Below are 506,998 nucleotides of genomic sequence, written 5' to 3'. Positions count from 1 at the left end.
TGGGAATCTCTGATTATAGAGAGTGAAACCTCAGCAGTGAGCACACAGTGACCCCCGAGGTGGCGACACACCTCAGGAAGCCCCTAGAGGTGGAGTCTTCTGTGAAGACAAGAACCAACCTGACTGGTAAGAGTGGGGTGAGTGCGGTTGGGGAGAGGAGAGGGAAGGGGGTAAACAAAATCATTCTTTCGAGAGATAGAAGGTGCCACTGACAGTGATTTTCTCTGGCACCCATTCGCCGCCAATTTCAGGAACGTTTTCTTCTCGCCAGCCAAAATTGACAGCTCGTCTCGGCGACGGCGAGCCATTCTGTTGAGCTGCGTGATTTATGTGATTTAATTGTGCGGCCCTACAATATGATGACTAACATGATTTATGCGATGCTCGGCGCTACAGTATAATGACTAGCATGATTCATGTGATGTGGCGTGCTACAGTATAATGTGTTCATGCCTCTCACGTGACGCGGGGACCTACAGTGCGATTCTAAACGCTTTGGAGTCTGAGAACAGATGGCCGGGCAGTTGTCATAAATGCAGCATAAACCCAAACATCACACTCAGCGCAAATGAGTCTCTTGCAGAATCACTCTGGCCGACTTCCTGTTGAAATTGCCACCAGGTGAGAGTGAACATTAAAACAACACAAAGTAAAAATTTTATGATTTCAAGTTCTAGCTGCATCTTCTTTCTGAGCATAGTATAGGACACAAATATATAAATAAAGTCACAACAATTGCTGTCATATAAACTCCCATATGAAAATTGGTTACGAGTGTAATAAATCTGGTCTGAGAACATGCCTGTTGAGAGTTGCACAAAATGTGGAGTGCATATGCGCCAAACAGAGCACTCTACAAATATTGTGTATACATTCATCTATATTAAAAGTTGTAGTAATATACCAAGATAAGCATAGATATTTTTATGTTTAACAAGCATTATACCTCTTTATCCTCTTCAAACAACTGGACAACTGGCTGATGTTAAACTGCTGGATAGATACTCTGCTTTGATGATCATCCCAAACTGCATTCAACATTCTTATGTATAAATGCTGTGCTGTCATCATGCATTTGGAAATTGTATGTGTTTCTACTGGCAAGATTATAAAGGGTCTTTTTCAAACAAATGGATGATTGAACCCTTCAGAACCACTCTAAAAACTAGGTAGGTCTTTAGGGTCCCCCTAAACTAGGACTGGCACCACAATTTTTATGGGAAAATAAATCCCACAAAGTCACAAAGAGTCCACAAGCACCACAATGTCCCCAACCTATTCCTACAAATCCATAACATAGTTCATTTTCTCAGCATGAGAAAACTACTTCATGACTAAGAACACAATAATACAAATTGGCAGAATTCCTTTGAACAGAGTGGTTTCTGTTTTAGGGAAAAGAACCCTTTAAAAGCAATTTGCCAACTAGAAAAGAAACTTCAAACAATGCACAGTACAGCCCCTTGACATAAAGCAGCATATATTTACTCCAATGACGTGCTTTGGAATGAAGTCTCTTGTATGCACAGTGTATTTGCAGACCTCAGATGAAGAGTGGTGTGTGGCCATGCAGAGGGGGGTCTATGGACCCCAGGGACTAACGCTGTTTACCACTCTCTTCTGTCAGTGTCAATACCCCTGCTTTCTCTCCCCCCACCGTGAATCCAAACTAGCAACTCTATCTCAGGGTGTTGGACCGTCTCTGTCTCCCCCCCCCCCCCCCCCCCCCCCCACCCCCCAACACCCCCAGAACTCCTGGGAACTCAGCCAGTCCAGGCAGATAAAAGAAGATGGACAGAGAGTCTCGCTCTCTTCTCTCAGGTGTTCAAACAGACAGCACAAAGGTCTCAACACATAAATGCACCTCGGTGGAAATAGACTTCCCAGCCAGTTCTGGCCAGAATAGTCTCTCTTTCATGACAGCAGGGTTGATAAGGTTGCGCAGCCACTGTAAGGCGGAAACAATGATGTGTTTAGCTTAAAAAGATTTTCTGCTTTTTTCATCAGCTGTGGACTTGCCTCCTTGCGTGTTTAGTGGTGTGCAGCCCGTTTCTTTGGGAGAGTTTAATTTCACACGGCGCGATAACGGGAGAAGAAGTGAAATGAGCTGTTTTGTGCGAGGCTCACAAAGACAGAGCCTGGCCGCCTCCCAGATTTCTCCTTTCGCTCCCTGCTCCCTTGATCTCGGCTGATATTTGATCAGTGCTGGTGTACCTGTCGATCACTGATCCCAGATAAACAGAGAGAGAGGGAACAGCTTGAAGTTAAACCCCATGGGGCCCCCGCAATGCAAGAGCAACCGCGGAATGAGTGCCACCATCCAATCCCAGGTTGTCGAGCTGATGATGTCATCTCCTTGGAGACTTCCAACGCTGGATCACAACCCAGAACAACAGCCTGTTTCGTTCCCCCTTGTTCATAATTAATTGCAATTAAGAAATATTTAATCAAAGTGGTCGCCTGACAGTCAGAAAGAATTATGGAATGGCTTGCAGTGAAGTTCAAAGTATTAACATATGGTCTGTGGGTTTGTATTCTTTCATTGAGACTACACAAAGATACAAAGATGTCTGGCAAAATTATACATATATCAGTCTATGGTATAAAATAATGAATACTCATTTACAAGTATATAGTATAGTAGCACATAGATAATGATGGTCTATGAAGTGAAGGGGTGGGGACTAGGGCATAATGAAAGAAGGAAACCAAAAAAGTAATGATTAATGTATTTCTTTCCTTTTTTCATTTCTTTGTCCTTATATGTATGTTTTGTTTTGTAAATATATACATAGAAATATTAACAATAATAAAAAGGATAAGGGGAAAGAAAAATAATAGGGAGGGGGGCAGGTAGGATGGGGGGGTGGGGGGCAGTAACTAGAGAAGAGGTTGGAATCCTGCCATTGGTTTTGGGTGGAGGATAGGTGGAGGACATTCACTTGCTAGTGGTGAGACAAAAGACTATTGATAAATATTGTATGTATTTTTTTCTGTTTTCTTTTTCTTTATTTTATTCTGTTATTATCCTTTTTTGTGTCTTCACCTTCATCTACTTGCTGTAATTCAGTAATATTATTGATCCTGTTGCCTTTCTTCTTGAGCTTAATAAAGAGGTCCTTCAATGAGGGGGGTGGTGGTGGGCAAAAAAAAAAAAAAAAAAGTATAGTAGCATATAGATGACTCATAATGCCTAATTATGCTTTTATAGATTAAGCATATTTAAGAATAATTCAGCAAATTTCATAAAGAAAAGTATATATTTTTGGTGATGTCAGTGATTTGTAAAGCAATTACCTCTAGAGCTCTAGAGGCTTGTAAAATAATTCAGGAGTGGATCCGTCTTTGTTGTCCAGCAAAACGGGGTTGGAATTCAAAGAGTTAAAAAAAACGTGGCCAATCCCAGGCAAAGAATACATTTGCACAGCAGCCATATTCCGTAACCTGTGGCTGACTCAGCATTGTGGTTGACCTCCGGTGACCTCCTTTGCCTTTCCCTGGGTTGCCAGATTCTTGACCCGCTGATCTGACCAGCCTGTCTACTGACCTGTGGGCGGATTTCACGGGGGCTGTTTGGTTGGGTCACCACTGCTTGTATTATCCTTATCTTTTCTGGTGTTTCTTTCATCTCTGGGGAGCGTGTAAAATGCTTTCAGTGCATTCTGCATGGGTCTGGTCCCTTCATGCTTGGTATGTTGAGACTGTCCTGTGTTCTGTGACTCTCTCTCTCAACCAACACACACACACACACACACACACACACACACACACACACACACACGCACGCGTGCACACATGTACACGCACATGCACACACACACCTTAACCCATATTCCTTTATGCATTTGGGCTTCTCCCTTAATTTATTCTCTATACAGAAATAATGTAAATTTTAGAGCCTGAAATAATTTCCACAGCCACATTAGGACACTTGGATTGGCAGCTGGTAAGGATATGTGATATGTGGTGATGTGATAATAAAGAGCAAAATGATCACTGACTCATTTAGTTAATGAGTAATGGATTATTTAACCTCTGCCATGTAAAGTTCAAGCAGGTCAAAAACTCATGACAGCCTTTAAAAATGGACTATAAAATAATTTAGAGAAGTGCTCTGTGATGATTGAAAGTATGTCTGTGTCCACTCTATGTTTCTCTAACAGGGTGGCAGTGTAGCATAGCGATAAGGAGCAGGGCTTATAACTGCAAAGTTGCTGGTTTGATTCCCCACCGGGACACTGCTGCTGTACCCTTGGGCTGAGTACTTCCCCTAGACTCGCCTCAGTAAATATCCAAATAAATGGATAAGAGTATTTGCTAAATGACAATAATGTAATGTAAATGCTGTGAATATTTAACCTTTCACTTCTCCCTTCACTAGCTACCAGTGATGGCTTACGGCTTTGAAATGCTGGTGTTAGCCTTCTGCGCAGCGAGGCGATTTTTGTGCACAACAAAATCAATATTGTTAATTCAACACTATGAGTGTTCTATATTGTCACACTTTCACAGTTAAAGTGTTGAATTAACACTTGATGTTGCTGTGTGTGTTCTATTTTTGTGGATAGCTCATAGGCATAGGCACATTCAATTTTTTTGCTATTTGTGTCAATACGCACAATGTACAATTCCCTGCAAAACTATTTCCTGTATGAAAAGTCTGTTGAATTGCTCCAAGGCGTCCTAACACAGTTATGGTTTAACAACAGTCAAGCTGAAAAAGCTTCCCATTTTTTCCACAGCAGCAAGGTCAAGCTGGAGGTGGTTTTGACGCTGATTTCAAAACAAGTAACTGTTACTAAGATGCCTGTAGTGGGAAAACCTAACAATCCAGCACCCTCTTTTATAATCCATCTGAGATTTAAATTGAGATTAAGCCAGATGCACCCACAACAACAGCTCAGAGTTCCTTTGAAGTTCTTGCAGAGGTCTGGACTACGAGCAGTTGTCTTTGGTTCTCCATATTTTGAAACACTTAGATGTTAAATGTAATTTTCTGGTCTTATTTTCATTCACGAGTTTCAATCCAATTGTAACCAGCAGCAAGGATTTTAGATAACTGCTGCAAGGGTATGGAATTGAATGCAATGACACCACATTTAACATGGGGCCTTAAAAAGTTTAGTTCTGTGTTAAACAACATTTATGCTCTAATTCAGCCATGACCACACAATGTGTTCTATCCTTTTAGCATCAAATATCTGCAGTTTGTATTATTTTAGCAGCTTTCAGAACACATGATGTAGAACAGGAAATGAGAAAATGTAAATCCGACTTAAAAATCCTTTCTCAGTAAAAGGCAAAGCAGTTCGCCGTCATACTGAAGTGAAAACATTAAGACAAGCCCCTCCACACTGCAACTGCGATTTATATACTATACATTACATGCAAGATATACGTGCGTCATTGATCTTAAGTGGTTCGGAGATTTGTGAGAGTGTCTTAACGTTCATGAGCAACGTGTGCGTTTTGAGCCTTAAAAAGTTCAGCCCTAAAGTGGAAATGTTATAGAGGAAGGATTACTCACACCGAAACCAAAATGTGTGATCACTCCGTGCCGAAGCCACGCTTCCTCCTCATTTCACTTCTCACACTTCAAAACTGTGAGAATCGTTCATCTGGCTCGGAGAGTGTTTGTGAATTTTGGTGCTAAATGCTTTTAAATTAAATAAACCACCGCGCAGGCTTAAGAAATCGAATAGAAAAAAATACCATTTCACAAGTTTACAATATCGTCTTCAACAGTTTACACTGCAGTTATAAGTTCAGACATATTTACATTTGGAGAAATAAGCCTGCCTGAGACATGTTTCCGTTCGCAGTCAAATCCAGCTCATTCATCATGTCGCAACTGAGCGGTTCCAAAACTTCAGTTCCAGTTGCGGGTTCCTTTTGGCAAGAAATGCTACAGAACTTCATGTTAGCTGTTATAAAGCACGCTCAATGTTTAAGACTGCTTTATATAAGTCATGTCACGGTCAGCAGGCTGAATGTAGACTTGAGAGTACGCCTAGTACACTATAGTACATCAAGTCAGCCATGTCACTTTCACAAACACCGGGCCGACCGCAGGCATTGTGGATCAGCATGTGCAGCATGTGCCTGTTCTGAGTCACACAAAGCTCCTTTGGAACAGAAGCCTGCAGCGGCAAGTCACCATCCATATGACAGCTAATGTATTCCCACTCAAATACGAGCATTGCTGGGTGCTTGTGGAGGAGACACAGGATATTGAAAATGTGCTTTGAAAATATGGACCCAGTCACCATTGTGGTGTCTGTTGATGGACAATCAAACCAAGCAGCTGTCTTGGAATTTTGCGCACAAACATGAACCTTAAAAAACCTTATGAACTGAAAATTTGAAAATATGGCTAACAATATATGTACTGGTAGGGTCACATCCACACCCTGAGGCTCTCTGCAACCTATACCCCCATGCATGTTCACACCTCTGACCTGAAACTGTGCTTCTGGAAGGTGTGTTCCGCCACTGTGAACTAAATAAAGTAAATTCTGCTTGCAGAAGCCTGTAAGAATCACTACAGAGGGTCTGGCTCAAATGATATTGCTTCCATGCAAGAATCTTCTATAATGATAATAGTAATGTTAATGTGCAACTATAAAATACAAGTTTTTTTTTTTTTTTTACTTTTTTTTGCCATTTATGAGTGGTTTGCCTTCAGTGCATTGCGGCACAACACAATATTAAACCCTGACTTGACTTCAACTTGTGGTTTGAACATCCAGTAGAGTTCATGTATAGCAAAAGAAAGTTGTCTGTGGGTGGTAGTTTTAGTGACACTCAGGACACATTTGAAACTTTCCCAAAAAGTTTCACTTCACTCTCAGAACCAGTTCAGGTCACCTGATCTGGAATGATTCTAAAGGTGAAAAATACAGAAGCTGGGGCTTCCCTTTGCTTTCTGGTCTCTTGCTGGAGGAAGTAGCCATAGAAGTCACAGTATCCCACACTCACTGAATGACTGACTCACTGTCTGACTCACTACATGAGCAACTTCCACAGTAACACAGATTTACCACTAGAGGGAGAAAAGGCCATTAAAGTAGTTGCAGCCATTGAACTGTGCTTGTTCAGTCTTTTTTGGTGTTTATTTAAAAAAAAAAGCCAAAATACTACCTGCACTGAGATGTATGGCTATCTCCCACTAATTGTGTGAATACTAGAGGAAACAGTGTTAAACAATGTTAAACAATATCCACAAGACTTGAAAGGGAGCATCTTTGGTCCAAGAAACAAGGACAATGAGCATTTAGCCAGCTTCAGGCTGAAAATTACATTAAAAAGTACTTGATAAATTGTACACATGAAAAAGGTGACCACTCGTGATTTATCTTGTGGCATTCTGTTCAACTGCTTGTAGGGATGTGGCTGTGTGTCATTTATGAAACCTTCAAAAGCAGAAGCGGTAGGCCTAAGCTTCTCAAATGAAAATAATGAAAAAACCAAACATGACAAAAAGTCATGTGGAATTGAGGTCAGAATCCGCATAACCAAGGAAACACAACGAGGAACACCCATAATTTCATAAACGGGGAGGCATTTCAAGAAATCCCACACACAGTACGCAGAGCTCTATTTAACCAGTGAAAAAAAGCGTAACTCTTCTCAAAACCAGTTAAGTGTTTTTTTTCCACCCACACACGTGTCAGCTGTAAATGTACCCCAAAATTACACCAAAGATAATGTGCTGCTAACTGGGTCCTTTCATCCTGTCTATAAACACGGCCTAATTGATGGAATCTGCACCTCCCATGCTGATTGCCCACAGAGGGGAACAGCAATATTGACCTACTGTTGCCTTTCACCACGATCTGTATTTTACTCCATCGTGTAAGATTCGCGCTGTATGTCAAGTGTGATTGCTGTTATTTTGTCCGCGATACAAGCTGCCCGCGCCGAATGCGCCCACACAGCAAATTGTTCCTCAGAGCTTCTTGGCTGATCGACTGTCTAATTAGGGCGTTGGGTTTGCAGCGAACGGCCCGCACCGGCCGCTGGGACATTAGGGGAGTTCTTTTCCGATCGTGAAAACAAATAACAACATGCCCCCCCACAGGGCCGCAAGAGTCCATTTCGGAGCGTCTCTCTCCCGAGCTCGCGTTTGGAAGCGTTTTTTTTTTTTGGCAGCCGTATTGCCTGTCAGCGGAGATAAAGGCAGAATGTCTGAGCAACGGGGTCATGCGTGGGATTTCGGGCAGGAGCAGACTGTTTGCAGTCCTCTCCGGGTTAATTAGTCCAGTCGTATCTTGTGCAGTGAGTGTTTTCAGTACATTAGGCCTGAGGTACTACTTAGATACAGCCCCCGGCGATAAGGTGCGGTGCGACTCCGTGCAGCGCCCTTGAAGATAATGGGAAGAGCCGCAATGCATGCTGGTACCCCCAGGGCAAACTTTTTTTTGGTTTGAAGTGGCAAAATCTCAGAGGAGTAAGGACGTAAAGGTCTTCATTTTTACTGTTCTCTTCATTTTTACTTCATTTTTACTGTTGTCTTTATCGACTGTTCTCTTTTACCTGATGCATCCAAAAAGATGAATTTCCAATACATGAGGTAGACTGAGAAAGAGCTCACTGTACAGTACAATTGCCCACAGGGATATTTGATTTCAAAAAAAAAAGTTGTCAACCTAACTGTAATTACTCCTCAATGTACACACCCAAATGCAATTAAATGCTGCCGGGTCAAGGAGTCAGAGAACAGATTAAGGACGTAGGCTAGAGGGATTATGCAAAGCAAGCTGCCGTATGCGATTCAGTGGACTGTGACAGTTTCAGACATTCTGGAGACATCAAAGTGGAATATCTGCATTACTGCATTACTCTGCTTCCAGACTGTTCCGTGATGCCTGCCATTGCAAAATTGCTGCTGCTGCTGTACTCTGTGTCAATACACAGTAGCTTCAGGTGAGGGGGAGAGGATAATCTCTCTCACTATTGTCAAATGTGTTTGAAGTTGCAGGGAGGGGGGGGGGGGGGGGGGGGGGATGGGTGGGGGGGGGGGGGGGGGGGGGGGGGGAGAGAGAAAGGCTCCGGCGGGAATTGGGATTAGCTCCCTGAGGGAGGTGGGGGAGAGGAGAGGTGGAGGGGGATGCTGAGAAGAGCCGGCGAACACAGGAACTCCCCAAGGAGCGGGGCGCATCTGGGATCCCACCAGCACCTGGTTACGCATTCTACAAAGACAGCACGCTGGCCCTCAAGAATCAAACCTTCCTTTTAACCAGCAACAGGAACATACCCCAGCCGCTCCCCTCCTCTCAGAATGAGGCCAGCGCAGACCCAGGCCTGCTGGGTGAGTAGAGGTTGCATGTGGAGGTGCATGCAGATGCTGGAGATTTTTAATGCAGTGCTGCTTCAATCAGCCTCTTGTTCCCCAGCTGTCTGCATCCCCAATGCAGTGTGAAGAGTCTCCCTACCAGGGACTGCTGTCGTGACCCATACATTAACCCTCCTCCTATAAATGTATAGCAGATAGGAGAGGAGAGGGGTTTTTGACAATTTGCTATGGCAAAAAGCCTTTAAAATAGTTTTATGTCATATGGGAATCATTATAAGGTAATAACGTTTTAATCAAGAGATGTTATGTTTATTGATTAATGTTAATAACTAATATGGAGTTTTAAAACAAGAAATCACCAACTAAGAATGAAATGACTGGTTATCTCACTTCATTGAGTAAAATAACTATTGAAACATAGGGAATCAACATTGAGCCAGGCATAGGCAAACACTGAGAATTGTCAGGTAAAATTATGACTATAATCCCATGAGTTTTTCTACCACATATAATAATCCCCATCCCAATAAGAGTCATTGCTACTTTCCTTTGCTATATCCTAGCTGCTATTATACTGTATGACTATATGCTGTATCACCTCCAGCTACTTCTCCAAAAGGTAAATGAAAGCCAGCCACACTGTGGTATTATCTGATTGGATGTCAAAATGCACATTTACTTCAAAAAGGATTTCACAGACCGGCGGAAATGTGCGGCGGTCGATAGCCAGAATGCATCTGCATCAGTCTGTGAAGTTCGGCATTAAACATCATAGCGATCTTTGTTTGGTGAGTGTATGCCTCTGTGGCAGTTTGGACCAACAGTCACAGTTCTGTTTAGATGCCAATAGGCGTGTCTTTTGGTTAATCACAGGGGTTCTGCAGGACAAATATAACCCTCTGCCCTCTTTTTTGCCTTCAGGAAAGCCTCTACACAATGCAGCTCCAGAGAGAGCTATCTATATTTTAAGAAGTAAAAATCCCTTCTTTCAACAATAATTTTGGACAAATTATGTTACCTTCTGAACGTCATATAGTAGCGTTTTAATGTGTTTCTTCCCAATTTCAAAAGCTTGCTGCTGGCAGCCTCTAATATGTCATATGTGTGTAAATACAACGCAGACATGTAATGTGTCTGAAAATATTGCAAACCAGGAAGAATGAGACACAAGTCTAAAAAATGCAATATCTGGTCTGTCTTTCAAAGGAGCCATTACTGTGAGTGATCAGTGTTATTGTTTTGATACAAGATTCAGAGTCTTAAGCCAGACTGCCAGAAACACTGACTGCATTTCCCTCTGAAGGCCACATAAAACACTCTTGATGACACATGCCACAAAGCCCATCCATTTACTGCTTTCTAGAATCTGGATTAAAATGAACTTCAAATTAGCAGAGAACATTCCAGAACGCTGCTGGATCACAATCAAAGTGTAAATTCATTTGATGTTTTTCCCTCCAAAAAGGCCTACAGTTGCAGTTACAGCTGGGGAGAAAAAAAAATGGCTGTCAATAAACACCCAGGGTTAGCCGCGCTTCTCGACAGATCGCCTTGCGAGCGGACATTCTCTGTTGAGTTAGCCTAAGCAGGCTGAGCCCGCCCGAGCTGCAGATAACCTGCCTGGACTGAGGACTTTGGATTCTGATGGATTGAGTGGCTGATTTGCTGTGTTTACACAGGTCAATATCTGACAGCTACATGAGCCACATCACTTATCTCTCCTCGGGGCTCTGAAGGAAAATCAGGGTTTCTGTGGGGGGGCCACAGGGGCGGAGGGAGGGGGCCACCCGATGCTATCTCATCTCAAACAAGCCCTGACATGTACCACCCTTCACTTACCAGTCTCTGTTTAATGGTTAACAGAACCCCCTGTGTGAGCCTCCAGGTCACAGTCAGACCATTCCCAGTACTATAAATGCTGATGACCACAATCAGCAAAGACCCACAGTTTTCAAGGCGGTATGGCTTTTTTATGATTGTTCCCTCCAAACTTCTAAAATTGCCTCAAATTTACAAATGGCTCACGCTGAGTCTTTCTCTATAAACTGCAAAGTTATTTCTTGACTGCAGCCATGTGTGAAATGCTGGGGGAGAAATAAGCAATACGCTATGTGTATTTTTTTTTTTTTTGCCTGCAAGTTGCTATTCCGCAGGAAGTAGGTACATCGGGATGTTTTCATGGATGAGCTCACTGTTATAGGCACATCTCATTTCCCCGGAGTCCTTTGTACTGAGAGTACGGTGCGAAACCGAGACATCGGCATCCTCACAGCTGGATTGATGAGTACTCTTCCAAGTGGTCTGAAGCAGGAACGAAGAAGAAAGCGGCTCATTTGCGACCCGACTCTAACAGCGCACTGCTGTCTGATATTCCTCTGGTGGGGAAAAAAAAAGGATTCATCACCGTACACGGGAGGAGACACAGCGGTGGGCTTACAGTAGCCCATGCACCATGCCAACGACACAATTACGCACTCACGCGAGCGCCGGGTAATGATCATGTCAACGTGTACCTCTTTGTTCTGCTCAGCGTTTCTCTGAGCTCAAAACAGGGGGACAATGACATTCCCCATCCATCAGACAGACAGCCAAACACAGAGGCACCCACCAGCAAATTTCTCCCGCTGGTGTGCATCTTGGCTCATGTAATAATGTGGAAAAAGAATGGTCGGGCCTTCGAAAGTAAAAAGGACAGGTGTGTATGTGCAGAAAATACCTGTCAGCATTGAAAATCTGACAAAATGACACCTGCACATTGTCATATGCAATACAAAATAATTTTCTACAGTTCTTATCAAAATTGATTTTCAGACTTTGCATAAACAGGCTAGTGATCAATATGTTGACAACAGTTGCTAGATATGCAAGAGCACGAAAGTGTACAAACATTTTGGTCAGTTCAGACCGTGGTGAGCAATTACAAATATGGAAAAGTAAAAATCACTAGAATTTGCTGAGAGCCTCCGTACTGAGTCTCGGTGTGAAGGAGCAGACCTTCACCCCACCCCAACAGACTAAATGTTAATTGTTTAATTGTTAAATTGGTTATTTGGATGTCCAACTGTGTAAATTGAGGATCCTCATGTTGTCCATTCTCCATCTTGTAAAATAAGCGCTTTAATCAATCAACCTCAGCTGAAACAGGTTTCATGTTTTTCTTAGTTGATTATTCAATAATTGTTTAATTGTTTTGTTATTTGTCTTGTCTGTCTGCGAACCAGTTAACTGGTCACACCTGCCCTAATTAGGCTTGTTATATACGGGAGTGTGGCCACATGGAGTGAGGTTCAGACTTTTGGAAGCCATTTTGTGTGCTGGTGGCTATAAGAGTGGTTCTTCTGTGTGTGTGTGTGTGTGTGTGTGTGTGTGCGTGCGTGCGTGCGTGCGTGCGTGCGTGCGTGTGTGTGTGTGTGTTTTAAATAAATTACTGTTTTTTCCAAGTTTTACTCCTTCTGTTAATTTATGTGTAGAGCATCGGCCAGCTCTGCCACACTCGGCCTCGCTAAGGCCATATTTTCTCTGTCACGTCCTGCGCTGCTGTGCTAACACTCCTCCTCCGGTACCTCTCTCCAGTCACCGCCGCCAGCTCTCAGACACCCAGGCCCCGTAGACATCTTCACACATGTCGTACATTATTTCTATAATGAAGCCTCGGGTTCATGATATTTTCCCACTGAACAGAGCCAGCTGTGTGAACCTGCTCTCCACTCTGTCAGACAGCGGTAATGTCACTGTGCTCTCCGCTGCCTCCTCTCACCCACAGAATTTAAGCCTGCACTCTGCCTCTAATTGGAATAAGGATGTGGGTGGGTGTGTGTATGTAACGATGCTAGTGAGAACAAAACTCATCATAAACATTATTAGAGTTGTTGCTATTATCATAAATAGTACAGTCATTATTGTTATGAATACGCTAATTTTTGAGGAGCCGGGGCTGTGTCATGGTTGATGAACTATTTGGCCAACCCACGCAGATCATTAGCATTTAGCGTTCAACATATTAACATTTTAGCACCCTCTCCATTCTCTGTAAAGTCCACTTAAACTCTAGATTTTGTTAATATGTAGTTAATTTAACATTTTATTGTTCTTCATACCAGGTAAATCTATAATCTCATTGCATACTATGAGTGGATGTACCAGTTATGAAATACTGTTATTGGTTGACAGTAATTTCAGCCTCAACACAGGGCAAATCTGCAGTGAACAGGGCATGAAAAATAATTCGATCTGAAAGGGTGCCACCAAGGCTACATTCTGAGGATCCAATTAGATATGCATGTTAAATGCTACAAGTGAGAATCTGTCGGCAATCTTTCAGCGAGAAGCCCAGGGAGGCCTTTAAATTGGTCATCATTTGGCCAAAAGTAAACGTTACCATGGAAACGCTAATAATATTTGATCTCATCTATAGATTCCTCAGAAGCTCCAAGATCCAAATTCGGCAAATCCCCATTGTAGCTGTGTTAAACTTACTTTAAGTTTTGCGCTGTTAAGTTTACCTCATTTCCCAGGAGAAAGAAAGGCCCTGTCGAGGAAAATATTCATGGAAGAGAATTATTCAACATTGTTCAGAAATTCAAAAGGCACCCAGCTGGAGGAATAGCCTGGGTATTGCATCAGCTTCGGTGTGTCAATCAAAGTGTGAGCTCTGCGTGGAGCCACTGCAAAGCAAATGAGCACTGACGGTGGATTCATCAAATGCAAAATATGATTTGAGTGAGAATGTAAGGGTGCACGCAGTGATGTTTTCTGAAAGTATTTATGAGATGGATGGAAAACTATCAACAGGTTTCCACTCCTGGATAGAGGGAGAGCAGTTAAGTTCTGGGCCATAAGGTCCTCAACAGGACAGGACTCAGTGCTGACAAGGAAAAGGAGACAAGGCGTTCTCTCCATTTAGCTCAAAAGCATTGACATCTGCAATTCGAACGGGAAAAAACAGAGGAAGCTGACATTTTCGGAATGCTGCATATTGATTGCACATTTCCTCTCGAAAGCTATCTGTTGCCGGGAGAAAGAGAGAAGGAGTCAATGGCAGCTGATTGTGGAGTATCAACATCACAGGAGCATTATTCTGCAGCGCCCCGCGTGTGCTGATTCAGGCCGACATTTTACACTTTAAAAAGGAAAAAGAAAAGGTAAGCATTGCAACACTTTCCTCCAGAGATAACAGAGAGGATCCTGGGAGGAACCGGAGACAGGGGCCCATTCAGAAACACGACGAGCACTACACAGCGGGCGCAACAACCCGGTCTCTGGGGGAATTCTCAACGCCGTTACAACCAGCGGCAGCCAACCACCTGATAACAGCGCCACTGCATTTGCATTGGTGTTATAAATTGCAGTCATTGAATCCCGACACGGTGATAATTTATCATGGAGAGCAGCCATGCCCTGCCTGAGAACACTTTCAATCCCGTGGAACCCTTTGCCTCATCCGTTATTCGAAGCGCAGGTCTGGGGTGCTGTGGGAACCCAGCTTCAAGCCCGCACTGCTGCACCGCGCCACGGACCAGAACCGTTTCGAAAAAAAAACATTCATTTATCCCCCCCCCCCCCCCCCGCTCTTCACCGAGGTAACGGTTTTACGAGGGTCTGGGACAATTTGTTTCCCTGGTGTCGTCGGCTTGCGCTCACTCGCAATAGATGTCAGGGAGCCTAATGAGAACTCCACAGAGGGCACGTTAAAGCTGGCGATGTGATGACAACTCAACTGTTTATGAGATACAGTCGATGTCAGCAGTACCCCTTTGATGGGCCCCCTCTCTCCTCCCTCAGAGATGGAGGGAGAAGGCATGAACAGGTAGACAGTCTACAGGCTAAGTCACTCACCACTACAAATACACAGAGGAGTGAAACGAGAGATATGTTTAGCGCTTAATGCTATAGGGGGGGGGCTTTGGGACAAGAGGGCTCTTCACAGTGTTCACTGTATACCCCATCTGGGATGGTCTGGAGATTAAAAACGTATGGATTGTGGATGGATCCGACAGCAACAGGGAAAAAGCCCATCTCTTCTCTCTCGGCGAGCGGAGTCATTTAAGCGTCTAATGTTGTGTGAAGTTACGATCTAACGGCTTCATTTCCAGATGTTGCTCGGCTCGGCATATGGCTCTGATTAATGGAGGTGAAAAACAAATGTGTGACTAATGTGTGAATCGTTTTCTGTAATGACGCGGGCTTTGCGATGGAAACGGAGGGACCAGCGATAAATCAAAGTGAGCCCTGAGCGGAAGTGGCGGAATATTTCAGACTTCCTCTCGAATGCAGAGAAAGGGGGCATGGCTGCTACCTTTGAGACGCCACCGGACACACACGCTACATTTAGCATCACTGGCCCAGCAAGAGGCTTTGAATGTGATGCAGCCAGGCTTAGGTAAGTGAGAGATATTGTAAACAGTCTGAGGGCCCCTTCTCTTCATAAGTTTAGGCTCTGCTCACACACACATACACACACATACACACACACACACACACACGCACGCACGCACGCACGCACACACGCACACACGCACACACGCACACACACACACACACACACACACACACACCGATAACTCAACACAGTCTTTTGTGTTAGGATCCTTGAAGGCCGAACGCATACTGTTACAGTTCCTCTCCCTGAGTGATTGCATTTTTGGCCTTTTCCCTTTTGATTGCAGAGAAACGACTCCGCACGCCGAACAAACAGCCGCGGACACCATCAACAAAAGCCACATATCTTCATTAAAGCATGTCCGCCTTATCAATTAGGGCCTGTCACGGGCTGAAAAGGGAAGCGAAGCGGAGAGCCAGAGCAAGCTCGTCGCTCTCGCTCCATTGTGGGAAATCAAACAACTGTGACCTCAATCACTGAAGAGCGCCGTTCAATGCGGAGGGGTGAACGAAGGGCTCGAACCCTCCGGTCTGCACCGGTGTCACCGTCTGAACTCATGTTACAACCAAACTGTCACAGATGGAGAGGCGCAAGGATGGGATGGGGGGGGGGGGGGGGGGGGTCAGTGCGGACCCCACATGGTGCGCTCCCACACACAGAGTTCAAACCCCATCACGATATTTCGAAAAGAGAGGCTTCCGCTCTTCGCCACTGTTTTCATTTACTCAAGTCTTATAATAACAGACACTGGAAGGCCATATTAACAACAATAAATCATGTCGGAGCATTATTGCAACAGGAGCAAACTCCTGGCATTTTCGATGCCTGCGAGTTCCTTTTTAAATTAGGAAGTGTTTTCCCATTTTCGGAGAGATCGTTTAAAGGGGGATAAAAACTGTTCTCTGGAGCCGGAGGCTGGCTGGGCAACAGCAGCTCTGCTTATCTCTCGTCCTTCGTAGGTGTGCACTTGATTGTGTGTGTAGTATATAGCGTTAATATCAACAGGACACTTCGAGCTTTCGGGCAACCATTGTATTGCTATGGAAATTGACTTCGGAACGATATTTCCCCCCCTTGTACCGAATGGCGCCCTGAAATGGCTGTTCGGGTTATTTTGACGTTCGGTAATCACACGTCTCACCCAGCGGTAACCATTTTCAGTCAAAGTGCAGGAATGGGTAATCACACTCTCGGCTACAGACGTGAAACAATACGTTTATGATGGCACAATCAATCTGTCAGACGCAACCTACAACTTACTGCAAATTGTCTCGGGCCAGCCTGAGACTGAGAGTTTTAACAAAGAAATGAATGTCACAGGGTCATTTAGACCAGTGCAAAACAATCCTTATACACAACATACGTGTCTCCAATAGGCTGCTGTGTTTTTTTTTTTCTACGGCTCTTATTCTTGGGTTCAGATGCTATCACAGAGAACAAATGCATCTTCAATTTTCCGTTTGGGCTTTCATCTCTGTTGCACGTTACCGCGAGTGAAAACGGAGAACGAGCAAATATTTATCCGTGCTCTTTTATCGTCCGAGGATAATAAGAGAAGAGAAACGCGGAGTATGAAAAGCTCAGATAATGAGACGCTTAGATTCGCCCATCTCCCTGAAAGCTCGCTGTGTTTGTACACTTAGGATTTCTCTCTTAGGCCGGGGAAAAAACACTTCCTCAATAAAGAGAGAGGGTCGTACATGGAGGAGGTATGCCCCTCATTAGCTTTCTCGGGGAACCACCAGCAACATCCACAGGTGTTTGAGAACAGATTAAGTCAGTCATGGTGAAGGCTAAGACAGTGCTTTGTAACAATTTACGTGTTTTCAGGGGTTAATTTGTACTAGTACACACTGGAGTCACGTAAAGCATGAGGCAATTATTTGGTTGGCTATCTGGATAGCAGAGAGAGGGCAGAGAAGTTTAAAAACTCACATCATAAGATCAACAACTACCGATGAGCATAAATATCAGTGCTTGATTGTTAACAGCCCTGAGACAGAGCAAAAGGTTACCTTGCCAAATGTCACTGCATTCAACCCCAATGTGGTTTTTGTGGTTAGGGTTTTCAGGTTTTCAATGAATGTAGCCTTTGACAGCAACCTTTCCATTAAAAACCCTGCTCCTTATCACTATGCCAGCTGAAAAGACTGCTTGTGATTCGTACTATAGCCCTGAACAACAAGCTCACTCTTACTTGCAACCCTGAACCCAACTGTCTAATATGCTGTCGTGTCCTTATCTTAATAGCACTCGGCCCCTCTGGTTGCCATTCATTGATTTTAGATCAAAAGTAAATTATGCTACCCTCATTTATCTCTCCTATAAAATTTCAAAAATGGCTTTGCTGAAGACATCTTTGTTGCATTACATCAATATCCAACCATTATGAATCCATATTCAGAATACTTGCTGATGATCATGACTTTAAAAGTTCATTTAAACTTACTGTCACCTGTAATGGAGTACATTTATATAGCACCTTTAAGCATGTCAAGGTTATTAAAATTCTTTACAATGAAGGTGGGGGGTGGGGTGGGGTCATACCTCAACCACAACTAATAATGTAACATCCACTTTGCACCCGAACACTCACCACACATTAGCTGAGGTGCAGAGTATTCAGGCAATTACATTAGGGGACTATTGGATGGCTGAACTGAACGAGCCTGATTGGGAATTTAGCCAGGGCCCCGGGGAACCCCCTGCTCTTTGTGAGAAGTGCCATTGGATCTTTAATGCCCGCTGAGAGTCAGGATCTTCCAAATGTTGAATCCAAAAGACAGTCTCCTACAGTACAGTGTCCCTATCATTGGGGCATTGGTCTCCTGTAGGGTCCTGAGGGCAGAGAGTTGCAAGGTGATATGGCTGCTGGCCTACTACTTAACCTTATGGGAAAGACCCAAATACTCTGCCAATAGCACTAGAAGGAAACAAACACAATTATTGAAAGCACTGCTCATCTTTGCAATGGCATTTAAATTGAATTATTACAGAAAACATAATTTCCCAACCACATGCCTCAAAGCATTTCTTATCAGTGCAATCTGATATCTACTGTATTTAAAATGCAATTTTCAAGTAGAATTCTTGAAATGCTGAATAGCATCATCAGAATTTCATTAAAAATACAACTGTTATTTAAAAATAGAATTGCCTGACTCAAAGCCTTTATTACCATTACAGGCGGATTTCAACATACATATTCAAGGTACATATGATTTAAAATATAACTATTTGAAATATAATCTTCAGACTAAATTCCCTCAGGCATTGCTCATCATGCCAAATCATGCCAATCCAATTTCAAATGTAAATGATATGTACAATTGTGGCATATCGAGAACATGATTTTGAGAGCTTTCCTGTCACTTTGGATAAGGAGTTACATGCAGCATTTTGTCAATGTTGCTAGGCTTTTCCTTTGAAGCTCGTGCCAGCATAAGCTGGCCTTCAGGGAATTTCCCAGAGAGGGACATCTCTCTTCACCTGGAGCCTTTCCCTCACATTCTCTTTCCGTCACCGTTAAAACAACCTCACTGTTTACATTTCCAAAAGAACATTAGTCTCCTTGTCAGCCTGACTGCATAAAAAGGTGAAAGCTAAAACTATGCCGCAAATTCAATTGACAGCGGGCGCTCGCCTCCAGACGGAGCCTGCCCCTTAACGCGATTCCCTTTTAATTGAATCCCTCTCCTGTGTTATTTCGATAAAATAATTAGTTGTTGTGGCTGGTGCTGTCTCGTCAATACCGTTCTCGGATTAAATTTGCGACTGTTGACTTAAAAAAAAGGCTGAAAAGCTACTGCGTCAGAGCGTTTGTGGAGCTCTGCTTCAGCAAGTCATGCTGTGAAGATGGACTTCCCCTCTTTGCTCAGGGAGATACTCAATTATAGCAATGCTGCCTTCCCTTACTAGTCCTTAGAGTTTCCTCTGCAAATTGTGCCAAACATATATAGTAAACCAAGGACTGTTTGTGTCCACCTAAGCAGGTGAAAAAGAGGACGTTTCTGTTACTGACATACCACTCACAGCAAGGGAATTGCCAGGGGAAAACCACGTCTGGCCTCTGTGTTTGAGTTAATGAGATGAAAGATGCCACCAATCAGTGCAAAGAGCCATCTATCGATAGAAGCAGGCAAGCTATTGATGCGGTTTACGTAAGACATCTGAGGCACTAATCCTCACTGAAATGCCATCGGTCAAATCAACATCCCGTCCCACCGATCTTCATACCAGAGAACAACTGATGGGCCTTGGGAAATAAGGAGACAGCCCACATGCATCTTCCATAACAACAGCACATTTATCCTTTGCAGCTTTAGTGAGGCGACTGGCCGCTTGCATGTTTGTCCCACATTCGCTTATCATTTTGAACCCCACGGCCCTTTGTGTGGTGCTCTCAGCTTTTGAGCTTTCCCGGAGCCACCTGGGGAGGTTATTGGAAAGGTGCCGCAGGCTGGCAGCAGCCCACAGCCTGTTGCTGATGGATGGGTGTATGCTGAGGATGATGGACTGAAAGAATGGATGTTGCTCAGACCTTCTGCATGATGTCATAGAGGTGGCAGGGGGAGAAGCCTCTTCCATGGAAGCTCCTCCTCATGTGGGCGGAGCTCTGCAGAGGCTCATTCTCACTCATTTTCATGCCTACCTCAGGGAACTCTAGACCAGGGCATAGACAATGTCATTATAGGACTTCAGAGAGGAAAGGAGAGAGTGGAGACTGGGTCTGACAAAGGACAAGGACAGGGAAATGATAAGTGAGGCAGAAATGGTGCACCTTAAAGGGTAACATTAAATACAACTCCAACCTCAGTCACAGCTGACTCATCATTGACTCACGGCCGGCTCACACACTGCCTCATCTAACAGGCACCAGGCTCTTATCTGGCTCATGCCTCACTCACTCCTGCTCCAGTGAAAATAGGGGGGGACACTTGTACCTTAAAACCACAGCCTAACACTAACCCTTCTAATTAAGATGGTCTAAGCAGAAGCCTCGAGAAATCATCAGGCCCTGATCATCTGATTGGAGTATCCGGAGGTGGACCTTTAAATGGATGAATCACCATCCATTTTCAGGAAACAGGGTTTCAAATTTGTTTCAATATTCAGGAGAAATGGTTAATGCTGGTGTAAGAGTTGCCAGCCAACAGTTTAATGAACAGCTGGGACAAAACCAGAGCCTCAGCCAATACTGTATGAGCTTATTCCAGCTTGCTAAAAAACCCACAACCCTTCCAGTTCTAATGCCTTTGTGTCAGAATGCCTTTTCTCCCTTTGCTCTAATTTAATTTCAAAGAAGAGTCTGAAGGCGCTGAAAACAAAGGCTGCAGATCAATATTTGAGGTTGGCTGCTAGGGTTTCTCCCAGTGTCGCTGGCCCTCTGTGGATCTCTACTGTTCTGGGATCAGCGCCAGGCAGCTGGAGTCTCTCTGAGTGATGAACAGAGGGGGGTGACGTTTTCAAAGCGCTTTCCGTGATACATTATAAATGAGCTCGGAAATGCAGACACACACACACACAAGCATGCACGCGCTCACACACGCACACAATTATCTGAAAGGCTAATTCATGGGACTCTTCTGTGTCTCCTCTCTCTCGCTTATCACCTTTAGGTTCAGCTTTCCCATAGATGTTGCTCTGAAAGTTTAAGTATTGACTAATTGTCTGTCATTGACCAGATAAGAGCAATCTGAAGGATTTGGTAATTTAATGCGTATGGATTGCTGCCAAAGCATGAGTGAGTTTTGAAGGCTGTTGATAAATGCTACATAATAATAGGAAGAAACTGGTTACTATCCCCTTATATGATGTATGGAGACTACATATTTATTACGTATTTACATGGCAGAGAAGACGCTGTTTCTCAGATCTTTTGAAATTTGAAAGACATCTATAACACAAAACAAGGCCTAAAGGCAACAACTGAAATGTGGTGTTACAGATATAAAATGATAAACTCTGGTTGGGTCTATGAAAATCATACAGAAGCAGCAGTTCACAGATTTTCATCAGAGTATATTCAGAGCTTTTCTCAAGATAAATCCCTCAATAGGTAAATCAACTTGAACAAACGTATGATTTAGTCTGGGATTAGAGTCGAGTCTGTAATAAAATACCTCCAAAATGTTGATCTTAACCTAACAGAAAAGTATGTTTTTGTGCCACGGTGTCTGTTCCCTCTTTTCAGATCAAACACGGCAAGTACGGCCCCCCAGTTTCTGATTGCAGAAGGTCACAAAAACTGTAATCATGATGTGAAAATGAATGATGAGCAGACTCTGAGGGCAAATCTGAGTGCTCTGTGGAGACAGGCGGTTTTTGCTTTCATTTTGCGGTGCTGCTTGCTGGACCCTTGAGTGTAATCTACATAGATTGCATTGCTAAGCAGCGCTCACACGCTCTGTCCCCCCCTCTGTCCCTGTGTCAGCGCAGCCACCTGTCCCGCCGGCACAGTCAAGTATTCCTCTGCCTCCCGCGATTACGCCTGTGTTTTTTTTTTCCCGTCCCGGTTTCCACGACAACCCTCTGGTATTACGTGAGATTTTTTTTTCCCCTTCCAGCGGGAGGTGTACACGCGACGGTGCGGTTTGCCGTTGGTCAGAGGACGAGTTGCCGGCGCGCCCGACGCTGTTACGTACGCTGTGTCCACCCCTCGCGTCCAGGAAGTGCGTGCAGGTTCGAAGGCACGAAATGATGGTTTCCATGGTAACGGTGATCAACTTGTGCTCGAGTAAATGGGATTACTTGTGACACACCTTCTCCTCCCATTATTAGTTGTGTGAGTGACATCCACAGTTACAGGCAATTAAATCACTAGATCTCTTCAGACTTCAAAATTCTATGTGTTTTATAGGTGAGAAGTTACTGCAAGTACATAAACTTCAGGGTGATTTTTTTCAAGGATGGCTGGTGTCATCTCTCCCCTCCAAATCAGATTTTGAGGGTCCAACTGCATCTGAAAGAACCCAGACGAACAGCTTTGCCACTACCTCCAAGGCAATAAATCTGAATTTGAAAGTGTGGAAGTAAATAAAATGGAATTATAATGGAAACTCACTATTATTTTCCACCGAGCCATGACAATGCATTTCTGGTTCGTGTCAAAATAAAGTTCACACAGACAGTGGTGGATGATGGGCAGGAGGGGAAAGCTTTTGCCTTAATCTGGATTTACTCGACTTTTCTTCAAAAGGGGAAGCTCAGTTACTTGCCTAATTGATCCCCGCTCCTGGCCTGGTTCACAAAGAGTCAAACTACTCTTTATAGAAAAAGCAGTTCAGAGTCAGCTTCCACTCTGAGACAACTGGTGCCTTATATGAGGAGTTCAAACGGGGGCCCTGTTGTCTCAGTCTCAATAGAACAAGAAGGCAGGAATGACGATGTGACAAACGAGCATGATCTCACGAGCATCCTCGACGCATGCATACGCTACCGAGAACACACCATCTGTGCGCACACACGGTCACACACGCACACTCCCACGAGCGCAGGAACAGCCAGAGCTTGCAGGGTCACATTTCTCAGAGCGTGGTTTCTGCACCGTCATGAGGGCGTGCTGGACCTACTGCATGGACAGAACTGATATACAACTCCTGCTTGATAAAAGAACACTCCTGTTTGACATGAGCACGCCACAATATGATACAAACACAGCGTTAACCAATATAATTACAAGCCTTTCTCATACCATATGCATCACCCTGTCAGATTTAAGCACACACAGGTCTGATATTGCATGATTGCTCCTGTCCGATGCATACAAACACATTACTGTTTGATACTAGCGCGCTCATGCCTGAGACGAGAGCGCCATCAGCCCAGAACTCCACCCAGTGCTCCCCCTCCACCGCCCTGCTCCTTCCCTGAGTAGGCAGTGCCTGTCTTGGCATCGTCTCTCTGATCACAGCTGACGGCGTTTTCTCCTGCCAGTTGGCACACAGAGAGTGGCACGCCTGCCAAGGTGGGCACTGTGTCTTGAATCGCGAAGTGTCAGTTACCAGCGCCCCGCCATGCTGCAGGTGGTTGTCTGTCTTGTGCCTGTAGTGCACCGCAGATTGACACCGACCGGCCTCCCTTTCAACAGCTGTAACACTGTGAAGGTCTGTATGAAGTCATTAAACTTCTGCCCTGAATTACCACAAGCACAACTAATAGTTGTATTAATTGTATTAATTCTGCTTGTGGTAATTCACAAGTAGAGTATTGACTGAACACTTGAAATCACAAATTATGGCAGGATGGCTAACATCAAGGCTGGGTAGGAAGAGGTGAAATTTAAACCATTTTCTCAGTGCTGTGTGGCGCTTTGCACTTCCTCTGAAGTTAAAGGAGCTGCTGTGGTACGTATCACCTGCTCAAATGTGTGATTTGAGGGTGCAGGACTTCATGTGTGTGGGAGCATGGTACATTTTACGCCCACATAGCAAACTCAAACAACAGGATGCACAGTTACATTTCAAAGTTCAAACACAATGCCTGTACGCCCCCCCCCCCCAACAATGTTTTCTTCCTAATTAAACTTAAACTTACCTCCTAACATTTACAAAAATCCACACTTGATTAGAGATCAGAATATTGGGCAAAGAAAGAAGAAAAAAGAAAGAAAGCAATTGCTAGATAATTGAAAGCTATCCCTCAAAGTTAGGCTTTGTTCTTTTAAATAAAAGGCTGGCTTTTGCATCAGCCCCTCTGGTGAGGTGTCACTAAACTGCAGGACAGAGAGAGTGCTGCTCTACCGAACTGGTGCATTCCTGTTCCTCTTTCTGTGAAAAGATGTTGCCAAATAGGCTTTTGTGAAGCCGCACTTATTGAGAGTCATGGACTGTGGGCACGCCGCTGGAGGACAAAGAAGCAAATCAGAGAGAATGCACAAGCTCCTTCTGAATGAAAACAGGAGGTGATGTGAGGGCAGGGATAATAAGAGGCCTGTGTAGGCCTCGCGGGTAGCCCGTGTATGTGGCAGGGAGTGAACATGACCCACACAAGCCCCTCAAAAGTAATACAGCAAATACAGTGACCCGGGTGAGACACAAACACCACCACGCAATCCATATAAATGCGGCAACTACAGTGAACCGGGAAGGACAAGAACATGACCACGAGTGCTCTTTAATGTAATACAGAGAACCAGGTGAGACATAAACATGGCCACACAATTCCCCTGAGGCAATGCAGCTAATACAGCACACCAGGTGAGATACTCCTAGACACCTAGACCCCATGAGGAGACAACTGAGAGAGTGAGAGAGAGAGAGAAACGAGAGTAGAGAGAAAGGAATGAATTGCTATTACCAGAGGGCTATTCATGTTTTTTTTATTAAGTCCTTTTTCCCTAAAAATTAATACAAGAAACCTATTTTGATCCCAGATGAAGCAAAACTGGAAAGGGATGAATGCAAGATGTTACAAAATAAATCTTCACTGACAATGACTTTGTACCTGCATGTGTAACATACTTGTTTTGCATAGTACTACAACTGCAGCAATTAATCAGTGATCCGACGTTTTTGGGTATGGTGCTAGAGAATACGAATAACATAAAGAGTGATCTGATTTCAAATTACAAAAGCGCATGCCAGTATATAATGGCTACCTCTGAGTAGTTTAAACCACCTGAGCCCAAAGGCCATCTTAGCCTGGATTCAGCGAGTCGCATTACTTGCATTTGACTTGAAGTCAGTGATTTTCGATTCATACGTCTGAAAGTCTCACCTCCTAAAGCTGCGAAGCTGTGAGCTGCATCCCGAGACCTGAGTGGCACTGTGGTATGTCGCTCGCCGGCATGACAGCTCCATCAGAGTGATAATGACGCAGGTCACTTAAATGCCTCAGAAAGGCTCGTCAAGTGTCACAGACAAACCACAGGGAGTCCTTTAGTGCATCTCACTTTGGAGGTGTGGCTTCTTTATTTGCACTTTTCGTAGCGGTCGAATCACAGTAAACATGTACACTGTGACAGCAGACCACATCTCCCAGGCTTCATTCAAGAGTTACCTCAGAAATCACGAGGTCCTGCTCAATAAATATCACAACAGGTAGGCACGTAGGCAATTGTGGGTTAAGTTCCTTTCCCAAAGGTACAGCAGCAGTGCCCCAGTGGCAACCTTTGGGTTACGAGCCCTGCGCATTATGACGACGCTACACTGCAGCCACTGAATTCAGCGGTAATACCCGAATATGGCAACGCACACCTACATGGAATACCTTGTAAATACCAAACACGTTAAAGCGATGGAATTGTATCTGAGGTGAATGGTGCAGACTGGGGACAAAGGTCGCTTGCTGTATGTTTTACCAGTTTTAATTTGTTGCACTGACTGTGCTTTACCTAATCGGACTTTCTGTGATGGATGCTAAAACAGGAAGAAGAAAAAAAAAACAGCAACCAGGGAATGCGTGTAAATAGCAAGTAAATGTCAGAGTCATTATGACATGCATAAATGTATGAAATCTCCTCACTGCTTTCACGTCACCGTTGCCCTAATGACCTGCGTTCAATTAGAGAACTCTCCCAGGGTCCTTCTTTGACCCCTCAGCTGTGTGCGTGAGTGTGTGTGTCTCTCTGGGTGAGATTATATATACGTCTTTGTGGGAGTGTATTTGGATAGCATGTTTGAGAGTATACAGGACTGCATGGGAATGTGTTGTTTGTATATGTGCGTTTGTACATATATATGGTGTGTGAGAGAGTGACAGTATATATGTGTGTCTGAAAGTGTGTTTGTACAAGTGTATATATATTGGTTTTTGTGTTTTTCTGTCACAAACAATATAGTCTCCCTCACTTCTTGTGTTTGTACTTGTGTGTGAAATATGTATACTTAGAGAATATACTGTACATGTCCGCTTGAGAATGTGTTTGTGTGTGTGTGCACAGTACCAGTCAAAAGTTTGTATGAGTTATGTAAAGGCTTACATCAATTACATGTTTTTACAATGCTGTCCATTTATACAGCTGAATATTTACTGAGGCAATTGTGGGTTAAGTACCTTGCCCAAGGGTACAGCAGCAGTGCCCCTGTGGGGAATTGAGCCAGCAACCTTTTGGTTACGAGTCCTGCTCCTTAACCATTATGCTACACTGCCACCAATGTGAGTGTATTTAGCAGTTCCTCTCTCCCTCTGCTCCCTGTCCCTGCTGGACCCCCCCGTCCCTGCTGGACCCCCCCCCCCCCTCTCCGCCTGCTGATTGGCAGAGGAAGCTCACACTGCCGGGCAGCTGGGAACAAACCCAGCCGTGACCTTTCCCCCCCAGGCGCTGGGCCAAGGAGGGCTGCTGTGTCTCCGCGCTCCAGGGCCGGGGAGAGGCCTGGTAATTAGCTAAAAAGTGTCCTAATGGTCGCGGGCCGCCATCTGTTCTCCGGGCGGGGGAGTTTGGCGTTCGCCGGGCCTAAATATTCACACGCCGTAATTATCTGACATCGCTGCGTGGGACCCGCACCGCGTGGTGCTCGGTGGGGCGGATTAGCATTGTGCAAAGCCGAGAACCCCAAGAAAAAAGGAATCTGACCAATTAACGGGCCCCTCCCCTCTAACCTCCCCCCCCCCCCCCCCCACACACACACAGTCCCCACAATATCAGCCAGCATTCAGATGCACACAGACAGCAAAGGGGGCTAATGTGGCTAATTTAGCCTCTCCAGAAGACTCTCCACTCTTCCCAGCCATCTCAATGCAGGTGTTCGCACTATTAAAGATGCCTATTAAGGACACTGGTGCTCGCAATTAGTTTTTTTGTGGCGCTGCATCTTATCACAGTGCTGTGGATGGTGAAGGAGTCTGTTAGAGCGATGGCAGAAATGAAGAGTGGTATACTTTGGCAGCCTGGTGTGTATAAGTGCAAAGGTAATTACACAGACACACACACACACACACACATACACAGACACACACAGATAGATGTATCAAGGTGGTAATGAGCATTCTGAGAAATGTCCACTCATGTTAATGAAAAAGAAAAAATCCACGAGGGACCACTCTTATCTGTGGCCTGGGTATTTCATCAGAGGCACCACCATTACAGGAGTCTTCTGGGGGCAGTAAACAGAAGCGAGAGGTTGTTACTGCAGGGTTATTTCAGCAGGTATGCGAGACAGAGAGAGAGAGCGCATTCTGTAAATTAAGCTCATATAGGTTATTGATTAGGCGTGTGGAACCTGTTTGGCCATTAGTGAGCTTTAGCACAAGTGAGATACGAGTGGACCCTTCATGTTTTTAACCATCCTCAGAGGCATTGTTTCAAAATGATTCCACATTGAAAGCAGAGATATTGACACACTCATTCCTCAAGTTTAAAACCAGTGGCAGGTTCAATTAATAATAATGACACATCATAGGACAGAACTGTGGTCCGCAGTGAAAGGAACCACAAGGTTCTCGTTCACCGCTGAGCGTGTTCCTCCTCCATTTTTACTTCTGAACTGTGTTAGGAAGACTAAGAGGGAGCTGCACAGAACAGAGGGAAAGAGATAAAGTGAGTAAAGACAGAGGAGACGGAAAATCCAAGTTGTAATGAGAAAGAGGGGAGAGAAAGGTGAGAGAGAGAGAGAGAGAGAAAGAGGCAAACAAGGGAGAGATAAAGCGTTAACTTGTAGTGGGAAGAGAAAGCAATAGAGAAAGGCGAGAGTGTAGGGCCGGGCTGAGCGAGAGAGAGATAGAGCAGTGAGTTGTAGCAGGAGAGAGAGACAGAAGGGAGAAAGTGAGAAGGATAAACGAGTAGGAACAAACACAGGCGGGGGAATAGAGGGAGAGAGAGGAGGAGAGAGCGCAGGAGAGATAATGCTCTGCGCTGAGGGGATGGGTTTGACGGTAGCAGCCCCGAGGGGAGAGCTGGGGTGTGTTTGCGATGATGGCGGCTGATAACCCAGAGTGAAGAGGCAGGGAATGTGACAGACAGAGATGACCTGGACCAGGACCAGGCCAGTACTAACTGTGTCTAACGGTCAGTCAGGAAAAGACAGATAATCTTATGTGGACACAGCGCTAATGCCCAGGGGAGGAGACAGCCTGGTTGCAGCGGTGCAGCCGGCCCTGACATTAAACAGATAGAATCTCACAGAAGACATGTGACTGGGATTAGTCCTGGCCTTCAAAGTAAAGGAGAGGGTGTATCAAGGGGCCGGCTATGTGTAATTTCTGGTTGGTGGCTTAGCCTAAAACTAGTGAGTGATGTCTCGGCTAGACAGCGTCTTTCGCAGGGTCTGCAATGACATGGAGCATGTCAAAAACCATGGTGTACAGTGACCAGGATCCTGTGAGAGCAAGGCAAGGAAGCTGTCAGTGAGGACACCATTCAGTCAATGCATTCAAGACAAGAGTTTGAGAGGATGAACTAGGTGACATGGTAATACGTGTTTCCTACAGACCTTTGAAAACGAACATTTGTAATGGGTATTATTCAGACCAAGAACAAAATGTGAATTTGCCACATAAAGTGCGCACACACACACATACACGCACACACACACACACACACACACACACACACACACACACACACACACACACACACACAATATACTATTTATTGTTTATGATTTCATTAATGCTTATTGCTCTCATTTAATACTTGAGCCCTATGAAAATACAAATCTTAACTGGAACAAGGGCTGACCCAGTGCATAATGTAGTTGGAAATCCAGTCATCATTAATGTGCCACTCACAGGTATTAACATGCTCACCAGATGGTTTACAGAGGCCCTGTCTGACAGACCAGGTCTATGCATTGTCTCAAATAGCTTCGGTGAAGCCTGCTGGAACAATCACTGCCCATGCCTAAACATTCCTCCCTGTCCTTAATTGCGTTTGCGGTCCAAGGCAAACAGCAATAAAGCCAAGGTAACCATGGCCACTGGAAGGCCCTTGCTCCCAAAGCCTTTAAGCCGTCTGCCTTTTTCAAGGAGCGCCCGGGCCCAGACTTCTCATTTCCTCTCCAGGTTTGTGAAACAGGAGAATGCCAAACCTGCGCAGATGCTAAATGAGACGGCGTCACAGGTATGCATGTATACACCTTAAGATTTAACGAGAGAAAGGAGCCCCATTACTGCTGCCCAAATGGGTATACCCCTCGGTGTCATGCTGTGTGCAGTGTGTCATAAGAACAGAGAAATGACATCAGCATTATAATGTCCCAACTTGGTTTTACTCATGCTTGGTCACCAGGAGAGCTATCACCAGCAACGCCAAGTCAATGTGTTTCAACAATGGTGTGTGGCTTTCTTTTTTTATGGTCCCTGTGATGAGTTCAGAGGTTGACCTGTGTCTTGTCAACGCTGAGTGTGTGCGTTCTCTTTTAATGTTAAACCCAAAAAACCTTGAAACTAAAGGAAAGGCTAACAAAAGCTGGGAAGTTCAAACAACAGCGCTCTTTACTTAACTGAAGTTACTGACAAGCCTCATCTGGTTTGGTACTGTATGTGGGCGGTAGGTGTGGGTTGACTTCAGAAAACATGTATTCAGTCAGATCAGAGATAAGCTGAGGGAAGCTGCACAGGTCAGAGCTGTAGATGGGCCCCTAGCTTGGACAACATAAGTGCCTTGTTTTGCAAAGTTTTGGCCTAGTTCAAGTAATGAGCATTTATTTATTTAATATGTATATGAACCCGTATTATTGCTTGACTTACGGATATTGTGATTTGGTGACATTGTGATATATGGCACATGTATGTACTTAACAATTTCCCATCATTTTCGAGGCTCTCTAGTTTCAGATCAGCTCAAGTCAACTTGTGAAGATGCTTGAATGGTGTTGTTCATGCACTTACTTCTTGTACTGCAAGTTTCTCTGGATAAGACCGTCTGCTAAATGCATGTAATGTAATGTATTGTTATATAATGTAATATATATGTATATACAGTGTTGCTATATATAGAAAGAGAGATATAATATCTATATCTCTAAAACAGTTTGAGGCAGAGAATGGTATGATGAGTGGTGCGAGTGTCCGAGTGTGAAGGTTGACCTGCTGTGTCAGAGTTTATGATCTGCCCTGGGGAGGCGTATGACAAAAGCAGGTTTCTTCTCAGTGCGGACGTGCCGAAAAGCCAGTGCTGTCTGTAATTACATTCTGTGAGCAGAGCCCGGGCTTATAGCACTCACAGCGAAGCAGGGGTGGACAATCCTCCTTTATGGGAAACGGATTTGCTGGTGCGGTGTGACTCTGAGTTTATGGGGCTGTGCTACGCTTTCTTGTTTCCCGGACCGTCATAAAGATGTCACAGGAAGGCCCGCGCCTTTCTTTGGTCTCATTGTTTGCCTTTGCAGTGCACCAAACCAAACCGGAGGCCTATGACCTTTGTTTGATGGTTGTAGATGCTGGGCTTCACTGATGTGCAAATTCCACAGGCCCATGCTTCCTTTATTTGAATCTGCTCCCATCAAAAGAGCGACATTCATATCTGCATCACAACAATTCTTGTGTGTATGAACGCTGGACAAAAGTCTGTTCGTAATTGTCTTGTTTGTATCAGTGCAGATTTTCAGTGATGTTAGAAGGTCATCAGAAATCATGATAGTGTCTCTTGACCCTCTTGCACAGTCGTCCCTTTCAGAGACATGGATGATTTTTTTGTCTCCTCATTGAGAAGCCATTTCCAGCAGCCATCCTCCTCCACCTTTAGTGGATGCAGCCATAGGAGCTACTGAAATTCTTTTATTCTCCGAATTAACATTAATCCTTTATTCAAGTCCCAGATGCCTAGACAAACTTAATTAACACCACTCAGTTATTAAACAGACTTGTGTTCGGCTTTTTAATTAGACGATTTTTATAAGAGAGGTGATGGGTGTTGCTCAGCCGACTGAAACACTAACGAAAATTGGGTTCATTTTTTGCTCTCTGCTTTTTAGTAATACACCAATGCGCAGCAATGGAGGATAATTAATCATCAGGTCATTAGCTATGCATCAACAGCCTGAAAAGCCGTCCATTTCTCTGATTGGAATGAAGGCATTACAGATGACCGACCGACGGAATGTTCAATTATCGGCCTGGGCAGGAGTCCCTCTTGCCTCTCCCTTTGTCCCGCACCCCCGCTGTGTCTAGAGGTTCTACATCGTCCACACACACAGCCACTCACCGCAGGGCTGAGGCTGCCTGGCAGGCATGACCAGGGTCTGACCTCTACGAACGTGAGGAAGACCGTGTCAGTTCCGGTCTGGTTTTTACTCACAACCGCCATGGCAGTTTATTATTGTTGCGGTAATGAGAGGGCTGGTAACCAAAAGGCTGCTGATTCGATCCCCTGCTGGGGCACTGCCATTGTACCCTTGGGCAAGGTACTTAATCCACAATTGCCTCAGCAAATATCTGGCTGTATAAATGGGCAACGTGAAATTGTAACATATGTAAGTTGCTATGGGTAAGTGTGGGGACTGACGTGCACCAAGGACTTTCTCACAGGCCTTTATCTGACTCTTATCGTACTTTCCTGTCAGCTTAGCTTCCAAATTGACCTGCAGGTCAGCTAAGAATTCCCACCACCCGGGCGACAAGACAAAATGTCCCATCAGCCCCTACAACCCAAACCCGAAAGCGAGGGACACAAAAGTGGATAAGCCATCGAGAGATGATATGGTACATTTCAGTCCCACTGTCTCACTCTAGTTCTCATTCATTCAACCACCTCTTCTCTGAAGAGCTGTTGCCGGGCGGATTACACAGGGTGCCGTAGGAAAAGCGGGAGACTGGTTTTTCGGTGACAAGCAAACACCGAAAGCGCATTAGTCAGATTGCCAGATTGATCCGAGGTTGTAACGCTGTCTGTGGAGCATCCCCTACCGAGCTCCCCTCTGAAGCAAAAAGAACCTCAACCTACTGCCCGTGCTGTTCAAATGGACAACCCGGCTGTTTCGCCCCTCTACTAAAGCAAACACTAGAGCTCTCTCCAGGCTCAAGTGAATCACCTAATCTCTGCGGAGCCAAAACACCACTCTCTCAAAGCTCAGACTAGCAAGCCCACCAGCACCATTGAAAAACAGTAAAGTCGCTGTTCACTTTTGCTGACAAGAAAGCAATCAATTCCAAATCGGCCAGGAAAAGGGAGTTTGTTTCAGTGCAATAGATTACACTTTTAATGCAAATTAGCTGCCCATGTTCTTTGTTTATCTTGTAAACTGAAATTTCTTGTAATATTACCCTGACATCACTCCAGAGCCAATTAGAATAAAAAATATTCTGATGCACTTCAATATTAAATATTAACACTCCACAGGAACAGCTGCAGTGGCTGAATTTTTTTGAGACAGCGAGATAAAACAGCTGGTCAGATACACTTCTCATTTCTGTAAATTTGAGCTTTGTGTACATTATGATCACATGCAATATTTGTCATGAAGTACAATGGTGTGTAGATGATGCCTAAAACCGAATTATGGGTAAAAGACATTCTTGGAAAATGCTTCCCAGAGAGCCATGACAGTGCTCTTCTTTAACACGGTTTGTCAGACCTGGCAACACTGACTATGATGTGTGGACCCTTGAAGCTTCCCCAAAAAGTCCCTTTTGGAGCCCAGAATTTTATATCAAGAATAAAAGCTGTTTTTAGAGTGGTTATTCGGAACCTATAGCAATTTATAGCCCCGCCCCCTCCACAGGCCCCTTGGGGAAAATGTGTGTGATGCGTAGGGGTTCACACATGCTCAGAACTCCCCCCTGCGAGAGAAGGGAGTGATAAATCGTATACCCAGTGGAAAATACCGCCTCATCTCTTATTAACAAAAAAACCTCAACACAAATAGATTTTTTTAATCATTAGTGAAAGAACTATATGGCTGAAGCGGGGTGATAAATCTGTGACGACAGAATTAGCCATCCACTCTTCTTGTTTTTTTTTTTTTTGACTTGGCAGGATATAGCCACACCGTACAGTACAGCCATTACAGCATGAGTGTTAATGTGGTGCAAATGCAAGCCCAAATGGACTTCCTCAATGGCATTAATAGCCTTGTATAATTTTATGGGGCAATAAAGTTTAATAGCAAGTGTGATTAACCGCACAAAATGCCCAGCTATCTATTTACATATTAAAGCGAGTCACTTATACTGGGAGTGATGCAGGACAGCGGTGCTCATGAGGTCCAATCAACAATAAAACATACAGCCTGAGAGCTGAATGGCTGATAAAGTCAATACTGGTGATGTAATCATTACAGAATATTGACATTCAATAATGCTTAACGGCCGCCCAACATAAGTTATATCATACATACCATAAAGAGAAAAAAATGTAGCGGGAATAAAAATAAAAGGTGACAATACGTAAAATTTAGTGGCCTCCACCCCACTGTTCCTACAGATGTAATTGCTAAAATAATAATAAAAGATAGCACCACTCATAAGCCATAAAGGGGTACTAAAATGGAGAAGTACTTAGATCACAGACAGGAAGGTATTGCTCCTCATAATGTACTGTGCTGCTCTGGCAGAAGGGTGTGACAGCATACATGTAATGTATATCTTGCAATTCAGAAGAAATGGTTGAGGGGCAGTGTATCATATTTATTATCTCATATCATAAAATTATATTTACTTTGGTCATGAGAGGCATTACACAATTGTAAACGTGTGTGTCAGATTGGGGGGGGGGGGGGGGGGGTTGCAGGTCAGGTGGCATGAAAGGAATTTAGTTAAGAGGGTTATTAGCAGCATGCTGATGCATAATGCGAAGTGCACTCAGTTGTGGTACAAACCCTCAGAATCACTGTAATAACCACAATAACCAGTGTGGTGAACGTATTAGTTTGGCTAAAAGTCATTGTTACAATTCAGTCACCGAAAGAAGAGAACATCAGAGTTTCACCAGAATTGTGTTTACTTTTTAACAAAAATCTGAAAATGTCACCACTGATGAAACACAGACAAGTCAGGTCTGTGTTTCTTGTTCCAAATCCATCTGTCCCCCCTCCCTCCACCCCGTCCTGGCCTTCCTCCACCCAAACCTTTCTGGACAAGCCAACAAGCATGGGAGATGCTCCAGGCACAAACCTGGAGACCCCCACCAGCCCCTGTAAAGGATGCAACCCTGAAATCTGCGAGTTTTAAAACGTTCCAAAGTCCCTCTGGATTAATGCAAAGCCCTCCGGCCCTGGTCACAGCTATGCTGTGTGAAAACAGCGCCCTTTTGCAAATCATTTACACATTTCTATGCAGCTGCTGCCTCGCGTTTGGGAAGAATTTGCTTCCTCCTCTCCCGCACAATGGCAGGACACTCCATCTCTGCGACTGTTTTATGTTAGGGCCAATCCTGTGTCATACAATGGTGTCAAAACGCTGCGCCTTTTGCACAGAGCCCCTTCCTGACCATGTGTCACAGATGTGCTCTGCCACTGTGAAGTTCGTTCCGTGAGTTATTGTGATACACCTGCTTCTACATTGCTGTACTCGAAGGTCGATATTTCATCGTGCTTGCTCAAGTTACGCTTTCCTGAAAGGGGTCTGTTGGGTTTGAAGGATGTTCTGCTGTATTGTCGCTTTGAGAATATTGTGTATTCTTAGCTAATAATGCATGAGCCAAGGGGCAGGACTTTCCACTTGATGGGCTCATGATAAATAGTGGTTAACGATTACTTCATAAGGTGCTAGGCAGTAACATCTTTCCAAGTATGATATCAGAAGGGAACACTATCTATCATATCTAGGGTATACAAATGGAGGCCTACAGTAACACAGATAGAGCCCAGTGCATAGGTGCTAAAACCCTTTTTTTTTATTCCTCCTGGTTAGTTGGAGACAAGGTAAATTAAGCACCAAAACAAGCAATTGGTCACCAAGGAAGACAGACAAATGTGGTGATATACATTTAACTTCTTTTTGAAATAGGAATATGTATCCAAATCCCCAGCGACTTATTTTATTGTATGTATAGAGATCTGATGTATCGAGGAGCTTAGAAATGTCCTCTTCCACCAAGGATGTCAGAGACTAATGCTGCATTTTGGCTGTTGGTGCCTGAGATCTCAGGGACACTATTTCCATTCCTGTGCGTATTGAGCTGCGTCCATCTTTCTCATGGCCCCGGTTCTGTAGCTTTAGCAGATGCTGAGACATTGCACTGGCCAGGCCCTTCGCTAAAGCCTCCCAGATTTGCAAGGCACTAATCAGGGGGCAGAGATCAGACGAGCTACTAATGTCACTGATGCCGCAGTCTGTTTATTTGTTTTAATAAGCATGAACATAGATCTGTGTTATTAACAACATCACCCCCCCCAAACCGAAACAAATTATCCATTAAGCATACGTTAATTAGAAATTGATGGAATGAGAAATGTTCCGATATAATTACTTCCCGCGGGGATTGTGTGGCAAACCTGCAGTGATTCCGAAGCACATTCACTCCGAAACCCCAGAGGACGATCCGCCGTGATAAGATGATCCTAACAGCAAACACAGCACACCCGCCTGAGCCAAACAACCCTTTAAAGGCTTCTCCACTCGCTGTGTCTTGGATACAAGCTGACCTCCTGGTTCACAGGACCTTCAGCTCAAACTCACAGCACTCTCACATCAACAAACGCATCCTTTTCTCCAATGCATTCCTGTGACTCTTCTCTTTGCCAGCACATTTGGTGGGCAACTTAAGATTATTAACTGAAAGCAAGGTTTCAGGGGGAACCCTACACCACATACAGGTCTAAATTTCATCCTTGACTGACTGCACAACAGGGGACACCTGATCTACTGGTCCTCCTGTGTTTTGTTGCCTTTGTTGAAGCACAAACACAGTCCACCATAACAACATGCAATAGCCTTAAAAGCAACACTGGAATAGTTTGATCAGGTGGGGAGATGCTTGATAAGTGACCTACTGACCTTCCCATCAATGTAATGTGAAGGCAGCTGTGTTTTTTTCAGCATCAGGACAAATATACTGCATTTGTCATCAATAGAATTTGTGTGGGAATATTCAAGGAAGAGCACCAAGGAACAGCTATGGATACACTTCACTGAATGTGAAGGACCTGGGTCTTTCTGCACAATGGGGGAGATGAGGTCTCATCTGCAAGTTGTGCTATGCAGCATCAAAGGTCAAGATTCTGGTTGGCTAACAGATGATCTATCCATATATATCTATACATGCAGATCATTGCCCTTTCACTTTACATGAGGTCTGAAAAAAAAATGTCACATGTGAACACAGACAAAAGCCATTGACAACAGCAGATTTTTTGGTCCCCAAATCTACACCTAATTTGAACAGGTACTGTAATCACTATCAGCAAACCCAAAGGTTGCTGGTTCATTTCCCAAGTAGGGCACTGCTATTGTACCCTTGAGCACGGCACTTAACCCAAGTCGTTTCAGTAACTACCCGGCTCTATAAATAGATGATATGTAAAAGGTAAGCTGTGTAGGTCACTCTGGATAAGAGCCGCAGCTAGGCTAATAATGAAAATTGTCAGACAGCAAATGAAGAAGTGCTGGAGGAAGATGGAGAGGAAGAAGGAGAGGAGCCGGGCAGGCCGTTGAGTTCAGCAGAGGTGAGCGGCCCGAGTCAATATCAGATCTGAAGCCTGAAAAATGGGAGCAGCTTTACTGGTTGAATCGGTGCCTGAAAATAATGTGATAATACATCTTCAACTGTAATCAATGTACTCCATTTGCCTCAGCTGACGGTTCCTCAATTAGCGGCATGAGCCTGTTTGTTTTGCATCCCCCAATGCTATCAAAAGCTTGCAGTCGATGCCGTGGTAACTGAACAATGTTGAATCATCTATTTATATCACAACCACCTGCTTTGGGGGGTGACAGATTATAATTGTGTTTAGAGATTGGTATGCGTTGACCTCGTACTCGCACGCATGTAATTGTGTTTTCTTCATTAACATTTTGACCAATTGTTCCATTTTAACACCTGATGCAAATAGAAAGATAGACCCCGGAGACAGCTGTCTGAGGTTAGAATGCTCTACACTGAGGGAATAAATAAGGGATTAACACACATCTGTACAGAAATACAAAAGTGTGCGCACGCATGTGCACATACACACACACACACACACACACGCGCACACGCACACGCACAATGCATACGTATACATGGAGGGCTCCTGTATCCACGTTTAAGGCTGATTCTCCATGTTTGTAATTTATGGTCACATGGTCTGAAGATACCCTCAGAATCATTCAGATTTAGCACTGTTCATTGAACAAGAAGCCATCGCCTGAAAATGGCAATTTTCTCTGCTGTCGTTGTGGCAAAGGCAAGTCCTTCGTGATGTGACAGTGTTGGGTGGTGGACTTGTTAAGGCTGTGTTTGGCTGTCCTGTTCTTTCTGACGCCCCCCGCTGATGGTCTCTCGTGAGTATTTGCGCATTTCCTTGGCTCGTGTCGCAGCGCTGGAGAAACGTCTGTTCCCTGAGAGAACTCGCTCCACATTACTCACAGTGTCCAGGTCTCCGGGGAGAGACCGCCTGTGACAGCAGCCTGATAATAAGGGCAGATTGAGGAGGCTCACCTGCAGCACTGCGAGGACCTGTACTCTCCTCTCCACACAGACACACACACACACACACGAGCAAGCTGCAACAGCACACGCACAGCAGGATGTTGGAACAGAGGGAGTGAAGTGCCAAAGTTGCCTTTTTTATTTTTTTTATATATGGACAGTCAGCCCGGAGTGTTCCAAGCTGAAAATTCTGTCTCTGCCATTGTTGAAGCTCCAAGTGTTCTGATTTAGTGGCTCGTTGTGCACATACTTGACGGGAAATGGTCTAAAACAGGACATCCATAGTCAACATGGCAACCTGGACAGCGCCAGGACCTCCTGTTTTTCATTTTCATTTTTAATTCTGACGTTTTTATGATGGTTACCAGTTCTGCCTTCAGTAATTGTGCCTTAGAGACAAATGTGAGAATTTGGGTTACACTTGTGTACATATTTTAAATATATATCACAACGTTCAGATGGCCACATGATCCAATGTAAGCACAATGCACATTATAAAATGTTGTGAAAGAGTTTCCTCGAGGGCAATAACAGAAGTAAAATGATTATGTGTAGAGTTTATCAGCACGTGGCAAAGTCACGCGTACTTGAAGCACTAAGTAGCTTAAGCAGTAATTTATCTTATTTGAATTAAGAGCAGATACCATCTGCAATGACGATGACATTCCTTGTGCAATTTCCACAACCACAGCCAAGTTCGTGAAAGGACTGAAAAAACACAGTAAGCTCACTCACGCTTTATTTTGCACGGTGTGGTTTTTTTCTGCAACTTTAACTGGTTGTATGAATCTGTGCAATGGAGAGAGAGAGAAGCAGGAATGATAAGACTCCTGGCCCAAGGCAAACGCGAATGGAGGTTTTGACAGAACACAGAAGAACAGAAGGCCTAGAAACAGGAAGGCTTTAACAGATAAGGGGAACCTGGAAACACAGGAGCTGAAGGACTTTATAACTATGTTTGCATTGGGTCTTTAAAGTGGCCTGTTGTCTGGTCACCCTTTATATAAATCAGTCTGTGTTTACCTACCTATCATGATAATGATCATGGGCTCATTTTAGTATTTTGTACTTTTATCATTGTCATTGTATTGTTTTACCTACATATTCTGCAGTTTATTCACATAAATACTGTACTGGATCAAGGGAGACAGCTAAATCCTGACTTCTGAATTTGAGTGATTTACTCAGGTGAGATGGGAAGAGTGATACAGAGCGAAATCAGAGTGGATTTTGCCCATCTCCTCTCTTCTTCTGTGCTTCTTTCCTCCCTTGCTGTGATGGGGACAGCAGCACTTTGGGTTGTGTTCGGGGTGCTCTGTCTAATGCCAGCATAAACTAGGCTTCTCCATTCACTTGTCAGGATCATTCCCGCACCATGTTTGGACTTTTCCTCTGATTTCTGTCAGATTCATGTTTTTCCATGAAATGAGACCACGATGAGTACCAGCAGACCACACGCAAAGTTACTGACCCCAGTCCCATACCATTTCCGTTGCAGATCTACTAAGTGTATCCGGCACTGAGTCGACGTAAGAGAACTACAAAACAACCACAGGATTCTTAAAACTGGATGGGGAGGAGCACCTGGCAAGAGGACATCCTTCACCTGTCCTGTCCACAATTAGGTAGCCACCCAACCTCACTCTACCTCTACAGCTCATTTGAGAAAGTCATTCAGTCCAGCCCCGCCCACATCATAGACCGACTAATCACTCCCTCTGCTCACCGTTCAACAGCGGCTGCCGTTACCATTAGGAAATATGGAGACAGACGCTAATCTCGCAGGAGAAAGGCACTCGGGATTAATCAGAGGGCCATCCCCAGCTTTCCCCTGGCCCACCGGAGCATTTCTGATTGGTGCTGAGGAGGATTGATCACCGCGGCGACCTGCATCCGCGCTGCTGTAACTGCCGCTATAAAAGCACAGGCACCCCCGGGGGAAAACGCCATCCAATCGTATCACCGCTGACATGCTGTATCATTAAGCTGACAGACACCTGATCCAAGAGCAATAACCTTTTCGAGGTTTGTTCACGTCTGGACGTTTATGATCCGGCTAATTTATGTCAACCATTACGACTCCATCCAAACTAAATCAATCCATATTTTATGTTCCTTTTCGAGGACAGGGAGTGCATCATCGGCTGGCTGGCAGCCGCCACCGGATCTCACCATGGTAAGAAGGAGTTACTGCCCTACATGGCAGTGGAAATCAAAGTAAAAGATGCTTCCAGGGCAGAGCCTGGCTGTCTTGTGTTCGCTCTCGGTCTGAGCTGAGCGTAAGTCCTCTTTGTGTGTTTGCTCCAGAGCAGCAAATCTCCATCAGATGCTTTCCGTCTGAGCTGCCCATGACTTCTCAGCATTCCGGAAGATTCTGACAGGTGCTGGGAGAAGCGAGATCGAATCTGAAAGGTCAGCCCCGCCGAGCATCTGACCCCTCTGGAGCGTGGCACAGCTACACATGCGGGTGTGACCGACCTCACAGTGCCTGTGCATAGCTGCCAGGCTTCCTTCTGCAACCTAATTCTTTGTGGCACTTTGCAGACTGCACAATAGCAGCTCACTTTAAGAGGCAATTACACTCCCAGCTTCACTCTCAAACACTCAGCTACAACATGCACCAGATAAGGGCTCTAATAGCAGGCATTTAACCATACCGAGTATAGAAACCGTATAGAACACACAGAGAAATGTTCTCTAAACATAGATCCATATGACTCAGTGTTAGTCCAATGAGCATATGTCATCGTGGTTGCACCCAAGGTAATTATTCCTTGTGGAATGGCCCTGTAGATTCACACTATCAAAATACCCAGATGAGGTGATCAAAATTCATGATTCATGAAGTCCAACATGCAAAAAACGTCAACTGGATAAACTGTCTGGGAAACACATCATTTTGCACCACTGTCATGCATGTGATCAATGGGATGTGTTCTAGGAAGCCAGTTTCCTGTAACCGTGGGCGACGGAGGGCTTGACCTCTAATGTGTGGTGAGCTGGCATCCCTGGAGGATTAAAAGGCCTGATTTCAAAGGCCTGAAGGGTTAATGTTGTAAACACCCACAAGACAACAGCAGGATTAGCATCTCATTCCTCACACCTCTTGTCATATTTTGTAAACTCAAAATCACAAAAAAACTGCCTCCAGTATGATATCACCTGGCACCGGGCTCTTGTCTTAAGATTTCCGTTAATCCACTGCTTGTGTACAGTGAGTTACAGTACTAAGGGGGGAAAAAGCTTGTTTAATCTTAGGTGACATTGTAAGAGCAGCTAAGAACTCTGGTTATAAAATCCATGATATCCCAGAGGGAAAGTAATGTACAATAATAATGCCCAAAAGTTTGAGATATTTTTCAAGTATTATAAGTATATTAAAATGTACTCAATGTACATTATATAATATCTCAATACTTGTTTGTTCCTAAGAACACTTCATTTTAGGTTTACAGTATTTGCTGTATATTTTTTTATCATACAGATGAAGTCTTTCTAGCCATGTCAGAGAAAAAAATATATTTTAAAATATCTTTCAAAACCTCATCTCTCCGATCAAAATGTCTGTTTTAATTTGGTCTCCTGACCACGATTCCTCCTTGCTCTGAAAGCCTCAGTGCAACTCAACCTCCTCTTCCTCCACAACCTGAGACCCACACTATTCTTGCCTGGAAACAGCTGACTGACTCCTGCAGCCTCTTTGACATCACCGCTTGGCTGTGAGTCTTTGATCAGGGTAAGCTGACGTTACCCAGTCGCAGGGACAGAGCCCGGGCCTGGAAGCCTTCCACCTGGTGATATCAGGGTGCCCTTGGCTGTCTGGTCTCCACGTGAAGTGAGCGAGTCCCCATCTGCTTTCCCTCAGAACATCTCAAAGTGTGAGCGCAGCGCCCACGTTGTCCGGGCGACTCCGCGCTGTCAGCTCTGATTGGGCGATGGGGGGTGAGCGCGGCGTGCATCTGCGAATGACTTCCAGGTATAAGCCACCTTAGCCTTAGATGACACCGGGACCACATGCCAGGATTTTCTGCCTTTTGCTGATTAGTTTCTGTCGTACGGAAGTTCCAAATCCTATTTTTTACGCGTTTAACATTCTATGCTATTGGCACAGTGTCACCTCTGTAATTCTATAAGCAGAGTGTCTGGTTTAAATGATGGAAACTGGAACTTTTCCACCTCACGGGCAGGATCCTTAGCTCCCTCTCTGCTGGCTCTGTCTCAGCCAGCGCCGGCTCATGTCTCTGAGTAATGAGGAGTGTGAGATGCGCTTCCGGGGTCTTGGCGAAGGCCCTCAACAACCCCCGTACATCATCTGGGACTTCCCGTCTCAGGACCTGTTCCCTGTCCCTGTTCCTGTCTCATCACCTAGGCGACATGTTTTTTTTTTTTTTGGATGTTCCAGGGCACACCCACAGCCATAGTCAGTCAGTGAGGGAGATGCAGCACCTATACCCAATCCCATTACCAGCATTATCTCAGAGCTCCACTCCCATTTTTTCAGTTCTTTTTTTTTTTTTGCATTCGCCGTGGTAACCTGCAGCAGGTCTCATGGCCTGGGCTGCCCTCTCCAAATGGAATCCGGGTTGGCATTAGACATTAGAGTGCGTTAGAGTGCACATTTCAGCATTATATAATGATTATAATTATCGCTTTTATCGTTTTATAAAGGTTATTTTAACCATTTTTATCTACACATTTTGCAATTCACTTATGCTGAACAGGTGAAGTTGTACCGGATCAAGTGAGGTAAAGCCACAGTACTTTGTTTCAGTGTAAAACTTACTCTGTACTGCACTCTGCTTCCCGTTCCCTGTTTGTGAATACTTTCTAAGGCTACTTCTCTCTGCTGTAGTACATCTAATATAACCACCACTGAGAATAATCGATCATTGCACATCATCACTTGTTTTAATGGGGTGGCTAAGGGGACCTCTTATTTTTCATAACGTATGTTGTAATTACTTCTTAATGAAGATGATTAAGATTGAGGCTTAACCTTTCCCTTATCTTGAATTCACTTCATACCAGAGATCTAAAATATACTGGAGCACACTCCAGCTATATCATCACTGTCTCAGGTGATCATAAGAGACAGGAAATATTAATTATAATTTCTCATTAGTGGACCCTGTTGTTTTGGTAAATGAGATTAACGATAAGGAGGACCTCTCTCTCTGCAGGGTGTACTGTCACGCTTGAGCAGAAGGTCAGACCCCAGGAAAGGAAAAAATGACTGAGAGTGAGAAATGAGTGTGTCACCTCACAAATATTTACATGGTACAAGGGATCAGATAATGCTATATGCAAAATAAAGTCCACATGACACTGTCACAAGCATGCTGTAACATCTGTTGTAACCACTTGTGAAAGGTTATTACACTTGTCAGCATGAGTTATCAGCAGAGACAAAAAAAGATGGCTACCTCCACATCATGACCAGGTTTATAGCCATAGTACTGTTGAGGCCTGCTGTTCATGTAGCTTCCACTTTGGTGCACTTTTGGCAATTTGGTGATCTGGATTACAGGGTGACGTTGAGTCTCCTCCCGCTGGTAGTGGCTGGAGTGAGGTGCTACCTGGACATTCTGATAACTCGTACACACGGTGATAAAGGACAAGAATATAGCAGGAACGAATCAGAGGGGGCAAAAAACTCCATGACTGACAGAAAACAAGTGTGCAATCATAACTTGCACCAGAATGTCATCGTAATGCCCTCTGTGTTCTCCTCTGTCATTCCCAGGTGCTTGAGGTCCCGTGGGAAAAAATGTCAGCCGTTTCCTGTGGGATCTTGGCTGAGCTCCCTTTCCTGTCATAATGCCCAAACCCTCAGCAGAGGGAACCACACCCGGGGAGAGAGGATGTGCGGGAAGCAGCCACCATTGCGGGGGATCAGTGCTATTTTACCTGCTGGGGTTGTTTCAAAGGTGTGCATTGCAGGGGTTCTCATGCTTCTTGGTTGTAAGGTGTAGAGATCATGAAGGCCCAATGTGGCTGTAAAAGTATATAATACATATTTACAGAGGGCAAAAATGTTTTGAAATATTGTGCTGAGCATATACTTCAGGTATTCAAGGACATTCAAATATGTACAGCACACCAAAACAAATTTTGAGACAGCGCATGAAATGTGAGTATATGCATATGGCTACAGAAATTTTGACTTCATAGTAATATAGTGCTTTACTTGTTTATGTCGATGAAGTTTTCATGCCTTGCTGTCCTTAAAAAAGACCTTTGCCATAAATGTGTAGCATTTGTAGTAGTAGTAAGGAGCAGGGCTGCCCGTTTGATTCCCTGCTGGGGCACTGCTGTTGTACCCTTGGGCAAGACTTAAACCAGAATTGCCTCAGTAAATATCCAGCTATATAAATGGGTAAAAATTGTAACCTATGTAAGTCACACTGGATAAGAGCTTCTGCTAAATGCCAATAATGTAAATAGAGGCCGGTAAATCTGGGGAAAGGAGCTGCTCATAAAGCCATGGTTTGCTCTCCTACTAGGTCATCATCCCACTGTGGAATGGAAGAAGCTCTAAGCACATCTGGCTCCACTTACTTGAGAAGGGACAAAAGGTTTCCAGATATAGACTTCCTCATTACGCTGCCTTTTTCATATGTTTTCCTCTCCTCAGGAATGAGAAACAAGCGACAGACTGACCGTGACACCACCCAGGGCCATGTTTTTGTGCTATGAATGCAACACAAGGAGGTGCGATTCAGAGTTTGCCACGTATCTCAGCTCCTGAGTGGAGTTCATTAGCACAGGCCTCCTGACCTGTTGTTGTGGGGTAATGGAAAAAACCCAGCCCAAAACAAGCAGTAGACTGTTACTGATAAATGGGTGTGAAATCACAATATACATAGACTATAGACAAATAGTACCATAAGCAGAAAGCTTAAAATTACAATGATGATGTCATGTAAAATGTAATATTACATAAAAATGATGTGAGTACACAGCCCATATAAAACAAATATCCCATACCCAGTGCGTGTAATCAAAAAGAACAAATGACTATGCACAATGAGGTATTATTATGAGTTATTGCACTGTATACCTCATGATACTTCAATTATAAATAGAATTATTAATAGAATTCAGTTATAGAAATTGAATTGAGGCCATCATTCTACCTTATTGTGCCAATTTCAGCTCAATTCATCTCTTGCTGACTCAACCAGTGTGACCTCCTGATTGATGTCAATGCAGTTAATAAAGTTCCACACAACAGCACAGACTGAATGTATTTTGTTTTATTTTTTAAATCAGAGACCATAGTTACATAATTTTACTTTTTTTTTTCAAAATTCTGGTCTACCTACTGTGAGATACAGGGATAATTAACTTGTTTTAGTTTGACATTCCTAGAGAAAATCACTCAAGAGACAGAGAGGCCAGGTGTTGCATCTCAGAGAACTGTATGTGTGATCTGTATGAACTCTGATCGGTGCTGAAATTTATTCTGTTGCCCCAGTTGCCATTTGAAACACCTGCCTGGAATCTCTGTATGATCATATCTCTGCTTCAGGTCTACGTTGACGTTTCAAGTTACTATGCCCTGACTTTCAATTTTCCTGCTTTCTGTTTCATCACATATTCACATTGATTGTATCTCCCTGCCGTTCCAAGTAGGTTTGATATTGAACCACAAAAGTTTTGTTTTCTTTTCTATTGAACTGCTTTAAATTCAATTCAAGGAGCATTTAAAGTGTATCTTTTCATATTTTAACGATTTTTCCCGTTCACACAAATATTCTACTGCCTTTCTAGAAAACATGTCAAAAAATCAATGCATTCTTTTTTGTATACTGTCATTTTGAATAACAATCCTTTATTTGACTACATGAAGATAGCAGGACCATGCCATCGCCATGTGTTTAATCAAGTAGATGTTTATCAAGGGGAATACGTAGAGCAAATAAAGGCTGTTTAAACCCATGCACAAACATACAGAATCAGGTGCATACCTCTCCTGACGACTATTTCTTTAAGCAGCATATTCACAGGACAAAATGGTAATGGTGGGTGTTTCAGGGAGAGTGAACATTGTCAAAATAAATCAGCACCCTATTATGATTTTCTATTAATACCGCGTATGATGCATCATAATGGTTTTCTCTCCATGAAAAACACTCTTTTTCATCTATCACAGATGCAGCTGATGAACGGTGCGTTAATGTGCTTTCGTGCACAGAAAGCCCAAATGATGAAACGCAGATCGCTTCATTACATGGTCTCCCTCCGCAGCTCCAGATGTACCCGACAAATTGCTACACGAGCCGTGCTATCATCTCAGACAGCATTTCTGTGATTTTCTGCCACTCTGAAAACGCCGACTTCCCAGGAATTCAAGGCGGACGGACGTTCCAGACCACAGGGCTGGGTCCTCCTCTCTATTTACCTTGACATAATGTTCCCTGGCCTCAGCTGACAAAACAAAAAGGCCCGTGCCAAAACAAACAGCTTCCACCTGCGTTTCAGCTCGCCATGCGGTAATTGATTGTTTCAGATCTGATCCGTTTTAAAATGTCACTGGCTAATGAGGAAAGTGATCACAGAAAATGGTGGCTGTGCTTTGAGTGCATGTTCGCCTCATGGTTTTTCACGAGAATGTACATGTATGTAATACAGGCCAAAGGCTTCCAGACATCTGTCCAGTCAACAGTAAAGGAGCTCCTTTTTCAAAACGGGATTGTGTTCTGCTCATCTTTGCCTTCAAGTGTACAACAAATATCGATCTCTCCTCCTCCCCGAGACAAAACTGTGTGAAGTTTCACTGAACTTCACCTTTGGGTGTCGAACAGAGCTCCCCGGGTTTTCACGCCCATGTGAAAATGGATTTGGGTCTCACCCAACTTGCCCTTCCAGTGAACTACAGTGAACAACATCAGTCAGGTAGGCCCTGGGACAAAAGGGTCTTCATGCCCCAAGAACACCCTGACAGCTGTAATTATGTGCCTTTTTCCACTGGCTGAATTTTACCTCAATGAACTGTCACAGACCGTGGATCTCGTCTGCAGTCCTAAAGAGTTCAGTGCCTGAACAAAATGCTCTTCGTCTCAAGCATTTGTTTTTCTGAGGGGGAAAGGCTGTGCCTCTTTTACATTATTAATTTCTTATCCCCATACTTGGCTGTAACACTACCTCATTGTCTATTTACATACAGCAGTACTACAACATACTATTACATCATTATAGTTATCACATATTACTATTTTAGGCTATTTTTATAGTTGAAATGGTAAATTTGTGAGTATATTTATATTTTGTAGATAATATCATATATGACATGTTATATAATGCATTTGTGTCCAATTTGGGCAGTATTTATTAATGCTATCTTACATTAAAAAGGATGCTTCAAAATATGTTATCAAATCTAATCAAGTCATGCCTCCAACACTACTTATCTCATGTAGAAATAATCCATCCCTTTGATGGTAACAGCAGGAGTGCAGGGAGACATCCTCATTCATTTACATTCTCATCTCGAGAGAAGCGTCAGAAGCAATTTCTCTCGTGCCGAAGCCGTGCAAATACTGTACCAAGGGGCTTTGCATCCACGATGTGTGTCAGAGCAGTCAGCTCTGATTTTTCTGTCTCAAATCTCCAAAGGACATTTTTTTTGATAAGCAGATGCCATGCTAGTACCAAAGTGAGGGGCGAAAGAACAGATTGACCGTGGCAAGGTCAACGTGCGTGCTGGTGCTTCCAGTTACAGACCAGTGAAGTAGGTGCAAATAACAGGAAAACGGGGCCTTTTCCCATTAGAATGCTGTGTCTCCAATTGTGCTCAAGTTTGAACCAATTCACCAGGATCACCAGGAAGGTGATCTCCTCCATGTCATTGGTTGCAGCCTTGGGACTCCCAATCCCCTCAATTACTGGCCTATCAGAATTCACTCTTCCCCGATTTACGTCGCTGCGACAGTGGTAGTGGTAGTCGCGGTGGCAGACACCCAAGCGGTGAAACTCTGGTTTACAAATTTTTAAAAACAGAAAGCTGATTAATAGAGATGGAAAAACATTGATTCAGATAGATCCAGTTAAACAGAACAGTTTATACTTTTGACAAAATTTTAGCAAATTGACAGACAAAATAAAACGGCAAGCAAAATTGTGAGGTTAAGCCATACCAGTTAGGCCTGTGTGGCCTAACTGCCTGCATCACACAGCCCTGGTTATGGCAACAAAATGCAACGACTGAATTGAGTTGGCAGCTTTTGTTTCTGTAACACGTTTCATGCCCCTTTAGGATTAAGGATGAGGCGGCACCTCACCGCTGTACTGTAACAGTCATGCCCTGTGCCTCATTTCAACATTTCAACATTTCACAGAGGTGAGAGGCACTGTGCAATGCACCTTGTTTGCTGTCAGGCCCCACTTCCTCCTTGTCTGTTGCACGGTCACCTTCAGTGCATGCTAGGTGGCAGCTGCTGTTATTGCATGCCTTGATTCCACCCAGTCGCCGCATACAGGCAGTGCGAGAGTGAGAGCTTATTATGTTTTTCCCCACAGTCTCCCACCTGGGAAGGCAGACCTCAAATTTTTATTTTTTACATGGTATAGAATGCTTATATATATATAGAGTATGTATTACAAATGACGGCAGAGCATACGCTGTATTAAATATTATATGAATACATGTTGAGTTGTTTTGATATTTTTAACACTATACATTTTTTAGCATAGTACACTTATTACAGTATATAGCTATGTTACACGCATAAAGGACAAAAATGATATTTGACATTGTACAAAGCATAAGGAAGAAGCTGCAAAAACTGTTCTCCGAAAAAAGGTGGAAGCCGCATGACCTCAGCATTTCTGGTACAGGAAAACTACCTGCTGCATAATGGGAGTGGATTTCACGATATGCCATGTTCAGAAAGCATGCAGTGTTTGGCCAATGCGCAGAGACATGGGGAAATTACAGGGACATTGACCTTCCCTACGGTGACCAGTGGAGGCCCTGTCAATCAGTGATTGGCTCCACCCTTGTTTCACAGCCGGAGCCAGCCGAGGCCTGTCAACCCCACGGATGAGGCGCTTATTAGTGGAGAAAACTTGCTGTTAGTAAATTCAAACAGAAATATAAATAGTCTCAAAGGCACTCTTCAGGGTTCATTACACATTTATTAAAAAGCCTTTAGTGGGATACCCAAAATAGAAGGCATTGAAAATGATAATGCACGCAAAGCTAAAGAGTGCCTTGTACTTCTGTGTGACAAGTGAGCTGTATTAAAGATCTATTTGAATTTACAAAATGTCCTGTTTTTTCTCTGATGGGAAATCACACTGTTTGTCAATGATTTAAGTGGCCAGCTGACCTTGTCAAAGAAAGTATATTTCCACAGAATTTCTGGAAGCACTGAACTGCATTTTTGGACTTCCTCCTATTTACCAAGCAAACCCTAACAGACTTAAACTGGCTGTTGCCATCATGTATACGCATCTTGGACTTCAGTCTTGACCTGGCATTACGCAAGACAAGTCTGAGAACAGAATACTCATGGAATACACAGTCATGTCCTCTGTAGCATAGAATAGGGCAGCAGTGTAGCACAGTGGTAAGAAGCAGGGCTTGCAAACCAAAGGTTGCCAGTTCGATTCCCCACTGGGGCATTGCTGCTATACCTTTGGGCAAGGTACTTAACCCGGAATTGACTCCGTAAATATCCAGCTGTATGAATACATACCATGCAAAAACTGTAGCCTATGTAAGTCGCTCTGGGCAAGAGCGTCTGCTAAATGGCAATAACGCAATGTAACCACAAGCAGTATTATACAGCCACCACAATATTCTGTTACAGGAAGGGCAAGATTTTAACTCTAGGTGTACAGGGTGATACTGAATGTGTGGACATATGCAGTATGTGGCAATATGCAGTATTCGTATTCCCCCAGGTGGAGAAAACCAGATACAGCCCTCATAGCAAGGAGTGTGGGACAGGCCTCAAACAGAAACATGATTAACCATGAGCAGCAATCAAAGGAGAAACACATAACAGCCTGCTTCTCGCTCTGACTCTGGGAGAATTAATGAGAAGAGGCAAGCTGGCATAAAGGCAGTGATTAAAATCAGAGTTCTAATTACCAGCATCTGAGGCCGTGCTGGAGGTGTGAGAGAGCTCCTGGAAAGGTGTCCTGAAGTGGTTTGTCACTCTGGGGAGTGGATTTATTCACATGTCAACCTGGCTGGCGCTGTGCAGAGAGCAGTCGCTGGCACCGTCTTTTCCATCCATTTATGGTCCTGTACAGTGAAATGAGCCACAGTATCCATCAAGAACTGAAATAGAAGTTACTCATACCATTGAAAAGAGAGGATTGCTAGCATTGTGATGATACCAGACACACTTTGCATATTTCTAACTGTCATAAAGATATGGTCATTAAAGGGATGGAGCTCCTGATACATCAGGAGATACATGGCTGAGCCAGTGAGTGTCCTACCCTCTACCTTAGCAACAACGGGTAACATATTTACTTTCAAATATTTAGCTATCAAAGAGGTAAATGGAGAATACCCTGATGGATACCAATTGAGGTTTTCAGCTTTAAGCAACTGTCCTCAGGCCAGAACTAGGTTTACCATTTTGACACACTATGAACAGACAATGCCAGTGACAAATTGGCATATGAAGGTCTGTCAAATTTGACCCAACTAAACTTTCCATGAGGTCAACGCAGTCATGGTATTTTTTTTTATCTATACTGAGAATTTATGGAAAACATCTGACTCATTTTACTCACCTGAGGTACACATATGCTGTTATGAGTACACCCTACCCATTTTAACTATTGTAGAGTGGAGAAGGAGAACCAGCCAACAGACCAATCAGCTGAGTGCTACCAGCGTAATTGCATGAATTAACAACCAGAACAAACACAATAATGACCTACCCTGATATTCAGATAAGAACAGCATCACACTACGTCACACTCACCTAATCCACCATGGGGAACATTAAACATTAAACACATACCCAGGGCACAATAGGGAGAATAATAAGGGAACAACAACCAATCGCCATGCAGATAAGATACACTACAGCAGTACAACATGGAACACTTACCCACCACTACACTATGTACTGGAAGAAATGAATGGGTTAAATTCAAAAATGTATGACTGAATTCCAAAGAGCAAATAAGAGAAAACTTTAAAATTAACTAAATGAAAAGAACATGACTCAAATACATTACATGGTTTCATTCAACTTGATTATTTTTCTTTTTGAACATTTATTTTTAATTTGAAAACCAAAATTCATAAGGGGAGCAAACATTGGAATTTCAAACGCAATATCTGATTTAATTTCGTCAACATCTGAAAAACCGCAGGAATTCTCTGGAACCGACTACATGCTTTTTTGTGGGTAAAATGAAAGGAATTGATTTCCTCAGATGGGCTCTTCAGCGCAATAAAGCGCTGATAAACAGGAGTTTTCTTAAGGCCATGGATTTCTGCAGACTGCTTAAGCCCTGCTCAGTGGGCAGGAAGGAAACTAAACAAGATCAGGCAGGGAGGAAAAAAAATCTTTATTAGGGTGCCACGAACGGGAGGTGACAGAGGCACAAAATAAACCCGGAGGGCCAGATCAGAGACAGGTGGAATTTGCTGCGTTAGAGGAAATCACCTCGATTTGCTCAGTCTGCGAGAGGCAGTTAGTGATCTCCATGCCTCTTCAGTGGCTGTATCTGTCAGCAGGAGTATCTGCAGTGTGATGACCTGCTCCCTGTGGGATGTTGGGGCGTTGTTGGGACAAGCGAAAACCGTGGGCTTCATTTCTGTGTGCCCGTGTGGCTTGGGTGACACAGGAAGTGCTGAGCAGAGCTGGGGACCCTTGACTGCCCTTCACTTCCTGGGCTGGTGGAGTGATAACATTGTCCCTGGCAACAACAGCACTTCCTGCTCTTACTGAGCCCCTCAGAAAGCGGGACTAAAGTGTTTACTTAGGAATTAAGCTAAAAATAACAAGTCAGTTTCTCACCGTTGCTTCGAGATTCCGTCTTCCTTTTTGAAGACATTTTTGTAAACTGAATTTCGTGAATCGAACAAAGGTCCTAAACACAGTTCAAGGTCAAACGTTTGAAAAAGAACATCAAGGTCTTGGATGCCACTGGAACGCTTCAGCATCATAAACAATGGTTTCCTTCAAGCTGCTGGAACATAACAGGCCAGCTGCACAAACATAAACAAGGTCAAAAAAAAAAAAAAAATCAAGCAGAAAAGCCAATTCTTTCTAAATACTAATATAAATATAAATATTTTAGTTGATCTGCCTGGGCTTCAGTGGACGCATCTATTATCCATAAACAAAGCCCATTAAAATGTGAAATACATATTTTAAACAGGATACTTTTCTGCTTTTCCGGCTCTGGGCTAATGATGGGAGTTGGTCTTTGTTACCTTGGTTAAATCCACAATTAAGCCAGCCATTTCACAATTAAGATGACTTTTCCGGGGCAATCCCATTTCCTTGGCACATCACACAGACTGGTGATTGTGAAAGATGTTGTACTTAAAAGGTTTACCAAAGCCAACACTCTCGAAGGCACGACGGGCTAATTCAATTCAGGGGTAATTTCAGTTGTAATTGAGCACACCGGTCTGGATTTTGATCTTGGGAGTAAGTCAGGTTTGTTCACATTGATTATTCTAACATGGGAAATTTAGGAGGGGTACGGTGTCGCAGGTATAAGGAACCTCCTAATTACGCTGGAAGGAGGCCTTTCATGTTGAATCCTCCGCACATAAGGGCTAGTACATGAGCTAAAAGTTTGAACTCCTGTTACTGTCTTTCCTTGTTTCATTTCCTGTTGGATTTTGTCCAGTTATTATTATTATTAATTTTCTGTTATTACTTATTTGCTTGGCAGACAGCTGTATCCAGGGAGGCTTAGATAGCTCGTACTTTACCGAAAATAATAATGGTTTAAAATAATATTCTGTGAGCACACTGCCACCTGTTCAGCCACACACGTCCAACCATATTTCTCACTTTACACTTGATATATACAAATCCACGATAAATTTAGCACCATTATAGACTAAGAGAGCACATTTTCTCTAAGCATTAACTGATAAATGAAGTGAAAAGGTGGCAAAAAAAATCCATTACCGAATTACAATCGTGATAAAATAAATTAAGGCCAAAGATATATAAATCAAAACCAGCTTGTGCTTGTTTTCACCTGCACCTACTTACTTCAAATGACAGCTGCTTCCTGACTTTCCATGCAGGACTCCTAATAAAAACTCTCCTCATACCGGCCGAGCACTTTTTAATGGTGAAAGATCCGTCATTTTAACCACCCTACTCTACTGGGAGAGAACATACACAAATTGAAAATAAATGAAATTGGACCACAAAAGGCATTAAATAGGCACACGGCCACTCCCACTGTTATCCCACTTGTGCATACTAGTGCGATTTGCCTGAGAGTTCGCTTCTCAGCCCATTGCTCCACGTATTAACTTGTTGCCAGGTGTCAAATGGAAGAATACAAGCTTCAGGGAAGCCCCTCCCTGTGAAGAGGTATCCCACAAAATGGTTCAAAACAACACAACACGTAAGTGGACCTTCCCCAAAACCCCTCTGGTGACTGGAGGAGAGGACAATCCAATGTGTTTTGGCAAGAGTGCAATACTCGCTTGTTTTTTTACGTCATGGTTGCTTATTGTGAATATTTGACCCCAGAATGTGGTGAAGCCATAGAAGAACGCAATAATCACAATTAACACTAGACGCGATGCCTAGGTCCAGGATGCTTGTGTCATGATGCGTAACGTACCTGCTATAGAATAGGTTGGCCAACAGTCTAGTGTCTGTAGCGCGTAATTAGCTTTGGTAACTGACTCTGCATTTTGGGATGGGTTCTGCGTCTCAGAGCCGGGTTTAATCAGAAATCCCGGCCCCTGAGTCGGCACCTATGAGACCGGGCCTCATCAGCGACAATCCATTTCCTGTGCTCGTCGCTAATTCTCACCAAGCCAGCCGCCATGGTAACGGCGGCCCGCGGGGAAACGCGGGGCGAAGGGCTAATGGGCCAGAACGGAAGTCAATAAAAGTTTTTCTTGAAAAAACTGGATTTTTTCTTTTGGTTGTTGTTGTTGCTGCTACTGAACATGGACTCCCGCCTCTAAATGCACCGTTAGGCTTGTGAGGGACCACGATGGGGGGAGTGGTGTTCGCTGGAGACAGTGGAGCTCATTTATCATGAAGTGTGTTGCCTGGAGCCTCCTGCTCTCACAGAAACTGCCGAAGATCCCTAAGCTCCTGCCCTACCTGACATTCCGGCATGGCTCTCCTTCTTCATTCACAGCTAAGACTACAGCTGTTGTCTGCAACCGTCTCACTGAGAAAGGAATGTCCATGCATCACAAAAGCGCATACTGCATGGTGATCTGTACAGTTTGAGATGATGATGATCAGTGAGAGGATTGTTTTGAAAGGTCCGGCATCACTGCACCTGCAAAAAGGTCCACTTTGAATTTAGCGCTGGTGCATAAATCACAACATACAGTCACACGAGGTAACAATGCACATAGTGTAATTGAAAAAATAAACACACAAATGAATGATGTCTCAGTTTTATTAATACCTGAGAAACACGCGATAGTGATCAAGGTATTTAAGTCCTGTGACCTTCATCGTTTCCATGAACTTGTCATAGCACACAACAATATCAGCTTTTGCGTGGTGAAAAGTAAGGAGTCTGCGCTTGCGAATTCAACTAACACAGATAAGTCAGCATCATGGACGATATTTGTATTGGAAACATTTACACTGGTGTTATAACTATTGCAGATTTTCACAGGGAAATGGAGGAAAATACACTCAAAACAGTTGTGGAAAATGTGGATTTAAAGACAGTGAAAGGTAGGAAAATCTCTGTGGAAACAGGTGCAGGACAGCATAGAAAAGTAACCAGGTATGCCAAGAACAGTGAGAGCTCATCTGAAATATGAGCATCAACATGTCTTTTTGTGGTTTTGAGTGGGGAAGACATACTGCACTATCCTGAATCTGCTTAGCAACATGCTATATATTCGAAATGTTCTGTCCACTGAAAACCTTAGCTTTTTCACACAAATGAGAAACAAAAATAAAAACAGTACTATGGACATTATATAAAAGACAAAATAATTTAAAAGTAACAATTCAAATGCATAAGATTACTCATCAAATCTTTGCCATAAACACAGTGCTGTAAGAAATGTGATGAATATTACCAGAATTCTTTACAGTTTTTCTATTCAACAGCTCTGACGGAGACGGTTAATGTCAGCTGTGGATTAGTTTTTGATTGAGCTGTTGTGTTGAGCGTCGCAATTCAAACAGCTCAATCAAAACTAATTAACTGAGAGCTCAGCATCGAGAAAGCCAGCATTCATAGCTGGGTCCCCAGCTCCAGGTTTGGTAAGCACTACTATAGAAAGACACAAGCAGCCGCAGTGAAGGCAAAAGATGGCACTTCTGCAGTTGGGTGTCCTTTCTCGTGTGCGTGCCGCGCAATTTCTTTGGTTGACCGAAATCACAAACATGAGCTCAGTTCCCAGCGGTGAAATTTCCCTTTCCCCGGCAGTCTCAGTTTCATTCCAAATCCCGATGCTATTATGTCACTGTCAGGTTTTTTGAATTTGGCTCCAAATGAACTGAGCTGAACCTTCTATTAGGGTCAAACAAACTAGGTGTGAAAGTGCCCTGAGATATAGTCATTAGTCTATTTTAAGAGCTTACAGGGACAGGGTACAACTATAAGACACAAGAGGAGCCGAAATTATGGTTTAGATCATTCTATTTATTGAATCACAGTCAAAAAATATTGTACCAAACAAATTACCCTGAAAAAAGACAAATTAGCAGTGGGGCTCTGAGGTGGAACCTTTCAAAATGCCACAGCAAATTTTTGTAAACCGGCCCTCTTGTAGGTTATTGTTTGTGAGGGGAAAGGCGGAGAACAATTTGCACTGTGGGACAACAAAGCTAAAACACAGTTCTGTATGATGCAAAACTGACAGCATTTTTCCTCCATTATGCATACTCATGGAGATTCATTGTTTTTACTGACATTTTGCCCAAACACAATTTCAGTTTGGTTGCGACAGGGGTGTAAACCTGTATATGTTGACATCCCTCAGCAAGTCTTTCCTGTTGGGTGGGTGTTTGGTGACTTGATATGCATTTGGTATGCTCAACCGAACACTTTCTCCAAAGTCTGTTTTCATTTGCCTATCAACTCTACCAGAAAATTTTGTAATGTAAGATGAACTACAAGTGGTGTTTTTTCTGACAGTAAACCAAGGCACACTTTCAAAGCAGTTTTAGGGAATGGTGTAAATGTACAGCCAAATCTTTTTTCCAGATTGACAGTACAAAAAAATCTGATGGTCTTCCATGATTCTGAGAATGTTTCTTGTCTAAGCGTTCTTTGAGTTGCTGCTATCTTTGTTGCTTTCTTTATACACTTTGTTTATTCAATTATTATAGGGATTGTTCATGATTTAATGTAGACACACAAAGTTGACAGAACATGGTACAGTCACTGATTAGTGACTCAGTTCTGGTCTTCAGTGTTTGAAATTCCCACCAAATGACACTCACCTGATACACCACAACATATTTGCAGTGACACCCGCTGTCATATTTTAATAAAACAGAGAGAAAGAAATAACCAAGAAAACAGGAATGATTACAAATACTATGAATAAAAGTGGGTTTATTTAGACTGTTGAAGTGTGGCAAACAGAAAATTGCAGCAAGAAAGAGAGAAATAAGATGTGATTGAATAGTCCATGCATTTAGAAAGCCAGACGGCGTAAGTGAACAAAGGGCACACATTATGTTCAAGAGCAAGGATAATGTGCAAGAAGAATCCAAATGTCAGTTACGTGTGCACTCATAATCAAACAAGACAGCGAAACAGCAAAATATTAATCAGGATTCAAAACAGGGCTCACTTGGTCTCTCAGACCACACTAGACTGCAAACAAATGCATCCCTGCTTGGAAGGTGGATGAAACAATTTTGGAAAGTTAGATTATTTATATTCATACTTCAGTCATTTTAAGCGCTTATTAGTAACATATTATTGTTCAGCAAACCGTTTTAGGGAAAATACAAGAAAAGATTTACATTAAAGACAAAGATGACTATAAGGATGTATATTAGATTTATATTAGATTGATATTGCCATTAAAAGGTTTTACAGTGCCGAATGCGCCGCTGTCAAAAGCCTTAGTTTTACTCATCGCCTATTGAGATATTGTTTGATGAGCAATTACACTTTTCATCTTTGACCACCATGATATCCAAGCCTGAATAAAGAGGCTGTTAACAGGCCCAGAAAGCCTCCATAATCAGCCCACCTCGTTCTGCACGTCACATAAACTTTCATTACGGGGGCCATGCAGTCTGGGGCTCCACCAGCACTGGGGGGCTGATTAAATTCAGACTGTGCTGAACGGTCGAGGAAAAAAACGAAAACGTCATAAAGCCCTCGTCAAAATCGGGCCGTTATTTAATTTAGGTGACTCTTTTGTAACACGATACAACGTAATGTTATGTTCTGTGGTAGGGGAGGGGGGGAAAGGGCGTGTGTGGTGATGAGCCAGTGAATTTGTCGTCATAAATTACGATTATTTTTTCGCCAGAGCGTTTGGGAGCGCCCACTTAGCGTCCATCACCCAGCTCCGAGCGGCGCGCAGAGTACCCCCTGACATTTCTTCTCCACGTCCCTCCAAATTTCATTAGGAAAGGGAGGGGAAATGTTGATGTGCTCGGGAAACCAAGGCAGCTGTACTGGCGAAACACATCAGGCCGCTTCTTAAAATATCCTTCCAATCAGAACTGCACTTCACATCAGAAGTTTCCCAGCAGTCTTCGGTTTTTGTGGTAAATTTTTTTCCATGGCAACCGCCCCGCTTCTCCTGTGCTCCCTGCCTTGAATTCATTCTAATTCTTTAAAAAAATCACTTTCACCATTCTATACAAAACAATTTCTACTGTTACCGATCATGCTTTGAAATACTCTTCTCTACCATTAACTTTATGAAAGATGAAAATCCTTAAACAAGTAATGAGTTTATTTCCATTCTAATTAAAGTTTGGTTTACAGTGGGAAAGAGACAAATGAAGAGAATATACAGTATAATCTCACCGTTGAAAGTGTATTTTTATACTTGTTGATACATGGATCAGTCACCTGTCAATTGATCCTTGAATTAAATTAAATGAACAAAAAAGATTAAATAAATAACCCAAAAGAAGAGATTTATGAGATTGTTTCTCTTGGCTTTGTAGATTTAACATTTCTTGCAATGTATTTATTATTCATTCATATACTCATCTATGCATTTTTGCATTTATTGATTTAGTTATTACTTTTTATTTATTCCTCTTTTAATTTTAAATTATTCCTCTTTTAACTTGTGTATACAATGACCCCATCATGGAAGAACAAAATGCATTCTGTAAGTTAAGAACAAAAAAATAAATAACAGTGTGACTAAAATGAATTAAAATGGTGGGTGGTATATTGCACTGGAAAATGCAAAAGGCAAAGGAAAAAAAATCAAATTGAAGAAGCACTGGAATCATATGGTCCACACTCAGAGTAAAAATGGAAACAGATGTGTTTTTTTTTTTATGGAGCGGCCTCGACCGCAAAGAGAGGAACGCAACCTTATGTTTTGCTTCAGTGTGACCAGTTAAAGATGTGAGGCCACATTCAACATCTCTTTACATGTCACGGCAACCCCAAAGTTTGGCCACAGAATGCATGAAAGAAAAAAGCGCTCAACATTTGCAAATGACAAAACAATTCCCAGGGCCATTTGATGGATATATAGTTTTATTTTAGGTGTTTAAAAGATACTCCTGTAGTGAGACTGATTGTAATGTGCCTCAAAATACTGTACAATATATCAGGCTCATGACGGAAAATAATGCCATTCAAAATACTGTGGTATGTATCAAAATAAGCATAACCATATTTAAAAAAAGCAGCTTGGCATTTGCCTGACATGAACATGTTGTCTGTGGACAAATCCTTCCTTTGAGTGAATCTTTGAGTGTCAGCTTAGGGATTCTGTACATTTACTAAAACAAATTAGTGTGCTAGTAAAACTGCACACTCAACAAATTTCCAGCCATTTTTGCTACGTACCAAACAAAAAATTTAGGTGACATGCTTGCAAGTTCAGTGGATTTTCAATCTTATTTTCTGGCTAGCTATGATGGTAGCTACCGAACTAGCTGGCAACCATTATTAAGGCAGATAACTGGATATACCTACAACATGGCTGCAAGAAGCAGCATAGTGCTGTTGATGTTAAGACCTACATTTTAACATTGTTAGCTGTCTTCCAGTAATACAGAAAGCAATGCCATTTGTGGCACTGTACCAGGGCAGCAGAAGCAGTGCCCACATGCATTCAGGTCTCTCCCAATGCCTCGTTCGGCTGTGCCTTGTAGAACAGGCCTGACGAAGGCAACAAGCCCCACCTGGGTTGATTAGCAATCAGCCTCACCTGCGCAGGTAAAATGGCTGCTGTCCCAGGTTCTGAAAGCTTCCCAGGCTGCGGGAGACAGAAGAAAGGTTTGACAGCAGCCCACAAGTGCAGGAGCGGCCCTCTCTGATTTCATACCACCTAACCAATAGCATTTATTCAAAATTTTAAGAAAGATGTTGTGTATATATATATATATATATATGGGCTATACCCTGCCCACTTGGCATTCCTACCATCCTGATTAATCTTTGGTTAGCACACTAGGCTTGGCCTGGGGCATTTAAAAAAAATTCATAAGAACAAGAAAAAAGCACGACTGATGTGGTTTGTTTAAGCAAACTAAAATTTTAAGTACAAATGCCTGCTTGGAAGCATAATAAACAAGGTTGGACTGAAATGGATTCTGATGCCATATTAAGAAAGATGTTTGAATTCTGTTTTCTGCAGTGAAAAGATTTTTTGCCAGTTTTTTTTCTGCCATATATAGAGGTTACTCTGCCCCAAAGTGGCAGCCCTAGATATGGGACTGTGACATACTCTCACCAATGCTATGAGAGGTAAGCTTGTATTGAGCTTGGCAAGGTTAACAAAGAGCAGATTTTTCTAGTGGTGCTGACAGTAGAGAAAGTAGCATTGAAAGGTGGAGGGATTCAGCTTTCAAATGTGGTATACTGTGGCTTTACTGTAGCTTTAGCCCATTCAAATCTAAGCCCCATTTTCAACAAATGCTGTTTGTCTGCGGGGTAATCATTAAAATGCAACAGGGTGAGTAACAGGCATACATGCAAGTGGATCCTGATCCCCATGTTCCTCATGTCTGACAAAGTGAAGAAAAAAAAAAAGAATAAATAAATATATAAATAAATACAGCATCATAACTTAAATTCCCTTTCCTCACATGAACAATGTACGATCCCAAACTATGGCTTTCTGCAGGCAGAAAACACAGCACAACTGGGTTTTCTTCTCAGTCTCTTATTAATCAAAAAGAAACTGTGTCTGCGTGGATGGACCTGCATTTATGAAGCTTGCATTCTCAAGAGCCAAGCACGGCTTCTTTATGAGGATACATATGGGTGCATGTGGTCATGCATGCATGCATAAACACACACACACACATGTGCTTGCGTGAACACATGGTGAGACACAGATTTGTGCACACATTTGCATGCACACACATGCACACATACACACGCTCACAAACACACACACACACACCCCTTGAGGGAGGGCAATGCTCTATGTACAGCAGGTGTTGTAATGAGCTGTAATTCTCCACACATGCCTGTGGCAATCATTGATTGCTCAGATTAATTAGATGACAGCTGTCCAGGCATCCAAGTACTTTTTGCAGGAAAATTCAACCAAATTCTGCTCCTGGAGGAACCCTCAAAATGTCACATGAACAATGTCAAAAGGCAGTACCACCAAAGCATCCAGATCCAGAGATATGATTCATCCAGACTGTCAATCACACATCGCACACAGAATGATCACCAAAAGCCACCAAGCTGCTTCATAGCACAGTATGGTAATACAAATGCAAGGTGATATATACGCCACAAACAATGTCATATTACTGTGCTGTTAGCTGACAGTGATGAATTGGTCGACCTCGGCAATAATAGGAATCAAAATTCATACCACTCCCTTCAAGACCATCATCTGCCATCAGTTTTTATGTCTTCTAAAGAACCCTGTTGATATCAATATTTTCTATTCATTAAGTGTGACAACGAAACAATATAAATAATATGAGCTTCTAACTGAGATGACAGTTTTAATCTTTTAAAGTTCAATTATGCCAAGAGCCATTCAACAACCATTCAGCCATTCAAGAGCCATTATACCATTTTTTAACAGTTGAAATTATCGGATGGCATGTTAAACAAAAATATCTTCAGGCAGAGTAAAATCTCCAGCTGAGATGTAAATGTTTTACAGATTTTAGTGATGGTAGAGCCAGGCTTCATGGGCTCAATGATAGATGGAATTACCATGTGCTGTCAATCACTGATTTGAATGAAATGAATCAGAAGCCTTCGCTCCCCAAAGCAACACGCTGGGTTGGTTCAAATCACCAACCCGGGGGTTCATTTGGGGTTCACGGAGCCCGACTCATCACTTACAGTCACAATTTAAATTGGTACCATGCCATACGCAGGGCTCACGCTGTGAAAATATTACTCTGATAATATTTAACAGGCAGTCGCAAAGATGAAAAAACAGTATGTATGCTGCTGAAGAGTGTTTAATCCCAACCCTTTTTCACACAGAGGCATGTGATCCACTTCAAGCAGGGGAACAGTTGATTGATTTAAACTTATAGCTCTGAGGAAATTGTGTTCAGATAGGCAGAGGGGGCAATTCAATTAAAGCGCTGAATGGTTTGGCATCATTTTTCAAAGACGAGAATTAAAGCAACTTTACCGTTTCATTTTTTTCAGCTTCAGATAAATCAGAGGGCTGTGTGAGTTAAAACAGAAAGCACTGCAACACTGCATTTGTTAAGTTTATCATTGAAAGTTGAAGCCAATCTGCTTTGCATTTTGATTGAATCACTTAAAGAGAACAGCCCACCCTCCCACCCAAGTTAAATCAATGTCTGCTTATGGGATGGCGTAATTACTCAAATAACCTCCTGAATCCTCTGTGAGCTTGATGTACTGTGTTCTGGTTAATCACAGAGCATGCACAGCTGTTTGTCAGAAGTACAAAGGTTTGCTTTTATGCCGTATTACCACTGGATGTAAATTCATTAATTCAAAAGCTATTTGGTTACATTTGCAATTAATAATTACTCAGGGTCTCCAAGTAATATGTCTTCAATAAGCAATTGCTGTGTCTTGATTACTCTAAATTTATTTTGCGTAAGAGATAGCCAAACATTATTTTCAAAGTGCATAAATGCTGGCCATAAAACTGTATTATATTTTGCAGTCTTTCATCAATTTGTATTGGGGAAATTCCATGGAAACTGATGCAATGTTCTGGCAATTTCCACCATTCATTTCCCTATTGCACACAAATCTCATCCAAACCAACTGAAATCTGAAATATTTTTCTTTTTAGTTAAAGATGACACTTCCACATAAGGTACTCCCCCAGCACAGATTAGTGTGAAGCGTGTATTCAGTATTTGGTTAGTGGTGGCCAGAAACCTGAGAGTAAAACAATTAACAACATTCAAAAGCTGAAATAAAGCAATACATATAAATACATGGAAAATATGTTATGTTCTAGAAGTCTGAAAAGGTTTCAAGAACAGTGCAAACTTAAAGACATCATGTTCACCAGTGTAAGTTTATATATACTGTATATTGCTGCTGAAGCATCTGAACTCCATTTCATGACTGGACCCTGGGTCTTGAATTTCAACACTGTTGTTCATTTCATTTGTCTGATCTGACTTTTATTTTACCCATAAGACTTTCAAGAATAAGATTTTTGGCTGCATTTAACAAGGCTTTTGTACAGTATGTCCTAAGAAAATATGTCATGAGAGAGTGAACTAAGGTTGAGCAAGACTGATGAATCACTTCTTATTTCATGCGGCTGAAATCACTGGATCAATAGGGTGTTGCGTGAGCTTCTGTAATTATTGTGATCTCCCGAAAAACATATTGCATATGCTCAATTACAAGTTTTGCTTAAGTGACCTGCGAGTGAACCAGCAAAGGGAAATTTGCTTATTTGCTTTATTGGTTTGCTTATTACCATCCCCTGGAAATGTCTCATGGGTCACAATAATCTCTAGACTGTACTAACCTTTTCAGTTGCATTTATCCCTACCAAAATATGTAATCTGTTCATTTCTTCTTGTTAAGGAAATAAGCCCTTTAGGGCTTGAAAAAATTAAACTGGCCCGCAAGTCTGGGCCCGTTGACAGGGGTATAAAGGTTTAAGGACAACATTGCTGTATCTTGGTCTTTCTTTGGATTTTCCACTTGACTGAACATCTCAAACCATTTCCCTCTCCGACAGCTCAGTGGTTAAAATTCCCCAGCTGGAATCGCAGGCCTCATCTGCTCCCTGGCAGCGCTTCATACAAACCAAGACACAAAAAGAGCTGATTTGGCAAACAGCCTAAAGGTTAAACGATTTGATTCTTTAATTTCATTTTGGCAAACACCGCAACCACACTATGCAGCAGCGTGAGATTTTTCTGGAAGATGTCAGAATTTTAAAATGACGTGTGCCTTTGTAAGAAATTGGTTTAAAAGCTGGTTTTTACCACTGACCTCAGATCACAGTTAATAAATTATGGATATCAAAGACAGTGGTGAATTAATTTAGTGTCCTCTAAAGTCCAGGAATAGCGTTTAAACTGTCTGCTTTACAAAGTCACAGCAATGTTTTCCATGTCCCAAGGGCCACAGTCCATTCTTTGAAATTCCTCATTCCTAACTTGGGTCTGTACATTTCTTAACCTTACCCCTGCTCAAGAAAGAGCACCAGCGGTCCCCTTGCATCCTCGTACCACATGACCAAAGGCGAGAGGAGTCACAGGCACAACAGGTGCTGAGGGACGGCCATGCGCCAGTGATTCCACAGGCCGCGCCAGGGCAGAAACTGGCAGAGTGTGACCGCCCTCCGAGGGCCCGGCTCTCCCTCGCCGGACTCTCGCTACAGCGGGGTTGGCACAGGCACCTCTGCCTTCGGACCCCAGCTGCCTGCGCCAACCTCCCATCCACCCCGTCGCCACCCTGCCAACAGTTGCTCGGAGACCACCCAGTCCCGCTGAACCAAGCTGCCCTGTCAGTCAAGCTTTTGCATTTCATTAGCAAGCCACAACACACCGTGGAGCAACAGCGAAAGAATATCAGGGGTGTGGGTTAGCTTTACCTAACCCCAGCGCTTCAGATGCACAAAGCCATGTTTCACTATGCATGTATGCATATGTATGCGGCACAAAAGCTCTTCCTCAGTGCATGCACACTGCAGGATGAAAGAGCAGGTTGTGCTTGCGCTTCTCCTTACAGCCCTCATTTCCATTATTCATGGTTTCTCTTTGAATATCTCTGGTCGCCGTTTTAATCCTTTCAGTATTTGTAGCCCACAGCCACAAAACATGTGTCGCTGTAAAATCAGCTTCCATTTAGTGATAAAAGGTAACTCTATTATTAAGCTAAATAACAGAACAGGCCATTCTGTTTGCTGTAAAAGACCATGAATAGCTCATACATAAAATATTTATCTCTTTTTAGTGTCACTTATCAAAATAAACACAGTGCCACAATGGATTGTACAAACCAGTAATGAAAGTCCACTAAACAGGATACAACAAAAGCTGAGAGCTGTCTGGAAGGCAGACGAAAATTTATTTGAAAAATTGGCGGTGGAGAACTTTGAATCAAGGACGGATTTTTCTTCCATTTCCCTGATCTAATCCTGACGCATTCCACCCATAATCTTACAAGCAAAGAATTTATTTTCAGTTTATTATCATTCATGTCCCAGGGGATGTATATGTATGTTTTTCTGAGGAAACGTGCATAACTCGTGCCATATCAATGCCAAGAACAATCATGCCACAACTCAAGTTCCTGTGATGGGGTTTGAGAGGGAATCACCATTACATTAATGGAGGGGATTCTCTCTTGACTGGTGGATTTCAGAATGAACAAATCTCTGAGAGCAACTGGGCAGGGCAGAACTGTCATACCTCTGCCATGTATTTACTCTATTTCCAGGCTGTGATCACTTCTCTTTTTTCAAGACTCACTTCTCACATCTCAGACTCAAGACTGTGGATTCTGGTATTCCACGCACGTCCGTTTGGAACGATTACCATGTGTTTGAGCATTCAGTGGGATTCAGTTTGAAAGGCCGAGAGGTCCCGTGTCTCTGAAAGACCAAAAGGCCCTGCGCCTCACTCTTACCTCCACTGGCCTATTCACCATGTCACAAGGTGACACACACAGGACAGTAATACGATTAACCCACTTCTCACAACGAGGAGCCCTTACAACATCCATCACTCGTTCTTCAATTAAACCTCCTAAAAAAGAAATTAAACGGTCATTTTCATCAGCTGCAGAATAATGGCGCAATTCATCCTTGTTACAGAAGGAAGGACAATGGAAGTCTGACGGTAATTGATGTAAGGGGAGGGGAATATGAGAAGCACAAAGAAACGGCAACTCTGGTTAATTTAAAAAAATCGAATTTGATTATGCCAATAAATTTTCATGGGCTGCTTTTTTCTATCATTTAATGTACATTGACAAATTATCCTTCATGCATGGCCCATGCAACTTCATTGATGGCTGAAGGCAGATTTGATCAGTCAATCAAATTTCACTTCATAGAGTGCTCTCAGCAAAATATTATCAGTTAACAGTTAACAGAGAGCATTACAGAGAAATGATGCTAGTTGTAACAGATGGAACATCAACTGAACAAAAAAAGAATTATACAATGGCAGAAGAGAATGAGTCATGCAGACTAGCATTGACATGGTATTAGGAAGAAAGCAATACATTTAACATATGTTTTTCTGTGAAACAAAGAGATGATTCTGACCTGATGCAATACCATAGAATCATATAAATGTTCGGTATGACTGCTGCATTCTCTCTACTGAGAAAAGGGTGTGAAATAGAAATAGCTATAATTGTTGTTCTAAATAAAGGCCAATGTCCCTAAGCCTACTGCTGGGGGCAGTCAGTACTTTGTGCAGAACACATGAAAACACACATATACACAAATGCATGCATTCACTCACACATACATATGGGTACAATGAGAAGATAATATTTTTTGCATTGAAGTGGCCAAGGTCCCTTTTTAAAGAATGAGTAACTACAACACCATTTGCAAAGAGAAGAGGTGTAGCACTAGCTTTTGGGCAGTGAGGGTTGGATAGCCTGAAGTGGGTAAAGAAATCATGAGTTATTAAAACAGTTATTAAAACAAATATAGTTTTTTTTTCCTCACAAAGTTGGGGGTCAGCATATTACATTTTTGATTTGTTACCATGTAAAAGAATCATATCGTTGGCATTTTGCAAACTTCTTTTCATCTCTTATTTTCTTAACATGAGCTCACATCTAAAGTCTATGAGTGAATTAAACAGACTCATTCCCAGTTGGGCATTCTAAAGGTTAACATTCTTGAAAGTACAAAAGATACAGTCGACCCATTTTTTGTTCTGTGCAACCCTGAAGGCTTTTTCTGCCCCAGCTCTGAAACAAAGATGGTTCAATTTGGTCAAGCCCTCTAGAGTTTACCTGTCCCAAAACACCACCTGACAATTAATTACACATAGCAGCACCAGCAAATCTGCTACAGTTGTACTTCCAGGGAAAACTTTTCATGCTGAAAATGTGCCCCCTCTTCACACCTCTTTTCTACCTGGAGTTTCTTTCTTACATTTTTGGAAATCCATTAATAAGAGTGATACATCATATCTTACATGCAGTACCAGTCAAAAGATTGGGGCACACTTTTCTTTCTTTATTTTTATGATTTTCCACGTTTTAGAATAATATTAAATCCATGAAACTATGTAAGGACACAAATGGAATTATGCAGCGACCAAAAAAAATGTTAAAAACAAATCAAAACTTTATTTATTTATTTATTTATTTTATATTCTTCAAAATTGCCAAAAATCGTTCAAATTAAATTATTTTTGGAAAGAAATTCATGAATAGGCATCGACTTCACTATCTGTATTTGTCTAAGAAACAAATTTCAATAATTTAAGATAAAAATGTCTTTGAATGCATGTTTCCCGTTGTGTTACTCAGGTGTGTCCAAACTTTTGACTGGCGCTGTACATCACTGTTGATCACATTGTTACTCTGTATCATATCGTCCACCAAACTGGGGGAATTATTTAATTTAATTTAATTAATCTAATAGTAATATATTTTCAAATGTGTTTTAAAAATGCAATATGATATGCATATTACCCAAACAGACAGAAGTGTGCTCTGTGAAATATAGGTGTATGATAAAAGGTATTCTTACGTTAAGTTAGTACAGTAAAATCACTGTACATGTGTACAATGTGCATTACAACAGACATGCACAGTGGTATATTCATGTGAGATATTCATAGGTGTAGTTTAAGGCATAAGTATTTTGGAAGCAGTTGGAAATCAAGTGCTAAGAGTGATATAAGCAAAGAGTGGAGTTGAGGCGTCATACTGCATATGAAAGGGCTGTTTTTAAGGATGGCCTGAAACAGTTTTAACCTCATATGGCTGCAGTAGTAGGAATTGAACTTTAGTGTTTACCTCAGTTCTTCAACTGCAGGCGCGCATTATAATGAACTTCAAAGCTGCACAGGCACAGAGTGTGTGAACGCAACTCCCACGTCCTCTTATAATAGCAATTTGGTGGGTGGTTCGAAATAATTAGTGCCCTATGTCTGAGTTACTATTTGTACAGTGCAGAAACCCCCTTCTGCTGCTCTTTTGGCTCCAATTAGTTCAAGTGCGGTGCGTCTCACATTAGCCTACAGATACATTCGCAAAAAGGATTTGAAGTTGCAGTTTCATAAGCCAATGTTTTGGCTCCAGATCATACCATATGCTACCTACTTAAGAATTAGCGTTTTGTTTGCTGGCAAACACAACATGTCTCGTCTGATCAAGGAAAAAAAATCGCTACCAGATATTCTGATGTTCTTACACCAGCACTGTAAATGACCACATGCATTTGTCTTGTGCTGGACTGGGTCTCCGAACATTTTGCAAACATCATTGTCTGCTGCTATGGTTTTTGTGTCAGTTGCCCATTGCCCTCAAAATCAGACAGACAGCAGTTTCCAAAGACTTTTAAAAAAGTACACTTGTTCAGAATCGATATGTGAATGTAAAAGGAAGACATCATGTTACACAAAAGACCAGAACATGCTGAAATCCACCACAGGCGGATATGAGTCACGTCCTCACCCCTCTCTCTCCCTGTCTCTCTATCGCTGTTATTTCCCAGCAGTAAGCCCCTTAATGAAGAGTCAGCCTGATTCCCTGTTATTCTCTGTAAAGTAGCCAGGTGTCTGGGCGCATAAGCATATTCATCGCTCAGGCAGCGCACGCCACATCCACAGACGTCGACGTGCGATTTCCCAGCGCTGCGAACATGGGATCCAGGTGCAGCAGAGGCTCGATCATTTATTGGCACCGGCGCGTCTCACCATCTCCCTGCGAGAAGCCGCAGACCCCGGGTGCGAAGTTATCTGACTGATTGAGTCTGTCATCGCGCATACTATCTGCTGTATGGGCCGTGACATTTCTGGGCCGTGATCCATGCCTGTGCTGGAGCTGAACGGGAATGCTCTTAAAAATCGGGCTGTTTCCATCTCCAGTGGAGTGCTGTTTGAGTGGCCCTGTGTCGGGGTAGGAGATCACGGTGGACAGAACGACCATTATGCAATTAGCGAATGACTGAAAGAAATTATACACGTGTCATCGCAGCCAAAAAATTATATTTTGCAACAAATTTTGAATTCTTAATTAATGTAGTGAATATACTGTGTGTGCACCAAATTTAATAGATCTCTCGCTATGTTTGACAGCAAAACAACGAGAAAGCTTTTCAATTAGTGTATTATTAAAAAGCCAGCTGAGCTTTTTATACTGAGCACCTCTCCTGATACTGCTATCCCAAGCACTCCAGCACAATCACATCAAGCCCTGACAAGCACTGACACATAATTGACACTTGGAACAAGGACGGAACCTGTTCCCAGTATTGGCACCCCTATCCTGTTTCGATATCCAGTTTCCCTACTGTGAAAGTGACATGGATCACCTCTTTTTCAGAGCTTGCTGTACGGCGTAGGGCTTCTCAAAGTGACACAGAACTACGGAGAACCAAGATTACACTGCATGATAGTGATAGCCTTCTCTGCTCCTACAGAACAACAAGAGTGACTCCCTGAGAAGAGTAAACTCAGGGAAAATGCTTGTTTGGACATGCCCACCATTCAGAATTCAGTATTGCAGGGAACATCTGTGTTGTACCTCCGAATAAAAGACTTTCCGTGAGTTTAATTTCTGAGTACATACACACAGTCTTTTTCCAAATGATGTCAATCCACTCTTAGGTGTTTTATAAATAAAAGTAGAAAAATAATTTCCAGATTTCAAGATTTCCAGACATGGAGTCCAGATGCCCTTTAACATTTAATACTTTCAAAGGTCCTTTGATATGAAAGTATGGATTCCTCATTCGTACTTCGAAGTGCGAAGTCACGGAATTAGTTTTATCAACAAGCAGACCGAGAGAAATGCCAACAGATTTAATCAGGAGGGACAGAGCCATTCTAAAACAATGACTCATTCCATAACCTTTACGTTTGTTTGGGTTTCATTGCTTTTCACTTTACACTCCCACAATGCCTCAGATACCTGTTTTAATTAAAAGCGGCCTTTGTCTGCAGTACTTGTGTGAGTTTGTGTGTTTTGCATCTCATTAGCATCCCGATATGGGCGTATCTTCTTTAAGCGCAATTTCTGTGATTCAACAGTCTTGACTCAGCATTTTGTTCATTTTGCTTAGTCTGTCTTCTTGTAATTAGTCTTCTTTTTTGATTTCAATCCTCAGAAAACTCCCTGGAGCAACATCACATGATAGTGCATGTTTGTTACCTTACATTATTGTCATTTAGCAGATGCTCTTATCCACAGCAATTTACATAGGTTACAGTTTTACATGTTACCCATTTACACAGCTGGACATGTGGATTAAGGCAAATGTGGATTAAGTGTTTTGCCCAAGGGTACAGCAGCAGCTCTCCAGTAGGGAATTGAACCAGCAACCTTTAGGTTATGAGCGCTGCTCCTTACCACTACACCACACTGCTGCCTTAGCACTGACAACCACATATAACCCAACTAGATATTTTAATAGTTGTTAATGTCCCCAGTCAATGTCTGTACAAGTTAATATTGTGCCCACAAGTGTTCTTTTCTGTGAGTATGCATTATTGATTGACAGACTGTGGTCTCGGTGCAATAGATTATTTTAGGATATGTGTCATTAAGCAACACTTTCTTTTCCCTTGAGAGTTTCCTCACTGTAATCAACAGCATGCTAATGAAGTGTCTATATATGTCATTTACACAGGAGACAGGATAAATTAAGCCAACTGTATCTCTCATACATTATGTTTGTATTAAGGGGATAGGGAGACTAATTTAGAGGTATGTTAAGAAACTGTGTAGGTAGGCTTTCTTTTAAGGGAGGAAGTTATTGAAATAGTCTAATTTCATCTCCTTTCATTTAATTCAGAGGAGAAATATCCATGAGATCCACTCTCAGTTAACATTTACATATATATGCTGAACATAGACCTTCTGAAATTGGTTGCCATGTAAACACAAATATAATTACAGCTCACTCAATCCACATAGCACAGGTCAGCCGGCAATAAAGAATAATTAGAAAGATAAGTAACTGAAGTGTGGGCTTTAATATCGGGTATTAAAAGATGTAGCTACCCTTTCCAATATGTGCACTCTCTTTTTAAATTAGGCAAATTGGAACTCCATCCTCCTACACTCTCAGTGAGTACCTCCTTCCTCCTTAGGTTCAGTTTCAGTGAATTTATATTTAATGCTGTTGTTTAGCAGGTACGCTAATCCTGACAATGTACAGAACAATACATTGGTACAGGCATGAGTGAAAATATAGTTTCAGTTTCAGTGTATTTATATTTAATGCTGTTGTTTAGCAGGTACGCTAATCCTGACAATACACAGATTAATACATTGGAACAGGCATGAGTACAACAATAGACTAATAAACCTCAATACCAAAACGAGTCATAAATTGCTTGACAATAAATTAAACTACTGGTCATTGCATATCCAGGAAAAATAGGGTGAATATCTTTTACTGTAGGTTCTGTGAGCATATGAATGGTTTAACTCCCCTTTGCCTTGAACTGTAGCTAAAATAAAGACATGTTTTGGTGACTTATGACCGTTTTCCACTATTTTTTGTGTGTCTGTAGAACAGAACTGCTGATGTTGTGAGCTTTTAGAAGACTCACAGGGATAAATATTTTTTTACATTTTCATATATGGGCTTGCTTCAGTCCTCTGTCTAGAAGATTCCGGAAGGTAATGAGGTAACACGCTATAGGTGTCCTGTTTTAGACCACCTTCAAAAACAGGCAGAACTTTCACTGTGAAACACAGAGAGCTGAATGTCTGGTCACAATAGATAGAGTATCTATCGAATCGCCCTCAGCCAGTAAGGCAGCTATCTGTTCTTTCCTTTTGTCATCTAGAAAAGGCATCTCACAAAACATTATCGCGCATCACAGACTGCAATCATTTAATGCCATGAACTGAGGACTGAAGAACGAAGACGAAGGAGGCATTTTCTAACAAAATGATTGTTTTTCCCTGGCGGATATTGTTCATTGACTTGCTTATCATGTTTATAGACTTGCTCAGGAATCAAAACTATCTAAACTAATCTAGACAATCAGTTCCTTGCGTACTAATTGCGTCTTTAATTTAACACACGTCATTTGCTCTTGATGTATGCAAATAAGTTTAAATGCTCACCATTGTTTTCTTATTGCTTAACCCATTATTTTTCATCTTGGCTAAGAGCCCATGTTTAATGACAGCAATAACTATAATGACTAGAATAATAGGAGTAACAACAGTGATAATAAAAGCTCAAACACTAGCAACACAAATGCACATTCACAGGATGTGATGAATCATGGATTCTATTACAAAATGATATGCATTCAGTTAAATATTTCAAGACACTGCGGCAACTTGTTTTTAAAATGTAGATTTTCTACTATACACTTTCTGAGTGCTATCAGAGGGCTGTGCCATATTATATGTGATTTTCTGAGCTTTGACTGCACATAGTTCAGAGGGCTGTTATGGGCTGTGTGCTTGCCGAAGCAGGGCTCAGGCATTAAGCACATTTTGAAGCTGTACTGTGCCACAGGAGGGCATGTGTCCCTCTGGTTCCTCCGGGCTCCAAATTCTACTCTCGCTGAATCCAGAGGGAACAGCAACAGATCACTTCCTGGTTCTGGCAGTATTTACCCCTGCCTCATGGCTGCGTAGATTGCTGTAATCAAATTTGCAGTTTTAAAACTCGTTTTAGGGAAGCAGGTTTTGGCGAGGGGGGAGAAGGCAGAGACAATACGGTGCTTTCAGGCTGGCTAGGAGCTGCGGTGTGCTGGAATCGAGCCGCGTCAATTACCGCAAAACATCGGTTCACTCAAAGGGTGATGACGAAATAAAGCAAGCTTAATCAGCTCAGGCTGAATGGCTAAACCCAAACAGATTCTCAAAGTGACAAATGTTTGAGAAATAGAAATGTCAAAACAAGCACTCAGCGTCGCACATGAGAAATGGTGTTGATTTCATAAGACCTGGTGAGGGAATGGGCGACCGAGGGAGCGAGGGAGGGGAGACGTGGAAAGAATGACAGAGTGAGGGAATGTAGGAATGGAGGGTTGGAGTGGTGAAAGAGTGAGGGAATGAATGAATGTAGGAATACAGGGATGAAGACAGAGCTATTAGCAGCTGCTGCTTCAGTTGGGCCATGCATCCCTCAGAGGCCTGCTGAAAGACAGGCACTTCACTACACCAGCCCAGCACACTTGCAGTTAACAGAGCATACCAAACCCACTGCCTTAAACATGGTCCTTCAAGTGGTCTAGTCATAAGTGTCACTCTGCAGACAATGGCTAGCGATGGTGGCTGACATGCATTGGCATACCACCTTTATGATGGTCATCCAGTCATGGGTGTTTCACAATGTACTGCCCCCTCCCTCACCGTCAAGATAGGTTTCAAGATAGTTTTAACTTTCATTCTGCTTTACCATTTTTAAATAACCATGCACATTGTATTGCTCTGATGATTTAATGGCTTAACTTGAATGTCTCTGTAAGATCTCTGCAAATATACAATCTGTGTCATGTGTCATAGAAGGTTTCCAGTTTTGCATTGACCCACTATTTAAACTAACGTTGTTTTTCAGGACTACATCTGAAACATTTTCCAGTTCATGAAGCCTTCAATTAAGAACAACATTGCACAGAAAACATTGATTCATAATCTTTTTCTTCTTCTTCAGCAAACGGAATAACTGAAAAGCCTCAGATTAACATAGGCAGAATACTTCTGACAAAATAAGATGAAAATCAGTATCTCTGAAGTTTCTCTATTTGAAGATGCATCACAGAACATATTTTATTCAGAGTATTTTTCCAGTTTTATGGTAATGATGCATTATAGGTATCTTAGTTCACTCCATATTTTCCTTCACCTCTTTCCCTCTGCTTATCTCCACTGCCCATGATCCCTGAGGGTTTGTTTTCCATTCAACACCTCTAGAATATGATGAGCTAAAACTTTATTGCACTCACTCCATGAAAAAATCCTTGATTGATTGGTCATGAGTGGTTCCAGTGAGAACTACCTGTTTAATAGATGCATTACTAAAAAAAAAAAAAAAAATGCACTGATGTACTCAGGTAACACACCTCCATTTATAGTGTCATCGTGTGACAGGTCTGGACCTGCACATTCAGGAATTTCTTTGCCCCTTTAAACACTCACTGTGTGACCTCTTAAATGCTGGTTACATTTATGAGAAGGAAAAACTCTTACATAATTCCATAGCCCAAAACGATCACACATGTAAAATGATCACAGCACTTTAAATGAGTCACATTTTATTCAGTGCAACTGATCCATTCTCCCAGCATAACCTGGAGCAATGACATCATCACTTCCACGACTGTCGTGACTCAAGGGAAGTGACTGTCAATCATTTTTTGTGCACCAGGAATTTACTGTCTGGCCCATACAATTCTCCAAAATGTAGTCTGGTACGCTTTGGTGCACAGATTGTAGGTTTGTGAAAAAGGCAATTTATCAAGATTGTTCAAATAGGTAGTGCGGTATGAAACATTCATGATGGTCTAATATGGCAGTATTCGCTCTACTTCAATGTTTTCTTGACATATCGAGGAGATGGCAAAAGAGTTTAAAAAAAAATAAAAACTCCTTTGCAGGCAAAACGATGCAAACTTCTTATAAACCTGAAAAATTTTCTTTGAGGAAAGTTTCACTCACAAATCATACACTATTTAGACATAAACCTTGCGCAAAAAGTTTAAGAAAAATAAAGTTAGTCTAAAAGTGCTGACATAACTTGCAATGTACTTTCACCCTTTTAATTTGAGTTTGTCCATACTCTATTCTCTTGTAATATTGAACTGATGTCAGATTAAGAAAGCAATCAGATGCAGTAAACCGGTCACACCTGTTAGCTAGCCATTGTACAGTCATGTTGAAACCATGCCATTTTGAACAAATGCTGTTACATAGTGAAGGTCTCTTACATCAGAATTTCAATTCAATCTTTTTTTTCCCCTTAACTACCTGGAACAAACATATGGGACACCATAATTATAATGAGATCAACATCTCCAAACAAGACTTCCTTAGACAAGGAATGCAAAGGCCTGCACAATGGAAGGCACAGTCTTTCATATTGCATATTACAGAAGTGAAAGATGTTCTAACCGCCTCAGTGCACCTCCATTCTAAATATATGGAGCAGAACAGGAAGAGCAGACAGATCCGTATGTGGCAAAATTCCAGGGAGGAGCTAAACCTTGCAGTCAGATGAGTTGTGTAGAATCCCCCAGACCACACAATAGAGGCATATGTAGTGAATCAGCTAAATGACTTGTGGCAATGTGACACAGAGGGCCCAGAAGGGTCCTGCTTCAGCACAAGAGGTGGCCACATGTTCCAGGGCCTGCGAGCATCAGAGGGGTGATTTCAATTGCATTGAAAATGATACTTGCGCATATTGTGAATAAAAGCTATGAATTAAAAAAATAATGCATTTGTATCCACATTTTCCCAAACCAAAGACATTCATAATGAGAAGTACGAAAATCTAGCTTGATCAGCTGTGGTATGCTGCTTTGGAAATAATGCGGTCAAACAGTGCAGTCGGGGAGTTCGCGGTCATGCTGACCACCACAAGTCTGAACCTTTGGTTGCTTTGAGAAAACATTTGGTAGCACCGGGTATGTGGCATTCGAGAGAGCCGCAGGCCAGGGAAGGCTGACAGGAAGGAACAAAGACAGACAGAAGAGTGCACCAAACCAGCGGATGTCGTGGTGAAGACTTCAGCAGACTGGGGGGGGTGGGATTCACGCATGAGGGGATTCGGGGGGCCCCCGGACCTTGTTAGTCCCAGTCTCATCGCTCCCTCGCAGGACTGAAAACCATTTGCGAAATGCGTGCCATGTGTTCGCTCATTTCACCAAGGGAGGGCAGCTGGAAAGGAAACAGAGAGCTGCAGTGAAGGAGATTCATATCAAAGTTGTTTAGAGGTGCCGCCGTTTTTGTTTTTGGCATTAAGCGTGGCCAAGTCCAACTAATAAGTGCCCCGTTTTGAACCATGGAGCCCCCTTATTTCCCTACACGGAATACCACAGCCTTAAATGTTGGGGGGGGGGGGCTGGAGAACAGGGTGGTTCAGCTGGTTGTAATTTTTCTGACAACTTTTTTGAAACAGCACATAAGCACAATGCTCTTAGTTATGTAAGCCAAGGATTTGTATGGAGTAATGCATATAGACGTGTCTCTCCAAAATTCCTTTTCAGTTATCATTTTTCAGTGTCAAAAGATACCCATGAACTGCTCAAGGCCAAACTTGTTGAAGCTGACCAAACTAAAAGCAGGATAGGCCTATCCTGTGAAAATATGGAGGCCAGAGAATGAAACTGCTTTCGGAATAGATCTAGTCTTCTTCTGTCAGCATGGAGTGTTAGAATAAAACTTTTTTAGTAAATATATATTCCAAGTGCTATCATACTGTATGTTGTATATGTGTAAATATGTATGTTTCATAACTGTAAAAATTGCTATCTGATTATTGAGAAGTTTTTTCAGTCTGACATCACTTACATTCTGCTTAATTTAACATTGACTTATATTTCTTAATATCATATTAGCTAAACTTCAAGAGTGATTTTTTAAATGATGCATTAATGCTTTATGAAGTGTTACAAAGAGCTTATTAGACAGAGGCAAAGGCTTCATGAGAGCTGCTCTCAGTGGTAAAAGGGAAATATCTCCACCAAATCTTCAATGAGAACAAGAGTCTCCCTCTTCAAACTTGAGGAAGGAAATGAAGCAACACTCTTCGAACAAGTTTGGTTAAGAACACCGGGCTCTCTTCAACAAATGTTGCAAAGTCCTGGGTTTTAGATCGTATCTCACTGATGACACAGGCTTCAACAGGTCTGCGGTCCCGCGCTCCGCATAAACACGTCTGTCTTTACCTCTCTAATCCCATCCTAATTCCCTTCCTTGCCATCCTTCCTTCTCTCCGCAGTCACAGTCAATAAATAACTGCCGCGGAGCCGGGAAACAATGCCGTATCTATCTTGGTGCGCCGTGAGTGTAGAAGTCCATCTGTTCATTCCAATTGGAGACCTGAAGAATGGAATGCTGGGAATTAATGAACAGTGTGACAGAGGAAGTGAACATCCAGCTTATCTCCCCAGAGGTCATTCATCCTGTATCCCTTGGTCATGTATCTGTGCTTGCTTGGGAAAAATGATTAACCCACTGCCCCTCACTGCTTTCTCTCGGCTAAAGCTATTTTGTGTGTGTTTGTGTGTGTGTGGATGAAAGTTTTGATTTAGAAATAGCCTCTTTCTTCTCATTCAATAGCAGCCTGACAATGGAATTGGAAATAGAGTTCTGACAGCCACTCAGTTACATTAAATAATGGCAAGAGAGCATTTGTTAACATTTAATTTTTTTCGAAAATTGGATTTTTAATGGACATTCCTTTTCACACTTAATAGGCTGGGAGTATATGGGGAGTCAGTGGCTACACAGTGTTGACCAGGCTCTTAATTAAAAACTGGACACACTCTTTGACGTAGCCAGTAATATGTCACTTCTACACAGTCTGGTGGACCATGATATAAGGAAAAACAAGATAAATTCAAACTGAATGGCAAAATATTTGATCATTCAGAAACCACCTTCAAAGATGTGGATTGCTTTGTTACATGAAAAAGCAAAGCTTTGAGAATTACAGCTTGTCTACAATACTCCCACATTAATTAGTAACTATTATCAGAAAATCTATGTATGTGGCCTCAGTGATCATTTAACCAGTAGCAGCTGTGTGACCAGTGTTTCACAAGTCAATATTAGAACTGTTATGTGGACCCGTGCAATTAGTGCTAAAACTCACATTTCCATGTGTCAATTCATCCGGAACAAATTAATTTGGAACATCCCCTTAAATTCCTTGTAATAATGTTGATGCTGGCAAACAGAGAATTTTGTGCGAACGATGGGATCATTTCCATTGTGCCATGCCCAGATTCACCATGAAAGAGCCACATCAGCATAAGTTATGATCCCAGTTCTATTTGGTTCACTGGGAAATGATTCATTTTCAGATAACGAGTGAGTATAAGTTATCAGACAAATCTCAGGCAAGTGACTTAATGGTGATGGTTTTGGTGAGGCACGGCCTTTCAGATCATCAGCAGGGGGGAAAAAGGTCAATGTTTCCATTGTGGTTAGCTCATTCTTTTGCGGCCTTAAATCCAGTCAACAACACCACACTCAAACTGGACTATTCTGTGTACATAGCACTCTTTCAAGGAAAGGAAGTCTTTCTGTGAGTTATGTCTTCTTCTCCCTAGCGCCTAGGCAAACAAACCCTGGCAACATGCTTGGAGAAGGAAAAAAAAATAGACAGACATAATTGACACGTTTTCAATTAAAGCATCTCTCTTTGTCTGTGATGCTTCCCCATTGAGTCATCTCTGGACATGTGTAAAAGGCAGCACTCAATTCCAGACCATTGCCCCTGGTAAATAGCCGTTTGCATGATTGCCTCATTCCCTTACCCAGTGTTCCGTGATGGTGCCATTGAACGCAATCAAACCTTTCTCTCTCTCTCTCTTTTTTTTTTTTCACGCTGCTCTACATCTCCAATTAACATCTGCAGCCCTGTACACGCTGTGTTTTCTCCAGTCTGACAGCACCTCTGGTAAAGCTCCTTTCGCTGTAAATATTATTAAAAGCTCAGCGATTTAATTGTGCTTATGTTTAGCGTAGTGAGCCCACCACTCCAGAACGGAGCTGACGAAACAGAGTGGATGCTGCTGGCGCATATACAGCACAAGGCTGATGAGCCTGAAGATATAGCTATGCATGAATATTCAGAGGTAGTATAGGCTTCATTACTTGACGTGTACAATATTGATGGTACATTGAGGTGCTGGAAACTATTAGCATAAAAGTGTTTCAACACATACGATTATTGCTGGAGAGCCATTAACCCAAAGTGTATAAAATACATTTTAAAAGACTACTAAATGCAAGTAGACAACCTAACTAAATGATGTTGTCCCTTATTTGCAAATGAGACAATGTCTTCTCTTTCAGGGGTGTGTATGAAATTAATATCTATGATTTATCCATAAAATGATCATGAAAGTTCCCAGGGAAAGTGCTGAACAGAACCTTCTGTGTCAAACATGCACAAGTGAATAGCCTGTGTAAGACTGATTCATAAACGTGCAGCTAAACACTTTTTATATTTTGCCCAGCTAGTGCCCAGCTAAACACTTTTTATATTTTCCTAAAGCCACCCTTGGTGCCTTTTAGATTCATTTGAACATTGAACTTCCTACCTCAGACTAATAGATTAACCTCAATCGACTAATAGATCAGTGAATATCACCAGAGCGTTTGCTTTTCAGCCTGGAAACAGTATTTAAAACATGTTCCACAGTCATAGCAGAATCAACCGGTGGGAACATTTCTTGCACAGTCTTTTTTGGAACAGAGACTTCTTCATATTCAGAGGAACAATAAATTCTGATTCCGAATGGCTGCATCCTACGCTACACACGTTTCCTCTTTTCAAACATGCTGCTGATCGTATTCTATTCACTTACATTTAAAATGCATCTTCATTTCCCTGCATTTGTAAATTGTATGGAATTATCTGGGTTGTGCTTTATTGTGAAAAGGAGAAAAATGAGGGTAGAATGTGAATACTCTTTCAGCAAAAAAAACTGAATGAGATCTCTATTTGAAGAACAAGCACGATAACATCCGATGTTCCTGGAAAATGTCCTGGATTATGGGAAGAAATTAAAAAAAGCTTGTGGTGTGTCTCAGAAATGGAAATCTGCTTTCTTTCAGCACACTGAAATGTCTCCAACAGGAAAAAGACTTACAATAAATTACATCATTCTTGAAATTTCCCAATACAATGAATTAAACATAAAGTTCTTGCCTTGCAGAAAGTTATTGCTGAAAAATGTTTCAATTTATGTCCACTGTAATCTATAAATACCCTCATTTATCATGTATTTAATTGGGTAAATCAATAGCATGCTTGTATGCTAAACACCTGGGACTTTATCATAGTATTACAGTTTTCATGATACTGAAAAGTCAGGGCATCTACTCAATGGTGACCTGCTGGCTGGTTTTACTTCCAGCTACCATAGCTGACCAGGTTCAATGGTATTATGTGCTGTAGTATCCCTCAGCTGGTGGGGACTGCAGTCTTGATTGCTTCAGCATCTTCCAGCCGAGATCTTCTGACCTGGGGTCTCCCTCCTGCCAGCTCTGAAATACAGCCATTCGCTACACCAGCAGCATGCTTTGGCAGGATGTTTCCACGAAACACAATGACCACAAAAGCCACTGTCAATTTCAGCAGAAACTCACTTATAGAAGGGTTCAATAAGATACTGTACAGCTATCAGTGGCATTGCAGTATGTGGCTTGCTGCAACAGTGATTTTGGAATGTAGGACAGTACTGGCATTTCTAACCTTCAGTTTTCAATGAGAATATTTGTAAGATTCACAAACAGCTGTAAAGACCTTCCCTGGCTGATGGACTTAGGCCATTGAGATTCGGCTGTCTATCGTCTTATCAATGTAAAGGGCTCAAGCCATATAAGTTGGTCAAAATGCACAGTACATTTTGCTAAGTTTCACCCTAGTCCCTTGAAAAAAGTATATGTGGCATTGTCGTATGATTAATGTACATTTTACTAGGTATCTTTCCAAACATATTAACTGGACATTCCAGGAAAGATTAAATATGTAGAGTGTTATTAGCATTTGCAGCAACAATCCATGAGCAGGATGTTTCTCCAATATTAAGAATGCAAGCCAAACATGGCATTCATTCAGTTATTTCTAACAAGACAAAAGTGAAAGCACGCAGTAAGCTTTCAGCCAATAAACGAGGGTCACGAGGTGCGCTATACCTCTGTCATACCACTCATCAGTGATTTTTATATTTGTGCGTTTTAATCTCACGGTGGCCATCTGCACTGTAACAGCTGCACCTAAGACAAAGGCATCTAAGAAAAGCTGTGAACAGTTTAGACCTGACTCTTGTTGCGCTAACTAACACGGACATGGAAAAATATGCCATCTCAGATGTTGTGCAGCACCGATTGTGATACTAATCAAGCGCGGGATCAAAGCACCATGATTAAAGTGCAACGATTATGATCACCATTACCTGTTTGTTTGAGGACCATAACAAACACAGCATATGTTCTGACGGCTCATTTGACATTGATTCAAAACTGTATTGTCTTAACTTGCAACATATGTAGATTTCCAATTAAAGGTGCAACGATTGTTTTTTCAGTCAATGCTCTCTCTCACCTGGAACAGCTGGAGATTTTCATCTCTTAATGACTTATTGTAAAATATATACATAACAATTGTGAAAAACTGACCTTAAAAACTGTCGACATATTGATATAAATTGTAAAAGAACAGAGAAGAGTTGACAGTTTACATACATCATCGAAAGTACACGGATAAGCATAAATGAAAGACAGAAATTAGCACTAAGTAATTTCCATAACTGCTTTGACTGCAATGCTGTACCATTACTACATATACCACTATTATGCAAATGTAACATATAGGCTAATAGGCAATGTGAATCTTTCATGACTTTCCACTTGGGATACCAGCAATTAACCATGTACCAGCTAATCCTGCAGGGCTGTCTGAATGGTTCCTTCTTAATCAGTGCATCAGTAACATGCTGGAAGGGTTACACAGTTCCACTTTTAATTGGTGTTTATGTCCCTGCTATCCTCTCCCCTTCATTACATGCCTTTTTTTCTCCAGACATACAGTATATCCCTTCAGGCTTTGCTGTGTAAAATCACATTAAACGTCTGCATTTCCAGATGAGGCGAAAGCCGCGGAGTCTCCAGCCGCGCGGCCGCTGAAGGCCACACAATAGGGTCTGCGTGAGCGTGCAGGGAGTGAGGGGATCGTAATGCTGCCTCATCTTTAATTTTAATAAATCCAGCTGTTGGAGATCAGCACAAATTGAACGCACTGGCAGAGAGGACGTGCACCAAAGGGGCCCGCTGATAGGAGTGGCCTAATCCGTCCCACAGAATAAAGGGGGGGGGGCGGCTTTTCACCTCGTCAACACCCTAATTAATTAATTAATGCCCCACACTGTGTCACATTATAATGCAATAATTACATTGCCAAAAGGGAAATGCTATAAATATATTGCCTTTCATGCCGAGATGCTGCAGTTCTACGTGTTTCATTAGTGAAGCAAGTTCATGCTTGCTTACATTTTGGCCGGGACTCGGTCAGTGACTGTGGTTACAAGGGTATTGACAGCCGCCTGCCTCTGATTTCAGTGGGTCCCTGGCAAACGTTGCCATTCTCAATGAACTGACAATTTGCAGTAATTTTCCAGTCCAAAGAACTGCTCATCAGAAAGAGACAAATGCAAGATGCTTTATCGGAATGTCATGATGTACATAATTCTGGTTTTATGATTTGATTTGCCTACAATGGGAAATTACATGTGTAGAGAAGAGGAGGATATTAACAGCATGCCTTGTTCCAATATTACACATTTCATTAAACCAGTTTCATAACCCCATTGAAACTGAATGAAAAATTCAGTATTACTGAACCAAAACTGAATGTCACATTGCAAAAGGATCCTGCTCCAGTATATGTACCTGATAGTATGTGAGTACATGGAGTTCAGCTAAGATAACACGCTCCAAATGACCACCATCTGGTCCAAGCAACAACCCCCTACAAATCACATTTGCACTTCGCCGCAGTCCCAGGGTTCGAGGAGCGCTCCGGTGCTTGCAAGGCCGCCTGGAACATCTCACAAGTCCAGCGTTTGTTTGATTTTATATCGCCCCGTCAATCCATCACCCTCGGTGTGCACACATGTTGGCCGCTCTGAAACAATTTTCCGGTGCCAGACGCGGGAGGCGTGAGTGTGAACTCCCCCTCTCCCTCAGCGGCGTGATCGGGGCGTCGCCGTGCGAGCCAGAGAAAGCAGATACACGCAGAGCAACCACATGCACCGTGACGCCGGCCAAGGCCGGGGCCTTCTCAGTTTGGGTGGGCATATGTGCAAGACAACAGGCTTAATTAAAGTTTTCTCTCTTTTTTTTTTTTCCTCCACTGTCTAAATTATGCCAGAGAAAACAACGGCTGGACGCATAGTTTCAGTGCCCATTCTGTTTAATGATGCCTCCTGGTGTAGTGTAGAAAACGGAGGAGAAATATAACCAGATCAAACCGGCCAGGTAGTCAGCCCTAATCTCTCAAGCCAAAGACCGTGGTTCTCCAACACCACTAAAGGATCATAGGATCTTACTCTCGGGTACAGGACAAACAGAACATATTGGGTGGAGTGTACCCAACACATATATTTTGGGCTCTTGCACTTTACTTGCACCTTGGTTAATATTATCAACTTAAGCCAGCTGAGAGGAGGAAAACCTTCAGCTCGTGTCCCTGAAAAATCCTCCATGCCACACGCACTACTGTTTACAATAAGAACAATGAGGATCCTTTCTGATGTCAGCTTGCCAAAAGTTTCTCTGAGGAACAAAATATATAGTCAACATCTGGCTTGCCCCATCCCCCTATCAGATGTAGTTACAACTTCTTTACATTACTGTCATTTTGCAGATGCTCTTATCCAGAGTAACTTAAATAGTTTATGATTTTACTTTATCCATTTGTACAGACATACAGATATTTGCTGAGGCAATTGTGTGTTAAGTACCTTGCCCAAGGGTACAGCAGCAATGCCCCAGAGAGGTACTAAACCAGGAAGCTTTCGGTCACAAGTCCTGCTTCCTCTCACTGTCACATTGCTGCCCACCTTTACAACCCTTATAAGGCTTTTTGTCTGCCTAGTGCACCCCATATCAAATGTGTTACCATCATTTGTGCTGTCTTAACCTGGATGTTGAGTGTACGCCAGGCTTGCATCTACGTAATGCACTCCACCTCGTTATTTCAGCGCATTCTGACATCACAAGCAGGCAAAAACACGAAAAACGATGGCCTTTGTGTAGAGATTGTGACCTTCAGGAGAACAGGCAGCTTTGTCTCGTATTTTCGTCAAAGAGCCTGCGGAAAGAGAGAGGGAGTGATGCCGCTCGTCCTCGGCATATTAAAGTAACAGTCAAGAGCTTTTCAAACAGATGGTCCTATTATGTGCTTGTTTATGATATTATGCAAACTAGACTGTGAGGCTCACACGCTTTTTTCTCCATCTGCCAGCAAAAAAAAAAAAAAAACGCGTTCGATATCGCGGGCGTCAAAATAGCGATCCCTTTGTCACATCCTGAGAGAGAGAGTGAATTGCTTGGCACCCGTTTGCTGCCATCTGCGTAGTGTAAGCAGATCTCTGAACCAATTTAATACGTAAAGATTGTGGTCTCTCTCTCTCTCTCTCTCTCTCTCTCTCTCTCTCTCTCTCTCTCTCTCTCTCTCTCTCTCTCTCTCTCTAAGCGTCGCGCAGCGAAATGCGTTTCCGCTTAGCATACACGCCTCTGGGGCGACTGCTACTCGTTACCGTGGATGCAGACGGGAGACAAAAGGGGAGCCCGAGGCCTTTTCCAACTCCGACAGTTCTTGGTGGTATCCTAAACGCATTGTCCTGAACCCAGTGAGCTGCACTGTATTTTGCAGATCATCTCGTGGTTAGCAAACAGCTGACGAAGTTTAAAATAAGTCTGCTGCAGGTGGTTGTGGGAAACTTGACATACTTCAGGGATGACATCACAGCGCCACATACCTTTTCTTTTCACTTTACATGGGAACTTTCATCTCATGAGAGACACGAGTCTGCTACTCCTAACCACAATTAGCAGATATCTGTCTGTGTTGAAGAGGCAGGATTATAAGGTAGAAGATGAATGGGTGCTGTTTCTTTCAGCCAGTCAGAGCTGTTTCAGAGACGACCTTGATAATATCTGGATGATTTAAGCGTCCAGATGTTTACTCCCGCAAGGTTAAAGTTCTTGGCAAAACAGTGGTGATTTCAGTACTTACAGACAGATATCTCGAGGAAGGGCCCTTATGTTTTTACATATCCTATTCTATCATTGCAAAGCTGGGACCTCATTTACAAAACTTTTGCAGAAATATAATTACATATATGAATGGGGGAAAAAAACAGAATTAGTTTATGCAACACATCAAGGGCAAAAGATAAATAGTGTGTACAACCCCCATTTACACGTTGATATACAGGCTTATCTATGGTGAATCAGGCTTACACTATTTGCATTTTTACACAAACCTTGGAACAAGACACCAATTAGCCTTGGCATTTAGTCTGTTAATTTACCTATGGCTAATGAATGCTTTATATGGTGATACTTATTCAGATAAGTATTACTACTGTAAAATACAGCGCTTGAATGGTAAAAAAAAAAATGTGTTCTTGGCTGTCATAGAATAAGTCAGATTCAAACTACTGGCAAAAATTCATGTTTCTATTTTGGATTCTTTGGGCAGCTGGACATTCAAAAAAAAATTTGATTTGAAGCTGTGCTGTGGAAACCCACCATGGCAGACAACAGGGGATGACCAATGCTGTCGGATGTAATAGAGCAAACTGTGACACACTGCTGCTTGAGACAAACCTGCCTTTAATGATTCGTTAGAAAGAGTTTAATGCATTTCTCCTGTCCATTTACTGTACCCAGCATTTAGTACTGGCTCTGTGGTGTAACATGACATCTGGTCCTAGCAGCATTCTGTGGACCGCCGGACGTGAAAAAGAAGTACCACCATCTTCTTCCATTTTGGGGTTTTGGTCCCATTTCTGGACAAAACAGAGGAGCTGACCAGTTGTAGGATCCACATAAATCTGAGCCATTTTTTAAAATATGTATTAATATAAGATTTAGAAGATATAGGTTATATAGCGATACATTAGAAAGAAATATGCATGTAAAAACAGGATCTCAGCTATTCAGACGTGTCTTGGGCGCATCAAGAGTTTACAATGTACAAAGCAAGAAGTTGTTTTCCAGGGCAGGAGTAAATGGGTGAGTTTCTCTGTTTGCCAAAAAAAAGCAGAATTTCTTTGTTTTCTGTACTTATTTGCTCACCTCTCTGTCGCTCTGTTGGGAGTTTTAGAAGTCATTATTCATCATGCTGCCAATGGCGTAACTGACCAAAAGACTTTTCACTTCAGCTCACAACCGAGGCCTCCGCTGGGCTTTGAAGGCTGTTTACCGCTGCGCGACGCCTCAGACGCCTGTCCCACGTCCGCAAGACAAATGAAAAGGTGGGGTTCCGAATTAGAACCGGGGCAGTTAAAGAGGTTAGCGTGTCGGCGAGGATAACGGCTGGGAGAGCCGTTTCGGCCCCCGCCGTCGCCATCTGGAACGTGTTTTCTCGGGGAAACTGGTGAGTGTCCACCAGTCCCCAGGACCAAACACATACGTGTGGGAAATGTGTGAGCAACAGCTGGCGGAGCCCTCTTGCTCTTTGCTCGGCCGCGTCTGCAGAATAACGAGCAGAGATGCGTGTGCATGAGCCGTGCTCCAAATGCGATCTGAATGTGTCTCCGAGTCTCTGCGGGCCCGCTTGGGTAAACGCTGTGCATAAATGATGCCAGTTGTGACTGGGATCTCAGAAAAAAACAACCCATGCATAAAAGGGAGGAGTAAGGGCAAGTCAAAGCAGCTCCTCTGTGATACAAAGGCAACGTGAGGAAATGCACATGCAAGCGTGTTTTATCTACCACATCTAAATTTTTCTTTATCTATCTATCTTTATCTAATGTTTCTTGAGGTGAGCAAGCAGTTTTTCCCAAGTATCTCGTTTCAACCTTGTCACATGGGGAGATAGACGATAGAAGACTAACCCCAAATACACCAGGCAGTGGCAGGGCTCTTCTGAGTAGCAATGGTTTTACATTCTATTAACAGGCAACGGTGTGTTAAAGGATCTGAACACAAAACAGATCCAGGAGCAATACTTACTCTATGGTTTGGTTCTTCTCAAATCCTCCTCAGTTGACCCTCAAATAATCCCTCTTCCTCTGGATGATGCAGGACATGTTTGAAAGTATGACTATAACTGGGTATGGCATGCAGAGAAGGATGCCTCCTACTTCAATATGTCCCAGGGGTGCTGTCTTTCAAAAAAAACACACACGTTGGTCCCAGACTTATCCTGGAGAGAGGTCAATTCCTATTTACACTGAGGAGTAGAGGCCTACCGGACTTAACCAAACAGGAAATGAAGCAGTGAGAAGATTACTTAACAAGTACTGTAACTAAAAGTAAATAGGAATACATATTAAAGAAATGACAAATAAGTTTACCCAAGAAGGCACCAGGGACCAGCTTCCAACCCACTGTGAATATGAATCAGCCTCCCAGAAAACTTAAAGTAATGGGGCTTTTCGTTCAAAAATGTTCAAAAATATTGTGTGTGCCTTGATCATCACACTGTACTAATAAATTAATTCATGAATGTTAGTAGATCTCTGAACACATTAAACGAATTAAGGGCATATCCACTAATTTCTCCAGCTTTCACTAAAGGGCTCTAATTATACAAATAAGTTGTGTGGTTGTTTGGTAAACATATACCGGGGTGTACATTTTTCATGTCGAGATGTTTTTCCTGTCAAAGACAACAGGAAGGTATGGTAGAGGGCATGTCTCTGTATGTTTCTTCACTTGAACCGCCTTCTGTTCTCCAGATGTCGCTGGTGAATCTGTTCCAAAAGAGAGGCAGATTAGACACAAGACCCTCTCGTTATGTTCCCTTTTTTGCCAAAAGAAGCCAATGACACGCGAGAAAAGAACAGCATGTTGATTGTCTGTAAGTTCTCTGGAAGACTGCACCAGGATCACTTGCAAAGTGAACTGTGTTAAAGTGCCCTATAACACTAGCCTGGGTAAACATTCTGTTCACTGCTCTACTTTTTTTTTTTAGTAAAATGCAACATGTGTTTTGGGTATTTAAAACCAAAATAAATGTGGAAATACTGTTTCTTTTTTGCACAATGGAATGTGCTAGAATTAAAGACCCATGCTTCCTCAGAAAAAAAAAGAGGGAGAGAATTCCTAATAAACTCAGTTATTGAAAAGCCGAGCTCATAGCACGTCTCCGCCGTCTTGGGGGCCAACAGACTTGCTCAGGCTAGGCACACAATGGGGAGCCTTTTCTCAGAGGTGTTTTTTGGTTGAAATTTCCTCATAACGAGAGAACACAAAAACAACTCCCCCGGGGATGCGGAGCTGGAGAGCAGAAGCTTTAAAAACACAGACGAGGCCCGCAATTAATCTCGAGGGCAGGTTCGGATCGAGCTTTTGTTACCGCCATAGGGGTGTCTGAGCCTCCGCTGAAAACCCAGGCGTTGAGGGGGTATTCACTGATTTACACGAGTAGCTCCAGGAATTGAATTCCCCCCCCCAGCTTTCATCCGTCCTACAAGGCTGCTTCTCGAGGAAGCAGGTGTTGTGCATGTGGAGGAGGAGGTTCGTTTTTGTCTCGGGCAGGGGAAAGAATGTGAGCCCAAATTTCAAACCAACAGACATGTCGCTTTGGCTGTAAAAAGAAAAAAAAAAAAAAGACATAACGGCTCTGGGCTTCAATGTACTCTCTTGGCCAATCTGTCCAAGGCTGAGGTTAACTCATAAAAAGCAGAAACAACAATTTGGCTGTTGATGTCTCGCATCGAATGTGTGGAATTTATCAAATGGTATGCTAATGAGAGATACTGCAGGCCATTTATGAGCTGATTTGTAGTCACAATGGTATAACACAGGAACTGGGCGAAGTTGCACACATCTTGGGAAACAGGACAAAACAGGCACCTGGTTGGTGCTCAACACCAAAAATCATCGACTGAGTCAGTCAAGTTAAAAGCCAAAGGGTACTGAAATCAGGAACAAATGAACTCAGCTGGGTATACTCTCTAAAGCACATCAAATCCTTCCTTATGATCAGGTGAGTGGAGTGGAACTATGCAACCATTTCCCTTCTATGCACTTGATGACACCATGTGAAGGAGCATGTAGATGGGGAAAAAGAACTGGTTTTTTGCCTCACTTCAGTACCACTGTCACGTAATTTCACATTGAGTGCCGTTCATACCACTTTGCAACAATCACCCCTGTCACTGAAAAGTACTTATAAACTGAACTTGTTTTAGCTTTTTTTTTCAGCCCATTATAGCAGACTCAGCAACACGTGGCCTGACACGGATCTGGGCACAAACTGAAATTCAGCCTCGGCTTACCAAAACTGGCCAAATACTAAATAAAATCCAGATATTTGGCCAGACCTTAAACTGAATCCTGGAATCTGTGGATCCATAAAGTTTGTCATGCATATTATTCACAAAATGAATAATAATGAAAAAAAATTACCACTGAGCTCTCCATGACAGGAACCTGAGAGAGGAAGAGCTCGCATGTGGCAGGCCTCATACTGGGCAATAATAAGGAGAGGATGCAGAGAGGTTGGCGGACAGTCGCTAACAAATCATCACAGGGTTTCATTACTGTGACGGAAGCACCCAACGGGGCATCTGAAGGCTGACGTCATTGCTACACAGACACACACACACACACACACACACACACACACACAGTACATATAACATTCAGTTCCTATGGTAACAAAGATGTTGGCCAAAACTTGAAAACCCTATATGTCTGCAATTCAGTTGAGCATATGATAATGATATAAATCTGCAGGTCTGCAGTATATTGTGAATCAAAATACATTTTTACAAAATTGTGTAATAAACAATTCAGCTGAATGTAAGCCTTTATGTAAAGAATAAATGCCATTACAACTTTCGATATTTGATACAACCATCTTCTATTCAAAGGGAAAGCAAAGTAAATTAACTTCAGCATGTGTAAAGACATGGACATACATAGAGTACGCCAAGACTGTGCGTGCTTGTATATGTGGAATTTGATAATAATGAAGTTAATACATTAATAAATTAAATCCATGTCAAATAAAGCAATGTGCCTATAACTGTATGGTCTACAAACCTATGTTTTCTGGAAATGTAAATGTTTAATTCAAACACTAATTCGCGGAATGACAGCGTGACCGTCATGGAAGGGGGATGACACATTTTGCAGATTCCTGCTCAAAAAATGTGGAGGGCATTCATATGCAATCATTCCCACTTCTGGGGCTATTTTTATTGTGCCCCCGTAGAGCTAATTCGCTGCCTCTGCAGGTCTCTAACTTTAGGGACTCTAATTAATTCACTGCAAATACTCAGTAAAAATGGAATTTAAGTTTTTTGTCTGCCCATAATTGGTCATTAAACTATTGCAAGCTTTGCTTGATCACCTGCTTAATTCTTGGTGCATGTTGTGAAGTCAGTGACCTCACAGTGTGCATCTTAATTATGACTGCAAAAGTGACTGGTGCTGGTAAAGAGTGTTACAATGGAAGCCAAAAAGAGGTGGTAAAGCCATTAGATCGTGTTTGCAGAAAACTTCTAAAAACATCCGTGCCGGTGTTATAAGACAATGAACAGTCTTTGCTGTTTGAAATCGTATTCATGTCTTGCTTCGATTGTTTTTATTATTAGCGCTCTGCGTTTATGATTGAAGGGAAATTTCATAGTTTGCTTCTCAGGAAAATTTCCTCATGAAACAAACACACTGTTAAATATCACAAAAGTTTACGAGGGGCCACAAATTAAAGCTAACGAGCTGGGTCTAGTCCAATTGCTTGGACTAGATCCAAGCAGCTCTTCTACAGTGCCAGTCGGCCCCACTACAGCACGCTCACGGTGATGAGGGGAGTTTGTCTCAGGTCTTCTCAGGTAAATGGAAAGAAAGCAGGGAACAGAAAATGGCTTTCATTGCATTTGGTAGCACGGGGGCGGGGGGGGGGGGGGGGGGGATACAAGGGACAGGTGATGTATATGACGCCAGTGGCCGTTTTCTAATACAGTATCTTTATGAGACACGACGCCTCTGGGCTTGTGAAATTACTTCTGCACTGCCCCCCCCCATTGTTTTCCTATGCAGGCCACTGTCGTCACACAATAGGGGAGCCTGGCTACTGGGAGAGACCTGTATGTTTTGATGGAGAGGCACTTTTTCACTTAATGCCCTGAAGGTATTGGGAAATTTTCACAACGCAGCACCGACCAATTAAATAACCCAAAACAAGAATGATTAAAAATAAAAATGCCACAAAGCGTATTTGTCCCCTCGGATTGAGTGCGGAAGGGCACAGAGCCATTTTCATAATTGATAAATGTGCCTTTGCACAGCAATTTCAATAATAGTGCCACTAATGGAACAATAATGGATACTGCCTACAGGTATTGTTTCATAGTTACGTTCACATTCGCAACCAAAAAATTCACTGACTTTTTATTTAGCAACAAAACACAAAACAATTGTAAATGCAAATGTGCTCTGTTTAGATCAACAGCCTTGCCATTTAGATAAAAGAACAACATTTGCAATGTGAAGAAACACTATATTTAGCTTCCATTAATTAATTGTTGACTCATGCTTAAATATTGACTTATTTAAACATTATTGGAGCTTCGGAACAAAGATTTGGGAGAAGAGATTCCAGACAACTCCTCATCAAATACCTTAAACCTGGAAACACCTGTTTTCTGAGCTATTTAAATCCCACATACTTGTTCTCTATCCAATCCCAGTTTTCAGCACTCCTCCTCCTCCTGTATGCGCTCTTCGTTCTTTGTCTCTCCTGTGCCATGATGTTGATGATTTCCACGGGTAGGTCAACAATCTGGTCAAAATGGCTGGGTCCGATCCTCTATAATTCTCCTCTTTCTCACAAATATTCACTCTAAAACACACCTGTAATACATTGTCTTTCCTAAAGCAGGCACTATATACTCCTAATAAATTAAGTAAAAAAATTGCTTTACAATATTAATAGCTGTTTGCTGAGCATGCATAAGTCATTTATGAGAGGTTAGCAGGGCCCTCTTCAGAACAGGCACTATAAAACAATTAATTCATGTGAATTACACTGATAAATGTTAATGAAGTTTTATTAATGATTAATCAGTGTTTAACTAAAGGGACATTAATAAAATTGTTAAAGTGCATCCACCTGGTGTACCTTGCGCTCAGTATTGAGGCCCTGTGGTCTCCCTGCCACTCTTTCATGTTTGAAGATTCCACCCTATCATAGCATAGACTAATACAGGCAAGCCTTTTCAAAGGCTTCACAAGCCTTTCGTACAGTTTCTTTATGCGGCAGTATATTTTATCAACCATTTCGGGTGGATCTTCTCCTCTTCATCCCTCAGTACTACAGTAGACTTCTCTCAAATTTTCAGTTCCCTATTAATGACGGTCCTCTTGACCACAAATGCATCCAACCAGACATGCAGACTTTGTCTTTTGTAGCACAACAATACGACTGGCTAAAGTCAGTGAGTCTGATTGGTAGTACACAGTAGCTCCACCCATTCAGGATCCTGCCAATGAGGCCTTACTGCCTTATCACTGGTTTAAACTATGGGACCGTTCCTTCTAAAGATGAGAGATCCAGGCTTAATGCACACAGACAGTGAGGGAGGCTGAGCCTGCCCTTTCCCTTCTGTGGTGCACATAAACCCGATCAATCACAGGGCGGACTTCCAGAGGGCATAAGGAGTAGGCATGAAGGCTCAGGTTTACACCTTATCGCCCCTTTCCTCATTGAGCAAGGCCAGACTGCTTCTCTTTTAATTTTTTCCAGCCCCCCCCCCCCCCCCCCCCCCCCCCAACCCCCCACCCCACACACAATCTCCAAACGCCTGGCCGGCCCCAGGCTTCCAAGGACCGGCGAGATATGACCAAGGGAACGTGAGCTGCCCGCTAACCTGTGGCCACGGGGCTCAGAGCGATAATTGTTTCACGTCACCCGAGAAAAATGATTTGAATGCCATTGTAAAAAGGTAGCGTTTCTCTGCCTTATCGCAACTGACAGGTGCATCAGAGGAGAAAAGCAAAGAGCAAGGAAGAAAGGGCCGGCTGATGAGCACACGCCCCCCGTGGGCAGACTCGCTCTGGAAGAGCTTCCATCAGGAGAAATGGAGATTAAACCGGCAGCCCCCCAGGAGCACATGTTTCCAAGGCTCAGGTGCACTGTCTGCGCAGCACTGCTGTACTCCTGGAAGAGCAGGCGTTTCATTTGATCTTGACCCTCTTCCTCTCCAAGCCGAAGGCCCCTTTCAGGCATTGTGACATCACAGCGCTTTACGATTTATCCAGATGCAGCTGAAACACACTCAAAGCAATAAGAGGACGTGAAATCGGGTCACGCGTTACCCAGGGTCCCTGTGGGTCTTCCCTGCCAGTCTTTCATGTCTGAAGATTCCACCATATCCCCAGCGTAGATTAATACAGCCAAGCCTTTTCAAAGGGTTTGCAAGGAACCTTTACACTTACGGGAGAGGTGAAAGGTCACAGGGTGAGAGAATCGCTTTGTGTTTCAAAGAGCCCGTTGCCCTTTATCTGCCAGAAGTTACAGGCCACTTTCATATTTGACCACAGGCAGAGGTCAGAGGTCATGATCAAAGTCGACTTTGGACACAGTGTGCATGGATTTGAATGAATGCTCAATGGTGAACTTGATGATCTCCTCCCTCTGAGCAGTTGCGTTTGACCTTATAGAGTCTTTTCCGCCCTCAAAGAAAAAAAAAAAAGACTCGTAAACCCTTTCTCATATTCTGATTTAAGGGACAGGCAAATCATTGAAGATTTTGTGAGCCATTTCTGGATGTTAAAGTTGGGGAATTTCAAAGAACAACAGCCCAAGGCAAAAGTACACTCCTGAATGCAGAAACCCGCGCTCAGAGAGCATGAAAGAAAGGTTCAGATCATTTCGTTTTCTTTCTGACAAGTTCCCTAGCTGATTTAAGCTGTCATGGTGAAGCTCATCTTGAGTGACAATGTTGAAGTTGTTCATCTGAGGGAGCACACAAATCCACACTGAAGCATTATAAAGATGATGGATGAACAGGTGCCATTCGGTAATACAAAAGGTGTTTCTCTGTCGCCTCCCCCCATTTTCAAAACAACAATCGGAGAATAACCAGATCTTCCCTCAAATGATGGCAGATGCAGATGCAGTGTTTAGAGGTTCCACCTTAGCCTTCTAACACAAAGAGTGGAATGAAGCCGAGCTATTTGCATCTGCTAAGGCAGACTGTTGGCATATGGGTGGAAGATGATCAATTACTACTCCTTTTGAAACCAGCTGAGAATGAGGTCATTCCATAGACCTCTTGCTCTTTTCACACACACACACACACTCACACACTCAGACGTGCCATGAGGTGTTTACAGTCACTTGCCTCTAATTCAGCTGCGGGCTCATCATAAAATCTCAAGAAACATGGACTTTTCCTCTAAGGCCTTTTTGCTATCTGCCACACCTGTGCTGTGCTGAATTTCCAACCACCTGGTTTTGAACTTACAAACTTATAAATAATTCTGCTGCTACCCACTAGCTGGAATGCTTTTCTGTGAAAAAAAGCAACAAGGGTATCATGACATACTTTAGGTTTATGTCGAATGGACGGTCAATGAATTGCAGTTAATAGCTGCCATTAATCTGCAGAGCAAGTGAACTCTTCTTCCTGCTTCCTCCTGAGTCATTACTATGCTCTCTAACTGCTCAACATGAAATTACAGGGCCCTTCTCTCTCTTCCCTCCATTCTCTCCTCAGCTCCTAGGAGGGCACAGACCTAATGCTACAAAGCCTGGATATTGAGCGTAGATGCAAACATACATGACAAGGGTTAGGTATTTAATCTCCCTGTTATCATTTAATCTTCTGAGAGTAATGCCAGGTAATGCTGCCTACCGCAAAAATGAATAGTAATAATTCTAAAATCATCAACTGGCTCTTTCCTTGGGCTCCGCCCAGCATGTTTACTGTTTATTTGTGTTGACGGCAGCATGACAGACAGGGCCCGGATTCTCTCACTCAGTTTTTATAAAACACACTCTTGATTCTGCCAGATACACAGAATGTGTTGATAGGGTAAAGCAGCAACTATGAGTCAAGATGCAGTTTGTTGCAGACTGAGAAATTCAGCACTGAGAATTTAGCACAGGAGCCTGAAGACATGGAGTTTGTATGGTACCTGTAGGAATAAAAATAAGTGTCTTTTAGACAACAGAAATACCTACTGTATCCATATGATTTTGTTTAAGCAATTTAGTTGCATCATTTGTATGCCTCTGTAGAGGAAATAATACAACATGTTTTAATAGAAGCCTTTCTGGAAGATCTTTTTCCAGCTTGGCATAATAGCTCCAGTGTAACCTAACTAAATGCTAACAGGTGTCAGATATCCCGGTGACACCAGGCCAGCAGGTGAAACATGAAAAAGACATAGTTTGAAAAACAGGATTATGAGGGGAACTCCAGTGGTTTACAGGGCCGGCTCTACAAGGGGGTCTGATTGGGCCAGGCCCAGCTAAACTTTTACCTGGCACACCAAGCGTTTCAGCTGATGGCAACGATTTTTCTGACTGACTGTGCCTCTTAACAGCAATATGGCCCTTACAGCATGCCAGCTGGCACCTGCTATTTAAAGGACTTGGATCTGGCCCTGGTGGTTTACCATGTTACACCTTTTTTTTTGCAGCTTGGAGAGAGCGAGCATTTCACTTGTGACGTGATGTAGTGAACTACAGGCTTACTGAGGGAGAAATATAATTAGGAGAAATATTTCCATTAAATACCAATCTAATCCAAATTAAATATCTTCATTGTTTCAATATATACCTGTACCAAATTCTGTACATATGTATTTCTTATCAACTTACGAACATTATCGTAACATAAACTCTTTAGCCAAAAATCAGATCACGAATGGCATAATTCGCAACATGTAATATGCATAATATCCACGCCCTGAATAAAAACGTAAATAAGATATAAGGAATGCATTTGATTAAGAGGGCTATGGACAGTGATTATTTGGTTAGATATGAAAGGAAACAAATGACTCACAAAAGCCTCCCTCAGTACAATGTACTTTGAAGTATTTTATAGTAACTTTCTTTGAAGTGCATTCCCAGGACATCAATTCAGCATGAGAACGGGTGAAACTGAAAATACAATAAAATCATCATTTCACCGATGCAGTGCATTGAGCACTGGAAAAGTTGGATGTCTTACAGCACACATATAAAAGCGAAGCCAGGCTTGCTGAGGCAATTAAATGGTTGTACTGTGCACCCATTCATTATCCAGTTATGCTCACAAAACAGCCTTCTGCAATGTCATCCGCACTAAATTGACTTGTGATTTTTATTGTCTCTTGATGGCTCCCCTAAAAGCTGGTAGTGGATAAATTAATTTGGCTTGTCTGCGGTCATTTCTAATTAGATAAACCATATCCTAATTATTTGTGCTGAAAAGAAGGCAGAGCTCAAGATCTGGAAGATGTGATGAGGCCGTCATTGATCGAAAAGGCGACTTCCTTATTATTGGTAAGATGGACCTTCCGCTTAATGCATGATAACTGATGGTCTGCACTGAGCTACACTCAAATAGGATCAAAGCGTCACTTCTCTCTGTTTCTTTACCTGAGGGACCCATAACTCTACAAAGAGACTCATGCTCTGAGTTTAGGACAATGTTGGTTGTTCTGGGATTAAAAACATTTAAATTAAACTTTAATTATATTTAAATGGTTCGCAAATTTCTCAGTTGAAAAACAACACCTTGCATATACTCAGCAAATGTAACGGAAACAATGCCGTGTGGCTAGCTGGTCATCTCCTTGTCTGTCCCTGTGTGTCAAATCCAGCCACAGGGGGTTCCAGCCACAACAACTGTGGTGTTTTCCACTGTCTAGGAGGCCTGCTTGGTGAGGTCACAATGTTGGCTAAATGCCGCACGCGTGTTCCACCCTCAGCGCGTGGGAACTCCTGAGAACTCCTAAGCGGTATTCAGACTGCAGTCTACTCTCTGCACTTCAGGCTGTGAGTTTTATAGGCCAAAGTCATGGAGGAGCGCGCGTGGTTGCTCTCCCGCTGTGTAACCGCAGGGGAGACAGACCACTCACACATCCACACTTCCTGTCGCTGGCGGTGGGACCCCGCCTCGCTCCCGCATCAGCTCAGACTCGAATAACTCATCACAAGCTCCACGGGGTAATAACCGCGGCCTCTTTTAAATATGGAGGACCCGCGTTCCCTGAGACCCCCCCTTCCCAGACGAGCCGGGCAGCTGAGATGGAGGGACGCGCAGCAATTAGTCACAGGCTGGGTCCCAGTCACCGCCGCACTAATTGATTACTGCTTTATTGCTGGTTTTACATTCCCAGTCTTTGATATCCCCCAGCAGCATCACAAAGCGCTTCCTGTATAGACTGCAGCTGCGAAGAGCAGGGAGTGGAACAGCTGTCGTCAGCTGAGCGGCTACTGTTATTCTCCCTGTGCCTTTCGGTTTTGGAGCGAGGTCAGGATCTGCAGAGGTAGTTAGAGGGAAAAAAACAATAGTCCTCCTTCTGCTCTTTGGTTTTGCTATCTTGTTTCGGTAGCTGCGGTTTTCAGCGTCCTCAAAGGATGGACAGGCCTGCAGCAACAGAATGCACGCCTGGTTCTGGTTTCATCGCCTGGCGGTACGGCAGGTTGGTTGTTAGCGCCCGCCGCATGACGAATTACTCTCAGCGTGTAGCTTCTTTAGCATTTGCAGGTGACCGTAGCAGGTTTAAATTTGGAAAAAAAAATGATTGAATCGTTTTGCTCCTTTTACTTTTTTGCCATCTCTCCTCTGCGCCAGTGGGAGATTTTTTTTTATCTGATTGGGAATTTCTGCACCAGAGAAATATTTGAAGATGAAAAACATGTAAGGTCTGCCTTCAATTCGTGTGAGAATTGGTATTTTTGATGCATCACTTGTAGGGCGGGTTCATTCTCAGAAATAAATACATTTCAGAGAACAGGCAAATTAAGACGTTCACAGAAAACAGGAATATTCAAGATGGTCCCATCATTTTTGAGAAAGACAAAATTCATCAAATAGATATGCCAGGAAACTAGAACATACACCAGCAAAGTAGGCATATGCCTGCAAACCAACACATATGCCAGTTAAACAGGTACCTCTGCCAATTAAAACAATACCTATGCCAAATGAATGAGTAAAAATGGCAACAAATGCATTCACACATCAGACCAATACATATGATGAGCAATTAAAATACATATGCCAAGCAAATCAACGCATATGCCAGTAAACCAACAAATACTCCAACAAATAAATACATACAGAGGTCAAACTACTACATGACAGGAACCATTATATAACTGAAAATAAATCCCTCTGTTAATATAATGCTCAATCCTTGTCAAATTAACATATACCTAAAGCCAAACAAATACATACTGTTTATACATTAAATGGGTCATTTCCAGCTAAACAACACCCCATACTGGAGACCTGCATGTTCATTAATGGACTGCAATGCAGACAGAAACCTGATAAGTAATTAGATCAGGTCTGTATTGGAGACTCTCAGTAATATGTTAAATTTTGCTGTATCCAAATACAAAGAATTCTCTTTAAGAACCAAGCCCTGTACATCTATTAGTTTACATATAATTATAACCTGAATAAACACAAGAAGCTGCAGATCATTTTCCCAAATTTTATTTAAATGAAAATTTTATTAAAACAGTTTGCATAATATACACATTCACCTTCAATTAAATGATGTATCTAATAGAAAAGTTCAATTTCAAATGTGGTTGCACTTCTTGAATTTTGACTGCACAAGAGTCCCCTTCTGTGTGATCTCCCCTTTCACCAGCTGTGGGAATCTCATTTGAAAAGTTGCTGCAGGACAAGAATCGGCCCAGTCCTGCTTTTTTAAACACAGAGGAGCAATATGTAATAGAATCTGACATCATGAAATGGTGAGCCGAACTGAGAATAGGCCCACCGGTCGCGGGTGCCTCGCTCTTGGGCGATAGAGGCCAGAGGCATAGTGCCTGTACCAGGTTTCAGTGTGCTGAGGCAGGTCCTCTCCCTCAGACAGCAGCCTGGCTACTTCCGGGGGGAGCGGAGTCTGAGGCCCATGCGCACCAGAGGCCCGCAGCTGAACGCCGCATCGGCCTGTCAAACGCCTGGCTCCCGTCCACACTGTGCCAGAGCCACGGGCATGATGGGAATTCATCCCGGCACCACTTGGGCTGTCACAGACGCTCTTCCCAACGAGAGCCTTTCAGCGCCATAATCATTACAAACGTTTCTTTTTTTTTTTTTAAACAGTCTCGTCACTCCTGTGATTACAGCAATCAAGCCCAGGTACTCATTGCGGCCTATGCTGCAGTTAACAGCAAGCCCACCTGTTTTAAACCAGCGTTTTGGGAGTTCGGCATTCAGTATTTTGGGTGAAATTTTAAAAATCTCAGAAAAAGGCTGGTTTTGTGTGGTAGTGTCCTTTAGAGACCATGGGTATCATAAACGTTATGAATGCATAATGCGTATAAATATATGTGCGTACTTGGAGTCTATTTTGCAGTGCTGAGGGAGAAATACATTTTGGAATGAATTAAAATTTAAACTGAATATACTGAGCCTATTTAAGATGACAGTTACTTTATGTGCAGTGTGTGTGTGTGTGTGTGTGTATGTGAGACTGATTGTTCATTATTTTTCCCTGTGGCATTACCTAATTTGAAACAAAGATGGAGCATTCCCATGCTGAACGGCGCTGGCGAATGACAGAACAGGAACAGTTGTCTGTTATCGATGGCTACGAACCTGACCCTTTTTACAGAGACGGCTCATATTTCTGTTTCTTATTTCTGGTTTCAGCAGTTGAGAGAGGCAGACCGCTCAGCAGAACTCCTGTCCTAAAACAGCATGCTGCACTGCCAAGAGGCGGCTGATGTCATCAGCCTGCTCCATGGGTGGAACCTCAACAGGATTTTTTTTTTTTCCTTCTCATTCCCACCATTTTTTCTTGAGCATCCATTTGTTCAAACGTGTGAGCAAATCGCAGGCAAAAATGTGAGTTCAAGTTGATGATAGTGCGGTCAGGTACTTCAAGGAATATGTCTGAAAGCATGACTGTAATGTACAAAAAAATGTGGTTGTGCATACGTGTGTAGCATACGTTCAGATAGAGATTGGAAGGAGGCAACTGCGGGCTTGAAAGTAAATACATACATATATTTTTGGCGTTTGTTTCATCCGAGGTCTTAATTAGAGAGCATGATCAATTATCACACTAAATTAATGCAGGTGGCCATTTGCTAGTTGTTCCATACATTTCACCTAACGCACTTGTTCACCTGCATTAATGTAACACAAAAACATTTGTTTCACCCAAGACTTATTTTTAGTTTGACATTAACTTATATGGAACAAGCCACCTATGAGCTGTGGAATCTCAGACAAAAAGCAGGGCTTCTTTTGTTAGAATTACTGGCGCAGTCCAAATTGAGGTCTCGTGATGAGGTGAAGCTCTCGAGTAAAGGACACACTTACTGCCCATTAGAGTGAATACACAGGACAAGGGAAAGAGGACCTAATGGAGGCTGAGCCAATTTAACATGAAATTACACGAAGATGAGCTTTAATAGAAAAATCACTCAAACAAGAAAGATTAGGAGGGAAATACTGAACATTTAATAAAATTCACCTTCAGTGATTTATTGAACTTGAACTTTAAATTATATTCATTATACTTCAAAATTACACCTGGACTTTTTTTTTGCCACGCTATACCTTTCAGTATGAATCTGTAATTCCCTAAGTGAATATGTGAACAAAGTCAACAATGTACTATTCCACACTTTCAAGCCATAGGCAAATCCATTAAAGTCACAACTCACCTTGGAATGTTAAAGTCACAACTTGCAAAAGGTATATATTGGCATGGAGACAGATGAGACAATAATAATTTATCGTATACTTTGGTCAGACTTTATTTTAAAATCCTGTTAGAACAGTTTATAAATATGTTAGTACCTATTAATTAAACACAACTTTTTTAAAACCCTTAATAAACAGTAAATGGGTAGAGAGGTAAGACTTCCATTTTGGGCGTTCACCACTTTTGTAAGGAAGTGAGTAAATTGTATTTAAACGCAAATATCAGGGTTAGAAATCACATATCTGATCATATGAGAAATGGCTTTTTGAGATGGCAAAGCATTGATTTGAAATGTAGTGCACTATCTATTCATATTGTCATATGTATTGAAAGCATTTGGAAGCAGTTATGACATATAATAAGCAATTGTGTATCAAGTGCTTTCAAACAGTACAAACATGCCTACATAAAATGTGATGTATTCTTTAACCAATGCAGAGACAGAAACAAAGCTAAAACCTCATTCCTGTAACCCCTATTTTATAGTCCTCTTCTCTACAAATAGGTGCTATTCACCAGTTCTTTTAACCAGATTCATTCAGAAACATGCAAAACGGTTTTTGAACCATTCTTTATGAATTTATGCATTAGGTTCAGAAAAGATTAACTTCAGAGAGACACAAAACCAAATGACATGCAATTTCTTTTGGCAATCACCCCGAGATTAGCAGCATTTCATGTCTACAGATGTTATCAGCAAACAATTTCGTTTTTATGACAGTAAATTTGAGTAAAGGCTACATTTTAGAGCTAAATGATAGACAGTGAGTCATATTTCCATCCCAGTAACCCATCATTAATATCAAAAAAGGAACAAAAATAAGCATCAGATGTAGTTTTAGAGCAGTTAAGTGGTTTTCAATGACTCATATGTTTACTAGATCCTGGCTGCTGATATGGGATGACAGTGGTATATATTTATTTCTTTAAATGAACACAGACAGCACAGATTATGTGCTCCTACAACATTTTTGAGAAGACCCTTCCACTACAAAATATAGTCCTTGTAAATCCTGCCACCTACTATTTATCCTGAGGTACTCAATCTGGGTAGCTCATGTCTTATCATGTTTGGTTGTCATTAACATAACACCCAAAGAATAAACGAGTTGATCAATTAAGATGTGAAGATAGTCCAACCGCTACATCAAAGTGACTGGATGTTGCTAGGTCATTTCTTAGATAGCCACACAGGGTTTTTCTAATGCCGCTCTGCTAAAAGCTGACAAATATGTTTGCTATTTTGTCCTGTTCCTTCATTTTAATAAGATAAATCTCTTGGCATCTGAAAACCTCAGCACTCAGACAAAACAGAGAGGATTATGGGAGCATTTGTACTGTTTGCTTCAGATGAGAACCGTATGACTAACCTTTAGTGGCAATAGATGAAACGTCCACACGACACGTCCTGAATACCTGTCAAAAAATGAAACGAGTGAGTCATTTCAGGGTTCAGTGTTTCCAAACAGAAGAGGAGATTTGCATTTGAAATTACTGTTATGGCTAATCTTGAGGTGGCAAAAAAGCCAAAAGAGGCACACCATAACTGAAGAAGCTTACAGCTGCATTACAGCGTGAGTCTGAGTATGGCTTAACTGTAATTGTGCTCAAGGGAATTTGCAGATTTCATATTATGTAAAACTGTTGTAATCAATTACAGCAAATGACACTTAAAAGCATAAAGTAATAAAGCTCCCTTAGTTGCCTGTCCAATATTTCCAGAACCTTGGAACATTAACAAGTGCGTTTTGTAAGATGTCTAAATTAAAACCCCCTAAAAAGGTTTTTAGTTAGAGCACTGATTAATTGAGTGTTCCTTCATTTCCAAAAGGGAAGATAAAGTAAAGCGATGAGGCAAGTTATTGTACAGAGTATTTCAGATGAAAACCCTCTTTTTACTTTTTAAGTGTCTATAAGAGCTGACAAAGCTGAGTGCCACAGCTATTTCACTTGACCTATGTCATGATATTGGTTTTGGACACACACACACTGCTTTTGAAAATGTTACTGTACCACAAATGGCTTCATTTCACGCAAAATGGACTCACCTCTCAGGAGGCCAGTGGAACAGGTTGCTGATGATTCAATTGTTTGTGATTGTACGGGAAACTCAGATACAACGGCACAGCGTAAACTGCTCTGCCTCCGTCGCAAGCTGTTCATGCATTTGAGAAAAGTGTAGTAGCTTTGTTTCATGCAGTTGAATGTGTAAATGGAAAAAGATGACTGTCATCGACAGCACCTGTACTGAAGCCCAGTTCAGAGCGGTATCACACAGTGCCTGGGGAAGAAACGGCTCTGTCTGTTTCATGCTCCATTGATAATGGTGTTCCACAATCCATGGTCTTGAGATCACACTGCAACATCCTTTTTTACCCTACTGTTATATATTCTTTACTGTTTATATTCATTTTTATGTGTTCAATGACCTCGAATGACCGCAAATGCCTTCAAATGAGCAACCATCTACAAAAAGCTATATTCAAGAATGAGTCATAATTATTAGCATCAGAAAAGCAGTTTGAAATGCATGGAAATGTCCTTTTATGTGTAATTAAAGTGACAAACACACCAGAAATGGGGTCGTTTTGACTGGTGTTATCATACTTAAATGGTAATTGTCCAGAAAAACCTCAGGGTTTTGTGCGTTGTTTAACACCGAGCATCCACATTTCTGTAAGCTTGAGCATCACAGTATACAGAACTCTTATACATACATCACAATGCGTTTGAGTTAAATTACATTATTGCCATTTAGCAGACGCTTTTTTCCAGAGTGACTTACATAGGTTACAATTTTTACATGTCATCCATTTTTACAGTTACTGAAGCAATTCTGGGTTAACTACCTTGCCAAAGGGTACAGCAGCAGTGCTCCAGTGGAGAATAAAACCGGCAACCTTTTGGTTACAAGTCCAGTTCCTTACTGCTATGCTACACTGCCACCCCTCAGTGCTATAATTACACTTGTGATGTCATTCCTGATTCTCAAAGACTTGCCAGGGTGTTTCACAGTGGGATTTGCTTCTCTCGTACTGCAGTTGTCTCCGTGCATACCGATCAGCCATCTGCACTGTACCCAGTGACACCCTCCGGTTGAGATGGATGAGCTGTGCCCCGGGGCCACATGATCCTCGTTTTCCATTTGGGACTCCTGTCCGGGAAACCCAACGCATTGCATTTTCTATCACATACAAACACGTCAGTCCCTGGACTAGTTTCCCATCATGCAACTGGTTTGGTCAAGTAGGTCTTATACTTCCTTACTGTTTGTTTCTCAATGTTTTCACATTTGCTGAAGCTTTCCTATTTGTTGTACTACAGGTTCTGAGAAATATGTTGAGCATTTTGTAAACACTGCAAAATACAGATATTTCTCTCTCTCTCTCTCACACACACACACACACACACACACACACTCAATACTGTGCACAGAAAGGGGCATGAGGGAGATCACATGCCTATGGGCATTACAAAGGGTTGTTTTCATTTTCATCATTCTAGCAACCATTACACAGACTTTCAACATCTTTTAATGCGGAAGTCCACACTACCATATACTGGCAGCTATTGAAGTGCAAATATCCGTATAAAAAGTTCAATATGCACAGGGACATTAGTCATACAGGATTCACACATATATCCATTGCAGAAAACAATATGCTGCTGGTGAAGTGTTAAACCGTTTTTAAATGCCATAGCCACACATTTCACAAAGCTGAATATTAATGTTTTGTTTATCTGTTCAGAAGACAGGGAAAGAGTTGGTGATAAATATTCATCAAGAGGCACGGACCATGTGATCTATCTTCATTCCGTCATGCAGGGTTCCGGAACCTCCTGTCCATGCTCTGGCACGGGTTCAGCACTGGGTGATTGTTGGAGAGAGTTAAAAAGTGAGCGGGGGGGGGGGGTATGAATAAGGAATACGGCTCAAAGTCAGTTACCTTTCACTTAATAGTGATGCAGGCTCTGAGCCAGAATCTACCATCTGCAGGTACCTATCTGCCCTCGATCCCAAGGAAAAAGACTGTAATTATTTTGTGCAATGCATCTATATGGGGGTACCATCTCTGGCTGGGCTGTCAAATAGCATGGCAGCTTTGATACCACCTAATATCCAGAGCACTGGATGAACACTGAACCAATCTTATCTAGTAAATTCGGGCAGTTTACCTTCTGGGGAAAAGGATTCTTTATTTCACATAACTCTGTCCTCTGGGAAATTGAACTTTTCCCATTGCACCTCTTGTGACAGAGGGGACAAAGAAAAAAACATTTATTTTTAAAAAAGAGAAAAAAAAAAAAACCTCAAGCCCAAATCAGGAAGCTGAACACGCCCCACACTCCACAAATAAAAACAACAAACACTGCCCCACCCTTCAGCCACGGACCTGTATTTAACTTAGGTTAATTGAACAGGTCAAACTCGTTAGTCAATGGTTGGCTTCCTTCTCATACATTCCTCTCACACACACATTGGCAATTGTTCAACCTGTAATGAAGCTGAGGAAATAGAGGTCCATTGTTGGTAAACTTGTTTGGAACCTGAGGATCCCTAATAATTATGTATGCAAACAAACATTCCCACACTGAATTAGACAGATATGCAGACAAAAAATGTTCCTAACTATTTTAACAAATATTTTTGTCTAAAGATGAATAAAACTTATCCTTCACATGGCTGCTTAAAGATAACAGCTTTGCTGAACTGCATGTCTAGTCACTTTGGGCATGTTGTGTTCAGAGGTAGATTTAAATGAGAAAGACAAGAGAGTCATATTCAATCTATAACTACCCTGTCTCCACATGAACAACTTACATGTAGAGCGGTTCAAGAGGTACTTCAGCTCCGAATGATTTCGTTTTGGTTTCCTGCTTTCACAGACTGCCATAGTGTCTGAGATTAGAGATAAAGTTGATTCACAGAGTTAAGTGTGTTAGCCAAGAGTTGCCGAGATACAACACTCTGCCCGTAGAGAAGGATCTTAGCTCTGAAAACCTGTTTCTAATCCCTCTCTGCATGTTCACAGGGCATGTCAGATGAAAAATGGAAGGCACACACTGCTAATCATTAACAGTCGTAGCTTACAGCAGAGATGAGAGGAGCAATTTCAGGACTGGGGAGAGAAGTAGTTGAGTGCCTTTTGTGGAGTTTACAGACACAATATAGTGCTCAAAATGGAAATGACAGCGCAAGGAAAAAATGCCTGACTAGGATAGGATAGGAGCATGTGCAACTGATTTAGATCCTCCAGCATATTCACTCCTCCATACATTTATTTCTTTACCTCTGCTCTTCCATAAACCTCCGTTCTACCATTTTAAGAAATCTGTGTCCAGGAGGACGGTAGTAAAGAGAGAACGCTTTTGTTGCAAAAAATGCGTGCGATTAGTACTTTTGGTAACAATAAACGTTTGCTTCTTCTGCTTCTTAATTGAACAATCACTGCAGTAGGAGCTCTCTCAAGCAGTCAGAAACAAAAGATATGTAGTGAGTTACCTCATTCTAGCTTTTGCACTCTGTTTCAATGGCATTTCAACCAGATGGATCTTTTTCAAGGCAAACTATTCCTCTTGATCCTATTGTATAAATATTTGACTTAAGATATATAATGTACGACTGCGTTTCATTTCTCAAAGATGCATTGCTACCATTCTGTGAGTCCCTCCATGGAGCCACTGTCCAAATCTGTACTGTACAGCTGGATAGTGAAAAGAGAGTTATAAACCCAAAGGTGAGCAATAACACATCAACATTTCTCAGCATCCAGCCAATGCATATGAGCTCCTAACACCTCTGCGCCGTGCGGTTGGTGAGGCGCGGTCCTCGCGGGGCAAATTCAAAGCCTGTCCCCAGGACCGCGGCCGCAACAGATGGCTCTTCTCATGGCCCGCCTCGGCGGTCACTCGCCTCGCCAGGTGCCGGGCCCGTCCCCTGTTCTCGCCAGATCCTCCTCCGTAATTAACTAATAACCTTCATTTCTGCGCGGACTCTCACCCACCCCCCCCCCAGCACTTCTTCAGAGCATCTCTGAGGCTGCCCTCTCTCTCACATTCCCAGCTCCAACCTGAAACTCAGCTGGCTGCATTCATACAGCAGCTGGTATCTCTGAGGTGGGGATGAGAAGCTTTTTAGGTAGGTTAAAAAAAAAAAAGGAGAGGAAAAAGATTTCCTTCCTGACTTTGAGGATCGTCTATTCAAAGAGGTTTTTAGATGTCTTTTTTCCCTCTCAGCAGACCCTGACAGAACAAAAGAAGAAACATTTCTGAAAGTTCAATGGATTTGGAAGACATGCTATGAGGCAAAGATTTTGTGTTAATAACATACTATTTGTCAGTGCAATTGCAATTTAAATGCACATATGAAATATCACAGGTGGCTTTCAATAGGACTGACAAACTGGACATTTGGAAAGGTTTCTCTGTAAAATCTGGACAGACTTTTAGATTAGTTTTTTCTCTGCATGCAGCTAGCCAAGCAATCAAACTGTAATGTTTCCAGGACAAATATCACATATACTGGTGGTATGGGAAAAGTGAGGTTTTTCCATCCTTGATGAAATATAAACACTTAATTATATGCGAGAATTACAAATCAGAACATGGCATGGTCTACGCCTTGTATCTGACACAAGAGATTACAACAAAATAAAGAATTCACTTTGCTCCAGAAATGTGTACTTTATAAGTACGTTTCAAACAGCATAACTTCATTTTGAATAAACTAGCCTGTGCGATGCTTCTCAAAATGCATATGAAAATGAAAATATGACAGCGTGTGATCTCTACAAAATTTTAAAAAGTGAGACAAGGGAGTACATATACAGTATAAAATCAAAATAGTTACCTTTTTAAGATGGTAAATAACAGGTATAGCCATGCCTTATAATTAGTCTGACAACTAAGCCCATGAACTCACTAAACAGCTGTATTTCAGTATGAAATGCATTATTTTGCATCAAAGATTAACTACAAATATGCTATACCTTTCACATGCACAGATCCACAGCACGGGCTCTGTTCATGGTATTTTCCTGAAAATGTTTTTTTTATAAAATGAAATGACGCTTTGAGTCATGACTGAACTTGACACCACGTTGACCCTTATTTGAAAAAAATTGCTACATATTTGACAATCATGAGGGGTGGTTCACAAAAAAAAAAAAACATATACGCTTAATAAGCAGGTCGTGGGATTGCAAAATTTGGAACTCCTGCCATATAGAGCACCGGTTTTCAAACTGCAGTGCAAAAGATAAGCTGTGAGGATATGTTTGTTCAAAACATTATGCATTAATTGCTTTCTGAATACACTATATATTACTTTTTTTTTTTACAAGTATTACAAGAACTACTCATGTTCTCATGAAATAGATATAAATTGGAGCACACTATTTAAATACTTTGTGTGCAATATTAATGCAGTATAAGTTAAAACTATTCACTACATTCAGGATAGTAAGCAATATACAGCACTAACATTAGTTTTAGAATGACAGTATTTTACAGTAATAATCCCCCAAGTTGGGGTTCATAGAATATTTACTATATCTGCATAGGGGCTTTGAAATAAAAAAAAATTGGAGCCTCTGCCATTTTGTATGATTGTAAGAGAGAAAGAGACACTGCAAATACTAATATTCCCCAGAATCTGTCCTTTCCAGGCAGGGAACAAGCGGCATTCAAAATCAAACTCGGACCAAGTCCAGTACAATATTTTTGAACAATTACGTTTTTGGACTGAAAAAAGCTTAAAAAAATGCAGCAGTTATTCAGAGAAATGCTTCACGACATATGGGACAGATCTACTACATACCACCATATCACGTATCCCATTTCTAAACCAGCATTGCTGACAGACTACTTATGGCTGACGGGCCCCAAAATGTCCCCTTGTTTTTGGTTTAGATATGACAGCTCCCATTACTATCAGCCAGGACTATGGGAGGGAATCTATTACCGACACTGATCCTTGTACTTACATATAAGACCCCTAGCAGCAATGACCTGATGATCCACTGGGTAACTTCACACTTTTAAAGCTGGAAGTAGGCTCTCATATGAACACATAAAAATACCTTTTTCAACGGCTATGTCTCCCAGCTCTGTACCTAGACCTGTCTGCTAATTGGTCAGGCACAGTCGTGTTGAATGTAAAGTAGCATGATGGGAGGACGTATTTGTGTTCTATGGTTTTCAGATGAGCCGCAGGCCGGCCCCTGGGCCACCCCCTCTGTGGTAGAGTGGTCCAGCTGGTCCCTGTCATCAGCCAGGATGTACCGTCATGCTGCATCAACAGCACGCCAAAGGCCCGCTTAGATGGAGAGCTCTGATCAGCAGGGATTCAGAAAGGCTGAATTCCACAGCCTGCGCTGGGGTTAAGTCTCACACCTTTTTAATAGGTATTCAGTGTTGACGGGTGGGAATGAGGGATCAGCTGAAATTAGATCAAAGTGACGGATGCCAGGCTTCTGAGACACGGGAAATGTGTTGGATCTCTGGTCAAAAGAGGGTTGCTCTGTCCCAGGCAGGAAGCCCATCCTTCTCCCAGGCTCCTCACACACCTCTGAGGGACTCAGCCTTCACGCGAGCAGCACGGCCCGCCAGATGTTGCATTTTTAGGAAGACCCCGGGCAGCCCCTGCATGTGCTTTCTCTTCCCCCCGCCAGATTTACGGCCGCGGTTTCCCCCAATGACCGCCGCGGCTTCCTCCTCCGAATTCCTGCAGGATGCATCAGCGCGGACCACAGGGGACGGCGGGAGTCGGATCAAAACAGGTGGCACCCCTCAGCGGAGATCACGTGACCTCGCCCAAACACCCCGGCAACCAACACTTATCTCTGATCCGTCCTCCGAGAGGCATCTGCTTTTCAGATCAACGTAAATGAACTAGCCTGAAGGGACAGATTCTGTGTAAAATCACACGAGTCAAAAGATACACAGAGTCGAAGATACACTTCTCTCCTTTTCAGCAGAGAACAGTGTGGTGCACTTCTGATAGCATGTGCAGCACATGATAAACTCGCCCAAGCTGTTTTAGTATGAATAATGACAGAGCAGAATTGGGTCATGGACAGTTTTATTATTCCCTCCGCTTTTATTGCAGGAATCAGAGCTGAAAACTCCAGCACTTTGGGGGATAAACAGCTAAAAATAGAGAGAATTAAATAAAAACCCACACCGAGCGGAGCCTGTGATATATGCAATAACGCTACGTCAGTAACAACTCCTGTAATTTTTCTTTTTAATTTGTTTACCCATCTTTATTTTAACTGGTATTTTTATTTACTGGCTTGTATAGTGCAATACATTTTCTTTTTCACATTTTTCTGTGCCTGGTTAAGGCTTAAGGAGAGGATGACGGGGGATATATCTGCTGCAGATGGCCCCTTCAGCTGGGAGAGGTCAGGGCTGTTAATAGAGGCCAGGCCTCGGACTTCATAAGACCGAGCACTGGGAAGGTCGCGACCTTAATAACCCCGAGCTCCGATTGATGTGACATTGATGTGACCGGGGAATCCTCTGGGGAGTAGCATCCTCAATAACAGCCCCTGAGTCCAAGGAGCTGCCGGCTCACTCAGACTCCTGTTATTTACAAAGGACGGTGACTCTGCATACTGGGGCCAATTAACCCTTTGCACTGACAAAGGATGAAACAGCAAAAGGAGGGGTGGGGGGGGGGGGGGGGTTAAAGGTCCTGATAAAATGAAAAGCAGGGTAACATATATGGGGCTGTCAGTATTAACCATGATGGAAACTTGCAGATTCAGTCCTTAGTTGACGAAAAGTCAATGAAGAGGTCTGGGTCACAGATGGGTCATTCAGTACCAGGAACTTCACAGTCTGGTAGTTTTTCCAAGTCAATTTTCCATTAGAAACAAATTTAAACTCACAGCACCAGGTGGCTTGACTTTCTATCCACATAATGACTTCTATTAAACAATTAATAAATGAGTACAGAACATATAAAATGAGTATGTCAAAGTATCACAGTATCAAAAGCTGAGGTCCTTCATCGATGGTCTAGACTCTGATGCAGACTACCTGGATCCTCAGACTCACAGACAATACTCAGTGTCTCAGATAGCAAAAGGACAGCTTCAAACGACAAGGCAAAGACAGACACTGACACACTGCTTGTTCAGGGGAAATCGAACATGATGGAGGTGTAGGAGCTCTCTCTCCAGGCTTTGAGGTGAGATACTGGGGTAAGGCACCACACCATTAAGAAACCCTGGAGATTTACACTGTCCTAAATTTCTTTGCCTTGCCTGGGCCTCTCCCTGACCTCCCCGCTGAAAGGCCTCTTTCAAATCTGAAGCCTCCCAGCTGAGAGGAAACCGTGTTCTGTTACCGCTGTGTAATTTCCACAAGGATGGATTCTTTTAGATTCCTGCCCAATAATATCCCAACCTTGGCAGGGCTCTTTAAAAAGCATCCACCTGCACACAAACTTGATAAACCTGTCATTTTTACTACCGAGTCGCTGCCTGCCCATTAGATGTGTTGCCAATTTTAAATAATAATTCTCAAGCAGCACTAAAAGGATCCGCCAAAGTCACACAGATAAAAAAGGAAAGAGGAAGGGAGGAGAGAATATATTTCTCTCTTTTCCCCTCTGCTCATCTGGCAGCTCTAAGTATCCACATCACATCATTTTCAGCTCGGTACAAACCCTTGCGTTTACACTCGCTGTTAGGATTTTCGCTGAGTGCCAAAAAGACATCTGACACATTCATTATGCAGGGCCTTCCAGTGGGGCCAAGCGAATACCTAATTAGCAGCGTACCCAAATCCTCCAAGAATGCAACGATGACAGAGGACAGAACTCATGGGCAGTGTGAAGTACGTGCTCGCTACGGCGGTATTCAGAGGTCTCGCCCTGCGATTTCCAGGGGGTCACTTGTGCCACACTTGTGCAAGCATACCACCCTGAAAACACAAGGCCTGAAACTCTTTGGTCCTCCTAAATGACACTCCAGGAGCAAATCCCTGCAAAATAACCACGTGTGCTAGACTAACCAGTTGAGATCCTGAAGCGGAGTCTTCTCTATTCTCTTTCTACTCTGGGTCTCTAGCTGTTTCTGTTCATGTGTTAAAAAAAAAAAACAACCTCATACATTTTTCAGTGCAGTGGGTGAAAAATTGAACGTGGTCCAGAAATAGTTGTAAACAGGATGAGACAGCCTTCCTTTTTATTCTAAATTTGATATGTACAGGAAAAGCAGCCGTATACAGTTTTCAATACATCATGAAAAAGACTTATAAACCAATTGCACTGTGCTTACATTAGCCGTATGCTTTAAACACCGTGGTACAGCATCATAAAGGCCATGACAAACGAGAATAAAAATACACACTGATAACTTGTGCAGATTCCGTTTTCCTCTCACCATAAAAAAACAAAAAAACAAAACCAGCTTGATGTGAAACAAGATGGGCTGACACACGGGGGGGGGGGGGGGGGGGGGCATAAATAAACATTTCAAAAAAGGTTGCATGTTAAAAAACGAAACGTGCGCTACATGAGATAGATTCCCCTTGGCGTAAAAAACCCGCCAGCTCCTCCTCGTCCGGCACTGTGTCCGAGGCACTTGACTGTGTCCGGGGCCGCCGCCCAAAACACACGAAGCCCCGCGGAAATGGCGGGTTCCGCGCTGGCAGACGCGGCGGAACGTTCTCACATCCCTCAGACTCGCGTATTGTGACATCACAGCTGAGGCGGCGCAAAGTCCCCACTGCGCCACCTTCTTTGTGTTCCTGTAGCAGGTGTGAGGGAGCGTCCCTCACTGCAGTTCCCCTTAGCAAGGACAGCGGAGAGGATGAGTAACGGTTCGGGCCTGGAGCGCGAGAGAAGCGCCAGGCATGGAGCTCGAAGCCCGATGGCGCTTTTGCTGAGACCCTTCTGGAAAACCCAGAGTGAAACTTCACCCCTTTTGAATGAAATGTCAGTCAGGTCCCTCTTCCCTTTTTTGTGTGCTCACTCCTGCTCCCATTCGGTCATAATTTCACCCCCCCCCCCCCCCCCCCCGCCCCCCCAAAGAAAAAAAAATTCAGTCTGGGAGCATCACATTTCAGGACAAAAGCTCAACAAATGCAGATAAAACATGACTATCTTTCTCACACATTTCACTTGTTACAAAACAGTGGCAGTTGAAAGGAAATGTAACCATTTGACAAGACAGAGATTGTATCTGGGCTCAGGTGGTACAACACTGCTGTGGTAGTGTTAGGCTGTAGTGCAGGCGGCCTCTGGTTAACCAGCGCAATGAAAAATTCAGGGAGGAGTGCCGGTGTTTGACCGGGAGGCTGTAACCCGAGACGGTTATGTACAAAGCAGAGGCCAGACACGGAGCGCACGCGTCTCCCGGCTCCGAAAACTCCCCTCTGCGGAGACGACACGCTGATGAATTTTTCATGAGAAGCATTAATTAATAACCCAGCCTGACCCCATTTATACAAATTCACTCCCTCTGGGGGATTCTGAGTGGAAGTACAACCAAAGGGTTACCTCGATTAGAGGAAGGGGAAAAAAAAAACACAACACCAACAACAACAGGAGAGCTGAGAGAGGCAAATGGGGCACGTTGCTGTGAGTGTCCAGGGCTGTGTGCTGCAGGGCTGTGCTGTTACACCAGGGCTTACAAACACACTAATGTGGGCAGAGACTGGGTGGTTACTGCACACATTCACACTCACACTCAATTCTCACACACACACACACACACACATGATCAAACTCACATGCTCACACACAAACACACACACACACACACACACACACACACACACACCCTCACTCCTGGCCCCTGCAGAGCTGTGTTGGAAGGGTCCTGGCCTACAGCAGCAGTGTGTATATAATCACACTAAACAGCCCAAAGCAGCGGACACACCTGCAGTGCACATCACCTGCGCTGCAGTACCGCAAGTTACCCAGAGTGCACTGCCACCCGCTGGCCCTGGCTGTCCTGTGATTGTCAGAGCATGAGGGCGAGAAGGTGCGAACACCTGATGCTGTTCCGCACACAGTGTGCGGGTTCTGCTGAAGCCTGCAGTGACAGCCAACACGGAAGGCACTGAGAAAGAGAGAAGGGACCATCGCGGCAGACAAACCTCACAGAGCCCTGTCTTTCCAAAAAACTGTCGAGCAAGGGGGATGGGGGGGGGATAGAAAACTCATAAAGCAACAACATTTGGATTGAATCGCGTCTTTTGTTCGAGGGAGCCAACCGCCTCGGGGAGTTCCCGCTTTGCTTTCCCGTTGTTGCCGAGGGCGCCGAGCTTCGTCGTCCTCAGGAGTAAAACGGCCGGCCTTTCTCTGAGGTCTGCAGTCTGTTCAGCCTGGCCAGCTGGGAGGGGGAGGGCGGCACATCCTGCCTGTACGGGCCTTTGGGTGGTGGCAGGGCGGAGCCATGGGTGGGGCCTGGGGCGGGGCCAGGGTCGGCGTGAGCAGGGTAAGAGTCGTAGCTGTTGGGGGCCTCCTGGGGCGGCGGCAGCTTCATTTTGGCCTCCTGCTCCTTGCGCCTCTGCTCCTGCCGCAGAAGCTCCTGGGTCTCCAGCAGCACCCGGGCATTGAACCCGCTAGCCCCCAGGTAGCCGTTCCGGGACCCCTGGTAGCTGGAGTAGCGCGGGTTCTCCTTGGCCGTCTGGAAGCCCTCCCCTGGGGGGTACACCCTGTCCCACGAGTCCTGGGAGACGGTGCTGGGGTTTTTACGAGGTTGCCTGTGGAAGACAGAGAGACGGGGACAGACAGAGGCGGGGACGATGAGGATTTGTGAAGAAACACGGCAAACTGGAGCCACAAGAGGCCATTAAGAGTGGCAAAACAAAGCTGACCAACTCAAACAGAGCTGTTAGTCACACGCGAAAAAACACACACAAACACTGAACCTACACACAAACTGCCACTTTCATCCACCCAGCTCTTTGAGAAGACGCAGAAGCGCGCGTTTACTCGACAGTCTTTGTGATCGCCTTTAATTAGCTGGCCTTCTGGCAGACTTGACTGCCTGCACCGGGAGCTGAAATTGTCTCTAAAAGGCTGTTCTGTTGTAGAGCGGGGCTCCATTATGTGGCATATGGCTCAGGCAGTGTGTGCTTCAGATATGTGATATCTTTGTTAAAAGAGGAATTTCACCCACACCTCGCTGGACACTCGTACTTGAGGGGGAGTTTCAAGGTTGCCTCACACGAGATGCGCTAATTCCACAGAGAGCTTGCCGTGAATTTCTGCGATGAGCACTTTTGTTCAAGGCTGCCATGCTAGGTATTCGAGGTGCTGATGAAAAATGCATGAAACAATAATTCGAAGTAAAGTCTTCCTGTGTGCCATGAGCCGTTTTTTTTTTTTTTTTTTTTTTTTGGGTTTACCAAACAGCTGCTACAACACGATTAGAATAATGCCTTAAAATAATGCCTGGAAGCAGACTTACTCTGGTCGGCCAACAACAAAAGAAGAAATACAAAACTGAGCTGATGATAGGAATACTGTGTCATGTAACAGTTTGGCCCTGTTCACTACTAACCTAATTGAGACATGGAGAACCATGCTTAATTCATTGAGTATAATGTGGCTCAGACATCACTTCAGACAATGGAGTCTTGAGTCTCAATTCTTTTTGTATCAACCGACACAGAGTAAATTTTCCTTTCACTATGCACTCCTTATTTATAAATATGAATCAAAAAGCCTCCAGACTGAAAATTAAGCTTGTGAATACTGAATAAATCTATGATGTATGAAGAAAACCGCATGGACAGTCTCAGACAGAGCATGTCTTTGTAGTAAACCCCAAAGTGAGGGCACGTGTTTATAAAGTCTTGCTTAAAGCTCTGGCATTTCATTGCCCTAAACCTCATGCTTGACGCAGACAGAGATTTCCATGCGCACTCAGAAATAGTCAGTGTTTGACCAAAAACAACTTGTTTACAACCATGATTGTAGGAGCATCATTAATGGCCCACCAAAAAAGATCCCTATTGACGCTTGGATCTTTTTAAAGCTATTTGTGTTGCACAAGTGGTATGATTCATCCATGCAGAAATATTACAGTAGGAAAACAACTCAGCACAACACCATCTCCATGTAATCCTTAACAAATGCTAAAGCAGATAATTGTCCTTCTCCTTCTACAACCCTCATCCTACAGCTCTGTAAGACACATGCCACAGACTTCAAGGAACGCTAATTAAAGACAACATTTTCCGACAGACGTCAGTTAAATTTAGAATGACCAAAAAAATAACAAGGCCATAGGAAGTTAGAAAACGAGAGGCCATTTGTAACTGTCATGTGGTGCTGTTTTTCTGACACGCTTGCTTCCGATCAGGGGCCGTCAGTCAGGAAGCACTTTAAAGCATATTCACAGGTGTGAACACACCCGTCCGAATCATTACAAACCGGCCATTGTGTCACTACAAAAAAAACACACTCAATTCCTCTGCTCAGATGTCTGTGTTTAATCAAGTATCTGTGTTTGCCGAGAGTACGGGAGAAAAAGACAAAGGAGCATTGCTTACAAAGGAAGAGAACAATGATTTCCTCTGCACTACCTCTGCACTGCCACTAGGGGACTGAAGACAAATGTTCCACGTGTTTGGTGCTTTTTGGACCTCTCAAGAGGAAATCACTTTCAGTGAACGTTGCGAATACGTGACTGTAAGGTGCTCCATGGGGACGTCTCTGTCTTTAAACCAGCGCAGACCGAGCCCTGCCTCTGCTGTGCCAGCAATGCAGCATGTAAAAGGCTCTCCTGAACAGAGGCGTTTCACCCAGCGAAATCCGCACTCCAGATGTGACGCCTGCGAGAAGGCGCAGAAAGCGAACGAGCGAACGCCTTTGGAATATCGTTTTTAAACAGCAGGATCAAATGGAGCGGCAGCACACGTCCCCCCTCGAGCGGCCTTGACTGATCAATGGGAAACCCGATAGTGTTTGTTCCTCTGAAAGGACTGTGGGTTTGGAACACGCTCGCAGTTGTGCGGGCTCCCCGTGCCAATTTAATCCCATTCTGGAGCCATTGATCTGGTCGCAACGGCTCGGCTTCTAATGAAACGAGAGTGATGGTGGTTTGCTCTGGTAATGCCTCAGAGGTCAAAGTTCATCTTGTTTAAATGTCAGCATACTGTTGGATCCCTGGCTGCTGCTGTAGCCTTCAGAAAACCATATGGCCTGACTTTTTTAAGTAAATCTGGATAAATCGCTAATATTTTAAAAAATTAAGTATGTGTATGTAAATTGCTGATATGGGTGCCTGTTCACAAATAAAACACATAAATTCTATGAACCCATGCAAAGAAACAAGCAGAAGCTTTTCAAGCAGACCGAGGTAGGTTTTCCTTCTGTGGCAGAATACAGTCATGGACAGAAAGTACCATCATTAAACCATGGAACCTCAAATGCGTTCATTCAGCCAGCTTACAATATGGCAGTGCTTATGTGTTTAAATGTGAGCAATTCCTCATAGAGAGGGAGTGAAAGGGAGAGAGGATCAAAGAGGGAGGGAGGGAGAGCGAGAGAGAGAGAGAGAGAAAGAGAGAGAGAAACGCAGAGAAAGGGAGGGAGAGAGAATCAGAGTGAAAAGGAAAGAGAGGGAAGGAGAGAGAATCAGAGAGACAGGGAGACAGAAAGGAAGAGAGAAAGGGAGAGAGGTAGGGAGGGAAGGAAATAACAGAATGGGAAGGAGAGATGGAGGGAGAGACAGAGACTGGGATGGAGAGAGAGGAAGAGATGGACGGAGAGGAAGGGAGAGGGACTCACAGAGGGAGAGGAAGGTAGAGGGGAAAGTAAAAGACAGAGAGAAAGGTGTGAGGGAGAGAGAGCAGGAAAGACACACACAAACACAGACACAGACACACACACACAAATACAAACACACACACACACACACACACACAACCACACTGACCGTGGCAGAGAGCTGTACTGCCTCTGGGCCTGCTGGAAGGAGTCCCTCTCCTCCTGCCTCTGCCTCTGCATCTGTACCTCCACGGACACCGAGTGCCGCCCCGTCTGCGTCCCGTACGAGCCGCCGCCACCGCCGCCGCCCGCCTGGGTAGGGGGAGGAAGAGGCGTAAAGTGCCAACACGGCGGTTACTCACTGCGCAGAGAAATAACACGGGCTACTTACCGACAGCCAGCCTCGGCCCTCTCTCACACACCCTCACATCAAACCCAAGCTCATGGAGTGGATGGAGACCCATGGTGGTGAATTAGTGGAAAGTGAAATATCTGTTAGGTGTTAATAAAGGAAAAGGCAGCGCCCGCCGGACACTGTGAACACAGGTATCCATGTGTCTGTTTGGGTTAGAGTCAGTACCCATTTATGACCTACAGTGCTGTGCACACTTACAGTATTGCGTGGATACACCCACATTAAAACAAAACACAGTCACAGTCTCAACATATGCATTAGTGACATCTAAGAGACCATTTTGCATCACATGCAATACAAAAGTAATGTAACCCTTTCATAAAAGGATAACCAATCAGAGTGTTTCGGTACAAGATGACCAATCAAAGTGCCCCACCCAACCTTGCTCTACCAGTGATGGGTGGAGTTTAAACAGACTGAGATAACATTACCGAGAGGACCTCAGAGACATTCATGTTACACTCGGTGAAGTCGTCTGTGATTGACTGGTGTTCCCTCTGCAGCCCCGTTGCCATGGACACATTATAATCACATTACAGGCAGACATTATAATCCACAAAAAAACTGAGCTGTCCTTCTATATCCAGCCTCTCTCTGGTTATGCATGCATCATTCACAGACATGAATTATTAAAGTTTCAGCTGTGCCACCTTAAGAAACATCATGCCAGAGCTGCATCGACTGCCTGGTTGTTTTTATTCACTTTTAAAAACTTTTTTTTTTTTTTTTTTTTTGGAGCCTCCTCTTTCCGAACAACACTTTAGTCTTACCTTGTGTCACCAGCGTGTGCGCCGGCCGCTGACAGCGGGGAGGTCATGGTGCCTTTAATATGCGGCACGCCATGTAATCATTTCCTGTGTTCACCATCTCAGGCTGACGTTATGGTTTAATTACGAACACACGAAAACGTGTCACATTCATAAACTGTGGAATCCCCACCGGCAGTCTTTAAGCTCGAGGCCTGATGGCACCTCATGACTAAGGAGTCTATCTCTGACGCTGAAACAAAACACTCCCGCACCGAACGTTGCAGCTCAATTCAGACACCCATTATTCACTCCTACATGGATAACAATGGATGTCATATAGGATATTAGATAATAAGATGGATCCAGTGAGTTGAATTCATGTCCGTCGTAAGCAGCCTCAATAGCAGAACAATGGGTAATTTGGATATCAGCACATATTGTTCTCATTCCTCAAACAAACATGTTATTTCCCATGTCAGAATGACTGGGTTATAATCTCTCCAATTTCACTAAAACAACACATACTCCCTCCAACATTTGCAGAGAAAGTGATAGCATAATACCCAGCGATAAAAATGAAACGCAGCGTTTAATTGAAACAGAAAGAAATACCCTGGATAGAATAGAATAATTCTACAAGTTCAGTACAGTATATCACCGCGGAGACGCTGATGTCATGTCACAGAAACAGGAGCCGCTCCCCCCGGGGGAAGCACAATCAGTGTACGGGATGAGATTAGCCGACAGGAATCTGATTACTCACGGTTCTGCTGGAATACAATGCTCTATATAACATGACATTCGGCTTGAAATCCAATCAAACAATGTACTGTAAACAGTCGCTATTTAACAGGGTTTTGGGGTAGGGGGGGTGGCGTGTGGAGGGCCCGGAGGTGGTGGTGGAAGAGAAAACTTTGAGAACTTCGAGAAGAAAGGGCCGGCCGCAGAAAGAGAGCCACCTGAGCAAACAGGCCAGCCTCAAGAGAGCAATTACGAAAATGATTTCCAGATTAAATAATAATAATAACAACAATAAAGAAACCAGATCTACCTCTTGAGATTTCAAAAACAAAATACAACTAAGGCCCGGTCGAAAATCACAGACACGGGCAAGTCTGACACCCAATATCAAAGCAGGGGTCAGGGCTGCAATAATGAGGAGGCCAGTGTTTGGACAGTAGGTATTCCCTTTGCTCTCAATACAATGCATTTCAGTCTCTGGCGCCGATAGCAGCATTTAGAATTCTTTCCAGCTTGTGTGAGCACGGGGCATATGGAATCCATTTTCCTGTTAGTGTACTTCGACGATCAGTAAAAAAATGCGGGCCCGGGGTTGGACGAAAGCTCTGTTGGTAATAACTCCTCGCAGGTTTTCGCGCAGGCCCGATCCCGCTAATTCATCAATGGCGAGCCTGGCCAGTTTATGGCCGCCCTCCATCTGCCTGTCATCTCCGAGTGTGGTCCCTCTCGTCACATCACCATCTCCGAAGAAGAGGAACATATTCCAGCCTGGCACTCATAAACCACAGAGCACAGGGGCCTTGAAAGGAACCCCGAGCCCCAGGGACACCCGCCTCTGAGTTGCCTGTACATTATAGAGTGTGTCTTCCTGGTGAATTGGGCAGAATATTGGAAAGAGATGAATATGGTGGACACATGGTAAACACTGTACGTCCTTCTGATGGTAGAAGAGCAACTTGTAAAGAGAAATGTGTACCAAGGTGACAAGCAGGCATGCTGGAGTCTGGGTTGTCGGAAATCTTCTGCATCTTCCTGTGCTGTGGTGTACTCTGGGCTGTGTAGAGTTGCTTTTGGCCGAGCCGTGGGCTGCTGACCTTTCTGACCGCAGTTTCATCCCAAACCAGCGCCCTCTACAGGCAGATCACTGAACTCTATTCCCCTGAGTGCCATTGAGTTCAGAGCAAATAAACCACAGCTTGTCGGATGCTTTCCTACCCATGACGCGGTTGCTGCAAAAACTTGTCTGAAGTTTATCCATGGGTTTAACGGCCTTGTGGTTAGTGTCCACACTGACCCAGGAAGGACCTCTGTTCAGCCATCCAATCCCCAACTGAGTCGCAACAAAGATTTCAAAATAGAACCCATGGCCTTTCTGCTCTGCACTGACATTTAAAGGATTGATTGGACGGAATGTCTCTGTGATAGACTGGTGTCGTTCAGTTCATACTAGTTAATCAGTCACCTTACGCAGCAGAACTTCTGATAAGCTTCCAGCTCAGACGTGGCTCCTTCCCTAAAAAAAACGCCTACAGTGTGATAACGAGGTCAACAACAGTCAATAAATCCAACACCTGTTGCTCTAGCAACGTTCTAACATTGCACACCGATAATGGTAAAAACTCTCTGCGTGGTAATGAGAAAGGTTTGTTCGGTAAAATGAATGCAAAATAGGGTTTCTATTTATCTTTATTTCATCAATCAATATACAATGGCCATGTCTCTGGCTTGTTTATGCTTTCTGTAAATCCTTTTTGAATAACTGCACACCAAGAGTGTAAAAATCCGATAAATCTGTACATCATTTGGCAGGGTGTCTTTCAGACATGGGGGTCTAAAATATTACTGGATTTTTGCATTATTCATATGTGACCCAGAAACCAGGTATGCAGCCTTGGGACACCTCTAGTATTGGATACCTATTTTACGTGTAGTTGGATTCTGTATTCTGTGTATTCTGTTGTATTTTGGATTCTGTGCTCTGGGGACTGTTGTATGGTAGAAAACTTGGCTTGTACAAGTTAACTTGTGGTACGGCTGGAATAGTGTTATGCTCACACTCACTGGTCTGGGAGTGTTCTCCTGGTCTGACACTGTTGCTCATTTAAATTGAATGGATACACTTATGTTCTATTGTGCTGGAAGCCGCTCTGGATAAGAGCATCTGCTATTTGCACATAATGTAATGTAATTTAATGTAATGTAAAATATATCATTCATGAATCCAAGTCATGACATTTGGTTGAGCTTAGAGGCTCTCTGAATGTTCCCTTGAGACCTCTGCCACTCGAACAGTGTTTATTTGAAATTCATGTAGACACACTACTCGGGGGCGGGGGGTAGGGGGGCTTCGTGTACTCCACAGCTGGTGGAGCGAGGGTGTGTTACCAATGACTCACAGGGTTCAATCAGTTGCGGTATTTTGCTTCGTACAGCAAAGCCACTTGTTGGGGTCATCCGAGTCAGTGATTCACGGTACACATTAACTTAACATACTGATTCATGAAGCTTCACCCTCCCCTCATGCCAAGGTTCATCTGCTTGATGACAATACCTCTCAGTGTTATACCTGTACATCAAGTGATGGTACCTGTAAATTTAACTTTGAAGCTGCAGTACTGTACATAATGTAGCAGGCATTTACACCCAGCGCTTTGGAAATCAGGGACCTTAAAAACCCAGGTCAGTTTCTCATCCGTTTGACAGGTCCCACAACACGTGCCAAACCCCAGAGAGACCAGCCTTATTTTCGGGCCAACCTAACCAGGGGAACACATAAGGCACATTGAAGTGGGTGTAGTACATCCAAAAGAACAGCAAACACGTCAGTTTCCTTAAACGGGAAAGTGGAAGAGAGAGCTCTGGGGTGGCAGGTTTACATTTCCCAGGGAAGCCTCTGGAAGACCCAGGCCCCTGCACCGAGGCGGTCAAACAAAGGGGACATTCTACACGGACCACCACATACTTCAGCAGCTGTTTGACACAGCTATTCAAAAACTATTTAAGGCTGTAATAACTGTTTATGTGCCAAGTCAATACTTCAACACTTTTTAAGCTAGGCTACAGCTTACATAAAACATTTGTTTTGACTGAAACTGAGACCTTTTTGTGTTTGATTTCAGAATGTTGTTTTTTTATTTTTTTTTTCTTAAGCCCATACTCTGCCCTATTTCAAGGGAAATGACTATATCTACATCACCATCTCCAGACTTTTCTGTGTTTGGGTTCCCAGCGCTACATTAAAAAAATGTCAGCTATGTCTTATATCAATGGTGAACTTTGCCAACATACGGTGACTGTTACTGTTGCTGTGTACAGCCAAACACAGAAATAAAATACCACAGACTCGAGGAGCTCAGGAACTTTCTGCAGCTTGTGTAGCACCTTTGTCACTTTAAACCAATGTAACTCTGACCACGGGAATGCACAACTCAGGGTACAGAAGAGGTCAAACAATATTCAGCTACTCTGAAACGGTTCCAGACTTTCGGCTTTATAAACAATCCATTGTCAGTAAAGGTATTTACCAGAGACCTGGTTGGCGAAGTACTGTATTAGTAACTGTGTGTTTGTCTCCCAAAGGAAAATTGTGTAACTGTATTAAATCACGACGCGAACTTTGGTGCATCCATAAGGCTACTGCTGAATATAAGCTACCGTGAACGAATCAAATTTGTCTGCTCGAGAGGGTATCTGCACAGAGTCAGATTTTTGGCTAAGTGCAAGCAGGCATGCTTAAATTTAGACAGCACTATGTCAACAGAAGCCTTAGACAGAAACGCTGATAAGATTTTCTTGTAAAAAGGTCAACGTACATAATCAGATTTTACTGCACAAACAGTTTTCTGTTTGTTTGTAAAGCTGTCCACCTTCCAGTCTGGGAAATATTCATGTCTTGTAGTGAGTGAATTCTGTAGTGAGCTGTGAGGCTAATCAATTGATTGCTTTAAAAATAAACTAAAAAACCCATTTTACAACACTTTTAAATTTGTTGAAATGGTGGTGGTCAGGGAGATCTACAGTTATACACTGATTTCATAAAGAAGTCAACATGCTGAGTCACGACCGAGAAAATTGATCCGTTTCTTAAGCCACTGAGACTGACATCTTTAAACTCACTGAAATTTTTTACTCCATCAAAAAACCCATTAGAAAAGCTGTTATGTTGGTCTGAAGCTATAAACTTTTAAAGACACACAGTGGTTTGACCATCCACCCATTGAATGTCAGTTCCCAACATGCATAACTATGTGCACATGATTTTCTCAACGAAATAGACATATACAGAAATACACATCTGACTTGTATGGCAAAGAGTGGTGCTATGATAAAACACACTGACTTGAATAGAAATAGGACAATGTTTAAGGTGAAAACAACCAAATAACAGCACAGTTTTTATTAGTTCTTCTCTACTATAAGTCAAGTTTAAATTCATCTACTCATGCACGCTGATGTCCCGAACAGGATCACTTAAAAAAAAAAAATCATTATACACAATCCCAGAGTTCCACTTTAAAAATTTCCCCCTAAAGAAAAACACAGAATAATATGTAAGTATGTAAACCTAAAAAGCTTGCCAAAGACAAATGAAATATATTTACTAAATACTATGTTCTGATAGCACATTTTGAAAATAGGCACAAACAGGTTCACACATTTATAATGTTATGAAAAAAAAAACTGAGTAACAAATGAATGGGTACAAAAATGACTGCATTTTTCATAATACACTTGGTTTTCAAATTACAGTGAATTTACATTTACAAACAGACACCCAGACAGACAAATGAAAGACAGTGATTTAAAAGCATTTTGCAAAATGTGCTCCAAATATTGGATCCATTGTAATTTCCACCTTAACAGGATTGTTTGAAAAAAGCGATAGCCACACAGTTGGACTCGTGGAATGCAGGCATTGAAAACAGGGCAATTGGTAATGTCTCGTGCAAGAAACCAAATCAATTCAGTAAATTGTTGGAAAGTAATTAGAAAGTCCCCTCAACGGCCCCTTGAATCACAGTCATTATAAGGTTATGGTTTATAAAGGCAAGTTCCTTTTTTTTGTTCACTTACAAAGATTATCAAATGATTATGCTCATTTCTTTGTTCTCATTCCCCCGACAGAAACCAGAGGAGATATGAAATCCCGTTCCCAAGCACATTTTCACAAAGGCACACTGGTGGGATGAGATGGTTTGTAAGCAAGCCCCGAGACACAGTCCCCCACAGATGGCCGGTGATTGGGTTTGAACAGCACCACGATTTGGGAGAGTGCGTCGGGGTGGGGGGGGGCGTGTCCGGCAACAGTCCTTGGGTACAGTCCGTGAAGGACGAGGCCCGTCCCGACAGACGGATGGACAGACAGACAGACGGTGGTGGTAGTGGTGAGGGCGGCGATGGCAGGCGCAGTGATATGATGGGGGGCACGGGACGGGGTGGGAGGGGGTTAGCAGTTAGCGATGGTTCCGGGGCGACCCACGGTCGCGCTGCATGCAGGTGGAGGGTTAGCGGCCGAGCCGGCGGCTGGTAGTGGAGTTAGTGTGGAGTTCTGCGGGCAGCCTGCCGGCTGCCTCTATACACTCACCCAGGGCTGCTCAAAGCTGTAGGTGCGCCGCCGGTCGTCCGGATCGTCGTCCTGCCGGGCCTGCTGGAACTCGTGGCGCAGCCTCTGTATCCGGTCGTGGTTGCTAAGAGACAGCCGGGTGCTGAGAAGAAGAAGAAGAAAAAAAATCAGAGGATAAACATAAAGGCTGCTAAAAATCATTCAAATAAATTTATCAACTAGTACCCTTTAAAGTTGTGCAAATACATCTTCTTTGCTCTTCAAATTAATTCGACCTTCTCTCTAAAACCAAATTTCAAAGCCGATTTGTAAATGCACGTCCAAACAAACACTTTCCCTACATTTTGTCGCAGTTTAATATTCTGTGCATTTTACCGAGATGTGCTGTTGCATGACTCAGACAGACCCAGTATCACTTTTCAACCTGCTATGTCCAAGTTTCAACAACAGACAAGGACCCTTTCGTTTCCGCAGTGTGATACCTGATGATAAATTACCAGCAAAGAGGTCACCGCTTCCAACCACCGAGAACCTGCTTAGAATAAATGACTTTAGCGGGTTCCCGCTTCCCACAATGCATTGCATGAAATGCTTACTGGAACACAGGAGTAACTGCTGATTGTCTGAGGACGTGAGAGCGCATTTGTTCTGTTGCAAGTCATACATAATCCAGCAAGCCAGGGACACTAGGGCCACTGCAGTCTCAACTCATACTGTGTTACTGCTGCAGACTCATTCAGACTTGTTTTTATAAGAGGCCTGTGAAGAGAAGAAAAAAGAGGGAAGGTTCCCCCCCCATCCTACAGAGAGCCTTTTTTGGAAACATCTCATGATGGCCAGCTCAACATTATTTTCAGATCAATCAATGCTTTTAGGGATTTAGCTATCTGGATCATGGACCTATACCATTAACTCCATGATACACGCAACAGAGGCAAGATTTACATCGTTGGGGTAGAGGCTGAGCTGCTGTGCAGGCTGTGCTGAGGACAGAACCCGCCTGGTGACCCTGGAACTTGACACCCAGCACAGTAATGTCTAGATGGTGCCTTTATTAGTGCCCCTGAGTTTAATAAACATTTTACACAGACGTGGAGGGATGAATACCTGGCTAATTCATCTTCTAAAGGAGCACTTCAGAAAAGCTCAGCCAGAATAGCAGTGATTACGGTGCACCGCCTACCTGCCCTGTGTTCTGTGCAGACAAGAGCCCGGGTTTAAGAAGCCCCCGCCGAGAGGGTGACTAAACACAAACGCCTGCGCTCGACCGGCACGCGTCTACCCTCCGGTCATCAGGACCGCACCTGCAGGACGGCTGGAGCTGTGATTACTGAACACAGCTCTACGCGTCTACCCTCCGGTCATCAGGACTGCACCTGCAGGACGGCTGGAGCTGTGATTACTGAACACAGCTCTGGTGTTTCTGGGACGTCCCCGTTTCTGTCCACTCTGATAGCTGTGTGTCTGCTTGAAGAAAGAGCAGGATACACCTGGGCCACGTGTCAAAGGTATAGGTTGTCATGTGAAGTTACTAAAAGAACCCACATTTTGTCTAGTGTGCCACATTTTCATACCATAGCAATATATTTAAGGGAGTTACATGAGAACTGTCAAACTAAATGTGACAGTACGCATGGGACACAAATGGACAACCTTAAAATTGACAAATACTGTAAAGTAATTTGCATTTAATCTAAACTATGGGGTAAATACTTGTATGACTGATAACTACACAAAGCTTCCATGACACTTTGCATGATTTTTTTTTGTTGAAGAACTCTTCAGTCAAATGTGAGAGATTATGTTCATTCAAGCGTTACGCTCATTCACGTGTGCTTTACAGGCCGAATCTTCCAACAAAACGTCCCTGTTGGTAACTCTGCCATGATGATGCTCAAATCCTCAGCTGTGACAGTTCAGTGATGTGTCTGCCCGTGCTCACAGCCCTGATATGAACATGAGACACAAGACTGAGCCTGTGGATTCCACTCTGTGTTCTTCTTATGAGGGAACAGACAGCTTCCCAGCAAAGCTGCACAGTCAGTGTGAAAACAAGTGAGGGAAATTATTTTTGCGATCAGCTCCTGTAACGTGCGATTACACATCTGGCTGCAGCCGAGGTGTCATGTCTCCAGTTGATTACTGGTGCTCTGGATCTAGAGCGAATAGTGCACAGATGAACTTAAAGACTTAGCAGGAAACTGAGGGGAATGCTGGAAAAGCTTTGAAGTTAAAAAAAAAAAACACACCAGCTACTGTCAAACATCACTCACTGCCTTCAGACATTATTCTCCAAGTTTCCTTAAACTGTGCAATACATGTGTTACTATATGTGTGAAATGCTAGAACTAAGGATAATCTGATTTTGTTTCAACATGAAAAAATAACACAGATGGCCACTGCAATATGTTACCCTGTGAGCTCATATTTTGCCTTGCAGGCCTCTAAAAGAACATCAATGTTCTTTTTTAAGTCTGAGACGCAGGGTGTTCAGCATGTCCCTGATTTGGATGTCTCTCCTTGCATGAGATAACCTCAGTGAACTCGGGATCTAAACAGGGACAGTCTCACTTCTGTTCTTCTAAGGTATCTTTGAAAGATATGCCACAGAGCTTTGAGAATCCTGAACTCATCACGGATGTGGCTCTGGAGCACTTAACCTCACCCAGCAAGCTTAATCCCACTGACAAACATCAATTATCACAAGCGTCCGCCGGCCGTTTTAAGCAAACGCAGCCAGAGATGCTAAGCGTGACCTTGCTAGCTGGTCGGAGCACCGCGGCAGATCAAAGCAGAAGGCGCAATATAAGACACCAGCCCGCTGACTCCGAGAATCGATGTGTCACAGCTCTGCTAACGAAGCCAGCCTGAACCATAAACCAGCCAATCTATTCTCTCACCCCCTTTCCTTGGTCTGCAGTGTTAATCAAGGGGAAGAATGAAAGTGGCCTCGTGCCAAATCACCGAATTAAACTGCAGGCGCTGACGGCATAACAGCACCAGGACAGCAGAGATGGGCGGAGAAGGGAGCAGCACATAAGAGGCAAGAGCACAGCGTCTAAAGACAGGGCGTGGGTATCCCTGAATCCATTTCAAAGAGGCGACTGAAATGGTGTTGGAATGATGCTGCAAAAAAAAAAAAAAATCTTTGGTGAGGCAAGGTTTCAAAAGCATATCTTGCCACAGTGCTTCAAAGGTTCTTTGACAGCGTGTTATTTAAAAGACATTCAAAAATCCCCCTGCAGTCATTCAGAGATGGCTTCCTGGACACTTCTCTGGAAATTTCAGTTTCATGAAATTTCGATCTCATAAAACTGAACTCGGAATGAAAGAAGGCCAGGAGTCTTGGATTCTGAATTCATACCATGAATAAAGCATATATTTGGCTTATGGAATATCTACGATAAAAAGATATGGTACACAAATACAATAGCTGCTCTGCATCTGTATCTAGGCATATTACTTTCCATGTATGATGAGTCTATAATTGTCTCCCAGCAGGAATTATGCATACTGATACCACAGCTGTGTCACAGAGTACCAATCAAGGCACTGTAAATGTATTATCTCTCAAAACAGTCAGAGAGAAAAGTAGCTAACAGAATATAAGTGCTTAAGAGTAAACACTTTCTGTCTTCCACGCTTGGGCTTTTAAAATTATCACACTCTTTTCTGTGCCGCTGTTCAGAAGGGGGAGTAAGGACAGCACACTGGTGGCTGTGCTGTTAAAGCCATCTGTCTCAAAAGGTCCTCTAGAAGTGGTTACCAAAAAAAAAAATGCCCTGGCATGAACTCAATTAAAAGGAGCCGGTGAAAAAAACACCACAACATTAGCAGAGAGAGGAGTTTCATTCACCCCGGCACAATGGGGCTCACAGTACCTGTCACTGTGTGCTAGCCGGCGGGTCAGTGTTTACAAGGCCTCTGGCCCTCTCTGGGGCTCAATAATACTGCCTGGCTGCTCACCCTGCCACCAAAAAAAAGCCATTTCTTTGAAGACACTGGATTATTGGAGAGATTATTCCTTTCAAATTCTGCCACTTGCACAGTCAGGGCAGGCGGCAGGGTATAATCCTGTGCAACTGAGTCAATCCAACTCTTGTCAACAGCAGCTAGTGGTACCCTCCTAATGTTATTGCGATGTGCAAACATAAAATAGGTATGTGACTTAGGGAAAAAACAAAATCAATGTGACACAGAACTGGGATTATTCAACAGGTAAGAAAAACACATCCCAATTTATGGAGAGAGAATGCTGACTTGGATCTTGACCCTATCTTCGCCTGGAGAGTAACTGGAAATACCTGATCGTCCTGTTACAGATGCCCACATCTGTGTGGCCTTCAGAGACAGAGGTTAAGACTCTTGGTGACATAATTATTTCCTCCCAAATGGGGAGCAGATGCTGGCTGTATATCAGACCCTCAGTCCAGGATGGGTCAGACACTGGGTCCCGAGGGACTAACGTGACGACATTCCAAGCAACCCCATAAAGCACCATTTGAAATAGGTGGCAGGTGAGAGGGGCAGTTTCGAGTGGCCCTGGGTTCACCTCTGTCATCGAGGGTCACGAGGCAGGCAACCCCCATCAGAGTCCCTGGTGTCCCATCCGGAGGTGACACGGATCAGCACACATGCTGCTCCAACGTCCCTTTGATATGGGAACGACTCCACTGCCTCTGTGTCCAAGGAGCAGGTAAATTAATCCAGGTGTGGACTGAATGGCCAACTGAACCCGATGGACACCGACTACAGCTTCAATTACTTTTTATCTGTGGCTATCATGCTTGACGCTGAAACTGTGTGTCTGTTGTGTACCGAGTCGCCCTCAATAACTGCATACAACAGATGTGAGGGGGAACCTGGGCCTTCAGCTGAGATTTTGCTCCGGCTTCACGGACCTGCTGTTCACTGAGTCATTTTTGATGTCAGATGGGCCTATCTGAGGAGGCTAGATTTCAAATAGACAGATTTCAGATAGACAGACAACATAGTGGCCTGTCATTACAAGAGGAGATAAATGGTGTCTGATGCTGAACGATGGACCGATCAGTTAATACCGGGGAAGGGCCAACCAACTGTCCACCTCAGAGAGAAGAGTCAGTCACCCTCCCCTACCTCCAGGGAACCACTGAGTGGCAGGGGCAGCTGATACACAAGGTGATAAGCCCCGTGATTTGCGTAGGGAGACTTCAGTCAAAGCTGTGTCTGATTTACTGCCATAGTAGCGGTGCTCAAGCAGATGCATACATTACTTTGCCTTATGAGGTAAGCCCTTCACCGTGACATGTGCCATGTCTTTAAGGCTGATGGTCCCTGGGCACAGTGCTGACAGCAAGCGGCAGGTTTCTGTCTCACGCTAGGGCAGGCACGTCCCTGTCGAAACCTGACTGAGGAACCAGCTGCTGCCTGCTGCAAAGAGGCCTCGATGCTGTGATCGTGGAGCAAGCAGAAGCAGTCTGTCAGCTTTAAGAGTGCTTTCTGCTTCTAAGGGCCTTGGTTGCTGATTAATGCAGTATTAGTGTACTTCTAAGGGACCTGGTTGCTGGGTAGTAGGTGGTTAGTGTGCTTCTAATGGCCCTAGTTGCTGGTTAGTGGATGTTTAGTGTGCTTCTGAGGGCCCTGGTTGTTGGTTAGTGTGATGTGAATGTACTTTTAGGGGCCCTGGGTGCTGGTTAGTGCGGTATAAGGGCTCTCACAGATGGAACCTGCTATTGTTAGAATAATCCTTCCACCTGGGGACTCATATGGGAACAAGACCCTTATCTATTAATGAGGGAATGTATCACCGCTCCCTTACACGTGTGTACACACACACATGCACACACATGCACACACATGCACGCACGCACGCACGCACGCGCGCGCGCGCGCGCACGCACGCACGCACGCACGCACACACACACACACACACACACACGTGAACGCACACAATTCAGACCCCTTCCTATCTGTTTCCACACAACCCTGCCACACACAAAACAAGGCAGAATCTGAACCGTCACAGCAATGAGGGGAAAAAAACCCCAACTCACTTCTCTCTCTCGTTTCACCGTGAGGGTGTGTCAACCAAATTACCGAACATGCGAGAATAAATTAGGAGGTTCTCTGAAAATGTCTGAGCCCAGCTGTTTCTTTTCACTGACAGTGCGCTCCTCGCCTCTCTTCCCCTCTTCTTGCCTCTAATTTGGCACGTTCTCCAGGCCCTGGCAGCCAAAGACAGCAGATCAAGCCTGCAGAGATGTGAGCCTCGGGAGCTAATTGATTCTAAGCTTGTGCAGCGCCTCTTCGCATGCGGACTACCAGCCAATCACTCAGCCCGAGGAGAAGCGTCTGTACACGGGCATGCCATTTTAAAAAGACGAAGCAAGCCAAGTTATTTCAGTGCGTGCTGCGGTTTCTCTATGCACCGCACAGTGTAGGGCTGGTGAAGTGGAACTCACATTGCTTAATCTGAGTGTGTGGAGCAGAGGTTCCTTAAGGATAGGGATAAGCCAATCAGGAGAGGGGCCCCAAGAGGCTGTAGTAATGACAGTGAAGATGGAACAGATGAACTCTACAATGGGTGGAGCTACAGTGTGCTGTCGATCAATGACTCCCGAGAACCAATCAAGACTTATCATGACTTAGATCTCCATGGCAGTCCAACATGATTGGTGAAGAACACGAACTGCAAAGTATGAGAACAAGAACAAAGTTTCAGCAGTTCGATGACATGTATTGGGGAGACAGTGCAGTAAAGGAGACAGTGACAGCTACAGTAGTATAACGAGGATTGCACATGTTTATCTCTCAGCATCAGACTGGGAGAATTGCTCCTAAGACATATTCTATATTGATATAAAATCTATACGATAATATCTATATGATAAAAAGGACAGTAATTTTTCAGTGATAATCTGTCAAATTCACACAGCATAGAGTGGGTTCTCTGTAGTCCTCTCCTCAGTAAACGGTGCACTGGGGGAGATGAGGAGACTCAGAAAGAGCGTAAATCTTTTGGCTCACATTCTTTTAGAGCCAAGGTGAAGAATACTTGAAATGAAATGCACTGCAAATGATGTACTTCACCTTCAAGTGAAGGGCGCACACTCTGCTATGAAATATGCGGTGCTGCCTCTTAATTTGAAAGATTTATGCACGGCGGCCATGGTGACTGAACCTACAGCAGCTAACCTAATCTACAACCAAAGTTTCTAAAAAAAAAAAAAAATCACCATGAGTTTAAATCTGAGGGAAGCAGACCGCAATTAAAGTGATGACTGGTTGTAAACTTCCTGAGAAGCCAGCATGTGCAGTTTGCAAATTGCTTCACGGCACCACTATGACTGACAGCAGCTCTCTCCTGCAGAGCAAAAACGAACTTGATAAGTAAAGTTCACGATCGTGTCTTGTTTGTTGGGGGAGCTTCAGATGAGTGCAGATAAAACCAAGGCGAGAGGGAAGTGGTCAAGCCTCTCGAGCCGAAGTTAATAAACATTGTGAAATAATCCGGGATGGAATAAAAACAAAAAGACCTTGAGACTGACTGTTTTTCACAAACCGTCGGGGAGGGTAGCGGGAACGTCTGGTAGCCTGCACGTCCTGCACGCTCCCCGGCGCAGAATCCGCTCAAAGGGCACCGGCGCTGGAGCCCGGCCAGCGGAGGCTGCCAGCGGAGGCTCCACGCGCAGCTGCTCGGCTACACCGCTAACACACACGCCCCAGCTAGCGCTAGCAGATGTGCAGGCTCAAGCCTTAAAATCCGAATTTCACTGACTTTGGGGGCCTGCTGATGACAAGTTTAAAATACATCCGCTGCAGGGCTGAGGGCAGATTTATGCTGGTGCGACACGGATAAGAAATAATATGAGGGGGAACATGAGAGAGCGTTAAGATGCTTCTGGTTTCAATGTGAGGGCTTGGAAACCTGGAAGACATTCCTTAACCTTTTAGTGTCGCTCTAGACGGGTCTCGCTCACATTTCTGCCTCAGTCCGCCGAGGAAACGATTCTACTATTTATAGCCAGGTCTGTCAGTGCAGAAGTACAACATTAAGCAAGAACAAGCTTTATTTCACTGGCAGCCCATGTGGACATAAAAGCTGATCTGCAATGAATTTCACCAAACCTTTATGCACTCAGGCACATAAATATCGGGAGATAGTCTTTCACAACTGAGGACTGGCTGCCAATTTAAGGGCACAGTGTAACGGTGACTAACGAAGACACCATATCCAGAGAATACAGAGGACAGAAGACTCACGACAGACTGTAGTCGCTCCCAGACAAGAAAGCACACCCAATGCTTTTGATGCATATACATAAATGCTTTAACATGAGAGGAAAACTACCATTTCAAGTGAAGTTTTATTTGAAAAACGAGTTTGTTTACTTCCTTCCTCCCTGCTGACAGGTTCTATGACATAGCAATATCTCTGAATAATCATATCTTTTCCTCATAATGCTTGCAGATGACACATTAACTGTGCTATTAAGAAAAGACAATAAAGGAGTACTCCTTCCCAGAGATGGGCGCCGGCAGTGGCCACGTTGCTTGTAACAGTATACACGCCTTGTTCCAGGGCCTACTTAAGGTTTTAGAGGGACATTTGTCAGCCGCATCTCTGGTCATCTGTGGCTGGTTAAATTGGAATACAACAAGCACATAAACTGAGCAGGGACTTGGGCTATTTGTCACAGAGTTAATGGATTCCCCCCCCCCCCCCCCCCTCTTTTACAAGGGGACAGGGGCCTGAGCATTCCTTCTACATCTGTACCACGGAGGGATCCCGTTTCACTGCGTGTCCGCACAAGGCACGCATTCATTCCCGGGACGTTCCGGGCCTGCGAAACAGCAGGCCGCGCGGCCGGGACGGTGAATTATTCACACGTCTCTGCATGCCACTTCCTCCATCAGATATCAAAGAGAGAGCCACGGGACAGGGGGATGAGCCAGCAATAACGGGGCGAGCCTAAAACAACAAGCCCATCGACGACGGTGCACGTGGAAGTGGAATTAAAAGCCAGGGTCATTTTCTTTCAGACCCGCTGCCTTCCTACAGGACTGCCGGAGGTCAGGACCCCCTAGCGGTGGACTGGTTCTGAGCTCTTATGACATTAGCGTGACCAATCCTCTGAGGTGACGCGGAAAGGTCAAAGGGCGTGACCCCAGGAGCTGCATGCACATGGGGACACGCAAAAAAACAAACAACACAGGCCTCCTTTTAAGTATGTGATCAACGATGTGCGATAGTCAATTCACTGGTCACCAGGACTGAAATTGTCCGAAACAATCAAAGCCACAATGATCTAGGCTTCAGACAGACAACAAACGCTTTAATTGCGACTGTGAAATAATGGCAATACTTCAGAAGATAATTTTACTTATGTCAAATCAATGTTCTGAAAGCTAGGTGTGGAACAGCTGAGTGTAATGTGATGGCTAAAAGGAATGGGGATTACCTTGACTGCCGAGTTAACAAGACCGTGACAGAGAAAGACACGGGGTGCCACTTTGTGTCTGTGATGCCCCGCCTGTGCAAACAATAAACCCACCAGCGTCAAGCGGGGATGCTACGGCCGCTTTCTCCGCCTGTGGCATACATATGTTAATACGTCTGACCCCCGTATTCATGGAATCATTATCAGATTTCACTGACATAATGTTCCGCTGTCAAAGGCGTGATCTACTGCAACATTAGCGTGGGCCGTAATGAAGTCAGATCAGAGGACTGAACAGGGGGGGCGGGCTACGGTGGGGTGTGCTGCGTGGTAGCTCTGTGGGGTTTTAACGGGGAGCGCACATCAGTCATCGGGGATCGCTCATCAATCAATGCAAACTGACTCAACGCACGCTCGCTGGCCCTCAATAAATCTGCAGACATGTCAGGCAGTTATCATCTGCAGGATCAGAATGAGTCCATAATATACACCCGCTATAGTGAGCACAACTGATTTATTAAAATGGTCACACTGGGAAAAAAAATGCAGTGTATAAGCCATTCAGACTGGAATTAATGAATTTCAACAGCGGCTGTGCTGAACTAGAGAAGCACAGTGAAAAAAGCAACTGTATTATCAGTCTGTATCAGCAATTTGCATTATCTTTATTTGGGTTATTTTAAAACATTCTGATTCTGTCAACATCTCAAGACAGTTAAAAAGTTGGGCTGCTGGCAAGAAAAGGTCAATACAATAAGGTGTGCACACTGGAAAAGCTGTTTAGATTGCGATTCTTGATTGATCAACTGAAATTAGGTGTGGAGAGAGCATACTGAAAACATGTCTGCAAAGATGCTTCTTTCTGAGTGCTAGACACAGTTTCAATTGTAACCCATTTGACAGAGAGAACTAAAAGCACCTTTTGGAATAAACTAAAACTTTTTTTTAAACTGCAACAAGAGTGTAGTCTTTGGACATCTTCAGACTATGCAGCCTTGGAGTTTCCACAATGGACATTCTTCTGGTTATTTTTCCCTGAAACGACCAGAGTCCATACTTTTTGACCACGCGTGACCCATATCTGTCTAAACTGACAAAAGACAGGAGCCCTGATCACTGCAGCTTTTCGTCAGGATGGTAAGGAAAAGCATGGATGGTCAAGAAAGCTCCCCACTTTATTAATCATTGACCACAAACAGTTGTACTTATAATGCAACATGATCCATATATAACAACTCACTCTCTGAGACACATTGGCTCTGAGCAGACTGATCAAATTCTGCAGGTTTTTTTGCGATTGATTTCGGCTTGCTCCGCTTTCTGACTTTGTGTTGAGTTGCTTGACATACTTGTGTGTGATTGCTGTAACTTCAGAAGAGAGGCAAGATGGAAAATCAGATAAAAATTCATATTCGTACGAATGTAGAGTGCAAAATCCAAACAAAGACAGCACGCCAGGACATGAAAAAGCTGCCAAACTGCCATAATTTCATTTTTTTTCATAACTTGAAATCTGGTCCGTGTTCAAAAACAGCCTGTTATCAGATCCCAAATCACATCATTATCTGTTGTAATCCTTTAACCCCACCACTATTAACACTGGCTATATGGGAAAACGCCAATTCTGAGAGGAAAGAAAAAAAAAACAACAGAAGCTTAATGCTTCCACTTGACTTTAACTGAAAATCCTAAGATTATGTATTGTAAACACCCCTTATATAACTGCACTATCCTTTAACTCTGTAAACTTAGTTTCAACTCTCAGATATTCCTTGTGATAGGAGACTCCCTGAAGGAGAACTGCCTGTTAGATACAAATCCTGCTTGTACCTCTGCCGTGTGGTGCCATTTGGACAGGTTCCATTCTGCAGACACGGCACACTCTCTCTCACTGACACCATATGGTAGAACACCGAATTAACTCCTCTGGTCCGTGAAATTCCATCTGCACAATCTTTTATGAAAGAAGGCTGATAAATAAATAGAGACTAAAGTGCAAATTATAATGGCACACTGCATGTATATTTGAGGCCCTGAATTAGACATTCATGCGCCGTCCGTTTCAGACTCAGTCTGGCAAACTATGAGCAATCATAATGAGGATCGTTTAAGGCTGTCGTGAGGCTGGAGACAGTGGACTGGATGTGAACCTCTACTGTCTGATCTTTTTGGTCGGGTATGAGAACCTTAAGGTTTAAGATAACATAATATATTGTCATATGAGTGACAGTGATATTCACCGGATTCCACATGGACCAAATGCTCTGAAGCTCCGTAACAAACATGACTTCAAACAGGTGATGGGTCAGGGAGGCTTCATGAACCCAACACACACAACCAGTATCAATTACTTTTTGACCAAAAGCAACCACAGTGTTTTGGCTAAGTCTTTGATTGATTCAAACAAGCCAGCTATTGACAGCACAAGGTTTATCTACCATGATGCCGTTTAAGAAGCTTCGTTGTCCCATCATTGCCTCAATCCTTTCAACAGACGTATTGAACAAAGGTGTGTGGGAAGACTTGGAGATAAAAAGCATACAACAGGACAGAATGGGAACACTGAGCAATATCCATGTTGCGGACAGAAAACATGCGGTGTATCCGAATAATGGGCATAGCTGGGAAATTGACACTGATACAAAGGACAAGTCGGGGAACATTACAGTAGGGGACTCTAAGAGACTAAATTATCATTTGCATCTATGAATTCATTGGATACAGAGGTTCAAGGGACAAGCTGTGGGTAGGATAAGACAGTACTGACAGTGGAGAAAGCAGGCCTGTGTCAAAGCTCATACTATTCCACATAAAACAACAGGAGCCTTCACTGGCAACAGACTGAAAGAGTGTAAGATGCTAAAGGCTGTATCAGGTGACAAATATGCAATACGACACCGGGAGTATACAGGTTTAATGTTATATGATGAAAAAGCAGGACAGATGAGTCAGCTTCTAATGGGCATGTCTCCAGCACACTAAGCCTCATAACTTCAGGCATTCTGTAACCCATCGGAGACACCTCTCTCTGAGTGATTTCACACCTGGTGGAGACATGACTGTGTCTTCACCACACAGGAATGAAAACAACGAGGCAGGACTGTTTTGTGGAGAAATATATATGATTTCTTAAGCTGGTCCTTCACTTGGAATATAAACCATCTTAAAGAATTATGGGTTCACTCCAGAAGTGCCAGAATTGACCAGCATGGATCACGGAAATAGACAGAATACACATGTGAACTGTCAACAGTCAACATGTTTCCTGAACATGATAAATGTACATACTTGCTTTCCATACCACCCCTGAACCTAGTTATGTTACAGCTATGTGCTAGTAAATAACCCATAGCACAACAGTATACTTCCTGAATGTATCCCTTGTGTGAGATTACAGTAGAAAAGCAAGTGATTCTGGGATTTCTAAAGACAGCTGTTTCTATGAAGTGGTATAAATGGTCTGCTTTCCAAAATCTTTCAAACATTTTAGGATAACATAAATCTATCCAACCTTGCTGCCTCTGAGTAGCAGTGCTATTTGAATCATCCTTACAAAAATGGAAAAATTCTTGTAATTTGAATGATTTTTCAACCCTAGAAAAACTAATTGGAGCTGCCAGAAGTTTATGACTGTGAACAGGAAGGATATTTTTCCTCAGAAATGTAAAGAGTCTGACACTTTCAAGGTATTCATTTCTCTTTTATAGTTTAAAGTCTGTTGGCATTGTAGCCAGTGCAGAAATCATCAATTGGTTACATTTAAGCCTGTTATCATTGTAAAACAGGCTCCTCCACAATTCTGAGCAAAAAGTAAGGGGGAAAAATAGAGGCAAACCTGGAAATGTTTCTTCTGTAGAAACAGCAATCTACTGGGGGGTCAATATGGCACACTGGCTGGTATGCAGTAGCTATTTGAGTCATTCAGTTGCATGTATCCGGAAATGAACAGACAGACAGGAAGATGCATCAATAGGCCGGAACAAAACTAATTCTCCAATCAATTTTTGAAAGTGTCTGAAAGTGTATTCTAAACGCCAAACATTCATTTTCCTTTTACTCTGGTGAAATAGCTATGATTGCAGTTTACGGGTGCACCGCATGAAATTGCATATCATTTAAAGAGTAACAAGGCCAGCTTCAGTCACAGTTTGTTGAACCAAACTCAACTTATTTACAAAATTAGACTTTATGCGATGTTCAAAAAAGATGAAACGAGGCAGAGTTAAGAGGATCACATCTGTAGGGTAAGTGTTAAGATTTACGAGCGAGACAGAAAAACCCGATTGAATATGGAGAGCGGTTTAAAGTCTTCAATGAGGCTTCCTTGTAAACACCGGGGAGAATACGCCAACTGGCTTGTGCGCGGAGTGTCGACTTTTTATGGCTCCGGGAACATTTGGAGCAGACAAGCCAAACAAATTTATTTTGATTTCAAAGTCAACCTCATCGGTAACCACAACAGATTTGAGCTGGCATCTCTGTATTGGAGGTCGCAGGAGAGCTGTAGGTTCATAATCATGCACCATCTGCGTCCAAACACCGGGAGGGGGGGCAATGTGTTAACACACGCCAACCAAGAAAATGTAAAAACACTTCTAAATAAAGAGTAAAGGAAACAACCAACTAAACCAGCTAAAGGCAGGTCTGATGGACAGATTCCTGACACACAGGCCTTCTCTTCTCCAGGGGCCTGGTACTGTCGGTACTACCATCCACAAGAGAGGCAGTCTGAACCATGGATTAGCAGCATTTATGAGGGCTAGCGGTAAGGACTACAAGTATAAACTCTTTAAGCTATGATGCCCTGGAATTTCATATCTGGCAAGCACAGACTTTCCTTTCCTCAGTGCCCTGGATGTCCGTATTTGCCCTACGCTATAATGAGCTGACAGACTTTACATAGAGATAGTGACAACCAGTGCCTGATTTGTTTTCCTTAAAACAAAGCCAAACCAAACTGTTAGGTTCTGCATCTGCTTCAGTACAATGCAAATATGTTACTCTAGAGGATGATTGTTAGCTTCTAGTTATATGCTTTTAATTTTGCTCCGTTTTTCAACATGATGCCCATTCAGTGCGATTCAGCTGTCCTGTACTCACTGTATTGTTGCTGCTTATGTATTTAATGTACAGTATCATACAGTATTAGCCATATACTTTGCCCTGCCAAACAGCATAAGCCAAAGGAAAAAAAAACACACACAAATAAATCTTTAACAATAACAATGACAACAAAATCACATCCTCCACATGTAACGTGTTCCAAGGGCATTGTTTCTTCGGGAGAGAATGTCTTAGGATAACCTTGTGCCCTCTTTCTCACCGTCCTGCCCAGATCCATGTTCAGCCTTAAAAAGGCTGGTGGGGGTTACTACCTCTTTGACAGGGTTAATGCGCTTCAATTATGACTCCTCCCTTTGAATACAAATGCATTAAACATGGTTTCCTTCCCCTCCAACACACTGAAAGCTATTTTGTTTCAGAGACACCCGCTTTGTTCTTTTGCCCTTGGTAACTTTCCCGCCACACCATCCCGATGCCGACCTCTGCAACAGCCTTTAAACTTTGATGGGGCCGGGTCGCTAGCCAGTGTTTTTTTATGATTTGGAGAATGGGAGGCACCACTAACAGGTTGTGGGGGAAACAAGGTGACTTTATTGATAAATTATACATTTGATAGTGAGTGCCAACTTTGCTTTCGATTAAACCGACTCGCTGTCATAAAGTCAAAGAAACAGACCCTCCTGTTAATGCGTAAAAGAAAAGTAAGGTATGCCTTGACACCTACTGTATAAGGCAGTAACAGCTGATGTTTAAAAAATGACTGTCCTACAATCAGTTTCAAAGTCATCTAAAAAGGGACACATTGCAGCTTTTCAAACATATTGCAGAAAAGTGCTCTTCACTGGGGACTACATTAACCTTTATGCCTGTTAAATTTCAAAGCCCTCCTTCTGTTGAACCTGACAATTAATATATTAAGAGTTTAAAGCAATATGAAACTGAGCTTGAGAGCCAAAAAATCCCTGACTAAATTAAACTGGAATGTGCAAGTCTGATTTATTAGGCTTTGGCCGGGTTACTATGGGCTGCTTGGTGCCACGGCAACTGTCTGAAGAATAAGGTCACTCGAGGAGGAAAAGTAACAAAAGCATATTTAACCTCTGATTGTCTGCTCTGCGCCCCCATTTGAATATTTCTGCAGATGTGCTTGAAAAATGCTACTTCAGCCACCTACTCCTGGAAATGTTTGATACAATCTTTGCTGTACATCATTAAGACAAATAGAATAGCAAGATATGATTACTAATAGCCTTGAAAGATGAAAAGATTCAACCTCAACCAAAAAAAGGCACACTGTAGGAATTATTGGATTGTTATACTGTTTTCTCATTATAACAACATTTGAGAATTTGCTAATGTACCTTCCATTTCTTCTACAAAAAAAAAAAAATCACCTTGAAGAAAAATGGGACCCACATACAATAAGATGTCTTTCTTATCATAAATGTACGACAAACACTGGAATAAAATAATCGTAAAGTGAGAAAATGAAAAGCATATTTTCTGCAGTTTAGATGAGATGCTTCTGACACTGCAGAAGTGGACTGCTGTGCTTATTAGCGGCACATCTCCTGCTCAAGGCATAGCTGCGAAGGCAGAGGAGGCTCGCCGGGCCCTGATGCGCAGGGTTACTTAAGGCGACTGCATCAAGTGAGCCTCTTACCTGCCAACTGCAGCACCTGCTAAAACTGCCTCACAAGTGCGACCAAAACAGCTGACTGCTTACCAGCTTGTATCTGTTTCAATGAAATACAAGGACGGGGTGCACACAACGCTAAGGAGTAGATTAGCTAATCACTGCATAATAAAAACATGACGGCAGCAGTGTGCTCTGCACTCCGTTTTACTTTAAAGATAAGATGCAAAGATTCAACGGCGGCAGTCCTACAACGCAAAGGTAAATTGGAATGCTGTAGAGTAACTCGTTTTCTTTACATTTCATTAACGACGACAGTCACTGCAATCCGGTACTACACAGACAACTGTGCTCTTCACTCCTCGGCACATCCAAAAATAAGCTGAGAGAACTTAAGACTGTTTATGTAATGTTTTCCACGGCATAAGCCAGGATGATTCTCTGCAAGGTGGCAGCACAGATGTTCTAGCTCTATTGCTATGGTAGCTGGAGCATCTGCTTGGTAAACTCTGCCAGATGGACATACAGTATGACACACACACACAAGCGCGGTGCATCACAGGCGTGGCTGAAAGCACAGAGATTTCATCAGATCTGCGGTCCCACAATGGTGGCATTCAGACCCGACACGCCTTTTATGTGAAGTTCCTGGTGGGATTTCCTTTCGAGAACCCGAAGTTGAGAGTGGGAGAAACAGCAAAGACGGCTGGGGTGGGGGTGGGGATGGGGGTAGATGACATGGTTTGGGGGATGGGGAGAGGGTGCTGGGGTGCTTGGGGCAGCTGCAAACAGTGGTCCATATTGTACTTATCAGGGCCCAATAAATCAGAGCTCGTGAAAAGCGCGGCGTTAAAATGGGTGTCACGCCGTTCGCGCTGCAGCCTGGGCTGTTTGATGTGACGGACACTCCCACCCACCCCACCGCCTCTCTGAAACCTGAGCGGCCGGGAGGAGGTGACCTCAGCGGTCACCGTCGCAAGCTCCTCTCAGGCCGCTCCTCCACAGGGCCCAACCCTTGGAACGGAGTCCACCTCTTATTACTCCCATAACTCCTCCTCATTAAGCTGTCATCGTCCCACACCTACAGCGGCACAGCTCCTTTTACAGGAAAACCCCCACAGACCGACACCACAATGGCCTAAACCAAACCTCAACAGCTTTCAGACAAAGAGGACCATACGATAGTCAGGACCAACAGAGTAGAAAAGAAAGAAAAAAAAAAAACAGTGAGATATGGGAAACAATTGTGTCCATCCCAGGTTAAGATTAATCTTTATTGTTTTTCCTCCTCATACTTATTTTCCAAAATCTCTCAGAACAGAAGTGGAGCTGTAACAAGACTTAAAGTCCAAAAGTTTGCTTGCATTTTTTTTTTTTGTTTATGACACTCACAAATGTGTCACTCACAATGTGTCCACCCCAGCACTGTGTAACACATTAGCTCATGCGGCAGCTTTGTGTGGCTACCAAAGGATTGCTCTCCTGGTAGGGTAGAAGTCGGTAAGCGATGCCACAGGAATCTCACCGAGCTGGGAAATTGCGAAGAAGGAAAAATGGTTGCATGGCGACAGTGGGGTGGTGTCAAAAATACAATACAAGGGAAGGCGGCGGAGTCTTTTTTTTTAATCCCGGCGGAGAAATCGGGTGTGGAAAGTATTTTAGGTGCAGTGAAGGTATCAGTTTTACTGTCATTCACAACTTCAGGGAACTTGCGAGAAAACAGGAAGTGGAGGGGAAGTGATCACAAACCCATGCTGAAATAGAATCTCTTCAGTTTACCAGGGGACAAAGTTCAAGCCAAAAGAATAATCTAACATGGCTACAGAGAGGAAAGACAAAGCACAGCTCTATAAACTACAGATCACCCAATACTCTACTCACACACCTTTTGTCATACCTCTCTCTACTGTAGGGCACTGTCGGCCGTCCTTTCCATCCAGCATGCATAGCCACAAGGGCTTGGGGAGGAAACCAACAAAAAGGTTATTCAAATAAATATATATGTATTTCAATCACTTCATTCTTTGGAATAATTTTAAGACATATTTATACTAGATATCAACTAACAAAAGATCAGGTGAACTGGAGTTTTAAATGTACACATTAGGGCATTTGAAAGAACTGGTACTCTGATGCACTGATTGGATTGGCGGGCGCTCGAGAAAAGAATATCAGGTGAGGTGTTGGAATTTCCTCATGAGAAAAGAGCTCCTGAGAGACAGTTTGGCAGCACATGGTCGATGAAAGACTTCCTTCCGCTCATTTTGTTGCTTTCCTTTATTACTCCTGTGTTGTTTGTCTGGAGGTTTAAAAATACAGGAAGCTGTCTCAGGAACCCAGAGCACAGCAACCAAAGCAGGAAACAACAAGGAAAAAAAAAACACACCCGAGAGCAAAGGCGGATATCGGGGGGCCTGCGAGGGCTGCCATAACCACTTTAATCAAGCGAACGATATCAATAACGGCTGACAATATCTCCTCACTTTATTAAAACCGCTGTTTCCTGTTTTCTGAAAGCTGCATTCAGAATCCTGTCAAGGAAGCTGGAGAAAACTTTCTAGGGTAAAGTATCTTGCCACTGGAGATAGCATCCTGAAGAATTTCAACCGCTCATTGTTCTAAATATATGTTTCTCCCATTCTTTTTTTTCCCCACTTGCAATACAACAGTTTTTGGGAGGTGTTTTCACAGAGTCTATTATCAACACCAAGACACAATAACAACAAACTTGTCAGGGAAAAATGGTCGATTTTTGACAATGAATAATCACATTCTTCCCTTTCCCATTTTACTGTTTCAACATTCAAACACAGCAACAATACTTTTGATAGTCTGGTCCGCTTTCCATTGTTCATTTTTAAACACGCTGTTTACCAGCCCTCCGTATTTTACCACTGTGCTGCAATGCCGAGCAAATCAACCAATAGCTTTGAAGAGATCACCAGATGACATCATGACCTTTTGTATTACATCCCTGCCAGGATGTGGATTACCTCCCTGTTCCGACGGCTGTGTTTCTGCGGAAGACAAAAGGAGAAGTGAGATTTGATTTTGCTGCACAGTGGGGACACCGCTATCAAAGGGAATCCAGGTCCCCTTCATGTGAGACCTTTAGCTTCAGCGTTGCCTCGGGTGAAGCTGTTTTTTTTGTTTTTGCTGAGAGCACTTTATCAGGATACTTTGTTAGACATGACCAGCCGGGCTTAGATGGGCCCATCCTTGCTGCTCATAAAGAGCCACGCTGTGTGTGCAGCAGGCAGAGTGGGGCTGCGCTTTCAGAGGCCTAATCTGATTGAAAAGAGTAAAACTGCAGCAATGGTTTGGCCTTTGCCAGCAGGCATCTCTGCATCCTCCCCACGGGTTCCTGCTCTTTGTTCTGAGAATACGCCTCTGAGGAGGAGGCTGGACGTTCGAGGGGGGCAATATCCGCCGCCTCGTTTTTCGTCGCACCTTCCTGGATGTCCGTGCAAACACACCCAGGAGAGGAAGGCCCCCGGTCACCCCTGCCTGACCTTGCTCCCTGGGCGAGGGCCCAACGGCCTCTGTGACACCCAGCTCGGCTGTATCGGGTGACTCTCACAGGTCTGGCGTGACCGCTGTGCGCCTCTCGCAGAAACCGTAGCCTTGCCCTCAGCACCAGCGCAACACCCCGCAAGCTCAAAGGTGGGCATAAATAGAAATTAATGGCTGATCACAAATGAATGGCACTTAAAAGAAATGAGCGCTTTCACGGCGGAGTCTTACTGAGGAAGTATTTTATTACAGGCCTCACTGAGGGAGGTCTTCATCTACACTAGCTCGGTGTCACGGGTGTCAGCTGGTGTGTTTAAACCGCCACTTCACAAATATAACCTAACACCGCTTAGAATCCTGACACTGCCGATATGTATACATTATATGGAAGGACTCACTCAGTTCATAATACATGCTTCATCGTTCTGCTCTCGGTTTAAATTCAGCCCCACTTCATAAACAGGCACGTCAAAACTGGCACTCACACATACTAATGGATTCCGACGCTTTTTTTCCCTACCCCTCAAAATGTCAGCACAGCACACGGACTATGAATGCGATGGAGTATCAATGACATTTCGCTGAAAAACCCCCCAGCGAGGCGAAAGGGCAGAGTTATTACACCGACGTGATCTCGATGCCAAAGCAGGTTATGTCCTCGGACAGATGACTGACAACTTTAAGCCAGACCAGACAGTAGCCTATTTCTTTATTTCGGCTCGAGTAGAGTTACTACAGGCATCAAATGGTCAGCATTGTCAGTAGTTCGGCCACTGGAGAAAGAAACACTAGTGTGGAAACTGGGAAAGCATACAGTACCATATTCTTTGAGACAGGAGAATTGCATGAGGTAAAATCACAAAGATTAGGTGTTCTCAACATCATATCTGCAATACTAATGTTCACTTAACACAACTGACTTAAAAAATGTACACAAATCCAAATATGTGGACTACACAATAATAATCCATCCTATTGTAGCAACAAAAGATGTAAAGACCTACCAGACCGGAGTGATGAAAAAACAGTGATTACTGAAAACATTTGTTCTAATTAAGGGTCCTTAGTTGCCTAGCTAAATTGATTTTAGCCAATCAACGATCATCTTGCTGCCGAGTGACAAACTGCTTGGTGGCCCACAATGCACTGGGCATAAATCAAGTGTTGAAATGATATTCGCTGAGACTCAAGTGTATATTGATTAGTAATTATTTGTACTAACAGACCTGAGGGAGTCTGTGCCATCTATTCCCCCATGAAAATGGGAAGATCAATAGGTCTGGAATAATCCTCGCTGAAAATGTGGTTGTTCTCTGCTTCTCCAGTGCATCATTAGGAAAAGCAGATGAAATTGCTTCCAAAATGGCCACCTGTCTTCCAAAGTTCAAGGAAAACAGCATCCCCTCCACTGGGAAGAAATCATCTAGACTGTAAAATAACAGTAATAGGATCAAAGGGAATGACCATTTTGCAGGTGCTCTTTTTGTCTGGTATTCATTTTACTTGGCTCGGTGATAAACTGATCTGGCAGTATTTGTACTGAAAGAGTCTGGCCTTTGTAGAAAAAAAATTAGCATTAGCCTGACTTCTCAGTTGACCCTGTGAAAGGTGCTAGTGATGTCTGAGGAATAACACATGTACTCTGCCAGCATGGCTAGACGAGACAGAAAAGTGGCCAACAGAATTAGAAGTAAAAAATGACTAGCCAGCAGCCTTTCAGAGAAGGTGTGTGGCGGGGGTGTTCTCTCTCACCCTCTCCCTCTCTCCTCCCCCCTACCCCCTCTCGCTTCCTCTAGATGGGTCTCAGCAGGATTTCACATTTCCTCCTGTTAAAACTCCACCAATCCATCAGGGCAACACACAATCCATCCATCCTCAACCCCCGCTAGCTGGACTCATCCACAACCCCAGCTCTCAGCCTTCCACATCAATTTAAATGCAGCCACATTTAAACAGTGTAACACCAAGCTTTCCTCTAACAATAAGGTACTGGCATTGCCAAAGCTGTCTTTCTTTGAGGATTGACATTTCTCCTAACCACAGGCAAACCAAAGTATTTTTAACTACTGCCACCCAATGGAAGACATGGTACTGCACCCCTGGTTTGCAGTTAGTTACATTACATTACATTGTCATTTACATGACATTACATTATTGGCATTTAGCACAGAGCAACTTACAATGTTATCCATTTATACAGCTGGATATTTTACTGAGGAAATTCAGGGTTAAGTACCTTGCCCAAGGGTATAGCAGCAGTGCCCCAGTGGGGAATCAAACCAGCAACCTTTCGGTCACGAGGCCTGCTCCTTAACCACTATGCTACACTGCCGCCCCAAAATCCAAATGGTGCACTGGCCTAAGCTGCATGTTATGTGGTGATGTCCCCATTATACCTTTACAAGAGGGATAAATCAGTATGCAATGGCCTACATAAAATGAACTAACTCATTATCCTTACAGGTCAGCCTAAATGGAGGTTTCACACATCAGCTCCTTTTAAGTCTGTCATGTTGTTCTGCCTCTTCCATTTTCTTTATCCTCATATAGAGGGGGTGAACCCAGACAATGTTCCAGTGATGCCTCACAGCAACAGTGCATTATAATGGCTTTACCCTTCCACCTGTTTGAGTGTTTGCCACTTGAATACATTCACTTCTGTGACACCGCAAATAAAACATGAAAAGATTACAAAAAAAAAAAAAAAAAGAAGTAGAACACGGACCAGCCTTTCAAGGGGGCAGTGACCGTGTTCCCCCCCCCCCCCACCAATTACCAATTCAAAATACTTTCAAGTGAGGGTGACGAGACAACAAAGGAATCAAAGCGCCTTTTTAGCTTTAGCCCAGATAAAACGACATAAACGCACGCAGCAGCTTTCAAAACCCAAATCCTACACGCAGAGGCTGCACGCCACTTCCTGCAGAACATAAAAAAATACATTTCATTTTCCCATTTAGAATTTAATAGTTCAGCAGCTTACAGTAAACAATTTGAAAAGCCCTTATAATGTACTTTACACATTAATACAAAACATTTACTCTCATTAAGAATGATTGTAAATTAGGGTTTATGTATATGTGTATGAACACAAACAATGCAGAATCTATATGTTCTCAACTCTCTCTCATACAATGAAATCTCATGTCCTGCAAGATAAGAAAGACTCCATCTCAGTCAGCCAAAACACAGGGATAACATGCTGTGCTCCACAGGACGGGTCTAAATTCTGAGATTTTTAACCCTAGAGGCCCCATGTGGAAAGCACAGCAAAAGGCTCTTCACATTCCTCAACTAGGTGGTACTCAGTAAAGTGCATTCCCCAAACCCATCACAGTTGCCATGGCAGCTTTATTTATTCAAATTATTTCTTCCTCCACTTCTCAAGGTTGTATCCAATTCGTCCACTACATATTTTTAGCCTGTAAACAGGGTGATAGAACAGCAAATGCAGCTCAACTGGGGTGACCACGTACCCTCCGCTCCACCTAGTGGTGGTGGAGGTAACAACTAAGGGTCACAAGACAAGGTCAGAGTACACCACCTTTAAAACCTCATGGAATCAGACTTTTTCAAATTTCTCAAGGTCATTTCTGCTGCAGACATATATTTGGGCTCCATCATTCTCGACAGAGGAAAACTCCTCACACTAACTCTCCTGGACTGCCTGCCACTCAAGGTCCCAAGGCTGCACAGATTATCCAGCACCTCAATAACTGGAGGAGACAAAAACCATACTGATCCCAGACCAGACATGCCAGCAGTGAGCCCCCCCCCCCCCAAATTGGCCAATCACGTTGCCTAACCTTGAATTTGCAACCTGCAGCCATTTACCTGGAATCAGTACAATTTCACTAAATTCAGTTTCTGTATTTTGAACTGAAAAACCTTACTGTTGCATACTTTTTTTCAGAGTACTTAGGTAACACAATTGTTATACATGTCTAAGAGCAGCAGCATACAATAGCAAACTCTGTTCTCATAACAGCAACTTGACAAGGTATGTGCTTTTGATGTGCAGCAGTGCTTAAATACCAAGTCCTAAGAGTAAGACTACTCCTCTGCAGCGCCAGGGGTGTTTTCATTACTGGTCGGGACTTGGACAGTCTTGAGGCTGCGGTGCCATTTACGAGTTTAATTTCTCCTTTCAATGACACCCACGGGGACTAAAACCTTGTCCGCGTGGTACGAAATCAATTAAATTAACTGAGCAATCTCTTTAAGTATCATTTAATTAAGTTTAAGAAAACTTACTTTTTAAACTCTGCAGGGAAAGTGACGACTTGAAAGTTAGTGAAAGTTGTCTCAAAAGCCATTAAGGTTATTCAGTACAAAAGAGACACCCAAAGTGCAGAGGGTCAAGCCTATATTATTTGATGCTGATCATTTTTATTATATGAACTAGTCTCCCTTTCATAAAACTAACACAGCTGAAAAATAATACACAAAACAAAATTAGCTGCTTACTTTCGACAAAAAAACCTGCATGTAACGTTTTTCCCCAGCTTTGGGAGGCAGCATGCATGCACCATGGTCAATAAAACAACTAGACTTGAGGGTCTGATGACCACACATCTCAACAGGCGCATGGACTGACCTTCAACTTCAGCTTTTGGGTCTTTTGTACCAAAAGGAGGACATGTTAAAAATGCTGCCACAGTCCCATTTAGATTATAAGATGGCACTATGAAAAGTACTGGCACATAACACAGTATGCTCTTAACTGCAGGATCTCCCTCAATGGTGCAATGGGTCCAATACCCCCTGGACTGCCCCTAAACAAACTAAGTTATTCCTGGACTCATGGCAGAAACAAGTCACAACTGCATGGCCCCATATGGGACGGGTATCTGCACATGTGTTCAAGTTAGGGAGGAACTGCCAGTGAGCAGTCCCTGTATCCACAGAACACAGGGGCTGTTAACATGGATTCTTAACACACGGTCACAAATCCAAAAAGGGGTAATACATGTTGAGTCATGATGAAATACACCATTCGAGCTCATGACAAACGACTATCCTTTCTGTGGTGAGTACGCAGGGTGTGGGGGGGATCAAAATGTTCCCTCTGTGGTTTGAAGCAGGACCCAAGCTGACCTTGGGGATCTGCCTCTCATTTCCTGTAATGAGACGCCACACTGTTTGATGGCCTCCACGTGGTTCAGCGTTTCCACCTGACGTGACTGGAGCATCCATTTCTGCCCTGACGTGAACACAACCGTTAGCGTCTCAATCATACCAACTGAGCTCACTAAACAGGGTGTGGGAGCTTGTACCCAACCCCCTGCCACCCACCCACCCGCCCACCCCAAATCAAAGCAGTGACAAAATGCACCAGACAGCAGAAACACACCGGAAACCATTCGGGGACTCCTTGAAATAAGTCACCTACTCATGTAATGACAGTCTCTTTGAGTCCCTGTTATCTGTGATCCTTAGACTCACCAGCACATGTACCACATTCAACATAACGAGATCAGACAGCGGAGGACTTCAAAGTCTAAGTACAGCACAGCTCGGCTGAGTCCTTCCCTGAAAACGAAGGCCGACTTTTACACGAGTGCCCTCCTCTCTCTCGTCTGATCTAAAAGACGACGTCGGGGCGTTTTCAAGCGGCTTCCAAAAGACGCGGTAAAAACTATGTTCCTTTTTCATGTTCTCAGCATCGAGACCCACGCACAAGCTGAGCGCTGAAACAAACAAACAGGAGAAAAAGATAATTACATAAGAAATAGAAACTGCAGGTAGCAAAAAAAATAATAAAAAAAAATCATGAAAAACATACGGAACATTATTCCTGGTTCAGGCCTTGCCAGCAACACTCTACAGGCATAGCCTTAATACGCCCACTTGGTACGAGTGGTGGAAAAAACAAACTGGTTCCCTGGGGGGAAAAAAAAAAATCCACCTCAGATATATCAGACAGCAACACGGAGGTCGGGTGTAAACTCAAGTTAATGACAGGAACAGTGGCCCCGCTGAAGCTTCCACAGAGCAGTGCTGCTGGGGCGGGATGACAGACAGGCGCCTGATCTAGCCAGCGACACGGCGGCCGTATCAGCGACAGTTGTTTGTGTCTGTGTGGATTAGGCACTCCTCGCTGACTCCTGTGTGCCAGCAAGCAGCCGGAGATAAATCTAACATCTGGCTAACTAGCTTATCAGACCCACCCCCCCCCCCCCCCCACACCGCCTCCCTGTCTCACCTCACCCTCCACCACGGGCCTTTGTGCTGCGTGTCGCTGATGTCTGCAGTTAGGATGCAAACCCCCTCCAGCGTGGCAAATCCACACAGAGGATTGAGGCACTTTGAAAAGGGAGGCTGTGTTCTATTACCCTCGGTGTGGGAGCTACTGTACCTCTCTCCCCGTACACAGAAAGGACGCACTCACAAGTGAAGAAAGATGTCTGGGTTCAGACAGGTTGAAATAATGAAGACATCATGCCCGTTGAGCTATGTCAAATTCAAAGAGTCTAAAATGGTTAAGCGTGTAACAGAGAATTGAATGGCAAGAACGATGCTGTACATCTGAAATAATCTGAGGCATTACTGATTCAAATAAACATTAGTGGACATGCTAATTGAGGGTATTGACTGCCAGTAATTAGGATTTCAGTTGTAGTGCCAAAAACAATAATCACCCTCCAAGTGATGAGCTGCAGTGTCTCATAATTAAGGCGTACTGAAATGACAAAGAGTGAAAGGACTTTGTCTTTTTCAAGAAATTTAGTCTCGTTTCCTCAGATGTGAATTTTTTTTCTTCAAAACCATTTTTTTCCAGCATATTCAACAATTACCAGCAGCTGTGTATATGTAAACAGCCTTATCATATTGCACTTGCAAAATGCACAGCTGTGCTTTAAGGAGCCCAATCTAATGCTGTTCTCATTCGTTCTCGATGGAACCCCGGGTCTTGTGTGAGGGACAGACAAAAAGGAGGAGGTAGAGAGAGATGTAGACACTCACAGAGTAAAGGAGTGAGAAAGGGGGAGAAAGAGTGTTAATGTGTTTACTATAGCAAAACAACAGTCCCACAGCTGTAGGCAGTCTCCTGACCAGGTCCGATTGTTCAGCACTGTGTTGTGAACCACAGGGGTCCCAAAATTGGCTGAGGCCCCTGACCTTGGCATCCTCTCAGCCCCTTATCTCCAGGCTACTTCTTGAGTGTGTGACATCAGCGTCGGTGACATCACAGGATTTCGCAAGCCGACGGCTGAATTTATCTCAAGGGCCACGGGCTAGGGCGCCAGCCTTCGGGGTAAGAGAACAAGAGCCAGCCATTAAGAGTTCCTGTGAGGATGTTCGGGGCTTTAGAGGTGTCAAAACAGCCAGCGGGGAACGCCATGAAGGCGGAGCCAGCGGAAGGGAAGGGAGGTGGGACTCCCTCACCAAAGAGTGCATGTGACGGGTACTTCCACCCCCCCAACCCCCTCCGAGTGCTAAGGCCCTAGGACCCGTCACCATCCATCACACCCTCTCAGCCCACCCCCACACAGCCCGAATGCAGCGCCTTGCTGACCGTTCTGCTCCCCTGGCTCTGTGGAGGAGGTGCCCGCAAACCCACCTGAAACACAGAACACTTCTGAAATTGGGAGGCGTGTTCTGGAATCGGAGGTGGGGGTGGGGGGGGGGGGAGGGTCGCCACACAAACATTCCATCCCTTATCTCCATGTCTTGATTCGACTTGGGTGTTGAGAGAGCCTCCTACAGCCTGGGACAGATTTAAACCTCCACTAGGTGAATGGTTGCTGCTACAAGGGGCCAAAAGCCTGTCACATCAATCCTTGCACTGTGCTCCTTTTACCCACATATCTCCCTCATTCCATTGCAAGAACTGGCAGAAAAACACTCAATAATAAACTCTTTTGCAATAACAAAAGCTCTTTCTCAATACAGTTTTAAATATGAAGAAGAAAACAGCAACAATATGAGCGTCGTGATTCTGTAAAGATGGTATCGAACGGAGAGATTTATGTGGCGTTTTTTATTTCTCTGGGAGCTAGGAGTCACACATCTAATAACACTGGAGGTAAAAATTTGTCCGCTTTTATATGAAGAAACCTCCAGAACGAAACAACAGCAGCTTTAACTCAGGGTGCAGGAGTCAGAAAAATGGCTTCTCTGCTGTGATTTGACAAAGCTGTCACTATGGACGTCAGGCTGATTTTATCAGAGGAAGCCTTTCCCTCTCAGTCACCCTGGGAAACTGCCAGAGCTCAGAACTTTTCTATAGATTCAAGGTGAATTCTGGAGGCGGGAAATAAACACAGAAAATGCCACACAAAAGCAAAGGCTACTGTATTGGGCCCCAGAGTACTGATAGAACTGGATTAGGGTTCTGTAGTTAACAACAGCATGCACGCCAGAGGATACCACAATGCTACTATACACTTTTCTTTTAGGTCGTTGTCATAATAATTATTTTCAACAATTGATATCTTAATCATTTTTAATGACAGCAGGAGTCAGGACCTCTATTTAACATTCCATCCAAATTCCACAGACAGATATTGACACCTTGCCACAGATTGCTCATCAGTCTATCATCTTCCATAACCCCTCCTGAACGATCTACACTCTCCTACAGAGGAAGTCATAAAACAAAAGCATATGGTACACCCACAAACACTCTGACTGCACTGTACAGTACATATAACAGCAGAATTCTCAAACAACCCACAAAGCATCTGTGTTATTATTGCTATCACTGAACAAGCGTGGGGTGACACCAGAGGACTTCAGAAATGATTGGGGGGAGGGGGGGGGGTGAATCAACATGAATAATATGGAGACTGCATTCTGATTGAAGGGACATGTGGATCTTAATGTGAAATGTGGTGTACTGTGGGCTGCTCAGCAGACAGTGGACGCTGTTTAACACCTGCAGCATAATTACACCACATTCCTCAACCACCTCTCCCGCTGCCTCATCAATTTATGACATCATAATGAGCGGGAGACGAATCAGCTCGACGGCTTCGGCCCTGTTGCCGTGGTGTGGAAGCAACGCTTGAGGGGTTCTGGCCACGGGGGTCTCTGCTAATGACAGAGAGCAATTCCCAGGTGCAGTCTGTGCGTACCATGTGGCTTTGGCAGACCTGCTCACAGCAAAGCATGGTGTAGCAGGTGAGGGAGCAAACAAAGGTTAAAAGCACAAAAGGTGGTGTCTGTCAACTGGGAAAACTTTGATAAAGGGGAGAGGGATGGAGGGACAAAGGGATTTGGGGTCATGTCCATGGCTGAATTCTAAAGTTAACAAACTCCCACCTCATCACGTTCAAGAGACCCAGCCCAGGCCACCGTTGCCACCGGCGCTGTGATGTGTGATGTCATTTCCTGTCATGATGTCACGGCAGTAGCTCGCCAGCCCTAAGAGAGCCCTATCTTTATTTTAAGGTATCATGGCAGACTCTTAGTTGAGTTTTCCTCTGTCAAAATTCTCAAGGAGTGTTTTGCTCTCACACACCACGCTGCAATTTTACAAGGCTCTGATGATACAGGCTGCTCGTTCACAGCATGAGTGGAGAGCAGGATCAATCCACCACCAGTATGGGGCGATTACAGATACAGACGATTAAATTTATGCATCCCTCTTTGGCAGCCTCAAACAACACTCTCAATGCATAGCAGTTTGAGCCATTCAAGGTTTTACTTGAGGCAGGTTAATGTGTATAAGGTGCCTACACATACTAACCAGTGTGTAGTTAAACCTGGAATGGCTAAAACGGCTATGCTTTGGGAGTGTTATTTCCATCTCTGTAAAGAACAGCTCAGCTGATCTCTACTGATTCCCATGAAGAGGCAGGCTGATTTTCATTCACTGAGTTTATGTAGAAGGCCAATGATCTCGTTAATAGTATGCACATTGGCACTGCTTCGAACCATGGTCTGATGTTCAGGCATGCCACAGAATTTGAACTCAGAAGAGTAATCGCCGCTGTGTGAAAGCCTCAGTAAACAGTCCACTGGTTTCTAGCAGAATTCCTCAGATTCCTGAGACACATTTCACCCCTCGTACACCCCAAACCCACACACCCCCAGCACCGGAATGCACCCCCCCCTCCCAGGGATGAAAGCAACAATCCCTCACATCTACCTGAAGTGTGTCAAATGTCAAGCCCATCAGCTCTCTAGAACCTTAACCCCTACAGATGAGAACAATGTTATTTACTGTCAGGTGGGCAGAGTTCAAAAGCCTTAAATAACAACACTGTTGGACACCTGAAATTCCCTTTATGCCCCCTTAAATTCCCTTAATTTCTAGGTGACCTACTTTCTGGGTAACCCAAGAAAAGGAGAACAGATTCAATCCAGATCCAGTATCTTTGGAAGGACTTCCTCAGCAGTAAAATGAAAGCTGGTGCCACTGTCGTGAAGCTAGCATTTACATTCTCACAGGGATAGGTCTTTGGGCTTTTGCAGCCAATTTAAAATGCTTCCCAAAATAATCTGGGCAAACCATGACGCAGGAGGCATCTCTTTGTTCTTCACCCGATCAGGAAGAGAAATAAATTTGGCTGCTTCCCCTCTGTACCCCTACGGAGTACTTGTGTGCGGAATACATAAATGTTCGATTGGGAAATATCCCATTCAGTCCCTACATTTTTCATGCACAGCCATTCGAGAAGCCTGGGGGAGAAAAAGGGACTCGCTTGTCCGATAGGCATCCCGAGCAGGAAGTAACCCACAGCCACAGGGGCTGTGGGGGGGCGTTCGTATGTCTGAATGTGCATGTGAGAAACTGGAGGAGGTTAAAGGTCACGGAGTAATTGGGGTAATGAACGGGAAAGTACCATTTCCTTGGTTTACCCTTTGCCCTATAATGAGAACTCCTGACACCCAAAGGCGGCGAGGCGACACATTCAGAGGTGTAACGGACCGGCCTGGGAATTCAGTTCCCTGATTGACAGCACTTCCAGGGTTTTGTCTCCTCACTCTCAAACACGAGGCTAGAGCAAATCAAAACAGCACACAGATGTCAGCTCTTCGCTTGTGACCAGACAGCTAGACATTTCCGGCCTTTGGGGTGAGAGCGGGAATCTTTTTTCCAAGGCCTTCCCTGATACCCACAAACCGAGTGTGCGCTGGCGACCGCTAACCCGCAGGACGGTTGAAATTCCAACTGCTGTGGTGTCATAGGACACCTTATTAGCACTAGAGCCTGTCAGTGTGGGGACCTCCAAGCAGGAGAGACACACGCTGTGATGTCACTGATCTCATCCCTACTCATATGTTTTGAACATCTAATGCCAGGCTGTCATGGCTGTTTGCTTGATGTTTCAATGACATTGCAGATGTCTCCACAGTGGACCAAACCACGGAGAAACTGTATTTCTTATCAACGCGTTTAGACCATAAGAATTTCACTACAATTTCTTTTTAAAAACTTCTAGAAACAGGTAAGTTTACTACAGTTAAATTATTTGACTTTCCAAACTCAGATGCTAAGGATTTTGACAGGTTAAACTTACTGGTTGTAGTTATACACTGAGTGACTGGCATAGAATAAATATCTGTTTCAACATACAGAGGAACTGAAAATGGGAAGTTTTTATTTTCAAAGACTATTACATACAAGCACCCTTTCAATGAAGGCCAGAAGTACTACATAGTTTCAGGAGATAATAAAATCAATTTTGAGTGAACCACTGATTCTTTAATTTATTTGAGAATAATATGTGAGCGTCTGGATGACAATTACATCCAGATTACATTCAGTGAATTGATTTTAGATTTTTGATATCAACAACGCTCCATTATTTTATAAAAGCACCATACACTGTGTAGTAGGGAATTCTCATGGTACTCAATATTTCACAAGAACAACTTACGTTTATGGAATTGAAAAACATGCCAAGAGGCCCCACTTGAAATCTATATACCTGGTAATTCAGTCATTTTTCCCTATCAAAAACATCTGTTGGAAAAAACGTCAATCTCTTTCATTTTGCAGTTTTTCAAAATGAAAGGCAGGGAAAATTCGGTAAGCGCAGCCATAAAGGCAAATTCCTCCAAAACGGCGATACCTCAAGGTGATTTTCAGACCAGATTGCTTAGGAAGACATGAATAGAAGCTGTTTACATTCAACACCAAGGATTAACTCCCCTAAAAAAAGCAAACATAAGGTGCTAGACACAGTTTGGCACTCGGGCCGATAAAGTTTGGAAACTGAAAGTAAAGTAGGCTTTATTTATTCACACATCTGAACCCGAATATAGGGTTTCAGACTCCGCTCTGCGGGGGCTCTGGTTCTTATCTCGCTCGGCGCAAAACCCGATTAAAAAGGAAGTGAGTAAACACTGTCAGATATCCTGGCTATCTGCCTCAGAGGGATCATGCAGTTTTGGAGACACTTGATCCTTAGGAAAGAGCTATGAGTAAACACTACCTCGTCTCTCCACCCCCCCCCCCCCCCCCCCTCTGAAAAGCTGATTACGGGACCCCCCTGTCTTGTCTTTCTCTCTGTCTCTCTCTCTCTCTCTCTCCTCACCCCTCTTTCAGAGCTGCAGCCACATTTGCATGAATATTAAGTGCAGGATTTGAGGCTGGGGCTGAAATTGGAAATCACGACTTTTGAACTAATCAGCTCTGGTTTGCGCGCATGCAGCATGGGGGGGAGGGGGGTCGTTTTCAACACGTCCCCTGCTTCGAGAGACAAAGCTCACCAACCAAAGCTGTCCTGTGACTGCCTGTTTCTGATAGCCACAACTGCTGCATTGTCCTCCCAAAATGGAATCTGGAACTGCACACAGTTTTGGTGCAGGTCTGCACTGCACTGAAGGGGAAAAAAGTGTGGAAGGTGACAGCCAGGCCAGTATGGAAGCCACAGTTTGACTACAGTGGAATGCAACTATTTCTTTTCCCCTTCCAAACCCAGAGAAAATGGGCCAATTGGTGCGGAAACCTCACAGCCCCTCATACCAGCATTTTATTGGGCGGGCTCGTTACACCTCTTTCAGCAGAGTTCAGCCACGCCACGGCAATCTGCAGAAATCATAAGCCTCTGCCTAATAAAACACGCCTGATTACCCGGCAATGCAGCTGCAGACCGCAGTCTGATGGCGGATCTGTCATTTTTTCGTCTGACATCATTCCATGACCCGGGGAACACAGGGCTTTCTGTCTGCCTGGAGGCAAATTTCTTACGCATACAGCAGAGCTCCGAACCCGACATTTTCAATAAAATGAAAGCCCTAGACGCACAGCCGGCCACGGAACGCACCAGACATGGTTGGCATGTCTGAGAGGAATCTGTAGCTCAAACCCTTCCTCTTCTCCGTAGCCCTATTGCTTCTGGGCCAATAATGAAGGCCTCTATCTCATGCTCCTCATCGATGTCACCAAACTCTGTAGACATGAGAGTTTCAAAGAGACTGCCCACCTGTGAGAGCAATCAGCACAGCACAGGCCTTACTGGCGTCTGTCTGCATTGCGGTCAAAACAGACACCGGGAGAAGCCGATTTTGTGTGAAAAAATGACTCTGTGCAGCAGCACAGCCTTTCGGTAGCTTTCTCTCACACCGTTTTAATCTGAGTTTCGTGTGTCACACTGTGCCACCTGCTTCAATCAGAATGCCACAGATATTGTGTCTGGACAGATCACAGAGGTTGAAATAGCTCCACACATCAGTCAAATGGATTTGTTTCTCAACTCTTGTCACTGGCAGGGATAAATATGTAGGTTACTTGTTACATTAAATAATGACAAAATCCTTGAGCTTGTCTGTAGCATGCGCTACTCAATTTGAAGACCTTGACAGACTTGAACGACGTGTTCTGAACAGAAAAAAAATGTAAAAATGTTTGCATTCTATGTGAAACAAACCCAGCAACCACAACAAAAAACCTATGAAATCATTCCTGTTTTTAATAAGTATGTAGCTGAAAGTAGTCATCAATCCAAGAAAATGAAGCACAGAGCAGCTATTCTAAAGACCTTTAATGAGTGCCTTAATGAGGGGGCGTGACTGATATTGTGTTTTATCTTAACAGAGAGTGTATTTCTGCCATACTGTACATTCTTCTAATGTGCACTTATCCCCAGCGTATCTCCATTCATCCACAAAATGGCGGAAAATTATGTTAATAGGAGTACTGGTAGGAGGCCCAAAATGGAGAGGCTTGGTTTCTCTTTTTTCCCTTTCTTAATGCTTTTTCCCCATTTTTCTCCTAATTTGGAATTGCCAATTATAGACTGAGCTTGTCTCCACGGAAACCTCTGTGCACAAGTGCATGGTGTAGTGAGTGCATTTTTTTCTTTTTTCCTTGTAGGTGTGTGTGTGTGTGTGTGTGTGTGTGTGTGTGTGTGTGTGTGTGTGTGTGTGCGTGTGTGTGTGTGTGTGTGTGTGTGGGGGGGGGGGGGGGGGGGGGGGGGGTGATACTGTAGGTTTGCATGACATTCACTCCCATTAGCACAGAAATTCAATAAGACTGACTTCATTAGGACGCCATTGGTTATTACATTTTGCCTTTTTTAAAAGTGAAAAACATCACAGGCCCCAGAGAGAGACAGGGCCATTTCTGAAGCCCCCAGAACGAAAAGCCCCTGGTGGAGCGATTAGGTGAACTCAGGATGTCTGGCTCCAACTGTGTATGACATCATTCCTACATTAAAGACGGTCAATACAGAGGGCTGCTATTACACCGTTGCTGACCGCTAACGCGATTTTTACATGCAATCTGATGTCATTCGAAAAGTTGCTGGCTCGTCCGTTTTGTTATTGCCCTTGGTCTAATCCCAGCCGGGTCTCAGGTTGGGGTGATAATCGCTTTTGGTGTTTCCGCTGGTGAATCAGCGTCGTTCCTGGGCCCCAGAGGAGCCCGACGGGAGACTCATGTTCTACCTCCAGACAAAGTTTGTTTCAACTGCATTTGTCGTCTTGAGATTCCTCTCAGGACAGAATACCGAGAGGAATTACATGTTGCTGAGTTAATAAAAGGCACATGATATTACGCAATGTTGTTTTAGCAAGCTTTACTGGAATTTGCTAAGAAAACTTTGGACAAAGGGGCTTCACCATTTTATAATAGCAGGTGGTTGAGTATTTGGTTTGAATACCACCAGTAAGTAGGAGAGTACGGTGGCTAAATTGCTAACTGCATTGTCTCTATTCTTCTCATTTAGATTGTGTGGGATTGCTATCTGGCTTGCAGAAGCTACAAAAGCTTCTTTAATTAGAAAAAGCATCCTGGAAGATCTGATTTATTGCTTGGCTCTTGTTCAGAGGAGAGAGATTAGAACGACAACATTTAAAACAGAAAAAAAAAACTAATGCACTTCTTTTAGAATACCATTCAGCCTCTTGGGAACAGTGGCAGGAATGCTTGATTCAATTACTTTCTTATGCTTCATGCCTAATTTCAGAAAATAAAGACTCTTCATCTGGTTTCAGAGAGTGTTGTGTAAATAAACTCCATGTCAGGCATTCTCTTGCAGAATGTGAGTAAACATAGCACGATCCAATATGTTTCAGTCATAATTTCTCAGTATGGCATGCAAATCTTGTTGATATAAATAAGCCCAGATGCTCTCTCACATCACACAGACAACAACTTCCACTTTCATAGACAGCAGGCAGCAGTCAGCTTTGAGTCCAAATACAGCAGCGCTTCCGAGCTTCCCCACAACCTCACCAGGCAGGCCTAAAGCAGGAAACCTGCTCCATCACTTCCTCAAATTTGAGTTTGCAACCACTTCAGAATACACTCAGATCAAATTACAACATCTCTAACCCGATCTAATGCACTCTGTATTCTGTGGAACACCCTTAAATTAAGTAATTACCTTCAGGCCAAATATAAAGGAATAATGACATGTGTTGACCCCATAACCATGGGGGAGAGAAGGATTGCTACACCGTGTGGTCAGGCTACGGGGGGGGAGTTGGTTTGGAAACAAGGCTCCGGGCACAAACGACCCCTCTCGTGTCAGCCAGCTTGCTAACATACTGCTGTTAACACCTCCAAAAAGGCTCTTCCCTTGTTTTATATCCCAGGCAGTCAGGCAGCCAGACCCAAACGGGAAAGTTGTGTTCCTCAGCGGGAATGGGGCATGAATCTGTATGGGAGGAGACCAAAATACAAACACAAGGAAACAATATGGAGAAACTCACAAAGCGGCTTCACTGGCTGACACACACACACACACAAAAAAAACTCTCTACACAGGCTGGAAACTATTCACTGTGCTTGCACCAATACTTGCTCATGGAAAAGTTCAGGTTTCTGTGACTGGGGAATAGCACAGTGTCGCCGCAGACAGGAAGTCGTGTTTAAATGAGAGATCAGCTGGAAGGATTGATACGGTGATTACAGGGAGTAATCTATCCGGCAGCGGAGGAGTTGCCTGCTGTGCTATGTCTGTGCAATTTATGGTCACCTGCTTTGTAATCAAATTTATTCGCAAGACTGTTTCGGGAACTCTGCTAGTGCCGAGTTCATTTCTGAAATGAAGCTAAGGATGTCTGCTTTGGGTCATACCAGTAGGTTATGGAATTAGGCTTTGCATCACATGGCCACTCAACACTATGAATAACCACAGTCAGCAGAGGAGAGTGACATTACGGACTGGAGACAGTCTAGTAGCAACACAAGGTTTCTACAACCCGCCTTCAATGCGTCACACTCCAGTGTAGCGCTTATTGATTCCTCTAAAATATGTCTTCTGCTTAAGCTGGCTACACTTTTACCCCTGTGCGATTTTTTTTTTTTTTTTTACATTTCACAGCATTTTCAAGTCCCTGGTTTCCAACCTTGCTGGACCAGTAGCTGTCACTTCATTAAGAGCTAATGCTTCACTCCTCAAGAGCTGCTGGCTGGGCTTCTCCAAGCCCTCTGAAATGGGTGGGGCGGCTCTCTTTTCACTCCGGCTCAATGTGTGGAATTAATTACTCTTTGGAGAGGCCCTTTGCGGGTCTCCCCTGGGCCAAATTCAAATCCAAGTCCACTTCATCTACAAGCATGGACTGAGGACCACATTCTTTTAGTGTCATGATGAAATTCATAAGGCCTCTGATTAAAATAAATCTCTCCTTCACTCCCTGACTTTCTCCGAATATAAAACACCGCGGCTGAAATTCTTCTTTTGGGCTGTTTACTCTGCCAAACTGACATAAATGGTAGAAGCCCAGCAGATAAATTGCCTTGGCATACAGTAGTGCAGAACATCGCATCGATCCCACGGGGGTTTCGGTAATACAGAAATTTAAACAAACGTGGAGGATAACTCACTTGCTTTGCCTTCCGGACACAAATTCTATCCGTGCGAGATAAAACAGATGAGACAGATTTATACTTGGTGCATTAGGGTCTTTGCACTGTCACTAAAGTACGGTACAGTGGGTGATGAGATGGTTTGTGGTTTGCTCTGTGTGTGTCCACAAAATGAGATTGGGCAAGAAAACCACTTTTCCCCCTTCAGTGCCTGACAGTGAATGTTCTGCTGCACAAGAATGCCAAGAGGAATAAGACATGGGTTAACTGCAACCCTCTGTGACATTATATTTGTAGTCAGAAGCCTCTGAGTACAAACGTTAAATAGAAGCATGAACATTACCAGATGTCAGAAGCAAAAAGGGGATCTTGCAAAATTGCTGTCGAAATCGCAGCAAAAGGCTGTGGAAACAAGCATCTGTTTTGACCTTTATTTTGCTTGGCAGATACAGAGATCAGATCTGACCTACAGCCATGTTCAAGACAAATCAAGACAAGACTCCCTGACTCAGCAGAAACATAGATGTCTTCACAGTGAAGACTCTGGACTCTGGACATTTCAGAACGCAGATCCAGTAAATAAAATGAACTTAACTTTGCTGCTGTTAGAGCTGCATTTATAATTTTGGAAATGAGCCTGATTAAGAACATGTATGTCTAACCACAGAGCAGATACACAGGGCTTTGATTCCATGGAAAGGATTTTATTCCAACGAAAGGATTACACAAACTCTTTCATTGTTTAGACACATTCAGAAGTTCTTGCCTATTCATTTATCTGTAACTGAACCATTATCCCTTTATAGTGAGATAAAACTAGACCACACATTTAAATGAGCGCTGGCAACATGTTGAAACAAACAGCACATATCTGGGAAAGACATATCTTGAAGGTAACCATATCTTGAATCTCGTAGTGTGGTTGAATTGATGTTTGTCACTGAGTTTTGAAACCGGCTGCAGGATAGGTGAGAGCATGTCAACAGCAGTGGTTTGTACAAAGAAAAAAAAAAATACTAAATTAAAAAAAAACTAAATTATAAGTTTGCATCCTGTTCATTTGACGGTTCTGCCTTGACCCATCATCCCCCCAGTCTCTGGAACATTCTAGCGGCTTCCTTATTGGGTGTGTGTGAGATTCAACTCAACTCTCCCCATCTCTCCTGTGCCCCACTGGAACCTGGACTCTGCTGACCAAGCAACTGCCCATGTGTGAACCACCATTAAGGCGCACTCATTTCCCAATTGATAACGAGAGAACAACATGAAGCCTAATTGTCCCTTCTTAAAGAGCTTGTGTTGTGCGAGCCTCCCCCCGCTCTAAATGGCCATTATAGCTCATTTTGAACGGCTAATTTGCAATGTGGCGCTCCTCTGAAGCGCTCGTTAAGGTGATAAGGTACTAAGGCGAACGGAATACCAATCCCATGCACGCGGTTAAACACTAATGCGACTTTGGTCGGCGGGAACGTTAATGCGTTTCAATTCGCAGGCTTGACCAGAAAGCCGATACGGCAGCATATGTTTGAGTCACCGCCTCATTAGTCAACACTAAGCATTTAGGACAAAAATCAATGCGTCCAGAAAGCTGCGCTCATGACCTGAAATGCACCAAAACTTCTGCGAATTCCTTTCCCCCTTGTTGTCGCGGCCGGAATAATTGTCCGAACAGTCGCACGCATTGTCTCGCAAGGTCGCGGGAGTGAGCAGACGAGACAGAAATGAACTCGGCTAATCTGCGACGGCACAACTGAGCCTCGGTGGGTAATAGTACCAATATCTTGCCGGCTTTATTAAGCTCCTAGTGGACTCATTTTAGCTTCACAGTTAAATTAAATTTTTGATTGGGAGAGCTGTGCGGGGGGGTGGGGGGGTTTAAAAGCCTAGGTAATTAGAGAATGAAATCAACAGCATATTAATAAAGCTGCAAGCTTGAGCGATCTGTGATTTTGCAGCTGTAGGGGTATTCAGAGCTCCCTGGTGGACTCCCCTCCCATATACTTCACTGTACATGACACCTCTGTGGTCTTCAGATCTGGGTGGCTCCAAAACACGGCTAAAGACGCATGGTTTCTGATGAGGCAAATACGAGTATGAGTACGAGAGAAGTACATGACGATGTAAAGATATTGATATGTCCTACATGACGAAGTAGAGATATTGCTATGCACTGCATTACTCCTGTGGATTAACAGACATTGGTCGCAGCTCTGCCAAAGCCAGTTACACCACGGTTTGTCAGCTAGATCTCTGCCACCTCTGCAATCAGGCAAGTGCTGCAAATGGCATGTTCACATATGCGTGAACACACATGCAGATCAGAAGCCGCACATCTAAAAGGAATGTAATACTACAGAAAGTAAATCTGAAAAATCCACCGTTTCTCAATGCAGATTTCATCAAAGCACCTCAGGACAGGAACAGGAAAAAAAAAAAAAAAAAACGAGCCGTGAATTCCCCTCTCCCACAGGACCATGAAGCGCCTCGAATCGCCTGATCGGATTCGGAGACGAGAGGCGTCCAGCGGCAGCTCCCGAGCTAACGCAGTCATTTTTCCCGCCAGGTTTGCACGCATAACGCTCGAGGGCCGAGTGCTTTTCAGACGCTCCAAGCAACACATTCACTTCCATTCGCCTCATGCTTTGGATTGAGTGTGACCACTGTGAAATTAACTGAACAGAAATAGTAAGGAAAATCCTGCAGACAAGAGCACACACACACACACACACACACACACACACAGCAACCTTTAATGATGACAAGAAAATTTAACACAAGAGAGGGCACTGCATTTTTGTGTAAATAAATGAAAATATATTACATTTCCATACTACCAAAACTGTCCCCAGCAACCTCATATGGTTTATGAATAACCACTCATACAGTATATGCACACAGCTGAATGCAGTACAGTTACTGCTCTCTCATGTTACTAGTCCTGCTTCTTTTACGTTGGCAGGCCAAGCTAACAACGTTAACTTGATCTCAAATGATGTCCTTAAGATCAGTGATGAATTGCACTATTATTCCGTTTCAGTGAGCCACAAAACTTTCCTCTTATCGAGAGCCAATTATGTATCATTGACGAGCAGAAAAAAGGTGGTGTGTCATGAAGCACTGTAGAAGTCACATGATGCTCACCAGATGGCTGCAGCAACAATATCCTCTTTAGAATGGGAGATATTCCTAATTACTGTGCTTCTGAAATAGGCACAAATATTCAGAGTGCAGCAAAAAAAAAAAAAAAAAAACAACTGCAGAAAAGCTTTTCAGGCCACAATGCCAAACCTCCAGAAACAGCGAGCAGTAAATCTCGCTGTTGTTAAATGCTGTAAGTGCCCCACTGGAGATCTCCCAGCGAGAAGTTTTACCACCCTCGAAAACAACCGCAAACCAAAGGGACACTGACCAAACAATCAGCGCAAACAGTGAAAAGGCCTCATTCTGAAGACACCGTGTTTCATTTTCTCCCCGCAAAAAGGACTGTCACCTGGCGGTGGTCTCTGTCTAAAGAGAAAGGCCCCAGAAAAAGGTTGATTTTCACTCTCCTCCAGCAGTGAAGAGATTATTTGCTGCTGCAGCTCAGAAGGAGGAGGTAAGCAGGTGGAAAATACACTGCAAGCCAATTATTCAGATCGAGTGGACTGTTTTAAAAGGGGAAGCTCTGACCCCACAGCACCGGGGCAGCTGGGTAATGGACACAATTCAGTCTAAGTGTTAGCCTGACTGATTGCTGCAATCAAATCTCTATTACTCTTCTAACAATACTGTACCTGCATCACACAAAATGGAGGATTTTTTTTTTCTTGTCTGGCTTCCTATATTTCTGATTAACTGCATTCATTCAGGCGCATTGATAAAATCCTTTGAAAACTTCCATACAGTGAATACATCGGGATGCGGAAAAGACAGGCACTATTTTGTATCAGTCAAACCTTGATGTGACTAGGAGCAAAAGGGGGCCTCTTTCTCATGAAGGAGTCCAATCCACTTCCTGTTCTGTGTCCTTCCTCACAGGATGCTGGCCTCAAATTTATCTCTTTAGATGTTTTTCTTTCCGCTTGTTACTGGCAAATGCTGAAACCTCAAAGGTTTTCCTGTTGTTGTTGTCTTTGAGGAGATTCATGGCTCTTTATAACAGCATTTTTCAGCAACAAAAGAAGAACCAACCTTCTAAGCCACTGAAATGGCCTTTTCTTGTCCTTGGATCAAATAATTTTCACTCCCTGTGAGGGGTTTTGGATAAACTGGGGTTGTTTTTTGTATTATTAGAGTCTGTCTGTGGCTTTCAGGTAGATAAAACCATGCAGTTAATTAATTACTCTCACTTTGTCTTCAACTGCTTCGCATTTCTTCCTGTTTATCTGCCTTTTGACAGCAGTGCTTGATTCCAATTAGCCTTCTGACAGTCAGAAACCACAGTAAATTAGATACACATGTTTTAAATTGTAGAATATCACCTCAGATGCAAACCATCCATGCATATACACACACACACACGTATACACACACACACGTACACGCACACACGCACACACGCACACACACACAAAAACAATATATTCCTATTACATTACATACCCATTTATGAAATTTAGGTTAATGCAATCATGGATGACATTATAAAATGGGTATGTAGCCATTACTTAGTCTTGGTAGCAGCAGAAAATCTAGCCAATAATGTATAAGACAGCGTTCAAAATCCACACCCTTCTGATTGCCAGCACTCCTTACAATGAAGAACAGACATGAATAAACAATCTGGTCTTATGCTGCCTTTGAAGAAAAACTGGGGTCGCTACTTCACAGGCCTTCTGTACAAAACATCAGTTATTAAAGAGAGTTAACTATGGGCATGAAGTACCATAAAGCTGACTTTAATTCAAAACAACCAATATATCTGAAATATCTGAAAAATTAAGACAATTATATATTTGCAATATGGAAATATTTACAAAATATTTCTATGTAGGTATTAAGGTCCAAAAAAAGCCTCAAATTAGACTAGGCATTCAACCACAATCAATAATATCTGAAATTATGCACTGTATTGAAAATGCTTATTCATAATGGTTAAAATTGAGGGCATATTATGACAACATGAAGTCAAAACAGTAATGTAATTTTAAGAGGATTACTTCCAAATGGAGAATGTGGTCTTGGCAACATTCAACACATTTCCAAACAAAATTACTGAGAACTATCCAAAACTGTCTGAGTGGTATGCCTACATTTGTTTGTAATTACGTATGTGAAATGATATTGATACTACTTCCTTTAATCGCTGGAAAAAGATACATGCTTCAATGCATGTGATATTATTTCTAAAAATGTACAGTAGTTACATATATAATGTACAGTTAGCCAAACATAAAAAGCTGTAAATATGGGGTTAACTTCATTAGTATTTAGACTGTGATTCATGTTTTTCAAGTAAAAGCCATGAAAATAATGTAAAAGTGTTTACACATATTGTAGCATATCCATGTCATGTACATTCATGCACATGCCCACATACATCTGTGTGTGTGTGTGCGTGTGTGTGTGCGTGTGTGTGTGCGTGCGTGCGTGAGCGAAAAACCATTAGAGAAAACTGATTGTTTCCCTTGATAAACATGATAAGCTTGGTTCCTTGGATACTTGGCTGACTATCTACAAATCCATAAACTTGTGAATAAATAATTCAAACATCAATTTTGTAACCACTGAAGTACAAGTGTACTACTGTGCATAGCCACAACATTCTGTATTGATATGGGTGATTTTTTTGTTGTCTTAGTTTGCAGTAAAGGTTTTATGGTTTGGACTTGCACTGAATAGTGTATGTCTTCTCTCTTCCTGTTAAAATAGAAGGCTCAGAACCAACCAACGCTCTCTGTACCCGGGTATGAATACTTGCTCACAGCAGAGCTGCTCATATTTACAGCTTCAGGGACAATCGCTCGTAAATCTGTACAGCATCTCAGAGGAGCATTTTCCCTCCATGCCATAACACAGCGTTTATCTCTGTCCTTGGCAGCCCGCGGCGGGAGGCGGGCGACGTCCCCGCACACAGAGTCTTCCCACGGGGGCAGCCAAGCGCTGCGGTCCAAACGAGGGCTGTGGAAACAGCATCGACCCCTTTCCAGGCCCCCGGAATTATTAGCTCATGGACTTCACATTTATTTGACATAGGGTGGTGGTGTGGGGGGGGGCGTACGCTGACAGATAGCTGAGGCCAGCAATGACCCTCAGCCTCAGTCGCGGTGGGTTCTCGTGGATACGCGGGCGGCTGGATGGAGGAGACACGGGGAACCAGTGGAATGTCGCTTCCTCTTCCCACTCCACGTGTGAGGTCACAGGTGTGGCGTGACAGGTGCCGCTCAAAATGCCAAAATTCCGTTACCAGCAGTGTGTTATTAAACACTGAGAAAGCCAGCTCCATCAGTTTCCTTCCCAAAAGACAGAGAAGTTACATGCTCACACCCAAAGTACACTACATGTGCTTCATATGGATAGAAAAAAAAGAGAAATACCCACAAACTGTTATGTGAATCTAAAAAATATGATTGCCACGTGTCTCTGGTCTCTCTCTCCCATAACCAGTAACCCAACCTAGGACTGGCACACTCCAATCAGGAACAGCTTGGGACCTGCTGGAGCATGCCATTCAGAGCACTTCTCCCCGCAGAACGCGGCGTTGTGTTTGCCTTCCACTCCGCCACATATTTCCCGTGAGCGCTCCGGCTGATCCCCGACACTTGAGAGGATTCAGAGCTCATTTCGGCTCTTCGGCGCTTAGACACCCGACGGAGGAGCGCGAGAGTGACACCCGCAAACACAAGATGTCTCCCGCCGATAGCAGGGGAGCAGGGGCTTATTAATCCCGTTACTGGAATTCGCCATTTCATGATTCACTGCGGCCTTCATTACACTCCACCAATGGAGAAAAAAAAAAAACCCTGAGCATCAACAGGCCAGAGTTTCATATAATCTCTCATGCAAGGCGGCATCACTTTGCTGTCAAGCAAGCACGGAAAGCCATTTTGTTTGGCTTCATCTTAAAAGTGGTGAAGTCATTCAAGTAAAGCCTCCGGTTTGTGTCAACATGAAATCTTCATGATACTAAAATTATTTTTTCCCCCTCTCTCCTCATGGACCGCATAACAGAATTCACACCATTTCAGAGGGCCTTCTGACAAGGAATGGCGAAGCAGGCAGGGATTTGACAAGTTTGAGTATTATCAGAGAAGCAGGCGGTTATTAAATTTCCACACCCTTAGTTATTGATGCTTTCTGGCGCTACAAGACCAGCCAGTAAGAAGCACACATGAACACAGCTTAATAACGATTTTTGTCCAGGCTACCGGCCATGGATCACACAGAAATATCACTCCCCAGGGGCTGTGAGAGGACTGTGAAACACACCGCGGCCACAGACCATAGCAGAGACGACAGGAGAACGCTGCCCCCTACCTGTCGGCGGAGGGAGGGCGCCCGTTGCGGGATTTGCTGACTTGGGCGTAGAGCGTATCCAGGGACTGCGTGTCCTCCCGGGGGCTTTGAGGCCGGTGGTGGCCGCCGTCCAGCGTCGAGGGGTCGAAGGGGCCGATGCCTGCGTACGTGTGCTCTTCCTCAGTGCCCTGGGTCCGGCTCACATCCAGGATCTCGGCATAGTCACGTTCCCGGGCCTGCCTCTCTCGTAGCTCCCTGGTTTTCGCCTGGATTCTGGAGTTGGGGGGGGTGGTAGGTAGGGGAGGGGTGGACACACGAGGTGGCTCATTAGCGGCAGCTCGTTAACCCAATTTGCTCAAATAAATAAAAGGCTCGGTCGGCTTTCATTCGTTTCCTCTCTAAATGAGGCGTGGCAGATATTAAACGCAGGACTTAAAAAGAAAGATTACGGAGGAACCGGCTGTGTCGCCATACGGCATATTCCAGGAACCCCCGCTGCTTTATGGAGCCTCCCAACCTTGCAAAGGGAATCTAATATTTACTTTAGTCTGAAAAATGATTTAGCGCAACTCGCTTAATGACAGAAACTTCAGGCGGCATTCCTTTGAAGCATTGCAGTTACTGTATTTTGCTTCCATTCGACTCCCCTTTTGAAAGTGGATTGCACTCTGGCTGGTGAGCTTATTTAGCTGCTTTCGTTTAACATGAAAAAGCAAGGCAACATGTGGCGTTATTCAGATCTTTGCTGGTCAGTGGTAGATCTTTGGGAGTGGAACAGGGCAGAAGCCCCAGGGGATCCTCGAACCTGAGGAAACATGCCTTTCTGATCTTTTCCCCGAGCCCCTCGTGTTACTTTGAAATTCTTCACTCTGACCCGTTTCATGCAGCATCGTCAGTCAGGCGCTCCTGCTTCCTGCAGTGGGCACTGAGCATACTGACTGCACCTAGCAACCACAGGGAGACACCGGAGGGGCTGGAGGGATGTGACATCACTGGAAACGGTTGTGTGCATGGAGGTGTGGTCCCCCGCTGGGCTACCCTGCCTTTTACTGGTTCCAGATGGCGCATGCTGCAAGCAGACACCACTGACCATCCTCCCAGTGACCCTACAGGTCAGATTGTATCTGTGTGTATGGGGGAAAAATGCCTTTAAGTCCCCCTACATGGGGTCTCGACACTGACCCCCTTCAGCATGTGATATTCATGGCCATTGAAATGATTATATTAATATATCATTTCATCATGATATACATAATATTTCTTCATCATACCTCTTCCATCCAGCGAAACACTCATTAACCTGCCTTGCACTGAGGAATATTTTTGGATGTAACGTTTCAGGGGAATTTCAGAATCTTTCATAGGGCAAATAAATCTGTCCTCATGCCCTCTGCTTTCAGTTTAAACCTTGAATTTATTTGGGTGTGTGTCTGTGTGCTATGATCAAGTGATTTTTTTTTTTTTTCAAGAATAAAATGAAAAAATGCTGAAAAATCTATATGCCATTCATCCAAACTGATGTCATATCTCTGCCAGTAAGATCGGAAGATGCTGTAACAGCTTTGTGAAAACAGAATTACATTAATGAATATGACAGTAAAATTGGATCATGGCTTCTGTTGTACAGTAACTGTAATAAATCTGGTCCTTTGTGCCAGACATGGATTGAGCCTTTTAGGTAGCCTCGAGTGGACAGTGACGACATCACAAATTCACATCAGATAGCACTGGGGGGCTAGACCTCCACTGAGGGCGATGACCAGAATCAGTGCAGCATGATGTCCATCTGACACCGCTCAACAGAAAGCAGTCTGAATGAAAATATCAAACTCTAAGGGAGATCATGATGGAGGGCTGACAGGTCAGACCATGGCAGGGTTCTCACTTTGGTCCAAGTATTTATGAGACGGGACTACTTAGAGTCCACTCCTTTTTCTTGAGGGACTATTTGCATGGGTCCTGCAGGTAGCGCGGTCAGTGGAAATGGGTGTGCTTGTGCTACAGTTCCCGACAGCAGGCAGTGGCCTAGTTGTGTCAGTGGAGGAGCTGCCTCTTTTAAGAAAGGGAGAGTCACCCAGGACAAATCACCACAGTGCCGCTAACGACCAGGCCGTCTCATTACGGAGCTACAGGCATTTCAGATGAAGACTCACAAAAAAAAAAAAAAAAAAAAAAAACTGCCAGGAAAAGCCTTTCTGCACCTCTGAAAACAGCACAGACTGGAAACAATTTAAATTTGTGCTTCAAAAGACACACAGCAAGCTAAGAACATCCTTTCATTTAGTGCGAAGTTGCATTATAAAGAGCTACACAGCCAAAAAAAAAAAACACTGCATTGTGGATAATGAAATTAATTTTCCCAGTGCACTCTGATCAAACAACAAAACTAAACAGAACAAGACAGCTCACTCTGTGAGCAGGCCCAAAGATGGTTACAGCGGAAACATCCACGTGCCATCCCTATGCAACATGTGTCTCTGCCTTTCTGACTAAAAGGAGGAGGGTAATTAAGTGAGTCAGGCACTGATTGTACTGCCTTAATTGAGAATCGGCAGGGATGGGCCAAGTCACCAAGTTCCCCTTTTGAGCTGCCACGCGATTCAGTGAGATTCAGTGAGAGTCAGTGTGATTCAATGTGATTCATAACATAATATAGTTTGATTTGATGAGAAAGGTCGAAACAGGGTCAGCAGACACCAAACATCAAGCTCCGGAATGTCACACGTGCACCAAGTCACAAAGGCCTGCATTAAGAGAACAGGACAAGAATGGCCAAACTGACCCTGGCTTTTAAAGGATGCATTTTGTGTCTGGTTTAAATAACGTGAGAGACATGGATTTCCTCCAGGCCCGGGGGCACTGCAGACACGTTCACCCTATGGTCACACGCAAAGACTGCTGGGGGGGACAAAAAAGGCATGCAAATCAAATCATGAGCATCAAGAGTAAACAAAACCTCTGTCGCTGACCTCCGTGGGTACGAGATGAAGCCGAACCGTGCAAGACACTGATCAGATGCAAGATCTGTTTATATTCAGGTGACCTCCTTCATAATTCCCACAAATCGGGTTAGCTCGGTCCGGTCTGTTTACAATACTTCATGCTCAGCTCAGGGCAGTTTTTGGGATTGCTTTGTTATCAAACATCTGTTGTCGGCTCCAGATTTAACTTGTCCAAACACCGCCTGGTTTATAATGCCGTCACTATAAACTATAAATGAATAAACTATAAATGACCCTGACAGTTTATCAGTCAGGGTCATCACTGAAAGAGGTCTTTGTGAGCTGGGCTTGAATGCAAAACTATGGCAGATCCCAGAGCTGAAACCAATGACAACAAAGAAACCTAAATTAATCTCACAAATACACCATTCTGTGGGTCTTGCTTTCTTTGTGATGGCAGAGAGAACAAGTTGAAGTGAAGGACTGGCCTTGAATTCTCCCTCTCAGCTCCGAACCCATCTCACTCTTTTTCTCTTTATAACAGCGCTGCTTGATATTGGAGACAAGAAATTAATGCCCTCTTTTTTCATATGCCTTTAAATGTTGAATTAGGTTCAGAAGCTGGGAGTCTGAGATGCACTCAGAATTTCAGAAATCTGTATAACTATCAACTTTTATCGAGAAATATGGAGAATACCATTTCTCTGTGCTTGAATGTTGTCTCTACACAGACTGCCAATGTTTTAATATATTTCCATGAATTACATTTTTGGATAGATTCATAAACAGAAAAAGTACATCATTGGCTGTCATTATTTTTTCAACAAAATTGGCAAAGCAAAGTTGGGTCATGACAGCTACACAAAACATCTAGCTAATATTGCAAATTAATGGTTTTAAAAATCACATTCGGCACTAGAGTTCCAGCTCTGAAAGCTTACGTCTTTTGTGGCCTCTAACGCAAATGTGGTTTAATGTCATCAGTGAAATAATTGTCAAACTTAATGGCCTAATAATTAGATTGAGCTCTTTGAAGACAATAAATATAATTACAGATATATCAACCCACAATCACTCCTTTTTATCTCTGCCCTGATTGTCTAAGCTAATTATATGAGTCAGATAATCTAATGTTTTAAAAGGCTTCGCGATAATTACGTTATTTTGATATACGGCAGACAGGATTTACGACGGTTATCTTTCGTCGAACAATTACCAGGTTATAGAGGAAGGACGAAAACCGAATTAAAGCCAGATGTACTGTTATCACGAAAGAAACACTGCAGGTATACTTCAAGCAAAGTCATTCCATACTAAGCCTATTTCACTACACCATTTGCTGAGAGGGACGCAATCTCTACTTAGGTTCCCCTGTTTGTGGAGTCAGCAGTAACCAAAACAAACTGGAGGAAAAGGGCACTAAACGTGTCTATTTTAAAGCAGGAAAAGGTCACAATCGAGGAGTGTGAAACACTGATAAGGCCAAGATATTGTTATCTCATGCTCAGCTCTGGCACCGCCATTCTTTTCCTGGAAATAAGGTGCAGAGGGAGAAGCTCGTCATACTTATTTACAGCTATAGCAGACACAGCAAGCAGGTTAACTGTGTCTTTGTGCATTTTTTTTTGGCCCCCACGGCTGCTTAGCTACAAAGGAAAACAGAGTCCTCAAATGTAAAGAGCGGGATGCCGATGTGACAGGCTTCCTAAATTCCGGACCCACCGACTGGGTCCGCGCAGTCACCCGAGGATCCCAGAGAGCTCGTCCTTCCCTCGCCTTGCCTCGATGTGCCGTCGACATTTGTGTCAGTCAAAGGTAACCAGAAATACCGCGCCCCATCCACAATGTAAACAACAGTCTTTGGCGGTCAGTGAGAGTGTATTTCTGGATGCGAAAGCCAACTTCTCCAGCCACAACACTGGACATAATGAGTGTTAAGAAATCTGCTCTTGGGCAAAAAAAAAAAAAAAAATCAACAGCTGTTCACTTTGGGGGGGGGGGGGGGGGGGGGGGGTGGATTCCGGCATAACAAACGCTGCTGATGACTGATTTTCAATAACTTGATGACGGCACAATTGCCAATTTGATGCCTTACTGCAAATTGTTCCGTAACTGCCCTGACAGGAGCTGTGACGGGATCCATCAAAATTCACCACTGACTACAATGCTAGGAAGCTGGCTCTTCGGGGGGACGTAAACACACTCCACCAGATGTTTAGATACATTTCATACATTTCATTTCGTTTATGGTGGCACTGTATTCTAAAGCTCCGTGTTTATGTTAACTTATGTAAAAGGTATCTAAAAATAATTATTGCTTGTTTTTCACATGGTGACTGGCTATAAAAATCAAGCTGTGCAGGCCTTAACACGTGTTCCATGAACACACCCACATGAACAAATGTCCTAACATAGCACTGGTTATTAGTGTACTATTACAATTGCATGGCTGAAGGGATTGCAAGGCTGAATCCGGGATGGGGCAGTGGAATTGAAAGGGGTTCCATACTTGAATTGCTTTTATGTAAAAAGATATACAATATGTAAGATATGCAATGTGCTCTAGATGACGGAACCTGCTAGTCAAACAATAACACCTACCTCTTTAGATGATAACATTGTGTTAGAATCATTCCCTTACATAGATTTCTGACTCTGTATTTACATTTGAAACCTGGTTAGCTTCCCGAACCACCAACTGTACCACACAGTTCAAGGGGGCTCTGTGGTTCCCAGTGACTGATCCAGGATCTGCCTTTGGTGTTGGTCACTGAGAAGAGCTCATTAAAGTGTGCATACAGGTACAGCGCAGACTAACCCACCCGCACTAGAGCCGTAATTGAAAAGAAAGAGGACACTGCTCCACAGCAGTCCTGTGAACTCTGGAGGCTTTTGAATGCTGGGATGCACGCTCACGGTTACTTAATATTATCTAGGATGATTTCCCTGAGGAACCCCCATATTAAAAGGTACAGATAATCAACCTGGGGGAGAAGTAGGGATTCCGAAGGCAGTCTTTATTCAGAATGCAGAAGAGGCGGGCTAATATCGCACAGCAGAGAGGCGGACAACCACACAAATGAAATTGCTGTGTAAAGGAATATCCATAATAGTAACAGGCAGGCCTCTGTCTTGACAGAAGCCATCCTTCTTTTGTCTTGATAGGCACTACAGAAGCTGGGTGAAGACATACGGGAGACCGCAAATGCAAGTCTTATGTCTTAGGGGTCCACTGTGCGTAGCTATGTGTTGGGAGGAGACTGTATGAGACTGGATGTCAAGGACATTCATAGGTTTACCAAGACCTTACTCTAGGAAGGGGAATCTCATGTTTGCCAATGCAGATTTCACTCTGTGTCTACATGTGATGGCAGTGCATGGTCTCACAAGTCCATTGCAGCTGTCATACATTACCAGTAACTCACTGCTTTGACCCAATCGCACTGTTTTGTTGACTAGCCACACCTCTTGTGCAATGGCCAGGGGAATTACTTCTGCATATTACTTGGCTTTCACTGCTTTGATATTTATGTATGTAATGAACCATATGTGCATCGTTATGTCATTTTGACAATAATGTGCACTTAATATGAGCCTAATAGCAGGATCTTAAAAGCTAATTATGAGCAGTGTAATCAAGCCTTCTTTGCATACCATAACCAGACATATTATTTCCATATGTGCAACAAATACATGTTGGTCTGTCATCAAAGACCTATAGACAACAAAGAAAGCTTCCAGAAAATGTAGTCAAAAAAGAACAAAACTAATAAATAGAACTTTCCAGGTTAAGTGAAATTGCAGTTAAATATGTTTATAGATGGACATTTTCTTACCTATGATATTGATATACACTTTGTATACATCCATAATATTGTGGCAACCTTATCTCCAAATCACCAGATAAAGAGTTTTATCTACATTCAGCAATCACTACATTAACATTTCTTTATCAACTGACCAAAAATGACATGAAGTTTATGTGTTTATTGTACCAGAGTTCTCAGAAATGTAGAGTACGTGCATATGTAAGCTGCATATCCCTTGGGGCACCTCCCAGCCCAACCCTTAGTGACTTCTGCCTACAAAGGCAGTGTCTGGAGGGAGAATCTGCTGAGTTTCACATCTGAAAAATCAGGAAAAAAAAACTGAACCGTGCACAGTATTTATGACCATCAGCTAACACTGTAAATTATCCACTGAATGTTCAGTGTGATAAAAAGCTATCACATTGACAAACCGACCTCAGGCTTCCCAGAATATCACCCAGTCCCATTTTCTTAATTACACAGTCCGCCCCACTACTAGAGGAGGGCGATTCTCCGCGTGACATCCCGTTCCCTGGCCTTCCCGATGCTTTTTCGAGTCTCGCTCTTACCTCTCCTGTTCCATTCTCATGCGGAGCGCCTCCTCTTCAGACACTTGCGTGTCCTCCGTCTTCGACTTGCTCGATCCCTTGCGCTCCACTTTGTCCCCGAGTCTCTCATCCTTGCGATGCTTGCCAAACCTGTAAAAGCCACCAGGGGAGACAATGTTAATTTATTTCTTTTGCTTGGCGGGAGCTCTTAGCCAGAGTGACCCGCACAGCATACATAGCATCCATTTATACAGCTGGATGTTTGTTGAAGCAACTCGGGTTAAGTACCTTGCTCAAGGGTACAACAACAGCGGCCCACCTGGGAACTGAACCAGCAACCTGGTGCCCTGATGCTCGTTACGGGTCAGGTTTAACACACTGTAACAAAATGGCTCCTATGTCCCTTCTACTTCGACCTGCTTTATGAATTGTATTTTCTTCACAAATTTATGTTGGTATTCTGGCAGGAGATTAATTTAAAAATTAACAGTAAAATACTGTTGAACATTTAAACAGTGTTATGGGTATGAGCAAGGAACACTATGATTCATACAGGTACTTAATATCTAACTTAGACAAAGAAAGTAACATTGATCTATATGTATCTTTAATTTGTCAGAAAATATTCCATTCTCTTGAGTTCTGTGCTAACATTTAACAGCAGTTGGAACTAAACAGTCAATCCCGCACAGGCAATTAACACTTAATCTTACAATGACACTGATTTGAAAAGCCACACCAATGGTAAAAAGAATTACATTCCATTTGGGCGAATAATAAGTAATGATGGTAATGTGGTCTACCTTCCAGCGCACACGTACTGTGCAGTGCCCCCATTTCAATTTAAATAGAAACACTCACAGGTTGGATCGTCTGAGCACAAACTTTTACAGCAATTTCAGAGAAATTGACATCTGACTGCTGAATTAAATATGCTCATAGTACAAAAAATATGACCATTTTTTATGTTGCTGTGTTTTACACTAAAAATATCCCATTAACAAAATTACTTTCTGTGGCCAACTGATGCGGTGGTGAATATAATCATATGCAATATGAGCTCAGTCTCAATATGGTTGCACAAGCAGCGAGGAGAACCAAGTAGTTTGTATCAAAGAGAGATACATTACCTGATTAATTAATCAACAAATGGCTCAAGCAAAGCATAAAAATCTAAAAAAAGCACAGCCATATTCACACAAATACTAAATGCACTGCTATCTATCACGGAAGCAGGTGACAGCTTCCTGTCTCACTTCAAAGATTCTCATTAATTACTTGTCTCCCTTTTAAAGCAACAGCAAACTTAGTAAAACTCCCTCAAGATCAAGTGCTCAGGAAAGTAGAGGGGGAAGTTTCACAGGGGGTAGAGGAAAAAATCCTCTTATTATTTTTATCATTATTATGCTTTGCAGACACCCTCATCCAAGGTGACTCTCCCTGTTTGCATGTTTACCTCCTGAAGCCCATTTATATGGATGGAGCAAATGAGCCAATTTAACTCGCTCAAAGGTAAACCAGCAGAGATGTTCCTGGAATACAAACCCACCACCCTCAGGCCCGGCGTCGAACAGCCTCAACCGCTTCACTGCCTGTTTAGTGTTCCATACCACGGCATTAGGAACGTGACAATCAGGCAGAAATGTCACACAAAAGGGCGTTCTTTGTCGAGTGGAATGCTCTGTTCTGTTCTGTTCTAGTCCAGAGAACTGTGTGCTGGAGTGTGAGAGACTGGTTAATGAAGACGAGACGGTAAAAGAGGAGTGGCATACAGAGAGGAACAGTGAGATTCCTGCGCGGACTATAGGGAGGTTACTGCTGATGCCGAATGATGGCTGTTTGCTTCTCATCACATGGCAGAGCAGCCTTAGTCACATTGGGTTTTTGCGGGAAATCGATGCACATGAGTTTTTACAAGCCTTCTACTGAAGTCAATGCTGCTTGTTCATTGAATTGCTTTAAAAATCACTACGTCTGTGCTTGTGGACATAGTCAAAAGATAATAAACTGAGTTACATGAACAATGATTGCAGTCAAAGTACTCAAGCTCATGAAGGAAGTCATTATGTATGTGTAATCATGTACGCTACATGTAATCTGCATCATATTCAGTGACCTCCTGGTCACCTGCAAAAATCCCTAAAACCTTTTTGGCTCTTTTTGGACAAAATCTAAGAATTAAAAAGCCCTAAGGATCAGGAGTTCATGTTCCTTCTCAGAAGATACAGATTTCTTGTCTACAAGACACTTGTGACTTGTGACAATAAATTAGTGTTTAGTTTCGAGCAATAGATCATCTCTGCCATGGCAACAGATTTTCAAATACACGTAGAGGGCAAAGTGGAGTTACCACATGTTATACCAGTAGTATAAGGCTGACGGTAATAGTCAGGATGTTTGTTTGGATGCTGTAGCTATAAGCAGCCCTTCAGAATTTCACCTTCAGTACACTATTATGATGAGAATGTATGATTATTTGGAACATGACTGAGCTGAAGATGAGCAAGGTCAGACTCTTTGAGTAATCTCACTTACTAGGTGTGTATTAGGAATGACTATCTCAGGCAGCTTTACTCTACAGTCAGAGACTCATAGCTCCAAAGTGAGGCAAACCTCTGTGTGACCCCTTTCTCAGGGTTGTGTTCTAGGGAAATAAAAGTGGATTACTGTTTACATCACCCTACCCAGACCACAACGGGCTTCTAAAGAAAACAATACATTTGGTCTGCTGTTCTCATGATCACATAAGCAATGTGGGAATTCTATCGATCAGTTTCGGGAGACATTGAGAGCAATAATAATTTAAAAATCAACATTTCTGCTCCACAACCCGGCAAGGTAAAACAAATCTCTCCAGCAAAATCCTCCTAGAGGCTGCACTGTAACAGAATCTGTGAGTTGCAGGCAAGAAAAAAATGAATAGAACATCATCTTCCCCCCAAATAATGTATACCACCAGTAATAGCACACATACAGCTGGCCTTTTTACTGAGTATTTTCCATAATTTAAACTCTTTTAAAAACACCAGACATAAATTTTAAGGAGGGCATCACAACCCGTTCTGATTTTCTTATGATTTTATGTATTAAACAGTGCTGTGATTTTCCTCAGGCGCCGCTCAGACAGAGGACTGTTTTTTCTGCACCACCTTGTCAGATGAGGAAAGATGGACGTGCCCTCTCTGTACGGACGGCGATAACCCACACTACTCCTCGAGCAAAACAACACGGACAGCCAAACCAGAATGTTGCTCAAACCTCTTACAGTGATGGTCAGAGCCATGGCAACGAGTGTCCACACTTCTGAACCATTAATTAGCGCTAACAGGAGCACCCTCGCTCCACACCTGCGCCGCGATGCTGCTGCCGCTGCCATCGCCTTCCCGGACCGGCGGAACCTGCACGCTTTCGGCATGCGCCCGGCCCAGGCCCCGGTGCCGACGCTCTCTCCGCCGCTGCCGCTCTCTCCGCCGCTGCCGCCTGCTCATTATCCCCCTCCCCACGGATCTCATTATCTGCGACTTCCACCATCAGTCAGCATTTTCCCCGTCGGAGCGAGATTAAAAAGTATCCCCTGCGTGCCTGACAGCTCCGTGGCAGCTCCCGACCGAGGTGCCGTTACCCCGCTGCGGCGTGGGCGGCGGAGCCCCCACTTTTTCTGAATTGAGGCCAGCCTCCCCACGCGCTCCGCCCCAACCACAGCGTGCTCTGTCCTTGGGCCCCGAGCGGTAAAATTAAGCCAGTGCTGCTTTTTTTCTCTCCACACTCACAAAAGGAAAGTGAGACCTGTTTAATTTTGTTATTCAGAGTTTAGGGCAAAGAGCATCATGGTTGGATTGATCCCAAGCCATTGTATGGTTCAGCACCAATCAAAAGGAGAGGGCCGTTCTTCTGGACCATTCAGTGAAGGGCATGTCCACGTTACTGTTACTGTTCTAAACACAAAAGACATGCATATGCGGCAAAGACATATCATGACTACATGGTTGACACAGTAAGAACTCTGAGATACCTTTCAGTGTGGAAGTCATTCATATAAGGATAAGAATCAAGCTGCCCATTCAAGCTGGCAACTGTGGTTGATACTTTGCAACTAACGATGCTGTTCTTGGTCTCTCGTGGGTCACAAATAAGTCCAGAAATTCTACAGCACACATTTTGAGAGCAGAGAGTTCTCAACATCCAATTTAAATATCATGATCAATATGACAGAACACGTTATTTTTCCCTCATTGTTATTTATTTAATATTATTTCATGGTATTGGGTGTAAGAAATTTTCTCCAACTGGATTCACTGTGGTTATGCTTTAACATTACTGGGGCTTCATCTGACAGATGCATTTCTGATCATGTATTCGTCATGTATTATGACCCCGGTGGGTGTTATGCCAAACAGTGCCATGCTGAGCACAGTCCGCTGTGGTGGCTGCCTCTCTCTGCGGTCAAACAGCAACAAAAACAACAGCGGCTTCCCATCTGACCGACTCAGACCTTCGTAAAAACAATTCTACCTTGCTCAGTTGTCTTAATGTGTCTAGACCAATCAGAATAGAGTTTTAAGTAAATCCATAAGGTTTTCGTTTCAAATGCAAAAAGCTTGTTTGCCTTAAAATATCTTGAGCTACTGCCAGCCACTGTACCTCCAGCTTTGCTTTGTGACATGTAGCTGTTTTATGCATGACTCAAAAAAAGCACGACTTCAATGAGCCTTTAAAATATCAGGAAATATTTTCATTGAGACAGTGAAAATAATCTTTAATTCAAAGTGCAGGTCCTATTTAAAGATGAGAGTTAATGTGCTATTGAAATCTGAGTGTTTAAAATCTATGGCACAAAAAACATCAGCGTTTCAATTAGACAGAGGAGGAAAGAGGAGCTGCAAAGAGTGGAAGGGGCAAGTTTTTTATTTGAACAATAGGGGGAGGGCAATGATAAAGAGAGAATAACAAACACCTCTCCTCAACCAAAGTGTCCCACCTGAGACTTTCCAATGTATTACAGCGTGTTATCCGCAACCGTCACATTCTGATTCCATATCAGAATCACAGATGGGATGATGCTGCAGGTTGGTCCACGAGGATTTCTGATTCAGTGAAATCCTTCATTCCTTGAAATTAAACCCCTGATAGCCTAGTAATCAGTAACTGATGCATCATAAAACAAATGACAACGACAATTAGCCATCTGATGTGTCTGACATCACAAGAGCAACAAACAACTGACAATACCACAACAGGTCAGAATCAGCAGCTTCCACTTTCATTCATACAAACCAACCATAACTATTTCTTAGGGTACATAAATATCAAAGGATTTTCCCACGTTGCCTTTTCTTTAACCTTTACTTGCATAAAATATTAATATCTGTTGGGGACAGTGTACACATACTGAACTTTAAACAGGTTAACTATCCTGTCGATATATGTTATGCAAATGACGGTAAAGAAGTTTCTCCCCAGTGAAATCAGACTGCAGCTCATCGCAGAGTAAAAAAACGCAGCTCCTCCGCAAACTCCACACAAACGCTTCACAGAGCAAAGGCTGTTTTCCCCTGGCGATGCCTACGCCGCCGCGCCTCAGACCTGCTCCTTTTTCCCCTCCTCTTCACTCAGCTCTTTTAGATAAATAAAGTGGGCTCACGCCTCTCTCAGAGGACGCGGGGAATGCGCTCTTTGTGATTTCCATTAGCGTCCCGCGCCTCCCCGGCGAGCTAATGTGAAATGAGAGCAGCCTTTCAATTAAAACCGATCAAAGCTGCCGTTCAAAAGAATTTCAATCCCGACGAAGATCGCGAGTAGGTTGAAAGCGGAGCACCAGAAAGAAAGATACGGAAAGTTTTTACAGCACTTGAAAACGCTGATTGAATATTCCTTTCCTAAGTATTTAATGTAACATCAATGATGAAGTGTGTGTGTGGAATGCAGGGGCACCCTGTGTATTTTTTCCACGAGAAGTGGAAAGGTGATGGGGGGTGGCTGTCATTTCATGACATTTCCAGAAAAGCGCCTTCTCACGTTCAGCCGACCGTACAGCCACAGCCTGACAAACGTCAGTGTCCAATTTCACCGAGACGAGCCTTCAGGCTTGGGCAGCTACGTCCACCACCCCCCCCCCCCGGCACCCCATGGCAGGGGCCGGTGCACAGGGCAGTTAGCCGTCGCCCAGTCATTTCAAACACAATTACACAAGTGGATTTGAGCGCGATCGCCGTGGCGTCACATCAGATTGGCTCTGAGGGGTTAGCGCAGGGGTGTCGGGCGGCACCAGCTGTGTGGTCCCGCTCGTTAGTGAGAGGTGCGGCTCGTTAGTCAGGAGAGCCAATAAGAGCACGGGCGTGAGCTGAAGGGAGCAGACAGTTGGACGGTGCGACCACCTCGGAGATGTGAGCAATTATTATGTATTACAGGCAATTATCTATTAATGTGGAGATCCAAACCTGTTTTCATAATGAACGTGTTGAGACAGACAAATCAGCTGTACACTTATATTAAATTAATCCTTTCTGCATATATTCTGTCTATAATTTTAAAAAATGTTTCAATGCACTGAGATCCCTTAGGCCTATGTACTGTATGTAAGCTTATACAGAAGTATTTGAAGGGTTTAGTAAGGGCTCCTCTTGTGTACGGCTGGATGCTATCAAAACAACCTCTGTTACAGCTTTGTATACTCACTGTCTCTTTAGTATGGGCTGTATATAGACTGTGCCGGCTTGCACAAACAACGTCTTTCAGAACATACAGTCCTTTATGAGGAGGCCTAAACACACAATTATTCCATCACGGCTTGCGCCTGTCAACGCAATTTTACAGAGTGCGCGGGTCGGCCGTTATTATCCATCCCTGAATAAAGCGCGACGGCTTCCGCGAACTGTGCGCGCGACGGCGGAATGTGTCGTCTGCACGAGATAATGATGAAGCGGCAACAATGAATCACCAGCAGCGACGGGCGTCTGCGGAGAAGCGGCACTGAACGCGGCTCATACATCCTGGCTGCAGCCTGCACCATCAGCAGGCTTCATTACTGCCCAGGCCATTGTCTGCCCCTCCCTGCAGGTACAGGCCCCGTCTCCCGGGTGCACAGAAGTGTCAGCGGGCTAGACGCGGCCGCCATTGGGGTGAGAGAGGGGTGGCGACACGCTGAGGGATCATCCCATCCTCTAGGTGGCAGAGTCTGTTCGATCTCCTCGGATCACGGGTCACTCCCCTGGTGACGTGCAGATGCGTGCACACAGGCAAACACGCACACAAAGAGACTCGTGCAGACAGGCAGTCAGCCAGTCTGAACAACCCAAACACGCATGCAAACGCACACATAAACATGACCACATGCAAGCATCCCAAGACATGTACACATGCATAAACACACATATAAGGCACGGGGACAGGCAGGCATTCAGGCAGCCAGACTCAAAGACCGATCAAGTGTGGCGGCGGGTCTTCCAGTGGTTAAACAGTTGTAATTGAACTCGTGAGAGCGTGCGCGCACGTCTTGGCCCTTAGATCCCGAACAGGTGGTCTTTTCTCGGTGCGGATCTGATGAGTGCAGCAAAGGCTATTTCACAGTGAGCTGATCCGGCAGCTGGACTGTGAAATGAGCTCGGTTTCTCTCTCCCTCCTCTGGGCTGGATTCAAACACGCTCCCAATCAGACCTCACCGGCGCCACAGCCAGAGAGAGCGTTCGTCGGAGACACTTTAGCCGTGCATGCAAATGAGACTGCAGCTAGGGGCCGCTGCACCTGCCTGCGCTCACCGCGCCCCCACAGGAGAGGAAAAAAGCAACGAGGAGAGAATCCCCAACCTAGAAGCGAGCGGCATTTTTATACAGAAAGCACACGCAGGGTTAAAACAGTAACCAGGAAGCCATGCTCCAGGTTCTTCCATATTCTTCCAGCTAAGGCAGATAAATAATTCATGGTCTCCAGAAACCTGGAGGTTGTGTTGCTGAGAGAGGGGGGTCTCTTTAATGACTACTGTGAGTCAGGCCTTCTTTGAAAGATGTCTCCTACAGGACAGAGTCCCCATCACTGTAACAGGGCATTCATTTCTGCTTGATCCTGTCCTTTTTTAACACCAGAGCTCTACCATCCAAGTAATAACCCAGCCCATTCCCTTTTCCACTACTGAGGTACCTGAGGGTGGCACTGAAGCAATGTTCGATGAAACGTTATACAACACAGACAGGTAACTTAAACAAGCAACAGATACATCAGCACTGATCCAGTCACTGCCCTCCATGTGTGCCAGAGGCACTAAGAAAGAAATGCCAACCAACCAGCTCATGTATGAGTTCAGCTCCTCCGTAATACCCCAATATATCAAATCTGTTCACAAATGTTTAAATACACACCTGGTATCCTCACTTAAGTTGAAACAAAACCCAACTTCATGTGACAGTTTTCATTATTCATGAAATGTGATCTTAAACCCTTTATTATTTCCACTTTCTCACCTACTCATCCTTATTGGTTACTACAGCTTCAGCAGAATGACAAAAAACATTTTTATATAATTTACTTGCTTAGCAGATTCACTTTTCCGGTATAACATGTAGCTACTATTCACAGCTCAGTTTGCATACCATTAATTTCAATACAGCTGAATATTCCTCTGAGGCGGTGCAGGTCATGCACTTTGCTCAAGGGTCAAACTGTGGTGTTGTGCCCGGGTGTTGACCCTACCACCATCTGGTTTCAGGTCTGGTTCCTCGACCCTGGCTCCACACTGCTGCCCCAATTTATAGTAACAGGCTGGGCAGCTTGGCTTAATTCGGGCACGATTTCAAATGAGCGCCAAATCAAAATAATTAATTGCATTTTCTGTTAAATTAGCCCGGCGGAAGATGCATTAGCAGAGCCATTAGCAGGCAGTTCCTCTGCCTCCCGTAGCCTGGGGTGCAATAGGATATGCTGCAAAAACCAACAGCAGCTCCACAGAGAATACTCAGCTGCTGCGCTGTGAGGCCTGGGATTCACCGCCGCAGCACGCCGTGACACGCACATACATAATATGAGCCGATAGCAAGCCAAAGCCACCACTCTGTGGCTGTTAGCTGCGTGATCTCCAACTGACCAATCAAACACCCCCTTCATCTGGCCACATACTGGACAGTGCCCGTGGCCAGCGGCGGTTATTCAAACTTTAATGTGGCTCTCCACAATCAAAGAAGCAAAGCGGAGAGTATTCCTTAAAGGCGTTAAGCACAAAGGCATGTGCACATATCATTTGATTTATGTGTTAATGTATTTCAGCGGGACGCTGTCTGAGGGATATGAATAAAACATCCGGTATCTCGTGGGCTCTGAGAGACTGTAGTCTCCGGCTTTTCGCCGCGCAACAACATCGCCGGGGTTCAAGGTGAGGGCTTCCCCATTAGTATTAATGCGAGCTGGAAAGTGTTGATTATTCTGCAGCAGAAGTCATATTCTGGATGAACGGATGTGGTGTGCTTCACTTGCAGTGATGTGGAGCGTTAGCGCGGCGTCTTCCGAAAATGCTCTTTTACCTGAACATGTCTCCCAGGCCCCGCAGCACTCCTTTCTTGGCTTTGTTCTTGTCCTTCTCTTTGTCTTTGTCTTTGTCCCTGTCCTGCTTCTTCTTCTCCTTCCCGCCTTTCTCCTTCTTCTTCTCCTCCTTCACACGGCCGCCGTTGAGCTGTCTGTCCGCAGCGCCGAGCCCGGCGGGTAGAGGGGTGAGGTCAGCGACAGTGGACACTGAATCTCGGCCGGAGCGCGAGCTCTCCTCCGTGTCCTCCTCCACTGGGGAGATCATGAGAGAGAGAAGGTGAGATCAGAGGCTTTACTTGCCCAAAACTGTTAAAATCATGATTTGCTGTCTACAGAAGACATCCAATTGGCCTTACAATCTGTTTTAGCTTTGGCTTTGTTTTTTAACCCGTTTAGAATTGAGCATTCTCAGTGACTCAGACTCTGAACAGCTCGCATAAAGTCGTTCAAAACCAGAGCTGTAACACGGACAGCCTTGTTTTAATTATATATCATGTACCCAGGGTGTTTGCTTTGAAGACCAGACCCTGGTCTCATGGCAGCCTAATCGGAATTCCAAAAGAATGAACCACATGGATTCAGAGGCCCTACGGACCTCAACCTATACATGATTTGAATTGGTTTATCGTTTCTTCCAGAAATATAGGCTTGTGAGATCAATGCAGTATTTCAGCTGTGTTCACTCTTGTAATACACTGCAAATGATTTCTCCTATTATGTTACGCTACCTTGAGCAGCCTTCCAGAAACACTAGGAAAAAATACATCACCAACGCCCCCTCCCCCCAACCCTAGGGAAAAACTTTATAGCTGCCTCAATCAAACTAATAAAAGCGGATTGCTAGAAGTAAACGTAAATTAATTCATCAAGATCACTCATATAAATGAGCTCTGAATTAAAAATCAGGGCTGTTAATTGCAGCCTCGTAATTCATAAAAGAGCGCTGTTCTGACACATCATCGGTGGTGCAGGGAGAGGTAGGTCTGGACTGAATGTGGTTAAAACTTAATAATGGACTACGGGAGTCTTAGATGACAACGGGAAAGGCGCTTATCAGAACGTCTGCACTAAATTTTGAGTGCTGCGGAGGAAGTTTGTCTTCTCGTGGAGAAGGCAGAGCATTTGTTTCGGGTGCAGCCACAGAGCTCGCTTTCAGGAAGTTATCAGCGACCCCCTTTTCTGTGGCCATCTTAGAGGAAATTACCAGAAAGAAATCTCACTGCACGGCTATGTATGATACCGTAGCTTAAACCTATTCAATTACACAGGGTTTTTTTCTCCTTTTGCTTGGGACAGTAACACTAGTATGGCTGAAGGGGGGTGGCCTTTATTATTTGCTCTGGCACGGGGCATCCTGTGACATTAAATGAGAAGGCAGCTCTTTGGCACTGAGAGCTCAGCGATCATTGGATAGTATTCCAATACTGGCAGTGTAGTATGTTGGTAAAAAGCAGGGGTTGTAACCTCAAGTTTGCCGGTTTGACTCCCCGCAGGGGCACTGCTGCTGTATACTTGGGCAAGGGTACTTAACAGAGAATTGCCTCAGTAAATATTCAGCTGTCTAACTGAATAACATGCAAAAAATTGTAATCTACGTAAGTGTCTCTGGGTAAGAGCGTCTGAACGACAATAATGTAATGTACAGTAATTCAGTTTCTATGGGCCTTTATAGTTTCTCTCAGAGAACACAGGAAATGGTCTCTGCAACCCTCCTAAGGAGTTATTGCTGTGTGGCAATGTGTACTTTGGCTCATGCAAACCGCAAACACTTTATTTGCGGCAACTGCTGAAGCAACACAGAGGTCATGACCCATCTCTTGAGACTGCATCTTGGCTTTCCTACCCAGATATAACATTTCAGTAGTTTGTTAACTTGTACATTACTGTAGAGCATTATTGCATTTTTGTGGAATTTTTATTCAATTCACTGTATTCGGTGTGTAACTGGTTTTTATACCAAAGTGTAATGGGTGGGGTCTGTTGTTTTCTGTCTTGTGGCCAATGTGAAAGAAAGATTGTGATTGGTTGGAGCTGGCAAAAGCGAAGCTATAACATGCTGTGGGAGCTCCCCCAATGCTCCGCCCCCTTACGCCACAGTGCTTACGCGTCTCCATGCCCTCCTCGTCCTCCTCCGCCGCCGGCTTGTCGTAGGACTTGTCGATGGCGGCCCGGAAGCTCTCGTTGCAGACCCGCCCCCTTATGATCCGCGGGCGTGGCCGGTGGAGGGGAACGTCGCCGTTCAGCGTCACCTCGGCGACGGCGGTCTGCAGGCTCTCCAGAGAGCTGGACTTCTTGAGGCCCAGGGCAGGGCCGACGTCTCGGGTCGGAGACCCTTTGAGGAGAGAGAAACACGGTCACGTTACACCTCCCTTAGAGTGAAGTGCTACACTCTAGTTGTCACTGAAATTAACTAGCTTCTCAACAGAATGAATTTACACACTGTGAACTCTTCACACAATGTGTCATGCTTCATATACCAACTTCATTGTATTTGGGATGCATTAATACCTGACTCCTGCCCTGAGTGTATCATGGAATGAATCATGGAATTACAAGAAGTAATAACAACGTAAAAACATAGTTTAAAAAAATGACTACATATATACGTATATTAAGTAATGATAAATAATCACATTTAATATTATTTAAAAACTAAATTTACTTAATATTTAATACTTGCTGGTTTCACTGCGACTACAGTCACACTTTGGGGTCATTAAACTCTGTTAAGTGAAGCAGTGGCATCCCTGTACTTTCCTTTGGAGAAGGCCAGTGATTCATAGAGACAGTGAGGTAGTGAGGTAGTGAGGGAGAGGAACAGGGCAGGAAGATGTGGGAGGAAGAGATGGAAAAGGAAGGAGGGGGAGAGGGAGAGACGGAGGAGAGAGAGAGAGAAGGAGAGAGAGAGAGAAATATTGGCACAATGTTTGTGGAGGGAAAACCCCGGCTCTGCTCCGTCTTCCTCTGAGTACTGTAAAACCAATGACGGATTGCATCAATAGTTGGAAAATTATTTTCCTTGGGTGGCCGCGGGTGAGAGGGGGAACGGGTCGCGGAGCACGAGAGGGAAGATAAACAAATACACGCAGAGCGAAACCCATTCATTTTCGGCCGCCTCATCGGAGTCACTCATTCAAACCCTCCACATGGCGCGCTCAAAGCCACTCGCCTATTTTAGAGGATGACTTAAGCTGCACGTCAGCGGTCTTAAAAAGCGCTTAAGCCCCTGCTTCAGAGGGATGGCATGAAAAGAGAGCATAAATCCTCTTGGAAGCTTGTGTAAGAGAGATTTCGGATAAAACATAATTAGAGAGTTAGGCGACCATGCGCCTTGTGCCTGCTGATCTTTGCGGCGCAGTTTTCCTAAAAACTGCTGGTTGGCCAGCTGAGACCCAATGAGCCGATTCTTCCCCTGCCAAACAGTGGAGGACGCAAGACATTCCGAGCACAGCTCCAGGGCCTCCGGAACAGTCAATGTACATATTTCACACCATTAGTTACTAGAATCTACTTAAAAAAGAAACTGCCTTTGGGTAAATGAACTGGACTGGCTTAATAAGGTACACATCGCAGCTCACAGAACCGAGGGCGGCGATGAGAGCCGCATGCAGAATGACAGTGAGGTGAATATTTCACCGATGTTGCTGAAACCCGCACCCGAATTCACAGAAAAGCCCAAGCCGAATGGATCTTTACAAATGCACATTTAACAAGCTTCCCTGTCAAATAATAATAAAAGCCTGTCAGATTCATTTATCTTGATTCAAAGGGGGGGTAACGGAGAACAGGATTCAGAAAAAAAAAACGCTCAGGGGAAATAAGCACAGTGCTGCAGTCGTGCGTTTTGTTGTTGACTTGCTGTCTTCAAAGGATGTTAGATATACTTCAGCCATCAGATACCACTGACACTAAAACTACCAAGGCCTGCTACTGAGGATATTGAAAGCCCTCCTCTAGGCAGGCAGGATGTCTGCAGATAGCAGCAAACAGAGCATCCATCTCTTTAATGGCTTCCACGGACTCCTCCCAGACGGCCGAAATTAGTTCCCCGATCTCGGCAAGTCCTTTGTTTTGAGTATGCAAGCGAAGCGAGACGTTATTGATATTTCACTTTGTTTTGGAGACGTGTGTTTGCCTCTCGGTAAGTGCCCTCTCCATGCACACTGCCTCGAGCCAGTCAGATTCTCTGCTCCTTCCCATTTGGCCGAGCGGAGATCCAGCTCTTTCTGCTGTGGTCCAGCCTCTCTGCACTTGCAAATATAACGGGTTCACAGAATGATTACCAGTCGTGGACATTCTCATCATGTACCCCCTGTTAATAAGGTGAAACGATATAAAAAAAAATAAATTTACCTCAGATTTACACAAGTTTGTGTACACCGGGGACATTTTTTGGATGACCTTTTTTTTTTTGTATGACCATAAATGGGCCAATCATGCATGTGACTGACACTGCTTGTCACATAAAAAACATGACATGAAATGGGTACTAGATACTTATTAACAGGCTGTTTTGGGATGGCTGCGTGCAAATTCCCTTTCATTCCCTTTCCCGATGCTGAGGTTCGCTCAACATTGCTGACTGAAATGAGATCAGGGCTTGGCTTGTGCAGCCCACTGCGTCTGCCACGTTGTGTATGAATGATTTTATAAACTGACTGCATAGAGACTTGGAGGTATGGAAGCACTGTGCTCCCGCCCAGAGCTGTGGGTCCACTGACTCTGTGTAGCTGCAAGTAAGCTGTGCCTGAGGGGGAGTTTTTCAGGCAAAGAGCATGCTGGTCAAGCCTAGACACAATACCAAGCACAACAGTATCAACCAGGAAAGTAATTCTCATGTAACATATTCTTTTTTCAGTATAATCTCTTTAGAGATTCAGCTACATTTTCCAAGTCCTAAGCGCCCCTTCTGTGAACTCCTGAATCCGTTAATTATTGTTAAAGCGGCATCACTATGATATCAACTAATTATCATCATTTATTTGTTGTGGTCTCTCCAAAACTGTAAATACTGCAATGAAAGCAAAAAAAATAGTGTTATAGTATAAAAAAAATGTTTTGCCTCCATCACAAGCCAACAAGCAGGTGCACGGATCCAGCAATCTCGCTTCATCTGTTTACAAACTGACTTTGCAGAAATAGGAGAGCGTGGGCAGCACCAGAAAAAGCTGGATTCAGAAAAGATGATCCAGGGTCAGCAGCACTCGAACGGCACCCGAGCAGGCGAGACTTTTGATCTGTTGCAATGCAAATTGCCGTAGCGGCTCTCATTAGAACAGCACACCCCCAGCAAATGAGCAGAATCACACCTGGGACGGGCACAAAAACCTGCATTGTCTTCTTGGGTTGCCGCCCACCCTACACACTGTACTGTCATTACACATGTGGCTGCACTCTGTGTCAATAAGGTCCATGCCAAGGACCTCCCGGGGCTTTTGAAGAGGACTTGGCAATGTGCCCCCCCCAACCCCCCCACAGAGCTGGTCTGTCATCAATGACACCCCACTTTTGTTTTCGGGTGGCTTAATGGACCGTGCTCCGTTGCAGCCAAGCTCGGAGCGGATCTTCGGGTTGAATACGCTAAACTAAACGCGGATTAGACTGTGAAAATAAACTGCCATCCAAAAGAAAACAGCTCGGAATCTATTAACCCTCTCTTGCTGAATAGCACTTCAGAGACAGATCCGTTCTGAAATGATTAGGGCCAAACCCTTAGTTTAACCAATGTCAAAAAACTTCACTGTGTTACTCTAATACAGGGCCAGTAAAATGCATTTATTGTTTTACAGGAAGCAGCCACTTCTGACGATGCCATTACCAGCTGCACTCTTAATCCCATCCTGATCTTTTCACCTAACAAACCTGCACTGTATGGGGTTTCCTACTGCATACCACCCAATCCAAAGTCTGTAACAATTCATTTGTGACAAAAGCACTTGCTCTAAAGTGTTTCCATACCAGAATCGTGCAGCTAATGCTATTGAACAGAGTCCCTGGGTTTGTATGCAAGGCTACTGCATTGATCCCTATCCTGTGAAAATCCCCTGTTTTTGTACAAGCCATTTAAATATGACCAATGCCAAACTCTGGGGGTTTGGAGACTTCAAAGGGAGTACTGAATCATATTTTCAGTTGCTTGTTAAAGCCTTCCACTATTTGTGGCAGATTTGCTGAGAGGAACTACTGTGCCGTATGACACTCTATTATGCTGCATTTTTCTGAAAGGAACATTAAAACACACAAAACAGTGGAACAAAGCAGCATGACTCAAGATTGGGCACTATTAGCAACTACTTTTTTATAGTTACCCAGCCCTGTCCCTTTTAAAATTAGGGGAACTGCAGTACTGAATCCAAAAATGTGAACAGGTGTTTTAAATATTCCTAAGGGTAGTAAAATGTAACCTCAAAGGTTAATATGTACTTATATAGTTAGTGCTAACTGGTGTCATTTTGATGTTAATATGAGATTTCTGAACTGACATCAACATTTTATCATCACTTACTAAAAAAACATTTTTAGTAACACTATTATCATTTTACAACTCTTGTTTTACAACACAGCTCACCACCATTTTCAGTAGTAAATTCCATCCTTTTCCAGTGGAGTTTCGGTGCTTCACCGTTTCCCCAAATATACTGCAGCTGAGGACTAATCAGCTGCTTTTAATGTTTCAAAAACAAACTGTGCAGCTGGAATCACGGAACTATAAAAATGGCACAGTGAAATGACCATTGCCACAGCTTCATTCACAAAAATCTCCTGCCGCAATTTCGCAAGTTTACTCGTACCCATAATTCCACATGTGCGCCGTGAAATTTCCACACATCCGAATGATGCGCGCAACGATAGCATGCCTCCGGCTAATGCAATCAGTAATGCTTGCAAGTGCGATTTGGCTTGCTTAGAAAATACCCTAAAGACGGCGTTTACAGCTCCTCACAAAGCGAAGGAGCTGTTGCCGCTCTGAAAGCGGCCAGGGGACGTAAACCACCGGCAAACGACACATCTCCTCTTAATTCACAGTGCCCGCTCAGCAGGCTGAGATATTTGGTCACGGTATACAGTTTGAACCGTGCAGGATCCCAATATCATCTCCTGGTGCAAAGAAGCAGGCCCTGTCTTGACAAGTTACAGCTCTGTTGTCTCAGCGGACAGGACCGTTTCAATGTTTTTTGCTTAATTTTTATGTTTTGAGGTTCTATTAATGTTTGACCCAGGTGTCACCAGTAAGTTATACTGTGTCAGTTACTGTCAACAACCTGACACTCACCTGCCTAGGGATAAATCAGTATAAGATACAACCATACTAACATCCAAATGTTAAAATCTCCCATGTCTTTATATAGTGTGGGGAGAGTGTAAAGCAATGTGGGAACTTAAATGAAAAAAAAAATTGCTAGACAATGGCCATAAAAGTGTGCCAATCTGTAAAAATCAGCTTCTGTTTCGTAAAATGCAATAATGCTGTGATTAATGGAAGAATCCGTGTGGGAGACTGGTTCATTGTTTTATCTTTTCATCCCTTTCTTGCACCCATAGTAATGTTGTCTGTGTGTTTAAATTTGATCTTTTCCCATAATCTAAATTTGTATCATTCTTCAATACTAACTGCACAGTAAACTCCCTGACCGCTTTTCAGAGAACAGGCTTCAGTGTCCTTTAGTATCACATTAATACATTAGGTCAATCTTAATTATTCATTTCCTCTCTGTCTCCAGATGGGAGCAGGACGTGGGGCCTTTTCAGATGTTCCACTTCACTTCTAGGGGATTTCTGATACCCCGTTCTGTTTTCTTTGGCCCTGGAATCTGGGGCCTTCGGTTCTGAGTGGAGGTGCCTCGAGGGAGAGGCGATTTAAGCCTTCGCGGGTCCGGCCGTGAGAGAACTCTCTCAGGATCCGCCCGTGATCCGGCCACTTCCTGTTCTCTCTGACCCCGCCCACCTCACCTCCTCTCATCTGGTTCTCATCAGCTGTCGGCTCATGAATGCAGCTTTTTTTTTTTTTAAACGCAGTTTAAATGCCACTTCAACTGTAAATGAAACAGCTCCGACGAGGGAGCAGGGAGGCAGGGAGGAGACGGATGCCGGGAACGGGAGCGGAACGCTCGCGTTTCATCCGCAAAAGTTATCTTGTCAAAATGGCCGCCGGTGGCTTCCCTGCAGTAAGACAGCAAAGGTCAGGGGGGTCAAGTCTACAGAACCATCTTTTTTTTACAGGCTGAAACAGCACCTGCAGGTTGACAGCACTTTTGTCTTTCCTCCTTTCTGCTTTCACTAACACGCTCTGCAATAGCGCCTGTTTCAAAGAGCTCTCAAATGGCTTCCCAGAACCAGCGGTGGCAGGGAGGATGGATACACTGACACTGATGAATCAACTGCAGTCAGGCAAATATGGAAACAGGCACTCTATGTTTTTTTTTTTTTTCCCCTGATAGAATCCTATTGCCCGCGGCATAACTGATGTTTTCTTCCATCAGATGCGCAAAAAAACATGGAGTATCGACGCGGTGTCCAAAGACCCCTGCCAACCCCTCTATTAATCACCGCGCGGCTCTGCCGAAAACAACCGCTTTGATCTCGCAGCAATTACCCTCCGACTGCTTTCTACATATTCATCCTGTAAGTGCGGGCTCCTCAGATCGGGGATGGCAAAACACGCAGACAAAGAGCAGGGAGCTGAGCACAAGGCAGCAGAGGCGTGGCAGTGATGTGGCGAGGGTCGGAATTCACAGCGAGCCGGAAAAAGGGTCTTAAGTGCAAACTGCATTACCGACAACCTCAGACAAAAGAATGATAAAAAATGAGAACACTAATGACTTCCTGTGCATTAGCCAATGACATATCGCCCTGCTCGGGGGTGCGGGTGGGGGGGGGGGGGTTTGAGGCACAGGTTCCTGAAAGCACACAGCTGCCATTGGCTGCCATTTTTCCTTACCTGCCGTCTTCTCGGAGCGAGGAGTGAGGTTAATCTCGTCAGCTACTGTTAAGAGGCATAAACAATTATGATTGGTTAGTGGCCACATTCCACATGCCCTGACCCAGAGAGGCTGGACTCGTAATGTTATTAGACAGTTTCATGGCAATCAGACAACATGCAAAACAGCCTGGGGGAAAAAAAGAGAAACAAACAGGCAGGCAACTGAAGTCATTTGGCATAACAATCAGAAATGGAGGGGTATTAAATGCCATGCTGAGTTATCATTCAGGCCAGAGGCAGATTTGTTATTACGTGAAAATATTACTCCAAAGCTGACGTGCTGGATACTGGCGAAGTTTTCTTTTCTGCTCGTTCAATCTTGTCTGCATCTAAATGGAATCCGACCTTAAACCGTGCGAACAGTTTAGCATAATTTTAGAGAGATGGGATTCAAATTCGCAAATTGTCGCTACTGATCAGATTCCATTCAGAGTGCCAGGCGAGACTGAGAAAAATACCTCACATATAAGAAGCAAAGTGGCTCCGCTGGAAATATTTGTGATGTAGTAAGTGGTACGTACATGAAGAAAAATTGCATCCAGTGAAAGGTACTTGAAACAAACCAAAAAGAAACCCTCAAAATCAGTTTGTGATTTCATGTAACCTGGACTCTGATGAAAAGGTATTGTCAGATATACTTGTATCTCATTCTGAAGCCATCAGTTTGGTTGGGCGTATTTGATTCAGGTCAAAATAGCTGCAGCTACAGGCAATACAGGCAAATGGTTGACAGCAGACCATAAACTATGACATGGCATACAAATAGGGGCACTTTCACTGAAGTTATATCACTTTCCACTACAAACCACATATACCTTATTCTCATTTCTACAAGACTTCCCAGACATTTCACTCCACTCCTCCTCCTTTTTTTCTTTTTTCAGTCATTCAAAGGATGTTTTATTGGAATAAGGGTATTCTCAAAGCAATATAAGATTAATAAGAAAAACAACTGCAGCAACAGGAAACAACAATAACAATATAACATTATTACGAACAAAGTAGTATTTTTGTTTGCCATTTTCCCTTTCCTGCTGTACAAACACTGTGGACAGTCTTTGAAGGTTGGTTGCTCTGTCTCTCTCTCTCTCCATGCTAAACTGGCTACATTCCTTTCTGTGACCCTTGTAGCAGAACAAGTACACTCTTCTGAATCTCCATCTATGAATGCTATTACTAAAATTCATATTCAGATCATGTGAAATCACAGAATTATTGTGCGCTTCCGCACTCACGTGCATTGAGGAGAGCCACTTACAGTAGTAATCAGAAAAGCTGATGGGCTTTAATTATGGCTAGACCATGGGGACATGTCAACCGCAATGATTAATCACTCACCCCAGCAGTGCTCTCACATGTGAGCTGTTATTATTTTCAGAAAGCAACCCCTGTGGTGCCTTTTGCCATTAGCAGTTGACTGGAGAATGTAGTGTGTGGAGTAGCTGGTGGAGTACATGGGGTATGGAGTCTCTGATGAAGTACATGGTAGTAAGGAGCATCTGGTGGAGTATGTGGAGTGTTGAGTATCTGGTGAAGTGTGTGGAGCAAGGAGAATCTAGTGGGGTATATGTGGTATACAGACTATCCTGCATCTGGTGGAGTATCTGGAGTACAGAGTATCTGGTAGAGTATGTGGAATATGGGGTGTCTGGTTGAGTTTGTAGAGTACGGGGTACATGAGTTATAGAGTATCTGGTGGAGTATGTGGAGTATAGAGTTTCTGATGAATTATCTGAAGTATGGAGTATCTGGTAGAGTATGTAGAGTGTGGAGTGTCTGGCTGAGTATGTGCTGTATGTGTATGTGTATTGTTCGTTGTGTTCGCATCGTTGGCTGTGACTAAAACCAGGCCACACTAGAAACAGGTCAACAGGTGAACAGCTGCCATCTATGCCAGTACCTAGATCCATGCTCTTGGACTTGCGCGTCTTGATGAAGTCCAGCTGACCGGCGTCTCCAAACTGCTTGGTCCGTTTCTCCGACATGCTCTGCCGGCCGAAGCCCTCCCTCTGGAAGGCGCTGTCTGGATTGGCATCTGGACTGAGGGAGCTGGAGGGAGACAGAGGTTAGCCATCACAAATTAAACAGTGTGTGTGTGTGTGTGTGTGTGTGTGTGTGTGTGTGTGTGTGTGTGTGTGTATGTACGTATGCATATGTGTGTGTGTGTGTGTGTGTGTGGATACAGTAAAATTACATTCAATGAGATGTTTTCATGCTGTTTGTTTGTCACAGCTGTTCAGTTAATTGGTTGGTTTGAAGCATTTGCAGACATTAATATGGTCTTTAAGCATCTTAAATTTTACCTCAAGCGGCCCGTATCTTGTCAAAAATTTTTGGGGATCTGCAAGAGGTTAAGTGATTGTAATTCAGGATAACAGACTGGCACAGACAGAGGTCACTTAATGTAAAGTCTAGGAGTTAATAATCTGAGCTGCATCTCAGGAGGTGATTTGCGTGCTGATGCACTGAGCTGAATCTCAGGCGATGACCGGAACAGACTGCATCTGAGGTGATGTGAAGCCCTCGTCTGGCTGAGTGACACAAATCAGACAACTGCAGACCACTGACAGAAAGCAGAAATGGGTTCAACGGCGAACACAAACCCTTAGGCAGGAGTTTCAGAGACACCGATTAGGCTGATCTGGGCCTAAAAGGTGCACGCGGACTGATAAAGCTAATCCTGCCGATCCAGACGCGAGAGAAACCTGAAACCCTCGCGCTGATCCTGTTGTCTCTATCTGCTTCATGCCGATTTGGTGAAGGGATGAGAGCAGGCACACCGACGCACGTGCCGAGGTCCAAACCTTTCCTTTCAGCTAAACCCTCAATACCAAGAAGCGTTGTCAAGGTAACACCAGGGATAAATTCCGGCTAAATTCATCCCCCCTGCATCAGTAATAACCACTAATGGCCACCCTTATCCGCTAATGGTCTTCCTGCTTCGCAACAAAGGGTCTGGCCATCATTGAGCAATTGTTTATGAAGCTTTCCACTGCTCAAGGTACACAATCGAATTAGGGAAGCAATGGAACTTTCTGAAGTGTATTGCTACAATTAATCATCTCAATTGGACCAGTCATAATCATTGTGACACACTCATGCCTTTTAGGGGAGGGGCAGCTCCCTTTTTGGGCATGCTTGATGTCATGACAGTGTCTGGACAAAGGATGACCAAGCAGAAATGGCCAATAAGAGGACCTAACGAGACAAACCAGGAAAACTGTCAGCCGAGAGAAACGGAACCATCATTCAATCATCCCCCTCCACTACATGTGGGGACAAAGCAAAAGGGCAAGGGGCTAAGTTCTCGTTCCGAAAGCAACATTGTACATTACATTACAAACATTACATTTCTGTCATTTAGCAGACACTATTATCCAAAGCAACTTACATAGGTTCCAGTTTTTACAGTTCATAAACCCACATGCTACGCGCACAACACCGCACCCAAAGAGGCAGGCAGCAGGTACCTCAGTTTCACTTCCAAAGGTCACATTCATTTTGACTTACATTTATTAATGTTTCAAATTAACATTCGTCTGACAAAACATGCCAACATCTCCTCTGCAACTTTCAACACTTCTACATTACACTCACCACTGCAATCACCTGCACCAGCGCTGCTATGTCCTTGGCTATATGGCTACTGTTTACTAATATTTCTATGAGAAATTATGATAACGTTGAGTTACAGCTCCAGAAGATACCTCTGTTCAGAAAATCTTCCCAGGTCTCTACTTCCACCAGTCAATCTTAGAAAGAAGCCATCCCACCCATTGAAAACACTTATATTAAGCTTGTCAAGTACAAAACAAAAAAAAGTACTTAAAAAGACATAACCACTCCTTCAAAACATTTTGGATCTGTTGAAAGAATGCAACCATACTGATGGTATATAAAATTCCTGAGTGCCATTTGTAATAATCACAATAAGAATTACAACTGTTCACAAAAATGCCTGTGAATAAATAACTCAGATGCAGGACTTCATGTTGGAAAGAAGGAATAAGAGCCATAAGAATGTAAGGACTCCAACCACAGTTATAAATAAGGTTCCTGTACCATCCTGATTTTCACTTTTAACCAAATACCCACCACCATCTGGCCTACAAATTCTCATTATATTCTATACATAAAATCTGTCTCCGTGATTGACAGCAGATGCCCCTCTTCAAAGAGTCCTCATCAAATATTATCTGCAACAGCGAAACGATCAAAGAGCTCTCCTCTCAGCAATTTTAGGCGAAGTTAAATATTTCAAAACACTTCCAAATCATTTATAATTACGAGCAGATCATACAAAAAAAAGCCACTAGGCCATTAAACTTTACCCTGCGTTTTTGTATAAATGTTTTCTAACACTATCATTTTCATGTGCAACACACGGCCCGTTTAGAAGAAGAAAAAAAAATCCAGCCAAAACAATTATTCTCGGAGTGCCGGTTAACCAGCAATCAACGCATGCTCTTTTCCTGCGTCTAACAGCAGCTCCTTCGTGATGAAGCGCAGCTATGGATCAGAGCGCGGCATCTTTTCAAGAGGGCAACTTCAATCAAATCAAGGGCGCCTTCCTCCCTGGGCCCTGAGGAGGAAACAATTAACGTCCCACTCGTGCTTCTGTGTAGTCCGACGCAAACATCTAGTGCTCCGGCCCACCTGATGACAAGAGGCTTTGCTCATCAAGGGGTATGCTGAATCCAAGCTGGCTTCCTTTCTGTCTGAGAGTGCAAAAGAGCCAAACAGCTTACAGCTGAAGACAAAGCTGTCTGCTGCCCGCTGCCTGCTGCCAGCTACGTGCTGCAATGCCACAACTTGAACTTAATATTATTATTAGTATGATATTTTAATATGGTAGCACTGGTAGTGGTAGTAGTAATAATGATAGTAGTATTATGCATTAACTACCCCGCAGATGACGTCTATATTACATTACATGTGACTTGGATCACTTACAGGGTTTTTTTTTTTTTTTTTTACGTTATCCATTTATATAGCTGGATATTTGCTGAGGCAATTGAGGGTTAAGTACCTTGTCCAAGGGTACAGCAGCAGTGCCCTAGCGGGGAATCGAACCAGCAAAATTTTGGTTATGAGTCCTGCTCCTGAACCACTATGCTACACTGCCACTGTACATCTATGTAGAAATACATTCATATAAACAATAGGGCACATATACATCTGTAGCATTTATAGTTCACAAGGAGCACAAACATATTCATCCTCAGCCCCTGCCTGTATTTTGGCTAATTCTTTCCCTTTCCTGGAGCCTTTTTATAACAGTATAGACCACAACCATGTAGAATGCTATCACAGGTATGCAATTAACCCAGGCAGGTGACCCCCCCACCACCACCACCACCACTGTAAAACCACAGTAACGTTTCCCATGTCCAAACCAATCTAGGTCAATTTAGGAAGAGGAGGGACAGAGAGAAAGAGCAAGATGGAAGGGAAAAGAAAGAGAGAAAGACTGGGGAAAGAGAGAGATGGGGGGAGGGAGAGAGAGGGCAGAGGGAGGGAGGGAGTGAGAGGAAGGGAGTAAGGAAGTTAATAGCTTGGGTTTTTGTGAAGGGAAATGTCAAACACATCACCAGAAAAGCCCACCCTGAACATACAGCTTCCTTCTCAAAGGCTCCTGGGAGTCTAATGCTTCTAGCCAACCTTAGTCTAGACATCACCTACTCACTGAGGGGATCCCCCTCAGTCACAAAACAGTATTTAAGCAAATACCAGTGTGTGTGTGTGTGTGTCCAGTCTCAGCTTCCTCTACAAGCAAAGATATGGGTACAGCTCAAAAGTATTACATTATGTCTTCTAGTCAGGCACTGTTCGGCTTGTTCGGTTATCAAAATTTAAAAGTGAACAGGTCCCCGCTGGAAACAGGGACGGAAATGTGAATCCAGATGACAGGCAATTATTTCACATTTTAATATTGTAGTATTTCTTGTCAAAATGGCTTGAAAGAGACAGTGACATGTATTTCATAGAACGGCTGTTTAAACCAGAGGGTTTCCAAAGTCAGAGCTGGGACTCAGAACTGGGCTGTGGTAGGACGATGGTGTGCATTATGTATGAATGTCTCCATGAGTGTGAAAATGCCCTGTAGTTATGATAAATTATTGATACCCTGATAGAATTACACATAACACATTCAATTTTTATTTTTTTTTAAAAAAGCGTGCCTAATGTTGGTCATAACAGCATGATGCCAAGTGCCTTACGAATTTGACTAAAAAGCTCTGAACATCTTGATCATAGGAATTAATGCCAGAAGCAAAAAAGGTTCAAAGCTTATTGAACACTGAAGTTGTCCTGTTGCTACATTACTTCTATGTTGTCCTCAGAGAGAATGAATCAAATACATGGCACTCCTCAGTGGTTAACACATGAGACTGACTTTTGAATGGACCAGAAATGTCCCTCTGTCAGGCTGCGCTTGTCATTTCATGTAAAACACACCTATTTATGATTATTATTTACTTGCTTAGCAATGACCTACACATTTCACAAATCATGAATTTATATAGCTGGAGTTCATGTTGAGTACCTGTCTCAAGGGCACAGGTATCGAAGTGACAACCCTGAGTCACAAGCCCTGCTCCTTGTCACTACGCCACACTGCTGCTACACCCATGCACAGAACAAGATGTATTTTCATACTTGGCAAGCATTAATAACCTAGAGGAAATATGCCTTCAATCCACCCGAATAAGTCCCTTCCTCTTCTGCAGGGGAGCCTGTTCTGTGGAGTACGTACAAAAGTAGGTCGATCTATTAGTGGGTGATGTGAGCTGAGCTCTACCGTCAGAGCAGTCATTTGTCTTAGAGAAAGGCATGATAACCTGGTGGGTATCCATGGATATGGGGACATGCAGAAGGAGGGGGGGAACAATAGGTTGCTAGGTTTCAGCAGCTGGGTTCCGTGTGCTGTCGTGAGAACATTAAGCATGGCGGTTCACTTTTAAGCCGTGGATCAACGAGGAAACACAGCAACATCTAAATGTCTTATAAACTTAACATTTTTGAGGAACAAAAGGAACAAAGGAACAAACAACTTTAAAAATATACAAACATAACAATGTCACATACTAGCTCAGTTTTAAAAAAAGGGTTGTATATTCAACTGTGGGAAAGGCACTCAAAAATGCATTTCCCAGGATGCAAGACAACCCTGAATTATCCCCCTGAAAAATCCCAGAATTTTCTCAATATTTCAGTAAAGAAAGGAATGCTTGACACACGTTCAGGTGTCCTGAAAGTGTAGAGGGTGCTCTGATTCATAACAACCAAGGCATTGCTGATATATACAAAACTGACTTTGCTGGAATCTTCAAGAGAAAAGGTTACAGACATGCAAATACTATAAAAAACAACTAGCATTTATTATTATTACACTGAAACAAGTGACACTGAAGAACTCAAAAAATATTATGAAAATGAAATCATAAGGCCCTGATGAATTACATGCAAAGGTCCATCGAGAGAATACTTATTAAATAAATCTTTCACATAAAAAAAATTATCTATGTAATCTGTAAACACTGGAGAAATTCCCGAAGACTGGAAACAAGGTAATACAATATAAGAATAATACACAAGGAAGGGGATCTCGCTAATCCAGCCTTGCAAGTTGAACATGCATCTTGTGCAGAAAAATTGGAATCCATTATTAAGGATACACTAGAGTTATTCTTGGATAAATGGCATTATACGGGATATACATGGGCTCTGAAGGGAGGTCATGCTTATCAAATCTTCTGGACTTTCTTGACAAAGTTACAAAAACTTTTGACTTGCGCTTATGACATCATGTATTTATACTTTGTGAAGCCGCTGATAAAGTATCACACAAGCGACTCATTAGGAAACTAAAATCTGTCAGAATCAAAGGAGCCATCTCCAGGTGGATTCAAACTTGATTTTCAGAATAGAGTTCAAAGAGTGATAAGAGGAATAACAACTAAGCGTGGTACTGTAGGAGGTAGAGTCCCACAGGGATCAGTGTTGGAAGCTCTGCTTGTCTCAAACATTCGGAAGACTTTTGATTGCACAATAGTTACATTTACTGACAATACAAAACAAAAAAAAGAAAGAAAAACATCTTACGTTTAAGAAGAAAGCAGTTTAGAAGTTACTACAACTGGAGATTTGAATAGGGTCCATAAATGGTGAAGTAAATGTAACATTACTAATACTAATCTTTGGATATCAGCAAGAGAAATATATGGCATGCATACTTTATTTTAAGGGGACAAGGAGTGTGTATAATATGAATAAGACTGTAGACGCTGTCAGGAACAGGAGATTGTGCTGCTGGGGATTACAGCCAAAAGTGTAGAATGTCATAGATAGAGCCTATTTAAAAGAATGAGTTTGGTTTCGGTCAGTACACTATAAAAAAAGACACTGAAGCACTAGAAAAGGTACAGAAAAGAGCAAGAGGACTAGTCCCGGGTCTTAAACAGGTGTCTTGAGAAGAAGGACTCAAAGGGTTTATCACTTTAGCCTCAATAAAGAGACTTGAAGGGAATTTCTTGGAGGATTTCCCACCTTTAGCAGAGATTAATCAAGTGTTCGATGGAATCAATTTCTAGACAATTTTTCTTGAAAAGATTAAAGCACAATGGTTTATTTTCAATTAGCTAAATTTAGCTGTTTAGCCATTTTTATGCAGTTAATTACATTTCATGGCTGTCTTAATGTTTTAAAATCTATTATGGCTTTATACTTGAGAATAGTTGTGTATACTTGAGTGTATTTCTTCTGTTTTAACACGAGTACAAATAAAATGGTACTATCTTTAGTGTAGTTATGCTTTCAAAGAATAGCAGCTAGACTGGCCCTTAATTTAAAAATTGTAATATCACAGCACTCCAATCCTGCTGACCTAAATCCCTGCACCTCACCATGTTCATGATTGAAACCGGTGCTTATGTGTGTGACTCTCTCTATGTGTCAGTGAGTTTGTCTCAGTGTGTATGAGGTTGTGTATGTGAGTATGTATATGTGTATATACATGCATGTATGTTTGTAAGTTTGTGTGGTTGTGTGTATGTGATGGTACTCCTTGGCGATAAGCCTCTAACATACCTGAACGGGAGACATAAAATCTCATTTGTAATTTTAAACATTTATCAGCTTATTTATAATAACTGAGTGTGATGGAAAAATATTGCAAACCACCTGAAATGCATAGCCAATTGTCTCATGCATCACACAAATCCTCCAAAATATTTGAAATGTTGGCACTTCAAATTATCATCTCTCAAGATCACTGGAATCCAAGTACTGTCTACAGGAATGAAAAGAGGAGAACCCTTCACTTATTAACATCTTCAAAACACACCACTCTCACCAAACATGGATATTCAAAATTGCTGTGTGAATGATAGCACTCTAATGAAAGGAAATGCTCTCAGAGCTGTTTAAAACTGTGAACCAGGTCCTTTAGGGCAGGAACAAGGATTGCATATATTAGAATGAGATCATAAGACTAAAAACTGTGACACACTAAGACACAGAATATCGAATGTACTTTGATTCACATCATAACAATATTAAGATGATTATTTCACAAAAAACAAAGGGGATTAACTTTTCTTACGCAATCCTGTAAAAAAAAACCCTAACATACATAACTAGAGGACACCACACTTTCAAAGCATCAGACCTCTGTACAGGTACTGGCCATTAATAATGAACTAAAAATATAATATCAGATTCAGATCAACAATAAATGAAGGGATACTTGGCAGGTCTAGTAACCTTTTCTTGCCAGAGAGCATATTTATGTTCCTTACAGAGGTCGGCACCACATGTAATTATCATGTGAATTTCACAAGCCTCACTTCAAACTGGTATACGCTAGTTGTATCTATATACAAATAAACTGCAATATAAATTATAGACATGTCTGTAAAACATAAGTTGGAGAAATGGCATTTAAAATGTTATATCATGTTGGCTAGGTTATTGAATCTCTCTATAAACTTTTGAAAAATACAATCACAGACACAACAGCAGTAAACCTGCATCCTTTCCATGCGTGAACTAAAATAATGAATTAAATAAATAATATCCATAAAAAGGCAGCAATATTTATGAGAGCCACAGTATAAAATAAATCCAAGGTTATTAAGCTCACCACAATGACATTATCTAGATTCATAAAGAGCGAATAAAAACTAATAAAAATATGAATGAATGCCCTTATCCCAACTCCAAGCCCTGCACACTCTATTCTTATTCATATTTAGTGGGCCTTGGCGGGACATTGGTGAGCTTCAAACCTTGGTTCCCTCTCAATGTGACGCCACTCCCTGGTCTCGATACCCCATATTACCCATTCCAGGCACGTCTACAGGGAAAACAAGTGATGAAAAAGTGCAAGAAAACATGAAATAGCGAAGGAGAAGGCCGGTATTAAAAACTCCACGGAAACTTTATCATGATTCTTCCAGCTGCCGCCGAGTACAAAATGAATGTCAAGCGGGCGTATTGTTGCTCATCGTTCGACATCAGGCGGCTCGCTCGAACTGAGGAGGAATCCTCGTTTCATGTTGATTCTCACACTGTCTCCAGCTGTCAGTAATAGACTCTTCCTCTTTGTCAGCAGTATTTTAAGAGCCATGCAGAAAAGAGGCCAATTAAAATGAAGACAGGAAGGTATTTACACATGCCAAACTGTCAGGATTTATATCTGATGGTGGAAATGAGCCAAGATAAAAAAAAAAAATGTCATTTGGATTAAAGTCTAATCTGATATGTATCAAAGCTTTAAATGGATTTATTTAGTCCAGGAGAAAAGCTTCATTATTTTACAACCACAGCACCACAAAATTCAAGAGGTTTTCTATCTATGTCAAAATTTAACCCAGAAAACTGTTCACAGATATACTACTCACCAGCCAACTTTTAAAGTTTTTTAAACTTTTTCTCACACTGTCCCTCCTATGTCTGTATCCACTGTAGTCCCCATGCAAAATCTACCACAAGTCATTGAAGAGTTACAGTACATTAAAAAAGGAGTGCTTTGTAACTGATTGCTGTAAGAGTAATTCAGATCACAGCACCTAATGGCATTTAATTCATTCAGTTCATTTTTTATCACGACTTACCGGTACTTCATATCTCTCTGTATGATTTAGTGGATTACAGTTATTAATTTGCAGTGTATAAACCAGTGAATACAATTTCTGAGTAACAGGTGACTAAACTATAAATGAGTTTATTAGTGCTTATTATTATTAGTAGTACTTTTATTAGTACTACTTTTTATTAATATTTCTTATCCATGGTTTATCCTGGGTGGCTGATTATTTCTTTCATATACATGTTTCACAGTTAATTCAGTGGATGCACATGTATATTTATCCTAAAGAATAAAGCAATCAAATGTAGACAGATATGCAGTACTGAGCAGAGCAATGAAAGGTGAACAGGATGAAGTAAATATTTATGCTGTCCTCACCACTCATTCTGACTCTCTATCTCCTTGGCCCACGAGGCAGGAGCCTCTGCAGTGAAGCCGATGTCATCGTGGGAGCTGGAAGATGACTGGTCGGAGAGGTGGGCGGGGAGAACAGGCGGCCTATCATCTTCGATGATGACAGTGTCATCCTGGGGCATGTTGACTGTGGGAGACAGCTGGTAGTTACCTGCATGGAACGACAGAAAAAGAAAAAAAAAAACACAAGTCAAAGAATATTACAATGCACAGAGCACAAACATGCCAACTGTGGTGAGTCTAGAGGACTATTATTTAGACAAATAATTAAATGACTTTAAATTACTTCAGCAATCTTAAGTGATTCTTCATTTTACCGAAAGATTTGATTCCAGAACTGAAAGCATCAAAGCTGAGTACAGACTTATACTTCCATCACAGCTACAAGCAACAGAAGCCCAGGAGGTGCTAATCCAATGATGAACTCTTTTAAGAGAGTTTAAAATAGATGAGCAAACGAGCAGAACACTCAGCATGTTTTCATTACCACAAAGGATTTGGGTAATTTACCAAAAAAAAAAAAAAGTGACAACTTTCCTTGAACGATGACTAAATTTCAGCATTCCCATTATTGCAGTATCACTGTGTAATTTTAGAACGCTTAATTGGACTGTAATTATTGCCAGAGGAGAAAAATATTTACCCTGCCAAAATTCCAGCAAGAGGGAAAAAAAAAAAAAACAAGATTTACCACATCTTATTTTTAAAAATAACTTCCTCAGTTGCAAAGCCCTGTTTCTTGTTGTCTGTGTGAATGTTACTGTCTGCAGCACAACGTTTAATAACCACTAATTGTGGATTTGCTTAAGGAGGGAGTAAACTTTATTTCTCTTCCTCATATATTTGGACTGTGTGGCCAGATACAGATATCCAATGTGACTACCGGCAGCCTGCCAGCAAAGCTGTTTGGCTTCCGCATGCTTTTATTCTTTTTCCCTGTTTCTGCCTGTGCTCTGCACAGCATGCGGCAATATTAGCCACTGAAGAATTAACCCATATGTGTTAACTGTATTTAATAGTTTAATGGCTGGTTGAGGCTTTGAAATGTGCGCGTCTGTTGAACTGCTGAAGCGTTGTTTGTGTTGCCCATGTTTGTCCCCATGCCTTCTGCCAGAGTATGGCGAGCTCTCTGCCTGCCCGTAGACTCCTTGTCCTGGGCGTGGGAGGGAGCCAGGCGGGACAGCATTCCCCTTTGGCCCACCCAGAAAGCCAGGGAGCGGATCCAGCACGGTGCGGGGAACCGCGTCACCTCACTGCTTTGGCGAGAGGAGTCACGGCCGCCTCTTTGCCGAGGCGGGAGGTTCTTCCACTTAAGGTGAGCTAATGACATTCGCCCTGGAATTACTGCCACTGTGATTAATGCTCCTCGCGTGGTGAATTAGTGTTTCACCGAAAAAGAAAAACCATGCTGAAGCAAAGCTCTAGGAGGGAGGCATGCTTTCGGTAAACAACAAAAACTTTGGACATAATTAGGAGGAGACTGTCATTTAGAATAAAAAAAAAAAAACAATTCAAACAATGTCATGTCACTTTCCACATGATTTCACAGAACTAAAAGAGTATGTATTATCACAGACACTATGAGCTTTGAGCGTCTTCATTTAGATCATATACATCTTTTAGGCTGGGCAGTGAAGATTTAGTTGTATTTGACTTAAATAAATACTTTAACAGATACATTCTAAGTATTCATATTTGAATCAACTCTTTGACCAGAGACATCGAGGAACTGAACCATTTTTAGGCTGTGTGTGTTAAAAAAAAAAAAAAAAAAAAAACAACACAGCTCCAGAAAAAGTACTTTTTCATCTTTCTAGAAACACTACCAACCAGAGACAAATTTAAATTGTGCAATTCAAAAAAAGGGTCCAGATTCTTGTCCAGCTTTAACAGAAATGTTTCTGTGTTAAAATGTTACTTAATGTTCAAAGCCCTTATCATGCTTTAACACATTCGCATGCTTGAAAAAAATTTTACCCCTGGCTGAACAACACTGCATATTTAAATGTATGAAAGTCGACAGGAGCCCATAAAATATGGAGACACGTCACGTTAATGACTGCTGTATCCTCGGGGCAGGTTCCCACCTCTTCGTTAGAACAATTCCAGCCGAGCCCTCTCCCCACATGAAAGTGCTGAATATTCAAGAACGTCGATACTCAGTTTCATTTCGCTACGCTATGCAAAGTGGCGAGTGGACAGGTGGCCCGAGAGGTGACGTGGCGCGTTCGAACGGGTGAGAATAATTAAGCGGAAACTGCAGACGAGGCTTTTTGCACCTCTGTTTTTTTACCCACTCCATAATAACCGTGAGTGGATTTTGAATTCGCTTCACCTGTTGCGGGATGTGGAAGCATCCGGTGAATAATTAAACAGTGCCTTTTAATAGTGAAAATTAAAGTTGCTGCCTGTTGCGCAAACAGCGCTTTGCGGTGATACCATGCAAAGATTTCCACTGAATGGAGCAAAAATGGGTCATTGTATGAGGAATGGGACTGACTTTGGCACGACCACCACAGATTTCTCATATTTTAAATCGACTGTTAATTGAAGTAGCAGTGAATTGAAACTGGCCTTGGAGGTTTGCAGCGAATAGAGGTTTATTCTAGAATACTTACCAACTTATCCTCTTCGTGCCCACTATCATATAAGGAAGAGACAAGACTCCTCCTTATTCTAGAATACCTTACCAAAACAGTCTTTAACCTTATCCCAAAAAATCATACATAATATGAATAAGTAGGTCTGCCTGTGCTGAAATCTCTATATGACAAATATACTTCTCAATGAAACCTGAGAGACCCATGCCAAAGACAGTTCAATTTCCTGTGGAATGACCCTAATTTCAGATCATAATGAGATGGGAAGCTCCAGCCTGCACTGCGCTACACTACACAGGTAGTGCTGTTATTACTGCTGTGAGCTCCAACCCACTCAGACCCAAAATATCTGTCCCTGGGAAAGGCTTTAAAAGGCTACCAGTGCATCTGACATTTACTCAACCTCCTGTCACAAACTGTCTCACAGTCACTGGGCTGATAAAGGAAGGTTAAGCAAAGAAAGTTGTGCAAAGGAAAAAAAAAAAAAAAAAAAAAAAACAACAGACAGTCACTTCTCTCAAAGCCTGATTTTCTTTATTTATCAACACCTCTGTACTGTCACAAACAAAGCACAGGGGGCTAAACGCCCAAGGTTCGATTTGACTGCTTCAAGTCAATTTACACTGAATTCCCCCATTTCTTCTCTGCTACATTACACCTGTGAATGCCCGCTGACTTGGGTATGATTTTAATAGGATTCCAATGATCTGACATCAGTTTGACACCATTCAACGAGACCGCTCAGTTATTCCAACTATTCGCCACACTGAGCCGACCTCTCAAAAAAAAAAAAATTAGCCTTTCGAAACTAAAATACCCTAAAATGAACCGCTGTAAAGTCATGCAACAACAATTACAATCTATCTAAGCAAAGCAAGCTTTTGTTCACAGTATCACGCAGAGCAGATGGAAATATCTTGATTCTATTATAGACAGTCACACTTTTCCCCTAAGGGTATTATAGTCAGTATGATATCGCTTGGGGACATAGTCTCATTTTCTCCACGTGTCGTTTGCGCTGCTCAGTGCCATAAGCTTGGTGAAATATTTCAAATGATATGTGTGTATTACTGTTGTCACGGTCTCCTTTGAATCCCTTTAACAGCCTGAAGACATGTGTCCTTCGAAGAGTTTCGACTTGTGACTGACACGGTTTCTCTTGTCAATCTTTAATTAGAGGTGTTCTCTGCATAACTCAGTACAATTCAGTATGCAGAGAGAAAAAAAACAGTGACTGAAATAAGTCCAACTGCTAAAGACAGAAACACTGTGTTTTGGAGTTGCTTACATCATCAGTGACCTTCAGACAAACAGGATTGCTTTTATATTTTCATTTGATCATTAGCCATTTTATACATAATGCTCCCTTTTAGATACAGAACATATAAACAGATCTCCCTACAGGGTAATGATGTACTTTTGATCAGCAAACAACACATTTATAGCAATAACCACTTTAACGGCTGCAATTTAACAGCTTTTGATGTGAGGATCCATTTTAACTGACAAATAACTAACCTTTTAGCAGAATTAGTGAGATGAAAAGACAGTTTATGACCTTGAAGAGCTACTGGAAGGCATGATTATAGGCTACAACAAGGACAGGGTAAAGCGTTAAACCAATTCCATTCAAGTCTCACAGCTGCACCATTGGATGCAGGCATAGGCAAAGTGCTCTCGGAGTCAAAGTACATGGCATCTCAGCCGTGCTCGAGCCTGCCAGTTTGCTTGCGCTTTCTGCTTTCAAGAGCTACTTGACACGCCTGAAAGGCTGGAGGTAGAGCCATTTTCAGAGAGGGCCATTTGTCCGGGAAGTCAGGTGGGACGGGAGCCACACGCCTTCATCCATCTGATGAGTTACCAAGTTCTTCACAGCCATAGCGAGTGAGTCCAGGGGATACAAAGGTCACCCCATTAAAGATAAAACCAGTCCTGCTATTCTATCTATTGATTTATTCGCTGATTCACTATTCATTTTCTGAAAATGGAAAAAAATGTACTCCAATCTTGGATCTCACAATTATCAATATAAAACTGATATCAGAGTGGGGTTTGTTAATTTTTAGCTCCCTGTAAACAAACCAAATGGATTTGAAAATTAAGGCAAGGGAAAGAAATGGGTTTGACATATCAAGTCAAACCAAGCTTATGGCCCAAGCTTATGGCCCTCACATGAATATTTGATAAATGCTTGATATGACCAGCTTTCCTGGGGTTTATGTTTTACACCAGAGAACCATTTTAGATGCTGGTTACAAACCAACTCATGTGCCCTTGACCATGACAAAAGGGGGGATGTTTTCCTCTGGAAGTTAACCATTAACCGCATTTTTAAAAAAGTCACATATTTTCTGAAAACTATAATACACTTGAAAGTCTTAGAGAAGAGGAGGAAACCCATTTACCCATTTTCAACACTTGAAACTGCACTCAGAGAAATTTGGCAGGCTGTGCAGAACACCATGCACCAAGTTGTTGTTTGCCTTTCTGAAAAACTAAGGGCCCAGTTCCCACCAATAAAATACCAGCATGTTGCTCACTTAAGTAAACTCTGTCTCTTCCTGATGCTTCAGCTTTCTTCCTGTGCGACTTTTACAGAACACTGACCCAATGTTACAAAAAAGCACTTCGCACTTCACACAGCAAAAGTCAAGTTTGGGAGTCAGTCAGTTTGCTGTGAGTCAGTCAGTTTGCTGTACCAGGAGCAGGTGACTCACCGAATCACTGAACGGAAGACAGACAGGACGGGAACGTCTCGTACCTCCACCTTAATTAAAGGCGCGGCCGAACGCTGGCTGTCGGCAACCTGCTGCGGCACAGCGGAAAGCCACGCCGCCGACGGCTGCAAATGTCACGCTCTTTCACATCAGACCCGGGAGAGAGGAGCACTCTAAAAGACAGGCCGCACGGCTTCTGTGTGTGTGACACAATGTGACACCCTGCAGATTTCACAGGCCCTTTCCATTAGGGGAGGCTGAACTCGCAGCCGGGGTGAACAGGAGAATAACCGCCAACACCAAGGAATCGTGCAAAATCGTTCAGCGGGGAGAGAGATGAAAAGGGTCTCTCCTTTATCCCCCTAAAGCTTTTTTTTTCCAAGGCATCCATACATAAATTTCCCCCATCAGCATTTGAGGACAAAGCGCATTTCCATAATGTGCAGACATGCTAATCTGACACGTGTATATCCTGTTGGCTATTCAACTGGAACTGAGTTGCTGCTGTTAAGGCGGCTCCAGAACATTGATGGAGCTGGAGTGATTTACCGGACAGCTTTGGGATTGCTCCGGTCTATCTGTCAGGTTCCACCTTTAACTCTTACCACTGCTCTAATTCACAGCCTTCAAACACTGCAAGGACTGAAAGTATTTGTGGAGGACTTTACCAAATCAATGTTACACTACTACACAAACAGATTAATGGCCACTAACTCAAATTCGCATCAATTGGTACATCTCCCGGTGCCACGCAAGTGATTTATGTCTAGTTGTTCTCAGTAATCCAGTTCTAAGAAAGCAGTCGGCTTCTTCTCACACAGAGCAGTAAATGAGAGCCGTGACCGAGAATATGCCGTCTGCGCTGTACCCCGCTGTATGAAAGCTCCTGTTGACAATTTAAACTGACAGCAGGGAGCTGCCGGACAGCACACCATTGTAATTATGGCAAGGACAATTTTCTGCAATTTTATGAGTGCATTTGACCATCACTACAAGGAAAAAATATGAGGTACACTGCAGTTTAAGCGATCGATTTCCCCAGTACCAGCAGTAATTTACAAACCAAACTACCTTCTCTATTCAAGAGAAGCTGTCAATCCATTCCATTTAGTGGCATATTGTGGAATCTACTGTGGCACGCAAAGGGTTAACAAGATATTGATCACAATGAGCACTTCCTGTTAGTAAAGTACATCATTGCATATACATATTACCTCAACAGAAGCTCTGTAAAGAAATTATTAGTGAACATCGAGTCTCACAGAACTGTCCAGATTGTGCTCCGATTCTATACATTCGAGGCAGAGGAATAATTCCACTTCAGAACCCAGATATTTAATACTCTTTCAGTACATAACAATAGCTTTTCAATTATAATACTCCAGTTGCTCAATTTTCCAATCAAGCCGCTGTTAATCGTCTGCTGGAAGAGAAAACGCTCTGTCGCATTGTGCAGTAATTTTCAATCCATCCCTGTGTGAACACCCTGGTCCATGTGGCTTCAGTCGAAGGATTTGCAGGAAATTAAATTCAAACACGCACCGGCTGTACTACAGGTTTTACCGTCTTCTTTGATGGTTTTCTGTCTTGTCATATACACAACAGCTGAACTACAAAAAGGGACATTATACTCGAAATGATTCTGAACTACGACAAAGATCAAGATCCATGCATGACCCCAACGATGTTGAAGAGACCTTCTTCTGCATGCAAGTACATTCAATGATTGTGTCCTTCTGACTTCTTGATATTTTTGAATATGGTTTTCACTTCAATAAATCAAATTCTCCCTGTTTAATCATGTATAATATTAAATAGACATTTACAACTTAAACAATCACCCATTTACAATGACTTGTGCTACATCATCTCTGTTTTCAGTGTGACCTGAGGCACTGTGTATGATAATGTTGACATAAATGTGCCTGTAAGCTGTAAAGTACTGCATTTTTGATTGACCTTCAAGGCCAAAGAGACAGGCTTTTTGGAGATGAAAAATTACAATGAGGCTTTTCTGCAGAGAACCTGCTCTCAGAGAGAAGGTTTTTCAAAACTGTTTTGATTATAACAAAAATTGACCCATGACATCTGTTATAATATTTTACTGAAGTTTCCACTAATGCATTACTTATGTGCTGTATCAGCTCTTTTTTTTTTTAGAAATATTTTAAATGAACCCTTAAATGATAATGTGCATTTTTTTTTGTTTGGCCATTCCATTGTTTTTTTTTCTTCATATATCTTGCAGCGGTCTTCACTGCAGTGACGTAAAACACATATCCGATTGTACTGAAAACAGTCCAATCATTTTCTGCAGCTGTTATTTCCACCATCTAAGTACTGTTCTGCACCATGCTCAAGTCTACAAATAGCACTACTTCACCTGGGACTCAACCCTATGACCCAGAGGTCAAGAGCACAGTGTCATATCAACTGAAACAGGAATGTCTCTCTTAGTATGCTGGGTGACCTGTGTCAGGAATCATTGTGGCAACCAGCTAAGGAAGAGTGAAGTCAAGTGCACACAGGCTATTGATCTGTTGGCTTGATTACCCCTCCACCAATCCAGCCTTTGGAAATCTTTAATGAGAGTTACAGCGCAGTGGAGGTTAAAGTCAGAGAGAGGACGCAGGGGTTTGGATCAGCGCCAGTCTGGCTGAGGGAGAGGAGGGGCTCGATACCCCCAGAAATCGCCTCCACATCCTCCTGCTTGTCTCACGAGTCGCCAAGGCTATCTGGGCGGCGTATGAGATATCGATGTCCGTTCAGACTGCCAGATTTGGAGCTGAGGGAGAGAGTTGAATTGAGCTGGAATCGACTAGAATGAAACGATGCAGAGCTGCCAGTGAGAAGACGCTGGGAATGGTGCTACTCTGGGCTTGACAGGCAAAGGAGGAAAGCACTAAGAAGGGTAACAGACATGCAGACATGAACCGAGTGTTGAAGTGTTGAACAAGTCATGGCCTTTTATTGAGGGAAAATGTGCAGAAACTAAAAGAAAAAAATGAAAAAAATAGACATCTGATATAGCTTGTTGCACATAAAGCAATGTGCTTCAGCTAACTTCAGTACAATTCAGTTCAATGCAGAGCAATTTTAGGGAGCCCGCTTAGCCTCCAACTGCTAGCATACCCATCTAACTAGTTAGTCAGGTGACCTTGTATAGAGTTTACTCCCCACCTCTTTGGTTCAAATCATCCAATCAAACATCCAGAATTATTTACATTACACACACTGTTTCCCATTTTTCACTTACAGTATGTGTATAGCTATATATATAAAAAACATATTACACTTTACCCATTTACAGTATTGCACAGCAAATGAATTTACAAACGAGAGGTTAAAGAGGTTATTTCCAAGCATTCCAGGAAAGTCATGTCAGCCGTGTGCATATGGCCTCATATGCACAGTATGTACATGATCTTTCGGTAGGACACCCTCCCTCCAGTCCCGCGGGGGGGTGGCGCGTGACCCTTTTCAAACCCAGGCCTTCGTCGCTCCGCCCGGGGAGGCGCGGCGTCCAGCGGCCGCCGCCCGGCGTCGGGAGGGGTCACGTGACTCACCCATCATCCTGCCCATCAGGGCGGCGCGCGGCGTCAGGTTGTCGTCTAGCCCCTCGATGCCGCCGTACAGCGAGTGGGAGATCCGCCGTTCCCGTTCGTCCAGAGAGGTGTTGAGGGCCAGATCCGAACTCCGGGACGGGCTCCCGGGGGCCTCCAGCTGGGACACAGAGAGGGGGGGTCAGAAAGGTGTCTCAGCTGGATCAGGCGCACATGGCAAACCCCCACAACCCCAAAAAGCTCTGACTACACAATACACTCCACTTTGCTAAACACACGTAACCACAATGTCCTCCAACTTTCTCGCAAGAACATTTTTTGCATTTCGGTTGATTTGTCCTTAAAACGAGAGCGCAGACAGTTACTTTTATCTGTCACAGAGGGAAGGCGAAGCAAGCGACGTGCTAACCGCTGTGAGCTCGGGGATAGATTAATGACCGCAGATTTCTGATAGTGAGGGAGACAGTTGCTTCTAACACTCTCTAGCACAGCCATTGGACCGGTGACGTTTCCTCTCGGTCGATATATTGAATTGCAATTTCTTGGACAAATGAACCCCTGGCTGTCTCTGTCAGTTTTAAACAAACACTGCTAACTAGCTGAGAGAAATACAGTTGGTAAAATGCATACACGCCTTCAGTGTCTCTGGTTGCCTATTTTAGCAAAGCTGTTGAAGATTGGTAATAGTTTAGCACAAGCATAAAATACGTAAAATATTTGCTGACTTTTGCTTGAATGAAGTACAAGAAACACTTCAGACAACAAGATCCAGACCATTGAGAACATTTAGATAAGGTTCTCCTATACCAACTGTAGATTTTGACACCAAATGCTGCTACTGCTACTACTACTACTATTACTACTACTAATAATAATAATACATTTTAATAACAATTAAACAGTACTGACAGTTGTACTCACAGCACTAAACTGCTTACTGTATACACATGAGACCAACTTTTGTTTTGTTGAAAAACCCACTCTCAAAGACAGTGGGACTGCTGTCTGGGTTTGTGACTCTACGGTCAAAATAAAAGGCTCACCAGTTTATTACACACCAGCTCTTTAATGAAACTGGGAGCAGAGGGGCATCTTCCTGACCTTTAATTAAGTAGCCAGCACAACAGCAATCAGTCAGGGCTACATTCATGACTCGAATAAACCTTGCACAAAGAATGACAGTAACCAAATAACACATGCGCGGTAAAATGAGTATTTGTTTTATTAGTTTTCCTGCAGCTCTAACACCCGAGTGCAAGGGGAATAAGACAGTGTCAGAGAAGATGACTCAGTACCATTTTTTATAACGGACAAGACGGATGAGAGCTGCGGCTAGACTGATAAAAGGTACACAGAGATAAGGATCTTAACCATGTGTTCCCGTATGCCCCCTCCAGCTTGAAAGAGAAGCAAGTGAGAGAAAGTGCTTTGGATTTTTAAGCTTCTCAGCATACTCTTATAAATGTATCTTCACTTAAGCACAATATTCTGTAATCGACACCAGTTCCCAGCAACGGTAATCTTCCACACAAGGATTTTATGATTTTATGATTCATCCAAAGCCAGGCTCCCCCAACACCCCCCTCCCCCCCGGACGAGACACTGACTGACAGTGCGGTCTCAAATGACATCAAAGGAGAGCGTATCTCCCTCTGTCACGCGGCGAAACCCCCGGGGCGAAACCGGCTATTCGCACTTCCCTCCAAAAGCCGTTTTCCAGCGCCCTAATCCAGCCACCTACCCATAATGCCTTAATTGCTTTCCTCAGGCCACCATGTCCTGAAGCCGTTTTGGACCTCTCTTGTGGCTAACACCCTCTCATTAGAGCTCTCCTCCTGCCCAAAGCCTTAGGTGGCTGAGATCAGTGTGGACGCGCTGCAACCCCCAACCCAGCTCCGCTTTCACACTTGGCATCGACACGACCACAGATACAAAATATCCTCCTTATGAAAAGCGGTGAAGGGTGAATCCTCCATCTTTGCAGTACGAACACAAGGTGAAGCGGATAATGATGCCATTGCATCATACCTTGATGCTTTTAATACCTTCCCCCTTGAGCTCATTTACTCAAGAGAGAAGCTGGTGGAAACGCCAAGAATGAGCTGTAAGTACTGGAACATATCTGACAAACATATCCTGCATAACTAAACATCCTTGTCAGGACAGAGTCAGACACCATTGCTGTTTGTTTCCTTATGCTGTTCTCCACTTGCTTCATCAGCCTGTGTTGAAACTGGCGTGAAATGCGTGCGCTGTAATACGAGGTTAAGATTGCTATTGCCAAGAGACCAAAATTCTTATAGTACTCTTCTTTCCTTTTAACATCCTTCTGTGAACTGCAGGTGTGTAAAAGAGAAGAGATTTTTATTTTACTGCTCCAGACAGAGTCTTCAGTTCTGGCTCAGGGCTGAGTAACTTTGTTGCCCACTGCTATGGACAGATGCAACTGCCCTGTGACTCTTCTTTAGAAGGGAGAAGAGGAGGCGGGACTACAGCTGGGCTGTGGTGTCAATCAGCATCAGACTACCACGAACAAAGGGTATCGCATCACACTACAGCCATTTACACTGTTTGCCATAGCCCTCTGATTCTGGTCTTCTCAAGAAACTACACTAGCTACCTACAGACACTTGAAAAGCATCACTTTCAAAGAGGAGAATTTTTTTTTTGTTACAGTATATGGTGCGAACATGAGAGGAGTTCTGTCACAATATGAAAGGCCCGTTCTCGAGCCGGGAGATAAAAACTGCGAATGGAGACGATTTTTTCCTGCAGTGCGAGTCCTCTGTGGCCAGGATTTAGTGGGAGAATCACCTTCCTCCCTCTCGTCCCCCGCGGACTCCTAACAGCAGCTTCCTGCGTTTATTCACTTTCACTGTTAAAACTTTACCCTCACAATGGAGCTCTATCTGCAAGCCTCTAACGTAACTACAGCTGTGACCGTCTCTGGTTCTAACGTTCAGGCAATGTTTTGTAACAGTCATTTGAGGAATAAAATATATTTAAATTGGGCCCTGTTTTGACTTTCTGTTGCACATACCAAATATGGATGGAGTCATGCCAATGGCAACAACAAGAAGCCCCAGTTTAATATTCAGAAGATTGAACAGCTGAAGGCATTGGTCGATCCATCCCATTTTCCCATGAGGCCATGCTAGTGTGTGGCAAAGGCCTCTAAATAACCAAACAACATGGATGCACACCACCCAGACAAAGGAAATCAGGCTTCGGAGAGGAAGCCTAAGTAATTAGTCCCCAGCAGGATCATCCCTCTAATTAGTCATTAACATGCTCAATGTCACTGGCTAATTGCTTTTTACCTCGTTTCGTTTGGCGACCCTCCTGGCAACGATGAGCTGGATCATTCCTCGCTTGTTGCCCTCGGTGGACATGGACTTGCGCAGCGTTTCCATGGCGTCCTGGTTGGTCTTTCCCAACAGCGATTCCCCGTTGACCGCTATCAGCTGGTCGTTCACCCTGAGTCTCCCGTCCTGCAAACACGACCATGACAGACGGTGACAGATCTGCCAATCGAGCGGTGCCACTGGGTACATTCAAAGGTACAGACCAAGCTGCCAAACAATGCCCTCTGATAGGGCCGAGCCATGTTTCAGTGACAACATGGCAGTTCTCATAAGGGCTTGATATGGGACAAGAAAAATTTCCATTATTTCTGAGAAATGTTAGAAATAACTGCACCCACAAGCTGGGAAAAATGGCATGATTTGCATATGCTTTTTTTTGTGGACCATTGCCATGTTCAGTGTTGAAATGTCATTTAACAAAAACATATCTCATTGCCAAAAACTGGCAGGGTGGAAATGATTTTGGTGTTTGACGAGCCAGGGGTCACGGCCCTGAAAGTCGCAGTCGGAGCCACTGAGACGGGGTAAGCGGCGCCTTGCCTTGCAGGCTGCGCCTCCATTGATGATGGACTTGACGAAGATGCCCAAGTCGGCATGGTTCTCCTTTGACCTGTTCCCTTTGACGCTGACCCCGAGGCCCGCCGACCCGGAGTCGTTCAGTGGGATCTCGAACGTCAGAAACTCCCGTGTCCCGTCCGGCGTCAGCACCAGGTCCTCCTCTTCCATTTTCTACAGGAAAGAGGGAGAGAGTGAAACAGAGACAGACAGAGATAGAGGGAGGGAGAGAGAGAGAGAGAGAGAGAGAAAGTGAGAGAGAGAGAAAGAGAGAGAGAGAGGAGAGAGAGAGAGAGAGAGAGAGAGAGAGAAAGAGAGAGAGAGAGAAAGAGCAGGAGGAGGGGAGGAAGACAGGAAGAGAGGAAGTGTCATATCACATTATTCCCGGCTGTCATTTTTAATGCTCACCGCCAGCCAGACTGGCGAGGATGTGTTTTCATAGTTATAATCACACCCTTCCAAAAAATGCATTTGTTTAAAATAAATAAATAAATAAATAAGGCCAGCCATCAATTTGAGATTCAGAAGTGTTGTGCTTGGGCGTTTCAATAATGCATCGCTGAGGGATGACTCCTGATGCAGAGAAGGCAGACATCTCTACGAGTCCCCTCTGCAAGATTATTTCTGCGGAATGTGAAGGCTGAGATAGCTTTTCATTCAGGCGGCACACACCTCATTAAACCGCGGATGCAAACATGTTCAATCAAACCCGTCTTAAGAACGTACTCAACTTATTGTATTTCAATGCTTATGAGAACTGAGGCTCAGCGGTAACTCAAAAGCTTTTCTGACTAACTCCGACATTAATTTTTTCCCCCCTGATTTTAGAAAAAAAAAGAAACACTTGCTAAGACAGGGGTACGACTAGAAAAGATTTGTCTCAGTACAAGACAGGTGTTGTGTGGTATAACAGACATGGTGATCCTACACAAAAAAATATATTAAGGGCAAAGTAGGCCTTTTAATCTCTGAAAACTGCAGATCAAAAATTAGTATCTGCTGTGAAAATAAAACAAAATATTAATATTTATTAATGTCTACGGGGAAGCCAGCTCAGAGTCAGTAATTTATTGCTGTTATATGAAGCTTTGACTGTTGTGTAACAAGGAACAGACAGGATTGCGTGACACAGGAGCCGCTGCCTGCATCAGTTATTGTGAAAGCTTGCTGTGGCACCAAAAGTATGTTCCTTTGTGCACAATACAGGAGCAGTCAACCCAACAACTGACACGCCTGTGTTAGCCCTCAGATATGAACACAATATTCAGCTTCAAGGAATGCCAGGTGCTCAGCCCCAACAGCTGTTCAATGGGAAGGCATTTTGAAAGTTGAGGGTCTATTGAAAGCCATTCAGGTAGAGGCTTTTTAATCAGATATTAGAGCATGCCCAGATGCTCGAACTCCACAGACCCCTAACAGGTTTAACGCTCCATCAAACACAAATCGCACAGCATCTCTACAATCAAAGAATACATCAGTGTGGTTGGTGCCAAGTTTGGTTCAGGACTGCATCTGCAAAGGACCAGGCTCTGACAACAAATGTCATCTGTGTTTAAAGTGATCAATCACAACAACTTGATATTCACTTGTGTCATATTGCAGTATTCACAGCAAGGGAGGAGTCTTATATTAAATTGATCTCTTGATTTCAAGTCTTTTTGATTTTTAAAAAATCATAGTCAAAGACAGGAAAAAAAAACCTTGAAGCCCCAAATAAATGATGCTGGATGTGAAAAAATTTTACACAGAATATTTTTTTGTCAGAACTGGTCTAGAATTTTATCAGTATTTGTCTCACTTGTACAGCCAATACAGCTGCAGGGCAATAAGGCAGGACATCTGAGACGCTAACCAACAAGGAAAAAGACAAAAATACCAAGCATGTGTTCCTGCTTGAATTTTACAGCAATTCCAGGTTAATATTTTCTGCCACACACAACTGAATGGCTTTTCTTTTTTAGCTTCATTTCCAAAAGGGCATTTCTGACACCCCAAACTGACTGACTCTCCCTTCAGTGATCAGTATTGCTTTCCATTGAGGTTTGCAATTCTGTTGTTTGTAACTGTAGCATTTAGCTTGCTCAACAGTAAAGCATTAGGCATGTGAAAATGACCAATGCACCCCTTTTCACAAAGGACAAGAGAATCAATGCAATTAAATTAAAAGTAATTCATTACAGTTTCAGTTATATAAAAAAAAAACAAATCTGGAAACATTGTAATAAAAATGTAAACAACTGAATACTGATACCCCACCACCCACAATATATGACTACAGCTGTCAAAAAATGTGACCTGAAATCAAGTATGCCTCAGACTACTAGTGAGTGTTAATGTGTTACACTGAGATGGGTATTTTGTAATTTACTGCTTCAGATAACTGAAAATATATGATAGGTACTAAAGGGAGTCATTTATACAGCTGTTATTGCTGTATTTCACAAATGGAAATAGTCAGCAGTAGCTTGAACACATCCATTTTGGAAAAATACCATCCCCCAAAACCTGCTTTCCAAGAATCCTGGACAACAAATAGTGTTTGGCAATGACAGATCATGTTACCATGTTATGGTCCATTACCATTCTGTTACAGGGTGACAGACTGTAATCAACTGACATATGTAGTGTAGAGAGCACAACCTGAAGCTCGTGTCAGACTGGGGCGCATTTGAAGCCTGTCACACATACCATTCACAGACAAACCTCATTTCAAATTGAATGCCTGGTTCATGTCATGATTCTCATTACTGTCTTAAACAACACAAGTTATGAAAAAAACATTAATAAATACAAAACACTTGTACATGGATAACCACAGAATGAAACAGAAAAACCGGGAGGGAGAACGTTTTATCAGCACTTGCATGAAGTCGTCCTGCAGTTCTGCCGTTTCTGCTCTCTGAAAGGACTCCCTGTCCTTTATAAATGATTTCCAAAATTAAAGTCAATTACGCGCGTGAGCGATTAATTAACAATCAAGCTCGTTGTCAAACATTAATTGGCTCCCGTTGTTTGTGCAGCGAGGTCTAATTAAATTGTATGGGAGGGAAGGGAATTCATTTGGATAGGACATAGCAGAGATGGTGAAGGAATTCAGGCAATAGAGCACAAATGGGTATTGTATTTTCTAACAGGAAAGAAAGAAAAGCTCACCCCTCTCACCCTGTGTGATTTTGTACACAGCATCACCTGGAGTGCCTGAGAACATCTCCGCCTCGTTGCTGGTGACATGAAAGTGGTTAGAAATGAATCTGAAGACCTGAGAGGAACCACTCAGGGATGTAACTGCCGGCAAGACCTGCATGCAACAAGCGCTGTACACAATGTTCTTTGCTATTTTCCTTCTGATCCCTGGATGTCAAACATCCGAGTACACTGCATTCAGGTGTACCGAGAGGGATGACGCAAACAGTGACGGACATTCAAGACAGCCTCGACACCATGTTTATTGACACTGGTCGTTAACAAGCAACTGTTGACAGCTTTAGAAGGGAACCTTTGCAGGTGGACTTGGCAAAGCACTGAGGCTAACGTAGCTTGGCCTATTCCTTGTATTAATTAATGCAATTATAGCACGGACGTGGGAAGGCAACCACACGCGGCCGCGGCTGGAATTCACTTACCATTCAGCAGCCACAGATATAAATTCAACCCTAGTTTCCTCAACCTGTGGTTGGGGGGCGGGCGGAGTATCTGTTATCCCGGCAGGATCGCCATCCAGCGCGGCACTTAACCACCTGATCATTCAACTAATCATTGTCTTGATTGAACCAATTTATGCTCGCTCCCCCAGTTCTGAGAGAGTAATTGGCTTAAGGAGAGATGGAAACATGCAGGATGGCAGCCCTCCAGGACCAGAGTTGAATAGCACTGATTTTTACCGGTCGCAAGGGACAGGAATACATTTCCCAGTCTGAGAGGGCTGACTCTCAACAAGGTCCCCCAGAATATCCCCTTGAGACATCCTTAGCAAACAGATTTTCGAGTTGACATCGACAACAAGAGCACACCAAAACCGGTCTTCAGATACAATAAACAGAATGCTGGGGGTCACCATATTCCTGTCTAAAGAGCTTGTGTTCCCTCCGGCCCAAACCCTGCCTGATAAGTATCCTCAATATCCTACCTACTATTGCCATGCCCAGTAAAAGTACAATTACAGTAACTGTCAAAGTCATCTAAATTAAAACAGGTGGCAGCTTGAAGCGCTTTCTAAAGTCATTAACAAAATTGCTTTGTCTTCTGCCACACTTCAGAATCAGTTTAATTATGCGAACACCTTGTTCTGAGGGAAAATTGGCATTCTGATTGCCTTATGCATTTCTAAACCACTACAAAGCTGGCTCAACAATGCAGACACATCTGTGTGCATAAATAGCAATGTGAACAAAAATAAATGAATAAAAATAAAACCATTACCCAGTGCACTCTACTCTTAACTGTGGAGTGGAGCAGATGAATTGGGGATAGCAATTTCCCCAGTAGAAAAGCGTTTTTTACCTACTCTATTGCATAAGATGTGAGCTGGTGTTCTGTAAACTTCAAAATTTTCTCAAACTACTGTCAGCCAGGGACAAGAAAGAGGAACAATATATAGATAAGACCACAGGCTTTGCTATACAGTCTGGGAAAGGTGTCTGGCTATAACAGGTATTTGGCATTTCAGAGGAGCTGCAGACTAGACTAGCCTAGCTCTTCAACAGCTTCACTGCAATGGTTGTCCTGTACTGGTGCAGTTCTGTAATGGCCAGCCAAATTCTCATTTGCATTCTCACTTACTATATCCATAGGCAGAGCTCCATTCCACCTTTCTAACCAACTGTATGCCCATAACTCTGGATACTTCCCATCCCGAACTGATCCACAATCAGCTTAACCAAGTCCAAGCTACAGTGTGAAGACAAATGATACCGACATTGGGGTCAATGCTTGGCCGCAGAAACCAACAGCTAACACCATGTGGGTTCCAGGTGGGAAAGAGACCACATCTTCCCTCATGAAGACTTCATGCATCATAGACGGTCTACAGATTTACCAGTGGATCAAGTCATGAGTCTGTGTCTGCTGCACAGTGGTGATTTGATTATTAACCTTACAATTCTCTCTTGCGTTCATGACACATAATTCTGCCAATTAATTCTAATATAAACAATATACACCTTTCTAACTGGTTTGTCCTTTGTACTTAACTATATACTGCAAAGTGCTTGTTATAAACATTTGCCTCAGAGAATATGTTAATTCATTTGCTGTTGCTGATGAGGGCATAGCACAAACAGTATACAAAACCACACCTCAGGACCTGAGCAGCTTAGTACTGTAAGACCCTCTCTGTATGTGTTTCAGGAATCTGCCACCCTGAACCAGCAGGTGAATCACACCAACTTCAAGGTGAAGGTGATGTCAGCAGTGTGGTGTATTTGCAAGGAACAGGGCTCACAACTTAAAGGTTGCAGGACTGAATCCCAGCTGGCACAACTGCTGTAGGCCCTTGGGGAATGCACTTAACTCAAAACTCCTCAGTAAACATCCCAATGTATAAATGAATGGACGATTTGAAAACTATTCACATCACTCCGGACAACAGCATCTGTTAAGGAAATTGACACATTTAAAACTTTGGTTCACTGTGTTACCTATTTTCACTTTATCTAAAACTAAAAATGTAAAAACTAACAAAAACGCTACCAAAATGGTAACAGTAATCACAGGACGCAGCCAATGGACAATGCTGCTCTCTGTATTTGTGTATCAGTCCTAATTAAAATGCTCTACAGTATAATTAAATGTATAATTACACTAAAATATCATGTAGGTGTAATAAAACAATATACTTAAAATAGACAACAATTAAGAAATTACTGTACCCATTACCTATAACCCATTTTATATTTCATGAGAATACTATCATTGTAATCATGCAATATCTAACAACATTTTTTCAGGGCACAAATTGTATATTCTCTACACTTCTCTAAACTCACTGAACTAAACTCAAACTCAACACAACCCAGCATGCAGGTTTATGCAGTGCCACTCTGGACCAAAAGCTGCTCTGTATTCAGTGTTTTTCAGGCATTTACTCTGAAGTATTAATTATTTAGCCACTGACCAGGAGAAGCAAACTGAAAGGAAAATGAACAGTATGTAGCTAGCACAATGTTCTTTGCACTAGGCTACGGTGTCTCAAGCATGCTGAAGAACCCGCAAAGGTAGCGTATCTGGGACAAAGGTCACTACAGAGGTTAAGGTTGTTTGACATAAATAAAAAAAAAAATTCCCAAGGCAAGTAATTAGACCATTGCATATAAATGTCTGAATGCTTGTCTGGAAAGGGAAAAAAAAAATCCACAGTTGCACTTTGCCTTTGTAAAGATGGACTGGAGTGCATTTATCAACAATTACTAATAAAAATGGATTCCAGGCCAGTCAGACTGTAATATGAAAGAGGTTTTTCCCCAAAATCATCTAAACAAACAAACAAACAAAAAACTGTGCCATTCTCTGTGTTTGGTGCCGGAGAGGACTGGACCTGAAGGCAGCCAGTTTGCGGGTGGGCAAGCGATTACCTCAGGCAGCAGGTTTCTCCAAACTCCCTCACAGGGCGTCTCTGAAGGGACACTCAAAACCATACTGTAGTTGCACAACTACTCAGAAATTCCTGAATGGTATGCCACCAGGAGCACAAGCCCAGCATGGGCAGGGTGTGTGTGTGTGTATAAGAATGTAGGGTGTATGTGCATGCACGCATCCATTGTGCATGTGCGTGCATGAGTGTGTATGGGGGTGTGCGAGCATGCTTGAATGTGTCTGTGTGTGGACGCTGTGGCTGTGTGTGTGTGTGTGTGTGTGTGTGTGTGTGGGGGGGGGTGTTTGTGCGCATGCATGCATATGACTCTGTGCGTGCATATGCATGCGTATCACTCCGTGTATGTGCATGCACAACACCCCCCACAGCCCCTAAGCGCTTGCACCTGCCACTCAGAAACGGACAAAAAGGGGCTGGCTCTGTATGTCCGTTTGCCTCTTAATCATGCCAGAAAGCAGGCATGAAACACTTCAGGAAAGTTTGAACGACTTTATAACAAGGTTTTCAATTACGCCGGTATATTCACAGTTGTCAACAAACAGTGCGCGCAAGCTTGAGTTGCTGTCTTTCCCCTCTGGAGAGGCATCGGGATAATTAGCACTCTACAATGGCAACATTTGTTGCTCCCCTGCTTTGTTTCACCTCTTGCCTCTCCATCTGCTGCAAGGAACTTCTATCGGATCAGGACTGCTAATGCACTAAGCGGTTTCCCTTCCGGAAAGCCGATGCACCGCACTTACAAAATAATATATACAAAGTTATTGCTCTGATGGCTTCGCTACGCAAACAAGTCATGTCAGTGGGGGCAATTTGGAAAGTAGGTTCGTACAAGAGGTTGCATCTGCTGCAAATAATCATGGCCATTACGCTGAGAAGATACTAAAAAAAAAAAAGTTTAAGCTTGTAAAGTAAAATGACTGAACAACCACTTGGTTTAGGTCAGGCTCCGTATAGTCTGATTCAATTAGCTGTATTCAACGCATTTGGCCCGTCTTCCTGAAAATTTGGGTGGGGTGGGCCTTACTCATGCAAGTTATAACTCACACTTCAAATGTGGCGATTCTGACTGAAACAATTGTTTCTAATTATACCGCTGGAAAAGAAATATACTGAAAAACTGTATGGCCAAATTACCCCCGTGAAATGATTTGCCGGCTGTAATTATAAATGACACTATTGTGCATTTGTCTGCAGCTTCTCTCTTGATTGGATCCATGGATCCAGCTGTCAGATGATAGTGAAGCCTCAATTAATGACACAATTAACATGTTCAGTGCTTGGCAGCTATCGTTCCTAATGGATCTGTGACAGCCCAGATGTAATCACAAAAAAGAATTTAATGCACTGTTTAATTACACTCATGCACAATAGAAATTACGGGACACACTCTGGTTTTCACCCCACATTGAAAAGTTACAAGACCTCTCAGCCAAAGAAATGTCACTCCATATTGGCAGAGGGTAGCAGTGGTACAGTGAAGGGGTACACAAGTTGGCTATGCAAGATGACAAAGTGCAGAGATATGGGGAACTGTCCATGCAGGACTGCAGATGTATAGTGTAAGGGTATTAGTGCTCACAATACAGGGTGGCAAAAGTAAAGCACAATGTAGGCCCCAGTATGCACAGCAAGGAGGAGAGGTTTACCCAGCATGCATCAGTGATGTGACACAAGCACCCCACCTCAGTCTGAAAACACATTCCATGCAAAGCAACTCCTACCTTTCACTGTCTAATTTTAGATACTACAAACATCACTTCATGAATGTACATAAATAACAGTCTACATATAACACACTGTGAACGACCCTACATTCATGGAAGAGTGACTGAAAGAAACAGCATTGTAAAACTGTTCCACTGTGCTATGGCCATTGCAGTGGTGCTCAGGCAGAAACTGGTTTCACATAAAGTGATAAAATCCAAGAAAAACAGCACGAGTGGTTCCAATTAGCCACTCCCAGTTCAATCACCAGTTCGGTTGCCAGTTCAGTTCTGCTGTGTTAACTTTGGACAAGTTGCTTAACCTGTTGCCTGAGTAAATAACCAGATGTACATACATGACATGAAAATTGTAACCTTTTGTCTGCAAGTTGTTCTGCATCTGTTTGGGGAACTATAACAAATCACAGGCATACTGCAAGCAAATACTACATTAAAAAGCCTTAGTCATGTGACTGCAATATTTAGGGAAAATAAACCACTGTGTCCTGTTATCAACAGTGTTACGATTCTGATGCTCGGCCAGAAATATCAAAAAAAAGCAAACGCCACCCTGATGCTTGTTATTACATAAAGAACACCATCACACATCAACAAAACATCCACACCACAGCAACAAGACACACAGACTGCGGACTGCAAAGCTACTGAGCCCAGCACCTGCTGCCAACCCAGCCAACACTGCATCACGCTCTCCGTATGAAAACATTTTGGTTGAAGCTCGCTGAAAAATATGGTTTCATTTCAAAGGAATGCCCGCAGGTTCGAGCTGGAACTGCTGAGAAAATATGTGGGAGGATGTTGTTGAGAGTATTCTGAGCAGGAATATTACTAAGGAATGGCCTCCGATTGCACCTGACGGGAACGGTGCTGCGGAATGCCTCTAACAAGGCTTATGCTGACGCCTAATGGGTGCAGGTGAATTTTCCAATTACAGAAGAGTAAGGGCACGGTTGCAGGTTAGCTCTGATGGGAACAGACCACTATAGGTGCAGTACAGTCGATTGTTTATAACAAGAATTACCTCCTTTAGGTGTGCTCTTGCGGACTGCACATAACAGAAATTGGCTCCTATGGGAGCAGTGTTGCACGTTGCCCATAACAGGAAATGACTGAAGCACGCTCAGTGGTGCAGACTGCTTGTAATGGGTATTGGCTACGATGGCGTAGGTTCAGCAGTGTTGCGGATTGGCTATCGCAGGCGCGGGAAATGGAAGCAGGCTCTTACCAAACCCCTGGAACACTGCGCCTGGACCTCTGCATTCTAGAAGAGGCGGAAATAAAACAAAGGATGATAATAAAACAGAAAGAAACAAAAGGAGGGAAACAATATAAAACCCCCTAAATAGCAGACAGGAAAGCACTTGATGTTGAGGTAAAATTAAAATATGATGGAGGAAAAAAACTACTTTTGTTACTTTCGTTAGCCTGGGTTTTAGAGTTTTATGGGCCTCAGCATGACTCAGAAGAAATAAAATGGTAAAATTAATATTCATCAAAAACATGTGGAGGTTCATATATCATCTCCGATACATCTCTTCAGGCATGCAGAGCGGTTACGCATTTTTTTCTGGCCAAAAGACTGCAAAGTTATCCATTTGAGGGAGAAAGCTGAAATATAATCCTTGCTGCAGGCCTAGTTCATCAGGAGCAAAGGCAACTGGCTGCACACGCAGAGCAGCCGCTCTAAGCGTGCATTCTGGGAAGGCAAGCATGACAAAGCACAGACGACTGCAGCTCGTGGTATTAGCAGCACAATAATGATTATGAAGTATTCAGAGCACAGACTGGAGCTGTATGCTTGCACTCAGGGCAGGGGGTAAGGTTTCACCAGGTACAGGGAATCTGCCTCCCCAAAGACTTTTTCTAGCTGTTACTCCTCCACAGCCCTACCACGTTCTCATCGTATTGACACGTCTCCCTAATTCTGCCTGTCTCCACCCCTCAAATCCCTAAATTAGCCCATCTTTCCCTCTCTCCCTTAACCCTCCAAATCACTCCAGACTGACAAAAGCCAGATTTTCTCTCCTCTCTTAAATCTTCTGTACATCTGAAATCCTGTCAAAAAACTTTATAAAATGAGGGGAATGTCTTAAACCTTAGCCTGTGAAAAAGAGAGACGCCTTTTGACTCGAAAGTACATTTCGGCTCTATTCTCAGTGCATCTTCTTGTTATAATATGAGCAAAATGTAAGCATGCTGTCCTTCAGAATGTCCTTCGGTAATCCTTTTTAGAGCATTCAAAAGAAAAGAGGACTAGCTCAGAAGATTGCACAACAGGAAAGAAAACAACAGCTCATAGTAATGAATGACCACAAGCTCATTCTAATTCATTTGGGTAGCGAGCATAAAGCAAGTAAAGCAATCTACAAAGCTTGGGCTGGATTGATTGAATGATTTGAATACTGAGAGGTAAACTCCTGCAAGCAATCTGTGCATATTGTGTGCTGTATCTCATTGTGTGATGCGAAAAATAACTGCACAGGTAAAAAAAAAAAAAAAAAAAAAATCCACAAATTCTGCATAATGCCCTACCATTTGTATGTCACACACACACACACACACACACACACACACAAACATGACAAATGGGGAGGGGGGGGGGTGAATCTGAAACATCTGAATGGCAGAAACACACCCCCAATTCCAACAGTGACATTAAACATCATCACAGGACCCAAACGAAGCTCAATCAGTCTTGCCTCCTTGCATGCTCTGTCTCACACAGCCAGCCCCACACACCCCATTCCTCAAACGTCTGACACCGACCGTCCCATTCGGTCGAATGCATGCTGTCACTGGCACCACGATTTAGGCCAGGCTCCGCAGACGAGGAGAGATGTGCAGTGATGCCCACTGCCACGCCTCCCCCCCACTCCGCAGTCTCGGCTGACAGCCAGGCAATAACCCGGCCCCATCCCCACCACCATTTACTCTCGATAACTGTCACTGGCAAGGCAGAGCCCCTGTAAGCTGATTGTTTCTGAACGCCTGTGGGTGGGCTATTGAGATCTGCTAATGGCTAGCTCAAGGCAGGAAGAATTCAAACCTGTCTGTTAATATGACGGCAAGGGAAAATTTTTGGCTCTTTATGCCCCCTATACAGGAAGCATGTTCAGTCAGACTTGTTTTTCCTCATAACAGCAGTTTCATCATGGCAATACAACAATAAAATCGTGAAATAAACATAAATCATGATATTGTTTTTTAAAGGTCAAGCTCTTGTCCAAATTGGGAAACACTGCGTTTGAACTTCGCTGCTAAATGTGGGTAATGTACGGTGTGTCAAACTTGGCTGTTCACACAAGCCGACCATCTGTATGTCTTTTTTAAAAACACGGCCTTTCCCCTCTTTGATGTTTGAACAGGTTTGAACAATGTACAGTGCATCAGATCTCCCAGTGCAGTGGATGGCTCCTCACCTTTAGGTCACATTTACAATGACCTCACTTCCTGGGCCATAAGTCACCAATTGCCTGCATATTTAAGTGAATGACTGACTGACCAACTTCAACGGCGTGTTTATTTTGAACTGGCTGGCTCTCGGTCAACCACGCAGCATCACTTTCATGCACGCCGCATTAAAGACTCAGACCTTTAATCCCTACCTGGAACAGTGACAGAGAATCAATGGACACTGGCATTTACACAACTGCATATGCATATCATATGCCAGGCATATGCAGAACTCATCTTAGCAAGACAAATCCTGGAACATCACCACATGAGAACGACTGGAGGCCTCCGAACCTGTGCAGCCACTTGGAACAGTGAGGGTAACGATGTTGGCCGAACTACAGAGGAGTCTTGATTCATCAGTTGAGTTTGGAACAGTGGAGTAACAATGTGTGGGGTCATGCCAGCTGTCTCTCTACAGATAAGGGTGTTTATCAAAACTGAAAACATTCTTCAGGCCATCGGGTTGGAATTCATTCAAGAAAATATTCTCAGGTTAAAAGACTTAGATATGGAGGGAATAAGAGTAAACTTGAGCTAAGTGAAAGAATCGGTCAGGAAGGAATTAGGCTTAGGCTCTAAATTTGTTCATAAAAAGGCAAAAAAAAAAAAAAAAACGTTGGGAGAACCAACTGGGACTCCTAATGACATGAAAGTGCATTCTGTGAGCTGAGAGTCTGAAGAGAATTTTTTGCTGCATAATGAATGACTGCAACAAGCTGACAATTTTCATTCAAGACAGAATGTCTCCTAAGTGCATGATAGTAATGAATTCCTAAAAAGATACTGATTAGATCAGGCAGGGATTATGTTTGTGAGAGGACCTTTGCAACCCATTCCAATAAAATGCTAATTTCATAATTATGCATTACCTAAAAGTTCAACAAAGTACATTTCACTGCAAAGTGAAACATGGATATATTTAAATATTTAATGATTATTTTTGCTATTTCATACGGAACTTTCTGTTGGTTTGATCCTGTAATTCATGTGCACATGACTTTTCTAGTGGATTTGGCCTTCAACAGCCTAATGCACTGTATTGAAAAATGTGACATTTTTGTATATCTCTGCCACTGGGCAGTACACATGAAGTACTTTGTTGAGATTAATTATCATACCTTTCTCCAGTTGTATGGTAAAAAACTGGCTATTACGTGCAAGAGCCACAAGCAGCAGCCTCCAAACCAGTAGATATTGTCCCCCTAAATCAGACAGCCTCACTGTGCTGTTTCTCACAGCTGAGTGGACATAGATTAATAGCAAACATAAATACCTATATCCACATATTTGGAATACAATGGCAACTCGTAGACAGTTTTCACAGGAACAACATCAGGCACAGTTTTGTTTTTGAACTGAGAGTTTGTATTGTTCACGCTTAGGTTACAGTGCCTCCAGGGATACACCCCTAGATACAACTTTTAAGTGACTGAATTAAATTCATGGCTTAAAATGATTCTCAAGAGCCACACTGAACCCTTTTTAAGAATACCAGCACAGGCCACCAAGCACAATTCAAATGAAGCAGCTCCACTGTTGGGGAACATCTTTTAGGATCCAATGGGAGAAAGCTGCACAACCCTTTCGGAAAATTACCATTTAATGTGATTTTCAAGTGCTGTGGAATGAGGTGGTCTCACTGTTAGTACCGGTCCACAGATACCAGTCCACAGATGATGAGTGATTGTGAGAGGAAATTGGTTCTAATGGTGCCTGGGCCAGGAGACTCAGATTCATCACTCACTAATAAAACCCACAGGAGTCTCGGCAGCTTCACTGATTTGTTAGCGAGTGAAAAATCGGCCTTCTCGCAAAGTGCTATTTTCAGGGGGTGTGCTTAATTTTTGCACGCATGCGTGTTAGCCAGGACGACAAAGAGACGGTGATTAGATGTATGAGTGCCTGACAAGCGCAAAGCACTTCTCAGTCAGCACTTGCCAGTCAATCAATCACGATGAGGAGCATGAACACACACACACACACACACACACACACACACACACACGTACCCGTACCCATACACATACACATACACATACACATACACACACATACCCGTACACATACACATACACATACCTGTACACATACACACACACACACACACACACACACACACACGCATGCACGCACGCACGCACACGCACACAGCAGGTGTGTACTCACCACCTCCCGGGGCAGGAAGGCATCCTCTTGCCGTAGGATCACCAGACCCACGGAGCCACCCATCTGGGTGGCCCTGAGCAGAGCCACCACCTCTTCCTGCGTCCTCCCATTCAGATCCACCCCGTTCACCTGCAAACACCACACGGACATTCAGCCCTGGGTGCTGACATCACGGAAACCAAACAGCAACCAATGGCACTGCAAGTGCCCGATTATCACAGAAACATCAATGACATGGCCGCACACCAAATTCCAAGACAGCATGTGGAATTTGCATCCTACTGCAAGGACATTGGGGCATCAAAATACATAATTCATACGCCTGTATGTTTTTGTAGGTCAGTTACATATCGTGACAGCAATCCCATGTCACCGAATCAAGAGTAAAAGGAGGGGCGGGGTAAGACAGATGACCCAACAATGACCACCGGCTGGGGATTTGGTAATTCACACCCATTCTAGCTCCGCCCTCCTCACCTCCAGCAGCCTGTCTCCCGCCTTCAGTCGGCCGTCCTGAATGGCAGCTCCGCGCGGGAGAATGTTCTTCACGTAAATCGGTGCCGAGCCGCCGATGGGGACGTCGCGAGACGTGATGCTGAACCCCAGGCCTTCCGGACCTGGAGGACAAACCAAACAGCAAATGCAGGTTTAACTTCCAAAGTTCCAATGAATGAAATATTACCTTTAAACTGTTATTTGCTTTCATGCTTTTTTAAAATCTCTTGACAAGAACAGAAGTATACAGCTAATTAACTGCTTGTTTTTAATCAAGAAAAACAAGCAGAAAGAACACAAATGGAGAGAAATGATCAGTTAAAATCAGTTCTAAATCTAATCATGCCATGAAATATACACCCCCATACCACTACACCCACCCCCCCATACCACCCCCCCCCCCCCCCCCACACACACACACACACACTCACTTACTCACTCACACACACACACACACACACACACACACACTTAAAATCTTAAAATGACCTTTATGAATGACCAAATGAATACAAATTGGCAGTTGGAAAAGCAGTAATGGTCCAAAGTAGCTTAGCTGACCTTTACCAGAGACCCATGCTTAGGCAACACCCCAGACACTGTAAGTAAGAGAGGGGGAGAATGTCTCTTCATTTGCAACTACAACAATCGAATCAGTCTCACTTACAGCCCTGGAGAACGAAGCAGCTAATCTGTTCATGCTACAGGCCAGCCCATGTACAGGCTTAACGTAATTGCTGCGTTTCATGTAACATTGCTCATGCCGACACTGGATCTGTAATTATGTTCAAAAGGCTGATGTAGTTGCTTAAATGTTATCTGATCTACCTACTGTACTGTACAATAAACCATTGGCTATAATTTCTTCAGTAAAGCTGGGCAAGTTTGTACCATGTTAACCCAGCCATGCTGTAAAAACCAGCCGTATGAAACAATCGACATTTGCTGGATGCTACTGAGGTAAAGAGTACACTACAAACAAGAGAATGGGGAACACTTTAAAGAAACTATTCATTTTTTTATGATGACCCCAAGGTGAGGTTTAGCCATCTGAGATAATTAAAGCTCTCTCCCTGCCAATACAGCAGAATGATCAACAAAGAAGTCCGACTGCAAAGGATTTCGCTGCACATCTTCCACTTTAAATAGAGTTCACCAAACTCTATTAAATAGTAATAATTTGTTTCATAATGACATCCTCACGCTCTCTGCGTTTCATAAAAAGTAATTCCCTCAGTGCATGTAGACTTGTTTGAAGTTCCTGAATAATACGTTACATGGATCAAGAAAAGTTAATTAGCAGGGAAATCTGAAATTGGTGGCATTAAAAGCCCAATTTAATTTAACCCAAACTAAACACGATTAGTCTCCGTGTCGGTGGAAGTGATCCAGATTTTGTCGAAAAGCACGAGGAGACGAAGGTAGACAGACTTCACGTTCTGCAGGACCCAGTCACACCCAGTCAGTGTGACCACTGCACTGCGGCCCTACAGCCGAGGGCAGTTTCCTTTGCTCTTCCAGGAACTTAGCTCTAAAGCAAAGCCCATTACCAATCAAACTCCATTATGTTAAGAAGGACTTCGCTGGTGAGGGCCCACAATCAGGTGATTAGAACGCATCTCTAATACCCTTGTCTTCAATAATTACTGAGGCCCTCGGGCAGCGGCTCCTTTTTGGAAAATTGGTAATGAAAGCACACCGCGGGATAGAAACGAATGTGTTCCACTTTAGATTTTAAATCCAGGTCCCAGTGCCAAAAACCCAATTATACTTCCAACCAAAAGAAGAAACGCACCACCTTTACCAGTAAACGTTTCAACATTTCCTGCTCTAAATTAGCTGTTTATTTTCCCATTATTTCATTAAGGCACTCCAGCCCATTTATTTCCAAGGCAAAAATAAACAGGATTGCTTCAGTGTCCCTTCAGATTTGATTCAGGAACATGCTGCCTCCCTTTGAAGATAAATCACAAATCAAAACTGTGCTCAACCTACCAATTAAAAAAATGCCCCCCGTAATCCCATTTTGAGACGCCAGTTACGTTGTTTACGTTAAGTCTTACAAACATACAAAACACAGAGCGGCCTTAAACTCCTCTTAACATAAGGCAATGACAAGTAACTACGTCCCCCAAGAGCTCTGAGGCTCTCAGCATCAAATGCTGTCATTTCCCCCACGGCTCTGTCGCTACTTTGGCCAGATATCTCGCTTTAACATCTGCTGGTTGAGCAACGGCGTAAGTGAATCACCCCCAGCCAAGTCCTTTCGCCGGGGGACGGTTTGTTCATTTGCAAAAGGCGCTGGTCTTCCAAAGCAAATTCATTTGGATGGGAGAGAGCCGTCTTCTCTCCAAATCTGTTAATGCTTCATTTACTGGCCTTGTCGTCTTTCTCCTGACGCCAGATGGAAATAACCTTCCCCAATTTTACATCGCGAGCGCTAATTTAAGCACCGCTTGAAAAGGAAATCTTATTTCCTAACGCCTGAGATTATTTTTTTTTTCTAAAGTATGAGAATGTGTAAGATTGATTTCACAAAGCGTTTTCTCACAATTAGGAAGCCTTCCATAAGAATGGTTTCTAATTCTGACAATACCGTTTGGAAACATACTGTCAATACTGTGGTGCCTATTTTTTCAAGTATATGTACTTTTCTATTTTAAGAACACCACATCTCCAAAAGTTGGAGAGATCCACATAATATTTTCCCCGTATGAGTTATGAGGAAACAAATCCTACATATTATAATGTTAAAGAAAATATTTTGTTATGAAAAAAATATCAGTTGGAATTAGACTGTGGGTGAAAGATTTATTTTTGAAAGTCACCAGGAGCTGGGGGCTGATGACACAGTTTTTAAATGGACAGGAGGTAGACTCAGTGGAATTCCTCCCATCTTGACCACTGAATAATACCGCAGGGGTGACATAATTAAGGTTCCCTTTTTCACAGATTGAAGCTTAGCGTGTGACGAGAATATGTCCCAACCTTCCTGAGAGACAGTTGCTCTCCTTATCTTCCAGTCTAGTTTTCAAATGGGGGGAGAGAGAGTGTGGTTAAATTTCAGGCCCTTTAAATATTTCATAACTGTAGCTGGGGAATTCTTTTTGGGGTAATGGGTGTGCCTCGATTGACTGAACTTCCAGCTGTGACACACGATCGCAACAAAAGCACCCGCTGATTGGATTGCGTCTGACACTGCGGAGGGGAATGTTTGAAAAGCCTTACAGAGTTTCAGGAAAACCTAGCCTTCGCGTCAGCTCCCGGCTGATTTTCCCCTTCCTTCAAAATCAACCCGAGCCGCTCCGGCCTCCCTCTCTGAGAGAGAGCTCCGCCGAGGCTACGGATGAATGATTTATAAGCCCAGCAGGTAACGCTCTGGACAGTGTGCTCCTTCATGTGGCGCTGCCTCCCGTGTGATGTTCGCTTTGGAGTCGGCGCGGTGAAATGCCAGGGTATTTCCATTGCTGTAAAGCGGAATGAAATCAAGGCCGGAGCCCTCTCCAGGACCCCAGGCACGCCCCGGGGAGGAGGCTTTCACAACAGAGATCACTTTGAAGTCACTACAGTGTCACAGCCGCTCACCGTCATGAGGAGAGCGGTCTTTGTATAAATACACCGCTGTTTTTTTGTTTACTGCACAGCTAATGACAGAAATATGGTATTATTTAAATTTAAAAATTATACGTTATATTATTCTATACCACGTTATTATGTGAGGTTCTTCATGGGTGTGTGTGTTTGAAAAGGGACAGGTGGAAAGTGAACCCCTCTCTAAAAAACGTATCTGAAATATACGTGAAGCAGTTCTAGGGTGTAGAGGGAGGAGTCATTGACTCAGCACTCTGACCTTTCTTGAGCTGAATGTTGAGCCTCCTGCCGACCTTCTTGGTGTAGCCCGTGGTGGGGGTGGAGCTCAGCACTCTGTGCGGGGAGGGGGTGTGGCCTGAGGGGGGCTTGGCGGCCGAGCTGCCGGTGTGAGGTAGAGTGGAATACAACTCGCCGTGCTCCGGGTGTGGCGGGTGCGGGTGAGCGTGGGGGTGGGGGTGGGGGTGCGGCCCTGACCGGGACATCCTCTGCGGGGTGTGGTCCAGCCCCCCCACCAGGCTCCCCCTGTCCCCGGCCTGGCAGTCCGGGCTGAACCGCCCGGGGCCGTAGGCCTGGTTCTTCTCGCTCTGCGAGAGATGCTCGTACTGGGACTTCTTGGCCGCCGGAACCACGTGGAACAGGATGTTGGGTGAACGCATGGCCTGTCGGAACATATGCTGCGCTCTGGAGCGGGCGAGAAATTCACAAAAGAAACAATGCAATTAAGCCCCGCAGAGCAGAAGCCATTGTACATTTCAACAGAGCCGCCGCTTTGAATTAAGTGCCAATTTGCCACGCGGCCCCGCATTGTGAGGCTTAATTAATAGGTCAATAAGTTTTACCGCTTGGAAATTTTAACTGCAGTTCTAAATATAGAAAATATTACATTTAATTCACAGACATTGTTAGCTACCATTAATTCCTGACAATGGAACTGCAGAAAATATGGTAATGGCCAGAATTATGAAAAGACTTGAAATTAAAATCAAAATTAGCAGGAAACATTAATTCTGGAGAAAATCATTTTAAACCCTTTCAAAAAAATTTTTCAAAATTGCACACATAAGTATCCCTTTATTCAAAGAGGTCTGAATTATGCTGAAATGCATTAAACCTTGTCTTCAGCTAGTCTGTCTGGACTGTTAAATGAACAGACGCCATTGTGAAATTCCATAGTAGACATGCATCTGATGTACACAACACGATTTCTATTGAGATGTCAGTGAATTCTAATACAAAGCTAATACAAAGTATGAAGTTGAAAATGCCAGAACCACTCAAAACATGCAAAGCAAACAGGTGACACATCCTCTCATGTCTAGAGATTCAGCAGAGGTCAGACAATCTTGTTCACACCAGCCGCTTTTAAGAGACATCAATAAGCACAGTGGTATGAGATTAAAAGAAACAAACACCCACTCTGTTTTTTTTTCCCATTTTTTTCTAAGTTGGAAATGAACTCTTCTGCAGAGATCTTACTTTACTTAGAACTAAGGTACTTAGCATATAGATAGCTTGCCCTGGAGTGACCCACTCACCATCAGAGATGACAAAGGCTTTCAAAGGAATAAGTCTTCAAGAAATCAATGCATGTTGACATCACTGTACACACTCATTAAATTGACAATGAACCTATTCCAAATGAATAACTAACAAATACAAAGCAGCCTCTGTGCAGTAGCTGTAAAAATCACAGAGTTTGGACGTTTATAAGTTTCAAGAGTTAAAGTGTCGTTTGGCAATTTGTCCTCAATGCAATGCTGATTTCAAAAGTCAGGTAAACGGCAGATTATGAGGAGAATGAAGAGAGCAGCAACTCTCCAGTGATTATGGAACATTCTGGTCTGAATAAATTGACTGAAACGAGTTTAGCGTCCCTCACAAGTACTTTCTTGCAGTGTAAAATCAAGGACAAAAGCAGTTTTTACTCAATGCCCTGCTAAATTGGGTGTCTTCCTCTGACTGTAAAAAGTTTGTGGCAACAACAAATTCATCTATTGATTACAAAGGTGTGACAACCTGATTATACATTATATGACTTTTGGTGATTGACAGAATTATGTAGCCTGTTATGTAAAAAATGAGGCCACTCGTGAAATGTATCATTCTAGAACAACCATCATGAACACCAAGAACAAAATTCAGCTATGATATGGTAAGGCCACTCATGTGAAATTATGAAGTATGATTTAGCATTATGAAGGTTCACTTTTTAAATAAGTACAACAAAGTATCTTTAGTACAAACCAATCTAGTTGGTCTTTTTAAAAAGCAAAAGCAACAGACTGTAGTTTTACTGTAGCCTTAATGTCTACAGTAAAATGCTTAAAATTTTCTTTGTTGGGATGAGGAAAAAATAGCTTTGCACAAAACATAGCAAAAACAACATGCAGTCATGAGTCCGTTTCATAATTTTAGTGCTCAAGATATTTCTTGGCATCTGTAGCGTCTGCCCTTGCAATGATACGGACAGGACAGACAACGTCTAGCATTTAGAATATGGCGCTTAATCCCGCCATTCAGCAGACATTGCGGCCCACTCCAGTTATCTGCCTCACTGGACCAATCTGGGCATCTCACTACGACAGCTGAGCATGCAGCTGGCTTCGTCACACTCCAAAATCCTGTCCGCGCCAGGAGTCCCAGCCAGCCCCTCAGGGGACGCGAGGGATTCTTACGGAAACAGATAGCACCGGGGTGACCTCAAAAGTTTCAGGATAATCAAGAACCAGACAGGATAAAATCCGTTTCTCTTCCCCGGGCTGTGGTTGCAGGCATGCTAACAGGGGGAGCCTTGCCGATGAGTCTCATCCAGGTCCACAGAGGACATGTTACCTGCTACATTTCTAATGGGTGAGATTTATATTGCATCTCTCACCTAACAACCACAGGTAGACATACTGTGCAAAAGCTACATGCATAAAAGTTCCAGGCACATTTTTTTTTTGCATATCTGAGACTGAATGGTTCAAACATTAAGGTTCACAGCACACAGCATGATTTTACACACAGGAAGTCGAGCAAGAGGGAAGCAACAGCTGTTGGGAATCATCGAGGAAGCAGCAGCCGTCATGACACCAGTGTGGCACCTGCGTCACACACGGTGAGCGAGAGGTAACAGGAAGTGGCAGGCAAGCGACATCAGAGAGCTCCTGAGGTTGATGAGGCGAGAAGGCTGGCATCAGCTGCCGCCCAAGTTCACCTCTCACCTGGAAGCAGTCCCGGAGACGAGGGGTAGGGGGAAGGGGGGCATGGTTAGGGTGGTTAGGTCACCGATAGAAGACGGCCAAGGCACCACAGCAGAGGGGCGAAAGGGGAGGAGGTCGGGTGGGGGCAGTCGGCGAGGGTCGGGCTGACGTGGCACCAGCCCTCGGGGAGGCTTACTGTTCGAATCGGATGTTGCGGAGATCCCCGTTATTAATCCGGACGATACAGTCGTTCTCGTGGAACAGACCCTCCTGTTCAGCCTTGCCGCCTCGCTCCAGACGCTTTACTAACAAGCCCAGGGTCCTGGAATATTCAGATCAGATATTACTGCCACCCCGCGCAGCTCGCCTTGTTCAGAACACTGAGGTACTAATTACGAAGCTTGGGCTCAGAGAACACTTTGAATCTCATTACAGAGAGAACAGTCAGCAGCCAATTCACAGCATGCTTCCCACATGTCCTTTGCATCCTTATATTTGCGAAAGAGAAAGACAGAAAGACAGAGAGAGAGAGAGAGATAGAAGAGACACAGGAGACAGATATGGTTGGTTGTTTTCAGCATGTTAGAATAGCCTTGCAATAGTATCTCGTAGCTGATACGTTTATTTCACACATCCTTTACATGTTTGATTGGTTATCTACACAGCATTATCCAAAGAGTGGCTGCAAATCAGTCTAAATTGGTAGCTCTTCTTCTGCTCTTTCAGTAAATTCCCAAATTTCCTCTATGAAGTAAATGTTTTCAAGACACACTCGTCTGCCAAAATTTTTCTGCGCAACGCCCTTTGGCTGCGAAGGACATCAGTGCAGTTACCCACAGCAATAATCAAAACTTCAGAGAAATATGGCGCAGCAGATGCTTTTGAAAAGCTGAAAATGCCAGCAGGCATGTGGGGTTGAAAAAACTTGAGTCAGAACTTATACAAACACAAAATCATTACGGAGATGGCTTCTAAAACTGTAAATCATTTAAATAAATAAACATAAACAAAAAATACGGTTTTACATATTCACACGCTTAACATGCAGTCCTAATCTGACAGATTTGCAGAGCAATGTGCTGAGAAAGCATAGCACTGTATTTTTCTTAAGCATCTGTTACCACATGATACAAAGGCAACTCTGCACTCACTGACCACACCACATCTGACTGGACTTTACAGAGATGTTCCTTAGAAAAAGAAAGGAAGGAAAAAAAACATTCTGGCAAAGGGTGTCAAATCCTGTGTGGAACGTCTCTGAGAATGTGCATTCTCAGATGAAATGAGTTTCAAAGGTTACAGTTGCACAAGTGCTCTGGGGCTTTACAGAGAACTGTGCTCTGTAATTCCTTAAACCCACTGAATGCTGTGAAAGGAAAAAAAAGTGTTTTTCTCAGCACATTGGCTCACTGTCTTCAGCTGTCTCTTCACAACCACAGACTGAGAAAATGCAGTGACCGAAAAACAGAAAGTCAGCGAATGTGATCTACCTGGTGGGATCTACCGGATGTACCTGATTCACTTTAGTAACCTGCTTACATACACTGCAGTCCTGGCAAACAAAACCTAGGGTGAGAAGTTGGTTGGACATATCAAGCTTTCACACATTCATCTTCTATGAGCCTTGCACTTGATGTGTGCTTGATAAGTCCCTTTTGGTTTTCATATAATTTGTCATTTGTTCTTAGTATTTCTATTTAATTTCATGCTTCATGGTTTGCATTCCTTACATGTTAAACAGCAATAGTTTGGTAAAGTAGAGGTTACTGTTCAAAAATGACTCTCTTTGCCGTGGATATTAGTCCCCAGTGAAATTCATTTGGCTGGGTTTTGTTACCTAGACTGCTTCTTTTCCTCTCCAGCTCTGACTGTAAATTCTTCGTGTTTCCACACCATGCAACACAACGAGGCAAACCGGGAGGAAATCACATGGGCAGAAATATCAATCACATGACCCGGATCTCCCAGGTTTCGGCTGTAATCAGTTCCCCTGGGCGTCTGCAGCTGGCGCCCAGGTGGACAATAGATTGAGCGCAAACGATCCGTGCGTGACACGCCGAATATTCTACCCCTCATTAAAGGCACTCCATCCCTTTTACCGGCGTGAGCGATGGGCACGGCGGAGAGAGCCAGAACAAGGAGGGGGAGAGGGAGAGAGAGGGAGAGACCACCTGTTCTCATCTTCCCCAATTTAATTGAATGATAATGCAATCAGGATCCAGTTGTGCCGTGCAATTACACTGGCGGCCGGTTTACAGTTCACAGTAGTCGCGGGACGGGGGTCTCATTACCGAAATAACAATCTGACAGGCTGCCGAGTGCGTGGCTGTGGCTGTGGCTTCGGCGTGCCGAGGTTTGACCCCGCAACCCCCATCAGGGCAGTAATGAGAAACGGCCCCGCAAGTGCGCAGCTGAATGCTGATCGGCCCTGCCAAGGCACCCATTAAGTCTTTATCACGCTTGTTCCATTTATTTTCGGTGGGAGTAATTACCAGGAACGCGGGCATCATTAGGAGCGAATTTTAAGTTGGCTGAATTAAAAACAAAAACTCCCCAAAAAGTTTACGCATGCCATCCATGAGTGCGATTGTGCGGTGAAGCCTTGTCCTCCATCTTGTCTGCCCTGGCTCCACACAGGAAGTGCCACTGTGTCAAGCCTGGCAATGTGACTGGTGTCGTCCATGCTCTAAACCGAGATAATGTATGTGCACAGGCTGACTAATGAAAAGCAGCGGGTAATTCAACCGCCCAATCAGTATAATGTGGATGGTTATCATGGCATAAGGGACAAGCGCACAGCAAGTGATGATCCTCCCTGTAATCAGAGGTGGTTTGTGCATACGTATCTGTGCATAAGTTAAACTCATGGCTGTCAGCAAACACATATAAAGCTGGCTGGCGGAGGCAGACCTCAGTAGTTTCCTACTACTACTAATGTTCCTTTGCGGACGTTGCATTGAATGGAAGACATAAACAAACAGATGGAACATCATAAAGCAGTCCAGAACCTCAGTAATTTTTTCAATAAGTACTTATACTTTGTTTTTGGTGAATGTACTGTATATTTTTATGAGCTAGGCATAAATAATTCCATTGGCAAATGATCAGCGTTATAAATGAGCTTTCAGCTTGATTAGTTTGGCCAGTGCCAGCTTTTTTTTTTTCCATCTGGTAAACTTGATATATTCACTTCTTCCATCTTATTTGGAGACTCTTTATGTGAAGATGCACACCATTATAGTTGGAACCAGGTGACTTTCTCCGGTCATGCTCAAGTCAATGAACCATACACTTGCTGTATTCAAGAATGTACTAACTTATTTATGTTGGAATGAGGTGGAGAAGGCAGGCTCTTTAAAACAGCGCCACTGGTTCTCTCAGGTCACAGTGCCTGCAGGTTCTCATTCCAGCCATGTACCTGATTGTTCATTGTTTTGATTGGCCGCTCCATTTATCTTACATAGTGTTGTGGGTTAAAGAGCTGGAAAACCCGCAGGACTGCAACCCTCAAGCTGAAGGAACCTGCTGTCCAACCTCCAGGTGAACACACATCTCAATCTGATTCATTTTCAGAAGGTCCTTGCAGTACGCTGTTTGATTCATTTTCAGCAGGTCCTTGCAGTACGCTGTTTGATTCATTTTCAGCAGGTCCTTGCAGTATGCTGTTTGATTCATTTTCAGCAGGTTCTTGCAGCTGCATTGTATCGCTCATATAAACAACGAAAGAGAGTAGAGCTTTATAACAAGGGGCACTGAAACAGAGGGGGAGGGAAGAAGTCGAACAAGAGGATGGGGCATGGGGGGGGGGGGGGGGTTAAAAAAAAAAAAACACATTCAGAGTAAAACCTAGAGTGACGCAAATTGGCACGCGCTTCCAGCGCGGAGACTCTTAGAGACCCAGCGGAGACCCTGACAAGGATGCAGAGGACATGGTGGGCTGGCCGATCCGGCGCGCTAACGAGCCCGGCTGCCGGGAGAGGCCCCCGGCGTGGAGCTTTACCTTCTGTCTCGTGTACTGAAAGGCACTACGTGGATTCCCAGGGGACCGCCGTCATTGGAGACTTCTACCAGCTTTGCAATGTCACTGTGAGACAATGATGAATGAGGCCCGAGCGAGGGAGAGGGAGAGAGAGAGAGAGAGAGCGAGAGAGAGAGAGAGAGAGAGAGAGAGGGAAGGAGAGGGAGAGAGAGAGGCGGAAGGAAGAGAAAGACAGAGAGAGGGAGAGAAAGACAGAGAGAGAGGGAGAGAGAGAGAAAGAGAGAGGGGGGAGGAAGAGAAAGACAGAGAGAGGGAGAGAAAGACAGAGAGAGGGAGAGAGAGAGAGAAAGAGGGCCCCACGTGTGCAGAAGGAGGGAGGGAGGGAAACAGAAAAAGAAAAAAAAAAGAGACAACAAAACATAAAACGCTAAACGAAATCACACATGTCTGTGAGCGATGCTGAAAAGAGGGACGGACCACCGTGAGCCTGAAGGGAAATACTAGGTTTGGCCTCACGTGGAGCAGATGAACAGTATTGATAACTGGTTGGATGAATGATGAATGTGTCACCAACTTTAGCCTGTGACTCAGACATGATTTGGCTGTTAAGTTATCATGACTTTAAGAGCTGTTATGTGAAAATAAAAAAAAAATCATCAATACTGTAATATTCATATATAATTTAACATGTGCATCTACACAAGGTTTAAAATAAATTTTGTGGTTTCTGGTAAAAAAAAAGGCAATAGAAGTTTGTGAATGAACCCAAGTTGGACACAGCTGGACACAGCACTCAATGACCAAATGCACGGTCCTCACAAGAGTTGATTGGCATATCAAACTAAACACTTTCCCTGTGTTTCATCTCACTTAGGTCCCTTTAAACTGATTTGTTGCTAAAGACTGGAGAGGTACAGATGAAGACCTCACCCTCCAGGACCGAGGTAGCCGTCCCCTGACCAAAATAATAAGTCTACTGTACCTGCAGATTAGGCTGAGGGAATGACAGCGAGGTAAAACACAAACAATAAAACAGCACAGCTTCAATCACACAATGATGATGAGCATTAATGAGAATGGCATGGACAAAAAATGAGCATGTTGAAGGAGATGGACATTAAATTTAGCTAAGATTGAACTATAAATGTAAGGAAAGGTTTAAAAAGATTTCCTCCAAACCTCAAGCAATACTTCCATTATTCTTGAATCATTCCAGTAATGCAAAACATTAAACAGTCATGGTTCAAGAACTGGGCTTGCAGGTTAAATTACCTAGTATGACACACTGCTGGGGTAGCCTTTAGCAAGGTACAGCACTTAGGACAAACTGCCCTGAAAAAGGGCACCTGCAAAGCGTGAAATTAATTTAAAACACTCGTTATCGCTACATACAAGCTAAGTGTGACGCAGGTGTCATTTCCGTAGACACAGTATGGTCACACTGCGGTTTGCCTCTTTCCAGTCCAGGCTGGGGATGCAATTGTGACATGGTAAAAGCTTCGGGGTAGGCACAGTGCGGGACGGAGAGAGAGTGTGTGTGTGTGTGTGTGTGTGTGTGTGTGTGTGTGGGAGGGAGGTTACGGGTAGGACTTACTCCAGGGACCGGACTGGAGTGTGCTCCTGGCAGGAGTCGTCACGCCCCACTGGCTCGATCCTGCCGTTCTCCTCCTCCCTCGCTTCTTCTTCCTGCAAAATGCAAGGCATCATGGGATACACCTTTGGCACGCCGCACAGCTGGAATCAGCGAGAGACGCCTTCGACATTTCCACCCCGTTACCCCCTTTTTACATCTTCATCCTATTACATTTTCCTCCTGCTACATGCTTTAGCCACTTCATCCTATTACATCCCTTTTGACTTTGATACCATTACATCACATTACGTTTTTATCCCCTTAAATAATGTCACATTTATGCTAATACAGGCTGCTATGTATTCATCCTGTTACAATACCTCCTGTTAAAAAAATGCAACATGCATGGTTGTGTGAAAAACTAAACCCCGGAGAAGGAGTTCGGTTGCATGTGATAAGCATTGCAAAATAACCCTGGGAAGGGATCCTTGGTTGGTTGTATGCACGGTGCGTCCAACTAAACGCTTTCCCTGGGGTTAATTTTAAACAGTTCTATACTTTTTTCCCCCAGAAAAATTGAATTCAAGTTTTAATTAGAAACACGTGTTCAACATTAATTATGAGGTGAACTGCTGAAAAACATCAGAGAGCTGTCCTACATGCCACACACATTTTCATCCTATTTCATTATAATACTGAATAACAAGTACTTAGACTCGCCAGAAGGGAACTACTGTAATCATGTTAAAGGGGAGGCTTATGGAGGGTTATTTGCTTCAATCACTCTTTTCTGGCCTTCAGTTTCCATTACCAAAAACCTTTTAGCTTCCTCCTATTTACAGATGTGCTCTAAATAAGGTGCCTGAAATCTTTAATGTACTTTATTACTAGCTATATTGCTTCCCCTTAGACCATATATGAGGAAATAAATGAGGAGACAACAGACTGGGGCCCACAGCAAAGTAACAGGAAGTCAATGAAAGCACCCAGCTCATTATTGCCTCTGCATTACTGAAATTAAAATGGCAACGTCGAAATAGCATTCCACGATCCCCAACGATAAAAAATCAAATGGACGCGTGTGCATCTGTAACCGCGGATCAACAAAACCCACCTCACCTATTACAGTCTAACCCAGTTACCAAGGTGATATTAATATTCCACTCGCCTCCTCGTACACCTTACCATTTATGGTAATGCCAAGCGCATTTTAAGTACACGCTTCCAGTTTTTTTTCCCCTCTTCAAACCTTTTACACCTTTGCGACGCGTTCGGCGGAGCCAGGAGACAGAGGAAAGAGGGGCGAGGAACTGGATCATTAATTTCTGACTGGCACAACAAAGCCCTACCCCAGCTCACTGCCACGGTGTCAATCACCTCCGCTTCCAGAGACGCAGCACATCTGCGCTTTTAATTACACCCGTCGCCGCGGCGGGCGTCGGAGGTACCGAGTGCTGCGACTCGGGGAGGGGGGGGGGTCGATCTCACCGGGGAGTGAAGCAACACGTTTAAGTATAAATCGGGGAGAGACATGTCCTTAGATAAAGGCAAGAGAAACAACAGCGGGGGCGGTGGTGTGCTGAGAAATATTTTTTAAAAAATAATAACGCAGGAGGAACGCAGTGTTTGAAGAGCAAAGGCCGACGGAGAAACACAGTCAAAAAGTAAACAACCGCATAAAGTCTAAAATGGAGATGAACGTGGTGCACTTTTTTACCCCCAAGACAGTCTTGCATTTCCATCAATGCCCCTGTGATTCACATTAATCATTACCGACACTGACAAGTAATAAACTTCACCACCAGCTGCTCTCTCAAACCGTCTGCACCTCTGCCTGCTGCGCCACAATTTTATTCCGCCCTCGATGTTCTGCTTTGGATCCCCCTCTGTTCAACCGAAACCACGCACCAAAGCCACACTCAGGAGATCTCAGAAGTCAGGCAGAGTGAGGAAAGCTGGTCCATGTCCACCCTTGATAATGCCATAGTAAGAGAGTACACCTCTCATAATATTGGGAATGGTGATTACAGGCACTTGACTATTGAGCTGTACAGATGCTGTTGATAATGCTGATGATGATGATGATGATGATGGTAATGATGATGGTAATGATGATGGCAATGAAGACATTACTGCACCCCCTACTACTGATTGAGACACACAGTCTCAATTACGTAAGGCCTATACAGCAAAATGCTGACTTTCCTCACCAACTTACTCAGGTCACAATGAGCCAGTATGAATGAAGACATGAATGGTAGACCAACCAGTCCTTTCCTTCTGTTCTTATTAAATAGCCGTGACACTTGAATCCTGCCTGCCTTTGTTTTAAGACGCACTCAATCATGTATATTTTGGGTATGGCATTGATTACTTCAATCAGATCATAGCCGAACAGGGTCTTAACATTATTAGTAAAATGAAATCAGTGACATGAGCCAGCTGCATTTGTCCTTAGCTCTCTTTCAGAGGTCTGCTGAGGGATTTCAGTCAGCGGACCGCATTTGTACGCAATATATCATCTGCCAGCCACCATCACAAGTCTGGCCAAGCACATACATCAATGACAGGGTCCCATTCTGCTGGCCTGCTGAACGGTTAGATTGCACTTTAATTAAATTACGCCAGCTAATTATGAAGCTTTAAATCAATTATTTGGTCAATAAGAAAACCTACGGCGCACAGTGTCTCGAAATGCCACTCACCGCAAATAACAAGCAACAAGGAGGACTCTTTGGTGGAGCTAGAGGTTCAGAAGGGTATGAATTATAGTAAATTAAGTTACCGCAATTTGTTTAGTCCAGATACATTTGTATGATCTATGAACACTGGGAAGGAAAATAAATGCATCCACGTATGGTTTCTGCGAGACCATAAGCACCGGCTGAAAGACAGTTTTGAAAAATGAAATGTCTGGGGGGCCTTCAGGGAAATATCCAGCCTTTAAGCTGGGGTACATACAATTTAAAGATAAACTATTTATTTTTAAGGCTATCGTACGCAGTAATTCATATCCTTTTAAGACTCTGAGTCCGTGAAAGATCATTCCTGTCGGCTGTTATCCATGCGTCACCTAACTGCCATTCCTCGGCGCTCAGGATACTTCTATAACGTCATTATATAATGGAGTGAAGAAATGGGAGCTTCCGTTTTAAATACTGTTGAAGCACCTCCTTCTCCGAGAGACAGAATAAGAGGAAGACATGATGGAAGCAAAACCCCAGGATTAAGAATAATCTGTTGATTTAATATCTTAATCCTAATTCCGAGATACTGAACTGAAGTACAACGATTATGATTGATCACATGGGAAAATCAATCTTGCCAATGTTAAAATGTCAAACGTCTGCGTTGTAAATTATCCAGAAGAAAAAGGCATGTCTGCATGTCACAAAATTGAATTGCCATAGAACATGTAGCCATATTTGAAACTGAGTTAAAGCAATGACAAAGTGCTATGGTTTCTGCTGTAGATAACTGCTCCTATTATGTATATGCTCTGTAGCCCACATATACATCTTAAAAATGCTCTTAAAGGAGCTCCATTCATATGAAAAACTATAAAAAAAAAGTAAACTGGCGACACAGATACTAAACTGATGCATCACCAGACAAACTGCCTCCTCCCTTGTATAAACCTCGCATAATGTAACCGTTTGTTCCACCGAATCACAACTGCTGTGAAAGAAAATAAGGTCTTTGATGGCTGGCAGCATCCTGAAGTTTTACATGAATCTCATATGTGCAACGCATGCATTTCCTTTCAACAGACATAAACAATCTGACTGCCTGAAGTCAGAACAGCGGCATATTCATCTCCACCAGTAGGAAAGATCTTTGCAGGGCAACAGTGTAGTATAGTGGTACGAAGACTCGTAACAAAAAGGTTGCCAGTTTGATTCCCCACTGGGAAACTGCTGCTGCACCCTTGGGAAAAGTACTTAACCCAGAACTGCCTCAGTAAGTATCCAGCTCTATAAATGGGAAACAAATAAAAAATTGTAATCTACGTTAAATTGCTCTGGATAAGAGCGTCTGCTAAATGCCAACAATGTAATGTAATCTTTTTAAAGCATCGTCTCACTTTGCTGTTGCGTTGGTGGAATTCAGACAAAACGGTGTAAGATAGTCCTCCAAGCAGTTTAACCATGTATGGTATTTGAGGCAATAATGAGTTTTAAAGGTGTAACCCAAAGATGCATGTGTTCAAACAACCGTCAGTCCAGCCCCCCCCCCCCCCCCCCCCCGACAGATAAATGAACATGCCAGTGTAGCGGCACGGCTAATGAAGGGAAAGAGCCCGACAGTGTGCGCTAATCCCATGCTGCCTCCCAGAGAGAAGGATGTTGGGCTGTCACCAGGTGACAATTACTCCAGTCCAAAACACCCCCACAAATCAGGAGGCGTCAGGGTCCCACGCCTTCATCTTTTGTCAAGCCTGTCCGCTTTGGCGTAAACACCGTCAGCGTTCCAGTTAGTAACACAGCCCCCCCTCGGTGCTTAAGTGCCCCCCCACCCCCCCCACCCCCTGTCTCTGTCTTCAACGGCAACGTTCTGCACGGCACTTCAATATGGGTCAACGGGTGTGTGACCCCTTTCAGGAACCACGCTTTGGGCAGAATTTCCTTCTTTCCAGTGGAAGTGGAGGTACACCGCGAGTGAAATTACCAGGTGTTCCCGAAACTACCATGCCACGCACAGAACAAAAGGACCTTTCAGTTGCTCTGCTAGAAAACTCAAAAGATATAAGATATTCAGTTAAAACTATATTCCAGCTACTGCATTCATTCTACAGAGACTAAAGACAATGCATGAATCCCCATTAGTGATTCGTTCTTCCATTTAAATACAAGCACATACTTTTGTAAAATTCTTTACTGTTGTAAAGAACATATAGTAACCACAGCAAGCTTACAATATAATCAAATACGGTTCATTTAATGTATTCAAATACGAGCAAAGGATATTAAGCTAATCTCGGCTGTCAAAAACAAAGCAAGCTTTCTTAATTTCTTTGGTTTTGGAAATGGTTTCCTGTGCCAAATTATGTCACGGTAGTTTCCAGGCCTTACAATGCTCTAATTAATCTTAATCTACACTAAAATTGAAATAAATAAATGTATTGGATGAAGTAACCAGCCAAATTCCACCCTCTCCCTGTGAGGGCTTCACTCAACACTTTTGAAAGCCACATAATGAATTGTTGACCACCTCTGGCACAACATACAACTCCTTCCTGGTCGTGGTGAAAAATTCTGCTCTTAAACAGTGGCAGGATATGAACCACCTTACCCCTTTCTAATGTAAGCTTTTTACAGGAAGCTCTGTAGCTGATGCATACAAACACACAAAGGGGGCAGTTAAGTAAATACAAAAAACACATTGTCAGGAAATTTTGACATGAACGCAAAGACAAGTTATATAGCAGGAACTGGGAGGCGTCTGTGGTCTCTGTATTACTTACATTCTTTCATTTGGCAGACAGTCTTATCCATAATGACTTTGCAGAGGTTCATAAGCGCATATAATGAGCCCACGTAAACAACAGTAAATGTCAGACTGCATCTGAGCATCCAGTATGTCACACAGAGCTACCATAACTGGTGCCAAAACTTAACAATATTATGGCTTGTGTGTTAATAACCATAGAGAGAACATTTATTTAAATGTACTTCAAGGGGAAATGAAAAGGTTAAAGGACTCACACAGGTTTGCTAACCTCTTGTGTGTAGAATAAACACAGTTTGCTTCCTCTCTCACGGGCAGTCATATGAAAGCCAACGAAATACAGCCCCTCCGAGCAGACTGCTTATTTTTGGCCCGACTGCACAAAGTTTGGTTTCTTCACTCAAGGCCTGTTTACTGTCTAAATAATACTCACCACAACCCAGTGGATGCATGTCAGCTTGAAATACGGGCGGTTAAAAACTTAAAATTGCCCTGAACCTGTTGTTGATTGTTTCACATGGTAAACAAGCTTGTCCATGAGGTAATGATTATCCATCTGCTGGAGATCCCATTCTTACTTGACTGTATTTAGTGTAACTGTGTACCATTTAATGTCCTTCATATTACATGACTAGAATTATGACTGAGGCTGGGTTGTGTAAACTAATTTAGAATTATCTATTTGAATTTAGAAGAAAGAGATTTGATATTCGACTGCATAACTTTGTGTAATGATTCCAATCTTCAGATGAAGCACTAAGAGGTAGAAACCCATTTTATGAAACAAAGTCAGGTTGCCTCGGCCTTGTTAATCATGTAAAATAAACCAAATATACATTCAGGTTTAACAGAAACTCCAAGGTGTATTTCAGCTTGTGATAACAGGCAGGATTCATGAAACCCAAAATCGGTAAAGCCATAAAATTTCACATACGGATCCCCGATATATACAAATCAGCCTTTTGCCATGCAGAGCAAAGCCTCACGATTGGTTCATACAAGTCAATGACCGAGAGCACATGGGCCCCACCCAAAAAGAGGCTCATGAGGCCACACCCTCCCATTACAAGCTTTAGTCTACATTTTACCCTCATGAGTCTCTATAGCAGGGGACTCACAGACAGGTGATAAGGGAGGAAACCCCAGGAGAACAGCGTTTAGAAGATAAACATCGTTTCACTGTAGTGAAAGCAGATTCATATAATGGCTGGACTTCTGTCATGCCCATGCTTGCCGACAAAAGAAAGCTGACAATATTGAAAGCATTACTCCAATGCTTGTGGGCCTGTTTGATTTTTCTACTTGTATGTCTCCTTCCTGCCGAATATGGCCAGTAGACCAGGTTCACATTTGGCTCACATCACTTTTCCTCCACTGTAAGACAGGTAATTGTGGTTCTGTTTAGACAGCAGCGGGTACGAGTCAGACATTCACCAGAGAGAGAAATGTTCTTTTTCAGAAGAGGAGTGTTGCATTCCTAGAGCAAATTCAAAGCACGCTCCCTCTCTGAGAGGCTGTGGCAGTCCTTGTGAGCCAGGGAGCCCCCACTACGACCCTGGTAATGGAGACGAGGTAAGGAGGTTTGGGAGAACATGCGACTCCACTAGCTTGTAAGTGGGTGTTAAGACAATAGAAGAAATGATGAGACCTCCATGGAGTGGCAGTGCACCTCAGTGTTTCATAAAGAAATTGGTAGGATTACAAATAAGGGCCCACTCGGTGGTTTCTGTCATGGTTCTTGGTGGGCATGCAGGGATAAAAATAAGCAACATCCCAAAGAAAAGAAGTACAGCTTCCCAACAGTTTCCACGCAGTTTTGCATCACTCTTTAAACAAACGTAAAACATTTCAAGAACTCTAAAAGAGGCAGGGCCAAATAAAAGGCAGACTGTTTCAAGGCCTTATGACGGAGTGGGGAAAGGCTGCTACCCCAACACAACAGCCTACACTGCTGTTGAAAGGTAGCGTAGCGCGTTTTAGTGGCCTACCCATTTTTTTCTTGCCGCTGGTTTTGCGCTGTATTGTTGTCGCCGTGCGGGGGCTTTTTATTCCCAAATGTCATTACGGACTCTGCCTCAGGTGCACCTCCTCCCTGTGATTTGTGGGTAATGAGTTGGCACCTCAGGGCTGTGTTCGTTTGTTTTCATTGAGAAAGCGATTTCTCACTCCGGAGAGCAAATCAAACACACTCGCTAATTCTAATCAGGAATTTACATATTCATAATCTCCTGGATAAGGATCCGAGGGGAAAAAAAGAAGAAAAAACTGGGGCGAATAAAGACAGTAAGAAAAAAAAAACCCCAGATGTGGCTGAGAGACCACTGAGCTCCCCACTGCGGAAACAGACATTTAAGATATAGCAGCCATACCACTTCTGGCACGTCAATTTATAAAAATAAAATTCATGAATGTAGGCTAGGAAACCAGGTACAGAAATTCACGACACTATACACACACTACAGTGTTGCTCTAATAGGGTTAATGAACGCAGTCCACAAAAGTACGTGCTACACTGTGAGTTCTGTGATTGGGGTTGGCTGTTCATTCCTGACAGCGGAACAACAGGCTGAGTGGAACGACAGTGTCCACAAAGAGTCAGCGGAGGTGCAGGCATTCCGCTATCTTGCACAGCCCGTCCACTTGATAAGCCAGGAAAATTAAGCCGCGCTAAACCGTGTGAAACGTGTGTGTGTGTGTGTGTGTGTGTGTGTGTGTGCGTGTGTGTGTGTGTGTGCGTGTGTGTGCGTGCGCGCGGGCAAAGGAAAACATAGGTCCTCTCCTGAGTAAATGAGATAAGGGAGGTGAATCAGGACTTTCTGCCGTGCTTCGCCGCTGTCGCGAAGACCAGGGGCCAGAGAAAGGCTTTCGGTAAAGGAGAAATCAAAGAGGAACTCTGTGGGGAGGAGAAAGACCAGAATAAAAACATCACATATTAATTCCATTTTCCCCCATTGCCTATTCACAGTCAAACAATGGCCATAATCTAACACTATACCTGATAACTGAAGATCTCTACAAAGCCTATTGGTTATAAAACATACGGGAGCAATTATGTGTCATTTTAAATGTACACACAAAGCAGTCACGGTGCAAACATGAGCATTGACTGACAAATGTGCACTCAAAGGCTCTTTTCATAATCCAGTTACAGTTTATTGTAAAAGACTGAGATTTGATATCACTAAATTTGTTGATAATTTGTCCTATCTATAATATGTTTATAAGCATTAATCAATTCTAACATGCAACATGCATGATTAGACCCTGAAAGTGTCAAAGACCACAAAACTGTAGTCAACTGTAGTCACTGATTTCAGGATTTGTTTAGGTAAAATTAGGTAATTAAACATCAAAATGCTAGGAGAACCAGCATTTTGGTGTTTAATTACGTCTCTTTCAAACAAGCAAGAGCCGTCAGCGCACACTGTCAGACAAGCGCGTCCCATATCCCTTCCTCCGAGCCGCGAAAAATACCCTGGCGGCATACACCTCTCCCCCCGCTTCTGGAGAATGAGCCGACGGCAAGGACGAGCAGGCAGCCAGGCTGGTGTGGAGACTGAGGGAGAAAGGCGTTCCAGCTCACTGGCTGGGTTAAAAAAAAAAAAAAAAAAAAGAGGCCCCTCACATTGTGAGGGAAGCCATACCTCTGACAGGTGCGGCGCAAAAGACGAGCCGCCCAGATGCCTTCTCCTTCCTCCCCAGTGAGTCTGAATGCATCCCGCCGCACACAGTCAAGGTCAGTGAAACAGCATGTCAGATTTCAACACTGGCATCAGCAGCCTCAGACGGCAGTAGTCAGAAAAGAATTTTATATATATAATATATATATTTGGAGGGGTTAGGGAGAAAGCCTTTGTGTGCAACAGGCCCTGGTGGTGCTATGGTGACCCACAATGCGCAAAGAACTGAAGGTACTTTGAAGGAACTAAACTGAACTAATGCACCTGTGATAAAAACAATGACAATCAGGCAGTCTGGGGATTACATAAAATCAGGAAACCTGTTCGAGTGCCCGCTTCCACTGGCTCTCTCCCTTTCACAGAGAGAGAGACAGAGAGTGAGAGAATGACATGAGGAGGAGAGAAAGAGAAAAACTGAGAGGGTGAGGGGTGACAAGGCAATAAAGGCAAAAGGTGAGCAGCCAACAGAGGCAATGTACAGAGAGATAAGAGAAAGAAAGAGTGAGAGGGAGAAAGGCAGGGCGGAAGGCAGGAAGCCTGCCAGAGGTAAGAAAGCAGGAGGAAAGGAAGGGGAGAGGGACTGAAAGAGACAAAGAGGAGGGAGAGAGAGAGAGAGAGAGAGAGAGGGAGGGGGGGGGAGAGGGAGAGCAAGAGAGGGAGAGAGAGAAAGAGAGAGAGGGGGGGGGGGCCGAGGGAGAGGGAGAGAGAGAGAGAGAGAGAGAGAGAGAGAGAGGGAGAGGGAGGGGGGGGGAGAGGGAGAGGGAGAGAGAGAGAGAGAGAGAGAGAGAGAGAGAGGGAGAGGGAACAAGTGCAAACAGCAGAGAGGAGGATAGGCGGCTCTCTCTCTACGCTCTCAGGAGAGTGGGCGTGCGACGGACTGGCCCTGCGGCGTGGCAGCCAAACGCTGAGCACACAGCAGCACCTGCTGGCGGAGCCCGAAGAGCAGCGTTACCACAGAGAGCGGCACAGCGGGGGCCCGGGCTAATAACCCCGCCCCCGACGGAAAACACACGCCCCGCTGCGGGCTCATCGAGCCACGCTCGCTCTGCCATTCTGCAGCACGCCCTAACCCGGGGCGCTGCATTCCCTTTGTCTCTTTCACAACATATGATTGAACCCGCTAATGACGGCCGGTACCCCTCTCTGACCGTCGCGTGTTTAAAACGATGGCCTGACTTGAATGGAAAATACCTGCCTTTTCCCAATGATGAAAGCTAAACTCCTCCAAATCAAATAAAGCGCTGTGGGTGTTCGTTCACTCCTGCTGATTTTCAAAATCAAGGAGAAAAAAAGACTCGGGGAGAAAAAATTCATATTGTCCTTGTTAAGTATGACAATACACAGTGATTTGGAGTAGGTGTGTTTTAAATCCACTCACCACATAAAGAGCTCTGCGCGGACGGATTGTGTCTGTGCTGAAACTCGCATGAGATAAAAGACACTTCCTTGGTGCAGTGCTGTACACATGCCAAATAGAGTTGGGCTGTACTGTGTGTACTATACCGTGAGATTTCTGAGAAAACCTCAGCGGGCAGCCGCCCATGCAGTGCGCCAGCAAGAGTGAGCACTAGCCCTCTCTGCTCTGAGCTTTGGGCAGCTTGTCTCATCCAGCTGTTCCCTCATTGTACCCCTATCACCAAATCCCTGCGGGTCAGATGAGCCCACCTGCCCCTCCCTGTCAAGTCAGAATACCACCTCACCTCCCCTCTCTGTCTGGCCAGTCCTTCTCTGTACGTTCTTTACAGAGGGTTAAAGACTGCTCCAGACACAGCGTCAGATCTCTGAATCCAAAAGCTGCAGTGTGATGACATTTAAGGGAGACATTCAAATGAGAAGCCGACATAAACAGCAATGCGTGACTTTCCATGCCACTGTTAATCTGGCCGACGCATGGCCCAGATTTCTGTAATTAAGACCAAATTAATGGCGGCTGTATTTGTTCATCGGATATGAATGTTCTGCACGTTATAAGACCCCTTCAACTCGATGCTCCGTGTATCGTGCCGCTTTTGTTTGCCTGTGAAGAAATCTGACGTCAGACGAGGGCCGCCGAAGCGAGCGAAAAGTGCATTCCGCACCGCCTTGCCAGGGCCGGTGGTCAAAGTGCCCTCTCTCCATCTCCGTGTGTCACACCGGATTTGAGCTTGTCAGAGACAGGCATGGCGGCAGCCCTCCGACTCAGGCCCGGAAAGCAGACCTGTAGCCACCACAAGCTGCTGGGATTTACAACCGTAACAGCGCGTCAGTTTACAAACGGGCTGTTTATCTAAAGGGGCGAGTCGTCGGCCACTTGCGTTTATGGCTCAATAAATAGTGATCTCTGGCGTGTCACGCTCACGTTCTGTAAGCCGGGAGCCCTGGCAACACAAGGCCCTCTGAGAAATGTTGTATTTATACAACTCGTACATTATCTAGCTTCCTAGACATCGCAGAGAGCTTTCTGCTCTTCATCACCCTTTGGTTAATCCATAAACATAAAGTGGCCATCTTATATCACAGCGTGGGAAAACCTCACAAGCTTTATAACGCGTGTTATTCCAGCTTCTCGTGAAGGCGCGCACGCTACCTTTTGGCCGTTAATTTTCTCTCAGCGTTCAGCATTCCCCCTCATTGTTCCAACGCGGTGTTTTTTTTTCCCCCCCCGCTTGTCTGTTCCGTGAGCCTCGGCGTTCAAATGCGGCGTTCCCACGCTGGGCAGGCCGGGTTTTCAATTCATAATGAAGTGGGGAAAGCGTATTAAAAATGTATCATAAAGTAGGACTTCAAAGGTTTCGAGAGACAGAGAACAGGCTCCTGCTGAAACTCTTGCTCTTCTGCAGTGGCTCTACACATGTCCTTCTCATTAGGCTGAGCACCAACAGCTTTTTAAAGCTTGCGCGTCTCTTTTTAAAAGGGCTCTCCTACGGCTGTTATCTGACAAAGAATACATCAGCAGTGGTGCCTTACAATTGTCACTTAGCATTTAATTCTAATTAGAGTTTGAGCTTCCTGAAAAATAAAAGTCAATATGTATTTGAAAATGAACATCGGGGACAGTGTTTAGTTGGCTGTCACACTATCGCCCCCACAAAGCAATATTAAAGCGAGATGCCTGCCTGATACGGCTAACCAAGTAATTTCTCTGGGTTTAATTTTGCCAATGTACTGAAGCGCTGTGATAAGGCTGGGTTTGACTGAAAGGCTAATTTGCTGTGATGTGAACATCCCACAGTTGAAAAATGCAAACAATTTTAAATGAACTCAATCTACTTAGAATGACCCTGGCTGCTGTCTCGTGTCCATGAATATTTTACATTGAGGGGGAAAAAAAAAGTTTGAGCGCTGAAATGAAACTGACAACTTTCATGCTATATAATCCCCGCAGAGAGAGAAACATTTCATACTGATCCCAGAACAGGGTTCTGTTGGCACTGCCCACTGATGGCAATGAAGGAAGGACTGCTCCACTGATTTCGGCATAGGCTGTGTATAATGGTGAGTTTGCTCACTGAAGTGAGGGAATGAAGACTGTCTTTGCAGTTAATTTCTTCAGGGGATACTGGCAGCCGTTCAGCCCATTTCTACCCAGCTCAGTCAAATAATCACCCTCCCGACTACCCACTCTCCGCTGCCCACTCCTTACACCTGCAAAACTGCCTGCACAGCATCAGACTGGCCAATGTCATCTGTGCTATCCACCGCTCAACAGTGACAGGGACCGTTCAGACCACAGATCACAAAACACATAAAAGCTCCATCCTTCTATTTCAAAGACCTAACTCACGTGCGTGTGAAAGCCTGCACGCCTGCCTGCGTGGGTGCACGGGGATAAGGAAACAAATTATTCCCAATCATGCATGCGCTGATCCTGATTAGATATGTTTTAATTAACTGGCAGGGACTTTGTTGTTTCATCCTCTTCCGCGATAGCACCCAATTCCTCCACCTCCATCCTTCCAGAGCAGAAGGCAGATGCTAAAAAGCTGCGTCTGGCTTATTTGCTCACAATAAGTTGGTAAACAAGACCTTAAATAAGATTAATGCCACAAACAGCAACTTTTCCCCAATGTTTCCTTCAAACAATATAAAACATGCCCTGTAGTTCCTATGATGTCTCATGCAACTGTGAAATTATGGAGTGACATGACATTTCGGTGTTTAGATTCAGTAGCGTATTTGTTGATTTAGCAGGCAAGAGTCTGACAAGAGCATGATGGGTTGGGAGTCACTCAGCTCAGTTGTCCCAACTGAGTAATGCTTACTGCCTTTAAAAGAGCACAATGTTCAGATTATTTAAATTAAGATGCATAGAAACGCATTATTAAAAAACAATGTTTGCACTGCGTGAGTGGGAAACGGGGAGACTGCTGCTTCTGTTGAGTAAAGGCCAGTTAAACATAATCAACAAAAAAAAAAACACGAATGGATGAACCTCTGGACTAAAAATGCAGGATCTCAGCAGGTGAACGAAATGACGCAGGTAAAGAAACCATAGATAAACGCATGACATCAACAAAACCACACACCGGCGTCCTGTCTGGATCTCCCAGAAACCCCTGCGCGAACATGTGAACCTGTGCAGGGCCCTTTGGGGATTCATTAAAGAACAAGTCTCCAAACAAGCACACGAATCTACACAACAGCTGGAAAAGGCTGTGCATCCCACCTCCAGTCAAAAGGTTCAGTACATGAATCATCAGCCCTGGAGTCACTGGGAAACAATGACACTGATGCTGACGCTGTCAATTGCCCTGAAAAAAAAAAGACTCAAATAAATAAAACATAAACCCAACATACACACGACAGATGCGCTCTCCTCCCGTTGCTGAACGCTAACCCCCGGGGGCCAAAAGGAATCATGGGACGGCTCGTGTGACAGACACAGGCTGCCGTAGCCTCTTGTCAGCCCAGGGAGGATATGCCTCTTGGCAGGTCTCTGGACCGGAGCTGCTGGTGTGGTGAGAAGTGGCAGCTGGTGTGTATAAGCTGGTGGGGTTCACGCCGCGCGTGCCCGGCGGCCGCTGCCAACACCTGTCTCCCAATTTCCCGTCATTCCGCATCGGTGGAGCCCCAACTCCTGGGGACCGTGCCGCCGTCTGCCTGGGTCTGCCAAACGCCGGGAAAAATAAGGGCCTCGAAATATAAAAGTCAGAGCAGAAGCACGCTGTGTCAGCTGGCAGCCCTCTCGAGCCGGCCCGCCCCCCCCTCCCCTCAACACGGATCAGCAGCTCTGGCTCGGACCCACAATGCATTGCTGTGTGAGGTCTGACTGACAGCTGGAGCGGTCGCGCCCCAAGCTGGCCCCAGAGCGTGAAGCGGACCAGGGTTTTTCCATGCATAGCAGCTCCTTAATGAAGATGCACGACCGAGTCGAGGGCTGGACTGGTTTTTCCCATTCCTCTTGATGGGATTAGAAAGAGCTGTGGTGCCGAGGCCACCCACCAAATCTCGAAAAGCCGCCATTGCAGTATAAACCTTAACAACTGCTGTGGACAATCTTGAGTGGTGAGCGACCAACAAAAAAGCATTTTCTCTTAAGATGAATTAGAACAATCTGCTTCCTACACTAAAGCCAAAACTAAGGCTGCTATCCCACTGTTGGACAGCAAAACTAGAAAACCACACACAAAATGGACTTAAATCACAGAAGAAAGATGTTCACAACTCATGTTAGTCAGTCTACAACCCGTAATTTATGTCAATAATAATGAATGTCAGGATCATTATACTTCTTGAAAGTATGACATCTCTCTTGATTCAAACACTCTGACTGGTTCTGCATCCGAAGACACATTGGAGGCAAGCAAGGCTGCAAATTATGAAAACCTAACAAACCGTAGGCACATAAGGCATTTCTATTGATGTTAGCCAATGCAGGAAACTAAGACAACTCAGACCGGGCCCTGAGGAAGGCAAATGCCAAAAAAGGGCTTAATTTTCCAGGGAAAAATTAATTAAATAAATAAACCTGCGGATGCCAAACTGAAAAGCACACCGTGCCAGTGTCCTGCGTACCTGTTCCTGTCTGTCCAGCCATCTGTCCACCATGGGGTGATTGGCACTTAGGGAGGAGCGGGCATTTTCCCTCTGGAACTCCCTCTGATTGGCCCAGTTCCCGGCGTCGCGAGGCAGGCTGCGGTAAGTGTCCAAACTCTTCCCCTGCAGAGACGGGGAGAAAGGAGAGGAATTAAAGCCATGCTAAAACAGAAACAATACATGAATGGTGATGGAGCATGCACACTTTCAGACATGAACCTGCGCCCCTAATCCCCCCACGTTAGCACACAGGCACTGGATCCTGTACTCCTGAGGATGAGCCCAAATCTAGCCCAACATGGTGCCCCTTCACTGCTAATAAGTTAATAACCGAAAGCCTTCATCGCATAACATGACACCATACAGGCAATGTGTTAATGTAAATAAACCACATTGTAATGACAATGTAATAACTATAATACTGCAGTGTTGTTACAAACATGTTTGTGTAATACCAGGCTGCAGTTACGGTAGTTATAAGCCCTGTCTGCATAACACTGGCCCTACTCTTACCCCTGACCAATAACAACTCCAGTCCCTAATCCCAACCCTGATCCTCATGCCAGTTAGACAGAATTTACTAAGGTATTTACTGTGTATTTACGATGTTATTAGAGCCCACTTAACATTAATTGTGACCTAAATCTTAGCCTGTAAAAATGCCTCTGGGCGCAGAAACAATGGAACAGGTTTTCTGGTTTGTAGTGATTAATATTGGAAAGCCTAACATAGCAATTATTGTAATTATTTTTTGTGCCCTTTTCATTTTTATTTATTTATATTTTTTGCCACGCCGGCTGATGTGAAGCACAATGCACCCACTCAACCAAAAAATGAGCTTGGCAGCCCTTCAGTAAGAGTCTTCCAGAACTCGGGGGGAGCACTCACTGCCCCCTGCCTGTGAAATAATGCCACAGTTTAGACTCCCACCCGCACCGTATTATATGCGTCAGACATGCGATAGGAGGGAGAGAACAGACAGTCACATAGAATGGGCCAGAGGGTGGTGAGAAACCTAGTGATAACCATCTCAATTACAGCAGGTTTGGAGAAGAAATAAAAAAAACAGGTGCATCTTTAATCTTTATGATGTATAAAACAGCACAGAAAAAAACAGGCCAAATATGCAGCAAACAAATGTGCACATTTTCGCTCTTAGCTCTACAACCATTTAGAATAGTTTGTGAATAGGCCTAATGACAAACAAAGGTGCTTAGTCATAAATATAATTATTTCATGTATTTTTTTATATTACACACACACTCACTCACTCCTAATGAATCTGGGACCATCTTGGATATTAAGACATGCCCAAACACACATAGTTCGCAATCCAGACATTTCTATTAATACCTTGATCTCTATCTTACTTCAAAAAGGTGAAAGAAATTAATATTGTGCTATAAATAACGGCAATGATAATAAAAACAAGATATAGACCAGCCAGTGTACTGCAGAAAATAGGGCAGACATTTCCCACACTTACCAGACCAGAGCAGCTAACAATGGCTCTAATTTATCAGCCAATTTTATGACAGGCCATTACAGCAACTTCCTTTTTTTTGTCAAGAACACAGGCAGCCCAAAAATCACAGGCTGCATTAAGGCAACACCCATATAAAATATTTGTATGTGGTCTGCTCTCTCAGCCCCCATATCCAGGCAAACTGAAAATACGTCGAGGCCTAGCAATGACTAGAAGAAATCTTTAGTGAAGCCACTGAAGGAGGAGAAGATGAAAAGATCCAAAACCACACCACACATCTGTATTTTTCTATTTACATTGGAACAGTAGAATGACAGTAAATTTAAACCATTCCATTTCCCATATCATTGGTGCTTATATCGTTCTTATTGGTGCTTAGTTCATCTTAACAGACGTATATCAAACAGAATGATAAACTGACAATCTCAACAATGGAGCTCACTTGTATCCACTTCCCATTCAAAGCTTTCTATCAGATTAAGGTTCAGATTAAGGTTTAGGCAGCATGTGAGAAAGAGCACCTGCGCTGGTGCATTGTGGGTAAACCGCCTAATAAAAACACATACTCATGCTTTGTCTGTGTTGGGATTGGCAGAAGGGGGGCTACCTTTCGTTCCAGGCTGTTGGTGCCGGTGGAGTGGCGTGGCTTGAGGAAGCCGGCCGTGGTAGACCAGCGGGTGGGGTTCTTTCGGGACGGCTCGTCGGGGGGCGCGTGGGCCTCGCTGAAGGAGGAGGCGAGGCCGAGCAGCGCCGGGTCACTGCTGCGGCGCACGTGGAGAGGCATGTCTGCGAGAGAACAGGACACACAAAATGCACTATTAATCCATGCACACGTCCATGAGCACTACATCTGACATGGCAAGTGAGGCACTCATTCACACCGCAAACGCTGACCAACTAACACTCAGATGAGTATTTCGGGTATGGTCATTTTAGGCATCTTCAATGTTCCATAACAGATGATCAAAGTACATGTAAGTCCAGATTGGTCATTCATAAACTGCTTCAAAAAATTCAATCAATTTATATTCACCCATACAAAAAATAGTGTATAACATATATATAAAAACCTGGAATCAAACTAATTAAAAAAAAAAATTTCTACCAAAATGGTATTCTTTCCAGACTAAATCACAACGGTAACACACACAAAAAAATATTCACTGCTTCACTGCCTGGGGGTACTGTATTATAAATCGCTAGTGACAGTAGCCTGCTAACTTTACTATAAAGGGACAATAAAGGGCTGTGGAAGTACTGGGGCTGACCCAGTGACTACAATGTGCATACTAAACTCAAAACATAGACAATAGCTTGGCTGGGTACGGTCAAACCACTGCGTGATTTAGTCCGTATGGATTTTCCAAACCGGGTCAAACATCTTCTCAGCAGCCCATCGCAGCCCATTGGACCCCTGAGTGTGAAATAACAGGACCGTGCTGGCTCGCAGCGGGGACAGGGCTTGAGCTAACACAGACGCAAACCAAAAAGCAAAGCCCTGTCAGGAACAAATTACTAACTGAATCTCTGGTGCCTTTCAACATCAAAATTCCATTGATCACAACCAGTTTTGACTGGATTCCCCTTGATGTGAGACAATGGCATTTTCTTGTTTTTATTGACATTGCCTTCAAAGAGTTTGCATCTGATGGAAACCATACTTGGTCTACTGTAACTTATATTGGTCAGATTTCCTCTTTGTGCCGACTAAAGCTTTGTAGATGGACTGGACATGGACCTTTTTCCAATTTAGAGCAGCTTAATTGGAGACATGCTTCAGTGAAATCGTCAAACAAAGGATGGCAACATTAACATCTGCCATTGTTTGGGCTAAATGTCATTTGTTTTAGATCATTCTCATATGTGAGAATAAAAGGATTGTAATCCTCAATACATCCCTTCATGCTGCAATTTTCAGTTGCAACACGGTCAGAAAAATCTCAAAATAATGAGACATTGTGTAACAAAAGAGAGACCAGCATTGCTCAAGAGAAGTAATCAAGAGAAAATAAATGGATCAAACCCCACTCACATAAAACAAAGACATGCTGGAGAGCTCCATGGCACCCCCTATCTCTGGTGTGCTGATTGGTACGCTCTGCGTGTGATGGAAAATAAAGCAGAGCACAGGCTAGGGGGGCGCAGTGGAACGTTCCACTGGGGCGTGCATAGGGGGGGACAGCTTCAATGACTTTTTGATGGAGATACTGAACTCGGCATTAATGACTGCAGACTTCCTGTGTGGACTCGTTTTTAAGCGTGCCCTCAGTCTCACCCGGGACCAGGACACCCCACACATTTCCCAAGAATGCCTCTTGGGCTGGCTACATATGACTCACTGCCAGGCCTCTGCGCACTAAATTCCCATTATTTCTCTATGCGTGTCTGCATTCCCTTCAAATGAGCTGCAACGAGATAAAATGATCCTGCAATATGCAGCGCCTCGGCCTTTATGTGTCAAGAAAGGATAAAGTGAGCAGTGAAGTCTTAACTTTAAATATTTAAGCTCTGTCTGTTCGATACCGATGAGGCCTTTTGAAAATTTGCTTGAAAATGGCCTGAATGTATAACTACTGCAGAGGTGCAGAAAGTTCTACAGAGGGGAACGTGAGACTTTTCAGGAAGTGGAAAATTGTGGATGGCAGTGAGCTCAGAGCAGAGGTCCTCCACCAAGAGCACAGGCAATGACAGATAGGGAGTCAGCTTGGCCGACGCGCTGAAAGCTGCACTATTTTAACTTTCCTTTAATTTGAAGTAACACACACGGTCTCTGCAAAATATAAAGCACAGCCTTTGACCCTAAAATGTCAGCAGGAGACCGTAGGAGGAAGAAAGGAGAATGGTGACGCAAACAGTGCATTATAGGTTGCCGCTGGTATGAAAGCAGAGCCTTCGACTACCCATCCCCACTCAGAGGCCCCCCATAACCACCCTCACACACAGGGGCAGCTGAGCAGGGGAATGGGGGATGAGGGCAAAGGGACAAGAGGATGAAAGGATGAGTTTACAGAAGACAAGGGAAGGAGCGGATTAGGTTGACCGGGTTGTAGGGGTGCGGGAGGCACTATCCACACAGCCGAAAAGTGGACACAGACCCACAGGAATAAGAAAGTGTGCGTCTGCATGGTTTTGTGCACCCACTCCTCCAGACACACCGCCCTCCTGTCCCCCACGCAGCCGTAAGAGACAGTTTTTCCAAAGCACGGTCATCAACAATGCAGTCCCTAGTGACTGGGATGTAAGGTAGTATACTTGGCTTCCCTTGCCTAGTGAAGTTGCACAGGTTAATCTGTGGTTGGGCTTGAATAGTGTTATGCTCACGCTCACCGGTTTGGAAGTGCTGTTAGCCTGGTCTGCCACTGTTACTCACTCAACTTGAATGGGTACGCCTCTGTTCTTTTGCGCTGGGTGTCACTGAATAAGAGTGTCTCCTAAATGAGTGTAATGTAATGTGTAAGGTAAAGTAAACCTAGGACTGTCTTCTACACAGAGTGAAAGGATCTTGAGCATGATCTGGCTTTAATGAGAACAGTGGAGTGATTATACTCCCTTAGCGTGCCCCGTGTATTAACGGTGGAATAAGTTTGCTTTTTTGTTGATGGTCTGAGGGGATGAAAACATGTGTCCGAGCATATTTTATGCTGTGTGTAAAGAAACATTGCGACTGTTTGCTCTTCTGTCTGAGGAAGAAGGAAAAAAAAAAACAAACCCTTACCCAGCATCAACACTCATGCGCTCCCCTACGGAGAAGCATCTGACCTTGTGTGGACACCTACGGGAGGCACCAGACTTCTAGCTCACTTGAGTCGTTATGTTTCTGTCACTTCCTGTCTCCTGCTCTCAGAGACCTTTCTGGAAGGAGCCCGGCAGCCTTCAGCGGGCCTGACAGGGCAGCCCAGACACCGAGGCGCATCCACAGCGGAGCGCACACAGCACTGACAGACCGGCGATTTATCTTCGTATCGCCTTCCATTTCCTCCTGGCTGCTGCTGTTGTTTTCTTGACATACTAAAGGACTCGGAGTTCCCTCATGAACGCACACCCCTGACACCGAGCACTCTGCACATGCTCAGTAGACTAGCAAGTAGATCCATCTTCCAGCCCCTATGCAGCCTGTGTTGCAGGTAAACAAGTTCCAGAGACCACGCCGTAATCAATAAAGCAAACACACCTGTCACCAGCAAATCAATAGCCTGCTTCACAGAAACACTTATGGGTTTACTTCATTGGCCATAAGTGAAATAAGTGAAAGGCATATACCAGCAATAAATCTAGCCTGACATGAGCTTCCGTACCATTCAAAATCAAACACTTCCGGTCCTAACAGAAAGAAATACACAACCAAACCAAAGTTTAATGGCTAATTAGTGAAGGGGCGTGTCAGAACAAGTGGCACAAATGTGTTGGGACTGTAACAGAGAGGGAGGCACAGAGCAATGTCTATCAGGAAGTGGCGGGGAGATAAGGGCAGCTATTACCTTTGCCATTTTAAGAGCCTTCTGCAGGGAAACGTGGAAACATCGCTGCAGATAGAGACCTCCCACACACGCTGATAACCGCTCCGCCATGCTGCACCAGCAACCGCTGCCTGGAATCCAATCTCTCATGCACTGTTCAGATAACCAAGCAGCATCGGCCCCTCAAACCCAGGCAATTTCACAACCCTTTCCCTCACCATCAGCACAGCTGCAAATTTGAAACTGATTTCATCCGCTTCACGTTCTCCAATCCGTCCGGGAAAATATTTTCAGAGTCAGCCAATGGGGAAAGAGGAAGTGATATGGGGGGTGGCTGTCACCACTGTCCTGCATGAAATGGGCTGTTGACCCACTCGCCCCATTTCTGATGAAAGCAATCTACTTCACACCATGCACAGGAAGGGAACATGCAAGCGTGCAAATTTACAGTTTAATTTTAAATAATTACTGCCAGTGTGAGCTGAGGAAATTGAGAGGCACAGCACAGACAGAGGGACCATGTGGAGAGAGAGCAAAGAAACAACATGGCTGCCCTGGTTGCCTGCAGGCTGAGCCATTTTCACCACATCCCATTAAAAAATCCAAGAATAAAAAAAAATCTTGAATAATATCTGTGGTACAGACAAGCAGATGGAATTTCCACGAGCGTGCGCTGTGTCTCTGGGATACACACCTCCCCAAACTATCAGCCTCACCGACGCGGTGAGACACAGTGCACTGCGCTCTTCTGCAGAAAAATGGCCCAATAAAGAAGACGCATTACCGAGCGAGAGCGGAGGCAGGGCCGATGTACGTGGAGACAGGGCGCAGGGGAAAGGGCCGACTGTGAAACTTGAGCATTTCCTGTCCTGTGTGGAGAGTGTCGGCGGCCAGCGAGCGATCACAGGCCCCTTTCCACGCATCACCGGGATACTGCCTCACCGGGAGGAGGGCCAGCCGGGCCAGAACCGCCACGCAAAAAAACGCTCCACGACTCCATCTGAGTCACGTCTGCACGTCCACACTCCAGCAGATAAAGGCTAAATGTGCTGTCAGTCTGTCTGCCTCCGCAGGCCAGATTTACTGAAGGACTGCGGGTGGGTTCCTGGAGAAGATGTCGTGCGAAAACAGATTTACGAGCCAGTCACAATGGGTGAAATTCGCAATTAAGAACTTTCTCGGGGATAGCGTAATTGTGTGCTTTTGACCTCAACGTGATTTGTCAAATTCATATATATATAAAGGAGATGAAAGTGCTAAATGTGGGATGGGAGTTTGCCTTCCATGTCGAAGCCAACAAGAGTTAAGGATATATTATAGGGTTACTTACTGTAGTTGAAGTACAGCATAATGTCATCATATATTTTACTATATTTCCAGGCACAAAGGCAAAGCACTTCATATTTTATCAAAACATAACTAGGCCATTGCCACCCAAGCACACAGAATTGCAATTTTCACCAAAGAAACAATACAGAACTGAACCTGGCACAACATAACATTGCAATAATTCATGACGTTTTTTATTAATATGGCAGCGCTTAGTTGGCACTTTATACTTCTGGATTCTGCTGTGCAGTTGGTAAAATACTGTATTATTATAGAGAAACATGAGCTCCATACCGACTGTTTAATTTAATTCCTGAATATTGTCAAACCAATTAGACCTCACTTTTCAGATTGCATCCAGAACTTTATTCAAGGGCCAAGGGTAATCTACAAGAAATTAAGAGGGGGGGAAAAAAGCTAAACTAAAATATTTTCTCAAGATCAAAGCCCAGAGAAGCACCAGATTTATTTCTGTCTTGTTTTCCATTACACTCCTCTCTCTGCCATCCATCTTTTGACTTTACTGTATTACACCTGCCACAGAGGCCCTGAGCGGCAGGTGTGTGCGCTCAAACGCACAGGCGAGAAACGGCAGAGCTCTAATGGGGCCTTCAGCCAGGGAGTTCATTCAGCATGGCCCAGCGGAGCAGACCGCAGACGCTCTGCAGAGGGTCTGACTGACACTGCTCGGGTCCTGGGAAAGCCGGGACTCTCCCTCTGTCTCTAACTGTCCCTCTCTGTGCGCCTCTCTCTCTCTCTCTCTCTCTCTCTCTCTCAGGTTCTGTCCATCTCTCTGCCTCTCTCTGCCTCTCACCCTCACCATCTCTCCTTGTTTGTGTTTTGGTCAGTCTCTCTCTCCATCCCTGTCAGCCTCTGTCTTTATGAATGTATGACAGGACACAATATAGAACATGCCTACATTAGACAGCTGGAGCCACCTGCTTTGCCTAGTACTTCTCTCCAAGCCAGCTACAGCAGGACTACTTTCCCAGGGTTGTCTACGGTGACGATGTGCCACCTGACACTAATTTGATAAGTAAGAGGCGTATGAAGTGTGGGGCTTTTCATTTGCATACAAAAGGCCAAAAAGTCTCGTAAGTCTTTTTAATTAGTTCAGAGCCTCTACGTTGGCTCAGGATAAGACAGGGAAAGCACCTGGAGGTTTTGGACTGGAAGTGAACGGTATGATTTCCTGTGGGACCCATCAGAATAAACCCGAACGGAGCAAACTAATCAGAACTCATTTTGGAAAAATAATGAAAGTTCTCGAACAAAGTAATCCCCAATTACTGCTTCCACCCCCGCCTGACAGGCGAAAAAGAGAATAAGAGTGCTCGTAAAATTAATCAGGATCTGGGTCAGGGTTTTTACAACCTGAGGTGAGAGAGGTAAAGTTTTCGCAGAGAAGAATGAAGGTCAAAGGAGCGTTCCCGTTTTAATTTTTGTGTTCCGCGAGGCCATGGAAACGACAAAAGCGTTCCAAGATCTCCTCAGCCTGTGCTCATCTTTGAACATGACAAGCCTTTGTAGTCTCCCTTTGAGTTACTGGTCGAAAAACATTAGCCTCTTGTATTTTGAGGATTTATGTTTCGTTTGTAAAAACGCCAAGGAGACCTTTTTTTTTTTTGAACGAGAACAAAAAGAAAATCTTTTCCTTGTTAAAACTGATCTAAAATCACTTCAATTAGAGGGTTTAAATAATGGATTAAGAGGTCTTCAGTATGGAAAAAGTTTGAGCCAATTCAGCTGATTACTTAATGACTTGTTATCCAAATGTGTTTAAAAAATAAATAGGATGTACTTCGTTTAAAGACAGCTTTAGAGAGTGCTCAGGACAGAAGGGAAAAGGAAGAACCAAATCATTTTTCCTTCTGAAAACGGTGAATAGTCAGAGTGCTGTATAAAGACATGAAGTCGCTCAGCCCAGCGAAACGCGTTATGAGCCCGGGTTTACATATTCACAGGCTTCAAAATAAACATTGCAACATAACTCCACAAAGTGGTAACTTGTTTGCTTTACAGACCCTGAAAAAACAGACCACACAAGTGAAAAAAAACTAACAGCAAGCTTAAAAAAAAAAAAAATCCCTCCCGAATCTATGCAGAGCTCACCTCCCATGCAGCTAGCGGGAGAAATTAGCCAGCATCCACTTCAAGACAAGAAGATCCCATGGAGCTTAGAGTGTCTCTGTCTCACATTAATGATGATACATAAACAGTTAGGCATGTTTATGGACAGCTTCATCCGAGCCGGCACCCACAAACAGCCACCCCACGGGTGTTTTAGGTTACGAAAGAGTCAGGCGGTCACTTAGAGCGTGGGAGTATATTCAGAGATTCCCCCCCGGGTTTGGATACATTCTGTATCCATGTTACAGTAGAGATCGGGAAGAGAAGACATTGAGACTGGACAACTTGGGGAGGACCGGGAAACACCTACAAACTCCAGCCAGCGCCCTCTTTTGCCTGTCTTTTGCTGCAACAACACCTCTGCTGCATGTGAGATCTAAGATCCCACCCAGGCAAAGTTCCCACTGCATAGCACTTCAATTCAATTAGTGCTGAGCCAAGTCCTCTGCTAAGTATCTCTTACTGATATGGCTTCTTCTCAAAGGAGGACAAGTGCTAAATGTGCAATTAGGACTATTATCTGCAAAAGAAAAATGAAGAAGAAATATTTTCAATTAAGCTGAAGGAAACCCTGCAATACCTGGTCCTTGTATTATAATGTTGGGACTCTGGCTTCCTGTGTATCATCATGACTTACATTCCTGTCATATGAGATCCAATCAGCTCAAAGAACCTGCCTCCTTCACTGTGGAAGTGCACAGAAAACTGTTTTTGTACTTTACAAATCTGTGCTTACCTTCTTGGCTTAATTTTCAAATAAAAATGAAAAGCATTTTCTCTGATAGATAAAAAAGTTAAAAATACTAAAAAGTATCACCACTTGACACAGTTTCTGTATGTTAAACTGCATATGTTAAATTAAACAGTTTGCAAATTTATATAGCTACCTATAGTGGTTCTTGTATCTGATGTGAACATGAGTTGTCATTGTAATGGTGTAACAGATCAATGTTCTCCTTTCCTGTTTAAAAGCCCGTCAATGGATGAAACAACTGGCAACAACCTAATCGTAAAAAGTCTTATGGGTAACAGTTTGAGTTAAATGAGGCAAACTCTCACATTTCATAGCCCTGCATACAAAGACCAACACACCACCTCCCATTAACATGACACAAGAGGCCGAGACGGCAATGTAACAGGGCCGACAATAAGGAGCTGACAAACCTAATAAATGCCACACCAGCCTGGACTGACAAAGGCACTCGAAGGTCCTCAGGAGCAGATGGAAATTTATGACTGGGGAGAGCAGGTCGAACTCAACATCACCTCTTAATGATGGATTGCTGAGCTGTTGAAATGATCAAAGCTGCAGCGAGTGACCTAACGCCTACACGTCCTGCCTTATTGCGGGAGATCGGCTTCGTGGTAAATGTGACGTTATCACTGAGTGTCACTCGGGGTCAGAGTCATCACGCTTGATGCGTTCGGCAGTTTCGGCACTGTTTCTGTCCCTGGGCTAAGGGTGAGATCTGCTGGACTACAGGTCAACTGATAGAGAAACAAATGTGATAAGTACTCACTCTCACCTGTCTGTGAAGCACTCTGAGACTCTGACAATAAACGAAAGGCAAAACATGATCATAATGATGACGATGATGATGAGGGTGATGGTCATGATAATGATGCTGATAATGATAATAGGCATAACTATTAACATTATGATGTCAACTATCATCATCACCATTGTTGCTATTATCATTAGTCAACTATGACTAACAATCACTACTTCTAAATGATCAAGCCACTTGCACGAGGAAAAAAAAAAAAAAGTTGTTCAGAATAGCGAATCCAAAAATAAATAAACACTAAAAGTTTTCAAATGTCTAACTGACAAGGCCAGACACTGCGTGCTGATCGGTGAGGCATCGCGTTTCGTATCAGGATCCCAGTTTCTAGACACAGCCCGTCAAACTGCAGAGCCTCTGCAGCTGTAGGAAAAAGAGAGTGAAGAGCGCGGATGGGTGAGGCGGCCTGACCAAATTGATTAAATAATCGCCTCGCCACTTACAGGTGCCCCGAGTTTTTTCCCCAGCACGCAATCACTTAGCGGCAGACACACGCGGGCTTCCGCCGCGGTAATTAAGCGCGGGCGGGACGCCTGGCGCATCTGTCCTCGTCCCCCCCCCGCCCCTCATTGATATTCCCGGCCTGCAGTGGGAGCAGCGTGTGGCCCCCAGGCTGGAGGAGCATGACGGCTGATTCCACTCCTGATCGAGGGCTGTCGCCGAGCCAGCCAGGATCCCGCCGCGGAGCAGACAGCGGGGACCCCCGCAGGGCTCTGGCAGCTTCAACCGAGCCCAAACCAGAAGTGCTCGTCACCGCCCCCTGCCAAAGTGCCAATAAATACAGGCAATTTTCATGGCTCATGGCATTTGGGGACACTGCAGCTGGGACGCCTGGTCCCCCTGGTGCCCCAGCCCGCAGCATCACTGAAGGAGGGTGAGTAGAATTCTGAGGCTAACTGTGTACAGCTGCTCCCCTGAAAACCAGGCCTGGAGAAGACCCCTGAACCAACATGTCTGAGAGGAACAGAACCACGAGATGCCGCAAAGTAACTTCTTGCATCCTCTATCCAAACTATCCTTTATTCGCTTGTGAAATTGAAAATGTTTTTTTTTTCTTCTTCTGTATAAATCTGATTTTATGTGTTGCAATCTAAAGTTTCAGGGTAAATACATTCTGTAGAGGGTTTTCTCTTTTTTTACATTTTTATTTTAGAAGATTAGATATTCGTGTTCAGGCAGTAAAATGGAACACCATCATGATTTGAACAAATTACGCTCCTCATGGCAATTTAAATCTCATCTCCAATCCAATTATTATTTGCCTGACCTCCCCAACATCTGCTAATAGGAAAATATAAAATGCTCCCAAGTCCTGAGATCAATAAAATCCCAGAGATAATTATTGCATACATCCCTAACTCTGCACTCCTGAGCACAAACATCAGACGTAATGGCACGCAATTTGATTTCATATTTCTTCGCCCCGCTATCTCTAATGTGCTCATTTACGCAGCTCTGACTACACACAGCAAATCAGCCCAGACACCCCAAGTCCGTACACCGCAAACACCTCTTATTTTCTAATCAAACTCGAAAAAAACGATTACCTGTCACAAAACAAATCAACACCACTGCTCTCCGGGCTAATCAACTTCACACTAATGGCAAACCCTATAATTCTGGGCGTGAGGTTTTGCGAGACGGCTCAAAACTCATTTGATCGGACGAAAACTTTGTGAAGGTCAGGAGATGACGACACGGACAGAAAAATGAAATGAGGGCAGAATGCGGCCAAAAAGTGGGGGTTCAACCAAAGTGGGAGCGACATTGCAAACCCATTTTTCTCAGAGGGCTATGGGACATGAGAGTGGAAGAGACATTGTAATTCAGCACTGAATGTGCTGAATTACAGAGCTCCGTTTCGTGAACACCATCATTACCCTGCTGTACCCTGTGACACTGCAGCATTTGACTAGCTTTCAGGGGATCAATTTGACATCTTTGACAAAAGTGCAGCCTGCCTCCGCTGCATCTATGCCTTTCCAAACATAGATTATAGATGTCCACTCTTCAACTACATTATAGCAGTGTCTGAATCAGGAACACGTTTGTAATAAAAAAGAATCCCTTCATGAAATAATCAGCAAAATGTCTGTGCAAACAGGGACGCCGATACTGAGGGGGTGAGAATTGGTTCCTGCTGATGAGGGTTAGATCACAGCTTTGACTTTGCGTACTCGGTCTGTAAAGAATCAAAACTCACCACAACCAGCTTTCTGGCGTTCATATAAAAAATATCAGCAGTTCAAAAGCAAGCACAGTCACTTTAGATTAGCCCTCTCTGAAAAAGAGGCACCATATATTCTTTGAAGATAAAGGCCTCTCATGTTTTTTTTTCCTTTCCATTTTTTTTTGAGTACATATTTGCATTTCTGCTGCTAAATCTCAAAAGCTTCAAAAATAAATCAGCCTGGGTGAGATTCTGCTTTAGGAAATGGTGATTGTTTTATTAAGCCATGGAACCACAAACAATTGCATTCATCACAGAGTTTAAAAATATAGAGAACGTGGTGCTGGCGTTGGCACAGAGGTGGTCATCTCAAACCCTATCCATCCTGGCTTCTGCCTCTGGTGTTCTTCTCTTTTATTGAAGAAAATTATGAGTTCATTTTCTCTGACAACAAAGTTAATTTATGAGAAAATTATTGAGTTAATTTTCTCCTTGTCAGAGCTGGGATTGTTTCCTGTTCCTGTGGACCTATGGGTTAGCCCCTCACTGCCGTGTAAGGAGAAAGATGAAAGAACACACGGGATGGTTGGCTGTTGGGAAATGTGGGGAAGTGAAGGCCCATCCAACTCCATCAAGAGGAAGGTCAAAATGTCAAGCTGCTAAATGGCAACAGAAATACAGAAATGTGACACTACATTTGCTTTCCAGGTACTCTAATCCAGAGCAACATACACATCTCACAAGTTGGTAATCCACTGATACTGCTGGATAAGGGATAGATCACAGCAGTCACCCCACCAAAACAATTGATCCAGCAACCTCTGGGTTATAAACCCTGATCCTCAACCACTACGCCACACTGCCAGACTTACTGGTTCTGAGCGCGGACGGGGTGACCTCGATCTCGCTGGCTGCCTGGTAGGGCTGGAAGGCTGACATGTTGTTGGAGTTGAGCTCAGTGGCGAAGAGGTCTGGGCTCTGTGTGCCCGTGGAGCTGGCGCTGGTGCCATCGCCGCCATGGTGAGGGTCCTGCTCGTCGTACACGGCCACCAGCTGGGGTGGGGGGAGAGAGAGAGAGAGAGAGAGAGAGAGAGAGAGACGGTCACTCTTATGATCACTCCTGAACTGGCGAACACACCCAGGCCCAATCCAGAAACAGCTGTTTATCCCACCCCCTTAGCCCTTCATCAGCCCCGCCTGACAGACCTGAAAGGACTGGTCAAATGTCAGAGCCAGGCACAGTGTCGACCAAACTGCTGATGTCTACCCATTACACAGATGCTCTTATCCAGAGAGACTTACACAGGTTACAAAATGTTACCCACTCATGCAGCTGGATATTCACTGAGGCAATTCTGGGTTGAGCACCTTGCTCAAGGCTACAGCAGCAGTGCCCCAGCAGGGAACTGAACCTACAACTTTTTGGTTAAGAGCCCTGCTCCTTACCATTGTACCACACTGCTGCCTGCCTAATCAGTCCTTTCTGATCTTTGAAGGGGAATCAAGAAGGGCCTTGGGGAAAGTGTTGGGGTGAGGGGAAGGGGATAGGAGTTAGTTCTGGATTGGGTCCCACTCTCACTACAGCCTGTAGGACTCAGGCAGGGACAGCTCCAGAAAGCAAAGCGATTTTTTCAGCATGTATGTCTTTGATCATAGGATCATGAACCCTATAAATGATTTCACAGCCGTGACCGGAGAGAGCTACAGGGCGCCGGGATGGTCTTTCATTGCCAAAGGTCTGATTAGGGACCAGTCTATTCTCACAGAAGCATGAGCAATATCCTCTCACATGGTGATAAGATGTTGCTTCAAGATAGACATCAGACATTAGCTCACAGTATACGACAATGAATCTCAATGACTGAATGAATTCGCTCCAAGTGATGAGACAGGCAGCTTATGTCAGCTGTTTTTTCCAGTCACAGAGCCCATTCATTGATATTAACCAGCCTTAAATGATTTTATGAGCTATTTTACTGAGAAGAGTCAGTAAGACCAATGACAGCAGCACATACAGTAAGCATGCCTATTTTCCACACACAGGCAGCCTCTCTCCAACAGGCAATTTCAATCCCAATCATTCTGATTGTCTGATTCACAATCGGTTCATGTTTGTCTTGCTTTCCTGATAAACAGCTACACCATTGGTTCATGAGTGTTGGTCATAAGGAATGGTTGTACAGTAAAAGTGATGGTTTCCTCGCAGTCAACGATTTTCCAAGAAGTATTTTAGTCTTGAGAGCCTTTCTCTTTGCAGAGATACATATTAAAACAGAACAGAGGAACTGTTCATTACTGAAATTACTGTCAATCCAGAGATGAAATGTTGCCAACTAACTAGGGAATGCACCAAAGCAAGGTGTTCCTATCAACGCCTACAGATGTCCACTGACAAAGAACTTATACTCAAGCACAGTCCTGCCTTATGAACATTCACATTCTCTCATCAAAAATCAGAACGTTCACAAATCAAAATACCATCTGAGGAGCAATGCTGTGGGATAGCTACAGATAAACACTGCCTTCATTAAAATATAGGTGATAATCTGCATCGTTTATTCAGTACTAAACACATCTTGCTGCAACCAATCTCCCTTTGAATTGTAGCCTCCATGAAGAGTCATTCCCTTGTATTCCGTGAGCACAGCGCATGTGTGTTCTATCATTAGCATAATACACACAATGACATTTTGTGTGTTTGTTTTGTGCAATTAATGTAGATTACCTTTGCTGCCTGAGACGGGTTTCTGGTTATCACACTTGTACTAATTGCAAATGTGTTTGCCTGAGCACCAGAGGCCCCCCCGGTAGAGGCTTTTTGGTTTAATCGTTTTTTGTTTTTTTTTCCCTTCCCTTTGTGAACAGAAACGACGCCCCCACAATTATGCAGCATTACTGTGGTCTAATGTGGGGGGGGCAAAGCAATCAGACTCAGCCATGTTTCAAAACAAGCTTCTTTTTATATTAAAATCAGACACTTTGAAGCAGATTTTCCTTGACATTCCCTTCATCACAAAGTTTCAAGGCTCTGAGTTAGATGTTCAGGGCTGCTTTTATATACTTAGAGGATAACACAAAGGCTTCTCATCTGAAATGCTATTAGTGAATACATTTTTTAAAACTTATTTTTTATACATCCCAATTTGAAGTTGCAAATTTTTCTGCTAATCTAGACAGTTTATTGTGGCAACAATGCCATTCAAAATGACAATAGGGATCTGAGTTCAGCTGGGCTGAGAAATTTAATTTAGGCCATTATTGTGTGAAACCCAACAGTAAATGACATTTGACCTCATCATCTTTTCACATCTACACAATGCATTCACCCAGCCTATTCCGCATCAAGCTAAAAATTCCTGGACTGGAGGAGTTTAGGAAGCCTGTGATTGGTGTTTTCAATATTTGTATTGTTATCATCTATCTCCTTCAATTGTGCTATATTATATGGTCCCTTTCTACCCGCTCTGGGACTTTTTTCATACTGCTGCGTCCTACTCACTTTACCCACACAAAAATCAAACTGACCTGCATTAACTCAAAACTGATGATCCCTGAAATTCAGATGTTCCTGCAAATGGACTTTTTCTACAAATAGAGGGGTACGCAGCTAAGATTATCTCTGGTCTCTGAGGTACCTTAGACAGTCCAGCTCTAGTCCTGTCACATTACCAGTCATGTTACGTCATGTCAAATCATATTATAACTGTGCACTGCAGTGCACGGAAATGTGAAAGCTCGACACTTCCAGTTGCACCTCGGAAACAAAAGCAAATGGCAAAACCAAAGCAAAAAGTATAACTAGATATTCAATTTTTGTTTTTAATTGATCGTGGAACAACAGGAAATTTATCAGTGGAGTTCAAAACCAGGATGTGGAAATACACTTGCCAACAAAGGTGTAAGCAGCGGTCTTAACAATCACTTCAGGTTAAAAGAGCTCAAAAAAGTCTACACCGCTGCTTTACAACTTGCAGTACACACTGTCACAAGAACTTTCTCCATTCCAACTTCACAGGTCAAACATACAATAATTTCTCTTTCCACAGCAATGGCTGACAACAGCCTTTGCGAAAGCCGGTCTCTCGCCAGGAGGTTTCTTGCCCCTTTTCTTGTGAATCACTCAGTAAACTGGCTAAGCCTTGGAGCAAGGCGTACTTCCACTCTTCCACATCTTGCCCTCACTTCACCCGCCTATCGCACTGGGGTCTGCAGAGCTTTGGGACAGAGCATCTCAACAATGCCTTTGATGTTCCCCTGCTTTGATCTGCCGCTGATCTGACAGGCAGCAGAGAGCTTGACAGCGGACTCCCTTCCAATTACTGTCCCAGCTTGGGTCCCATTGGCCGACAGTCGGCCAATAGGCATGCATATGGCGAAGATGCACTGGGCCCACAAGTGTTTCTGTTAAAATGTCCTTCTGCCAGGAAAATACCCAAGCCTCCACCATGAACCCACTCAACTCGCTCTCTGCTGTCTACTCCCTTCTCAGCCCTTCTCTCCTCCTTCTCTTTCATCGTCTTCTGCTGTAGGGGACTTTGTTTTCTATGAGGTCAAAGTCAAAATCCATATGCTCTTAAAGTCCCCAGCCGCACCATCTACCTGCATCCATACACCAACACCCTCACCTTCGGTTCTCTGTTAACACTAAATCAATTCATCTAAAGGATAAAGCTGAAAGTTTTTTTCATACACTCTGGATTTTTTTCCCATTTCACAGTATCCTTCAACTATAGGGATGGCCTTGCAATATCAGTCCTAGCTGTGCTCTGTTAAAAGAAACATGGAATTTAATTTAAAATGCCACCACTCTATTCTCATCTGATTTTTCAGCTCATCTGATTTTTTTTTAAAACACACCGAAATGTTGCCTTGCCGTTGCAAGCCAAACACATACCACAAGCCAACTTTCACCCGTCTTTCAAAGCCTTTATTGCTTTTATGACCTTGCTTCTAACAAGTTGAGGTACACAGTAAACTCTTGTACGTAAAAACAGATGCCTCAGATAAGAGGAACCATGTGCTCCATCAGCACACTGAGATGATTCCAGAGGACCAGAAAGCACAACTGAGGAAAGTGTTTATGTTTATGTTGTTAAATATGCTTTGGCAATGCAAATGTAAACTCTGTCATGCCAATAGGGCAAGCTGAATTGAATTTAAATGACTGTGTGTGTGGTGTCAATAGATATGAATCTATTTATCTTATGATAACCATTGCTATAATCAATGACAAAAGGGCATATTACTGCATTTGTCCTGGTCAGCAGAAAGTAAAAAAAAAATGGGCTGATTATCTCTCTCTCTTTTTCCTTTAATTCTCTCCTCCTACTTCTCCTCCTTTCTCTTCCCTCTCATCAAACATCCAACTACAGTAAGTCTCACTAATCCAATGTACTCACTCCTAAGGGTTATTAAATATTATACAGTAGCTATCACTGTTAAGCTGCCACAAGTACACACCACTCCATACGTGTGCTCTCATCTGCCTGTACAAGGATGTAAATCCCTAAAAAATATGAGTATGAACACGATAGTGGAATAAATACTCTTGGATAAGAGTGTGTAAATGTTTCATCTTCTTTATTTAATGTCGGGGTGATGCCTGAAAGGTAGCCGCCTAGCTGGAAACTCCCAAAGCTCCAATCCACAATCCACAAGACATCTATTCCTCTAATGCTGATGTCTCTCCCGCTGCCTGCTATCAACTCAACCCAGCAGGAAAAGTCAATAAAGGAAGATATGGGAAAGAAGTGTGAGGTTTGGAATGGGTCTGTTGACCCCAAGCCTGATGTACCAGCAGGGAGCATCTTGCAAGAAACTGCTGCCCTTTAAGGCCTTTGACCTTCCTCATTTTCAGTGACCAGGGGAATTTGCTCCTGTTGCACAGTCTGGTTTGAGGTGGAGCCTTTTCCACAAGCCACTCTCCCTCTCAGGCCTTTAGAAGACCTCTAGCAAGCACCGGTCATCCCTCACCAAGAAGAAAAATAGCTTTGCTTCAGAGACAGACGGTGTAATGATATTCCAGACAGACCCTCTCCGTAAGCTACACTGGCAAACCTAAAAGGCTGAAATTTCGTGAGTCACAGTGCTGTGCCCCTCTCCACAAGGACGAGCTGCCACAAACACTGTCGTTACTACTTTGTATGAAGAGACCATTCTTGTGACACAGCCACCACATCACAGCACCTTTGTCCTGGTCTTCGAAAAAGATCCTCAAACAAGCTGTCTCCACCAGCAAGCGATGAAAACGGTTCCTCTGCGCTTACTGTTTGATTTTAATATTTCAACCATTCAAGAGCAGATTTAGACAGCAGGCCATATAAAACAGGAGCCTTCAGATTTTAGAAGTGCACCCCAGTCTCTGAGAACCCCTTCTTTACTACAGTGATAAAATATTTCAGCAAAAGGGCAAGCGTTTATACCAGTCACCCAGATTACCCACGGTGGGCAAACCTGACAGTCATCTAAATCTAAACGAATCTGTAAAAGTGCTGCTGTTTGCTGAACAGCTCCATGGCAGTGACATTCTTCAAGCTAATCCTGCTAAAAAGATGTGTTAAATGCTTACTCACTACTCATATACACACATGCTGAGAGATCTGGAATGGGCTTTTTTTCCCCCATTCCACTTTATTACACTGTTTAACGAGGGAATGGGGGCATAAAGAAGTTTCTGTCCAGAAATGGAGGAGGGAGCAGAAGTGAGACTAGTAGATGGATCAAGCAAAGTTTACACAGATTACAGACTCATCCTGCAAAATCCTCAACACTAAACTGAAGCCCCTCGGACATCTTCGTTCCGATCAGCGGACCTATGGGAAATGAATTCAAATGTATTACAGAAATATCATACCTTTATAAAGCTTGCAAAAAGTGTAACAGTAAAAAAAAAAAGAAACTGTAAACCCTACTTTAACAGGCATACAGAATTGCCCTGAAGTCTGGCCATGGAGACAATTACATATTTACAAGCATTATATATAATCATAATAATATATAAATTACATATATAATGATCAAAGCAATGATTAGAACAGCATGAGGCAGAACTCTCCTCTCTTTGAACCAGTATGTGTTACTTGTCCTTGTAATGTGAATGTGCTGCTATATATCACCTGCAGCTGAATCATTGCTGCTTGCATTTACATTGATCTCACCAGTGGCATTTTCCTTTTTCCCTGAACAGGCAGAGAGATAAGATACTTTGTATATTACAGCCATTTGTTTCTTTTGAGCCTTTTTCGACTCAAGATAAGCTGCCACGTCCTTATCTTGCCAGTTCCACTTTTTTTGTTCTCTTTTCGATGGTTTTGAATGCTTATTTGCTTAGGATACTGTGCACTGAATGTTTGCATTGGGACTGGATAGATGCAACTTTATAGCCTGTGAATACCGAGGAAGTGACACACAAGTAAGCCATTTCAGTCTAAACGCAGTTATTAACAATGCCTTGAGGTGAACCTTCCAAAAGCAAATTTATCATAATGAAAACTAAAGAAGAGTTACGCTGCCCTTAACCGTCAGCTGTGCTTCCATAAATAAAATAAATGCCAATGCTTTCCAATTTGCAAAGCAGCAACAGCCTACTCTTCCCTCCAGTGTAATAGCATCCCTTGCGTCAAACTTGAAGCATTACAAAAACCTATATTAGGAACATCCCTATTACATACTAAACCCTTAAATTCTGCATTTCATATGCATAACGCCAGAGGATAGCATCAGTAATTAAAACCACTATCCAGGGACAGAGTGTGAGAAGGACAAATGAACACCTGAAACCACTAGTGCCCCCAGGTGCTTGCAGTTCCTACACATATAACTGGTTGGGTGGAGGGGTTGTGCCATAGTCACTTGCCACTGGATCAGGTTGATGGTATCATGTAGAACCCAGGAAACAGCAGTGAATCCTCTGTCAGATGTTAGCGATGGAAAGATGGAGATGACTGAGACATCCCCCCCCAGTGGAATTTTCAGCACGGAATCCTGGAGACCTCACTCTCTCATTATGCTCACAAACAGTGCGGCTCTGTGCAATAATGTGGCATAATAAGGAACAGGGCTCATAACTCAAAGGTTGCCGGTTCGATTCCCAGGTGGGGCATTGCTGCTGTACCCTTGAGCAAGGTACTTATCTTGAATTGCTTCTGTAAATATTCGGGAGCTGGAATGGATGCAGCACGAGTTGCCCTGCAAAAGGGTATCTCCTCAGCAAATAATGTAATGCGATACTAAAGGAACATATCCTGAAACGTGCGGTTCTTCAGCTGAGCCATCAGTCCAGAGGCGTGAGAACACTCTGCAGTGCTCTACATTCTCAGAAATGAGGACCCACTGACAAATGAGGAAAAAATGTTAAAAAGATGTTCAAATAGATTTGGCATGTCAGCACTGGTCGGGGACTCGCCATGCCCTGCTTAGGAAATTAAGGTGACAAAAACAGCCTCGCCAGGGACATACAGGCCAAAGAGTCTGCATAGATTCCAGGTGCTTTTTTATTGCAGCCACAGTGGAGCTGATCAATTCAAACAGCATCCAGACTAGCACACAATATGAAGACAATGGCTTTGCAAAAAAAAAAAAAAAAAAGCACTCTCGAACCTGACAACGCATGAGTATGTGAGCAGAATACAGAGGAGAAGGAAAACACGGCGCTAATCTGAAAAGATACTGCACCAGACAGATGAATATGTCATGACGGAGATAAAAATGAAACGGGGGATAAAAAAAAAAAAAAAACATGACAACTTCTCCAGCCAAAAACTGATGCATCAGCTCACTGTCTTATTGTCATCTGACTTTGCTGCCACGGGTTCCCTCCGCCTGTGCAACACCACAATATCACTGTTGTTACAGAACACAGAGTGCCTGAGGCAGGGAGCGCTGTATCTAAGTGTGTGGCATAGTAGTTATAGAAAAGGTCTTGTAACCCAGGGGTTGCCAGTTCAACTCCCTAATGGAACACCGCTGTAGTACCTTTACACAAGGCTCTTAACCCAAACTGCCTCGCTGAACACCCGGTTGTATAAAAAAAAAAAAAGGATAAAATGTACATTGTAAGCTACGTTCGTTGCAATGGGCAAAAGCATCTGCCAAGATACTGCAGTGCATCTGTGCTGAGTTACACTCAGGGCCACAGAGCCACGCTCAGGCTAATGAATACCCCTGAGCACTGCAAGACAGAAGCACTGAGGCCTCTGACTCCTGCAGCCAGCGTCTGCCTGCTTCTCACACTCGGGCTGAGAGCCGAGCCCTCGTTAAATCCGGCTCTGCCCTGCATTCAAACGTACACAGTACTGGTTAATAATGCAGGAGAGAGCCTGTAGCGATAGCACTGGGTCGATACCCGAAATTCTGCATTGACATGCCATGAGTAATTTCAGTGCAATAACGCTGTCATGAAAATGTGCTTTTTTTACCGTGCTAGTCATTACAAATTTCACTGAATGGTGGCAGCTAAACTTTGAATAATTAAACCTAAACTCACACAGAGTATCCCTGACATTGGAGTCACTCTTCTTCACTAATCACATTTTATCTAAATTACCTGCATTGATCTGGGGAGAAAAGTAACACAAAACATTAACAACTGTGGCTGTCAATACGGGAAAGCTAAATGCGTTCCAAATCTCCCAAGAACCACTTGCTCTTAATCTTCATTTGAGATTAACATCTAAACAAGAGGCACACTTCCAACCCAAATTGCTCCTTTTAAACAGTACGCCTAAAATGGAAAAAAGAAGAAAATCCAAACTGAATATAAAACGAGTTCACTGAACAATCGTACCCCTTTCTCAGCCTGCTGCCTAAACTTTCAGCTTCGCTTTCGGGCTGTTGGCAGGAAACGGCACCGTGTCCGTCTCCAGATTACACAGTCCCAGTAGGCCCTGCGGTGCTGAAATCTCCTGCTCAAGGTGTCCTTGTGGCACAGATAAACAGCTACCTTCTGGCAAGCTTTGTCATCAGAGGGAGGCAAGTTTTGCTTCTTCGCCTTCGCATTAGGGGATCCTCCTTGATCACTCCCTCCTGTTGATGTACTGTAGATTATCAGCGACTCACTGCACAACACTAACAAAAATAAACTCTCTTTATACGCAGCTTCTTGTCAAAGGCAGCGCACAAGCTGAGAGCAGTTCACAGTTTGCTACAACTAATGAACATATTTTAAGGTATATAAATTTTTATTTTTAAATATCACACGTATCGTAATTCATCTCTGCAGTGCCGTCTCATTGTTGGGAGTGGGTCTCTGCAGTCATTTAAATCACTACAGCACTCCTGCCCTCTGGTGCGCTTCTCCGACATAGCTTCTCGGGTCTTTTCTGCGGCTTTTCAAAATAGCATGATGGAGGCTTTCGAATTATGATTCCTACAATAACACGAAAATAATATTCCAATTTAAATAATCTTAAGTGTGTACTCACTGCCAAAAATTTAAAGTTGAATGACAAAAGCATTCCCTGTGTTGCAAAGAAGTAAATCCTATGGTACTAAGTAAGCCACCCATGGAAAAGATGTGCAACAACATCAACATCTGTAAGACTGTCTAAAAGACTGAAAATGTTGCCGACTGTTATTTTCATGTATCTTGAAATTCAATATATTGCAAAAAGTAAGGTATGGTGTGCCTGTTATTGTGAACACGTCTTATGGACACCAGTGGCTGCTCCTCTATATGAATCACTGCAATTTCAAACAGTGGTCCAACATGAAGACTGGCACCAGCTTTACTAAAAAGCACTCTAGCATAACCCTAGTGTGATAACTCTTGTGTGATAACTCAGAATCAGCTCCATACTGCCCTGTTGTTGGACTGATTTTGGTCCCAGACAGAGCGTGTGGAAATGAGTCAGAGGGGTTTCAGGATGGCGGCCTCTTTGAACGAGGACAGACCCCGCACTTGGGGAAAAGCAATTAAGGCTCTCCTTATCAACAGGATGACGGAGGAAGGCGTCACTTTGACAGACACACCCTCCTGTCCAACGCTAACTTTGAGTGGTATTCAGCCGCCATGAGAGTGGGTGGAGTGGCACGGGGGACAGTTCCCACGGCGGGGGTCCCTCATGGGAGAGGACAATATTTACCTTAGAAACTGATATTTCCTTCTGAGATGCATGTGAAACTAATTACACGAGGAAGTGGGTCCGGTTTTAAAAATACACTTAAGGTTTGAGTCAGCCACAGTGACCTTCACCAAATGAGAAATTGACATCATATGAAAGCAAGGGCAACATCTCCACTTCCAAGAGATCAGATACATCAGCTCGTCTCTGTAGAACAGCACACAGAAGTATGCACAAAATGAAAGCACAACATGATTACATAAATTTGAAAAAATATACAGAATTAAAATGCAATATCCTTCAAACTGATCAATTTGCAGTGACTCCATTAAACTTCAGAGGGTTATGTGGACATCCAGTGCCATCCCAGCAGCCACAGAGAGCAGGCCTGCAATCCTAGAATCCAGGAAGCACGCATGCACGCACACACAAACACACAAACACACACACGCAGAAATGGAACACACAGACAGTGGAAGATCCAAGCAGACTCTCTACACACTGAGCCAAGCCCAAACCCCAGAGCCTGGAGGTTGTGAGGTCACAGCACTACGCACTTTAAAACAGGCTCTTTATCTTCCGATAAACTCCAGATATTATGCAGTGAGAAAATAACGAAAATAGGTAAACGTCAAGAGGTTTACACCTGCAAATTGCTCTAGACAACTTAAAAATAGACCAGTGTCATTTTTGTGTTCATTATGAAGACTTTGTATCATGGTGATGTCACTTGTTCTTTCAGTCACCTTGATGGAGCTGCGTTATACGTGGAGCCGAGAGACCAGAGGAAAGAGGCAGCTGGTGAGTGAAGGTTGGGGTATGTGTACACTGCCAATGCAGAGTCTAGCCAATGCTGCTCCGCACTTCTGTGGAAAACCAAGGGTCTGATCCAAACCCGCAGAAATGGAACCATGGTGTCAACCCAACCGCAGCCACTTTGAACTACAGAAAAACGCTTCATGACGCAGTGCAACACAAGTTCCCCTAAAACACTGCGAGAAGAAACTCTCCCTCAGGAGGCCTGTAAATCATGTCCTCGAGATCTAAACAGCTCTGAGGGTTTTGAAACACAACAGCATCTCAGCCTCTCCTTTTGACATGACACAGCTGCTGTATGGTGAGCACTACATTATGGAAAATCGAGGGTTTAAAAGACGTAGGTGTCATAGATGGCGAGAGGATACAGACAGACATACAAGGTGAGAGGTCAGACTGCTGTTGTTCTGAAGGCAAGCGCAGGCCCCACTCCAAACACTGGGCCACTGCGTTGTCTCAATGGGTCCAGGTGGCTCCTCCACGGCCCTGAGCAGCTGACAGTGATCCGACAGTAATCCAGAGCAGAGCCCGGCGCTGCCAAAAACAACCAGCCTTCGGGGACGACAACCTCGAACCCTGCTGTCCTCACGCGCTCCGAAACATAAACCTTCAAATCAACCGCACATGTGAAGGAGAACTTGGCCGTGCTCGGTCAAGGGAAGGATCGCTGTGCTCGTCAATCACTCACTCAATCAATCAATTGAAATGTTTTTGTGACAGCACTCTTTTGCGTTGTCACAAAGCTCAGGATAGAGCGTACTTTCTGTGGGGATTTAGAATGCAAAACAATCCCCAGGCAACCAGGGAAAAACTCGTCTGCAGAATAACAGTAAACACAATGAGTGCAATGGGCCCCACTGAAGCTACACAGAGCAGGAAGAACAGGGAACATCTGGAACACTAAGATATTCAAAAAGGGACAGAAATAATAATGAATTACAGATGACATGTTGGAACAACAGTCTGTGAACAGACTGCAGCAATGTCACGGTGCACGAATGTGACCTACAAATTGAGGATGACATCCTCATATGGGCTAGGACTTTCACACAGGTTTCCCTTACCTCACACCAAAGGCTAAATAAATAGTCTAACACTGACAAACTTCCTCTAAAATAATAAAAGATGCACCATCTGATTGGGAGAGCTAGGACATTGCCTTGTTTCTACGAGCCATCTGAGAGCACTGGGACAGACAATTGGTGGATGGAGAATTCGTACACAGTGCCTATCCATAGACAGTGCGGGCGGCAGTGTAGCATAGTGCAGGGCTCGTTCCCGAAAAGGTTGCTGGTTCGAGTCCCTGCTGGGGCACTGGTGGTGCACCCTTTGGCAAGGTATTTAACCCACAATTGCGTCAGTAGATATTCAGCTGTATAAACCTATGTAAGTCGTTCTGGGTAAGATTGTCTGCCAAATGCCTGTAACGTAATTGTAATAAGAAATGCCTATGTTTCACTGCAGGCCAAGGCCAAGTCACCTAACTATAGCGTACAGCTCCCTCCCTACTGGAGGTGCAATGATCATGCCACAGAGGGTGTTCACCGAGACGCCAGCGTGCAGAGCCTACAAGGGGAGCTTTACAGCGGGAGGCACAGCTGCTCTCCTCTGCCGATGCAGCTCATGTTTTATGGAGGCTGTGTGAATTAATTGCCAGGCAGAGTCCTGAATGACTGAAGGGGAGATGGGCTGAGGGGAGAGAGAGAGAGAGAGAGAGAGAGAGAGGGAGAGAGAGAGAGAGAGAGCTGCACCCCACAGAGGGTGGTATTTCAGAGCTGCCTGATGGACCATGCAAGGCGGAGCCCCCCCCCCAATCCAATTTGTGCTAATTCACCTTCTTTTCTCTCTCTATTAGAACTTTCTCAAGGCAATCAACACCTGAACAGCCATTCAGACCCAACTGCATTTCTGTGTTTTCTATTACAGGGTAGAAACTGCTAATATGCTCTAAACTGCTAATATTCTAAAAAAAAAAAAAAACACAATAAAGATATTTTTTGTATTTTTTGTAAAAACAATAGCACACTGCATGATGCATTGGAAAAAATGGCCCTGCACTGATTGCACCTGGCCAAAGTACCTTGCACCTTGTATTTCGTTATTGATGATTAACAAACCGGTCTTCCAGCTTTGGAACTCAAGCATGGAGCGTTCTAGATGAGCAGAGGTATGGCCTCTAACGCCAGTGCTCATTGTGGTCACGTGGATGTCCTGTTTCCTACCCACAAAGGAGCGGGCAGGAAGGGAGTATCATCTGAAACTCAATCCTCAGAACAAACGTTTCTCTACTCTCTCCTCCAGAACTACAATAGACACTATTTACTTAAACTTGTCGACCAAAACGAAAACATAAACAGCATGTCTGCTCCGTTCTCACTTTCGCCCCTGAAAAAAAAAGAGCAGGGCGCTCACCAGACCAGCTCAAAAAATGATGTCCAGACTCTACTTGCACAACCGAGTCCCAAGAGAACAGGACTTGAGCTCTGCAGCTCTAACAAGGCCCAGGTGGGGAGAGTGACCCATGCTTGCACAAACTGCGAGACTTGCAACAACACGTTAAATTAACAGACGCCCACTGCCGGACCCAGTGTTTCTTGGCTCAAACGTGGGAAGCGGACTGTGACACTGCTGGCATAGCGCCTTGGAGAAAAATCTATTGTGTTTCGTAACACCCTGCTCACAGGGCTGGGGAAACAAAACAAAAGAAAATAATGACTTTAAAACGGAAAATCTCACAATTAAAAATGACCGAAAAAAATATATGGAATGGTTTCATCAGAACCTGGGCAGGATTCTCAGTGGCACAATCAGAGTCCCTTCCTGTCAAAGTGTACTGGCTGCACTCGGTATTGACCTAAGACTCGTTGGCTTTCCTGCGTCTTTTGGACCAATATTAGCATTCCGAGGGCTTCCCTTAGAGACATCAATGAAAATAAAGAGAGCGGAACCGAAAGACACTGTGCGAGCCTCCTCGGACAGCCTTCCTTCAGGAACAATCCGACCGGACCATAACAAGACAGGAGCTCTCCGCAGACGTCCAGCGCTGAAACAATGGACAATGAATTACGATGAATGCGCTGGACACGCGCCACAGCCCGGACGCCTGTCTGAGGAAACGAGGTTTCGAAAAATCTAACCTTCTGCAGAAGTCACAGGGGGTTCACATCTCAGCTGGCGCAAACCGCGCAAGACCGTGCATTCACAGTGAACGATAATCGATCAAGAAACCGCTATATTGGATTTGCTCCGAGTGGAAATGGAGTACAATAAACAGATAGAATTAAAGACTGTATATTCCCCGTGACTACCCACTTCAGTGGTTTCCATTTTCACTCTGCAGTCTCTAAAAACACATGGAATGAGTGTTGTAACAGTTACATCTTGCACAAACTCCAGATACAGGAAAAGAGGAGTAAGTAAATGGCTTTAAATGTGATAAACTATTAGCTTCCTGCTGTGCTGTCTTTGTAGAGATTTCCAGGAAGACGCAGTTATGCTGTTATAAATTTGAACACTATCCATGTCTGAAATGAATTATGAGTACCAGCGCATATTTTTTCCTTGTATAACATTTAGACCAAATTAGTCCTAATCTTTCAAAACACTTTTAGATGATTAGTCTTTGGTTTATTTTAAGCACAGTAAAATGTACTGCATGAATGCCAAGGCTAATCTACAACTACACTGCTGTGGCTGCCAACAATAAAAAAACTTCCTCTTGAATACCATATTTTGTTAAGTTTATTAAGTTTCTTTTTGATGATAATATAGACATATTTACCAGTAAATATGCTGGAAAAAGATGAGAAGTCTCCCATTAATAACAGACACATAATACCCTCTTCTCACAGCAGTTGTTTTCCAACATACATGTACAACATGCATAGTTACCTTACCTTAATAAACTAACTAACTGGCAGTTTCATTTGAAAATGGTCATTCAAGACAGAACTGAGTCCAAGCACTGTTAGACTCACAGCTGCTGGGCAGAAAGGAAGCAGGGGCTTCTGGGATATGTGGTGCTCTTGGTTCAGGGAAACTGTGACCCAGTTCCAGACCTTTCACTGGGCATAATGAACTGAGAACAGGAGCAGCCAACAAACATGTGCTGCCTCTTCACAGGTGAATCTGGGTTACACAAACACCAATGATTATGATCGCACACCTTTATGAAAAACTCAGCTCTCCGGTGCTGCTTGCATTTTAACACACTGATGCAAAAATATTCCTGTAGCTGGGAAATTTAAATGGCCATGTCCTTTCCTTCTGTTCAGTTGATTATCAGTGAGTATACACTGAAAGAAAAGCTGGGATCAGGAACTGTAATCTAGCCTTCCACTAGTGAAAAATAACTCTCCTAAAGGCCTGCCAGTAAATGACCTCTTTGCACATCCAACAAGTTCTCTTTTTCTTTTTTTTTTTTTACAATCAAGATTATCCCATAAAGTGGGTCTCCTGCCTAACAACTGGATAATGTGTTTTGTTACCATGAAATTAATATCGCAAAGCGTGACTGCTCAGAGTGAGATATGAAATGCATTCTGCATTAGAGTAAAAGCAATTCTCATCTTTAATGACCCATTTAAATGTAATAAAGTCACGACCCATGCTGTAAACACATCGAGGGGGTTCTTCTCATGAATAAAAGTTCAACTGTGTCACTTTAGGACCTCCAAAATGATAGTAGCTCATGACTCACAAAAGCTATAAACTGGATATTATTTTACAGTGCAGAAATTGCATCATATGTAATAATGTCGAACAGGAAAGGTTTATAACACAAAGTTCATAAATGAAAAATACAGTAGCATACTTGCATTGGTCGCCCCCTGGTTAAAAATCTTAGCTTAGAAAATAATACACAAAGGCCTTCTGTAAGGTGATGCATTAATAGTAGGCTTTGATACAACAGTGAGTCAGACCTTTTTCATACTGAGACAGAGAGTTCTGTCCAGTAACAGACAACAGAAACCTGTGGCCAAACATAACCCACACCAACGTCACATCCAGAGCAGCATGCTGTAATTTCTGATTCCTGATCACTTTGAGCCAGACACCTTAAATAATGTGGTCTACCTGGCAGTAAAATAACAATGAGTGTCCTGAAAGGACACAGTAGACCACTACAGTTCTGAGGAGAATTCTGAGGAGAAGCTGTGGAGAAAAATTATAGAAAAATTACAACTCACGAATCAGAATTAATATGCTGACAAGATATACCAGCAACCAGCAAATACTGAAAAATCCTGGAAATGTCACTGGGCATTTGTAAAAGACAAACTTTCAGTGAACCTCCTGTCCCTCAAAATGGCCCATAACCCAAATCTTATCAAATAATAGAAAACTTCCCTTCTCACTTCTTAAGCATCAAATCGATGAATCAGTAAAAGTACCAGACAACAATTTGCAGTACAAAAAAGGCAACACCATCCATCATTGAAAAGGATGGCAGCATCTCCCTCACCATCACACCAGACCCTAACCCATGCTCACTCATATGCATGTGACGTGCTGGGCTAAATTCTGGTCTCCTGGCCCACATTTACTGGGTACTTTAAAAAGCCCTAACTCAGTACCTCCATCCATCTTCATTCATTTCCATTGTTCTCAGACCTTTTGATCGCTGAAAATGAAAGCGGCACTTAAAGCACTCCGGGGCAAACACTCAAAGTAATTAACAGGAGGGGGAGAAAGGTGTTCAAAACAACACAGCATTCACAAGGCCATCCTCCAATTTCCCGCACTAAGCCGTTTGTCTTCTTTTTTTTTTTTTTTTGTCTTTTTCTTTTTTTTTTTGCAAGAAAAAGAGGCCTCTTCCTCAAGTTTTAAGATCCCAACGTCACAGGAAAGCAGGAACAGAAGAGACAGGCAGCAGGAAGCGCTGGCCTCTCCAAAGCGCCCCGCAGCTGTGCTCCCCTCTGCACCGCGGTTCACAAAGGGCTTAAGAGTGAGTCACCGAGGGGTGCGGAGAGCACCACCGTCTGCCCCTCTACTGCTCCGACAGCCACACACTCTCAGCGGAGAGTGGCAAGCGGAGCAACAACAGCCGTGACATTAATGACACCGGTCTGCGGGAGGGGGGGGGGTGGCTTTCGGCCAAACCTCGCTGCTGCTTTGTCCCGATCATTGCGGTACAAACTGAATGAATGTTCAAAGCCTCTCCTACAAACTGGCGGTCACTGACATCAACGATGCCCGCTGCGCATGGAAGAATGTACTTGTCACACTCCGTCAGATGTTAGTGTCACCAAAACCTTAGCTGTGACATCAAGTCACTATACTGTAGACAGTAACACGCTAAGGTTGGGCTCTCATACATACTCGGCTAGACATCTTATACAGAAACAGTTAGTTCTGCAAGCAGAGGAACACATCTATCTTACATGAAGCTGGACCATGCTGCTAAACTATCACTCTACATCTTCCATCGCAGACTGAAGACCCACCGCTTCAGACTGCATCTCAGTTCCACCTCAAACCCTGCCCCCTCACACTTGCTGCCTCTAGGATTTCATATTTATTTTACGCGTAGTATTGTGAGGTATCTTTGATTCCGTGTTCTAGTGACTGACATATCATGGTTTACTTGGCTTCTGTTGCCAAGTCAGGTTGCACAAGTGGTCTTATGTTCACACTCACTGGTCTGGGAGTGTTAACCTGGTCTGACACTCTTGCTCATTTGGCTTGAATGGATACACTTATGTTCTACTGTACTGAAAGTCGCTCTGGGTAAGAGCATCTGTTAAATACATAACTGTAATGTAATGAAGATACAATTTACCTGAGTCCTGTTTGTGGTGGAAAATATGTGTATGTTGAGGCCCTAAAGTTCAAGAAGTACTGACATGACAGTCATGGCAGTGAGCGGTCTCCTTGGCCCCTGATGAAATCCCCAATCGTAACTGAAGTTCTCTCAGTGAGGGGTTGTTTTCGGTCCTTGACGAGTTCTCTCGTCCCCTCTCCGAGCACTCATTTTCTTTGTGTAATCCCCCTTTTCTTTCGCAAGCATAATCCCAAGAGCTGAGAAATAAAATCTAATTAAATCCAAACGCACAGAGGGCAAATTAAACTGTCAAACCTCATGCGGGGTACCGCACACTTGACGCGAATCAATAGGACGGACATCCGAAGCGACGCAGCTCCCCCCCACATATGGCGCACGCATTATGTATTGAGCTGAATTTCACAGGGGCTGCGGTTTCAAAGCCAAGCTTTGTGCCAACGGCTTTGGCTGGCATGAATGCATCAAATGAAAATGGGGGCGAAAAAGCATTGGGGGGGGGTGGGGGCTTAACATGTCTTCGCCTGGTCTTCTCCGCGCTCGCTTTACGGACGGCGCCGTTTGGCTTTGAACTTCCGCAAGTCGCAATCCCCCCCGTTGAGAGGCTGTCTTTATTAAATCTAATTAAAAGACCTCTCGTTTTGCTCTGGCTGAGCCGATGGGCCATTCATTCGTCAAGGCTGCGCCTGTCAGTCCTGACAACTGTCCCTTTATTGTTCTGGAAGGTTCCGAGGACCAGCTGAGGTAATTAAAACCCACACATACTGACAGGAAGTGAAATCATGCTTGTGAACAGGGTCAGGAAAATATTAATGTGCAAGATGTGGCTTAAAGAAAACAGAGGATGCAAAAATTAAATGCCTCATAGAAAGTCTGCAGCATGTTTATGAGAGGCGTTTCAAAAGCAAGTCTTGCCTTTACTGGATCATGAACTATATGGACACTTTGAACAGTTTTATTAGAGGCTGAACTGAGACAAATGACAATGAAAATCATTTACCTGCATGATTTACATTTTACATTTATTCATTTGGCAGACGCTTTTATCCAAAGCGACTTACATAGGTTATAGTTATTTACAATGTTATCCATTTATACAGCCGGATATTTACTGAGGCAACTGTGGGTTAAGTACCTTGCCCAAGGGTATAGCAGCAGTGTCCCAGCGGGGATTGAACCGGCAACCTTTCGGTTACGAGTCCTGCTCCTTAACCACTATGCTACACTGCTACAATGATTGGATCCACAGCAACAAGCAGGACCGGAAAAGAAGAAAAAAGAAACACACATTAATCAACAAGGAAACATACATAGACACAAAACACACATATATACAGTCAGGTCAGTCAGGACAACAAAAACCTGTAAAAATCAGATACACTACTTCATACAGTGATCGTTGCATGTAATCAAGGTAATATTATTATTCCTTTATGGCATCACCTGCAGCATTTTCTTAGCAAACACCCATGGAAAACTGCACATCATCCACTTTTATATATCACGCTTTTAGCTAGAGGTTTACTGAGGCAGATTATGGCAATATGCTGCACAGGCTTCGAACTTGGCACCCCCTGCCCCAAGAACTTCCATCAGAACTAAATGCCTGCGTAATTCAGTATGGATTATAGTGCACTATAAAGCAGTTTTCTCTCTAGCTTAATGTCCTTGATAAGCAGACGTGGACTGAACTCCAATACTCCACTATACCTGCAGGCTGAGACTCCAAAGGAGCCGGACAGAAAGAGTTACAATTTAAAGCAGACTATCAGTGCTCCACATCAGGATGACCAGTGTCCAAAAAAGGAAGTCAACGGGTGAAGAAGAATTACCCAAAATAAAGTGCTTTGCATTAGTCTAATGAGAAGACTGATCTTTCCAACAATAAAGTCGGAAACCAGTTTGGTGATTGCTGTCAGTATATATCTGGCTGTATAACAAAGGATGTGATGTAAAAAAAACTGTAGATATGCAAGTCGCTGTGGGTGATGAAAAAGTAACGCAACTGTCACCACGGTGTTAGGTCAGACACAGATGGCTGCTTTCCTGTCTCATTTCTCTTCTGCCTACATTCATTAAAATATCATCATAGGCGAAGAGGCTTTAAAATGAATGTCCTGTTGATTTGAATTAAGACCAAAATGGTCAAATCGGATTACAGACCAGTAAGAACGTCAGTGCGCATATTAGAACAACAGGATTCAGTGAATATGTACAAATGATGGTTGTCTTAGTAACCGAGGACTGCACAGCATGCAATGAATAAGGGCACAATGTGATACAAATGATTGGGGTGGCGGGGGGGGGGGGGGGGGGGGGGGGCTTGGGGTTTGGCTATACTGGACATTTTTTGTGTTGAGGGTGATGTTGGGGGGGGGGGGGGGGGGGGGGGGGTGCATAGAATGTTGATTTCAAGAGGCCTGGGCTTCTTCCCTCAATTCAAGTGCTGCTTCCAGTATGTTTTCTGCCCTCTTATCAATAATTAAAAATTCAGCACATGACTGGACCCCAAAATGCTCAACACATACTGCTGGAGCCGGGAGGAAGTGGGAGGGGCAGAGAAAGGGAGGGGAGTGTCAAAGAGGAAAAGGCGGGGCTCAGCCTTTGGCCCAAAACACCTGGGACGGAGAATCCCTTCTCCCATGCGCTGCCCTTGCTGAGACGGCACTGAGCATCCTACCCAGGAGGAGAGAGCAAAGTGCGTTTCCAGGCAACCCCGCAGTATCTGCTGCGAGTGGTATCGACAGCATGGGGGGGGGGGGGTTGCAGGAGGGGGTTACATCGCACTGCACTGGAAGTGAGAATACTAATGACAGACAGGAGAGCAGGGAGGCCAGCTTTATAATGAAGAGGTGGATCGATGCCCCTGCCATCCCCATTCAGGAACTGGATTCACTGCATGGCGGCTGAGCTAGGGAGGCGGGCATAAGAAAAGGCCTGTGCTGTACTACCAAAAAGGAAGATCAAAACATGAAAACTATACAGAGACCTAAGAAATGAATGTGCTGGTGCAATGAAATAGGACATCAAAACACATAATAGAGCATATTTTCTAAGCTACCAGAGCAAAGAAGCATTACTTGACTAGTACTTCTTATCCAAAGCAGATAGAGACCAATTAAACAGAAACTTTACACAATCAAAACTGATACCATATTCTCACTACTGCCGTATTCCTCTTGCCCCAAAGAAAGAGCATTCATTCTCAGTCTGAACACTGTAAAAAAATTCCCCAACAATATAAGTAATTCACCTTCTCTCTCTCCTTGCTTTATGTATGATGCAATCTGCTGGTATCCAGTGTTTTGGGATGCCAGCCCAGATTCTGTACGCTATGGCTTAAAATACTGTACAGAGGACTGTGTGTAGAAACATTTCATCACTGTTGCATCATATATATATTTTCTTTTTTCATTTCTATTATTTCTGTAAATAAATGTTTGAATATGGAATACTTAAAACGGTAGTAAAAAATGCTAGTCTGAGCTACATGCAACGCTAATAATGTTTTTATGGCTGTGCATATTCAAATTCATGTGAGAACCGTTCAGGTCTAAGTCTATATGACAGCTGACTTTATCAGCAGTGTGTGTCTCTTTGATGCAGGGCAGATTCCCTGCAGTTTCCATAGGCCTCAAAACCTGCCCAGAATGGATAAGCAGAAAGACCTCTGACAGCTCCCCCTGACACATCCATACATGTGCTGCTAAACAACCATTTCTTTATAAGAAAGTATCCATCACAAAATAGTATTGTTTAAAAATAAAAACTTTTTTTTAGTTTCCCCATTACATAAATTCTCTTGTGAGTCTTCTCAAGCACCAGATTTGTTATTTCAGAATGATTTTTTCATGCGTAATTTTTTTCTTCTGAACGTAATTATTAAACTGAGATTAAATTTTACATGGAGAGGAATGAGTAAAAACTCTCTGAAGAGTGGCTGAACCATGTTAAGGATTTTATGGTGCGTGATCATCAGATACCAAGATCACTACATGCATTTACCAGATGCCTTTCCCATGACTGACTGCGAGGCCCCACTATAGACCCAGAGTGAATCTGAAATAATTGTCTTCCTCCTGTGAATTTCCCTGAAAAAATAATTACGCTTCTAACTGCAGGGTCTGCGTGTTCTCTCACGTTTGCAGGCAGAGAATCTTTCCATCTGTGAGATAATTCTGTAATTATATTTCTGGTTGTGTTCCAGGGTGTAAGCCTGGGAATGCAGAAGTTTCTCAGTGGGCGAAGGCCTCCGTTTTAGCAGCCGGCTCCACCTTGGTTAATGGAGACATGGGCGGGACATTTCATATGAAAACTGCTCTGCCCTCTTCAAGAGCAAGGATGATGACGATGATGATGATGATGATGATGATACTATATTGTCAGACAAGTCTGAAATGTTTCCTGGAGCTGCTGTGATGCAAGAAAAGTTTCAGACTTGTCTGACAATGAAGTATCATCATCATCATCATCATCATCATCATCATCATCATCATAGCTACTGTAGGTGTCAATGTCAGCCTCCTCCTGAACACCTGCCTTTTGTAGGCTGAGCCCATGAACTCACAGGATGATCAGAGGTGAAATACCACAAACAGATGGGACTATCCAACAGGAGCTGCAGTGCAAGCCATCTAACAGCAATTTTGTTCTGGAGCCATGAGTTACGAGTTTGAATCCCAGATGTGACACAGGTGCAATGTTTCTGGCAAAAACAACTCCAACTCTGTAAGGAGGCACCAGAGTGTGTGAGAGACAGGCTACAGTTCCAGTGAGAGGACTTCACTGCCTGGATGCTGGGGCAGAAAGCGCAGTAGCAAATGTCAATCAAATTGAGAGTTTGGGACCAGCGAAAAACTGTGCCTGATCCACACAGGCGAGCAAGTGAATATTTCACTGTCTCATCACATTACATCACAGCAGTTATTGGTTGACGGTTTAATGGCAGGTCACCCAATTGCCAATTCATGCAAAGCAAATCGAAAGAAACACCAGTCTGATGTTTGCACAGCAACATCCTTTTAATGTCACAAACACATCACTCATGTGCCCCTTGCTGAACGCATGGTTCAGAACCAGATCTCCGCAACCTGTGCTGATCCAGGAATAAAAGGTAGGTAAGGCTGTCAGAATTATGTGTTAAATTCCTACATAAGTAATCATATCAAAGCCAATCACTGAGAAAGCCAAAGGAAACCGAGACAATGGACGTTTACAAACCCTACCGGGCGCAGAGTTAACCACCCTGCATATCTGACACCAAGACAATAGGGCACTTAATGGGTGTTTATATAAGCCCTTATCGGTGGCAGCCATTCATTTCAGAGCCTGTTAAACAGAAATATTCATTCTCCAAAGTGCATTGAAATGAGGCCAGTCCTGCCAAAAGCTTCCCATGATATAAAGTAAAAAAAAAAAAGTAATGGGGGGGTGTGGGCGAGGGGCACGAAATAGATAATTCAAGTTACAATGGAAGGAAATAGAGTATGCATTGCATTATACTGTACTGCCCACGTACAGAAGTGCATAAACCGTATGCAGAGAGAATTTATAACCTTGAAGTTGCCAGCGTCCCGGCGTTTGAATGTAAGGAAATGGGACGTGATGGATGGAGCTGTAACAGAAAAGCTGGGCTGTTGAGTTTTCCTCTCGAGAGCAGCGAACGCCGCCGTTTGCTCTGAAGTGTTCGCGCGCTCCCCTGGGCTCGCGGTAAACAGAGCGCTCTCGCCTACAGCCCGACTCCTCTCTTCCTTCTCCCGTTTATGTCCTCTTTAACGCCGGCAGAAAGGGGGAAAGGGGGCCGCTGACAGCGTGGGTCAGCAAACAGCACTGGCTGTCATCTGAGAGACACTTCAGAGGAACACTTTGCGCCCCCTCCCAACCCCATTTTACTGCCCCTTCATTTCCCTTTGTACGTGCTCATTTGCCATGTGACTGGGTGACACAGTGCTGTCTGTTGTGTTTAATGGTTAAGACCTAACACCAGAGGTGGGCTTGGCCGAGGGAGAGCGCCAAACTCCCAGCAGCTCCCCAGGCAGTGAGACGAAGAAATGCCACAGGGTAGGCCGTGTGTTTCTTTACTCTGAACGCCTTCAATGATGTTTACCTCATGCTCTGTGATTCAATCCACAAATTTTGATAGAGACAGTGACTGACAGATTGTGAACGTTGAAATGTATTGTTCCATGATAGTTGATTTAATTGTATCACAAAAATTAGCATGCAGTTAAGAATATGGAAATGTACAAATGCATTTGTACAGTGAAGCCACAAACATCTATAATGAAGAAATGTCTAAGTGACTACAAACACCGTTTGAAGTATTATTCCATGCAATGCGAGTGCATCTCTAACCTGATTAAGGCATAGATTTAAAACCACAGAAGCTTTTCCATGCTTTCCTCACACAGACAGGCCACTGTGTCACTCACAGCCATCTGGAGGTGGTCAGAGAGCACTGGAACCGAACAGGAAACAACATCCACTGAGCCTCTCCCGTTTCTACCTTAATTTAGACTGACAAGCAGCTCAAATGTTCTCCGCACCTCCGAGCTCTGAGAGGAGGCGAGCGTCCCCCTTTGAAATTACTCAAGGCAGGAGCGTGTGGGGACGCAGAGGGCTGATATCCGGTAAGAGGAGAAATGTTTTCCTCTCTTCAAGCACTCTGTGGTCCCCTGCGCTTGTAGGCCGCCCCCCTGAGCCTGCATGTAGGGGCTACGACCCCCGCGCACTTTGACCCCAAATTCTGTACCTCCAGCGCTCATGGAAGTTCCTGACGAGAGGTGTGAAATGGAACACTGAGAGTTTGTCAATAGCCAATCAGTGGCCTTGTTTTCACACGCCATTCTGAGACACTCATGGGGTTTGGGGGTAATTTTGTTTAAAAAAAAAAAAAAGAAAGAAAAAAACATACAGAGGTAGGTTGTGGTAATTCTGCCCCCTGGCCTCTTACAGTTCCCATGATTCCTGCTCCTGCAGGAATACCAGAGCCTGATTTAAATCAGAAGCAGAAACTGGGGGTCTAACCGCCCGGAGAGCACTTACTGTAAATGATACTCATGGAAAAGTGGATTCAGTGGCACACGCTTTGACTGAAAGTTTAATGGCCTGGGATCTCACGGCATTATTATTGTTGCTCTAAAATCCCAGCGGTTTAACGACTGAACCCGCCTGGCAATCGACAAGATCGCTCTGTGCGTCGCGGAATCTCGCAACGTCACGTTCAGAAGTGCCGCATCCCTCCAGCGCTGAGCTCTGAGGTTTCTGTTCTGCTTATTGGCTCGGACTGCCATTTCATTTTAGAGTAATGGAGTCATTTGTTATGTTTTGCATGTGTTAGTTATTGAATGAAGTCACCAGGGTTAACCTATGTGGTGGGGCACTGGTGATGCAAGTCAATTGCTGTGGACACTGTGCAGTGAGCTGGATCCACTCCAAGCTGGATTTACTCCATAACCTGAGGGTGGTTTTGTTAAAACCAATGGGTAAGAAGAAAGTGGAACGATCGGCTATGAGAATTAGTGCTGCGGGAAATGTGTCTTAGCCATTGGACTTTAAAATAGTTTCAACACTTTAAGCAATGCTACAAAAATTTCAAATAACTGAAGAGAAAAGAGGTGAAAAATATTTACTCTCATTCATACACGCACATGCACACACACACTTGAACATTAGGAGACTAAAACCAACTTCATTCTTTTTTAATCTGCCTGCTGAATCGATCAGGGAATAACCTTTACGATGCACTGTAAAGTATCCGCCTTTACTATGTTTTCTATAAACAGACATCCATTTACAACTGAAAGAGCATACGTTGTAACAGTAAACCATAAATCAGCTTCTACATTACAGTGACGAGGTACATTACACGACTGAATTAAAAACCATCTACGACAACAGAGATGATTAAACAGGCCAAGCAGTAATTCCAAGAAACACAGGCCTCACAATATCCACCCTCATACCTGAACACCCCTGATATTTCCTTAAAGGGACAGCTGGGAACTCTTGAAATAATGGTAATGAAGTATAATTTCACTTGTCTTGGAAATGCCAGCTCTCTGACTCTTTAAAGGCCCTAAAAACTGGCTACTTTTCCCAGCCTGGATGCTGTATATCTCATGATTCACTAGCTTCATGCTCTCCTTCTGTGAGGTTAGTGAGACTGTGACTTCAACAGTCTGGTACTCCTTTTCCTTAAAAACTGTATCGCACCAGCCCCAGTCTGACAAAAGTAAAATTAGTTATAATATGTGTGGAAATATTACATTTGTTGGTAATGCTTTGCGTGAACATCTTGGCTTTACAGTAGGTTTCTTTTACTTCCCTGTGAATTCCACCCTCATGTTTTGCGTAAGATTAGGAGTGCTAAAACAATGAGTCTGTCCACTTAGTGGTGGAGACATGTCTCGGTTTTAAACCTTCAAAAAGAAAAACATGTTTTGTCTGAAATAAAATAAGAGCAAAAGATTAAGTGGAAGTTTAAGTGGAAACTGGTTACCATTTTTCTGAAAGACTCAGCCCTTTCAGTCTGAAAAACAAACACTTCCACAGACATTAAACGGTAAGTGCCACTTTCCAGCCTGTAAATAGAAAAATAAAAACAGCTCAATGTCACTCAGGCATTTTTATTTTGGTTGCTACTTTATCCGGACATCTAATGCATAGACTTGAAATACGTCAACACAGGAATACAACATTTATTGTTGCATTTTTCTGGACACACTCTCTGATTCCTGACTGAAACTAGCCATCTTAATACTTCCGTGGCTCTACTTAAATGGCAACAATCCTTTCTTTGCACAGTCTTTTTTTGAAAGACAACAAAATTGGTGCCACAATGCAAAAAAACACGAGATGGTAATCTTTTTTTTTTTCCTCCCAAAAGCTTTTCAAAATGGATTTCCAAAGCGGACATTTTATTACTGGATGCATTTGGAATGTACCATGCAGTGTTCTGGCCGCTCATTTTAAACAGAATATTTCTGAGTGGATTTGCAGTTCTGACAGCCATGTATCAGACAATCTTATCCTTGCAGGTACTAGGATTGTATTTTTTGCAGACTAATGCCCCATAAAATGGGTTTATAACATAAATAACCTTCCACAAGGCAAAATATTTTCACAATGCAAAAGTGTTATTTGGTTTTCTTTCTAAAAATGAATGTGCAAGATTCATTTTCTGAAGGGTTTTCTGAAAAAAAATATTCTTCCTCACAGGGCTTCCATTATTCTCCAATTTCAATATTTAACATTATGAAAACAAGTTAACTGGAGAAAAAATTGAGTACATTTACATTTATTTGGCATATACATTTATTCAAAAAATTGAATGCTAGGTTGAGGAAAAATCAGGGCCGCAATTTTTATCAAAATAAAACAAAACTTGTCTTGAGCGGTTTTTTTTTCTGATAAATGATCAGCAGTGTCACCTGGTCAACAGGTTTGTCAAATGTGATGAGTCTTTCCCACCTATAGAGTGTCTAATCAATCTCAACCTGAAGTCACAGAGGGCAGCCATGCTAACTGAAATTATTGAGTAGAAAACAATATGGAGCCATCATTCTGGCCAGCACATGGGTTGAAAACAATTTTCCTCAGCTGAGGAATTCATTCCAACATGGCACGCCTGATTTGGCATTTGGTCACAGCACACAACTTCTAGCTGACAAGAAGCAACCATCCTTGATTGGAGGAGTTTCCTTATATGGCTTTTTTTGCTTGTGTTGTACTTTGCCTCACTTGTAAGTTGTTTTAGATAAAGGCATCTGCCAAATAAATAAATGTAAATGTAGGAGTCACAACTACGCTACACCAAATTAGACTGAGCTTTGCTGAACGGATTGATTCTGGACGATTCTGCCTCCCCCCTTTTAAAATCCAGGTGACAAATCTGCAGCATGATGGTCCAACTTAATGGTCTCTCAGGAGGAGATGCCCAAATGCTGGCACAGTGTGGGGACCAGCTAAACTTCCCAGTGCTCAGTTCCCAAACAGAACATTGGGAGAACGCAGCATACAGGTGCTTCCACCTGCAGTGAGGTGCCTGCAGGCAAAACACAGCAGCCATCAGCGCTCTGACACGCTGCAAACCGTCTCAAAGCAACTCCTCAGTTTACAAACCCCACTTTACAGCCGCTTTCTCGGTCCCGCTAAACACGGTTTCCACAAGGTCTCCAAAATCATGGCTGCTTCAAACCTCAAACCCCCCCCGAGCACCTCACAGGGTACAGGAAGCTCATTTCAGCACCTCCGAGCCGAGACACGCATGGCGGCCATGTTAATTCACCTCCCTCTCCGGTGGAGCAGCCAGTTAAAGAGTCTAAGCTGGGATGCTATAAGAAGAGTGGTATCCCAGACCGTGGAGCCTGTGAGTTGCTCCACCACTGCCAGCCCCAGGCTCTGAACCCCACACGGACGCTCGAAACCTGTCCGAAGAAATAAACCAGACCGCTCCGCAAGAAAAGCCACAGCAAGATTAAATTAGCTCTGCTGGCCAAACCCATTTCTCCTCAGCAGAGGTATGGCCAGTGGGGTGGCAGTGAACCACAGCAGAGGGGGGAAAAATAACCCCAAACCACTGTGCCTGCATTTCTGCTTCAACTGAGAGTGTCACAGAGCCTGTTTTGATCCCGAGGGCATTTATGGTGAGAGCAGCTTATCTTACCTCACCTTACACCTTACAGAAATGGTCATACCTCCCAATAGTACGGGGTGCTGCTGTCCATAAGACAAACGTGCATTAATCGCGAGTGTACTCACCTAGGAAGGCGAGGGACAAATCGCAAATGGTTGACGGGTGCCCCTGACTTCACACATCACGACTCATTACATCAACTATGCTCCAGTTAGGCCCTCTACCCACTACCTCCTCATTAAAAGTCCCACTCGTGTCGTCTCAGTGTGCTGCTTCGAAGGACTCTCAGTGGGGTGACACATTGTTTGGTGTGGCCTTGCGCTTGTCTTGTTTCCCACAGTATAAAAGTGAAGGTACATATAAAGAAAGGGGTCACAGCCACCCTCCACTGAATGGTTCACAATTGAGACCCAGAGGAAACTCCTACTCCTGTCCGCCTCTTAATGATTCCGACTCTGCTAATTGTATAGCGCGAGGTTCTCAGAAAGTACAAACTCAGCAGCGAAACTCAGTAATTAAGACAGAAAAAGCGTCAACACTGCTGTCGCTTTTTCTCTCGGTTTTTGATACTGTAAGCATGTTCAATTCAAGTCACTTCAGCACACAGCAAAGCACGCAGGGTTCTGAAGTAATTATACACATTTGAGACAACATCAGCGTTTTATCTGTAAGTGGGTACACCGGTTGGCTATGACGCACATCCCTGAGTCAACTTTTAGCAGCGCTTGCTGTTCATTGTACAGGGCTTTGATGACAGTGTCACGGTACTGGTTCCCTCCTGGATGAGTTATGGGGCAGGTGGGTGCTTTCTGGGTCTCAGCGTCCAGCCCCGCAGCGGGTTTTCCTGGCCCGAAGAGGAAGCTTCTCCCCACTCCGGGAGCTGAGATGGGAGGAGCCCACGCGGGCGACTCTTCAGACCCGTTGCCCCGAGAGAGGGCGGCATCCTGTTTCCACCCCATGCAGCCGCTGCTCCCAGGCCGCCTCCGTTTCCTCGCCGCGCCAGGGGCCGCCACTTCACTCTGACGGATCCGGGGGAATCGGACAGACAGGAAGTCATCGGCGCAGGGGTCAGCGGCACTATACGGCTGGGCCCCCCTCCCGAAAAACGCCGCCGAGCGCACAGAGCCGCATCCGATGCAGAGGGAAAGCACATTATTTGTTCATTAAAAATAGATTCCATGCTGGCCTCTCCACTTTAGCATGAATTTTAAGCTCGTTAACCCGCTGATTTCTTCCAATGTTATTTGTCATCAACGTTTCAGTACAAATAAAGAGGAAATGGTCTGTAAACTTTCCAAGCAAAACAAAAGCTACAAAAATGTACGTAAGGACTTTTAACCCATTCCTGCCACAAAGAAAGCACTCAGGTTGTGAAATATGTATGTAACAATGTATAGCTAGAAAGTTAATACTAAGAATGCTCTCTACTGAGTTGAGCTCAGATTAAACTAGTGCTTAGGCTACTTCCCACAAGCTCAGCTCCAGCTGCATTGATGTGCAATCACTTCAGAAATGCAAGTAGCACAGGAGTGAAATTTCAGCCTAATAAAAGCATATTGCAGGTTTTAAGTCATCAATGGAGAGATATGGGTCTTCAGGGCCAGCATTAACCACTACTGCACCACCGAGCCTTTGATCCAGTCAAGCTGTGATTCCAACAGTTGCTGCCAAGGCTCGGAGGGTGAGACTGGGAGAAGGCAGTTAAGAAGTTTCAACACTGAAACTCGAAACTCCCCTGAAGAAGAAAGACGACACCGAAATGTTCCTGGATGAGACTGCTAAAGACAGCTCGGAGCTTTGGAGATCCGCTAATGAGAAAACCATTGACAGCCTGATAAAACTGATTTGTAGCCCCTCTGCTTCTACAGAGACTTAATAAAAAGAGCACGGCTCTTACCCAAATTTTTTTTTTTTTTTTTTTACAAACAGCACAGCTGGACCTGCTGATCTGTTACTCAAAGCGGCAGCGCGGCCATACGTGGAGAAGTTCCCTAATCAAGTATCATTTATAACCACCACTGTACTCGACGTCCCATCTACTGAGGTAAACATCATTTAGCGAAGCAGTTTAAATCCATGCCTCCCTACGTTTCGAAAAAGGGTCATTTGAGGCCCCATCGCAGAGGGCCATTTTTCACACAAGTGGACGAACGCTACAAACCCAGCCAAGTATACAAATGACTGCAACGATGAAAACTGAAGGCTTATTTGTTAAGAAAACTCTGAAGAACACCGCTAACCAATCTGTTTAAAATGCCAAACAAATGCTCCGCCACTGCTCTGCTGGCGTTCCCTGAGCAACAGGAGGGCACGGGAAGAATATATTTTATTCAGATACGTCTGTGAGAGCGATGCTCATGTTCAAACCTGGCGGAGAGACCTCACGCAGAAGACAACATAAATGTGCCCCCTTGAGTCATCGTTTCTCTGCCCGGCCCTGTGGCACCAACATCATTAAGCCTACAGCATTAATGAATCTGGAAGAAACATACAGTACCAGAATTATAACAATGGTATCTAAATACCTAACAGTATGCATACCTAATAATGACATATGTACAGCATATACCTAATAAATATATATGCCTAATAATGATAACAATGAGTTCAGACATGTAAGAGAAAATGAATGAGTGAATGCATGAATGGACAGATGAATGGATGGATGGATGAATGAATGAATGAATGAATGAATGAATGAATGAATGAAATAAGTGTATAAATAAATGCATGATTAAGATAATAAGCATGGCCCAGGCTCAGATGAGAGGGTGGCGGCTCCAGAGAAGCCCGGATGAGCCCCAGCGGAATAATCATTTTTTGTGCCTGAAAATTTTTTATTGGAGCTGGTTGTGCCTGCATGCTTGAGATCCAGTTCTCTATATTCCTCTATCTGCATCCATAGGTCTCCATGCTCTTCCTTCTGAGTCCTGTTAACTGGCACACTACATGGCTCATTCTCAAATATCAATCAGGCAAGCTGTATTAGCATAACATAGCAAAGAGCTATGCAAACACTAACGGGGGTGAGCTGTGCAGTGTGTGTGTGTGTATGTTGTTACCATGGTTCTCCTTCAGCAAGAGAATTTGGATTGTAGTACTGCCACAGGCAGCACTTTCCCGTCCAAGTCTTAAAGTGCTGGCCTCCGCTTTCTCCGCAATTAGTAGCAACAATACGTAATGAGCGGTGTGACAACGCAATAATCAGACGTTTCACCCAGCTGCAGTCTGCAAAGGAAAACATCTCATCTGAAATGTTTACTCAGAATTGACCTGTACACTCTCTTTCTCTGTACACATATAGATATATGTATGTATACGATCTGAAATGTTTCTTTACACTATCCCCATGACACAAGATATGAAAACAAAAAGATGACAGTCATAGAGACAAAATGTTTGGTTGGGTTTGTAGAAGCATGACAGTGGTTCCTACACACACATTTAGCATCTTGCCTGAATAATTAAACCACAGTGACCCCTGCTGTTCATTACCAGTATTAACCCTGGGAAAACCTGAAAAAAAATTAAAAGCAAGCATGTCATAGGTTCCCAAGAGGTGAAGAAACCCTTTCTGTCACCATAGAAATTGGTTAAATTAGACGGCATACTTGCTATCATAAGAAATATCAAAAATGCAGCAATCAAACATTCCTAGAATGACCTAACATTGTCTAATCACCCAACATGCAGCTTACACTTTGATGTTCAGTTTGTGAGAAGGCCTTTCTGACAAACGGAAAAAGCTACTTCTCTTCAGTCATGTACATGAATGATAAGGAAGCGAACCTCAAGCACTGAAAAACAGCCTTCACAGATTCTATAAGCCATAAGGACTGCAAGGCGCCAAGGACAACCTGAAATGAAGGTATCGGGTCTCAGGTAGGAGTTTATCCTGATGCAGTAGCGTTACTGACACACTTTGTGAGAGCTACAGTGAGGAGGGATAGCACAATGCTTCCCACCCGAAAGCTTCCACTCAGAAAGACCACAGCTGGTTGCTGAATCACCGTTGGAAGGCAACATTTAGAAGTGGCTTGTTTCCCCATCCTGTGTAGCTCTGTCCCCACGCCTACGCAGCACGCCTGTTTACTGGGAACTTGTCAGTGGGCTCAGCAGCAAAATCCCACAGGGTCCGAGGTCGGAACCATGAGGCACACTCATTCAAAAAAAAAAAAAAAAAACGGAAAACAAAAACTGAAGATCCAGGCCTATTAGTGGGTGAAAACAGTCATGTTTACAACGCGCAAATGTTTCAGTAAGTAAGTAATGGATGCTTTGGACCTGGCCACACGATGACATCACTGAGAGACAGGAACAAGAGAAGAGAGCGTGTTTCAAAATAACCGTAGTGAGATTATGAGAATAATATGCATGTACTCTAAACTAAGGAAGTGACTAAGTATGAATTCAGTCCACTGGCAATGGAGACACGAGGGTCATCCAGTGTACAGTCACTGATTCTGGTTCAACAAAACAACAGGAACGCATCTGGTGGAACATTCACAGGCACTGATCAGTGCTTCTCAGAAAAGCAATTCATTAAGATGGTTAATACGTTTTCACCTTCACATGTCAAATAAAAGGCACCGCATACACCCAGACCAGAACCAGGGCTCTTCCAACTAGTGTAAAAAAAAAAAAAAAACATTGTTAGCAAAACTTTCTTATTTATAAAACATATTCATAAATATGTGAGTAGTATTCGGTGATCGTATTCTGGTATGTTACCAGTGTCCTGGGTGGGAAGATTGACCTAATGCTGGAGTTTCAGATACTGTAGATCCAAATTTCAATGCATATTAAAATAGATGTATGCTTCCCAATGATCAAAAGGTACAAGGAAGTCCATGGGAGGCCTCTGACCACTATACAGCAACACTCAACCAGCAGAATATCATTAAGCATCCCATTTATATGTATATTTCTCACCGCGGGCGAGAGGCTCATTTCATGCATGACAGATTACGCAACTGTGGCACCTACAGCACTTGCAAATAGAAAGAACATACATTTTAAATGCGGTTTCATTTTGGTATTTCAGCTGCATAAAAAAAAAGTTCTCCAAAGTGGGAATCACAGAAGGAGCAGGTCTGAACAGCACTGGGCGATATTTGCATCATAAGCAGTATGTGGCAATGCCAGCTGTGATTTCAGTATAGGTAAGTAAACACACTACATACATTCATTATCTCTCACAGTTTGATGGCTCGGTCTCTGTTATGCGGCTGAGACCGATGTTTGACAGCGGAGATGACAAAACTGACATATGATCACAGACTTGTTTCCTCTGAAGCACCACAGAAATACAGGAAGCAGGCGCTGACATATGGGTCTCCTGAGGCTACACAAGGACGTGGCTCTAATGACAGGAGAAAGTGAACACTAAAACTCCTCCCAGGAGTGCTACAGTTCTGTGGCCAGTGGAGAGTTCTAGACTGCAGAATGGAGTCACTTCACTGCACGATCCAAATGACAAACCTTCATTTCCATGCCGGAGACATCTTTAAGACCGCGCAAGAGTACGAGCGGAAGGGGACTGGACCCTCACCCTTCATACCCAGGATCACAGAATTAATAAATTAATTAATGGTGACCCAGCACAAAAGGGGATAAACCCATTTTCACTAAAACTAGTCCACCTTCTCAGACGGTTAAGGAGAGCTTCACCACTATGCCCAAACGCAAGACACTGGGCCAAGGCTGGTCAGCACCACGGAGCTCGGCCTGTGGAGGTCATGGAAACACACACGCAGGTTACAGTGGCCACCATATTTACTCCACACAGCAAGCCCTGTAGGTTTGGGCCTGTGGTCAAATATTAAAATGCCATCAGGGCACTGGCGCAGACGATGACATCACCGGGCACACCCCCCCCCCCCCATGGCGTGTCATTTCCACACCACAGTGTGAGGGTGTGAAAACTGGGGTGTCAGCCAGGCTCTTGTGCACTCTAATCTGCCACTTAACGAGGCACAGAAACAAGCAAGTGAACAGCAGGCTAACAGTATCACACTGAAGAACGTGTTGGGGGATTCATGCACTAAGAGGTCTGGGATGTTGGACGGTATCAGAAAGCAATGTTTTTTGATCATGAAAATAAAGAACTGCCATAATGAACGCAGATATAAGTTATTATGATTAAATACATGCTACAACAACACATCTGTACAACCTAAGTTACATTATGTTATCTATTTATTAGACTATAGTGTATTACAATATAGTAAAATTATACTATGTTTATTAGCACAATGTATGTTGCCATCTACACTGCAATTTTTCCAGTATGTTCCACTTTATAAACAACTGTATTATTTAAACATTTTCCATGTTTATACCACCCCTACCTACCTTTTCAAACTGCACACATATAATCCCTGTTAAGGGATAGTACTTGCATATGGAAATCAGACATTCAGCTGAAATCAGGGGGTGCAAAACACAACCAAGTACTACTTAACATTTTAACTTTAGTCTAACTGCAGATTGGCTTATGTCAGCTGTCGTGTGCCAACTGGGAAATCTCAGATCGGTGTGTGGGGTGACAAGGTGTATGCCATACTTTTTTCCAATGAAGGAATATGATGAAAGCAGAGGGGAGAAGCAGGAATTAACTCCGCAGTGTATTACTGTTCTTGCCAAACCGACAAACCGCAAATTCAGACCTCTGATCTTAGACAGAGGGAGAGAGGCTGCCAGTTGCCCCGGAGACTGTCTCCTAAGAAAACCCATTTGGAGACGGGACCAATCCGCGCTGCCCTCCCGAACCCTGGGGGAGTGTGGCGGAATGTTCAAAGCAAGAGTGAGTGGAAGCGGGGTGAAAACCGCCTGCGTCAGACGAGCCCCGGAGCAGGACGGCCGCAGAGACGAAGCAGAGCCGTGTTCATTACTGCCTATGTGCACACAGCCTCACAGCCCGGAGAACAGTGGGGCGGGAATCTCCGTGACACCCACACACACGAACACGCACACGCACACACAAACAGGGCCTTGGACAAAACTCCATCACCAACACACACAAACACACACACACACACACACGCACAAACACACGCACACGCACACACACACACACACGCACACACACACACACACACACACACACACACACACACACACACACACACACACACACACACACACACACACACACACACACACACACACACAGGGCCTTCAAGAAAACTCCATCACCAACACACACACACACATAAACACAGCCTTCTGGTCTGGCTCCACAGGAGAGGAGAAATGTCTGTGGTCTGTGCAAAGCACGCTCGTATGACAAAAACAGAGCTCATGGACAGATCCCGCCTGCAAACCGCCGAACAGATATTTCACTTATTTATGGCTTCCGTGATGACTGCATTGCGTGTCGGAGGACGTCTGTGGGTCGGTCTGTGAGAACCGGACCAGATATTTACCCCGGCGGGGTATAAATCTCTGAGCCCAGTGACAGGAGACAAACACAGTGGGCCGATCGCACGGCGGGCGGACAGTCATGCGGCGGGAGGACGGGCAGTGTGGAAGACACCACTGACTGCAATGGAATGTGGCTGTTCATTTTAAACTCAGCAGCGACCGTCCCCCTTGGCGTGGGAGTCATGTGAGGATTCTGAATGCGATGTCACACAGCAGCTGCGTTAAGACGCCGGCGTTTCCACTCACATACATCCCAGGCAAATAACCCAAACATGGCTTCTACGAGAATACATATGTAGACAACATATTACATACATTTCTACTGCGAATGATCAGAGAATTCAAAATCAAATCAGATTGTTTAATAGTGAGCCGCAATAATGAGGTTAAGAAAAACAAGAAAATGTTGAAGAGGAATGGAATTTAATGCAAAATATGAACACCGTATTACATTACTGATAATATTAAACTTTTCCTTCATGCAATCTATACCGGCAGCTAGATATTTACTGAAGCAAGTTACGCTTAAGTCCCTGCTTAAAGTGCCCATCAGCGGCACACCAACCAAGGCTCAGAACCTGCAACATACTGGTTATAAGCCCCACCCTCTCATACTATGAGCCATTGCTCTCTCATACTCCACTGCACAGCAAAAAAAACTCAGCAATGAAAAGCGCTGCTTAGCTGCAGATCGCTCCCATTTTAAGCCAATCGAAATGCACGGCGCTCCTAGATCACTCAGGCCCCGACTCAGGAGGGACTGACTTTGCAGGGAGTTCCTTTAGAACAATGAGTCTGGACAGATCAATACCCGGAGCTCCCTGTGAGTCTATTACCTCAGCGCAGATCAATGGGACATTAGAGACGTGCTGTGCTGCCCAGTTAACTGCAATGCCAGAGTGCTCTCTCTCTCAGAGGAGCAGACGCACTTAATAGGATTCGTATTTAATGTTGCGAGGGGAGGAACGATTTCTGATATTTAATTCAGAATGTTAAATACCAAATCAAAGGCGACCACTGTTTCACAATGAGCGCATAAACTCAATTTGCCTGTTTTTACAGTTTGAATCACAACCAGTTTGAATAATCTGTCGTCATAAAGTACATTAGAAGAGTAAGTGTAGACTTCCTGATAATTTCCTGGTTTAGATGAGCAGAAGTTGCCGAGCTCTGCTTTTTGCAGCCCACCACGGAATGTGTGTGTGTGTGTGTGTGTGTGTGTGTGTGCGCACAAGATTTTGGGCATGTGTGTCTGTGAGAATTTGTGCAAGTGGACATATGCAGTATGTATGCATGTATATATGTGCATGCGTGTGCACATGTGTATGAGGGTCTGTGCATGTATGCATCTAGTTCGCATGTTTGTGTGTGTGCATGTAAAGAAGAGCCATTAAAAGTCCTGCTCCACCCCCCCCACCCCACCCCCCACCTTCTCCCAGCATGCCCATCTCAAATGAGAGCGCTGCCTGGGGAGGCGGGGCACAGAGAATCAGACAGGAGCAACAGCACTCTCTGCATGTGCGTACAGGAGCCGTCCTCTCACAGGAGGCTGTAATGAGGCTTGAAAATCACAGGGGATCCCCCGCATTCACATCTCATCATCTCTTCCTTCCCAAACGTCGGAAAATAAGTGTGATTTATAAACTGAAGCTTTGATCTATAAACCTGGTCAAGCACGGTCCAGTCGGGTCAAATCTGATCAACAGGAAGCTATTCTCGCTTGTAGGTTGTGGCCCCACCCACTGCTGCCACACCTGCATGCCCTGGCGCACACACAAACACACACACACACACACACCTGAGCCAGTGTGACAGTGTGAGAGCAAGAGAAGAGAGAGTGGGGAAGCAGATCTGTCTGCAGGCCACAGGCAAAGCATTTGAACAGTTATCTATTGCTACAACTGCTCCCATGACCCTCATATGCACTCTTGGACTGGACAACTGAATGCTAAAACTCGCAAATGGTGATTGTTATTATTCCGTTGGACTGCTCCTCCTTGTGGCAGTCGAAAACCGCTAATTTAATGTGCTCGTTTTATAATGTGCCTGGGAGCTCTCATTCTCGCTCTCCGTTGAGAGGGATCAGGCTCTCGGACGAGGAGCTGCTTCTCCGCCTGGCCTCACATCCCAGCGTCTGCCGCACCTGTTTGCCGTCAGGTCAGCGGAGCTGGCGGTCCGCGTCCCGCCTCAGATCCTAGCCTTGATGTAAGAGCCCCCCTTCGCTCCCCCGTCCTGAAGACGCGGGACGAGGAATCAGCCAAAGCCGCCGTCGTCTCGCGCCTCCAATATGCTCCGGTAATGACGGATTTAGGGTTGTCCTGCTCATGAGCCCAGACACGGCTCAGTCAACGGCAACCGTCTCGCACAGGCCTGTGCCAATGTAAACCGCAGCTTGGCAAGCGCACCTCCAGCAAAAGGGCTTACACTAGTTTAGGCACGAACCCTGCTGGCTATGTCGTTATCGACCCCACGCTAACAACCCCCCCCACGGCTTATCATAAATGCCACCTTTCATTAAATCCGTTCCAGCAAAGCAATTACCACGCAGGTACATAAATATGACTTTCACATAAACAATACATAAGATGGCTATCATACGGCTGCTGTTTAAACGCACCTATGTAGTCTTTAATTTAATTTGACGGCTGACATTAAATCACCTCGGAGCGGCTTTCAGGAGCCAAGGATAATTACACAAAGTCGTTAAAGGGAAACGTCTGTGAGAACAATGTGCGCAGTGTGACTTTAAATTAATTCGGGGCACTTTCGCGCTGCTGCATGTCGGGCCAAAAACGTGCCGATGAGGCTCAGAGCAGGATGAAACATTCCTCTGTCGGGTTAGTGCTGGTACCTGAACACCGAAGGAAGTTTTAATAAGGCCACTGTATAAGATGCAGTGCATCTCCCAAAAAGATATAATGTAGAAAACAGTGCTGATGTAAAATGAAGCCCTTGCACTGAAGTCATTGTCTTTCTTTGAGACCTGCGTGGGGTATGCTATGTCCTTCTTGGGCAGTCCTTGTATGTCCCACACATTAACCTTTCAGTGAACAACATCATAATGCCGTAAAGGTCAGTTTACTGTAATTCTAGTTCCACGGAAAAGCCTAATTTCTCAGAAAAGAAATGAACAACATTCACAGAGCAAACATTTTGTGCAGCACAAACTTGGAACACATCTGAAAAATGTAATGGAGACAAAATCATACCAGTTAAGTTCTTTTAATCCTTGAGACATGATCAGACGAAAGACAAAAGCCTGAAACAAATAATCCTGTCAGAGACAGTCCAGCTTTACTTGTGATGCTTGGGTCTTCCTTGGAAAAGGAATTCTGAAAGCAAGACCACCCTCTGCAGGCGGGAGAAGAGCGTTACAGCTGGTTCAAAACCATGACAATGTGTAACATCAGAGATGGGTTCAGGCCCTCTGGTTCAGCAGCAAGTAATGAAACAAAACCATCTTTTGATTTAAACATATGTGCATGGTGCAGTCATCACCTGTGGCAAAGCTTCCCCCAGACTGGTACATTCAGACAGTGGAGTGTGAGGCGTACTGTCATGTAGCTGCCACTTGGCGGCTACCTTCCCACTGCCTCTTGTAGACACACAGCTGGCAACACGTGTGACATAGGCAAGCCACTATGAGCTGTGCACTCTCAGCTCTTGTTTTTTGGTTTACACATGGTAGTGCTTTTTATACACTTAACGCTAAAATAAGTATGTGTAAAATCGCAGCAAATTGCAACACAAAAAACATTGGACCGGTATAAATGTGAACAAATTATTCATACAAAATCATACAAGTTGAGTACAAGTGCTTCGAACAATATGTGACCATTTTCTACAGGGGAAAACTTTGAGATGCCATTCAGCAGAACCCTGAAGGAATATTGAGGCAAGCATCCCATAACTGTAGTACCTGCAGAAATGTAGTCTGTGTCCCATCGCTGAGAATAAACACAGCCCCCAGAGCTTTATGTGTCTAATAGGGCCAGGGAAGAGGTAAGCTTTCAGCACCTGTCAGACAGCAGAAATCCCCAAAGCTGACCATCACTGAGACACCTTCATGACAGCCACTCGAGTGTAGCTGCGCTCAACTCTGTAATCTCACTTCTAGATACCTCCAGGTTAAACCCATGCCAAAAAACAGGGCAAGGCACTGAGGACCGTCTCAGCCGCTTAGCTACGCTTTGTAGGATGCGTGCTGTGCATGTTTTGTGTGAGCAACCTAAAAGAAGAGACATATGGCCATACAAACCCTAACCTGACGTTTAAAATCTTCACTCCTTCCCTGTGATAAAGGTGTGTTTGTGTGTGTGTGTATGCATGCACATTCAATGTAAACTCATTTTCCCCAAAAACAAAAACTACACAGGCACACTTCCAAGGCTGCATCAGCTTTTTCACCATCTAGCGGTAAAACAAGGTACTGCTGTTACCTCAGGTGGGGGTAGTAATAAAGGCAGTTCCATTGCTGGGGCTGCCTCCTCCAGCCGTGGGCATGTGGGAGGGGGTGTTGAAAATGGATCTTGCAGCCTTCTTGTGTCCCTGATCTGTAATTCAGCGACGATGATTACTGCGTCTGCCGCTTCTCGCACGGAGACCCTCGTATCTGAACCTGCAGCCTCCTCTCTGCGCCGCGCCTATCAGAGCCGGCGCAATGGCACATTCTCCACACCGTCTGAGCATGGGCGCCAATCCCGCCGGCGTTTCCGAGGGAACAAACAGGTGCTCCGGGCTGATAGCGAGAGGACAGGCGTCCCTCCCGTCAGTCTGCCGATGACAGCGTGATCCTCTGAAGCTACGAGCCGGAGAAGGGAGGGGGGGTGTCAGCGTCTATCATGACAGTGTGGGGACCGAGCTTTAATAACAGCCACCCTCCTGCATTCCAAACAGCACGGGCCTCGACAAAGGATGCCAGGGCTCCAACTAGGCAGCCGCGTAGCATAATGGTTAAAGAGTAGGACTCGTAACCAAAAGGTTGCCGGTTCAATTCCCCGCTCGAGCACTGCTCTTGTACCCTTGGGCAAGGTACTAAACACAGAGCTGCCTCTGTAAGTATACACTGTATAAAGGGGTAATGTAAAAAACTGTAACCTATGTAAGTCGCTCTGGATAAGCACGTTTGTTCCATGCCAACAACATAAATCACCTGTAATGCACTCACAAGCCTCCTCAGGCTGCCCAATGCAAGCCCAGCGCAGGGGGAAAGGCGGGTGGGGCTCCGCCGAGGGCCCCCGGCGCTGGCATTGATTTCAAGTCAGCGCCATTGATTACATGACAAATGAAATTAACTCATCTTTCCCAGGCCGTCCCTGAGGGGAAGCGCGCTCCGGATAGCCGGACGGAGGGGCTGATTCGGAACTATCAGCGAGCTTTTAAAAGGAGGTGGGGGGGGGGTGGACTCCCCATTAGAGCGGTGTTCAACCGCCCCCGGGGGCGGGAATGCTTTACTCATCTCTCTGCCGCAGGCTTAAAGCATGCACGGAGGAGTGTGAGGGGAAGGAGAGGCAGTGCGGACAGCGTTTGGAGGGAGAGAAACGCTTTCGACGGCTGCCAAAACGACACACTGCAGTAAAGTAGCTGAAAAGGCAACAGACGCAATCAGAAACAGTCCCCTGGAGAAACGGACCTCTCTCGTGAGGAAAAACCCATCTGCTGAGCATCTTTTCAGCAATATGCGATATTAACGTGCTCTACCATCATTCTCGCTGATGCCACATGCTTGGGTTTAGGAAGGATAGAGAACACTGCCCTCTGCTGGTTGGGAGGAAACACAGCTGCAAAGCAAGAGCCTGAAACCTGTGTACTGCCTTTCATTCAGTCTGCTGTTTCATAGGCCACATTTATCTTTGTATAGCAAACATAGCCTGTAGCGAATGTAGAATAATGCATCTCAATGCTAAGGGCTCTAAAGAATTATCTTCCACATGATAATAAGGGCTTGATTTTGCGGGTGAATATTACAGGTTATTACATGAAACAAGGTATATTAGCGTATATTATCGTTAAGTATAATGACATTCAAAGTAAAATATTCACACAAAGCTAAAAACAAGAGAGGATGATTTTCCAGTCAGCAGACTCTTCACTGCAGATGCATTTGCGGCTCAGCATGAGCTCGGTGAGGCGTTCCCAGCCAATCAGCAGCCAGACGCCACCCAGAGATGAGCTCGCGGTGCTGTTTTCACCGCACCGCATTTAGAGTCTGGTCACAATAGCAACGGCTCCTGACGCGCCGCGCGGAGCAGAACAGGAGCTGACACTGTCGTAAATTATTCAGTGTGTCGATCGGCCGTGACACAGACGAGGGCTGACTGACTGAACAGCCCCACTCCAGCTGCTCTCCCGTCAGCCGTCTGCCAGTAGCGGGCCACTGCGGACCTGCCTAGGAGACAGAGTGTGTGTGTGTGTGTGTGTGTGTGTGTGTGTGTGTGTGTGTGTGTGTGCTCGTGTACGTGTGTGTCTATGTTTATGGGTGTATGTGTCTGTCTGTCTGGATTCCACTTCAGGTGTTCAGTTTTATAAAGAAATGCTTCCTGGCTCTACAATTTCTAGTTCTACTAAAAGCATGTAAACATACACAATATATTAAGATTTTGATACTATATAACAGTATTATCGGTAACAAAGTACAATAAAAGTCTCTGAGGCCTTTTACTTCAGAGTTTTGTTGGCAGCTCAGTGATACAGGAACAAACAGAAGTGCCAGATTGTAAGGATCAGAATGATGCTTCCATGCGTCTCCTCCACTCTCAAACCCACCTCATCCTCCAAGAGAAGTGGACTGGAGCAGAGTTTTTTTAAACATATTCATCTAATTTGTCACTCAGTAACGTATCCCAACCACCGGGGGTCACCAAAATCACCACTAGAACACTGAAGATGGTGTTGCTTGGATACTTTTCCAAGTCTTCCATTAAGCATCAAAAATGCTCCTTTGAACAATCATCTTTCCATACAGTGCCCATTTTCATCTGAGCATTTGTTTTATATTAATTCCGCTATTTATTGGTCAAAAACAATCAGAACAAATACACATGATATACATACAGGTAAAGATCCATTCTCCATTCTCAACACATTGAGGACAGTAATCGCATGTACGCAATATGAGAAGAAAATGTGTTAATGTTTAAAAAAAGCTCTGAACAGGCATGTCTGCAATGGCTGTTGTCATAGCGAAACAATAAGTACACACAAGGCTGCATTCCAGGAGTAAATCATGTTTGACAAAAGAGTTAGCCTCAGAGCACAAACCAGACCAAAATATCTGCAATCCTGACTAGTTAATCAATCTCACTGACTTATTTCTCTTAATGTCAGGTTTCTGTCCAGCCAAAAGTAAACATTTTCCCCTCAGCCTATCCCACGCCTGCTCCCTCAGCACACACCAACACAAACACATGCACACCCACAACGCATGCACACACAAACAGACACACGCACGCACACGCACAAGCAAACACACACACACAAATGTATACATACATGTGTATGCACACGCACACACACACACACACACACGGGCATGCATGCATGCACACACGCACAAGGGCTGTACCCTACAGCTAACATTGGCCTTCACTGCAAACAAACACAAACATAAACAAGTGCCAAGAATAATTGTCGCAGACAATTGTCTTCCCTCAGTTTGCCACCGGGCGAAACGTTTGTTGGCTCAGCCACTGACATCACAGTCTATCACACAACGCCATGACTGCACCGTCACGAAGTAAACAAAAACATCCTGAAATTAATGAGAAACAACTGCAGAGGTGAAAGAATACTGCACACATATTCTGCAAGATTATTATTCAACACACATCTGAAGATGAATGCATATTCTATCCTCTGTTCAGAATTCAAATGCTAGCAGTTGGTCATCACATCAGTCAATGCCCATAGCCATCTCTTCCTCTTAAAACGGGTGTTTGCTCTGGGTTTAGAGAGAAACTGGCACCTAAGCATGATGTATGCGTCAATTTCAGTTAAATCTTTGGCCTGAGAGATATCCGATGCCAAATCACTTAGAGAAATGATTTCAGCAGGATCATGCACCTCGCATGTGAATGGGAACAAATACAACAGGGTAAATACAGAGCTGGGGAGAAGATGTGAAATTAAACTGGACATGTGGAGGGAACACTTTGATACGAGATACCAGAACTGCAAGCGAAGGCATTCTCCCAACCAAGCTGCATCAGTACAATCTGGCCACAAGGGGGCAGACTTAACCCATTGCCATTGTTCACAACCGTTATAAGTGTGGATTGTGCAGTCTCAGCTGGTAGCATTTAACAAGGCCTGACTAACTGGTACCTTGATACCTAACAGTAGAATGCAGATGTTTTCCCAGCCGTACCAATGTGCTACTGTGCAAGAAATCAAAGCTAGAATTTCACTTTTTTCCACTTTTCTCGGGTACAGCTGTGACCAAGGTTTTACACAGTCAAGGGTTTGACCATTGTTTAAAAAATCCCAAATAAGCACCTGTTAACCCACTTTTTACAGCTTAATATATGTTACAACCAATAACGCATCGTCAATAATACCAATGACACTCCTTCTAAACTGTGAGCAAAACTAAAACTCATACACACATATGCCAGTGCCTCCCACAAACCTTGCAAATGGATGAGAGCCCAAACTAGAATAATATGAATTCCTCTGAATGTTTCTGTCCAAATGCGGCTGGACTAATCAGGTGCCCATTTCTCGGGAGAAGTGATCTTGGAGTCTCCCTGCCTCTGCTGTTTGGAAAGGATGTTACTTAATATGAGAGACCAGAAACACCTCCTACAGACAAGAACCAAAGCACAAAAGGAGAATACAACATTGTCTGGTTGATAGACAGATGAAGTATAAGATATTTGAATGGAGCAATGATTCCACTTAAAACCCTGCAAGTCAAAAAACCCTCTGGTACCTAAAACTGGGCTTCCTCTCCCCAGCCAACGGCAGAGAGCTGGATGAAGTCTGCTCTCCGTTGATAAAACTCCTAATATACAGTAATATTACAGTCAACCTCTGAGAGGAAAGCCCGCTAAGTCCTGTAAACAATGTTTAATGAGAGCATAAGTGGAAATGCCAGCATTCCACATTCTTTCAGAATTACAAATCAGCGCACGTACTCGGGGGAAGCTTAAATCTCATTATAGCCGCTGCTCATTATACACCCTTTAAAACCCATTTAATCCCGAATCTATTCCCCCCCAGCCGCACGAGGCTTTGATCTTTCGCCGATTGACGTGACAGCACTGTAAGATATCCGCTATGCGCCGCCGCCGCCCCGGCGGCCCCTCGGGTCTCTGGGAGAGGCACATTACGGCCACTTTAGAGGCAAAGTGGGTGAAAAATTGAATTTGTTGCGAAGCCTTGTCCTGACGGTGACAAGCGTGATGAGGCATGCTGGAAAGGTTGCACGAGTTAACTTGTGGTAGGGTTTCAATAGCGTTATGCTCGCGCTCTGGTCCTAGTCTGGAAGTGTCGCTAGCCTGGTCTGACACTGTTGTTCATTCAAATTCAAAGGATACACTTACATTCTATTGTGCTGGTAGTCGCTCTGGATAAGAGCAACTGCTAAATGCATGTAAAGTGGTGTAATGTAGTTAACTTTCTGTAGTTAACTACAGCAAAGCTTATTTTACATAGCTACTGCAAGATAGCTATCTAGAAAGTCACTCTGGAGCTACATCAATGTAATGTAATGTAATGAAGGCCTGAGTGCTCCCAGGTCACTCTGGGAGACGGGACTGAAGTTAGCCAGCTGTTAACTTAACGCTCGCTTTGTAACGACGGGTGGTGTGGTCGAGATGAACGGTCGTCATGACCATATGCTTGGGGGCGGAGTCTGATCTGGGAGCACCAGAACTGTTCTTCTCTGTGCAACGTCTGGGCAGCAGATTTGGGTAACCAAAGCCAGGCAGGCAAATTCCATCGGGAAGAGTTATGCTCAGCAATACATCATTACTGTTATTCTGACGCGAACTGAAAACACTCATAATAAGCACTCACACCCCTCTCCAAAAAAACACACAGCATGCAACAGCATTCACACCATTACAGAACGCTGTGCCTCTCTATTACTTCAACACAGATTAAGCCATCGGTTACAAGAACCACTGCTTATTGTTCAAAAACACAAGGATGGGTGTGAGCAAAATGGCAGACAATGTGACAGCTGATTGATTTGAGATACTGAGGCAATCGCACAGGTCTCTCCCGGTGATATCTCAATAATTCAGTAACCAGGCCACGGTTAACAGCTCTGTGACTTCAGGGGTCGTGCAAGTGACTGGAATTGAGAATTACTGCCCGTCTCCCAGGCACATCTCACACCATTCGAGAATGGGGAATCGATGAAGGAGATGAGACAGCCAGGTGGCGGGGGCTTTATTTAAGATTAGCGTGCTGGACACTCTCGCCCTGCTGGGCGCACCATCCCACCCCCCCCCCCCCCCCCCCCCCCAACCCACCTCCCACCAGCCCCCCTCCCCCCCGCCATGGTCCCTTTGATTCTCAGCACTTTGGCTGCTGCAGTGTTGCGAAATAAGGCTACACTAATTCAAGGAGAGACAGAGACTCCAGCCAGCCAATGCCAAATAAATAACACTGCGCTTTGTGCTTCTCCCTAGTTCCCATGGAGACAGAGGCCAACCAGGAATTCTGTCACAGAAAGAGCCCTGCCGGCGGGCTGGGAGAGCTGGAGCGGGCTCCTACAACGGTCCCTTTGACATGCCCGCTGAGAGCGCGGTCTGTTCGGCCATCTGAAATCCGTGGTCGCCCCGCAGAACTGAGGGATTTGGAGTTCCCATTCATGGGAACAGTCCCCTTCTCCCATATTCCGACTCCTGCAACGAGCGGTTGAATGCGGGTCGAGCATTTCACGAGAGGCGCTGGACACCGGACAGAGCGCGCACTCCGAAAAATTATTGCTGGGGCATCAAATTAGCCAAGCGCAGTTTGAGGCAACTGGCCATCATCAAAGCTGAAGCTTCAATTTGCTCTGTGACTCTTTGCGGAAACGAATCAGGCCCAAACAGACGCACAGCGCTGCGACACACCGCACAGCCGCCCGGAAAATTCCATCCGATTCAATTCACACGATCAGGCCTCCGAGCGACACAAACAGCATCAACTCGCAAAGCCCTCCGCTGCTCTGTCTCTCTGAAAGGTAGCCCGCTCTGCGTAGCTCTCTCTAACAGAGAATGCTGAACACTCGGGTCCTGCCTCAGTGCCATACTGTTCCCATTAGAGGAGGGAGTGGGCTAACACACGTGGAACAAATGAGGTCATCACGCATTCTCTCCGCAGAGAGAGAGAGAGAGAGAGAGAGAGAGAGAGAGAGAGAGAGAGAGAGAGAGAGGGAGGGAGAGAGGGAGAGAGGGAGAGGAGAGACAGAAAGAGACAGAGAGAGAGAGGGGGAGAGAGCAAGAGAGAGCTCTATAAGCATGCAAACCCCCCGTAAAACTACAGAGACTCATCCCAGCACAGCCCTGTAAAAACACCTACATCAAAGGAACGAAGATGGTACATTATATTCCTTTTCATTATTTATTTGCTTGGCGTGTCTGAGGCGACTTCCACAACTTACATATCACCCGTTTGTACAGCTGGGAGGCTTAACGACGCAAAGCGCAGTTGTGTACCACATGTGCCTTGTCCGGGATCCAAACCTCCGAGCTTCCGGTTACAAGACTGTGTTTGAACAGCAACACAGCTGGGCGGCCTGTAAAAGGGTCCAAGGTGCCTCCCTCACTCCTCTATAGGCTCCAGTACCTGGCCACGCCCCTGGGGCAGGACCTTTACAGAATGTTACACTGCACATTGGGCCCGCTTTGTGTCCAGGATGGGCCTGAGTACAGGTAGCTGTAACATCAGCAGCCCAGAGGAGCTGGAGGGGAGAAGCTGGTCTCAAAAGGCCACTTAGCACAGGGGCATCCCATTCCACACAGCTGATGGGCCTCATACTGGGGTTGATTCCAGCCCCACTCTTCTGGCTTAATAATTCCAACTAGCCGATTAAATACGCAATTCCGCTATCACATTTTCCAAAATACACTGCCATAAATTATTTCTGGAGTACACGGCACAAGTGGCATCCACAGCTATGATTTATCTTTGGCAAAATGTAAAAAAGTGATTGGTAGGTTAATTTATGAGCAGAGCTGGGAACAAAAGCAAGCTCACATGTCCTTCCAGAAGACCAGCACACCATCCCAAACAGTGGACAGACAAGCATAGCTGTTCAATACACCAGCACTAGGATGCTACTGGCCTCTCTCTGATGAATGAGGCATTTCTAAGCACAGCTCAATCTCAGACCACAGCTATAATTCACTTAAGACTATGGCGCTGGGGTTGCCACGAGCTACGCCTCACTTACTGCCAGTTCCTCAGACTCTCTGACTTCCCTTCAGAAACGCAACTGCGGCCAAAGGGATGACTGTGGGAACGAAGGAGGACAGAGAGAGAGAGAGAGAGACAGAGAGAGAGAGAGAGGGAGGGAGAAAGAGAGAGAGAGAGAGAGAGAGAGAGAGAGAGGGGGAGAGACGGAGAGAGAGAGAGAGGGAGGGACGGAGAGAGAGGGGGGGTTGCATGGAGGTTGAAAAGAGGATGGAAAAGGGAGGAAAGAGACAGACAAAGAGAATGCCAGAGGGACAGAAAGAGAGAAAAATGTAAAGGGAGAGAGATGAAGGGAGCAAGGAAGAGGCGGGAGGAAAAGAAAGAGGGAATGAAAGGGAGGTAGGGAGAGAGGGAGTCAGACAGCACCCGCAGACCACCATTTCCGGTCATAATCATGAGAACCAGTCACTAAGGATCCCTCATTCATAATTTTGTTTTAAAAAATTCAGCTCAGTAAACATCATCATTATATTCTGAGCATGCCAGATTGGAATTACCTTGGGTAATGAGCTTTGTAAAACACATACAAATGTATTTCATACTAAACCCACAATCCCAATTCACTTGGCAGACATACAGGACGTAAGATTAACGTTAACAGATACAATCAATGTGTGTAAACATTTCAAAGCATACGCAGGAGGAATGAAAACTCGTAACTATATTGACTTCCCTCTACATTAAAACAGATTTCCTACAGCTAGTGGAATGAGCTATGCACATTTTACACATGTGTAACAGGTTCAAATTCCAGTGGGTCATGGTGAGACATGTCAGTGTATAAGTATATGAGTGTAATAATGTATTATCAGTAATGTTAGCTATGTATTATCATCTATCCACAGGCACAGAAGGTAAACAGCAGGGTTAAAATGGAGAATGGGTGTTTCTGTGGAATGCTGTCACACAGACTCACTGATCGGGTTTAAGACCCAGAGCCGGCCTCTGCCTGCAGTGTCTGTCTTATAAGGGCTTGTTTAACCTACTGCCCCTGGACTGCCCGCAGCACTGCCGAAGCCACTGCTGGAATTTGCGTCTAAATTCAGCATGCAGCGCCTCACTATATTTGTCACACGCCCTTGACAGAATGATGACAGTTGGGAGGGACTGGGAGGATCAGCGCCGCAGCTGTCCGCACTGCACAGTCATGGGGAATGGAGGGTTCCAGAATCTGCGCGGTGCAGTTGCATGGAGAAAAAGAGTTCCAGAATCTGCACTGCACAGTTGCATGGAGAAAAAGTTCCAGAATCTGCGCGGTGCAGTTGCATGGAGAAAAAGAGTTCCAGAATCTGCACTGCGCAGTTGCGTGGCGAAAAACAGTTCCAGAATCTGCACTGCGCAGTTGCATGGAGAAAAAGAGTTCCAGAATCTGCACTGCACAGTTGCATGGAGAAAAAGTTCCAGAATCTGCGCGGTGCAGTTGCATGGCGAAAAAGAGTTCCAGAATCTGCGCTGTGCAGTCTCGTGGGGATCGGAGGGTTCCAGAATCTGCGCTGTGCAGTCTCGTGGGGATCGGAGGGCGAACTGCACAGTAGCATGGAAATCAAATGGTTCCAGGGTCTCCACTGCAGTGCCACAGTAAAGTAAATGACCCTATGTGGGTGAGCAGCGGTCAGAAGAGAGTGTCTTCCAATCATGTCCATTTCTACCACCAACATACTGTCTCCCCTCAAGCTATTGATCAACTACCCTCTTTGTGCTGTCCCTGGATCTGGTTTTATCTTTGTTCACATGGAACTCTGGACTGGAATGAGGTTTAGATAAACTGATCCTGGACCTGCTGCTGCTACCCAGACTTTCCCTTGACTGTTCTGCAGACAGAACTGTAAGGCAGGCACTGTGAAGGCCCACACGCAGTGCGTTTGATGTGGTGTGAATGCAGATGCTTTTAGAATGGGAACGGCGTCAAGGCCGGACAGCGGTCAGGGGAAACTAGAGGAAGAGGGGGAAGCAGCACCTGGGAAAAAAAAAATGGGCCGTCACCATGGTGACAAACTGTTACTCAATAAAAACTTCCATTAACAGCTGTTAACACAGCACATGTACGAGTCTCAGAAAAGCAGTCAGTCCATCAAATATCACATGTGCCCTTAAGCAAGGCAAGGTGCATTGTCACATATTTTCCAAGGTATTCAGCTGGATCTTTACAGAGGCAATCCAGTTTAAGTAGCTTGATCATGGGCACAACAACAGTGACCCACCTGGGACTTAATCCATCAACCTTCCTGTGAAAAATCCATCTACTAACACCACTGTACATGACACCGCCACATATCATAAATCACTACTTGTCTCCAACTATAAATCTGGAATTCATTAGAAAATATGGCCCTTTGCCAGCAGGCAGACTCTGCTAACAGAAACTGTGAATAATCAATGCTGTTTCTGTAATAAGTATACTAACAGTGGTGAATATGGGTAATTAACTGGGTCTGTGTTTTTCAGCAGAAGTGCACAGTGCTGACTTTCGTGCCACCACTTGATCAAACAGCTTCTCTCTTGACTTTACAGATCACATGTAGACACTGCCCTTTGTATTTTCAAATTCCCTCTTTCACTTCCCTGGACAATTCTGTCAAGAAAAGATGGCGGGACCCCGCTGTCCCACAGAGCACAGCAATCCTGGAATTAAAGCTCTTAATCCTGTTTGATAATCTAATTGACACCCCACATATGCAAACAAGCCCAAAGCCTCTCCCCATTTCCTGTTTGGATTTATAGGGCATAATCTGCCTGGTAATTGTCTTTATGCTTTTTTTGGCTTGGTCAGAATCGCCAACTGTACATGAGTCTCTTCTCACCACAACTTCTACATGCATGTAGAGGCACTGATGTGAGAAGTATGCAATCCTCCCATACACTCACACACAGAAAACAGCTAATAGTCACATAGTGGACTGGAGGATAAGCACCACTCAACTGACAATATTCAAGCAACTTGCAAGGGAATCTAGGGAACCTCAAGGTGCCTTAAAGCAGTGAGATGAGGAATGCTTGAATTACCTACCCACCAGAATCACAGACAGAACCGAGCCAATCTGTTTTGAATCCGGGCTCAGCCTGCACTTTAGGCAAACAATTTACCGAGCACCTAAGCACCCACAAGACACACAGGTACAAAGGACACCTATCTCAGACCAAGAGTATATTCAGGCACAGGGGGGGAAAATCTCAAACATCTCAATTCAATATGGGAAAGGTGCACCCCACGTTCACAGACTACAGGTACAGGTGTTTAGCAGGTACATTAAAGGCTCATGCATGAGGTTCCATGTGATGAGTGTCTGCCTGTTGGGGGGTCGTCTCTCAGTGCATTCTGGGAATGCCCTGCGGGGTAGATCCCTCTGCTTGCAGTAATAAGGCCTCCCACACAGTAGAAGAGGCAGGGCCCCACAGAACTTTACCCGCAGGGGATGATGGGAAACATCTAGAGCTCATTATGCATACTGTACACCACAACCTTAAGCAGTGAATTATATGTAATGGAACCTTAATGGTTTTAATCTGCTTACTTTGGTTGAAGAATGCATCGTCAGCATGGATTTCAGTGGTTACACTCAGAGAAAAAGCAGATATATTCACATGCTGTTTTTACACTGGCCATTGTTTCTGTGCTTGTATCCTGTAAGGAACTTTTTTTGAGCAGCAAAAAAAAAAATAATCCTCTTGGTAGGACAAAGTACAACATTCATTTCAAACAGAGAAAGCACAGGTCTTCTTTTCTACTCACTATCACAGATTCAGCACAATTTAACATGACAATAACACAGCAAAATCACAGTAACCCTTGACCGTGCAAATACTGCATTAAGTGTGCATTTCAGGGAACAGGTTGCTAAGGAGACAAAGAAGAGTGATACACTTCCAACCATGAGACGTATCAGAAAGCCAGCAGGACTAATTTCGCTAATTGCTTCGGTGACACGCCCACACGAAACGGCTCAGGGAACGAGGAGGGTGAGGTTATAATTGTGAAGAGTGCGGACTCCTCAGAGCGGGATCCTGGGTAACCGTCCCCCCCACCCCCCCCCGCAAAGCCCCGGAGGGACGAGGAGCGCTGCAGGACGAGCCACGCGAGGCGGGTCGGCCACCGCACTGCAGAACTGCAAAAACAGGCCCGCTGCGTTGTCCAGCACATCCTGGCCCAGGCAGAGATGCACGGCGCGTTTCGCTTATTTCTGCTGAGCTCCATGCACCATTAGAGTGGGGTCACACTGCATTTCAAAGAAGGAAATTGTGTGTTTGTGCGTGTGTGTGCGTGTGCGTGTGTGTGCGTCTGTCTGTTTGTGTGTGTGTAAATACACACATACACACATACAAAAACATGAAAACAATTCAGTTAGTTTTTATATAAATATATAAATCCATAAAACCATATTATACACAAATACACACACACACACACACACACACACTCTCTCACTCTCTTATACACACACACACTCTCTCACTCTCTTATGCTGCTAATACCAGTATCAGTGTGGTAAAGTGCAGAACTGCAGAATGTGGCTTTTGACACCCACAGCCCATGCTTCTGTTCCACTGTCGTGATTACAGTCTGAACAGGAGGACTCTCAAATACACCAACGCAAAAGGAAGACAAGGAGACGTGACATCACTCTGCCGAGGATCAAAAGGATTCACCAAAAAACAAAGCAGCTGATTCCATCCTGTTTAAAGCAAAGCTGCTGCGCTGGTGTGACATCATCAGCGAAGGCCAGCTTTGATCGTAGCCTGACAGAGGGGTTAGCTCACTGTAACCACACTCACAGGATGCGCTCTCTGTTGTATTATGGCTTTGAGTCACTTGGCCCCCAGGTGCCTCAGAATAGTCACATTAATACAGATATCACCACATCAGGTGCAGGCTGTCTGACTCAGATGTGCAAATTGCCCCATAATGAGAGACCAGCCACTGCAATAACTAAACAGGACGAACCATAAAACCACCCTCTCAACAGCACCAGAGAGGCAGAGACTCAATTGATCCTGGTCACGTTCTGTACAAACACACAGGCAAAAATAAAAACCCATCTGGCTTGCTGCATGCACCTGTCAGACGGCTCATAACAATTGGTTACCTACACTAGGTCACTCGTCTGCACTTTAATCTGTGAGTCCGCGCGTTAAAAATAACCACATTCATTTGTAATTCAGGCTCATGCATTAATAAAATCGTGGCAGGGTAATGGATAGACTCTGCAAACTTACAGCACAGGGAATTAATGACCATTTAGAGATTTATGTCCAATATCGTAAAAATGGGAGGCATGGCATTTCAACAATCAGCGTTTTATGTGTGGACATGTTCCCGGGATGAACTCAATACAATAAAAAAAAAGAAACTGAAAAGCAAACCACCCCTTTCTCTAAAGCACAGCCAGGTCTGTTCTGCCAACATCAGGCTAAAACTGCACTTCCATTTGCTATGGCTCTGTGTGAGGCATTCTACTAGACTCCAGTACAGTGCGTTTCATTCCAACAGATGGAAAGTGCCGAAGTGTTGCTGATCCAGGAACGTCTTTGGAGTTGGACTGACAGTGCCTCGTCCACACTCGCCTGTATCACATTTGTTTGTGCTATTCATGTTAGTAGACGAAAAAAGTTGTTTTTTTGTCCTTTTTTGAAAGAGAACACAACCAAAAGACTGGCAAAGCATGAGGGTTATACAGATCTGTCATACAGCACGTAAGGCAGAAGACTGTTTACCCTCCAGCTAAATCTATCAATAACGTGAGGAAGATCATGATGTCTAACTTGGAGGAAGCACTGAAAGAGACTATGGCTGTGGTACTTTACACAGGATAATCTTGCTAATTTATGCTCCTCTCACCTGGGTTCCAGGCCAACCTACTATCCTACCTGAAGTCAGCAAACATCCTGTCAGCTCGGGTCAGCTTGCTGTAAACATGTCTGGCTAGACTTATGTATAGCTGACTGACAGGTGACCCAGGCCGGTGGAAAAACAGGCTTATGTGAGATTGCTGGAAACAGGAAACACTGGTCTTTGTGAGCCAGACTCCAGGAACTGCCCGCCGCGGTGTCACTCACCCGGTCTTTGTCATCGGCCACGTCGCACAGCACGTCGTCCGCATCCAGGATGCCCCCGTCGCCATGTTCCAGGTGGTGCACTTGTAACCAGTAACCAGGGTCCTGGAGACAGAGGAAGGCAGACGTTACAGCTCACATCCTTCACACACACAAACACAAAAGTCAGTCAATGCTGCAGAGAGTGTGACAATGACAATGATGGCAGTTAAGTAGGTTTCCTTTCATCCCACTGATGTTTTCTACCATTCCTGAAGGCACGGTGAGTACTAGACCCCTTGGCCAGGCGCAAACCCTTCTCTCTTCAAGCCTCTCAGAAACACAGAGATGACCCCTCAGATTATGCGGCATGATTATGAATTTTACTGGGAAAACTCAACTGTCCCCTCCAAATAAGACAGTCACCTGAAAACAGAATAGAGAGCAAAGCCAGAAACATCTAAACTCACAAACTACTGGGGAAGCCATTTTCAGGTCCAAATGCTTCAAATGCTAAGTTAGAATTTATCTCTTTTGGGGGAATTTCTCCCATCACTGCTAAACGACACCACAATGTGTTAAAAATGACAAAACATTCTGCGCTTAATCTGCCCTTTAAATCCTCATTCTAAACACCCTGGTGAGCTTTATGCAGAAGGGGAGCAAACCAGGACGCGGACGGAAAGAAACTGGGTCCTTGGTTCACAAACAGTGAGCCGAGAGTCAACAGCGGTGATTGACAGCGGCTTGCCCCATCAGTCACTGGCAGTGTGGACCCCGCACGGCGAAAGCCCTGCTGGGAGAGACAGTGGCAGGACGGGCTGGAGCTGACGGCTCCCAGCTGACGCGTGACAGACCTGTCACTCCTCAACCACACGCAGACACCTCCCCCGGCGCATGCCATCTGACCCCCCCGAGCCCCGTGGGCTACTCCCCACGGCAGCTCTTCCGGGGCGGGGCGGGGGAGCAAGGGGATCCATCAATCACAGGGTCATTAAAGTGACCTGTCTGGAGAGCCGCTTAGTTCCGCCGCCTCCCTGTGACAAAGCCTCAGCTGGGGGGTGTGAGGGGGGTGAGGGAGGGATGGTGGGGGGGTGAGGGAGGGATGGTGGGGGGGTGGGGGGGCTGTGGGGCGATCATTACCGCCAGCACTTTGGCAAATGGATTCCTTAATGCGACGCGTGGTCCCACAGATGCACTCTGTCGCTGTAAATCAGGATGGCAATCCATAAAAAAAGCCTCTTTATTTGGGCTGTTTGATTATGCACGTAATTTGCACACAGATAAGCACTAAAGAGACACAGAAAACACTGAATCAGAGGAGGAGCGACCACTAATGTAATCAGTTCTGGTAGCAGCACTCTAACCTGACCAGACAAAAAGAGGCGCAAGTCAATGCAGAGAGCGTAGATTTGGCACAAGCTCGTCAGCGTTGGTTCATTTACCACCTTACTTACACCATGTCAATTAATCAATAAGCATTACAGTGAAATAACAATGAATTAAAGGAAATCAAATCACGTTAACCAATAATGGACATTTTGTAAGAGCTTCTCTTAAAAGAAATGGTTGAAGTCTCATTTTTACTGCTCCACTGTAACAGAGCAGAGTGACCACGCTCATGACTTCTGCCGATAAGGGTCTGTCAGGAAAGACTGAGGGAGAGTCCACCCCCAGAGGAAGGAGTTCAGCAAGTCCAGCTTTTAAGAGCAACACCGCTGACCCGTTAGTAAAACAAAGGAACGACGTCCAAACAGGAAAAAGGTGCTGAAATCGTTTTATTGACATCAACAGCTAAGTGCAAACGGTGCACAATAAGAACAGGTGTAAAACTGCAGGCGTAGCAGTCAAGCGTTAACACTGTGAAACCCAGAGAAGGCACGTTCATCCAGTAATGAGTCATTTACAAAAACAGTCTTTGACAAATTGCCCATTACTGCTGCTGGATACCCGCAGAAGCGCTTCAGGTTCCTCTAAGTGCCATGTTCGAGTTGTAAAAGCAGAGCCCCATCTTTGATATGAAGACTACAGACAAACATTTAAAGAAGATTCAAACACATAACATTCTGGGTACCAACCCGGGTCCCTCACCACTACACAACATCCCTTCTCGCGAGAAACCACTACTCATCTATGACGTCACAAAATAAAGATCGGAATAAACGTAAAGAATCCCTGTCTTTCAGCACCAGTTGGCAGCAGGGCTGAAGTGAGCGATCAGTTAGCATCTCACTGTTTCAGTGGCACCTCCACTGTGAATCACTCTGCCTGCATCTCCAGGAGCACTACAGTGCATAGCAGCAGGCAGCCACATTCATCCCCAGGGTGAAGGCCCTGTGGGAGAAGCTGTGTAGTGTGCGAACAGCAAAAATCACTATAATGAGCTTCAGAAATACAGAACACACAGAGAAATACAGGCAGAAATTACGGTTAACCCCTTCGGTGCCAAACAAGTGTAAAAAGACACTGAAGTGAAAGAAATTTCTGAAGCAGCCTTAACTTGGATATGCATATTCTACATGGAGCCCATTTAATTGAGAGGAAGTAGAAAATTCTTTGAAATACATTCCCAAAGACTGATACGTCACTGTTTCAATGTCACAGGCATCTGCGAACATTACTCTGCCTTCTACAAAAAGACTGTGCCTTTTTCAGTGCGAGATGGCCTGAAGCTTTGACAAATCTAGTCCAGCAGGGCTGCCACAGTAGTCACTAAAAATTCTGGAAAATATTTTCACCCTGGAAAGTCCTAGGAAAGTCAAAAGTCATGGAAAAGTGGTCCAGCTGACTTTGAAAGGGATCAGAAAATGCACTGAAATGAAGTGAAATACATCCATCTTTCCGGCCAGCTAGCTATCTGATTACTCCGAAATGAAGCAACAGCAGAACGCAGGTGGTGTTGACACATTGGCAAGCTCGCTAGTGTTTGGGTGTATATGCATGTGAGTGAAAGGGCTGCCAAGCTGCTTGTTACTGGATACATACAATGACAAACATCTGCTTGTCATGCACAGAAATGAAGGCTAGTCTGAGTAACCCAAGCTGAAACAACAGCATGGAGGCCTGTAAACACATACCCCGATTTAGGCTGGGATTATGTCAGGTCTCCAACCCAGCCACTAGCCCCCCTTCTCAGCCCCGTTCTGACAGAGCCTGGCTTGTCAGAGGGCGCATGGTCAGACTCTAGAGGCTGTCAGTTTTGGGCTCGTAATGCATCTTCAGTAAAAGACTCCCGCTTGAACAGACATTTGTTTTTATTTCATTGTAAACACTGCAGCACACACTGAGAGCTTCGGTATGGGATCGCATGCGCTTTCTGATTAGTTTTGCCTGCCGTGGAGGAGACGGGGAGCATTCACTAGGCACAGTGTGAAACGAATTCCCCACGCTCGTAAAAATAGCCTACTGTAAATATCAAAGTGCCACACCTACGAGGCGGGTTTTCAGCTGTAAACACGGCCTGTGACGTGGCTTACCAAAAACGCTCCCGGCCTCGCCCTACACCCCCTCGCCACCAACTTCCATCCTTAGTCAAAAAATCCCAGAGGAATCATGCCCCCCCCCCCCCCCCCCCCCAAAAAACACCCCCCAAATCAGTAATCCCTGAACCCCCTCCAGCTCTGTTCACTCTGCTGTAGCTGCCATCCCTACATTCCCCTGAGCACACACAGGCAAAAGCAGCAGGAAAGCGAGAGCCAGACCAGACGCAATGAGCCACGCACTATTCAACGCATTCACCAGGGGAGTGCTGGGATCGCGACGCATCAAACATTCATGAAAACAAAAGCCACCTTTGAGCCCAAACCCTCCTGAATATTTCATTTGCGATTATGAAGCACAATAATCCCTCGGTCACTGCTCTCTAAGCCATGTGAAGGCACTGACCAGGTTTAAGCCTACTGTTCTGGTAACGCTTTCACAGACCATGTCACATTGGGGGAATTCAAATTTTTGAGGGGAAACAAAATACATTAAACAAGCAACCACATTGACAAGATGTACACTGTGTATATTATTAAAAGACCCCTGCATATCCACTATGCGTGTATGAATTCATTCCAAGTTATTAATAACTTAAAAAGTAATTCTCCAAAGTAATTCTAGCGAATTTACTCATTAATACAACATAAACTCAACAAATCCTATTTTCGAGACAATGAAAAAGAGCAAGTGAAAAACGGTTTACTTGTTCTGCTTCAGTGCAGTCTGACCGTGACACCCAAACCAATGCTGCTGAGGCTTGAAACTGCCTGACAAACACCCCAAACACCGTGTTCAGGTGCTTGCGTTTATCATGTTCCTTCATCATTCGCCCTCACTGAAATTCAAGCCCTGTTACATGTAGATTCGATATCAAAGATGGGGGCTCTTCGCTGGCAGATGGAAAAGAAAATTATGCTGTGATACGGTAGGAACAAGGAAACCAAGGCTGTTGAAATTTGGTAAAAATCTACGAAGAGGAATAGGACAACGCATTACCACACACCCCAAATATTCTTCCCCTTGTCTTTTAAAAACATGCACAACTGAGAGAGCTTAAACACACATCAGTGTTTGTTCAGACTGTGGAGCCCCAGCCATAAATGGGACAGTCCAGAGAACCGACCGCCGTTTGACCGCTGCCCGTCAGCGTCTGGAACACATTCTCTCCCACAACCTCATCAAAAGACACAGCAATACTCAAAACAGGCTAACAAAACTGCTGGCGAATGCAAGGGCTGAACAACTTTGGGTTTTCTGAGGGCAGAATAATATGCTCAATCAAGTCAGAACAGGCAAAGAGGTGTGACAAACCTTTCAAAGACAAAAAGGTGCAAAAATTTCACTTAAATTACATGGCCATAATTTCTACAGAAACTTCATACTTCTGCACATACTAATTTCATACAGCATTTATTTCACATTATAAACTATAACATATTTCAGTCCATAAATGAAAATTACAACATTAAAAAAGTGTCCTACAGAATGTATTTGGTGAGGTTTGAATCAAGGTCGTTTTCCATGCTTCTCTCACAGACATGAAGAGCACAACATATTACTACTGGTGGATGTTTGAGAAAGATGAGAGGACATTTCTGAAGTTGAAGCTGTAGATGTCACCCAGCAACCATCACCTCCTATTGCACCCTCCACAGTCACAGGGACTGGAAGTGTCGAGACAGGTTAGCGTGAAGAATGGGAACGATAAGCCTCTGTATGAAAACGAGTGTATTTACTGCATTTACACTTAAGGCTTTTCTTCAGCGTTCAGCCCCTTGACAAAAGCACTGGCCTTTCTGTAACAGCATTCCAGTGCTTGTTATGATGTGTGTATGCGCTTCAAAGCTTCATCCTCTAAACGCCCAAGCCTCCTCGCTGAAAACGCCTCACTGTCTCCCTCGGGTGAGAAGTTCACGCATCGAGCAGCCCGGCCCGAACGCTCAGCTTTTATTCAGGAGGATTTAGGACTTTTCAAGCGAGGGCCTCCTTTATCACTTCAGGAACTTTTGCCGGGCTTTGAAGGTTTACCGAAGCAGTCATTATCCCTTCTAATCTGCCAAATGTATTGCACATAATGATTTTTTCTTTTTTTTTGGGGGGGGGGGCGGGGTTGCTTGGGAACAAGTCTTGACATCACCCGGGGAGCAGAACGCTGCAATCTGGGTGAAGCAGGGCATGTCTCCGTCCCTGGAAGCTATGGGGATAGGCCAACACAGGACCGCCGCAGAATGGCGTGAGGTGTGTCAGCTTGTCCCACATAAACGCCAAATCCAGTGGTGCTCCTTCAGATTACAGTGCAGTACAGTGTCCTGTCTAAACAAGCACAACCTATATAATAATAAGCCTTGCTAGTATTCCAGCAACAAGACCGCAGTGGCACAGGCTGTAATATGTTGCAATGTGCAAACGTACCACTGCCTAAAGGTGAAGAATTTGATTTGAATATTAAGACGTGAATATTAAGATGTGCAATTTAAATTCCTGGCAAGCTCCTGTGATGTAAAACAGCTGACTGGCAGCTGCTCTGTGATTTCCTTCATTTGCGTAAAGTTTATCATTACAATTTGTCACTTTGGCATGCGGTTATGGATTTGTTCGCGGTGCATTTTCATTTTCAAACTGTTAATCATTGGGGGCTGGATGTGCCCTGATTGCATGAAAAATGTCAAAAAAAAACATTGAAAATGCATAGAAGAAAAGCTGGTTTTATCCATAAAAACTGAAAGAAAACAAAAAAGACCGTCTTTAAGACAGCATTATCTTAAAGACAGGATTGATTTCTCTTAAAGGTATCTGACACTGCCAGTACTAAGATTACTCAGAGTAAAAATTTAAGAACTTGTATGCAATGTTAATGAAAAAAAAACAGGAAATTCATATTGACAGGCTGAGCGTATCAAGCGAATAAACAAGAATCTTATGCCTTTCCCTCTGGCCTCTTCATTTCTGTATTTCAGCAGACATGCAAACACCCAAAAATGTGATCTCATTTTCTTCTCAGTCTCAAAAACAGACACGTGTTTATGGCAACTCGCACATGTTTTACAGTTACCCCACGGGAAAACAATGCACTTTCATATGTGGTAATGATATTATTCTGGTGGAACAAACTGTCTGTGGCTGACTGACTCTGTGGCATGTGGGCTGGGATGTGATCCAGCATCCCTCTGGCTTCAGCGCTAATCCAGACATGGTCGTGATCTTGGAAAACGTATTTTCAAAAAAAAGGGAAGTAACAGAATTCTCTTACGTAACCTGACACGAGCGATAATTTCAAGCAAGTATCATGTATCAGTGACTATGGGAGCAATGAATTATCGATGGGTTGTTTTTTCAAAACGGACTCACAAATTACAAAGAAGGTGACAATTACAAGGAAGGTGTGCATCTGAAAGGATCCTGATGGTAAGATATGATGGCGGTAATTCACAACAACACAGCTGTGCCACAGAAACAGTAGGCAGAGTAGACCTACAGTGGATGAGCCTAAAAGAACAGCTTTGTACAGTTTAGCATCTGCAGGGAACAAAGCCTACAGGAACAACTGAGTGAATGGGGCCTGAAGGAACAGCTCTTTTACAGTTCAGGAACTAACTAGAGAAGATGAGTCTAAGAACAGCAGTACTGTTCAGAAACTGCAGTGGATGAGCCTAAAAGAACAGCTTTTTAACTGTTCAGGAACTGTAGTGGGTGAGCCTAAAAGAACAGCTTTTTAACAGTTTAGGAACTGCAGTGGGTGAGGCCCACAGGAGCAGCTTTTTAACAGTTTAGGAACTGCAGTGGGTGAGCCTAAAAGAACAGCTTTTTAACTGTTCAGGAACTGCAGTGGGTGAGCCTAAAAGAACAGCTTTTTAACTGTTCAGGAACTGCAGTGGGTGAGGCCCACAGGAGCAGCTTTTCACTGTTCATTTCAGAGCTCAAACAGAAAGCAAAGATGGGCACAGTTACAGAGGAAGAGAACAGCAGGCAGGCCAAGGGGAAAAAACAATGGGAAACAGCATCTGTAATCAGACTGCTACTGGCACAGTAATTGCAGGCCTTGGCCCATAATTAGGATGGAGGATGGGTGCTCTAGACTTTGAGGGTCCCAGCCTAAAAAGCATCTTCAGAAATATAACACCATCACTGAGAACAAAAGGTTACACAAGTTACTACAGCAAATTCGCAAACAATCAAAAACAAAACACACTTGGTATGAAAGGGCTATGGCACCAGCAGCCTATTTTACGAAAAGTGTCCCTTCTTTTTCCTTTTTTTAGGCGTCATTTTTAGCGAACAATACACCTAAATCAGGAAAGGCACAGCCCATTCAAACTTGCAAGGAGTATAAAGGCCAGACCTATTAAAACAAAAAGAAATGAAGGTTGTGCACTCTCAGTTTCAATACCATTAACCTTTGTGGTTGCAGCGTTGTGGTGTGTACTTGAATGTTAAGCACGGCCTTCTACAAAAAACAACAGACCATATACCAAGGGAATACAAAGCTGCCTGCCTGCAGGGAAGAAGCCACAAATGAGGAAGACTGTTCAGAATACTCTGAGGGGCATGTAAGCATCACTACAACTTTTCATGTTCTAGTTTCGTGTGGTCTTGACGTGTAACAATAACAGAAGTTATCTGCCTGTGCAGGCACGTTACTTTGAGGCCACACTGAGTAAAATAGCCATGGCGAGCAAGCCGCCGATCTGTCAAACTGCTCTCTCCCCCCCCAGGCATGTGCTGTCAGTGTAATATCACACAGTACATTCGCTCTCCCTTTACAAGCCCCGGACCCTGTAAAGAACGCAAGGGGAGTGAGGAAACTCTTCATAGCAAATGCTTTTGATTTATTCAAAACACAGTTTCAGCCCAGATCGCACCTCAGTCAAAAGACCCACCGGGAGCAGCGAGTCTCCCTTTTAGCTTTTTCTTTCAGGTTCTTCCACACTCGTCTGCACCTGGCTAACACTAATGTTTGTATCGTGCTCTAGACATCCTCATTAAGCAGATGTTTTCTGTATTGATAACCCATTCCATTTCCCAAAACAGGCACTGCGAAACGCTCTGACAACAGGCCCCAGCAAAAACAGACGATGCGTGCTAGAACAAGTTTCCAGCTTAAATTTAAGAGTCACATTGCATGCCCCGATTCAATTCACCGGGGGAAAAAGGGAAGCAAATGATGAAACAGCCATACCAGTTCTATTGTTAAAATGGATCAAAAGCACATTACTGCATTTTACAGAGCACTGAGGGTTTAACCACCTGAATGACCACCTGTAAAGGAAGCATAAAGAAATGAAGTTCATCCATTTCTACACGTCCGACCTCTGGAAGGCTTAACAGTGCTCCAAATGAAACACACTTTTATGTGACATCAGTTATTATGTCAAGAGATGGAACACACGGGAGCCACAGGCGTGTGAGGTTAGACTTCTGTGGCGTAACCGCAGCAAGAAGCGCACGCGGTCGCCGTGAAGCCAGGAGCTGCAGCCGTACCTCCACACACATCTGCACCTGAGGGAGGTAATCCGCAGCACCGCCCAGAATAACCATCACCCATCACCTAGGTCCATTTTAGAAGAAAGCTGAAAATTGGTGCTGTTAAATACTGCGCTTTGTTCTTTTGTCTTCAGAACCTGGAAAATTGGCATTCGCCTGCATTCCCGGTGGATCCTGGGCAGGGGATCCTGCTGTGCATCTCAAAATCCCACAAGGAATTTCATTACCACCTGCGCCTCTGCACAATTCACTGGTGATGGGCTTTGAATCCTCTCACAAACAACAGCTGAGAACTGCTTGACTCCAATCTATTTCCATCAACATGCTGGCAGGTTTTTTTTTTTTTAAAAAGCAATATCCCTGCAATCAATAGTTCATACAAGAAGGGTGCAGATTTGATTCTGGTGTTATACCCCTTTAACCTCACCTGTTCCATGCAATCTCCAGGTGCATACTTGGTCAACAGGTAAAACGCAAACACTGCAAACTGACCTGGATCAGTGTGTCAAATGAAATGGAAAATATACAGTAGTCACATAACCCAGATGGACTCATCTGGCTAATGAGGAGGGAGGGGCTCAAAGTCAGCACCCCCTCTTCTTACTCTCTTCTCTGCACTTGCTGATCCCCCGCTTTGACTCCCGTCTCAGCCGCAGTAAGGTGGTGGGCTGCAGGAGAGTGGCAGGGTGAGTGGAAACTGGCTCTGGGTCAGAGAGTTCAGCCGTAGTGCCCAGACTTCGTCCAGCTTCCAGCCCTGAGCTTTCTGGCAAGCCGGCCTTCAGACAGAGCTCATTAGCTCACAGCCAGGCATTTACAAACGACGTGAAGCTCAGTGCACAGCCGGCAGTGTGCATGGCTGGGATCCCTTTTCACATGCCAGTAGGAGACTTACTCTGGATTCAGCGTGTCAGGACCCCTGCATGGCTGAAATTAACTGAAATGTCAAGAATACAAAAAATAGATATCTATGTGTAAATATGCACACATAATTTGATCATAATTTGATCATGTTATCATATAATTTGATCATGTTGATCACATAACAAATTATTTTTGTTAGATGATGTATAACTATGTTTAACTGCATACAAATATTTTAACATGTGTACATGTGAAGTTTAACACCAGAATAACACTGACAGGAACCTGATACACAAGGTATTTAGAGTATGTAAATGAGCAGAGCACTGCATAGTTGTAAATTTCCCATAATGCTAAGGGCCTGGTCTTACAAGATACCATCTCTTACAACACAAGACAACCTTTGTTTGTAATGCTTGTTTCCCACAGAAGGTGCAGGAGAGAGGGCCACAATCATAAATTCAAATCACACAGGGATTCTGCCTAATTCCTTCAGGTAATTGCACAGTTTACTTAGAGTAAATATGATTCAAGCATAAAAACACATGGATGCACAAAATAATCTGTAAATCTCCAGCCATTTTCACAGCAAGCCCACAAGCTGTGTGAGATAATTGTATTGTTTCTGTCTTGCTGCTACAGTCTAAGCTGGGGAGAGAGCTATGCCCAGTATGAAAAAATGTAAAGACAAAGATAAATTGCTCCCTAAACCAACAGCGGGCACCCTGCACACTGTCTCCAGTCTTCAGTGATGCGCAGCAACACTCTGTATGAACCAGGTTCCCTCATGTTCACATGCTGGTCACTGCAGACATCTTCATTACCAGCCTCTACTCCATTTGAAGCAGTGGCTGAAGCCGAAGCTGAGAGATACAGAGGCATGCATGACCATATCACCAGCTAAATCTCATATTATTACGAGGGCAGTGTAGCATAGCGGTAAGGAACAGGGCTCGTAGCCGAAAGGTTGTTGGTTCAATTCCCCGCTGGGGCACTGCTTGGCCAAGGTACCTAACCCACAACTGCCTCAGTAAATATCTACTTGTATAAATGGATATCATGTCAAGACTGTAACCTATGTAAGTCACTCTGGAGTGTCTGCTAAATGATAATAATGTAACATAATGTTACGTACTCCTTCGCCACCCTCTAGTCTGCAGCTGAGAGACAGACTTGGAGCACCCTTTCTGCTGTTGTACCTCAAGCCAATAGGCCACTGTGGAGTCAGAGCTGGGAAGGTGTTTACAAATATTGCCGTGACCACTCTGTGAGTCAAAGTTCTCTATTGCCCAGCTAAATATTACAGGCGAACACTCCGACCTTGGGTGAGAGCAACTCTGTCGCAGGACTGAATGGGTTGCCGGTTTGTTTAGAGCAGCACCATGTCCCTTTCACTGACACAGACACTGGGTACACATCCACGCGGTGGTGACGAGCTCGCCGAGTCCGGTCCACTGGCTGGCACACGGAGCGGGCGGCACGCCAGCATCCCTTCGAACCATGAGGTCACCCAGAGGGAATTCCGCATTTCGGAGCCGCGGGGGAATCCTTGACTTCCTGCACAGTAAATCCTCCGTGGCCAATGACAGGACAGCTCTGCCCTGCCCAGATGCAGAGCCAGGCCGGGTGAGCTCGGTCACGTTCTCTCCTCTCATTCAGGTAAGGGATGGGGGAAGGGAACTGTGACAGTACATTCTGCATCTAGCACAGTGAGATGCAGTGAGATAAAATGGCACAGGCCTCTGCAACTCTCTGCCTACTTCACTGTTACCTGCCTCCACTACATCACTATAGCATCATGTTGGATAACTCAGCAACCAGCCGAAGGACTCAGATCTGCAGCACTACGAGATACTTGCATGGACAGGAAATGTGAAATTAAATTAATAGCAACTTTATGGTTTGGAAGCCCATCAAGAATGGGGTTGGGTGAGCTTGTAGTGGTCATGGTTCTTGTTTCCATGCGGTGCCATAGTCAAAAACCCATGCTTCTACAGTATGCCATTCTTCAATGCAGCCCCAACAAACCTTTCAGCTCTTGACAGCTCAGAAAAATCAAAGCTATAAATAATGTTATTTAGTGAAGGCTAAGGTGTTTTTTCAGGGACATAACCCTCCTGGTTATACAAAATTCCTACATGAAATATATGGGTGCTTTCAACTTACCAATAGGCTTTGTATTTTGAAAATAATCAAACTGCAATGACAGACAACCTCGGAGGCAGGAAAGAGCAGACACGCACATACCATTATTAAACTCAATGTAGTTACCAGAACAACACAAACATAAAATGATTTACTCCCATGCAAGTTACTGTTTGTCATTACAAAGAGCCCAGCTCCTGCTCTTCCAGACCGGTTCATTCAAGTTCACCGAGGGGTTTGGGTACCACAAAGCCCCACATCTAAAATATCAACCCCCAACTCAAGAAGGAATTTGTTTGTCTCTTAATAAGGCAAAGGCATGTTTGGCATCTGCGGGCTTTAGATAAAGACAAGGATGGGCCTGCTCAGAGGACATCAGAAAGCAGAAAAGCAACCAAAAACAGTGGCCGAAACACTGTGATGGCACAAGCTCTTTTGGAACTTTCAAAATGTAATATTATCCAATCACACATGGACCAACTCAGTGACCAGGTCACAACTGCAGTCCAGCGGAACTCAAATAAGGCTCATTACCTTCAACAGTAAAAGCTACAACAGTTCAAAGTTCACTCAGCATCTGCACTCCATTACGACAAAGCCCCACTAATTGACAGATTACACTGTCACTACCATTTTAGAAAGACTTTTGTTTTTCCTTTTGTAAAAGAACATCTTGTTCCACCATTTGCTTTATGAAAATAGGAAATGGGAGCTGTCTATCTGTTAGATAGGATATTAGGATGTCAGAAAGTCGACCATTAGAACCTATGATGATGTGATCTAATGCAATGTCGGCGTAGTGAAATTCATATCGGAGTTGAAGTGGAACCTGGGAGCCTTCAGTATGCAGTGTAACTCTTAATCTGCAACCTAATGACAGCATTATGAAACCTACAACAGGCAGAGGTCGATAGCCACACTTACAGCCTGCTCTCCCTATGCAGAGCTTACAATAGCAGTGGGAGGTGTAGGAGAGCCCTGTGTTTGGAAACTGCCAGGCCTCCTCCGCTAAGGGAGTGATGTTTACCCAGCTTCTCAGGGCACCCAAGTGCCAGCGAAAAGTGCCAGCTGTTCTTACACTGGCTTTGATGCTTTAACTGATCACAGGGTGGCTGGAAGAGGCAGAAAGAACGGGATACAATGACGGGTGAGGACAGAGTAAGACTCGGGTGAAATCAGTATGCCAATCCTCAGATGAGAGACAGAAGTCTAGCTCTGACCCTTACATAAAAGCCAGCAAAATCGATTAAAAGCGACAAAAGCGCTTTCTCACATTTTGCCGGTCCCTTGAGCGGGAGAATGTGCGGGGCCCTCCCAGAGTGAGTGACAGAGGGTGACAGAGGGCTCAGAGGGGTCCCCAGAGGCAGGGCAGCTGTCACGCGACCCCCGCCCGCGAGAGTCCCGATCCACTCCCTCCAACGGGTAACAAAAGTCAGACCGGCGCCACAGCAGGCCCCTGGGGCCTGCCCAGTCGCAGCGGACCACCGGCCAGACTCACTGTAAACCCTGACCTGAGGCGCACAGTGGCCCCATTCATCCAGAGTCCCACATCTGCACAGCACACGCCCGCACGCCACCGCACCCCCCGAGGGGGACGCCCCATCCCGCCCAGATTTATTTTGCTGGCTGTTCAAGCGGCACCTCATCAAACGGAATGACCTCACTTGCTTATCCGTTCGAGAAAACTGATTACATCTGAACAGGGAACATTATTTCTGCAGTTATAACCTTGAGCCCAAACAATCACAATTATATGGCTAGATTCTGAGGGAAGCTTTCAAGGGACAAATCAGCAAAAAAAAAAAAAAAATTAGATGCCCTTTGTCAGGCATAACGGGCATAATTACATTCGTACTTCACAAATTGAAAAATAAAACACATCCTGATCCATCAGGGTACTGGCTGCTCCAAATACACTGAATTATGAATTAATTATGAAGAAAGCATCACATGGAGAATGCAGAATTTCCATACCCTGAACAAACCATATGAAAGTGGTTGGATAATTTATAGATAAAATCTTTTGTGTTCGGGGCTCTACTTTTAATAAGTACAGTAATTAGAGAAATATTGCGCATTATAGAATTTAATCACAGTAATGTGTACTAAATAAGTCCAGCTTGTCAGACAAATCCCTGACCTTTCAATCCATTAAATCCACTCAAAAAGATAAAAGGAGGCATTTAATACAGCAGTAACCAGTACTGGTGTCCTAAAGCAAAGGTAAACTCTTCTTCAGATATCCTGCTGTGGCCAGGTACAGTACCTGTCAAAAGTTTGGACACACCTGATTAAGATCCTGGGAAAAATGCAAAGACAGTTTGGTCTAAAGACTTACGCTTAAATGCTTGAAATGTTTCTGTATAAATAGTGAAGTTGATGCCTGTGTATAAATCTCTTTCCAAAAACTACTCTGAGGAATCAAAAATATAGGACAGTTTTGGTTAAACACTTTTTTGGTCACTGCATAATTCCAGTTATGTTATGTTCCAGTTGTGTTATTTCATAGTTTTGTGTTATTTTATAGCATCTGCAAGTGTCAACACAAAAGGCAAGGTCATGCAGCTGATGACAAGCAATTCTTTTGACGACTCCTGATTTTGCTGTTGTACTACCCTACACACTGCATTTAAATTCAATCAAAGGCGCGACAGCAAAGCACATTGACTGGGATTCTCTGGGCGGGGAGTCAAAAAGGGCGGGCAATTAAGGCGGAGTGAAATTTCTGCGGAGGTCAGCTTCTGAGCGGAGCGGCCCGCAAATTGGAGACACGCTTCTGGTCGCCATCTTAAATTACCTCGGCTGTCAGAGCGCCAGAGAAGACTCCGCCTCGACCGGGGTTCGTGTCGGCAAAGAGCGTGAGGAGCACAGCGAAGGGTGGGAGGAGGGAGTCAGTGCGGTGGGGGGGGGAGCATGTCCCAGGCAGAGGCTGCCAAACACAGAATCTGGGCACGTGTCCAGCGTTTGCAGGCCTGAGCGCTTGCCAGGCCCGGAGAGAAAACCTGCAAGCCGCCGTCCGTGCGCTCTGCAACACCACGCAAACCCCAGATAAGAAGTTTCCACAGTTGGGGGAATTTCAGCCTGGCTGAATGCAGGCGAAACGCAGACAAAAGGAAAGCTAATCCAGTTCTACCCCCGAACAAATCTTTTCTTCCTTTTGACGGAAATCTAGAGTTTCTCCTTTTGTGTGGAAGATGTTTATATTTCCTCTGGTACATATTGGCTGTTGTTTTCGATTCACACAGGTGTCGAAAATGTAATGGGGGAACGTGTCACGGCATGAGAGAAAAATCAAGGGGCCACTTAGTAAAACCCCTAAATGTGAGTCAACTGGAGTTCAGCACAAATATGGTATTGAAACAGTGGCAAGCTACTGCACGCATACAAAATTAAATTACAGGACATTAAGCAAAGTGTTGACTTTCACTTATCATTGACAGCAGAGTCACAAACGAAACATGGCATTAATAACCATTATAAAAAAAAACTTTAGAATTAGAAATTTAAGGCTTGTCTGTATGTCTGCTTAACCCCTAATGACAAAACCCATGCATGAATGGATGTAAAATGCATCCCAAATGCCACTACTCTAGTGATTACATCTGCAGATATAAGTGCATGTAACCTGTCCCAATTCACCTCCCATCATGCTCTTGTACAGAGACTGCTGGGATGTAATCATACCAAGGCCTCTCATACAAGACTACATATCAGCACAGAACAGCAGGAATCATCTTCCAGCCCTGGCCAGCTGGTCCCAGATCAGTCATAGAGGCGGTGTGAGGAGAGGCGCTGGGGTTTACCTGTTCCAGCAGTGAACAAGCAACCTCACATATAAACACCCACAACTCATTGCTTACAGATACTAAATGTACTGTAACAATGTGAACCAGGAAACACACAATGGTCAACTACACAAGACGGAAAAAACGCAACCGGAAAAAAAGCTGCTGGACTGTCTGCTGCTATTAGTGTTGTATTAGTTTTGCACTCCGCAAAAGTTAATTTTTTCATCAATCACACAATGAGTGTCATTTATTGCAACAAGAAAAAAGCGGACTACGTCTAAGAGACAATAGTCCTTGGCCTTTGTCTCCCAATAGACTCATATTGCAAAAACTCCCCTAAAACAGGAAGTGCCAAGGAAGCGCTGCCAAAGCAAGCAGGACATACAGGAAACAGATTTCAATGGTCACCATGTACAGGATATTCAGCAACAGCGCCGCGGACAGGGGTCCCTGATGACTGAGGGATCCTGTGAATGTGAAACCTAAAGCCCTCAAACACAGGGCCGAGTGAACCACAGCGGAGAACACCTAACCGAGACAGTGTGACAGCTCCATGTGTGAAAATAACAAGGAGAGGGGAAAAAAACCACAACACGAGACACCAATTAGAAGGAACCAACAGCCACAGGAGTGAAGTCAAGATTACAAGGGCTTCCACACCAAGGTTTCAGTCAGTTTAAGGCGAGTAATTCATTAGTCCTCATGGACTGAACCCGTGGGCCTGTCCAGATGTAATCATGGGCCTGATTGCTGATTACACCACCGCAAAAAGCAAAAAGAGTAAAATGCTAAATCCCCAGCCTAGTTAGAAAGGATGCAGACACTCATCCAAATAACATTCAAATCACAATTTATCTGGAGAGCTGCTTTGCATATTATGTATATGTGATGGAAGAAAGACAACATTCTCTTACATGACCACTGGATGCTAATATTTTGTATAAATCTTGCAAAAATATGTTTACTTCCTCAAAATGCTTAAAAATTAACATAGCTGTGTGGTTACATAAAATGCATGCAAGAGAAAATGAAGGACTTCAGAGTTTTTGTTTTACCACGTCAATATCCACCTAGACTTGTTTGCGTTTCATCCTTAATCTCTCTTTCCAGTCTTAAAAATATAGTGATCATTTCATTTCAAACCACGTGGTGAACCGCATGCTAATCTCCCGGTGCTCCAGCGAGGATGACACACCTCCACAGCACCCACAGCGGGGGAGGGATGCCCAGGGCCTGTCAATAACCCCGGGTTCGCTGACTGACTGCCAGGCTCCAAACAGTCAATATTCTCAAAACACTATTTACATTATACTGTTCTCTAAAAACAAGTGCAGACAGCAGTGTCTCAGGCTGTGAAGAGAACTTGAGTTCTCCTGTAATGCAATCTCTGAGTGGGGGAGAGAGAGCGCGACAGGGAGACAGATACCGTCTTTTCTCTTCAAATCCCAATGTACAGCCTGTACTCTCCTTGCCAGCATTAACCCCTCAGCTCTCCTCAGAAAACACAAAGAAACACAGATAATACATTCATCTGTACACAATCCATATTTCATTTTTATATCCGTATTTGACAGTATCATCTCAGAGCTGCTCAGTTCACTACTGAAAATTGCTGGCATCCTTGAGGAAAAAATAATTCATTAAAAAAAGCCTTTTACATACACCCAGAGGCATCTAAAGCACGACTCCGAAATAACAAAGCCTCTTGAGATGTTGTTGAATGAGTAGTCTGCACAGCTTCCCAAAAGTTCAAGTCCTGATGTTATGCTATTAGCGATGCTGGGATGGGATTGTAAAGGTCACAGGCAGACAGCGCAGTGTGATGTGATCCCTGTTCTCCCAAAGGCGCCGTTCCCATGAATCGCAGTCAATGTGCCGGAGCAGATAGCGAACCCTGAAAAGAGGTCTTTCCCCTGCACTTTCTCTGGTGATATTTAGCCAGGCTACTCAGAGCTCCATCATAAGGGCCCACAGCGCCAGCGTATTACAGCATTAATCACAGTCTGTCTGGAGAGCATCCATGCACCCTCTGCCCTGACTTCACCTCCCTCACGTCACTGCATTCCCCCTAATTGCTCCTCATAAACCTGCTCTGTAATCACATAAACTAGACGAACAATCTCACCTCAGAAAAGAGGGATTTATTTATCTTCCCTGCAGCAAAATAGTAGGCAATCCTTCCAGGTTATTATTATTATTTGCTTCATAAATAAATTCACTATTCACAAAAAAAAGACTGTGTTCCACTGTGAACTTGCTTGGCGGTTAGGTTGACATGGAAATTAAAACAAGCACAAAAAGACCATAGTAATTTCAAATTATATCTTAATTCTGTAATAGGCAGTGTAACATGCAAATTATTAACACCATAGTTATTACCTTGTACCACATAACTGGCTAACTGGCCAACTGCACAGACCAACGTAGCATTCAGCACTATGGACATTCACAGACTAACAGAGCATTCAGCATTGTGCACGCACGCGCACACGCAAACAAACAGAAACGCAGATGCACAGACACAGACACAGACACACACACACACACACACACACACACACACAAACAAACAACAATAACAAAAAGACAACACATCCTTTGGAGGTACACATGCCTCACATTGCAGACAAAAGCTAGCTAACACAAATTGAATATCTTGGTCCTTGACATTGCAGACCGCAGCAAGCTAAAGTGGGTATTTAAGCAATATATATCCTGACTGGTGACTGCTAATATAATTCTCTCAAGCAGAGACCTCGGAGTAAAGACATTCATGAATTTGGAAAACACCCCCCCCCCCCCCACCCCCCCACCTATGTTTTATTAGACACTTCCACTCTGCAGAACATTGGAACTCCTGTCAAAGGGCATCCATCAAACAGTGTAGAGGACAGGATAGCAGCTCTTGTTGATCCCTGTGATTAGATTGTCTTTTACTGGGCAAGGACGCCATCAAAGCGGGTGAACCAGTTCCAGGGGAAACACCTGATTTCACAAGACGGCCGGTGCGTGAAAGTATGCATCACATTAAAAATTTAATGGCTAAACGGACACCTCTACTAACGCGTCATTTAATTCAATCGTCATTTTACTGCTATTTATACAGCTTTGTTGACAAGGCTGTAAAAAGCAGACCCATTCTGTTTACCCAGAATGCCCTTTCCTCGTGACACAATTTCTCACCCCGCGACTGCTGTTCCAGCCTCTTAAGCCGGTGGCCTGCTGTAATTTCCTGTATTCCACTCACTTTCCTATTAGACAAAACCCTGCAGAGAAGCACAGTAAAAGGATCTTAAGTTGTAAAATTTGAAAATTCACAGATGTACGGGTTTTGAAACCTGCAGAGCGACATGCACACCAGCACTTACATGACCCTTGACAACACCTTCAGTTAAGGCTTAGCAATGAGAAGGTAATGGAGGGGAGCTCAGACTGACTTCATTGTCTGACGACTGAAGAGGTGGTTATTTCCCCCTAAACTGTATTTTTGGAACTGTGGAGAGCGCATTCACTGCGGCGTACTGAATGAGCTCTAACCTAAATCCCCCCGCGGTATCACATTACAGTGCAATATCATGAAAACCGAATCCTCTTCCCTTCTTCAAGCACTCATCAGACTATCTTACACGGTACATAAATTCACCAGCGTTTTTGGCAACGATTCCTGCAGTGCTAAGGGCCTTCTAGGAGCCCAATTAATAATAATGGTTCCTGATTCTTCCAAGCCCACAACCCACCTAATGAAAGAAATGATTGTGCTTTTTCGACTAACATCAGTACGTTATTTCCAAAAAACACAATGATTAATCAGTAAATACGGCACAACATCTGTTTTCAATGAAAGATTTCAGGGTTGATTCATGGCGCTCATCTCGGCAGAAGCACAGCTGACATGCAGAGGCCTGATCATAAATATTTAACCACACAGTAGAGGGATGCACATGGGATATAAATTTGTGTAAATAACCATTTGTGCTTTGTTTTGACTGGTATAATCGTGCACTTATGAGCAGATAAAATGTACAACAACACTGTAAATTTTTATCTAGCATCTCACGCCGGCCGTTGACCTCTCTCACGGCCCACCAGTGAGGGAGATCTGCAGTTTGGGAGCCGTTGCCGCGCCGGAATGAGAGGCTCTGAGTAGGGAGCTACAGAGCCAAGGAGACAAGCTGGCATTGTGACTGAATTTTTACCCACAAATATGGAGCATGAGGTGGCTGGGTCTCCAGAGAAAATATTTCTCTTGTTTCGCTGAAAAGACCCAAATTCCAATGGGGTTATTAAGGGGGGAAAAAAAAGTCCCCACACACTTATGTGGCCATGGTCCTACAAGGACAAATGAGAGGAGATATGCATGAACTATGCACTGAGAATGCAGCAATCTAGAAAAAAACAGTACCCTCTAAGTCTAAGACAACAATAACTGTCCTATCTGAGCACAAACCTATTCATGAGAACGACACACTAGACAGCATTTTGCATTGATCTCACTCGGGCAGAAACCTTAGGAACAACCAACTCAGAGAAATCTGTATGAAAGCTGGAGATGACTCTGTACGCAGTGAGTGTGCAGATGATGTTATGGGACTTCTGATGATGTCACAGTGTGTCTCAGGACTCCAGCTGCTCGGTCTCTTGAGTGTGTGTCTGTCGGGACCTGATGAAGACTAGCTCTGCCACATCTACGGGCCTTATGTTTGCCATGGTGGAGCCTTTTATTTTGTCAGAAGAGTTTGCTTTGTATGACCTGACAGGATTTGATCATTTTAAAGTGAATTTTAAATGAATGTTACAAGCACAGCAGTCACTGACAGAGGTCACTTGGTGGCTCCATAGCCGCCACAGAGAGACGACCCAGCCTAGTATACCACCGCCATGACAATATGCTGGCTTGTGACCAAATGCCTCATTGTTTCTGCAACAATAAAACCTTAAAACCATATCTATCTTCATATTTATTTCCAACATTTATCCTCCAATTCGAGCCATTTTCCATTTTCATGCAGCTCTAAACATTACTAATCAAATGGATGCTAGAACAAATGATTCAAGGCTGACGTCTTTATGGGTGGGACTGAGAAACCACTGCACCAGCAGCTGCAGAGGGACAGTTATGTAAAAATCCGCCACAAAGACCACCCGAAAAGAACACAAACCACAGGTGAGCAATTAGACGCATCTCCATGACAACCCGGTTGTCTCCTTTAAGATCAAAGCCAAGGTCATCCATCACTCAGTCAGCATGAGAGGCTGAGGGCTTCTGGACCGATTCCCACTGCTCTGCTTATCAAGCGAAGCAGTGTTTTGAAATAATTACCCCATAATGGCCGTTTTGAGATCTGATAAGGCTGCATATTGGGTTACGTTAGAAAATTTAGGTTACGGTCCAGCTGTAGCCATATGTTCAGTTTCCCAGCCCCACCGCCACTGAGGTTCAGGAGACACAAAGGAAAAGGCTGTGCCTTGTCCATGCCCTCTCGACCCTGAACCCTGTTCTCATTGCGCAGGTAAATTTGCCGCAGAAGAAAGGAGAAAACTAGCCCAAATTATTACTATGCTTTCCCCTTGCGGAGGCCGCTGACAGCTTTTCTGGATGTCTTCCCGACGCGTCTTGTCTTGGCCTGTTGCGGGACACATGGGGACTTGTCAGATCGGCTGTCACCAAGCCAGGGACGTCCCTCTGGCGAGCGCAGAGAACGGCTCACAGGACATTTGCCGCCTCCCTTCCTGTGTGACTGGGCAGATCTGTGCATGCACTGGAGAGATGAACCCCCCCCCGCATCCCACATAGGAGGGTGACTGATGAAACAAAGAAGCCATTCCTGGCGCACGGCTGTCGCCTCCGCACCCCTCCCTGCTGATTACACTGAGTGCTTGTGAGCCTGTCCCTGGAGTGAGCCATCGAGCGGACGCCAAAGGGCCTGGAAGCCCGTTTCTGATGATCTCAGTTATTATTGACTTCCAGCCTTCGGGGGGGGGGGGTTAAACGCAAAACAGAAACAGAGAAACTTCCGTGTCACTTTGCAGAAATGAGAGACCACCAGCTCTCTCGTCAGCTGCGGAGAAATGATATCACCCACAAGCCATTCACGCATTTCCCAACCTCCAATCCACAGGGACACTGGGGCCTCTAAAGGACAGGTCCTCCTACTTCCACTGGTTACAACTACGCCTTAAAACCTCAAATAACTTCAAGTAGTGAAGGAGGGATGAGGCTTGGTGAGCCCCAAAATGGGTGGAGGTATCAGTGGTTCAAAACCATGAGTCACTTATAACATAAACAATCATAGCGATTTGCTGTGGAGAGTGAAGCGTTTAGACTGGACCAAAAAGATCTTTGATCGAAAGCACAAAGAAGTGCCACTATAATGGTGTTCATGAAGCCTCACTCTCCGGTGTCCCACGGTCATGGAACCTATGACAGTTACAAAGCTGACAGAATCAAACATGAACAGGAGGAGGAGGAAGAGTTTGAAATCTGCACAATAGAGGGCCGTTATGTCATTGGGAGGCCACACCCTAAAGAGCACTCCTAAGAGAAAGAACTCCCTAAGCGCAAAGTAAGCCACTTATTATTCCCATTGCCTGGCACCATGCCATACAATATTAAAACACAAAAGCTCTGTGCTCATTATTTGACTGTTTCATGCACAAAATGAAAACTAATGAATGTAATGCATTTTTCTGAAGCTCGACATTCACGCATTGTTACAGCAAGCCATTAGCAATGTTTGAGCTCAAACAGGCTTAGCAAAACATGCCAGCTAAAGTAACTACGTCATGCACTTTGGCCATATTTCATAAATACTTACAGAATCAATCAAAGGCTATCTAACTATGCAAGTATATAGTCAATATGTCTACAGGAAGTTCATCGCTAAATAACAACAAGAGCATGCACCCTCTTAGCTTGAAAACAGGTCAAAGTCCCCCCATTAGTGCATCTTCACCCAAGCTCTTCATAATAGGCATCTGTGGTTTAGGTTTTATGACTGCAGCTACATTTCTTCATGAGTCATCACATTCACAGTTGTGTTCACAGACACACATACGGACAGACAGAGGGACATAACAGTGCCAATATCCCATTGGCTTTCAAGGCCAAAATGTCTGCCCACCGTGGAAAAATACTTATGCCTTCTGTGAGAGTGTATTTTATCATGCAACAGGTGAAGTTACGTGAAGTACAACATTTCACCACCCACAAACTCTTTGACAGGCTGGACATACAATATTAATCTTTGTCATAACAGTTCCATAGCTGTTTACAGTTTCGAGTTGCGAAAAAGAAAAATGCCGAATAAATTTATTCTGATCGTGTGATTTCGTTCACAATGAATTTCTGGCAGTCACAGCCAAGCATACTCACGTTCAAAGTAACCAGTAGCGAGCTGTTAAGATTAAGAACTGTTAGGAACCGCTGTTAAGGGGAGTACTTACACTGGCAGCGGTGTTCATTCTAAGTTAAGGGAGCTGCTATTGCTATTACTCAGAGTGTGATAGCGGCCTTGAGAACAGTCAGCTCAGAGCAGTTACAGTGAGAAAGGGCAAACACAGAAGGGGACCAGCATTTAACAATCTCCAGCAGTGGCTTTAAGGGTGCTGGTTTTCATTCTCCACACCGAAGGGAGGGCCCAGTGCCAGTCTGTCATTGCGAGAAATACACCGTGCCCACCCCGGCTGCTCCACTCCCAGGGTCACTTCCAAACTTCAGCAGGCACTCAGCGCCGAGCCCTGGCTGTGTGAATCAAACGAAAAACCTGCTTCTTGCATTAGCCTGATTTGACAAGACTGAAAGCACTTTAACGGGAATAAGAGGAAGACAAAAAAAAAAAGATCTCCACGGCTTGAGATATACCGAGTGCTGAAATGTCGATAACCCACAAGGCTTTTCTATTCTCGCTTCTGAGAGATGCAGGCCTTTATGACACATATGCCTGAAAAAAATCACAACTCCATTAAATCCCCACAGTTAACCAGGTAGGTTATTGGGTGACGAATATCGGGTGGAAAGATTTTAGTGATTGGCTATGGCCAAGCTCTCACAGCCAGAGATAATGTGTCTAAGGTACTGATTTAAGTTCTAATCGGATCAGTTTTATATCCTACTTTTATGTACGGTATACTTATCTTTTGTATTAGCTGGCACAGTGCTCTGAGAAAAAAGCACTGTTAACAAAAATGTAGTATTGTTTTTTCCCGTCACAGTATGGTGGGGCGGCAGTGTAGCATAGTGGTTAAGGAGCAGGACTCGTAACCGAAAGGTTGCCGGTTCGATCCCCGCTGGGACACTGCTGCTGTACCCTTGGGCAAGGTACTTAACCCACACTTGCCTCAGTAAATATCCAGCTGTATAAATGGATGACATTGTAAATAACTGTAACCTATGTAAGTCGCTTTGGATAAAAGCGTCTGCTAAATGAATAAATGTAAAATGTGATAGTGTGAAACTTACTAGATCAATTCATGTAACCTGCAAATTGAAAAGAACACCCTGCCTGACTGACTGCGATTGTCTGTTTATTATGCATCACAAACTGACAGTAGACTCATGGAGACTCATTTTTTTTTTTTTTTTTTTGTGTCACCGATTTAGATAACCGAGTAGAGGCGCTACATAAAGCACAGGCAAGACCAGGCCTGTAGCAAAGATTACATTACATTACATGCATTTAGCAGACGCTCTTACCCATAAGGAACATAAGTGAATCCATTCAAGTCAGATGAGCAACAGTGTCAGACCAGTGAGTGTGAGCATAACACCATTCAACCCCTACCACAAACTAACTTGTGCAACTTGACTAAGGAGCAGGAAGAGTAAGCCAGCAGCAGCACGCAAGGAGAGTGTGACCCTCAATACAAAATTCCCCTCAGCTCACGCTGACTGTCAGAACTATAACGGATTTTGTGTCCCAGTGGCTTGGACTCAGCTCACACATTATGTGAAGTTATCAAGAACACACAACTGTACAGTTTTCCAATACTATGAACTGAACAAGCATGGTGCATGATGATGTGTGCAGGGAAATACTATTATATTCTCCATTTGTATTCCCATATCCCAGTACCTTTCATCTCGGCTGTCGGCTAGAGGCGACGCACCTGAACCACTCTGTGCTGTGCAGGTGTGAAAGGATTTTGACATCTATACTGTGAAACAGTACGATGGAGAATCCCTCTGGATCCAGCAGGGGAGCAATAAACGAGCCTAGGAGGGTTCGCAAACTGCCATAGAAACAAACACCAGCAATGCAATCTACACAACCCCACACCGAACACAATGTTAATCGGCGTAATTATAGGGAGTGGATCACAGTTTGCCACCATTTAAATATTGAACACTGTACAACCTCTCAGAGACAGGCTGATGGGAGGTATGTGTATGGGCAACCCACATAAGTTATCTAACTAGCCATCTGACCACAAAATTAAGTCCTTCTTGAAACCCACCGCAAATGCACCGACTACAAGCAGGTCAATGACCTTGGTACATCATGAATACACTATGATTATTTATGGGATATAAAACACATGATGTTAAGGCACTGTTACCTGAACCAACAAGACATGTACATTTTCACAAGACAAAGCCCCAAAGCGTCTGCGCTTATGCAGTGCCAACACCCAGCTGCTTTGTTAGAAAAGAGCATGGTCATTTATACTGAGGGAGTATATTCGAGTCAAGGGAGAACGAGCAGGATTTTGGATCACCTTCGTTTAGTTCTCTGCCAGAAAAACAACGAATACAGGAGACAGATGTAGCTTCAGCGCTGTGAGCCATGCCTAAAACAGAGTCACATCTTAGCATAACAGTAACAATCGTTAATGCTTAAAATGCAAAACGAAAGGCTAAGAAAACACCAGCCCTCGAACCACTGGTTCATATCGAATCACAAGCTAAACAATAAGAGTTATTTAAGGAAAGGAGCCAAGAACGTTTTGTTCACTTTGTTTATAATCTACGTCAATCAAGTCAAAGAGCTAAACAGAAGTTAACTGAACATATAAGCAAAGCTGACTTTTCTCCCAGTAACAGCTTTATTACCAATATTTCCACAGCACTGAGCTACTGGTATTTTCGAGCCAAGCGAAGACAAGAACCATCATCAGAAATTCCGTCACCTGCACGAAAATGGGAAAATGTGATATCATTACTTTCTGGTGTTCTGCTGCCGCAACAACAAATTACATCTTTGTCCCAGGTGGGAATATATAGGTACATATCGTCACCTGTGCAAACAGTTTTTCCATTAACTCCTCACATATCAAACTATGGGCTCACAACTGTGCCTGTGTATGCTGCAACAGTGACAAGTGCATTACTATGTATTGTATGTATGTATAACCGATCCATTTTTGGATCAGGCCGTATGCAAATCAAAGGGACAAAATCAATAAATAAAAAAAGCTTGTGATGTACGATTAAAGGACTGTAAGGACTGTCAACTGTACCGTATTATCTGTTGGCATTCACACCAGCGATAAAAAGCTGAAAATGCATCAATTTCAAGACTTTGACAGTTCAAATCTTGCAACAAAAACCTATTATACAATTTTTCCACCTAAAATAATGGAGAACTGCAATCATGTGAAATAAATGATCAGACAACTGCAATTCGGAGGCAGAGTGCTGTGACAGAAGAATTCCCTACACAATTAAACACTTACTGCTGTAGGATGCTGTGCTAGCCAGGCATGTCAAAGGGAAGGAAAACTGGTTTATGTGAATTCCCTGTTGAGACCAGGATGCTAAGGTGTGGATTCAGTGTCAACATCAACGGGAAAGGTTGAACTGCTACGTGCAGGGAGCCGCCTAACAGGTCGAGGCAAGAGCACTGCACATTCACCGACAGCTGGGATATGGTCAAAAACACAGCACATCCACTAAGAGCTACAACGTGGTCAAAAACACAGCACATTCATGACAGCTGGTACTTAGGCAAAAACACAGCACATTCGCTGATAGCTGGGACATGGTCAAAAACACAGCACATTCACTGATAGCTGGGACATGGTCAAAAACACAGCACATTCACTGACAGCTGGGACATGGTCAAAAACACAGCACATCTACTGACAGCTGGGACATGGTCAAAAACACAGCACATCTACTGACAGCAAGAACACAACACATCAACTGAGAGCTGGGATATGGAAAAGAACACATACTGCCCACTGAGAGCAAGAACACAGCACATTACTTTAAAAATAAAAACTTTCATCATTTTATCATTCTTGGCGAGAAACTAAAAAGAATGTGGTTGGCCCATCTCAGAACAAGAAAACTACAGCTTGCTGTGGAGCGATTTAAAATTCTAGAAAGCATTTCACATCACAAATTATTCCTGCCTTATAATTACATTACGTATTGTAAACATCAGGTTTAAATGCTATGAATTCAAAGTCTCAAAATGGGAATTGCTCTCAACCAACCGCTTTGCATGCAAATGAATGTAACGGCATGAATCAACAAATCACACTTTAGACTAAATGACTGCATACTTAAAGGGCATATCCAGACACGTTGATCAGTTTATAAAGATTTATTCTGCTGCTCCAGTTCTGACATGAAGAAATGACAATCAAAATTAATGATTTATTTTGGCGACGGGAAGGCTTCTGAGGTGGCATAACCTATGAGCAAGCTTGCAACTGCGGTCAGTGGTTGGAGCGTGCCCGGGGGGGGGGGGCAATGGAAGGTCTAAAGTGAAGTACACGATACAGACCACAGGAGAAGGCTCTGACGCCTCACTTCCTCTCCTCGCATTCAGACATACCGCGTGGCAGTACGCATTAAGGAAGGATGTGGTCACCACGGAGCACCCGCTACAACACAGCAAGAGAGACCACCACGCCACCACCACCCCCACCAACCCTGCCGGCTTGCATCTTCCAGAGAAGCCCTGTTCACAATATAGCTGCCTCCTAAATAAGCTCCCCCCTTTTTTCTGGGACTTTTTGGAAAGTTGTTGAGCTGATAATTACATTTTAATTCCAGTGATTATGGTTAGGAATACCCCTGCAGGATAGGACTGCCTCTAGGGGGAAACTACATTTGGATCCTGGACATGTTGTTTTTCCTGAGTCATGCGGTTCTCTTATAAAAGATGAGCCATTACAAGGACAAAGCGAGAAAGACCATCATTTGATATTTTACATTCTGTGGCTAAACTCACACAGTAGTATTTCAGCCAATGGAAACAAAGTACCTCTGCCAGGAAGTAAAGAACACTGCATTTATTCATGCAAGATGAGGCGGTTGAAGATAATCCTTTAAATTGTGTAAACCATGAACCATAACATCATCAAACACATTCAGTCCGGAGTCCAGACCCCTGAGCTAGCTGTGCTTGCCGGAATATTTATCTTGTCAAGTTGAACAAATCCACCCACAAACTGATGATTTCTTTCAGGCAACATCCTTTTAGGACCAGATAAGACAAAAAATAAATAAATAAATAAATAAAAAACATTCAACAATGAAAAAACAGACAAAACATGCTCAAAACTCTTAATCACCTCCTGCTGCTAACCTGGTAGTCTCTTCTGGACCTGCTGTTGAAGGAAGAAATGCTTATGACATGAAAGTTGTGTTCTCCATGGAATCTTCACCATTCTATGTGCATTGTAGCAATAAAGGCCTTAGCACGCCACACTGAAGTTTGCACACTGACAAGCTCAGAGGCACCAATGTGCCACCAATCAAAATTAGCACATAAGAGCTGTGTTCATGAGGCTTTTGTCCTGTGTAGAAAAGAGATGGAAATGGTGCACAGTGCACTATACACTCACTGGACCCATAACAAGTACAGCACTGATTTCTAGCAGATAAAAACTACTTGTCTTCCAATTCTTCACAACATCACAGACACATAATTGTACTCTTGAAGAGCTGTAGTAAGAGCTGTCTTGTTTCAAAGCCATTAAACAGTACGTTCAAAGGGCAACAAGAAAAGCAACATGGGTTCACCTATTGGTTACACCCTCTCTTCAGATATCAGGAGTACTCATCTGTCGGTGTGAATGCACCTGAGTAACTTTCTCAAAATAAAGTCAGTTAAGGGCAAAAAGGAAGAATTTCTTGCCATCTGGTACAACACAGAGAATAGGTGCAGCTTCAAGACACACTCTCTCACACACTCTCTCTCACACACACACACACACACACACACAAACTGAATAAATCAAAACTGTTTTATGTGGTGGAGGAAAATGATTTTGCGAAGGTTTGGCAGAGACACCAGCTTGCCCCTTACCTTGACAGTATAATAGTGATTTAATTGGAGGAGCTAATGGCTTCCAGACCAGAGGCTCACATATATCTATTCTATATATAACTGATGAATAAAATAACAGACCTTTGGCAGGCGCTTGTAAGCACACATCTCATGTGTGGCAGAGCTAGATTAATTTGCCTCAGAGGACTGACCAGTTAATGTGCTAAATATAAAAAAGGAGCATATGGAAATTATAATGCAAACACAGTCCCAAAGGGAGGACTACCACTTAAGCGCGAAAGAGCACGTTACAAAGGGACCATCCCTTGGCTATTGCACAGACATTATTCAACACAGTGTTGTTGGGGATTGGCAACTTATTTTTGGGGCATTACACTTAGAAAGGAAAACTGTTCTTCTGGTGTCAATAAACTACCCTCCTTTTCTCACATCCTGTTCGAGAACGAATGAAAACTGGGTGAATTAACTGGGCCTGGCAAAGCACTAATACTGCAAGCAAGGGTTAGGGTTAGGGTTAGGGTTAGGGTTAGAGTTAGTAGTAAGCGAGGATGTCAGTGGGGGGGGGCAGCATGTGGGAGAGGACCTCCTTGGCTGGGAGCCTGGTGGGACTTTCCTGAAGGAAGGGGTCATGAGGAAGGTGTTCATGTGAACAGGAGCAAGGGCGGGCTCTGGGTGATGTGGGACGGCAATGCACATGACCCACAGTGAAGTCAGGTCAAACGTGGCCATTTCTAACCTCTATCCATTTCAAAACAACCCAAGTGAGCCAGGGAACCAAGAACGGAGCAAAGAATAAAAACGGCTACCTTTCAGTCTGGGCCATGGGAGTGTTTCCAACTTTCAAGGTTTTGATCTTAACTTTGTACTCTAAAGAAACATCTTTCACTTCTCCCAAGGAAATCATTAGCTAAGCTTAGGCATTATGCTAAAACGTTAAATAATTCATGCAGCATTTTTAGAACAGTGACTTTCATTTGTATCAAATACAAAATATATAATAAACTCAAGAGGACTGTCTTCAAAGTTAAAATGACTTTGCACTTTCTATAAGTGAGCTTCTTTTGGAGTCAAAGGAAAACTTATTTCCAGCGCAATGGCTGACACTGTGTGCTCAGAAGACTCCGGGACGCTTAAGTCAACAGACACAACAGGTCATTACTCTGCCTGTTCATGACAGCGCAGGCTGGAATTAGAGGCAGGGGTTGCATTTTGCACACTCCAGGGCGTACGCCTCCAATGTCACAGCTGCTCTTAGGCGCTTCCTTCATGGCAATGTGGGGGGGGGGGGGTGTGAGCGGTGTGTGTGTGTAGCGGGGGGGGGGGGGGGGGGGGGGGATTCCAAGCATGCAAATGAACCGAAAGACCTGGAGTCCGACAGCACCCGAGCTGTCTTCGCGACGAGCCCGTGGTGCTTCCAATCCCGATGCAGACAGCTGATGACCTTCCGCTCAAGGACGCAAAACACACAAAAATATGCATAAACAACACAAGCCTGAGGACACACTGGGACGATTCTTTCAGATATATTTGTTACTCAGCAGTCAAGAGCTACTCTAAATGAACAAATAGTGCTCAAATCAGCAGTGTGGCTCAGAAGGAATTCCTAAAATTCAAAGCCTTCAAGTTCTGGCACTGGTCAAGGCAACGGAAAAGCAGTTCTCTATTTCAGCAGGCCGCTGGTCCAAGTACAGTACAGCACAGATCCTGAAGTCTTACATCACCAGCCAGACTTGCTGAAAGCGGTTCTTCCAGTTGAGCTACACATAGTAAAACACAAATGAACAAACAAAAAAGGCTTTTCTATGGTGATCTACAGCAGCAGGCTCAGACATAGACTCCGACATCCAAAACAAGCAGCGATCACAGAACCAACACACCCAGACGGCGTGCATAGAACTGGCTGTCTTAAAGCCTAGAGCAAACAGTTTAACTTTTTCCTAAAATAGTTCAAGTGTACCTTTCACATTATACGAGTTTCTTCCTACAAATCAACTGGACTCAGGGCTGGCATACCAAACAATCTTTGAAATCCCCACAGTTGTGGTATGTGTCACGTCAGGATGTGACGATGAGTATAACTGCAAGTATTATCTTGCTCAGGGATCGTAAGAGGTCCTTTCAAGTACATAACTTCAAGATGAGAAATAAAATTGCCCACTGAGCTGCCCAGCTATTTCTTCCTGCTCTTCCTGACTGTTGATTGCTGTGGTAGGTAGGTTTCTGCTGATGAACCCGAAGGAAAACTTAAAGTATATACAAGGTGGCATTTAAATGTGCTCACTTAAGGGGGCAACTTTATCAAGAGCGTGGCATGAGGCGCATAATTCACCCGATCAATACTAAGACTTTTCTACATAGCATTATTGATGGGTTTGTTTGCTTCACAGGCAATTGATCCTGTATTTTTCAAGCACCAGTAGCTTTTATGTTAATTATCCTGAAATGTCCTGACCCCTTTTAAACAGGCACAATGAACAGTACACCTACTGTAGCTTCAGTCACCACCTGTCAAAATATATAATAGAATTCATTAGAACAGAATTCATTTTAAATTATACAGACAGTCCTCAAACTATTATCGAAAGCATCATCTGGGGTCCTAGCCTTTGTCCATTATCCTTCTCTTCCAAGCTGTGGCTAAAAGGCAAATCATCTATCTGTCAGACAGGAAGCTCCTCAACCAGCTATTTATAGCTGGTGAAGCTAGAAGAGAGGGAATCAATTCCAATAGTCTAATTAGATGCTAATGAATCACTGTACAGTGCAAAAAAAAAAAATTATGAAACTGATCCAACTGTAGGGAGCCTTCTTCATCAGAGAAAACACTGCCTCGGAAAGCGCAGAGGGTTGAAACAGTGGAAGGCTCAATGTTTGCGTTACATCTGAGAGATCCTGGAACTGTGTAACAAGACGACACTGTGCGTACTGGCACAACCAAGCAGCGGTCTTCAGGGGATATAAAACTCCGTGACAGGTTCCATTACCCTGAAACTACATGAGCCGTTGTAAATATCCGAAAAGTGATTTTGCAGACGAATACCTCACCATACTTCTCACAAGAGGCTACACTACACTGTCATAATTCACTCGCCAGAGCACTAAGTGGAGGCAGTGCCCAGTGAGTATTTTTTATTTTTTTTTTTACTTTTTTAAACTTTTTCTTTTTCCAACCTTGGAAAGAAAATAGAGGCAAGCTTTTCCTTCTTTTCAACAGTGTAAGGAGTTGATACTGAAGTGGTAATGGCTAATTGTATTTACCTTCTGGTTTTTTTCTTTTTTAACATGACTGGAACAGTTACTCTGCTAGCATTCAAAGGATGATTTATGTAATAGCAAAATCAATTAGCTGCAGTTAAATCAAGCTATTATTTTGGAAAGAAACACGCTCATTAACTAAAACCAAGAGTGTTCCGTTTTTATAAATATCCAGTACCTTACTACGCAATTAATGTCAGACAGCGATAATACTTTAAAAAATGTACTGCAATTATCAACATGGAAGAATAAGTGAATCTGGGGTATTAAAACATTTACTTTTCAGTTCAATTTCCCTTGAATCTGACAATAGGAAAACAGCCAACCAAGTAAATATCTCAATCCACTTCAGGTCCACAAGTACCCCTGGATAGCAATGAGGCTTAGGTCACCCACAGAAACTGTCTTGGCTTGTATTTCTGTGCCATAACAAATCCTACATAATTTGCCTCCCAGAAAAAATGTACTTCTGTGAATCTCAAATGAGTGTGTAGTCTTTATGAATAATTGACTATAACTTGGAGACACAGGTCCGCGCCTCAGAGAGTCTGTCACGCAAGATCAGAGGATCTGTGAGAAGAAACAGCCCCAACATTCATCCTAAACCAGTCAAGTTAAATAGAGTAGCTACCGCTGGCCACAAATCAGAAAAAAAAAACAGCACTGGAGACAGCTACACACCCCTGAGAGTCTGTGGCATGTTATAACGGTGTTCTAGAGAGCTACACACCCTCGAGAGTCTGTGGCATGTTATAACGGTGTTCTAGAGAGCTGCACACCCCTGAGAGTCTGTGGCATGATATAACGGTGCTCTGAGCATACTCTGTCAAAACCTTTCCACCACGATCTGAGCTACAGTAGAGAGCACACCCCAAAGTGTCCAATGGATAAAAACAAACCGTCTTCACTGCAGTATTTATGCTTTTAGAAAAGATGCAAATATGCTTTTCAAATTCTGCAATTACTGTCACCCATAGGACTTTTACAGCCCCAAGTATTTCAGCACAGAGTTCCCTATGCAGACTGTTAAGAAACAGCAGAGTATGCCGAGTTTAGCTATGTGATTGAAATTACAAACCTTACAGTGAACTCGCTGACCTCAGCAACCCTGGTCAACCACAGTGATGTTGCTCTGTGGCGTTCAATACCAGAAAAGCATTCCCTCTCCTCAACTTCTCCACACTAACTTCAAGAAACAATCTATGGATTCAAAAGCTCAACAGATGAAGAGTACGAAGGTTACAGGATGGGGACACTTCTTGCTTTTAGAACATAGTCTCCAGAAGCATAACAATTTTGCCGAGTGATGTGGCAATGTATTAATCTACATTTATTTTAACATGTAAAATACTGAAGCAAATTAATGAATTTCAAACTAAATAGTGACTAAATAAATAAGGAAAGGTATTTAAACTGGGAGCACATCATGCATTATGGTAGAACTAAATCTTCTTGAGAGGGGAGTGAGAGGCATTACCCCAGATGTTGAGTAACACTGCTTTATCACAGATATTCTATTCATCGTGACTAGATATTCAGCTCATGCATTCCTCCTGACCTCCATCTAGAAGGTTCCAGCTGGCTGCGTTCCTGTTCTAGCTATGAATGTTCAGTTTTAGACCACACCCCTTTGAGAATGTTCACAACAATCCAGCGAATCAGAGCACTTACTGCCTCAACAATGGCAGAGACAGAACTTTCACCATGAAGGGCAGAGAGCTAAATATCAGGTCATAATTAGGAGTATCTGTGGCATTGCAGTGGCTTGAAACTGGAGCTGTGTGACTGCGCTGTGGCCTGTGCAGAGGGCCGGTCCAGCTGGAGTGAGTGCCTTCCCAAAGCGCGGCGTGTGGGCACGGCGGAGGAATGCTCGTCACCGGAGCTCACCTTGCACTGGGCGCCAGCGATGAAACAACTAGCAAAGTATTCAGAGCAGGCTGTGAAAGCCTGCGCCCTTGACACTAAGCAGTTCAAGTGGGACTTTGCGCAAACGCGCTCAACAGAGACTGGGAGCGAAGTCAAGAAGGCATTCATGAAGATGGAAGTCAAAAAAAAAAAAAAGCTGAAAAGGACTGGGCGAGCCCAAACGCTGAGCCAGACAAAGGGTTTATTCACAATGAAACCCCGCGCAATACTCCAGCTTTCGTTTTCGACTTCGGCCAAATCTAGGGACATTAAGAAGACAAATTGCCATTGAGGCCCATAGGGTTGAATGAAAACAACAGTGTTCCACAATGCTGTATCGAAGCATTTTCACTGATAAAAGAAGAAAATTAACTGACAATGTATTTTTGAAAGTCTTATTCCAACCGTGCAATGTTTGCAAACACAAATGCTTAATATATTGAATGTGAACTTAAATTTTGTTTACGTGTAAGTATGAAATTCAAATGTTGCAGTTGAGAATCTACAAAGCTTGTGCATAAACAACCTATTTAGCTAGACAATGAATGTAAAATCCATAATCAAACTGTAACCAGCTAACCTACAGTGCAGACATGACTCAAACAGGGAAAGCACAAATTACTGTAATTATTACCAAGATGAAAACACCTTTACAGTAAAAAGAAAAATGTTACCTTTGTCACTGAGCCAACACAGACCTGTCCTGTCAATGGGGCCACACCCCCATGGTTACTGTTGCTATGTCAGACAAGCTTCGTCTGACAAGCAGTGTAAGCAAGCAAGACAAAGAGAGCATAGAGGCAGCATATGCAATATTTTGCCATATTTTATCCTGAATGTATCAGTTTGATTTTCCAGTTTGAAGAAATACATGGTAGAACATGTTCTCCACACAAGCCATGAATGTAATGAGGTTTTACAACAGACATTTCTAAAAGACACAGTCTGGTGAAGAAAATTTAACACCAGCTTTGATATACAAAGTATACAATTATATCAACTGTATTCATATATAATAATTTCACATTTATAAATGGATTATATATTTACAAATTATTATTATATTAATTTATTTTATAGTTATAATTAGTTATTTGACTGTCTGTGATATCGCTTTTAATGCTTTCAAGGAGGGGTATCATATTAGAGAGCTTAATCCCATTTGCTCTGAGCTTCACATTTTCTGAGACAAGGCCCACCAGGCCATCGGTTTACAGGAGCACGGAGCCACTGCATTCCACAGAAATAGTTCCGTGGACCAAAACGCCCGTCACAAATACCTCAGACATACACAAGGCATGCCACAGTTAGAGAAGAAGCACCACAGAGAAGAAAAAGAGCAACAGCTTCAATAAACCAAAAAGCAAACAGGAAAGATGTACATAACCTTCGCTCCAAAATAAACATCTCGTTCATTTTAGAACTAGTTTACATTAAGGCACTTCCTCTGTTTATGGAAAAAAAAACCTAGAGAGCACAAGCTTTCCAGCCATTGGAAAAGAGGTTCTGCTGCCTTCTAGAACATTCTCTGTTGAATCACAGAGTACCATGTCCTCAGCCCCACAAAGTGACATTGCAAAACTCAGCACCTGCCCTCCAGGCAAAAAGACAAATACACATGTACAACAAACAGGCTATTCAGACAGTCATTTTCTGCTGCCTTTATAAAGATCTAAGAGAGGGCAAAGAACAATATCTTGTTGTACTTGTTTCTCATAACCAGCTTGCCAACACTCAGCCAACTGGACCTCCTCCAAAGCGTGCACGTAATCTGTTTGCATTCCTTTCTATAAACCACTTAAACTCTCTGGGTTGAAAGGTGTTATGATCTGGCCTCATATTAACCAAGCTGCGCTGCTTCGCAGCTACGGCGATCAAGGATTCCCCAGGTGCGGAGTAATTATCATGGAGTAATTTGGCCCCCCTTGCTCCTCTCAGAAATGAAGCGTTCCCCTGAGTGTTCATTCATGTTGCAAGGCCATGGGGGTGGACAACACAGACGACCCTCACCGTGACTGGTCTTTGGAAGTGTCTCGAAACTGCATGCTTTGCCGTTGGCACAGTGATTTTAAATCGGCAATCTGACACTGATGGAAAAAGCTGTGCCCTGACTGTTAAGCTGTCACATCTGCCAAAGCCACCTTGAGTTTCAAATTAGCTGCACTGAACTATGGGACATACACAGCGCCCGTTTCTCAGTCATTTCAAACAGCAACCACGGTTACTCCCGCAATGAAGTAAAAATTGGCCAAACACTGTAATGTCTGTGTGCTTAGACGAGCGACATTATGACCACTCACATTTAACGCAAGCAACATTCATGCTTTAGCATTAAAAGCAGAATGCAAAAGGTCATTCCAGTTACAGGTCACACGCCCTCATTGTGTTTGAAACAAAGACTGTTCGCCGCTACAATAACTTCTCCATCATCTTCCGGGACCACTGGAGATGACCTTTCCAATAGGGTCCAGTTCAAGATGGTGTGGAGACGCAGGGCTCCTTGATTATCTCAGTGAAGAGGGGAAAAGATCCATGGCTCCTGAGCGGTGGATCTGATTGGAGACCCCAGGCGTATTAACGCCTCACTGATCCGAGCCCAGCCGCAGCTCTCATCACTACAAACCACATCTGCCGCCCACATTAAGACGCGCAGACAGCTGCTGCTGGTACACAAGCGCGTGCAGAGCGTGGTTATTTCCCTGAAGGGAGAGGGAGCATGCCGCCAGCTCGCTATTGTCATTAAGAGATCAGGTTAATGCTTCTGAGTGTGTCTTTTTAATGGACCAAAAGCTGTCCGTGCAAATCCTATTCCTCAAATCAAAAGCATGTTCAAAAAAATGTTTCACAATAAAAAAAAAACACTTTTTTTCTTACATTTTTTTTAGCAGCCATTAAAATATCATATTGCAAATTAAATTTCCATATGGGCTCTTTACCACACATTCTGAGATGACTCTATTGTCTAATTTTACAACGCTGCATTTTGGAAAACCGGTGGAAAAAAGCCTCCCGGTTTCAGTTAGCAAGCGTAAGATAACTATTCCAGGCATGTTAAAAAAGGAAGAAGACACACGGGTTTATGTAGGAGTGAAACCAAGTTTCCTGCAAGGAGAGTATGACCGGCTCAGCAGCTAGAGCGGTGGAAGCCTCTCTGAGAAAGAGACCAGGGAGAGTGACACTGTTTCAGTGATAGCAGCAGCGCAGGGGGGGGGGGGGCCTGACTGGCGATGTTTCCGTGGTGATGCAGATCAAGGGTAAACTCGTGCCACCGGGACACGCTGGTGTTAATCCCCACGTCATTGTGGAGAAGGATTCCCTGGCTCTAATACAGCATGCAGGAGGCCTGGTACCAGCTCCACACCACATGCTGCCATTATTACTTTATGTATTTGCACGGCAGCCACTTAGCCAGCACAACATACACGTGATCTTTCATTGTATGCCAAGTGTATGAGGTTCAACAGGCTCGCAGTTCATCTACCACAGATTTTCCCCAAAAAAATCATGTGCTGGCTTTTTGACATCTCAAGTTCACAGCAGTTGACATTTTTTGTTATCTTCCCCTTGAGTGGTGCCCTGGCAAAAATCAACTAAAAAGGAAATGTTGACCTTGACTAGAAAAATCTCTCTGGGCTCAACTTTAACTCCACATTCATGTGTAGCACCTCATTTGACTCGTAATGACTTGTGCTTTCCATAAAAAAATATCTCAAGTTCCTAATTCACATCTGAGAACTTGCCAGACATTGGGTTGACTGACAGATTTTTCTTCTTCCTTCCAAAGCTCTGGTCAAATAACTCAGAATCTAACTCTGCCTTGGTTAACATCGTCAGCCCAGAAAAAAAATTAAATAACACTTTCTTAGATTATGGGCTATGCATCTGAAACTGAAGGAGGTCCCATTCTAAACCTTTCCTTGGTTACAATAGTCTACAGAAAACCACAACAAAATCTGAAAAAATACTTTTTTAAAAAAAAAAAAAAAAAAAAGTCTATTCATAGACATGTTTTGAAATACAAACCTCAAAGTCCAAAATGCATAACAGCACACCAAGAAATTTAAATTTATATTTAATGGCATCAAGACAGGAACTGCAACTTCAGCAGTGAAAAAAAGGACAATGCCAAAGCAGGCCTGGGAAGGTTCAAAAGCAGCAAAGAAACTACTTCAATTAACCACATCTCATTCTTCACAATATAAGTAGAAAACTTTCTACGTTTGAAAGCATTTTTCCAAGCTTTCAAGAAAATATGCAAGGGTCATACTGAAACCAGTCCCATTTCACGTAGTGTGACACGCACACAAGTGGCCGAGAGAGTCACACACAGGACAGGACGCTACCGGAAACCTGTCCCAAAGCAGCTGACTTTTCTGCGCAGTGCCCATGCCTTTCCAGAAACCAATCATGGTGGGGTCAGAGCACGCTAAGCCCCCCGGACCCATATTTAGCACTGTTGTCACTCCTGGGCTTCAGAGGAGAGGTACTGCCACTGTTCCCCTTGGCAAAGAGCCACCAATACCACTGCCATTCCTTAACCAAGAGCCGGTCATGCATCAGAGTGCCCTGCTATGACTTCATCCATTCTTTCATTCTGAAATGCAATTACGTGATGGCATGTGTGATGTAGGGCTTGTAGCCCAAAAAGGCTGCCAGTTCAAGTCCCTTCGGGGGCATTGGTGTTGTACCCTTGGGCCAAGGTACTTGACCCAGGATTGCCTTAATACAAATGGTTAATGTAAGAAAACTGTAACCTATGGATGTTGCTCTGGATAAGACTGTCTGCTAAGCAAATACATGTAAATCTAACCCAAAGGTTGCAGGTTAGGTTTCCAGGTAAAACACTGTACATGTATGCTGGAGAGAGGTATTTAACCTGAATCACCTCAGTCTCCAGTGGTATAAATGTAAAACCTCAGCTACGCAAGTCACACTGGGTAATGGTGTTATAATAATGAACAACAATGACAGTGTGAGTATGTCTTCACTGCCACATAAAGCCATGAATAGTAAAGCCAGTGAATAAGTACTACAATATATGGACTACAGTTCTGAAGTGGCATATTGTGCACCTCATATATAAGTGCTCAGCAGACACCACGTGTACCTCTGTTCCCTTGTCCCTGACTATGTGGCATGTGACCACACACCTGTCTCTTGAGAAGATCACTCATACCTTTGAGATACGCAAATGGGTGCCGCTGAATTTTAAATTTCCGGAGTTCACATTCCTTTACTACGAAAGGGCCCGTCAAATGGGGTTATCATCATCAAGGTTTCGCTTTCATCTGAGTGTGGACACATATCTGGCCCGGCAATTCTCTCACATCTGAGGGACTGAGCTACACTGTTGCTCTCCCTCCCACTGAAATGGGTTTAGACAGAAGACAGCCTTTATAGCATACACGCTTGCTGCAGCAGCATGCAATAATTAATGGAAATGTTGAACTCAACAGCGGCAGCCTACCAGGTCTGATGCATCGTGTTCAGAAGCTCAGGCGTGCACCATCACAGCTTAAGCCAGTCTTGCCTCAGCCAAACAATACAATTACAGCCTGGAGATCCAGCCATCAGCGAGTCATTCACACACTCAAAAAAATATAGGCTACTCATTATCTAAACACACAGCAAGATCCCCGATAAGGCTTGTTAACTCAGCTCTAATTCTTAAATAAATGCAAAAACAATTAGCCTATAAAATCTTCTGGCGTGCTAATTACCATATAAATCAGATCAGCATGCTAATGCACAAGCAAGGCCTTGTCAGAGCAGAATACATCGGTTTTCCCCTCAGTGGAGGGCTCTGTGCCGTTATCCGTGTCTCCACGACCACCCCTCAGAAAAGACCAGGGCCTTAGAAACAATAATGCAATCAAATGCATCTTCCCCACAAAATTCCCCAAGGAAGCCTTGACATTGTCCCAAGGAGCTCTACATACCAGTTAGGCTAAACTATGCAAATTGTTCAAGGAGCTCATTTACGGCTTGTGTGACACAGGTATGTGTGAATCCCCCCACCCTTGGAAATGGTTTAAGAGAGAACCTGTGAAAAGCAAGGGAGAGAGACCAGACAGAGGTGACCACTGTGGGCAGCAGGGTTTCACCTCACACATACCAAAATGGTGAGTGGTGATTAAGAGGCGGTTTCTGTAAACTTCTTACAGATGAGCGTTTTAATCATGTTGCAGAGCAGCTTTTGAAACTAACTGAACAAACCTGAGTTGTTGATTCCCCCCCACAGACGCGTCTGATATTTACTTTCATGCGCCCCCGGTCCAAACGGAGTTCCCCTGCAAGCCAGCAAGGAGAACGCAGGCACATATTCAACACTAACAGTAAAATCCGAGCAGGGCAGGAAAAAAAGCAACTCTGCACAGCTATTGCATTTCCCCCATCAGACAGAGGGCCTATTCAAATACAGTGCTGTCAAAACATTTTTCCTTTTTACCACCATGGACTCTCTAATTCCAGAGTTATGAGGCAAATTAAGTCTGGTGTTTTTTCTGCTTTCATGATGCATTCCACAGCAGTGACTGAAGGAGTCACCAGTGGGCCCAGACAAGCACCGAAACGCCCACCCCGTTCAAACCCCTGGCTAATTAAATGCGGTCAACCTCAATCTGTGAACTCCTATTCAAAATCCATCACCAACGGTCAGCAAATGCGCTCAGTTGCCACCGAAATTTGAGAAATACGTCATCAAAACACAGGTCAGGTAGAGTACAGCATTCGCAATGAAACATACCGCCATATTCCATTGCAGAAAGGAAAAAAAAAAAAACAAAAAACATACACACTAAAAACTTTCTCCTCCGAAACGCTGTTGCTAATATCCGGGTGAGAAGTTCATGCTTGGCTCGCGCTTTTGAGATCAAAGCAAAATGTGCATTAATAATGAACAGCTCTTCATTTGGCCTATTTCCACCATTAAAGAACAATTCACATGCGGTGCAAATGATCTGCACACCACTGCTGATCTATTGCACCAGAAACAGCGCCACCCCACTATCTTATTGTATGTTGTTTTACCAGTACTGCTCAGAGCGGGTATGATTCAGTAGAAAACAGCGACCAACCCATTAAAATGTCAGCTTTTGCAAAGCATACAATAACAGACAGATTTATTTAAAGGGGATAGGTTACCTCACTTAATTCCAAGAAAAACAAGACAGGACAGCATGTGCCAAAGGCTCTCAAAAGAATCAGAGAAAAGCTAAGTCTATTACATCCATGAAGGCTACATCAGGTTTTGGATGTCAGTGTTAATGTGCTTTTTGGGTTGGGATGCAGTGATATTAGGTGTGCCGGTCTAGCAATTTTTAAAGAAAAAAAGTCTTTTTCCTTGCTTGGTTCTACCCACTGTGTGTGCAAGTTTTACTCCCAACTGATGTCTTGTGTGGCGAGTTTTCAGGTAACAAAGTAAACTGTAGAATGATCTGAATTTGACATCTTTTGGCAATCATTCGCAATGAGTCTTTTCTGACAATATCCCTTAAACATATTGAGCATATAGACATATATTCAACTTAATGTCCCTCAATAGTGGATTGATGAACTATTTTAATATCAAGAACATCAAAAAACAAATTCACCTTAATCACGTAAACTGCCCTGTGCTTGTTTAAAAAGCAGATGTTGACAAAACCTGTTGAATACTACGTTTACATTTACATTTTGTTATGAGGACAAACACACCTGTAAGAACAATATATTCTATAAAAAGGATTTATGGTGGATTCACTGTCAAGAAATGGCAATTACACCTCGGTCTTCAAACATGCCTAATAAGAACTTTGAAATGAGAAACAGTGCACAGAGCGTGTCACTAGGGGCAGAGCTGGAAGACACCACTTCAGGAGATAGGGGAACAAAGCCGCTCTTCCTGCCTCTGCCCAGTGTGAGGTTCCTGAATAATTTACGAGACAGTTACGCCATCCGGCTATTTATTTGTTTGAAAATGAAATTACCTCCTCAGTACAAAGCTGTCCCGCTCATTACTAATTAACTGAATGGCCACACTCGTCTGGAGAGACAGCCCACGCGCCGATGCACACAGGGCTCCGAGCACTTCCTGGCCGCTGGACCAACACAGAATGAAACGGAATGCTTAATGCCATCACATTTATAGAGTGGCTGGGTGTCTGAGGTGGTGCAGCTCCCTAGCAAGGCAGTAAAGCAGCATAAAACTATGTACAAGGTGACAAAGTGGTTCCAGCTTGGTTTAGTTTTTTTTTTTTTAGATGCGAGTGGGCCTGTCGGCACTCTGTGTGATTAGTTCAACCTCAATAAAGGTTCACCACCTGACAAGCATCAGAAAGAAGGTCCATTATCTGCCATGCACTCCAGCGTGAACCACAGTGGGTGGCAATTCTCCAATGTCGTGACAATTAGAAAGTAAACCTATCCGTTTATTTCGATGTGCAAAGTGTACACCTGACAAGCACATATTAAAACTGCCAGAAATCCCCTAGAAGTCTTAAAAGCTAATAAGAAAGGATTACAGCCTGTCTCTAAGGTGTAGACCGTTATAATCACCTCCAACACCTTCAGGCACTTTCTTACAGTATTCATTTTGCAAGTATGAATAGATCTGAAAGGGAGCAATCCAGCATGGGGCCGTCCACTGCCAAAAGGCTCCATTTTCAGTAGGTGCACGTCAGGTATGTTTCTCTGTCAAAACAATATGAAACATTTAATAGTACATGATTAGCATCACGTCCATCATTGACGGAGAGGCAAGCGAGCATATCCACGTGAGAGTAGAGAGAGGTACTCAGGCACTTAATGATACCAACTACAACACAACAGCGTGCTTAAACCAAAAGAGGAAATAGAGATAAAGACGGACTGTTGGACAGGAAAGCAGTGCTCAAGTGCACGGCTGTTAATGTCAGCGATGCTTTTAAAGGCCATGGACGATTGAGTAGAATAGTGGGAGTCTCCACAGAGACACAGAAATCAACCGCTGCAGAGCAAAACAGGGCCATTCTGCATTTATAACAGCTGTCGATAAAGTGGTCGGTTTCCCACAGCGGCGTAATTGCCCCTATAGATCAGGAGGCTAATCCGCTCTGATTCAGCACCGGGGGGGGGGGGGGGGGCACCACCTCGCACGCAGAAGACTAACGCGCAGCCAATCAATGGGCAATCGCACGCGGTGCGTTCTGCTGAAGCAGTGGAAACGGGCATCCCTGGCACCCGGGAGGGAGGGCTACATGAACTCATTCTCCCCTTCAGTGGAGTGGTAGGCCTTCCAGAAGGCTCCCGGAAATCTCACTTAGCTGCAATCAATCAGGACAAGGCACACTTCAAATTCGAAATTCCATTTTTAAAGGTGGAGCGACACCCATTCATCATCTCCAGGTGGTGACAGCTTCTGTGTTGCGAGAAGAGTGTTCATATCAGACATAGTGTGAAGATCAACTTTTGTTTTTTTTTGCCTCTGCATCTTGAATTATGGCAAATATTCTGAACCCCTCTTTAGTAAGCTGTGTGACTGTAGTGGTCTACCAACAATTTAAAACTCCCTACATTGGCTCTTTGTGAAGGATGACAGAAAGGTGAAGGTGTTGAGGAGGACTGGTGCATGAGACGATGTTCTCCAGGAGCTGATCATGAACATGTGCTTCAGGGTGGAGTCATCTTTGTTTTTTTTTTTCTATACAGAGACGTTTTCTGGGAACCTCTCGCAGATATTCTACAGTTTTCCACATAAATCATTCTTTCAACAGCAAAATATCCTGTTAAATACCGGTCTTAGCTTCACCACAGTAATCTCAGCCTGGAAAAAGAGATGTTTAGTCATGCGAGAAATGTTAATGATGTCACAAAATCTGTAAAGTTCCCTGACACTGGCAGATAATTATCACAATAACAAAGGATGGATTATTCTATACTCACTTAATGGGCCTAGGGACGCTGTAGAAAATACCACAAAAGAAAACTTAATCAGTTCTCAATTATGTTATTTTCAGTAAATGTGAAACTACAGTGGACTGTAAAATTGCCAAGAATTCCGTCTTAATAATGTGTTTCAGTGATATGAAACATTTAGAAAATTTGAGATTTTGGTCATCATTCAGGACAGCTTTAAACTCATACAGACATAATTATGGGACTCAAACACAACATACCAAGTCTTCAGTCGGGTTCATTGCAGGACAAAACAGACAAAATGTACATACTCCAGTATAAGACATACTATAGTTTCACACATAATACAGTATCAAATATTTACGTGTGAAATGGCATGTTATTTGAACTTCTTTATCAGGGTGCATCATACTGAGGTGGAAACATTTTAAAGTGCAGACCAGATGCTTTTTTTAAACAAACATTTAAGCCACAAACCTGCCGTACTAAAACATCACACACAAACAGATCATGGAAAATAGTAGTCTGATCCTTTGTAGTAGATCCAGAGACTCTTCTGCCCAGCTTTATTTCATAATGTTAGAAGAGACAGCTGAGGCGGCTCCCACCTCATCTTCAAACATTCAGCTGCCTGGTTCGTTTTAGTCATGGTTCTTACATATTCAAACAACCTCCTGAAAAAGTTTAATTGAAAATAAAAAGACGCTGTAACTCAATCACCGCTATAACACACCGTGAGGACCTCTCCTTCGCAAGACTAAATAGCGTCCAGCGGATGCGAAATCTGACAGCTTGCTCACGAGAATATTTGCAATGTGTTGCAATTTTAACATAATTTAACTGCATGATAAAATTGTGTGGTCCGAACATTCTTTTAACCACATGTAATGCACTCATAATTTGAAAATGTACGACAAAACGTTCCTTTCCTACAATTCCAGTAATATGTTTAGCAGGAAACACCCAGACATATTTGTCGCTGATGCTACACGTTACCTACGCTTCTGTGACAAGGCTGCCTGGTGCTAATGCAAGCGGCACTACAACCCGTCTACAGCCTGTCCTTTTAATATTTCACAAACGGTTTCAAACTACATTCAATCAAAATGGCGTTCCTCTTCGTTTTCTTCTGCCCGGCCTAAGAGTTCACCAACCGTGATGATCTCAATTCTTTGTCTGCAAACTATCCAGTTTTTTGGTGACTATGGAATTCTTAACTCGTGAAACATTTTGTTGCAGTTTCCCTCCCTCTCCTGCAGGGCCTGGTGAATGAAGGAAGCCTGTGGCTGAATTCAGACTTGTTCCCACATTTACGCAGGACACCCGCCACTAACAACTTAATATTAACTGCGTGAACAGTTGCGTACTTGAGTACTGCGTAGTTCACTGTGATTTACGACGACACTGTGCCTTTACAAACAAATGAAACGTCTTATCAAAACACAATCCGTCTTTCCCCCGTGTCTTAAGTAGCGAGTTAGCTCGTTACGACAGCGGGCTAATGCGCCGCAGCACAAAGCGAACAGTAACCGTCCGACAAAACGTTCACATGTTGTATAATATAGCAAGAGCACAGCCGAATTGCTGCCCTTATTGCATTTTACACACATTTGTTGTTTGTAAACCAACACGCCCGAACTTAAGGATAATGTGTTAGTCTACCTCTGATGCGTGTTCTACTTTAGCGGGTATTGTTACTCGCAAGCCGTAACCTACAATAGGTGACTCCAGATGAGTTTTTCAAATGCGCCTTTATATATACAGCCAAACATTCTTGAATGAACCCGTTTCGTTATATTTTTCCTTAGTCCCAAACTCACTAGCGGGACGATAAAAAAATATGTCCCCATGGAAGTTTTGCGGTTCGCTACAGCCGGGTACTACTGCAGTAACAACATAAAAATGTAACTGAAACCGACCAAATGAGCAAACTCCGAGTAAAGAAACTGTCAATCTGTTAAATGCCCTAATTATTCATCAATTTGATCGGTTACATCGATACGATCTTGTAGGATTTCCCTTTTTCTTTCTCCCAGAAAAGCGCCATATTGTCAGCCGCACCGGTCCTGGGATTGCAACACTGTTTCTAAATATTTTTTCTGCCACGAGAAAATAATGGAAAAGCAAACAACTTACCTTGGCGATGGCTTTTTTGTATCTCATGACGGCTTGTTGAATCAAACTGTGGACTTTAATATTTCCATCTCCACACGGAACGACCACCCTGGTCCGACCGAAACACACTGTCACTTTCATAGTTTTTATTTCCGATTGATTCCACAAATCCAGAGGAAAACTCAAGGTGTGATACTACTTCGTCCAGCCCGCGTCGTCATGAAATTTCTTTGGCCTCATCCAGATTGTATCCATGGATAAAAAAGCATTGAGATTCTTCACCTTTTCCCCATCGTGGAGGGACTCAGATGTGTGTATCTGACCACCTGTTTAGTGTTTCTCCTGCGATCGTGCTGTGATGTGTAGTCTTCGGATCCAGAAATCCATTCAGTAGAGAGAGCGTCTCCCCGCACTGGTCACAAAGAGTACTGACTCATAAACCGAAACTACTCAAGCTTCAATGTGTTGCATGAAGTCGGTGATCATACGATGCAGCCGAGTCTGTCAGCCGTCAGAGTGCGGTGAATCAAAGGCGAAACCGTAGAAAATCATTACGTAACATAATAGTTGTTCAGGAAACACTTATCGGAGACAAGGTCAATGTTTACTTATAGAATGTTGTGAGTCATCGAAAAATAATGTCAGTTATTTAAGATCACACACAAAACCATTGTAAGCCCGTGCGTTTCAGAATGGTTTAGATATATCATTCTACTTAAAAACTACAAACATCTTAAAAACCGCCCTACATCATTGTCTTGTAGTCGTGTTATAATCTACATCAATATCCTACAGCAACCACTAACAAACACAGGTTCTGAACGTTTACTAGGTGAGTGAATGCGATACGATGAAACCAGTAGACCGGAGCAAAGTATGACATAATTCAATCATAATTCAATAGAAACCGCCCTACAGAGCAAGTAAGCTTCAGTCAGAAAAGCCCAGTATCTATGCATCTCATTTCTCCCTTGTTTATTGTGTTTTTTTTCCCTATGAATCGTCAAACTGAAGACCAGCATATCCTACTCCAGTGTTCAGTATTGCATGAGTGCACTGCCCCAGGTGAAGGCCTTGAAAGGGAAGTAAACATCAGGCTGGGCTATGGAGCCACACCTTCTGACAGGTGACAGTCACTGCACTCTGATGAACTTCCTGGCCCGCATCTGCGTCAGGCCGTAGAGTAGCCTGGCCGTGGGAAACCCCAGGGAAACAGCTTTTCATCCGTTCCGCTACTGAGGCTGTCCTTGGAGCGGTCACTGCCAGTGTCACTAGCTTGGTCTTCTCTTGGATATCTGATGTTTATTGTAATCTGATCACAGGCTGCACAAACAGCTGAGAGGTGCTGGCAGATGGATTGCTTGTCTCTCACACAGATGGAGTACATGGCCGTGCAAGCTAGGTACAGCGGTAGGCACAACAAATGCTTCATCCATACAAATGTATTGATTGGTGCATTTATTGGTTTAAAGATCTCTGTGTATATAATCATTCCTTCAAGTTTTATTTCCGTTTAGTAAATGCTCATATCTAGGATGACTTACAAAGCGTTCATCAAAAAATTGATAAGGGAGAATACAATTACACGTCACAGACTGTAAAAATATTCTAAATACAAATATGGACTGCAGGTACAGGGACTAGCATCATAATTCACAGATTATAACCAACACCTCCCGACAACGCCGGTGTTCAGAGGTTGAGGATAGTGTGCTACTCTGCTCTGACAGAGGTGAGCAGCTCATGACACCTCTGAGGACCCAGAGAGAAGCCTGAGTGGAGCCTCCCCGTGGGGCCTCAATGGGGAAGGACTGACAGGCAAGCAGCCGCAGGAGGAGAAGGAGCGGGGAAGATGGGCAGAGAGGAGAGTCTAGCTGGAGGGCATTGGTGGTCTGGCCAGTCGTTGGGTACATGGTGAGATATGGGTGGATTTTTTTTGAGAGGAAGTTAGACATGAGGAATCAACATGTGAAACAGTGCCACAGTGTTGAAGTAGGTGCCACGTGATACTCAGAGGTCTGTGGTGGTTACAGAGGACATTTCCGGGGAGAGGTACTGGACCAGCAAGGACATGTTTTGTCATGGAGTTTGAGTTAGTGGACAGCTGTCCAGAGGGAGATACCAGCAAGTCATCTCATTATCCTTGTTGAGGCCTGCTTAAATACTGCAATGAACCAAGGGTGGAACTCCAAATGGCAGAACTGGCAGGCTGTTTACTGGATCTTTAGAAAAGCGTGCTTTTCAAATTCTGTAAGTCCCCAAGCTTTGATCTATTGTCATAACTCCCTCCTGGCAAGCACATGCAGTGGTAACCCACAGTTATCACTTATCGCTCACCCTATTGGCCCTGATCAGTGTTGGATTATGGGTAGATTGAGTACCAGAGGATCTACCATAGTGATCTGGATAAAAACTGGGCATAGAGTCATTTGCCTCTAAGCTTTAAAATATGCTCTGCCAGGCCATTAATATTTCTGTTCTTTTGTTAAGTGTATGCTATATGCAAATTAGTTGTTCTTAAAGTGCTGATATAAAAGTATTTAAAATTCTGTATTTTGAATAGCTCTACAAAATCAAGCATTTTCATTTACATATTTATATTTATGTGTAATTAAAGTATTATATGTAATACATGTTCCCTGTCAGCCATATTTTATTTTTAACCTTTAATTTACTAGGTAGTCCCATTGAAAAAAAAAAAATCTCTTTTTACAAGGGAGGCCTGGCTGAGGGGGAAGTTATTATACAAAGAACATACATATGATAACATACTCCATTGGTATACAATAAAACAAAGAATACCCATAATTAAAAACAATTGCATACTTCCTGCAATGCAATGCTTCTTGAATTTTTTATTTAAATCATTTCTGCCAAATAAAGCTCTCAAAGTGTGTTCTGAAGGCTATTCCAGGACCCAGGGGCTAGAAATTGAAAAGCTTCTCTCCTGTTCTCAGTTCAAACTATTGGTACCTAGAATTGAATCTGATACACTGTTGAATATAAGCATTGAATACCATTGAATTAAGGAATCAACATACAGAACAGTGTGTTGAAAGAACTAAAAAAAAAAACAACAAAAAACTAAAACCTAAAAAGACTTAAAAAATCATGTCAAACATTAATTCTGTAGCCTACTTACTGCAAATTCCCCATTTTGGAGATCTTTAAATGTTGATGCACGAATGTGGTGAATATTCACACATGGTCATGAAAGACATCTCACAATTATACGAGACAGTTTCAGACTAGCAAACATTCCCTCCATCTGAACCCGGTCAGGCTAGACAGACTTTCCAGGTTCCCAAAAAGTTGGCCTCATCCAGTGAACCCTCTTGTCTAAACATATCTGCTCCGGATTACACACCGAACTTTTCAAAATGGTGTTGAGTGATTTTTCTCGTTACGCTGACACGTGAGAAACCTGCGAAGCCCAAGTCCTCGAGGTGTGGGAGAAAAACAGCAAAAGAAGACGTGGAAAACACTTCTGACATGTTGCATGATTTTTGTTTTCTTGTACAGAAAAATATATGGAGGTTTTACAGGGCCATGTGATTGAGTCTATTGTTTGTCCGGCTTTGAACCATCAAAATGGAAATTTGATCGCTAGACATGCTCGTGCATTTGCATTCAAATATTTGCACAGAAGCATGGCAGTACAAATGCTGTCATATCCCTGATGTGTGGATATTTGATATTATGGTACAGATACAAATCTATGGCTACAAAAAATGAGGTCTCGTCATCAGGGATGTGTCACAGTAGCAGATTTAGGCCTGCACAAACTGTCTTTGATCTGCAGATTGAATTTGAGAAGCAGCATATCTAAAATACTCTTAGCTTTGCAATTCCAAAATGAGGCTAAACTATCCATTTAAACTTTCCAAATAAATGGGAAAAAAAGTCATCAATTCAACTCTTTAACTGACTCAGTCCTGCTCCGAGTCCAGACTCTGGTCTTCTCCTACTTGGACCCTGGACTACTGCAGCTCCATCCTTACAGGTCTTTTAGCATGTGAGATCTGATCCTAGCAGATCAGCTAGAAAGTCATCCTCACCGCTGGCTAATGGCTCACATCTATTTCCAAAGATGGAGTTAGAGTACTGGGTGGGGAGGAGAATGACTCTCCCTTATTCAATCCATCATCAGGCCTTACACAGCAGCCAGGTCTCTCTGTTCTGCAGCTTCAGGACGCCAGGCTGTTTTTGTCCCTGGGTGTCCCGGGTGCGTCCTGTCTGTTCTGGCTTTGACATGGTGGAATGAGCGTCCTGTAGCATTCAGGACACCAGAGTCCCTGGCCATCTTCTATCATAGACTAAAGACCCACCCCTTCAGACTGCATCTTGGCTCCCCTACCAGAGCATAACTCACCCTTTCCTTATGTATATAGTTTTACTGTAGGGTATGCTGTAGTACACCTTAGTATGGTGCTTATGTATTAACTAAAGCATGTACGCACTACTTACCACAACGCTGTGTTAGGCGGTGGCATGTGATCAGATGTGGCCAGTTATGTCCTGTATCTGCCGTCTTTCACACAGCCTAATTACATGCACTTTGTACTTGCTTTTTGTAGGTCATTCTGGATAAGAGTATCTGCCAAGTGACAAATTGTTACCATAAAAGGTACGTGAGGGCCAAACCAGCCATCTCACTGTTTTCACTGCACTCTCTCCTTAACCTGTGCAAGAGAAACTATTCTGACTGCACAGATTAGTGTCTCAAATTAGTGATTACATTAAGCTGATGTTTTATTCAGATCACAAGTTCATCAAAAAATCAAACCGCTTAACATAAAGCAGCAGCAACGCTGAAGAAGCCCATGGGAGGAGGAACTCACCCGCTCCAGTTACAAATCAAAGGCTTTAATATCGTGCTTTATTCTCTGTAATCACAGTCAACTGGGCACCAGATGACATATGCGCGGAGCAGGACCCCACAGCGCACATCTGGGGCCTGTGATTCTGCCGCAGTCACGTGGTGCTGGAGCCGGTCCAACAGGCAGCGCAGCTGCCGGGGGCGATTCGCCGTCAGATTTGCTGTGGTTTCGGCTCAGCGCGGTTTAAGACAGACGAAGCACACAAGGAGCGGAGCGCAGTCAGAGGACATGGGGCTGTTTACACACTGGGCCAGACAATCACTAACAGAAGCTGGGAATTACTTCAAAAAAAAAAATCCACAGTGGCTGAATTAGTGGGGATATTCAGACGTCCTGGTATGGTTTAAATAATCAAGGTCAAAGCCAAGTGACTGTAGTTCTACTTCAGGGCAAGAGACAGATTACTCTGACCTTGGCCTGCTCTTACAGTCAAATTTCAGTGTTACTCTGCATTGTGCTTGGGGCAGAAGAAATATTTCATCCTGCTGGCTGCTTGATGATTTTATGAGGGTGGACTGAGAAGTTTGTGGCTTCACCCAGATGGTTTTCCAGAAACGCAACTGTTCATACACTGTTTTCAACTATCCCCGCCCCCCTTTCTTTAAAACATTCATTCCAGCTACCTTTGCTCTTCAACATCCCCTCACTGTGACACTAGATCTATTCACCCTCCCCAGATAAACCGTAACTGATCCAAACACTTCATACTCTTACCACAACTCCGTGTGAGCAAGAGTTCAGAGATATAAGTTAGGTGGTGCTCGTTCTAGAGGGTAAGGGAAATGGAGGAACGGTTCAGGATCGTTGTTGGATCACTGCGTCTCTTTTGTTTATCCCTGTTCTCCTGGTTAAGCTTCACATTGTCAACCTCTCTGGTGGCTGTGCAGACTATAAACCATAGACATCACTCTATAATGAGGTGTCCTTCCATGTGATATATGCTTCTGTAAATAAATTCAAGCTGCCACAGGAAGACTGAAACACGGATGAAGCTGCAAGCATTCTGACCCAGCCGCTTATGTGGTTCATTCTAATTAGCGCCATACGCTTTGGACTTCAAGGGCATCTTCTGTATAACTCAACAAATGTGATATTTTTATAACAAGGGAGAGCCTTGTGTTTCCTGCAGAAATAACTCCTGAATTCATATTGAGAAAAGGGTCAAGGAATTGTCCTTATAATTCTTGTACTCTAAATTAGTATTTAGATGACACATGAAGTCAGCTGATCTTAGATAATGTAAGAAGCTTTATGTCCCATTCATACCATGCAAATATTTAGAAAATTATATACTTGCCAGGTTCGGGATTTGGTAAAGAAAGAGAATTGTAATATACATGCATTTTAAAACAGCAATTCATTTTTCATAATGGTGTTGACAGTACTCATAGACTCCTATGCTGTCTGACTCATTAGTGAGCCACCTTGTTATGCAGTTGAGAACAGCATTCATGTATGTTTTTTTAACTTACATGAGTTTACAGAGGGCCTCAGATCTGACAGTCGTCTTCCAATAGCAAGTCAAACGCTTTGTATATGACTGCAATAGAAGACTTGTTTTGGCAGGACAGACTTCATGCTAAATTAACTGTGACATTACAGCACAGTTATTCCTTTGTGAATTACCTTCTCCAGTTTCAAGGTGCCTTCAAAACAAACCGGAGAAGATCAAAACTTGCCTGCACACGTCACTGAAACAAGATGACCACACCTGCACACAAAAGTATCCGTGCCAAAAACTCTTGTCTTACAATTAAGATCTAGCTAGATCAGTAAGCATCTGCCCAAGACTCAGTCTGTGCCACCATATTTCCTGCCTAAACCAGACAAATCAGATGTTGCAATGCATTTCTTATTCAGATAATATTAATTTACTCTACATCTTTAGTTAAAAGTTAAAAAGACAAAGCAGTTCGTGTTGTCTCTCTCTTCAGTAAGGATGGGAATCATGGTACCATTATTATGGTGCCACTGAGCTTCCCTGACCCATATGTGAACACTGATCCAAAATCTGTGCACCACAGCAAACCTCTCAAAACAGCCCCTCATTAACACATTCTTCCATGAAAATTTTACAAAATATCTCTGGGTTTTATTTAATTTTTTTCCTGTTGTTTTATTTGACAAGCAGCAAGATCATGTTTGTCTTTTTTTTTTTTGTTCTCTTTACATTTGAAGGTAAATACAATTATCGATATACTGTTTTATTACAATGTTTCGTTTCCTTGCCTTGATACATTTAAAAAAAACACAACTGCAAACGTGAGAAGAGAAAACATGGTTTCCCCCTAGACATTCCACAATTCCTGTGACCTCCACACTCGTCCCCTCGCAATTCTGTTCCCCCCCGGTCCTGCAAACTGAAAAGATAGGTTCCGCTTGCACTCGAGTGGCTGTAGGCTGTTCCCTTGACACGCGAGGCGTGGCACTGGCGATGTCATAAACGGCGTTTAAAAAAAACAAAAAAAATCGGGCGGGAGCTGTCGGGTCACTCAGTGGACGTTCCTGTGATGCGGGCACAGTTCTGCTCCACCCCTCTCCCCTCCCCTCTCCTCCAGGAGGAGCACGGCCAGGCAGGGACAGCCAAAATAAACGCTCTCCGTTCTCAGGGCAGGCCCACAGGACTTCCTGAATCACGCCACGTAGCTGTACTCGTCCGCTGTGGTTTGGCTCCGCTCGATGTACTGTTTGTCGATCAGAACCTCGATGCACTTCTTTATCATGCTGATACTGGGGTTGAATCTGGCTTTGGACTGGTTTATGACCTGCGGGCGAGAGAGGAAATGTCACTGTTTTACTGGTACTGGAGCAAGCCTTGTGCCTGGGATTCAGATTTGAAAGGTCATAATTCTGGCATTGCGTGTTCAGTTCAGTTACTTTATTTAAAGTCAAGAAAGCTGGTTGATCGGCATTTTTATCTTATAGAAGTTTAGAGAGTGTAGAAAGAAAACATAATGAAGCTGCATTAGCTGTTAAATTTAACGTCTAATTCATCCATAAATACATCAGAAGTTCTGCAGGAAATCTTCAACGCCCAACAGATTGTTTTGGCATAGAACCATTATTTGTGCTGGGAAAATTCATTATCGCCCAACACGATCCTATGTCAACATCCCGAGTGATACAGTCAACCTGCAGCAGATGCGAAACGGTGACACATGCATCTTCAGCAAATATGAAGTGCGGGAGAAGTAACGAAAAAACAGGACCGCTGCGGATTGGACTGCGCGCAGCTGACTGAGGAACACCAGCGTCCCTGCTGACAGCTCATTCTGTCACCAGCCATGTTCTGACAATGACACGCAGAGAGATTTGTCCCAGAAACGCCTCCCCATGCCAGGACAGCTGCCCTCTCAGCATTATCCACCATAGCGAACTCTACTCTCCTTACACTTCACTCCAAAGCTGCAGCGTATAGACTGCAGGCTACTGGTCCCAGAAGTGCCTTATTCACTCCGGTAAAGACCAGTAAGGAGTGATAAGGATGGACTAAAGCTGCTTTCTTGGCAATGTGTCTCTGCTGTCAGGAAACGGATAACTCTAATTAATGTAATGTAATGTAACGGATAGCTCATTCATTTCCCTGCACCACCCATCCACTTGCTATGTAGAGTGACACCCTCAACTGCAACCAACGCTGGCAGCACTGCAGACGGAGAGGAGGTGAACGAAAGAGTACCTCTTGGATTAACGCGTTGTGTCTCAGCACTTTGCGAGCCTTCATGATTCGGACTATAGCTGCTTGCAGATACATCTTCCTGTCCTCGTCCACGGCACTCCTCGTCTGCTCCATTTCCTACAACAGGCACCATTCAAACAATCAAACTTTATTTGCAACAGAGCCCTTCTCTATTAGAGACTGCTTTGTGAGGTATCATCACAGATATGGGCAAATGACGCCGTGACACACAATACTATACTGAGTTACCAAGCTCAGTATAGTACAGTGTTGTAAACTGTGTAGTCTGTTGCATTCTTTGCATGAGTTAAAATGATACAGAGATAGTGACAAGAAAATGTTAATAAAAATAAATAAATCCTTTTCTGATTATAGAACCGAGAAACATTAAGGCATAAGTCCAACTCCTCAGGTGCTGTAAATAATAGAAGCAAATGCCTCCTTATCAGCCTGATATACCAAAAGCGGAATTTATACCCTCTGAGGAATACCTGTGGTGTGTCCTTCTGCATTGACGTGGTGATTTTAAACTTTGTCCTTTTACTGGTGAAGGTCATATTCAGCGAGAGCGTGGATTCTGCCTCTACATCCTCCTACACAGGAAAACAAAACACACAGAAACATTAGGTTAGATACTGAATATTTACATTATCAAGACTCATTAGGAAATCCTCATTTAAAAAAGACAAAGTGGATAATGGTTTGAATTTGCACTTCTGCCCTCTAAAACACAAAGGAACCATTAGCGGTAGCTGCTTTGACATCTTCAAATGGTGGGCGTTTCACTGTTTGGATCCGATCCCGCCCTAAGTCACAAGGCCGCACACAGATGAAATGTGGCCGGCCTTTGCGGTGTATTTTTATCTGACGGCTCAGGTCACGGGCGCTCCTGACGCCAGCCCACCTGCACTCTCCCACGCCACCGCATGAGATCAGCGCTAATCACATGCGACACCTCTTTGTCATGAAGTAGCTCCACCGGGGGCGGTCTCTTCGCGTTAAGCCAGTTAGAGTGTCTGTCAGTTCAAGCTTCTTAGATCATTTTACTCAGCCCCCCTGCCCCCCCCCGTTATCACCAGATGGCAGCTGGCTGTGAGCAAAGTAATATGAGTAAAGGCACACAGACCTCACCCTGCCAGATCTACAGTGACAGCCGTGAGCACTGGGGACAGACCCAGTTCCGCAGCACCGTGACCCAGAGTGTACCGCGGTCTCCGGGGAGTCATGTCTGTGGACCCGCGCTTTGAGCTGTCCCGGCAGCTGAGAGGGACGACAGCCGTGACGGTACCTTTTCTGAGTCGTGGTTTATCATCTTGACGTCCATCAGGGACTTGATGGTCTTGGTCAGCTCCTTCTCGTTCATCTGGGTGCTGTCCTGGAGCTCCTTGTAGCTCACCCTCTCGCAGTTGTTGAAGGCCAGCAGCACGGCCATCTGGTAGGTGGTGACCATGGCAACGTAGGGCTTGGAGAGGTAGTTCATCTTCACCTCGCCTGGGGGAGGGAGGGGACACTTCAAACATCATCGCGTTCCCAAATCAGCCCACATACCCTGCCCCTACTTAAACACACAGCAGTGTCATTATATGACATTACATTACATTACTGGCATTTAGCAACTGCTTTTATTCAGAGCAACTTACATAAGTTATAATTCGTACACGTTAGTCATCTATACAGCTGGAGGAATTACTGAGGCAGTTCTGGGTTAAGTACCTTTCCAAAGGGTACAGCAGCACTGCCCCACCAGGGAATCGAATGAGCAACCTTCCAGTTACAAGCCAAGCTCCTAACCACTACGCCACACTGCTACACTGCTGCCCATGGACCCAAAGCCAGCTTCCACACACCCCCTCAAACACACACTAATCTCAGAGACGCCAACCCCTTTATGAAGTGCATCCAATACCAATAACTATTCATATTCGAGTGACTCATCTTCTGCATGTTTGCATGGATCTGTGGGACAGTGCGCCAGCGGCTCCGAACGCATACAGTTTCGGCAAAGTGGCGTTTAGCAGGGAGATCTGCTGGCAGCTGCGGCCTGTCACACAGACTTAGCACTCTGCGATTTCACAGACGACACCGAAGCCCTGCCAGTTCCCGGGCTTCGGAGCCCGTTTGAATAGCGCTCGTGGGACGGACATGTTATCCCGTTGTCGGGGGGGGGGGGGGGGGGGGGGGGGGGGGGGGGGGGGATATCCAACTACACGCCCTAATCCCGTGAAAGCAAAAGCTTTTTTTCCTTTCTTCTCTTGATTGGACGCGTATCCGATCGCTCCACGGAGAACACGTGGAGGACCGGTTCCTCTGTAATCGCGTCGGGCGAGCCGGCAGACACCGGGCTGCGGAAAATGGGACGCACGAGCACCATGTTCAGGTGAACAATGCGTGCGCCTCCTCTCTCTCTGCAGGGGGACCGGGTCTCCGAGGAGAGCTGGGTAATCCTCGCTGCCTGCAGGCACAGATATGAGAGGCGCCTGCCCGCAGTGCACTGCTCTGTGAAACCCAGGGCGCATTCATGCACCAGAGGAATGAGGCCTTGCCTGTACGCAAGCCAAGTCACTCACTCCGTACCCTACACTGTTCACAACACTACACTGCGCTGCTGCGGGGCAGCTGTGTAACATGGTGGTAAGGAGCAGGGCTTGTAACCGAAAGGCTGCTGGTTTGTTTCCCGCTGAGGTACTGCTGCCGTACCCCTTGGCAAGATACGTAACCCACAACTGCCGCAGTAAATAGCCAGCTGTTTAAACGGATAACATGTAAAAAGTGTAACCTATATAAATCGCTCCGGATAAAAGCGCCTGCTAAAATAAAGTGCAATGTAATGCAGTGGGCCTTGTAACTCCAAGCCTGATGCAGGGCACCGAACAAGTCAAAATTGAGCTAAAGAGTCAAATATAGACACTGTTGTCACTAAATATATGCTGCACCGCGAATGACACAGGTAGATGTATCTAATCTGGTCCTGCGGAAGAGCATTCGGACGGTAAACAACGGCGGCTCACATACCCGTGCAGAGATAGTGTAGCCAGGTCAGCTTCCTCCCACTGAAGTGCTGGTTGTAAAACAACTCAAACTGCAAGTTAGACACAATCAACATTAGACCTCAATAATAATAAACTACAGTTACACTCAGTGTTACACTGTTACACAGTGGTCTTATTAACATGTTGGTGAACTGCAAGTAAAAACCACGGTGCTGCGTTTACTAAGGTAAGTAGGTGAGAAAACAAAGACGTAGGTGGATTTAGCTTTGCAAATAGAGAATGAAGCTCATCTTAATACGACAAGCTCACGTAAATGGGCATAATGAGAACTTGATGCCTGAACTCTGTCAAAACGGGCCGACCCTCCCAGCTAACACCCGCCCCCCCCAGATCATCTCTGCCGTTGCCCTGGCGACTCACCATCTGTACGCTCTTCTCCAGCTCCTGCGGGATGGCGAAGGTGGAGGTGGGGACGTGCGTGAGGGGCCAGGCCCCCGCCTAAAAACAAACCAGCAGCAAGCACGTTAACGTCCACACACCAAACACACATGTGTATACACACACACACACACACACACACACAGTGTGTAGTAGAGTAAGTGGAAAGCGAGAGCAATTGCAGCATCTTTCATTTCACTGCAGATGGTCTCGGAGCACTGTGACCTCACTGAGGCCAGCACAACCGCATGGCAGCCGGTGGGTGGTGAAATGAATCACTATGAATTATCCACAGTACCAGTCAAAAGTTTAGACACAACTCTAATTATTTATTTTTACTATTTTCCACATTTTGGAATAATAGTAAAGACATCAAAACTGAAATAACACAAATGGAATTATGCAGTGACCAAAAAAGTGTTAAATCAAAACTTATATTTTAGATTCTTCAAAGTAGGCAATTATTTTCAATTACTTTTCTTGGAAAGAAATTCATACATAGGCATCGACTTAACCATTTATATCGAAGAAACAAATTTCAAGAATTTAAGCATAAGTCTTTCGATCAAAATGTCTTTGAATGCATGTTTCCCATTACCTTAATCAGGTGTGTCCAAACTTTTGACTGGTACAATGTATGCTTTTTAATGTGTATGTTTTTTTTTAATATTAACAAGTTACCATACAGTAACGAGCAGTAGTATACGAGCAGACCAAGTGATTGCTAATCATACACGCATTAAAATTCTCTTGCTGAATTTTCTTGTCATCATCTACCTTGTGTGCCCGAAATCGGTTCAACAGCACCCAGTTCCACTCTCAGAATGCTCACTTACCTGCAGTATACAGATCTGAAAGCTGATTCCCAATCAACACCCATTTCCTCTGTTTTAATGAAGCTGCAGGAATGGCTGCTCACCTGAAGTACATAGATCTGAAAGCTGATTCCCAGATCGATGGCCGTCTCCTGGGTTTTGATGAAGTTGTTGAACTTGTTGTTCAGGTCGGCGCTCACGCTCATGTCCGTGTACATTCGGTGCAGTTTGCTCGTGAACTCATACCCGCAAGCTTGCTGCGGAGCAGAGCAACAAAACATTAGGACATTACACCTTTTAACATTGCATCTGTGTGCTAACTACACAGTTTCATTCAGGGGGACATATTACATTAATAACATTATTACTGAGTGGCACATTTATACATTTATTCATATACACCACTGGAAAATTACTGAAGCAATTCTACTTCAGTGTCTTCAAGGGGCAGCAGCAGTGTCTGTCCAAGGGTTCAAACACACAACCTTCTGGTGAAAAATCAGCGTCTCAAAGCACTACTGCCGTCTCCCCTCTTCAGGTGTCTCACCTGAGACAGAGACGTTACCTTTAGTTTGTTGATCATGGCTTCTTCTGAATCCATAGACAAGGACAGGCCGTGTATTAACCGCTTGGCGAGCATTCGCGCGTAAAACTGGGGGAAGACACGAATGGGGATTTCTTTAAGCAAACACTCAACAGCTCCAACCAGATGGAGACATTGTTCCCTGTGTGGGAGAGGGAGGGGGAACCAACTGGGGTGAGCACATCCTGTCCAAAACGATTGCTTGGTGCCAATTGTACTGGGAGCTACTAACTCAACTCCACCTCACCTAAAGCCGGCTGTGAAACAGGTGTACTTAGTATAACCACCATCAAACCACAGCTGAATGTGGCCGACATAAAGGAGCTAGTAGTAGTCTATAAGAACAATGGCGAATGCCCGGTACCTTCTGAAAGACGTCCTTATCGTCAATGTACTTGAATACTGTGATGAAGCTGGTCAGCTTGTCCTCCACCTCGTTCTCCGTCAGTCCCTTTGCAGACTTCTTCAGCAGACTGTCACAGTACTTGGCAAGCTTCCAGAAATATAAGAAACAACACCCAATCAATACAGAGCCAAAGGGGCTTACATGAACACTACAAGAGCCGGCAGGAATGAGAACACCCTGCTTCACGGCACTCAGATATAGTGACACGACCTGGTGCTGTACTGGCCAAAAATTTGAACACACCTACTTTTTAGTAAGCAAAGACATCAAAACTAGGAAAGACCACAAATGGAATTATCCAGAGACCAAAAAGGTGTTATAAACAAATCAAATCTTATATTTTAGAAATTCATACACAGACAAATATAAATGAAGTCGATGTCTAACAAACAAATTTCAAGCATTTAAGCATAAGTCTTTGGATCAGAATGTCTTTGAATGCATGCTTCCCATAATCTTAATCAGGTCTGTCCAAACGTTTGACTGGCATTGTACCTGGAGGATCAGGCTGGAAACATCAGGCACTCACCAGTTCAGGGGCTTTGCAGATGGACTTTGGCTCTCTGTAGTTAACGACTGACGTCAAAGCCTACAAAAATCCCACATACTATCACAACGTAATCCTCATACATTAAAAACACAAAATAAAAAGAAAATCACTTTTTATTAGATACATACAGAGGAGTTTGATAGTCCAACAGTAAAAGGCTACATTAATGAAAAGCAGACTAACTGGGTATGTTTTGTACTGTACAAGAAAACCAAGGAGAATAATCATCAAGATAATCCGGCATCCACTCTATTCTGTTTATGAATTCCTCTCTATCCCCCTCTACTGGACAAAACTTACCAGGCACTGTAAAGTCTACGCTAACTCCTAACTACTAACTCCTCACGCATATTGAAAATCTCTGTGCTGGTTGTAATATACTGCTGGTTGTAATACGTACATTACATCACAATACATTATTGTCAGTTGGCAGACACTCTTATCCAGAATGACTTGCATAGGTTATAATTTTTATGTTATTCATTGATTCATCTGAATATTTACTGAGGCAATTCTGGGTTAAATACTTTGCTCAAGGATACAACAGCAGTGGCCCAGTGCAGAATCAAACCAGCGACCCTTTGGTTACGGGCCCTGCTCCTTACCATTTGTTACAGTGTATGAGGGCAATGGAGGAAAACACACCTCTCTCAGTATTTTTCACCATAATTCCTGGCAATAAAATCTGAGAAATTACAGTCATCCCAGGTTGCCACTCAAGTCAGATTTATATACTCCATAACTTTTCAATTACAATGGGATATGTGACTACTTTCAATGACTGAGAAGGTGCACAGGTCTGAATCATGTCTGATCAGATCTCTGAATTTACCTTGTCCAGTGCGCTCATTAAGTGCTGATCCCCATTCAAGACGGTGTTGATGAGCTGAACGTATTTACTGTGGACCTCTAAGACTGACTCCACAAACTGGGTTGGCATCTGGAAACATGGAGAAAAAATAAAACACCACCAACAACATTATTTTTATGCATGAAAAAATTCACTTTTCCAACATCAGGACAGAATGAAGCTCAGTGCAACGCACTACAAGGGCTCCCGCGACAACCAAACCAGCCTTTTCCTGCAATACCTGCGTTTACGGTCACTGCCATTCCTGCATTGTATGTCAACAACAGAATCATGTAATGCAAATGGACCCAGGGTTTACTCTAAGGGTGGAAATCACCAAGCGATGTGGCAGATATCAGACCAAGGTGGCTGATGGCTTAGCAGGAAGAAAGACGAGTGGCAACAGCCGACTGTGGCAGAATGCTTACTGCAACCCCGTGAGGAACCCGCGGAAGTGGGCGTGGCTGCCCCCCTGTCACTCACGTTTTCCTGAGAGAGGTTACTGGTGGCTCGGAGGCCCTCGTCGTGGATGTGGACCTGGAGCTCCTGGATCATGTGAGGTAAGCCCGTGGAGACGGCCCGTAGCAGGGTGTACATGTTTGCCATGTCTGTGAGGGAAGCAACTGTGAGTCCTACAGCAGCCTACCATTACATTATATTACATTCATTTACCAGACGCTCTTATCCAGAGAAACTATCAGCACAAAAGAACAGAACTGTATCCAGTAATACAGGTAATTTGCAGACCTCTCCAACCACAGGGTGGTGTGTGCAGGAATCGAAACCATTGACAATGGGCAAGAAACGATCTTGCAATAATTCCCTCCAACTGTCCCAATGTGTGAACATGATTGCTCAACTGGTGATTGCACTGTTAAAGCAAAGTACAACTGCGTAGCATGTTTCAATACAGTTTCAACTGAGGAATACAATGCCCTCAATATTTATTAATACCCCTGATTAAACAGAAACGTATATACGGATAATGCACGCACTAGAAAATGTTTCCAGCCAGTTTTAAATGTTATAATTTAACTTTTAATAACACTGCACAGACCAAAGTCATAAAATTCACAAAGAATGAACTGTGTTCCAGAAAAAAGGGATATCATGTTGCAGTATTTGGAATTATGGATTAGAATTTCGACGTTTTTTATGCAGAAAAAATACGTTGTATTATCGGTTTGTTCCTGTTTAATAAGAAGTAGGAATAAATCTGGACGGCGATGTAAACAGTTGTACATGTGGTATGCGGTCTATTCTTCTTTATGAAAGGAGCCGTGCTAACAGGCTTGGTGGGGGTCTTAAATGGTGGCTCTGGCAGTCTGAGTTAGCATCTGCGTATGAGACGGCACAGCCAAATGGGGACGGAACTTACTGTCTCGCTTACATTTACATTTATTCATTTGGCAGATGCTTTCTTCCAAAGCCACTGCATCACAAGCAAAAAGCCACATAAGGAGTCAACAATATTAGAAGCACACCATGGCCATGTTTCATTAGTTGGCCAGACAAGGTACAAGCTAGCCAGTAGAGATAAATGTGTATGGAACAATAGAGTTTTTTTTTAATGGAAAACAACGTTTACAATGTACGAAATTGCTTTAGGTGGTAGGGTTTCCGGCACTCATGGGAGCGCGGAAGAGCTGCGTCTTCAGATTTTTCTTAAAGATAGCGAGGGACTCAGCAGAACAGATGCAGTGTGTCTCGTGCCTGTTGTTTGCCCGCTATATGCAACTTCCGTACGTCGCTTTGGATAAAAGCGTCTGGCAAATGAATAAATGTAGACATAAACGCAAGTGTGGAAGCTCACTCCACCATCGGGGGGCCGACGGCGGAGAAGGTTCTGGGAGCCGACTTTGTGCCGCGATGCGACGGGACCGGCAGGCACCGCTCGGTGGCGGAGCGCAGTGGCCGGGAGGGGAACTGACCGCCTCGCTTCTCCTGCCGGATGATGCTCTGGCACTCCCCATGCAGGAACTGCAGGTGGTCGGCCACCATCCTCTGCTGACACTCGTGGATCACTTTGGCGTAGGAGCTGGGGTGCAGGTACTTCCGACACCGCACCTCCTCGTCTTTCAACCGCCCCAAGACCTGGGGGGGGGGGGGGACCAGAGGTGTGCGATTCACACTTCACACAGTTGATAATACGACGCTGCTCATATACACAGTGGAATCAACAGGGAGATATGTATTTGAAGTGGCTTATGGGGCGCTTTAGTCTGACCAAGATGACCAAGAAAAAGACAAATGAGAGCAATAATAATAAGAACAATAACAACATACTAGTTATGCGGTTATTCCTCACCTGATATTTCTAATTTATTTCAGTGATCGCTGAGGTTGAAACGTACAAAAAAACTGTAAATGAAGTAACTGGCCTCCATGACGCAAGCTCATCCCAGTAGAGGGAAGTTCTCACCAAAGGCATGGGGAGATACAGATGAAATCACAACATACAGAATTGGGATGGGCATTTCAAGCAAAAATACTATTCGATATTCACTGGGAACTATTCAACCATTTTTCGAAGATCGTTTGTTATGTTTTCATTAGCGTTAAGTTTCTCATAGTTTTCACTGCCGCATTTGCTATATTTTTTTATGGTAAATCGCTGTTTCCTCAAAGCTAGAATTAGGTAGAATTTTTCCCAATCTCGTGTTCTAATCGCACCGGTTTTAGCATACACACTAAACAGCTAATCACACCAATGTGACCGTACACGCGAAAGGGTTAAGACAAGATGATGGTCACATAAACTTTTCGATTATTTATGAATTAATGATGATTCGAAAATTTGGAAAATCATGACCCATCCCTAATACAAACCCCCCCATGCCTGACTGACTGAGGGCCGACGGCCTGCCAGTGAGCTCCACATCTCCACAGAAATATCGCTGGCCGGTTCCGACTGGTGATCAACCCGGACAGCCATTAAACCCTGATCTGCCAAAGCTATGGCTGGCACTGCTGTTGGACTAACCACAAAACCGCTCTGCTGGGTGTGGGTGTGGGCGTGTGTGAGTGTGTGTGTGTGTGTGTGTGTCTGCGCAGCCTGCTCAGATTCTCTCCCCACAAAGAAGCCATGATCGACACAATTATAGGAGTCTAGCACTGGAAAACCAGAGTCAGCTCCCCAGGCTCGGAAAGAGAGTCATCTCCTCCTACTTCCACAGAAACCATATCTGATCATCACATGCCATGCCTTCAAAACAGGATAACGGCACTGAGGCAGAAGGCAGGGGACAGAAACAATGCTGCTGTCAAAGGCAACGACCGTGACAGCTTAGAATATGCAGTTCCTGCCCTACAGAATAAATGTGTCAGTATTCTGCAAGCTTGTTTGTCCCGCTCCGGAGGATAGAGTGTCTGCAAGAACCAACAAATATCATAAGAGGAATACACCTCAAACCACTTCCTGTATCTCTCCTGTTTTCAAGGCTGTGTTTTAAAGCATGACAGCGCTTTATGCCTATGTACTAATGTGCTTGTGATAGATCGGTCATCTGGGTCACTCCGAGAGCTGAATGGACACCACAAGAGAAACTGCTTGGTGACCAGAGAGGAGACGTGACACATCACATGATTCATGCTTGCTGGGGTACTTGCTGAATCATCAGTGTGTCTCAATTTAGAGAACTTTTTTGCATTTTCAGTGCTCTTTATTACAGTGCTTCTCAATCCTACTCCTGGAGCCCTCCTGTCCTGCATATCTTCTATCTATCCTTGCTCAGAACTGAGAATCAGTGCTTTATTAGATGTAGCTGGTGAATCTGGTAGGCATGCTACCGTGCAATGGCACACAGCCTGCAGAGCAGATACAACCACAGGAAGTCCTCGGCTTAGCACTCTGTGGGAGGTGGGAGGTGCAGGCAGGGCAGGTCGCTAACGTACCCCCCCCCCCCTCACAAAGACACAACTGAAGCAGCTGGGTATCTCCCTACCTTCTCCATGTACTGCGAGCAGTTTGACTCTTGCAGTAAATTGGAGGCTTCCTGTTTGTAGTACTCTCCTGTTTTCGTCAGAAACGGCCCTTCAAAGATTTCCTGATAAAACTGGAAAAAAAAAAGACAGGAAGGGAGGAGACAGGAGAGAAAGGGCAGAACATACTCAGAAATTCATGTGCAATGCTCTCAGTCTCGCTGTAATATCACCGATTTACCAACCCCTTCGATTCAGTATTTAATTTCAAAGAACCTGAATCCCAACACACATAAAGTGTAAAGAAAATCTAGCAAGCAATAAACGGACATCAAAATGTATCTAATGCCTATGACAGTAAACAAACATTTAATATTTACACCAGTGAATGACACATTTAGGGCCTGTTAAAGTGTGTGTTGGATTCAGAATAAAGACTCTAAAGCCATACATATCACAGCCTGAAGCAGAGGTCAATCAATACTTTATCACTCAATAGTTCAATACTTCAGTTCTTTCCCACTCACCTTAAGAGGAAACTTTTTCTTGTACTGTTCAACGTGAACAAAGGAGTTGATAACCCCGTGGATTACCTTCTGATTCGGGTCCTCACCACAGCGGTCACTGTGGGGTTGAAGAAAAAAAAAACAAGGCATTTCAGTTGGCAGATGCAGATAAATGGATTGCCACAAGGGCAACAGTAACAGAGAACCTTAACCTTGAAAATCACGCATAGCTAGTGCAGGTTATTAAGCAAACACTGGTAACATCTTTCCCAACCTTTCAACAGATAATATGTTAAAAATTAAGTCTGCTTGTGAGTTTTTGTGCTGACAGTGACTGAGAAACAATGATTGCTTTTATTTACTATTTTAGGCACTCAGAGATAAATTTCATATGGACACAGTACAATGTCCATTTCATGGAGATTCAATGCTGAAACAGATTAGAAAATAGACTGAAGGGCACCATGTGCCACAATCCCTGTTTCTCTGCTACATATGCAGTGTACAACCAGGGGCCAGCCTCCACAAACGAACAGCGGAGGCAGACTAGATGGCATGTGAAAAATGTCTTCCACGGTCACGACACACAATCCTTGTCATGCGGTGGACATCATGCTGGGATAATATTTCACCGCCTGAGTCAGGGCACCACACATCACACTGTTTTTTTCTGCATAAACTAATACCACCGCCCCAGATTTCAACAGAAGTGCATACAGTGAACTCAAGCACAGCTCTGTGGAGGTTCTATACTTCAGTCATTGGGCATACTGGCATAGCTCTTGGCACAAACATAGCTGGTGAGCGTTGGTGAAGTTTAGGTGTAAAGGTCTGGGGGCAAGCCCCTAACTCCCAGCTGACCAAAACCAGAGCTTACTTTTTAATCTCGTTCAACAGCATCCGGATCAGGATGGCCTGCAAGGGTTCGATCATCAACTTCCTCCACATGTCCAGTGCCAGCTGCAATGAATCATGGTATACCATCACTCTGGTTGTTCAATCAGCCTTTGCTCTCGAGACACTAAAGCTACAGGTCGTATGTTGCATTCTCCATCTTGTCTTTGTTACGGAACAGGAAATCAGTCCCATACGAACACGATAATAGGATAACATCATTGCTCCCTGCGATTCTGAACACTATGCGTTGTTTTTAAGACATATTCAGAGACTGAACATTTTGTGCTTGTTAAATTTGTTAAATAATGTTTTTAAAAGAAAAAAAAAACAGGATTTCACACTGTGAGAAATACTTTTACAAAGAGACATTATTTTTTACTTGGACGCAAACTAACACCTTTAAGGCAGTAGACTGCAGACATGCAAAAAACACAAAAAGAGTGTGCGAGTGAGGGCAGCCTCCCACACAATGCTGTGCAAACTGCAGAAGGTCTTCTTCTAATCCAAACACATTTCCCCTACGTGCATACCTTTACCAAAATACATGATCAAGCGTGCAGACATTCTATCTGTACCAAATCATTTGAGACTGAAAACACAAGCACACATAATCTTATCTGTATGTGTATTCACCCTTCGGTAATGCTGTGCGCCCTTACCTCCCCTATTTCCATGAGTGGCTCGTTTGTGTCAACCCCTCCTCCATAGCCATACTGCAAGTCCGCTTCGGTTAGTTTGTTTTTCTTAATGAACTGCGTGTTGAGGTACCTGCATTAAAGAGGAAGGATGCTGTATTTACAAAGAGAAGTCAGTGAAATGCTTCTGTCACTTCCCCTTGTACGACTCTGAACTGTTTCACACAGCAGGCTCTGGAGCACTGGTGAAAACTAAGGTTAAATTATATAAGGCCATCTAAGTTTGTTTTACTCAAAATAAGGGTACCAAGTTTTTTTGAACTTCATGGTGAACACCCAATTCACACAGCTAGCTATATTTAGCTGTCACAAATAGTCAACATTGACTAAAGGCCAGTTGCCCCACAACATCAGTGCAAAACATTTGAAGACTGTGAAAAGTAATGTTGGGTGAGCTGCTTGATTCGCTTGCTGTCAAAGACTTCAGTGTTGATGACTGAATACCACAGTGGTGATCAGCTTCTGCCTCCACTTAAAATGGCAGGTTACTTTGACAGCTGTGATGTACACTTACACAGGTGGGAGAATAAGCAGACTCAGCCCAGTGCAGGCTACAAAACACTGCCATGCCAAATTTGTTAGTGACTGCACTGTCTTTGTTTGAGTATTTTACAGTCTGACATGTTCTGTGCCATACCAACCTTATGGCACACCATCACACCAGATTAACCCAGTAACAACTGTAGAGACATGAGCCACTGTTCAGTATAATTTTAGACACTCAATTAGAAAGTCCGGAATCCGTTAGCTTCAAAGACATTGGATGACATACCACCAAATCACAATCTAAACAACTGTCATGGCACAGCTAAATGTTATTCACTGGGTGATGCAATGCTTGAACTGTTTGATCGCTTTCTTCTTCTGTGGAAGTTTTACAGGACCGTCAGCGACTCACAGATCACAGGCGACGGACTGCATTACAAAAAAAAAAAAAAAAAACTGACCCCACTCTTCACTACGGAGGTATCCATTTCAACTGAAATAACCGGACGTAATCTGCTTTTACATTTTTAAGGCCAACGGTTTTCAGCTTACGTTCTTAATCGTGGCCAATAACGCAAAGATAACACTGGGAGCAAGTGGAGTGACACATCTGTGAGATTATGGACGATGAACATGACTCCCAGCGCAAAAACAAGCAGGATAATCTGACCAGTGAATGTAACAATTGAAGATCTGACCATAATCTGACAGAGTGAAGATCTGGGTCAGCTGTGGCTCCTGATCTGCCTGGTGTTTGCACCTCAAGTTCTGTTGTACTAACACTGCTGTGCTTCCCCTAAGGGCCAGAGAAGTGCATGCTGGGAAAGACCTTCCTTCCTGTAATCGGAGAAATAGGACCCAATCTCATGAATACAGACACAATCTGTGTCCTAGCACCTAGCAGAGCAGAAACTACAAGGTTGTTCACCTTTATGAGCCTTTAAGATCAGCAGTTCACCAGACACAAATAACTGAGTATTTCTTCCTAAAGCAAGATCAACATTAAACTGAAATTATCAGTCAAAATCAAGAATATGAAAATTAACCCAAATATAGTGGTGCTTGATAACATGGAAAGTATTTATTTGGCCATACCAGCCGAATACCAAGACAGCACTCCTTAAAAAAGCAACTTTATACAGTAAATGCTTGGCAAGTCCAACCAAATCTTTCCTGGATTTCTACTTTCTCAGAGAACCTAGATTCATTTTAAGTTCTGTCAAACTGACTTAACTCCAACAGGTGGAGAGGAAACATGACGTAAGTACTGACTTGTGCAGAACGGCTCTCATCTAAAAGGAAACCAAACAAGTAAACATGAGATGCATTTCTGAGGTGGGGTAACCAGGCCTACCAGACTGTAACCTTACCTGTATAAACAATCCATGTAGTCCGCACCCTTGCTGTACTCTTCCCAGTATCTCTGGTACATCACCAGAACCTTCTCCTCTGACTCCAGCACCTTCTGCACAATGAAAACAGTGTTCCTTTTAGCGCCATGGATCACCTTGACATATTAATTTTTCCCACCACCCAGACACAACCACATTGCTCAGTTCAGCATACCTTGTACAACTGTTGAACATGGTTTTCCAAGAAAATTTTCGTCTCTGTGTACAATTTCTCTCCGAGGGGTTCTGGGTAGGCTACACACAAAGCATAAATGTCACTGATACACTTGTTAAGGAAACACATGTCGGGCTTGTCACTTCAATGAACAACCTTTCTTATTTGTCTCAATTTAGTCCACATATCTATAAGAAACACAGAATAAAAACATAGTGGCATCTGAGAGGTGACTAAAATATAATTTAAACAGGACTTATTCATTTGTTCATCTTTAAGAGATGTAAGCAAGCAGGATACGAGAAGCGGTCATTCCATGTGGCTCTTTCCACGTAATCAAGCATCACCACAGCTTTGATTGTCGTCAGGAGCTTGTTCCATGTCTCATCAAAATCCACCACCCGCGGCTTCAGGGACATCGTATGGCTTACTCAGCACACTGCAGGGAGACCCATGCAAGCACATTTCTTTCAATTAACCACGGTGGGAATATGACAGGGATGAATGTTCCAGAACCATCTGAGACATAGGAGGACATCCTACACTTAGCCTACGGTCTAAAATAAGGATTAGCTTAAAAGCTGTGACTGGCATTGACAAGGTTTTAATATTAAATGACTGTGGAACATCACCACGACCTAGAAAACTGGCCTCCTTTGTCATGACATTTCCTGACAATAAACAAAATGTTTACATTCTGGAAAGTGCTCCATGGGTATTACTGGAAAAATTACCACCCAGTATTGCATGAAATTCATATCTGTTTGAGCTAAAACGGCAAAATTTAATAACTGCTAGAAAAATAAAAATGTGGGAAAGCAATTGGTTGGATGAGCCAAGCACACAGGTAAACTGCCGCCACTGTGAACTGCAAATTGTATCTTTATAAGACAACTGCATTATAATGTCAAGAAAACATAATTGAGCAGGCTTGTGTGACGTTTATTACTGGAGGAGAGTGCCTCATTCTATAGAGACGTTATATTTGCATATAGTCGTTTAGCAGACGCTTTCATCCCGCAACTTAAAAAAAAACAGTGGATCTAATAGAGTTGAAGCAAGAGCGGAACGTACTGCACAGGACCGACAGGTGGTAGGATCAAAACAGAATACCCATATACAAGGCACCATATTAGACCATTATTTTTCTAGATCCGTAGAATACACTAGTCACATTCAAAATCAAGCACAGCCTTAAATAATGCACTTCTGAGTAACCTCAAAAAAGAGGATTTCAAACGAAGTTCCGTTCTTCATGCGCACCTACATATTCCAGTTTTAACAGCTGCTTTCTTGACAATAGAAAATGATCACAACAGTATAAGTAAATTTCTGAATATTCGGTACATAGGTTATGTCACACAGAACAACAGACCTGGTTGAAAATTTAGAATAAAAACACATGTACTGACTTAAGTCCTGGCACTACGGACCATAAAACGACAATATTTGTATTAAGAAGAAAAACCCCACAAGCATTAATAAAGATACACTGATTACAGTAAGTGAACTTTAGGTACCTTAGCTACATGTGTTTCCATTAGGGTTACTATGAAATGAGAAATTACTTTTAGCTGGTAGCCTCTATGTACAGCCTGCACAATACCCTGATGATTTAGCTATATTGTTTGTGCACGATCCAGCAAGTGAATCACGGCGATGCCTCGCATCTTTGAACTACCTTAGGAGATACTACTATCAACAGTCAGACAGATAACGTTAATATATCACATGAACGGAGGATGAGCTGGAAATACAGCTTGACTGAAACAGAAAACATGACAAGCAAATTATCCGACAGAGAAGCGGTAGCACAGCTCGCCTGCTACCAAGCTAACCTCTTTCCTATTACAAATTTATTCAGGCCTTAGCTTGCTAGCTAGCATTGCTCGTATCGTTTCAAAATAGTCAGCCTTAGTAGATAGCCAGCGTTAGTTATTAAAGTAAGAAGATGGATAGCTAACTACCACGCAAATATAGTCAGAAAAAATAACTAACTAGCTGTAATAGGGATGAGCGTATGTTATCAAAGCCCACACAGATACCAAATTGTGACATGACCAAAAACGAAACTCAGTGACTGGTTTACAAGGACCTTCTCAGCCCATAGCAATCTAACGCTAGCTAGCTAACTAGCAGCCGATACAATCGGAGCAATTTAGGTAGGTAGCTAGCTAGCTAGCTACATGGTTTTCAATCATTTACGACACTTCGAAGCACAAATTTTATTGGTGAACTAAAAAAACTATACAAGCACTAATGGACACGTTTGAAACGAAGGTGATTACCTGTGGCCAGTGTCACTTGATAATTATTTTTTAAAAAACTTAAGTTCTTCTGCTGTCACTGGCTTGATCTCGTTCACCTACACCTCTCCATTCCCGACCTCATAGGTGACACCATATTACATCAGCTGGAGGGGGGACACGAGGGGACAACAATCGTGTACATTTCAAAATGCATGTTTTACTCAGAACGTTTCAGCTAATTACATGATATATTTAAAAAACAGATATTTGGAATACTACTTCTTTGTAATGTGACGTATATTAGTTCTGCTGAGAAGTTATAATTTCATAACACCCCCATGTTTGATGGTGTCACCCTCAGCTATGGGTGCCCGTTGGGGTCTAAATACGCAAACTTCAAAACATTGGGGATCAGACGGTATTTTTCTCGCCAAGTCCGAGAAGTAAATATTGCCCAAGAACGCTGTTAATTACCATAAAGTTAGTCTATGACTGAGTTTATTGAGACCACCAACAGTCAAGAACGACAATTTGCAGTCAATGTGATAGTCTTGACATGCATATTTTTCCCATGCACAAATCTTTAATTTGAATTTCCAGTCAAATAGCACACAAAGTACATTTGCACATGAATTTAGCAGAAACTCTTATCAAGAGTAACTTCCAGCACAAGAGCAGAACTGCATACATTCAAGCTGAATGAACAACAGTGTGAGACCAGGCTAACACTCCCAGACCAGTGACTGTGCATAACATTGTTCCAGCCATACCACAGGTTAATTTGTGCTAACCTGACTTGACAGCCGAGAAACTGGGGAAAGCTAAGTACACATGCTGCCATACATCACTCAGTGGATCACAGAATCCATTACATATTGCGATACTACACGTAAAATAAACAGCAAGTAGTACAAGTAGCAGGTTTTAGGCAGTGGGGATTGAGGTAGAACTGAGATGTAGTCTCAAGAGTTGGGCCTTCAAACTGCATCAGAAGATTGTCAGTGATTGCATTGTCCTGACCCCTATGGGAAGTTCATTCCACCACTAGGGGACCAGTACAGACAGATATTGGGTCTGAGAGGAGTGACCCTGCTGGGATGGAACAGTCAGTTGCCTCATGGTTGTACAGTGTACTGATCTATATAGTATGCACGGTTTGAAGAGTGGTTGGATGTATGAGGGGACGGTCTCATTCACTGTCCTGTATGCCAGCACCAAGGTTTGAACTTGATGCAAGCAATAACAGGAAGCCAGTGAAGTGAGGAAGGGTGTGACTTGACCATGTTTACAGAGGTTCTACAAGTTGTGCAGCTGCATTCTGGCTTACTTGCAAGAGTTTGATGGCAGAGCAAGCAAAGAGGGAGTTACAGTAGGCCAGATGTGAGGGTACAAAGGCCTGATCTAGGAGCTGTGTAGAATACATAGTGAGGTAAGTGCAGATACATTGGATGTTGTACAAAAGGAATCTGTGTGACTGACTTACTGCTGTTAACAGAGGAGGACAGCTGGTTATCAACTATTACACTAAGGCTTTTGGCAGTAGCATTGGTGAAAAAGCCTGTGGAGTCTAGACTGAGGGAGTGGTCTTGAAACAGGGAGATGCTTTACATCCCCTCAGTCTTAGCCAAGTTAAGCTTTAGGTGGTGGTCCACCATCCACTGTGAACTATCCTTCAGGCAAACAAGATGTAGCGCAGAGAGTTAGATGGCAGAAAAGAGAGGAAAAGTTGAGTGTCATCAGCATAGAAGTGGTATGAAAAGCCATGGGAGGAGATGAGCCAAGAGATTGACTGTAAAGAAAGAAGGGGGTGGTGAGTACAAGAGCCTTAAGGGACACCTGTAAGCAGGTTATGGGGTGCAGACAAACCACCATTCCAAGACATTCTGAAAGAGCGTCCACAGACGTAGGATTGAACCCACAGCACAACTCACACACCGACTTCCCCACTGTAGCCAGGGTAGACAGAAGTAGAGTGTGGTCCATTACCAGAGAAGGCAGAAAGGTCCAGAAGAATTGAGATGGAGTGGGAAAATGCTTTGGCTGATAGAAGGCCTTCAGTGTTGAAGAGAACAGTCTGTTGGATGACCACTCCTGAAGCCAGACTGAAAGGTGTCTGGAACTTTATTCTGGGAGAGAAAGGAGGATAGTTGGATTGCCACAGCTCATTCAAGTGTTTTACAGAGAAAGGGAGAGACCAGCTGAGTTCTTTTCAGCAGGGATGTGACTCACGCCTCCTTGAAGGCTGCAGGCACCCAGCCTGTGGTGAATGACAAATTTAGAGCAGAGATGTAGAAGGCTGGGAATGACAATCTGCAGGTGAGGTGAGGGAATGGGATCCAGGGCACAGGTGGTAGGTTGTTGTGATTTAAGGGGATGAGAGACATCTGAAGGTAGAGAGACATTGGGTAGGAGAGTGGGAGGGAGGAAAAAACATAAGGGCTGTGGTGACTGGAGGGAGTTCCAAATGTCTAATTTTTGGGTTGCCGTGATCTGCAGAGAGATCAGAAGGGGGTGGGGGAGACAGGGGAATAAGGAGGGAAGAGAAGGTAGAAAACTGTGTACGTGGGTGAGTTGTTGAGTTTTGAATCCTGAATTCACAAAAGGAAGCAGAAATCAGCAGAAATGCTTCATAGTTCAGCAGATCAGTAGAGGAGCTTGATTTTCTCCACTTCCGTTCAGCAAAACGAAGCTTGGCCCTGATCTTGGAGTGAATCCATTAGCCACAGACAAAGCTGACTGTGACATGCAGGCCTGGAAGTTAGAGGACAGAGAATCAAGAGAAGATGACAGAGGAGAGAAAGCTGGATGCAGTAGAATTACTAGAAAGTTTATTGGAAGAATCAAGAAGCAGGAGACAAGAAAGAACTACAGAAGAGAAAGCAGAAGGTGAGGGGCTGCATATGTGTGTATTTGTGTGTGTGTGTGTGTGTGTGTGTGGGGGGGGGGGGGGGGGGGGGGGGGGGTCATTTGTAATTTCCAAGTCTGAGGAGGAACAGACCCTCAGGAACACCAGGTCCAGCTGTTTGCCTGCCTTATGTGTCAGATGCAACTGCATTAGGATGAGGTCAAAGGAGTGGAGCAGGGGGGAGGAATCCAGAAGCCTGAGGGGTCTCTAGGTGAATGAAGTCCCCCAGAAAGACCATGGGGGTAGCATCCTTTGGGAAGGAGCTAAAGAGAACATCCAGTTCCTCAAGGGAGTCTCCCAGGGGGCCAGGTAGTGTGTGCGCTGATGTTGTTTACATTCTCGATGGGTTAGTGACAGTAACAGCATGAAAATCAAGGAGAGAGGGATCAGAATTTCCAGGACTGCTATCTGCAGTCGGGGAGTGTGCGGGAGAAGGAGTATGCAGCAGAGAGGGCTGTCAAGGTTGTGGCGATGTCTGGGGAGATCCATGTCTCTGTGAGGGCGAGGAACTGGGTGTAGAGAAGGGAGGCATATGTTGTGATGAAGTCAGCTTTCTGGGTTGCAGACTGACAGTTCCATATAGGCCTCCTGAAACAGGCAGGTTGTTGTTGGGGGTCAAAAGGTTGGAGACAGTGAGAGCAAGGCGACAGCAAGTGATTCTTCTGTAGGAGATAGTGACCGGAATCAGGAGACAGATGGTGTATTGGTATTCGCCTTGTCTTTTGTTTCTATCTGACCAAGGCTACCGCTATAGCTGTCAATGTACCGTCACTTTCGCTACCTAAATGCTACAGCTAAATAATAATGCATCTGGGGAGCCACTGTTCTAATCAGCTGCTCGATCAGATAAATAGCGTTGCCACCGAACCTTCTACGCCCACCTAAATATCAAAACAATAAACACGCAATGAAGAAGTTAATACATGTTACAAAACGATGTAAAATGCTATAAGCGATGGTGGTGAAGCACATGATAACGCGGGTATTAACTTAAAATAATGTTGCCAACACTAATTGGCTATCGACAGTGGAACCAACCTGAACTTGTAGAGCACCGGGCGCACCTTCCTCAGCTGATGAAATACACTTTGTTGTAATGCAATTATAGCTACTGCTAAAGCCAAACGTGAAATCAGATTTCGATTAATTGTGACAGCAAAGACGGCTCTAAAAGCTTAATAGTCTCAACTGAATCGACTCGCCTCCATTACGTTTAATAGCCTCTATTACATTTAACTGCGAAGCACGTCTAATATATTAACATTTTAAAAATTATTTAGTTATGTATTTCTTGCACATAGTGGCCACTAAACTCATAATTTGTCAAAAAAAAATAAACGCAATGTTAGACTTCATTTCTGAAATTTAAGGACAAAGTGCATCATGGTCAGATTAGAGACTAAGAGGCCTATGTGCACATAAAAACTAGAATAAAGTATCCACTTTCCATCATTATTACAATTTATGAATACAAAGTACACATGTCAACTCCACTAGAGAATATGGCAATGAAATGCAACTATACACAGACTCTTTTATTCTCAATAGGCAACCATTACTCATATTCACACATTTAAAGATCGAACATTCAATATGTACATAAAATGAAAGTTTCCGTAAATTTTTATAAATTCATTCTGATTATACCACACAACGAAAAAACATTCAACTTTCACGTAAGAAATCCGATTTTCTTTTTTTTATTCAACCACTAGATGTCAGGATACAATAAGACTGGGCTCGAGGTGGATCTGAATCTTAAACAGGCGAAATACATATGTAATAATCATCTATTAGAATCTGAAAATTAAATGTGAAAAATAAACGAGGCCAGTCAATAATTAAACATCCTGTTTGCCACATAATTTATAGAATAGGTTACACAAACGTTCTCAGATTAAATGAGCTGTTTGTAAATTAATGTCTACAGCACACAGCAACATAGAGGATGACATTTTTCATCTTCACTAACACGTTGTGATGAAAACTGTAACTGTTTTTATATATCTAACAGAATCAACTCCAAAGAGCAGTTCTTGACTTCTTTCTCCTCGGACATATGGGTCAGATCCTCAGATACTTTACAATAATTCTACATTTATGAAGAAAAAAAAAAACAGTTTCAGATGGTCTTTAGCAGTGCCAGGAAGCAAACTTCATCCTTGGCATGAAAAAAAGTTTTGTGAATGAATATCATGTCAAGCATCAACAATTCCATAAATATTGTTTTTTCCTTTGTAAACTGGTCCAGTGTGATATTTTAGAGGCCTTTGCCTCTATGCACTTTTGTAAGTCGCTTTGGATAAAAGCGTCTGCTAAATAAATAAATGTAAATGTAAATGTAAATGTATTTGCATGCAAGCAAATTACCACGTGACCTTGTTACAGTGCATGAGCCAAGTGATAAATGAATAGAATTGTGCATATTGATGGTTCCACTATTGATTAGCAAAGAATGTTCAAATTGTGCAGCTTGCAGATCAAGGTTGAGTTCAGAAAAGCATTTTAACTTTGTATGTATGCTTTGTTTGTTATGTATATATTTGAATTTAGATAATATTACAAAGACAGTTCTTTAACAATGGTGCATTACATTTGGGTAATATGTTGTTTTAAAATGGATTTTTTTTCATTATCAGTAACAACGTAAGCTTGAGAATATTTTCAATCTTGTTCTTTTTTTTTTCAACAGCCACACACTTTCCTTTTTACTCATCACAAGGTGCACAACTGAATTGCAACTTTCATTGATCTGCACATCTGCAACCTTGACTCTGTCACAGGCTGGGCTGGAATGAGTGTAATTTCAGCAGTATTCAAAAGAGCATGCAAATAGCCCGTGTAACATTAATTGCTTGTGTTAAATGGGGCACTGGGTCAGTATGCAGAAACATTATAAAACGTGAAGCCTCTTGAATTATTATATTATAGGCAAGACCTTGCACTATGAAGAACCATGTCTACTCACAGGCTGATGATATTACATATGAAATCAACATTTATTCCAAACAGCCACCACTTGGCATGCAAACTCTGCATTTGGCAATGTGGAGCATGTTCTGAGGCTTGCTCACTTGGCCCAAATGTTTTCATGCACCTCAGCAACATCAGCCCTAAGCAAAAGAATTCATTCAGGTGGTGCAGGTCTAAGACCAAAGGACGTGAACATGCCTCTATTCCTGAACAGAATAATGATGCATAAACTTGCCTTTGAGATTAATATGGGATTGTTAACAAACATGAGCTTGACACTGATGAGCTTGGGTGTTTACAGTATATTTACCATATTCACTACATTAAACTACATTATTTTCATTTAGCAGACACTCTTATCCAGAGTGACTTACATAGGTTACAATTTTTACATGTTATCCAGTTATTCAGCTAGATGGAGGTAATTCTGGGTTAAGTACCTTGCCCAAGAATACAGCAAGAATACAGCAGCAGTGCCTCTGCATGGAATTGAGCCAGCAACCTTTTGATTATGAGCCCTCATTCTTAACAGTACACTTCACTGCGGCCCCCACATATTCAAACTGTATTTTAATGGATAACATTAAATGATGCATTGTGTAACAACTTGCAGCTCATTACTTGCAAGCTCTTCTTCTCTCTTCTCATTTCAGTGCCTGTTTTCTTTCATCCATCTGTAAGTGACCCTTTTAACTCAGCATTTTGATCATAATTTTGTTCCCTGAACTACTTGCTGCATTTGAAAGTATAGAACACTGAACCCTTCACTTAGCTCTGATGATCTGGGAATTTCTGGTACAGTGCACTCCATTTATGACAATTACTCACTGAAAACACTGGGTCAGAGTCTATTGTACACTAATGCTGCTTAAATATTCCATTTGTAAGAATCAAGCAATCCACTTCAACAACAATTTGAGCTCACTCACAACATGCAATGACACTTGCTTAAGTGCAATGGTGCATAATATGAGGAATAAGATGAGAATTTCAATACAGCAAATCTCCTACCTCACATTAATTACCATAATGCCCAGCACATAAAATATATTGAGAAAAAAACTGCTGTCTAGCAAAGTGTTTGGATGCCAGCGAAAAAGACAGAAATAGAAAGATGCTTTCTACAGATGAAAAATGGCACCTTATGCAGTCTTACAATAGTCTTCCTAAGACTAAAACTAATGATGAGACTACAATTAAACCACATTGAATCATCCATTTAAAAATGAATGCATGATTCTACTCATATCTTGTTAATGGCACTTCTCAGGTCATGTAAAGAAGTTGTCTCTGCACCCCCTCTCCTCAGGAATACATGAAGGTTCTGTTTTGGATCCAACTTTCTTTCCTTTCTACACATGAACTATCATGTGTTTTTTCAGTGGCCTCTATCTCACCGAAGCAGATGATGTTAACCAAATTATTTTTCATTCCAATGCTTCCACTGGTATTCGGTATGTCTGTCAGGCATCGTGATTTACATAACAGGGACTACAAGCAAATACCTACATCAAGAAAATAACAAAATCCACCACCTTGATTTTACTATGCCAAAAAATGACATTTATAAACTGGTGTTCATGGCCAAACTAGTTTTAGACATTGTGCAAATGTCTGTATGGATAGAAATGGGCAGCATATCCCTCTAATAAAAGTTCCTGGTATGATAATATCATGGTCCATGGTGACCAATATTTCAGAATTTGTCAGTGCTGTGTCAGCTTGTGACATGTTAGTCCTCAAAAATCTTTCAAAGGTTTAGACTATTACTATCTACCTTCATTAAGGGTTTTGTATTTTTATCGTAGAATGTTTTAACTGCATGTGCAAGATACATTACTAAGCTTGCCTGAGAGAAAAGCAAAACATAACTACAAAAAATAAAATCATCTGTCACAGCAATTGCATGTAGATTCACACATGGGTTGTGACATCTAGCATTTTGGTATTTCTGACAGTTTTCGATCTATACTTCCTATCACAAATTAGGTAAATTACCAAAAGTTTAAAATCCTATACGAAAATTAAAAAATGACCTAAAATACAACAGGTAACATATTTGTCCCAGTAGATGATATAGTTTGGTGGGATACTACATGCATGTGAACATTGCTGCTACCCCTCTTCATTTCAGTTATGTCTGACTATAAATTCAAAAGCGATTTGGATACATACTGTTCATATTCCATGCCTTCACAGTATGGTACGGGTCAGTTTTGACCCGGGCCAAGAATTCCCTCTTAATAAGTCTCTATACCAAATTTTGACTACAGATTCGTTTTAAAATGTATAAATAGTCTATCTGGCATTAATAAATGGATGATTAATCTTTAATTGATGTTTCAGAGAGTAGGGATGGTGTATTTTTTAGGTATTACACCACTCGTTTATATAGGTATTACACAACATCTACTTTCACACAATATGATGTCCTGTTTTACCCAAGACATGAAAATATAACAAGCATAATGATTTTAATATATTTTATTGCTGCCATAACCTCAGTCAATGAAATGGCAGCTCTGGTACCTTTATATGCTTATGACCTCCCCAACACCTCTTTTAGATTATTTTGTTACATTGCAGGTTCAGATCTCGTGCCTGTGTCAAGGCACCCTCTGACCTCTGTATGACTGTTCCTTATGTTTACCATGTATGATCATCCTTATGCTGTTTTACTCTTTCACTGTTTCGAGATTCCCCCATGAACCTTCAAAGACCAACAGGTGCCTGTCTCTGCGGGAACCTGGGCAAATGTGGTGGGAACACAGACAGTTCTCGAGACAGTTTCAAGATCACCACTGTCCCATAAAAAATGCACAGACATGGCATGTACAGTTTCACTGTGTCAAGATTCCCTAAAATAACCATTTTCCTTGATTTGACACACACTGGTAAATCCATTTCAATAGGTACAGAACAGCCTCAATGTACAAAAATCCTGCACCTGTACAAAAGTATAAAATTTTAAAATATTTTCATTTTTCTGTAGTTTGGGTCTCTTTAGGAAAAGTCATCAAATTTCAGGCTAAAAGAATGACATTTAGGGTATTTTTTACTGCTGTCAAATGTCAAAACAGTAAGGGTTAAATTGTCAAAACAACTGTCATTTAACCCTGCTGCATGGTGACTCGTGGAACCCCCGGCTGTGGACTCCATGCGCTACGTAAAAAAAACGCCGTTTAAAATAACGCAAAGGGTAGCGTGCAAATCGATAAACATTCCGAAAGTAACCGTTGAGTACTTCGCCGCACGCGTGAAATGCGATCTTCAAACATGTCCTTCAAAATCAAGACGTTAATTTTCACTTCGTTGTCGCAAACTCAGATCTCACTTAGACTTGGAAACTGCATTCACTCCTCTTCCGCCCTCCTTCTCCCCGTCCGTTTAAACTCCTCCCCTCGTGTGGGTTGTTTTTTCTTCCCCCCGTAGCCCTCCCGTGTTTTGTTAGAGACGCCGAGAATCTCGCCGACATTTTTTGCACAACATCATCAGAGCTGACGTGGGGACTACGTGTGCAGCGGCTCAGGCCATCCACTCCTACCGTAATCAGTGACGAGCCCCACTACGTAAAAAACTTCGGTAAGTTATTGCAGTCATTACAAACAACAAGAGGAGGCTCTTAAGGGGGGAAATAAAGAGCAAAAGACAGGGAGAGGAGAAGGTTCCTCCCCGAGCGACTGACAACAGACGTGTCATTAATGCTGGCCAGCCTAACTTAACCGCTTTGACTGGGGGAAACGCCAACGTTTTACTCAAAGAAACTGTCTTTTTCAAATAGCTAGACTGGCCCGCTAAGTTAGCGATACTTAGTTTATTCTGTCACATTCAGTGCTATTTCTTTATAGACTGACATGCTAGCTAGCTTGGCGGGTTTGGTTAGTCTCCAGATGTTAGCCAACTACCTATCTTGAACGTTATAAATTAATTCTTTATTATTAGTTTATTGGAAATGGTTCGCGCTAGTAAGTTGCCAATGTTAAATCTGGATGGTAGCTGGTTTTTGAACATCGGAATGTGCACATTTTAAATTGATTCATGTGCCTGACTAGTTCGCTAACGTTGAATTAGCTAGCTAGTTGGCTAATGTTAACAAGCAAGCAGGCGAAATGGATCTATTAAACGTTAGCATGAGAAGTTACAATCCACAGCAGGTGCAGCCATATTAAAACCAAGATAACTTTTTACTGTTACTGTAGTTCCAATTTCATATCTCTCGTTGGCTAACATTAGCTAGATTGCTAGCTAGTCAACGTTACGTCAGTAACAGACAACACAGAAAACTGACGGTTGTTACCTGCATTTGCATCCAACCTTAGCCTGTTCATTGACCTAAATGTTGTAACTTACGGTTAAATTTACGATATGATTCCAGTATTCATCTAATTTATATAATTGGAGTAGGTGTTTGGGTGGTTAACGTCAAGTTTTTACATTTGAAATTGTCTTTCGCTGGCAAGTTTGCTAGAATTGACCGGGCCAGCAACTTGGCTAACTCTTTCAAATTAGACAAGTTATGAATGCTGTTCGACAGCCAGTTAACGTTAACGTTAATTTCAAACTGCAGGATCAAAGGGCGGGTGCAGGTTGCTAACCGCAGCTAATGTGGCTGCATGTCAGCGCGCTAGGGTGGCTATTCTAGCTAGCCTAATAGATCGCGAATAAATCGAAGGTACTAAGAATGGATTAACGCTGTAGTTGTGTTTTTTTGCATTTTGCAGCATGCATGTAGCAAATTATTTTAAGTCTAATTTCTAGCTGTTTTACGAATCCGAATGGCTTGCTAACTAGTATCAAGACGCTCACTGTACATGTTAGCTAACGTTGTCTAGCAAAACTATTATTAGATTGTGGATATGATTTACAGTATCAAATGTACTTCGGTTGTTGGCCAGAAAAGCTCGCTAGTCTATTTTCAAGTAGGTTTTTTTTTTTTTAAAGCTAGCGAGCTAACGTCACCTTGTCGGTAAAGTGTCATTTGTTTCTGGCCGTAACGTTAACCTACGGTAGCTTGCTAACTTGCGAGACACTTGGAACAGGTTGCAACCTTAGCTAGACTAAATATGATCAAATGGTCTCAGCTGGGCAGCTAATACTTTATTTTTACTTAATTTTTCCAAGTTTGCAGTTCTTTACTCAGGCCGTCAACTTAGTTTAACTGCTCGACTGCTAACGCTGCTAACTGCTGAAACGCTGATGCGGACATTTAGCTAACTAGTTAGACACATTTTAAAATTGTTAGATAGCCAAGTTCGCCAACTTCGATAAATCTGCATGTTGCCCGCTAACTGCTTTTTAAAATGGCGTCAGTTGATTACAACGAAGGTTCTAGAAATGGCGCAGACTTCTTTATTTCCTCTCTTTGGTCCATTAGCAAAAGGCAACGCCTTGGATAAGTTGCTGGTATTCACTGCACTACTCAGGCGACTTTCACAAATGACAGTAATGTGAATCCACGGACCTCAAAGGTCTTAGCAAATAGCAAGTCCTTTGGAAGGTTAGCTGTAACATGCTGAATTCTCCTCCACTTGTCGGATTGCGACCTATAATTTGTCTTGTTGGCGACATGGACTTTTCTGTCGCCCTCATTTCATTACCGAGTACATATCGTAAAGTACATGACGTACCTGTCAAGCGACACGATTTGACTGGATAGCCACCAGCGATATGGCATGGTGTTGTGCAAATAAAACTGGCATTGTTTGCGAACTTATCGAATTGATAGTCACTTTACTAAGTTAGACTAGCTATGAAATAAAGCTAGACATTTTTTAGAGTGAAAATTCAATGTGTGCATAAATATGGCAGTTAAAAGTGCTGCGCGAATATACTATTTGATCTGCAAGAGTTAGATCTAGCTATACTGAAATGTTTTCACCTTTTTCGAAGTGCACGAAAAAGCAGCTGTAAACTTGAAATTATTGCTGGCGGCTCAGTTGGTCCCCCTCTCACTAGTTGCTGTAATTACTGTGTGATCAACTCTGGGTGTCGGTGATAAATGCTGTTTATTTAACAGAATAAACGTACCAATAAAGCAACTTTAAACACTGTTAGTATCTGAATCATATTTTGATAAATCGGATGGGTGTACATTTTGAAACTTATGACTGTTTCAGTTATATATGTTGAACATCTGTCAACTGTTTATTTGTGGAGTTCCAGTACCCAGTATTTATTTTATTATTCATTTTTTTCAAGGGGAATGGTGAACCTTTCTTGAATTCTGTAAATGCTTGCTTATATAAAAATCAAAGGATGCTTGTGGTTGAAGGAAAAGCCCTTATTTTTAATGAGTTAACCATAACAAAATATGTACAAACCATACTGCTTACCGCAAGGCTATCATTTTCTTTGCTTTGCATTCTGCTTGGCATTCCCAACATTATTGTAAAAATTAATACTCCAAAATTAGAATACTCTTTTAGTGCTTAAAATTGGAAAGCATTAGGATAGAACTTCTTTCATGTTATTTACATTTTTGCTCAGTGGTTACAGGTGACATTAGGGTAACCATTTATATTTGCAGAAGTTGAGCTGGTGGAGGGTATAATCATAAACCCTTCACTGTACAAGAAAACACAAGTGTTAACTGGCATACTGAATGTAAGTTTATAGCCAGGAATTACAAACATACTGACATACATGAAAGTGCAAGAGAAGGTGTATGAAACAACAGTTTGAAGTAATGGGCTCTCAATATTAGAAAACAAAAAGCATGAACATTATCCAGCAGTTCAAAACCTTTGAAGTTTTAATATTAAATATGTGCACACCCGTATAGCACACATAACTGCATTCTCTGAAGCAGGTATGACCAACCTGTAAAAAATGTTTTCAAATTTTCAATGCACAGTTCAATCCATTCTTCTCAGAACTGTCAACCATCTTGCACAACCCAAACACACCTTGCTCAAGGGCACACTTGTGTTTAAGACTGTAGTAGGTTTTTAAGTATGTTATGTTAGTAATTTTAGCATTAATCTAATTTATAATATCTCCCTGCTGCTCCCACACACTTCAGGGGCGCACATGGAACTCTGAATGGATGTATAAGGCATCAAGCCCTAGGGTTACCAGGGGCCTGCCTTGCTATAAAAGATCCTCTGTTGGTCTCCTGATAGGATCGTGAATTGATAAATAATCACAGTTTGTACAGCATGAACTTCCACATTGTTCCAGGTCATCGCCTTACAATTAATACACTTATGTGGTTTAAGATGAACTGTCAAATGTGAGAGAAATTTACACACACATTTAAATACTTAAATCTCAGTTATCGTAATTATTTACCAGTGATCTAAGTGAAATTAGAGAAACCTTTACCATTTTCATGCAGAGTACTCTGGAGTGGCCACTGACTGGAAAAAATTGTGATAATTAGAATACACAGACCTCTGTAATTTTTTTTTCTTTAAATACAAAGTAAGCAAATCAAAAATGTTTGATTAATTTGATGCCAGAGCCTTCCTCTGGCCTGTCTGTTTATGTATTGTCACAGTTTTGTTAACTGAAATGTGTTACTCTAAATATTTAGAAGAAATAAGCAGAGTATATATTTTCTGTTCTTTTTAGTCCAATGACCATGGAAACTGTGGTTACCTCTCAGCAGGATGGAAGTGTAAATGATTCTTTGTCTGATGGAGAAGCCATTCAAATTCAGAATGAGTCTGCCAACTCTCCCATTTCTTCACTTACACAGGTAAATGTCAACAAATTAGTGTGATGAGCAGCTATTCTCACTTTTCTTTGTAACTGTAACTGTATCTGTAGATTTTGATTTCATTCATTATGATGAAAATAAGTGAAGCCTGCTTTATATTCTGCAGGGAAATGCATATAATGATTGTCTTTGTTAGAGCACAATTGAATGCATATTAGGAGAGAGTATGTAAAAGATAGGATTTAATATTTCCATACAGATATTCATTTCTGTGCTGTCAAACAAAAAAGATTCAAAAACAGATTTGTTAAACACTTCAGAATTAAAGGTGAAATGGGAAGCATTTGTTGTGCAAAAATTTCTGTCTTTGTATGCAAAGTCTTATTATTGGTACATGTCCATTGTATGTGTAAGGTTATCTAAAAATGCATATATTTATATATAGTGTGGTGTAAACAGTATTTTTATGTGAGCTTCCTTTGTGTTTTTCAAAATATTTGAACTGCTTCTCAAATTGTTTGCTTTCTAATTATGATATTTTGTTTGCCCTAAACTGATAAGCTAAATGGCCCCGATTACAGTATGGCACATCAGTCTTTGATCTTGCCTGTCGGTTAGTGCAGGGTAGTGACTCAGGTGTATAGTTTCACTTAATGGGCGTTCACACTTTCAGCATATAGGACTGCTGTGTGTTTCTTTCTGTCTGTCAGTTAGTCTAAGAACAGATCCCGTTGATCAACAGTTCAGTAAATAAATATCTGATATTAATTCTTTACATGCTTGGGAAATTATACATTTCGCTGTAATGAAAACTAGTGTGTGGTCATGGACAAGCTTGCAAAACTCTGGATTAGTGGATAATGCTGCACCTATATTTGCTAAACAGTCGGTTTCTACATTCTTTAATTATCTAAGTTAGCATTCTGGACATTGAGGCCGTGGCTGCTTTGATTTGTGCAGGTAATGAAATAAGGAACATGTTAATGAAATCTCATCAAACCATTACTGTAGGCAGAATGTAAATGAATGCATACCACGTTCTGTAACTCAGGGAGAATTTTATCTGAGGAATGCAAAGAAAGCCCCTGTTTATGGCCTCACTTCTGGGGTTTTAATGGGAACGTGCCTTTGTCATGTCATATGGGAAAACATATGCATGCATTGCAATATTACCAATCCTCTATATAGAGTTTGATGATGTAATTCTTTGTAGGTGTCAGTAGGCAGTAGTGGAGGGGTCGGAGGGTCTCCAGCTGTGACGGTGGTTCAGTTACCCGGAGGCCAAACCGTTCAGGTCCAGGGAGTTATCCAGGCCCCCCAGCCATCTGTCATTCAGTCGCCACAAATACAAACCGTTCAGGTACGAACTGTCAGCCCCTGCTACAGCTGCCGCTTAACTTGCACCTGCTGTTTGTGACCGATTGTTGTGGCACTGCTCAAAGTGTGAATGAAGCTGTCACACAGCAGAGGAGAACACAGCTCCTGTGTGTGTGTTTATAGGACAGCAGTGTGTGTCTTAATTGGATTCATCTGAGTCAGTGGGCTTATGTGTAAGCTTATCAGTTTAACCTTCATGTACAGGATTTGTTTAATTCTGTGTCTTGTAGGTTATTTGAATTTGACAGAAATATTGTAAACATTTTTTTGCATATTACTATGTTTTAAGCATATATGTCCTGCCGGCTGGTTAGTTTGATAAGAGCATATGCTGCATATGTTGTTAGTGAAGATATGTGTAGTAAAGCCACACTGAAATTATGCAGCTTAGGGTACAGTATGTGACACCGTGCTTATGCAGTGCCCCGACTTGCAAAGTTTACGTTCCCACATCCCAATGTTTACCAGGTAGCAGCAGTAGCTGAATCAGAAGATGGAGAAACTACAGAGGCTGTCAGCGACTCCCAGAAGAGAAGAGAGATCCTCTCCAGGCGTCCGTCTTACCGGTGCGACAGGCTTTGCTCACAGGCATTTGCATGCTGGAATGAGGACGTGTATTGGGGCTGACCCTTTCAGAGCGCTGCTGGCTCTTTGGCTGGAGCTTTCAGAAGTGGATGTGCACAAAGTTATGCACCCACTGTTGTTTTATTGCAGACAGGAAATCAAGGATGCGTGTATAATGGAACACTCCTCCTGAGTATGCACATGACTATGATTTTATCAGTACTGTTGGCATTTTCTAGGTCTTGCTTTGCTGTGTTTCACACTGATATATTATTCAGATAATTGCAATATAGTAAACGTGAAGTATGGATAGCATCAACACTTCATTGTGGTGTCCTGGTAAAACACGTTTGTGGTGGAAATCATTGGAACTTTTGTCTTGGTAGAGTAGGACTGAATGAGTTTGACATTATTGCTTCTCTCTGAGCACTGTCACTGCGTTAAATGGGAGAATTTGAAATTCATTTTTTGAATATGATTTATTGCAGGAAAATTCTCAATGAATTATCGTCAGACACACCGGCCGTTCCAAAAATCGAGGAGGAGAAATCTGAGGAGGAAGTGACTGCTGCCAGCGTGCCAACCGTGCCCACACCAGCCTCTATCTATCAGACCAGCACAGGCCAATATAGTGAGTTTCACTGCGGATACCTGTAGGAATGAGGAATGAAGAATGCTGTAAAATAGATCTCTGTTGTCTAGCGAGCTTGCTGTCCACAAACTGTATTTCACAAAATGGTTAATAGCTTCTCCACAGTTCCGTGGTGGCTTACTCCCTGAAGATGTCAGTTAGATATGCATTACTTATCCATGTGGGGGTCTAAAGACTGCACAGCAGATACTATGCAGTCTCAGACCAGGGCCCAGTGGCTGAGACAGCAGAGGGTCCTAACGGTTACTTCCACTCCTGCCTCCTGCAGTCGCTATAACCCAGGGTGGAGCCATCCAGATCGCCAGCCCAGGAGGGGACGGGCTGCAGGGCCTGCAGACGCTGACCATGTCGAATTCGGGAACGCCCCAGCCGGGCGCCACCATCGTGCAGTACGCCGCGCAGTCCGGGGACGGCCCGCAGCAGTTCTTTGTGCCAGGCAGCCAGGTGGTCGTGCAAGGTTAGCGCCACTCTCTCCTCACTGCTGTGCCTGGCAACTCTGAGCACCTGTGTCCCATCAGCACTGGCGTCTGCCTGACCAGCGGTTTAATAAAAAGCACGACCAGTACAATCTCTCTGTGAACCGTTGGACGGGAGACAGATCTGTGCTGAATTGGTGCAGTGCTGTTGTGATTTAGCGACGCTGAGGAGAGGTTTGTCCTCGGCGAACTCTTCCTTTCCTGTGACGGCTGGCCATTTGAGTCTGCCTCTGGCCTCTCTGCTTTTGGCAGCTATCGTTTCCCACATGATTCATGTTGCGTGTGGGAAACTGTCTTTAACTGTCTGAACTAGACATGCATGAGGACAGGGAGGAAGGACGCAGATTTCAAACACAGGTGCAAGAACAGGCGTGTGCAGAAGAAGAGGAGCAAATAATCATGAGATTGTTTGCATATTATTTTGCATTAACACTTGACAAAGGAATGAAGCTGAAGTTTGTAATGTAACATTTAGGGAATAAGATGGATAGGACATAATTGGTGTAAGCTTTTTTTTTTTTTTTCAGCAGTCATATTATGCAAACGCTTAGCAGTAAGGATTGCTTCTGTCCATGAAGGCATATCCGTAGATCCCCAAATTCCCATATTCAGTTGGATGTCTGTTTAATCTCAACCTCAGCATGACCTTTAGTCAGTAATGTCCGTAGATTGCTGCACGATAAATTAGCAATTGAGTTTTTAATTGCCTCCAAAAATGTAATGGATAGGTCCCTTTGGTGGTGTCGTGTTCAGCTTAGTGCACACGGATGGCAGATGACGCGTGATGACCGGGTCATTAGTGCTGAAGTCGGCCCGGCAGCTCCAGCACCGCGCTGCGCCTCCGGTGTGCTTCGGAAAAACACTCGCAGGTTTAATGACCCTTTTCAGAGCTTTTTCCGTCCCCTTATCAGATGTTGGCGTAGCCCCCCTGCTGGGAGCGCGTCACAGGCTAAATCAACATGTGGAGGGGAAGTGTTTTCCATCCAGTGTCTGTACCAGCGAGAGGCAGGATTCATATGTGTCGCCTCATTGTGCTTTAGGGAAAGCATACCACTGCATTCTTCAGCTCCCACAGCAGTGCAATGTAATGTACAGTATGTGTCATTCATGCTATGGGTTTCCTGTAAAGTAACCTTGTCTAGCATCAGCTAACGTCACTCACATCTTATGTGAATTCTTGACATTTTTTTCCCTCTTACCTCTGAAGAGGAATGATGTAGTATTTCTTTTGAAAGGACAACGTTGTAAAATGTTTCAGTTTACAATACTTATGAAGGTAATTTTAATATATGTTCTGTACCTCAGCAAGAGAAGATGAGATTCTCTCTAGTTAAGCAAATTGTAAGCATATAAAGGGTTGTCCAGAAGTGCTCTAATGCGTGTGAACTACAAAATACCATTTTTTTCTGGATGAATTTGTCTATTGTCCTCTTGCGGGTTACTCGTCTCTTATGTAAAATTGAATTGCGTCATACGGTCTAAAAATACTTCTGACCCCTCCGCCCCCCCCCCCGTCTCCCAGCTGACACTGATGCATTGTGTTGCTCCTGTCGAGCTGTGTGCCTCCTCCAAAGTGCCAAAGCCTTGATCTCAGAGCAGGGGGGAGGGGCTCCAGGGCCAAGCCATGTTATTGACTTCAGGAGCTTGGTGATGTCATTGTGATGTCAATGCCCTAAATTGTAGCCATAGACATAGTTGATTGGCAACCACTTCACACAGAAAGCAGAAGGAGAACGTTTCTCCAGGATTATTAAAGCACAGATATGGCTGTTACTGGAGACGAGACTGAATCAGGTATGTCAATGCTGCTTTAGTCTTTTTACGAGTTTTTAAATAATGTAGCTTGAGTGAACTCTGAATGTGGTGGCTTTAAAGTCAGAGGGGAATAGACCAGATGGTTTTACACTGCATTAATCATGCATGTTTTAAAGAATCTTGGGTTCATGGGGAAACAAGATTTCAAAGATTATATGCTTTTGAGGTGTTTCTGTTTTGATGTCTTCTGCAAAAAAAATGCGGATAAGTGAACGGACTGCTAACAGTTGTTTGTTGACTACAGTCTGCTTTCTACTTTAGTAGGAGAAAAGACAAACACCAAAATGTGAGTTGCTATTTAAAACTGAATGAACCGAAAACAAATCAAAGGCAAATTAAAGACAGGATGAAGAGCTTTTGAACAGCCCGGGAGCTTTCAGCAGCCCGAGAGCTGCCCAGAGTGTTGAGTTTCTTTTTCCTCTGTCTGCCGCTGAAACGCCAGAGCGCCCGGGCCGTTCGGCTGACAGAGGGCTGACGTCGTCACATTTCCTGGAACCAGACCCCGGGAGGGAAACGGAGGTGCTAAACGGCTAGTAAGCCACGCGCTGACGTCAGTCCCGAGTCATGCTGTGATTACGGGCCGTCCCCTTCAGCGGGAGCAAGGCTCCAGCCGCTGAATCATTCCGAGAGGCTGCGCTGCAGCCCTCTGTCAGCCGCTGAAGGTCTCATGGAATGAGCTGTGACATCATTTCCACGGACTTGGAAAACAGTCTGCTCAAATCAAATTAAAGTGCATACTTGATAATGTTTTTTTTTAAATCAATGGATGCTTGTTGTTTAATAAAGCACAGCGCATCATGTTATTAATTTATTGAATCTGTAACCCTCTTAAGTAGTACATGTAATTTAATTTAGTTAAATTGTTTTATTGGTGGAATTGATTTCCCATTTAGTACCCTTCCAGTACAAATTTATTGCGTGAAAAACAACATCAAGCCCGAAAAAGGAGATGAAGTAATTTGTCTGATCGAGAAAAGATAAATCTCATCTAAATCAAATCTAGCACTGGAGCTAAACAGCCTGCACCTGTTCAAACTGGACACGCTTTATTTCTCATTAAAAAGCAGCTGAACAGAAACTCATCTCTTAATGTTACCATATATTTACAGGCTCACAAATGTAAGTCTGTTAGCAAAAGAACATTGTTTGCTTGGACAGGAAGGTCATCACACTAGTCAGCCCCCTGGAGAAAACTTTAAATCTTCTTTCCTTATTAACGTCAGCGCGCACATTCTTAATCTACATGATAAAGGGAGCAGAGCATTGTTGGATAATCCTTCATTGTTTAGCGTTTTGTAGCACCGTTACATAAAGCAAGCCATGGACTGGCTTTCATTTGACTCTCAGCATTGTGTGCTGATAAGCTAAGAGACTACATCCTCAGTCAGAGACCAGCATGCATTCTGTTTGCCCCGATTACGTCAATTTCATTTACCGTGTAATACAGCAGTAAGCCCATAGACAGGCTCTTGGGTTTGTGAAATTTCGTATTTTTATACGCACAAGAGCACATGCTAAATAGGAGGCCCTTCGAGTAGAGATTAATGTTCTTTAATGTTGGATCTGGCACATTCTTATTAAGTTAGTTAATGAACTTGACTTTGCTGCCGTGACTCCAAACCCAGCTACACAAAATCCTCAGTTAAGTGAAATTAATTTGATGTACTTTTGTCAGTCTGCCTTTTGTGCTTTGGAATGCTTGCAAAGCCAGGAACTCTGACGGATCAAGACCTTTGACGTCACGCTGACGAGCGATCCTTTCAATGGCATTAGTGCTTTCTTTTCTTGTGGCTAGAAATAACCCTCGCCCTACAGTTAAAACGATAGTGCAGTTCATTGGATTTGCACACACCAAGATAATTTTAACCTGGTGGGATTGTTAGCTGCTTCTGTTTCCTGTTGTTGGTATTAATAGGATGTGACTTACAAACAGGAAATGAGTAGATTAATCCCATAAAGTTTCTGATGGAATGGAATAGCTTTGTGCCATTAATATTTTCTAAAAAAAGTTTTATAAAATATCAAAACAAAGTAATTTTATTTTTTTACAAACTTATCCAATTGTGTTTTTTTTTTTTAGTTTCTCAGAAAATCATGCAGATCTCTGGTCTTATTTTACATTTTATTTTACTTTCTTGGTTACTGTCAATGACAGTGTTTCACTTCAGTATTAAAGTCCCAGATCATTAAATTGGTCTCGCATTAAACGTTCATTCATACTTCTGAGAGTTCAAAACTGCTGAAAATGTTTTCCACCACAGGGGTCTTAAAATGCTGTGCCTTGCATGCTTACACTGTAAAGCTGCTTGCAGGTGACACATTGGGTGTGTTGTGATGGCTACAATACTGCATCAGCACAGTGTTGGCGGGTAGTACGCATGCTGACTGTCAGTGTGTTCGTTTGGCAGCTGCCACCGGAGACATGCCCGCCTACCAGATCCGCGCCCCCACCTCCAGCCTGCCCCAAGGCGTGGTGATGGCCGCCTCCCCGGGGTCTCTGCACAGCCCCCAACAGCACGCCGAGGAGGCCACGCGCAAACGGGAGGTCCGGCTCATGAAGAACAGGTAAGGGGGGCACCACCAGGCCGTCCGTCACAGTCTCATTGTTAATGCCTGAGCAGCACGCTCTTCCAGAGGCCAAATCTGTCAGAGACACTGTATATAAAGGGAAAAGAGCCTAGAAATGACTGGAAACTGTCAGGACACTTGGATATTATACATCTGTTACAAGCCATGTTGATATTGTGCAATAGTGCATGCTCTGAGATTCGTCTGCCATCCTGATAATTGGGTTCAGGTGTGCCGTGCGAACCTGCTTGTGCTTGTGCTCGTAGATCACTCCTCTTCAGGATGGGTATTTCTGCTCTGCACCGCGTCTCTCCCTGTACACCGTGCTCTTTTTGCTGACGGGTGCTTGTTTTTGCATGCAGTCTCCCACGTCCTTTGTGTTGACGTTTTTCCCCCTTTGCGAATGCTTGCTGCTTGTGGGAACCTCACTCTGTACCATAGATGTGCTTGGGCAGGTGTTTTCTGTAAATATAAGGTGGTAATTTGGTGACTGCAATTATGTGCTTTATCCAGCCGTTGATGTAATGTTTTGCTGTAATTTTAATTCTGAAAGTAGCTGTTGGAGAGGCATGTAACGTCATAATTATACTGTGATTTGTTAATGGAGTTGGCTTCGTAACCTCTTCTGTATTGTGCTCTTTGGGGCCTGTGGAGGACCTGTGTTTTCAGTATTGGGGTCTTGCGGTGGAGGCCTCCCTGGTGTTGCGGTGCTCACCGGTATTTCATGGCCGATGTCTGTTGTGTTGGTTCCAGGGAAGCAGCCCGGGAGTGCCGGCGAAAGAAGAAAGAGTACGTCAAATGTCTGGAAAATCGGGTGGCGGTGCTCGAGAACCAAAACAAGACCCTCATTGAGGAGCTGAAAGCGCTAAAAGACATTTACTGCCATAAGGCCGAATAGCCGCAGGTGCGGTGTGGGAACCGAGAGACTGATAGAGGCATGAGCTGGTGCGGTTTTACACATCGCCCCAAAGGATTCTGGGGCTGAGCTATTTTCACCCCTTTTTTTGTCGTCGGGTTTTTTTTTTTGTTTGTTTGTTTTTCGCCGTTTCTCGCTTTTGGCCTGGTTGTTACGAAGACCTTGTGAGAGGTGTCGCGCGTGTTGGGCGGCGGTCTCCCTAGCCACCCCCCGTCCCCACCCCACCCCACCCCGCCCCGCGGGCGCGGCCCCGCGGTGCCACAGTGCCCCGCGCTGCCCCTGTCCGTTCTGCTTCTTGCAGGGAGGCCGCGAGAGAGTGCCGCCGGCGGAGGAGGGACTACGTGCAGTGCCTGGAGAACCGGCTCACGCTGCTGGAGCTGCAGAGGAAGAAGCTGACCGACGAGCTCCAGCACCTGAGGGGCGTGCACGGCTGGGTGTCCGATTAGCCGCGCCCAGACGGCCCCCCCCACCCGCCCCGCAAACACTGCTGCATTTCACATTCCTCTCTGCCGATCGACCTCAGCCGGGCAGCGTCTCAGGCCGACCTACGGCAAGCTCTACCCCGGGGACAGGGTTGCGCTGGACGTTTTAAGCGTTTGTAAATGTCATTGTTAAGTTCTGTTGATTTGGCGTCGTGTTAGTATGCCCAAGTCACGCTCAGTGTCACGTCTTAACTTTTTCCCACTGAGGTCAAAATGAATTTCAAGCTACAGCGAGGTACACATTTTCACTGATAATTGCAGTTGTAAAGCACTGGTCATTTTTAAGCCCCAAAGTGCGGCCCTAGTTTCCCGTTATCACCTGTGGGGATGAGAAGACCCTTGGCGTGGTTTGGGTGGATCTTTCGGCACACGCTATTTGTCATGCATTTTGTTTCCAAGTATCCAATGAAAAAGAATTTTCTAGAGACATGTATTACACTGCAGAACTGTCCAAAAAGCTGAACTGCCCCAGAAGCTTATTTTTGATTGTCAAACGTTCTATTGATGTAAATATAGAGCTTTTACGTGCAGCGAGTTGACAAGTCTTGTGAGAGAGCATCTGAATGCTCTGTATGACTGGCCTGGAGTAGGCATTGACCGCCATCCTGGGAATGACCAGCAGATGTACCTCTGAGAGGAATTTTTTATTAAAATTGTTATCGGCTGTTTAACAAGTATTTATTTGGTCTTTTTTTTTTTTTTGTTTGTCATCAGAAGAATCCGTTTTCTCACACACAGTACATTGATAGTGTCTGCTTTTGTTAATTTGTGTGTTCAAGTGGAGAGCTATGCTAACAGAGTGGGGCTGGGGAATGAAAGAAAGCCCAGCAAAGGGTTAAAAAAGCCACACCGTGGCATTGTGTTCAACCTGCACCACCCTGGCTGCCGAATGCATGGCTGCCTTGTGGAGTCGTGTTTTAAATTCGCCCATTGTGTTTGGCGCCTATGTCACGTAAGTATAAGGTGCTTCTCACCCCTGTGCTTTGCACGGTTGTCATGCTGCAAAATCCTTCCTCATGTTAACCACAACAGATAAGGTAAGCCTAAGGTGTGAAGAATGATTCTTAAAACAAGTGCATTTGGACAGAAGAGAGGTTATGATGCTGTGAGAATGACTTTAGATTGCGTTTTTTTTCAGCCCAGTACTTCTTGATTCTTTTTTACAACAGCCATATACAGAATTATTGATCCTTCTCAGAAATTGTTTTGCTTCTAAGAACAGTTAGTATCTCTGTATTTGATGCAATGGTGTCGTAGAACTCAAACTTTTTTGAGGCCTGTTATTTTCATGTAAAGATGGTCTCTTTTAGGGAACTTCTTGAGTTACTTTGTATCGGTCAAAAAAATGCTGGGTAATGCATCTCTGATTACAACATCCCCCCTTTTGAAATAACATCTGTGATCAGAGTTGTACCTGAGCTGTTTTTGTGAATTCTGGTTGTGGGTTTTACCCCAGTGCAATACATTTTGAAGGTATTCACATGGCCAGCACGTCTGAAATATTTTCCCCAGGGATTTAATTATGCCTTGTCCATTTGCCCATAGTCTTAACACCGCAAAGTGGTTCTGGAAACATGATTTCATACACTCAGAAGTTGGAAGAAACAACCAAAAGTACTAATAAGTGTCCTATATCCAGAAGTGCTGCCATTTGCACGCCTGTTTATTTTCTTTCCACTGTAGTAATGCACAAATTCATACCTCTGTTTCTAATCGGACGCAAGTCCACAGGACTGAAGATTGCATTCGTGGAAAGTTACAGAGAATTGTCTACTTTTCTCCTGGCCCTGGGAATGTGGTAAGATTTTCTGCTGACACAAGGCTGTCCACACCACTGATGAAACAGAATAACTGCAACAGCTGCTGGAGTCACTTTCTTTCTCCAAAGACTGCTTACAGTCGTACATATTAAATCCTGACTTTTTGCTTTCACCAATGATTGCAGATGCTTTAAAACAATAATGCTTGTTTTGAATGCCTGTAGTGTTTATGTCTTTCTGTTAACTAGACGGTGCATTCAACATCACAGTCGAAGTAAGTAATGCATAATAACAGGGTTTTGTAATTAATGTAATGTGACCCTGACTGAATGTACAGACATAATCCGTGCATGCTTTCAATTGAGGTTACATTTAGACAAACCTGTAATGGCAGTAGAACCCTATTTTCTAGGAAATTGACCTAGGTGTGAGTCACTTAGATGGCCTACAGTATGCCAACATTCCTCATGCAGTGCGTTTGGCTGGTGGTAACTGGTACGCTGGAACAGAGCATACGCATCACCTCCCCTATCATATTCCAGTGTCTGATCACACAAAGGCATGACAGCAATGCTGCTTTGCCCATTTAAACTGAGTGCTGTGATGCCAACACAATATTTACATTTACATTTATTCATTTAGCAGACGCTTTTATCCAAAGCGACTTACATAGGTTACAGTTCTTCACAATGTTATCCGTTTACACAGCTGGATATTTTTACTGAGGCAATTGTGTGTGAAATATATGTTGTAAAGGTAGGGTAATTTACAGGTAGGCTTTTTCACACGTGAAAGCTGTTATAGCCTGGACCAACTTTACCCCATTCGCCCATTCACCCTAGTTTATACCATGTATGTGTTGGGAAAGTTCCAGCTTTCCTCAAAAGACTTGACATGTCAAGGTGAGAGCTTCGGCTTACAGGTATGGACAGCGGGTTTGTCTGCAGGGTTAGCCTGTGAAGGCAGCAGAGAACAGCATGCCCACACTCCCCTCCCCCTTTTGGGTTGGCAGCCTCTGTAGCCTCATGTTGCCATGGCGGCGGGGCGGGGCGGGCGCCCGCGGCGGCGTGTTTCATAATCCCTGGCGCGCAGACGGCTGGGCACAGCGGGGCAATTTTTCCACCGGCACGCCCTGCACCGCTTGAGTCATGGCCTGGCACTCGGCGCGCGATGGATTTCAACACATCACCGCGAGTCCAGTATCACTGCGCAAACCCTCTGCTTGTTTTTATATCAGCTAAACACGGTCCCTCACACCTCATGGCATTTCTGAAAAAATTAGGAAAATTGTGTGATGTCTCTCCCTGCTTGCTCTGGCTGTTATATTGTGCAGGCCTCTTGTTAGTGCCTCTCTTTCCTTGGTTTTAACCTTCAGGCTTTCCTTGCCTTTTTTCTAGTATTACTGAATGTACAATTCCCTCTGTTCTGTCTGTGTTTTCCCAAGGTTGGCCTGAGAAAAAGGACATGGTTTGAAACACCTTAAAATGCAATAATCGTTTAGGGCGGGGGGGTGGGTGGGTGATGGTGTGAGGATGTATGAAGTGAAGCTCCATTTTCACAAATATGATACAGGATATTTTTCAAGAGTGGAGTGAGATGTTTCTGTAACTTAAGTCTTTCTGGGTAGTGTCTGGTGTTTGTTGACTTGCAGAAAATAATTTGTGCAAGCACTGAAAACCTCAGTACGAGTACAGATTAACCCACTGAACCCCGAATCCACTAAACTATTTGAAACAGACAATGTTTTCTGAGAAAAAGTAGAACATCGTGTTCAAGTGATGAGAATAGAACATAACCTCAAGTGCCACCAAGTTGACAGAAGGAGAGGAGGAAGGACATTTCTTGCATAAATTACCACAGTGTGTTTTTGAGATGTAAACACAAAGCACAACGTTAAAAATAATAGCAAGCCAGTCCTTCCTAAACGGCAGGAAAGTTGTGCAACCGGTGTTGAGTGAGTTCAATATTTCATTCTCGGTATTGCAACATCCATCTTTGGCAACGAGCCCGATTTCAGTGGAATTTTCCATTCCAGGTCACTGCTCCCTCCAGTGGCGAATTTCAATTTTAGTGCGAGTCTGCAGCCTCTCCTCCGAATTTACGCTGAGAGCCATAGACATATTGGAGTGCAGATGCCACCTTGTGGACATACATAATTACTACACGTGAACGTTACAAGAAGAGCTTTTTGTAAACGCATTTCAATGGGTATAATAAACAATCCACGTTCATTTTAAAAGCGAATCTAATTTAGAATGTTAAAACATTTGATATTTAAGAAATGTAGCCCCAATGATGTGTAATTGCAGAGCAGTTCAATGAAGGAGTACGTTTTTCCTCATCTTCGGACGTTGCACAATACTGTCCCTTCCTGCCCTCCAGCATCTGATATACCACCTATACCACGTTTAATATCCAATATGAAAAATATTCCTTTCTATACGAAAATAAAAGTCCGATAGCAGTTGTGTGTATTCTTATCGGTTTCAAGTTGTTGGTCCCCACCTTGTGGTGAAGTACTGGTACCACAGCTTACTCAGCTTTACACATTCAGGGTGAAAAATCCAAAAATCTCATGAAGTGTCTGATGCCGAAATTTTGTGATGGTGACCAGTCAGTCTATCGGCTGGCCAAGTACTTTCAAATGCCACTGGCATGAAGTACTATCTGAACAGTTAAACATATTCCATTTCGTTCTGCTATGAGCATGTGAGTAGAGACTTTCAAAAGCCCTGTGCCATAGCTTGGAGAGATGATAAAGAGGACTACAAGAGTTATTGTTTGCATTTCATGTTTTTTCATGTTAGCTTCAAATGAATCACTTAATGTCAGCTAATCTTGAGGAGACGGTTATGGCTTATGGCAGTCTGTGTCTCTGTAAAAAGCTTTTGGACTAATTGACTGCCGACACACATCTTCTGCAAGCAGAAGAGTGCTGTGTCCCCGTGAGAAACGATTAGAGTAGATTAGATTAGATTAGCGGATTAGATAGTAGTAATTTAATGCAAGTGTGAAAGTATGTGATATTAGTACTGTAAGTATGGAACTTATCACCATCAATGCCATCAGACAGAAAGGGGCATGAATTTGATGTTGCCAATCATGTCATATTTCCAAATTTAGCAAATCCAGTGACTGGCAATGATTACATGACCCCCCTGCCCTGACCTGTCACCCCCCCTCAATCATACATCTGCTGATCAGCAAAAGGTCATTGCCTTGTCCAAGATATGGGATATGATAAAATGACTATTTCCATGGATTCAGGCATTACATTTGTACCAAAACATACATTTAGCGTTACTGGTGCCTTTCTATCAATGCTCTGTGCCTGTATTTGTGTTGATTACCCATGAGGTAAATGCTTCAAATGTGTCCTGATCTTTACTTCGATTTCCTTAAATGTGCTCTTCTCTATAGTCTACATTTCCTGACATCGAAGTTTACAGGTTGAATACTACAATCAAGTCAGTTTGTTGCTTTATCAGTGAGAGTGAAAATGATGACAGTCGCTTGCCAGTGTATGGTGTTTCAGCATAGTCTTCACTCAGCAGTATAATGATTAATTCTGCTATAAGTGCTGCTGTTGAGGTGAGCCTTTGCAATTGATTGCTGACCACAATCAGCGTTTCCCCCGGACTGCATGCGGGTCACCTTCTATGAAGTGGAGCAGAACAGCTAAGCAAGGCTCTTTCAAGGAGAACAACTGCCTAGTGCTGTCGGAGTAAACCTGCCCTTAGCCCCTAACACAAAGCACTCTGCCTAATACTGCGGTGCGCCCTTTTCTCTGTGGCTGGGTCATCGGCTGCTAGCATCCGAGAAAAGGTACCCACACGTTGTCAGGTAAGTTGGAAGAAGGGGTTTGATAAAATAATGCTTTTCAACCAAATGAGTCACGGTTTAGTCTCACATTTGGCGGTAATGTGGCTTCAGTGATCACGCTTTAAGCCCAGCATGATAGTGCAGGTACTGGATTTGCCCTTTGTGTCAAGATTTCTCACTGAACCCACACCTAAAAAGAAGTCTTTGGAGGCACATGTAGTGCCTGCATTGACGGCACGCGTAAGAGGTTGCTTGGGAGGGATGTAACAGCTTTCTGCAACATCATTAGGCTGTGATGTTCGAGTTGGGCTTCCTGGAAAGGTTCACTCCCCACGGCGTTCGCATTACAGCCGAAACAAACGAGGCGTTTCTGCAGCCTAATGTACAAAGAGCGGACCGGCAGCCGACAAGCACTGCCACGACGGTTCAAGCAGGGGGCGGTGGGAGGTGATCTGGAGGCAGACTTCAGCGGCAGCCGGAAACAATAAAGGCCGTGTTGTTCCTGGGGGTGATGCCGGGGCTGCTGCTGAGAATCATGAGCACCGCAGATGGTCGTCTTCAGGCTGACACAGTGGATCACAAGGACAGGCGGACTGAGGTAAACACTGATGCGACCAAGTACGTCTGGACCAAACGCATGCGGTCCGGCTAAAGCACCAACGTGATCAGCCACGTGCCCGCAAACACATTACGTTATATTACTGGCATTTAGCAGATGCTCTTATCCAGAGCGACTTACATCAATAACAGGTATTTACAATGCTGTCCATTTCTACAGCTGGATATTTACTGAGGCAATGGTGGGTTAAGTACCTTGCCCAAGGGTACAGCAGCAGTGCCTGAGCGGGGAATCGAACTGGCAACCTTTCAGTTACAAGTCCTGCTCCTTAACCACTATGTTACACTGCTGCACCCCACATGGCCAGAATAAAGTCCATCGCCGCTGTACACATGTAACCACAGGGTTGTGGTCTGAGTAAACACCTACACAACCGTGCACTCTTGACCACAAATGTGGAGGACCTCAAAAAAAATCAGATAGGTGTAAGATTATGCCAGAACACTCAGATTATGAGAATCATTATTCTGTCATAGGTATCTGTGAGAATGGATATCTGAGGAAAAGTCAAGTATGATGAGTAAGTAAGTCAAATCGTGTCTCACTACAGAGAGCAACGACTTTTGATTCTATCATAAATGTCAGTGACTGGCAGCACATGGGGCTACTCAGCAGTACTTTTTGATCTGAAACCTATGACTGATTTAAAGGCTTTCCTTAGACTGGTGGAAGAAGCACAGACCATGCAAGAGAGGTGAGTGATGTTGGAGTTGCTGTCGGAAGAAAATCCGACTGGTCAAAACACACTGCTGAGTACCACCCAATGTGCCAGCAGCTGACTGATGAACTGTTTGTCCTTTGAACCTGATCTTTTTCTGTGGTGATTGGACATTCATTGTAACACTTTACGCCATTCAAAAACAAACAGCATGGGCAGAAAAGTTTGGAATCTGAGGGTAATGGGGTGACTCCCCTCATCTCTGTGCTGACAGAGTGAAGGCTCGGTTTGAGGGGGAATGAACTGAGGTTATAAGTGGGCCATCACAGTCACCAGACTCAAATTCCTTTGAGCTGAACCCTGTGAACCTGCTGGGACCGCTGTAAACACCACATGCTTCCATAACTTCAATAACATGCCCTGGAGGTGTAAAGGCATTAACTAGATGAGGATCTATGAAATATCAACCTAATGATTTGTTATGAATGTGGATTGGTCTATGGCACTCTACAGAAGTTTCCCATGAATAAGCAAGTAGGAAATAAGTGTATAAATGAGTAAGTTTTTTGACTACTCATATAAAAGGAGAAAAATGGAGATTAAATCCTAAATACTGTAATTTATATGCTTATATGCAACTCTTATATGCATCGTATGGGAACAGGTCTGGGGGGGGAAATGAATACACATGCATATATATAAACTTCATAATGTTTATGGATATAAAAAAGCAAATTGATTTCTGGGTGTAAACATGAATGAAAAATGTATGAAGACAATTTATGCTTCCCTGTTCATTAATATGCAGTGTGCGTGACCTGAAAGCTCGCACTGTTCGTACTCTCATGGTGCTCTGTAAAGCAGGCCATTTTTGCTGTTCTGTACTCTTGAGATATACATCTATACATCTATACATACCCCACAAATCCCACCAATCAGACAATTTCCCTCAGGTCATTTCTTTAAAATAACCCTTGAATAATAACAGATGTATTGAAGTAATCCCTATAAGTTTGTGATCAACTTTTGTAAGGTACAAACACAGACTGCTGTACACCATCTTGCAGTTTGATATGTGCAGCTACAAACTTTGAAAATACTGTTTAGACAAAAAATAGATTTAACTTTACAATCTAGTTGTGATGAAAACCATTGCTTTACCTTCACTGTGATAGAACAGTAGCGCAAAGACTGTAAAAGACTGAAATCAACAGTTTTAATTTTTCATTTACGGTGGATCTGACATACAACACCCCTTCGTCTTCAGAATTTGAGAAGGTGCATTTTGCATATACTCTTATACAGGTTGTGCTGTACATATGACACTGGATGGTGAAATATTAAAAATATCACCACCGTGCTTGATGTATAAAAATGTTGATATCAGTTCTAATACCCTTTCGATTAAAAGCGATTATGTAGAAGGCTATCATGAGGCGCAGGCGCCAGTCAAACAAACTAAAATATAAGACCTGAGTGTTATTCAAGTGCCTGGTTGGAACTTCAAACAGCAAATCACCACTGTTCAGCAAGCAGATTTTAACGCTGAATGAAATGACGCAAGCTGTTTCGGATATTAAAAATCATAAACTGTCATTGTAGCGCATAAGTCATCTGAACCTTTTGTCAGATTTCCAGACTAACGACTGCCAGAGCAGTCGGAACGAAAATTAAGTATACCACTTCTTACCTGATTAATGGGCATATTTGTTATTTTCCAACATGCGAAAATTACACCCCGTGAACGCTGCATTTTAAAGCGTATTTAATGATGTACTGTAGACCCGGCGATAGAAATTAAAATACACTTAACTCATAATTTACCAGTTACTTTCAATGCATACAATACATCTGAAGAAGGGCACACTTATATCACTCATGATTAAGTTTCATACATCGACTATTAATATAAATGTTTATTCTCTATCTTTTTGAGTGTTTTAAAGCACAAGAATGTAAGGTACACCTCTCATTTAGTTGCATTGTGCAGGTTCGAGTTTTCCATGTAAAATACAGTAATTGACCATAATTCAGACACCGTTTTGTGTGGCGACCGAGGTCTGTAAATTAAGCGTCCATGCTGTATACGTACCTATTATACAGAAGTATATTCAGTTTATTTTGTAATAAACAATCATGCCAAGTAAGCATCTCGTTAGTTTCTAAAACAGAATGTATCGACAGAGCACTAAATGTTCGTCAACCTGCGATCGCGTTAAGGGTTTTGCCTTGCTTGGGTTTGCAGGCAGTTTTTACAGAAACATTTGACACTGAGCGATCAGGCTAATTTGTTACCACCCACTTGAACCGGAACCTTTTCAAGCAAATACGCTTCAACTGTGCAGCTCTGTCTGTGCTCTACACTGACAAGAGCAGCGGCGGTTCACAATGTTACGTTAACACCTCGAATTGTCATTCCCATGTTTTTAATAGGGCCAAAAAAAATGAGTAGGACACAATAACAGACCCCGATCGCTTTACTTCTTTATGAACAGTCACGACAAAACAACATGGTTATTGCGTGGGCAAAGCAGACATGAGTGCTCGGTAAATACTGGGAGAATTGCGATACGCAGGAGAGGAGGGAAGCCTTAAAAATACTTGCTAGATTTACTGTCTTTTTTTCCAGTTTACAGATGGCTTTGCATTGCCGCTTCTGCTAAATAGCGCCGGACGAGACTGCATAAATGATCGCAGCTTCGTATTCTACTACTGTGGTTCCTCCCTTGCCGCCCTAGTACTCGCGCTTCAACACGGCTTTTGAGCTCGCGTCCAAAGACACTTGGATGAAAACGGAATATACCTTCGACAGAAGCTGAAAAAAGATGGGGAACACCACCTCTTGCTGCGTCTCCTCCAGCCCCAAACTCCGGAGAAATGCACATTCGCGGCTGGAGTCCTACCGCCCTGAGCCGGAGCTGAGCAGGGAGGACACTGGCTGTAACCTGCAGCATATCAGCGATAGGGAGAACATTGACGGTAAGGCTGCAAACGAGCCAGCGTTCTTTGTACAGTCGGAGGCAATCGTAGTAAGTAGCTGTAAAACTATCGCACAAGCACCTAGGAAAAAGGATACCATGCTTATGACTAAATCAGATGTTTCGGTTTAACTGTTTCCCAGAAAGAAATCACTACAACGTTTTCATAATTGCATTGCTCTTGTGCGATGGGAAATCACGAATCGCTCTTTCCGTTTGTATATTCAATTCTTATCTAAAGACCATCGATACACAGTAACACATTGGGGAGATGCGCACAATAATCAGCTCTTTACTGCCAAAGACCACTGCTTCTACTAATAATACACAAATAGTCACTCCTTGAGCTGGGTGCAGTATATGCTTAGCATAAGGTTGTACGATGTTATGTTGACAAACGACAGTGATGGATCGAAAGATCAGGAACCGAAAGTTAAAAGCTGATCTTTTAATCGAGCTTCAAGAAATATTATGATTGCCTTTTACAACATAAAGTGGAGAGTACTGTTTTATGTCCTGTCGTTACCTTTTGCATGTTCGCTGGCTAAGTGTACCATCAACAATCAACGCATGAGGGTGTGTAAATTATTTACTTGTTATACCATACAAACTTTGACAACCACAACCATTGTTATATGACAGAAAGTAAGAGGTAGTTGGTGGGCGTGACAAAAATGATCAGATCTTAGCAAACACTATACTTCGACTAAATCTAGGCTATTCTTGGTTGGGGCGTGCATCGTTTTCATCGTGGATAGCTGTCAAGTGATTTCAAAGGCCACGCAAATCGTAGGCGCGCAGACGGATTATAACAAGATAACCTTATTATCAGACGGGATTTCTAGGTGAATTCGAGGCGTCTACATTTCTGCTTTGCATAATAAGTTTGTTCTCCAGCACGAATCGAAGGATTCATTAAGCAGGTCCGTGTTAATTAAAATCGCTTCTGTGCCTTCAGAAAATGGGGTTCTGCCTTTCTTTCCTCTGTGGAATACCGGCATATGAGACGTCTTCTTATGAGGGAAACCAGACACCTTTGTTTTTGTCTTTGTGTTGGGTTTATACACACCAAACTAAGGAGCATTCATGAGGCACGCTAATGACATTGCTCTGGGAATCCCCATAGGCATCACAGTAGGGTATAAATTTACTCAGAAATCACTTAATAAAGGAAATTTAGGTTATGTACACCAGCATATCAAGTGAAACCTAAGAAGCTTCTTATATACATAGAAAAATATATAGTGCAATTAAAATTTGAATTTATTTGTTAAAGGTTTCATTCATGTTTACTTGGAAGTGGTATGCAGTAGTCTCAAGACAAACACTGAAAATCTGAAAGAGCTTGCTTGTATTGTGTGACAATGTTGGGTTCATGATGACCACCAAACCAGGGTTGACTGGGAATTTCCGGTCTGAAAACCAGGGTTTCCAGAAAGGACAGCTATGAATGACAGCTTTCTGATGATTTCTCTCCATGCCACCGTCCAGCACCACTGTATGGGAAGGAGGGAAGACCTGGGCTTGTGTGGAAACTGAGGGTCAGATGTCCTGTGGGATGGCTGGTTGTGGGTGTTGGGCCCAAGCTGAAGGGCAGCCTTCTTTCCGCCTTGGAACTCCTTTAAATCGGGTGCAGGAATTGGTGGCTCGTCTAATCTGGCTCAAGTTTAATGCGGCCGGCGTGTTCTGATGCAGTTTATCCTTTTTAAGAAACGTCTCTGCTCCTTTTGGTAGTGACATTTCCCCGGAAGATGAGAAATGAGGAATAGAGTATCATGTGATATCATACATTTTCCATCTTGACAGCAACCATTTGTGTGTCTGTGTGTGTGTGTGTTTTTTGGGGGGGGGGGATTCATCTCTACATGATTGGGTGGAGTAGGGAAGTTCTGTATTTTGGGAAGCAGATGGAGATGGCAGAGTTGTGTGTTAGGCGTTTGTGAATAACCGTGCAGTGTGCAGGGCTGCTCGGTCTGGCACTGCAGGGCGGAGGCCCCCCAGAGCCGGATGGGAAAGGGCCACGCGATGAATCACGGCGGAGAATTAACACTTGCATTGTGCACGGGACCGGGAGGCACAATGACAGGAACTATTATTCAAGAAAGAAAGGACCCCTGTAAAAAAAAATCAATGCTCCTTTCAAGGTTAATAATAGGCCTCTGTTTAACAGGCAATCCTGAGATGCAGAGATGTGTCACTCTGACTTTTAGTGGCACCTTTGTCACTTTTTAGAGGTGATGTGGCCTACCGTGAGGTGAAGAGGGGCATCATGCAAATACTTCACATTTCATTGGGCCAGTAGTTCTTGTTCAGTGGTAAAAATGAAGCATGTTTTGTTTTCCCATCTTTGAACTGCTTGTGGCCCACCGTTTATTTTATCCTCTCATCGTACCCCGTTTTGTCATCTGGAAGTGTAACTATGTGCACCGTTTGTTGAGGACATCCAGAGACATTCGGTGTTTTTCATTGTTACAGTGGCAGCCGTTTGGTTCTGCGGTGGTGGAGGAAGTTGGCATCGGGAATACTTGTATTTGATTTCAGTTTTTGCATAGTAGCCGGTATGGTGGCAGTCATAGATATTTCTCAGAAGGCTCGCAGAGTTTGTCATGTGAGCATCTGTGTTTGTACGCCCCCCCCCCCCCCCCCCCTCCTCGGCTGATGTCCTCACGTGGCCAACCAGTGGAGTTGCTTGGTGACACGCGTTTGCGGAAAGCGTGTCTTCCACTCTCAGTTTTGCTCCAGAAACAGAATCACTGGGGTCCTGCCTCACCGCATCTCTGGCATTGCAAACCTGGTCACAAACTGCCATCTGTGTCACCGAGTTGGTTTCAGAATCAATTGAAATGTTTAGGTTGCAGTACGGTGGCCCCATGAGATTTGTTCAGACTGCTTCATGGATGGCTGTTGTGGATAAAATATAGTCTCATCATAAGCAATATGAAGGAAACAGGAAAGTAATGTTAAGTGATTGGCATTTATTTTTAATGTTTGAAAGAAAAATGAATAACTCAGTCTTATATATGTATGGACAATTTAGGTAAGTCAGTTCTGTCAATATCATTCTTTCCTGCATAAAATCTTGAAAAATAAAAGCTGTAAAGTCTTGAACTCTCTGGATTGCTATGGCTTGTGTACATTTTGTGCCACGATCTGCTTGTGGAAGTACTGGCTCATTCTGCCCTAGCAGTAGCCTGAATGGCTCTGAGATGCAGTGGCTTCATACTGCTTATCCACTGGAACTCAGTGCATATTGAGCATGGGTTGTATGTCAAATTAACAACCTCGGACACCTCATCCAGACAGCGAACCTACAAAAAGGAACTGTTAACGGGCACCATTTCAAACAGGAAAGGCATCATCTAAAGAAGGCATGTTTGTTGTGGGTGTTGACTGCGTGCAGTGGGCCAGACTGACCCTGACTTGGCTACTGAGGTATGTAAGCTGAACAAAGTGAGAGAGGTGTTCCATAAAGACTGCACTCCCCCAAGGAATGTCGTCTATTTTGTTGTAGGTTATGGATAGACTCTACCCTGCAGATCTGGTTATGCTGCCCAGGTTTCAGTGGCAGATGGAGTGTTTTTATGAATGGCAGATATATGTACCAGCAGCATGTAGTGTTAATTCAGATACAGCCGGGCACTAAACAAGAAACCCAAGTCCTGATTCAGAGAATAAACAGATAGTTGTCAGGTCTTAACGTCACCAGCCTTACGTGGGATTGGAGGATTTGGGCCTGTGGTTGGCAGTGGCACAGTATTGGTGGGAAAGAGCCATACAGGAGTCACACAGGAATTCTTGACACAGTTTCTAGGAATGTCCAGTTTAGTTTAGTTCAGCCCACATACTGTAGATTCTGTTAGGTGAGTCAGCTGATTGGTCACCGGTAGTGTCTCTACACCACAGTGTTAGTGAGAGTAATTTCTCATGGTTTGGGTTGTGTCAATACCACAGAGCTTTTGCATACTATGTGTATGAATTGTTCCCTCCTCATGCATGACTGGGGGAATTGTCACTACTGTATCATATGGGTTGCCTTATTTAAGCGAAATTCCACCCATCAGCTGAATGTCAGTAATATCATTCTGGATGAGCTGCTCCATACTGAGTTCCTTTTAAGTGTTATTTTCAACTGAAATGGCAGTCAGGGTCAGTCTGCTGAGTTGAATCACTTAAATACTACTGACAGACAAGCCCATTGTTGGTAATGGAGAGTCAGCAACACTTCTGGGCTGCCTCTGAGCGAAAGTAATCTCGGTGTAATGGCTCAGATGAGGGAATCGGATGTCTTTTGTTGTATTATAACAAAGACCAGTCGTAAAATATGCAAGGTATGCGGCATGGAGCTAAGAGATATGACATCAGCAAGATTTTGTGAATTTGTCGGGCCGTTACTAAGCAGCTGTAGAAGGCAGTGTGGAAATGATTGAGTTATAAGCGAATGTCCTCAGAGGGCTTGATCTATGACGCTGACCATCTCATCTGAAATATTTCATCAATGTTGAATGGTAGTAGCATCCGCCAGTTACCGTTCTGTGTTCTGTGCTTGGGGGGAAAAAAAAAAACACATTTGGAGCCCTGTGTCTTGCTCCGCCTCTCTGCTCAAGTGCACATCCGTTGAAAAGAAGATTTGGCGTAATAGCTGTAATTAAACTTCTGTCACTTCACTGTGTTTAAGTCTCAGAGGATGCAAGTGCCGTGAATTTACAGGGATGAGAATGAGGGAAAAATAAGGCCCCTTTGAGAGTAATCTGTAGTGAAGTCATGGACACGGCAGTGAAATAATGTGATTGTGCTGTCTGCATATAAAGACGTAAATGGTGCACCTGGCCGTGTCAACCAACTGCACATTGTGGAAATCGAGCATCTGAAAAATTTGATCTTTGGCTAAAGTGCTAAAAGTATTAACGTTTTAAGTTTGTCCACCATACTCTCAGAAGTGTTTTTGGTTTCAAATGTTAAGGACTGTCCGCTTAATCCGACATTAAAAATTGAGTAGCACTTGAACTGAAGCACTGCTTCAAACTGAATTCAGTCTTTTGTCTCTGCCATTGCAGAGGTGGTTTACGTCCTCACCAACGTAGCGGGCTAAAAGGAAGGATGGAAGTAAGAAATCAAACAAAAAAATCTGCTTTATTGCTTAGAAATGTCTGTGTTTCTCCCTTGAGATGGCCTTGGTCTCACTAGTGCTCGCAGCAGAAATGATAAAAGAATGGCGGTGCAGCTGTTGTGCCGTTAATTTTTACTTTCTTTGAGCTGGTAGTTTCTTGTCTGGCTCTCTCCCCCACTGTCTTCCATACATAGGTTCCTGCAGAAAACTTGTATTGTGAACAGTCTCAAGGTAAAGATCTGGCGAAAAGCTGAGCTGATGCAAATGAACTCAGTAGCCCGTTTCTTGTAGGAGGGAAAGGCAGAACCCTCTGATACAACATTCACTGCAGGGCTGTCCTTAAAACACTGCATGCTACCTGCCACCAGCAAGCAAGACTGTTCTCTTGCTGTTAATGAGGATTGACGGGTCAGATTGCATTGTTTGAAAACCTGTTACCTTAACTTCCCCTCCAATCCGTTTTGTGTCTCAAATGGGAAACTTCGGTATGTTACCTTTGAGTGTCAGTGCGGACTGCAGCTTGTGAAACCTGCAATGTAAATTCGACGCATTCTTTAAAAAGAAGTGTGTACGTTTTGTTGAACCGGGAAGCGTATCTGGTTAGACGGCCGTTAATGGTTGACCAAATACCTGGATGTCCGTTCTCAACCTCGTTGCTTTTTAAACGTCCACACAGGAGAGACGCGGTTATTGTTTTAACACACCGAGTGCGGAAGAACTAAGAGGGAGGTCCTGTGATCCAACTCGCAAATACCATACAGATCTCATCTCACAGGGGCCTTTGTTCAGTTCACTGCGCAGCCCAGGAGTCAGCTGATGGCCTTATTTAGACGTGGAAATTTGGGAGGAATTGTAGGATGTCTCCCTCACTCTGTCGCTCTCAAATAATGTGCAGCTTGGCAAACGCTCCCTTTGGGCAGGGTGATGCTCCCGAACGGTCAAAACACGAACGACTTTGGAGACGGAGGTGAATGTCCAAACCCCCTATGGAACCGGCGCAACAGACAATAACACCTGATTTGAATGTCTGTACAAAAGGGTACATTGATTTCCCCATTATATTTTACACTGTGTTAGAAAATCTCTGTAGTCATTCAGCTGTGCAGTGTCATGCTTACAGCTGGGTATTTAAAGCATAGTGGGAGCATATGAATGAAGTCATATGAAAGTCATATGACATAGGCTACATGAACTTGTGCAATTTAAGCCCGTTTTGTGACAGCAGACGAGCAAGTAAAGCATGATGCTCACATAAAGCTGGTAGCTCCAAACAGCTCACTGCTCTCGGTACACTCCTCTTCCTGCCAATACAGTGCCCGTTCATCACAGTTGCACTAAAGCGGGCATTCATCCCTCCCCCGCGGTTCTCAACTTGCCCAGACTTGCCCCCTCAGCGGACGTCTGCTCCGCGGAGATGCGGGAAAGTTGTCGCCACGCGGCGCTCTCCCGGGATCCGCCGGCCGCGGTGCGGCGTTACGGTCACGTGACCGGGCCCGTGCCTTGTGACTGGAGGGAAATTGGGTGTGAAAACCGCTGCTGCTACCCACAGCGGATTGCGCGCAAGCGCCTCAAGACGCGTGCCTCCAGTTCCCCCTTTGCTTTTATCCCCCCCCCCCCCCCCCCCCCCCCTCTCTGGAAATTTGACTAATGGTGTTGTTTTGATTTTCATAACTGATTAGGTGCATTAAAGTTGCATACATTTTTATCAATCAGCGAAATGAACTCCAGCCAGTAGCTGAGTAAAATATTTTAACTGAAGCAATTAAAGCAGAAATGGAGCATGGTTTTCCATTATGTGATATGATTTAGGAAGCCCTCCAATGGGATCTGAGAAACATCCATTTCAGTGTTCTGAAAGGGTGCCCTGTACTGTTCATATTAAATATTTACTAGACACCCGTGTTACTTCTGTCTTGTATTTATGGGTCAGTGGACTTTATAACATACATTTCTCAAAGGCATAGTAAACCAGACTATAGCCATACATTGCACTGTAGTACTCTGAGAAGACTGTGTTATTTTGTGGGGCATGTTGAAGTATTGATTCGCAGCGGTATTTCCCATAATCTGAGAGCCGAGTAGAAGCTGTGTGCAACCCTTGTTACATGTGGAAAAAAGAGTGTTAGACAGTGAATTTCTTCAGAGGGAAGGGATTCAGTGCTTGTTTCAGTAGAAATGGAGTTGCCTTCTGTCCAAAGAGGTGATGCAGCCTCTTTGACTGACAAAGGGGGGTTCGTCTCATGAGTGAGACTGCTAAGCTTGAGACAGAGCACTGAAGGCATCTGCACGTTTTAACTGACCCGCTACTGCGTTGTGATAAATCCGTCAATTTGTTTAAAGCGAATCTTTCCATAAGCTATTATAATGAAAAAACTATGGGCAGCAGTGTAGCACAGTGGTAAGGAAAGGTTGAGAGTTTGATTCCCTGCCGGGGAACTTGGGAAAGTTCTTAACCCATAATTGCCTCAGTAAATATCCAGCTGTACAAATGGGCAACATGTAAAAACTGTAACCTGTGTAAGCCACTCTGGATAAGAACATCTGCTAAATGCAAGTAATGTTATGTAATGTGATGTAAGTATGGACATTCAGAATCCCGTCCCTATATGGTGGGATTTTGTGGTTGCCCTTCCTTAAGTATCTCTTTGAATGTGTTATAAAATATGAATGGTGTAATGTGAAGCAGGGATGAAGCACTCTAATAGTACTGCATTGGCTCTAAATTCCACACTTAATTTGATTCTGAATTACACATGTGATGTGTCACTGCACCGCTAACACAGTTTTAAAGACACCCAGGAGATCCCTTAATAATTACTATTGCTTCATCTGCAGAGGGTCTCATTGAATACGCAAAGCAGAGTGTCTGTTGTGTGGAAGTTGCGTCATCAAAATGTCCAAATGGTGTCACTTTTCTATTTTTGTGATTGTCTTTTGAAAGTATTTACAGAATTGCCTCAGTAAATATCTAGCTGTGTAAATAGGTTACAGTTTTTTACGTGTTGCCCATGTAAGTTGCTGTGGATAAGAGCATCTGCTAAATGCCAATAATGTAATAATGTAATGGAAGCATCCAGCTGTATTTATACTTATATAAATGGATAAAACTGTAACCTATGTATGTTGCTCTGAATAAGAGTGCTAAATGGCAATATTGTAATTTCAAACGCACGGCTAAAATTACACTTCTGTGTTACAGTTCAGCTTTATGTTTTGATGATGAACGTTTCAGCAGAGGTTCTCAGTTCTGCGGTAGAGGAAAGGAGACTGCCAGTTAACACAGTCTCTACAGCACTCTCCTTTTAGATCTATCACAGCAAATTCGGTGAGAACTGTCTTCTCACGCATATTCATTTTACAAAACATCACACTTATGAGATGGTATGATAAAACGTGTCAGGTCAGGTTCCTGGGAGTTCTGACTAACTCACGGATCTGCTGATTAATGGTGTGGACTGCGTTCTCATTACTGGTCAGTCAGTCGGTTGTCCATCCACTTTGAGGAAGTGAATGCATTTCTCACGACTTATGTCACGTTTCCAGAGAAGACCAGTAATGACTGTGGTCTGTACCCAGAGGTCACAGACTTTATTCTGCAGTCTACCAGCGAGAGCTTCATGGTGATCAAACGCCATCTATTCAGTGTACATTCAGATTTATTCTGAAGGAAATGTAGAATTTTTTTCCGTCAAAGGCTTTTCCTATCTGCTCTCTAAATGGGTAATATGTCACAGTGAAGAGCCGATTTATGCATATGAATGCACAACTATTAAATTTCCTGTCTTCTTGGAGATGTCTTGCTCACTTACTTACATGGAATTGCCCACGTATCTGCTTTAGAATTCCCAGGACTCTTTTAAAAACTTTCCACTCGAGGGTCAAAGTACTAATTTGACAGCTAAACTGCACCAAAGTCCTCTTGACATTCAAATCCTCCTTCATGGACTGAACACCGGTGACTAAATTCACTCTATTAAATAGGCTGTCCCTCCCGATTTCCCCCAAATAAGATGACTGGTTACAAATCCTTTAAGCCCCTGCTTATTAAAACAACCTGGGGAAGAAATTGTTTTTTTCTTTCAACACCTCGATGGATGAGGAAAACATATTAATATGCATTGTCCTGCTGTAGCAACAATAACAAGTGAGACGGCGCAATGGAGGATTCTGTTTAATATGCAAACCATAACACCATACAGCTTCAACGGGGGGGGGGTTCTCACAATGTGAATGAAACACTCCAGACAGGGGTAATATTCCCAGTGGGGGGGAGGGGTGGAGGAGGAGGAGGAGAAAGGGGAACACTGCAGGAGGTAGGCCCAAATAAAGATGGCCATTGAAGTGGGGCTCCTATAGCGGGCGTACTCATATAACACACAGGCCCGGAGGGGAGGGGGGGGTTAAAGAAAACGAGACGGCATCCCAAATTTGCATAATTTCAGCTGCAGCCCTGGTTAGGTAATCAGATGCAGGCTGCCTCCAAATGAGTGAGAGAGAGTGTGTGTGTGTGTGTGTGTGTGTGTGTGTGTGTGTGTGTGTGTGTGTGTGTGTTCGTAGCCAACCATGGCAAAACAAGGAGAAAATGAGATCAAAGGGATAGAACATGAAATCAAAGAGAGAGAGAGAGCAGCCGGGCTGGTAAGGGATTCGTGAGCTGGCCGAGAATGTGTTCATCACAAGCCGCAAAGGCCTGTTTATAAAGCCTTAAAAAGAGCCGTGGAGCCCTTTAAATGCGGTTTATTCCTGCGCTGGGGCTAATCGAGGTCTTTTAAGCTCTCTTTGTGTGTAATGTCTTGATGTATGATCCTAAGCATGCACCCATTACAAGGACACACGAAGACTGGTTGGGTTTGAGGTTACACAAAATGGAGCAGCTGTTCTGAGAACCAATTTCTGCTCTGTAACCCTCACAACCAGTAGCAAATAAATGATACAGGAGAAGGTGGTTTAATTACCATCTTAATAACATTAATCACAAAATAGAAAAGTGACTCCACTGATTTGATTGGACACTCCACTATGTACATATATTTACTGAGGCAATTGGGGATTAAGTAAGCACCTTGGCCAAGAGCACAGCAGCAGTGCCTCAGGAGGGAATCAAACCAGCAACCTTCCGGTTATGAGCCCAGCTCCTGACCACTGTGCTACACTGCTGCCCTATGGTGTAGTGTATATTAAGCTAATGTGTCTTCTTTGTTAGATATTGTAGATGTCTTAGATTTTTGTTTGCCTTCAAATTGGCCTAATTTTTATCTTAGAATCTGATGCCCTTAAACTTCAGGAGCAAACCGGTTGCATAGCAACTGACCACTTGTCACAAAAAAATACTAATGTGATTGCACTATGCAATGATAAAGGCATGTTAGACATTACACAGAATCCTTAGTTCCTCTCTGCTCTAACACAGATCCTAAAACTCTGACTGCTCTTGACTGTGCTGTCAGTTGTTTTTTTTTTTTGGTTTTAATCAGTAGACTTAACCTATGACAGATGACATCCATTGCCGTATTGAACCGTGGCACGTGGTGCAGCCGTAATGAAAGCATCCTCGTCGGTAGGATTGATGGCGCACTCCTGTTCATTGATCGCGGCGTTAGCGGTGAAACGCGGCTCTGGTCCCAAGGGCTCGGCTTGGGACAGCGCCTACTAATGAAGTGAGTGCGGAGTGGCCCGGGCTAAAGTTCCACTCACATCTAATTATGTGAGAAGGGATACAGGAAGTTAATTGACTTTAATCATTTACACGCCATGCGGGCCTGCGATCACCTGTACGTTAGGTGCGAGGGATGCAGAGCGGAGGAAATTAACTGGCAGTAATTATGAGCTCCGTGGAGCACAAGTGTTCCCACTACTGTGTGGTACCCTAACGAGCTTTAATAATGTAAGATGTTGTTAGCTCTGAACCTCCATTAAGAGTTCTCAGAACTGTACCCAGCCCTACCGTGAATACCTAATACAGTAGATCTTGACCTGTTAAGGCTTGTAGATGGTGGAGGCACTGGCATTAGGTAGTAAAGGAGAGATATTGCTCCGTCACATTGTGGACATGGTCCTGAAAGTTTGTTATGTTATGCTGTCAGCTCCCAGCGCCGGGGTCATCAGGACCGAACGGGTCATGCGGTAGGGTCGTTGGAAGTGAACAGAACGGGATTGAACCTGCCGTGGTGAGATTCTTCACGCAGAAAGCAGAACACTCGTCAGCCAATCCGAGATGTGATGGAGACACGGGGCTTCGTTTATTGATGACATGGCTGGTGTTGAGCCAGGGCTGTGGTGCTTAGTTTGTGCTCAAGGCAGACAGCTTAATTTGAGACGCCCCCCTTTTTTATTTTTTAAAGAAACCACTTTATAATACATTATGTTAAACAGGTAAGCCTTCTAAGGGGAAGCGACATTCAGTTTTTTAATCAAAAAAGTGTGTGCAACAAAGAGATTGCCTTCTTTCTGCCTTGGAAGAGTATTACCATTCATTTGAAAGGAGATATAAAGTGTATCATTTGATGAAAGATAATTACAATGACCTCTTTAAAAAGTGAGAGTAAGGTAACAGTAGATCAGGGTACTTTAACAACTATATTGAAAGAACATTACAAAATTCACCTATTAGTGTTAAGGGCGTGGCATGTTATAGATAGTTTGCTTTTATTACTTATGAGTATGTATCTGATAGAACATAGAAGTGTCAAAAATTCAAGCTTTCGGTGATCAGGGCAGAGATATCGCAGTTCACAGCTGTAAAACCCCAGTTCCTGGGGATATTTTCTGTGCATGCACTCTTTCTCACCGTCATTTACACTTGAAAAATGTCTCCTGTGATTATGCATTGCCTGCATAATTACAGTTCGCAGAGGGTGCTTTCTTATCAAAGTTTAGCTTGCTGTTGCTTCTCACACTTCATCTAATGAACTCTTAATACAGTTTTTGTGATGAATTCAAGTCATGCCTCTTTGCTGAACAGCCTCAGTTGAACGGTTTTGATTTCCTTCAAGGTGATAGTAACTGTGTTTGTGAAAGCTGTATGCAGATTATCACTCCTGCGTTCTATTTGTTACCCAACAGCAACATGTTTGTTGGATGGTGGTTGGCCAACAATATGTTTCCTTGCTTTGACCAATAAAATCTGTATTGAAGACATTACAGAATGACTTTCCGTTTCTGTCTTTCTTTGACACGTGTGAGGATAAGGATGCCAGATGGCTGACCTCATTAATTAGGCCCGTAACATTCACTAAAGGGAGTGCTTCCTTCCAATTTTCCCCTCAAAAAGCTAAAACTTCTCTCTGTCTTGGGTTGTCCCTGCAGCGTTAATTAAGGCTTTTTCAGTGGGTGTGACATTCAAAGGCCAGCGTTAATTGCCTGAGAACTCCAGCCTGAGTAGAGTTAGCTGTAAGTTTGCAATAATTCCCCTGACGGCTGTGAAGCACTGTAGTGTGTGCGTTTCCTTTTGTGCTGAGCTCTGTCTGACTGGGGACTAAGCCGAACAATACATTTTGTTTCTCATCTGCTGAACAGTCGAGTGCCCCGCCTTGTTTGTGTGGTTTTTGCTGTGAATTTTCATGATGGTGTCTGAGGAGCTCCAATGCGCCGTTTGGAGCTCCAATGCGCCGTTTACAGATACTTTGGCGCAAGACTGGGTTGTGCTGAACTGTTGCGATCTTGTAGTTCCTATGCAGTTTACACACACACACACACACACACACACACACACACACACACACACACAGACACGCACACACACATGCATGCTGTTTATGATGGATTTATCTTTTTTTTTTTTTTACCAGAGCACTAAATAATGAGACAAAAAGAAATCTGCAGTCACAGGATAAAAGGGTTTTTCCAAGCATTTACACAGCTAGTCTGACAGGCAGGCGTCAAAGCAGGAACTAAAGTTACGTGTGGAGCCACCTCAGGTGACAAGAAGGCTTCATCTCAGACTCACTCGGGGCATGTCTCTTTCTGCAGTATCCTCTCTGTTGCAGTCCTGCTTTCTGCAGCTCCAGGGAGGTTACTGTAAGTTTATCTGGCCTGGAAATGTTTCCCTATTGGACCCATTACCCTTGATTTAAAAGGCATTTGCTCTCATTCTGCAATATGCTGCTTTTCAGTTACGCATGATGTTTCTGTCTGGGCTTTGTTGGGATTTTTGTTAAGAAAATAATGTCTGACTGTTGCTTAGGTACTACCTGGAAAGTCCTCTGCTGCTCATCCGTTTGAAGGGAACTGCATCACTTTTCAAAACCCACAAGCAAGTTTGTTAATGGTCATTACTACTGCAGCAGTAATGTGATGAACCTCTGATACTTCCCTTCTTTTTGAGATAAGACCGTAGAAAATTCAATAAATCAATCCAGTTAGAGAAGGACAAGCTGACTGTACCACATAATGGAAGCTGGAGTAATCTGACAATACAATTAAACAGAGATGGCTCCGGCATTTTGTCAAGTGGATGGCATTGTCAGTTATGAAACAGATGCACAGGGCAACATTCCTTGCACGTTCCAGGAAATATAGCCTGATATAGCTGCTAGAGACCTACAGAAAATAGCCATTAATGACTTAATCACAAAGCCATGTGACCTTGTTTGCATTTATAGAAGTTGCTGTAAGTTTAAATTGCTGTGTCATCCATGCCCTACTGTATCAAGTGTGGAGTGTGTGAATACGAGAGAGCGCGCAGAAAGAGGTCTAGTCACAGGCTAGAATAGCTGCATACTGGTATTTCCCCTGGTTTGGGACTGAGTTCCCACAGACGTCCTCTTTGTTGTTGGACCGTGGTGACCGTTCTTGCAGCCTGTGGCCACCGGTGAGGTCATCTCCCGGGTGGAACAGAGCATGTGACCAGGAAGTGAGGCCTGTGACTGGCGTAGTGGAGCCCTTTTGTCTGGGAACCGCTGGCGATAAGTTCACCCTACTGTATTAAATGGCTTACTGTTGGCTGCATTGTTGCTGACTGGATGACTGTGGGATAGTGTGCAGCTCCCCCATAGTAACCACAGTACCCTGTTTTACCACTAGATGGCAGAAAAGACTTCATAGTAGTCACAGATTGTTGCTTGGTAGGTTGCAAACTCATACTCATTTTCAAATGTATTCACCAAGGTAAACCCATAGTTCTGTAGCACCCATAGATGTAGCATAAATGAAATCATTTTTTATGTTTCAATGCACTAGAGCCTGTATGATGGATTTATATGTATATATATATGTATATATATATATATATATATATATATATATATATATATATATATATATACATACACATACATATATGGACTACTTATTATAAGTGAGCACTCTTCAGCAGATCACCTCCCTGTCTCGGAGAGGTGGGTAAAATGATTAATACAGAATTTGCCTGAGAGTTTGACCCAGCTCACCCTGTGTGTGCGTAATTTGATAGAAAGTAAATGCGCATTCACTCTCAAGAAAAGGGTTCACAAATGGTCTTTACATTCAACACCTGCCAAGAGAATCCACCTCCCATACAGTATCACTTCTCCAGGTGTTAAATGGGGGAGAGATACAGAACATATCTGATCAGTAATTCAATTGCGTTAGCTGTGAGGTCTTCTAAATGTTTCAGCGGTGGGCTGAACGTGTGGGAAGTTAATGGACACCGTTGAGGTAATCACTCACGAAGTGAGTGTGGGCCTGAATCAGCACACAGTCAGTCATTAGAGGAATGATTTCCTCAGAGCTGTTGGATGGCTGGCGGGTGCCTGGTCAGTCACTTCCAGGTGTGATTTGATTGGAAAAATGATCTGAGGTGGTAGAGAATTGGACAGTCATGAGCAAGCCCGTGAAGATTCATTGGCCCACTCTGTGTGTGGGAAGGGTACAGTGGATTTTGCATCACTACGGTTTAGATCAGCGTTTCTCAAACCTCTCCTGGAGTACCCCCTGCCCTGCAGGTTTTAGATCTCTCCCTGCTCCAACACAGCTGATTCAAATGATCAGTTTGTTATTAAGCAGCTTCAGGAGTTCATAACGAGTGGATCATTTGAATCAGCTGTGTTGGAGCAGGGAGAGATCTAAAACATGCAGGGCAGGGGGTACTCCAGGAGAGGTTTGAGAAACGTTGGTTTAGATATTTCTACATGAGCAGCCCATGATGTGCACAGCTCTGGCACAAGCGGAGTTTGTCGTGTATGCATTCAGGCCACTGTGACATTAGAGAGAACCGAACTTCAGTGCCAGTCCTAGTTTTCAAGGCTCTCTCTTTTGTGCGATTTTCTAAACTGTTCATCTGTTTCCAAAACGAACCAGAGGAAGAAAATCAGCATGTCTGATCTACTCCTGAGGGAGAATTCCTCCAGCATGTTTCATATGTGAAATACCTGATTATTGAGGCATGTCTGATGAATCTAACATTTTTCATTAGAAATGACCATCTGGCAAAAATATTTTAAGGACTGCGTGGAGAAGCTGACTGACACTTCTCACAAAAAATGAAACCAAAGGAGGAAAAAAGAAACAAGAAACAAATGAGTTCTTTCAAAAAGCAACAAACAAAAACAACCAGCCTCCCAGCTACGCAGCCACACACCTGTATTAAATAGGCCTTAATTGACAGATGAGGCTTATGAACCAATGGCTGGCTTACACAGACAATTACAATTAAACAATTAACAGGTTACCTGTTCAGGTGAGATTGATTTACATGAGCTCAGTTTTCGGGGAGATGAGGGAAGGTTCTCCTTCACATACAGTACTGTCCTGTGTTTAATTGGTGTCAGAATAAAGTGGAAAGCAGAGTTTGCAGGAAAGCCTTGCCAGAGCTGAAGCAATCCTTTGAATTCCCCATCTCCAGCCTTTTTATAGTCTTTCATTTACCTCAGTTTGTGTTTGTGTGTAATTTGTACTTATCCGGCACAATGCAACCAGGCATAGCTTATATTAACTTGCACAACATCATTGAAATAGGTGAAAATGGATGTGAAATGCTTCAGAAAAAGTGAATAGTCTTTAATTCTTTACTTTCCTTTGACGCCATTTCATAACTCATCAGTACAGCTTAATCTGTGTAGTAGGATGAGTTCACAGCTAAAGCTTTTAAACCAAGTGCTGTGACTGCAGGAGCTAAGAATACACAGCAAAGCAGTGCTAGACTCGTCTCATACTTAATTACTTCCTAATTGTTCCTTGCAGACAGAGCTAGTGAGCCTGAATGTGATTGGACAGCTGCCTCTGGTGCGGCATTCTGTTGGCTGCTCTAAGTTTCGTGAGTGATGTGATGTGTACATCATCGCCTTTTTACAGCTTTAGATTAGCACCCTTGTTTGTCACACATGTGGCAGAGTTGACAGATGTGTCCCGTCTCTCACATATGTGCTCTGGACTGGGGTGGTGTGTGCAAACTCATCGGCACTCACGAATGGAGTTTTGGCTGTGCTCAGCCCTAGCTGCCCTGTGGCATTCTGGGAGTTGTAGTGCTAAGGCCAGCTGTGAGGGAGAGACAAGGAGCCGGCGCTGTAGCTTTGCCCTGTGTCCTGTGAGTGTCAGCAGAAGTGACCGACCACCCCGTTCTTCACTCTGCGTCCAGCTGAGGCCAGGGAGGATCCCAAGCCTCACCCTGCCGGAGATTCAGCCGGGTCTCTCTCTCGTCCCCATGCTTTGGAAAACCGTGTTGTTCTCTAGATGGAGAGGCTTCCCGGCACACTAAGATTAGGTCCAGGGATTCTGATCGTGATGCTGTCTGCTCTCTGAGCTGAACTGGAAGGATTTCTCATAATCCACATAGTGTATTGCACAGTGTGTGTAGGAGGTGTATTATTTTTATATCCTCTGCCAGTTGGTACAGATAAATCAGTTGAAAATGTATGAATGAATGATGGACTGATTATAGGCTTACAGTAGGTCTTTGGTTAAAAAAATCTAAAAAAAAAAAAAAAAAACTATATCCTTACCCTTACTGATAGCAATAAGAAAATAGAAATTCTCAGTTTCCGCAGTTCATTCTGAAATATTTCGTAATTAGTAGGTTAATGAGCATTGCACACTTTGGTTGTGCACACTAACTGTCTGTTTTCATTCAAGGTATTTTTAATTATTTAACAATGAAAGGGAACATTGGCAGTGTTCCAAAATCGTGTGCATTTTATTTTATTGTTTTATTTTTTTTTTTTTACCATCACCAGTGTCACACATTTTCTGTTCTGTTTAATGAAGAGACACTGTTAGTTCCACCCGAACAGCAACAGAGGTTTGTGTTTAAAAAAAAAAAAAAGGAAAAGTGTATTTCTGGATGTCTTTGATGGAACCACACTGCCAGCTGAGACTTTTCATGCTGTCGTTGCCTAGTTACGGAGCGCACGAATATGGGTCTCAGCTGGGATGGTGGAGCAAGGGGCGGGCGCCGACCCTCCCCACCAAGGCCACAGCAGGGCCCGCGCTGTGTCGGTCAACACCCCCAATGCCCCCCCCCCAATCACCCGGTGTGCTGAAGGGCTGACTCAAAGCACAAAGTGGCACTTCAGCCCATGACTCAACACAGACTTTCCCCGACCATCCCCGAGGGCTTCTCTCGATTTAAAAAAAACAAAAAAAGTTTTTTTTTTTTTTTTCCCCCTCGTGTTTCTCCTGATCAAGATGACAGCCGCAAAGCTGACACCCAGAAAACAAGCGAACCGCAGATCCTGGATTCTGGTATTTCTGAAGATCAAATTTTTGTGACATGAAATGTCAGTGTTTCATAATCCGTACCTACTCATGAAAACTCCATGTGGGTAACCTTTTAAAAAGGCATCGTGGATTTCATTATGTAAAGTGATAACCGAGCCAATCAATCCAAGGTGGCTGGGCTGAAGCAATAAATAAGCTAACACATTACATTACCTGGTCTGACACTGTTTCTCATTCAGCTTGAGTGGATACATTTATGTTCTTTTGTGCTGGAAGTCGCCCTGGATAAGAGTATCTGCTAAATTAACGTAATGCAATGTATATTTCTTGCAGTTTTTGCATCAGCAGAGGTGAAGCCTAGTCACACTGGGAAATGATTCCTGAGCTGCACATCTAAGCAGGGCTACATCCACACTGCATTCTCTGTAGTGTATGTAGAGATTGTGAATGGAATGATTTGCTGCCTGTCAGTCCGACAGCGTTCACGGCGACGGTACTCGCTCTGTAGCGGCGGTCGTGAGCGCAGACCTGACGCAGACTGATACTGTCTGCCCGAGCTCTGTCTCCCGGCGCGAGCCCGCGCTAAACACACGGGAACCCCTCTATTCCTCTGCTGCTGCTCCTCATTGCTCTTTTCTGCTCCAGCGAAGCGGGTCACCCATTCATTTCTCACACACTCACACACACACACACACACACACACACAAGCCAACAGGTGGACAGGACTGTCTGGAGAGAAATTTGGAGAAGATGAAACATTACTTTGCGGGGCTCTCCTTAACCACCGTTGCTATGGAGCTGTCGCAAGGAGCCCGGCGCTGCGGGATCGTTATTTTAATCAGGGGAAGGTCCAGATTTAAAAGACTAATTCTGTCCAGCCTACACCTCCTATACTTTCACAGATATGTATGGAAGTCCTTCTCACACGTATAATAAAGCACTGAGCATTACGCAGGGGATTTCATTTGGCTGTCTAATTCCACAGTGATCTTCAAAACTGCTTTGCAGTGCTTGATGATGATGATGATGATGATGATGATGATGATGATGATGATGGCCATAAGGTCTGTTCCTGCATGCAAGGCAAACCTGCTTCTCAGTCTGTGCTGAAATAGCCCTCTGTTCTCAGGTGTAATAGATCGTATGAAGGTTCCTTTTATCTGTCCAGTTTTGTATGCATGACCCACTTTGGTAATGAAGCACTTTGTGCATATGAAAATCAGTGTCATATAATAATAATGTCTGTGCCAAACTAATGCATATAGATGTCACTGCGCTTGCGGTAATCAGCTGCTTATTAGAGTCAAATGATGTTGGGAGGAGAGAGCGTTGTCCCTCTAGGGAACCTTGTGATGTAATAAAGAGCTTTTTAGTAATAGTTCCTATTTACAGCTTCCATCCCCTGTCTCCTGATGCTCTGTGGGGTGGCAGGGTCGTGACCTGCCCAGAAGCTCTAGTCTGATTGGTGCATTCTGCTACAAGATGTTCAGAACAGTATTGTTGAGTGTTCGATTGCATTTCTTTGCCCTGTGCCCACCCTGCAATGAATAATTTGATTCGATTCTGGTTTCTTGTCCGGACACACGAAAGAAAAGCTTGATTTATTTGCTAAAAACAGTGGGGGTGGAAGAGGATGTCAGGGAAGCTGTGATAACAAAGGCTTGGACAGGTATCCGCCCAACCCCCCTGCCAAAAGGATGGGTTGTTTTGACATTTCTTTTAAATTGAGTCCTAAACAGCACCACTGGTTAGTGCTTTTCACTGGAATCATCAGTAGACTGTCCTCAGAAAAGATGCTCAAATCAGCCTCAAGAGTATTTTGCTTGATATGAAGTTAAATGTTCATATTGCTTGGTCGTCATTTCTACTTTTTTTTTTTTGTTTTTTTGTAATTTTTGAATCCGCATTTGAAAAGTGCCAGACTATCTCTAACTCAGTATCTCATCTACCAGAGTGTGCCGAAACCTGTCTGTGCTAATTCAGATTTTGAATATGAATATAAATTGAATCCCTGTGATATGATTAGAGCTCAAGATTACTTTAGCTATTGTATTTGCATGCGAAGTGCTTTGGCAGCGCTTGGGTTTCCCTTCATAAGCCTAATTGTATATCATCCAAAGAAGGCTTACCTGCAGCTGTGCACTGCCTAAAATCTCATCTGAAACATTTACAGGGACCAGCCATGTGGAACATCTTAAAATTAGCGGCAGAATCCCACATGTGTTCACGCCTGTGTTCGCTGGCACTGAACAATTACAAAGCAGCTGCATCTGGAAGGGAAGTGGTTGGCGATGGTCAAAAAAAAAAAAAAAAAGCTAAAACCAATGGGATCCCTTTGAGGTAGCTTTGCCTGTCGGGCTAGGTGCACCCCACAGAGCTTCCCGGCGTACTCTCGGCTGGAAGTGTCAGTTCCGTCTTTATTGTTTTTTCACCTCATTTTTCAGCTTTGTCATCCAGAATTAGCACCAGCATACTCTGATAGGGAAAAGGGAAGAATAATAGTTTTGCTGTGGTTGCCTCTCTCCACAATCAGTGCCTCTTTGCAGGACCTTGTCTTTTTATAAGAGGGAGTAAGCTCGTGTGGGTCAGTGAAATGAATGGGGACAGCCCATTTGCTGACAGGCGTAACATTTGTGCCCCATCGGCTCAGAATCCCAGTCGAGTTTGCCAAGTGTTCCCTTAGAGCGGAGCTGTGTAATTCATTAATTTGGGCTGCATCTCTGTGTTGACTATTTGTGTTATGACTTGTTTCTTAAGAGGGACACAGAAGATCTCTGGGGGGACTTGAGCTTATTGCTTCGTTCTTTTACAAACGGCTGTAAAAGGAGTAGCCTCATCACAGCCTGAGTGTTGTAGGAATCTACATGAAAAGGACAGTCTGAGGCCTCTCCTGTGTTGATTTTTCCTACTATTTCCAATGTGTTTCTTACTCATCACTGTGAACAGTCTCCATCCAGGCCTTCCTGCTGAATGCTGGAGACCTGACCCTTAGCTGAATGGGTCTGCGTTTATCTTAAGTTTCCTAAGCTGCTGCCTGGCTTGGCTTGTATGATCTGATGTCCCCTGAAGCGTCTGTCCTGGGGGGTGTCTAGGATATGACAGCATTTTGGAAACACCTGCCTGCCCGTGCATCCACTGCACGGACACTCACGGGAAATATAAAACATGGGCGTTTTTGCATGTGCACAGATGGCCCGGGCTGAGATGATTAGAGTTGTCGCGGTAACCGTGTAGCACGACTATGGTGGTGTAGGCAGGAAATAAAGGGGTCGTAACACCGTGGACCCGTTGACTCTCTGACTCATGCATGCACTCACGCACACACGCACATACAGAGCAGACTATATCTGAGGAGGAATACACAATGCTGACCTGTTTCAGAGTGCATCGGTACCGCTATCACAAGCTCACATGCCTTCTCTTTGGTTTCTGTGTTTGCTCTGGGCTCAGGGGATGTTTGAGTAAGACATAGCGAAAGTATTGTTAAACTGCGCTTATTTCTAGCTCACTTTATAATATTACATATTTTCTTCAGCAGGAGCTTGATATTATGATCACTGGATTCTTTTAATAAGGGAAGCCAGCTTCCTGTAATTGCACATTGGCTATAATTACACACTCCATTTTAGGGCACAGTCTGTAGCTGTTCCTGTTTTATCAAACCGACTTTGCTAACTCCTATAATGTGCACACTCTGGTTATGCTCAGAGGCATTGCGGTTTGTTGCACATAACCAACCTTCAGGAGTTGATGGTATTAGAACCTGAAACCTGGGGAAAGTTTGTGCAAGTTTGGTCCATCCTTCCAAAGAGTAGGTGGCTTTTCTGGCTCTGGTTTACAAATGTCTGCTATGCTTTCCTAGTGCTTATCGTGAGTACTCATGGTGTCTCTTAACCATGAGGCTGCATGGTTCACAGCTGGAGGTGGCGGGTAAGAGCTGGCTTGTCCACAGACCTTCTTCCTAAACTTCACTGCTTCACACAGGAGATGGGGTGGCCGTTTCAGTTTTGGAAGTGTTCTGGTTGGTTCCAAGGTCATCCCCCTGGCCACTCCTACACCTTTCAGCCACGCCCTCTATCATTCCCTACCAGGGGGTGTGTCATTCCCTGACCCCTACCACCTCACCCCCCTGTATTAGAACACACTTTTCTAAAACTGACAGCGCAGTGTGGCGTTCAGGACTTAGACTTCTCTGTCAGTGTGTAAAAATAAACCTCGCAGAGCTCACACTTCCTGGGTTGCAGATACAAGCGTGTTGAAAGCTATAATCCACACTGCAGAACTGTGCCAAAATCCGAGGAACTGATGAGGTTTACCAGAGATCAAGCAGACGCTTTGTTTTTAGGGGCTGGTTGTGTTGAAGTGAATACTTTGAACAGTTATGGTAGTGATGACTAGTGGCTGTGATGCTAGCTGGTATTTGTGGTATAATTTTTTGCTCTAATCAAATAAATGCCTTTTTTAATTACAGAATCTAATCGTTGTGTCCTCGGCGCAGCGTGAGCTTAATCAGCGCTAATAAATCTGTTCAAATGTGGCCAAACAAACAGAAGCACAAATAAACTAATAACGATCATTTATGCTATGATATTCGGATGATAGAAGCTGGTGCACTTAATTGTGTGTCATTAGCGCCCTGTCTTGAAAAAGCGCTTTAGACGAAATGAAGTGATTGTGAATTGCATGGGGAGGTGGCGGGGGGGGGGTATGGGGGGGTAAGATTGCATGCTGATCATTATCGTCCGTTGCTTTATTGCCTAATTTATATTCCATCTGCCATCAGCAGGATCGGCGGCCCCAGTTGCATCGCAGGGCAGCGTATTAACCGGTGCTGTTAAACGTTACGGTGCTCTTTCTCCCTCTGTAACTTCGAGTGGTGGAGGGGGGATGCGAAATGTGCTCTTGTGTTTAAAGCTGACTAATTAATCTAATGACTAATAATCTCCCCGATGACTGTGCTGCTGGTTGTGGCCTGCTTTGATTTATTGGCTTTTTAGAATTTGCTGGTCTAAAAATCTGTCTGTCTTCATAGCTTCATACTCCTTAGATCACATATTGTCCATGGATATTTACTGACGCAATTAAGCATCTTTATAATTACCAGGGCAAGACACATGGCATTATCAATGGCTTTGTCCCTCAGTGGATTCAAACTGGCAGCCTCCTGCATACAATCCGAACAGCTCAGACGCTACTCCATGCTGCTTGGCAAAGGCCATTCAGTTTGAGGAAAGGAAGATTTTAGGAACATGTTTTATTTAACATGTAACCCGATAGCCAGCACGTGGAAACGGCACCTTTTGTAAACTTCACAGACGAGAGCTCGCGTGTTAAAGCGGACATCTCTCCCCTCCCTGGTGTACTTGAGCATGTCTGTTTGAAAAGTTTAGCAGTCGCCCCTGGGCCCAGGTGCCACAACCAGCACTGTCTGGGTCCTGTCACAAATCATTACGCTGTTGACACTCTGCTCGGGACGCCAACGATGCCATCTCATTTTGGCCAGCTCATCTTCCCATTGATTCAGGTGTCTCCATTACCGCTGCAGTTATTAGTACATAAATACTGTTGTTACGGTTAAGCGAAACAATATTGTGCATGTTTTCGGAGCCTTGCTCCTTAAGGCTATGTTACACTGCCGCCCGTTGATCAAATGTGTGCAGCTGACACAGACAAAAAAGAAAATAATTTCATAAAGGCAAATAAATTTGTACCATGCTCGCTGAAGTCAAGACTGAACTCAAGAGCAGAAGACTGTAAGCCTTAAAAGAGAGGACTCATAGTCACAGCTGAGAAACAACTCTTTAGTGATAGGATAAAAGTACCCTTACACACTGAACATTGGAATATGTATTTGACCCTCTGGTATCTAAATGATAGTGCTGTAGCTTCATTACCTGAGGGCCTAACGACGCCCTCTACAGGAAATATGAATAGCTGAGTAACACTGTGGTCCACAAGGCTTCAGAGGAAACATCGCCCTGGACCACATTTCAGTTGGCCTCCAAACCAACAGAAACCCCCTCCAGCCCTTGTTTCAGGATGCCAAGACTTGTGTAAAGTTTGAATTTTCAGTAGGCTCTTGTTATTGATCTCACCCCCTCAGTGCTGCAGACAATCAAACAGTGCTTTGATATTGCCGCTCTCAAAAGGTTTCTCTGTGGATTGCCCTCGGGTGTGTGTGTGTGTGTGTGTGTGTGTGTGTGTGTGTGTGTGTGTGTGTGTGTGTGTGTGTGTGTGTGTGGTTTTTTCCCTGTGTAAGAGAGTTGTAGGTTTTTACCTGCTAAATCGACCGTACGGGCTCTGGTGAGTGTGAGTGAGGGCCGGGGAGAGAGGGGGAGGATTAATGTGGGTGAGCTTTTCATCGTTTCAGTGCGTGGTAATGAATGAATCACCCGCTGAGCAGCCCGCCAAACTGTGGCCACTGCTTCTCCACACAGGCCAGTCTAGCTACACATCTGAAGGGGGTCTGAGGCAGGGCTGTGTTACAGGAAGTTGATCCTGATATGATGAGCATCCAGGGTATCATGCACATGACGGTGGTTGTAATGATCTTATATGTTGTTGTACAAAAATAAGATGTAAATCCATGTGTCTGCAGTGTCCGCATGCTTACGTGCATAGTTCTGCCTGTAGCTGTGGATAAAAATTGTGATCGACGAAATAGTTTTTTGTCTTACAAACAAAGCTAATATGATTACTGTATTTATTGACTCGGCTAGACAGGTCATGAGTGTTGCTTTTCATTTTAATAAGACCAATAGAGGGTGCACTTAAGCAATAGTAATTGTTACCACGAAGTTGTAAAATTGACTTGTGATAATCTGCCTCCAAAGGTTCAGTACTTGCATATATCTCTACAGAGCATGATTCCAGAGCAGTCACATCTGATACAAGTGAAATGAACAGCCCCCTCCACCTCTCTGTGGAATGCCTGGGTAGAAAGCTCTCCTCCCATTCGTCCTTTTCCCCCAGAGGATCATTAGCACATGCTTGGTAGGGAAGGGGGTCTGAAATGGCTCGATCTGTGTAAGAGGTGTCGGATGATGAGCGTCCAGAGAGAGAGGTAGCCGTCGCTAATGATCCTACCAGCCTTTGCGGGCTCAGGCAAAGGGCAGCAGATGTTACACGGTACGCTCTGTGAAAGCGTGTTCTCGGAAGAGCCTGCAAGTTTAACCTCAGATCCCTGACTCCTGCAGCGACGAGAGGGCCTTTTTTTTCCTCACGCTTCAGTACGGCCGGGTGTGGGTAATGCGAAACCTTAACCGTGACCCCTTCCTTCGGAAATGGAGTCTAATTCTACCCAATCACTGGAAGGGAAAAAGGTGACCTATCTACACGGTTTCAGAAACGGTGTGAGGCAGAGTAAGCCTGCTCTAAGATGTGGTTCAGGGAAAGCCTGTCAGCGAGACATCAGTACTGCTGCCACGGATTCTCATGTCAGGCCGCGTGTCCCTCCATTGTGCCACGCTGAAATAGCCCCGGTTTTGTACTGTGTGTCAGATGCTCCTCTGCTTGGCTTGCTGTGACGAGCCGTTCCACAGAGACCCTTTTGAGAAGGAGGGCTTGTGTCCCCTGGAGCCGTGAAGCGGATCTGCCCGAATCGCGGCGTATAAATCACAAGCGAGATTTTCGCTGTCTGGGAGGACAGAAGAAGGAGCCCTGGAGGCGGCGTGGCGGTAGGACCCGGCTGGGTACGGCGTGACTCGCGCGCCCTAATTCCAGGAGCTCGTGATCACCTCTGGAGCGCGTGGTCACATGACATGCTCCGTGTAGCCGAGACATTTATCCCACTGACATGGCTCACGCCGTCATCACCTTACACGTTATCCATGTATACAGTAGGGTTTGTACCAAGGCAGTGCGGGTGAAGAACCTTGGGAACAGTAGACTGGCAGAAGGGTGGTATGGTGGCATGACAGCTGAGAATCATACCTGCAGCCTTTGTTGTGCTATGAGCCCAGGTCCTTAACCGATACCCTGCACCTGCATCCAGACCACGCTCCAGCATTTGAGGAGTGTACCTTTCTTGTTGTGGCTGTCTGCTCTCCACTGAACTCGGGGGGGCCCCAGTGTTTATGCGTTAGGGGAACGGTGCAGTTTGGCACGCTCCACTGCTGCCGATGTGCTGCAGTCCCACAGGGTGGAAGGTGTGAGACAGACTTCTCCCTGTGGCTTTGTGCTACCAGGCAGGGTGCCAGGCTGAATGCTGTGGGCATGGGAGCGTTGCCCATTAGGGTCACGGCGGGTCTGTTTAAACTGAACTCAGACACAGAGGTGTGGGTCTGGAGCTGCAGTGCTGCATGGGAGGTATGTGTCACTTGAGGTTGAAATGGAACCAAGGATCATTCTTTGAAAAATTATTCATAGTTTACATGTAGTACTCTAAAGTCTAGTGTAGGTTCATAATGTCAAATGCTGTGGAAAAGGTCATTGTTAATGCCAGTATACGATAATACAGAGTCAAATATTGACTTTATTTCAGTGTTTATTTGATCCAAGCACCAATGAAGCAAAGGACTTGGAATGGTAGAGGTCAAACTGTGTGGCACATTCAGCAAATTACTTTCCCTGGGTTTTCTTTCTCACTGACTATTCCAGGAGCCATTAAAAAAAAACAACAAAAAAAAAAACGTTCAAGGTCCATTCTTCAGTACCAGCCTCTGACATAGTCTAAGCTGCATTGTTCAGTTGGTCAGAAAGATGAATATTAGAGAAGACTAACCAGTCAGAATTATTACTTTGTTGTTGAACATATTGAATTGAGAAGTTGAATGATCTCAGCCTTCATCTGTGATGTTGCCAAGGGATGAACGTGCACAGTGTGAGCGACATCATGGTTTCAGCGACTCGAGGAGCATGGGGTTAGAAAACACAGCTTTTGTTGCCGGGCGGGAACAATGGAGTCTGCCCCCCCCCCCCCCCCTCGTGGGGACGTTTGCGTAATCTCCCCTGCCTCTCTTCCCGTCTGGCTTCCTGAAACAGGAAGTGGAGTCATTCCACTCCTGCCTCTGTGAGCCTGGACTGGAGTGGAAGGGAGAAGTGGAGGAAGACAACAAGTGCAGAGAAAATTGCAGTAAATCAAACCAACAATGCAGGGAGATGCTGAAGATTGTGGAATGATTAACCGTGTGTTATGCTAAATGGAGCGTGTAGCATGCCTAGCTTTTTGAAAAGCAGCAGCCTGTGTGGCCTTTTCTCAGTTCTCTTTTATGAAGCCAGAAGCGAACATTTTGTTCATTAACATGTCACCTGTGAGCTGCACTACTGTGCTGTCATCCTTGTTGCATGTAAGCAAAGGGATGTAGTTAAGTGGTGTGTCGGAATGGATACCTTGACTGCATGTGGACAGTGTCTTAAGGGTTTAAAATGTTGTCTTTGCATCACAGGAAGCTCCAAGACCAGGTAACTGCTCAGGGAGCAGCCCCACCTCAAAGTGAACAGAAAGCTTTTGATTTCAGATTTCAGCAGAGTACATTGCAGGCAGTAACATCATCCACTGTCCTAAGGAACGGGTCAAACCCCTAGCTCTAGGACTGGGCGCCGCACTGCTGATCCTGGCATTTGTGTATTACCAATACCAGTCGTCTTGTGAGAGTGCTGACTGATCCAGGGCCAGCTCTTGTGGGCAGAATCTGTCTACGGAGAGTGGGGGAGGGTGGGGGCTGTGCATAGTTGGCCGCAACAGTGCGTCTTCACCTTGCACTCTGTATGCAAATTGTAGACGCTTGCTGGTGCCAGAAATAACCACACTATGGTGAGACATGCCATGTGGTGAGCCATTTATTTGTCTGAGAAAGGTGAGTGTCTTAACGTGTTATTTTCGAGAGTCACCTGATACTAGTTTTACAGGTTACTTAAATCATCTGTTGACCTGTTAAAGACCTCTGTTAGTCATGTCAGCTCCAAAAACAAAGGTCTGTCCTAACTTTTCTTCAATAGTTTAATAACGCAATAGAGAGTCAGGTACTACAACAGATGCTTTCAGATTACCTGCAGCTCACTAAAGTTTTTCATATTTTACTCTCTCGATGCATGTTTTTTTTGCATGCACACATTGAACCCTATAAGCTGTTAATGGCTTTAACTACACCACCTCTGCTATTTTCCAGAAAGGTCACCTGAGGTGAGGACTCATAAACTGCGCCGCAGAGAGCTGCGCTCGCATGCTATAAGCCACTGTGAATGCTGCGGGCTGTCAAAGCGCAGCATGTGCGGTGACGTTAATGTTGAATGAATGACCCCAGCTGTGTTCAAAGCCAGCCCCGGCCGAGGAGGGGGCTGCAGAACATGCTTATTAGAGCCGCTCTTAACTGAGTGGGCAGCACTGGGGGTAATGAAGGCCACTGCCTCACAGACAGCTGCTCCACTTGAAAGGACTGCGGGCTGGGGGAATTGCCTCCGTGCAAGAGCTTTAGCTAAATGCAAGGGGAGTGAGTTGAAGTGCAGAGGGTGGTATTTACATTACGTTACTGTCATTTAGCAGACAGTCTTATGCAGTGCGACTTACATAGGTTACAGTTTTATCCATTTATACAGCTGGATATTTACTGAGGCAATTTTGGATTAAGTAACTTGCCTGGAGTTACAATAGCACGGTCCCTGCCCAGCTATTGGAATTGAACCAGTAACCTTTCATGAGCTCTGCTCCTTACCACTATGCTGTACTGCTGCCCTTTAGTTGTTGGAATATCCAGGTTTTGTAGGGGTTTGTGTAGCTGGTGTGTCTTTCCAGTGGTGTTTAGAGCGTGTTAGGGTAGGCCTAAAATAAATGTGATACTAGTTTTCATTTTCAGAGTGAAGCTAGGTCTGTTTACAAGATGGCAGGTGCATTGTGCTTTTACACAGGACTGTCACTGAAAAATAAGGACTGCCGCCATAACGGAAGTGTTCATAAAAGCTAGCGTGGAAACCCAATGGGAATCGTGAGGGGGGAAAAGGGAATCATCAGAAAGTTCCACCTCCCAGCCATGATTAGCAGATGTGGCACTGACCAATCAGGAATTTGTACCAAGACTGTGAGCTCAGTGAAGATCAGTGGCTTCTGTGGTAGATTTAATGTTTCTCAAAAGACTTTTCACCCTTTCACTCATCAGACCTAAATGGGAGGACTGCAGCTAGCCCCGATGATATGTACATATAATCCAAGATTCAGAGATATTTATAAGGGAAGCTATTCATAGATATTCATAAGGGAACAAGTGAAATAGTATTATTAACAATAGAGATTAAAACTATTTATAGATTGAAAGATTTGACTAAGGCTTTTACTTTTGAAGAACTGTACCATGAATAGAGGCCTTTGATGGTCTGAGTAGTTTTGTTGTTTGGTCTCATGCTTCATTTCAACGTTTGGACTCTTGGAGGTTCTACAGAATCAAGCGTATCTAATTTGCCCTTTCATTACATTGTGCATAATCTAGTTTTGGCTCTTGATGGCAGGAATCCAGTCCAATATGACTAAACAACCTTTGCCATCATTGTCATTTTCATACGAATAAAGTGTGCCACCTGGTGGCGACGTACAGCAACCGCAAGTGTGAGAGCATGTCGACAAATTATTCCTCCTGCTGATTTGATGGATTGTGGTTTCTAAAACGCCTATACATACTGCCTTTACAGCTTTCACTTACAAACACAGGCCCCATTTGGTTTGCTGTTTTACATCATTTTTACTGTTTACATCTTATTTTACTGCTTGATATTTGTGTTGATGCCTCATTACTGGGCCCTGTAGATTTTCTTTTGTTCAACAGAGTCATCAGTTTTATTATCTGTCCATCTGTCTGACCATTCAGACCTGTTTCGCATGTTTTCCTGGTCACTGACATGGGTCGTTTTGTCTTGGCAGATCTGAATATGGAGTACAACCCTTCGGATCACCCGCGGGCGAGCACGATATTCCTCAGCAAGTGCCAGACAGATGGTGAGTATGGCCAAATTAGCCATGCGCTAATGAAGATGTAAACTCATGCCCATCAACCTTCCTCTCTCTACACTGGCAGCTACGAATGTGTCCTCGGTGGGGTTTTTTCCCCCCTGCCCAGTCGAAATTACTAAGCGTTTCAAACCAAAAGCACAGTCACATAACTTCCTTGAACTGCAGTTAACTTTCTGTGGTAATTTATGTAATGCCCTGTAGCATGGGTGCCTTTGTGAATTTATGTGCCGCCTTTAGGAGGTGTTATGAGTCTCCAGCGCTCTGTAAGTGAGCGCTTTGCATAAATGTCAGTACCGTCCGACAAAGTGTTGTGTAACAGAGTTTTTACTGGCTTTGGTGCAGTTTGTATATATGGAGTCGCAGAACGGTTTGATGCTTTGATAGAAGAACGTTTGAGGGTAAAGTTCTCCCCCAACACCATGGTGTCTGATTAACACCAAACACACGTCTCCACATGCAGAGAGGGTGACTTTGAGCAGATGGCATGCTGGAGGCAAGGTCTCTGGCCTTTTCTGTGTGCAGTGTCCAGTAGTGTGGCATTGTGGGCAGGGAACCAAACCTGTTACCAAAAGGTTACAAGGTTTGAATCCCAGTCAGGACACTTCTACCCTTCAGCAAGGTAATTGAAAGCCAAATGGCCTCATTAAAACATCCGTTTCTCAAAACGTATGCTATGCAGGGCATTGTGGGCAAGCGAGTCCGCTGCTCACATAATTAAACATATTTCAGCATGATAATATATGGTAGTGTTGCAAGAGCGGATTCTCTTCCAAGAGAGGCACTCTTTTTTGCATTCACCATAAAAGCGCAACAGAAATGGATTTAAATCTTTTTCTTCCCAGTTGCTGTCCCCAGCAAGAAAGGTGAGTATGTTTCGGTGTGGAAAAAGAGTGCAGTCCTGCTTCTTAGACCCGGTATCTCTGCAGCTGAGCGTTCACTGCTGTGTGTTTGGTCAGCTCCACGTTGTGGACTAAACTGTGGCTTTGTAGTGCAGCGGCTCGGAATTACCTCTGCATGCTGTTCATGTCGCTTCTGCCAATATCCCTCCCCGTCTGTACGTCTTACCAGATTACCAGTCCCGTTCACCCTGCTGTGTCCCAGAAATTGTGCCTGTTTGAATTTTAATAGGAGACATTTCCTTTTTAGTTAATAATATATGAGTACCTCATTGCTAATTAGCTACATTTAGCTAAACCACAGTAGAATGTCAGTCAAAGGTTAGGTGGACAGGCGGACAGAGCAGAGTGACTTCCTTTTTCCTGAGGCATGTGCACATGTCTACACACGTGCAGGTGCACCAGAGCCAGTTGTGATGTGTTCTTTTGTGAGGTCACAGTCACCTGGACTCTTGAGAGCTTGAGGAGCCTCTCATTCCAGGGACCTGGGTGAAGTCACCCAGTGTGGTGGTTCAGTTCCACTCGCGTTCTGCTTGTACACACACACACACTATCTCTGAGGAGCAGTCAGAACCCTGGCCCTTCCTCCCGCGGCTCTGTGTGGGTGGACCTGTCAGCGAAGAGCCTCGCTTGCCAGCCATGTGTCTGGTGACAGCTGTGCTCTAAACTGAGATAATCAGTGCGTAAAGGCTGAGCAGTCAGAATCAGCGGGTGCTTCACCCCCTCAATCGGCACGCAGCAGGCGTTTCTCTACTTAAGGGACGAGCAGGGTGTGAGCAGCTCCTCTTCCTGGCGTGCGTGCATATGCACTCCACTGAAGTGCGCAGTTTTCACCAGGCACGTGTTGGAGTGGGTAAGAGGTGGGCGTGACACGGCCGGTCAGTGAGGCCAATCAAAACACAGTTCCAGAATCTGCAAGGATGCTTCAGTAGGCTTCTGTGTGATGTAACAAAGGACGGGGGCACTGCTTGGTTGGAATGCTGACTGTGGCTGTCGCCAGGGACACATCATGGTGAAGAAAGATGAGAGCCAGCTGTAGCCAGTGTTTATTAGAGTATGTTAAAGAGCACTTTTAGGGTACTCTGTATGCTGTTTTTTCAATTTGGGAAGAATCTTTGGTGCAAATCACCCTGCCCCTGGAGTAACTTGGTTATAGCAGCAGAAGATCTGCACACACAAGGCTTTGATCTGCTTTGCCTTTGAGAGCCTTTTTGTTTTTCATTAACCTTGGAGGTGCTTGGACGCTCAAGTACAGAGCAAAGTCATTGTTCACAACAAGGCACCGACACTCATCTGACCGACCAGTCCTGTCAGTATCTAAAGCTTGGGATGAATGTCTGTGCACTGAAAGCACCATATTTCGGTGCTTGTAGGATAAGGAAGCAGACAGGGATGAAAGATGAGGGTTTCAGCATTTCCTTCAGATAACCAAATAAAAAGAGGCCCTCATTCTGAAGTACTCAAGTGGTCCTCAAACACACTGGCTGAATGTGGTATTTCTGAAATGTCATAACCTGCCTAAGGACCGGAGAACGAAGATCAGCTCACAAGCTAACTCTCATAGAGTGCATTGTAGACGTCATCACTCATGTTAAAAACTATAAATTGTCCCTGTTCAATAAATAAATGAATACTGAATACTACAGTGATCACTTTTTGGTGATTGTGGTCAGTTAATAATGTAAAGTGGGTATACTATACAGTGTTGCACTCGGTGTCTTTCACCTATATCAGTGAACATTGAAAGGGAGCCGTTTTCGCACAGGTCACGTTCAGAACTGAGCGCTCTGCTCCGCCACCTGTCTCTCCCTGCTTCTTCCTGTGCTTCAGTGCCGGTGACAAAGCCAGGAAGTGCCCGATTTTGAGGGCCTGATCTGGCCAACGGCTTCCTACTACAACCCTCCAACTTTAGCAGTCCCGTGTTTACCTGTCTGTGCAGCGGCTGGCTCTAAAGCTGAAAGGAAGCCTGAACGGTGTCAGAGAGGCTCATGTGAGCCGTGTGTTCACACATGCCACAGATGTTTTAGAGTTAAGAAGTGGCCCAGCATTTACTCTGGGTCTGTGTTCTAACTGGCCTACATTCTTTGTGCGACCAGACTATACGAGAACATCACAGATTCGCTCTGCAGACAGCAAATAAATAATGCATGAATAGTTCAGTAATTGGCGCAAAAAAGGATGAACTTTTTTTGTGAGTCACAAAAGCAAATTATTTAATATTCAGAATGATGTCTTATTTATGTTGTAGAATACCAGTGTAGTTTCTATGATGTTAAGGAGTCTCAAGATCTTACCACTGGGCTGAAGTGGATGTTAAAGTTAAACTATGCAAGAGGATCAGTATGGAGGAAAAAAAAAAAAAAGTCTTGACAAACCAAATTTAAAGCAGTTATTAATTGCAAACCCAATGAATTGCCGTTCTGTCAAATGAATAAAGTGTGCATGTTATCATAACGGTAACACATTTAAGAAGTTTAGGAAATATTGCTGCTGCTGGGGGTTAAGCCAATTCAAAATATTGCAAAAGATGCAATTTGCAGTGTTACTTGAGCGTGGAAGTAATACAGACAGAACAAATTCTGACACCTCTGCCCTGTGGCTAGAGGGTTTTGGGGCCACACAGCTTCACTGAATTAACCCCTTTCTAGGTCATTGGTGAATCCATCGTCTGTTTGTAGCTTGCTGGAAAGCCAGTTACTGTGGGCCTTCACTGTCTGTATTGTCACTGTTCTCCCTGCTCTGGTGTTGCATGAGAGGCTAGGTGCAGATTTGTTTCGTGACGAATGAGTTCGCCGTCGCACCAGTGTGATCACAAATGTCTGCCTTCTCTCCGCAGTGAGAGAGAAAAGGAAGAGCCTCTTCATGAATCATGTGAGTATAAATTGCATCAGCGTCACCTATGCTTCTGCTCCTGTTAAATGTAAACCTATTATATTAATCCAAATATATTTCTGCACCTGTGAGGAATGAATAGCAGAAGGTTAACAGCGTATGTGCTGGGAGCAAACCCATTTAGCAGATTTATGCCACAAATGGATGGTTTAGTTTTTATCCATCTCCATGCTCTATGTTAACACAGGGCCTGAGCTATTTTTTTTTTTTTTTATTCCAGAATGGCACTCTGTTGTCATGGTGCCCGCGGCATGCTAGAATGACCCTGCTAACTGTTTTCCTTCTCTAAATTGTTGTTTATGTGAAACCCCATGTGAAATAAAGCACTTACCTGACATAAACTGAAGTGCACGTTCAGGATACACTGGAGTTTTTTTTTTGAAATGTACTTTAAACCAATATGTTTACAGACATATTCAAGGAAAGAAAATAACAAATTGCCATTGTAATTTCAAGATGTAATTTCCTTCATTGTTTTACAAGTTAACACACATTTTGGAAATGAAGGTAAATGTTTTTATTTTCCTTTCATTCATTTGATTCACATTTTGAACACATTTAAATGACCCATAAAGGCCTGCAGTAATGAATTGTAGTCACAGACAGGAGGTACATATTTAGGTGTGGTGGCCAGTACTGCGTGGTGCTAGACAGTTAGAGGGAATGTTTTCCGTGAGGCCTATAATAGCCGGCCTATCTGCTGGGAATGTTGAGTACCTATGAGAATAAAAAAAAACCCTCATGGAACAGGTCCCGGCTGTCAGTCGTTCAACTCTCTCTCACCCCCACTGTCATTTCAAACTAACATCATGGGATTAGGAAGGCTCTGCTCATCTCTGCACATGGAGTTCCCACAGTGCCACACCTATGACAGCTAGTGTTCCGTCACATCGTGTTCTGACGGTCTGATATCCATTTCTTGTGTGAGACAGTGGGAGGGCCATAGAAGTGATCTGAGCGTTTGGTTCCCTGGAATGTCTGCTTGCATCACGCATGTACACTGCATGCTGACTCGGAGGGGAGCAAGGGGTGGTGGGGATAAATTATTCAAAGGAACTTTTCATGTAGGTGCATGTTGGAGAATGTGGTATGAGATCTTTGTACAGTTCAATTTCTTTGAAGAACATTGACTATAAGACTCTTATCTTTAAGACAGGATCAAAAGGATGTAAGGCACACTTGAGTATAAACTGCACTAAGATATAGACATTGCTTGGCCAGAATCTTTTTCTGAATGAACCTAGACTAGGTACACAGTTGCTTAAGTGTGTCAGGTGAGTGAAGAGGCGCCCGATGTTGTTGTTTCAGCACCCCCCAGGACAAATGAGACGGAAATACAGCTCCTGTTCCACCATCTTCTTAGACGACAACACAGTCAGCCAACCAAACCTCAAATTCACCATTAAATGGTGAGTACTCATTTTAGAGAATACTGCTGGCTGCTCTTTGAAAAGGTCAGATCCATGATCCTGAGAGAAGGATCCTTGAGAGAAGGAGTACCTGTTTGTAGTGCTGTATTCCTTTAAAACCTTCTGCAATTATTCTTTCTACTTCTCCTACACAAATGATACATTATAAAACTTGAGTCAACCCCACTTGCACCAGGCCCATTAACAATAAGAACAATTTATATAACAACCAGCAACCAGCTACAACTGCAAAACAATAAATGGCAAACCCTATCACAGACAGCTTTAAAAGATTAATTTAGTCTACTGCAAATAAAACATAAAATTATTGCACTGAACAAGTAAAGATTCCTCGCTGTGGAAAGGTACCAGCCAGGAAATTGGTGGTGCTCTTCTGTCATTGGTTAATGGCATGAAGGGCGGGCCATCGAGGGGTGCCAATACTACAATACTGTTATTTTTCCAATATTGTAGGTGTGAACATTTCTATATTTTTAAACGTCATTCCTGAACTGACCTACCTTTTGCAATTCTTACTAAAAAAATAATCTTGTGAATGTGTCAATAGCCATTAATATCCTTTTCTCCTTACAGTGTAGCCCTTGCCATATACTACCACATAAAGAACAGGTAAGCCAGTCAAATGTTCTCATGTAGTGTTTATAATCACAGCATTTATAACTAGTTTTCCTTTGCGCCTTCATATGAAATAGGTAGAAAGTTGGTGTGTTCGTGGGGAGGTGTTCTGACCTAAGGCCTTGAATGCCGTCTAGAGCTCAGCTCTGTGGTAAAATATAGGCGCTTTTAAACATGGCTGCATGGGTGTGCAACCAACCATGTGGCAACCAATAAATGGGCAGGTAAACTCAACGGTCAGAATGATTACTTCAGAAGCTAGGTGCCCGCAGCATATTAGTCAGTTAATCAGAGTGCAACAGAAAGCAATTTTGCAACTAGGAACAGTACCAATTGTTCAGATTGAATGATATATGAATGTAATTAACTGTGCTGAAAAGAAGCTAACAAATAAGCAGGTCTTTGCTGGCTTGTGAAGTGAACATTCCTGGGGGCACGGTTCCTGACTCGTCTCCATTGGTTTGTTTCAGAGATACAGATGGAAGAATGCTGGTAGACATTTTCGATGAGAAACTTCACCCTCTGTCGGTAATAATAGTGTACATTACTTTCCCGTCATGCATCTTTTGTTCGCATAGATCATAACTAACTGCATAAATTTGTGGATAGTATATGTATATTTATACTGTAAGACTCTTGGTATGCATGCATCTATATAAACATGCATGTGTGTATATCGACCTTTTATCTATAATGTATATAACTGAATAATTGTAAGTTCCCGTCCTCCCATCCCCCCCCCACAGAAGTCAGAAGTGCCGTTGGACTATGACAAGCACGACCCGGAGCAGAAGCAGATCTACCGCTTCGTCAGGACGCTCTTTAGTGCTGCTCAGCTGACTGCAGAATGTGCCATAGTTACACTGGTGAGTGCAGGAATGTGCCATAGTTACAGTGATGAGTCGGGTAGTATGCCATAGTTACACTGGTGAGTGCAGGAATGTACCATAGTTACAGTGATGAGTCGGGGAGTATGCATAGTTACACTAGTGAGTGGGGGGGGGAGGAGGTGTGCCATAGTTACACTGGTAAGTAGGGGAATGTGCCATAGTTACAGTGATGAGTCGGGGAGTATGCCACAGTTACACTGGTGAATGCAGGAATGTGCCATAGTTACAGTGATGAGTCGGGGAGTATGCCACAGTTACACTGGTGAATGCAGGAATGTGCCATAGTTACAGTGATGAGTCGGGGAGTATGCCATAGTTACACTGGTAAGTAGGGGAATGTGCCATAGTTACAGTGATGAGTCGGGGAGTATGCCATAGTTACACTAGTGAGTGGGGGGGGGAGGAGGTGTGCCATAGTTACACTGGTAAGTAGGGGAATGTGCCATAGTTACAGTGATGAGTCGGGGAGTATGCCATAGTTACACTGGTAAGTAGGGGAATGTGCCATAGTTACAGTGATGAGTCGGGGAGTATGCATAGTTACACTAGTGAGTGGGGGGGGGGGGGGGTGTGCCATAGTTACACTGGTAAGTAGGGGAATGTGCCATAGTTACAGTAGTGAGTGGCGGAATGTGATGGAGTGCGTTTGCTGCCCTTGTGGCACATCTGTCGGCCCGCCGCACTGCTCGTTATCCCAATACTGCGGGGGAGGGGCCTCATCATTAGCACTCCAGAGCAGCGCAGGTGGAGCGAAAGGGAAGCAGCTCACCTCTTGCCCGTTTCCTCACGGCCCCACACATACTGTCCCCCACAGTCACCTCAGAGCCAGGTGTGAGACCGGACCACTCTGGAAACGAAAAGCTTGTATCCCTCATGAAGTCACCAGTTTGTTGTCTGTGCTGTGGGATGATGAGGTGTGCGAGTCGGTCTACGGTGAGGGTTTGGAAGTTGATACCTGTCACAGCCAATATTAGCTGGTTGGCATTGGATTAAATACAAACCTATACAGAACATGTACCTCAATGCCTTCTGCTTCTCAGTTTAATTCTTAAGAATGGGTTTAAGCTTTAATTTTTTTCTTCAGTGCTGCAGTGCCTCGGTGTTTCATCTATGAGTGTACACATAAAGGCAGTGTGAGTAACTGACAGTGAGGAATTAGTAAAAGCTGAGACCAAAGACTAAGTATGTATGGATGCTCATGAACACACACACTGATGTTGCATTTGAAACACAGGTATATTTGGTTTATATACATTCTAAGGTCACTTTAAATGGCATATGTTACATGGCATCTATAGGGATATGTTCCAGGATTACTAAAGCGCTACAGGACCTTTTGAATTTTAAAATTCTAGTAACTTTATAAAGAATGTGTCATAGTAATTCTTGGTACCAATTTCCATCGCAATGTCTGTCAGTTATTAATTAAGTGTTTCTACCCTAACCACATGGGTCGACATATAATGATATGTATACTTGAAGTCATACTTAAAGGAGTGTACAGTGGAATGTAAGTGTGGTGGATTGTGTATTAGTACGAAGAAAGGAAAACCCATCAAGCTGCCAGGAATATGCATACAGCTTTATAAATGAGGTGACTTGCATATCTTGATCATAAGAAGGATGCAATTGCAATATGAAATGCATGTAATCCCTGATTACAAAATATAATAAACAAAAGGTAAAAGAAATGTTATATGAATTTCAATGTAAATATTGAACCACTTGTTGAGTGCTTGCTGTTGTTGCATTTCAATCTACGGAATCAAAAATCCATCATTAGAAACCCTGCATTCAGGAAGAGCTCATAAAAACTCACCACACACTAAAACAAGCACATTTTCCCTCTGATACCCAGTCTGAGAATAGCTTGCTGTGTTATTAAATGGATTTTCTGCTTCTTGGCATTTGCTATGCTTGGTTAAGATGGCACAGGATCCATTGTAAGTAAGTGGACATGTGTTCATCCATCTGACCACAGACTTGCTCATTTGTCTCTATGCTGATAGTTCCATCTGCAGTGTCTTACTCATAAATGAGCCCTGATAACTTTTTTTTTACCCCATTAGCTCAGCAGGAAGCTCCATAGTGTATTCATCTCCTTTGCTGGTTTCAGCACCAGTTTGCTACATGCATAATGACATACGGGGAAAGCAGGTGTTTGTTTTCCCATGTTAAACAGGCATTTGCATAATGTGGACACCCCCTGCAGCCTTTAGTGGGTGGGGATTCTTTCACTGGTTCACATCAGGAGTCTTACTTTCAGCCATTCTGTTGTTCTTGCACTGTGCCTAGTCAAAGAAGCCCCGCCAAGCTAAGTGGGTGTAATGCACAGTCCTGGCAAGGGGAAAAGGGGTCAGCTGAACTGTGGCATTCACAGTTTTAACATCACGCTGCATGTGTCACCTCTGTGTTGGCTCCCTCTCCATGGATGTTGGAGGAAATCGAGAAACACGTCCAATGCCCAAAACGTGTCTTTCACGAGTTGTTGTGAAAGTGGCATTCAGCGATCAACTCAAAGCAAGCCTGACTCACAGTAGGATTGCTGTGACATTATAACATTTGTTGTGGGTGTTGAGTGTGTTACTTCATAAACCAGCGTTGTAAATATGTGGGAAATTGCGTGAACCTGATTGCAGGCCCCCGCCCCACCATACGGCGATAAGACTGCCGTCTCATGTGATCCTCCTTGTCTGTGCTCGATTATCAGTGTCATCGGTTTCACACAGCCTTTTAATAACACTCGAGAGTTCACAATGAGTCAGCCCGGGGACCCTGCATATGTAGTGGAAGCCCTAAAGCCACAGTGCAGTTAAGATCATAAGACTCTGCGGTATTCCAATATCTGCCACTATCAGCTACATCGCTAAAGTCAATATGACTGGCTTTCCTTGTTTGTGGGTGAGAAAAGAGCTGTTTTGCATGGTAGAACCCATCTCTGCCCTTAAAATATGATTCATATCTCAGGGATTTATGCATTTTCTCAGGACCCCTGTGCCTCTGAAGTCTAATAGCGCTGCTTTTAACTTCTGCTTCTTTAATACAAAGGGGACCAAGCATGACAGAAATTAATCATTGTGATTGCAATCAACAATACTCCTCATCCTAGACTGAAAAATGTTTATATGGTATATTATTTTACATATAATCATTTTGTTGATAGAGCCCTAATATAAATCTAAATAAGTAAAGATGGAAGACCGTTTGTCTTTCAAATATATCTAACACAGGAATTGACTTGACTTCACACAGTGTGACAAGACTGAAGATTTTCTTTATATATGTTTATGTATTCATATTTGTATAGTATTCCATAATTCATTCATTACATGATTCATTCATTACAGCATCACTAGAAGTGGTGTGTATGATAAAAATCTGAGAAGAGCGATTCTTATTTTTTCAATGTGTGCAGCAGTGGCATATAAAGTGAAAATAAATGCTGGGGGGGGGAAAGGTAGGAGAAACAGCAGCCGCGTGGAGCGCCTGGAGATGCATGAATAAGTAATGAATCGGGCACATTTGCAGCCCCCTCACACAGCAGTGTGTGGAAGCAGCGCCGTGCTCACAGCGTACTCCCCGTGAGAACACATCTCCCGATTACGGCCGGGGAAGTCAAAATCCTCCATTTCCCAAGCCCTGAGGCTCACCCGCCGAAAAACAGCCCTCTGGATAGTGAGGTGGATTATGGATTATGACAGGTGTAGCTCATTTGGAGCGGTATCTGAGGGTGGGTGCGAGTCTGTGGCAGTGTATTAGCAGAAGTGGTGCGAGTGCCCGTACAGATGACTTGATCGTTGTGTATGAAAGCTCAGCAGTGCCTGGGTTCTGCACAGTGCTGGTTCTCATTAAATTTTTTCTGACGGGAGAAAGAAGGGGCGCGTCTCAGACAGAGGGGAGGTGTGAGGAAGCCTGCAGTTGATTTAGGGAATACAATGGGCCTTGGCTACAGAAGTGCCTGCCGTTCACTTTTGTCATATTTAATTTGTCACAGGCGTTCCATTGTTGTGGATTTCCTGCCTCTTTAGTTTCCATTGGCGGACATGTAAAATCGGTACTGAATGAAGATTGATTCGTTTCACGGGCTTATACATGGAAGGAGAAAATCCTACACTAAGTCTTGGACTCCCTCGCTGCATAATTTCCCTTTGCACTCATGTGTTGAGTTTTTTCATATAAAAAGGAAATGATTAAGTTTATTTGTACAGCTGATTTAACTTCCTTTGCTAGTACTTTTGCCATTTGGCATGCTTTAAGGGCAAAGCCATACCTTGATATAGAAGTCTGTTTCTGTAGATGGAAAACCTGTACCCTTTTAAGTCAGAATATGGTTAGAATCAGAACATTTTCTCTGAACTCTGCTCAATCGATCTCAGATGTTCACACCCAGATGTCTTTGTACTCTTCATTGACTGGAAGCCAAATCTTAGAAGAGTGAACTCACTTAGTATACTTTGCAGTAATGTTGCACAGTTTCAGTGGTTTTAATTTAAGCGAATATTGAAACCAGTAGTTGTGACAGTGGAGCTGGATAGCATGGTAGGTTTTGATTGGACGGGAACACACTGGCAGAAGATGAACTGTAAAACGGCCAATGCATGTCCCATTTCCCCGTCAGTGGGGTGGAACACTGCGCGCAACCAGAAAGCAAGAAAGGACCAAAATTAACACAGACCGGGCTTACTTAGAGAGGAAGCCGTCTGACTGACTAGGTTTTGCGGAGAGTCTGAGCAGCTGTGGCTGTCTAGGTCTTTGTACGAGACAGCAAACACCTGGACTGATTATCTGTGAACGCCAGGTGTGTGTGTGTGTGTGTGTGTGTGTGTGTGTGTGTGTGTGTGCGCGCGCTCACTTGTATGCAAGCCTGCCGCTGTCCAAGGTACTGAAAGGCTTTGGGTAAATGGTAGGAGCGTCTGAAGGCAGCTGAAAGGCAGGAACAGACACCCCCCTCCCCCCTCCCCCCCCTTAACACCACGCTCTCTCCTGTCACTGGCACCATCTGCACGTTACGAATTCAAGCACTTTCTGATTGGCTACCAACAGATGCCATGCATTGCAGAGGGGATTGTTGTATGTTAATGCTGTGGCTCTGCATACCCTATCAAATGTGAAGACGTTGCAAGTTAGTAACAACTAGTCACCTGTGTTCCTACTAAAGATCTTTTACAACCGGATTCACCAAGCAAGCTTGAATAGAGGATGAGCTTTGATCTCCTATATTTGTACATGTTTGGACTGTGAGATTAATAAGGTCTTACAGCCTTTTATTTCCCCTAAAGACCTGTAAATCAGGGCCTTATTGATTCACTGTTTTACTCATGAAGTCAGGCAATAAACAGCCTTTCAAGACTCACTGGGATCAGTACTAATTGAATCGATAATGTGTAAAATATTCACTATTGACTGTCATGCACGTTGTTGTAAATGCAAGTTTTACGGTATAAAATTTGGTTTAACATTTTTCACGTTATTTGTCATTATGATCATTTGTATTTTGTATTATACCTTTTTGCCATTATGTGTTAGTCAACTATTGCTGGACTCTTTGGTCAGGTGGGTCTGTTTCCAAATCCTGTGCATTGGTTATTGAATTCGGTTCAGTTTGTTTTGTTTTAGGTACATAAAGCTCTAATGGAAGTGTCCTGTCTGCAGCTGTAGGGCAGCTTTTATCTGCCTTAAGTATTATCTGGCCTATAGCACCTGAGGTATCTTTACAGCAGGGTTTCCTGCCAAGCCTTTGATTACTGTAATCTCAGCCACTGGATTCACTTGATCATATAGCTAACCCTCGAAGAGTTGAGTCGGCATGCTCTTACTGTTTGCGGTGATCGCTGTTGCCGGTTCCCAGGTGTACCTTGAAAGGCTGCTAACCTACGCGGAGATCGACATCTGCCCGTCGAACTGGAAGCGCATCGTCCTGGGCGCCATCCTTTTGGCCTCCAAGGTGTGGGACGACCAGGCGGTGTGGAACGTGGACTACTGCCAGATCCTCAAAGACATCACCGTCGAGGACATGTGAGTGAAGGCTCCAAGTCAGGCTTGTCCCAGTGGGTCATCTATCCCCTGCCGGCATACTCTGGGCCCAAGAGCCATGCGATTTTGGGTCTGTTAGGTGTCACTTTTGGGTGTGGATTTGGATCTATGACAACAGAAAGTATCGTACGCTTATCTATGGACTTCGATGGCAACCACCTCGTGTTTTGCACACTTGCCTTGTTTATCGGAGCCTTTACGGCAGGATACAGTTAGCTGGACCATTGCTGCACAAATGCATATACAGTGGTCCCCCCTTATCCGCGGTTTTGCTTTCCGTGGTTTCAGTGACCCGTGGTCAACCGCGGTCCGAAAATACTACACAGAGAATTCCAGAAATAAACAATTCATAAGTTTTATATTGCGCGCCGCTCTGAGTAGCGTGATGAAATCTCACACCACCCCGCTCGGGGCGTGAATCATCCCTTTGTCCAGCGTATTCACGCTGTATATGCTACCTGCCCGTTAGTCACTTAGTAGCCATCTCGGTATATATAGGGTTTCGATACCATCCGCGGTTTCAAGCATCCACTGGGGGTCTTGGAACATATCCCCCACGGATAAGGGGGGACTACTGTATACTTATTTGTGGAGAGATGGCCTGACAGGTGAAAATCAGGAAATAAGCAGGAATTGTCACAAAAGCATTTTGGTATTTAGCAGAATCTTGCTTAACGTTAAATATGCAGCACCACAAGCCTGTAATGATCACAGCTTCATGATTTTAATGCAAATTTTCCCCCTCATTGTTCCCAAGCATGCAGTTTTCTTTTAGTTGTTTATTTTCTCTAGAGACTGAGTGAACAGATTTTGCTGCAGGCTAGAATTTGGGGTTGGCGTGGAAACGAGCGTGTGTGAGTGTGTGGCGTTTCCTCTCTTTTGCAGGAACGAACTCGAGCGACAGTTTCTGGAGCTGCTGCAGTTCAACATCAATGTCCCGTCGAGCGTCTACGCCAAGTACTACTTTGACCTTCGCTCCCTGTCTGAGGCCAACAACCTAAGCTGCCCCTTGGAACCCCTTAGTCGGGACAAAGCACAGAAATTAGAGGTAAATACACCTGGGTGACTGGCTACACCATGGTCAGATGCTCCTCCTCGCGTTGTAAATATGATGATAAAGACTTCCCAATGCTGATTCCCCACACGCTTCCCAAATCTGCATATATCATTTACATTACATTACATTATTGTCATTCAGCAGACACTCTTATCCAGAGCGACTTGCATACAGTAGGTTACCGTTTTATCCATTTATACAGCTGGATATTTACTGAGGCATTTTTGGATTAAGTACCTCGGCCAGGGGTACGACAGCAGTGCCCCATCGTGGAATCGAACCAGCAACCTCTTGGTTAGAGGTGCTGAACATACTGTTGTGCTCTTGTGTGTAATGTACATTGTCACATCACCTATAACCAAAAGGGCTCAAAAGTATTTGGCCAGGGTTAACTTAAGACTTGATATTTGCGGCAGTGTAGCATAGTGGTTAAGGAGCAGGACTTGTAACCGAAAGGTTGCCAGTTTGATTCCGCTGCACCGTTTGACAAGGTACTTAACCCACAAATGCTTCAGTTAATATCCAGCTGTATAAATGGATAACATTGTAAAAATCTGTGGCTAGATGCCAGTAATGTGATATTACTGAGCTCCACACCATGTTAGCCTTGCAACTCACGCCGGAGAAGATGCCTACCAAACACAAATCAGTGAAATCCACGTCAGTAAAGGTCGTTAAAAGGTCACAACACTATTTTATCAGGCCATCATAAATGAGAGAGAAAGTAGGGCAGACTTTATACAACCAGGATTTGTACGTTTTCTGGAGCTGCGTAGTGATTTGTTCTGGGCAATCTCCCACGCTCACACACACCTGTATTTCAGAGAGGCTCAGAATTTATGCTGTTCAATTTGCAGCCCTTAAAACGTGGCTCATTCTCCCCGGTTTAAAATATGCTCTCAGATGTCTGTATCAAGTCGGCAAATGAACTCATGAATATTCATGAGTCTGACAAGTGCGTTTTTATCTTCTGTTATCCCGGCTCTTGCAGATTTCTCGAACCTGTCTCCTCTCTGCATTTGCACTGCTCTGCGATACAGAAAGCAGTGGGGTTTTTTTGTACAATACAGGAATGATATGCCGTTCTGTCATTCATTCTGGCCCTGATTTTCACATCATCTTTCACTAACTCAGTCAGTCTTGTCTAAATGTACTTCGTCCTACATATTTGTCCGTAAGCGTATTTGGTCTGTTAATGCCAGTTAAACGAGGGGGTCATTTACTAATGTGAGCGCAAATGAGCTTTTTGCAGATAATGATCTTAAATGAGTGAATAATGTTACATTTGTGAAGTATTTATTAAGAGTGTCCTGTCACCATTAAGAGAGCACATGCCACTATATGCAAACTACCCTTCGCTTCCAATGATAAATATGAGTCTGGCTTTGTTTGTCCACATTTATTATGAGTTCAAACACACAGCAGATGAAGAAAAAAAACAATATTATGCAGCACATGCTCAAAATGATGTGATTTACATATGCATGTGCAGTACATTTAACATTTTACACATGGCAACCTAACAAACATATATCCCCTGAAGGAAGGCAGTGTGCTGAAACATTTAAAAATTTCTAGCTTATTTTTTAAAAAAGGAAACACCATTGTGCATCTTATTCCTCTTTGAACCAATGCCCCTGTGTTCCTAACTTAAGGCGTAAAACAGGAATGCCCTTTATGCAGACAATAAATGAACGATAGTGACCCACCTAGATTCATATGGTGGAAATATCAGTCTTTGAGTTAATGTCTGTTAAAATGGTATTACTGTGCTTGCTGGATGAGAGCTACCAGTTCTGTGCAGTTATTTTTCAGCAGCCTCAGTCATCCCCTGCCATCACCTTGCTATGATCCAAGATAATTAGACTGAGTTAGACTCCCGTAATGATGTTGGTTCAGTTGTTACCGGTGCCTCCTGGCAAGGAAACAACAGGGATGCTGGCTCTCTGGTGTCTGTGTTCTCTGGGTGAGCGAGGAGGCAAAGCTGAGTCTGATTTAAGACTGCTGGGGCATCCAAGTTGAAACATCAAAGGAACCAGAGATAGGGAACTATTATTCTGCCTCATTTACTATTGTGTGGGTTATGCGCGCACAGTTGGAGTGTACTTTTAAGATGTGGATTAAAAGGTGTGGAGGTTTTGGAGGTATGGACTTTTTCCCTAGCAAATAGAAAATGATTTTTTTTTTCCGTTTTGATTTGATGAGCTGCCTTGCAAAGCGCAAACCGGAGGCTGTTTACTGATCGCCGTCTTGCACATGCATGCGATAATCGTTAAATTCTGTGACGACTTCTCTTTCTCTCCCACAACTCTCCAGGCCATCTCCAGGTTGTCCGACGACAAGTACAAGGACTTGCGGAAAGCCGCCAAGAAGCGGTCGGCGAGCGCGGACAATCTGACGGCAGCACAGTGGGTTCCCGCCATCATATCCTAATGCCACCGGGACCCAGGAACTCGGGCCCCGCCCACTCAGCACACCGGGGTGTGAGCTCATCCAACCAGAGCTCACCTGGAGGGATCGAGACCTTGCTACACAGCGCCTCCATCTGGCAGGGCACAGAGGAGCCCCTCTCAGTGGGTTTGTCATTTCTATTACTGCATCGGGAGGCAGGTGCATCGGCTCCGAGGAAAAGCGTGACCTTTCCCGCCGAAGGCCGCCTGAACTTTTTCCCATGGCGACAGAGATGCTGCGCTGAACAAGTTGCCAAGCGGGAAACAGCACGTTTGCGAAAACGGTTCACCTAAAGGGTCGTGGGGGAAAAAAAAAATTAAAGATTCAAACTGTGACTCATATGAAGAACGGCTCAGCTGCATATGCTACTGGTTATCTGACTTTGAAGGCTGGTGCAAGTGAAAAAATGGCTGAATTTAAATGGTTGCTCCTGTTTGCCAGACTTTTTTTTGTACATTCCTGTGGTTTTGGTTCTTAATTTCGTTCTTAAGTCCTCTCTGAAGCACAAGCAGTATTTTTACAGGCGAAAAGGCTGTACATATGTACAGTTGTCTCTGGCAGTCCAGACGTTTTTTGTGACTTACACTCTTTGCTTTTCAGAAAATGATCAGGGCATTTCAGCATGTCCAATGCAGGACCAATGTTCGTAGATTGCCTGTCATGTCCTGATCATGGCAGATTTATTTTAGTGTTGATTTCTGTTGTTGAGCAGCTTATTCCTGAATTTGAAATGGTATGTATTAACTGCTGTATCTGTACATCTGAAAGCCAAGGAACTTGGGCTCAAATTTTTTTTTTCCCCAACTCTCCACCAAAATTTTGTCTTAAAACATTTATTTTTGCTCTTTAAACCTTAATATACTTATTTTTATTCTTTCTCCCTGCTGTGCTGTTTACAAATGTTTGTTTTAGGAGTGGAGAGTTCTTAGGACGTGTTGTGAGTACATTGTCATTGGGAATCTTGGGCAGTTGCTTTGACGTTGACCATCACAAAACCAATGTCTCTCTAATGGCTAAGCAGCTTTCAGCTCCCTTACTGAGGTGATTGGTGAGTGTCGGTCATGGACTACCTTGCACCTTGGTTTTAGCTGGGGCTGTCCATTCATGGAGACAGGGAAAGGGCAGGAGAAAGACAGAAAGGAAGGGTTCAGGATGAGTGAGAAGAAAAGGGGACGATACTTTGTATGGCAGATAAATGGCAGACAAACCACATCCATTTCTTTTAGGTACATACATGCTACTTCTGAGAACCTTTTGCCAAACTAGACATTGTAGGCAGAGGGGAAGGTCCAATCACATCAGAGCATGCTGAAAATGACCAGGAGCCCACATCATTGGAGGGGGGACAGGGTTGGATAGGTCGGCACCCTGCGACCTATTTGGGCACCTAGGAGTTACGCCGTTTGCGGCAGGGGGATGCATCTATCCTCTGAGGGCCTTTGCCTGTCAGTGCATTGTGGGTATAGAGGAAAAATAGCTGTGGTAAGTGTGTGTATGTGTGTATGTATTTAAGGATTACATTTCTCCTCACCCCCCCCACACCAATGCACTTCACAATTGTTGAGGTGGATCAGGCTCAATTACAGCACATGAGAAAAGAATTTAAAGATTTCAGCACCACTGAACCCTCATCTTGCTCTTGTGTGTGTCGCCTGGGGCACACACCTGTTTGTTTCCTCATAAATCTGTCTTTCCTGTCATCTTAAGGTTAATATATGGTATATTTTTGCAGAAGAACAAAACCGTAATGCCATATTTTGCTTGTGAACTCACGTTTTTGCCAGGACCTGAGCCCGTTTGTCATAAGAGATCTCTTCCAAATGAGAGGGTGTACGGTCAAAGAGGCCTACAACAGGATCACGCAGCAGCTATCTTCAGTCCTTTGGACATCTTTTTTTTTTTTATGAAATCTTGCAGTACACGATGACAAACTGTCTGTTTCCAGGTTAACTTTTATTATTTTTTATCGTTTTAAATGCAAAGAAATGAACCTTGATCTAAAGCATTCAGATATTGTAGAATTTTGAAATTAAACTTTGTACAGTGTATAAAATATTTAAGATGTTAAGAAAATAACTTTAATTGTGCTGAAATATTTATAACTGAGTTCTGATCAATATTTATAGTCAGAGAAAATGCCCTGGTTTCTTGAATGATAACCATTTAATAATTCCCCAGTCTTGTAATCAGATCTGACAGTTCATCCATTTAATGTAGGTAATCGAGGCGATCTGCCATTCTTCGTAGCTGACACATGCCAGATATTATTTTTTACATTATTTGCAATGTAGAGGTGCTTTTCCATTTCACTTACTGTCAGTGTTTTTATTAGCCTGTCTAAAACATTCTTGAATAAATGATTTGAAGTTTCAGCTCAGAAGTAAATTAATATTTTTGTATACCTTTAATGTGATAGAGGTATTTTCTAAGTAAAGGTATAAGAATACATCTTTTAAAGCATATTTTTTTCTTACAACTTTGCCCAACTTCCTCATACAATACCATCCACTTGTGTTCAATTGATATGTTTATTTTGCCAAATTTTATTTAGTAAGTGAGAAAGAATTATAATGAAAATCATTCATACTAGAAATATGTACAAGAAATCCCAGAAGCAGAAAAGGAAAGTATTGGCTTCTTCTTCATTTCGTCACATGCATGCAGCCGAGTGTCTGTGGGGTAGATTTAATCACTTTGATGAATATGGGTGATGTTAGGGAATTTATGGGAAGATACGTTTACTGTCACGGCTTACACAACCCTATTTTAAGGAGTTTCAAAAGGTCATTGATTATTATTTAACTGCATTAAATTTGAATTATAAAATGCATTGAAGACTTTGATTGATTTTACCTCCATGTGAGGAAGTACGAGACAACCCTCTGGAGAGAATTAAGAAAATGAGATCTGCAATGCTGTAGGTTATGGCAGTATTGCCGAAAGAGGAGAGGTGATTCTACTTCATCCCAACTCCCATATTTCCTTGTTAGATTAGTCTGGGTACACTATGACCATAGCTGAAGCACAGGGCACAGATGGGGAATAGTGGTTGTTCATTGTTTCAGGGGAGGGCACTCACAATTACAAGCCACTGGTACAACGACACTGCATTTTGGGAAAAGCTGGAAACAGCGCAAATAGGGTTAAATTCATGTATCTTTTTCCATACAATCTGTTTTATAAAGGTTCAAGTTCAGCTTGTTTTCCAAAGGTCTTCTCTTTATTTTTACTTGGACATCCTTTTGCTTCCAGACCACACAGTCACACACCATGGGAGGTGAACATTTCCACAGAACCGAGAAATAGAAACGGAGTGTAATATCCAACTGCTGCATACACTTTGGGTGCACCATACAGTGATCAATTCCAAGGTCGTGGTCACCTCCCTCAGGCTAGGGCAACATACTGGCCAATGAGCAGCGTCTTTTCTGCGTGGATAAGGGAATGGCTAGTACCAAAGTATTCAGGAATGAAAGGACGAGATTTAAATGCAGTGATGGACAGTGGTGTGTGTGTGGACCTCTGAAGCGTTCAAAGACATTGCTGAAACCTGTAGGGTCAGGAGCAATCCTGTGAAATGGAATGGAATAGCTGACGATTGTATGTTTTTATTTAATGTATGCGTGTACAGACAGCCCGGTCTTCATTTCAGAACTCAAGCGAGCTCAGTCCAGTGGGGCGAAGGCGCCTGTTCGGCTGGCGATTCGCGACATAGCCTCGTACCGTGGACTCTACCTCTGAATAGAGCTTCTTTATTTCAGGGTTGTATTGGATTAGTTGGAACTGAACGTTCAATGTCCAAATGCTCTTGGTTGTCTCCTGTGCTAACAACAAAAAAAAAAGACTGCTGTAAATGTGAATTCCTTGGATTTTATGTTCATTTTTCATATTATGCCAATGTTGTGTGTTGAGAGATTTTGAAATGAACCTGGCTTAATTATTTTTTTTCCTTCTGTTCTCAGTTTGCCAAACAAGGAGCCATGGCTCCAGGGTGTTCTTAGTTCATTGTATTTTCCGTTTTGTGTTGTGATCCTGTCTTTCTTTCTCCGGGACTCGAGACTCCACAGGCGCATGTCGTCTCTGGTTTAATCTGTGGTTTTGCTGACAGACAAACCGTTTCAGAAACAATGTTCAGGAACCTACAAAAGAAATAAAACTTGTTCTACTTGCAATAAAACAAGATGTTTCCTTTGTATTTAAAGTGACTGCGGTTTGTATTGTATATGGCGTACACACACCTGAGGCCATTAAGCGTGCACATGCTAACCTCCTCACCTAACTTGTTTTTTTATGTATGAGTGCAACTGGGTGGTTGTGTTGTATTTTATCTAAAAAATATTAAGCAAAGATTAAGTAAAACTATATTGAACAAATGTAGCAGGTCAGCAGTATTCTGCTCTACTTAGCATTTCCCCCTCTGAATTCAGTCCAGATTTCAGAAAGAGATTGCCCCCAGAACAGGAGCTGGTCAGGGCCATTTAAAGTAAATGCATCCATTCAGTTACCCTGAACACCTGAAAATGTGTTCAGGTGGATTGTGCAGAAGCTTGCTAATACTACTCACAAAAATCATGAACAGAAAGAGAAAACATTCAACCCCCCACCCCACCCCACCCCACCCCACCCCACCCGACCCGACCCGACCCGACCCGACCCCACCCAACCCCCCAAAAAAAAAAAAAAAAATTAAAACTATCAAACAAAAGGAACCAGCCTCGACACCCAGCCAACTGCAGAACAAAAAGTGAGCCCCCTTGCTCTTCAGCCACACACCTGTATTTAATATGCCTTTAATTACTCAAGTGTTGCTCATTAACCTATGGCAAGTTGTCTACAATTAAATTACACAATGACAATTATAATTAACAATTAAAAAAACCTGAAGCTGACAATTACAATTGACAATTAAACCACCTGAAGCTGATGGTATGTTTATTGCATATGTAGCGCATTAAAAACAAAGGATCCTAACATTCAGACTTAACAAGAAAACAAGATTAATACCACATTAACAAATACTGCGGCCATTTTGGGGACAGGTGAAGAATCCCCAAAACATGAAAATTTTTTTTGCAACTGTTAATACTTTCCACTGTGTCTGAAAATCCAGTGCAGACGTAATGAGTATCCCGGTGATTCTCCTGTAAAGACAACCAACACCAAAATATCCCAGCAATGCCAGGAGGTCTGCATGCCTTTGGTGTGCAAGAATAGGCCACAATGAGGCTCACGTCTCCCGTCTTTGTCTGAGAGCAGTTGTTACTGGAAGCGGGGGGGGGGGGGGGGGGGGATAAAAAAGGAGAGGTAGTTTTAGGGCAGCATCTACACTGAAAGAACCTTCTGAGCTGCAACGTCGTCAGATGGACTTCACCAAACGGCCTACAGCTCGCTGTGGAAAGTTTACTTCATTGCCTGAACTGGGGTGGGTCTCTGTCTTTCCTTTCTCTGGGAGGTGTGGAGAGGGGTGGTTGTCTGGAATATGGGGAGGCAGAGCACAATGGAGATTCTCTTCATTATCCTGAATCACAACATCACCTTCATGGGTGAGTACCCACACGGTGTTCAACAGTAATTTCTTTGTCACCTCAATATGTTAAAATATGCAGCTATAATATAATGTGTGTAAATGTGTCTACAACATGTGTTTATTTTAACAAATTGATAAAAATGAACCTGAACAATGTTATCATTTGTATTACCAGGAGTTTAGTACCCAAAGGCAAAATTTTCAGTTTTTTAAATATCTCCTCAGCCAGGACTCCAGCCAGACATCTGAAAGTGTTTCAGCGATGTATGCTTTTACTGTAATAAACATTTACTGTAAGAATCTGTCCATTAAAATCTCCAAGGCAAAACATTGATGAAATTTTCTGAGCCTCTAAAATATTTTGTATGTTGTTATGGATATACATACGCTGAACAGATTTAAGTCTGTACATGTAATACTTTTACATAATATATATTCCAAGGAATGAACAGCTGGTTTTAACACGGGTTTCTGAATTGCAGGGAAGGTTTGGCTGGTCCAGCTGGTCCTGCTGAGGGTTCTGGTTCTGCTGTTAGCCGTGTACCCCCTACATGAGGACGACCGGGAGCGGTTTGTGTGCAACACCATCCAGCCGGGCTGTGCCGACGCGTGTTACGACTTCCTCTACCCGCTGTCCGCCGTCAGGCTCTGGCTCGCCCAGCTAATCGCCGCCTGCCTTCCTTATGCCGTGTTTGTCGTCTACGTCGTCCACAGGGTGTCGGCAGACCTCTGCGCGGAAACGTACCCGCCCGGCGGAGTTAATGCGCCCAGCTTTGGAAAAACCGCCCGGGGCTTATTCAGGAAGCGTTCTGCCCTCCAGGCTGAGTGGAGCCTGCAGTGGAGCTTTGGGAGGGCTTACATCCTTCAGCTGTTGCTGCGGATCTTGTTCGAGGCCGGATTTGGGACGGCGCATTACGGGCTGTTCGGGTTCCGTGTCCCGAGGAAGCTCCTCTGTTACGAGCCCCCCTGCACCTCCATGGCGGAATGCTTCACCTCCAGGCCCTCGGAGAAGACCCTGGTGCTCAACTTCATGCTGGGGGTCAGCGCTTCGTCTCTCCTGCTCAGCGTCGCCGACCTGATCTGCGCCGTCAAACGCTCAGCAAGACGGAGGAGTGAGACTGAGATGGTAGTGAGAAGGACGTACGATGCGGAGGAAGAGGAGGAGGAGGAAGAGGATTACTATCTCTCGCCAGCTGGCCAGAGAGCAGACCTACACCTTCCACTGACCCATGACCTGGCAACTACTGCCACCTTCCGCAAGAGAGGAGCCAGCCAATCCAGTGCTGAGGAGGTGGCCTCTGCCCGCCCGCTGGAGGAAGGATGCTCAGCTATTGGCCCCAGTGTTCGTTCCGAGGCAGAGCCCCAATCCAACAGCAATGGCAACAATGCCCACATGCAGGCCTGGGTGGAGGGGTCGGAGCAAGAGGACAGGGGGGCAGCGCTGGGCCCGACAGACCCCAAAAGGACCCCACAACATGCACAGTCCCACCTCAGGCCACTGCCATCCCTGCAGCAAGGGAGATGCCCAATCACACTGACCCCCACAGCACCCCGTCCCAGGGGAATGGGCCAGTACGCCCTGGTGGACATGCTGGACCTGCAGTCAGACTGCACTGACCCCCCAGAGAGAAGAGCGTGGGTTTGACTATCTGAGCCCAGACCCAGTGGCTGGCTACAGTCTTGGATGCAGTACATACAAGTGGAGACATTACATTGCATAATTATCATTTAGCAGATGCTCTTATCCAGAGCAACTTACATAGGTTACAATTTTCACATGTTATCCATTTATACAGCTGGATATTTACTAAGGCGTTTCTAAGTTAAGCACTGCCCCAGCGGGGAATTGAACCAGCAACCTCTCGGTTGCGAGTCCTACTCCTTACCACTATGCTACACTGCCACCCACCCTCTGTTGAAGGGTAAGGCTGGAATGACAGGCTCACCGTATTTACTGCTGGAAACAGCACTGTATTGTTTTATTAACTCCATCTGTGCACCACACAGTGTGGTACTGCACCGGGGGGGGGGGGAGCTATAATGCAAAATCCCATCACAGACGCATTCCATCTGTGGGAGATCTCCCCACGTCTCAAAACATTTCAACCCGACATGCATTATTTAGCCAGCCTGGGTTGACCTCCACGTTGAGGCCAACGTGCTGCTCTTGTCACGGGCTGGCTTTGCTCATTCAGTGAGCTAAATCAGAGCTGGTCCAATTTGTCAGGAGCTGTGTTAGGACTGGGTCTGGCGGGGGGGCTCCCACACCAGCGCAGACTCCTTCCGTGGCACCTCATGCAGTCTGACCAGCCTGTCGCCGCCACTTCGGCTCGCCTCGGGGCAGACAGAGGGCCCCAGGGGAGAGAAGCGGGCTCCTCTCCGAGAGCCAGCTCACGAAGCCAGCCTGGAAACAGCAGGGGCGGTATTTATAGAGCTCACTTGTCACACACCGTTTCAAGGGCCCAGAGGGATCAAAGTGCATTCTGTGGACATGTGTGCGACTGGGAACCCAGAAACTGCTACGCAATGAGGGGAAACTCCCGTGCTGTCTGTCCCTTAAACACTAAAATCTTATTTGCTGAGATAATCATTTCACCTAGGAGCCATATTGAGACTGTAAGCACTTCACACATAAATGTAAAAAGTGGTTCATATTGATGGCTGTTTTCATACCATAATTGATCGATTTTTCAGGAATTTGCATCACTGTTTATATTAAACACAATATCCATTATATCTGGGCTGAGTAAATGTGATCCATCTATATCCCCTAGAAATTTTGCATTTCCCTCCATTAAACTGTAGTTTTAGCTAGTACATTTTGGGTGCATTTTGAAATCAAACATTATACTTTGATTGATTCAATGCTTTTGAACAATAATTGTAATACAGCAGATTATTCATAATGTAATTTCACTTAAACGGTTGTAAGACAAAGTTCAAGCAATATGTTCTACATTTTACTTTGCTTTTTTGTTCCTTATAAAACGCTGACTATTATTGTGGATCCATTAGAATTTGTGAGTGTTTATGTGGAGCCAGTTCAAATGCAAACATATGTGTAATTTTGCTTTGTTTTACATGAATCGCCATGGTTTAATTTTATGCTATCTTCTGGTTTTCATGGATTAACAAGTGAATAAATTGGTCCTGTATAGTCGGTACAGCACATGCTCATTCATTTTGACATATTCAATACCCTCTTCTCAAAAAAGTTTTCATATGTACAGTATTACTGTGCTAGGAGCTATGCTGTATTCACTGTGTATAACCTGACACTCACCTTTGTACAAAGACAATCAATCAAATGCTAATGATGCAGGGCTTTCCTAAAACATTTGAGCAAATATTTTAGCAAGAACTACATTTTTTAAATCCAAGATATACACTTTTCCTTTTCACAGTCCAATTGCCTGTATGTTCTGACATTTTCCTGGAGTATTTTGAGTTTCATGAGGTTCACTCTGTGAGAAAGTATCAGAAAGGAAAATAAAATGCTTTACTTCCCCTGTCATTGAAAAACATTTGATTTACTTGTATTCCCAGTAAAAATATGAAATCAAAACAATGTCACGGTCAGTATGTTACAGCAAATGACCACCAATGGAAAATGGAGCGCCTTGCAGGGACAGATATTTTTCCCAGTTCTAACTGCAGGTTCAGCTTTACTGTCTCTAGTGTACACGCATGCCACAATGTGGTTTCTGCAATACAGCAAGTTCACATTTATGTGTATAATAAACATGTATGCAGATCAACAATCAGTGTTCATTTTGAATGAGACTGATATATTATAAAGAGAGCAGCACGTATGGGTGCTACTTTCCCATACCTCAAGGGAGCAGCAGGAGTCATTCATGGGAATGGCCGTTGCCCCCCCACTACTGTGCCCACCCACATACATTTATATTTTGCCCCAGGTAATGTGTGCACCATCTGTGCTGATCTGAATGCAACAGTGCAAAGACAGTATGGCTCTTTACTGCCCCCCTGTGGTTGCTAAAAGGCAGTGCTGGCGAGGCGAGGAAAATGATTGCGATAGTCGAGCGAGCGATCGAATAACTATTATTCTCCATCACAGGACTTTCCCTGTGGTTTCACAAAGTAACTGTAAAATAAGCCAAGTAACAATAAGAAAATAAGAATATCAAAATAATTGCTCAGTCACCTAATTTCAAAGTTAAAACATGATAGAGCCACATATGCTATAAGGGTGATGATCTCAATCCTTAATTTCAGTACAAAATACTAAAGTTGGTGAACATTACAATGTTCAATGTCTGTTAAAAATGACAGCTAGCTGGTTTGATACTGATGCATATCCAAACTTGACATAACCCACAGGGCTGTGGGTGCTGGAAAACAAACATGGAAAAGGTGAAGGAGTCGCATGCAAGATTTAAAAATGAAAAAAAAGGTAGCAGTTGTCAGCCAAAGCTGACTGCACTGGCAATTTTCTCTTAAGTTTGAATGCATGCTTCAAAGTTGTAGAAAAGATCAGACTTACAAAAAACAAATCCATTCCCTAATATAAAAATAAGAGTTTCTGGGGTGTATATATGTTGAGGATTTTCATGCATGCATGTCATGATGTCATTAACGAAGCACTTATAAAACAGTGATGTTCCTCTGTTGTGGGTCAGATGTTCTGATGCCAGGATGAGTATCTGTTCTGCCCAAGTGAAGACACTCTGTGCCCCACCGTGCTCATGGCCAGGGTCTGGATATGACCCTGTCTAAAGACAAGAAAAGCCAACACTGCACAAAAGGAAACACAATTCTTCTGATTGTACCGGTGTGTCCCCCATGGGCCAAAGGAATGCGGTGTTCTCTTGGCACCGTGGGGAGGCGTGAATTGCATGGGAACGCTGATAAATAATGGCAAGTGTCTGGGCAGTATAATTGTTGCAGTACAGGGGGGAGGGGAAGGCATGTCAGTGGCATTCAAATAATTGCTGCTTTAGAACACCTTGTTCCAGACCAGCCCATGGCCGTCAGCTGATCTGCCTCACAAAGCGCTTTAAATCCATCTCGATTTGTTCTTACCTCCAACCCCTTCTCTGCAAGGTCCCCAGAGCTTCCACAACCCTGCCACACTATCCCACTGTAAGACACTGACTGGCCTTGCAAAACCAGGGCTTCTCTGTCCTGTTCCAGAGATGCTTCTGGGTTTAGTTCCATCCAAACCCTTAACGGCATAATTTGATTCAATAATCCATTAGGCTTAATTAGTGTGGATGACCATGTGCTCGAGATACTTATGTTCACAGTTTAGAGAGACATTTGAAATATGCAGGACTGTGGCCTTCCAGAAACAGAGGTGCCTGACCCTGATCTATAGTATATTGGATTGATCACTGAAGGAGGATGGCAGTCAATCCAACACTCGGGAGCCAAATATCACCAAATATACATCTGACTGCTGGAAGATCAGGGGCTGGCTGCAGAAGTTTCATTTAATTATTGTGCATGTGCATGTGCTATGTATAGTTGTGATGCATGACAAGCACATGGGCTGCTAGTAGACCAGTACTGCAGAATTGGGTGTCATCTTCTCCTCTGGTCCATCTCCTTTCACACAGTGATTAATGACTGTAGATGACTGCATCAGAGTCTATTTACATGGGGGCAAATGTAATGAGTCATATCCGTTCAGCCAAAAATTGTGGTGAATAATACTGCAAATAATTACATTACATTACATTACATTCATTTAGCAGATGCTCTTATCCAGAGCGACTTCCAGCACAAAAGAAGAGAAGTATATCCATTCAAGTTGAACAAGCAACAGTGTCAGACCAGGCTAACACTCCCAGACCAGTGAGTGTGAGCATAACACTATTCAGACCCTAATTATAATAATAAATAACATATTTTTGCCTTACATTTCCACCACTTCCACAATATGTCCATTTGGAGGAGATATTGAGGGTATACCACTGCTGTGTGGACCTCTCTTCCTTTAAGCATTCTGCACATTCCTCTGTGTTGTACACAGTACGGGAAATACCTCATTCCCCTCACGTACATCTTTGACTCAAGTTGCTGTATAACTACTTTCAATCATAAAGTCTGGGTCCCTCCGTTCAACGGTGAACTATTCAGGTAAACAGTCACTCAGACTGAGGATTTCCTGAGAAAAGATGAGCATTCCAGTGTTAATGTGATGCGTACCAGGCTTAATACATAACCACAGGGATCACAGCAAACATCCACCTATTTGCTTGACCTTCCTTGTTAATTTGGATGTGGTACGACCCATGCAGAGAACACCAAACACACCAGCTCTGCTGCATGTGGATCCATTATGTGTTGTGCTAACTGTTGAACTTTCTTCACACACACACACACACACACACACACACACACACACACACACACACACACACCACAACTAACCAAGTCCTAAAACCATCAGTATTCCTTAGATATATTGCTTTCTATCCAATATCAGCGCCAGCAAAGTCTAAAAAAAAAAAAAAAGCAAGATAATATTTTCTATGCATTTTTTGGGCTTGCTATGGACGGGTGTTTTTTTTTTTTTTTTTGCACCTTTCCCTGGCTCTCTCCGCGAGTACGCTTCTTGTTTACCTCAGCAGGAGATGGATTCCGCTTGAGTGCTCTTGCACTTCCTCTGGGGATTTCAGCTCCAGACATCTGTGACACTCATTCCGCGCGCCCTCCCTCCACACTTTTGGATTACCAACAACACCCCCCCCCCCCAAAAAAAGAAAAAATCAATACCAGTTTTCTTTGTCTTCTGAGCCAGCAGCGGTCACTTTGTGTACTGTATGTAGTAAATACGTACTTGATTACACACCCGGAGAAACATTCACCTTAACTGAAAAAAAAAAAAATCTATGAAATTGTGACTTTGTTGTACGGTTCAGGTGAGCACATGAAGAGCAGTTGCATTCAGCTACATTATATTGGTACTCAGTCCTGGGGCCCTATCTTATTTGCTGGTCATCGCTCCTGTTGAGTTCAAACAATTAGGCTACATCCAGCTGTTCAACTACTTATCTGAGTTTGATATCCCTGATGGTTATCGGCTAGAATTCAATTGTAAAACTACATTTATTGGTGTGTAAAAATACAGGCTTCAAAGTAACCTTTTGTGTTTTTTTTTATTAATTTTGCCTGAAACAAACAGGTAATAGAGATTTCACAGAAAGCAAATAATAGTTATTCATTAATTCAACATATGGGTTCATATGGGACAGAGGCCTGCAGGATAATTTTTCTAGTACTCTTTCTACCTTTAAAACACAAGTTTAAGGAATGCCTTGACATGCACCCTTTTTGTATTTTGTTAATACAAACACTCAAGTTTAACAACGAGTTGCTGGCAAATTTTAAGAAATCCATCAGTATTTAATTAACTCAAACTAAACAACTGAGAGGTTTGAAAGGAAATCGACACATGCTGTATAGTGTCCTCGGGCTATTGTGTTGCATTAGCTTGCTGTAACCACAGGGAGGCAGTATAGATTCGCAGCATTTCACAAAGGCGTCTGGTTATAACATTCAAAAGCCTTCCTCCAGGCTACCTCCAGGCAATAAAGGAGCATGTGAATGCTAATAAGTGGCATAATCTATATTTCAAATTAAACTTCAAGTTGCTGTAACGAAAACCCAAGGGCAGAGAGGACGAATATAGCACATTAATTTACAATATCCATTTTAACAAGCAACCAATGTATACTACACATTTGTAACCTGTAAATAGTCCAAATGACACTGAATTAACCAAAGAACTGTATCTACTAATAACAGCTTTACAAGAAAAGTCAGAATATGCTAATGCTGCGTCACGCAAAACTAAAAAAATCTAGTAATTTTTAATCTTTTAAATCTATTAAATCTATCTGTAAAATAAGTCAACACACAACTTTAGGAAATTGAGACTTTTGTGGTGGTCACATGTGTTTTAATCTACCGCAAATGAGAGGTAGGCCTAGGGATAACCAATTTCAGTTCCAAAATCAAACACATGTATCTCTGACGTTATAAGAACTGCCTGTGCAGCATTTTCCTTTCGCGCAAACATATACAGGCGAGGAAAAAATGAACCAAACGATTATTCCACAATTTACCTGCATGAGTGGAACCTGCATTTTTTTTTAAATTCATACACCTTAAGGAGATTGTAGAGATTAAAAATGTCTACAACACGCGACCAGATTCCTTCAAAGACCAACCATTATCACGTATTAAAAGGGGTTATGGCCTTATTGCATGCCAATTAAAAGATTCAAATTATTCATGTTTACTTTCGGATGGCGTTAATCGTCTGAGGTGAAAGTACACATCCAATTTGCGTTTACTCAGTGGGAAATAAAACGTATTAAATCAGTAGCTTTTGCACATTTTAGACTTGTAAAAACTAGATTTCGTCACTCGACCACACACTGGGGGTAATTACCCTTAACCATTAGACAAGATAAGAGTCCTCTAGACTGACATCTTGATAATCAGGCCCAGGGCATCTTTTGACAGGGCGGAGGCCGCTCTTATTGCTCTCGCAGGAGATTCGCGCAATAGAAAAAGAAATAAACCCATTTCAAATTCAGAGGCAACCTGGAAAGCAGGTCATCTGATGCATTTACATCACATGGCAGGAACAATATGCTTTAAAATCAAACATATTGCAGTTGGTCATCAATTTAATTGATGGCGAAAAAGACAGCCTGGTTTATATAATTATCTCACAAAAGGGTTCCTTCAACGGGGATTATGTGAACAGACCACCTGTGGGGCTTTCAGGACCATTTCAGTAATGTCCCTGCCAGTGCCTTGGTGTCTACAGGCTTCACTGGTCTCCTCAACAATGTAGAGAATTCTGAAAGACTCCCCCCCCACCCCATTTTCCCCAAAATGTAGCAAGATTGCCACCAACAAAATGCGGTGAAGCCCCAGTCCTCTTTGTTCCACATATTTGAAAGCACCACAGTGGCAAATTGGAGGAAGAGAAAACCTTGGATTCTGGAAACATTCTCTAGCTGCACGTCATCTTTCCATCTCGTTGAAAAGAAAGATCAAAGTTTCCGAGATGAAAAGACCGAAGTCCCTATAGATTAACCCTATTCACTTGGTCCTGAAAACGCTAAGCATCGAGCCATCGGGCGAGCAGGTAGCTAGTTAGCTAACAATTACCTAAGTCCTTCAACTTTAAAATACCAAATTTGTGCCGCTGTTAGCCAAAGAGGCTCTTTTGGGGGGGATTTACAGAAAAGCAACTCCGCAAGTGAACAGGTTATTCATTAGTGTGTGATTGTAATTCAGCAGCTGGTCAGACGGATTGAGACACTGCACGTGTTCCATTTACCAAAAGCTGTTTTTATTGTCAAAATAAAAAATATTTTCTATCACAAAGCATTTTATACAAATTTACAATCTTGTATAAATTTTATATAAACAATTTACACGTTTGTACAATTATATAAATACATTTTGCAATTAAAAACCCGTATAAGACATTAAGGCTTATTTCAATTCCTCTTTGATACAATGAATGCAGTCAAATTTTACCTCCCTGGCACTATGCTTACTCCGAAAACTAGTTCTCAGCTAATTTCCAGGTGTAATGCATCCTTGCTTGAAATGTGAAAAGGGGACTTTTTCCCTTCTTTCGAAATCGTCCTGCAAGCCATGTGCATATATAAAGCGAGGGCTTAGCAGTGTTTACGGTACACTGTTCTCCACCGGCTTCAACACTTCTGCCTAATAGGAACCATTAGGGGGTCATTAACATGCAAATGTGACGACACAGAAAGACAATCGCGACGCTGCGAACTGTCCATTCTCCTACTCAAACCCGTGATAATGGCATCTGTTTAGGGTAAGAGACCGAGCTCGCGGTGCCCGACCGCCACGTTAGTCCCGTGCTAACGTCGCTGTACATTGACCCGTTGGTGCCTTTGCTGCCCCAGCAGCACCGCGTGCAGAAAGTTCGCCAGGACTCCAGCGTCTTCCCCGACCAAATCCACACCCCCGACGTGATGCCCACGAGAAGGCACATAAAGTACTTCAACATGAAGACGGCGTAGTCCGGCTTTTGCGCTTCTTGCTCCAACAAACAGGAGCAGTTGTGAGTTATTTCCCAGTTCTGTCTGTTGTGCTGCTCGTAAAAATAGCAGGCAACTATAATGGTCGCAGGTACAGTATAAAGGACGGTGAAAATCCCAATTCTGATCATCAGTTTCTCCAACTTGTCAGTTTTTGTACCCCCTTGCTTGATAACGCTCCGGATCCGGAATAACGACACAAAACCTGCTAAAAGGAACATCGTGCCAATAAACAAATATATAACCAAAGGGGCCAGCACGAAGCCTCTCAGATTGTCCAAGTTCTGATTACCAACATAGCAGATTCCGGCAACAGAGTCACCATCGACTGAGCTCAGGGCCAAAACAGCAATGGACTTCATACTGGGGATCAGCCAGGCAGCAAGGTGAAAATACTGCGAGTAACTCGCGATGGCCTCGTTTCCCCACTTCATTCCGGCAGCCAGGAACCAAGTCAGAGACAGGATCACCCACCAGATAGAGCTGGCCATGCCGAAAAAATAAATCAACAGAAACACAACCGTACAGAGTGCCGGGCCAGTTGTCTCGTAATGAATGTGCTCCACGTCATATTCTCTGCTACAGGCTACTTTTTCGTGCCCAGCAATCAATCGCACGATGTAACCCACCGAAACGAACATGTAACAAGCGGAGAGGAAGATAATTGGTCTCTCGGGATACTTGAATCTCTCCATGTCGATTAGGAAAGTTGCAACAGTCGCAAAAGTGGAAACGAAGCACAGCACAGACCATAGTCCTATCCAGAATGCTGTAAACGTCCTTTCGTTCTGGGTAAAATACGGGTTGTGGCATGGCATGGCGCAATTGGGAATCTGTCCTGTCTTCAGTCGGTTGTAAAGTGGGTGGCGGTCACTGTTTATCTGTACCATGGGTGCACGACAGTGGCACCCGGGTTCGCAGGCGGACATCGGAGGTTTGAGTCTGCCGCCAGGTCTGTGTCCATTCTTGTTTTTATGCGGACTAAACGGTTTAGCCGGAAAATTAGTCGGCTTCGACAAGACCGGCGAAACGGTAGTTAAATCGGTTCTGTTGTAGTCCATGCAAAGCGTGTCTGGGTTTCCTTGCACTGGTAACAGGTCACATCTCATCCTGTCTGGCCAAGGGAAACCGTACTGTCTCATCAGAGGCGCACATCCCGCTCTCGCTCTCTCGCACACGCTTCGGCAGGGCGGCAGGGGTTTCTTGTAGTCCTCCAAGCAAATAGGAGTATACATACTACAGAGAAAGAACTTAAGGTCCGGGGAGCACTGGATTTCCACAAGAGGCCAGAACTGGTGCACCTCCAGGCCAGCTTCGTCCTGCGTGTCATGATTGAACTGGTTCGGCATGTAGGTGTAGTTGTAGCCGATTCCCTTGCACAGGGGTACAGAGATCTCCTGGCACGTTAGCTCCTTAGCTATCGTGCAGCTCGACCTTTGCATAATAGCGAGCGCGAGAAACAGGTATATCCCCAACAGGTAGCACTCCATCATGTGCCGTTGGATCGCTCTCTTTCTCTTGACAAAACGGTTAAGTTTCTCCGATGGAAAAAAAAATCTGTCCTCTTAATTCCCGAATAACGAACTCATCTCGCTTTGGCACGGATCTGCAAACACTTTGCAATCCGCGTACACTTGCAGAGCTGCCGTGCAAATATTAGCCTTCGGGCGTCTAGTCAAAATGGCTGAGGAGTCGCAGCGCTGGTTACTTTCCTTGATGAGACACTCTGAATCCTATGAGCTTCTGCTCCGAAATTAGCCGATGTTCACTTGGTTGGTCCGTTTAAGAAACATATATGGCGGTTCCAAGTTTGTTGCCTCCACCGCTTTCGGCACTCGGTCTTTCCCCGTTCGACTTTCTTCGCAATGCTGCTAGAGAATGACTGTTTGAATATTTATACGGAGGGCGGTGAAGTCACGCCCCCTACTCGATTGTCTAATCGTTGAACGGCAGGGGCGGAGTACTTGGATAAGTCAATCAAGAGTCCCTAGGAGTGTTTTGTTAGGATGTGTTTGTTTGGCAGTAATTTGCTGATCTTTAATTGATTTATTTCTGTTTATTCCCTTTTAGCGACAACATTACATTACATGCATTTAGCAGACGCTGTTATCCAGAGTGACTTCCAGCACATTGCTGTATTGGTGTATATCTAAATTTCCTTCTTTTTTTAAAATATAGGTTATATTTAAGCGATTAGAGGATCATTCTGAGAAGTAAATTTCAATAAACATTGGTCAAGTTTAAAACAATCGCATCACTTAAACCCGTAATACTTCAGGATTTATATAATCAAGCATTAAACCACTAATCAATAAAAGCTGGCAAGTTCAAACTTCTCAATATGGCTGTTAGCGCCGTAACGACGTTAAAATATCAGATTTAAAAAAATCGAATTGTTTCAGAAATTTCATTACTGAGTAGCTAAATAATACACTACGTCTTCTCATATATAATTTGGTTAATTTGCGCCTGTTAGAGCGTCACAGGGGGTTGTCTTCTACGAAGAATGGAGTGTTTATGTTTTTATTCATGTGGTGATGTTTCGTTTAACGCTTCTATAGTGTTCACGCAGGGCCGTAATTGCCGTAATGCCTGGACCAAGCTGTGCGAGAAATGTTTGCGGAGCGCAAACCCCTCCCTGTCCTCTTTAAATATTTGGCTTCAGGAAAGAAATGGACAGCTCGAATAGTTTGCAAACAGACAAATTTGCATTCTGTCCCTCGCTAATGCGTTCAAGATTACAGTGTATAGTCTAGACCACGTTTTGAATGTATCGCTCTGAAACGGCTTTAGTCAGCGATGTTCCTGTAGTCCCAACTGTAAGGTGGTTTTCTTACAGTTCTGGGAAAAAAACATTAAAAAACCATTACCTTATTTAAACGTTAACCCCCAAGCTGAGTGCAGCAGACCAACATAAATCAGACTCTTTAGCCATAGACATAATGAGGTAGATGCATTCTTAGCTCAGTTTATGAATTTTATGTCAAAAGCAAAGAGGGAACATAGGATTGCTGTGGCTAAAGTTAGCCATTAGGATCAAATCTGTAATCAGACATCCGCAGCCTTTAGTGAGACTGGACTCACGAATGACACTCCTACACAGCGTCAGGGGCCCTCTCGACTTCATGAGGGGCTTCAATGGGGTGTCTTTTTCCCCCGTACAAGTAGTGAACCACAGGTGAAAGCCCTGGGAACAGGTGTCTGGTCTCAGGGCCCTGGACAAACATAATGGAGACAGATGAGAATCAGCATCGGTTACACTGATTGCGTCTATCAGCGCCCAGTCCCGTATTGATTAACAGACAGATAGATCGCGGGAGCCCAGCCGCCAACTGTCGAAGCTTCCCTTTGTAACCGTGATAGCGGGGAGTTGGGTTACGCGTGGCCCGCCGCATTCCAAATTTAAAAGGCTGGAAATGGAATTGCCGCATCTGTGTAAAACTTCATGTTCAATTCCCCATTCAACCCGAGCCGAGACCGCAGGGGGTGAGGCTGTGACCCCGGTGAAAGGGATCCCCCGTTTGAGTGGCATGTGCGCGCTCGTAATAACGTCTGTATAAACGGATCAAGTCCCTTACAGTTTCTGTATGGCTTCGTCGTGATGTATCATATCTTAACAAACACAGATTGCGTTAAAGAAGAGTAATATTATGGCCAGACTATAGTTAAGGTGTCCGGCTCAGATATACGACTGATTCCAATCGGTTTAGAACTTAGTATGACCAACACTGATGCATTTGTTTGAAATATTGTTTTGTAGAGAGAAGAAAATGTACAACTCTTGCATTTTAATCAGCATATGATGCTGTATAGTTTTATACAATGGTGAAAAAAACACACGTTTATTTCGTTCTCTGATACACTGTGAGGCACATGAGCAATTGTTTTGTTCATGCATTCTCATGTGTGAACTGTTATTCCCAAGACCTGTGGAAGCAAAATTACAGGCACTTCTTTCAACTTGTCTGTTGTCTGGCCTTTTGTGAGCGTGTTGAATCTTGATAGCCACATTACAGGAGGTGATTACGTGATTCATAAATCTGCTCTCTGCTCTCCTTGTTCTGTGTCAGTTGTAGTACTGTGATAGACGGCAATGTTTACGGCTTCTGTGAAGCGCTGCAGGTCCGTCGTGTTGCATGACTTGTCCGGTTAGCTGTGCGACTGAGGTGCCTAATTGTCTGGGGCCTAACCGCGCTTACAGGTGGATTTCATATTTCTGTCCCTAGTTTTATCAGCTATATTACATATTACATTATTGGCATTTAGCAGATGCTCTTATTCAGCGTGGCTACAGATTTTTACGTTATTCATTTATACAGTTCGATATTTACTGAGGTGCCCCAGTGCTCCAGCAGGGAATTGAACCGGTGACCTTTTGGTTACGAGCCCTGCTCCTTAACCACTATGCTACAGTGCCACCTGTTTTATGCAAAAAAACCCTCTTGCATTCAATTGTAAGGGCAAATATTAATTGAATCCCGAGACATCTGTTTAGAATACCTCCATATAGGTGATGTAACCGTAGGTGATCTCCTGACAAGTTCACCTAAGTACAACGTGTGGGGGACTGTTATTTTACATGTTCAAACTAGGAATTTGGCTTGCGAAAGGACTGGAGTATGAATATTTCAAATGGCTTTAATGTCACAATGTGACACATGCCTCTTTCTGTTCAGTGGAAACTGTGTGTGTGTGTGTATTGGGGAGGGTTCTAATGTAATTAGGCCTGATTTATAGGTCTGAGATAAGAGACAGACCCTCTCCCAAAGTAATGTTTACCTTTGATTTGGTACACAGTCGCAAAGACGCCACGCTTAATCTCTGAAGGAATGTAGACACGTTTTTCCACATCAAATACGTACCCAATGCTTTAGATATGTTCATGCAAACGCAGTTGTTGGATAAAAATTGCCTGAAACCCTAGCTGCATACACAAGGTATTCTAAAAGACAGTCGATGATTTATTTAGTAATGCAAACTACAGAGAGAACCCAAACTCATGGAGTGGCAGGGGATACGTGAAAACTGTAGCACTTGCCATCCAGAACACAGTCTGAGGTCAGACAGGCAAGGATTTCAATGCAGGTTTTAACTATCTCACGGTAAGTTTGTAAATGAATGCAGATTTAAATACGAAAGATATGTAATTTTTCATACCATCTAACAACACGGCGATATGGCATATGATTACTCTTTGAGAAGTTCCGGGACATAACTAAAGACAGTGAGGAAAAAAACACAACTACATTTAAAGATTGAAAAAAAAAACAAAAAAAAACACTAGTAGCTTCAGCACATCTTTGCTAAAGAACTGGAAAGACCCCCCCCCCCGCCACCACCACCCTTAAGGATTGACTGTGCGCCTCCCCACCGGCAATATTTGCTCAGGGCTTTACTGCTAATCAGTTTCAGGTGTGTTTGGGAGTCCAGCACCCCCCCCCCCCCCCAGTACCCTGAGGTGACAAAGCGTATACCTTGTGAATTACCTCACCTTCACCTCGTTACCTTGACAAACAAGGCCCGCCCCTCTAATCAGTCAGAGACAGAGCCAGGAAATCCTCTGTTGAACTGAGGTGGCTGTTGTCTGAATGAAAGCCACATTGACTGGGATGGGTGCATGGGAGAGTATGACAGTAGTTGCCTCGAATTAAGAAAAATCTCCTACTCACATCAGTCGATTCAATGTCAGTTTCCAAGGCATGGGCTAGTGGTATTAGTTTTTAGAAAATGTATAATATATTGCTACAAGATGCCATAAAAAACTGCAGCAAGCAAACAAAAAGCAAGTCTGTGATTACTTAAATGCAAAGCGGCTCAATTTGTTTTTTTGCTTGTTGTCAGATTTTAGGCAAAATGAAAAACATTTTTCAGCACCGGCCTCACATGAAGGTTAAATAATTAGTGTTCTGCATAAGAAAATGGTTCTAGTTCCTGTTATTGTTTCCCCTTTTTGTTTCAGAAATGGATTGGTTGTACCTGATGCTGTGTGGGCCCTTTAAATTGTCACTTATTCTCAAAACGTTTGCAAGCCCTGAAGTGTGGAGTCGTTTCCCCAGAACAACTGGAAACATTCTTGACATGTTTATAATTATGTCCTTTCTGCTCGTTTAATGACGTATTCGCCAGGGTAAACACGCTTGGCCTGGCTGCTAAAAATCCGCTGCCATTAGAAACTTGACAGCGTGCTGGAAACCAGGAAATGGGGTACTGCTCATAAATGCATTTTTTGTTACAGATGCAAGTATGCAAGAGAGAAACAGAAACCCCTACAAACATTATTTCTCTGTGTACAGGAAGGCATGGTGTGGAAAGTCAGGCATCACCCTGAACTTTAGGAAATGTATAAATATGTAAACAGTCTAACCTTTTTTCACAGAGTCATAAACGTCCGGAAACACAACAGCCTTTAAGCAACTTTAGGATATAATTCATGGATGGAAATCCCCCAAGCAAAATATCCTATAAAAGCAAATATTATACATACAAATCATCAACACTAACAGCTGAATTTCTCCTTTCTTTCTTGAAAGGAGTGAAGTGTTAACATAATTTTGTCCGTCAAGCCTGTTATCCAATGACTCCGAAGGTGGTGATTTACGGTCTGGGTGTGTACCGCAGGTATGCGGTGTAAATCATTCTGGAGTCATTGCTAAGAAAAGAATCACTCAGTGCAGTCTCACCTCTATTCTACACTGTGAGAATTAATGCCAAGAGAAACGGTTCAGTTTGTTACTTGTGGATGTAAATCATTCCTGCTTATTACATTTGACATCCGTGTTTTCAACCTATTCAATGGACAAGTAACCCACTCACAACAAAATGACAACCACGTTTTAAAGGAATACAAGTCAAATCATGATGAATCATAATTACTTATCTATCTCTAGTGTGGCCTATGCGACAGATGTTCCATTAAAAAAAAAAACAAGCACTGGGATTTAGGTTTTTGAATTTCAATGATATGAAAACCCATTAGTTTTGTGTAGCAGCATTAGTCAGTTTTTAATGGTGGGTCAACCAGAGCTCAGTCCAATATTACATTTAATGACATGATTCAGTTTCCACAATGATCCAATTCATCTTTACCATGTTTTTCCTCAAACGCAGTAACCATATCAGATTTATTGTAGCACTTTTTTTTGTATAAAAGAAAAGAGAGTATTTCTTGTTCATTCATTTCTGAAATTAAGTGAGCCTAGAGATATATATTATTTTCCAGAAAACACACCATACACTTATTGGTTCCCACAGCGGAGGTGTAACATAAGAAGGACTGATGCAGAGTGGCTACAAAATGGGTAATGACCTTTGACCTATGACAGGTAGCCCCGACATCTGGCATTAACATATGCCAAACTTGGACCTCTGAGACGGCCGGCCTGCATTTTGTCTCCCAAATGGCCCTTGTTATAGCAGAAACGAATGCTGTGCTGCTAATGTTCTGCTGGAATAATGGACTAAGCAGCCTGCATCCTGGGCCTGGCTCACTTCAGTGTGGTCTCGCCTGGCCCGAATAAGCCCTGCTTCTGCAGATCCAGAAAACATGGGCAAGGATTTTTCATCAGCGCAGGTATGTGGGGGGGGGGCGGTTCGACTCGGGATTGCCTTGCCTGTCTTAAGCAGTGGAAAATCTGAAAAGCTTCTCCAAACAGGAAATCAAACAGGTCCTGTATTTTCTTTTTTCCAAGAGAGCGTCGAGAGATGCATATATCAGAACCACTCGGATCTTTCCTTGCCTTTTTTTTTTTTCAAAGGTAAACATAACCTCTCAATTTGTATACCATATGTATTGCTTGCAACTGAGAGACAGTGAACGTACGCAGACGTCTGCGTTTCTGCTTGGGGGGGGGGGTGCAAAGCCCCGGCTGTCAGCAAACGCCTGCTATATTTGCCAGCATTAATATCCGCGCAACAGGCCGCTCTACAGTGTACGAAGCAGAGTCGCATATCAGACACAAAGTCGATACATTTCACACCCCGCCGGCTCGCCGAATCGGACGGCGGCGCGCTAACCGAGGGGGCGACCCGCGCGGCCCAGCTCTCGGACACACGGGAGAAGTAATCCACACCCCTGCCGGGTTCGCGTTACAGCGAGAGTTCCAGCATGCCCGGCAAGGCGCATGAGTTATGGACGGGCCGGGGAGTTAGATATTGCTCGATACCGTGTAAAAAATGTGGGAGCGGACCGGGGCTGCGCAAACACCTTGCGGACCTGTTTGCCAGCCTGCCTCGGAGATGAGCAGGAGTGACAGCGGGCTGATGAAGGAGCCGTCATAAAAGGAGAGAGGATGTGCTGGGAGCACATAAACAGACATACTTATAAGGAAAAGGTTTACATGCCCTCTACGCCAATGGGTGATTTTTCACTCTTTGGGGGGGAAAAAAAAAGTCACATTCCATTATAGTCAGCCGTGCCTTCCATACTGCTTCTGTGGTTGCCATGCAACTACTCCCCTCCGCTCAGTTGCTCAGTTTGGTGTAGTTTGTGTCCTACCAGGGTAGTAATCCGTCAGAAGGCTTACAGACCAGCCCATAAGCCTGACTCCTGAGTGTTGCGTGCAACGCAGTTCTGGTACGGGAACCCAATACGACAACTGCAGTTATCATAGATGAACTGTCGCTGGCAAACTTTGGTCAGGGAGACATCTTAGCCAGGAATTTTACTGGAACGTGTCAATACCTTTGGGTATCACTGCAAAACACGCTCAAAGAAAGCATTCAGAGCTACTGTCAATGCCCTTTCACTGTAGGATGAAGAATTTTTCTATATGAACAATATAGAAGAATCTATTTTCCCTTTGTGAGTCTTCAAAAACGAATTCATCCGTCAGTTGGAGCATTTATGAATTGCCGATAAGTGAACGTGGGGTTCCAAGATTGTGTCTGAACATCTGTGCTGAGATGCAGAACAGAGTGGCTCTGGAGACAGGGCTCCTGAGGTTGGAAACATGCAGAATGAAGTTTGTGCTTTTATCAGGCCACAGGTCCGTTCAGCCATGTTTTCCCATGAGTCATTGCACTCCTCTCTACCTTGCATTTAACACAGTCACTTTGACCTCAAACGTGTATTGTGACTTTCTTGTCGACAGGCCCCTCATGGATTACAGGAGTGCTCTGTCCAATTATTGGTATTTTTTTTAACAGATGAGCTTGGCTGCTTCAGGCTGAAATTGCTTAGAAAGTGGACACATCAGCATCAGAAACGATAACCTTATCCTTTGTTACTCACTGAGGCCTCTGCTTGCAGTCCCAGAGAAATCGTTCGATGATTCTGCTTGGTTGCAGTATTGAATTAAATGTATTTGCTCTGAAGACTCCAATATCTGCTGTTGCAGCAATTCTTACAGACACTAGACACAGATCAAAAAGACATAGCACAAACTACCATTTTCTGATGCAGTTTGTATATTTGTGAATTTATCAGCTTCATTTAGGAGATAAAGCACATTTTCAAATTGTTAGCGAAATAACTGACGAATGATCTAAACCACTGTTACTAAAAACTATTCAGAGCATTGTAATTGTGACCCTGAAAGTCTTACATTCATGAACAGTCAGGTTCTCTGGGTGGCTTAACAGAGACATGATTCTTGCTGGTTTTACCGTAAATAATGCTAAAAAAAAACACAACATTCTGTGTCAGGGGCCATATCTGGGTGGGAAATCCATAAATATGTCTGACACAAACCAATGGGGTGTCACAGAAATGTCAACATTTACATCGCTGTGTTCCCATTTGTGAGAGAGAGTCCATATGTCTTGTGCTTCTTTCCCAGAGTGGGGTTGTGTTCAGTTCAAGATCCCCGGTTATTGTCAGCACCGTGTTAGGGAGGGCAGGAAAACAGAACAGACAGGGAATGAAAAAAATCGAGACTGTGTTCTCTTTTTTCCTTCCCTCCATACCTGAAGCCATAGCATGCAGAAACCCTCCGCTTTGCACTAAGAGTAAAACTAACTCTTGCCGGAGCTGTGGCAGCTCTTTCTTCGGGATCCGTCTGAGAAGACTGGGGCCTCCCCTTCTCCCTTTACCGAATGCACAGGGGAGTGTGACAGACGCGATGCAGAGATGCCTATGAAGGACACGCATTGTTATGAACTCCAAGGAGAAAACTGATCAGTTTGGCAACACAGGTGGAATTTCCTTCTGTGATTTTATCTTACACAAGACATTTAGCATCGGCCAAATAAACTGCAGGCACCTTTTCAGGGCTCTGTTAGAGACATCAGTTGAAAAGCGAAAGAGGCTGTGGTCGATGCATAAATTAGCCATGCATAGAGCTCTGGTATTATTTTCACAAGGACTCCAGAACGATGTCAGTGTCTCAATTCTGAAACAATCTGACCACAGGAGACTGTCATCAGAATAGGATGGAATCCGTCCAGATAAGATTTTTGGACTTCCCCAGACCTGGGCTGTGTGTAACACATTTGCCGAAAAAATATATTGCACGGCTGCTGAAAGACAGCCAGTGTAATTTTCTAATAAAAGATAGCTTGACTTTTTAAAGATGAATTTGAATTTATTAGATATGCATACATGTGTGCACACGCATACTCACAAAAACACAGACACACACATGCATTCATGCATGCACTGACGCACACACGGTCGTGTCAGTGTGGTTGTCAGAACCCTGTCAGCACTCCTATGACAGGTACTCTGAAGGTGGACAGGCCTCTGTTCTGAGCCAGATTGGAGCCAGACGCACTGGATGGAGGCAATGGCCGAGAGTCATTCCCGGCTCCCATTTCCAAGACTCCACAGTCAGACGAATGCCTCAGATAGCCAATAAGGACCAAAGTGCATTGATGAGAGGCTTGCAATTCACATTCCCCAATAAACCACCAGAGTGGTTAGCGTTATCGTTGTTTATGATGTGATCTTTGAACCGCCGGGAGCGTGTAGGGTGCTGCAACATTTCTTTATCGTCCGCATTCAGCCCTGTGGCACCTGCCAGGTCCCCGACATGAACCACGCCTGTCAGCTCCCTCACGACGCTGAGGTGTGCAGGTTGGTGTCCCTGGGATTGCTGAAGCAAGTGCGCAACACCAGTCCAAGTTCCATCCCCCAATGTTCTGACAGAGTATGACATTGATCGCCCTAATGTCTCCCATCTGCTGCAGCTGAGGCCGTATTTTTACATTGCATTGCATTGCATTGCATTAATTTTCTGAAAATTCTCTCTCCCTGCTGTATATTTGCAGCTCCAGCACAGCGGTAAGTCCAGTCCAGGTCACACTGACAAGAATAACAGAATGCCTCCAGCACTGTCGTAACTTTTCAACTTATGTCTTTTTATTTATCACTTGCCAGATGGTCTTATCCCGAGTGACTTATGAGGAAAAAGTAAAAAAAAGTGCATATAGCAAGGCCATGTGAACAATGGTGCATAAAGATACTGGCAGACCACATCTCCATATGTGTGTCATTCTGTCACACAGTGCCACGATAACCAGCCAGCCCTCAAATAAAATTATTATTACTACTACCTTTGTTATGATTGACAGCCAAGTGTTACTTTTGCAACGTGCACAGCATATTAAGTTCAGATATCACAGAAATGAATGAAAAATATTGTGAAGGAAACATCAACACTTGCTGTGTTACTCAGAGCTAAGGACAAAGTGGGCTACAAGTCAGACGGAGTAGATGCCTTTGTGTGTTGCAGAGGCGGAAAACCCCGGCTTCAGAAAATAAAAGTCCTTCCATGTATTTGTTCTATGCACTCACTAAACAAGGTGATTTCACTAATTAGCTCCTCAACCTGGCTGAAGAGTTGTTCTAATTAAATTCAGCTGTAGTGTAGTGCATGGGTGGAACAAATACGTGGCAGGACTTTCACTCTGTGAAGCCGGGGTTTTCCACCTCTGGTGTGCTGTCCCCGATAAACACTTTAATCGATCACTAAGTATTTC

The 506,998-nt window shown here is 43.7% G+C and overlaps 6 protein-coding genes across 10 annotated transcripts; 3 read left to right on the top strand and 3 right to left on the bottom strand.

Annotated features, from left to right (window-relative positions):
* Positions 1-113,651: 113,651 nt before the first annotated feature.
* LOC118770919 (partitioning defective 3 homolog) lies at positions 113,652-376,217 on the bottom strand. Its single transcript, XM_036518693.1, has 24 exons — positions 375,835-376,217; positions 329,691-329,792; positions 275,386-275,566; positions 263,470-263,648; positions 261,356-261,499; positions 246,255-246,346; positions 244,682-244,765; positions 240,878-241,003; positions 237,756-238,177; positions 233,888-234,027; positions 233,411-233,539; positions 219,461-219,649; positions 218,876-219,046; positions 215,559-215,715; positions 206,640-206,826; positions 197,070-197,218; positions 195,128-195,172; positions 188,294-188,521; positions 186,189-186,441; positions 176,704-176,832; positions 169,405-169,656; positions 125,124-125,244; positions 117,804-117,946; positions 113,652-114,618 (listed from the first exon to the last, which is right to left on the bottom strand). The coding sequence occupies exons 1-24, from the start codon at positions 375,952-375,954 to the stop codon at positions 114,189-114,191; spliced, it is 4,173 nt and encodes a 1,390-aa protein (XP_036374586.1). The 5' UTR covers positions 375,955-376,217; the 3' UTR covers positions 113,652-114,188.
* Positions 376,218-382,808: 6,591 nt separating this feature from the next.
* LOC118771000 (cullin-2-like) lies at positions 382,809-401,451 on the bottom strand. Its single transcript, XM_036518823.1, has 21 exons — positions 401,364-401,451; positions 399,376-399,514; positions 399,076-399,178; positions 398,880-398,974; positions 396,988-397,096; positions 396,309-396,391; positions 395,453-395,549; positions 394,949-395,059; positions 392,936-393,098; positions 391,488-391,612; positions 390,987-391,094; positions 390,134-390,193; positions 389,563-389,691; positions 389,181-389,267; positions 388,720-388,872; positions 387,783-387,860; positions 387,385-387,451; positions 385,661-385,863; positions 384,864-384,965; positions 384,373-384,489; positions 382,809-383,458 (listed from the first exon to the last, which is right to left on the bottom strand). The coding sequence occupies exons 2-21, from the start codon at positions 399,492-399,494 to the stop codon at positions 383,327-383,329; spliced, it is 2,241 nt and encodes a 746-aa protein (XP_036374716.1). The 5' UTR covers positions 399,495-399,514; positions 401,364-401,451; the 3' UTR covers positions 382,809-383,326.
* A 9,207-nt stretch (positions 401,452-410,658) lies between these two features.
* Positions 410,659-424,372, top strand: LOC118770979 (cAMP-responsive element modulator-like). 3 transcript variants are annotated; one of them, XM_036518785.1, is made up of 8 exons: positions 410,659-410,784; positions 414,775-414,901; positions 416,076-416,222; positions 416,708-416,805; positions 417,292-417,434; positions 417,724-417,912; positions 422,155-422,311; positions 423,532-424,372. In XM_036518785.1, the coding sequence occupies exons 2-8, from the start codon at positions 414,779-414,781 to the stop codon at positions 423,674-423,676; spliced, it is 1,002 nt and encodes a 333-aa protein (XP_036374678.1). In that variant the 5' UTR covers positions 410,659-410,784; positions 414,775-414,778; the 3' UTR covers positions 423,677-424,372. The 3 variants fall into 3 exon arrangements, with proteins under 3 accessions (XP_036374678.1, XP_036374677.1, XP_036374679.1); XM_036518784.1 differs by having other exon boundaries at positions 410,660-410,784; positions 423,068-423,614; XM_036518786.1 differs by lacking the exons at positions 410,659-410,784; positions 414,775-414,901; positions 416,076-416,222; ... (1 more) ...; positions 417,292-417,434; positions 417,724-417,912 and adding an exon at positions 419,607-419,725 and having other exon boundaries at positions 423,068-423,614.
* Positions 424,373-432,921: 8,549 nt separating this feature from the next.
* LOC118771108 (cyclin-Y-like) lies at positions 432,922-480,294 on the top strand. Of its 3 annotated transcripts, XM_036518984.1 has the most exons (11): positions 432,922-433,550; positions 463,135-463,209; positions 464,067-464,087; positions 466,957-466,991; positions 468,321-468,421; positions 469,016-469,051; positions 469,528-469,585; positions 469,804-469,923; positions 475,796-475,962; positions 476,866-477,028; positions 479,354-480,294. In XM_036518984.1, the coding sequence occupies exons 1-11, from the start codon at positions 433,397-433,399 to the stop codon at positions 479,468-479,470; spliced, it is 1,047 nt and encodes a 348-aa protein (XP_036374877.1). In that variant the 5' UTR covers positions 432,922-433,396; the 3' UTR covers positions 479,471-480,294. The 3 variants fall into 3 exon arrangements, with proteins under 3 accessions (XP_036374877.1, XP_036374878.1, XP_036374879.1); XM_036518985.1 differs by lacking the exon at positions 464,067-464,087; XM_036518986.1 differs by lacking the exons at positions 432,922-433,550; positions 463,135-463,209; positions 464,067-464,087; positions 466,957-466,991 and adding an exon at positions 467,509-467,519.
* A 4,673-nt stretch (positions 480,295-484,967) lies between these two features.
* Positions 484,968-486,660, top strand: LOC118771538 (gap junction delta-4 protein-like). Its single transcript, XM_036519545.1, has 2 exons — positions 484,968-485,031; positions 485,498-486,660. Exons 1-2 carry the CDS (start codon positions 484,968-484,970, stop codon positions 486,658-486,660), a joined length of 1,227 nt encoding a protein of 408 aa, XP_036375438.1.
* A 7,832-nt stretch (positions 486,661-494,492) lies between these two features.
* LOC118771127 (frizzled-8-like) lies at positions 494,493-496,936 on the bottom strand. Its single transcript, XM_036519013.1, has one exon. The coding sequence runs from the start codon at positions 496,573-496,575 to the stop codon at positions 494,827-494,829; it is 1,749 nt and encodes a 582-aa protein (XP_036374906.1). The 5' UTR covers positions 496,576-496,936; the 3' UTR covers positions 494,493-494,826.
* Positions 496,937-506,998: the final 10,062 nt, after the last annotated feature.

The sequence above is a fragment of the Megalops cyprinoides genome, chromosome 24, assembly GCF_013368585.1.
Source record: "Megalops cyprinoides isolate fMegCyp1 chromosome 24, fMegCyp1.pri, whole genome shotgun sequence".
NCBI classification, from domain to species: domain Eukaryota; kingdom Metazoa; phylum Chordata; class Actinopteri; order Elopiformes; family Megalopidae; genus Megalops; species Megalops cyprinoides.
This window is presented reverse-complemented; position numbering and strand designations above follow the sequence as displayed.

What these genes read in the sequence shown, in the direction of transcription:
- LOC118771000 (XM_036518823.1), bottom strand. Translation starts at nt 399,494, where the DNA reads ATGTCCCTGAAGCCGCGGGTGGTGGATTTTGATGAGACATGGAACAAG. An exon ending in GTAACCTCTCTCAGGAAAAC is followed by an intron (nt 391,095 to 391,487) that starts GTGAGTGACAGG and finishes CCATGTTTCCAG; the next exon opens with ATGCCAACCCAGTTTGTGGA. An exon ending in TGCAGAAGGACACACCACAG is followed by an intron (nt 384,490 to 384,863) that starts GTATTCCTCAGA and finishes TGCCTGTTGTAG; the next exon opens with GAAATGGAGCAGACGAGGAG.
- LOC118770979 (XM_036518785.1), top strand. Translation starts at nt 414,779, where the DNA reads ATGACCATGGAAACTGTGGTTACCTCTCAGCAGGATGGAAGTGTAAAT. An exon ending in CCATTTCTTCACTTACACAG is followed by an intron (nt 414,902 to 416,075) that starts GTAAATGTCAAC and finishes AATTCTTTGTAG; the next exon opens with GTGTCAGTAGGCAGTAGTGG. An exon ending in GTCCGGCTCATGAAGAACAG is followed by an intron (nt 422,312 to 423,531) that starts GTAAGGGGGGCA and finishes TGCTTCTTGCAG; the next exon opens with GGAGGCCGCGAGAGAGTGCC.
- LOC118770919 (XM_036518693.1), bottom strand. Translation starts at nt 375,954, where the DNA reads ATGAAAGTGACAGTGTGTTTCGGTCGGACCAGGGTGGTCGTTCCGTGT. An exon ending in GGCTGGACAGACAGGAACAG is followed by an intron (nt 246,347 to 261,355) that starts GTACGCAGGACA and finishes TGCATTTTGCAG; the next exon opens with GAAGAAGAAGCGAGGGAGGA. An exon ending in CCTGATGGGCAGGATGATGG is followed by an intron (nt 206,827 to 215,558) that starts GTGAGTCACGTG and finishes CGTTCCATGCAG; the next exon opens with GTAACTACCAGCTGTCTCCC.
- LOC118771127 (XM_036519013.1), bottom strand. Translation starts at nt 496,575, where the DNA reads ATGATGGAGTGCTACCTGTTGGGGATATACCTGTTTCTCGCGCTCGCT.
- LOC118771538 (XM_036519545.1), top strand. Translation starts at nt 484,968, where the DNA reads ATGGGGAGGCAGAGCACAATGGAGATTCTCTTCATTATCCTGAATCAC. An exon ending in TCACAACATCACCTTCATGG is followed by an intron (nt 485,032 to 485,497) that starts GTGAGTACCCAC and finishes TCTGAATTGCAG; the next exon opens with GGAAGGTTTGGCTGGTCCAG.
- LOC118771108 (XM_036518984.1), top strand. Translation starts at nt 433,397, where the DNA reads ATGGGGAACACCACCTCTTGCTGCGTCTCCTCCAGCCCCAAACTCCGG. An exon ending in CGATAGGGAGAACATTGACG is followed by an intron (nt 433,551 to 463,134) that starts GTAAGGCTGCAA and finishes TTGTCTTGGCAG; the next exon opens with ATCTGAATATGGAGTACAAC. An exon ending in TACTACCACATAAAGAACAG is followed by an intron (nt 469,052 to 469,527) that starts GTAAGCCAGTCA and finishes GGTTTGTTTCAG; the next exon opens with AGATACAGATGGAAGAATGC.